Source organism: Apodemus sylvaticus, chromosome 2 (assembly GCF_947179515.1).
Source record: "Apodemus sylvaticus chromosome 2, mApoSyl1.1, whole genome shotgun sequence".
Lineage (NCBI taxonomy): Eukaryota > Metazoa > Chordata > Mammalia > Rodentia > Muridae > Apodemus > Apodemus sylvaticus.
The window spans coordinates 8,731,625-9,308,340 of NC_067473.1; the positions used below are offsets into that span (position 1 = coordinate 8,731,625).

The 576,716-nt window shown below is 42.7% G+C and overlaps 5 protein-coding genes, 1 long non-coding RNA gene and 1 pseudogene across 13 annotated transcripts in view; 3 read left to right on the forward strand and 4 right to left on the reverse strand.

Annotated features, from left to right (window-relative positions):
* Positions 1–58,511: 58,511 nt before the first annotated feature.
* Positions 58,512–101,063, reverse strand: LOC127677244 (neuroepithelial cell-transforming gene 1 protein-like; annotated as a pseudogene).
* A 417-nt stretch (positions 101,064–101,480) lies between these two features.
* Ptpn12 (protein tyrosine phosphatase non-receptor type 12) lies at positions 101,481–168,933 on the forward strand. Of its 4 annotated transcripts, XM_052173102.1 has the most exons (19): positions 101,481–101,758; positions 113,189–113,251; positions 126,698–126,806; positions 134,538–134,614; positions 136,533–136,628; positions 139,951–139,989; positions 142,362–142,433; positions 144,913–144,972; positions 146,654–146,796; positions 151,573–151,639; positions 153,621–153,698; positions 153,800–153,895; positions 154,975–155,060; positions 157,570–158,546; positions 162,387–162,455; positions 162,889–162,956; positions 163,935–163,965; positions 165,799–165,894; positions 168,079–168,933. In XM_052173102.1, the coding sequence occupies exons 1-19, from the start codon at positions 101,660–101,662 to the stop codon at positions 168,138–168,140; spliced, it is 2,388 nt and encodes a 795-aa protein (XP_052029062.1). In that variant the 5' UTR covers positions 101,481–101,659; the 3' UTR covers positions 168,141–168,933. The 4 variants fall into 4 exon arrangements, with proteins under 4 accessions (XP_052029062.1, XP_052029063.1, XP_052029065.1 ...); XM_052173103.1 differs by lacking the exon at positions 113,189–113,251 and having other exon boundaries at positions 101,484–101,758; XM_052173104.1 differs by lacking the exons at positions 101,481–101,758; positions 113,189–113,251 and adding an exon at positions 101,996–102,251.
* A 12-nt stretch (positions 168,934–168,945) lies between these two features.
* Positions 168,946–205,731, reverse strand: LOC127678279 (uncharacterized). 3 transcript variants are annotated; one of them, XR_007976547.1, is made up of 3 exons: positions 205,275–205,731; positions 172,945–173,019; positions 168,946–169,662 (listed from the first exon to the last, which is right to left on the reverse strand). It is a non-coding gene; the product is annotated as an uncharacterized LOC127678279 (long non-coding RNA). The 3 variants fall into 3 exon arrangements; XR_007976548.1 differs by lacking the exons at positions 168,946–169,662; positions 172,945–173,019 and adding exons at positions 191,560–193,131; positions 194,206–194,298; XR_007976546.1 differs by lacking the exons at positions 168,946–169,662; positions 172,945–173,019 and adding an exon at positions 180,543–182,560.
* Positions 205,732–205,763: 32 nt separating this feature from the next.
* On the forward strand, positions 205,764–263,834 carry Rsbn1l (round spermatid basic protein 1 like). Its single transcript, XM_052173101.1, has 8 exons — positions 205,764–206,401; positions 226,653–226,769; positions 234,221–234,858; positions 247,771–247,908; positions 250,041–250,183; positions 255,182–255,349; positions 259,934–260,042; positions 260,123–263,834. The coding sequence occupies exons 1-8, from the start codon at positions 205,855–205,857 to the stop codon at positions 260,744–260,746; spliced, it is 2,484 nt and encodes an 827-aa protein (XP_052029061.1). The 5' UTR covers positions 205,764–205,854; the 3' UTR covers positions 260,747–263,834.
* A 6,296-nt stretch (positions 263,835–270,130) lies between these two features.
* Tmem60 (transmembrane protein 60) lies at positions 270,131–273,373 on the reverse strand. Its single transcript, XM_052173107.1, has 2 exons — positions 273,170–273,373; positions 270,131–270,817 (listed from the first exon to the last, which is right to left on the reverse strand). Exon 2 carries the CDS (start codon positions 270,765–270,767, stop codon positions 270,366–270,368), a length of 402 nt encoding a protein of 133 aa, XP_052029067.1. The 5' UTR covers positions 270,768–270,817; positions 273,170–273,373; the 3' UTR covers positions 270,131–270,365.
* A 375-nt stretch (positions 273,374–273,748) lies between these two features.
* Positions 273,749–386,670, forward strand: Phtf2 (putative homeodomain transcription factor 2). Of its 2 annotated transcripts, XM_052173108.1 has the most exons (18): positions 273,749–273,832; positions 302,194–302,273; positions 332,518–332,574; positions 338,955–339,024; positions 340,061–340,219; positions 342,353–342,515; positions 343,779–343,946; positions 352,056–352,242; positions 356,198–356,353; positions 363,097–363,315; positions 370,417–370,545; positions 371,923–372,195; positions 372,378–372,509; positions 374,104–374,190; positions 379,520–379,675; positions 381,274–381,369; positions 383,655–383,780; positions 384,330–386,670. In XM_052173108.1, exons 2-18 carry the CDS (start codon positions 302,229–302,231, stop codon positions 384,348–384,350), a joined length of 2,244 nt encoding a protein of 747 aa, XP_052029068.1. In that variant the 5' UTR covers positions 273,749–273,832; positions 302,194–302,228; the 3' UTR covers positions 384,351–386,670. The 2 variants fall into 2 exon arrangements, with proteins under 2 accessions (XP_052029068.1, XP_052029069.1); XM_052173109.1 differs by lacking the exons at positions 370,417–370,545; positions 371,923–372,195; positions 372,378–372,509; ... (3 more) ...; positions 383,655–383,780; positions 384,330–386,670 and having other exon boundaries at positions 363,141–363,240.
* Positions 386,671–441,261: 54,591 nt separating this feature from the next.
* Magi2 (membrane associated guanylate kinase, WW and PDZ domain containing 2) overlaps positions 441,262–576,716 on the reverse strand; it is a 1,455,128-nt gene continuing 1,319,673 nt past the window's right edge. For both annotated transcript variants that reach the window (XM_052173111.1, XM_052173110.1), the window contains 7 exons: positions 574,086–574,334; positions 548,016–548,201; positions 546,385–546,559; positions 536,007–536,202; positions 534,528–534,671; positions 492,342–492,480; positions 441,262–443,942 (listed from right to left, as the gene is read on the reverse strand). In XM_052173111.1, coding sequence (XP_052029071.1) covers positions 443,380–443,942; positions 492,342–492,480; positions 534,528–534,671; positions 536,007–536,202; positions 546,385–546,559; positions 548,016–548,201; positions 574,086–574,334 — 1,652 coding nt within the window. In that variant the 3' untranslated portion in view covers positions 441,262–443,379. The remainder of the gene's footprint in view (positions 443,943–492,341; positions 492,481–534,527; positions 534,672–536,006; positions 536,203–546,384; positions 546,560–548,015; positions 548,202–574,085; positions 574,335–576,716) is intronic.

Below are 576,716 nucleotides of genomic sequence, written 5' to 3' on the forward strand. Positions count from 1 at the left end.
AGTATAGATTTGAATAGGTGGGAGGACCTGGGAAGAGTTGGGGGGAGGGAAAACCATAACAGAATATATTGTATGAAAAAGACTCTATTTTTGATTAAGAAAGGAAAGAAAGAAAGAAACAAACAAACAAAGAAAGAAACAAAGAAAGAAACAAAGAAACAAAGAAAGAAACAAAGAAACAAAGAAAGAAACAAAGAAAGCAAGGAAGAAGAAAGGTGTTTGTAGAGGGATTTTAATCCACAGCATGGCATGGCTACTCTGGCAAGACATCACATCCAAGGACCTAGTTCTGTGTGATCTGGCTGGAATACAGACACACCTTTAATTCTAAACAATGATGTCTAATTGAGGGGCAGAAAAAGTGACAAATCAGAGAAAGATTTGACAGAATGAGTCAGAGATAGGATGTATCCAGTTCTCATGAGGACGGGAAAGAGAGGCTACTGAAGAACAGCACATAGTGAGTCAGGAAGGGAGGGCAGTTCAATCCAGTTCAGGTCAGAGCAGTCTAGCTGGGTGCGGTTCCATTCAGTTCTGTTCAGTTCGTGCAACCAGTGAAGCCAGAACAGTGCAGTTCATGTACTTCAGAGGCAGGTTTTTCCAAGCAGAGAAATTCAGACAGAAGCTGAGAGAAGCCAGTTTTAATCAGTCAGCTTGGAGAAGAGTTTAAGGCAGAATAGCGGAGTTGAACCAGCCAGCTAAAGTTCAGGGAGAGCTAGAAAGGGTGAGGATATTCAGCAGTAAGTCTCAGAGGCTGAACGTTCTAGGCCTAGGTTAGCAGATGGAGGACGGTAGCTGAGCTTTCAAGGTCTGGGCTTACAAATAGGTTATATGGAGGCTGGAAGCTTCCACAGCTAGGGCTAGGGCTCGTTAGGAACGCTCTGGGCTCAGCCCATGCCATGTATTCATAAAGCTTGGGGATGGGGATGGTTCTCATCTCATCCCTTCTTCTGAGGAAATAAAAGTGACATTTACAAGTATTTATATTCAATCATTTCAAGTGGCTGGTGTGATTATTATTAAAAAAAATCACTTTCCAACAGAAAATCTACTTACACAAATATTCCTCCTCCCCTTCCTTCCCTTTGTACCCTGTATTCCTTCCCCTTCTCTTTCTGAATGAGTCCCCCTCTAAAAACAATAGACGGAAAAGTTTCTGTGCAGGTGTTGGTCAGCATTTGGGTGTCAGAGTTCAATCAGAACAATCCAGGGAATCCAGAGGGATGGATGCACTCAACTCTCATGAGAACAGACAAGAAAGAGGCAGAGCAGCGTATTGAAGAATTAATTATTAACAAATAAATCCCAACAGTGTGGCTCGATACCCACCCCAATGCCTCATGGTCCCGAATGAAAGACACACACACACACACACACACACACTCACAGCCTTAATATTTCCATATCCCTTAAACAGCACAATAGCCATGTGGTTAAGTATTTATGTATTTATTTATGTCATTACTAATCCTATGTTCTATCTGGGTTGCCCAGGACCCGGCTGGGCAGCCCTCTGTGCCAAGCCCTCTAGACTCCCCCACGTGGTGCCTACGCCTCTCTGCCCTCCGTCTTCTCAGGCATGGTGTCTCTCCTCTCCTCCACACTTTCCTGGCATGACAGATCTCCTCCTTCTCCCTCTGCTCCCCGTCCCAAGCCCAGGAAATCCTAAAATCCCACCTCTGTCTGTCCTCCCAGATGTTGGCTGTTGGCATCTGTATTTACCAGTTAGAACCAGCTGGGAACAGGTTCCCAGAAGCGACCTGCAGACACTCTCAAGGAAATAGTTGGTGGGTGAGGGGCACAAAATAAGTATTCGTAATAGGAGCAGCTACTAGGTATGGTCCCTGGCATAAGACATCATGTCAGAGGCTGTCTGTAGAGAGCAAGGAGGGCAAGAAGGGGAGGAGCCCAGGCTAGGAAATCAGGCTTCCATGTGGCAGCTAACCTGACTGCTTACCTGATAATGGATCTGTTGAGTAAATACAGTAAGAATGACACAAGGAGCACAAGACTTGATGAAACAAGAAACCAACAGCCAAAGTAGATATAGGTTCACCAACCAGACTGACTGAAAGTTTGCTGAGGAAAAGGTTAACTAGCTACCAAGGTACTTACTAAGTCTGGAATATTCCACTTCATCAAGTTAGCACTATCAGTGTGGAGTGAACAGTTGTTACAGAATACTATCACCTCGAGAAATAAATAACCTTAATCTAATCATGAGGAAACATTATACAAACCCAAATAAAGACATGCCACATAATAACTGAATATGATCTCCAGAAGTAGGAAGACTGTGAACATCAAGGTAAGATTAGCAAACTGTTCCAAACAAGAGCACATTTAAAAGAGAAGGCAATAAATATTCCAGTAAGCCTTGCCTGGGTCTTTGTTCTGTCAAATCCATTAAGAGCCCAACTGAATAAACCTGAGTGGATTTGAGGATTTAAACCTCACTGATGTATCGAAGTTAATTTCCCAATTTTGATGTTAACACAATAGCTAAGAGAAGATTCTTATTTGTAAATAAATATATAAATACATTCATAGTAATGTATTTAGGACAACAAACAGATCATCAATTAACCTCATCATTGAGTTAAAATATTCTATAACTTTGTGACTATTTCAAAATGAAGGCATTTTTAAAACAAATTTTTATCAGAATAATTGTTTCAGGGGGCTTATAAAATGTTTTTCTTATGAGAGATTATCATCTTCAAGTTGTACTGTTTTCTCTTGCAGACTTTAAATAATGATGTGGGTGGTTTGAATCAAAACATTGAGTTATTAGTAGACACAAGGGTTTGAAACTGCTTTGCATTTCCCTACTGCAAAACTCAAAAGAAAAATCACATTCTTACTGACCTTGTTCTGGATAAAGGTCATTCTCCAAAACTGGCTAAAAATATCCTGTAGTTAGAAAAACAGAAAGAAACATAATGGAAATTTTTACCTCCTTTTAAAACTATCTTTTCTCCTGAATAGGAAACTTCCATTAACTAGCTTCAGGGAGAAAAATTCTTAATACAAAACTTGTCTTTTCCAAAGTCATCAATCATAGGATTTTATTTCTTAGGGATATTGATGGCAAAGGATACATATCTGTCTCAGAGAGATGCTCATTCACAAATGTTTAAGGACTTTCTAAAACTCCCTGTGCTTTCCAGAGACAGCTCTGAGCCATTTAAAAAGAAATGTGTAACCGGCACTTGAGAGCATGTGGCAGATTTTAATGTCCAACTGCCATGTCCTCTGTACATAGGATTTTTTTTCAAATTTCTGAACACCCAAGAGAATATCTAAAGTAATTCACTAAAATCTTGGCAGCCAGGCTCCAGTTCCAGCTTCCCCTGAAAGCCGCCTTTACTGGAGCTGAACTCTCCCAGTGACTCCCTCCACAGAAGGCCTATTGTCCATGCAGCCGGTCTCTGCAGGGGCAATTCCTGGAGGAACCCAGTTAGCTGCTGAGATCTGAAATGAAAAACAATAAATGCCCGTCTCCCAAGAGGAGGGTTTGTGTGCTGTTTTGAATGCCCTAGGAATAAGCATTTGATTGGAATTAAATTATACCAGACAATGCTCCACATCAGAGGATTCTGGTGTCCAAGGTCAGGGTCAGATGGCCTGCAGAAGCTAGATCACACTGGCTTTCCTCTTGGGAAGACTTGACACTAGGAACCTGTGGTGAGATCTTAAAGACATCTCTCTTTGCAAAGAGCATTACATACATTTTCACATGTGTAGTTCTGCCAGTCCCTCCTCTTAGCTTTGCTAATCAGGACTGGGAACTGTTTCCTGTTTCCTGACTCCACTTCCCCACACAGGCCTCCCCCCCTCCTTTGGTTCCCTCCCCCCCCCCCCACGCCTATCTCTTTGGTGCCTTTGTTCTCAACACAGAATGGTGCCTGCAAACATTGATCAATGTTCTGTGAGTACCCAATGACTCATTGGCTAAAGATCAGTCTTCCTTAAACTACTTCTCTTAAAATTCCAATTGTGGTTTAGTTTGTATTTCTCACGAATCACTGTGTACAAAGAATGTGATATGACCTGAGGTATATTTTAAAAATAATAATAATAACTGTACCATAGAAAATTCTTTTCAAGATTTTGCTGTGCCAAGTGTTTTTTTTTGTTTTTTGGGTTTTTTTTTTTTTTTGTATTTTTGTTTTTTGTTTTTTGTTTGTTTGGTTTTTTTTTTTTTTTTTTTTTTTGGAGCCTTCTCTGTGTACATCCTAATACAAGAGAGAATCCAGGCAGTTAGCCTTCAAATTTGCCACATACAGATTTGTTTAAAAACCTGCTATCTTTGATTCTCTCTCTTTAAAAAAAAAAAAAAAAAGTGGGGGGGGGGGGGTCTTCTGAAAATAATCTGTGAAAGTTTCGAGATTTGCAAGTGATCATTAAAAGTTTCTATTACAGTCTAACTAATGTTCCCTGTTATGTTTGATTTTAAAAATGTGTTTAAAGCTTTCGCACTCAACACTCTATTCCATTCAAAACCTTGAACCTACTTACCTTCTCTGTCACAGTTTTTCTTTAAAAACATGATCTGTGGGGTTGAGGCGATGGCTCAGTCAGCAATGCTTTCTGCACAAACATGGAGCCCTGAATGCAGAGGGTCCAGCAACCACGTTAAACAAACAAACAAACAAAACAAAACAAAACAAAACAAAAAACCTGATCTGTCACCTTAGGACTGAAACCTGGGACCAGAGGCTGAAGTGCCCAGCTAAGAAATCAAAGCAGACCTGGCCACCAGGCTTGCCCCTAAACCCTCAGCTCCGACCTGTCACAGGGTCTTCCTGACAGGCATACCTCACCCCAAGCCTAAACTTCTCCAGCTCAGGTGCTGGGCAGCCTTTCCCTATCTAATCCAGCCATTTTCCTACTCAGCCTTTGCTTGGCCCCTTTGGCCTCCCCTCTTCCTTCTGGCCTCTTCTCGCCTAGCTAGCTAGTCTGGTCACTCTCTCCCAGATGCCCCTGCCTCTGAGCATCCTTCCTCTCCCTTTCATCTCCTCCCACATTCCTAGGAGCAGTTCTTTTTGTTTCTTTTTTCATTCAGTCCATAAACCTGTAACCCATTCATTCATGGAGGACAGGGACAGAGGGTCCCCAGAGAGCACTGGCCAACCAGCCCAGCCCATTGGGAAGCTAAGGTTCTGTGAGAGATTCTATCTCAAAAAATAAAGTAGACCCCTCCACTCCTCCCCCTCCCCCATTGCCAGCAGCAGCAGTCAGGAGAGCTGGCTCGTGGTCATGTGGTCATGAGAACAGGTTAGCTGGCCCTGCCCCTCACTACTGCAGCGCTCTGGAGAACAGGACTGGACTTCACCTAGCCAGCACAGCAGAGCTGGCTCTGGTGGAAGGGGCAGGTGAGCTGGCCCCGTGGGGGTGACACCTTTGTCATGATGTGGTGTGGATGCAGGGGTGGTGCTCTCCAACACACACACACACTTGCTGGCCCTGAGGTCATAAGAGTGGGAAAGCTAACCAGGACCCTCACTGGCTGGAGCTGACTTAAGGGGATCTTGCCCCGTCACCTGGGCAATGCTATGGAGCTTGTCCTGATGACAACGGCACAGGTGAGGCAGCCCTGAGGGTGTGAAAGCCACAGACCTGGCCTCCTTGGTGGCGACAGTTCACTCCGCAGAGTGGGCCCCACACCTTGACTGGGTAGCACTGTAGAACTGGCTCTGGAGGTGTGGGTGTGGCCCAAGGGCGTTTGAGCAGGAGAGCTGATCTTGCCTCATGTCAGTGGTGGCATCAGGTGACCCTGGATAGCACAGTGCTGGAGAGCTGGCCCAGAGTTATAGATAAGAAAGAGCCTGCTGGCTGTTCAGCCCAGTTACTACCCAGGCCCTGATTCGGCACCTTGAGTTGGCCTGCTCCAAAATCTACATCATCTGTGAACTGCTGGGATGCATGAAAGGGCCGGTCCTGTCTATTAAAGCTGCAGTATCTCCATGACTCAGGGCAACAACAGGGTAACCGGGAGGAGTCCTGGGGAGGATCCAGTAGTGATGGTGTCACAGAAGCCAGAGGCCTTGAACCAGACCAATGACTCACTGCAATGAGCATTTCTGTAAATGTGTGAACAGAGGAGTGGTGTAGAACACGCTACAGCTTCTATGTCAAGAGGTTTCCTATGCTTTGTTTTGTGTGTGTGTGTGTGTGTATGTGTGTGTGTGTGTGTGTGTGTGTGTGTGTTTTATTGGGGTGGGGGAGATTACAAGGACAGAGGATAGATACAAAGGGACTGGGAGATGAATGGTACTGGGGTGCATGATGTGAAACTCGCAAAGAATCAATAAAAAGTTAAAAAAGAGGGGGGAGGCTTAGAGAGAAACCTGACATTGACACCCACAGGCACAGGCACAGATACACAAGGTAATCTGTCTTTATCATGTCGATCTGCTGGAACAAAGACCAGGTGACAAAGGTAACAACAGAAAGATTTCCCTGTCTCATGCAGGGAATTAGACCAGCAGCATCAGGCTTAGCTGGGGATGGGGGGCAGGCTGAAGCCTCTGCAGTGCCACGCCCCCCCTTCTTACCTCTGATCCCTCAAATGCCCATCTAATCTGTGTCCACTCATGGGAGCAATTGGAACAGTTCTGTGCCCGGGTGTTGTCTGATAGTATCAAAGTCTTGTTACTTAATAAAAACCCTGATATTGACACCAGGCTGGTCAGATGCTCTGCTGAGTCTCAGGAGGGTGGTGAATGGAAAGTACTGAACGTGGGCAGGGAAGGGAGCCAGCAACAGCCTGAGAGAACTACGGCCTGTGTCTTGTCAGGGACCTGCCTCCAGTACCGAGATTGGAAAAGTCCCCTAACTTTTCTGGAAACGTTTCTTTCTGTGAGGCCTCATGGACCGACTCTAAGCATCCGAGGTAAACCAACCCTCTAATTGCAGAAGCAAATTAATATCAGAGCAAAGGCCAGATGCCTGAGGTAGCTGAGCCGCTCTTCTTGGTTCTCCTCCTTGTGTCTGCATACTCCATCTAAGGCGTGGGTGGACACTGAACTCATTGATATTGAAAAGAGATGCCTCAAAGATTCCTAAGTGAAGGCTTCCCTGGGGAGATATTGTTTCTAAGTAGGATTCACACACACACACACACACACACACACACACACACACACACACGAGACTGCTAAGCCTGTGAGCACCATACCCCACAGGTCACACAGTTAGCTGTAAACTTCAGGAAGCTGACTTTACTCTGGGCAGTCTCCACCAAAGACTGAGCTGATAGATTTCTGTGCAGAGCCAGGTTACCAGTGACTGAATATGAATTGGAACATATATCATAGTGAGCTCTGTTTAAGTGAAAGACAGATTCCATGTCAAGGTGTTACTCTTTATCTGAGGAGAGAGGAACTGAGAGCGAGACACCAAAGAACTGTGAAGAGGCAAGGTGCAGCTCACTGTCTCTAGCATCACCTGCTTTTCCTGCTCTCACAATGAGAGGTCAGAAGGGCCAGAGGGCAAGTGATTGGAAGCAGGAGGAGAGAAGAGAACCAAAACTGTGAGAGATCAAATCCTTCCCAGGCCCTCTGGGCCCTTTCCTCTCCTCTTGGTCCCATTTCCAGGGTCTCTCCATGGATATTAGGAAGCCATGGAGAGAAGCTTTGTTTTCATGCACACAGTATTAATCACAAGTTGGAATGCCTCCCATTTGAGCATTTGGTGTGAAATGAGATGTGAATCTGAGAGAAGACTCATTACTGTCTCCATACAAGACCAAAAAGAGGAGCACCCTCTAAGGTTTGTCTGTGATCACCCTACTACTCCTTAAACTCACAAACTGACAGTCCCCCACTTGCAGGATTCTAATTCCTCATTTGTGGGCCTGGAGAGATCGTTAAAACATTGGCTGCTGGTCTCCATCCCTCCAGTGTCTGAGGTTCCTGACTTCCCAGGTGGTCTGAGGGACACAGAACACAAATAGCTTTGGTTTGGGGGAGGGGAGGGTTGGGTGCTACAGCATAGAAGGAAGCAGGAATCATCTTGCTCTGGATTTCCGGTTTGTACATGTTCACTGGGCTTTTCCCTACTGTTCCACACTGCTGATGCTATTTCAGCAATTTGCAGGAAACAGGCGTCGCTTTCCTTCTGAGAAAACAATGGAAGGTTAATAATAGTTAAAACAATATTTTGGAGGAAACTGGTATAGTGTATGTATCTCTACTTGCCTTGTTGTTTACATAACTGACAATTACACTATAGGAATTGTGTAATTTGACTTGATTTTCTTCTAAATCTTTTTAAGGAATGCTTTATTAATTATATATATTATATATATATTATATATATAATAATTAGCATATATTAATTATATATAATGATTGATTTCACCTTGGTTGGGTTAATTTTCTGTTGTTGGGATTAACACCAAGATGTAACTTAGGGGTCTTCCTGCCCCCATTTGCACCAGGGAGCCAGGCAGCTCTACAGCCTTCTGTGCACGGCCCACCAAGAAAGAGTGATCTCCCAGCAGCGCTTTCATTTCTGAGCACAGAGGTGAGATCTCCACCTTCTCTCTGGAGGGGACCAGCTAGGAGCACGCAGGGCCTAAGATCAGTGGAGCAGCTGGGACAGGAGCCTTCCAGGTACCATTTACACCAGGGAGTCAGGCAGTTCCACAGCCTTCTGTGCACAGACTCTGCCAGAAGAGAGTTGATCTCTCCCAGGAGTATAGACACAGGCTTACAGGCCCACAGGAGAGACAAGCTCCAGCCAGAGACAGCAAGACCAACTAACAACAGAGATAACTAGATGGCAAAAGGCAAGCACAAGAACCCTACCAACCAAAACCAAGGCCATATGGCAACATCAGAATCCAGTTCTCCTACCACAGCAAGACCCAGATACCCCAACACACTAGAAAAGCAAGAGTTGGATTTAAAATAGCATCTCATGATGCTGATAGAGGACTTCAAGAAGGACATAAATAACTCCCTTAAAGAAATACAAGAGAGCATGGTAAAACAGGTAAAAGCCCTTAAAGAGGAAACACAAAAATCCCTTAAAGAAATACAGGAGAACATGAGTCAACAGGTAGGAGCCCTTAAAGAGGAAACACAAAAATCCCTTAAAGAATTACAGGACAACACAAACAAACAAGTAAAGAAACTGAACAAAACCATCCAGGATCTAAAGTGGAAGTACAAACAATGAAGAAATCACAAAGGGAGACAACTCTGGAGATAGAAAACCTTGACCAAACATCATGACCAAGAAGCAAGAAGCAAGTTGGGGAGGAAAGGGTTTATTGAGCTTACACTTCCACATTGCAGTTCATCACTAAAGGAAGTCAGAACTGGAACTCAAGCAGGTCAGGAAGCAGGAGCTGATACAGAGGACATGGAGAGATGTTTCTTACTGGCTTGCTTCCCCTGGCTTGTTCAGCCTGTTCTCTTATAGAACCCAAGAGCACCAGCCCAAAGGTGATACCACCCACAAGGGGCCCTCCCCACTTGATCACTAATTGAGAAAATGCCCCACAGCTGGATCTCATGGAGGCACTTCCCCAACTAAAGCTCCTTTCTCTGTGATAACTCTAGCCTGTGTCAAGTTGACACACAAAACTAGCCAGTACAATTGACCCCTTGTCAACTTGACACACAAACACATCACTATTAAGCCTCAACCCTTACTTTCTTATTCATCCCCAAGATCTAAATTACTTTAAAAGTCCCACAGTCTTTACATATTAAAAGTTCAATCACCTTAAAATGTCCAGTATCTTTAAAATTCAAAGTCTTTTAAAAATTCAGTCTCTTAACTGTGGGCTCCACTAAAATACTTTCTTCCTTCAAGAGGAAAACATATCAAGGCACAGTCACAACCAAAAGCAAAACTCAAACGCCAATGGTTCAATGTCTGGGATCCAACTCACAATCTACCGGGCTCCTCCAAGGGCTTGGGTCACTTCTCCAGCTCTGCCCTTTGTAGCACACAGCTTGTCTTCTAGGCTCCAGCTGCCTGTACTCCACTGCTGCTGCTGTTCTTGGTGGTCATCGCATGGTACTGGCATCCCCAAAACTCTGCTATCTTCCACTGTAATTAGGCTTCACCAATAGCCTCTCATAGGCTCTCTTCATGGTGACAAGCCTCTGCTCCTATGCATGACCCCTTCAGGTCCTGGGCTGTCAATTGCAACTGAGCCTGCATCTTCACCAATGGCCTTCCATGGCCTCTCACTGTGCCAAGAGACTCAGCTGCTCTTCATGACCCCTTCATGCCTTCAAAACCAGTACCATCTGGGTGACTCTTACACAGTACCAAGTCCAGCCACAACACAAAATACCACTGTGGCTATCTCTGGAACACACTCGCTGTGCTCTCAGAAAACACTTCCAAGAAGATTTCATCTCAGTGATGCTGGTCTCTTCTTAATCACCACTAATTTCCTAGCTCCAGCTAACCAGCATCAATAGTCCCAGTAACACAAAGGTTTGCTTTAGTGGTTCTGGTATCTTGTTACTCACAGCTAATTCTTCAGCCCCAGCTAACCAAAACCACAGAATCTTCACAATGAAAATATGGCCACTGTAAGAGTCTTTAATCTTCCCTCTGAAATTTCACAAGCCAGGCCTCCATCTTTTGCACTGTTCTTAACATTGTCTTCCAAGTTCCTACAGAACTTTCCACCCAGCTCCTAATATTCTAATGGCTTTTCTAGCTCAAAGTTCCAAAGTCCTTCTACAGTCCTCCCCAAAACATGGTCAGGTTGTCACAGGAATACCCCACTATGCTGGTACCAATTTGTCTTAGTCAGGGTTTCTATTCCTGCACAAACATCATGACCAAGAAGCAAGTTGGGGAGGAAAGGGTTTATTGAGCTTATACTTCCACGTTGCAGATCATCACTAAAGGAAGTCAGAACTGGAACTCAAGCAGGACAGGAAGCAGGAGCTGATGCAGAGGCTATGGAGGGATGTTTCTCACTGGCTTGCTTCCCCTGGCTTGCTCAGCCTGCTCTCTTATAGAACCCAAGAGCACCAGCCCAAAGGTGGTACCACCCACAAGGGGCCCTGCCCACTTAATCACTAATTGAGAAAATGCCCCACAGCTGGATCTCATGGAGGCACTTCCCCAACTGAAGCTCCTTTCTCTGTGATAACTCCAGCCTGTGTCAAGTTGACACACAAAACTAGCCAGTACAGACACCATGAGAAGACCAAACCTAAAGATTATAGGTATAGAAGAGAGCGAAGATTTACAACTTAAAGGGCCAGTAACTATCTTCAACAAAATTATTAGAAGAAAACTTCCCTAACCTAACATGGGAAAGAGATGCCCATGAACAAATAAACCTTGAACTCCAAACAGACTGGACAAGAACAGAAAGTCCTCCCAGCACATAATAATCAAAACACCAAATGCACTAAACAAAGAAAGAATATTAAAAGCAGTAAGGGAAAAAAGGTCAAGTGACTTATAAAGGCAGACCTATCAGAATTACACCAGGCATGCTTTTAGTCCCAGCACTCTGGAGGCAGAGGCAGGAGAGTCTCTGTAAGTTTGAGGCCAGTCTTGTCTACAGAGTGAGTTCCAGGACACCCAGGGCTATACAGAGAAACACTGTCTTATAAATAAATAAATAAATAAATAAATAAATAAATAAATAGCTTGGGTATAAGAGGGTTTATTTTGCTTTCACACCTTGGTCACAGCCCATCACAGAGAAGCTAGGACCAGAGTTCAAACAGGAGCAGAGGCAGGAAGCATGGAGGAACACTGCTTGCTGGCTTGCTCTCCATGACTAGCTCAGCTTGCTTTCTTATACCAACCAGGATGAGCTTCCCAGGAGTGGAACCCTCCACAACAGCCTGAGCCCTCCCACATCAATCATTAACAAGAGAATGTCCCCATAGAACGTCCTGCATGGTAATAGGATGGAAGCATTTTCTCATTTGGGGTCCCCTTCTCCCAGATGACACTAGCTGGTGTCAAATTGACAAAACTAACCAGCACAGTGACATTTCCATACATGCCCTCTCCCTGTTACCCTCTCTTGTCCCCTCAGAGACATTGCTTTCCCTTCTCTTCCCAATCAGCAGCCTGCTTTTTCCAATGACTTTCTTCACAGTCACTACCCTGTTTTGCCCATAGTCATCTGATAGGAAAGTGTCAATGGAGGAGTTGCTCAGATCAGGCCTGAAGGCATGTCTTCAGAAGATTATCTAGATTCTTAATAGGTATAGGAGGGGCCAGCCTGCTGTGGTGGTACCATCCTTAGATGAGTGGTCCTAGGTTGTTTAAGAAAGATAACTAAGCATGAGCCTGTGAGCGATCCTGAATGAAACAACCACCTCTGACCTGAAGAAATCTTTGCTGACTTAAGTGGTAACTTTTAGCCATGAACCAGGAAACTACTAACATGTGCATGGTGAAGGGTAGGGCTGCTCCTCACCTAGTACTCCTTTAGCTCACTCCTTTCCACTGTGACCCTCAACAGGAATGAGTTTAAAGGAGTTGGGCCATTTCAAGCCTACATTTCTGACTGATTATCCATTCTCCAAACTGTCCTCTTAGACATTTGCACCAAGGTCCGAAGTCACGGAGCACAAGGACACTCAACGAAATTGAATATAGCAATAATATAGCAATGCATCTTCATTAATAAACTGACTGGATTAGTCAAGGTTTGCAGGACTGTTCCGGCAACTATGTGTTTTCTTGTAATTATACTTCTCTGTGCTCCAGGGACTTTATAGGCTCCTGAAATGTATTTCTGGAACATTCCTCTGAGGCAAATAAGAAGCAGGTGTAATTATGTCTTCTTCACACATGGACAGGCAAACAGAAAAGAACTCACTGAAGCATACGGGGCAAAAGGCCAAATGGTTCTGACGAGATCCATGCTCCTACCAGCCTGCTTTCCTTTATCTGTGCTGTGGGAACCTCAGAAGGCATTGTTCTGTTATTTTCTGAGGACATCTGAAGCAAGGAAATGATAAAACTAATGTTTATGGGCAGCAGCAGTCCAAACCTATGGAAAGCAAATTTGATTTCTACAGATAATGTGATCATGTCTCCTCAAAGCCAAAGTCTCTCAGCCTCTGATGAGCCCAAGCCATACAATTTGATAGAGAAGCAGGCAGAGAATTGATTCTAAACTAATAGACATGATAATGGCTGCAAACGGCTGAAAGCACTCGGTGTTTCGGAAGGACTATGCAACTGGGAGTTTTTCCAAATTGTAATAGTTTTCAGTGGAACAGGCTTAGAAAATGTGCTCCTGCTGGCCAGATGCCATATTGCTGACACTATAGAACAAAGCCAGACCCCAAGAAGAGGAGAAACACAGCCCAAAGCCTGCATTGTTAAACCTCTTTGCTACTATGCCTTGGTTTTAGAAGAGATTTATCTTTCAAGAACTGGGCCCTTAAGGAATTCTTAACTTTAACCATCGAGAGCTGGGGAAATGGTTCAGTGGGTAAGAGGTTGCTGAACAAGTGTGAGGGACAGAGAGATCCTCAGCACACAAGTAAATGTCAGGTGGGGTGTGGCAGCCTAGCCCCCATCGCACTGTGTGGGGCACTCAGGATCACCAGAGCAGGCTAGCTACAGGCTAGCTCAGATGACCAGTTCTCTGAGTTCAGTGTAAGACTTCGCCTTGTATAAAGTTGTGGAGAGATAGAGATATCTGACTTTGGCCTCCAGCCTGTACACAAACACATATCCACACACATACCCAATACACATGCACGCACGTACACACACACATGTATACACATGCATGCATGAGTGTGTACACACACACATACAGGTACATGCACATGCATACCACATGCACATACAAACACACATTTTAAAATAATTTTAATAGCCTCACCTTCAAGCCATGGACATCAAAGCAAGCTCATAGTCAGGCTTGGCCACATTATGACCTCCAGCTTCCCCGAGTCCCAGCATGTTCTATGTGGATGGCCTGCAGAAAAATCTATCTCCTCTTCCTGCCTCTCTACACTGGCTCTCTAAGGCTGATCTTCCCAAACACCTCCCTCTCAAAGATCCTGAGACCACAGGAAAGAAAAGGTAGCTGGAGTCCTCAAGTCATGAAGGTTCAGGATCTTCCTTTTCTATAAGTGTTGCTCTTTGCCAAGTAGAGTAATTTTGAAATGTGGAACTCAGTAGATACCATCCATATTAGCGGCCTGCCCTTCAATAGTCTCTAGTTTTCATGAGGTTACTATTTCTAGGCTTTTCATATCAGTAGGTTCTAGAATCCACAAATTTAAAATATTTAGATTTTAAATATTTTCAAACTGCATCCATACTAAACACATGCAGAGGACTCCATAGAAAGCTTGAGGTCACATAGTAAGACATTGACTCAAAACTAAGTAAACAATCCACCCCAAATCAAAACAAAACAAAGCCCAGGTGATTTTTGTTTTGTAGTCCATACCCATAATCCAAGCACTTGAGAGGGAAAAATGGATGGATCTCTGTGAAGATCAAGATTAGGCTGGACTAGATCCAGTTCCAGGACATCCAGGGCTCTAAGAGTGAGACTCTATCATACACACACACACACACACACACACAGGGGAGCAAAGACACCAAACAATGTGTATTAGTTCTGTCAGAATTCCCTAAACAACATAAAACAACAGTACCAGGTATACAGCATCTGTGTCATATCAAGTATTATGAATCCAATATGGACAAATATTTGTAGATTTCACAAAAGAGAAGAGCTCTTGTCTTGTCAGAGCTGTGGGGTCCTGGAAAATGAGGGGGGTGGAGATGGAGGCAACACTAGAACAAATTTCTTTCACCCCAAAATTTGGCTCTACTCTAGTTTATGTCAATATGTCTCTCAGGTCTTCATCTTCACTGCACACACTGGCAAATAAACCATGTAAACAAACAAACGAATGAACAAAGCAGGGAAAGAAGACCCTTCACAACACCCTCAAACAGTGTAAAATAGCTTAAGGTAACTCTAACCAAGCAAGTCAAAGACCTATATGATGAAAACTTCAAGTCTTTGAAGAAAATTAAAGAAGATATCAAAAGACTTCCCTTACTAATGGATCAATAGGATTAATAGTAAAAATGGCCAGCTTACCAAAAGCAATGCACAGATTCAATTCAGTCCCCATCACAATTTCAACACAATTCTTTACAAATATTAAAAGGACAATTCTCAATTTCACATGGGAAAACAAAAAACCCAGGATAGCTAAGACAATTCTAAATAAAGGAACTTCTGTAGGTACCACCAGCCCTTATTTCAAATTTTACCACAGAGCTACAGTAATAAAAACCACACTGTATTGGCATAAAAACAGACAGGTTGATCAATGGATTCAAATCAAAGGCCCAGACATAAATCCATGCACCCATGGATTTTTCATAAAGAATTCAGAAATATACACTGAAAAAAAAGAAAGTATCTTCAGCTTTCAATAATGGTGGTCTAACTAGATGTCTACATGTAGAAGAATGTGACTAGATCCACAAAACTCAAGACCAAGTAGATCAAAATCCTCAACATAAGACTAGATACACTGAACCTGATAGAAGAAAAAGTGGCAAAAAACCTTGAACACATTGGCATAGGAGACAACTTCCTGAGTAGAACACCAATACCTCAGGCAGCAGGCTATTAATAAATGGGACCTCATGAAACTTAAAGGCTTCTGTAATGCAAAGGACACCATCAAAAGGACAAAACAGCAGCCTACAGAACGGGAAAAGATTTTCACCAACTCTAATTCTGATAGAGGATTAATACCCAAACTGTATGTAAAAAACTCAAGAATCTAGGTATCAAAAAAAAATAATAATCCAATTAAAAATGTGGTATAGATCTAAACAGAGAACACTCAGTAGAGGACTCTCAAAGGGTGAGAAACACTTAAAAAATGCTCAACATCCTTAGCCAGCAGGGAAATGCAGATCAAAATTAGTTTGAGATTCTATCTTACACCTATCATACTAGCTCATATCAAGAACAAGAACAGCGGATAGTCACACTGGCAAGGATATAGAGCAAAAGAGGTACTCTATTGCTAGTGGGAATGCAAATGTGTATAGTCACTATGCATATCAATATGACAGTACCTTAGAAAACTGAGACTCCCGGCTATCTTAAAACCCAGCTATACTACTCTTGGGCATATACTCAAAGATGCTCTACCATACCTAAGGATGTTCTACCATACCACAAGGATGCTCTACTATACCCGGAGGAACTACGGTTTGTTGTGTTCACTGCTTAAGTGTGGCTGTCCTAGACATTGATCTGTACACCATACTGACCTTGAACCCAGAGATGGACCTTCTTCTGCCTTACAAGTGGTGACATAAAGGTGGGTGCCATCACCACCTGGCCCTAAGCTTTGTTTTCCAACTATGTTTGACGCAACTCTCTTCATAACAACAAGAAACTAGAAACAACCTAGACATCACTCAACTAAGGGATATATATAGTGCCATTTACACAATGAAGTATTGCTCAGCTGTTAAGAAAGAAAGAAAGAAAGAAAGAAAGAAAGAAAGAAAGAAAGAAAGAAAGAAAGAAAGAAAGAAAGAAGGAAGGAAGGAAGGAAGGAAGGAAGGAAGGAAGGAAGGAAGGAAGGAAGGAAGGAAGGAAAGAAAGAAAGAAAGAAAGAAAGAAGTAAAGAAGGAAGGAAGGAAGGAAGGAAGGAAGGAAAGAAAGAAAGAAAGAAAGAAAGAAAGAAAGAAAGAAAGAAAGAAAGAAAGAAAGAAAGAAAGAAAGAAAGAAAGAAAATTTGCAGGCAAATGGATGAACTGGAAAAAGTCATCCTGAGTAAGGTAACCCACACCCAGAAAGACAGATATGATATGTACTCTCTTATAAGTGGATATTAGCTGTAAAATAAAAGATATTCATGCTATGGTCCACAGACCTAGAGAAGCTAAATAACAAGGAGAATGTCTTAAGGTGGGATGCAAGGATCTCCCTGGGAAGATCCCTGGGAACAGAATAGATCTCACTGGTAAACTTGTGTTGAATTCTGCCTCTCCTTCAGCAGTGTCTGGACACAGGCAACACACCTGCTCGGGAGAACAAGGCGAAGTCAGGGCCTGGGAGTCTGCACTCTGAGTTTTCCTTCTTCAGAGTCAGAAGCTGCTACATACCAGGCCAGAAGGGGGATGTGGAGTCAGGACAGGCAGGGTTCTGGCCCCATTTGGAGGAGGGTGTTGGGGGTTGGGTGGGGAGTGGGTGCTGGAGGGTGGAGGCTTCTTCTTGGTGCTGTGTGGTTCCTTTAGGTGAAGGCCTTCTGCAAGTCTATCTTTAATGAAGCAGCTTTCTGAGATCATTTTAGCTTGTTCATATTTAGTGGGGCAGGTTTGAATGTATACACTTTGCTTGGGGTGCACCAAGGATTATATAATTTGGGAAAGGGCATGGAATTATCCGGGGCTGGGGAGAGGTCACTGGCCAAAGGCTGAGATGCCCCATTGGCATGGAGAGGTTTTCCCGGAGTCTCAGGTGCTAGCTGAACTGGTTCTTATCAGTAGAAAGGAAGTTGAGCCTGTAATCTAATTAAGGCTAGTTGACATTCTGCAGGTAAAGGCATGTGGGGTTTTTGTTTTTGTTTTTTTTAACTCCCCAGACACTCACACAGGGGAAGTCCTGCTGGTAAAGGGAGTCCTCCATTTTGTGCCAAGCCAGAAGGCCAGCTGGACAATGGTAGACTTCAAGGGTGGAGCTGGGAACATGAGAGATCAGGTGAGGGGGGAAGGAGAAAATACTTGGAGAAGCAACAGAATTGGGGGCATTTCCAGAGCCTAGTATTGACTGTGTTGTTTGGTTATTAGTGGCCACACATATGCAGATCTAGAATGAAGTTGGACAGACTGAGCAAGGAAAAATACAAAATGCATAGTCTGAGAACAAAAGGGTAACTGGGAAATTAATTGAATTAAGTTAGTACTTGAGATAAAAAGGTTAAAGAAAAACCTGATGCTAAATGGAAAAAAAGGAGTGGTGACCTCAGGGCAGCACCCCACTTGGCTAAGCTTCCAACTTGTGTTGGTGATGGCACACACCCTAATCCCACCGCTTGGGAGGCAGAAGAAGGTAAATCTCTGAGTTGGAGGTCAGTATGGTATACAGGTCAATGTCTAGGACAGACAGGCATAAGCAGTGGAGGAAACCCTTGACAACAGAAAGCTGGTGAAAATGTATTTGACCGAAGAGGCCATGTTCCAGTCCCAGCAAGCAGCAGAACTAGGCAGCTTCAGCCATGTGCTTCTGGCTTTAGAGTCATGGGTACAAGAAAGGGGTTATGGAGTCTCCCCTGTGACTTAGGAAGGCCTCTGAGGCCAGGCATGTGGCAGGGGTGTCTCTTGGTGTGAGGCTGGTGGGAGGGGGCTAGAGAGGCCATTATGGGAAGCTGTGAAGGTGAAGTCTGCATGGCCTTGGAGAGCCCGGGAGGTTAAAGGTGTCAGAGATGCCTGACAAGGAGAGCTGCCAACAGGGAGTGGAACCAGCCCAGGAGACAGAAGTGTGCTGCAGTCAACCAAGATGAAAGGAGCTGGAGAGCTGAAGAGTGCATTGACATCAGACATGGGATGCAGAGTTTGGAGTTTGCCCCTGGTTTTTATTGGTGCTTTGGTCCAGTATTTCTTTACTATGCTTCTTTCTGCCCTTTTGGAACAGTAACTTACACCCTGTACCACTGCACGTTGGAAATCATGATCTGCATTTTGATTTTGATTTTATAGGGGATTACAGTTAAGGAATCACATGAATTTCAGGAAGGACTTTGGACTTTTAAAGAGGGTTGAAGCCAGATGGTGGTGGCACATGCCTTTAGTTCCAGCACTTGGGAGGCAGAGGCAGGCGGATTTCTGAGTTTGAGGCCAGCCTGGTCTACAGAGTGAGTTCCAGGACAGCCAAGGCTACACAGAGAACCCTGTCTCAAAAAAAACCAAAAACCACAAAAACAAAATAAAGAGGGTTGAGACTGTCGTAGACTATGGGGACTTCTGAAGTTGGACTGAATGCATGTCTGGTTTCTTCAGCGGTGTCTGCTGTGTGAGCATGAGGACCCGAGTCGCTGCTGTCAACACCCGTATAAGACAGATGCATGGGTCTGAAGGCGCTCGACAGCCAGGCAGCCTTGGCCGGCCACTCCAGCTTCAGTGGCAGATGCTGCATCACATACAAAATGGCAATCAATGGAGGAAGACTGAAGTGGAAACTAAGGGTTCTTTGGAGAGTCAGTTGTGTTGGATGGTGTTTTGCTGGGGCAAACATAAAGGAGTGTTTTCCTGAAGTGGACACAGGTGAAAGGCTAAGGCAGACTTGTGAAGGAATGTTTCACTGAAGCAGACACAGGAGAAAGAATGTTCTGATAAAGCAAGCATGTGCTGGACACGCGATGAAGGATTCTTTGCTAACAACATACATGTATTGATCTGCCTTACATTTGGTAGTTGAGCTGCATTTGTCAGGACTCCACAGGGAGAAATGCACCAAAAAAACTTCTGGTGGTGCTCCTCGGAGAACTCAGGCTGATTGGCAGAGTGATGTCAGCTGAGATCGATGCTCGTGATGAGGCAGGACCCATGGAGATCACATAATATTTGAAGAGATATAAATGGGACTTGACAGACAGAGGAGGAGGCTAATCTAGCTTGCTGATAGAGCTAGCTGTGCAATCCTGGTGGGGTTTGCTTCTTCACTGATCTTCACTTCCCTAAGAGAGGCACAGCCAAGAACTTCCACTGGGGTCCCTTCTGCTGGGTTCCAGTGAAGGCTGAAGCCTGGCTGTCTCTGCTACGTAGTGCCACCTCTGCTGATTCATGTTTGCTATCTTGACTGGATTGCTGGTACACCCATGAAGTGTTTGCGAGTGGATTGAGCTGCCACTGCTGACCTGAGAACTGAACTGACAATTTCCAGACAATACAGATAGAACTTTCTCCAAAGGATCTTTCTAAGATCTCTCCCTAGACACCTGTATCCTTTATTTTCACTACCTCCAGTGGGTCATGGGCTACAAGGAAGGTTAAAGCATTTGAGAAACATCATTAAAAGTAACATTTTTAAAAATTAAAGTTACATAAGACTGCCAACATTGACCTGTAGCCTGTATGGGTGCATGTAAAGGTTCTCATGCACACACACACACACACACACATGGGCACAAACATATATGGATGGCAGACTTTGGGATGCCCCCAGTCCAGGAACTTAGTTTTCCTCAGAGAGAAGAAAAGGGACAAAGACTCAACCCAGTTCATTTGATGTTTAGTCATAGAAAAATTTCCATGTGGAAGAGATTAGAAATTGTCAAGGTTGTCTTCATGTTGTCACGCCACTCCAGAACTCATATGTTTCAGGTATACACAAAGTTACATCCATGTACTCCTGCTTTTCTGACTCTAAAATGCTGAAGGCTGTTTCTAATAGCTCTGACACAGAAAATGTGAAGGGAAAGTCCGGTATGATGTGGGTGACGTCATAACAAGAGGACAGGAAACAGTGGAGGCACTGCCATCTCCCAGGCCTGTCCAGATGACAGACACCTCCTGCCCAGTCACAGAGACTCAGTGAGCCGGGAGCTGTCTTTAGCATCCCTGTCTAAAATAGCACCTACAAAAGAAGACCACAACGGCTAATAGGAACTGAACGTTTTCTTCACTATCCAATTGCCTTGTAACTACTCTGGGTGTGTAAGCTACACCCCAGGATGTGAGGGATGCTAGTGCTCAGAAATAAGTGTTCAGCAAATAGACTGAGGGGAGGGGTAACAGGGAGAGATACGGCGAAGGAGAGAAATAAACATGAAAACAATTGTCAGATATAACAAGCTGTCCCCAAGCTTGTAAGTGTCCCCACCCTCTTTCTCTCTTTCTCTCCTTCCCTTCCTCCCTCCTACTACCCCCTGTGTGTGTATGTCTATGTTCATGTGTCTGTTTGTGTGTGCTTGTGTGTCTGTGTGTCTGTAAACTAGAGGATAACTTCTCCTGTCAGTCTTAGGAAGTTTCTTTTGACACAGTGTCTTCTATTGGCCCGGAGATCCCTATTAGACTAGATTGGCTAGCCAGAGAGCCCCAAGGGTTCTTCCGCCTCTGCCTCAACAGCTCTGAAAGTACAAATATATGCTGTGGCACAGGGTTTTCATCTGAATGTTAGGGATCAAACTTAGGTCCTTGCTCTTACAAGGCAAGTGTCCTTACCAACTGAGTTCCTGTCCCCAGCCCAAAGACTAGCATCGGGCTTCTCCTACTAAAACAGGTCAGGATATGCAGATACTCAACCAGGGGTGTATTTCACAGGACAAGGTTTTGCCCTGCACTAGTGTGACATGTCACTTTGACCAAGGTGTCTAAGAAGTAGATGTGCCTTTTGTATTCTTCCCCAACTCCGATCTGGATGTGGATGCCAGGGTAACTGGGAACTCTGTATGAATGATGCCAAAAAGCTGCCTCACACAGATCCCTAAATGGAGACAGAGCATAGCCCCCTCCACAAGAACAACACACTGTTGTCAATGATCAAGCAAGAATCTAGCTTCTGTGGTGGTGAGGCACTGGATTTTTAACTCCTAGGGGCTAGCAAATATTTCCATTGCTGATGTGTACCCAAAAGTAAGGTGTGCCTCTTACTTTTAAGTAAGAAAATTACAGAATGTTTCATGGAGAAGGTGGCACTTGAGCTGAAGTTTGACCTGTGGGCAATAAGACTAAAGGGCAAGAATGGGGACAGGAAGAGGGACTAGCCAGCAGGGCCACCCAGGAAGAAGAGAACACACATGCGGAGCAGGGTGGTCAGTGTACAGAGGGCCTTAGGCACTTAGGACTAGCTCAAAAAAGACAAAAAACAAACAAACAACAACAACAAAAAACCACTAAAGTTTTAAGGAGCAAATGGATGCCTGATAAGAGGCTAATATTCAGAAAATTGATGACACTGAAGAGCTTAGCTCGGGCCTGCGGGAATAGATCAGGCTGGGTGCAAGTGGCTACGGGGACGTCGCAGCCACCCAGTCTGCATATAAATGGGGACTGTATAGGGAAACGTGTAGGAAGGAAAGGAAAGCTCTTGGTATGGCCTTAAAGAGCACCACTTGTTTCCTAGATAATTATGTAAAAGTAAAGTGTTCTTTTCTTTTTTTTTTTACTACTTTTAATTTTGTTTTTTGTGTCTTTCTTTGTTTTTTTGTTTGTTTTTTGTTTGTTTGTTTGTTTTTTACCTTATAAGGCAGATTCCTGGGTGGTATTGATGTTTTGCTATAGACTAGGGACTTTAGTACTGCTTTCCACCATAACAATGACCACTGAGGAGTTAAGTGACAGAGGCACAGCCCTGGATAATTAGCACCTTTCTGGCTTTGCTATAGCCTCAAAGAAAGATATCACTTAGCAGGGGTCTGGTTTTTTGAAACAGGGTTTCACATAGCCCAGGCCAGCCTGGAACTCACTCTGTATCTGAGGATAAAATTTCTGCTCCTCCTGCCTCCACCATGCATGGTAGGCAAACACTCTCCCAACTAACTAAGGGCATAGCTTGTCACATTCACTTATGCTGTAGTGAATAGCACACACGCACACACACACACACACACACACACACACAATGCGGACCAAGGTGGATGAAACCAAAGAAGAAATGCATTGATAGCATACATCTTATTAGAGACTGGTATTTAGGATATATAAAGAATTCCCATAACTCATCAATAATATACACCGCCAGATAAAAAGTCAACAAGAATTCTTGAACATTTCACAAGGAAAGCCAGCGACAGGCTGGTAAACATGACATATGTAGCATCGCCAGTAATCAAATGTCAACAGACACTGCTGTGGTGATTTGAATAAGAACCTCCATAGACTCACAGATTCCAATGCTTGGTCATTAGGGAGTGACACTAATTGACATGGATCAGGAGGTATGGCCTTTTGGAGTAGATGTAGCCTTGTTAGAGGAAGTGTGTCACTGGGGATGAGCTTTTTGGTTTCAAATGCTCACACCAGGGCCAGCGTCTGTCTCTGTCTCTGTGAATCAAAATGTAAAACTTTCAGCTCCTTCTCCAGCACGATGTCTGCCTGCCTGTTGGCATGCTCTTCACTATAACTACACTGGACTAAATCTCTGAAACTGTAAGCCATCCCCAACTAATATATTTTTAATTTTATAAATTTATAAGAGTTGCCATGATCATTGTGTCTCTTCACAGCTATAGAACATTGACTAAGATAATCACAGTGATGTCATTATGTACCAAAAAAAAAAAAAAAAAGGAAATTCAAAAGATGGACGTAACTGAATGTTAAAGACTATAGAGAAAGCATAACTCCTATGCATTGCTATTGTAGCATAAAATCTGTAATCATTTTGGAAAACAGGCTTAGTTGTATATAGAAGAATTTTAACCCAGCAACATGACTGCTCTGACAAGGGATCACATCCAAAGACCTTCTAAGTCTTCATGAGCTGGCTAGCATGAAAACATGCTCTGGATTATAGTACGATCTGACTGAATACAGACATGTCTTTAGTATACACCTTTACTCCCAAACAATGAAGTTAAAGTTAGTTTGTAGAAGAAAGAAGCCATGTTTGAAAGTGATGTCTAATTGAGGGACAAAGTAACAAACCACAAAAAGATTTGACAGACTGAGTCAGAGATATGATGCACCTCAGGAGAACAAACAGGAAAGAGAAGCTACCTAAGAGCAGTGCAGAGATAGTTGAGTTGAATCAGCAGTTCATGCAATGCAGTACAGGTCAGCAGAGGTAGCTAAAGTCAGAGAAGAAGGAGGAGCCAGAAGATTAGAACAAATTGGCAGAGTTGTTTGAGGTCAAGCAGAGCAATTCAGTGAGAAGCCAAGAGAAGCCAGACTGAATCAGTCAGCTTGGAGAAGAGTTTGAACCAGAAGAGCTGAGCTGAACCAGCCAGCCAGCGTTCAGAAAGAACTAGAGTGAGCTTATTCAGTAGTAAGCCTTTGAGATGACAATTACATCTGGCAAATAAAAGTTACTTTTATGGTGGTAACTTATACTCTCCAGTATACAAATATTCATGATTTAGAAATTCCTCTCTATCATATATCCGTATGGCTACAAAAATACACTAAAACTCTTATAGTTGCTTTACTTGTCATAGCCACAATACTGAAAAGACCCAAATTGTGGATAAAACAATGGAAAAACACCTACAATGTAGTCACGTAGCAGAATACAAATCAGCAATACAAAGAAGCCATTGATATGCATGATAACATAATCTCAAAAAATGCTGTGCTATGTGATTACCATCTTAGCCACACACGTTCATACTGTTGTGATTCCATTTGTTAAAGGGTAAGCAATTCGTGGTAGAATCAGAACACAGATCGGCAGAGATGAAGAATGAGAGGTTGGAAGAGGAACTTGAAAAAACTTTCAGGGTGATAGTGATGTGTGTGTGTTGAGGAAAGTTAGGTAACAGATACAGGCAGCTATAAGGGCTCAGTAAGTGGTGCCATTCCTACAGATCATTACGTGCACACATTACCTAAGGAAGAGAACACTGCAAGTCAAACTGGAAATCTAATTAGAGGTGCTCGTGCTGAGCCTTTATTGACAAGCTTCCTAACTGCGCCTGCAACTGATGGCACCAACGAGATTGAATGGATAAATGGGTGAAAAACTGAATAAACACACTGGGCTAATAAATCAAATATAGCCAGATGTTAATTATAAAATATATACAAGTGGATATAAGAGTGATCATTATGCAATTATTTTAACCTTCCTATTTGTGTGGAATTTATCAAAATAGAATATTGCAAATGAAAGGGAAAATTAAATTTCAATTGTATTTCTTTTTTATTTTTTACTAATCTAATAAAATTTATTTTAAAATATACAACTCAATATTGACATTTTTAAGTCATCAAAATAATTTATAATAGTTAAGTGTCTTTTAAATATCCATCATATCTTCTGAAGCTAAAAGTAATATGCATTCAACCAGTTTTTAAAATCTTTTTGGAACATTAAACATGATAGAAGTAGGAAAAAAAAAATCTCTTATGAAGTCCTCTATAAAAGAAAAAGGAAATTGTGACAAGTTCCTGATCAGACAGAAACCATTTCATCTCCAAGGGAGAATACCCAGTGTAATTGTGGCTTTGTAGAATGAATTGGGTAGTGTTCCTTCTGTTTTCTATTTTGTGGAATAGTTTGAAGAGAATTGGTATTAGGTCTTCTTTGAAGGTGTGATAGAATTCTGCACTAAAGTCATCTGGTCCTGAGCTTTTTTTGGTTGGGAGACTTTTAATGGCTACTTCTATTTCTTTAGGGGTTATGGGATTGTTTAGATAGATATCTAATCCTGATTTAACTTAGGTATTTGGAATATGTCTAGAAAATTGTCCACTTCATCCAGAATTTCCAGTTTTGTTGAATATAGGATCTGATGATCGTATTTCTTATCATATGAAAATGCACAATATTCAGTATCACCAAAAGGAGCAGAAAACAAAAGTGAAAAGCACAAAGAAATGATTATGAAAGTTTCCATCATGGAAGAATGGTACACAATTAAGGAGTTAGATACATTTAAATTCAAATAAACTGTACATGTATTAGAAGAGTATATGGTAGCCCACCAATACTACAACTTTTATGGTCTTGTGTATTAGTTTGAAAATAAATTTAAGGTAGCCTAGCATGGTGGTGCAGGTCTTTAATCCCAGAACTTGGGAGATAGAGGCAGACTTGAGGGGACTCTGAGTTTAAGACCAGACTGGTCTACAGAGGGAGTTCCAGGACAACCAAGGATACATAGAGAAGCCCTGTCTCGAGATATCAAATTTAAGGCTAGGTATGGTGGCACTATTCTATCTTCCCAAGACCAGGAAGGCTGAGACAGGAGGTGCCCAAGTCTGAGGCTACCCTGTATCAAATAATAAAACAGAAATGTCTCAGTAGGTAAAGACACTTGACACTGATCCTGATGACCTGTGTTTGACCCTGGGACCCAGGTGTTAGAAGGAGAGAATCAACTCCAGAAGTTATCCTCTGACCTCCACCCATGAGGTAGGTCAAGTATGTAGGCCCTACTTACATGTACATACCCACAATAAATGCATGTGTTTAAAAAAAATTAAGTGGGTAGAGCACAGCAATATGGCTTAGCAGGGAGAGGCACCGCATGTAAGCCTGAGTTTGATTACTGAACCCACGAGGTGGCAGGAGAGAACCAACCTCTGAGAGCTCTCTGTCTCTCTCTGTCTCTGTCTCTCTGACTCTCACTAAATAAATTAATTTAAAAAATAAATAAATAAAAATAAAATTTAACAAAGAAAACTACAGATTTTGTGAGTTTAAAAAAGAAGATAACAACTATAAAAAAATTAAGAGTAACAAAAGAAAAGTGGATCTCGCCAATAAATACAGCTAGTTTACATCTACCGTGGCACTGGCTCTCTGCGGGACTCCTGGATGCCCGGGAAGGACATTCATTTATCAAAGGTGTTAATAATGTGGACTTGGTCGCCATCCTTCAGGGGGACTGTCAGCAGAAAATGAAGGAGAAAACTACAAAAAGGAGTGGAGGGCGAGGAATGCTGAGTATGAGAACACTGAAAAAGAACAAACAGAACGAAATGTGCATGCTCATTGTAGCCGCTCAGAAGAAGGCAAGATGGCCGTCAGCTTCGGCTTGGTTGTTTGTTTGTTTGTTCGTTTTTTCTTCTTAGGTTTTTCAAGATAGGGTTTCGAGACAGTGTAGCTTTAGCTGTCCTGGAACTTTCTCTGTAGATAAAAGTGGCTTCGAACTCAGAGTTCCCCCTGCCCCTGCCTCCTGAGTGCTGGGATTAAAGACTACATCATCACCACCACCACCACCACCACCACCACCACCCAGCTTCAGGTTCGCATTTTTACGTTAATATATATATAACATTATATATTAATATATATTTACATATATATAAATGTAAAAATTATGTATTAATGTAATCCAACTATATATCCAAATATATATATATATACATATACATATATACACACATATGTATATATATATATATATATGTATATATATATATATCCACACTTAGTTAGATACGTGTGCCATGAGATTTTTATGTCTTACTGTCTGTACTCATTTGTCTGGCAGTATTATCATGGCTGACTTGGATTTTGGTATGTAGAACAGGCTGTTCTTAAACTCAGAGACCCACCTGCCTTTCCCTGCAGAGTGTATGCCACTACCCTACTGAATACTTCTAGTCAGAGCAGATGCAACACACAGAAAGGCTTATTGGCTCTGGCTTTACTATGTATGAAAATCTCAAACAAGGTAAAATGACTGAGGCCACATTTCATAAAGGGGGTAGGGCAGGAGAAATTTGAGCAGCCAAAGTGTTGAATCTCAGAGGAGGGCAGATTCCTCAGGTCCAGGGATAAAGAAGGTTCAAAAGCATTTGTAATCAAATTTTTTTTTTCAGACATTTCTCAATGGATTTTCATTGAGCCCAAACCCATGACCTCTGCTGTGGCCCCTAAACTATCATACAATGTTCTGATTTCACTGGATAGTCCCAGACCTAAACACTAATCTTTTGCCTCACCTGCTAAGGGATAATTGAAACACATCTTATTAATTACAGAGGTAGACACGTCTCTCACCATCATTGACCTAGCGGGGCAGGAGACATGTGAGAGAGAAATTCATGTGGAGTGGTAATGTCAGGGATGATGCTTTAAACAGGATTGGTCTCGTTTTTTATTCTACAGGCTCTTCTAATTCTACAAAAAAAAAAGAAAAAGAAAATGACTTGTCCTATTGAACCACAGTTGCCTGTGGTCTGCCAGCATACAGTATCTTGGTTAAAAGGCCCTCAGAAATTCCACACATCCCTTTTCTTTTTCAAAGTAGAAATTCAATATCCAGGAGCTACACTTTGACTGCACTCTTCACTCCTTTGGACAGAATCTTTTAAAGGGTTAGAATTTCAGTTAGTTGACATCATTTGAATGAAAACACATTTTTAAAAAAAAAGACAAGGTTTGACTGTGTAGCCCTGGCTGTTCCTGGAACCTGCTACATAGACCAGGCTGGCCTTGAACTCACAAAGATTTGCCTTCCTCTGCCTCCCAGTGCTGGGATTAAAGGTGTGAGCCACAACACCTGGTTCTAAATGCAAATATTTTAGCTCTAAATTAATTTTGTTTATATTATTTAGAATTCTTAAGAGACGTTTGTCAAGACAGGTTCTGCAAAATAATCTTTAGAGAGACCTTGGCCCTGACATTCTGAAAATCTAAAGCAGGCATGAATGAACGCCTCTTGCCTTGCAGGAGGTGGGGAGAACCCATCCTCATTAGGGCTGGTTAAGAAATCATAAGGTAGCTGGGCACCTGTTGGCAGTGCAGATGTCCTGGGCTCACATACAGACAGACTTTCTGGAAGGCCTGGATGTATACTAAAAATCCCAGAAACAGGGCCTCCAGCTTACTGGAAAAGACCATACATTGGTGTATTTGTTTATCTATTTTATTGGGTCCTTGTCCTGTACCTCCCTTCCAACCTTTATTCCTCCATAATCCCCCCACCCAACACTAGGTAGGAGAGAAAGGTTAGAGGGAAAGTGGGTACACACCTCCAGAGGCTGCTTCTGGCTGACAAAGGGCGTTGAGCTCCTTGAGACAAGTCCAATCTTCATCGTCAGGACATCTCCATCTCTTTGCTCATGAACACTTGGCAAACAAAACTACAGCAACTATGGAGGGAGCAGCAGCAGCTCCAGAGAGCACCCAGCCCTCTCAGGGCTCTGGCATTTATACCCTCGTCAGAGTCCCCAGATCAAACTCTCTGTACCTGGCAAAGATCACGCCCCTGCTAGCGCGTGAGGCAAATCACAATCACCTGCTGTGTAGCAGCCTCTCATCCCACACCTGGGATTATAACAAGAACACATTCACATAACATAACTGCACTTTTTTAACAAACCCAAACTCTCACTACACCATATACCTTCCTCCTGCGTCCAGAAGTTACAGAATCATGTTTTCTCTCCTGTGCAGAATCTAGATGGTTAGTGTCTGTTTCGTTTGACAGGAAAGCAGAAGGGAGACAGTTGAGAGGAGGCGACGAGACAGGGGAGGTATAGAAGGGTAATTATGGAAAAATGCAATGTATATATAATCATATCAGAATGAAAGCATTATTTTATATACTAACCAAAAAATTTAATTTTAAAAACAGAAAAGGTATTAAGGCTGCATTATAGAAAACTACTGAGGCACCTGGTGTCGAAGAGCAATGGGAAGACCAGGAATACTTCCAAATAGAGACTGGACTCTGCTCTCATATGTGTCTATAATCTTCTACTAAATGCAGATGAAGTATCTCTTTCTGTTATTAGTGGGGCTGGTCTGACTCCACCTAGCCATTGGTTCTGTAGTGAGAACTGCAGAATAACTTCTTAAATGAGATAGCCAGAGGAAGAGGTCAGGAGGTCTGAAACCTCAGGCCCAGGAGAGATGTAGGAGCAGCAGACCGAGATAAGAGGCCCTCTGCTGCATGTATTTGTGGACACTGTTGTGTATAATGGACTCTTTCCTGTGATACCCAGCTAAAATGGAGTGGAGCTGCGACAGTAAAAACAATCTGCAATCAAGAAGCCTGCATCTTAACAATCTCCAAAGATACAGTCTGATCAAACTTTAAGACTAATTTTGCATGGCAACTGTTCATAAAACTTCTGGCTAAGACTTTTTTTTTTAAAGTTTTTTTTTTTATTATTCGATATAATTTATTTACATTTCAAATGATTTCCCCTTTTCTAGCCCCCCCACTCCCCGAAAGTCCTGCAAGCCCCCTTCTCTTCCCCTGTCCTCCCACCCACCCCTTCCCACTTCCCCGTTCTGGTTTTGCTGAATACTGTTTCACTGAGTCTTTCCAGAACCAGGGGCCACTCCTCCTTTCTTCTTGTACCTCATTTGATGTGTGGATTATGTTTTGGGTATTCCAGTTTTCTAGGTTAATATCCACTTATTAGTGAGTGCATACCATGATTCACCTTTTGAGTCTGGGTTACCTCACTTAGTATGATATTCTCTAGCTCCATCCATTTGCCTAAGAATTTCATGAATTCATTGTTTCTAATGGCTGAATAGTACTCCATTGTGTAGATATACCACATTTTTTGCATCCACTCTTCTGTTGAGGGATACCTGGGTTCTTTCCAGCATCTGGCAATTACAAATAGGGCTGCTATGAACATAGTAGAACATGTATCCTTATTACATGGTGGGGAGTCTTCTGGGTATATGCCCAGGAGTGGTATAGCAGGATCTTCTGGAAGTAAGGTGCCCAGTTTTCGGAGGAACCGTCTGGCTAAGACTTTAAGGTTAGGTTCACCTAGGAACCGCTGCTGCCTGTGAAGCAGAGTTGGCTAGCTCTTCAGTGACACCCAAGTGCTAATATGCTTCCTTTCAAAACACCCCAAGACGAGAAAGAAAAGAGATGGAAGAAATCTTCTGGAAAGCAATGAGCTGCTACCGTTTAAATCCAAAAATCTCCCTCAGATTCATGCATACGATGGATGCTATTTTGTGAGGTTTGGGAACTTTGGGAGCTGGGGTGTATAGCTGGAGGAAGTAGATACCCGAGGAGAAGTCTGTCACTCCTAGCCACTTCCGGTGATCACCCTCTACCACACACTTGCACTGCTGTGAGCGGAGCTGCTCAGGCTTTCCTGGCCTGCAGTGATGGACTAAAACCCTCTGCGATCACAAACAAAGGAAATCCTACAGGGCTGGAGACATGGCTTAGAGGTTAAGCACTCGCTGCTCCTTAGAAGATCCGAGTTCAGCTGCCAGCAACCACATGAGATCTCTTGTAACCACAACGGGTGGCTCCAGTTCCAGGCATCTGACACCCATTCTGACCTCCACTGGCACCCCGGACACATGCACATACTCACACAGAGATACACAGAAACAAGGTGTTACATAAATAAATAAATAAATAAATAATCCCTTGGGTTGTTTAAGCAGGACAAAGGGAAAACAAGCCTTCCTGGAAACTGATGTATTCTAGAATGAACCCTGTCATAGAATTCAGCACGTTTGCATCTTTAAGCAATCTTTTTAATAAGAGAGATGGATTTACCCATTCTCATAGGCAGACACTGAGTCAGTGATCACGAGTCTCTCTGGCCACAGCTCACGTTCTTCTTTCCCCCTAAAGAGTGCATCCTCATCTACCTCATCCCACACACACCTCTCAGGTCACTTCCACCAAGGACAGCCTTGGGTTCCTGCCTGGAGCAAATCCTTCCCAAGAGCGTGTATCTGGTGAACTAGGAGCCTCTGACCTGGTAAACCATAAGCCTCTGGTTTGTAGCTTTTATCACCAGGGAGGTAAAACAATTACTTATTCATTGAAATAAATACAAGAATAAACTGAATAAACAACTTAGCTGAGCCTGAGGTGCCTAGACATGTTTCACACATATGTTCTGTGTAAACATACTGCCTATAAGGAGTTCAGTAGAAGGAGCTGAAGTTATTTTACCAGAGAAGGAGAAAAGTTCAGGTAGGCGACGACACCTGTCTTCAAGTGTTTGAAGGAATGTCATGTTGAGCCAGTGGACACCTTTGTGGCTTTAGAGAGCAGGGGGAAAGTTCCAGAAGGCAGATTTCGCTGTAGTGTGAAGAAGTGACCGTAGCAGTGAGACTTGTTAAAAATGAAGTGTCCTGGTCAAATAGGTGAGCAAAGACTGAATGAGCACCTGGGTGTGGAGGAAATTCAGTTCTGGCCACCGTGTGCGCTTTTCTGCCTCGTGGGGAGGGACCTGAAAGCAAACTGGAATTGGTTTGAACCAACCTCAAGTCAAAAAGAGTGTGGCTGTAAATAACAGGTCTTATGATGCCCAGCTAGCACCAGGCTCTCTAAAAGCTACATTGCGTTTGTGGGTGGTCACACCGTGCCTGTTAACTACACTTCCAAAGCCAGCGTTCCAACAGTGGTCACAGCTGTACAGCTGCCACTGTGACTAAATTGTGAAACACGGAAGCAAATGAAGGGAATCTCAGACTTGCCCCTCTCAGCATAGTCTCCCCACCCAGCCCTGCCTCACATACATACAAATATACTTATACACATATATATACAGAATAACAGTTTTGTGTTGTGTGGAAGCTGAGAGCTAGCAATCTTGTTTGGAAATTGAGGTCTAATGACAGCAGTTAGATGGGAGTCAGCTTACAAACAGGATCTGCGGCCACTGCTTTCCACAGGAACAGGTCTGGATCAGCAAGGGTAGTCTTCTGAGCAGCGAGATATTATGACTCTCTAGTTACTAGTTTACAAATTTTGAAATATAACCCACTTATAAACAATGAAATGCAAAAGAAAAACCACTATCAGCTAATTTAAATTTCAATACAAGTTACTACTTACTTTTTAGAACCACAGTGCCCTTGTGCTGCTTGGTAAGCTCTTTAGTGATCCAATCATCCAACATTTACTGAGCACCTATTCTGTGTCAGAGACATTGACAGGCAATTGGTATCGGGAGTGAACAAATTGATGCTGTCTTAGTCAGAGCTTTATTCCTGTGAGAGGCACCATGACCAGGGCAACTCTTACAAGGACAACATTTAGCTGGGGCTGGCTTACAGGTTCAAAGGTTCAGTCCATTATCATCACGGCAGGAAGCATGGCAGCAGACAGGCAGACATGGCACTGGAGGAGCTGAGAATGTTACATTTTGACCTGAAGGCAGTAGGAGACAACTGGCATCCCCAGGCAGCAGGAGGGTCTCAAAGCCCACCCCTATAGTACATACTTCCTCCAACAAGGCCATACCTCCTAATAGTGCCACTCCCTGGGCCAAGCATATTCAAATTTACTACAATTGGGTTCTCTGGTGTTTTAGGGATTACATTGTAGACAAAAATATTAAGTATCAAAGTATACAAAATGTGAGGGGAGAGATAAAGGAAAGGGGTCAGAGATATACTTCTGAAATCACAGTAGGCTCTTCCTGGGAAGAGACATTTAGCTAAGATACAAAGAATACTCAATAATCAACCTCCTGAAAGGTTGGGGAAAGAAGATGGTGCCTGAAAAATGCTAAACACAAGGACCTGGTTGTAGTAATTCCCAGAGGAGCCTTGCACCTTATCTCCAGAGGTAAGGCCAGGAAGCTGCTGGAATGGCCCACGCAGAACAATTCCAAGAAGATGTTCAAGTGGCTCTGACTTCAGCATAAGGACGTTTCACCGTAGGAATGTGACCAGCAGCTGTGTGGTATTGTGAAGGCTGCTAAGACATATACACTTGGAAACTGTGGTCCCCACCCTTCCTAATGCTGTGATCCGTTAATACAGATCCGACCCCCAAAAATTATTTCATTACTACTTTATAACTGTAATTTTCCTATTGTTATGAATCATAATAGGAATGTCTGATGTGTATGATAACTGTCATGTGACCCCTGTGAAAAGGTTGTTCTACCTCCAGAGGAGTCATGACCCACGGATTGAGAAACACTGCTTTAAAGAAACCAGGTCTCTACTGTAGAAGACTTCTAGTAAGTTATCAATGTGAACTTCGCAAGCACCTTCAGTTTGATCTACCTGGCTTCCGGAGAGATCGGCCAAAATAAGGCAGCAGTAAGGCCAAAGAGGGAAGGATCACCTATACTGCCAGTGTGGCTGCCTTTGAGGGCTAGGCTAGACAAGTCATATGCTAGGGCACAGCGTGGGCATGACGGTGGCCGTTACCCACAATCAGCTCCCTAAGGCATCCTGTGATGACCATTGTTCCAGACCTGTTAGCACCCCACGGCTGACCAGCTCTCAAAAGAGATGGACAACTTGTGCTGGGTCCCCATAACTGCATGATCTGTATTTGAGGATTCTGCATCCATTCTTGACTGTGTTGTTAATAATTAAAATTACCACGTGCAGCCAGCATGGATAGACTTCTCTGGCCACCATTTCCTAAACAATAGGGTGAAGTGACGGTGAACAACTGCACAGCACTGGACTCCGTAGTCTAAGTAACCTAGGGATGATTCAAAGGATGTGAGGCTATGTGTTACAATTTTATTTGCAATTTTATTTAAAAGACTTGAGCATTGCAGATTTGTGTAGCCTGGGTCACAGGTAGTCCTGGACCCTTTTCCCTACAAATTCAAAGGGATAACTGTGTCACTGGGTAATATAATACACTGAAAGAGGACCCTTTCAACAGTCGGTTCATGGTGTTCATTCCAGGAAAGGGTGGTAGAAATTCGCATACTCTAAGAAGGATACAAAGAGGAAAGTAATACTTAGCTTCCAGAATTCAGAATAAGATGGTGCAGAAATTCTGATTATTTTCCGAGTGCTTTCTTCTTCCCTTCACAGTTGAATTCCCAGGGCCCACTGTCATTGTCTGCTGGCTCAGTTCATGTGGTGCTGAGATAAGGGTTCATGGTTTATGAAAGTAAAGTGTTGCCTTAGGGCACATAAAGGAAAACTTGTCCCCTTCTGCTCCTAAGGAATGTGTAAAGAGAGGTGAGGCGGTAGAGAGGAAGAAGAAAGGAAAGGACCTCAAACATAGTACTCCAGTTTCCTGTCAGCAAGCAGCATCACATCCACATCCACTCCATCCACAGCATCCACATCCACTCCATCCACAGCATCCACAACCACAGCATCCACAACCACAGCATCCACATCCACTCCTTCCACAGCATCCACATCCACTCCATCCACATCTACTCCATCCACATCCACTCCATCCATATCCACTCCATCCATATCCACTCCATCCACATCCACATCCACTCCATCCATATCCACTCCATCCATATCTACTCCATCCATATCCACTCCATCCACATCCACATCTATTCCATCCACTCCATCCACATCCACTCCATCCACATCCACTCCATCCATATCCACTCCATCCACATCCACATCTATTCCATCCACTCCATCCACATCCACTCCATCCACATCCACTCCATCCATATCCACTCCATCCACATCCACATCTACTCCATCCACATCCACTCCATCCACATCCACTCCATCCATATCCACTCCATCCATATCCACTCCATCCATATCCACATCCACTCCATCCACATCCACTCCATCCACATCCACATCTACTCCATCCACATCCACTTCATCCATATCCACTCCATCCATATCCACTCCATCCATATCCACATCCACTCCATCCACATCCACTCCATCCACATCCACATCTACTCCATCCACATCCACTTCATCCACATCCACTCCATCCATATCCACTCCATCCACATCCACTCCATCCATATCCACTCCATCCACATCCATATCTACTCCATCCACATCCACATCTACTCCATCCACATCCACTCCATCCACATCCACTCCATCCATATCCACTCCATCCACATCCACTCCATCCATATCCACTCCATCCACATCCACATCTACTCCATCCACATACACTCCATCCACATACACTCCATCCACTCCATCCATATCCACTCCATCCGCATCCACATCCACTCCATCCACATCCACATCTACTCCATCCACTCCATCCACATCCACTCCATCCACATCCACATCCATCCACAGCCACATCCACATCCACTCCATCCACATTCACTCCATCCACATCCACATCTACTCCATCCACATCCACTCCATCCGTGTTGCACCTGGCCTCACGTCACATAAAGGACTTGTGAAAACAGTTGCTGACTTCCACCACATGAATCATGTTTCTCCAGAGTTTGTGGGTGCTGTTAATATTGCAAACACTTTTATAGTCACTCTGCTAAGCAAAGTAACACAAAGGGCAAAAGAGTCCCCTTGTCCTTGATTTTTAGAATTAACTACATCTGAGCAGTGGAGCTCACCTTTAATCCTGACACTCGGGAAGTAGGTACAGGTGGATCTTTGAGTTTGGGGGCCAGCCTGGTCTACACACACACAGAGAGAGAGAGAAAGAGAGAGAGAGAGAGAGAGAGAGAAAGAGAGAGAGAGAGAGAGAGAGAGAGAGAGAGAGAGAGAGAGAGTTAGTTAGTTTTAGGATAGCCAGGGCTACACAGAGAAACCTTGTCTCAAAAATTAAAATAATAAATAACTAATTGTCTACATTTAACCTGGCAAGCAGCCAGATTTCTCCAACTCACGCCTTGCTGCGTCAATGGAGATGCACCGCGCTCCTCCCAGGCCTTAGGGAGAGAAACAGGTGGGTGGGGATGTCTCAGACGCTGGTCCAGCTTTTCCTAGAAAGAGTTTGCATTGCCCCTGGACTGTCTAAATCTAATGACTGTCAGCCACACTGGACACCTGACTCATTTAGGCCTCCTCCTCCTCAGAGCCCTCACTGGCCTTTCCACACCCTCTGCCTCCTCCAAGGCCAGTGTGTGATGTGGCAGGGACCTGTCCTCGGGATGCATCCATGAAGCCAGCACTTTGAGAATGGTAGAAATCACGAGCTGGCAGAGAGCCTTCCTCACCGACCTTGCCAGTTTACAGAACTGGAGGCTTTGCTTGTTAGAGCCATTGTGCGTTCACCCAGCAGCCTCCCCTGCATCCAAGCAGCACAACCTGGAGGAGGCAGAAGCACTGGCTGGCAGTAGTGACTCCCTTTCCCTGGATTCTTTCTCAGACTTATTGTCAGCAACCCATGAAGGCTTTGGCTGGATGGCAGCTTCACCACTAAGAGTCTTTACATTTAAGCAGGGAGGTGGCAGAACATGTCTTCAATCCTAGTCCTCGGGAGGCAGAGGCAGGTGGATCTCTGAGCTCAAGGCCAGCCTGGTCTTGAAACCCAGTGAATCCCAGGACATCCAGGGCTACACAGAGAAACTTTGTTCAAAAAGCAGAAACAAACAAACAAATAAGCTAAGAAGAGTCTTGAGTAGCCTCAACTTCATCTTATAGATGATGGAAAACATTATGAAAGGACTAAACAAACGGCCAGTGTGTGTGTGTGTGTGTGTGTGTGTTTCATGTGGGAGAATGCACAGGTATGTTCAGTGTGCAGGCTCATCTGTGTGCGTGTCCATGGAGGCCAGAGGTCAACTCAGGTGACATTTGTCAGAAGCCATTCACTTACTCTTCTGAAGCAGTCTGTCACTGTGACCTGGGACTGGCCAATTAGGCAAGCCAGGCAGGCCACCATCTCCACGGAGCCTCCCCTCCCCTGCCACCAGTGCCTGGATTATAAGCACACTACAGCAAAAACGGCTTATGACATTGGTTCTGGGGATCAGACTCCTGTCTCCATCACTTTACCAATTAAGCTACCTCTCAGCCCCTAAAATTGTATTTTTAAATCTTTAAAGAATTTCAAAATTGAAAAGAAAAACATCTTTTCTTTATTTCTTTTTTGCCAACTGAATCAACTTTATTCTGTAAGGAATTTAGAGAGCATGAGCAAATACCGATAGTGCATTAAAAAACAAATTAAACTCTGTACTCTGTGCATCACTAAAACTTTAAAAGTCAGTCAGTAAAAAAAAACACAAAAAACAAAAAACAAAAAAGAAAAAAAGAAAAGAAACAGCCAGGTGTGGTGGCACACGCCTGTAATCCCAGCACTTGGGAGGCAGAAGCAGGCGGATTTCTGAGTTCGAGGCCAGCCTGGTCTACAAAGTGAGTTCCAGGACAGCCAAGGCTACACAGAGAAACCGTGTCTCAAAAAACCAAAAAAAAAAAAAGTCAGTCAGTGTTGACGGTAACAGATATACTGGGTAAGATGCAAGATTTCACTTTAGAACAAAATGCTATCAGTGTTTCTTCACAGCTAGATACACAAACAGAAAATGTGATATGATGTAACTTCTGAATCTCCAGGGAGCCAGGGAGTTCAGGGAGCACCGCTGAACCAGTGTGGAGTTCAGGGAGCACCGCTGAACCAGTGTGGCTGCTGTGTATGCTGAAAGTAACAAACTACACCTGGGCGATGAAGAGACAATAAATAAACCAGGCCGGAAGAACTTCTGGTGACTGGAATTCCAGAGTAAAGTTCTATTTCCTCTGCTGTTGTTGGTAATTGCTGTATTCTTTTGGAGTGAAGTAACTGGGTCTGTGAAGGTCTAAAAATATTTCCCAAGTAGATTTTACTTTTCTAGTACAACTGACCTTACACACACACACACACACACACCATTTACATGTTCAATGTTAACAACTTAATAATTTAGGGAAACAGAATGCCCATATATACTGCTGTGTATAAAAATCAGGATTATCTTTCTAGAAGGTAGTTAAATTTCCCTTTGACCAAACATTCCGCCTCTGGGTCTTCAGTGCAAGGGAATAAGTCATGGGTGTTAACACTCAGTATAATCAGTATAAAAGGGAACAGGTGACAACAAAGCATCATGACACACGTGTGACGGCACGATGAAACAAACCATCCATGGCTTCATATGACAACCTAAAACACAAAATAAACTTGATCCACTAGGATATCCTTCATGTTTAACAATAGGGAGTTGGTTGGGTAAACCGTGAATCATCCTTTGAACACTATACAATTTACCTGAATATTTAACAACACAGAAATGCTCATTAAATGTTGTTACATGAAAAAAAAAAGAAGTCATAAAAGAGTGTGTGGACCAATCACGGCTCCTAAGAACGAGGCCAGAGTGGCGGGGTTTGAGCTTCAGAGCCACCGCTGACAACTGTGTCGTCTTGGTTGGGTGACCTAGTCTTCCCACAGCTCAGTTTCATCATCTATAAAATGGGGCTAATACCAGTCTCTGTTTCATAGGGACGTTGTTAAAATGACAAGGCAATACACAGGAAGCATTGAGACAAGCACAAGCCACACAGCAAGCATTATTGTAAGAGCTCGCTCTCCGTGACAGCTTGGTTTCAGTTGCTAATAAATTAAGTCGACTTTTAAGCTAATTCGAGAAGCAGAGGTGGGAAGGAGAATCATCCAGACAAGTCACACCCAGGCATTCCACAGGGCTACTCCCATGAAGTCACCGGCCCAGCTGCCAAAGACTGACCCCATGGCTCCCACGCTGCGAAGTCCTCAGATGCAGGACATTGCATACTGCCTCAGAACAGCTGTCTTTCTCTAGGCTGGAAACCGGATGCAGCTGCCATGGCTGCCGCCCTGGCCACAGTGGACTCTGCGTCATCCGTCGTCCCTGCTGCTCTGAGTCAACAGCTCAGGAATCAAAGTCCAGAAAGGATGCATCTGCTCAGCTGCACCGAGTCCTTATCCCCCCCTCGTAAGAGCAGTCACGTAAAGGCAGCCTCGCATGGTGGAAAAGGTACGGAAATCCTGCAAACTCCGGGAGCAAATTTGCAAGCTGGACAACAATAACAAAAAAAGATATAAATAATCCCTTTACGATTTAAAAAGATAATTATAACTTGGACAGACGTTTATACTCAAGAGAAAGAAAACCAAAAGGCTATACATCAAAATGTTAATGATCAACCTGAATGAATCATTGTGACTGATTTGACTTTTCATTGTTTATTGTTATTGTATGTCTGTGTGCACATGTATGTAAGATGTGTGTTTGTGAGTGTGTGCTCACCTATGCTACAGCAGGTCTGGGGCCTGAAACCATGTCCTTGGCCATGTTTATCCCCTGACCCATTTCAGCAGCACTGACTGGAATATTTTAAGTTCTTTTTGTGACTAAATGAATTTTCTATGACCTAGAAAAAGGTCTTTTCTTTAAAAAAAAACAGAACTGGACAATGTCGGGTCTGTATTTTGAAACAGAATTGAGTCTTTAGCAGTGAAACAGGAAGACTAGACTCAGGTGACCACTGTTAGCCCAGAACAGGCCCAGTGGGCCAGCGCCCTCAGCCGATTCAGAGTGTCGAGGTTCAGGGTCTCAGAGAAAGAAGGGAAGACTGTCTTCTCTAGAAGGATAAGAAACAGACTTGACAGTGTGAAGACACATGATGTAACATTTCAGGACTGTAAGCCTTGACATGCTTCCAGACTTAGAAGAAGGCAGGGACATTAGCAGAAATAGATGCCTGGAACAGGATCCAGTTTTGAGGGGGAAAAGATAAATCTTGTTTTAAGCAGTGAGGTTTAAGATCTTGAAAGGTGACTCAGCCCGGGAAAATAAAGCTTAGACCAACAGTAAATGTCAGGGCTGGACTTGGAAGTTGGAGAGAAATCCAAGGCCAAGGAATAATGGGGGCCATAAAAGTAGGCGGAGGATGCCCGTGATACCCGTGTGGAGACGGGAGGAAGAGAAGCCAGAAACTCGGGCAGAGCAAACGTTTGAGGAGAGAGAAAAGAGGATATCCGTTTTACATTAAAAACAACAGTCCTCATCAACAGACAATTCAAAAGTTTCCGATATTTTCCTCGTGAAGTTTTGATGAAATATTTGCTGTTCATGAAGTGTTGCAAATCCGCCAGGGGCGCAGCTTATCTATGTTTCATTCGTTCATTCATTCAACAAACACTTCCTTAGCACTTGCTTTGAGACAAGTACTCTCTTGGGTGTTGAGGGTGGAACAGTCAAAAGCTCTTGCCCTCCCGGGAATTACATTCCGTATTCTAGAGAGGAGGCGGATGAAGTGTGTCGTATGTTAGATGGAGCTGAGGAACGGATGCGTGAGCTTAAGGGTCTCAGCAGGAAGGCTCTCCAAGCTGATCAGATCCAAAGAAGAGAGGAAGTCGCTCTTGCAGAGAGAAGAGGAAAGACCCCGGGACTGCAGGGGTCACCTAGGGGAGGAGAGGAAAGCGTCTGGGAGGGAAAGGCCCTCAGAGGATTTTCAGTATTTAAGTGACGTTTTCTAACTTGGATTTTAATACCATGAGTGCTCCTGTTAATGTTCTAAGGTTCGGTGTAGAGACATAAGCCTTAAATCTAAGCATGCAGGAGGCAGAGGGAGGTCGGCTAGTTCCGGTTTCTGCTAGTTTGAGGCCAGCCTGGTCTACACAGTCAGGGCTACACTGTGAGACCCTGTTTCAACCTTAGCAGCAGAACTACACAGGAGGCTGTTGTCACTACCTGGTAAAAATAAGGATGATGTAGCAGTCTCATGTTTGTTTTTCTTCTAGTATAACCCACTGTAGTGGGGGGGAGGGGAAGGGATGGATGAAAGATCACATGTGTGGGAGAAAAAGAAGTGCAGGACTCGTGCCTCTAACTATATAATTCTACGTGTTTCACGTGTATCCTCAGACACACAGAACTAAAGGGAAAAGCAACTTGAACATTTAATACGTTTGCACACTTAAATCTTCTAAATTATTACAGCTTCGTGAAAATGTTTAAAAATAGGACTCCAAGAGTCAGTTATCACCACTTCGTCTTGCCAATAAATTTATATTTAGGCCGAGGAAATAATAATAGAACATGGTAACTTTTTTTAAAGGCATGAGCAATACCTTTGAAATGCAGAGTCACTAAATAATGACTGGTTCTGAAAGGTGTAATTTTAAACCTTGCCCTCTGTCAGTGCTATAATTAAAAATAAAAGTGAATCCAGAGAGTCGCACACAGGCCTGAGTCACATTAGGACATATAATTTGCTTCTCTTACGGATCTGAGACCAAAGCCTCCCATTATTTGCTAAAGATTAGAAGGATAAACTGATTGTTTCTCATGTTAAGACACACAAGTCGGTGAAGTTAAATGTTGATTCAGAGCGGGACTGTCAGCGGTCTGTCTGTACCAGCCGGGGCCCCGGGCACTCCGGCTGGCTCTGCTATCTCACCGCACACTAACTCCTGACCTCTTCGGGTCTTTATTCTGCATGTGAGGAAGAACAAGCTAGTGTGGGGCTGAGGGCTTACACAGGAGCCCTGCTGGCACATCCTGCTCGCTCTCCCAGAGCTGGAGACAAGAGTCCTTGCTTCCCAGCTTCTCATACCCTCCCAACCTAAATTCTGTTCCACAGCTGATCTCAGGGGAAACTTCCCAGGTCAGCAAGACCACCAGAAGCAAAAGCATCCGTGGAAAACTATTAGTCCCGGAAGAATCTTAAGAGGAGAAACACTGTTGCTCCCACTTAACACCCCGGAAAAACCAAGAAAAACCAAGTCTCTTCAGAGTTAGCCAGCAGGTTTATTTGTTCAGCAGTGGTTGCCTGTTGCTTCTAACTTTGGTCTCCTCGGTTCAGTCACAGCTTGTCGGATTTGGCAGTTCCACCAGAGGGCAGGCAGGGTGGGAAGAGCATTCAGTGTTTGGCTAAAAGTTGGAAGAGGTGAGAATTCTTTGTTTAACTCTGTACCCCATTTTTTAATAGGGTTGTTTGGTTTTCTGGAGTCTAACTTCTTGAGTCAAAGAATTCGCACCTGAAGAACTTCAGATGGCGGAGAAGCATCTTAAAAAATGCTCAACTTCATTAGTCATTAGGGAAATGCAAATCAAAACAACCCTGAGATTTCACCTTACACCAGTCAGAATGGCTAAGATTAAAAATTCAGGAGACAGCAGGTGTTGGCGAGGATGTGGAGAAAGAGGAACACTCCTCCACTGCTGGTGGGGTTGCAAATTGGTACAACCACTCTGGAAATAAGTCTGGCGGTTCCTCAGAAAACTGGACACCTCACTTCCAGAAGATCCTGCTATACCACTCCTGGGCATATACCCAGAGGATTCCCCACCATATAATAAAGATACATGCTCTACTATGTTCATAGCAGCACTATTTATAATTGCCAGATGCTGGAAAGAACCCAGGTGTCCCTCAACAGAAGAGTGGATGCAAAAAATGTAGTATATCTACACAATGGAGTACTATTCAGCCATTAGAAACAATGAATTCATGAAATTCTTAGGCAAATGGATGGAGCTAGAGAACATCATACTAAGTGAGGTAACCCAGACTCAAAAGGTGAATCATGGTATGCACTCACTAATAAGTGGATATTAACCTAGAAAATTGGAATACCCAAAACATAATCCACACATCAAATGAGGTACAAGAAGAAAGGAGGAGTGGCCCCTTGTTCTGGAAAGACTCAGTGAAACAGTATTTGGCAAAACCAGAACGGGGAAGTGGGAAGGGGTGGGTGGGAGGACAGGGAGAGAGAAGGGGGCTTATGGGACTTTCGGGGAGTGGGGGGCTAGAAAAGGGAAATCATTTAAAATGTAAATAAAAAATATATCGAACAAAAAATACCAAAGAAAATTGAAATGATAAAATAATATAAAAAAAAAAGTTGGAAGAGGCTAGAGAGGACTTAGGAGTTAAAGGAGCTTCCTGCTCCTGCAGAGGACCCAGGATTCAGTCAGAGCCTCCGCATACAGTCCACAGCCATCTGTAATCCAGGTCCAGAGGATTGACACATCTTGTCTCCTCTGGCTCCTGTCCACACATGACATATGTATACACACAAGATAAAATAAATACGCATCTTTACATTTTTTTTTTTAAATTGGAAGAAAACTTGGGTCTTTTTACTTTAGACACTGGTGTCTTTCTACACTTCAATTGCTAATGTGCCTTCTGTCAAAACTCTCCTAGGTAAAACTAGATTAAATAGTGCAACGAAATCATCTCAGAAGTGGAAAACAGAGTTTTATTACACTTTTATTAATTCCCATGGCTGGTGGAAAGTAGACAGATAAAGTACAAGCATAGACAACTCGCAGAAGAGAAAACACAAGCGGCCAGGGACCACGGAAAAGAGCCCACGCCACTGTCATTAAAGAAACACTGAAAGCAAAGTGTCATGTCTCATCTGGCAAACTAATTAACAATAAGAGCAAGAACTGCTGGGGGGGGGTGATAAGTTTTCATGTATTCTAGTAATACAAATCACTACCGTCTCTCTGAAGAGAAATCTAACCATACAGAGATTAATCCTAACAGCAAGCATGGCAGTGCATACTTGCAATCCTAGCACTTGGAAGGTTGAGGCAGGAAGACTCCTGAAAGTTTGAGGGTAGCTTGAGCTACAAAGTAGACACCAAGCCAGCCAAATCTACAATAGCAAAACATTTTATCAAACACACACACACACACACACACAGTCCCAAGAACGGCTGGAAAAATGGTTCAGCCCTTGCAGAGAACACAAGCTCAATTCCCAGCACCTACATGGTGGTTCACAATCATCTGTAAATCCTGTACCCAGAGGATCTGCCCCCTCCTGTCACCTCTGTTGACCTCTGCTGATAGCGGTCACACATAGGCATCCATACAGGCAAAGCACTCAGACACATAAAATAAAATAAATCCTTAAAAGATTAAATAAATAAAATACAAATGAAATGGCAACAAGCATACAAAGAAAAGAGACCAGAATTGAAATCTCGCTGAGTAAGGAGGGGATTTTCCATTTTCTTTTCCCTCCGCCATCGCCAGCTTTGGCTCAAGGCCACCTGAAACTTGAAGCCAGAACAGGCAAGGTCGAAGAGCTCCGTGTGAAATCATCTCAACGGAGCGCTAGGAGAAAGGAATTCCCTGTTCAAAGCCAACAGCAGAGGCCATGCGCCTTTTCCTTTCCGGTGGTCTGTTGCACAACGCCCCCACCCCCACCCCCGCTAACCCAGGAGTGGCAGCTGCCATCTGTACAGGAGCAGAGGCAGAGGCTCACTGGTGCCTGACTCAGAAGGCAGCAGTGTCTGAGAAGGAAGCATGCTTGGTTGTCAAAGAAGGGAACTGTGCCTGAACTGAGTGCCGGTCTGATGCGGGCAGAGTGGATAGCACATCCCAGGTGAATCTGTCACGTGTGCTTGCGATCGGAATCTGAAGCGCAGAGGAGGCCTGGCAGAGAGTTCTAGGCTTGAGTCATCTACACTTAGAAGTTATTTAAAGCTGAATATTTCGGATGCTTCTTTCTTTGTTACCGTGCAGTGGCTGACGATGGAGATTCCCACGTAGCGTTCCTTAGGATCTGCTTACCAAAGAGGATAAAACAGATTGGAACAAGCCGAAAGATGGAGGTTATCTTACCGGTAGACAATGCGAACAGGGTTCCCCTTGGTCCTGAGATCTGAGGCATGGCTGAGCAGATGTCATCAAGTTTTGGGGCGTGGTTCCTAAAATCAACTTGAAAAGCTTTATATTCTCTCACACATTTTCAGATTTTCATCTGTTTTTTTAAAGATTTATTTTTAATTGTGTATGTGTGTGTGCGCGCACACACACGCATGTTTCTGTATGAACTTGTACACAGGCTCTTAGTTGCTGTCCAAGGAAGTTAGAGGCATCAGATCTCCAGGAGCAGTAGTTGAAGGCCATATGAGTCACCTAATGTGGACACTAGGAATTGAGCTCAGATCCTCTGAAAGGAAAGTACACGCAGTCTTAACGTCTGAGCCATTTCTCTAGCCCTCACCGTAAACTTGGTTAACGGCAAGGGACATGATTTGGGATGAATAATACCTACTGACTACTAGTCACTCATATATACCAAAAGCTTGCCAATCCCATGCTGGCCTTGCACTTATGTGGTGGTTTAAATCTGCTTAGCCCAGAGAGTGGCACTATTTGGGGGTGTGGTCTTGTTGGAGTGGGTGTGTCACTGTGAGCATGGGTTTTAAGACCCTCATCCTAGCTGCCTGGGAGTCAGTCTTCTCCTTTTGGCCTTCAGAACAAGATGTAGAATTCTCAGCTCCTCCCGTGCCATGCCTGCCTGGACGCTGCCATGTTCCCGCCTTGATGATAATGGACTGAAGCTCTGAACCTGTAAGCCAGACCTAACTAAATGTTGTCCTTATAAGAGTTGCCTTGGTCATGGTGACTGTTAACAGCAGTAAAACCCTAAGACAATTAACCATCACATATTCTTAAAAAATACATTAAGCCCAGCCAGTGAGATAGCTCAGTCAAAGGAGCCTGCTACCAAGTCTGACTACCTGAGTTTGACCCTAGGGACCAACATCATGGAGGGAAGGAAAGAACAGATTCTCCCAGGTCCTCTTAACTTCAGCACATGTTGTGGCTTGTTCTCTCTCTCTCTCTCTCTCTCTCTCTCTCTCTCTGTGTGTGTGTGTGTGTGCACACGTGCGTACGTGTGCGCGTGTTTATGTGATGCATACACATGAATGCACAGGTCCATGTGCGCATTGCATGCATACAGTAGCCAGAGGAGGCTGACAGCTGTCCTGCTTATCCTTTGAGACAGGGTTTCCCCCTAACCTGACTGCTCCCCATTTTGGCTAGGCTAGCTGGCCAGTAAGCTCCTGGGATCCGTTTGTCTCCACCTTCAATGCTGAGATTACAGCACACACAGCCGCACCTAGCTTTCTAAGTGGGTGATGGGCATTCAAACTGAGATCCTGTTATCACGTTAAGCTGTTCATACCCACGGGTCTATGATTCCAGCCCCCAAACTCGTTTTATTGACACGTTTCACATCATTCTCTTTTCTTCTTTAGTTCATATTTATATTCCAATTTCTCAACAGAAATATACCTTATTACGCCAATTTTGATTCTTGAAATATATTATTGGAAATTCTATCACCATTTTTTTACAATAGAGTGTGCATACAAATTGAAACATTCTCTGGCTCCATAACTGCTCTCATTTTTTTCTTTGCATATATAGTTACTATCATTAGTAATAACAAAACATAGTTATTATATAAATGAATTTGATTAAACAGCATAAATAGCACATTTAGCCATGTGGTGGTGGCACATATCTTTAGTTCCAGCACTCAGGAGATAGAAGCAGGGGATATCTGAGTTCAAGGCCAGCCTGGTCTACAGAGTACATTCCAAGACTGCCAGGGCTACACAGAGAAGCCCTGTCTCCAAAAATAAATAAATAAATAAATAAATAAATAGCACATTTGAATAATATTAATATGCAAACATAAATAGCATATTTAGATATTTTTTAAAATTAAAATATTATAAATATATCATGTGGTTAGGTAGTGAAGCCTATTTTTGATTAATCTATGTATCAGTTAATATTAATTATTGTTATAATTAGACATCCATTTTATTCCCTTTTTAAATACAAGTTCTGAAAAGAACTTATCCATGTGAATGAAACAGTGGCCTGAAATTATTAAAGCACCTCTAGAAGTATATGTCTTAAAGGCACATAGTAATGTATCACCAAAATTTACATTTTAATGAGTCGCGAACTGACCACTCCAAGTTCCTCCTTTGATTTAGCTGCTAAATGACTTGTTGCCCAGTTATCATAATAACTTGCCTTCTCACTGTCTGCACTGATAGTATGAACTGCCTGTTTGTTGAGAGCTCTTCCGCCCCAGACTGCGCAGGGTTTCCTAACTGCTGAATGCTAAGTTTCCTAACACCGGCTGTGGGGCGGGCGCAAGGGAGGGTGAGGACAGAGAAAGCAGAGGCTTCCAGGGTCTAAGGCGATGAGATTTAAAAGGAACGTGAAGTCCAGGATTTTAGCAAATCTCTGTCGGCTTTTATACTCCCTGGAAATCGTTGCTGTGCTCCCGGTTGCTTTAAACGAATAAGCATTTCCAAAATGAGAAAGAAATGAACAATTGTAGGAGAAGAAGGGAGAGGGTAGACCGGGGGAGGCAAGCTGGCAGAACTAGCAAAGGGCATAGGGAGAAGACAGTGCGACCAGCCCTGCACGCTTAGGACGTTCTTCGGTGCCTGGCATGGAAGGAGGTCTAAGGAGAAAGGGGGAAACGCCTTCATTCTCGAGGATCGAGGATCGAGGATCTGTAGGAACGTGAGGCCAAGCCCCTCCCTCTCGAATCAGAGCTCGGGACCGCCTTTTAATCATCCAGCAAACATTTCACGGCATTTTTCTCAATCAGATGCAGAGACCTTTACACTCATAGTCTTCAAAGCACTTACATCAGCTGAAGTCTTAGGTTCTCGAGCCCAGCCAGCCACCACCCTGCTTTCCTCTGGGGACTTCTCCACACTCACTCCTGTTCCCTATTCTACCCCATTCATTTAAGCTAGTTTGGAACCTTGACCTCTCACATGCTAGGCAAGTTTCTACCACAAGCTACATCCTATTCCCTGTTCTCTAACGCAGAGTGAATTTGGGTTTACAGGGGTATCGGAGACTTAAGTTGTTAGCCCTTTAGTACTTTTGGAGACAAGGGGTAGACCTAGGCATACATAGGAAGGCCAGAGTTGGATACTGCTTGGCAGTGACAACTCTGTGTGGTACACAACCGTTACCATATTTTTATGCATTCCCAGTATCAAGACAGAAGCACTGTAAGCCAGTTTATCAAATTATAAACCAAAACCTCTAAACGGAACTTTAAATGCACTTCCTGGAGTTACATGTGGCCTGCAGACATTTTTGATTTGGCAGAAACAGTGTTGATGATTTTTTTAAAAAAATAACAATTCATTTATAACATTACAATTGTCAACTAACAAGGAGATATCTTGCTGCTGGTGAAAATTTGACATTGCAACAGTGAGCTGGCAGTGAGTAACAGCTTCCCCTGGAGATAGTGCGCCCTTCCCACATGGCCCGCCCACCCTTCCTTCACCTACTTTGCTAGACCGCCTGGCTCATGCCCTTCATCGAAGGAGTCTCTCTCTAGCGCCATGAGCTGTCTGTCTGTCCTCGCTTGGCCTTCATGTTCTACATGACTGCACACGGCTCAGAAACCCCATCTTCAAAAGTAGCCAGTTACAGAGGCAAGGTGAGTATATTTAAAAAAAAACAATACATGTGCAACAGAGAACATTTAGGAAATAAAGTGAAATAAAATCATTAGGTTTACCACTGGCCCAAGGCTGTGACATAATCTTTACTAATACCCCAAAGCTGTTTTAATTCCTACTCCATTATTTCATTCATGCCTGTGCATGTGTAGGTATAGAGGCATTTCTGTATTTTTTAAATTTTCTTTCTTTTTAAGTTTTTTCTTTCCCTTTCTTTGTGCAGATCAAAGCCATGATTATTTTCCTCCGTGTTTACGACCATGAGATTTGCTTAGCAATCACGGTTTCCTAGAAACCCTTCTAAGTTCATTTTTAATAGGATGTTATGTATATTGAGCCCTATAAAATATTTATATTTATCCAGAGTCCATTGCATGCATTGTAAGACATTTCTAACTTAGTCGAAGTTGGCCTGAACATCCTAGAGGACAGCTTTGAAACTGATGTAATGAGTCTCTCTCTTAGATTTTGGAGCGAACCCTACAGTACCACTTTCAGACTTTCAGGTATCTACAATAACCACTTTCAGATGACCTCAACTAAATGACTCGGGGTTGTATTGTATCCTTTGTTCATGTCTGCATTGCAAACAAACAAACAATCCCAAAATGAACAAACAAAATCCCCCCAAACCCTTAAGACAGTGGTCTTCAACCTGTGGGTTGCAAACCCTTTGGGGGTCAAATATTAGATAGTCATATATCAGATGTTTACATTATGATAAACGGCAGTAGAAAAATTACAGTTATAAAGTAGCAACAAAGGACTCTGATGGAACTGTATTTGTGGGTCAAATGTGGCGTTAGGAAGTCTGAGAACCACTGCCTTACCATAGATGAGGAGATGAGGGGAGCAGTAACCAAACCCCCTCTCCACCATCCTGCCAACACGTAAAACTAAAGCACTGACTGGACTCAGAGGAGGGAAGCACCAACTCACCCAAATCAAATCTCTGTGCCCACTCATTTTATCCTTACTATTGGGGCTTATGTAGACATTAATCTCATAGAAGGATTATCCATTAAGATTTCTGTATCCTGTTTGTTATGGAGGCTTTTGGGTGGTTTGGTTCCTTTGGTTTTCCCCTTTAAGACAGGGTATCTCTGTGTAGCCCTGGCTGTCCCAGAGACCCCTCTGTAGACCAGGCTGGCCTCCTGAGCGCAGGGATTAAAGGCATGGCATGCACCACCACCAGACTTTTGTTGTGGACTTTTATCCTGAGTGGATAGCTGTTTGTCCAGCGAAAGTCAAGCTACTGGGGAGCTGCATTTTTCCAGAAAATAAATCATGAAAATAAAGGTAAAAATTCTAAAAACTAAGCAGAAATTTCTGGAGAGATAGGAGCAGTGTTTACCACTGTTTGAATGTGCTGGAGAACGTTTCCAAAGTTTTGTTATGCCAGACACACCTGCAACCTGAAAGGAGAAATTATGAGTTGGAAAAAAAAAAAACCAACTTTGGTCCAGGTAAAATGAAAACACGTCGGGTCATTTGGTCACATTAAAAAGAATCTTTTACTGTAAACTTTGGTTTTGTAATGTTGTTTTTTGTTTTGTTTTGTTTTTTACTTTTTTTAAATTGTAGGATGAAGCAATTTCAATAGCATTAGAAGCAATTTCAAGCAACAGTTGTCAAAACTAAACTCCATTTTAATGTTAGTCCATGTTCAACACTTTTGCCTTGGACCATCCATGCATCGATTCCTTTGATGGACACATGCAGAGTGCCTACTATGTGCTACATATTACCATGCATGCTGAGGTAAAAGGATGAGAAGGGTTTAATTCTCTCCCTAAAGAAGGACAATTCAATGATGGAGCCTGGATTAAGTGCCTTCTAGAGAGAAAAGAGGCATACAAAGCGGCAGGCCTTGGAGGGTCATCGGCATCCTGGAGGACTAGCAGGCAGAGCGGAAGCAGGAAGCGGCAGAGCGGAAGCAGGAAGCGGCAGTGCAAGGATGCGCTGGCTGAGTCTGACAGGATGAACAGGGTTTCCCAGAGGAGGGAGTGGGGAGCGGTTGAAAGCAGGATGTGCCTGCTGTATTATTGAATTGCAGGGTAAAGGAAGCATGTGCTAAGTAGGCACGGCGGGCGTACGGAAGCCCGATGGGTTCAACACATGGAAAATGGGAAGTGTAGTGTTGGGTAAAGGAAAGGGTGGGTGGCCGGGCGGGGCGGTGGCGCACGCCTTTAATCCCAGCACTTGGGAGGCAGAGGCAGGCAGATTTCTGAGTTGGAGGCCAGCCTGGTCTACAGAGTGAGTTCCTGGACAGCCAGGGCTACACAGAGAAACCCTGTCTCGAAGAAGAAAAAAAAAAAAAAAAAGGAGAGGGTGGGTGTGCCAGGTGGTTAAGAAGACTTTGTGTCCCGTTAACTTTGTGTCCCATTAATCCTCTGAAGGCAATGAGAATCCACGGAGGATATTTTAGCAGCAAAGGGCCACAATCATATTTACGAGTTTCAGATGGTCAGTTTGTGGGCAGAATGGAGACTCAAAATGGAGGCAGTTTTTTCCAGTTCAGAAAAAGCGATTAAACTAATAGCAAACCTAATTCAATGTATCAAAAGTAACAAGGGAATTGTTAGGAATGCAAAGTGATTTTAAAGTCAGCACTCAACTCCTGCACGGTGGTGGGGGAACACTGAAGAATATTCGCTAATATCAAATGAGATAACCATTGCTTAAGCTTTATGAAAATGTGCAGTGAATTGGTTCAAGACCTTTGCAAGTTTACTGAGTAAGTTAGCTATCCTATGAGATGTGTAGGAATGTTTTAAGCTTGAACGTTTCTTTTCCATCAGATAGTCCCGAAGTTAATGATACATTAATGTTGCTGTAATGAAGCTTTGAAAGTCAGTGTCACTTAATGGTAGAAGGAACAGATGATGGAAACTCATTTTGGAAAATTCCTCACTCCACTAAAAATTCCACAAGAGATTCAGAATTTCCAAGACAGAAATTCAGGTCATACTTTATACAACAGATGAGTCCCTGTCAACTGAATTTAAAGAAGAAACTGTGGGGTTCTGTTTTACTTAACTGCCCAATATTAAGAAACAAAAGACTAGAGAATTATCAGATGTAACCGGGGTGACCAAACTGATTGGTAATGGCCTTGAAATCTAGGCCAGAGTTCTTCCCAAGCTCCCAGACTGTGACTTCCATGACCTTAGAGGAAAGGAACTACCTTTGCAATATAAACAAGATGTTTCCTCATTCTCACAAAAACTCAGTACCACACACATTGCCCCACTGCAAAATGAGGGAATCAACTTGGAGAAGAGAAGTAGGTGGTCACATAGTCAGAGACAGCTGCAGGTCAGCCTGGTCAGGGTGCAAGGCCTCCACACGCTCTGCCCTTTCTCTAACTTAAAGCAGCTAGAGGACCCTGAAGTCTACGTCGGAGATGAACTACACTATAACCTCCAATGTCCTTTGGCTATGGAGAGATTGGGTCTCTCTATAAGGGCATGTTACATTTACAAGCATTTTACTGGGAAAAATCTTCTGGCTAGACTTTACTTCAGAGAGCTAGAAAATATCTCCAGCTATGATTAACTCGCTCTGGAGGCTCAGTGTTTAAGAAATGGAAACCATCCATCAAACCAGACATCACCTCAGCTTTATGGCACTGGAACTGTCAGATGTCAAAGGGATTGGTGACAGGGGCCCAAGGCACATGAAATGGCAAATTAACAAAGGAGGCTTGGGGTTAGGGAAGAGTCGCAGAGTGCCGAAAGCATTGGTTGAAGTGCAAATGCTAAGACTGAGAGAGGCTGTCAGAAAAGTAGCTCGGTTTCGATGGAAAAAGACACTGAAACAAGACATCTCAATACACGGAAGGATCTGGTTTTGTCATCAGCAGCTTCGCTTCTGTGTGGCTAAGTATCTGGCCACGCTGGCAATGGGAAACAGTGCAATGGAACATTAGGTCATGTCCAGTTGGCCAATACCGGTCAAGTATGTTCTGCATTTAGAACAATTATTTCTGGGGCCCTGCTCCCTTAAAGGCCACAGGACATCTATGGTTAACTAGAAGGACACTGTCTTGGTTTCACTTCCCCTAGATACAAGTTACTCAACTTGAAATAATATCAGTAAGAGAGCATCATCGCCACAATCGCAGATATTCACACACATTAGAATAGTTATATCTGCATAAATTGTTTCCCAAATTCGTCTATCATGAAATGCAATGGTGTGTTAAAGGGCTTGAAAAATAAGTGTGTTAAAATATAGATATATAAAAAAATTAAAAGTCTTTAGCCAAAAACTCGAAGGACATACAAAGAGTATTTTTAAATGAGCTAATTATCCTGCTTCTAATTCTTAAAACCAATTATAATATTCAATGTTGAAAAGGGGTACATTAAGATAGGTATTCTCTTACTCAGCTGGTAAAAAGTATAAATCTTTTGTGCTCTCTATAAAGTAATTTACTAGTACTTTCAAAAATCCTAAGGTATTCACACTGCCTCTGAAAGCAGAGTGGGGAATTCTGATGGAGAGGCCCAATTTGTTTCACACACCATCCAAGCAATTCTGCAGTTTCAGTTTGGAGAACCACGCCCCAAAACAACCATGCTGCATACAAGCCTGTAGCTTGCTGACCCTGCTACAGATGGAATGTTTCCATGTCTCCAAATCTACATGCTAAAATTTAACTCTTGATGTAACAGCATTTGCCATGGGGCCTTTGGAAGGCGATTAGGTGACAGAGCATTCGCCACATTGTCTTTATACAGGACCTTCTTCTGTGTCGGGTGTCACTGAGAGGATGTCTGGGAAACTGGGCTTTTGGCAGACCTGCAGGGATGGCCTAGTCTCGCCCTTCCAGGCTCCAGAACGTTGAGGTACATCTCCTTTGATCTTAGTGTATAGTGTTCTGTTATAGCATCGTTCAGAGACTGCTAAGGCGCTCTCTCTAGGCCAATGAGTCCTAAACCAATATCCAAACCCTAGATGAATTCTCTGAACTCCAAACTCATACAACCAAACACTCACTCAGTATTTTCAATTTGACATCTTGTAGATACTTCAAAATAAATATATTTAATGTTAGAGTCACCTATTTTAATCCCCCCCCCAAATCTTCTAAAACTAAGTATGATAGCACTCAGGAGGTAGAGACAGAAGGGTCAGTAGCTTAGGGTCATTCTTGGATATATAATTAATTGGAGGCCAGCCAGGACCTGTCTCAAAACAAAAGCAGCAGCATCAAACTTCTTTACCTCCAGAGATCCTGATTCCACAAATGGTCCTATTTCTTTTAAGCAAGACACTTATGTATCTTCTTTTACTCTTCCTCTCTCTTCCCCATTGTTCACATAGTCAGTCAAGCACTGTCTCTGAAGGATATATAACTATGGACCAAAGTGCAACTAAAAACTCCTGAGTTGAAGCCCTATGCGCTGTATCTGAGCACTCAGCACTCTCCTCTTCTCTCTCTCTCTCTCTCTCTCTCTCTCTCTCTCTCTCTCTCTCTCTCTCTCTTGCTCTGTCTGTCTCTCCCTGTCTTTCTCTCTCTCTGTCTCAGTCTCTGTCTCTCTGTCTCTGTCTCTCTCTGTCTCTCTCTCTGATACAGTAAGATGGCAGTTCTCTGAAACCTTCTTTTCCTCCCTTTTATCCTCCATCTCCCCCACCACCACCACACATACACACTTAGAGTTGACATATCTCTATGTAGCCCAGGTTGACCCAATACTTAGAATTTTCTTCCCTTTGCTTCCTAAAAACTAGGATTATGGTATCACAGACTTATGCAGCCATGCCTGGCCTATTACAATGACTTTTTAAAACCATTCTCATCTCCTTAAAACCAGTATTTACATCCCAGTGGAAAGATATTTATTAGTAAACCAATTTTCTATTTAAAATCCTTAAATGATTTTCCATTGCTTTTCAATAGTGCCCAGATATGCATAGATGGCATTATGCGTGCGTGTGTGCATGTGTCTCTGTGTCTCTGTGTGTGTATGTGTGTGTGCGCGCAAGCATATGTGTGTGTGTTTGTGTGTGTCTATGTGTGTGTGTCTGTGTGTCTATGTGTGTCTGTGTCTATGTGTCTATGTGTATGTGTGTCTGTGTGTCTATGTGTGTATGTCTGTGCGTGTGCGTGTCTCTGTGTGTGTCTGTCTTTGTGTGTCTGTGTGTGTGTGTCTATGTATGTGTGTGTATGTGTATGTGTCTGTGTCTGTGTGTGTGTGTGTGTGTGTGTGTGTGTATGTGCTTGTGTCTCAGCTGGTATCCCACACCAGGACAATGACCCTGACTTCTCCTCCTCTAACTTTCTGCACTCAGCATTTATACCCTCCCAGGACCCTCCTGGCCAAGCTCTTGGGCTTGTCTGGAAAACATAAAGCCACTTTCTGCAGCCTGTAGGGTATTGATCTGCGGAGCTGCCTCCAAGCCCAAACCTTCAGCACTCCAAGTGTACTCACCAGTATACTGTCCAAGGTTTTCTACCTGTTTATGACTTTGTTTATACTTACAACTCCTGAATTTGAAGTCTCTCTTCTTGGCTTTCTTAGTGGCACCCTGTCTATCTCTTGGAGAAATAGCTTTCGCTTGCGGCCTGAGCAGTGAAGGGTTGAGGTTAATGTGGTTCTGGGATTAAAAGCTCATCAACTAACACTTTACCACTTAGCCTTCGTGCATTACTGGAAATGTCCTGTACCATTTGACCTCTCTGTGCAGCTCTTCAGCCCCTCCATGTTATGAGGAGAAAGTCACGCTGCCTTGGTTTCTTGACTACCCCAAGCTCCGTCCCACCTTTGGGGCCACCTCCCAGCCTAGCTGCCGGAACACTCCTTTCTTCTTCCCAGTGTGCCCGCACCACTCGTGTCTCAGTAGAAACATCAGGACAAATATGGTCTTACCACTTTTACATGAATAGGTCTCCTGTCAGACACTGAGAGCATTCCCCAGAATTCTTCCAACTTGTAATTTATAAAATCATAATTAACTTATCTATCTACTTATTGTCTCCCTGTCTGTGCTTTTTTGTTGTTGTTGTTGTTTACTAGCTTTTGAAAATATTTATTTGCTTTCATTTTAGGTGTCTGTTTTGTTCTCTAATGTTATGTTAGTACACAGATGTTCAACATGCTAAGGGCTCATGACTATCCATGACTGATAGTTATCTATAACTGGTTAAATCTTTTTTGCATAGGTTTCAGAATTTAGATTTTTGGGTCGTATTTAGTTTTTGGGTCGTATTTAGTTTTTATTTTTTGAGATTATTTCCATCATCTCTCCCATTGCTCTCCTCCCTTAAAACTCTCACATTTCCCTCCCTTGATCTCTTTCAGATTCACGACCTCTTTTTTCATTAACTGTTGTCCCATGTGTATATGTAGAAGCATGAATATTTATAAATATAACCTGCTCAGCCTAAGCAATATTATATTACGTGTGTGTTCAGGGTTGACCACTTGGTATTAGATAACCAATTGGCATGCTCTTCCCTGAAGACGACCATCTCTCCTGTTCTCAGTATTAGCTGCCTCTAGTTCTTTATATAGAGCTGAGGCCATTGGGCTTTGCCCTGCCCACTTTAGCCTGAGCATTGATGGCATCTTTGTTCAGATCATGTTTGGACATCCATATTTGTGAGACTTTATGAATATTGTATCCATCTATATTCAATATCCCAAGATTACAAATATGTGGGAGTTTTTTAATTTAAAAATCTATACCAATTGCAACTGGTTGCTGAATGTGTCAGGATGTTATCAACATATCAACACTATATAAGCATCACAGATTTGGAAATAAATGTGCTCATTCCTATATAACCATCATCCACATACCCTACTTTGAATTCCCTCTCCTTCCCCTCCTCCTCTGACTCCTGTCCTGTCCCAAGCCCCTTCAGTACCACAATGCTGAAGACTGAACTCAGGGCCTTCAGCCAATGTGGCACCCCTGAACTGCACTCCAGGCTGTAATTTTACATTTTTTACTCTATCAAAAGAACTACATTGTTAAAAAAAAAAAAAAAAAAAAAAAAAAAAAAAAAACCCTCAGGCAACAGATTGTGTGTCTGTGTGTCCTTGTGTGTGTGTGTGTGTGTGTGTCTGTGCTTCAGTCAAACATATCTATATTAACAAAATCCTATTTCTTATTTTTACAAAGATTTCTCTGGAGAAAAGAACCTAAAAGCCATTTGATTTGTAAAGGGAAAGAAACCAGATTTTATAATAGAGTTGGAAGAGTACCTTGAATATTTGCACAAAAACCTGAGAGACAAATTCAGACACATTTTAATATGTGTATGTGTGTGTGTGTTTAATTGTATAGTTCATTTATACACAGAAGCCATTCGATGGACCTATTTACATCCTTTTCCAGTTTTCATTTCTACTGCAGATACATTTCACACATGGTTGACAACGACTTGGACTGGTCACAGTGTAAATCTGAGCGGATACAGTTCCTCAGACCTTCTCCCTTTAAAGAGCCTGGCCCCATTTCTAGCAGAAGTACTATACAGTAAGGAATCTCCAGCTTCTTTTCTATCTTATGAAGAAATCCAACCAGAATTAACCTGAGACGGTAAAATTTTCAACAAATTTTTATTGTTCTTTTCAAATTCATTATTTGCAGGTATGAGAGAGCAAGGCAAATCCAGTTCACACCTCCTCTGGCCTCTCCGACTTCCTGCGCACCCTGAGGCTGGGCTTTTCCATCTCTGGTCCTCTAAGCATCCAGACAGTCTTACTGTAAATAAACCACTCTTTCCCTTCCCTTCCCCTCTCTTCAGTATTCCAGATTTCCACCTTCTCTCTTGCTTTTTAGACAATATGAAAACTTTCACCAAAACCCTGGACCTGGTTTTCAACAGTCTAGAATATTCTAAGTCCTTTCATGCATCCTTAACACCCTAGAATGATACACTGTAAAAACTCAGTTTTCTTAATTGGCTCTAAACAGTGTGGCTTGATTTTCACTTGGTAAAATTAATAAAATTAAAACACACACCCACAAACATGCACACACACACACACACACACGCATGCACACATGCACACGCACATGCATTCACACTCTTAAGCAGGAGGAAGAACTTTAAGAACATGCCAATTTAAAAAGGCAATGCAAATACTAAAAACTATAGTAATAAATAGTTGGCTGGATAAATGAATAAAAATGAGGAATATGCAATAAAAAACTTATAGAAGACATCACAGATGATAAAAAATGGGGAAAATCGAGTTTTATGGTAGTTTCCAAGGAAGCTGTGCTTTACTCTAAATATTGAAATATTTCAAACTTTAAAATCTTCCGTGTAGTTTGCAGGTGCCATTTTTAAAATTGCATTCATCACTTGAGGTTCAACAAAGAACTCTGTTAGAGTTTATCAAATCAAGTCTGGCAAATACTATAGATACATTTGGTAGGTACTGGAAAGTCATGGTGGATCCAGACTGAGAATACCTATTTCATCTGATTAAAAATTCCTAATTGTCATATTCCAAATAATCTATTAAAATACCTTTTTTTTTTTTTTTTTTTTTTTTTTTTTTTTGGTTTTTTCGAGACAGGGTTTCTCTGTGTTGCCCTGGCTGTCCTGGAACTCACTCTGTAGACCAGGCTGGCCTCAAACTCAGAAATCTGCCTGCCTCTGCCTCCCAAGTGCTGGGATTACAGGTGTGCGCCACCACATAAAATACCCTTTTAAAGTCTACACTTTAATAGTAATCTGAGTATCTTTACCTGGCATTTACAGCTTCAGCAGTGGTGGCAACACCACCACCAATAACAACAATGACAACAACAGCGGAAACGGAAATGAACACGTTACAGCCAATAAGAAGAAGCCCTATTATACTCCCATTATTTTTTTAAAAAGTGTACAAATTCATAAGCAGTCTCTGCATCACCTAATACACACATCTACAACAGAGGCTCTTTCTTGTTGCTATCTTACTGGGCTCTGCTCAGCTCTTCATAAGCCAGGCTGTCTTAGCAGCCACAGCGCCTGCACGCCCTGTTGTCTCTGCTGTCTGCACACTGAAGCCACATTCCTGAGCACTTTCATCATCTACCTGCCTTACCCTGGAAAGCACGCCGCCGCTCTGAGATTCCCAACAGAGGGCCTGCTCTTTTCACACTCTTCCTGGAGCTCTGGCAAGCCAGAAGCTCTAGAGGGCTGGTGGTTGGCTGGAAAGGGGCCATGCGGTAGAGATATGAGAACCATTATATGGAATACATCATGGGTTTGCAGAGTGAGGGACTGGCCTGGAGAGGGTTTTGGAAATAAACTCTAAACATATATTTTTAGCTTTGACTAGGTTGCCAATATTCCTCAGAAGGAAGTACCCAATCACACATCCCCATGTTACAGGTCTGCCAACACTAGTTCCTGCACTGGAATGGGCTGCGAGCAAAGCCAGTAGGAGAGACTGACACTCTTTTCGTATAACAAGCTGAGTCAAAACCAAGATGTCTTAAAATGGGAAACTATACAATGCATGGTCACTTTATTCTTCCACTCCCTGTGACACAGAGAGCTTGGCTTCTGCTTCCCCACAGGTATCCTGGCTTGTCAATGTAACACTGACCCTTGAATTCACCTTTCTTCGAGTTGATAACAGAAGAACTTCTTGTTTCAATACTGCTTCCTCCAGAAACTGATCAAGGTGGTCTTTTAGAGTGTGTCTAAGGATTTCTTTTAACAATAAAAGGTATTTGACCAGGCAACTTAGAGTGATATCTAGGAAAGGCCAAAAATCTAGTTTTCAAGTGAAGGAAGACTCCAGACATGCTGGAATAAGCCTTGGACTCTTGAGCCCTGTTTCTTCTGATCCAGGAGAGTCTGGGCTACCTACTGGTGTAGGTTTTGTAGAGAAGTCACTCAGACCCAGTAACCAGTTCATGAGAATGTGACCAACCAATCTGATCTACTGTCTCATCAGACTGGTTGATTCCAGTCTTGCCAACAGATCTTCATCTTATGCAGAAGTATATAAGCATCCAAATGACCAAAATATGTGAGCTCTTCTTCTGAGATGCAGACAACTTTAACCTGGAGTCATGGCAGGCCTTTCTAGCAAGACTGAGATTCTTAATTAAGCCCTGTTTGCCTTGGGACAATTCATACACTGACACTTAATGTTTGATATCTCGATGGTCAAGGATACCTTCATACTGATGTCTAGCACCTCTGACCATAGCACATTGCTTCTTCTCTTGGTGAGTATCCAGGCTGTGAACCTGCTGAAGGACTTCTGGGCAGGGGCTGGGGATCTGTGGTCACCACAGGGTTAAAAATATGACTCTTTGATTTGGTCAAAGCACCTGACTACTCCGTTTCTTACAGGACAGATTAAGTTTGCTGAGGATGAAGACACATTATTTTCTAATCTATCTCGGTTTGCGGGCAGCTGAAACAAATAATGAAAATAAATAATTCTACTTTTTGCCTTTATTCCTCCTATTCTACATTATTTCCTTCACCCACAGCTTATACAACCATGATGTACTTTTCCGTGAGCTGGAGGAAACAGAAAGAAGGATCATGGGAAATGGACAGAGGAGCAGAGCCTTCAGCATCTCTTATGAGATCACCATAATGATGATTTTTCCCAGCACAAACCTCCCCACTTTTCCTCTTGGACAACCCAGCACAAATACAAAATGCACTTGATTCTGTACCAGATTGAGAGCGACACTCGTAGGCTTATTTGATCTTCAAAACAACCGTGAGTGAACCACATTAAAGAATAATTAGGTACAGCAATGGCTGTCTGGAGCCTTAACAGAAAATCTGTCCTACTGCCCAACCTCCAGGCCTGGCTCATCAAGCACATTTTACTAGCTGCCAGTACATCTCCACTTGGATGTCAAACCCAGCAGGCCTCAGATGGTGCTCATTACCTTCCTCCACAAACTGGTTTCCCTTCTTGTCTCTCTGTGTGAACCAGAGCTACAACAATAATCACAGTCATCCAAGCTTCCAGCCCACAGACCATCTCCAACCTCTCTTTTCCCATCCCCACTCTACAGGGAAGAGGAAAGGATCTGTAATCTACTCTCTGCCCAACCCATTAACATAGATAAGCCTCTGACATCAGGTGTCCTTCAAGGTCCTTGTGAGTCAGAATGACTCGCCTGGATGGTTTAAAATGATAAAGGTTTTCCAAAGATCAGCATTCTACATCAAGGCTTGGTTGAAAGATTAGCACTTTAAAATAGATCTCTGGAGGGCTTTTCAAGCCATCTAAAAAAGAGCAGTGTGACTCAGACTATCCCATTATGAAGGAGCAACTGAGTAAGACACCTGAAGACCTTAATAGAGGCTGAGAAAAAAAAAAAAAAAAAGCAATGGCACCCCCTACACTGACGAGTTAAACACAGAGGCAGAAACAAGGCAGAAAAGGGTACGGAAAGGTTCAATATGCTGAAATCACGGTTAGATCTGTTCACGAAGAGCTTTTGCCAGGACGACCAGGAAAGACCTTTTCCCTCAAAGGAAAACTAACCAAAAAAAGTCCTGCAAGGGGGCTAACTCTGAAAGAGCAGTAGCCACTCAAGTAACAACTTGGCCTCCCAGGGCTAGCATAGGTCAGTGGCTCCCAACACTGTTGGATTATAAGATGACCAAAGGGACAATTCAGGAGCTGGAGAGGAGCTGTGAGAAATGAATGAGTATCAGTCATGATGTGCCAGCCCATGAAAGAAGCCATTCTAGCTCCTGGGAACTCAGGAGGTTTCATACAGACATCCCTAACTTGGGGATCTTTCAACTTGTGATAGCTTACAGGCATTGTCTTTTTCTTCAACTTTACAGTGATGTAAAAGCATCAGTAGTCAACTGTGAATATTACTTCAGTTTGGGGATTTTGATATTCATCCCCTTGGCTAAAACAATATGTGAAGTAGGCCATGATGCTCCCTCTCTTCCCTGTGTTGTGCTAGACAGAAAACTACAGCCCTCCATCAACCAGGTAATCACAAAAATAAACAACAGGCACCTAGAGCCACTGTTATGTGACTGTGACATTCAGAAGGGTGAGGTGTATTAATGTACTCTGTCTTAATGATATTGTCAGTTTTGTGTTGCTTTATTGGGATGGAACCTAAGGACAAGTCAAGGGGCATGTCTACAGTTAGATGCTTACAAAATGATTAGAAAGGCTGAAAAGACAAATTCCAAAATTCTACAAATGATTGCCATGAGTACTTACCAAGTTAGCTATAGCCTATGTTGCGGTCCGAAAGTAGAATACGAGAACTGGAGCTGAGGAAAGAACTGGTTTAAATGCTGCCATGTCAGATCTATGCCAGCAAAATGGGTGTCCCCAAAACACACCAGCAGGCAGCAGGTCCTGGGGGCTGTGACCCTGCCATTAAAAAAAGAAGAAGAAAAGAAAAAAGAAAAAAAAAGAAAATCAGGTTTCCATGTCCCTGCATACTGCCTCTGTCTCAGTCTTGCCTGCCACGTCCATACCTCTGATTGCAAAGGTTGTCTGTTCAGATGCCTGGAAACAGAAGCTGCAGAGCACATGGGAGAGGAGTCTAAGTTAGGTTAGCTGGCCAGGTACCCAGCCTAAGTCAGCATTTAACAAAATGTCAGATGAATATCAGGGAAAGGAAGGAAGGGTTCAGAACCAGGTCAGGCCAGAGTCTATTGACAGAAAACACCAAAACACTCAGTTTTGATAGGACTTAAAGCCTTAGAGGAAGGAATCAGGGAGAGCTAATTCTCTTTTCCTAGTAGCTTTGGGGCTCTGCCTGTTCCTCTTCATTTCCATGCTGTGAACCAACTGTATGAGTTGTGTACACCCGACTTCCAGCACTTGGGACGTGGGAGGCAGAGGCAGGTGGATCTCTGTGAGCTTGAGGCCAGCCTCGTCTACATAGAGACTTCCAGTAAATCAGTCCCAGAGTCAGTAACACATACACGCCCATGAGTGCATTCAAATGCACAAGACACAATTCTAGATTCAGTTACTTCTGCTATTATTGGTGGGCTACTGATAAAAACAACATGGATAATTTTCATTTTGGTAAAGACTTACTAAACAGAAATATTTCTATAAATGACCTGGACGAGGACTTGTGATGTGGATAAAATCAGGCCAAGTATCTGTAGAAAATGTCATTCCTAAATTGAGACACAATTTAACCTTAGTCTTAAATCTCTTTTTCTGCTGAATTATTTATGTGAATAATGAGAGGGGAAACCTGCTACATACATAGAAAGAAATAGAAGCTGCCCTCAATTTTATGTCCCCTCAATTTTTTGTACTGTCAAAACTATGGCAAAAACCCTGGGACAAATGGTGTGACATTTTATCTAGTGACCTATCGGTTAAACCAAGTCACGAAGTGAATGAAGGAAGAACAGAAGCTCGAAGTTATCCTTGCGTAGATACCAAGAGCCAAGACCAAGAGTCCTACGGGAGACTCTGAAATAAACACACAAAAAACGGTGCATCGGTTTGCAGTGCGCTTTAGAATTCCCTGCAGTTTTATACAAGCAAACTAGAAATCCACCTGATCTCAAGATCTGTTGCTCGGGGAGTACTTGCTTAGTGTGATTTTTCAGTCACTGTATTGTGTGTCTCCCTATCCCAGTGGAATCCATGAATCATTGCCCAAGGGACAATGTAGTCAGATTAGTGTTAGAAAAGGCCTTTCTTAAAGTATAAGACAGTTGGGCAGTGGGGGGGACGAAAGAAAATATGGCAGAGAGAAACTGAATATCTAGAATGCCATGCCCTTGAAACACTTCTTGGATGGGCAATGGTGGCACAGGGCCTTTAATGCCAGCACTGGAGAGGCAGAAGCAGGAGGGAGGCCAGCCTGATCTACAGAGTGAGTTCCAGGACAGTCAGGGCTACCCAGAGGAACCCTGTCTGGAATACCCAAAGCAAACCAAACAAAAAGCAGACAAAGAAACCCCACCTTTTTTCTTTTCTTTTCTTTTCTTTTCTTCCCCCCCCCCCCCCCCCAGACAGGGTTTCTCTGTGTAGCCCTGGCTGTCCTGGAACTCACTCTATAGATCAGGCTGGCCTCCAACTCAGAAATCTGCATGCCTATGCCTCTGCCTCCTAAATGCTGGGGTTAAAGGCATGCGCTGGGATTAAAGGCATGCACCATCACTGCCTGGCTAAACCTCGCCTCTGTCCTTTACATCTCTGCATACACCAGAGCAGTCTTAGCACTGTGGCATGGCTGCATGATTTATCAAAATGGATTCCCAAAGGTGCAAGGAAAAAGAACGCAGAGAGGATGAGGCTGGCTGGGTTTTAAAAGAGCTTGCTGTTTTGTTGCTGGTCTCATTCTGTTTTGTTTGAGCCGGGGCCTCCATATAAAGTCCAGGGTGGCTGCCCAGGCTCTTCTGCCCCCGCCTTTAGAGGGCTAGGATGACCACTGTGATTATAAATTATCACCATCACAACAGTGCCCTGGCAAACAGAGTCAGCATGTAAACTGCCAGTTTCCTTTATTCTAGAATTGATAGAGATTCTGATAATTAATATTTCTAAATCTTTATCCCCATATGCAAGATTTCTTTTTGCACAAGAGACCGTCATGAAGTCAGTAGTTACCTCAACAAATATGGTTTTAATGGAGATGGGTGTGTACAGTGGGGACCCACTGTCCCTGGCCAGGCCACTCACAGCCAAATTTCTCCAGTGCTGGCTATCAGTACAAAACACACCCCAGAACCCTCTGCCAAGGCTCCCCATCTCCATCCTCCAGGACTTCTGATCCAAGCTGGCCAGGGCATAGGGCAGGGATCTGTATGTGGAACCAGCACCCAGAGCAATCCCGGTGCAGGCAGCTTTGGGTCATGTTCTGGAAGGGTTGACCAAAAGGGAGAGCCTTAAAAATACAAACCCATTATTAGTAGAGGTAATTTATAAAGTAAAAACTTAAGAGCTAGGGGTGTTTATTTAACTGGTTCTGGAGCAAGGAAAATCACTTTGGAGTGTGCACGAGTTCTTCACTGACTTGGATAGGACCATCCAGTGTCTGTAGAGTCAGTCCCAAGTCTGGAGTCCTCAGTTGCTCAGACTCACGTGCTCGCCCTGCACTCTTCTGTCTAGCGCTCTCTGAGTTACCTTAATATTCTGGGAACAAAACATGCTAAGTGCTTGAAAAGCCTGGAGACCCCCTGCTGTCTGAGGTTCTTCACAACAAGCTAAAGACTTTTTCTTCATTGTCAGGCTTTTTATGACAGGGTCTCACATAGCCAGGTTGGCCTCGAATCTGCGCTGTAGTACAGGATGATCGTGCATGCCCTGTCCTTCTGCGTCCACTTCCTGAGTGCTGAGATCACAAGTACACACCACCCCTCCCTGCTGAGCTAAAGAACTGAATGAAAGAAAACCAACTTTGATGAGTGGCCTGTGGTCCAAGTGTGACTGGAGTTAGTTTGTTTCTCTCTTGGTGGGCAGGCAATTGCTCTACCACTGAGCTATGTCCCAGGCTCACCTGGAGTTCATACAAATAAAATTGTAACAGGCAAGGCACAAAAAGAATGAAATAAAGACCTTCCCCTCAGACAGACACATTGTAATAGAGAGGGAAACGCCTCCGCATTTATATGCATTTGGTAATATTCATTCCTGAAGTATTTATACAGAGGCTATGCTGTAAGACTATCAGGACACAGCTGAAATAGTAAGTGTAGCAACAATTAATGAAAAAAAGAAGTCAAGAATTTGAAAGAGAGCAGGAAGAGACATGTAGGAGGATATGGAGGGAGAAAATGTAAGGGAGGAATGATGCTATTATATTATAATCTCAAAAATGAAAGAAATACTCTTAAATGCAGTCTGTATATTTATGTTCATGAAAACAATTCTTCTCTTTCCAGAATCAAGTACAAACTGAGGTGTAACTGTAATGCAAACTTGTTTCACTTTTTGTGGTTGAATATTTCAAGCATATGCAAATTAGCCTGAGACACTGAATACCCCTTGTAGCTACTAGCATGCAAGTACTGCAGTCTCATTCACACCTCACACTACTCTCTCTTCCGGCTGCGTGACTTTAAAAAAGAGTCCTCGTGATTTTATTCTTCTTTTAAACTTTTTTTTTTTTTTTTTTTTTTGGTTTTTCGAGACAGGGTTTCTCTGTGTAGCCCTGGCTGTCCTGGAACTCACTCTGTAGACCAGGCTGGCCTCAAACTCAGAAATCCACCTGCCTCTGCCTCCCAAGTGCTGGGATTACAGGCGTGCACCACCACCGCCCGGCTCTATTCTTATCATTATTATAGTCCATAGCTCTTCGAAGAATGGCTTTTTAAAAAAATCATAAGCCAAAATGTCATTATCACGACCAAAAAGTAAACAGTGTGAATTTATTTTAAAAAGAAGGGGTCCCCTGTGTAGCCCAGGCTATAGTATGAGGCTGTTCACAGGCATTCTCCCACTCCCAAGCACTCAGTCCTGACCTTCAGTGAACGTAGAGAAAGAGGCACCAAACACCTGGGCTCAAGTGGGCCTCCTACCTCAGCCTCCCAGCGCAATCACAGATGCTCTGCACTGCATGTCGGATACTTTTAAGTACACCAGAAATTGTACATCTGAAGGACTATTCCCTTCAAAGAATGTTTTAGTAATTTTTTAGAATGTATTTCACTCCATATGTATATGTGTTTGCCTCCATGTATGTATGTGAATCATGTGTGTGCCTGGTACCCAAGGAAGTCAGAAGAGGGCTTCAGATCCCCTGGGACTGGAGTTAGAGATGGTTTGTGAACCAGCTCGTGGGTGCTGGGAACCAAACAAGGTGCTGTGCAGAGCAACAAACGCTCTGAACTACTAAACCATCTCTCCAGTCCTCCAAGAGTCGCCTTAAAACTCTGTCCATCCGCCTTTCTCAAATTCCTCATCAGGATTACTTTCAGGACTTGAAGTATCCCAAATCAGGGCCCGCCCTCACTCTTCAAGGATAGATTTAACTTGAAGACAGCCATGGGCTTTGGGAATAGACCTCGATGACCAGAGGGAGCAGACAGGACGGAGCCCTACGGGTTTGTTTGGGGTGTGACTTACACATACAGGCACCAAGCGCCGGACGCCGGCTGTACGCCCCTCATAAACGAGGTCATGCTCATAAAGCAGGTGAGAAATTACCTACTCCGTGGTGGTCACAGACACTAAGGAAAGAGAGAGCTCTGCGGCCCTGCAGCTGAAGCAAGGACGGAGCTAAAAGGAGAACGTGAGGAGCAGCTGAGACCCGCAGCCAACTGCACAGCTGAAGCTGCGCTTAATCTCTGCCGTAAATTCCAGTGATTCCTGGCCACGTTAGGGCTTTATTTGCATTTCAGCCTTCATGCTTTTGAAAACTATGGTGTCTGGGGTTAGGATACCTACTCCCACTAGGCAGACTTACTTTGTATGGATTTGTTTTCAACTCTATGGTGGTTTTATATTATACATATACATATACATACACACACACACACACACACACACACACTTGTGGACAAAGACTAAAGGTAGGTGCGAAAACTGAATTCTCTTTTGTTTCTCAAAACTCAGTATATGTCTTGATAAAAATAAAAAGTGTTATAGGCTGGGGGTATATAACTCAATTGGTAGAGTGCTTGTGTAGCATTCGAAAGGCCCCGTCTTCAAGTACCTCAGTACCACAGAGCATTGTAACCTCAGCCCTGGAGAGCTTGAGGCAGGAAGATCAGAAATTCATGATAATCCTTGACTATAGGAGACCCCATCTCTAAAATAAAATAAAATACAATACAATAAAACATAGAATAGAATAGAATAGAATAGAATAGAATAGAATACTTTAAAGAAATTGTCTGTTTCTTACATAGGAAAGGTAAGTAATCATCTCATGGTTTGGACCCTAAAATGTCCTCACCACGTAGTAAAGGAGCTGAGGGCTCTAAACAGAACGAATCAAGCAGGAGGACGCCATGATAGCAAGGCAGCTCTTGCTCTGGAAGTCTCAGATCCTTGAAATAGAAATTTATAAAAACAAATTTGCCCAAGGAAATGCTAATAATCTCTTCTCATTAAAAAATTACTTTTAAAAAAAATCCATCTTTGTCGAACTCTCAGCAAATCAATGCATTAAGTATCAACTGAAACTTCCAAACTAGTTGTATCCTCATTCTTCTAAAAATAATTTCTCTTTTACAGGATACAAAGCAGAAAATGAATCACCAGATGACTGACTCTAGAATTCATTGTTTTGAAACTATAGAAATTCGTATTATGCATGCCTGTAATCCCAGCACTCTGGGAGGCAGAGGCAGGCAGATTTCTGAGTTCGAGGCCAGCCTGATCTACAGAGTGAGTTCCAGGACAGCCAGGGCTACACAGAGAAACCCTGTCTCAAAAAACCCAAATTCAAAAAAAAAAAAAAGAAAGAAAGAAAAAGAAATTCTATAGACTATAAAACCCATATGACCTCTTGTTGGAATGGTTCGTAGATTCCTTTTTCTTCCCCCCCACCCCCCACCGCCCACCGCCCCCTCTGTCTCACAACAAAAACCAAACAAACAGCAGCGAAACTCACTGGCTCCTCCTGGAGCGGCCAGCCCAGCCTTTCGCTGGTGGGAAACTGAAGCATCTTTCCAGTATTGCTCCAGTGACGTGTGTCACGCCTACAATCGGTGTCTTGTCCCAAGGTGCCTAGCGCAGGAGTCTGTGGGAAGCTTTGTGGGAAGAGAAACTGCCATCTGTTAAGAACAATTGCACCTGATGTCACCAGCCATTGGTTAAACCTGAATTTTATCAAGATAATAGAGACTTCTGAGCCCCAATGGCTCATAGTATATTTTCAAAGGAGTTTTTTTTTCCTTTATAATCAGTGAGTCTATGCACATTTTTACAATTCGTCCCATTAGGTGATTTTTAAAAAAATCTATTAAACCATGTTTGCATGGAAATAACTTGATTTGGATGAAGAGGAGACAGGCCTGGCGTGGTTGAGCAACAGGTCTGCCTGGTTTAATGGCTCCATTGCACAACCTGGGCACGGCATCCCATGACAGAGAAGATTGTTATGACTACGTGGAAATCAAGCTAGACCACCCAAGGGCTTGCAAAAGTACTTCAGCCTCCACATTGTAGGAACTATTTCTCTAACCTTGTTACACGGGGTATGGAGCCCTGTGACTATTTCTTAATCAGGAAATGTGGAAAACAAATTAACACATTTCTTACTAATTTTATTAAGGAAATGTGTTATTTTAAAGTAAAATCTGTAATTATATATTAAAAATCATGTATACAAAGTAGGGAAAGTAAAAATGATAACAGCACACACTAGTACTATTTTTATATTGTGCTAAAAACATCTTTTGATATTTGCAGATGATATGATCATACAGATAAAAAAGTCTCTGCCAAAAAACTTCATAACCTATAAATTCAGTAAAATTACATGATTAAAAAAAACAGCATACAGAAATCTGCAGTGTTCCTGTATGTTAATAGTAAACTATCTGACAAGAAAATAACCCCATTGTGATAGCTAAAAAATAAACAGTAGAAAAATAATCTTTATAAAAATAATTTTAACCACTGGGCAGTGGTAGCACATGCCTGTAATCCCAGCACTTGGGAGGCAGAGGCAGGCAGATTTCTGAGTTTGAGGCCAGCCTGGTCTACAGAGTGAGTTCCAGGACGGCCAGGGCTACACAAAGAAACCCTGTTTCAAAAAGGAGGAGGAGGAGGAGGAAGGAGGAGGAGAAGGAAGAAGGAAGAAGAAGGAGAAGAAGAAGAAGAGGAGGAGGAGGAGGAAGAGGAAGAGGGAGAAGAAGAAGAAGAGGAAGAAGAAGAAAAAGAAGAAGAAGAAGAAGAAGAAGAAGAAGAAGAAGAAGAAGAAGAAGAAGAAGAAGAAGAAGAAGAATTTTAACCAAGACAGAAAACTCTTTCTAATGCAAACAGTTAAACACTGAGTAGAGATTGAGCGCGGTCAGTAGGAAGCATTCCACATTTATAGACCACAGACATCAATATTGTTAAAATGTACACAGCACCCTCAGCGATGTGCACAGTCAGTGCGAGGCCCGTCCACAGCCAATGCTCTCTACAGAAACAGGAAACCACTCCTCCAAGCATCACTCGCGTGAAGAGCCGACATTATTCAGTAAGGGAGTAAACGCAGAGCCACCACACCACTGACTTTAAAATCACAAGTGATACTGGGATATAAACACACATACAAAACAAAAAAACACAACAGAGAACCCAGAAATAGACACACACATCTACAACCAAGACCCTAAGAACATCCACACAACAAAGGGCAGTTTCTTCCATAACTGCTGCTAGAAAAATAGGGTGTCTGTTGCACAAGAGAATTAAATCGCCTCCATGTCTTTCGTCACACATAAAAGTCAACTTAAAATGGATTAAAGGCTTAAATATGAGACTAAAACCTGAAACCAGCTAAAGAAAACAGGAAGTGCTTCATGACATTAACTGTACAAAAGGCCTTTAAAATGTTTACCACATTAAGAGAGAAAGAGAAAGTGGACAAAATGTGTGTGTGTGTGTGTGTGTGTGTGTGTGTGGTATTGGTGTGTGTAGTGTGTAGTGTGTGTGGTGTAGTGTGTATGGTGTGGGTTATGTGTGTGGTTGTGTGTGGTGTGTGTAGCATGTAGTGTGTGTAATGTGTAGTGTGTATAATGTGTAGTGTGTGTATGTGTGTGTGGTGTTGGTGTGTGGTGTATGTGTAGTGTGTAGTGTGTGTGGTATTGGTGTGTGTGTATGTGTGTGTGTAGTTTATAGTGTGTGTGTGGAGGGGGTATGGGTTATGTATGTGTGTTGTGTGTATGTAGCATGTAATGTGTGTAATATGTAGTATGCGTGTGTAGGTATAGTGTGTAGTGTGTGTGTGGTGTTGGTGTGTGTGTAGTGTGTGTGTGGTGTTGGTGTGTGTGTAGTGTGTGTGTGGTGTTGGTGTGTGTGTGTGGTGTGTGTGTGTGTGTGTGTGTCCCTGCCCCCAATTAGTTCTGATTGGTAAACAGAGTTGCCAGCTGGGCAGAGAAACAGACGAGGGACTTTAGGAATCTTGGGCAAGGGGACCAAGAGAGGAAGGAGGATTTGGAACCACTGTGCCCGGAAAGGAATAAGGTCGAGGCCTGAGAGGTGCGGGAGAGAGAACATACCAAGGGAAGAGCAAGGGAAGAGCGGCCCCAGGGCCCCCACTGGATCTGGGGCAGCAAAGACAGAATATAGATTTTAGTAAGTGATATCTCAGGAGTACCAGAGGGGAGGTGTTAGCTATGTGGAGGTTTGGGAGTGGCCCAGACATTGAGCTGTTTAATGCATATTAAAATAGAAGACTGTGTGTGTGTGTGTGTGTGTGTGTGTGTGTGTGTGTGTGTGTGTGTTACACCAAGAATTAAGTGAATATGTCAAGGCCAGAGGACAAGTTGGCTTTCTCCTCCCACCACATAGGCTAAGGTCGCAGGCCTGACTGCAAGCAAGCCAGTGACCCATCTCCCTGGCTTATATTTTTAAATAAGACTTCAAAAGCACGGACAACAAAGCCAAAAATGGCAAATAGGATTATGTCAAACTAAAGACTTTTGCGAAGCAATGGAAATAATTAACCTAAAGAAAGACAATATTTGCAAACTCTACATCTGATGCAACAACAATAAATGTGGATATTACGCCAAAACAGACCCTTCTCAAGAGAAGGCAAGTACAGGCGTCAGCACCACTAATTGTCAGGGAGACAGCAAGTGTCATCCGACTGTCACGGTCAGGCAGGCGATAACTAACAAATAACGACAAATGGGAATGAGGCCGATGGAGCAGAAGGGGTTCTTTATGGCATTAGTGGGCGCGCCCCCGGGGAAGGGAATCAGTACCCTCAAGAGACATCCGCACTCCGGTGCTCACTGAACTCCTCACAATAAACAACTTCAGTGCTTAGAGGACCGGTCAGCCATTTAAAATAAAGTGAAATCCTGAAATTTGCTGGAAAATGAATGAACCTGAAAGAAATTGTATTAAGAAAAGTAAGCCAGCGCAGAAAAAAAAAAAAAGTACGCATGTCCTCGTGTAGGCAGAGAATTGAAAGCCTGCGCGTTTCACAGGGTGGAAAGCAGGAGAGTGAGTGGCTCTCAGAAGCGAGGGGGTGCAGAGGCGAGGTGAGAAGCTGCTTCACAGGTTCAAAGCTACAGTCTGATAAGAAGAAGAAGCTCTGGAATTGTATTACACAGAAGGGCAGCTACAGATAACAGTAATATATTGTTCATTTCAAGAAAGCCAGAAGAGAGCAGTTTTGAATTTTACCATCAAAAGGTTTTGACAGAAAAGATTAAATTTTTTCAAGTAAAGAACATGTTAATTATTCAGATTTGATCATGATGCAGTGTTCATACATACGACTTTGTCAATTAAAAACAAACAAAGCAAAGCTTCAACACTGGAGAGAAGTGACGAAATGGTTCAGCCGCCAGGAGCACTGTCTGTTCTTACAGACTACTGAGCCTGGACCCCAGTACCCCACATGGTCGCTCACAGCCACCTGTAACTCCAGATTCAGGGGATCCGTGGCCCTCCGTCCTCCACAGGCACCAGGTGTATTTGGTGAACCTACATTCATGCACACAAAACCCTCACATACATAAAATAAGTAAATATATCAATGTATATATGATATATATGATGTATATCATATACATATCTTCTCTGATTGCTTTCTACCTTTCTGTTCATATATATATATATCAGAAAAGGAAAAAGCTGGGCCTTTTGCAAAAGTCATCTGAAAGTGATTTGTCAAAAGGTGAAAATCGGTAAATGATGAACACTGAAATTTAAGGTTGCTCTCCCGTCTTTACGCCATATAATACCTATGATAGTCACTATGTTTGAGAAATAAAGAGAATGTATGTGGACAAGGGGCAAAGGGATATTACACTATATTTTGATTATTATATCTATGGAATTTCACATTGATAACAAAGGGTAAAAAAGTAAAATCTTCAAGACTTCCCCTTATCTGTGTGCATACCTACATGTATGCATGTATGCTGTGTTGTGTGTGTGTGGGGGGGGCGTATATACCAAAAGTTGAGAGCAGGTGTGTCTTCTCAATCATGTCCACCTTACTGAGACAAGGTCTCTCACTGAACCCAGAGCTCCCAGACTTGGCTTGTCTAGCTAGCTTACTTAAAGGGATCATTTTCTCTGTCTCCAAAGTGCCGGGATCACAGGCAGGCTGCTTTGCCCGCTTGGCCTTTACGTGGGAATCAGGGATCTGAACTCTGGTCCTCGAGCTTCGGTACCAAGCATTTTATCCACTAAACCATCTTCCCAGCCCCGTCCCTTATCTCCTAAAATATCAAATACCAGGATGTAATATTGAATTGTGAAGATGCAGAGATGGTTCAGTGGGTAACAGCACTTGCTGCAGAAGCTTGGGGACCTGAGCTTGGATCCCAGATCCCACAGAGCAAGCTGGGATTGGCTGAACCGCAGAACAAGCTGGGATTGGCTGCCCTGTGGATGGATATGCTGTGTTCCTACCTGCAGCTGCTGCGAACTGGTTCCTGGAAGAGAAGCTGAGGGATGGATGGGGAAGCGGCGAAAAGAACGAGGGCCAGGGCAACAGTTGCCGGTGGAGGCCGAAACTTTAATAACTGTTAGTCAATATATAGCTTGGGAAAACCCCTCCCCCCAGACTCTGGGCTGAGTTCCGGGGAAGTCGTCTGGCGTTCTTGGCTCCACTGCTCAGGCAGCTGGGTGGGTCACCTGCTTAATTCAGGAATTCATAGACCTGGAGGAACAATGAACTTCATCTTCACTCTGAGCGCTCCACCATAGGTGGAGCAGCATCCTGACTAGCACAGGAATCCCTGCTCTACAAAGGCTGGGAGAAGAAGTTCACCTTGGTCAAAGTCAAGTTCCTACCAAGTGGCGTGACACCCGTTATGGCTCTGTACAAGGATGGATCAGTGGGAGGGATGGAGACAAAATTATTGCTGAGTCCTGCTGGCCGCCATCCCAGCGCCAGGTTCCTGGAGAGACCTTTTCTCAGAGGAATAAGGGGCGGGGAGGGGGGGGGGAGCTACACAGCAGGACACCTGAGCTCCGAATTCACAGGCACACACACCTCTCACATACAGATGCTTTTACAACATATGCATGTTTCATCTTGTTTTCCAGGTTCCGGAGAAATTTAGCTGATAGACATTTAAGATACTTTAAACAATTTACTAAATTACAACTTTCTTTCTCAAAGATTTTACTCCTCTTTGCTGGGTCTAAACTTGCCTGTGTAGGTTTCAAAGCTATTCGTTGTTACTACTGCTTTTTAGTTAATCCTGAGTTCGGGTTACATTGGTAATGTAAACTTTCACATGCAGATCTGTCTGTGACCCTGTGCTTGGTTGGAGCAGCTACTCACTAAAGGGATGAAAGAGAATTAATTCATCATACTCACTTCCAAGGACATAAGTAAGACTGTGGAATCAATTACGATAAATTAATATTCATACAGTGCTAGTGACACACTTGAGCCTGACTTGGACTGATTGGCTCATTCTAAATAAATCCTACTTTGAAGAAAGTTGCATCAGGAGATCAATTACTGTCTACAAAACCTGATTGTTTCATTTTGGTTTTTCTTGGAATTGGGACTCACTCTGTAGCCCAGGCTGGCATCAAACTTAGCAATCCTCCTGTCTCAGCTTCAAAATCATTTTTTTCTTTTTTTTTTTTCAAAAAAAAATGTTTTAACTTCAAACTTATGGCACATTATCAGATTTGATGCAATTATGTCAACACTTGCATTGTCTGATTGTTTGTATCAGGATCTACTGTTATTATTGGCAATATCTATCATCTATGCATAATATGTATAGATATAGAAAAAGACTCTCTTCACATTTGGGAAACCTGACATTAATATATTATATTACTACACTGTCCATATTCAAACTACCAGTTTCCCAATAATGGTTGGTGTGTGTGAGCCTCTGAGTAGTGCTAATGTTCAAGTAGGTGTGTGGGTAACATTCAGAGGCAGAGGGCAGATGTCGTCTTTGATAGCTCTCCACCTTTCTTTTCATTTGAGACAAGGTCTCAGGGTCTGTCACAGGCCTGAGCTCACCAATAGGCTAAGCGAGCTGGCCAAGGCACTCCAGGGAACTCTTCCATCTCCACCCACTCCCAGGACTGGACTGCCCCACCAGGAGAAGCTTTGATGCGAGCTTTGGAGACATAGTCTCCAGGCCTCAAGCTTGCACTGCAAGTGCTTTTCCAACTGAATCATCACTCCAGTGCTTGCAAACTCATCTTTATGGAAATTTATCTCCGCTCCAAAATCCAACCCAGAATCACTCATTATCTGGGTGTGATGGTGCACACCTCTGATCTCAGCACTCAAAGTAGAAGCAATAGAACCAGGAGTTCAGGACCACCCTCAGCTACACAGTCAACTCAGAGCTAGCCAAGACTATAGCAAGTCTGTCATAAACTAGCAAAGCAAAAGCAAACTTGGCCTGGCAAGGTGACTCAGCAGGTCAACGTGCTTGCTCCCAGCCGGAAGCCTCAGGTCCATCACTGGAACCACACCATGAAAGGAAAGAACAATGCAACTCCCAAGAGCTGCTGCCCTCTGATACCCCTTTGTGTTTTGTACGCAGTCCTGACTGCATGAGCCGGTGCACACACATAGTTACTTCAGGGCAAAAATAACATGAACCCAGAATCATCCACTGCATTTAGCTGTTCCATCTACAAATCTGCTTTAATTTTGAAGTCGCTCAGATTGTCTTGACACCAACATTATTTTAGAATGGGGTCCATTTGATTTTATTCACTATCCTTCAATATGGATTTCTTTCTGCTTGCTTAGTATCAGTTCAAAGTATATGTTTTGGGCAAGAACACATGCTGAGGGGTTGGTCCTTGGCACAGCATTCGCGAACATATGCTGAGCGTTGTCTCATCAGCGTTAGGAACCTGATCACTGAGCTGAGGTGATGCCCATTAGCAAAACAAGATAAATTACTGGTGGCAAAAAAAAGAAGCAATTAAATAAAAATTCAAAGTTATTTTTATCAGTGGACTGAATATTAAATTTTCATATTTAATAACAAGATACAGAGCACACAAAGTAAGGAAATGCGCACTCCTTGATATTAAATGCTAAGAGACATTGCTTACTTATGACTAGTTGAATTATATGATCTAATAAAAATATATTTGAAAGCCAGGATGGGGGTTTGTGTATGTGATGCACACCTTCAATCCCAGAACTCAGGAGGCAGAGACAGGAGGGTCTCTGAATTTGAGACCAGCCTGCTCTACAGAGCAAGTTCCAGGGTAGCTAGGGCTACACAGAGAAACCCTGTCTCGAAGAACCAACCAAACAAACAAACAACTAACCAAACAAACAAAACTTTGGTTTATTTTATGTATACTTTCTTCACATTCTGCATAGTCCCAAAATGTTTACGTGCCTGAAATATTTTAATATTAGCCCATTTTGCACACAAGGAAACTAAAGCAAAATAACTCAATAACTTCAGGTTTCATAGATTATAAGTGAACCCAGACTGACCTGCCTTTCAAACCTGCTTGCTCTAATATATCATGTGCAATTAAATAAAGGAAACTCTCTACATGCTATCCACAACTAAGTATATGTTATAAATTACTATAAAGTCATAGAGTGAGTTGTATATTTTGGATGGTATCTTGTTGTGTAACCTGGGCTGATTGGGAGTTCTATGTAGTCTGGCCAATTTGGAGCTTGTAATCTTTCTACCTCAGCCTTCAGAGTGCTATACAAGTACTATGTAGGCACTATATAGGCACTATGTAGGCACTATATAGACACTATGTAGGCACTATATAGGCACTATGTAGGCATTATAGGCATGTGCCACCATGCTTGGAAAAAGGCATACTTTAAAATAGGCACCGAAATGGGTACACATTCTCAGTGCTGACACACACACACACACACACACAAACACATACCTTAGATATTTGGTTCCCTCTCCCCTCCTGCTTTCCCTTTTCTTAGTCTTATTCCTTTTCTACATATTTCTCCACATTTAGAATATACTCTTCCTTTCCTCCTATGCCAAGAAAAATTTGTACGTTCATTACAGTCTTAAAAGGATTGGTCCTGAACCTTTGCTACTTAGCAATTTTATTAATGCTTTGAGTGAGGAGAATTAAAAGTAATCCCAAATTACAGGAAGTAGCTTCACCTAAAAAAATGCATTTTTAAAATTTTTTTTTATTTATTCGATATATTTTTATTTACATTTCAAATGATTTCCCTTTTTCTGGCTCCCCACTCCCCGCAAGTCCCATAAGCCCTCTTCCCTCCTCCTATTGCTCCATCCACCCCTTCCCACTTCCCTGTTCTGGTATTCCCCTATACTGCTTCACTGAGTCTTTCCAGAACCAGGGGCCACTCCTCCCCTTCTTCTTGGACATCATTTAATATGTGCATTGTGTCTTGGATATTCAAAGTTTCTAGGCTAATATCTGCTTGTCAGTGAGTGCATACCATGATTGATCTTTTGAGACTGGGTTACCTCACTTAGGATGATGTTCTCCAGCTCCATCCATTTGTCTAAGAATTTCATGAATTCATTGTTTCTAATGGCTGAATAGTTCTCCATTGTGTAAATATACCACATTTTTTGGTATTCCTCCGTTGAGGGACACCTGGGTTCTTTCCAGCTTCTGGCTATTACAAACAGAGCTGCTATGAACATAATGGAGCATGTGTGCTTATTGCATGCCGGGGAATCCTCTGGGTATATGCCCAGGAGTGGTATAGCAGGGTCCTCCGGAAGTGCCATGCCCAGTTTTCTGAGGAACCGCCAGACTTATTTCCAGAGTGGCTGTACCAATTTGCAACCCCACCAGCAGTGGAGGAGTGTTCCTCTTTCTCCACATCCTCGCCAACACCTGCTGCCTTCTGAGTTTTTAATCTTAGCCATTCTGACTGGTGTAAGGTGAAATCTCAGGGTTATTTTGATTTGCATTTCCCTAATGACTAATGATGCTGAACATTTCATAAGGTGCTTCTCAGCCATTCGAAATTCTTCAGGTGAAAATTCTTTGTTTAGCTCTGTACCCCATTTTAAATAGGGTTGTTTGGCTCTAACAAGACTCTAATGTCTTGAGTTCTTTGTATATATTGGATGTAGACATTATATAGGCACTATGTAGGCATTATAGGCATGTGCTATCATGCCTGGCAAAAGGCATATTTTAAAATAGGCACTGAAATGGGTATACATTCTCAGTGCTCTCTCTCTCTCTCTCTCTCTCTCTCTCTCTCTCTCTCTCTCTCACACACACACACACACACACACACACACACACACACACACGAACACATACCTTAGATATTTGGTTCCTTCTCCCCTCCTGCTTCCTCTTTTCTAGTCTTATTCCTTTTCTACATATTTCTCCACATTTAGAAATTCCTTTCCTCCTAGGCCAAGAAAAATTTGTACATTCATTACAGTCTTAAAAGGATTGGTCCTGAACCTTTGCTACTTAGCAATTTTATTAATGCTTTGAGTGAGGAGAATTAAAAGTAATCCCAAATTACAGGGAGTAACTTCACCTAAAAAAAAAAAAAGCATTCGAATGCAAGCTTCCAACAAGATAAAAAGAGTGGATAAGAAATAAAAACATTCTGTGAGATTCCTATAGGGGAATTGCTTTAGGGAAGAAATACATGATGTGTTGTAGAACGCCATCCTCTGAGAGCTTGGCTGTGACCCTCTGAATCAGAACAACTGACTGCCCACAGGAATACCTCCCAAGGTCAGCCCTGTCCGCCGCCATTTCCCCAGAGGAGGGATGCAGTGGATCTGAGACCTTAGACCTTAGACTCTAGGCGCTCACTCCTGAACCGCTCTCCCAGAGGTATGTAATTCTACCCTACGGCTCAGGGTCTCAGAAAGTGCTAGCACACAGAGATAGAAAATCAGCTGAGAGGGGCTTCTGCTCTTGCAGTTATGAGGAAGCCAGAAAGAGCTCTGTGTGTAATGTTTTGGGAGTGTAAGCCATTTGGAGGTCACCCATGCTCTTATAAATAACCAACCCCTTATCCATGCTCCTATAAGTGTTAACAATAAACCCACTGGTCCACCAAGCTGGACTCGGTGGATTCATTCCTTTGGTCTGTCATTGTCACTCTATATTGAGGCATTTAGTCAGGTCTCCCCAGGAAAAGCCAATACAACAAACTGAAGAATATTTAATTACATAATTACTTTGTTCTGTTCCTTACACCCAATAACTAATCATTCTGATGGAGGGGAGATAGAATAATTTGAAAGTACTGAGGTTTCATGGGCAGACAGTTTAAATTGACATTAAAATGGGACTATGATCCCTTACAGTGCAATGTGTGTGTGTGTGTGTGTGTGTGTGTGTGTGTGTACAGGTGTGTGTACATTTGTGTGAATTTCTGTGCAGAGGCCCAAAGTTGATGCTAGTGCCTTCTTCAGTCTCTCTCTATTTTATTCATCAGTGAGTGGTCTTTCACTGAAACCAGAGCTCACCGTTTCCAACTAATCTACCTAGTTAGTTTTCCCTGAGGATTCCCTGTCTTTGCCTCCCCAGTGCTGGGATTACAAGCGGCTGCTGTGTCTGCCTGGCTCTCACAAGGGATCTGAACTCTGGCTCTTATGCTGGCATGAGAATCACTTTTTCCACTGAGTCCTTTACAGTTTATTGCAATGTGTTCTGGCGCTTCCTGAGGCTGCTGCCACTCCACTACATATTATTGGCTGGAGAACTTGGGAAGTCACCCTCTGAACCAGTTTCTGTCTATTGCATAGAAGAACCAGAGGGAATTCAAAAAGAATCATGCATGCAAAACACAATCTTTTTGCTTAGTTTCAGCACCTAAAAATGCTTGGGTTTCCATTTTGATTATTCATGATCCCTGTGCCTTCTGTTCCCATTAGTCTATTTTTAAACTGTGGGTTTTTTTTTTTAAATCACACCTTTATTATAAACTAAAAAAATTTTAGAAAAATATAAAGAATAATAATTACATATTGCCAAACAGTATACTTTTTCTTAATTGGCCTCATTATAATTCAAGCCAGTTTGTCTGGGTTCTTAATGCTAAACTTAGACTACAAGAAGACACTGGGCTTTCAAACCCACAAGAGATGAATGCTAAGACCTTGGCTTAGTGGGCTGTCTTACTATGCCTACTGGCAACACCTAGGCTGTGACCTCCATACAAGTAAAAGGCTCCAAGCAGAAATCTATGTTAATAGAATTGTCCTGTAAACCAAACATCCTAGGACTGCCCTTTAATTAATGCTATAAATCATTTGGTTCTGTAACTAAATTTAATTTTTAAAAACTTATTTCTTGGATTTGTAGTTCAAATGCAAACAAGTAGGACATATTTTTTGCTGAGGTCTCTGAGATTCCTATCTGGCTGTGTTGGATTTTAACCGACTATTCGAAGTCATTGTGAAACAGGATCCTTGTCAGTCAGTAGCTGTATATTCTTGTCCTTGAGAAAACCCTAACAAAAGCACTGTCTGAGCCCTCGCCTGCCTGCCTGCCTGCCTGCCTGCCTGGCGCATCGGACAGGCCCAGCGCCTCTTCTCATGCATTGTGAAGACTTTTCAGCCATACTCTCTGTTTCTAGTAAAAATAGGGTTCAAGCCCTTTTATTAGGTCCATTATCTATAAGCTTCAAATTGATTACTTAGTAGATGAAAAAAAATCAAACATTAATATCAGTGATGAGAGGTATCGGAAGCGGCCTGTGAAAGCTGCTGCCTCTGTGGAGTAGGCCAGCCCTCTTCTAGATCAGCTGCAAGAGTGCTGTGGGCGAGCTTCACCAACTTCAAAATTAACATTCTGGTGATCACTTGATTATGTCATTAAACTGAGAAGGAATGGTCCAGCGATGGGACGTTAACACATCGCTGTCTCTTCCTTTGTAACTTCCGTCTCAGAGCCTTGTGATACTTAAGCAATTCCTCTCTTATTTTGTTGGTGTGTATGTGATGTGCAGGTGGGTGTATGTTCACAGGTATGTGCAGGTACATATATGTACATATGTATGCATGTAGGGGCCCAAGAGCAACCTTCAGTATGGTTCCTCAGAAGATGCTGCCCATCTCGTTCTTGCGATCCATTCCCTTACTAGGTACTTTCCAGTACAGCTAGGCTGGCAAGTTCCACGGATTACACACTTTTCCCACCATGCCTAGTTTTTAAGGTAGGCGCTGAAAACCAGACTTAGAAGTCTTCATGGCTGCAAGGCAAATATTTTGCCAACTAAGCCATCTCTCCAGCCTAAAAATCATTCTATTTTTAAGCAATCTTACCCCCCAACGAGTACAAGTTGAGAGAGAAGCGTATTTCTGACAGATACGCTGAGAGAAGTGTACCTCTGGTAGGTTACCTGAAGGATATGAAATCAATCCATTCTGCTCGATAACCATTCATAAACAGCATCATCTTAGCTCATGGAAATAATGAACATAACCTGTTTTAAAAAGTAGTAGTCAACTTTGAAAACTCAGTGTGGTGGTGCAAGCAGGGCTCTAATCTCACCCACAGTGACACACCTACTCCAACAAGGCCACACCTCCAAATAGTGTCACAACCTGGGCCAAGCATATACAAACCATCAAACCAGGTATGTCTAAGTTTGTGTCAAGTTGACAAAACTAACCAGCACAGTTATAAATCTCTTAGGTTCACTTTATCAACAAGTACTATTCTGATATCTATGAAAAATACATTATCTCCTTATAATTTATTTGTAATATCTGTTGCACTATTTGTGAAAATACATATTTATCTTCAGAACTATTATTTGATACCATATAGTAATTTAGCTCATTATCTTTTTTATGAATGTGCTTTATTTCTTCTACGAAGAATTAAATTAATGCCAGGTAGTAGTGGTGTACACCTTTAATCCCAGCACTCAGGAGGCAGAAGCATGCAGATCTTTGTGAGTTCAAGGCTAGCCTGGTCTACAAAATAAGTTCCAGAACAGTCAGGGCTACCCAATGCATACCTCTCTTGAAACAAAACAAAACAAAACAAAAAGAAATAAATTTCTGGAAGAAATTGTGTATTGTGAATCCATCTTTACAATTTAAATGGCACTTTACTAAATATTTTTGGTAGGTCATGTTTTTAAAGTTTTGTGACAGACTTACATAATTATTTCCAGAATAAAACCAGATTTAGAAATAGAGTAATCCTGAGTTCAAAACCTACCTGGGCTACAGAACTTATTTGAGTTCTGTGTTATGAGGCCATTTTGGTCTATATAACACGACCCTGTATAGGGTGGGGCAGGTTTAGAAACCTTTTAAAACTGTAACAGAGGAGATAGGGAGGCGACTCAGTGGGTACGTTATTTGCCGTACATGCTTGAGTGCCTGAGTTCAGATACCAGCACCCAAATAAAAAGTAAGTGTGGTGTGATCTGAGTGTTCAGTGGGGCAGGGACAGAAAGATCCCTGGAGCACCCCCGCACCCCCCCTTCTAGGAAAAGCCCCTGCATCCCCCCCCCCCCCCCCCGTTCTAGGCGAAATGACAAGCTTTGCAGGAATTTAGCCAGAAAGGTTCTTTCTCAGAACTTAGAGTGTTAGAGGAAGACATATGAAATCAACCTCTGCACTGCAAACACGGGAGTGCACACACAGACACACACAGACACACAGACACACAGATACACTGATGGCGAGGCAGATCACCATGTAAAGGTGCTTGCCACCAAGCCTGAGGACTTGAATTCAGTTCACTTGGTGGAGGCAGGGGACTGACTGAAAAGGCTGTACTTCAGCCTGGTGGGACACATGCTGCCACACATCCTGGCAAATAAATAAATGTGAAAAATTGTAAAATAAATAAATAAATAAATAAATAAATAAAAGTTTTTGAATCAGGATCTGTCTATTTAATTCTACATAACTCATTTTAGGCCTAAAAATTGTTATGTAAACCAGGCTGGCCTCTGTAGGTTCTGATGCTGTCCTATTCCCCAATTGGTTCTTGATCTGTCAGTAAAGAAGCCATGGGCCAATTGATAGACGGAAGGAATAGGCGGGACTTCCAAGTCCTGAGGAAAAGAGACAGTCCCAAGGGAGGCGAGGAGAGTTGGCCTTGCTTTGGAGAGTGAAAAGCTAAGCTGTCACGTGAGGGGCAGCCATCTGTGGCCGCTCCTACAGGCAAGTGGTCAGGGATGTTTAGCAGGGACTAGATGTATCATGGGCAGTAAAGTGTGGGCAGGTGGGGTATGCAGAGCTAAGGGTATTGATAAGGGCATGCTAACAGCGGGAGTCTAATTGTGCCAAGTAGGCAAGTTGAAGATGAACAACTGTGTGTGTGTGTGTGTCTGTGTGTGTGTCTGTGTGTGTGTGTCTGTGTGTGTCTTTTATCCGTGGATTCAAGAGAGGCTGGGTGGGGCTGGGGCTGCTCCTGGAGCTTAGGCAGAGTAGCAAAGCTAGAAGGCAACAGGCCTCAAACTCACCATGATCTGCAGGCCTCTGCCTCTGCCTCCCCATTGCTGGGATTAAGGGAATGCGCTACCACACCCAATTATAAAACGTTTTCGCTGTACTAATATAGGGGATAGAAGAGATTGTTATCACATGGCTTTTCTACTTAAAATCACTCTGTATTTTATACTCTGTTTTGAAGTGTGCTAGGTCCTTGACAGGTCGCCAAACAGATTTTTACCGTTTGAAAAGTACCCATCCTTCCCCTGCTTCTTGTATTTTAGATAATTTCCATTTACACCTTGGTAGACAGGCAGAATTTGACACAATTAAGCAGAGACTGAAGAAATGTGGTGTTTTCACTCAGAGCAACGTTTTATTAAGAGAATTCAAATGAGACAAGTAACTTTTATATCCAATGACCATAGTAAACACTCAACATACATTGATAATTTTAATAGAGCAGTATAAGTTTCCTTCCTTCAACATCACCGTGACTTCAAGGAGAGCTATTCATGTGTCCATCATCTTAGGAGTAATTATAATATTTTAAAAAGCCAATCAATCTTCACATTTTCTCATGTGTTACAAAGACTGAAATACAACGTTTCACAGGCATAAACAGAGAATGGTTTCCTCAAGCCAGACACAAACTTCCCAAGCCTGCCAACAAAGGATGGGAAGTCTTCAATGGCTCTGTGGTTTGAGGCAAAGGAGCTCAGGCAGAGACAGAAGAATGATACAAGGTGTCTAAGCAAATCACTTTAGAGTATGTTTGGGGAAATCTTTATATGTGCCAGGCTCCCTCTGCTAGCTGCAATATGAGGTTAATAGATCACTGCTCTTGCACTCTGTAGGTTTCAACAACAAATGCTCATCTGCCGCTCATGATTTCTCTAAGGAGCAGTGTAGCTGGACAGCACTGGCTCCTGAACTTGTAGTCACTACTAGTGCAGTAAGTTGACGGTCTGGAGAATCAGCAGCGTCAGTCAGTGGCACACTCCCGTGGCGATGTGCTGGCTCATGGGAGGCTCCACTTCTTCATTTCTGCACAGACTTGCTTGGCTATCATTATGCATGACCGTCAACTTCAGTGAATGTGGCATCCAAGAATGAAGGTCAGAAGTGACAGTCATATTTTGATCCAGTCTTAGAAGTAACGCACTCTGATTTCTCTTGAATGGCATGTCACTCAGACCAACTTTAGTGTGAAGTAGAAGACTGTGCAGGGGCATGAATATCAGGAAAGAAAGATCTCTACGACTGTCCTGGATGTTACATGCCCATATATGATGAAGACAGAAATTCTATCAGTAGGCTATAGTTCTGCCTACTAAAATGAGTCATAAAATGTGGCAATTTGACAAAGGGGAAGATACTAGAACCTAACCTAATTGGGAGAGACAGGAAGGCTTAAGTGCACATAGTGGGCTGCCCTGAAGAGGGGATTTACTTTGCTAATTTTTCCAAGCAACTCCAGTTTCATCAGGCCAGTAATTTCTAACCTTGGAAACGTAGGCAACACAATTGGGATGAGCTTCATGTTTTACTGATTTAGATGAGGGCTGTAGTGTCATGTGTTCTAAAGACTCATAGATTGAACTATGTGAAACATAGTTGAATAACAGAGTGTTTGCCTCACAAGAGCAAAGCCTTGAGTTCAAACCCTAGTAACACACACACACACACACACACAGGATTCTAATATGTAAGTAGGGTTGACATCCAATACTATATTCAAATCTAAGACTTGTTACTTAAAAAGCTTAAGATTCTATCAGGAGTTCATTATGTGGTAGGCTGGCAAAGTCTTCCTACTAACTGCCTGGAACAGATTTCTGAAGAAATCTCAGGGTAATTTCTCAGTATTATTCTACAGACAATGTAAAAGTTTACCAAAAACAATATAGAATCAAGGTCTCCACTGGCATTATATTCTCTGACATTGTTAATGAAACTCTGCCTATGTCTACCATGTTCAGCGATCTTTCTTTCTCCCTCCTTCCCTTCCTCCCTCCTGCCTCCTTCTCTCCTTCCCTCCCTCCCATCTCTGTTTGCTGTTACTTAAGGGTTCTAAGGTATACAAACCTTAAAAATGTCTCCTTGACCAGAACTATGGTAATGTACACCTTTACTCCCAGTGCTTGGGAGGTAGAGGCAGGCAGATCACTAAGAGGTCACGTCTCGCATGGTCTGCATAGCTAGGTCCAGGTCAGCCAGGGCTGCATAGTGAGACTGGCTCAGCAAACAAACATCTTCCTGGACTTGCAAGACATAACTGCTATCTAGTTCTGTCCTAATCTGACAGTACTGCATTGCTAACTCCTTTCCCTGCCAGTCTTGTAGCGTTTGGGTCTTGACTCTCTTTTCCTCTCCCTCTGAGCCACTAGCAATCATGTCTTTTACTTAGCGCTCTTCCAAATCTCTATTTTCCAGTCCAGGAAAATACATTCAGGAATTTCACTTGTGTGGCCTCCTGTTAATTCAGCACGCTTAGACCCGTCAGTTCTTTCCGAAGCCCCCTTCCAGGAACCTTGCTAGGCTCTGTCTCTGTAGTATTGAATCAACCCAAACTTCATTCTTAACAGTTTTGCCTATTTATTTACGTTTATATGTGCGGGCATTTTGCCTGAATGTGTGTCTGTGCACCACGTGTGTAGAATGCCTGAAGGGGCCAGAGGAGGACATCAGATCCCCAGAGCTACAGTTACACACAATCGTGAACCACCACGTGGGTGCTGGGAATCAAACCCCGACCTCTGGGAGAGCAGCCAGCGCTCTCGAGTGCAGTAAGAAGGTGTTGATAGTTTGATCATGGTTTGATTTGCTTTTTATTCAGCAGTTATTGGAGTATAATCAATAAAATGCATATATTTAAGAAATATGATGTTTTGGGACACACACACAGACACATACACACACACACATACACATTATACTCTTTGGTTGAACATAATGCTTCTAATAACTAATTGTAGAAAAGAATGAGTCCAGAGGCTGCCACACATGGTGGTACATGTTGTTGTTATTTACTATTGCCTATACTGCTATTGCCTGCTTCCTATGTACTTCCAGACAATACTTTAGAATGTTTAGGACATCACTTAAGATTTGGGAGATTTCACATGAAATACATTATTTAGTCATGTTTTTAAAAAGCAGAAGGTAATTGATAGGAGGGAGGTGCCTGGTCTTATTGCAACTTGATGTAGTTCATATCTCTGTGAGGTCTGGCCCTTTCTGAAGGGAAACGGAAGAGGAGTGGATGCGGGGGTGGGGGGGTGGGGGGCCAAAAAGGGAAGCGAGAGGAAACTGCAGTGGGGATGTAACATGAGAGAAAAATAAATTTTAAGAATACATTACTTTAGATTGTAAAATAATCAGAATAATAATCAGAAGGTGAGGCCACAGAAGCCCCACCTGTGTAGAACTGGCTAGGAGTGAGCACCACCCGTCCCAGTGGCCACCAGGGACACCAAAGCTCCTATCATTCATTCTTGCCGGCACCAGAGGCTATGACTGGTGTCCCAACTGCTTCCTTTCCCCATAACCCCATCAACAGGTGGTCAGCAAGTCCTCTGGAGTCGAGCATTTCTAGCTGTCTCTTCTCTCACGTGTTTTGTTCTTAGTTCAGAATCTCAGTACTCACAGAGGTCCATCTGGTTCACCCATCACGAACAACCCAAGTAAACTGGCGTTATTACTCTTTTTTAAAGACAAGGTCTTACTTTGCATACCTGACTAGCTTTGAAACTCACTAAGTAAAACTGGTCAGTCCTGAATTTGACTTTACAGAGATCTTCCTGCCTCAGCTCTGGGAGGCTGGAATCAAAGGTGTGCTCCACCACACAGACACACACACACACACACACACACACACACACCCTTGATGATACTATCTTATCTAAAGGAATTCACTGGCTGAATTAGTTACCTTTCTCCTTGCTGTGACTAAGCACTTGGCAAAAGCAATTTAGGGACTAGATTGTGTATTTTGGCCAGCAGATCCAGGGTGCAGTCAGGCAGCCAGAGCTGGTCCCGTTGCATCCATATTCTGGGAGCAGAGTCCAAGTTCTGGTGCTCAGCTCAATTTCTCTCTCTCATTCCGTGTAGGATGAGTCTTCAAACTTCAATTAAGCCAATCCAGGAACTCCCTTACAGACGTGGGCAGAGATTTGTCTACAGATTTTGTCTACAGATGATTGTATATCCTAAATGTTGATGCCATCACCAGAAGCAGCCAAGGAGGAAAGTCAAGGTAACATTCTCGAGGGAGAGACTGAAAGAGAGACTATGTGAAAACACTACTGACTGGCTTACTCAGTTACTGGTCTTACACATCCCAGGCCTGCCTGCCCAGCCGTGGCACTGCCCACATCGGGCTGGGCCTTCATTTGTTAGCATTCATTAATCAAGAAAATGCTGCCCAGATGTAGCCAAGGCTAATCTGAAGGAGAAGAGTCCTGTTAAAGTTGACAATGCCTAACCAGCCCAGATACAGAGTGCCGCTACCTCCATCCACTGGTCTCTACACACCATTACGGTCTTACACTCCCAAGGTGCTCCACCCCTGCCAACCAGCTCTGCTAACCAGATAGATCATTTGAAACATCTGGATCTTTATGCCTTGAATCCACATTGGGTTTGGAAACAGGATCTCTCATTGGCTTAGAGTTCACCTACTGTATATATGTCTGGTGAGGCTGACTAGCCAGAGTCCAGGATTTGCCCCCCTGTCTTCCCAATGCAGGGATTAGAAACAGGCATCACCACAACCATGCCCAGGTTTAAATAACAAACAAACAAACAAACCCCAAACGTGGGTTCTGCAGATCAAATTCACTCCCTGGATTGAGCTGTTTGCCCGACCTGTCTCAAGGGAGGCTCTTTGTTCCATTTTTGCTTAATTCTCATCCCCCTCCCCTTCCCTCCCTCCATCCCCCCATGTGCCTGCCTTCTAGACTCTCATCTCTATCCTCTGCTGCACCCTAGATGGCCCTCTGGGATATTATCACATTTTATTGTACTTAGTTGTACTTGATGTGCTTCCATTAAATTACAAATCCTTTAAAGATACAAGTTATGCCTTGTTTGTCCTTATAGCTGTTGCCTATGCTTGATGCATATTAATAAATATTGGCTAGATGAATAGATAACTTCAAATGATTACTTGCAAGTAGGTTACTTTTTAAGATGTATTTATTTATTTTTATGTATATGAGTACACTGTAGCTGTACAGATGGTGGTGAGCCATCATGTGGCTGCTGGGAATTGAACTCAGGACCTCTGCTCCATCCAGCCATGCTTGCTCAGGCCCAAAGTTTCATTAACACCTTATATGTAAGTACACTGTTGCTGTCTTCAGACACACCAGAAGAGGGCATCAGATTTCATTACGGATGGTTTTGACCCACCATGTGGTTGCTGGGATCTGAACTCAGGACCTTTGGAAGAGCAGCCTGTGCTCTTAACCGCTGAGCCATCTCTCCAGCCCCAGTAGGTTACTTTTTTAAACAGGCTGATCAACTTGCTAAAATCCCATTTATGCCACTGATCTGTTTTTGTTCTGGGAATATGCAAGAATAAACATTAAAATTTTGAAATAGCGTGGTCTCAAGTCAATGTGTACCAACAGTGTTTCCCCATTTTTATTCTTAGGAATTATGGCACATATTACCTAACACCTAGAGGCAAATGATTGATAAGTAATTTATGAGTCAGCTAATTATACCATAAGTAGGACACTCATCAGTATGGCTGACGGGCATGGCTTATAAATAACACTAGCTTATAGCTGTCAATCCTCTTAATGAGGAAAGGAATACAAAGGGACCTTTAAAAAGCCAGTTATGAGTCAATCAATTTTTACTGCAAGAAGGAGAGTAAATGGAACTATTCCAGGTAATATATTTTGAATTGCTTTCTTGAAAGCCACAGTAATATTGGAGTCAAAAACTAAATTCACACACACACACACACACACACACACACACACACACACGCACACACACACACAGGGAATGAGCCATGTGGATACCTGGTGGATGGGCACCCTGGAGAAGAAATAACCAGCCGGTGTAGACAGAGGTCAGATGCTGGCAAGGGCAGGAGTTTCATGGGACAGCGGGAAGGCCAAGGGCCAGAGTGCCAGAGAAAGCACGCACAAAGAAGAAAGGCAAGTGAAGAAGGAGTTGACTGGACTCAAGCAGAGCAGTATTCTAGGGGAGGGCAGAAGCTGGGCAAGACCATGCAGGGCAGACCTTCTCTAATTAACAGCCCGCCAGCCTGTTCTAGAGCAGGTATTTAGTATCCTTCCTATCTTGAGATGATAGCCATACATGTGCACATACATATGTGCACTTAACTTCACAATAACCAATATATGCTGATGTAAAAGCTGATACAGGACTACAGGTTTTCAGGATGAAAAAAAAGTGTCTAGAGATCTGTCTCAGAACAAGGTGAATATATTTAACAGTGATACAAGATGGTAAATTTTATGTTCCATGTCTTCTATTTTTTTTTTTTTTGTTTTTTTTGGTTTTTTTGTTTTTTTGGTTTTTTTTTTTTTTTTGAGACAGACTCTTGCTTTGTGGCTTCTCAGACTGGTCTTGAACTTATAACATCTCTCTGACTCAGCATCCCCAGTACTATGATTACAGGCATGCACTTTTACATTAATAATAAAGTAATGATAATTACGACAATGCTCTATTCAATACAAGGTTATATAAATACATAGAAAACAACAACATTCTGCACACAAGAAAATGGTTAACAAGCAAACAGCATGTTAAGTGAAAAAAGCCATAATGATAGTTCATATAGTGTGTGATTCCACTATACAACATGCAGAGTCTAAGTAACTCACAAATTGCTTCATTGGAACACAGATCAATGGCTGTCAGAGTCTGGACACGGAGTAAATAGGAAGCAAATACTTAGTGGGGGGGTGTGATATCCTTTGGGGGCATATCATGCAACTACTATGAATATACTAAATACCACTCAAGTATTGGTTCAAAATGACTAACTTGGGGCTAGGGAGACATCTCAGTGGGTGCGATCTCCTATCTCTTGCTATATAGGCATGACAATCTGAGTTTGAATACTTGGCACTTACATTAAAAACTGGGCATGGCTGAAGGACTGAACGTTGGGTGAGGTAGAGACAGGCAGATTCTGAGATCTCATAGGCTAGTTCTGTGAGAGAGATTGTCACAGAAATAAAGTAGAGAGCAATAGAGAAAGGCCATCTAGATACACACATGCTCACACCATACACAACACACAACATGTACACATAAAAACTGATTAATTATACATCAGTTTAATTTATTTCTTTTTTTTTTTTAGCTTAAGGAAGGAAGTTTTCAGGAGGGCAGGTGTTGTGTAACTTTTCCTGTGAGCTATGAACAAATGTCTAGTCACTAATTCTCCATGGAAAGGCTACTAAGGACGACCAATGAAGCAATTCTTTAGTGTGCGAGATAATACATTTATTGGGGTTACTTATAGGTACATGAGTTAGGAGCTCATTACAAGACTATGAGCAACTCAAAGGTGACACCTCATGGAAAAGAACTCCCCATTACCACCCCATACCCCAAATAGGTGTAGACTCCCAACTCACAAAAGTGGCATTCCTGGAACTCCTGGAAAACTTGCTGGCAGCTCCTCAGCCTGGATAGTCCACTCTCCCTAGCAGTTGATACTGATTATATAAATGTGAGGGGCAATCTTCTAATTCTGAATCTAAGATGCCTTGTGGAATTCTATGAGCATGTCTTAGGGTTTCTATTCCTGCACAAGCATCATGACCAAGAAGCAAGTTGGGGAGGAAAGGGTTTATTCAGTTTACATTTACACATTGCTGTTCATCACTAAAGGAAGTCAGGACTGGAACTCAAGCAGATCAGGAAGCAGGAGCTAATGCAGAGGCCATGGAGGTATGTTTCTTACTGGCTTGCTTCCCCTGGTTTGCTCAGCCTGCTCTCTTATAGAACCCAAGACTGACAGCCCAGGGATGGTACCACCTACAAGGTGCTAGACTCCTCCCTCCTTGATCACTAATTAAGAAAATGCCCCACAGCTGGATCTCATGGAGGCACTTCCCCAACTGAAGTTCCTTTCTCTGTGATAACTCCAGCCTGTGTCAAGTTGACACACAAAACCAGCCAGTACAATTGACCCCTTGTCAACTTGACACACAAACACATCACTATTAAGCCTCAACCCTTACTTTCTTATTCATTCCCCCAGATCTAAATAACTTTAAAATTCCCACAGTCTTTACATATTAAAAGTTCAATTCCTTTAAAATGTACAATGTCTTTTAAAATTCAAATTCTTTTAAAAATTCAAAGTCTCTTAACTGTGGGCTCCACTAAAATGCTTTCTTCCTTCAAGAGGGAAAAATATCAGGGCACAGTGACAATCAAAAGCAAGAATCAAACTTCAACAGTCCAGTGTCTGGTATCCAACTCATGATCTTCTTCACTCCTCCAAGGGCTTGGATCACTTCTCCAGCTCTGCCCTTTGTAGCACACAACTTGTTTTCTAGGCTCCAGGTGCCTGTACTCCACTGCTGCTGCTGTTCTTGGTGGTCATTTCATGGTACTGGCATCTCCAAAACACTGCTGTCTTCCACTGTAACTAGACTACACCAATAGCCTCTCATAGGCTCTCTTCATGGTGCCAAGCCTCAACTCCTTTGCATGACCTCTTCAGTCCTGGTCCACCAATTGCAACTGAGGCTGTACCTTCACCAGTGGCCTTTCATGGCCTCCTACAGTGCCAAGCCTCAGCTGTTCTTCATGACCCCTTCATGCCTTCAAAACCAGTACCACCTAGGTGACTCTTACACATTACCAAGTCCTGCTTCTGCACAAGGTACAACCTTGGCTATCTCTGGAACACAGCCTCTCTGTGCTCTCAGAAAACACCTCCCAGAGGATGTCACCTCAATGATGCTGGTCTCCTCTTAATCACCACTAATTTTTTAGTTCCAGCTAGCCAGCATCAATAGTTCCCGTAATGTAAAGGTTTTGCTTTAGTAGTTCTGGTATCTTGTTAATCATAGCTGATTCTTCAGCCCCAGCTAACCAAAACCACAGAATCTTCATAATCAAAACAGCAATGGCTTTGATAAGAGTCTTTAATCTTCCCTCTGAAATTTCACAAGCCAGGCCTCCATCTTTTGTACTCTTCTCAACATTATCTTCCAAGCTCCTACAAAGCATCTTACACAGCTCTTAATATCCCAATCGCTTTTCTAGCTTAAAGTTCCAAAGTCCTTTCACAGTCCTCCCCCAAAACATGGTCAGGTTGTCACAGGAATACCCCACTTCTGGTACCAATTTGTCTTAGTTGGGGTTTATAGTCCTGCACAAGCATCATGACCAAGAAGCAAGTTGGGGAGGAAAGGGTTTATTCAGCTTACATTTGCACATTGCTGTCCATCACTAAAGGAAGTCAGGTCTGGAACTCAAGCAGGTCATCAGGAGCTGATGCAGAGGCCATGGAGGGATGTTTCTTACTGGCTTGCTTCCCCTGGCTTGCTCAGCCTGCTCTCTTATAGAACCCAAGAGCACCAGCCCAGAGGTGGTACCACCCACAAGGGGCCCTCACCACTTGATCACTAATTGAGAAAATGCCCCACAGCTGTAACTCATGGAGGCATTTCCCCAACTGAAGCTCCTTTCTCTGTGATAACTCCAGCCTGTGTCAAGTTGACACACAAAACCGGCCAGTATAGAGCACCAAAGGATCTTTGTAGGATAGGTGGTGGGGGTGCATATGTGCCTTTAGTTCTAGCACTCTGGAGGCAGAAGCATGTGGATCTCTACGAGTTCGAGGCTATCCTGGTCTACAGAGTGAGTTCCAGGATAGCCAGGACTAGTTAGATTTAACTTTGACTTGTGTAGCTCTTTAAGAACACCAATAATTTAAGTTTAACTTTAGGCTAAACAACTGAGAAGATCATCAGAATGGTAGATGTGATAAGAATATAATCACACATTGGAACTTCAGATGTATTGTTTATGGTGGTAAAGCGTACTTAACATAAAATGTATCTTATTTTTGTAACCATTTTTAATATTCAGTAACATTAAAGATATTCACATAACTATGCAACCACCACCATTGTCTAGCTCTATACTTTCCCATAATTCTAGGCAACATATGATATCTGTAAAATGAAATTCATCCTCGGAGCCATTTTTTTAAATGTCTGGCTCAGCAGTGTTCCCCCTTGGATATCTACAACTCTATGCCCATTGGATCACACTCTAGATTCTCTTCTCCTAGCCACTAGTACCCACCATTCCTTATTTATCTCACTGCCTCTACATAGTTTTGCTTGTTTGGGGAATTGATGACAGTTTGGCCCAAGCCAAATCAGTATGGTAGATGTATCTTATATGATACAATACCTCTTAGCACTTGTTAGTGATCTTTTCTGTGTACAGAAACTAATTATCATCCTGTTAAAACAAAATCACTAATCAGATGTTCAGGTAGTACATTTACTTTGAAACTATTTGTAAAAATTTTCATTTTTCTTTGAATGTTAAATTGCACAGGAAACATTAGGTAGATCCCTCAGAGGATGTCAGATCTCCTAGAACTGTGTGTGTGTCCTGGGAAGCAAAGTTAGGTCCTCTAGAAGAGTGGTCAATGCTCTTAACTAATGAGCCATGTCTTCAGCCTCCCTTACATTTTTCTCTTAGCGATTATAATATTACATTTCTCTCTTCTTTTCTTCCCTCTAAACCTTTCCACTCAACTCCAAAGTCACAGACTCTTCTTTCTTCTTTCATTGTTTTTGTGAAAGTGTGTGTGTGTGTGTGTGTTTCTAAATATAGCCTGCTCAGTCTATACGTTACTGTATGTATGTTTTCAGAGCTGATCGGTTGGCTTGGCACCATACAACCAATTAGTGTGCTTTTCCCTGGGGGAAACCCAAATTTCCCATTCCCATCTTTCCTCAGTTGCCTATAGTTCTTTGTGTAGGGTTGAGGCCTTTGCCCCACCCACTTTGACATGTTCATTGGTGTCATCCTTGTTCAGATCATGATTGGGCAGTCATGTCGGTGAGACTTTATGGGTGCAGCTTCTGACATTAGTAGGAGACACCATCTCACAGTAAGTTCCCCGATCCTATAATCTTACTACCTCTCTGCCCAACTTTATGCGATATTCCCCAAGCCTCAGGTGCAGGAGTATTTTGTAAATATGCCCAGTGGGACTGGGATCCACAAGTATGCATTTTGATTGGTATGGTTTTCTGTAACAGTCTCCATCCCTGATGAGGAATATGGACTATACTTCCCTGTGTGAATGAGGACAAATGTTTATAAATGTTATTGTTAGGGATCATGATGGTTTAACACAGTGATTGTAGATTCTCCTTCAATAAACACAACTTTATTAGCACTGGGTAGTTAGCGAGGTTCCCAACACCAGGAATGGTTCCCCTCTGATTAGAGAGCTGTTGGTTAGTGCCAAGGTACACCTGCCACCACTTCACCCTTAGGGTCATCGTGCCATGCTGCTCATCGAAGTGGCTCATGAGCACCCATAGCTGGGTACGTTGTCTCCCTCCTTTGGAAGATTGCATGGTGCCTTTTGGTACCATGAAAGCTAGTCTTCAGAGAAGGGACATCCAGGTCAGTTCAGGCTCTGGGCCTGTTTCTGAAGTTCATGATGTCTTCAACAGTAGGCATTTTCCTTCTACCTGTCTCCTACCAGTATTCTAATGCTCATTTAAAGATGAAGATCACAGCACTTGAACTAAACAGAGACTAATATGCTGAAAAGCTATAAAATATTAAGCTTTAGGAATATAGATTAAGCTGGGCAGTGGTGGCGCACACCTGTAATCCCAGCACTTGGGAGGCAGAGGCAGGCGGATTTCTGAGTTCGAAGCCAGCTTGGTCTACAGAGTGAGTACCAGGACAGTCAGGACTATACAGAGAAACCCTGTCTCAAAAAACCAAAAAAAAAAAAAAAAAGGAATATAGATTATTAAATTTTGTCCTTTCCAAGCTCCTCTATTTTTTTTATTTCCATTTTATGTGCATTGATGTTCCGCCTGCATGCATGTCTGTGTGAAGATGTCAGATCTTGCACATACAGATAGTTGTGAGCTGCCACGTGGGCCCTCTGGAGAGCAGTCAGTACCCTCAATTGCTAAGCCCTCTCTCCAGCCCTGCTTTTGTTTTTATGAGCCCTTGTTTCATAAAATATTGTTAATTCAAGATATTAAGAAGTGTGTTCCTGCCAGGTGTGGTGACGGCATGCCTGTAATCCCAGCACTTGGGAGGCAGAGGCAGGCGGATTTCTGAGTTCAAGGCCAGCCTGGTCTACAGAGTGAGTTCCAGGATAGCCAGGACTATACAGAGAAACCCTGACTCAAAAAACCAAACAACAACAACAAAAAAAAACAACCAAACAAACAAACAAACAAAAAAGAAGTGTGTTCCTTTAGTCCAGTTTCCTTTTTATTGGATTAAACAATTTCAACAACAACAACAAAAATTTCAAATTGGAGGCTGGAGAGATGGCTCAGCGGTTAAGAGCACTACTGACTGCTCTTCCACAGGTCTTAAGCTCAATTCTCAGCAACCACATGGTGACTCACAACAATCTGTAATGGGTTCAGGGGCCCTCATCTGATATGTCTAAAGACAGCTACAATGTGCTCAGATAAATAAAATAAATAAATCTTTTTTTTTAATTCACAAATTAAGAAAATGGGGGACAACTGTGTTTGCTGAGAGTAGACTGAGGAATTTAAGAGTAAACAGTAAGAATGACCTGGAGAAGAATTTCCCTCCTGCACGAGTTTTCCCTCCCCCGTAAATTCCCAGCTAGCGGGCATTTGGGACAGGGCTTACCAACAGGAAGAAATGGGAGGGCGGCATTAGAATCTCAGGAATGGAGTGAATCTTCACCTTTAGTTTCACATAAATTATACCAGGCACAAGTGTTGGGACTCAATGGTTTGTGTAACAAGCTGGAAACTCAGGACCTGTGGGTTATGTTCACGAGTCTCATGTTTGTTGCTTCATGTGAGTGAATCATGTTCACCCCCTGTGTTTTATTTCACTTCTCTTCCCTTGGTTAGGCTAGTGATACTAAATCACTTCCTAAGATAGCTTTTCTTTTTTTTAAGAAAGGAATAAATGACGCTAAAGGCTGTGATAACCATAGCTTTTGCAAGAACAGATGTAGAGGCACAGGTTAAATGTTCTGCAAATGAACTGTGAACAGAGAGCATGAGAATGAACATAGACACTCCTGAAACCTCTTTCGGATTATTAACTTTTCAAAACTCCTTGCCGAAACCACCAAAGTACCATCACTCTCTAGAACACTATTTGGCTTCTTCTAGTTCCTCATGTATTTCTCTACAGTGGCTAATAAGTAGGAAATGAGCTCAAAGAGGTAAGACAGGAGGGAAGAAATTTCAGTGCAGAAATCACCAGGTTTAACTAGCTTTATTTTCTGTGTGCAAGTATGATGCATACTACCGTATGCTAGGATGGAACTCGGGCACACCAGGCCGCTTTCCCAGGAGAAAAGACTCACAGAAGCTAAGTGATCGGCTCCATGTAACGTGTTTGAGCAATCTCTCTGACCTGACAGTCCACATTCTATATCTTTGTTTGTTCTGTTTAGAGAAAAGCTAGATTTGTTTATATATAAAGTCAACCAAACCTATCCCCAAAAGTCAGGCTGCTCTCAGGATTCTCCTGGTGGCCACATGGGCCGCACTCTAACATCTCCACACACTGCTACATGCCTGCTTCTGGTTCTTTACTAATCAGATTCTCTGGCATCCCACCCCAACCCCACCCCTTGCCTTCAGCTTGCCAAAACCTAATCATACCTCATCTGAGCATACATTCCGCTCCTGCCCTCATTACTCTAATGGCTTGTGTCTTGGTTTCCAAGTTCTGATTCCTATGAGAAGCAACTGCTCAAGTCACCCTCCTATACCAAGCCATAAGTCCCTGGCCAGTTTATATGAATTAATAATAAGTTGAGTGATAATGTAAGTGCCCAAACACTCCGGTGTAGCTGAAGATTGTCAAGACACTAAACTTCCCTGAAAACTATGCTATTTTCCATAGCTCCCCATCTATCATAAAACAAACTCAGCAGACAATGGAAATGCATACTGTCATCCCAGTCCTTGAAAGGTGGAGCAGGAGGATCTGGAATTTATGACTGTCTTTGTCTGCATATCAAGTTTAAAGCCTGCCCAGACGGCTGGAGACCTTATCTCAAAAAGCATGCAAGCAAACAAACCAACCAACCAGCTTCCCCCAAACAAGGCCTCCCTCCTTTACCTTCTCCTTAACTGTTTTGTAAAAGCTACTGCCATTCTTCCTATCACTTCCAATAACATTTAATTTTCTTGGAAAAGAATCAACACATGTGAATAGCAAAATATTCAAAATACAAAAGGATGCATAGCCCTCCCCCCCCCCATAATGTTGTTACACATTTATAATCCCAGTATTTGGGAGGCTGAGGAGGGGGACTGTAAATTTGAGGCCACTTTCCCTACAGAGCAAGTTTGATGCCCGCTTTGGCTCACAGTGAGACCCTGCCTCTCAAACCACATACTGTAAATAATGATATGCGCTACAGAGGTGACTCAGCAGGTAAGAACACTTGCTTCCAGGAGACCTGAGTTCAGGTTGTAGCACCACAGCAGGCAGCTGGGGTCTCCTGTAACTCCAGCACCAGGGAATCTGACACCCTCCTTTGGCATCTAAGGGCACCTGTACACATTTCAGGTGCTTAGAACACACACTCTCTCTCTTAAACAATTAAAGAAAATCATCTTATATTCTCAAGGCCCTTTAAGAGGCAGCCACAGGCAATAGTTTTTGAAGTACTCTTCAGAAAGAAATGATTTCATTATACAAAGTTTACACACATTTAAATTTTAAAGAAAAACATAGTGTATCCTAAATGTACCTTATTTTCCTGGCAACAGATAGACATTTGGGACAATTCCACGTCAAAATACACAAATTGCTTTTATTTTAAAAAAAAATAGCTTCATAGAAAGTTGTAGTTTTTGTCTTGTGTGTGATGCTAAGGTGAACCCGGGTTTCATGGATGGTATGCAGATGTCTAACACTGAGCTATGTCCCCAGCCCTAACTTTCGTCAATTTCTATCCAGCCTTCTTCCTCTTTATCCCCATGTCAGCGGGCTTCTGTAGTCTCTCCTTCCATCCGGGTCTTTGCACTTGAGCGTTGCTACCTGGGCCACTTCCGTTGCCTCCAGGCAAGGCTTCCTGGTAGCTCTCACTACTTCGTCCCTTTATTCACAACTTAGTTTTTTTTTAAAAGTCAGGTCAATATTTTTCTCAATTTCAGTGGACTTCTAACATCAGAACCCTTTGGCTGCCCAGGTCCACAGTATCAAGTGTGAGTCCTTACCTAGGTGGTCTCCTTCTGGAGGCCAGTCTACTGTGGAGCCATGTATTCGTACAACATCTATGTAGACTGCTGCCCTGCTGCTCCCAACCTGTCTCAGCCCTTCTCCTGCCTGGGTGTTCTCCTTCCTGTTCAAATTAGATCACTTGTTCTTAACACCCCCCCCCCACACACACACATAATCCTTCTCTGTCTGTCTTTTTCTCTCTCCTCTCTTTCTCTCTCTCACACACACATACCATATAACCTCTCTCTCTCTCTCTCTCTCTCACACACACACACACACACCATATAACCCTTCTGACTCTCTCTCTCTCTCTCACACACACACACACACACATATACACACACATACACAAACACACACATACCATATAACCCTTCATATTTTGAGTGTCTCCAAAGACATGTAGACTGAAAGAAGACCCAAATACATTTAGGATATTCTAGATTTTTTAAAATACATTTGTGTGTGGGAACAGGTGGTTGCGTGAAGGTTAATTTGAGGAAAGTTCTCTTCTTGCGGGGAACCAACGGGTCATCAGGCCTGGTAGAAAGCACTGCGCCATTTGATGGCCTCCCAAATATATTTAGAAGAGGGAAGGAGGAGGAAGGGTATAAGGGTGGCTAAGAAAGGGCTATGGGAAGATGAACACGAACAAAGGATATGCATGCATGTGCGAAGGCACCAGAGTCAAATCCATTATTTTGTATAATTTTTAATTGTAAGAAAAGCCTGGGAATGGCTCAGTGGGTAAGAGCACTGACTGCTCTTCCAGAGGTCCTGAGTTCAAATCCCAGCAACCACATGGTGGCTCACAACCATCTGCAATGGGGTCTGATGCCCTCTTCTGCTGTGTCTGAAGACAACAGTGTACTCATACATAAAATAAATAAATAAATCTTTTTAAGTAAGATTTCATGTATATGAGTACATAAATGTATACGAGTATATATATTATAAAATAAATACATCTTCTTTAAAAAGATTTATTTTATGTATGAGTACACTGTCTTCAGACACACCAGAAGATGGCATCAATCCCAATACAGATGGTTGTGAGCCACCATGTGGTTGCTGGGAATTGAACTCAGGACCTCTGGAAGAGCAGTCAGTGCTCTTAACTGCTGAGCCATCTCTCCAGCCCCATAAAATAAATCTTAAAAAAAAAAAGTTAGAGAAAGGAGCTAATCATCAAGGACAGCTACGCCTTCTGAAAAATCAATGAACTTTTCAGACATATTTAAATTTTTACCTCACCTACACTTAATGCCAGAAATAGCTGCTGGGAACTCAAGCAACCCTCAAGCATCGCAAGAGTTTTCTCATATGGAAAAAAAAAAGATGCCCTACAAAACACCAGGGCACATCAGACCCAGCCTGCTACCCATCGGACTGCTGATAGTTCGTATAAAGCACACTATACATTGTTTGCTAATCAGTAACTGCTTTTCACATTCTTTGGACATATGAAAAGTGTAGGTGGTCACAGTGGCCCAAGCCTGTGCTCCCAGCACCTGTGAGGCTGGGGCAGGAAGACCACCATGCACTCATGGCCAGCCTGGGTTACTAAGTGAGACCCTGGCTCAGAGAATCCAAAATAAAGCCTAAATTCTTTTGCTCCCATTCAGTGAAATTTAGGCTGTGTAGTGGGTTAAATTACTATAGACACTCCTTTTAAAAGTTTATTTTAGAATTGAAAGCATTTCTTGGAATGCCTTGAGGGAAATGGGTAGGAACGTATTAGGTGGATTCTTTTCTGATTTTAAAGTGTAACTGTATATTGCTACTCACATTTGTTGTCTTCGGTTTTCTTTTTTTAATTAAATTTCATGGTGCGGCCTAACATCAGTTTAGGAAATGTTTCCTGCATTGATATTTCCTATCTTAAGCAAATTTCCTGGCAACCTGTTCTGTGAAAACATGTATTTTTGTTTGTGGGTGTAGGTGACCAAAGTCAGCCCATGTACCAAATCCCTCAATTGTGCAACAGTCCCACCACAAACTCTCGTCCTTTCGAGAGGCAGTGTGTGTTGTTAAGAGTCAACTTGCATTCTAGTACTGACGCTACTGGATTATGCTGTGTGGGGGGGGTGAACTTTGGGTAAATCATTTCTATTTCTGAAAGGGCAGATTGCATCAGCATGTTCTCTGCTAAGAGTCACAAATTCTATTCTACGAAAGAATGTCACCCATTCAATTCTGAAACCGTGAGAATTTAAAGATTAGGGAGCTATATTGTCTTCCTCTTGGCAGAGAGGGTGTAATGTGAAGGACGTACTCCGAATTAAAAGCTTTCACTCACTGAAGTTAGAAGAGTAAGCCCTTTCACCCAAGTAACGATTGGCTTCTCCTAGCCAAAGCGCCAAAGCCTTGGGCGACCCTCTCCAAGGCACTAAAGAGCACCTAAGGCAGTGAAGGTGCAGGGGCTCTACTACAGTTCCCAGCATACCTCTGTCCCACCCTGCTCCGGGCACTCCGGCAGGCGGGGTCTTTTAGTCCCAGCCCGCGGCCGGCGGTAGCGCAGAAGCACTTTGGGAATCAGTTTTCCCTCCCCGCCAAACCCAGAGGCCGCAAGCCCCATCCGAAGTTTACAGTCTGACCCACTGGGCTTGGCCGGGCTTCCAGACGCAGGACGTCCACCAGAAGCCAACCTCACCGCGGCGAGCAGCGAGCACCAGGGAGAGCCACGCCCCGGATGCGGCTTCCAGCCACTCGGAGCGGACGGGGGCGGGCCCGGCAGGCGAGCGGGGGCGGCTTGGTCTTCGCTCTTGGGGCGGGGCCGCCGTACGGGGCCGCGCGTCTGGGTGGCGGCGGGGGCGCGCCCGTGGGGAGAGGCGGCCGCGGCTGCTGGTGGGGGGTGGGGGGGGAGGCCGAACCGGGAAGGGGGCAGGGCGAACGGAGAGCCGTGTTCCTGAGGCGGCGGCGGCGTCTCGGACTGAGGAGGGCGGGGAAGGAGGATGGGGCAAGCTGGGGGTTGGGGCCGGCGCTAGCCCGCAGCTCGCCTCGTAGAGGGGAGAGCGGCGCTGCTCTTTAAGTTGCGCGGGGAGCCCGGCCGGTGCCGCCGCAGCCGCAGCCGCCTCGCGCGGCGGGGAGGGAGGGCGGGCGGGCCGGAGCGAGCTGGGGAAGACGGAGCGGGCGCTGCGGCGCGCGGGCGGGCGGCGGGGGGGACGCGGGAGGATGGAGCAAGTGGAGATCCTGAGGAGGTTCATCCAGAGGGTCCAGGCCATGAAGAGTCCGGACCACAATGGGGAGGACAACTTCGCCCGGGACTTCATGGTGAGTGTCCCTTCTCGTCGGCGCCTCGTGTCGCCGGCCGCCGAGCTCCCTTCGTCTCTCCCGGCCGGTCGGGGCTGCCAGCGCTTTGTGTGCGGTGCGAGGACAGGCGCGGGGCGCGCGCCCGCCCGGGCCGCGAGCGCCGTCGGCGAGCTTGCGGGAGGCGAGGTCACCCCCGCCCCTCAGCCTCTCTCTTCAGCGGCCCGGGAGCGCAGGGAGCGGCCGCCCGGCCCTGCCCGCTCTGGCCCTGCCGCCTGCGACTACCTATTGTCTCCCCGGCCGGGCGGCGGCGGCTGGGGTTCGGGCTCGCCTTCCCACGCCTGCCTTCCCCGCCCGCCCCTCCGGGGAGGGTCGAGGCGAGCTGTCTGGCTGCGGCCGGCAGAGCGGCTGGAGGCTGCGGGAGAGCGAGGGTGTAGAGCATGAACTCGCTGGGTCCCCGGACAGATGCCGGCCTTGGTCCGATGGACGGCAGGACTACGCCGGGTCTGAGTTCACGGTGATTATCTCACCGCTTGCCAAAGGTTGACCATAAGGAATCTCACGGTTTGCCCGATCTCCTTGTATCTGGTCAGGTTTCTTTTCTTCCTGGGACCCAGGTTTGAGGTTGCTGTGAGGCCAATGTGACTTTAGATTGAAGGGAGTGGGGGGTCAGTGTGGATGGGGGTTATCCTGAAGGAAGCTCACTCCGGACTTGAGGGGATATTGCCGAAGCCGGAGGGGATGTGACTATCACTTCCTATCCGGGGTGGGGGTGGGGAACTTGGGAACAATAGTCCTGGTCGGGTGGAGGCGACTATATGGGCTGAAGCCCTGAACTGACTGGGAGATAACCTTCCCGTCCCCCCTTTTCCGCCACCCGCCACCCCCCTTTCCGCCCTCTGCTCGCTCGTGTAGGCAGGCTTGAGTGGAGGTGAGGGTTAAAAGTCTAGTACGTGAAATTTCTCTAGGTGCGTAATTGGAGGGAGGGTATCGGTTCCGAAGGCGTGGGACCAGAAGCTGATTTCCTACATGACCCCCTCCTCGCTCCTTTTATTTTTCTGTTGGACAATGTTCCCTCTAGGGTTGTTTCCCGGCTTTGGAGGCGGTGGTTGCGGCTGCTGCTCCTACGGATGTTGCGCAAGACTGGGGCGTTGTAAACCCTGGAGGTCTGGGGAATGGAAAAGGAAATGATGGGACTTTGGGAAGTCCTTCGCTCTGTAGCGGGGGTTGGGAACAGCAAATGAACTAGGGAAAAATTTGCCCTGGACAAGGTGCACTTCTAAGAATAATCAGTTCATCTGAAATTTGGTTATGAAAAGCCATATGTGGTTGAGGTCTATAAAAATGAGTGGCTACGAAACATTGACTAGTTTTTATTTCAAAGTGCAAATGAAGTGATTTTTAGTACTGAAGTGGGTTTTCCCATTTTAAAGAGATTTCTACCTAGTAAAACTTTAGTGTTAAAATTGTTAATGGCTTGAAAAGTAGACCGTTGGCCTTGCACAGTATTAGTAGTGTTGTGGGGCTTTGTGACTTCCACCTTGCAGATTTATAAAAATAGAAAGTAGGAACAAGACACAGTGAGGACTGAAAATGTAGAGCAAAATCCAATTATTCCTTAATTTAAGCATTTTCTGATATTTAGGTGATATTTTGGAAAAGGTACTTTTCCTCTTCTTACCATGGAATTTTGATGGTTAGTGTCTGTTGAATGATACCATTTGCAAAAGTTGGAAGGAGTCCTTTTTTACTACTCTGTAGTAATCGTAGAAGAAAAACGTTTATTTAGGTCTTTCCTGGTCATAGAAGGGGCCATGTGGCCCTGGCTGTTTGTTGCATGCTTGTCATCTTGCTGTCCTGGACATATTCTGTCAAGGATCATTGTTTGGTAATGCAGGCCATCGGGACAGGTGCCCAGTCCCTGCACTTTTGGACAGGGGATATAGCCTTAGGGTTCATGCTTTGGAGATGAGTCAGGGATTCCTATTGGAGATGTCATTTCACAAGAACCAGATGTGTTCCCATTCTTCTATAATACCAAAGTATAGCTAGGTAGTTCTACTTGAGAGATTTGATGACTAAAGCTATTCTTTTATAGGGCTTGCTTTTTTAATTTCCTGACTTGATAAGCAGTAGCTATAATTATGACTGTTGGCAGTTGCCTCTGCTTTTTCCCTTGACTGGAAGGCTGGAAAGGAACTGTCCTCTGTAGTGGAAAGAGAATCAAAGATGAGCAGATGAATTCTAACTTTTGTTATTCTTAAATTCTGAACTGGATTTAAAATTCCATTTTAAAATCTTAACATTGTAGAACTGAGTTTTAAAAGGTAATATCACTATTATAACTGTTTCATTATAAAGTAATAGTTTCAAAATTGCAAATTATAGAATTATAATTATTAACAGTAATGATGTAACCAGTAGTGGTAATTAATACTTTACATTTGAGGAAATGGATTGGGCATCCATCCTGTGGGCCTATTTTGAGGATGGAGCTACTTTATTATTCTCCCAGTATCTGTGTTTGTGATAAGTCTATGTCACAGTAACTACATATATATGCCTTTGTAAGTAGTTGGGAGTTTTTATTTTGTTTTAGTGGGGCAGGGAGCTGAACTCACTCTGACCCAAGCTGTCCTTGAACTGGTGGCAGCCCTGTCTCAGCCTCCCCAGTACTTCGAGGAAAGGTTTGAGCTGCCATGCCTGTGTTATGTTCTGTCTTTTGGTTTTTTTTTTTAATCTTAGATTTTGATAAGTGTCTTTTATTAATTACAGCTACTTTCTAGGAACAATTTAAACATGTCACAATGTGACTATTATAGTTAAACTTTTAATATTTAGCCTATTGTATTTTTGTTAGATACTTTGATTAACATGAATAGAGCCTCTACATTGTTTATTCCTAATACATTTTTATAGGAAGTACACAGTCAGAGGATACAAAACACTTATATATGCTTACAACTTTAAAAAGTTACTTTATACAACAGTCAGTAATGTATAGATGTGTGTGTGTATAATTATCTTCATTTTTTATTTAATGGTTTAAAAATTGTATCTTGCTTGCTTTGGATTTTTTTTTTTTTTTCCATTTTGGCTTGAGTCTGGATCTCATCCATCCTAGGCCAGCCTTGAACTTGCTATGTATGTTAAGCTCTCCTTGTACTCTGGAGCCGCTTGCCTCTACCACTCAGGTGCTACAAGTATTTGCCACTATTCCTGACATGAATTTCTTGGTTACTATTGATGATAGAAGATTGTCTGCCTCCACAAGCATGTGGTGGTCTATCATGTAATTCCAGCAGTCGGGAGATGAGGCAGGGGGATTGTGAGATTCAGACAAGCCTAGCTTATGTGAGAGCTGAGATCCTGTCCTAAAGATGGACAAAGGGAAGGAGGAAAGAAGGAATTAACTATAACTTATTCTTCTTGGCCTTGACCTGTGGTACCTGTTCTCTCCAAAGGAGAAACACAGACACTAAGGTTTTGTAGCCAGGCACATTATGCTTGACATGCTAATTTTGCTAATAAAATAAACTAATTTGTGACAGGTCTGGAAGGTGCTCTTTACTCTCCAACTTTCAGACTAAGATGATGGTACGCATCAGTACTTCACAGTTAGGTGTTGACTTTTATTTTTATTTATGTGTACAGCTATTTTTTCCTACATGTATGTTCAGTGTACCACATGCATGTCTGATGTCCAGAAGATGGTGTCAGTTTCCTGGAACTGGAGTTATAATTGTGAGTTGTCATTGGGTTCTGGGAATGGAACCCCAGGTCCTTGAGACTAGCCAGTGCCCTTAATGGAGTCTGAAACAACTCTCTAGCCCTCAGAGTTAGGTTTTACTTCATACCTGTTCCCTGAAGTTGATTGAGGAGCGGCAGCCTTGAACCATGTATTGAGGACCAGACAACCAGTATAGAAGGTAGATAAAAGGTGAGATCTGAGACAGGTAGGTTTTGGCCTGTGAGGAGAGGGTGGTGGTAAGTCCACTTAATTTTAGCGGTAAGCCCCCTCCGCTTTCGTGATAATCTTAACTATATTTAATATTTAATATTCTGTAGGGCCATAATGGTCATTGTACACTGATCCCTAGCAGGCATGCCTAACCTTTTGACATAGCAACACCAAGTTGTCATCTATAAATTCACATTGGAAAACCACGCAGTTGGGTTAACAAAATAAAACCAAAAAAGTTCCAGAAAACTCTCATTATGTTTTAAATGAGTTTACAGTTTGCTGTTGGGCCACATTCTTCTATTGTGTACGTGGAAGCTACAGGTTGGAAATACCTTTCAGGGTCACAGGGAAAAGTGTGGTTACTGAGAATAACAAATGTTAGTTTAACATTCTTGTGGTCTTCTTTTCCCTTCCTCACACCCTGCCTTCCCAGCCTGCTTTTTAAGATTACTGTAAGCCTTATCTTACTCAGATATGTTCTGGTGGAGAAACTGAAAGATACTACTCTGAATCTCTGGAGGCCAGGCAGTGGAATGTCTTATGAAAGGTAGTTGTTTGGCAAAAAGGGTTTTATCTGAATTAAGTCACGGAAACTAGAGTATACGTGGCATATTTGATGAGGATTAGCAAGCCTCTAGCCCAGGGTTGGAAGTGCACACTCATGGTCCAGCTCCGAAGGCTGAGTGAGGGTCCTGAATTGAAAGCTAGCCTGGGGAAAAAGAGAAAGAAAAAGAAAAGGGATGTGTCTTAATGATTCACTAGGTATGGATGTGATATTGTGGCTCAAGGATTTCCAGCTTGGGATGCGATCATTCAAGCTAGAAGGTACCATTTAGTACAGTGGGTGAAGGAATGGGAAAAGAAAACAAGTAGAGCTGATCAAATAAGACGATAGGAGAAAGTTTCCGACATGTTAAATGCCTGTGAAGTGTCCGGTCTGGGGCTCATATGGGCAGCAGTCACGAGGTTGGAGGAGGGAGTTGAGCGTCCTGAGTGACTAGACTGATTGAGAGCAGCACTGCCTTACTAGGATAGGCCTTGAAAATACGTCGTGGTTGTTCCTGGGAAGGTGCTGTCACCGTGGAGGGGCAGGAGCCAGGGATGTCTGAGAAGGCTGGGAGGGATTTCAGAAAGAAATTGTCACTAGAGCTAAATTATAGTGCCTGAAGGCCTGGCAGGGTGCGGTTGAGAAAGCACCCACTCGGTTTGATGGGTGGGAGGTTTGCCATCTAGAAAAAGCAGTTTGAGGTTAGGCTATAGAAGCCAGATTACAGTCCTTGGGAGAGAAAATAGGTGACATAGGTATAGGGTTTTTTTTTTTCCATCTAGTCTAACATTTTGAAACTAGATGGTAGAATCTGAAAAAAGACAAGTTTTGAGAATATTTTTTCTACTATTTATTATCTATGCATTTATTTTAAGTACAAATAGGTAAAACCCTGAAATCTTCAGATTTGGTGCTTGTGTTTGGAATTTTAGAAAACACAAAGAACTACTGAAAGTATACAGAGATCTTAAGCTTCAGAGACTTAAGAAGTATAAAATATTGTTTATTCAATATTGTAGCCTATAGAGTTTTTTAAAGTTAATAACAGCTTTACAGAGATAAAATTGCCTACCACTGAGTTTATTCACAATGTGTAGTTTACTAGTTTCTAGTATAGCCACAGAGTTGTACAGTCATTACCATAGTCAATTGCGGAACATCTTAAGCACCCCAAAAGAAACCCCTGCGAATGTTGGCGGTCACTCCCCCCTCAGTTACCCACCTTCTTTCTGCCTTTGGAGACTTGCTTGATCCGAACAGTCTATGTTAGTAGAATTGGAATATTTGTGGCTGACTTTCCATAATATTTTGTTTTATTTTCTTTGTGCTCTGCCCCACCCCGATTTTGTTCCTTTGCTTTGGTGTCTGAGTGGCCAGGTGTGTGGCTGTCCTCTTGCTTGAGCCTCCCACTGCCACCACACTAGGCCGACATGCTTTCCAAGATTCATTCATGTTGCAGTGCATGCTAATAGCACTTTATTCTATTTATGACTGGAATATAAGCTGTTATGTGGAGAGTGCATTTGATTTATTCATTAGTCTGTTGAGGGTATTCAATTGTTTCCCCTTTTGGCCACTGTGAACAGTAATGCTACTGTGAATGTTTGTGTGTGACTTTGTGTGGGCCTATGTTTTCAGTTCTCTTAGATGGAATTACTGGAATTGTTTAGCTGGTTGAGTTTCTTCCAAAACTGTATATTTAACACCCCACATAATAGAATCTATGTGGATCCCAGTTTTGCTGTATCCTCATGTCTGTCTGATTATTGTTATCCTTGCAGGTATGACATAGTATCTTGGGTTAGCTTGCAGGATTTTGTGTATGTAACTAATTTTTGAAAGCTAGTAATAGAAAATATTCTTTCAGTCCTTAAAATTGAGCTGAGCTTCATGCTTAATGTTATTGTTTGTGTTCAGACAGACATACTTAAATTTTAAATTTCACAAGTGGTAGACAACCTTTTAATTTTTCAGAGTTTTGAGAGAATACACTGACAATTTACTTAATGTGTTAATTTCCTAGAATGATTTACTGCATTTATTTTTAGAATATTGCTGGTTTTTCTGTTTTTGTTTTTTCAGTGTTTGTCATCTAGTTTAGAAAAGGTTTTGAAGGCCAAGCAGTGGTAAATCACACCTTCCAATCACAGCGCTCAGGAGGCAGAGGCAGTGGGTCTCTGTGTTGGAGCTCCCTGGTCTACAAAGGGAGTTCAGGAAAGCCAGCACTACCCTACCTTAAAGAAAGAGGGAGCCAGGCAGTGGTGGTGCATGCCTGTAATCCCAGCACTCTGGGAGGCAGAGGCAGGCGGATTTCTGAGTTCGAGGCCAGCCTGGTCTACAGAGTGAGTTCCAGGACAGCCAGGCCTACACAGAGAAACCCCGTCTCGAAAAAACCAAAAATCCAAGAGGGGGGGGGGAGGAGGAAGGTAGGTTTTAAGGTTTTGAAAGGATGAAAAAAATTAGCATTCAAATGAGTTTAACTTCTCATGCATTAAACATGTTCATGTTTCTATACCACTCATTTCATTAATCTCAAACATTTATATTTCTGATTTCCCTCATCTGAAAATCTCTTTAAGTCTAGAGCATGTAATTTTTGATCTGGCCCTAAGCCTTGACTGTAAGTGCTGTGGTCTGTTGCATGTAGAAATTATAGGCAAGTGTACTGCTATTAAGACAGATTTATTTATCAGGTGAATTTTTCAAGAGGCCTAAAAAGGCCATAGTAGTCTTAAACTACTATGAGAACTATTTCTCCCCTTTCCTACACACAGGTGTGTCACACAAACGTGGCAGTGATCACTAAGAAAACATGATAAATAATCAGATTGGTCAATAAGATGGCTCCAGAGGTTAAGGCACTTTGCTTAGGACCCGAGTTCAGTCCCCAGAACCCATGGGAGGGAGGGAAGGAGTGAGGGAGGGAGGGAGGGAGGAGGGAGGGAGGGAGTCCTGACTGTCATATCCTCTGATCTCCACTTGAGCACTGTGGCATGCATACATAAGTTATGTATGTGGAAAGGTTAGCTCATACTGTTCTTGCAAATGACCAGAGTTCAGTTCCCAGCACCCACATCTGGTGGCTCACATCTGCCTATAATAACTTCAGTTTCAAAGGATTCTCTTCTGGACTCCTTGGGCACCTATATTCACATGTGAACACACTGACATATATAAACAGATGAGTGCAAAAAATTATTTAAAACAAAAAAAGCCAGACTGAAGTAAAACCTTTAAAATAAGGATGCTTTGTTATTTGCAGTTTCCTTTGCATAAATCTGATTCTGTGAGTGCTGCTCAGTATGCTTAGAGACTCGGGGTTCATCTAGGTGGGACATACCCCATAAGTCATGTACTGTTTATAGGTATTGTGTTAATAAAGTACCCAATAAGTACAATCTAGATAATTGTGTCCCTGTGGTTTCTTGTGAACTGGTGGATGTTTGGCAGGTAATTACAAAGCCGTTCTGGCCTCCAGTGTCTCCTCCCATTCACACCGGTCCATGGATCATTCTCACTTCCTTACATATGTTAAAGTGCTGTATCCCTAGGCTAAAGGGTGAGATATTGGTGAAATCAGGAGATATGCATTCCATCCTCTTCCTTATTTCTTTTAATACACCCTTACAGAATACATTGGAAGCATGATTTTTTTTCTTTGTTTTTATTATTGGGTATTTTGGCTATATTGGGGACTCTGTAGACCAGGACTTGCCCTCAAACTCACAGAGATCCACCTGCCTCTGCCTCCCAAGCACTGGGATCAAAGGCGTGTGCCACCACCGCTGGTACACAAATCCGTTTTTCATTTTTTACCTCTCTTCACCCTTATCTGGTCTACTCAGGCTCTACATAGAGAGACCTTGACTCAAAAATAAATAAAACAACTTTTTGTTTGGTTGTCGCCAAAACTGGCCTCAGACTTGCGGTAGTCCTGTCTCAGCCTCTTCAGTGCTGACATTACAAACTTTCACCACCATACCCTGACAATTAAAAACTTAGACCCTACCTAAAGTGTGGAAGAGGACATGTACTTAACTCCCACTTTCTGGGATAAGTATATTACTGTAGTTGATGTAGAAGCCACTTGTTCTAACCCCTGTAGAATTAGATTTTAGTACTATATAGGAAAAGGGCCTTTGATTAGATTTGAGTTGAAAACATGCTAAAGTAAGCAAAGCGATACCCAGTTGTTCTGAACTACCACTCTTCCACAAAGAAACTGAACTCCCTCAACATTTTTTCATATTCTTATAGTGGCTAAATTTTTTTTAGATTTATATAATTACTCACTGGGCAGTTATCTCTTCTGAAATCACACAAAAATCTTGTTTCCCGGTGTTTAATAGTCAGTGTGTATTATGTTGCTAGCTTGTAGTGGATGCAAGAAACAAGGAGTAGTTGCTTTCAGAAGCTTTTCCTGGGGCATGCAAGGTAGAGATCCTGTGACCTAGGGCTTTGGGACTGTATATTACTCACATTTCAGGTAACAGCTATGTAGCACAGGGCTGGCCTGGAACTTGAGATAGCTTGCCTTGGCTCTCCGAGTATGGGATTACAGGCATGCAACCACTATTCCAGTTCAGCAGTGTTCTTGAAGCTGGTGATTTTACTGATATGTGAAGTCCTGCTCTCTCTCCTCTCCTCTCCTCGCTCTCTCTCTCTCTCTCTCTCTCTCTCTCTCTCCACACACACACACACACTTCTTAGTTTGTCTGATGTTTTCTTTCTTATGTGTAGGTTTGGAAATTGAGCCAAGTAGGAGAGTACTTGGGTAGCAGTGTGAGGCTAGGGTGGCTCCCTTCCAACACTGAGAAAACAAAGCAATCACAAACATGCTTTCTGCTTTTCCTTTTTTTTCCTTTTCCAAGGTACTGAGGAGTCCTCCAAGGACCTTGCATGATAACTGTGATCTTCTGTTGGGTTGTGCCCTATTTTAGTTAAGAGTTTCTGGTTCTGTGATGAAGCACTGTGACAAGCAAAAGTAACCTCGGAGAGGAAAGGGTTTGTTTCACTTTACAGTTTTGTACTCTGTCATCCAGGGAGTTCAGGGCAGGAACTCAGGCAGGGCAGGAGCCTGAAGGCAGGAAATGATGCAGAGGCCAAAGGGGGAGTGCTGCTTACCGGCTTATTCACTGTGACTTGCTAAGTCTTTTTTATATCACCCCGGGACCACCAGGCCAGGGGGAGCTATACCCATAGTGGACTGACTTCCCACATCAGTCACTAATTAAGTAAATGCACTACAGATTTTAACCCACAGGCTAATCAGTTGGGCATTTTCTTTCTTCCTTCCTTCCTTCCTTCCCTTCCTTCCTTCCTTCCTTCCTTCCTTCCTTCCTTCCTTCCTTCCTTCCTTTCTTTCTTTTTCTTTCTTTCTCTCTCTCTCTCTCTCTCCTCTCTCTCTCTCTCTCTCTCTCTCTCGTCTCTTCTCTCCTCTCTCTCTCTCTCTCTCTCTCTCTCTCTCTCTTTCTTTCTTTTTTCTTTTCTTTCTTTTTTGGGTTTTTTCCGAGACAGGGTTTCTCTGTATAACCCTGGCTGTCCTGGAACTCAGAAATCCTCCTGCCTCTGCCTCCCAAGTGCTGGGATTAAAGGCATGTGCCACCACTGCCCGGCCCTTTTTTTTTGGGGGGGGGGGTACAGCATTTTCTTAATTTAGGTTAGGTTAGTCCAAAGTGTTTTGTGTCCTTGTGACCTTGTGTCAAGTTAAAAACAAATAAACACAAATATCCTACTACTAGCTTAGTGTTTTTCATTGCTTCTGGCAGATATGTTAAACAATAATGCATTTTAAGATTACATTTGAGGGACTAGAAAGATGGCTCAGTGGTTAAAAGCACTGAGAGCCCGAGTTCAGTTCCCAGTCAGTGCCCACAAAGGGTGGTTCACAGTTGCTCTAACTCCAGCTCCAGAGGATTCAGTGCTCTGATCCGACCTCTGTAGGCATGCACACCCCATGTGGTAATATATTCACACAGACACACACACAGAGAGAACAATCTGTTTAGAAATTGTATTTGAAGGCTAGGGAGATGACTTGGTTTTGGCATGTATATACAAGGGACCTGAGTTTAATTCTCTGGCACCTATGAAAAAAATTCAGGCATAGTATTATACTGTGTAATCTCAGAAGAGGCAAGATCCCAGGAGCTCAGCTATTTCTAACCAGATCGGTAAGCTTCAGGTTCTGTGAGAGGGCCCTCTCTGTCAACAAAATAGGTAGGAAGCAACCACACTCACCCACATACACATGCATGTTCACATGCCCAAAAAACTACATTTAAAAGTGTTATTGGTGTAGGTAGATTTAAGATTGCATTTGTGCTGAGAAACAGAGAAACAGGAAAGGAGTTCCTAGACCCTGTGTGTGCTACAAAACTGAGAAGAGCCTTTCTAGGTCCTTTCTCCCTACCTTTATATGGAGTGGCTTTACTTCTGGAGTCATAGATTCTAGTGGTAAAGGAATGCTGAAACTAGAAGAAGTTAAAGGTACTTGTGATGGATATTGAAAGGCAACAGGCTGGGTTTAACCAGAGTTAGGAAATGAACACAGAAGCTTTCCCCTGACATTGTGCTGCATAGGCTAATATTTGCCTCATATTAGTTACAAAAGTATTGATAAAGCCTTCCCAAGTGGAGCATAAATATCTTGAAATTTTTACAAAAACCTTTATTTGATGTTACTAGCCTACCCCCACACTAGGTTAAGATTATAAGGGGAGATCATTACCTAGATGACTCTGCACGTCAGCGCCTCTGTGGTTCTTCCACATCTGTCTGACAGATGGGGCTGCTTTTTTCATGGCTTTACCTCTCTGGACTCTTCTGTTTTGCCCATTTCTGCTGAATAAGGGCATCCTTTACACCTTACACTAACTAATCTGTTTTGAGCTTACGGAAGGAGCTGAGTACACCTAGAACTGTTCTTCTATCTTACTTTCAGGTGACTGAGAACACACTCGGCGGTGAGATGGGTGTTGTGTTTCAGTGTGAGAGGTTGGTCAAGGTGAGAACTTATTCATATGTGTATGAAAGAAATTTCTGAGGAGAAAGGGAGGATGCTTTTCTAGGAAGGCAGCCCAGAGATCTTTTTAAAAACCAAACTCGAAAAAAACTATTTGAAGGTTTCACCCCTCTTTAGCCACCTTTCCATTACTGGAACAGATATGTGAGGTAGTGGTGCTTGTTTTTGCAGTGCACGGTACTGAGCTGGTAATATTGTTCCAGCCCTTTTCAACTTTTGTATTTTATGTATATGAGTGTTTGCTTAGATGTATGTATGTGTATCATGGCATGTGCATGCCTAGAAAGCCCTCAGAGGTTAGAACTGGAGTTACAGAGGATTGTGACCTGTCATGTTGGAACTGGGAAATGAACTCCTTTACTCTTAGTTTATTTTCTCTCTGAACCTTTTTCCCCATTGAGCTCTAACTATGCACCAGTAGTTACTATGAAACTTTTATATTTTGAATTAAGAGGCTCAGAACTGAATGGAATCTTGAGAATCATCTTCCAATTCATAAAAATATTCTATAATATAGCCTTTGATTACATTCTATAACACTTCCTATGATTGCAATTGATAAAGTCATTTCCTTTTTTATGATGTGGACCAACCTACAGAAAATAAACTGAATGTTTCCATATTTGCTCATTTTAGAATTTAAACAATGAAGACAGATAATAAACTGGAACTGAGAAATCTTCATTTCACAATAAGCCAAGACTATATACAAAGCTTCCTATTTAAGCAGCTTGATGATGAGAAAAGTAACATCATTTTGCAAGTCTCTAATGTTTGGCTTCATAGAGGATAACTAATTCTAAGCTGTGCTCTCTCATGTAGTAATGGAAATGAAAATCTAGTTTTACAGAGATAGTAAGGAAAAGAGGGATATGCTATTAATCTCTTTATCTTGTTCTTTTTGAACATTGGTCTTATATCGAGTGGATTTGTTTTAAACTGTGCCTAATTTTGATATGTTATACATTTGTTACTTGGAAAATATTGGTTCATTGAATTCACTGCCAACTTCTAAATGTTGATAGATTTTATTTATAATATCAACTAGTCATTTGTAGTAATATTACTATCTCACTGGAAAGTGTTTAAACATTGAAAGCTGTTAAGCTTGTAATGGTGAATCGGGGGCAGGGGGGGGGGAGATTAACATTTTGAATGTTGGCTTGAAGGCTCTATGCCGTTTGTTTCCCTTTGAAGCCGAGGGCTTTTTACTTGTACTTTTGAAGGAAACCTCTGGGACATGGCTTTAGCTCTTTTGTGAAGACCTGGATTTACTTTAACACCAGAAAAAAGAAATGAAGGAGAATGTGTAACAGTTACCAAGCTAGGCCAAAAAAAGTGATAAATGATACTGTTGTATGGAAGGTGGCATTGGTGAGTAGCAGCCTAGGCTCCCCTGTGCTAGGATTACAGGCATACCACACCTGACCAGATCAAATCATTTTAACTTTTCTCTTGAGGTTTTTTATTTAACCCATCTATTTATTTGCTTAGTGTAGTGATAGAGATTGAACCCAGGACCTTGTGTCTCCTAGGCAAGGTCTGGTACTGACTGAGTGGTAGCGCTGTGCTGCATGGCTAGTCCACACATATTATTTACAAATGTGTTTTTAATCTCCAGGTATTTCTGTTACTGATTTCTATTTGGATCCCATTTCTGTTTAATAGCACACACTATGTAATTTCTTCCGAATGTGTTAAGTTTTATAATATTATGGCCTGTAGTTGTGCCTCATTATACAATATGTCTTGGTCAGCGTTTCTGTGCACTTGAAGGGAATATGTATTCTGCAGTTGCTCATGAAGTAATTTATAGGTGTCCATTATATCTAGTTGATTAATGGAGGTGTTGAGTTCAGTTATGTCCTTACTGATTTTCTGCCCCAACATCTGCCTGTTTCTGATAAATAGGTGACATCTCTAACTATAGTAAGTAGGCTTCAACAGTCCTCCTTCCATTTCTGTCAGTTTTCTGTATGTGTTGTAATGAATCACTGTTAAATGTATGTACTCATGGATTGTTATGTCTTCTTGGAGAACTGACTCCTTTAGTATTCTGTGATAAGCCCTTCAGTCTTCAGCATTCCACTTGTGCAGTCCACTCTGTCCAGAATTAGCATGGCCATTTCTTGACTCATCTTAGAATGGTAGATTTTTGTTGGTGGGGGCGGGCATTCAGGGTCTCTATAACACAGAGTAGCCTGGAATTCTTCCTTCTTCCTCTTTCTGCGTTCTGAGATTGTAGTATATATCACTACACACAGTCCCACCACCCATTTGTTGTAGTCTGTGTGTGCCTTCTTAATAAAGTGAGTTTCTATAACCAATATATGATTGTGTTGTTTCTTATCTACTCTCAAAATCTGTCTTTTCATTGATGCATTTATACTACTGACATTTAACATCTGCTACGCTTGTTATGTTTTTTCTTTTCCTTGTTCTTTTTATCTCACTTTTTTGCCTTTTGGCTTTTCACTGAGCACATTATATTAGTTATATTTTCTCTCTTTTTTTTTATCGTTTATACTTTTTCACCTTTTAAAGTGATAGCCCTAGAATTTGTAATGTGCATTTTCAGCTAAGCCAACTCAGTTTTCATATTCTTAGGTAAGTTAACACACTATAAGTTTGTTATGGTTTTCATTGTTTAGTCTGTCTGTCTGTCTGTCTCTCTCTCTCTCTCTCTCTCTCTCTCTCTCTCACACACACACACACACACACACACACACATGAACTTGCATGCCTGTGATAAAATACCAGGAACAAGAACAATTTAAGGAAAAACTTACTTTGAAGCCTGGATGCAGAGATTCGATGTCTGTAATGGTGGGGAGGACTTGGCAGCAGATCAGGAGATTGCATCCCACTGGCATACCTGGGAAATGAGAAGGTGGGGCTCCTATGCATAGGAACCTAGAGTGGTACTATAACCCTCAAAGGCTAGTCTGCAGTGACACATCTTCTCCAGAAAGGTTCCACATCCTCAAAGTCCCATTACCTCCCAAACAGCACCACCAACTGAGAGTCAAGTGTTAAGACACACGAGCCTGGGAAGGAGCGTTTTTCAAGACTAAGTAATACTTACTTCTCTTATTTCTTCTGTCACTGTTAATATTATTTTATTTGTACATACTCATAAATGTAACAGTATACACATAGCATACATAAATTTTGTACTAGTAGGCGTGTGAGAACTTTTACCCATAAGTATAAGTAAAATAAAAGTTTTAGCTTAGCCTTTAATCCCAGCTGTTTGGGAGTCTGTGGGAGGAAAATAGCATTTTCAAGGCCTATCTGGGCTATGGAATTAGCTTCAAGACCAACCTTTGCAACTTAGTAAGAAATTGTTTTTTGTTTTTTGGGGTTTATTTAGCATTTTGTTTTATTTTCTCCTTGTTTGGTCTATAATTATGCCTCTGAAATCACAAGTAATTCGGCCTTCTATAGGTAAGGCATAAACATCTGTTCTCTACATACTCAAAAACTAAAGGCAAACTTAAAAGTTTGAGAACACACTGTCAAGCAAAAATAAGCAGTACTTTTAAGATAAAATATTTAGCACATTGAACAGATGGAAGATTACTGTCCAAAAGCATAGGTATCTTCTAAAGATCAAAACACCCCTAAAACCAAAACACTAGTACATGGTTCTCAACATGTGGCTCACTACCCCTTTGGGGGGGTTATGACCTTTCACAGGGTAAATATTTACACTATAATTCATAACAGTAGCAAAATTTCAGTTATGCAGCAGGGTGGTGGTAGCCCATGCCTTAGTCCCAGCCCTCGGGAGGCAGAGACAGGCAGATGTATGAGTCTGAGGGAACCCTGGTCTACAGAGCAAGTCCCAAGGCAGCCAGGGCTACACAGAGAAACCCTGTCTCGAAAAACCAAAGGCAAAATAACAATAAAATAATGTTATGGTTGGGGGTCACTACAACATGAGGAACTATATTTCAGCATTAGAAGGGTTGAGAACCACTACTCTAGTAGTTATATAAAGTACTGAACACTGGTTGGGGGCGGGGGGGGGGGGGGGGGGGACTACCAGTCTTTCCAGTAATCAGAGAAATGTAAATTAGTGATCATTCTTTTTTTTTTTTTTTTTTTTTTTGGAGGGCCTAACTAATTTATAGCTGACAAAATTGAGTATGGAAAAATGATCGTAAGTCAATTCATGGAAAAGTAAAATGATTTGGGAAGGTAGCTGGCCACTTCTCATAGAATTGACATATGTCAGATTCCAGAAGTCTGTCTGTAATATATGTGTATAAAAGAGTATGTCCTAGTGTCTCAGTTACCCAATTTTTGTGAAACCTAAAGTACAGTCACTTACCCTGCAGACACCTGTAAAGATGAGAAGGAGTTGGGGAGGCAAGACATTTTGCTTCTTCATACTTGTATGGAGAAGAGCTGCTCTGCAGGCCTGGGCTGGTTCTTCCTAGGGAGGCCTCCTTTATATGGTCTTGGCTGATGTCTGGGAACCTGGGCCTTTAGAAGGGCTCCCTTATCAGGAGTGGTTCCATTCTCAAATTGTGGTTCAGTTGTGTTTCGATTGTTCAAGCAGTATGGCTTATGATCACCTTCCTTCCATGTAGGAAGGAGTTTAGATTGTTGGGGTGTACTACTCAAGAATGCCTCAGTGGGAGGCAGTGAACCTGGGCACCATCTCTCTAGTGTGTTTCCCTGGTAGACAACTTGCTTCAGGAATTCATGGGTCCTTTTGATTTCATCGGGAGAGAACTATGGGAAACTTTTACTTCTGAGCTTTACTTCACGCGCCTTTTCTTTTGCTGCTTTTATTTTGTATCATTTAGCCGTGGCTCTGAGTGTGGTTATTTGGATCACTCTGGATTCTTCGGCAAGATTTTTCTACAGAAGTACTCTGACCCACTTGTTTGACACATGACTACAGTGATACCATCTTAAAAAGATCAGCATTTGATGGAGAGCCAGAGTCCTTGACAAACTGAGGAAGAGCTGTTCTTCAGGAGAGAACAGATGAACATATTTGGGAAACAGACGTCTAGTAGGAGCTGGTGGAAAGATTAGGAGATGAACCGGAAGGAGGCTGAGTAGCAAGCCAGAGGAAACAGGATGAGGTTTTATTTGCACGCTGCAGGGAATTGAACCTTGGGCCTCCTGCCTGTTAGAAAAGCACTCTCCCAGTGAACTGTATTCCCAGTTGGAGAGTATGAGTTTATGCTGGTGTGGAGGCGAACGCTGTCCCACTCCCCCACCTTGCCTCAAGGCAACAGAAGTTTTTTTTTAAGAAGCTGGAATTAAAATGGAAGCTTTGCCTAGTGAGATTGTTGGTAATAAATGAATTTTAAAACTTTCTTCACATATGTTATTTAAGACAAGATGACTGAGGCCACGCCACCCTGGATGCACTGTATCTCGTCGGCTCTTAGGAGCTATGTGGGTTCATGCCTGGTTGGACTTGGATGGAAGGAGAAGTTGGTTATTACTTAAAGCAGACTACTCCATTTTTTTTATCAGTTTCAAATCAGTATCATTAAACAACAAAGATCAAATTTTAAATAGTATTTTATTGATGCCAGTTCATTAGCTGTGGTGTTCTGAATGCAATTATCGACACCTGTGATGTCTGAAAGACGTACTCTGCTAATTTACTGGATGCATAGAAGATACTGGCATTGTGGAAGAAATAAAAAGATAATATAAATATGTAATATAAATAAGAAAATATAAAAGATTGCATCACTGAATTATACTCATTGGCAGTAGTGAGCAGATTAAAAGCCAGGCATAGTAAATAAATCCTAAAATAGGAAAAAACTTACATGAAATCAGTCACGTGTAATCCGTGATCATGATGATTGCCTCTGAATCTTAACCTTCTAGTATAAATTTTTGAGTTCAGTATTGACCTTTGATGCCTCTTTAGATTATTGATAACCTCCTAAAAGTAAATTTCAGTAGAGTTATAATGGGACAAAGGGTGGTTTTGCTTTGTTTTGTTTTTCATAAGGTTAGTGGTTTATCAGGAAATGTAGTTTTTCTTTTTAAAACTTCTGGTCTATTGACCACAGCTTTGTGGCACTCCAGTCTTATAAAAATAGCTATTTTCCATATAGCCGTGAATATATATTGAACTGTTTAAACTGCAGATGTGATAATTGGCCTTCTGCTATGTTTGTTTTGGCAATGAGAAATACCTGTTCTATTAATTTAGGGCCTTGATTTGTCTTTTTAGTTGGACATAAAGAGAATCAATGTTATTGTCAGTTAATGTATAGCAGTGATTCTTGAGGTTCTTAATTTTATTAATGACGGGTTACTTTAGTATTCTATAAAAATTGGTGGCTGTTTTCTTGAAGGTAATCATCATTTGAAGGAAGATACTATTTATTAGGAGCCACTTTTTGCAGGGAGCCAGGGTCTCAAGTAACACAAGGTGATCTCAAACTCATTATGTAGCAAAGACTTGCCTTGAATTGATGCTCATGGAGGAGGAGCAGGTGGAGGAGGGGGGGGGGAGGAGGGGGAGGAGGAGGAGAAGGAGAAAACAGGGTCTCGGTATGTAGTCCTTACCTTCCTGGAAGAGATCTGCTTGTTTCTGCCTCCTCTCAAGTGCTGTGTTTAAAGGCATGTTGACAACTTTCAGCATTGCCTTAAATTTTTAACCCTTAATGTCCTAGGCACTGGGATCACCACTACACCCAGATCAGGAGCCGTAGTTTTAATGCCCCAAGTTTGGAATTTCTGAAAACTTCATTTCATAGACAGGGAGAAAAATAAATCATTGGAGTTGGAATTTACTTAAGAGAATCGATAGACACTGTTGCATTCGTTTAATGAATGGAGAGGCATTAGATAAAGAGAAGGAAGACACTGGTAATAGAAGTGAGTCTGTCTGTGAATTGGAACAAACACATTTCTGTCCAATTTACTTTGTAAAATACATCTTTCTTTTTCTTTTCTTTTTTTTTTTTAGGTAACTTTGTTTAATAAAACTAATATATATAGCAACATTTTATTACATTTGTTTACTGTTTGTGGAGTGAGTGTGTACACCAGTGTTCACGTGGAGATCAGTGGACAACTTTCAGGAGTCAGTTCTTCCATAGCGTGGGTCCTGGGGTTCAAACTCAGTTCATCAGACTTGGTGGCAATCACCTTTATCTGCTGAACTATCTCACTGGCCCAAAATGGCAAACACTTTGTTACCCTTCTGATTTAAATAGTCTTACTTCTATAAAATATTTTCATAGCTAGGAAAGGATAAACTTAGATTAAAACTTTGAGTTTCTAGCTGGGAGTGGTAGTACATGCATGAGTACCAGGACTTCAGAGGCAGAAGAATGACTGTCATGAATTTTGGTGATAGGAGCTGCTTTTAATAAAATGTGAAGCTCTGGCCTACCTCTTCAAGCTTTAGTTCTCCCAAGGGCGGTGTGCTTGTGTACTGGGTTGTGACCTCCATTAGAGGTCCATAGAAAGAGCTGAGGTAGAGCTGAGGAAGCAGTTGGGAGGAAGTGGATGAGGAAGTGTCACAGCAGTGCCGGGCTTAGGAAAGTGGTCAGGGTGGTTTCCATTCTGGTGTACTGAGAAGCGAAGGCGGGTGGGGTAACCGAGCAGAGAAGTCAGCGGAGTAAAGCACACAGTGGACATTTTATCTAAGAGACCTGCAATTCTCCTTTATGTTCCCCAGATACAGCCTTAATTAACCGTCCTGAGTTACAACGTCAAATGAGAAGACAGACAAGTGGGCCACAGAGACGCCTCAGTGGTTAAGAGCACTGACTGCTCTTCCAGGGAACCGGAGTTCTGTTCCCAGCAACCGCATGGTGGCTCACAACCATCTGTAATGCCTTCTTCTGGTGTGTCAGAAGAGAGCAACAGTGTACTTAAATACATTAAATAAATAAATCTTTTTTTTTAAAGAAAAAGCAAAATGTGCTTTTGCTAGATTCATCTGCTGATACACAGTTTTGTCATGTTTATGCAGGGTTGGATAATTCTAGTATTTTACAACAGAGTCTTAAACTTTTTTAGTTTGGAACACCAGGTAGATAGATAAATACATAAACTAGATATATAGATCCAGCCTTTACTAATGATAAGTCATAATTCTTACAAACAATTCTTTGGCATGCATATGATTTTACTGTTTGCTAAAGATGGAAGTAGGGCTAAGAAGATAGCTTAGAAGCACCGGGCCTGGTGCTGGAGCCCATGCCTAGGGAGGAAGATTAGGGAGATTTGTATGCTAATAAGGTAGACACACTTAAAAACAGTTACAGTGTGTGTGGGCTTTGCTGTCTCCTTGACATAACCTAGAGTCACGTGAGAAGAGGGAACCTCAATTGATGAGTTTCCCAAGGAGACTGGCCTGTCTGTGACCATGTGTTTGAAATTGCCGTGATTAATGCGGAGGGCCCAGCCCCTATGCATGGTGCCATCCCTAGGTAGTTGGGTCTGGGCTCTATAGGAAGGCTCCGTGAGGCCGTGAGGCCAGGCCAGGCGGTGGTGGTGCACGCCCTGGCCTACCCAGATAATAGGCTGGAGCCTGTACTATGAAAATAAACCCTTTCCTCTCTAAGGAATCATGTTTATCCTTTATCATACAAGAAGAAGCAGCGAGTGCTGTGTGAGTGTGTGTTCAGCAGGATGCCTGTGCTAGTTTATAGCATGCATATGGAGAGAGGATAATTTGTGTGGGACTTGGTTCCCTTCTATCATATAGGGACTGGAGATGGAACTCTGGCCATCACCACGTTTGACAACTACCCTCAGCCTCTGAGCTATCTCGCTTGCCCAGGCTTACATATAAGAAGAAAGAAGAAACCCTGGCTAAATATTTGCTCGTGTAGGTCATAGAGCATCTTCATTGGTTTTCAGAATTGATCAAATTTGATTTTTATAATTGTGCTAAAAATATCATTTCACATCTGGGCAGTGGTGGTGGCACATGCCTTTAGTCCCAGCACTTGGGAGGCAAAGCCAGGCAGATTTGAGGCCAACCTGGTCTACAGAATGAGTTCTAGGACAGCCAGGGCTACACAGAGAAACCCTGTCTCAAAAAAAAAAATCATTTCACATATATAAATAGTACAAATATAGTACAAATGATAACAATATAATACTTGGGACCATCTCAGAAATTGTTCTAAATTCTCTTGATCCCAAGTGAATTTATTAAGTGATTTTTTTTTTTTAAATGAAACATAACTTAGAAACTGACACAGCAGTTAGCGGAGCCCCATGTGCAGGCACAGGAATGTGCATGGTGAGGTCAGAAGCTGGCTTGGGTGCCTTCCCTCTATCACTCCCCACTCTGTTTCGAGTCAGGCCATTTCATTGACCGTGGAGCTCCTGACTCATCCAGCTGGGCTAGCCAGAAAGGCTCATCTCTGCCTCCCCAGTACTGGGATTACCCGTGTGGCTGGCTGAGCCCAGCCTTATTACATGGGTTTTGGGGAGAAACCTCTGGTCCCATGCCAATGCAGCAGCACTTTACCAAGTAAATCTTACTAGTTTGATTTTTATCAAGCATTCTAAGCCAAGTACAGTCCAGAGAGATACGCTAATTTGATAGTTATATGCCAATTAAAGTCTGTTTCCTTAAATTAAACCATTATGTTTTTATAATAGCTGAAAACTTGGTGCGTACAGTTAAAAACAAAACCAGACTATGGTTCACTACATGCAGTAGTCTGAGTTGAGGAGTTTCAGGTAATGATTATGTTGCTTAGCATGAGGTCACACACAGTCAAATCAGCTGATGCATTACAGGTAAGCAGAGCCAGAGTCTCAGATGGGTTGTGTTTGATTGGGTTTAGGAAAACTTGGGCAGTAGTCCAGGGTGTGGTGGTTGTGCCTTTAGAAACCCTGGACTACTGCCCAAGTTTTCCTCTCTACCACATTTAGTCCCATGACCCTGAGTTTTAAGAAGTAGGTTTCCGGTGTTGTTCTGGAACACTGCAGTCCTTCTGTTCGTGCCTTCATGGTTACAGCCTGAGCACTCCTTCCTGTCTTACTCAGCTGTGGTAGCCTTTCTTCCACCCTCTCCAGACTTTTTAAACTACAGTTTTTTTCCTTACTTACTAATTTCTTTCCCAATTTCCTATCAAAAGTCTCTAATCATCTTTCTCAGAATTATTTGATACTGCAAACCGATATGTAAAATTAATACAAAGGAACCTAACAGTTGAAAATCAGATTCTGGGGGCTGGAGAGATGGCTCAGTTGTTAAGAGCACTGACTGCTCTTCCAGAGGTCCTGAGTTCAAGTCTCAGCAACCACTTAGTGGCTCACAACCATCTGTAATGGGATCCGATGCCTTCTGCTGGTGTATCTGAGGAGAGCAACAGTGTACTCACATAAAATAAATAAATCTTTAAAAAAAAAAAAAGAAAGAAAGAAAGAAAAGAAAATCAGATTCTGTTCTACCAAACTAGTTAGCACTCCTTCAGAGGCTTGGTCAGACATTCGGGAGCTGCATCTGTTAATCGACTAAGAACGACAGTGTTCTGGTTAATTTACCCCAGACCTTTTGACTGTCTGGGGACCTCAGCAGTCTGACCTTCCTGATAGACAGAATGATTTACATTATACAGCAGTCCAAGCAGACAAATTGGCCCAGAATATATTTCTTTTTGATAATCAGTCTAGGAAATCTGAAGTAACAAGTAATACTTAAAGTTTTTTTTAATTGGATGATAGTAATTAATGATTACTAAGCCATTTTTTTCACCAGACTCTTTGTTGAGTCTGGAGACCTTATCTGTGGTTTATAAAGGTTATAACACTGGATTAAATGTGTTCATTATCACATTATCAAAACCAAAGTTTGAATTACTACAACTAATTGTAAGGTTGACAATTTTTGATAGGAACAAAGTGCCTACTTAAATGTCTTTTTAATACAGCTCGGTAGACTTCTTGATGTTGACTTTTCAAAGTTTTATTCTGTTTTATGTTAAATATCTCTAATTTGAATGATGGTTTTTAAGATATGATATTCAACTTTTATATATGTGACTTAATTTACATATATAATTATACATATCTGGTTCAGTGCAATATATACATATATATGTATGTAATTGTGCATGTCCATACATATGCATACATATAAAATATGCTATGACCGGATGAGGCTGAGTATACTATTCAGGTAGATGCTAGGATTTTTGTTTTATTTTCATAAAACATTCATTTTAAAGTGGAATATATAAAGCATTCCTTGATATGTCAGGCTTTAAGAATATTGGATAAATAAAAAGCAAAACTTAAGTATTTACTTCCAATACAAAGACATTCTTAATAATTACTATCAGCTTTCACATAAAGATTTAGTAAACTATATTTCTCAGTAATTGTCGCACAAACGAAGTGTTGAATGGTACGGTAGGTGCTCTGGAAGTGTGTGGCGTTTTGTACTTCACTTTGGTCTTCTTCCTTCCTTTGTTCTTAGTTCTTTTCTCAGTAATAGTGACAGAGTACATTTCTCTTCTGCCAGTGCTTCTTTGGCTGTTTAAATTGACATCCTTCTTTAAGTATGAGTTTCACATAATAATACTTTATATTAAACTAAATAACTTGAAATATATCTTTTCAGATTATCAGATCTTTGAGCAGAGAAAATAGATGTGCAGGATGTGATTGCTAACAAGGAATAATGAAATCTATGAACATCTCGTTTGCCTTTTCCGTCGCTCTATCTTACATTTAATTTTTGGGTAGGCAGAGTATTTGTACAGTCTGAAAGTATAAGAAGACACACTAATATCTTTGCTGTCCGTTTCCCAGCATTCCCATTTTCCTTCCTCACAACTACAATCTTTGGTTTTAGATTTCGTGGGGACATGTTTTAAGCATATGTACAGACAGACATGTTTTAAATTTCTTAGTGCTAATAGGAGAACACTGTTTTCTTGTTTTTACATTCAATGGGATTTTCGATATGGTGCCATAAACCTATATTTAAGACAGAACTTCCTTACTTGCTTTCTAGCCATGTCATATTTGATTGTATGAAACAAGTTTATCCAGTCCTATTAATAGGGTATATTTTATTGTTTTCTGCTCCTACAAACATATTGCAATACACATCTTTGTACATACATTACTTCATGTGTGCCAGTTTGATCTGGAGTGCACATGTGTAGAAATTTAAGATAGGTGGATTTATAACTGCCAGCTCTCCCTCCCTCCTCGTTTGGTGATGTTCATTTTGGACCTACATTGAGCTGAAGTCAGATTACTCCAGAGTAGTCCAGCATCCCAATCCTGTGAGTGCTAGCCTTGCAGGCATAAGGAAACCTCGGTAGTTTACACATTTATGTATTTGGAGACTTTTTTTACTCCTGTAGGAAAAGTCACCATAAGCATATGACTTTTTACTTTGGTATTGTGCTATACTGGCATAGCATGATTTTTGTTACGAGGGAAAAAACTGAATATTCCTGCATCAGTCTCTAAAATTTAATCTTTTTTTTTTTTTGTAAAACCAAAAATAACCATTTACTATGTAAGTGCCTGTATGTAAAATTAAAATAATGTTATAACAAGAATAAGACAAGATTCTTGTGTGTGAAAATTTTCTGGTTTTAAAAAATATGGTCACGAATTAATTGCTTGAGGGTCAGCATCACAGGCTATAAAAATAAACTGGTGAAGAAATTAAATTGCTACCAGACTTTTTTTCATTTCTTTTGCATTTAATAATATGAGTACTAAAGTCAAAATGCTTTCAATATACCTTTAATCCTTCAAGAAAGTAAACTACTTTGAAATTAAGTTTTAGAAATACAGTTGAGTAGAGCCTAAACAGTTCACAATGCCAACCTTAGTCCTGCTGAGAGCGGAAGTGTTTTACTGACAAGCAGAAATATTCCAGCCCAAAGAGCATCCCCACTGCCGTATGCGGTAAGGATTTGTCACTCGCCCACAAACCACTTCTGTAATTCAGTGACTAAGCAGAGTTAGTCTTTGTTGGACATTTCCAATTCAGTGTGAAAGAACTTTGTTTTGCAGTGTTTTACAAGTAATCATTAGCGTATGTCTTTGAGAGCGCTTGGCACACATCATGGGTGCTCCTGCGTTATTGAGAGAAGAAACCTGTCCATAATTCCCAAGTATGATTTTAAAACTTGCTTAATGGGACCTTATTAAACACAGAAATTCTCAGCTTATTGATGTCTTTAAATAGAATTACTTCAGGTTTTTCCCCCTTGCTGCTTTAATAAACATTAATTTTTGTTTGCACTTATTTTTAAAAGAAATTATTCTTAGGGTTAATTTTTAAGGGATAGGGAAACTAACAGCTTAGAGCAATAGAATTAATTGTGAGGAATTGGGTCAGCAGAATTCATTGAAGAGCTCTTTGTAAATCATTAACATTTTGAAAATACCAATGTTTCTCTAAACTTGAATTTTATTTTCTTGTATTTTAAGCGATTGAGAAGATTGTCTACCAAATATAGAACAGAAAAGATTTATCCCACAGCCACTGGAGAAAAAGAAGAAAATGTTAAAAAGAACAGATATAAGGACATACTGCCATGTAAGTTTGCAATGCCCTTGATAGAGTAACTAGCAATGCTCTCTAGCCCTGTGTAACCCTGCGAGCTCTGTTCCTGAGTTGACTAGCTAAGGAGGTAGTATCAGTCCCTCTCCAGGTACACTGCAGAGTAACCTGTGACTGTGCTTCTTAGAACCCATTTCTTCTTGTGTAGCAGTTTGTGGTTTTGTTTTGGTTTAGTGTTTTTACCAAAAACAAACAAAAGAGATGAAAGTAATGTAGACAATTGGGATAGTTTCTTAAAACACTGATTTATTTGCTCTTTGATCATAAAAGAGCCTTAATTGATTAACTATGGATTAAAAATGGGCCATAGATGCCTCAGAAACCTGTGTCTGCTATCCTCAGCAGTCTATATCTCTTAAGCACGTCTCAACTTGAAAACATTATATTCTCATTATAATTATATGCTAAGATAATACTGTTTTCTAGCTAAGTAACTGTAAACACATGCTTAAATGGGTGTCCACATTCTATAAAGGTATCTTGTGTTGGACCTGCATTTTCTGAAAGCTGCTGTTAGTGTTTCCTTCCAGTAGCTACACTCCCTAACACCACCATCTCCTTAACTGTCGTTAATCTACGCTCTCTAACACCATTTCCTTAACTGTTGTTATTAGAGCTTCTCTCTAAAGGATCCTCATGTCTCAGGGACCTAGTAGTGACCTCACTAGACCCAGTGCTCTTTTTCCAGAGTGTTCTTTCCATAAAGTGTTATGCCATTTCCAGTCTATTTTCTGAGTTTCTCTTCTTCCATGATAACCCTCTTTCAGGTCATTTCCTCCTGCTCGGCTTCCCTCCGTTCCACTGATTTCTTGTGTGCATGTGTATCTATGTGTGTATTGGGGGATGGTGGGAAGTTACCCTCAGTGTAGTGGTTCAGGAGCTGCTTCTGTTTTTGTTTGTCTTTATTTGAGATTTGGTATCTCACTGTGGCATGGGCCTTTCAATTAGACTAGATTGCCTGGCCAGCAAACCTCAGGGATCTATCTGCCTTGGTCTGTCCCTCTAGTGCTGGGAATGCAAGCACCACCCATACCTGGCCGGCCTTTTTATGTGGATGGTGGGGATGAGCTCAGGGCCTCAGGCTTGCATAGCAAGCAGCTTACTATCGGAGCCACCTCTCCAGTCCTCCTCACTGGTGTCTTTACCTAAATTTAATCCTTCCACTGTTTGTTAACTGTTGTTCTACATTATTCTCATCTGAGGAGTGTATGATTAGACACTATTAATGAAGTTAACAAAGAACTGCACAGAGTAATGGTGATGAATTACCACTCTGGAAATTTAAATTTGGATATCACTAGTTTGTGGCTGTGAGACTCAAGACTGGTCTTCACTATGTCTAGTTTTCTCAATTTTAAGTTGTAGTTGATAGTGATAATACATCTAAGGCCTGCTTTGGATGTTAGATAGATCAGATATCTTTTACTAACCTAATACAGTAACCACTCAAAGCTTTTGCTCTAAATACATTCCACTTTCCTTACCAGTTGCTTTAGTCTGTTCAGGCTTCTGTAACAAAAATGCCATAAACTTGGTGGCTATAAGGAGTAGAAGTGCATGGAGAGAAGTCCAGAATCAAGGCATGGTATGTGGGGAGCCCTCACCCACTGGTTCATAGTTGGTGCCTTCTGAATGTTCATGGAGAACAGGGAGCAAACAAGTTTCCTTGGGCCTCTTTTCTAGTGAAGGTCATTGAATTCACTCTGCTCACCTCCTAAATGCTTGATGTTCTTGCTTTGGGAATTAGGTTTTTAGCATATGAATCTGTGGGAATAGTCAGATCATACTGCTAATCCACCTTGGAATAAGAGTTGTTTTAGTTAGAGTTTCTTTTTTCCTGTGAAGAGACACCATGACCAAGCAGACTCTTACAAAGGTGAACATTTAACTGGGGCTGCCTTACAGGTTCAGAGCTTCAGTCCATTCTCATCATGGTGGGAAGCATGGCAGCATTTAGGCAGGCAGACATGGTGCTGGAGGAGCCAAGAGTTCTACATCTGGACCCAAAGGCAGCAGGAGACTCTTACATGGGCAGCCAGGAGGAGGGTCTCCTCTGCACTGGGAGACCTCAAAGCCCATGTACACAGAGACACACTTCCTCCAACAAGGTCACACCACCTAATAGTACCACTTTACATGGGCCAAGTATATTCAAACCACCACAGGAGTTAATATGGATTTCTGGATACTTTATTAAACATAATTTTCAGTACTGTCGACTAATTTTTTTTACTGTAGTCTAGAGAAATAAATCTTAACTGACTCCAGGTTTCTGCTTTCACATTCATGTTACAGAAAGTTGTGAGCATATACACTAATGATACAGAAGAGAACATACAGAAATTCCTCCTTGTATATTTCATGTTCTAGCCTAGGAGGTAGACAGTGAAGACAAATTCATATAGGCGCTGTCCTGTGGTTGATTAGTGCTATTAGGGATAATGTAGAAAGGGTAAGGGCCACTGAGAAAGCTGGGAATGAGGGAGAGCCGGGTTGTGAACCGGGAGGTGAGTGTTAGTGGCAGGCTAGGAAGCCAGCCTTCTAAAAAAGAAAGCCCTCGCTTATATTGGCTGCTGATTTATGTGATAGTCCTCCCCCCACCCCAATAATCACAACAGAATCATGGTGGTTGATAATATACCATTTACAGGTGGGAAACTGAGACTGCAGATGCTAAGTAATTTATCACAGTGCTCACATAATAGAAGGTAATTTGTAGCCAAAGCCCTGATGTTCAGATAAGATGGTTGTGGCACCTAAGGGTATTTGGCGGTGTTTGGAGGCATTTCCTCTACCAGCTTCTAGTAAGCAGGCTCCCAGCGCACTAGTGCAGTGTAGGGTCCTGAGAACAGACTTGTCTAAGCTGAAGTTGAGAAACCTTCTTTAGAATGGCAGCTCTTGATCTGTGTGTTAAAGTCAGGAGGACCTGGTTCTCACAAGTAGAATTTCAATAAATTTCTACCTGTTTTGATTTGACATGTGATATTGAAAGCAATTGCATATTCAAAGGAAATTAGCAGATTATTTTTTAACAAATACATGTTTAACATGTTCATTGTTTGCATAAGCACACTTTTAAACAGCTTTAACATACAAATTTCTATACTATGAAAGTTATCCACTTTAAGTATATAATTAATTTTCAAAGTAAACTTAGGCCACGCAGTGACTAGCCCAGTGTAGTTTTAGGATATTTTATTACTTTCAGAAGTTCTGTATTTAGTCCCATGCAGCTGCTAGTACAGTTTCTGAGTTTAGATTTTGTTCTTCAAGAAATTTAACATAGCTATCATTTAATGTGTGATCTGTGGTGCTTGATATCAGTCACTCAGACATTTTTTTTATATCTGTGCTATAGTAGTATTAGTAGTTAATTTCCTTTTAGTACTGAGGGATATTCTGTGTCTATACTATATTTTGTTTATCCATTTGGGGGAGCAGGCGCTCTTTTGAGGCAGGGTTTCTCTATGTAGCTCTGGTAGACCAGGCTGGCCTTGAACTCACAGAGATCTGTCTGCCATTGCTTCCTGAGTGCTGGGATTCAAGGTGTGCACCATCACTGCCCAGTGATCAAGGTTTTCTGTATAAATACACTTTTATTCGTAAGTGCATGTGTAGGAATATAATTGTAGACCTACAGAAGTTTATATTTAACCTTTTTGGTTTTATGAGGTAGCAAGTTGCTGGATTCTGAATTCTTCATCCTCCTGCCTCAGCCTTCTAATAGAGACCCTTTAGGCATGTACCACAACACCTAGCTTCTGTTTAGCTTTATAAGAAATCAAGATAAATATATTCCAAAGTCACTATTTTGTTTTCTGTTCTCAACAGTAGTATGTAAGCACCAGCTGCCCACATTCCTACCAACACTTGTAACTGCTGGAGTTTTGCTTGAGACTGTCTGCTTGGTATTAACCTACTAGCTTCCAGCTGCTTCTTTCCTCAGCCTCCTGGGGAGCTGGAGTTAGAGGTGTGAGCCATTGCACTTAGCTACAGGACTTTGCTTTGCTTTCCATGTTCTTGAGTTTGCTACATGAGTGTGTATACCTGTTCACATGTGCTTGTAGAGGCCTGAGGTCATTGCTGGCAATTTTCCTCAGTCGCTTTTCAGATTGAAGCAAAGTCTTAATGAATTCAGAGCTCACTATTAAGACCAGTCTGTCTAGCTTGCCCAAGGTAGTCTCTGCCCTCTGAGGCTGGAATCACAAGAGGGCCATCTCATGCCCTGGCATTTATGTGGGTTCTGGGGATATGTACTCAGCAAGTACTCAGCTGCTTTAACCACTGAAACATCTTCCCAGGCCCAGACTTTTAATTATAGTTTTTCTAGTGCTTCGTGATGTGTTTCTAATTTGTAGCTTTTCATGTGCTGTTAGCTAATTCTTCAGTGAATAGTCTTCAAATTATTTAAAGAAAACTTTATTTTAATCTTACTGTGTTATAAGAATTCTTTTTTGTTGTTGTTGTTGTCCCCACTTGGGTTTGAGATAGAGTTCTCATACTATGTGGTTCAGGTTGGCCCAAGCTCTTGATCCCCTTACCTTGGCCTCCCAAGTGCTGGGATTACAAGTGTGAGCCAGTGTTTGGAAAGAGTTCTTAGTGCATCCTGAATCCTAGAAACTATTCCCAGAATTAAAACTTCTCTGTTTACAATATATTAGATAAAGGTTGTTTTCTTGTTTGTAAGGGCTAAAAGTGAGAAAGCCTTTGGGGCTGGTGATTGGAGATATTCTACCTATTTTTTTTTTTTTTTTTTTTTTTTTTTTTTGTTAAATAGGAAGATTATTTCACCTTGTGTATGGTTAAACTTTTTCATCTTAAAAACCTTTAAGAGTGAGGAAGTAATTCCCACCCTGCACGTAGACAGCCTAACATGTAGGCTTAACTATCATTTTGGAACCAGTTGTTGTACTCTACCTTTGAGGTACTTTGACTAGAGAGTGGTTATGCCATATGGATAACAGTTATTAACTGGGATCCCTTATTACTGGAGAACATAGTAAGAGGAAGCATTATATATATAGTTAATCAGCATTATCCTGACTGAATATTCTAGCCTCATGTATCAGAAGCAGCATTTTTGGAATATCTATTTTCTTTTCAAAATGGTACTTTAAAAAAGGAGGCCACATAATGTGAATGAAGTCGGTGTCAGAGCACTAGCAAACATGTAGCCATTTTAGTGCCTGGAAAATTTTTAGAGATAAATAGTTTGCGTAGAGATTACTAGTATATCTTTCTTATATCTCTTCCTACAGATTTCCAAAATAAAGATTTTATCCCCCCAAAATATAAGGAAATAGAACTTTAATACTTTATATAATATTTGAACCAATGAAAAATAAGTTATTTGTTATAGTTGTCCTTGTAATAGTTTAGTTTATGCATAGCTGTTGCCATTTCTAGTTTTTCTTTTTGTATGTTAATTGGCTTTATTATTCATTATCTGTGGATTAAAAAGCCATAATGTGATAGTCATGGTTACAGTGTATGTGTTCTGATCCGTTCTAATCCAAAGGTAGTAATTATTGGGCAGTTCTAATACCTTATCAACCGGATGTGTGAGGTTTCTTTAAATTACAAGTAATAGATGTGTATGTACTTCATGAACCACCCTGTCTTCAACCATGAAGTTATACATTAAGAACATACATAATTCTGTAGTATTCTTTATGTATGTGAGTGTGTACATGTGTTTTTATGCCTGTGTGAGTTTCTATATACCACATGTGTGCAGGTCCTCTGGGGAGGCCATAGTTCATCAGATCCCTTGAAGCTGGAGTTACAAGTACTTGTGAGCCTGGCAGGGCCCTTGAGAGTCATGTGATCCTCTGCCATGCAGCAGTGGCCTGTAACTACCCAGCCATCTCGCCGGTCCTCAGTCTTATGGTATTAGTCCCCAAAATATATAATTCCCTCCTGGTCAGAAGTCGTAAATTAGGAAAACTTGTAATTGGAAGAGACAAAGGAAAAAGAATAACTAAATCTATGTGTAATCTTGAAAAACATCAGGAAAATTGTTAAAAATTGTTACTTAATATAGTTTACCTGAATTTTCAGGGTTTGGTAATTATGTGGTCTTTATATAGGATGTTAGTGTTAAGTCAGGCATGGGAGTATTCCTATAATCCCAGCACTTAGGAGGCTAAGTACAAAGAATCATGAGTTCGAAGCTAGTCTGGACTATATAGCAAGGTCCTGGTTGAAATATTCCTACCCAACAAAAATTCTTAGCTATATTAGAAATCTCAGTAGCAAGCAGCTATAAGTCTATATTATTTTTGCAGTTTTTATCTAAATCTAAAGTCATTTGTAAATATTTATTGTAGTTTTTTGGGTTTATAAGATTTTGGCCTTTTTGTTGTCTTGAAATAGGATCTCTATATAACCTTTGCTACCCTAGAACTTGGTGTGTAGACCAGGCTGGCCTCAAACTCAGAGAGCCTCTTGCCTCTGCCTCTACTGGGATTAAAGGCATGTGCCCTAAATGTTTTTTAAGTCAACATAGAGGCTGACAAGATGACTCCATGCGCTAACTTACTTGCTGCCAAATCTGACCATCTGAGTTGTTTCCAGAATCCACATGTTGGTAGGAGAGAACCAATTGCTACAGTTCATCTTCTGATATGGTTCATGTGACACACGTTCATTATTGTCCTGTGCCCCCTCATATAAAAATAAGTAAATAAATATAGAAAATGGTTAAGGATTTACTTAACTCATAAATGCACATCAAAATAAAATGAATCCTGATATTGGAAAGTAAAAGATTGTGGGTTTTTTTTCCTTACATGTCTAATTTTTTTCCAATGCTGTCATACTTAGGTATCTTAATTCATTAGTCATAATTATTTAGTTTTTATAATTTCTGTGAAATATGAAAGATAGGTTTCTTAATAAGAACTTTGGCAAAGAAACAGTAATTAAGAAGTTCTGAGGTTTGAGCTGGAGAGATAGAAGGCTCAGCAGGCAGCAATGACTGTTCCTCCAGAGGACTGGGTGCAGTTCCCTAGCACCCACCTGGTAGCCTCAGCCTCTATAACTCCAGTTCCAGGGGATCTGAAACTGTTGTCTAACTTCTGTGGACATTGCACACACCTACACATTCAGACACACACGTGCAGGCAAAACATCCATGCACATAAAGCTTTATTTTGTTTTTGGTTTGCTGCTTTATTTGTTTGTTTGTTTGTTTTTAAGATAGGGCTTCTCTATGTAGCTCTGTATGCCATGGACTTTATAGACCAGATGGCCTGGAACTCACATATCCACTTGCCTTTACTTGATAAATGCTGGGATTAAAAACATAACAAATTTCAAACAACAATAACCACAACAACAAAAACCATGCTGAGGTTTAATTCTCAGCCACCACCCTAGGTAATTTGGATCAGTGCCTAATGTTTCATATTTATAAGCTAATTCTGATTGCATCTTTAATATGCTTATTTACATATTTTGTTACTTTTCTCAAAGGTGTTTGTTTGTTTGGGTTTTTTTGTTGTTGTTAAAAACTACCCTCTTGGTACCTAAAGCTCCACTTTCTATTTTTTAAAGTAGTGTGATATATTGTAATCCCAGCACTTGGTGGCGGACAGTAGTGCAGTGGCTTTGTGAGCTACATTGAAAGGCCCTGCCATAAAAGGCCAGAGAAGAAATATCGGAGCCCCCTGGGTATAAATTATGAAAATCTTTTCTCTTTTGTAGTTGATCACAGCCGAGTTAAGTTGACTTTGAAGACTCCATCCCAAGAGTCAGATTATATCAATGCAAATTTTATTAAGGTATGTATGAAAATGGAGGGAGGTTTCCTTGCTACACGTAATGCCTTTCTATATAGTGATTTTACTAGAGCTATTAACCACACAGTATGGTCCTAATAGGAAATAAAGGAAAACCCTTGTCTTGCACATCTTATTTGCTTTTCTTGTAACTACCTATGCTACATAGCTCAAACCATATATAGAATAGCATAAGGCAGCATAAATGAATATGTAAATAAAAGCGGTGTATATGTAAATAGATTTGTAAATATGTAAATAAAAATAAAATGTTAGGCATCTTGTTAGATAACTTTAGACTTGACTCCTAAGTGGTAGCTAGGTGGGTGGGTGGTTGATTTGAGCCACAGTTTCTTTATGTAGCCCAGGCTGGCTTGGAACTCAAAGTTCTCTTGCCTTGCATTCCCTGGTAGTGAGGTTGTAAGCTTGTTCTGTGCCCAGCCTGTTGGGTTTCTGTACTGTCATGAAGAAAGGGATGGAGCCTCCTGGGAGATGTGAGTTTAAATAACGGTTCTAATTTCTTCCATACGTTATTTTGTGTTTTTGAGTCTAGTTATACAACTATTACAGCTTTTCAGTGACCTGTATTAGCAGTCATATATATTGTAATAGGTATCTTATTGATAATAAAAGATAGTAAGGGATGGAGAAATGGCTCAGCGGTTCAGAGCACTGACTGCTCTTCCGAAGGTCCTGAGTTCAAATCCCAGCAACCACATGGTGGCTCACAACCATCTGTAATGAGATCTGATGCCCTCTTCTGGAATGTCTGAAGACAGCGACAGTGTACTTAGATATTACAATAAATACAATCTTTTTTAAAAAAGAAAGTACAAGTGGGAAATTAATATTGTATTTGTAGTGTTGGACAAATATGGTTTCAGGTAAGAAAAAATCTTTTAACAAAATAAACTTAATTATTACACTAAGACAAAAACTTATAGATTAAACAAAAACTGGATATTATATTTCAAATACTGTCAGTATATACTTTTTTATGTGTGTTGAGTTCTAGATGTGTTTTGTTTTGTTTGTTTTTCAAGACAGTTTCTCTGTGTGGCGTTGACTGTCCTGGAACTTGCCCTGTAGACCAAGTTACTCTTGAACTCAGAGATCTGCCTGCCTCTTCCTCCCCCCAGTGCTGGGATTAAAAGCAGTGCACTATGCCTTGCAAGAGTTCTAAGTTTTAGCTATTCTTAGGGCACTGATTCAATTATATCCCAGTTCACTTATTTTAATCAGATATCTTGTTTTATCTATTCATAACTTATTAATTTCAAACCCATATATAGTAGGTTCTGAGTATGCTCTCACTTTGAGTAGATTCTTACGGTGGCCATGGGAAAAACTGCTAACTAGTATTATATTTACACTGTGCTTTTGTGTTTCTGCTATAGTTATAGTTAATTGACATGTCTGCCTGCCTATCTTCCTTCCTTTGTCCTTCTTTTTCTCCTTCCTTCCTTCTTTTTTTTTTCTTTCTTTTTTTTGGAGGGGGGGCTAGGTATTAAGTCTTTGATGATATTTTCTGAGACAGAGCCTCTCTGTTCTATGATCCTAGCTATCCTGGAGTTAACTATGTAAACCAGGCTGTTCTCAAACTCAGAAAATCACAGAGATTTACTACAGAGTAGGCCTCTACCTACTGAGTGCTGGGATTAAAGGCATACACTATCATACCCAGTATTTTGTTTTAATTTCTTAGTACGAAGGAACTTTTAGTTGCTGATTCTGTACAATGTAACCAGTAAATACAAAAGTATTATTGATTAGCCAAAAGGAGGGGGTTATATATTTGCCATGTTTTACACTCTGAAAGAAAAATGGCTTTAGATGAAAACATTACTAATAAAATTTGAAACCTTAATGAAACGTTCTTGATAATTATAGTAAACGTAAAGTTTACCTTTCATTCTTGCAGGGTGTGTATGGGCCAAAAGCGTATGTGGCAACCCAAGGACCTTTGGCGAATACAGTCATAGACTTCTGGAGGATGATATGGGAGTATAATGTTGTGGTGAGTGACTTGTCACAGAGTTCTGAGATCTGTAATATGTAATGGCACTCTGTGTCTTACCGAGAAAGAAGTAAGGCACCTTTTTTTTTTTTGATACTTTATTTTGGCATTGGTATTTTGCCTACTTGTATGTGTGTGTGTTTGACAGTGTCCAAAGCCCAGGAGCGGGGTTACAGGCAGTTGTGAGCTGGCAGGTGCCTGCTGGGAATTGAACCCAGGTCCTCTGGAAGAACATCCAGTGCCCTTAACCTCTGAGCCACTCCAGCTCCTTTGTGTTGTTTTTAATGATTTTATTCATTATTATTTTCTGTGAATTGGTATTTTGTTTGTAGATATGTCTACGTGAGGGTGTGGGATTCTATGGAACTGGAGTTACATATGGGTGCTGGGAATTGAACCCATGTCTCTAAAAGAGCAGTCAGTGCTCTTAATCTCTGAGCCATCTCTTTAGCCCCTGTAAGGGGCTCTTTTGGTATAATGGTTTAAGTGTAATGATGTTTCTGGAAAAGACAAAAACTATTCTTAAAGATGGCCCTTTAAGTTCTCACAAAGTAGTTCAAATATTTTAAGGAAAGTGTGACTGTAGTTAAAATTTTATCCTAAGTCAACCAATGATATAGCTACTAAATAACTTTAAAATCATTTTTCAAAAAAGGTTAATGCTTGTATAGACCAACAAAAGGATTGATAATATAGGTATGCTCTTTTAAAAAATACTATTTTTAATTTATTGAGAAACCCATGCATACGTTCAGTGCATCTCTGTCACTGCTTACCTCCGTCCCCCCTTACCCAGCCCCCCTTGGACTCCCTCCTCTGACTCCTCCTAAGGGTGGAAGGTGGTCACCCTTCCGACTGCTCCCATCAGTGCCGCTCACAAACACGTGAGTGTGGAGCCATGCACCGAGACTTTCTCCCTCAGGAAAACTGACTCTGCAGTGGAGAGCACTGCATGCTCTTCCAGAAGACCTAGTTTTGATTCCCAGCAGCCACATGGTGGCTTACAACCATCTATAACTCCAGTTCCAGGGCCTTCTGGGACACCTGAGGGCACGACGCATGTATGTAGGTCACAGACATACATGCGGGCAAAAGGCCCATTCATATACATGAAATTCAATTTTTTTTTAATTAAAAAAATAAAAAGAAAAAATGTTTTCCCCTCCCCCTCCACATCATCTTAACCAGGAGTGGGGACTCGGCGGCCTCTCCTCCATTCCTGACAGACATACCTTTTTTCTTTCTTTTTCTTTTTTTTAATTTTGTTTTTAGTTTATTCACTTTACATCCTAATATCAGCTCGCCCTTTCCTTCCAATACCCCTCATTCCTCTCTCCCCTTCTCTTTTGAGATGGGGAGACACTTCCCCCCTCTCCCCCAACACACACATCAGGTCACTGCAGGACTGGGCACATGCTCTCCCACTGAGGCCAGACAAGGAGCACACTTAGGGGAACGGGATCCACCAGCAGGCAGGCAGGCAACAGATTCAGGGAGAGCCCCCCTCCTGTTGTTGGGGACCAAGCCGTTTATCTGCTGTTTATGTACATGAAGGCCTAGGTTCAGCCCAGGCTCACTCTTTGGTTGGTGATTCAGTCTCTGGGAGCCTCCCTGGGCCGAGGTTAGTTGACTCTGTTGGTCTTCCTGTGGAATCCCTGAGTCCTTCCTCCGACTTTTCCACGAGACTCCCGGAGCTCCATCCAGTGTTGGGCTGTGGGTCTCGGCCTCTGTCTCATTGTCCACTGGGGGAGCCTCTCAGAGGACAGTTATGCTAGGTTCCACAGCCACATCTTTTAACTTTTGTCTGAAAGTAGAATATTTTGGGTCCCTCTTCCTAGGAAAATAATGTAAATATATTAACTAAATTAGTAAGTGAAGTAAGTATAAAAGAATGTAAAGAACGGCTCTCCCCACCCCTGGGCATTCAGTGGGATGCATATCTGAACTATTAGCATGTTAGTTCCCTTTGGCTTTTCTGGATAAAGGGAAAGAGTTGCCCCTAGGTTTGAAAGCAAGAAACTGTGGCTCAAGGATCCTGTGGTGCTGTCTGAGGTGCAGTCACAAGTTACTTCCTCATGAATAGTGACTTTTTCTGTGGTGTTGCAGTTATTCTAATGCATTGCATCCTCCCGTTCTCCCTTTGAGAGAGTAATAAAAGGGAATGTAATAACATTACTAGTATTTGCTGACAATTTCATTTTAAAATGAGATTTAAAGCAGGAACACATGGGAACATATTATGTCTGTAAAGAAGGTTGTATTTTACAGAGGTACACATTTGCCAAAATTGGGAGAATTGTCACTTAAGATTTGTGTTTCATTGTTAATGTATTTTCAAGGTAAAATATTATATTAAACAAATATTATTGAACTCTAGATAATATGTATGCTGAGTTACCTAGCAGACCGATATCTACTGTATACATACTAAGACATTGAAATACCTTTGTAAATAAGGTGATAGAAGGATAAATAAGTACGAAAATAGTTACAATAATTTAATGATAATAGTTTTCACTATTAATTTTCAACTTTTATATTTTAAATATAAAATGCTTCTATAAAATGAGGAAGCAAATATAACTTTCATTTAGAGGTTATTAATTTTAATAAATTCATTAAATACATGTATTAAATAAATTTAATAATTAGAAAGGTGAATTTAAATATGCTTTAATATTTGGTTAAGGGTAATACTAAATTAGGTAAATACCCTAACAGTACTTTAGTATAACTCAAAAGTAAGAAATAAATGAGTCAGATTAGAGTTTAATCCAAACTAAATAAGTCATTTTAAATGAAGTCACTTTTATTTAATTAGTCTTTGTTTATAAGATATGATTTTCATAGTTTATTTTTGCTTATTCGATTTTATTTTTATGTGTTTTTTGCCTGCACATATGTTTATGTGTTATGTGTGTGCAGTGCTTGCAAAGATCAGAAAAGGGTATTGGGCAGTGGTGGTGCACGCCTTTAATCCCAGCATTTGTGAGGCAGAGGCAGGCAGATTTCTGAGGTCAAGGCCAGCCTTGTCTACAGAGTGAGTTACAGGACAGCCAGGGCTACACAGAGAAACCCTGTCTCGAAAAACCAAAAAGAAAAAAGAAAAGAAAAGGGTATTGTGTCATCTGGAACTAGAGTTACAGATAGTTACTGGCCACCATATGGGTGCAGGGAACCAAAACCAGGTCCTCCAGATGAATAGCCAGCATCAAGGAAACTCCTCAGAAGAAAAGATAATTATTGACATTTGTATTTCGTCTTAAAAGTAAAACTATTTTTAACTGATTTTTTTTTCTCTCCCACCCCAACTTCTTCTTAGATCATCGTAATGGCCTGTCGAGAGTTTGAGATGGGAAGGGTATGTCAACACATTGTATTAATAGGAGCTCCTGGTTGTTTATTACTTCAGTTATTTGATCCCACGTAGTTAAAGGGTACACACTTCTTTTTTTGTGTGTGCTCTGCTATTTTATATGATACACGGAGCACAAACTTCTGTGTTTCAGAAATGCATTTTATAATATACTAAAATTAAGTGTATTGTTAATATAGTTTTCAAATGTTTCATGGTATTTTAAGTCAATTGTAATTCATTGTCTAAAAAGTAGTTTTTAAAATGGTAATGAAATTGAACAAATGAGCATACTAACGTCGTTCTGGTGGTCAGCAATGTAAGCTGTATATGGTGGCATACACTTGAATGCCAACACGTGGGAGGCAGAAGCAGGGAGCAGGCCACAGATCTGAGGCCAAGTCACTTTGCATAATGAGTTCTAGGCCAGTTAATTCTATGTGAGACCTTGTCTCAGGATTTAAAAAAAAAAGATAATCTTAAAGCTAGCATGAATATTCTGATTTTCTCTTTGCACAACTAATGTCTCTCTTTATGTGTATATGTGTACATGTGTGCATACATGAGCACATATGTGTGTGCAGGTAGTCACATGTGCGTGTGAGTATGAAAAACCAGAGGTCAGCATCCAGTTAGTATTTTTCTGTCTGTCTGTCCCTTGTTCTCTCTCTTCTTCGTGCTTGAGAAAAGGGTCTCACTGAACTCAGAGCTTACCATTCCAGCTACACTGGCCAGCATTGAGTGTCCACAGTTCCATCCTCCCGACAGTGCTGGCATTAGAGATGGATGCACTATGCCTGACCTCACGTGGGTGCTGGGTCCAAATTCAGCTCTGATTGCAGAGCAGGTACCATATCCGTTGAACTGTCTCCCCAGCCCCACCACCACTGTCTTATTGTTTTTGTTTGTTTATACTTGGGGAGGGGTGGGATTTCAAGACAGTGTTTCTCTGGGCAGCCCCTGGTTGTCCTAGAACTCAGAGACCTGCCTCTGCCTTCCAAGTGCTGGGACTGAACACATACGTGTGCCAGTATGCCTTGCTTTTATTTATACTGTTTTCAAAGCTTAGAAGAGAAAACCCTTGCTTGGTTTATTTTCTGGTCATGCTCAGATTGGACCGAGAGCCTTACACACACTAGCAGACTCTTGCCACTGAGCGTCCAACCTTGCTTCCATTTTTAGCTGATGTTTGGAATAAGTGATGTTTCAGACCACTGTGATGTCCTACAGCATCAGCACTGAAACTCACTGTAGAGGACAGTGATACGGTCCCAAACAATAGCGCTTAACTCACACTTGTTCAGCCTCTAGATGTGATGCCCAAATCAAACTTCATAAATTGCCATGTCTTTACATGAAGTTCTTTATATTTATTAATAAAGATAAATTTTAAGTTCCAAAGAAATGGCTATAAGAATTTTCAATAAGATATGTGTTACACAAGCAAGACAAATCTTTGCTCTATACATATCATAAATAATGGAAGAGCTATATTTTAATTAATTTATTCCTTCAGTACAACTTTATTTGCCAGTATTAAATGATATCAGATGGAAAGTAAAGATAATAAAATATAAAAATTGAAGCCTAATCAGATTTTCTATGTAAATGTTAATATTCTTTGTTATTTACTTATAGTTGGAATTTTACATTTTACTCATCTAGTGGTTCTCTTTTTTCTTCTGTCCTTCCTTCCTTCCTTCCTTCCTTCCTTCCTTCCTTCCTTCCTTCCTTCCTTCCTTCCTTCCTTCCTTCCTTCCTTCCTTCCTTGTTTGTTTTAAGCCAGGGTTTCTCTGGGTAGTCCTGGAACTCACTCTATAGACCAGAGATCTCCCTGCCTCTGCCTCTTGAGTGCTGGGATTAAAGGCATGTGTGCCACCACCTGACTCATTTAGTGTTTATCTTGAGTACTGTTAAAGTATAGAAGTTTTCTTTTTATTTCATTAAGGAGCTCATTGTATTAAGTGGTGAAAATCAGTCTTAATTAGCACAGACCAATAGACACCTGCTGCTGCTGCTGCTGCTGCTTTCTTCTCCTCTTCCTCTTTTTCCTTCTCTTCCTCCTCCTCCTCGGATATGATTCCTTTTTGTTTTTTATGTGCATTGTGTTTTGCTTGCATGCATGTCTGTGTAAGGGTGTCAGATTCCCTGGAATTGGAGCTCAGACAGTAATAAGGTGCCATGAGGATTACTGGGAATTGAACCAGGATCCTCTGAAAGAGAGACCAATGCTCTGAGCCATCTCTCCAGCTCCCGAAATACTTCTTATACTAACCAGGACTCTTTCTTCTTAACCCTAGGACTAAAATATTTCTAAAAGCTTAAGAAATATCATACAGTACTGAACTTTGTTCTATTTATCTTTTTTTGGACAACAGAAAAAGTGTGAGCGTTATTGGCCTTTGTATGGAGAAGACCCTATAACATTCGCACCATTTAAAATTTCTTGTGTAAGTATCTATTTTTATGTGTTTTAAAATATTTTTTAATATTTGTTCTTTGAGAATTTCATACACAAATACAATATATTTTGATCAAATCTATCCCTGCCCCATTTTCCAGGTCCTCAGACTCACCAACTATGTCTTTCTCTCAACTTTATGACCTTTTTCTCATCCACTGAGTCAAGTTGGTGCTTGTAGTGTAAGGCAGTAAACTGGAGCATAGGCAAACATCCTAAAGAAAATTAATTATCCCTTACCCAGCAGCTGACAGACAGCTGGCAATAGCCCCTCCCCTTTGAGTAGGGCTGTATAATCCCCTCTTCATCCATGTTGGAAGCTGATTGGCTATTTCTTGCTCAGGGAGCTGCTACTCCAATGTTCTCAGTGTGTCACAGCCCTGTTACACCCAGAAAACAGTTTCACGGCTGTCCTCTCCAGCCTTCGGCTCTTAGAGGCTTCCTGCTTCCCATAGCGGTTCTTGAGCTTTGTGGGGAGGGGCGGATACAGAGTCCCATGTAGATGAGCGCTCCACATCACTTACTGTCTGCTCTTTAAGCAGTTCAAGAATCTGTGTTTGCCTTGTCTACAGCAGAAAGAAGCTTCTCTGCTGAAACTTGAGAGTTGTACTGATAGCTTTATGTAAAGATCCCTTTTTGGAAGGCTGTTTGTCCATTTAGCAAAGTAATAGAAGTGGATTCTCCCTGGGGCATGTGGCCTCTCCAGCCAGTTTACAGTGTCAGGCTTGATTTCCTTCCTGTGGAGCAGACCTTAGGTTCAGTGAGGGGGATCCTGTAACACTCAGGCCACAATTGCACCAGTAGCCATGTATCTCCAGGTCACACAGTTCACAGCCAGGTGCAACTTACACCTCCTCCACAGTACCTATTTTTATATACATTTCATCAGAAAAGCTGCACTGTAGACTGAACAATTAAATTGTAATATGTAACAAACTCAGGATATTAGAAGCCTAGGGCTTTCACTTATAGTAATCAATACTGATGTTTTATTCTGCTTTCAGATTCAGGGGTTTTAGGAACAACTTTTACAACTCTGATTTTCTTTATTTTGGTGATGATTTTGTTAGTCTTTTTACATCTCTTGTCAATGTACATGTGACGGTTTTCTTTGGAAGTTGGTATACTCACTTCTCATCAAATAAATGGAAAATAACATTGCTAACTGAGATAATCATGTTCCTCACATCTTAAAATTAGGAATAAAGTAAACTTGAATTACCATCCTGAAAGTAAAGATTATTTCTTATAGTAGGTAATTTGGCATGGAGCCTAAAGTGTAGGCTGGCCCTGGTTGATGTTGTAATTCCAGCATCACTAAGGAGGATTGTTCAAGTTTGGCCTCATGCCAAACTATCTATTTTATTAATGAAGAGCAAATATTGTCCTTGTTAATGACAGGACTAAACTGTCTGTGGTTACAGCTAACAAGGCAAAACCAAGAACTCAGCAGCAGACACATGTCAGGCTAAGAGATGGTATTAGACTCAAAGCTGTGCATGTTTCCTACAACCATAATAAGATAACAACTAAGGTGTCTCTTCCCTCATTGCTGCTCATCTAAATTCAGCATTGAGTGTGACAAGGGGATAGAGAGCCTTGTGGAAAGAAAACGCGATGCGGTGAAAGTGGGGTGCAGGGCTGGAGAGGTGGCTCAGAGGTTAAGAGCACTGACTGCTCTTCTGAAGGTCCTGAGTTCAAATCCCAGCAACCACATGGTGGCTCACAGCCATCCATAAGGAGATCTGACTCATCTAAAGACACCTACAGTGTACTTACATATAATATAAATAAATCTTTATTAAAAAAAAAAAAGAGGAAAAAGAAAGTGAGGTGCAGTGGCAGTCAGTAGGTGTGAGTTCCCCTGGATTGTTTCCTTCAGTGCTTCCGGGATGATTGCCACTTCAGTGTACTCTGTAGACTGTAGGGTCAGGATTAACGCTTACCTTTTAAAGCCAGTAAGTAAAAAATAGACAAAACAGCAGGACGCAAAGCACATGGCTCAGTGTGTTAAGTATTGATTCTACCTAGCGTGCTAACCGTGGGGCTTAGTCCCTAATACCATTAAAAAAAATTAAATGGATTACTTTTTTAGATTTTTAAAATAATTATTAGATACATCCAAAATTCTAAATGTTAATTTTAGATTATGGATGTGTGTGTGCGTGCGTATGTGCGTGTGTGCGGGTGTGTGTGTGTGTGTGTGTGTGTGTGTGTGTCTGAGTCTTTGTATGTCTGTCCGTCCGTCCGTCCGTCCGTCTGTCTGTTCGTCCACGTGGGCTGTCACTTTATGTTTGTTTTTCAGCGGTTTCTCTATGTAACTGCTCTGGCTGTCCTGGAGCTCTCTTTTTAGATCAGGCTGGACTCAGACTTACAGAGAGCCAATGCCTGCCACTGCCTCCCAAGTGCTGGGGTTAAAAATACGTGTTACCACACCAGGCTCAATTCACAAGCTTTTATCTTTTTAGGAAAACGAACAAGCAAGAACAGACTACTTCATTCGAACACTTTTACTTGAATTTCAAAATGTAAGTAGTTCCCATTATAGATGAAAAGGAGGTGCTGTTTCCATTCATACTCCCTCTCCCTCTCCCTCTCCTCTGCATTCCTGTTGTGAGTCTGAGTCTTGCTATTATGTAGTTTATTTAATTAGTGTCTTGAGCCTTATGCACATCAAACTGCATAGTAAAACAGTATGAGGTTTACTTTATTTAGAACAACGGAATTTTCTGTGTGTGGCATAATTATGCTTTCTTTGTTGCATAGTTTTCTTCTGTTAACACTTTGCAGATTATAGCATATTTATATACTCACTTATATTCAGAATTTTTTAAAAAGACAACTAAATTTTCATTTAGAGGCTACAGTGTAGCTTGGTGGGGGGGGGGGTGTCTAGCAAGTACAAGGGTTCTTTGTACCCAGCACTATAAGAAATTAAAAAGTAAATATTAATTTAGATTTAAATTAAGGTAACTTTAGACTGTTGACTTAAATGTTTCAGAATCCAACAAAATGATAATTTCTCAGGGAAGAAAGCAAAGACATAAAAAGACATTGGAAGATCTCGTCAGCATTTTTCTGTTCTCTTGTTATTAGTCCAGCTTGGTCACTGGGTTAGTCAGGGTTTCTGTTGTTCTGACAAAACACCATGACCAAAAAGCAACTTGGGAAGGAAAGGGTTTGTTAGGCCTACATTTCCACATTGCTGTTCATTACTGAAGGAAATCGTGATAGGAAGCAAGTGCTGATGCCTGCCGAGGTCGTTGGTGGAGGGTCCTGCTTCCTGGCTTCTTTCCCGTGCCTGGCTCAGCCTGCTTCATTACAGTACCAGGACCACCAGCCCACAGATGGCCCCGCCCACCATGGGCTGGGCTCTTGCTATTGGTCACTGAGAAAAGGCCTTACAGCTGGATCTCCTGGAGGATTTCCTCCACTGAGGCTCCTCCCTCTCTGATGGTGCTAGCTAGTGTCAGGTTGACACAGGATCATCCAGTACAGTCATGCCACTTCCTCCTTCCCAACTCACTTGTAAGGCAACCTACTTTCTGACAAGCTACATACTGTCTTCTCACTGACTGGACTAATCATATCCCTTTAGTTGAGTCATTTCTTGTACTCAGGTTGCACATTTTATCTCTACCTTAGCTTTAAGTACCTTAACTTCTACAACTGTATCAGATATATCAGTTATCCTAACTATAAAAGTAAGTATTGCACATAGACATAGATAAAGGGGGTTTGAGAAGTTAAATAACTTGCCTATTTAGTAAATGACAGATATAGAACTTGCATATTGGAACTAAAACCCAAGCTCTGTTCATTCTACTGACATCTGGAATAATCAGTCTTGGAAGTTATTGAGGGTCTAAGGAGACTGCTCCCAGGTTCAGTGCTCTTGGCAAGCACCAGGTTAGTTTTTAGCACACCACTGATGGCTAGCCAGTCTACTTCCACTCAGATCTAAAACTTTCTTTGACCTCCCGGGTCTTGAGGCAACACACAGTATACATATGTCCGTGGACTCATGACTGAATAGAAAGTTTTTAGAGTTACTGAGGCTTCTTTGGATCTTTGATTTATGGGGGCTATCACTTTCTTCAATATTTACTATAAGGTTAAGTTGGAGGAAGATTTTAAAGACATGGAATACATAGCTTATAAGTTTGTAGATACATTCTTGTAATTATTAAATTTCTGTCTTTTTTGAAGGAATCCCGTCGGCTCTATCAGTTTCATTACGTGAACTGGCCAGACCACGATGTCCCCTCGTCATTTGACTCCATTCTGGACATGATAAGCCTAGTGAGGAAGTACCAGGAGCATGAGGACGTGCCCATTTGTGTTCACTGCAGGTACAGAGCAGGTCTAAGGGTAGAGAGGTGCAGTGCGCACGGTTTGTGAAGTAAGGTTTCACTTCTACATTAGTATGATGGTTTATTACATCTTGAGCTTTTCCTGTTTTTTTTTTTTTTGTTGTTGTTGTTGTTGTTGTGGTTGTTTTGGGTTTTTTTTTGGTTGTTGTTTTTCTCGAGACAGGGTTTCTCTATGTAGCCCTGGCTGTCCTGGAACTCACTCTATAGACCAGGCTGGCTGCGAACTCAGAAATCCTCCTGCCTCTGCCTCCCAGGTGCTGGGACTACAGACATGCGCCACCACCGCCTGGCCTCAAGCTTTTCCTAACCCTGTTATGGTATGTTTGAGAATAAGACCCTGTGAATTGATATAATCTAATATAGTTAATAGATTATCTAAATGTTACTGTAAAACATCATCATATTTCCTGATATGATCAATGTCAGGCAGATTTTCATGAATGATAAAGTCTCAGACTTTAAAAAATGTGTATAAATACAGTCTTACTGATCTGTGATACCATTGTTCTCCATGGAAGTGCTGGGTGTAGGGAACATGCTTATAATCCCAAACCAAGAAGGCTAATAGGAAATGTCGCCATTCGGGGCTACTTCCTGGTAATGCTATCTCTTAGCAGAAAGGAAGGAAGGAAGGAAGGAAGGAAGGAGGAAGGAAGGAAGGGAGGGAGGGGACAGACACATCATCATCTTACACATACTAAACATGAGAGTTTGAAGGAAGTTCAAAGCCAGTTACATAGCATAGATGTCATTTGTAAGATGTACCTGAATTTCAGGGCGCTTACAATGTCGGTTGTAAGGTGTTTTCCAAGTGACAATCATTCTGTCCTGCTTTTTGTTTCTGAGGACCAAGTTGCTATGTCTGTACCGCTGCTGTCCCACCCTGAAATTATAGTTTAAAAACTTAAGAAATCTTAAACAAACATGAAACTAGCAATTTTCTTAACCTTTTAAGGAATTATAGTGGGTGATATTTATTTATTGTTAAATATTCAAATTCCCCCAAGGCTTTTTTGAGAATTGAAGGGTTATAAGTGCGTCTTACGGCTGTCCTCCTTGTCTCCACTGGCCTGCTTGGATTATAGATGTGTGCCATGATACCTGGCATTTTTGTAATAAGTTATATGTAAACTGTTGGCATATGTTTACTGGACATCTTTATTAAATTGTGTTGTGTAGCATTGCCAAAAATAATGACTTGCCCCCTTAGCAGGCTTAAGTTTAGCTGTATCCCTGTTAAACTGCTCTGAAGAAATGTTTTCTTTTCAGGTAATATTTAAGTTCCAATTAGTCTTTGCAAAATTAGTCATGTTGGCAGGTAAGGAGCCATGTAAACGCCCCTTCAGCTTCTGACGTTCTTGAAGGGGTAACTGATTTCGTGTTCCAAGTGTGGGTTGAGGTTAATTGTGTTAAATAAGACCAGCTGTTTTTAACTGAATACATTGAGCTGTTTTTATTGTCTGATTATTTTTCCTACTTATAAGCTATGAAAAATTTTAAATGGAAAGCAAAGAAACATTCCAGTTGGAAGGAATATAGCCTTAATTTTTTCCATGTCTGGAAAATTGAGAATGGGTGCCTAAGCATTTATAAGATCTTTATGTCCTTAAATACTGTGACTCCTTTGTTCCCTGACTCATCTGACAGTCTTCCTACTCCAGTGAACCCCATATTATTTATGATAGAACTAACGAGCTCTGAACCCCTTTTCAGAAAGGTTTGTTAATGTTGTGTGGCTTCTTTGAATGACCACTACTTTTTTTTAAGGCAGGGTCTTACTGGCCAAGGTGAGCCTTGAACTTGTATCTCCCCATCGCTAGGATGGCAGACGAGGAGACACACCCTACCTAACTTAGCTTTAACTTAGACGTATTCAAAAACTCAATAAAGTGGCTCATGCCCATAATCTTACTACATACAGACTGTCGGGAGACCAGGATGACATAAGACCAGTCTGGGCTGCAGAGTGAGACTGTGTCTTCCCGAGGAAGAACAGAACCAACAACAATAAAATCCTAAAGAAACAACCCTACAAAAAAACAGGGACTCCACGAAGGAAGCAACTAAGCCGTGCATTAAACATGGGAAAAATAGCTGCCACTTGGATCGTTACGTTTATTCTATTACTGTCATAAAGTACAAATGTAAAGAAGAAAGGGTTTACTTTAGCATACAGTTTCAGAGGGTTAGTGTGAATAATGTTGGGAAAGGCATAGCATTAGTATCAGGAAGTAAGGCAAGACTATAAGCCCTGTAAGCCCACGTGTAACAATAGTCTTCCTCCAACAAGGCCCGCTTTCCTAAAGTTCTCATGGTCCACCAACCCTTGAAGTGCCGCCTCCTGGGGATCAAGCGTTCAGATGTGTGCATCTCTGGAAGACATTCCTCATTCAAACCACCTCACCCTAGCGTGTTTAAGGTCTACATGTATAAAAATGTTAGGGAGAATACTGGTGGTTTTTCCACGCAGTTCGTCTGCCTGCACGCCGTGCAGTCACCTGGTTGCCCTCGGAGATGCGGGCCGCAATGAGGTTACACCAGGCCAAACAGTTCCACGTGGGGCTTTATTTAAGATGGGGAAAAGGTGTAGCGGGCGGGAAGAAGGAAGGAAAAGAAAGAAAGGGAGAGGAGAAATGCTACGCAGTTATATACAGGTGAGGACGTAAATCACAGGTAAAGGTGGGCCATTGAATTCTGGGTATATGGTGGCTGTTGCCTTGGCAACAGGCCTATAGTCACACTGTGCTAATTGTCACTCATGACGGCACAGGTTTCACAGGTCTCGGTACTAACAAATACAGCTTTTAAAAGAATAAATATTGAATCAGTCATGAAAATACAAGGTTCTCAGTAGCTTTACAGTTTAATTATTTTTATATTGTTCAGTAATGTATAGGGTATTTTAAATCATAATTTTTGAATTTCATTAGATAGATACCTGTTTTCAAATATAAAAATTTACTTGATTCCTGAGATAATTTTTCTATTTTATATCTTAATATTTCAAAAGACCTTAGAATCAGAGTTTCTCAAAATCACACTAAATTTGTCCTGCTCAGTTATTTGTACCTGTAATTGAATTTTATTATAAGAAGTAAAGACAACAGCATGTAGTGCCTGCCTGTAATCCTAGCATTCTGGGAACTGAAGCAGGGACATTGTGAGTAGGAGACCAGTATGGACTACATAGGCCCCGCCTCAAAAAAGAAAGAAAAAAGTAGCTCAGAGGTTAAAGAGCACAACTGCTTTTCCAGAGGACAAGGTTCAACTCTGAACACCCACATGACAGCTTGGGCCTCCAGTCCCAGGGGATTAGACGTCCTCTCCTGGTCGCTCTGGCACCATGTGCGTACATGTGGTGTGCAGACATGCATAGAGACAAAACACTCATGCACATAAAATAGTTTTGGTTTTGGGGGGTTTTTTTGGGGGGGGAGAGGGTTGAGACAGGGTTTCTCTGTGTATCCCTGGCTGTCCTGGAACTCACTCTGTAGACTCAGAAATCTGTCTGCCTCTGCCTCCCAAGTGTTGGGATTAAAGGCACACTCCACCACTGCCTAGCAAGAAATGGTTTTAACTTGATTTTTTTTTAACAACTTAATTGAAATTATTTCCTGTTCCATCCTGTTATTCAGCCAGTAACTGTAATTCATAAGTATATTTCAGTAGTGTTTTTCTAGTTTTAAAGATTATATTACAGCGCTCAGTGGTGGAGCACGCCTTTAAAACCAGCACTTGGGAGGCAGAGGCAGGCAGAAGCAGGCGGATTTCTGAGTTGAAGGCCAGCCTGATCTACAGAGTGAGTTCCAGGACAGCCAGGGCTAACAGAGAAACCCTGTTTCAAAAAAAAAAAAAAAAAACCAACAAGAACAAATAAAGATTATTTACAGGGCAGTGGTGGTGCACACCTTTAACCACCAACACTTGGGAGGCAGAGACAGTTAGATTTCTGAGTTTGAGTCTAGCCTGGTCCACAGAGAGAGTTCCAGGACAGCCAGGGCTTGCTACACAGAGAAACCATGTCTGGAAAAAAAAATTGATGCTTTAATGCTGAAGTAACCTTAAAGCACATCTACAAAAGCAATGAAAATGTGTCCGTTCAATATAAAGTGTGTTTGTTTATAGACGGGATCTTAAAACCTAGCCCAAGCTGCCTGGGAACTCAAATACTCATGCCCCAGCCTCCGAAGTGCTCACGCTGTGGGCAGGCCTCCCTCACCCAGCTCTAGAGCATATTTTACAAGAATGCTTTTATTTAATTAACATCATTATAAAAAAATGTAGCTTCCGCCTGTTCTTCCGGAGCCGGTGGTTGTCAGCTGCCTTTGTGTAGGGATTGGGCCGCGAAGGTCGCTGCTGCTTCTCTGAAGAGATCCCTACACTTGGGGCTTTCTCTTTCCCATACCTACTACAATCTACTGGGTCTTCTTGACCAAAACAATAAAGCCATCTTGAGCATGATATTATGCTTATGACAATTGAGAATAATTTTATCTCTACAGGGGTTACTAGCTAGACTTGGACTTACAGAGGTAAAGGTTTACAGGTTTTCTGTAAGCCACTTACTCTTAGAAATTGCTTGAATTACATTTTAAAATACTCAAATGTTAATGTTAAGGATGGTACTGTACTCTAATTTGTATTTGATATACTATGTAGAATTGCACCAAATTTCTTATTGGGGCATAATGTTTAGCATGCCTTTTATTTTAAAAAAAAATCAAATTGTTGTTTTCTCCAATTTTGTACCCTTAGTGCAGGCTGTGGACGAACAGGTGCTATCTGTGCCATAGATTACACGTGGAACTTACTGAAAGCAGGGGTAAGGCTGCCTTTAATACAGCGTTGATTTGGTTAATGTTGTATTAAAATTACAGTGTGTTTTTTAGATATACTCCATTTCTAGAATTAGTTTTAACCATATAAAGAGAAATGTGAGTAAGTGTAAATGTTACAGCTGCCTTGAGACTCGGAACTGCACACCAGGCAGGGGTTTGCTTTCCACTGAGTGAGTTCTTTCATGTGTAGTGTTTAAGAGTGCTGACCCCAGGGCCAAAGTGCGTAGAATCAATTCTACCCATGGCATGTCAGTTGTGAGCGTTGCTGTCAGCATTGTAACAGGTTTCTACCTGTTATTTCCATGAGTTGTGTTTGAGGCTGTGGAAGACACGGCGTCAGTAACAGTCCCTTCTCTGTATATGTATTTGTTTCCTTTGCTAGTTCCATACTATGTTCATTTTCTCTGTGTTACAGGCAAACTTTATCTTTCATAGCTTGAAATTTGCTATTAATACGTCAATCAGCATTTTGTTAAAAAAAAAAAAAACTAGGTTCAATGTTTAGTTTTCTTGTTACATCATCTTTCCCCCCCTATCATTGCTGTCCATCTGATCATGTCTCCTCCCCCTCCCCAAGGAAAGAGCAAGTTATAAATAATTCTTAAATAATCTCTGGGATAAAATTTCATTTTTATGTTTCAAAAAACTAATAGTTTCCTAATATGAAATGTTTTTTAATGAAAAAAATTTTACTAGGATCTTCCCACTTCTTTAGAAAGACAGACAGACAGAAAGACAGACAGAGACAGATAGGGAGACACCAGACTGGCTTTGAACTCAGAGATCCTACTGCTTCTGCCTCCCAGGTTCTTGGATTAAAGGAATGTACCAGTGTTCCTGGATCTCATTTTTAACGTAAAAGTAACTAGTAACTACGGGACTACATTGATGACCTAGCAGTAAAGAGCACCTGCTGCTCTTACCTGGGACCAGAGTTCAGTCCCAGCGCCCACACCATGGCACGAAACTTCAGTTTCAGGATATCCAAGGCCTTCTGGGCTCTGCAGGCCTCAGGCATCTGATGCCTTGAACTCACAGAGATTCACCTGCCTTTGCCTCCCACATGCTGGGATTAAAGGCATGCGGCACCACCTCACAGCATCAATAAATATTTTTAAACTCAAAAACTAAAACTGGAAAGGAAGAGATAGAAAAGGAAGAGATATTTAAATACTAGCAAACAAATTTGGGGGAAAATTTCAGAATATTTAAGTATTTGTTTGAAACATCACTAAAGTTATGTATTATAGTCCTCACTTGACTGAATTTGTCTTAACATAGAGTCTGAGTTCAAGTAAGCTTATCTTAGGTTTTATCCATATTCAACTTCTTAGTTCTTCAGGTAATCAGTTTCCCATATATTGTATATATTTGCTTTATTTTGACAGAATAACCTTTTACTCACACTTGTGTGTTCCCGTGCATGTCAGTATGGCATGTGTATGTGTTTATTTGTGCACGGTATACGCACCAGCAAGTGGTGGTCAGAGGTTGACTTCATCTGTCTTCCTGGCTCATTTGCCACCATAATTTTTGAATTAATGTCTCTTGGTAAACTAGAGTGTAGCTGCAGTGGCTGCTCCCCAGCACTGGGGTTTCAAGGCCCACCAGCACTCCAGGTGTTTATGTCAGTTCTGAGGAACTGCACCAGGTCCTCATACTTAATCACATGAGCATTCCCTGACTCGAGCCATCCTCCCCACCCCTTTGTGACTGTGTAATTTTTTCCTCCATCCATCAGTTTGTCATGGTCTCTGTGTTTCCTGTATGCTCTAGTCATGCTCTGCGGTGTGACTGCTGAGGATTGAATGAGCGCTATCCACAGGGCTGTCCGTCTTTGTCTGATAGCACAGTAAATATTTGTAGTTATCCAGCACGTGTCTGAAGGCTATGTGAAAACTTGGAGAGTATTTCACTATTTTCTGACATTGTCTACGGTTACATGCTCTATATTTTTTGTTTTAGAAAATTCCAGAGGAATTTAATGTATTTAATTTAATACAAGAAATGAGAACACAAAGGCACTCTGCGGTACAAACAAAGGTATAGTTGATTTTGGTGCTCTTTATAAGTTATATTTTCGTAAATGTCTCTCCTCGGATGTCCTTCACTGGCTCCTGTTTTATCATGTCTCCTTACAACAGGAGCAGTATGAACTTGTTCATAGAGCTATTGCCCAACTGTTTGAAAAACAGCTACAACTGTATGAAATTCATGGAGCACAGAAGATCGCTGATGGTGTGAGTATTCTTGGCTCTCTAGCCTTGGCAGACTGACGCCATACCGAGATTGAGCTCTTGTGAGCTTGCGCGCTAGTTGGGTGAGAAGGCCCGAAACAAGAGTTTTTGTTTTTGTTTTGGTTTGGGTGTTTTTGTTTTGTTTTGTGTTGTTGTTGTGCTGTTGGGGGGGGGGGTGGGCAGGGGATTCAAGACAGGGTTTCTCTGTGTAGCCTTGAGTATCCTGGAACTCAGTCTGTGGTTGAGGCTGGTCTTGAATTCAGAGATGCCCGTCTCTACCTGCCAAGTGGTGGGATTAGAGGCGTGCTCCGCGACTGCCTGGCTGACAGGAGTTAACTTTTATCTGACCTGGGTCCTACAGTTCAGATTTAGTGACTCACAACAAACTCAATAATCTAAGTAAAACTTTAAAAGCTCTACGTTCATTATTGTTTCAAGTATAAACTACCTTTTAAAAAACTGCTCTCTTAGCTGGGTGGTGGTGGCGCACGCCTGTAATCCCAGCACTTGGGAGGCAGAGGCAGGCAGATTTGAGGCCAGCCTGGTCTACAGAGTGAGTTCCAGGAAAGCCAGGGCTACACAGAGAAACCCTGTCTCAGCGAGGAAAAAAAACCTGCTCTCTTTGCTTTCACCCTCAACTAAATAACTATAAGTTGAGTTTCCCTGAAGTTTACTTGGGCATGGCAGTATGACAGTCTGCAGGTGTTGGCATATACTCCATTGCTTGTTGAGTTGTGACACAGTATTGCTATGGAGCCCAGGCTGTTGGAGGCTCTCTCGCCTCAGTTCCTTAAGGACTGAGGTGTAAGACACCATCGTGCACGATGGATTACGTGCTCTTTAAGAACAGAGTCATAGGGCCACCAGTAAGTCCCTTTTTGTCATGTTGTGACTCATTGCCATGTTAGCCTTAAATGATCTTACTGAAGCTGTGTACTTTCTAATTTATTAAGGGGTTTGTGTTTGTGTGTGCACAGAATGGTGTGCAGTTAGGGATGCATCCCACAATGTGGAGATCATATGTCAATCAAGAAAAATTATTTTTACTCTAATGTTAGTGAAACTTTTTTTCCCCTTGGCAGAATGAAATTACCACTGGAAATATGGTCAGTTCCATTGATAGTGCGAAACAAGACTCCCCTCCGCCAAAGCCCCCACGGACTCGCAGGTACTGTGTGCCTTAGGAGTTCTCTAAAGCACTCCTCTCCTGACCTAACTAATGTGACAAACTATGATTATTTCTTAGTTTTATAACTGGTTATTTTTTTAAAGATGAAGGACATTCGGCAATTATTTGTTATTGATAAGCTAAAGTTTTTGTTTGATTTATATATAATGTCTGTACTACACTATACCAAAATACGTATTTTGGCATTAGGATAGGGAATATTCCCTTAGCTGCCTTTAAAATGGTTTCTCTCAGGATAGGAGGACTCCCTAGAGTCAGGGAGTCAGAGAACAGTTCCTGTGTCAAGAGGCTGCCCAGATACCATTTTGACCAGGGTTTACTGAAGGCTCGTTTATTCTGGGTATAGCTCAAAAGAGAGAAGCAAGACTGGGAAACAGTGTTGTAGAGGCTTAAAGGAGAAAGGCTTTTATTTGTTTGTCTCAAGTCTGGTGACAGTGCTAGGAAAGGAACACAGTTCTTCTGCAAGGGAGACAAGCATCCTCCCAGCAGGCTGCACACTCAGCCCTGCGGGAGTGCAGATGTTACCTGAATATCATGGATATGCGCTCTGACAGTGTGCTGCCTGGAGACTGAACTGTACTAAGATTAGAATGACAATTAAGAGACTCAAGTAAGGAGTTATGGTGGCTCATGTCAACCACTTAGGACTGTCTGACTTGGGAAGCTCATAAACAGCATAGCCTGTGTGGGAAGATTCACTTAGGATCTTATAAAAAAAAAGCAAGTACCAAATCAGGTGCTGCTGCATGTCAGTCAGCATTAAAGAAACTGAGGCAGACGTGGGGATCTCGCAAACTAGCCTGGGCCACACGGTGGGTTTTTAATTATTTTTTAGATTTATTCATTTGAGCTTATGTGTGTATATGCAGAGAAATCTCTGTGTGTATGTAAGAAGGTGGCATCAGATCCTTAGAACTCGAGTAATGGGTCGTTGGAAGCAGTTGTGGGTGCAGGGAACAAACCTGGTCCTCTGGAAAAGCAACAGTATTTTTTAATGCTGAGCCATCTCACTAGCCTCAAGTTTTAACTTTTTAAAAGACAATTATATTAAATTCAAATAAGTTGTAAGTAGTAGACAGTAGAAAATACAATTTTAAATAGAGGTTTATTATTTTAGTTTAAAAAAACAAAAATAGATTTTCTTGGTTGGAAAATTACACATGTAATTTAGCTTTTAAATAATATTTAAGGTACTTTTTAAAATTTGCTACAGTTTTTAAAACACCAGAATATGTGTTTTTAAAACTGACAGTATGTTAAAGTGCATCTAGATTCATTAAAAGTCAAAAATATCAAAGTAAAACTGGAAGAGAATGAAGAGAGGACTAGCCCATTTAAAGACTATAGCATTTCAGACCAGGCGTGTACACCGGCTCCTGGACAGGGCAGGCAGAAAGACCACAAGTTCAAGGTCAGGCCTGTCAGATGGTTCAGTGTATAAGTCACTCAGTGTCAAGGGAGTCTGATGACCTGAGTTCAAAGCCAGGTATCTGTCTTCTGCCTGCCGCTGTAGGCCATACATAGCCGCACATCCACATCGCATGCACAGATGAGTAAAACTTTGTTCAAGGCCACAACTACAGCCTGATCTTCAGAAGACTGCATTTAATTAGATAAATATAAGTTTATTTCCACTAGTTAAAAAAAAAAAATCAAATACCAGGGCTGGACAGGGAGATGGCTTAGTGCTTAAGAGCTTGCCGCCCAGAGCTGAATTTGGATCCCAGCACCTACATCAAAAGTGTGGCATGGTGGCGTGTGTACTGGCCCCACCATTGGAAGGAGGGAGGGAGAGACAGGCCAATCCCAGGAGCTCAGTTTCCAGCCAGGCTAGCCAAAAAGGCAGCTCAGTGTGCGCCGTCTCTAAAGAGACATAGAACATGATAGAAGATCCTGAGTTTGACCTCTGACCTTCACATGAGCATAGACAGCTACACACACACAACAACAACAATAACAATTCATGGATTTGGATAGACTGATAAGTAGATACAGTTAAGAATGTGTATTTTTTGGCTTTTGGCTTATTTTGTATATTTGGTTCTTATTCCTGCCATTAGGGAGGCAGAGACAGGTGGATTTCTGAATTTGAGGCCAGTCTGGTCTGCAGGGTCAGTTAGGACAGCTAGGGCTACACAGAGAAACCTTGTAAAACTATAAGACTATCAGGAAAACAAGACACTATAGAATGAAAAAAGCATGGTGTTGTAAGTGTAAATAATACTGATGATTACAGATTAAGCCAAAAAACTATAAGGGTATCGGAAAGGTAAAGTAGGAGATAGTTCCAAAGTAGGTGCCTCTGCTTAATAGAATAGAAGGTGGGGACTACTGTTTTTCATTAATGTCATAGGACTTTAACAGTACATCTGTTACCTTAAAAATACTGAATTTCCTTAGCTTACGAATTAGAACATTATAACTGTATTGTAATCAGTCAGCTTACTTTTAAATGTTAAACATTGTAAAGTCTATTTGTTGTCCTCAGTTGCCTTGTAGAAGGGGATGCCAAGGAAGAAATACTACAGCCACCAGAACCTCACCCGGTGCCACCCATCCTGACGCCATCGCCACCTTCAGCCTTCCCAACCGTAACCACTGTGTGGCAGGACAGCGACAGGTACCACCCAAAGCCAGTGCTGCACATGGCGTCACCAGAGCAACACCCGGCAGACCTCAACAGAAACCATGATAAATCAGCGGACCTAATGGCAAAAAGTGATTCAGCTATCGAGCACATAGATAAAAAGTTAGAGCGCAATTTAAGTTTTGAGATTAAGAAAGTCCCTCTCCAAGAAGGGCCCAAAAGTTTTGATGGGAACACGCTCTTGAATAGGGGACATGCGATTAAAGTTAAATCTGCTTCATCTCCTGTAGCTGACAAACCCTCTACACCACAGGAGTTAAGTTCAGGGGATATAAAAGTTGATGGTGTGTCTCAGAATCCTTGTGCGGACTGCAGTGCGGCACATTCAGACAAAGCTCCTGATGCTTCAGAAGAGTCCCAGAAGAACTCACACACACCTCCTCGGCCAGACTGCTTGCCCCTCGATAAGAAAGGACATGTAACGTGGTCCCATCATGGACCTGACAATGCCACACCTGTACCTGACTCACCTGAAGACCAACCCCTAGGTAATCATTCTCAGACTCCGAAAACGGTGAGTTCCACACCGAACTCTACAGCAGCAGAGGAAGGCCACGAACTCACGGAGCACCATAACAGCTCCCCTGTGTTGAGAGCGCCTATCAGCTTTACCAACCCTCTGCACTCTGACGACTCAGACGCAGATGAAGGGGGCTCTGACGGTGCTGCGACCAGGAACAAAACTAGCATTTCAACAGCAAGTGCCACAGTGTCTCCTGCCAGTAGTGCTGAGAGTGCTTGCACTAGGAGAGTGTTGCCAATGTCCATTGCCAGACAGGAAGTAGCAGGAACGCCGACGCATCCGGGTGCTGAGAAAGGTAATATGGTCTGACACTCAGCTCCCTGTCAGCTGCCTGTCTGTCCTACGCATTTAGCTTGGTCAGTTCATCATCCTCCACACCACACCTGACCCTGCAACAAAAGTTGCGTTTTTAGATAACTGTTTGTTCATTTGTGGTTTAGTTTTTGTTTTTGTTTTTGTTTTTTGAGACAGGGTCCCTCTGTGTATCCTTAGATGTCCTGGAACTCACTCTGTTAGACCAGGCTGGCCTTCAAATCCCAGAGATCCTCCTGCCTCTGCCTCCTCGGTGCTGGGATTAAACACACCCACTACTGCACCTGGCCAGATAGCATTTTTCTTTTAAAATATTCTAATTTAGAATCTTTTCTTCTCTCTAACTAGCGTAAATGTCTATACTTAGCAGGATTGTCTTATGGCAGTACATAACCTTATTTAATATCTCTGCACTTACATTAGTATGTTTTTATTCTACTCTCTTACACTACATTCCAGTCACAGGTTCCCCTCTCTCCTGTCTTGCTGACATCCCCTCTCCCCCAGATAGATCTTCAACCTTCCCCACCAAAAGAGCAGGCCTCCCAAGGATATCAACCTACAAGCTATAATAAGACCAGGCACATATCCTCACAGTAAGGCTGGACAAGGAGGAAAAGAGTGACAAAAACGATCAGGGCCAGGGATAGGATCAGGCCCATACTAGCATTTTAAAGTTTATATTTATTGTTACCATAATTTGATCATCATGTCGATGGAATTAGTGATGCAAATACTGTAGAACCCTTGCTTAGCCATTTAATTTCACCTGAGCTTCTTTAAATACTCAACAGTCCTAGTTTCCTATCACTGACTACATAACATTTAAAGAGCTCTTTTCATAAATGCTTACAGATAAAGTTACTCTGAGCTGGCAAGTTAACTCATACCGTTACTGGAAACTACTTAGCTAACTCGAGGCAGTTGATTCACATACACACCCTGCTACCAGGCCCGGGCCTTCATGTCCTTCACTAAGCAGTTTGCTGTGTCAAGAGGACACCTGTACTCACTCTCGCTGTAAGGTTTTGAGAGAGGGTTTCCTTACATGGTTCAGGCTGGCCTGGGACTCAGGATCCTCCTCACTCCTTTGCACTGGGACTCTAGTTTGATTCACCATACCTGCTATAGAGCATTGCTGCTTGAAATCTTCATGTGTCTTTCCTCTTGTGTTGTTTTTGATACAGGAGCATGCAACTTCATCTTTCTGGCTCAGTCCTCTATGCTCTGAGAGACCCAGGAATGCACTGTCACAGGAGAGTTATTTCAGGGATAGAGTGATGGCTCAATTATCAAGAGCACTGGGCCTCTTCCAGAGGACCCTGGTTCAGTTCCCAGCACCCACATGGCAGCCCACAACTGTCTATATAACTCCAGTTCATGGGTTCCATCACTTTCACACAGCTATCCATGCATGCAAAGCACCAATACACATCACATCAAAATAAACAAGTAAAAAAACAAGTACTTAATTTTTCCTAATTACTTACTTTGTAGATTATATCATGTACTGTTTATTTTATAATTATTTCTTAATTTATTACTTGATTTGTAAAATAATTAACATAAAAATTAGGAAATTTTGTATTAGAATTTGTTAGTGAATTAACCCAATAATTTTGTATTAATAACAAAAATAATATTTTGTATAAGTTATTGCCTGACAAAATTTTCACAATGAATTCTTTCATTAGTTCCCTTTTTCCTTTTTCCCCCCTTTCCTTTCTTTCCATGTACCCGGGCTCTATACATGCCAAACATGTGCTAGGAACTTTTACTTCATTATTTTCTTAGGCCTGAAATTGTATCCAGATTTGCCCCGAGTAGGCCCACACTGTAATGTTCAGAAGCCTTTCTAAAACAAGGCAGTCTCTAGTTGAGTAAGTCTTGGATTAGGGGAGGGGCTCCTGGGAATTAGACTTGAGTCTCCTACAGGCCAGGCAAATCCTCTAGCCAGGGTCTCCAACTCCAGTCATGATTATATAAGCTCTACAGAGAGCTTCAAGTGTGGGAAAGCAGGGAGAAGCGTGCCGTCGAGAAGCAAGGACCACAGTCAGAGACAGGGTTCTTGACAAGTGATTACCAGGAAAGCCTGATGGATACTCAGCAGTGTGCAGGGCTCAGTCCCAGTGCTGTGTGTCCTTCCTTGAAGTAACTGATTCTTGCTGTGGCAGTCACTGAAGGGAGGACGAGGAGGAGCCATGCTTGTTGTTGCCTTACTTTCTCACTGCCACTCTGGGTACATCTATCAGGTATTGTATTGGAACTCTGGACTGAAGGCTATACTTGGTGTGGTGTCACCAGCTCTGTAAACATGAGGGACCCGGGCAAGCCTCAATGCTTGTTGAAAATGTCCTTAATTTTCAATTTTTAGTGCTATCAAATATGGTTTTAGTGCTATCAAAGATAATGTTCTACCAGACTACTCATAGGCTCCCTAGTATAGTTTCCCATGCCTCTCCTGCCAACTGGGTACACATGCACAGCTGTAGTATGTTCTTGGGTTTTTTTGTTTTGTGTTGTTTTTTGTTATTTTTTGTTTTTTTCTCTTCATAGAGCAGGAATTCAAAAATCTAATACACTGGTTTATCCTGAGTCGTAAGGCTAACCTATGGGACTTAAGTAATGCATTACCTTCTATCTTTTCTATGGGCTAAATAGATTTCTACTGCTGTAAAAAAGCCTTTAAAATGACTTCAGTTTATAACCTTAACACCACAGAGTCAGATGATACTGCTTGTTCACAGTACTTGGTAGTAAATATGTGGTTATTAAAATATTAGTGGCTATATTATATCTAATAGAAAGATAATGTGACTTAAAATGTTACTTTAGTTCCTTGAGATGTGACTCAAGAACATAGTTTTTCCATGAGTGAACTGGATGGATGGTGTATTGCGGTTCCATGTTTTGCGCCACTGCTAGGGTCTGGAAATGCCACGGGACAGCTAAACACTGAGGTGGTAGGCTGCATTTACCCTATGCCTGCTGTTGGTAGCACTAAATACCACTCAGAGTGGGAGAAACGGGAGTCCCCTGACTCCTGGGTGTCCAGTCACCGCTAGAAACCACAGAGGTGTCAGAAATGGTGGGTTGGGGTCCACAGGCCTGCAATGAGGAGAAGAGAGTCTCTTGACAGTTCTTGATGGAAGAGACAGTCCTTGGTTCCAATCCAGAAAATGGATGCATAACAACTCCTCGAAGTGGACTAGAGATTAAATGCCTTTTGCAGGAAGGGAAGTTTATTGGCTAAATCCTCTGGACTTATCCAGATACCTCATTAGCATGAAGAACTCTGTTCTGATCACAGGTCACATCACACTTCCTATGTGGGAAGTGTGGCCCAAGTTCCAGGCCAGGAATCTGGTAGGGAGCAGGGAGCAGCCTACAGTCTCAGGTGGGTGCCTGGGTGCTGGGGACTCGGAACCCGCCAACCTTACTGAGCTCCCTGGCACAGTCCACTGTCCCACAGTGCATGGTGTGCCACAATTCTTGAACGTTGGGCAGTCCACTCATTTAGGAAACACTGGCTTTAGCCAGGTGAGCAGCTTTCTGCTTTGCACACAAAGCATCATCAGGAAACCCAGCAAATCTCATAGTGCAATCACAGTCATGTCTTTAGGTTCCTACAGACTTGTAGGAGGCCTTTAGCTCAGTAAGATTCTTGACTCTTCTTGATCATAAATTGAATGGTAACAATGTTTGAAACTAATTTTTTGGTGTTCCATGTTTATATTTTTAACACATCAAGGAAGTTAGTTCTCTGTTGTTTAGATGGTATTTTACTAATTTTAATTATCTTAATTTTGTGTGTTTAATTTAGATGCTGATGTTAGTGAGGAATCACCTCCTCCCTTACCTGAACGAACTCCTGAGTCTTTTGTATTAGCAGGTAAGCGTAATGAGTATTTCTTCTACTTTGCTGGGTTTAATCTAACAACTATTATACTGAGTAATTAAAATCAAAATGTAAGTTTTAATTGATGCTGTAGTTTTTTATTTTCATTTGAAAACTCTTTGAGTAGTATCTTTCTGTACCTGAAGTTGCCAAGTGATTGCATTGTGACAGTCATTGGAAACTACTAGAATTAAGGCAAACACAATTTCAAATGTATTCGGATTGGTGTTTCAGTCACTAATCAGACAACGTACACTGCTTCACTTTCTAGTGAATGTAAGTTAACGTTCAACTTGGGTTGTGCATAGGCATGCTGGTAAAGATACTTTACCTCATGTATAAGGGTTTTTTCTGTTGACTTTAATTAAAAAATTCAAGGATTAGAGACAAAAGTTTTAATATTGAGATTTCTTTTTTTGTTCCCCAGATATGCCTGTAAGAGCTGAATGGCGTGAACTTCCAAGCCAGGAGTGGTCTGAACAAAGGGAATCTGAAGTGAGTCCTGTGTTAGCTCCACCCTAGAGCTCGTGAGCCTCAGACGAGAGCCTCCTCCTCCCTGCACTTGACCATTTTTAGTGTTTTTACAGGTCTCTATAGTCAGACTGTCCTCAAACTTGTACCCAGGGCTGCCCTTGAACCGTTGACCCTCCTACCTCTATGTTTCAGCTCAGGGACTGTATATATTATACACATGCACTACCACATCAGGCTGTATACTCAGATTAAAAGCCGATGTAAAGTGTAAGACACGGCCGTTTTGTTTGTTTTGTTTTTTAAGATATACTACACTTTAAAAAGAGTTTTCTGGCTTTCTTCCAGCTGTTACTTTGTTAGACTACTTTGGAAAAGTTCATAAATTAGACCACGTTTCCTGTTGATTGTGTTTTTATGCAGAAGTTTCCCTTTACAGTAGACATCAAGATAATAAGAGCTGTGGATGGGGATGCCTTGCTGTGCCCCGCCCCCAGCACTGTGCAGCTGTAGAGACTGCCTCAAAGGAATAAGGCAGACTGGTAGAGCAGGAGGCCCAGTGTCATCCTCTCAGCTTTGTGCCTAGGAGCGCACACACACACACACACACACACACACACACACACACACACGAAAAACTTTAAAGCATGACACAATTGCAAGCATAATGATACACCATGGCTTTCTTTTTCTTTGATACTGAAAATCAAGATACAAGCCAAGCAAGGCAGTGCTGCCTGCCATCCCAGCACTGTGGGCTGGAGGAAGGGCGGGGCTAGCTCTGTGGGGGTGGGGAGGAAGAGCGGGACTTGAGCCTACCTTGGCCACACAGTGAGTTTGGAGCTAGGCTACGGGAGATTTTGTTTCAAAAAATAAATAACAAGGAGGGGATTTTTTTTAATACACCTTAATTTCTTGGGGTGTATTCCTATAATAGATTAAGCGTTCTATTTATTGCACATAAGATGAACTTTTTGTAATAACTATAAAATGTCTTTGCAGAACTTGATAACCTCTGGAAATGAAAAACATGGTAAGTTATTCTTCCTTTTTACCGGAGACTTTACAGATTAATTTATCTAAAATCTAAAATAGCACATACCCTGCTTCACACTCTTTGGTTACTCCTATATATAAAGGTCTCTAGGATAACTGCCTGAGGAAACAGTTCTGTGACATAATTATTCTAAGCTGACTCACCCATGGATACTATTGGTCTGAATTGGAAAGTCATGGGAACATGTATTATCAGAAGTTATGGATTTATGTATTGCTTCTTAGATATTTGTTGTATTTTTTATTTTATTAAAATATCTAGAAGCTATGGTATAGCTCTGATTGAGCACATAGTTAACAGGTCTAAAGTCTAGGTTTACTCTCTAGCACAAAAATTAACAATTCCCTAGAAGTTTATTTCTGTTTAAGTAAATGCTCCTGATTGGCCAACAAGATGGACATGTGTTCATAACTCTTGAGGGTGTTTATGTTTATTTGAAAATAAATCAATGTTAATACTATCAAGTTAGAAAATTTATATTTGTATGATTGAGGATATCTCAGTAAGTGCCTAGTATACATAAAGTCCTGATTTCCCAGCCCTTCATAAATCAGTCATGGTAATACAAACTGCAGTCCCAGAGCATGGAAAGAGCAGGAGGGTCAGAAAGTCAACACCATACACACCCTCTCACACTGGAGGGAGGGGAGGAATGGCTGAATGATTTCACCATCATAAAATAGATCAAGTTATTACCGACAATGCGTGACCCTGCTAGTTCCCAGGACCTTCCTCTTCGGAAGCAGCTACAGTGGGGCTCTTGGTGTTCCCTGCTTCTTTTCTACGCTCCAGTGAGCACCGTCTCCCGTACACCCTCCACCTCTCTAAACCTTGACTTCTAATGCTGAGTCCTGTTCCTGGATGACCTTCACTTGACTAAGGTTGAGACTTTAAATCTGTGTCTTCTTCTTAGAAGGTGGCCCTGAGGACCTTGCCACCTCTCGTCCCATCCCTCTCCGGTTCCCATCATAGCTGCCTGTGATCTTATTACGGAGTTCACCACACTACTAAGATAATTCATGTGTGTCTCTTACTAGATCAGCAACTGGGAGGCTCTAACCCCTAGGCCTGTTCTGTTCTTGCCGGGACTTTGTGTATCTTTGAGCTGAACCTGTTTGTTTGTTTATTTGTTTGTTTGTTTGTTTGTTTTAGAGCTGGCAAGTTGGCTCCCAGGGTAAAGGCACTTGCTGCCAGGCTGACGGCCTGTGTTTAATCTCTAGGATGACACGATAGGCGTTACCCGCTCCTGAAAGCTGGCCTCTGACCTCACACACACAGACACACACACGTGTACACACACACACACACACACACACACACACACACACGCGCGCGCGAAAGAATGAATATTGGCATGGGGAGTAGAAAATGGAAATTGCCAGCAGTTAGAAACCTGTTTGACTATAAGCACTTTCAGAAAATATAGCATGCCATGTTTAGGATTGATGAAATGCGGTGAGTGCACGAGAAATCCCCAACAGACCTATGGAGGGCCTGACTGAAGCTGGGCTGTGGTTCCTGCTTCTGCTTCTAGCACTCAGGAGGCTGGGACAGCAGAGCTGATGCTTTAGACCAGTCTGAGCTATGTAATGAGGCTGTCTCAAGATCACACACACACACACACACACACACACACACACACACACGCCACCCCCCTCCACACACACATACCCTTGCCACCCCTCTAGAAATGACAGCCATAAGGTGAAACTTGCTCTTTTACCCTATACCGCTCCTCCAACAAAGTAATGTGAATGTGATGTTGCCTTAATGACGGTGACTAACAAGGGCTTTTTATCTTGGGTGCAGGGTCTGTCCACACAGAAGCTTGTACAGACTGTCAACCTACTGTCAGTGACAAGAAAGACCAGATGACAGAAAGTTTAACAGAAGTCACAGATATTGGTAATTTGCTTCCTAATTCTAAAAGCCAGGCGTCATGGCTCCCTTTCAGTGCTTGTACCTGTCCTTTGCCGTCTCTTTGGATTAATTTTGGTTGGGAATATATTTGTTAGATATTAGAATGGCTGTGTGAGCTTGCTTCTTGGGTCTGTTTGTTTGGAGTATCTATTTCCAACCCTTTACTCTGGTAATGTCTATGCTTGATGTTAGGGTGTGCCTCCTGTATACAGCAGAAGGATGGATCCTGTTTTTCCCTCCAGACATCCACATTCTCTTAGTCTGTCTTTTTGTTGAGGAAATAGGACCGTTGATATTGAGAAATACGGACGACCAATGATTGTTAATTCTTATTATTTTGGTGGTGGTGGTGGTGGTTTTGGGTTTGCTGGTCTGAGGCTATTTATTTCCTGTGTTTTCATAGATGTAGTTAAGTTCCTTGGGTTCAGTTTTCCTTCTAACCCCTCTCTATAGGGCTGAATTTGTAGATAGATATTTAAAATTGATCATGAAATGTCTCACTTAACCCTTCTACAGTGATTGGAAGTTCCACTGGGTAAAGTAGTCCGGGCTGGCATCTGTAGTCTCTTAGAGTCCCCATTGAGACGTCAGATGTAGGTTTCCCGGGTCTGCCTTTATATGTCACCTGGTCTTTTTTCCGTGCAGTATTTTTCCCTAGACAGGCTTTCTCTGTGTAATGTGGCATCCTGGAATTTGCTCTGTAGATCAGGCTGGCCTCGAACTCCAAAGATCTGTCTGCCTCTGTCTCTTGATGCTGGGATTAAAGGAAAGGTATGGCTAGGATTAACTACCTACCTTCCCTTACAGCTTTTAATAATCTTTCTGTGTTCTGTGTGTTTAGTGTTTTATTATGTGGTGAGGGGACTTTTTCTTCTGGTCCAATCTATTTGGTGTTCTACTTGTTACTTACACAATTATAGGCATATTCTTCTTTAGTTAGGAAAACTTTATAATTTTGTTGGGATTCTTTTCTGGGCCTTTGATCTTGGAATCTTCCCTTCTATTCCTATTATTCTTAGTTTGGTCTTTTCGTAGTGTCTAACATTTCATGGATGCTTTGTGTTAGAAAGTTTTTAGATATGAGGTTTTCTTTGATTGACTTATCTATTTCTTTTATGGCATCTTCGCTGCCTGAGGTTCTCTTCTTAATTCTGTTGGTGAAGCTTGCCTCTGTAGTTCCTGCATCTCCAGAATTCCATCAATTTGTGTTTTCTTTATTGTTTCTATTTTCATTTTCAGGTCTTGAACTGTTTTGTTGTTTTGTTTTGTTGTTTTGTTTTGTTTCTTCATCTGTTTGTTTGTTTTCCCCTTGGCTTTCTATTTGTCCAATTTTTGTTTGTGTTTTTCTGTCTTTCTTTGAGGGATCCATTAATTTCCTCTTTAAGAACCTCTATCCTCTTCATATAGTTATTATTAAGGTGTGTGTCTGTGCGCGTGCGCGCCCTTTGGCTGTGTTGACAAATTCCGGGCCTACTGTGGTAGGATCCCTGGCTCTGTGGTCACACACTGCCCTGCTTTGGCTATTATTGTCTTCTTCTAATGGCATCTAGGCACCTGGGTTTGGAGTGATTATTGATCTAGGTGCTGATTTCTGGGTTTATCTTTGTTGAGTGGGTATTTTGTTCTTTCTTGGCATTTTCTTCTAGATTTTGAGAGTGTAATGGCTGTGTGCTGCCTGTTTTATTGGCCTGCTCTACTGATGTGCCTAAGGAGAATGCTTGCTGGTGCTGGGGACTGAGGGAAGGGCTGGCTGTGGGGGTGGGGGTGGTCTGTGGCACCAGGAGGAATGGACAGGGTGGAGAGGGGCTACAGCTGTGTTCTGTTGCAGTGGTAGGGGTGACTGTGATAATTGGGTTTAGGGGGTAGCTATGGATGTATTCTTAGATGTATTCTTTTTTTATTCTTTTTGTTTGTTTTGTTTGTTTGTTTGTCTTGAGACAGGGTTTCTCTGTGTAGCCCTGGCTGTCCTGGAACTCACTCTGTTGACCAGGCTGACCTCAAACTCAGAAATCCACCTGCCTCTGCCTCCTGAGTGCTGGGATTAAAGGAGTGTGCCACCACTGCCTAGGTCTTACATGTATTCTTAAAAAATACTTTTTAAAAGTCCTTTTGAATGTTAATTTGTTTTTTGGTTTTTTTTTGTTTGTTTGTTTTGTTTTTTGGCAATAGGTTTTGGTAATCGCTGTGGCAAACCTAAAGGACCAAGAGATCCACCTTCAGAATGGACATGATTCAGGGAGTTAAAAGACACTTTAAATTATACTGGAAAACTCAAGTGCCACTGAAAGCCAGATTTATAGTATTCCATCTTTAAATGTGGGACTTATAGCAGTGTAGATTGTTACCTTAATGTTTTTGCTGGGACCATCTACCTGCCTTATTACTACACTTAGGAAAAAGTATTACACATTGTTTATTTTGTAACTTCAAGTATTATTGCCTTAATGTCTCTTAACCCTGTTACAAGCTGCTTGTAGACCTGTTAATATAGTAATACTTTTATGATAAATTGAGTTAAGGACTACTCTTTTGCTGTTTTATCATGTATGCATTATTTTGTATATGTACAGGGCAAGTAGGTATATAATTTGATAAAGTTGAAGTCCTAAAATATTATTAACAGAAGATGTAAGAATTTCTGCATGGTCTAAGTCTTTGTGTATCTTACTTGTAAATTATTTGCCCTGAAGTTTTAGAAAACAGTTTCTGAATTTTAAACTTGCTGGATTCATGCACCCAGCATTGCAGGTTATCAGAGATCAAAGATTGTAATAATAATACATTTTGTAAATTGTAAGCAGAAAGTTATTTTTATATTATCTACTGTCTACTTGTTCACACTAATGGCTCTCGTTTTCATGTAGTCACGGATTCAGTAAGTGCCTTGGAATAGTATTGACTTCTTTTAGCTCGTGCGTGTTGCTTTGAAATTGGAATTCAACTGGGGTTAGAAGACTATCAGAATATATGTATGTTTCGGGATATTTGACCTGCCATTAAAAAACAAACAGTTTTACACTGCTACATCTTGTATTGGTCTTTTTATTCTGAAGAAAAGATGTGTGCATCTGTGGTGTTGTGTGCATGTGAGTGCCGTATCTTCCTGGAGTGAATTACAGGAGATTGGGAGCTGTCCAGCATGGCTGCCGGGAACTGGCATGGGTCCTCTAGAAGAGTGACATGCACTCTAACCACGAGTCACCTCTCCAGCCCTCATTCTTCCCTTTTAAGTCATGATTGTGAGTGGGGTTTTATCACTTCCTATGGAATAGGAAGGCTTAGAAACACAGCTGCGTTCCTGTAGGTGAGTCCGTGGAAGACTGGTAGGAGGATCGTTTGAAGGTTGAGCAGCATAATGAGGTTTAGCCTATGAAAGGGTAAAAATGAGACTGGAAAGTTCCCTCTCAGCACCCATCAGTGTTCCTCTTCCACGGTCCCAGAAGAACGCCACACTGATGAGGCTGCTGTGGGTCCTGTGTGCCCTCCGATCACGCTCAGGGACTGGGTTGGACATCATGTTTTCCTGTGCTTACAAAAAAATGGAGAAACCACGAGACTGAAGGAAGCTGGAGTTACTAATGAGGTTGTGTTAGCACTTACTGTTTCTGCTTTAGTTATGTTCATGATTTCTGTCAAGTTGGTTTTTTGACTTTTGGGCCAGGATCTCTTGTATTCCAGACTGGGTTCAACTTTGTTATGTAGCCAAATTGAGTCTTGATTTGCTGCTGATCCTCCTGTCTCAGTTTCCAAGTGCTGGAATTACAAGATGTGTTTGGGTTTGTGCTAGCATTTTAAAAATAAGTGATTTTCATGTTGATTCCTTGGAATATGAGAAGTTTTCATGTAGTAATTAGAAAATGGTAGTCCAGCCGGGCAGTGGTGGCGCACTGTAATCCCAGCACTCTGGGAGGCAGAGGCAGGTGGATTTCTGAGTCCGAGGCCAGCCTGGTCAACAGAGTGAGTTCCAGGACAGCCAGGGCTATACAGAGAAACCCTGTCTCGAAAAAACCGAATCCAAAAAAACAAAAGAAAAGAAAGTGGTAGTCCAACAAACCAAGGAGTGTACCTGGAGGGGTCCACCGCTCCAGATACATATGTAGCAGAGGATGGTCTTGCCTGACAGCAGTGGGAGGGGAGGCCCTGGGTCCTGGGGAGGTTTGGTGCTCCAGTGTAAGGGGCTGCTGGAGCCATGGGGTGGGAGTGTGTGGGTGGGTAGGGGAGCACCCTCATATAGGCATAGGGGAGGGGGGAAGGCAGATGTGGGATGGGGGCTTGTTGGAGGGGTAACTCAGAAGTGGGATATCATTTGAGATGCAAATGAATGGAATGATTAATTTTAAAGAAAAAGAAAATGGTGGTCCAGTAGGTACTTGACAATTATAAGATACAAACATCTTCAGGCTATCTTAGTGCCCATCTGGTAAGATAGTTCCTAATAAACTGATGTGAAGTGTAACTGAAAAAAGAATTTTAGGAGCTAGAAAGGCAGTTGACTCAATAGAGTGCTTGTCACACAAACACAAGGACCAGAGTTCAGATCCCCGTTTCTCAACATAAAAAGACAAGTGTGGGCCAGGCCTGGTGGTGCCCATATTGAATCTTAGCTTGTGGGATACAGAGGCAGGCAGAGCTCAGTAAGTTGGAGGCCAACCTGATCTACGTAGCAAGTTTTAAGGCAACTTGTAATTCACTGTTAGGGACGTGAAAACAGGAGACTTCCTGAAACTTTCTAGTTTGGCATTCTATCTGAATCATGGAACTGATAATAGGTTTGATGAGAATTAACCCCCAAAAAATGCAGTGGGTGAGAGGCAGGAGAGGTTGCTTAGCATTTAAGAGCAGTGGCTATTCTTGGGGAGGATCTGAATTCAGATCCCAGCACCCACATGGTAGCTTAGAACCCTCTGTTAAGTCCGGTTCCAGGGTATCAGACACCTACTTCTTAATCTTGTGGGAACTAGGCATGCACAAGGTACATGTACATACATGCACGAAAAACACATACACTTTATAAAACAAATGCATTTAAATAGTATGAGGCAGTGGGAACGGATGGTAGGACGGCTCAGTGGATAAAGCCGGATGGCCCCAGTCTATACCTGCCAGACACAGTAACTTTTTTTTTTTAAAGATTTATTTATTCATTATATGTAAGTACACTGTAGCCCCAGAGGAGGACATCAGATCTCATTACGGATGGTTGTTAGCCACCATGTGGTTGCTGGGATTTGAACTCAGGACCTTCGGAAGAGCAGTCAGTGCTCTTAACTGCTAAGCCATCTCTGCAGCCCCAGACACTGTAACATTAAATATCTAATCCCAGCTCACCTAACAGGAAGTGAGAGGCAAACACACCCTGAAGACCAGCTAGCCTGCTATATCCAGTGGTGCTACAAAGAGACTGCCCTCTGACTCCACGCGGTGCTGTGGCCACGCAGTGCACAAAAGCTGGCGTGGAGTGATTGAGGAAAACATCCATTATCTACCCAGTATCCTCAGCACCACATGCTCTGTACACATGTGAACATGTAACACAAAAATAATTTTAGCCTCTTCACAAATGAGGAATTGTGCCGGGCGGTGGTGGCGCACACCTTTAATCCCAGCACTTGGCAGGCAGATTTCTGAGTTCAAGGCTAGCCTGGTCTACAGAGTGAGTTCTAGGATAGCCAGGGCTACACAGAGAAACCCTGTCTTGAAAAACAAAAACAAAAACAAATGAGGAAGTGTATAAATCTGATGCTAAAATCACTTATAAAGATGGGGGGGGGCTTTCTTGAAGTACCTTCATTGGAACCCAACATGTATTCAGATGGGCACAAAATTAATATTAATCATTGTAAATATATATATATCCAGCTCAAGTAGTAGAAATGTTAGCTGCGGAGAAGCTACCCCCCTGGACTTAATGAAATTTATTTTCGTATGTATAAGATTTATTTTTTCCATTGTGGCAAGTTCTATGTTTTATGGATATAAATTATACCACTGTACTAATAAGATTTGGCTTTTGGGAATAGTAAAGACTGTATATAGTGTTGAATCCTTTTATATGTGTCTTAGTTGGGGTTTTACTGCTATGGACAGACACCATGATCGAGGCAAGTCTTGTAAGTGACAACATTTAATTGGGGCTGGCTTACAGGTTCAGAGATTCAGTCTCTTGTCATCATGGCAGAAGCATGGTTCTGGGGAGGCCATTGACACGCTCACCCTGCCACTGCCCAAAACCTCTGCCTTGTGTCTAAATTACAAAGGACATCAGCTCCCTTCCTTCCCAGCGGCCACAGGCCTCGCACTGCTTGGGAGCCATTGCTTTCCCGAGTAACATCTTTCACTTTATGGCCATTTTCTTCATATATTAATGAGCATAAAGCAATAAAGCACAAGTTCTGCGTCACTACTGAGCTTTATCCGTCTCTAGTTAAGTGACTTAGTGGGACAGCCCCTTAGGTAGGGTCATGCACTAAGCCACTGGGGTCCCTTAGTGAGCCCGAGTGTTAAAAGGCTCACTGCACCAGTTTGTCTTCTTATGAGGTAAAGCCACAGTCACTGTGGAGAAACCCTGCTGCTTTGACGTCTACCATTGTTCTGATGGCCTTCTGAGCTGGGGGTGTGGGGGAATGGAGTACTCCTCTACCGGCAGGGCTTTGTCTCAGACGTGTCTGGGAACTCAACCCTCATAGTCTCTTTCTGTGGGATGTCACTCAGCCTTGGTGACATTACAGGTTCAGCTTCCTTTCTCCAAACAACAACCAGGTCAGCTGGCACCTGAGATTCCTGGAATGCCCCACCTGTGCTGTGCTCTCAGTACCTTAGCCTTCAGCCAATGACCTTCACCCACCCTAGATATTCCTGCCCTCTTCCCAAAACTCGATAACCCTTGATTCACGCTGAATAAAGTTGCTCTGTCTCCCCAAAGCTGATCCAAGTGCTGTTATTTCTGTTCCAATTCATGGGCTGTGCAAAGCCCCTGTTTGATGATTCTCCTTCCTTCCTCATGGGCCCCGAAGAGAAGGGAGACCTACAACTTACTTTGCATAGGAGTGCAGGTCCTTTCTTTATATAGTTAGATGTGCATCAGAAAGGGTAGTCTTGGTTTCCAGGATTCTGTCATGAAAATAAAAATGCTAGTTTTGAATATGTTTAATTTTAAGTACGTGATAAATCTATCATCCAAGAAGTGATGTCCAGTCTAGAGATAGAAGATAAGATTCAATAGACTATGAATTAACTACACTGTAGATCCGGTTAAGACCTGAACATAACTGTGTGATGGTGGTACCTGCCTTTAATCCCAGCACTCAGGAGACAGAAGTAGAGGGATCTCTGAGTTCAAGGCCATCCTGGTCCAAAGAGCCACACCTACGCACTGAAATCTTATCTCAAAAAAACAAAAACCATGAACCATATATGAATAAAAAAAACCATATATGAATAAAAGTAATGTACACAAAAATCCATAGAGAATAAATGAACTATTTGATATTTCAATGAATTGCTTTTGAATTCGGGTATTGATGATGTTGTCCAGGCTGACTATGATCTTCTTGGCCCACCTCTCTATTGCTAAGATAAATGAATTTTTGTCTTCTCATCTCTGTTTTGTTAAAATACAATTTAGGTTGAGTGTCATAATTTATTCTTGGAGTCCGGCTGGGAACAGATAGCAAGTCCCATCTTAGCTTGGGCTTCGTAACATACCAAGGCCATTTCCACCTTCCAGTCTTCAGTGGTTCTTCACCCAAGAGAATGTTTCTTCAAAGCCTTTAAAGGCCAGCCCAGGGCCTCCTGAATTGGGATTTTAGAACCCAGTTAGAGCCGGGCGTGGTGGCTCACTCCTGTAATCCCAGCACTTGGGAGGCCGAGACAGGCGGATTTCTGAGTTCAGTCTGGTCTACAGAGTGAGTTCCAGGACAGCCAGGACACAGAGAAACGCTGTCTCAAAAAAAAAAAAAAACCCAGTTAGACTGGGACTGGGACTAAGTAAGCACCACCGAGGCTCGCTGCACAATGAGGCTGGAGAGCCGGGTTGTCTGCAAGATCAAATCCAAACTACTTTGCAGATCAGCTCTGCTACTCATCTCTTTGACCTTTGCTGTCTGTGCTTGAACACCAACTGCAGTGCGCACGTGCACACTGTATACACACACACACACACACAAGCATGGACAGGTCATCCTTTCTTGATGTATTAAAAGTCCTGTCTTTGGCTTTCCTTTGGTGAGTGCTCCAAATTCCTGTCTAGTGTCATTTCCTCTATTAAAAACTTGATCCTATTTCCCGCCAAATCAACCTTCTCTTTGTTTCTTTCTGTGTTACATCCTATTCATCATTTTGCTTTCAGTTATGAACTACTAACCTGGCCTCTGAGACAAATGACCAGAACATTTAATGGAGAAAGGCAGTGGAGACTGAGACTCTCCAGGTAGCTAAATAAGCAAAGAACTACGTTTCAGTTTTTCAGTACCACCCTTACTGAAGCAGAAATGAATACACGGGTTAGATTAATTGTATCCAAGGTAAGCAGCACACATTAAAGAAGCAACTCTACCCCTAAGTAAGTCTTGCTTTTCCGCCTGCTCTCTTTAAGATCTTGTATACCTCAGGCTGTCCTCTAACTGGCTTTGTTACTGGCTTTGAACTTTGTCTCCCAAGTGTAGGGAGTACAGGCTCGCACATCAACAGGATTGTGAGTGCTTCAGCTGGAGCCCAGGGCTTTGAGTGTGGCAAGCATGAACTCTACCTACTGGGCTACATCCTCTCACCAAGCCTTCTATTTTCAAACTTGACATGTGATTTAAAATCCTGACATAAGGATACTCCTGGGAGACTTGGCAGATGACTCAGTGTCTAAGCGCACTGTCAGTTCTTCCAGAGGACCTGGGTTCAGTTCCCAGTATCTGAAACATGGCTAATAACTAACTCCAGTTCAAGGAGATCTGACACCCCTCTGTGGGTACCGCACACAGGCATACACACAGGCAAATAAATAATTCATTCTTGAGAGACAGCTGTCTGTCGCCATCCAGGAATCACCACACCCCAATCTCCTTTAAGCAAACATAGTTTATTGAATGCACACCCCAAGACTGATGAATACTGATGCAGCCTTAGACTCAGGAGCTAAGACTACAACCCCAAATTTTTTCCAGGGCAAAAACCACAATGAGCTCATGTGCAGGTGCAGGAAGCGCAGCCCAGTGGTCAGCTCTGACTCAAGCTTTTTGGCTGCCTTGACAAAACAATGCTAACTGACCTTTATTCTGATTGGTCCTAAGAGGATTTTATGATTGTGGAATACCTTTAAAAAACAAACCCCCAGAACCTAACAGTTTGTGTTAACTTGGCCCTGCACTGAGTCAAGCTATTTTTTCAGTGTCAGCAATAATATAAATGGCTGGCAGGCATGAAACAAAATGGCTACAGTTATGTCAGGTATGAAGCAAGCTTCAACATTGCCATTTAGTATATTGTGCCTGTTCCTGAAACAAGCTCATAAGAATGATCAAAAATGGTGCTGGAGGCCAGGCAGTGGTGGCGCACGCCTTTAATCACAGCACTTGGGAGGCAGAGGCAGTCGGATTTCTGAATTCGAGGCTAGCCTGGTGTACAGAGTGAGTTCCAGGACAGTCAGGACTACACAGAGAAACCCTGTCTCAGAAAACCAAAATAAAATTAAATTAAATTAAAAAATAAAATAATATGGCTCAGTGGTTAGGAGCACTGACTGCTCTTCTGAAGGTCCTGAGTTCAAATCCTAGCAACCACATGGTGACTCACAACCACCTGTAATGAAATTGGATGCCCTTTTCTGTAGTTTCTGAAGACAGCTACAGTGTACTTACACATATAATAAATAAGTAAATCTTAAAAAATAAAAAGGAATGATCAAAAAATACCAGCAGTAAGCCTGGAAAGTGGCAGCTCTTCCGGAAGATCAGAGTTCAATTCCCAGCATCCATACAGCAGCTCACAGCTGTAATCCAGCTCCACGTGATTTGACACCCTCACATAGACACACATGGGGGCAAAACATCAATGCACATGAAAAATAAAAATAGATAAGTCCTTTTTTAAAATACCAGTAATAGGGGCAGGCACAATGGCTCAGTGGTTAGGAGCACTGCTGCTCTTCCAGAGGACCTGGGTTCAATCCCCAACATCCACAGGGTGAGTTACAACTATGTGTATCTCCAGTTCTGTTGGTTCTGACACACTTGGCCTCCCAGGACTTTGCATGCATATAGGGCACATGTTACACATGTTGGCCAAACACCCACACACACAAAAGAGTAAGATATTTTTTTAAAATATCAGCATGTATCCTGAGTACTTTGTTAGTATTTTCCCAAATTTTATACTTGATTTCTCTGAAACTGTGTAGCCACAGATTTAGAATGTAGTATCTAAGGTGAGGGAGAGAAGTGTTGACACACCCTCAATCCCAACACTGGGGAGGCAACGGCAGGCAGGTGAGTCTCTGAGTTCTAGGGCCAGCCTGATCTACAGACCAGGTTCTAAGACAGCCAGGATTACACAGGGAAACCCTGTCTTGGAGAAAACAAAAACAAACAAAATTCCAAGAAAGCACTGAGAATGTTCTAACTGAATCTGGTGGCTGCCCCACACCTGTAATCTCAGCCTTCAGGTGGCTAAGCCAAGTAGAAGGATCATAGTTTCAAAGCTAGCCTGGGCTATACATACTAAGACCCTGTTTAAAAAGAAAAATAACCTGACAAACACAACAATTTTTTTCATAGCTCAATAAGACAGGTTTTATGCTTACTCTGAAGGGATACGATAAAAGGAATCAATGCACCCTGCAATCAGAAGATGTGAAGTCAGTTTTGTTGGTGATTGGGCCATCTCTACCCAGGGCAGGCTGGCTTCAGGCTCTCAGCTTCCCAGGACAGCGGGTGTACACCACCACACTCAGTCAGTAGACATCGGCCCTCCTGAACCTGGTGTTACTGATAGTTCCACGCCACCATGTGGGTGCTGGGAACCTAACCTGGGTCCTCTGCAGGAAAGCAAATGCTCTTAACCACTGAACCATCCCTCCAGTCCCTGTCCCCGTCTCCATTTTTAATGTATGTGTTTTTCTCTTAGTTTCATTATGATATTTTCATCAACATGGACATATATAAGCCAATTCAATCATCGATGCCCATCCCCCTCCTGTCCTCCTGTCCTTTGTTTCACTGTCCTTTCTTAAGTGACCCTCCTTTACTTTCATGTCTTTTTAAAAATCTAGATGTTACATATAGAGAAAATGTGGTTGTTTTGCCAGATATTGTCCATCCATTTTCCTGCAAATTACAAAGTTTCAGTCTTTTTTTTCTATATTCTTTGTTTACATTCAATGATTTCCCCTTTCCCGGTTCCCCCCTCCCCATGAGTCCCATAAGCCCTTGTCCCTCTGCCCATTCTCCAATCAACCCCCTCCTTCTCTGTCCTGGTACTCCCCTATAAAGCTGGATCAAGCCTTTCCAGGACCAGGGCCCTCTCCTTCCTTCTTGGGAATCATTTGATATGTGAATTGTGTCTTGGGTATTCAGAGCTTCTGGGCTAATTAATATCCACTTATCAGTGATTGCATTCCATGTGTGTTCTTTTGTGATTGAGTTACCTCACTTAGGATGATATTTTCCAGTTCCAATCATTTGCCTAAGAATTTCATGAATTCATTGTTTTTAATTGCTGAGTAGTATTCCATTGTGTAAATATACCACATTCTCTGTATCCATTCCTCCATTGAGGGACATCTGGGTTCTTTCCAGCTTCTGGCTATTATAAATAGGGCTGCTATGAACATAGTGGAACATGTGTCCTTATTGCATGCTGGGGAATCCTCTGGGTATATACCCAGGAGTGGTATAACAGGGTCCTCAGGAAGTGTCATGCCCAGTTTTCTGAGGAACTGCCAGACTGATTTCCAGAGTGGTTGTACCAGCTTGCAATCCCACCCCCAGTGGAGGAGTGTTCCTCTTTCTCCACATCTTCGCCAATACCTGCTGTCTCCTGAGTTTTTAATCTTAGTCATTTTGACTGGTGTGAGGTGAAATCTCATGGTTGTTTTGATTTGCATTTCCCTAATGACTAATGATGTTGAACATTTCTTAAGGTGCTTCTCAGTCATTCGAAATTCTTCAGGTGAAAATTCTTTGTTAGCTCTGTACCCCATTTTTTAATAGGGTTGTTTGGCTCTCTGGAGTCTAACTTCTTGAGTTCTTTGTATATATTGGATATAAGCCCTCTGTCAGCTGTAGGGCTGGTGAAGATCTTTTCCCAGTTTGTTGGTTTTATCCAACTGACAATGTCCTTTGCCTTACAAAAACTTTGTAATTTTTTGAGGTCAATTCTTGACCCTAGAGCATAAGCTATTGGTGTTCTGTTCAGGAACTGTGCCCATGTGCTCAATGCTCTTCCCCAGTTTCTTTTCTACTCGTTTTAGTGTGTCTGGTTTTAGAGGTCCTTGATCCACTTGGAGTTGAGCTTAGTACAAGGAGATAAGAAACTAAATGATGAGAAACTTGATGCAATCCCACTAAAATCAGGGACTAGACAAGACTGCCCCTTCTCTCCATATCTTTTCAATATAGTACTTGAAGTTCTAGCTAGAGTAATTAGACAACATAAGGAGGTCAAAGGGATACAAATTGGAAAGAAAGAAGTCAAAATATCACTATTTGCAGATGATCTGATAGTCTACTTAAGTGACCCAAAAAACTCTACTAGAGAACTCCTATAGCTGATAAACAACTTCAGCAAAGTGGCTGGATATGAAACTAACTCAAGCAAATCAGTAGCCTTCCTATACTCAAAGGATAAAAAGGCTGAGAAAGAAATTAGGGAAATGACTCCCTTCACAATAGCCAAAAACAATATAAAGTATCTTGGTGTGACTCCAACCAAACAAGTGAAAGATCTGTATGACAAGAACCTCAGGTCTCTGAAGAAGGAAATCAAAGAAGACCTCAGAAAATGGAAAAATCTTCCATGCTCATGGATTGGCAGGATAATAAAATGGCCATCTTGCCAAAAGCAATATACATATTCAATGCAATCCCCATCAAAACTTCAACTCAATTCTTCATAGAGTTAGAAAGAGCAATTCTCAAATTCATCTGGAATAACAAAAAAACTCAGGATAGCTAAAACTATTCTCAACAGTAAAAGAACTTCTGGGGGAATCAGTATCCCGAACCTCAAGCAGTACTACAGAGCAATAGTGTTAAAAACTGTGTGGTATTGGTACAGTGACAGGCAGGTAGATCAATGGAATAGAATTGAAGACCCAGAAATGAATCCATACACCTATGGTCACTTGATCTTTGACAAAGGAGTTAAAACCATCCAGTGGAAAAAAGATAGCCTTTTCAATAAATGGTGCTGGTTCAACTGGAGCTCAGCATGCAGAAGAATGTTAATCGATCCATTCTTATCTCCTTGAACAAAGTTTCATTCTTTATCCATGTTTTGCGTATTGTTACTGAGGACCTAGGCTGGAACATAAGTTGGTTCTTGTGAATGATGCTGTGGTAAATCCAGATGTGCAGACAGTTGCACACTGCCTCTTTCAGGTGTATACCAAGGTAGTCAACAGGGTCTTGCAGTAGTTTTATTCTCATTAAATTCTATACTGGCTTCTATAATGAATAAACTAATTTGCATGTCCTCTAACAGCCTATAATCATCTGTCTTAGGGTTCCTATCGCTTCGAAGAAACACCAAGATCACAGAAACTCTTATAAAGGAAAACATTTAATTGGGGCTGGCTTACAGTTCAGAGATTCAGTTCATTATCGTGCCAAGGAGCATGGCAGCGTGCAGGCAGACATGGTGCTGGAGCCGTAGCTCAGAGCTCTACATCTGGATGGCAGGCAGCCGGAAGAGAGAGAGACACTGGGCCTGGCTTGAGCTTCTAAAGCCCCAACGCTCAGCCCCGGTGACACACTTCCTCCAACATGACCACATCTCCACCAAGGCCACACCTCCTAATCCTGTCAACTAGTGCCACTCCCTAATGACCAAGCATTCAGATGGATGAACCAGTGGAGGTCACGCCTAGTCAGACCACCACAGGGCCTTTTGCCTTATACCCTTCCTCATCTCCAGCACTGCTGTCTCTCCTCAATGTAGTCATTCTAACTGTGAATGACATTGAGGTGTGACCTCAATGAGGTGTTGATTTCAATATCCTAGAGGTTCTGGGTCTCTTCTGTGTGTACTCATTTTTGAGAAATATCTTGATTCAATTATTTGTTCATTTACTATGAAACTATGAAATTTTTATTCTTTGGTTGTTTAATATTTTTTCTTCAAGTTCCTTATATACTCTGTAGAGTTCAGATCTTACATTGGAGGTCTTTGAAACACTTGAGATGATTTATATAGGGTAAAAAACAGGGATATTATCTCATTTCTCTACAAGTACTGTTCCCTGCATTTAAGAGACTGCCTTCTGCTTGGCAGTGGTGGCGCGTGCCTTTAATCCCAACACTTGGGAGGCAGAGGCAGGCAGATTTCTGAGTTCGAGGCCAGCCTGGTCTACAGAGTGAGTTCCAGGACAGCCAGGGCTACACAGAGAAACCCTGTCTTGGGGAAAAGAGAGAGAGAGAGAGAGAGAGAGAGAGAGAGAGAGAGAGAGAGAGAGACTGCCTTCTGCATTGTATGTTTTTGGCACTATTTCAAATGGGTTTTGTTTTGTTTTTGTTTTTGCTGTTGTTTGATTTGGTTGGGTTTTTTTTTTTTTAAATCTTTTTTGTCAGCTTGACACAAACTGTAGTCATCTGAGAAGAGAGAACTTCAATTGAGAAAATGCTCCCATCAGATTGGCCTGTAGGAAAGTCTTAGGAGCATTTCTTTTTATTGGTGGTTGATGTGGAGAGCCCAGCTTGCTGGAGGTGGGCAAGTGGACAAGCGGACCTGAGTTATATAAGAAACCAAACAGAGCAAGCCAGTAAGCAGTACTCCTCCATGGCCTCCGCCTCAGTCCCTGCCTTCAGGCTCCTGCCCTTCTTGAATTCCTGCCTTTGTCTCCCTCAGTGGACTGTGACTCAGGAACTTTCTTTATCACAGCAACAGACAGCAAACCAGAACCTTTGTCAGATGACTGTAGCTGCATGAGTCTATTTATTTATGGTCCTGCGTCCTACTCCTCTGGTCAGTTTACTTGCCTATTTATTAGTTGGAGTCTGTTCTTTTGAAGTTTCCATGCAGTGCAATGCTGTTTTTATGATTAGGGGTCTATAGTAGAATTTGGAATACAGCATTGTTCTTTCTAATCCGGGTCTTTTGTGCTTCCATGTGGACTTTAGAATCAATTTGTTTCAGTTTCTATGAAAAATGACATTGGAATTTGATAGGGATTGCAGTCAAATCTGCAGATTGCTTTTAATCTTTGCAGTGCTAATTCTGCCACTCCGTGAGCACGGGACGTCTTCCCATCTTAGGCTTCTTACACCCATCACTTCATGGTCTCGTGGCAGAGCCTTGTTCCGCCTTAGTTAGGTTTATTTCTAGGGTATTGTTTCTTTCTTGGTTTGTTTGGGTGCTTGCTTGCTTTTTATGAGGGCATGTGTGTGTGTGTGTGTGTGTGTTTTCAGACAACTGTGAGTTGGATGGAGTCTTGTGATTTCTAACTCTGCACATTCGTGTTGTTGTACAGAACAGTAATGATTTTTGTGTACTGTTTTTTTCTTGTTTTATGTTTTGCTGTTCATCGCTGCTGCTGTTTGTGGTTGGTTGGTTGTTTGGACCCGGAGCCTTCTATCTGCCTGGCAAGCTTTCTTCCAGGCCGAGGCCTACATGGTTCTGGTTAGAAGCCTGGAAGGAAGGAGCACTTTGTTCACAAATGTAGTTGACCAAGCTTCTGCTTTGTCCCGTCAGCGTTACTGCTAATTACTCTGTTAACAGGTTAGTTAATTAATTAATAGATACCTCTTGACTTTTTTTCTTCAGTTTGTATTTTAAATGATCAAAAATTCAGATCCTACCAGCACTTGGAAGGCAGAAGCAGGTGGATATCTATGAGTTTTAGTGCGCCAGCAAGGTCCACAGAGTGAGTTCTGTAACACCAGGAGAGTCTGTGTCTCAAAAAAATACAGAGAGAGAGAGACAGAGACAGAGACAGAGAAAGAGAGGCAGAGAGAGAGAGATCAGGTCAGGTTCTGTACAGTTTTTGAAATAATAGGATGTGATTTAAATTCAATTTTGTATTTTTTTATTCTCTGATTTTAGAGGAAATAGGTCATAAATTCTCATGTTTTCAATCTCACTGACAGAGAAATGCAGAGGATTTTTCGGGCGTGCCGGCACGAATCCACTCCATAGACACCCCTTGCCTCTTACGCTGTTCACACTGTGTAGATGTGAGTTTGATATGAACTCTATTTTCTTAACACAAGTGCTCCAAACTGTTTGCCACTGTCTTCAAAGTACACAAGCATCCCAATGGGCAATATCTGTTGCTGATATCCCCTGAAGTCCATGCTGAGCAGTTGGAGAACGGGCCTCTGTTCCAGCTGCTACAGATCTGGGCTTCTGTTGAATTCGTGGAGGAAGGGCATTCCTAGGATTCTTGTCATTTCATACTGTCATAGTCAGGGTTTCTATTCCTGCACAAACATCAGGACCAAGCAGCAAGCTGGGGAGGAAAGGGTTTATTCAGCTTACAGTTGCAAATTGCTGTTTATCACCAAAGGAAGTCAGGACTGGAACTCAAGCAGGTCAGGAAGCAGGAGCTGAAGCAGAGGCCATGGAGAGATGTTACTGACTCGCTTCCCCTGGCTTGCTCAGCTTGCTTCTTAATAGAACCCAAGGGCACCAGCCCAGGGATGGCCCCACCCACAAGTGGCTCTGCCCGCTTTAATCACTAATTGAGAAAATGCCCCACAGCTGGATCTCATGGGGGCCTTTTCTCAACTGAAACTCTTTTCTGTGATAACTACAGCCTGTGTCAAGTTGACACACAAAACCAGCCAGTACACATATTTGTGTACAGAGGCCGTGATTGAAATAGCACTCCTGACTCTAGGAAGAACATGTTCTTAGATGCTACATAGATTTATATACAAATACTCGAACATGAATAACAGAAAGAGTCCAGATTTATTCTTAACAAGCCTGGTACAAAACCCATGTGCTTGTAACGGAAAGTTCTGCAGTAGGCTTCAGGGATTACTACGTGCTCAGACATGGCAACTACCTCCACACTCACGTTATTTTCAAGTGGTGTGTCTTCTACATTTCAACTACATATATGATCCGTAATGTTTGCAGTGGCTTCTAAAATACAAATGTGGTCATAAAGGACTGACTGGGCTAATTGTTCTCTCTCTCTCTCTCTCTTTCACACCCCCATATCCCCACACACACATACGTCATAGCACACAAGAGCACACACACAAATAAATATAACAAAAACATCTAAGAATGTGGAAAAGCTTTTTAAAGTAATTTATAGTAGTAAACATAAGATATATATTTAGCCCTTAGGCAAACATCTTTAAAACAACCTAAGGACACTGCATATCTCCTTCAACTGGAAAGAAACAAGATCGGCTGAAAGAACATTAGAGAAAATGTTCACTAAGATGCTAGGGGTGCAATCAGATGGTCGAGGCTTGCCTAGCGCCCAGGAAGCCCTGCAGTGAGCTCCAGAGGCAACAGCCTTGCATGGGGGGGAGGATGAGGTGGAAGGGGCAGGGGAGGAAGGGCTGGTCGGGGCCCAGTCTCCTGCCTATTGCCTTGCACTGGGGAAAAGGTGGCAGGAGGAATAGGAAAGCCATCCTCCTCTATACAGTGAGTGAGTTCAGGCTAGATGACAACACACAGACACAGACACACACGCACACACAGAAAAGACAAAGAAAGGAAGGAAGGAAGAAAAGAAAAGAAAAAGAATTGTATGTATATAGAAAATTGAATTTGCAGCTACTGTTCAGACTGACCAGGTACTCTTCAGTCTTTCAAACTAAAATGAGTCACTGTTCATTTTAACATTAGGTTTCCCATCTACTAAAACTGTTTCAATTGAAGTGACAGGTGCATGTTTTCCATTTAGGCATTTTCCCTTGAATTTAAAATCAAGAAAGTCACACTCTTTGACCAAAGATTCAAAACATTCGCTAGCTTTGTAGCAGTTTGCAGCAGGTGAGATGACAAGGCTCTGTGGCATCCAGATGGAGACGGTGAGGCAGGCACAGAGTCGGGCTGTGTGTGGTGGAGTACTTAATCCAGCACCCAGGACGCAGAGGCAAGGGGATCTCTGTGACTTGGAGGCCTGGCTGGTCTAGGCCAGCCAGGAGAACATAGTGATACCACCTCAAAGAAAAAAAAAGTTTTTCAAAAATCCAGTAGTCTCAAAGCTTTGGAGGTGGGTCACCGTTCAGGGGTGTGTAGGGAGACCTTTTCTACTCTCAGGAATAAGTCTGTTATCAGTTTGTCCCACCTGGGTCCGCCAGACAGATGGCTCTGTTCATTTATCCACCCAGGTACTCAAGTTTAAAAGCCACATATAAATCTCAGGGCAAAGCACATTCTGAAATAGCAGTTTTACGCAACTGGTGCACCTTACAGCAGGGCACAGCCTAACAGAAATGATTCTCATCTGAACCTGTAAGAAAGAAGCATAAAGGCAGATCTCTGAGTTCAAGGCCAGCCTGGTCTACAGAGTGAGTTCCAGGACAGCCAGGTCTACACAGAGAAACCCTGTCTCAAAAAGAAAAAGAAAAAGAAAGCATAGAAAGGCATAAAAATGTTTTTCTTTTCAAACATTTAAAAACAATTCCACGTTTATTAAGACAATTGAACATGTGACATTTTAAATATTGTCTTAATGTTTTTAATAATCAAATATGAGACTTAACTCTTCAGCTTCACAGAGTGAATTTTGTTTCGTTTTTCCTCTTTTTTAGTTTAGTTTTTTGTTTGTTTGTTCAGTTGGTTTGGTTTTTTTTTTTTTTTTTTTTTTTTTTTTTTTGAGACAGGGTTTCTCTTCTGTGTAGCCCTGACTGTCCTGGAACTCACTCTGTATTCCAGGCTGGCCTCGTACTTAGAAATCCACCTGTCTCTAACTCCCAAGTGCTGGAATTAAAGGCATGCGCCACCACTGCCTGGCTGGGTTTTTTGTTTTGTTTTGTTTGTTTGTTTGTTTTTTGAGACAGGGTTTCTCTGTGTACTCTTGGCTGTCCTGGAGCTCACTCTGTACCCAGGCTGTCCAAAATGTAGAGATCCTCCTGCCTCTGTCTCCCAGGTGCTGAGATTAAAGGCATTCACCACCACACAGCCTTTTTGTTCAGCATTTAAAATATATAGGTGTTCAAAAATACAAAAGTTAAGTTATAGCAACCCATATGTCAGTTCCCTGAGTTCTACACTTAGCAACTGCTGTATTTGCTGAATTTGTGTCTAACGATGAACGCTCCCCTCTTCATCCTCTGAGAGAGGCTGGAACAGGAGAGAAGCTCACAATAGCATAAGGGATTTTTTTCCCTCAGAAGTAGTATTTGGCCACTGGGGGGCATCAAAGGGCTATAAAGTGTGTTAGGAAGTTCTGTGTGGCGTCAGAGCTGGTCAGAAATCTCGAGACAGCAGCTGTTTATCTGCACCCTCGGAGTCTACACTGCTGACTGGCTGCTAGCACGTTCATGATGGAGGAGAGGCTGGAATGTTACAGATCCGAAATCAGGCACCTCAATGTCAGCCCCTACATAGCCACTTACTGCCCGCCTCTGCGGATGACCTTGTTAACTCCCGCTAAGCAGTTGAGAATGGCATCTGACAGTGTCCCCAGGGAAGAGCAGAGGTGGCCCTGCTGCGACTCAACAGCCTCCTGATGTTCTCATCAATGTATTTGAAAATGTTTTGCTATATGACTTTTTTGTTGTTATTCTAAATCTATAAAATTGTTACTTCATAAAAACATAGGCCGGGTGGTGGTGGCGCACTCCTGTAATCCCAGAGGAAGAGGCAGAGGCAGGTGGATTTCTGAGTTCGAGGCCAGCCTGGTCTACAGAGTGAGTTCCAGGACAGCCAGGGCTATACAGAGAAACCCTGTCTCAAAAAAATCAAATCCAAAAAACCAATAAATAAATAAATTAATTAATTAATTTAAAAAAACATAGAATTTGAGAGGTTGGAGGGGTGACACTGGTTAAGAGTGGTGGCTGCACACAGAGACTGTCCTACTTGGGGATTCATCCTATAACAGTCACCAAACCTCGACACTATTATGGAGGACAAGAAGTGCATACCACAAGGAACATGCTATGGTTGTCTCCAGAGTCTTACACATACAGAGGCAAATGCTAGCAGCCAACCGTTGGACTGAGCGTGGGGTCCCCCAGTGGAGGAGGTGGAGGGCAGACCCAAGGAGCTGAAGGGGCTTGCAGCCCCACGGGAAGAACGATGATGTCTGTCGGCCACCCAGATGCCCCAGGGCTCCCAGGGACTAAGCCATCAACCAAGGGGTACACATAGTTCCAGCCAAAAATGTGGCAGAGGAGGCCTTGCTGGGCATCAGTGGGAGGAGAGGTCCTTGGTCAGGTGAAGGCTCCATAGATGCCCCAGCGTGGGGAAATTGAGGGGGGGGGTAGGTGGGAGTGGGTCGGGTGGAGGGGCATATTCTTGGAGGCAGGGGGTGGGAGGAGGGGATGGGGGTTTTTGGGTTTTTGGGAGGGGGGAAACAGGGAAAGGGTATAACATTTGAAATGTAAATGAAGAATATATTCAATTAAAAAAAAAGTGCTGGCTGCTCTTGCAGAGGACCTGAGTTCAATTCCTGTCACCCCCACGGTGACTCACAAGCATCCCTAACTTCAGTCCCAGGGGACCTGATGCCTCTTTTCACCTGCTCAGGCACCACATGCATGTGGTGCTCATATTACATACACTCAGGCATACACACACACTCAAAGATCTTTTTTAAAATATGGGATTTGAGGTAACTTCAGTTTGTCTTCCTGGACCACGTTCATTCACATTTTGCTTCAGAATAAACTCCTTTTCCTTCTTTTGGGAGAGAGAGTTGATACCCTCAGTTCTTCTTTACACCGTTATTCAGTTCTGGAAGAAACCCCACATCACTGACAACAAGTGAGTCTTGCTATCACAAATTCTGATAATTATTTGGATCAGAAACTTGGGTCAGAGAACTTAACTAATGTTATAGCTGTGGAAATAAGATGACAACATGTGTTAAGTGTTGGTGCTTGGGCCGGGCGATAGTGGCGCACGCCCTTAATCCCAGCAGGCAGAGGCAGGCGGATTTCTAAGTTCGAGGCCAGCCTGCTCTACAGAGTTCCAGGACAGCCGGAGCTACACAGAGAAACCCTGTCTCGAAAAACCAAAAAAACAAACAACAACAACAACAACAACAACAACAACAAAAACTGTTGGTGCTTGTGACAGGATTTGGGGGCAGCGTGTGCCCCAGCCTCCACCCGGAGCCAGAGCTAGTTCCCGATATGCAAATGGTCCACTCCAAGTGCGCGCGCAGTACCAGTATTTGTAACTGCTGTCTGCTGCTCTCTGTGAACACAGGCACAAGTTTGTCACTGTCGCCAGTGCTTACACACAGCACTGTCCAGCACACCTCAGCGCTCAGCCCATAACGCGGGAATGAGTGCATTAAAATAGAATCACCACACAGTTAACGTCACTGCCAATCAAAGTCAAGCAACTAACCTGCTTTGAGCGGTGTAGGGCTGGAAATAGCTACGTAATATGATAGGTAGCATCACATTCAAAAACTGAAATGGAATCGAAAACGTTAACTCTTTCCTCCAAACACAAGAAGAAATCCTCAGGGTTCTAGCAGGAAGTTTTCTGTTTTTGTCCTGGTCTCCTACCCTCTCTGCTTTTAGTAAGTTAACTCCACTGGGGCTTTAGCTCAGTGGTAGAGTTGCTTGCTTTTTACAGGCACAATCTTCAGGGTTCAGACTCGAGAACTAAAGGGGGAAAAAGACTGGGGGCAAAAAGGCCATGCTGGTCGTGAGGCTGCACGACATGGGCCACTTGGGGGGGCAGGAAAACCTGATGCGAGGCCCGCGGTCTCCTCCTGGTCTTAGCTGAGCCTTCTGTAGCCATGGAAGCTTTTCAGAACTGTGCAGGTGCTTTTCAAGTACTAGAAAGGAGCAGACTCAGGAGTAGGGTGGTTTCAGAGGGTCCCTGACGCATGAACGAGTGGGAGGAGCCACTCGGCCCTGTCCTTTTAGCCTCTCCTTTCCAGTACCTGAGGGCTGCTAAGATGGGGTGGGCGTACTTTGAGCCTGTTGTGGGTTTTCGGTCACTTTTGGCATGGAATGCTATTTCCACACTCAGCACATATCACCACACTATATATACCTCAAATGGCTTTTATTTTATTTTTTTAAGATTTGCTCATTTTATATGTAGCAGTGTTTTGCCGACATGTTTGTGTGTACACTTCAGGCATGCCTGATACCTACAGAAGCCATAAGAGGGTGTCAGATTTCCTGGCACTGGAATTATGGACATTTGTGAGCCACCATATGTCTCTGTCCTCTGCAAGAGTAGCCAGTGCTCTTAACCACTGAGCTACCCCGCCAGCTCCGTTAGTCGACTTTTATAGGTTGGTCTTTGTTATTGTTGGTTTGTGTTTTGTTTTTTTCCTGTCTCCAGAGGAGGATGAGAGATTACTTGTTATATTGTTCTGTGGATAGCAAGAAAGACTCATTTCAAATTTATTTGGCCTATTACATAACATCAAGACAGCCTGTCCACCCGGAGATCCTGAGACAGCGTAGAGAAGTTCTTTCCATTTGTTGGTTGTTGTGGAGACACTATATAGGCCTGGCTGGCTTGGAACTTTGTGTAGACGAGGCTGCACCTGCCTCTACTCAACCCCCACCTTTGAGCTGTTTAATTGGGATTAAAAACTTGTGCCATGTCTTAATTAGGGTTTTTATTGCTATGGTAAACACCATGACCAAAACCAACAGAGGGAGAACCGTGATTATTTCAGTTTACAGTTCCACAACACAGTCCATCACTGAGGGAAGTCAGGGCAGAAAGCAAGGCAGGAGCTGACTGACGCGGAGGCCACGCAAGGGCTGCTGACTGGCCTGCTCCTCCTGGCTTGCTTAGTTCCTCCCAGTCATTAACCAAGACATCCCACAGACTTGCCTGTAGGCCAGCCTTATGAAGGCATTTTCTCAATTAAGATTCCTTCTCCCCAGACATGTCTAGGTTTGTGTCAAGCTGGCAAAAATCAACTACCACATGCCACCGCCCAATGAGAGAGGAGAGAAATTTCAACTGTAAAAATCATCTTTGGAACCTGGTGGCATTGGTGGCACATGCCTGTAATCCCAGCACTCTGGGAGGCAGAGGCAGGTGGATTTCTGAGTTTGAGGCCAGCCTGGTCTACAGAGTGAGCTCCAGGACAGGCAGGGCTACACAGAGAAAACCAAATCCAAAAAAAAAAGTATTTCATATTACTCAACCCCCAACCCCCACAATATGACATGGTTTCTCTGTGTAGCCCTGGCTGTCTTGAAACTCACTTTGTAGATAAGGCTGGCCTTGATCTCAGAGCTCCAACTGCCTTTGCCTCCCAGAATGCTGGGATCAAAGGAGAGCGACACCTCCACCTGGCTGTTACCCAGTGTTTAATCTTTACTTATGAGTCCAGCTTCTGAAAGAGTTAACAAGAGGAGTAGAGCCAACTGCCTTTGCTTTCTTCTGCCACAGCTCCTGGTTCCAAGCTATGGAACGCAGTTTAAGCTAAGTCAACTGGGGACCGGTTAGTTGAAGTGTTAATGGATTTCCAGCCGGAGACCGAGGCCCATGCCTAGGACCTGGCAGACACCAAGAGCCCTCCAGAAAGTGGGAATCTGAGCCACGGCCTGAGGAAGATGGCGATGTACCTGCGGGGAGCCATCCCCATTCTTCACTTCCCTCTCAGTCCTCCAGGAATGATACCTTTTCAAAAGGTTGGCTGTCTGCAGCCTTTGGCAATCTTTGCATCTGAATGAACCTGTCTATCTCAGTTCCCACCTGGCTAGCTCTGCCGGTCACTGAAGCCTCTGTTCTCAAGACCCCAGCACTACATTCATACTTAATGTTGTCCGCTAAGCTGCTCTGTGAACCCAAACAGGAGCCACATGGTATAACATGCTGTTAACTCTCCATACCTTATGAGAATACATTTCTGTTTCCCAAGCATAATGCATCCACCACACCCTGTTCTCACCCTATGCTGAACTTGGGACTCCACGATGGCTAATCTCCTGGACACCCCAATGACTCCCCTTCACAGGGTGTATTCTTGCACTTATCTACCCACAGGCAGCCTTGAGCCCCGAGTCCCCCACTCTTCTGTTCAGGTTCTAACATCTGTTTTCTATTAAATATAACCATTCTCTATAAAAGGGAACCCAAAGCCAGAGAGGGACTGTTCCCTTAAACCCCGCCATCGTGGGAGGGAGGCTTCTGCACAGCCCCTGTGCACCTGTAAACACAGCTTGCTTCAGACAGACAGTCATGGAAACAGTTTATTCTCAGATCTAACAGTTTATGGAACAATCTTTAAAGATGTGCATGAGAAGTCCTTTCTGTGAATTTAAAGTTTAGGTGATAACGCTACCTTTGGCCCAGCCTTTGATGCCAGCACTCAGGAGGCAGAGGCAGGCAGAGCTCCGTGAGCTGGAAGCCAGCTTGGTCTACTAAGTGAGCTTGGTATACAGAGAAAGCCTGTCTCAAAATAACAAAAAACAAACAAACAAAACAAAAAAGGTGGTAACAACCAATTGGATTGCCTGACCGAGTAAACAGAAACATCAGCTACGTGAGACCTGACGCTTGGTGTTAGGTTGGTGCTCTCTGCAGTGAGAGAAGAGACAGCCCTGCCAGGCTGGGCCGAGCGCGTGTGTGAAAGGAGAGGTGATCACAGTTGCTTTATTGCATATTGGACAGGCTTCAGCTGGAACAAACTGCAGTTTTCAATTTACATGCCATGCTGTACAAAGAGAAAATGAGACTTGGAGAGGGTTCAGAGAACAGCCCCTGATTAAAGCGTGTGGAATTAGGGTCCTGAGGGGCGCTGAAAGAACTGGGCGTGTAGCGGCAAATGCCGGTGGCTCAGGTACAACAGATGAGTTAGCTGTATGTGAGAAAACTCCAAAGCCCAAGGTAAAATCAGTTAAATTATGAGATTACGGAGGAAAAGAAAAATCCATAAAATTGAGCAATGGGAAGTTCAGACTAAGGATGGTAACCTTAAAGTAAAAAGCACTTTGGAAACTTACAGAGTTATGATGTGGGATTCTGCAGAGTAGTATCGAAACAATTGCATTCACTTTTATATTTAAGCAGATAGAAATAATTTAGAAAATGAAGATGCTTCTGATAGGTCCTCAGATCAACTGTGAATCAAAATCAAGTCAGAGTGAGTGTTTGGTGAGGCCCCTGCCCCATGTCTGTCCTCTCCTGGCGGCTAGGCTTCTTGCTTTGATAGATTTTGGCATTGAGTTTTATTTTTTTAAAAACAAGACACGTTATGACAAAGCCATTAGAGGAGGAGCCAATGATGTCTTCAGTTTCCTAGTTTAAATGAAACTGTTAGTCATCCGAGCATTTCATCCAGCGTGTTCCCCATGCCACCCCTCTCGGGCTCCCCATGGTTTCCCCATCCCCACCCCTCTTTTGCTCTCCTCTGGGAACTGGCTTTTGGGCCCAGTGCAAGGGCGGCTGTAATGAAGACAATTGCTTTCCTTTTTCTTTGTGTCAATTTTTACTGAAAATAATTTTCTCATAAAGTATATATTTTTATATTTGTTCCCTTCCCCCAGAAACTTCCCCACCTACCCAACTTCATGTTCTCTCTTTCTCTCTCTCTCAACACAAAGGTTTGATTGTCAAAACAAACAAAAACCAATAAAACAAAAACACCTAAACAAACAAAATACACAGGAAAGAAGAAAACATGGAGTCCGTTTGTGTTGATCTGTGAACTGCCCCTGTCCGGGAGCCTAACCCTGGAGTGTGGCAACCTCTCCCTGAAATGACTCCCAAGTGACTAGAGCAATTCATCTGCTTTGTGCTCCCTCAGCCTTGGGGACAGCTGTGCTCTATCCTTCTCCAGTGCCTTTAAGGCTTCTTGTCCGCTCCAACGTGGTGTCCTACTCACACTCATGGGCCTCAGGTCGGACTCTGGGCCTAGTCTGGGTAAGAGCCTGGCTGTGCTCCGTAGCAGCCCAGGAAGAACGACGGCAGCTCCATGTTATTCCTGGGGCTTGACCGGGATGTTCTTGGCTCAGTCTAGAGTAATGGCTGAAACCTTCTCACGTTCTTCTGCCTTCTAGAAGTAGTTAAACCTTTAGGAGAGTCTTAACTCATTGGAAGTGATGTACTCATCTTCCGTGTCTTTCGCACTGAGTCGAGCAATGAAGACCAGAACACTGGTTTGAGGGAGGGACTGAGGACCGGGTGGGGAAGGGAGGCACAGGAAGAGCAATTTTCAGGGAAGGACACCTAGGAATGGTCCAGAGGACACAAACAGGAAGTTTGTGTCAGTTGGCCGTGCAACTGGCATTTGACCTGGTGAGAGGGCATTTTCTACTGTTTGGTGCTGAGAGTCCTGGTTTGTTCTTTTGTCTTTGGTATTGGGTAACAAACGTAGGTCCTCACACATGCTAGGCAAGAACCCTCCATGTCTCTCTGGCCTAGTGTAACTGCCTGCAGCTACTGCAAGCTGGGTCCTTGGAAGAGAAGCTGGGGATAGATGGGAGGACAGCGAAAAGGAGGCCAGGACAACCCAATTGCTGATCGAGGCCCCAAGTTTAATGGAGGTCTGACAATTTGTTTGGGTGAGTCCCTCCCCATAAACTCCAGGGTGTATTCTGGGGAAGTCGTCTGAGTTCTTGGCTCCACTGCTTAGGCAGCTGGGCGGGTCACCTCCTTAATTCAGGACTTAGTAGACCTGGAGGAACAATGAGCTTAACCTTTACTCTGAGCTTCTCCACCCTAGGTGGAGCGGGATCCTGAATAGCACAGGAATCCCCGCTCAACAAAGGTTGAGCCCAGGCTCCTTCCCCTCTTCTGTGAACTCCTGCTGAAGTCCAGGAGTCACACGCTCACGATGTGTGGCTGCCTGTGGAGAGGGCGTCGTCCATGTCATTCTTCTTGCCTCTTTCTATTGTCTTTATTCATTTCTGACACCTCTTTCCTGGTGTCTAGTATCTCCAATAACTCCTGTAAAATGAGCAGCCGTGAGTACAGGGCCAGGAGAAGGCTAGACACTGGAGAAAAGCACGGGAGCCAGCTGCTGTTCACTGTCCATCCACACAATGGCTTTGCTTGTGTTTTTGTTGGCCTTATTGATTAGTCCACTATGTAGCTCAGGCTGGCCTGAATTTCTGTTTCTTCACCACCCTGAGTGGTAAACTTACAGGCATGCACTACTGCAGCCAGCTCCGACAAGACAGCTTCAGAATGCCCTGGGTAAGGCAGGGATGTGTGCATGTGTGTATGTGTTTGTCTATGGTGCTGGGATCTTACTTTAAAAGAAGCAAGATTAACGTTAAGATCAAATTTAGGTATGAATATGTTCATAGATATTATATATAAACGTAATATGTTCCTATCTTTTGAAGATTAGATGGGAATCTGCATTAGGTATTGACCCCAGGACAAGAGACTTAAGTACATATTTTACATATCAAAGCAGACCTGGCCACCAGGTTCTCCCAGCACACCCTGCCTCCAATCCAGAACTTTCCAGGCCAAGGGCTGGGCTGCCCTTCCTTCAGAGGTTCCTCCTTATGTAATCCAGACATTTTTGCGCCCCACCCCCATGCACACCCTTTCTTTCACTCCTGCCCTCCATGGTAACTTCCTTGGCCAAGTCCTTGGGGACAATGAACTCATCTGAGAGCAGCTTCCCAATAAACCTGCCTTTAATGTATTCTAATCTGGCTTGAACTGGTCTTTGTACCAGCAGAGAAATAACCTATCAGTCTGAAGGATTAATTCAATCATAAAAATGGCAAGGAGTTTCAGCATCTCATTTTGAGAACAGTGGACAAAGGTCAGAGGCCTCCAGGCAAAGCTCATCTTTCCTCTCACTCAACAGCAGCAGGAAACAGAGGCAAAGTGAATCAGTGATTGTCCACACTACACCCTGCAGCTGCCCATCGCAGCCTGGCCTGAGGCAAGGACAGTGGGTCAGCAGCAGTTTCCAGTTTCTCAGCAACAGTTGCCAGCCCCCAAGCCCCGGTAATGGTAATGGTATGTCCCTAGAGATTGAGCAAAGTAAATGTCACCTACCCTGGAATCCCCTAATGTGCTTTAAACCAGGCCTGCAAGCTCACTTGGTTTTCTCTCTATTTTGGTAATGGGAGATCCCAGCATGCTGGATTTCTGCAGAATAAAACATGCTGCGTTTATATACTAATTTGAGTCCGGAGTATCATTTTTTGGCAAATCTGGACCCTTACAAACTAAGAAATTGAAAATATTCTAAAATTGAGATCACAGTAATAGCCACCCTCCTCTGTGAATTAACAAAAGACCAACAACTATTACTAAGCTCCAGTCATAAGATGTGATTACAACTTCAAAGAGCAGAAAACAAGCATGTGATAAGAGTTGTAGGTTGCCCTGCAGCAAAATTTGTAAGATACAAGCAAGATAGACTGAAGCAGTCTGGTAGAAATCAGGATCCTGGGAGGAGGTGAGACAAAAGCAGAGAACTCTAGAAATCAGGTACCAGTCGGGCCTTTAATCCTAGCACTTGGGAGGCAGAGGCAGGAGGATTTCTGAGTTCGAGGCCAACCTAGCCTACAGAGTGAGTTCCAGGACAGCCAGAGCTACACAGAGAAACCCTGTCTCGAAACCCCCCCCCCCCCAAAAAAAAAAAGGAAATCAAGTACCAAGATCTGACTAGGTTGTTGGGCGGTGGTGGCACACGCCTTTAATCCCTGCACTTGGGAGGCAGAGGCAGGCAGATTTCTGAGTTCGCCAGCCTGGTCTACAGAGTGAGTTCCAGGACAGCCAGGACTTCACAGAGAAACCCTGTCTCGGAAACAAACAAACAAACAAAAAAGAGCTGACTAGGTGAGGAGAAATCACCCCACTCCTTGTCCTGATCTCATCACTGCCGTCTGCTCTGTAGCTGAGCCGCTGATGCCACCCTAGCTTCCAGGCTGCTGAGAATAAGCTGCCATGTCTTAACTGATGACTGGAGACACTGCTGAGTCTCTGCCCCACTGGCGACTTAGCACTGGTGACTTAATTGCAAGATGGAAACCAGCCTAGCAAGACAGATTCAGTGAAGGAGAAAGGAGTGGGCCACCTACAATGACTGTCAAATGGGACTCTCCAGACCCAGGTTAAAAGCAACAAAATCTTCCTCCTCACGCTCAAGAATACTGATAGACAAACTGTGTTGCCTCTCCCTTCACTCCCACTCTGCTGTGGGATGCATACACATATGTGTGTACATAAACTCGGATACAATAGAACTTAATGAAGATATATTGAAAATTATTTTTACCTGGGTACAACCTTCCTATTAGATGTTAGGTTCTAAAAGCGTGGTGCTAAGACCTCATAGGCATTTCTAAATGACAATTCCTGAAAAGAAGCTGTGTCTGCAGAGACAGATTGGCTGATTAGAATTTCAGGACCGAGGAGATTGGAATGCTGTAGATCCAGATGCAAACTACCCTATCTTGGGCCAGTTCTAGCCCATTGGAACAGACATCCTTGCCCACCTCTGTGTCAGAACTGACACCTTGTGACTAATAGAATTTTTAAATATCCTATTATCTTAGCAGACTTCTGGCTTTCACCAATGCAAACACTAAGAATGTAATCAAATAGCATCTGGTTATATCTGCCTCTCTGGTGTACCCATGAACTTATTTTCAACTTGCCTCGATTTGTGGCTTGTCTGCTTCTACAATGGGACATGAAATTTGAGGTAATCTAACTTTGTGTTCCCAGGCCATAGTCACTCAAAATGGCTCCAGAATAAACTATCTCTTATTTCTTTTAAGCTGTAGTTTTTGTGTCGATACATTTAACACACACCTAATATAGATGCTTCAAAGTACACGGAGACAAAGGGATTTATCTCCATGTGGGATAATTAAAGATTTTTAACCACAATGCTTCTTTTCTCTAGTTTTCAAAACTGTAGATATGTTTATGTCTCTGGTTCAAGGCTGAGTGTAATGGGATGCCATTAACATGATTTAACACAGAAGGGGCCAAGGGCTATCGCTCATTCAGAATGTTCACACAGTATTTTGAAGTTCTGGGTTCCTGTGCCAGCACCACATACAACTGGTATGGTGGTACATGTCTGTAAATGAATCGCCTGGGAGGAGGAAGAGGAGGCGGAGGCGGAGGAAGAGGTAGGAAGACCAGGTAAAGGCATCTCAGCTGCATAGTGAATTTGAAGCCAGCTTGGGCTTCATGAAATCCTGTTTCCAAAATGCAAAAGAGGGAACATAAACATAAAATGAAAGTTTTAAAAATCTAAAACAAAACTAAACAAAAACCCTACACATTTCAGGCAGACTTAAAAGGCAGGCTGTAAAGTAGGAAAGAACTAAAGATGTTGGAAGAACAGATTTCTCTCTCTCTCTCTCTCTCACACACACACACACACACACACACACGCACGCACACACACGCGCGCGCGACACGCGCGCGCGCACACACACACACCCCCCCCTTCCTTTTGTGAGAACAATATGTGGTACCTAATAGCCAGCCCAGAGGTATCTGTGTGAGGAACAGCACCAATGGAGAGATCCTCCTCTCTCTAAATCCGTGTGTCTGGGTGAGCTAGGAAGCCAATGGCAGGCATAAGGAGGGAACTGGAAACAGGATCTACTTTACATTTTATAAAGATCATTCACAACTGCTGAAGAATTCTTTGGTGAGGAGAAAAACTGAAGAAGGGAGGTAAACACACCAGAAGTGACTGAGCGCTCAGGAAGAGCGGCCTGCCTACTCTCCGGGCTCCTCCTCCATGTCAGTGAGGCAGTAATGACCAACTCTTTCATAGTCTTAGGTCCCTAACAAACCCCTGGATCTAAAATTCTGAAGATCTGAAAAGAAAACTCCTATCCTTTACCTAAGGATTTAATCAAGTCTGTGAAGAAAGTTATTTAAAAGTTTCTCCTGGATCTTAGATAAATGAAGGGATTACCCCCTTAAATTAAGCCACAAAGAGTCAACAAGATAACTGACTTGGTCTCAGTGTTTAAAGTCAATAGCACAGAGGTAACAGACCCAGAAACAATGTGGTTATCCACTGCTGTGTAACACTCTCTCCAAAGTATCTCTTAACCTTTTTTTTTTCTATATTCTTTGTTTATATTCCAAACGATTTCCACTTTCCCAGTTCCTCCCTCCCCTTAAGTCCCATAGCCCTCTTTTCTCCACCCATTCTCCAATCACCTCCTCCCATTTCTCAGTCCTGGTACTCCCCTATGATGCTGGATCAAGCCTTTCCAGGACCAGGGCCCTCTCCTTCCTTCTTCTTGGGAATCCCTTTTTCTTTTGTTTTATTGAAACAGGGTCTCATTATATGCCTAGGTTAGTTTAGATTTTATTCTTCCTGCCTCTGGCTCCTAATCCTCCAGCTCAGGCTCTTAAGTTCTGAGATTACTATCTCTCTTGAAAAGATTTTCAACATAGAAGTACAATCAAGATAAAGAAGCTTTCCTCGAGCATTGTGGCACACTCTTCTAGCCCAACACCCAGGAAGGAGAAAAAGACCCCCAATTCCAGCCCAAATAAAGATATTAAAAGGACACAGGACAGGGTGGGGTTGTTATAATGGTGCTTGCAATCTTGGCACTTGGAAGGTGGAGGCAGGAAGATCAGGAGTTAAAGGTCACCCTCAGCCTCACAGAAGCAAGTTCAAGGCAAGCCTGGGGTACATGAGACTGTCTCGAGATATAAAACAAACAAAACACAAGCAAAGCAGAGCACACAGATTTTGAAATGAGCATAATACCATTTATACCCCAAATATGAAATCTATACTATAAACTAACAAATTACCACAATATCTTCCGAGAAAAATTACAAAGTTTAAATTACAAAATTAAAAGAACTACATGAACAGGTAGCCAATGTTCATGGATAAGAAGGCTTGACATTGTTAGCTCTTCACCAGATTCAGTAAAATCCCAAGTAAACCAGAGAACTATTCTGTGGATACTAACCAACTAACTTTTTTTTTTTTTTTGGAGACAAGAGTTTTTCTTTGTAGCCCTGGCCTTGGGATGTAGATCAGGTGGTGAGTTCAAAGCCAGCCTCTGCCTCCCAAAGGCTGGGGTTAAAAGTGTGTATACCATTGTTTCCAAGATCTGATTTCAAATGTATCTGAAGAAGGAAAAACCAGTAATAAGTAGCATAGAAGACTGACAGTACTTGACTTCAAGACTTCAAGCTATGGTAATCATAATAATGTGATACTGGAGAAAGAAATCAATTAACAGAGAACACAGAAATAGACCCATTTATATATACTCCACTGATCAGGACAAAGGAATAAAGGTGAAGCTGTGGAAGAAAAACTCTTCAGCAAATGCACTGGTCCCTTAGAACTCAGTAATTTTCTTGCCTTATCTTCCAGATGCTGGGATTACAGGCATGTGTCATGCCTGTTTCTGCTTGAATAATTACTGTAGAATTGTATTTCCTTTATAACACACACACACACACACATACACACACAACTTTGTGCGCAATGTTTTAATGTTTTAATCTCCTGAATCCTGGAGCACGTTCACTAGCTTGTCATTGTATATGTAAAGTTTAGCATTGTAAGTGCTATAACAGGGGCTCAATAAAAAGTTTAAAAGCATTCTTTATTACATTTACTGGGTCTGGTTGCCTTTAATCCTAGCACTCAGAAGTAGAGGCAGATAGATCTCTGTGAGTTCAAGGGTAGCCTGGTCTACATAGTGATTTCCAGGACTGTCAGGGCTATGTAGAGAGAACCTACCTCTAAAAGATAAAAGCAAAACCATTTTTATTACGTTTATTTATATTGTGTGTGGGGGGATGGGGAAGGGAGGCAAGAGGGAAGGGGAGGGAGGGAAGGGGAGGGAGAGAGGGAGGAGAGGGAGAGGACTTGTATATGTATATACACAGGAGACTTCCACAGTACTCTCGTAGGGTCAGAGTACCACTTGCTGGGGTCAGTTCTCCCTTCCACCACGGGGACTGAACTCAGGGTGTCAGGCTCTTTGGCAAGTGCCTTCATTCTTGCTGAGTCATTTCACCAATAAACATTTGTTAAAAGAACTCCAAGGTTGGAGGGCTGGAGAGATGCTTTAGCAGTTAAGAGCACTGGCTGCTCTTCCAGAGGACCCCAGTTCCATTCCCAGAACTCACATGGCAGCTCACCACTGTAACTCCAGCTCCAAAGGATCCAATACCCTCAGACATACATTCAAGCAACACTGATGCACATAAAGTGAGATTAAAAGCAAACCAACCCAATGGCTCCTGCTTACTCCGCCTGGCTGACTCCGCCCTCCACCTTCTGCTTCCTGCTGTGGCTGTGAGGGGTTCACCAAGGAAGCTTTTATACAGAGGCTGATTGATCCTTCACCTACAGCTCTCACCTCAGTCCCCAGCTTAAGTACATACTCAGACTGGAAGAAAGGCTGTGGTTAAGAAACTGGTTATGCAGTGTTTACTGTAAGCTGATATCAGCGGGGAAGAAGTGAGCGTGCAGTCTACCTGAGCTCGGAAATGTTGAGGAGAGTGGCCCATGAGTTTATAATCCTGACAGTTTCTCTTAAGCTCCAGGAAGTGAGACGGGGCCAGAGTCCTCACTCCCCAGGGGCTTTAAAAAGCTTTATAGGAAGAGTTCCTGGCCTTTCATGCCCAGGCCCAGGAGTAATGGAGGTGTGCTCTCTTTTTTACCCCTTAATGAGGTTCATCGACTTCAAAGAAATAAGGATTCAGAAAGTCAAAAAAAAAAAAAGAATACAGGCACTGGCAGGAGACCAGCACTTTGCTACAGCCATATCTATGCATGATGCTGGGCAGTTAGGACAAAAAAGGGGCGATCAAGTTTTGAGAGATTAAACTGGGGAGCTGTTAACACTTTGTTGATGTTATGGGCATTTTCAGGATTGGCCAGAGAAAAGAATCAAGTAGGTGAAAAAAAGCCTTTGTGTGGACAGTGAAGGCGTCATTTATTACTGTTAGACAAGTCTGTAAAATATTGTGAAAAGGCTCCTTCTGAGACAGTCAAGGAGACAGACAGCAACAGTCCAAATCAGCAGATCATTTTCCCATCACTAGCTCTGTATTCATTTAAAACATTACTTTTGGACACTATAAGGTGACACAAAGGTTATATGGCTACTTTGTAATTTGGCTCCGATATCAGAGTAAATGTTTTAAAGCAGAGTTGCACAGGGCGGGGGAAATGGCTCAGTGGGCAGGAGCAGAGTGCTTGCTGCTCTTGCAAAGGACATGAGCTCAGATCTCAGTGATCACACCGGGTGGCTCTCGTCATCTAAATACAATTTCAGGGGATCTTTTTCTATGTAATCCAGGCTAGCTTTGAACTCAGAGATCCTGCTGCCTCTGCCTCCCAAGTGCTGGGATTAAAGGTGAACACAGATGGCTCATTGGTTAAGAGCACTGACTGCTCTTGCAGAGGTCCTGAGTTCAATTCCCAGCAACCACATAGTGGCTCACAACCATCTATAGGGAGATCTGGTGTCCTCTTCTGGCCCGCAGGCATACATACAGGCACAACACTGTATACATATTAACTCTTTAAATAAATATTTAAGAAAAAATAAAGGTGAACACCACCACAGCCTTTCCCAGCATAAAATAAATCTTAAAAACAAAGAATCAGAGGCCTGTGAGGTGGCTCAAGTTGTACCACCATGCATGGCATAACATTTTTTAAAGAAGAAATACAGAAGAGGAAGTCAGTGTCTGTGGTGGGGCTATGTGTTTGGGAGTAAACATCCCTAGGGTTAGTATATGATTTAATGAAGTCTAGAAAGTCACTTTTTCTTTATCCAAGGGGGTCGGGAACTTGGACAAAGCCAACAAGCTGGGTTGAACTTCCCCCCTAGAGAGAGGAAACCCACAAACACATATAAATACCCACATAAACCTACATATATGGGAAAACAAACTTATATACAGTTTCCCCTAATATTATGGTTCAGACTGTCTGCAGTGTCCGTAGCATTGCTACAGAAGATGGAGCAGTCAAGAAGTACACATATACACACTTAGCTGCATGCCCTCACAGAACTGAGATGGGTATTTCTTCTGGTGCAGCTCTTCAATGTGGAACACTTTTATGCCCTGCATGGTGTTATGACTTTGAAATTATTTTTATTATGTGTGTGTGAATGTGCATATGTGTGCGTGTGCAGACATGGTACATGTGTGAAGGCCAGGGACAACAGCAGGAACATCGGGTCTCTCCTTCATCTATGTGGGTTTCAGACAGCAAAGTCAGGCGGTTAGGAACAAGTGCTCAAATGGAGGGCATTCTTACTCAAACTACCATGGTATTTTTACATGTTTATTATTTTAATTTAAGAGCGTACATGGGCCTCCACAACCACATTCTTGCTCAGAGTCATCAAGTTGAGGACTAGGCCTGTTAGCCCGTGGCCTGAGGTCAGCTTTTGCCCCATTCCAGGGTGAGTGGCACAGATTTCCTGCCATGACTAACTGATAAGCAGGCAGGCTTCCTTTTAGGGTTAGTAGTTACAAACGTTATCTGGGGCTTTGGAGAGATGGTCAGTGGTTGAGAGTTCTTTTGGCAGAGGATATGGATTTGTTTCCTAGAAAGGCAGTTCACAACTGGCCATAACTCCAGTTCCAGGCAATCCACTGCTCTCTATTGGCTTCCACAGGCACCTGACACATATGTGATATACACATATGCATGCAGGCAAACAGTGGGACGCATGCAATAAGAAAAAAAGAAAATACTTTTGCTCCAGTTTCTGAGACAGGTATTCATGCAGCTATGTTGGCCTTGAATTTACTATGTAGTCTGCTGGGGGCCTTGAACTTCTGATCCTTTGGTAGTCTCCCTCTCAAATCCTGAGGTCACAAGCTTGTATTGCCATGTCTGATTAGCCTTGACTGCCCTGAAACTCACTCTGTAGACCAGGCTGGCCTGGAATTCAGAGATTTGCCTTCAGAGTGCTGAGATGAATGGCATGCACCGCCACTGCCCATAGAGAAATTATTTTAATTGTAATCGTTTCAGTGTGATTCTGCAAATCTTGAAAATGACAAATAAAGAATATTGGAACCATGTAGTGAAGTTTACCCATTTGCCAAATAAGACAACAGAGGTCTTCTCAGGCAAAGCAGCCTGAGTAGAAGCTCTAGGCTGGTGAGTAGGTGACTGCCAGTCCTATGTTCTCTCCCCTTGTATGCTGCTCCTCAGGAAGACAGGCCAGTCCACTGCAGCACTCGCTCTCTGCTAGGATACTTAATTTTGCCATGCATACATAACATAGTTGTGTATTTATCAATAGGTCATTAATAAATGCTCCTGGACATTGTCACCTTCTGCACAAGCAAAGCTTTCTAAAGAGAAAAAAAATAGAAAAATAAATTTTAAAAAGATCATTAGACTAACTGATACTGTTACGAATGCACCAATTAGATAATCTACAGAGGAAACCCTTTCTTTCTTTCTTTCTTTCTTTCTTTCTTTCTTTCTTTCTTTCTTTCTTTCTTTCTTTCTTTCTTTCTTCCTTCCTTCCTTCCTTCCTTCCTTCCTTCCTTCCTTTCTTTCTTTCTTTCTTCCTTCCTTCCTTCCTTCCTTCCTTCCTTCCTTCCTTCCTAGCTTCCTTTCCCTCCCTACCTCCCTCCCTTTGGTTTTTTTCAAGACAGGGTTTCTCTGTGTAGCCCTGGCTGTCCTGGAACTCACTCTGTAGACCAGGCTGGCCCCATCTCAGAAATCCGCATGCCTCTGCCTCCCAAGTGCTGGGATTAAAGGCGTGTGCCACCACTGCCTGGCTTGGTTTTTTTTTTTTTTTTTTTTTTTTAGCATTCAGTTTCATCCTGACATTTTCATACATGTTGCATTCATGTTTGCTCAGTCACACCACTACTCTCTCATCCCTTTCCCTTTTCTCTAAATAATCTGTCTCTGCTTTCATAACCTAGATGCACTCGTTCCCCAGGTGAGGGAGAAGATGAGGAGGCTTTCTTTCTTACAATCATCGCCTTTTTAAAAAAATTCCCATTTCCCTTCCAATTTTATGTTGTGTATGTTTTTTTAAACCTCGATTACACACATTAGAGAAAATATGCAAAATTTGTCTCTCTGGGTCTAGCTTCAGGGAATGCTGTATATATTAACAACCTACTTCTACAAAACTAAAAAGTGAGGACAGATGCAGTGGTACTCACCTTTCTTTAATTCCAGCACTGAGTGAAGGGCAGTTAGGCAAAGGCAGGTAGAGATGCGTTTGAGGCCAGGCTGGTTTACAGGACAGCCAGGACTACATGGAGAGACTATGACTTAAGAAAAAAAATGAAGAAACCAACCAAACAAACAAAAAACTACAAAAAAATGTATTTATAAACAACATTACAATTTGATGTGTTCCCCATACCAAGTTCTAAAGAAGGGGACTGGAAGAGCAAAAAAATCATAGACCATTTTAGTTTCCCGAGGTCAATTTCCTGAAAGGTAACTGTTAGCTGCAGAAAGGAACCGCTAATGGTCCCTCTTAGGGATCACAAGCTCCTTTTCCCTGGTGAGCTAATTTGACCAAGTGTTATCTTCACATCCAGCCCTTTAACTTTTTTTTTTTTTTAGATTTTTTTTATTCGATATATTTTTTATTTACATTTCAAATGATTTCCCCTTTTCTAGCCCCCCACTCCCGAAAGTCCCGTAAGCCCCCTTCTCTCCCCCTGCCCTCCCACCCACGCCTTCCCACTTCCCCGTTCTGGTTTTGCCGAATACTGCTTCACCGAGTCTTTCCAGAACAAGGGGCCACTCTTCCTTTCTTCTTGTACCTCATTTGATGTGTGGATTATGTTTTGGGTATTCCAGTTTTCTAGGTTAATATCCACTTATTAGTGAGTGCATACCATGATTCACCTTTTGAGTCAGGGTTACCTCACTTAGTATGATGTTCTCTAGCTCCATCCATTTGCCTAAGAATTTCATGAATTCATTGTTTCTAATGGCTGAATAGTACTCCATTGTGTAGATATACCACATTTTTTGCATCCACTCTTCTGTTGAGGGATACCTGGGTTCTTTCCAGCATCTGGCAATTATAAATAGGGCTGCTATGAACATAGTAGAGCATGTATCCTTATTACATGGTGGGGAATCCTCTGGGTATATGCCCAGGAGTGGTATAGCAGGATCTTCTGGAAGTGAGCCTTTTCAACTAATGGTGCTGGTTCAACTGGAGGTCAGCATGCAGAAGAATGCGAATTGATCCATCCTTGTCTCCTTGTACTAAGCTCAAATCCAAATGGATCAAGGACCTCCACATAAAGCCAGACACTCTGAAGCTAATAGAAAAGAAACTGGGGAAGACCCTTGAGGACATCGGTACAGGGAGAAAGTTTCTGAACAGAACACCAATAGCATATGCTCTAAGATCAAGAATTGACAAATGGGACCTCATAAAATTACAAAGTTTCTGTAAGGCAAAGGACACCATCAAGAGGACAAATCGGCAACCACCAAATTGGGAAAAGATCTTCACCAATCCTACATCAGATAGAGGGCTAATATCCAATATATATATAAAGAACTCAAGAAGTTAGACTCCAGAAAACCAAACAACCCTATTAAAAAATGGGAAACAGAGTTAAACAAAGAATTCTCACCTGAAGAACTTCGGATGGCGGAGAGGCATCTTAAAAAATGCTCAACTTCATTAGTCATTAGGGAAATGCAAATCAAAACAACCCTGAGATTTCACTTTACACCAGTCAGAATGGCTAAGATTAAAAATTCAGGAGACAGCAGGTGTTGGAGAGGGTGTGGAGAAAGAGGAACACTCCTCCACTGCTGGTGGGGTTGCAAATTGGTACAACCACTCTGGAAATCAGTCTGGCGGTTCCTCCGAAAACTGGGCCCTTTAACATTTTAATCTCATACAAGATCTAAGACTTCAAGGCATGCTCTTGTCTAAAGCTTGAACTGTGTTGTAACCCATCCCCCCCACCCCCCAGATTCCTTATCTTTTGAGATATAATCAAGGCACGTGCTTGGCGAAGTTTCGGTGCGCTAACTCTGCAATACAGAAATCTAACTACATTTTCAAACACGGCTAACGGATTTTTCCTGGTGTCGTTTAAAGTATACTTAAAATGAATACCTTTAGCACTCAAGCTCAATTTAACATCTCCAAACGGCGGGCGATTGTTATCTTCAGGATCGGAAGTGACCCAAGTTCCAGCTCTGAAGAAAACTCTCTTTTAAAGTAAGACCGTAGTTAAAATAAGGCAACTTTTCATCATTTCAGCCTTTGCTGATCAGACTATCCACAAATTTTCTCCGAGACGAGCAACGCCGGAACCCGGTTTTCGGAACGTGCAGAGGCAAAAAAGGACCCAAGCCACCTCAAGGTAAAAACAGAGAGCGGTACAAACAAGGCAACGTCTTTGAGGGAACAGCAGCGCTACCTTGGTCCTCGCAGATTCGGGGCTCCCGAGCGACTGTCGGAAAATCCTCCTTCTCAGTAAGTTCTCGGTCAGCCGCGCCGAAAAGACCTCTGACCTCCAGAGAAGGTCCGCTCGGTGATCCCACCCCGACGGCTTCTGTCCGCGTCTTTGATTGGTTTGTTCAAGGATCTCTCAGTTTGGCGCGCCCAATGGGAGCTCGTCCTGGACCTAGGGACCCCGCCCCGTGCCCCCGCTCCGGGGAGCGGCGGAGAGTAAATACAACAGGAGCGCAAAATGGCGGAACCGCCGAACCCAGCTCGCGGCGCCTTGGCTGTCCTCTCCGAGAAGGAAGCATTTGGCAAACTACAGCCTTCCTCGCGGGAGTCACCGGGTTCTATGTCTGCCAAGAAGGTTCGCACCGAGGAGAAGAAGGCGCCGCGGAGAGTGAACGGGGACGGGGGCAGCGGCGGGAACGGCGGGCAGCTGCAGTCGCCCGCCGCCCCGCCGCCCCAGAGCTACGGCAGCCCGGCGGCGTGGAGCTTCGCGGCTCGCTCCTCCACCTCCTCCGCGGCCACCTCCCGGAGCTGTTACTCTTTCTCCGCGAGCCAGAGCGTCTCCTCAGCCTCCCCGTCCTCGTCTCAGCCGCTGCCGCGCAAACTGCTGGTCGCTCCCTCGCTGCTGCACGCTCAGCCTCACCGCGTCCTGCTCCCGCCCGTCACTCCGACGGCCGCCGCCAAGCCGCGCCGACCCAAGGAGAAGCGCGAGAAGGAGAAGCGGAGGCACGGCCTCGGCGGCGGCGCCGCCCGGGATGAGAACGGCGAGGCGAAGCTGCCACCGCGAGGTGGGTGCCGCGCGGGGGAGGGGAGCGGCGGCGGCCGCGGGGGCCGGGGCAGCCAGGCTGCAGCCTTCCGCGGGGCCAGAAGGAAATGGAGCCTGGAGTTTCGGTCGCCGACCGGAGGAGGGATCGCAGAAACTCCTGGTTTTCGATGTCGGTTTCGCCTTCCACTTAACGCGCAGCAGGACTGAGGGAGTGGGTCTAGGGGACTCCGCTCCTGCCCGTTTTTGGCTTGGGAGGCAGAAGAGAACAGGTTTTTAAAGGTTACGAAAGGGATCGGACGGGATCGCAGGAAATTAATGTGTGCTACGCAGCTTCCAGCGCCAGAATATCCTGTCCCCACTCCCTCCCAAAAAAGTGGGTGGTCGGGTGTATTGTCGGAAGCTGGAAACTACCAGGGACCACAGGGACCAGAACGTTTCATCCCTATTAGGGAGATGAGGTCGTGTGCAGGGCACCAAGTGTGCGGTTTCTGAGATGCCCACCTTCCATATTGTTAAAGTGTTTTTGCGTGGTCCTGTTTTTAAATACTACCCATTCAGAATCTTTCAGCCATATTCTTTTTTTCCCCTCTCGTGTAGCAAATGATAAAATCAGATGTTTTGATGTCTTATGGCCAGATCAAGTGTTTCTGCATAAAAAGGAAAATGGGAAAATTTCCCAACTGGTTTTCAGTTTTCTTTAGTAATGTAAGCTAGCAGAGTTTTTGGCATTTCTTTAAAGTAAGGGGTCATTCTAGTTATCTCTGGATATGTATAGATCTGACGAGTACAGAGTGGATGGGTTGGAAAGTAGATCTTTAGGTGATCATGACATTATATAAATATACATTGTCATATACAATATACATTGTTGTGAAGCATTCCATTCTGTTTTGGAATGCTGGTAAAATGCCAGTAGCCTTGCTGATCTAATGGTATCTTAGATCTTGAAAAATTATCTGAATAGAAGGGTTCATCATTCACAGTGTAAAAGAATGATACATGTGACTATATAGTTTCTACATCTAAGCCAAGCTAATGGTCGGGTCTACCCTTGTTCCCAATGTAACAGTGTTACACTCTCCTAGTTATTTGAGCGTTGCCTTAGGAATGTTTTGAGGGTGAAATTTAGTTTCCTTCTGCTTAGGAATGCAAGGTGGTTAGTATTTTAAATCTCTATGTTGCAGTGGTTAGATATAAGATTTATATTACAACATGCTGCAGAGCCTGACCATATGCAGTTTGGAATCATGCTTACTTGGGTAAGCTGCTCTTTTGCTCTTTCTGAATTCTCTGCAGAAGTGAGTGTAGGTTTTACATTGTTGGAGTTTTTGAGTGGTGATAAGTACTTTAAGAATAGTACCAGCGGCTGGGCGGTGGTGGCGCAGGCCTGTAATCCCAGCACTCTGGGAGGCCGAGGCAGGTGGATTTCTGAGTTCCAGGCCAGCCTGGTCTACAGAGTGAGTGCCAGGACAGCCAGGGCTATACAGAGAAACCCTGTCTCAAAAAAACCAAATCCAACCCCTCCCCTCCCAAAAAAAGAATAGTACCGGCATAAAATATGAGATCTATCTATATATCTATATGACTTATAGTAAAATGTGTTTTAATGGTAAGTTTCTGCAGTCTTAAATAACATTTAAAATCCATTTGGGAACGGATGATGGTTCAGGCACTTGCTGTGTAGCATGCCTTCCTGATTTTAATCCCCAGGATGCACAAGATGGAGAGAGTCAGCTCCCCATATGGTGTTCTCTGATCTCCATAGGTCATCTGTGATACAGTGTGCTCCTCCAATAAATGTAGTAATCCTCCAAACTTAAACTCCTTCTGTTGAGGGGTCTGGCTTATTTTTAGTATAAACAATGATAGTTTTTTTACATCAAGATGTGAGGAAACTATTTCCTATAACCTATAGGATGATTAGAAGTTTATTTTTTAGTCTTCAAGACAGGGTCCCTTTTATAGCCCTGGTTGTCCTGGAATCACTATGTAGACCAGAGTGACTTCAGTCTGCCTCCTGAGTGCTGGGATTAAGGCATACCTGACTATATATATTATTAACTTTAGGTACTTTTATTGTTTTTTTTTTCTTTTTTTCTTTTTTTTTTTTTTTTTTTTGGTTTTTTGGTGTTTTGGATTGGTTTTTGGAGACAGGGTTTCTCTGTATAGCCCTGGCTGTCCTGGAACTCACTCTGTAGACCAGGCTGGCCTCAAACTCAGAAATCCCCCTGCCTCTGCCTCCCAGAGTGTTGGGACTACAGGCGTGCGCCACCACCACCCGGCCAGGTACTTTCAGTGTTTTGGACAGAAACACTTATTGAGAAAAGATTAAATTCAAAGCAAAAGATAGCTTTTCATTATTTTGGTGGACTCTGGAGTTTGAATTTAACTGAATTTGAGTTCTGCTTTAACTAAAAAGTGAGAGCAAAGTTAACAGGACTAGGGTGCACTTGTTTTGTAGGTGCAGTGCAAGTGTACAGGTAACTGTACACTTTTTTTTTTTTTTACAGTGCAGTGCTTACTTTCTGTGTGTTATATACAGATCTTCATGAATGGATGATAGGTGGTTATTGTTTGAAGTATATACTTTTTAAATGACTCTCTTAGTTGCCTGTCCTAGCTCAGTAACTCCTTGATTACCCATAGCTCATTGATTTAAGAGACTTAGTATCAGAAATCAGGTATAGATTGTAGTTCTGCATCTCTAAACATTTGCTCTTGTATTTATGTAAGGGTTTTAAGAATCCTTAGAAGTGTCCTTTGTCCTTTGTCTTCGTTTATTATGTTGTTTTGAGACCGGGTGTTTCTTTGTAGCTCTGGCTGGCCAACTGGCCATGTAGAAGAATCTGGCTTCAGCCTGTGATAAGGTATCTGAGCCTCTTCAGTGCTGGGATTACAGGTGTGAGCCACTACATCTGGTTAGATTTTTTTTTTCCCATTGGCAATCAACCTAACAGAAAACATTCAGATAAAATAAACATGTATTTGAAGCAACCTGAGACAACATTGAGTGAATGCTGAGTCCGAAGCATGCTTATTTATTTTCTTACCCCAACAATAAATTAAAGGTGAGTCAGTTGTAACCCCCCTTCAGAGCTAGTGGGGATAAATGAGCAGATCAGAAACAGTGCTAGTCTATGCCCCTTGAGTACAGAGCTGACATGGTATGCACCTATAATCTCCAAGGCTGCCTGCTGAGAGCTGTAGCTGTTCTGTAGAACTTTTTAGGGTTTAAATTAAAGAGTGTTGTGTAGTTCAGGCTGGCCTTGAATCAACTGTCTTCTCCTTCCTAAGAAACCTGACTGTTGAGATTGCAGAGAGGGCCACCATGCCTGGCAGGATTTTGTTTTGTTGTTCTTTTGAGACAAGGTTTCTCTGTCTAGACTTGTAGCCCTGGCTGTTTTAGAACTCACTCTTCAGACCAGGCTGGCCTGGAACTCAGAGATCTGCTTGCCTCTGTCAAAATGTGTGCCTACTACCACCTGGCTTCTGACTGGAGTTTTAAAATTGCAAAGTAACCAGACAAGCTAGTACATTTTTCTGTAACACCAAATAAGTTTTGACTTGAAAAGTATAGAAGTGGGCATGATGATGCATGCCTGTAATCTGAGTCTTTGGCAGGGAGCCAGAGGGATTGGGGTCGTAGGCCAGCTTGAGCCATCTAGTGAGCTATCTCCTTCCTAAAAAAAGGGCGGGGAGAAGCCGGGCAGTGTTGGCTCACACCTTTAATCCCAGCTCTTGGGAGGCAGATGCAGGCGGATTTCTGAGTTCGAGGCCAGCCTGGTCTACAGAGTGAATACCAGGACAGCCAGAGGGCTACACAGAGAAACCCTGTCTTGAAAAAACTAAATCCAAAAAAAAAAAAAAAACAAAAAAAAAACCAAAAAAACTGGAAGTGGCTGGAGAGATGGCTCAATGGTTAAGAACACCACATGGTGGCTCGCAACCAACCATCTGTGAGGGATCTGATGCGTGGTGCATTCTTGTGGCACATGCCTGTGTAGAGGCCAGAGCAGGACTTTGGTCTTCTGTTGTTCCCTCCCTACCTTAGTTCCTTGAGGTAGGCACTTACTGAAATGGGAGACATGCCATGTCTGTGGCCAAGGTAGTGACAGGCCAGCAGGGCGTGGTGGCGCACGCCTGTAATCCCAGCCCTTGGGAGGCAGAGGCAGGCGGATTTCTGAGTTCAAGGGGCCAGCCTGGTCTACAGAGGGCTACACAGAGAAACCCTGTCTCAAAAAACCAAAACCAAAAAAAAAAAAAAAAGGTGGTGACAGGCCTTAGCACTCTAGGGAGACACCTGTCTCTGTGTTTCTGTCCCCTATTGTTGGGGTTACAGCCACACTCAACCATGCCTGGCTTTGTACGTAGGTTCTGGCCATTTGAATTCCAGTCCCCTTAGGTGAGCAGCAAGCTGTCTTACCCACTGAGGCCCAAGGTTAGAGGTTAGAGTTTTCATCATGATTGACACTGCTGAGAGATAATAGTTCACTAAGATTGTGTTTTTGGATGAGCGTTTGTATATTCTACCTTTTCCCCCCCTCTGTTTCTGTGTGCTCCCATCCGGGTTGCTTCCTCTTAACTGCCTGCTGTATAAGCTGTCCATCCTGGACTGGAGCTCATGGACATCCTGCATCTCCATCCATCCATCCATCCATCCCTCCTCCCTCCCTCTCACCCACTCACCCACCCATCCACCCATCATCCATCCATCCATCCATCCACCCATCCTCCCTCCCTCCCACCCACTCACCCACCCACCCATCCACCCATCCATACCCCCCTCCCCCCCATCCATCCATCCACCCTTCCTACTAGCAGTACTGTTAGGAGTATATAGAAGCTGTACGGTTTTGGATTTTAGTTTTACCCCCACACTTGGCTGCTTATCTGTTGACAGTTTTTTTCTCAAGCTGTTTGCCCTGGAAAGTTTGAAGAGGGTGTTCTGTTAGTCTATGCCTTCTGATGTTGATGTTCAGAGAATCTGATCTGTAAAAAAGTTGTCTATTTTGTTTTGAGGTATTTTAGCCCCTTTCACTGGTTTTAAAATTTTTTAGTTTTGAACAACAACAAAGTATAAGCCCTTGTAATATGTAATATTTTTTCTTTTCCTTTTTTTTTTTTAAAGCATCTCAGCATCTCTGTTGTTTCTTTAAGGATGCTAATTATAGTTCCTTTGAAATGCTCTGTTTTCCTGCCTTGCTTTTTGGTTCTTCTAACCTTTTTTGTTTGCTTGTTTTGGTCTCATTTATTTGGAGGCTGTCCTCAAGTCTGTATTATTTTTAGCAGGTTTTTCATATTTAAGAGAACGTTACCAAGATTCACAGAAGGCTCCAGAGCACGCCTGGCCAGGGCTTACTGACTGAGCTCGTGGTTTCTGTTTGGTGTCTTCTGTTTGGTGTCTTCTGGGTAAGACTGAGCGTCAGACTCAGTCATGTTTGTCTCCTTTGGTGTCTCTCTCACTCTGGTTGTTGTAGCAAAGTATCCTAGGCTGGGTGGCCCAGGATGCCCAGGTTAGCTTCTTCATAGTTGTGGAAGCCGGAAGTGTGAGCTCAGTTCCGAGGTGGTTGAGCTCTGGAAGGGTCACTTCCCTGTCTGCAGATGTCTGCCTTCTCTACTGTGTGCTTATGGAGAGAGCCCTTTCTCAGGGACTTGTGTTTTGTGGGGCAGGGAAGGAGACATTGGCTTCTTTTCTTCCTAGAAGGCCCCAGTCTCGCTCGGTTATGACTCCTCTCTGTGACTTTTTACCCTTCCCTCAGATGCCCAGTCTCTAGATCCGGGCATCTGGAAGGAACGCCTCTCAGAGGTAAGCTTAGGTGGTGGGTTCCAGTGAAGGGTCCGAGAAGAAAGCTATAGGCCGCGCTAGCTGTTTGAGAAATTCACCAGTTTCCGTTTTCGTTTTAACCCACCCCTGTCTCTGGGAAAGCCCGAGCTGCCGCCTTTCTGACTGCGAGTTTGCAGGGAGTTTGCACCTGCCCGTTGGCCCTCTTCCCTCAGCCGTCATTCCCTTTCGTATGGGATCCAAGAGTGTCTGTACCAAGCTGGGGTAAACGTTAGTGGGAGAGGAAGCACAAAAAGCCCTCGGTTTAAACCTAGTACCGGAGACAAGCTTGCCTTCGTTCGTTCCCTTGTCCTGCTATACCAAGGCACTCACCAGTTCACCGCGGTTACGCTTTATATTCCAGCTACACTTACAGTGCTCTCTAATTCTCAGGTGGTCTTTATGTTCCTCTTTTTTCTTTTTATTGTCTAAGTGCATTTTTAGAGGAGATACTGAATTTTAGCCTTATTTTAATTTGTTCTTTTTTTGTATATACCATTTGTCAAGTACTTTATTCTTTTTGTGTCTATACACACATGTATTTAACTAATCTGGGGATTTTGGTCTGAGCATGTTCCATGTTGATGCACTGTCCTTATACCTGTTAGCCAACTCCCTTTTCTTGACTCTCCTTTGTTAGTCCCTTCCCTTAGATAGTTTTACTTTTACTTTGATGTCAGTATATAAATAAAACCCAGGAACCACATGTGTATGTTATTTGTCTTTTTAAGGCTGTTGTAATTCACTTACTCTATTTGTCTTTGTTTTTTCTGCAAATGATGTAAGTCTTCTTTATGGCTGAGAGTCCCTGCGCATTGTGATGTGGGGGACGTTGTCTTCTCGAGGGGTGATTACAGGAATGATTTGAGCCTGACATTTTGTAGACCTTGTTTATGAAAGTGTAGAGGCTTAATGTAGAGGCTCCACGTTTACTTACTTACTTAATCTGTGTGGGTGTTTTGTCTGTATGTCTGTGAACCGTGTGTATACTTGATATCCCCAGAGGCCAGAAGCGGTTGTGGATGTCCAGAACCGGAATCACAGACAGCGGGAGCCAGCAGCTGGGTCCTCTGAAAACACAGCCAGTGCTCTTACCCACTGAGCATCTTAACTCACCCTCTCAAGCCCGTTCTTGTTTGTTGGTTTTCATTGTAGATATTCGTAAGGGATGAGATTGGTCTATCTAAGACATTGAAGCCTCTCAGTGTCACTAAATGCACTGGTTTCTGTGACTTCCTGGTTTCCATAGCACTGATACACCTGAGTTCCTGGTATCTGGAAGTACTGTGTGCGCATTAGTATAAAACCTTGTCTTATTTTAGCTTTCGTTTAAACATTAAGAAGTATTTGTTCATTTGTGTGTGTGTGTATGCGGTGTGTGCCAGTCCGAGGACAGCTGTCAGGAAGGAGCCCTTGTTTCATTCGCTGTGTGGGTCTCAGGGTCTCAGCTCTGGTAGAAAGCGCCTTTACCTAATGAGCCACCTCGACAACCCTATACTAGTTTTTTGAGAGAAATATTTCAGAGGTTTAAAGTTGATTGATTTAAGTTAATTGATTCTTGATTTTCTCCCTTCCATAGTGAATTAAACCTTTCAAATTATAGATGAACTATTTAAAATAGGATATTGAAAGATAAAAGTTCTTTTTTGTTAGGGCATTAACAAGGCAGGTTTTTGTTGTTGTTTGTTTTCTTGTAAGAGGAGAATATATTCAGATTGATAATTTAGGAAACATGGCATGGTAAAAATGTTAGTAGTAGGTGCTGCCACCACAAGCCACAGCCACCAGAGCTCGGTCCGCACTCTGCTGTCAGGGCTCCAGGAGGGGCTCACCTGACAGCTTAGCTCTGCTGCCATGATCTCCTATCTGCAGCCAGAGCTACAGCTGCTGTAACAACCTGTGCTGAGGGCTGCTTGTCTCCGTGCTGCCCTTATGCCCAAGAGCCTGGACTTCTCCTTGGTGAAGTGCACACCCTTAGCTGAGGTGCAGCAGACAGGAAGAGTCACTGCAGGCCCAGGCCCAGGCTGGCCAGCGTTCTGGAGGCCCTTGTCTTCTCAGACACCCTTGTTGTGGGCAGTTTGCCGATGGCTATCAGACATGGAAAAGGACTGGATTTTCCAGCTGGAAGAGCTGCCCAGTGGCATCCAAGTGCCTGTGGAAATAGTCCTTCTAAGGAAGGTAAGCTTGGCTAGAGAGAGGGCACTGACTGCCCTTCCAGAGGTCCCTGATTTCAACTCCCAGCAACCACGTAGTGGCTCACAACCATCTGTAATGGGATCCGATGCACTCTTGTGTGTGGTGTGTCTGAAGACAGCTACAGTATCTTTATATTTAAATAAATGAATAAAAGAAATAAATAAAATAAATCTTTAAAAAAGAAATGTAGGCTTGGGTATCTCTGGTGTCCTTCATTAGGTTCCTGGACGGGTTCAAGACTCCTAGCAGCTTCATACTGATTCCAGAGGGGCCTGAGCTGGGCTAAAGCCTTTGAATTTATCATGGAAAGGAGAGCTTACAAGAGAAGTGGTCCCAGTGGAGATCAGAAGAGTATCTTGCAACCCCTGGCAATGGAGTTATGGATGGTTTTGAGCCATGATGGGGTATTGGGAACTGAACCCAGGTCCTCTGCAAGTGTGCTTTATCACTGAGCTGCAACGAGGAGGACATGATTGATGGCTTTTTTTTTTTTTTTTTGGTTTTCCGAGACAGGGTTTCTCTGTGTAGCCCTGGCTGTCTTGGAACTCACTCTGTAGATCAGGCTGGCCTCGAACTCAGAAATCTGCCTGCCTCTGCCTCCCAAGTGCTGGGATGAGCATGATTGATGCTAGTTGCAGCAAGCTCCAGTTCATCGTCTTTTGGCAGAGGTGCCACTCAGGGATACTTAAGTGTACATCCCTGCAGAATATAGCCCTACTATCAGTGTTGCCATGGGTCAGCAGCTGTCTGGCTCCTGTCAGTCCTGCTGGAGCATAGCATATATTAAGTTGCTACTTTTGAACTTTTAAATTGATCATCAGGGGCCAAGTTTTCTTCAAGTAGAGGATCTCTTCAAAATTTCATCATCTGGTGGGCTTGGTGGCACATGCCTTTAATTCCAGGACTTGAGAAGAGGCAGGTGGATCTCTTGAGTTCTAGGCCAGCCAAGGCTATGTATTCAGGCCATGTCTTTTTGTTCTTGTTGTTTGAAACAGTGTCTTACTATGTAGCTTTGGCTGTTCTGGAATCTACTGTGTAGACCAGGCTGGCCTGGAATTCACAGAGAGCCATCTGCCATTGTCTCCTGAGAGCTGGGATTAAAGGTGTCCCATAATGTCCCATTATGCCTAGCTGAAGGTCTTTCTTTAAAAATAAGATCAACATTTCATTAGATAGTCTTCCTGCTATCCTTACAAGAAACCCAGGGACATCCATGGGTGCAGGAGGTATTTCCTCCTATTCCAGGAACCTGCTGAGATTGATTTTCTGTGGCCTTTTGGCAACTAGCCTTTCTGGAGCTACTCTTTCAGATGCTGAAGGGAAGGGAAGACATTCTCTTCTGCTTGCATTTACAACAGACAATGCCCACTACAGGAACATGCGCAATTTACTGCAGAATCTGGGTCCCTGGAGGTTGCTTTCTAGGAGCAGGGAAGAGACTCAGTTCCAAGTCCCCTGCTACTTGCTAATGTCCCTTGGGTGTCTTGTTTACCTACCCTGGGTCTGGACTCCTCCGACGATGTACAGGGCGTTGCTGGCCTGTGTAACTAAAAAGCAGTGCTGAGCTACTTACAGTTGCATATACCTGCAAGTATTTGGGAAGAGCAGAGAAAAGGATCAGGAGTTCGAGGCCAACCTGGGCTACATAAGAGCTTGTCAAAGGAAAGGAAGAAAGGGAAGGCAGACCTATACAATCAAGGAAAAAGCTTACTTGCTCTGTGTGGGACAGAGACAGAGACCGAAAGGGACTGAGAGAGAGAAAGAATATGCATGCATGGAGCAGGTGCTAGGCAAACAATGGAGGTTGAAGATAATGTTCAGGAGTCGGTTTTCTTCTACTGTGGGTTCAGGGAATAAATCAAGTTGTTAGGCATGTGCAGAGGAGCCATTTTACAACCCAAAGAGAAGTTAATGATGGCTAGTTGACCTTCTCGATCCTTTCTGGGGCCGCGTTCTCTGTCCCTGTCCCTCAGTCTGTCTATGTCTCCGTCCCTGTCTGTCAGTCTATTTCTTTATCTCTCTCTTCTCTGTCTTGGTCTGTGTCTGTCCCGGTCTCCCCCCCCCCCCCCCCCCCCCCCCCGCCCCCCACGAAGAATGGCAGTGTTCCCTCCGAGAGGCTGAGGGCAGGACCGCTGCAGGCTTGAGGCACCCTCTCATGCGATGCTCGATCCCACTGCAAGGGTGCAGTGATGGGCTGCATGCTAAGGAGGTGGTCTTGGTGTCAGCGCTTGCGAGCTAAGGCTTCAGGGAGTCCTTGAGGATGGTCCCTTCCTACCCCAGAGCCCCACGTGGGCCTCTGTAGGACTGTTGGAGTGGGGTGGAGCCTGCTTGTTTTGTATGGTGACATACTGTAGCGAGAAAATAGGAGTCTTACTATTTTTGAATGTTTGGCTTTTTTGTGTGTGTTTTATTTTTAAATAAACTTTTTTTTTTTTTTTTTTTAAGAGAAAGTCTCACTATATAACCCTGACTGGTCTGGAACTTGCTTTGTAGGCTAGGCTGGCCTTGAATTCACAGAGATTTGTCTGACTCTGTCTCCTGAATGGGATTAAATGTGGGCACCACCATGCTAGACTTATAAAAATTTATTATATTTTTTCATTTTTTTTTGTATTTGTGTGTGGGACAGAGGAGCCTTTCTCTCCCATGCAGTACTCAGATACTGAACTGGTCACCCACCAGGCTTGGGACAGGCATAACCTGCTTAGTAACCTGCTGAGACATCGCCTCTGGCCCAGAACATTCGGTCAAAGAAAAAAAAGTAGAATCAGAGTTTGATTCTTTCATTCATGTTGTTGTCATTGATCATAAAGAACTGTACTGTGTTATTTATTGTGCGTCTTGTAAAGTAGAACTTAAAGGAGTTACTTGATCACAATATATTTTTATATATCTTAGTATATTTAAGATTAAGTGATTAGTCATTCTATAACCTGTATATAACATGCAATTTCTTAGTATTTTATGTCTTAGTTTTCTAGAATTTGAAAACAAAGGACTTTTAATCTCACTTTTAGAGACAAACATTTTCGGGCTGGAGAGATAGCTCAGCAGTTAAGAGCAACGAACCCGCTTGGCAGCTCACAGCCTTGGTAAGTCCAGTTCTGAGGACTTGACGCCTCTGCTGGCCTAGAACCTAAAATAAAAGAACGTTCCTTCCTATTTGGTCCTTTGTTCCAGGTGACTGTTATTGCTATGCTGTGTTATGTGGTACCTTCCTAATAAAATTCTGTCAGGTCAGGCAGAAGTGGTGTGTCGCGCGCCTATCGTCTCTCACGAACGACACACGGCAACAGGATTCTTCTGCGGACATTCTTTACTGTACAGCTTTTCGGTACCACTCCTGAGGCTGAGAGTTCTGAACCTTCCCCGGACGGGCCACCAACTGTCGGTGCCTAACCTTGTGGGTTCTTCTCTGCAGCACTTTATTTAGGACCTTCCTTTTCTTCTTTTACACGGGGCCCCGAACCTGTCTTTTGCCGCCCTTATATAGCCCAGCAGCCCTCGCTTAGGGGCATGTCGCATTGTGATAGGAGAACTAAGGTTCACCTCATTAGCATGCCAGTGTTGAGTCATAGCAAAGCCATACTGCACGTGTGTTAAAGTTGTTTACCAACTGCACGTGTGTTAAAGTTGTTTGCATGGACTAAATATTTCCTACCAGCGCCGTCTTGCAACAGCGCTGGATAAAGTGGCTTCCCACAGTGGTGTACATCTTTAATCCCAGTACTTGGGACACAAAGGCAAGTAGATCTTTGTGAGTTCAAGGCCAGCCTGGTTTACAAAGAGAGTTCCAATACTGCTGGGACCACATAGAGAAATCCTGTCTCAAAAACAATTCTGTAGCTGTATCTGTTAATTACTTTTTATTAGTTATCAAGTATAGTGTTGGAAATAAAGCATGTGCTAGCTTTAATCCTCAAAAAATTAAAAAGACAAATGCCATTATCTGGTACAGATGAGAATAGCGAGGCACACCAGTTAAGGAACTTGCTGGTGTCTGATGACCAGTTGCTAGAGCTGAGTCTGAACTGGAGTGTGTTGGCTCTGAAGGCTGAGCTGCTTCCACTCCATCACAGGACATGTGAGATGCTGTGGTCCGAGCACTGCCCCACTTTCCAGGGTTTGCTTTTCCCCAGTTGTTTTTTGGTTTTTGGTTTTTTTTTTTTTTTTTTTCGAGACAGGGTTTCTCTATATAGCCCTGGCTGTCCTGGAACTCACTCTGTAGTGGCTGGCCTTGAACTCTGAAATCCGCCTGCCTCTGCCTCCCAAGTGCTGGGATTAAAGGCTTGCGCCACCACCCGGCTGCTTTTCCCCGGTTGTGCTGTTCTCCGGCTGTCTTGCTTTGTCCTTTTCTCTGTTTTTATATTTATTTATTCTCTTACTTGTGTGTCTTTTGGTTTCTGTTTCATTAAAACACCCTGACCAGAACCAATATGAGGAAGGCAACGATTTATTTCAGCTTATAGTTCACCATATAGTCCATCATTGAAGGAGGCTAGGGCAGCGCCTCAATGCAGAAGTCGTGAGGAGTGCTGCTCTCTGGCTTATTCCTCATGGCTTCTAGCCAGCGACTGCCAGCCCAGGTGGCCTGTTACCTACAGTGGTGGGTCCTCCCACATCAGTCCTATTTAAGAAACTGTCCTACAGGTCGCCTTCAGGTTAATCTTATGTCGACATTTTCTCAATTCAGATACCTTTTTCCCAGATGCATAGGTTTGTGTTAGGCTAATTGTGTTAGCCAAATTGTGGGTGAGTGTTTGTTTGCAAGTGTGTGTGTGCGGCATGGTGGTGCTTGTGGATACCAGAGCTGTACTGGGTGCCCTGGAATGGCAGTTAGAAATGCTGTGCTCCGTGGTGGTTTGTTGTCCTGTGGATCCTGGGAACAGAGCCGTGACTCCCTGCAGGAGCTGCAAGTGGCCCTAGCCACCTGAGAGTCATCATCCCTCCAGCACCAGCTCTCCTGAGTGAGAGGAGAACTTGTAGTATTGTAAACAGTGTAGGTTGTTGTTGCAAAAAGAAAGGAAAAGAAGTAAAGCAAGGGAAAGAAGCACCGTGGTCCTCTCCAGCCGTGTGTGCAACTCGCAAGTGATTGCTTGAGTGGAGCTGGAGGTTTCAGTCTCAGTGTGTGTACCCCTCCCTCCTACCTGTCTCCAAGGTTTCTCTGTGTAGGCCTCGCTGTCTGGAACTTACTCTATATAGACCTGGCTGGCTTTGAACCTGGGACAAAAGGCTAATAGTGTGGTGCCTTTGAACACATCAAATCAGACACTGGCTGCCAGGTTTCCCGGCATCCCTCAGTTCCTATCTGGTACAGGGTCATCTTGGCCAGCATATCCCACTTCTGCCCTGAGCTACTCTGATTCCTATGTAACCCAGCCATTTGGCGGTGCTGGCTCTGCTTACCTTTTGGCCTCTTGGCTCTCGGCTCTCCTCATCCCCCTCCCTCCTCGCATGGCCCAGCTCAGCCTGCTGGTCATGCTCACTCTGTTCCCAGATGACTCTGCCTCTACCTATATCTGTATTCCTCCTCATATGTACAGTTAAGCACCTTCTCCACCAAATTGTAAGTATTTCTGAAGGAAGGAAGGTGTGGAGTTCGGCAGAGACTGGCTAGGCATATCTGGAGATTCATTTACTTAATGATAATCATGTAAGTTGCAGGAAGTATAGCAAAGATACCTAAAGCAGACTAGAGGGAAGTGCAGCTTGGATGACAGTGTGAGAATTAGGTTGGTATATTATAGTATCACTGAAATACGGCGAGGATTTGATGGCGAGGCTAGTGTTTAGCAGAGGTCTTCCGAAGAAGGAAGGGATGCCTTGCTGGGGTGGCTAACTTTTCTTAGCTATGTGTCAGGGCGAGGCTGTGAGAAATCCTCTGCCCCAGTCACTGCTCATAGTTTTCTTTTCTCAGTATCCCTTGTCTCCTTTGTCTTCTACTTCTTTAGTAATCTTCTTTTCATTTTGAAGATCCACTGTCCATTTTGCTTCTTCATTTTCTTTTTCTTCTGTTTCCGGCTTGCTCTCTGATCTACTCCCAGCAATGTATTATTCTTGGCTGGATGTGGGAGGGACAGGGAGATTTCTGCGTGGTTGCTGAAATCAGTTGATTTCATAAACTTCGTTATGATTGTCTTGACTTAAGGCATATATCCAGGAAGGACAGTTAGAACTGATAATATGAAGAAAGGAAATTTCTGTTTAAATTTTTGCTTCAAAATGTATAGTAGCTGACAGCTTTAGAATGATGGATTTTCAGTATTTCATAAGAACTTGGTTTGAAATTTTATGCTTAAATAAATTCTAATGAGCCTTTTAGTTTTTTCTTTCAGATCTATATATTTTAGTTTATGTATATAAATATTTTCCTTGCATGTACGTATGAATTCCATGTTCATGCTTGTGAGATCCTCTGGAACTGGGGTTACATATCTGTGAGCTACCATGTGGGTACTAAGAATCTGAGCTTTGGGGCTGGTGAGATGGCTCAGCGGGTAAGAGCACTGACTGCTCTCCCAAAGGTTCTGAGTTCAAATCCCAGCAACCACATGGTGGCTCACAACCATCTGTAATGAGATCCGACTCCCTCTTCTGGTGTGTCTAAAGACAGCTATAGTGTACTTACATATAATAATAAATACATCTTTAAAAAAAATACCTTTAAAATAAAAAAAAAAAAAAAGAATCTGAGCTTTGGTCCTTTGAAAAAGCAGTGAGTTCTCTTATTGTTGAGCCGTTTCTCCAGCAACTAGTGAACCTGTTAAAAGAACTTCCTGTTTACTAATTGTGTGAGTCATGAGATAGAGTAATCTTGAAGCTGTGATCCTTCCTTGTCCACCTCCTCAGTGCTGGGATTACAGATGTGAGCCACCATCTGGTTTACATCTTCTGGGGATTGATACAGGGCTTTGTGCATTTTGGGGAAGTGCTTTATCAGTTGATCTATGTCTCCAACCCCTAACTCAGCTTATTTCTATCATTTCCCATATCTTAGTAAAATAACCAATGCTTGTAATGGTTTGCAGATGTAACTTATCCAGATCAGAGGTGTCCTTCTAGAGGGCTGTTGTTGGGAGTCCTGTCTAGCCGTCCTCCTGTTTGTACTTGACACAGCCTGGCCGCCTCCGACCCGGCACAGCCTGGCCCATGCCCTGTGTGCATGGCCTCGACTTTTCTTTATTTCATTATTTTATTTATTATTTTATTTTTATTTTATATTTTTATATTTTATTTTATATTTTATTTTATGTTATATTATATTATTTTTGAGACAGAGTTTTTCCTGTAAGTTCCAGCTGTCCTGGAACTCACTTTGTAGGCCAGGCTGGTCTTAAACGCCGAGATTCATCTGCCTTCCTCCTAAGTGCTGGGATTAGAGGTGTGAGCCACCAGCACTTGCCCTGCCTTACTTTACTTTTTGTTTACTACTTTATTTTCTTGAGCAGAGTTCATTGTTCGAATTCTTGCGTGACTAAATGATCGCACCCCTGTTTAGCAAAGGGCAACTTGGAAATCAACGCTTTTAAAAAATACGCATGATATATATATATATATATATAATTATATATCATATATAATATACAATAATATATGTATATGTGAATAATTATGTTAGATATTATATATAAATATATATTTGCATGTATATATAAAGTTCCCTTGTTTTAAAATCTGATTATGTTTATGGATACTTGTATATGTGTGTGTATGTATTCACATGTATGTTCATATATGCATACATATGATAGCCTCTCTGTTTTCATGTACTATTTCAGGAAGATTTTATCTAGTTTCTGTCTCTGTTCTAGAGATGTTTTGTTGTTTGTTTTGTGTGCGTACATTGGGAGGCGTTCTCGGGAGCCACCACATTTTATTCTTTTGTTAGTGTTACATGCTCATGCTGTAGTTCCTGTGGAGGTAAGGGACAACTTTGGAATTGGCGCTCACTTTCCACTTCCATGTGGGCCCCATGTGGTCAGCTGCTTACAGGCCAGCCATCTCGGTGGCCCTTACTTCTTTTCTAAACTTTTTTTTATTTTTGTGGACAGATTTTCTTACTGGATCCTAAGGTTTGCCAGTGGCTTGTCTAGAATGCTGTGTTGTTGAAGTTACATGGTACGTGGTATTTTGCACTGTTCTCTTTCAGTTGGTAACACCCATGTGCATTTTCCTATGTCTTTGCACAGCTTGATAGCTCCAGCCTCCTTTTAATGCTGAAGAATATCACATTCTTTGGACGCAGCAGAGTTTTTTTTTTTTATTCGATATAATTTATTTACATTTCAAATGATTTCCCCTTTTCTAGCCTCCCACTCCCCGAAAGTCCCGTAAGCCCCCTTCTCTTCCCCTGTCCTCCCACCCACCCCTTCCCACTTCCCCGTTCTGGTTTTGCCGAATACTGCTTCACTGAGTCTTTCCAGAACCAGGGGCCACTCCTCCTTTCTTCTTGTACCTCATTTGATGTGTGGATTATGTTTTGGGTATTCCAGTTTTCTAGGTTAATATCCACTTATTAGTGAGTGCATACCATGATTCACCTTTTGAGTCAGGGTTACCTCACTTAGTATGATGTTCTCTAGCTCCATCCATTTGCCTAAGAATTTCATGAATTCATTGTTTCTAATGGCTGAATAGTACTCCATTGTGTAGATATACCACATTTTTTGCATCCACTCTTCTGTTGAGGGATACCTGGGTTCTTTCCAGCATCTGGCAATTATAAATAGGGCTGCTATGAACATAGTAGAGCATGTATCCTTATTACATGGTGGGGAATCCTCTGGGTATATGCCCAGGAGTGGTATAGCAGGATCTTCTGGAAGTGAGGTGCCCAGTTTTTGGAGGAACCGCCAGATTGATTTCCAGAGTGGTTGTACCAATTTGCAACCCCACCAGCAGTGGAGGAGAGTTCCTCTTTCTCCACACCCTCTCCAACACCTGCTGTCTCCTGAATTTTTAATCTTAGCCATTCTGACTGGTGTAAGATGAAATCTCAGGGTTGTTTTGATTTGCATTTCCCTAATGACTAATGAAGTTGAGCATTTTTTAAGATGCTTCTCTGCCATCCGAAGTTCTTCAGGTGAGAATTCTTTGTTTAACTCTGTACCCCATTTTTTAATAGGGTTGTTCGGTTTTCTGGAGTCTAACTTCTTGAGTTCTTTATATATATTGGATATTAGCCTTCTATCTGATGTAGGATTGGTGAAGATCTTTTCCCAATTTGTTGGTTGCCGATTTGTGGACGCAGCAGAGTTTACAGTCACCCACTGAAGAGTATCTTGGTTTCTTCCTTCTGTTTTTGGATAATTATGAGTCAACCTGGTGTAACTATTTATGTATTTATTGTGTAAAACTAAAGTTTTTAGCTCCTTTGGCTAAAAACTAAGCAGTGAAATATATTGCATCTTATAAAAGCATGTGTAGTACAGTAAGAAAGCAGGCTTCCAGGGCAGTGTTTTGTATTCCCACTAGCAACGAGTAAGAGTTCCTGTTCATTTGCTTACTGGTATTTAATGGTGCTGACAATGTTTTGGGGCTTGGCCAGTTTTACAGTCATGTGGTGACGTGCTGTGGTTTGTAGCCTGGTGACAGTGTGATGCACACCTTTGCCTGCACGCTTATTTGTCTTCTGTACAGTTTTTATGGGGAAGTCTTTGATCCATTTTAAGATCTGACTGTTTTTGTTGACTTGTAAGTCTACATTGAATACTTTTCCCTTCAGTTCTCTTGATGGTGTCTGTTGGAGAATGTTCGTGACTCGAGCCTATGGGTTCTTTTCCTCTGCACGCTGTACCTTTATGCAGCGTCTCCCCCGCCCTACAGATTCCATGTACGTCCTTGGCTGTCTTCTAGGAGTCTCAGGAGTTCCTCCTTTGTTTTGAATGTGACTGTCCAGGGATAGTGCTGTCTGTTGAAAAGATTCTTTTCTCTCCATTGTAAGGCGGGCTTGTTTCTGAACACCTAGTTTTATTCTTCTGATTTTTTTTTTATTATTGTTGCCAATAACTGTCTTGATACCTTTTAACACTTTTCAAATAAAACTCTACGTATGGAAAGTTTGACTTTTCAAATTGTGTGTTGTTCTGTAATAGAATAATTCTTACTGTCATTCTAAGAGTTATGGTGAGAGACAAGTGAGGACGTTTATTCTAAGCTGTAGGTTAGACTGTGAAGGATAAAACTACTTTTTTTTGGGTGTTGTCCTCACTATGTAGCGCTGGCTGTCCTGGAACTCATTTTGTAGACCAGGCTGGCCTCAAACTCACAGAGATCTATCAGCATTTGCCTTTCATGTGCTGGGATTAAAGGCATGAGCCACTGTATACAACTGGCTAAATTCTTGGTCATGAAGATAAACTAATTAAAACTGGTAAAGGACCAGTCTTTTCAGGAACAGTGTGTTAAAGAAACCAACAGTGCCAGCCAAGGTCCTGTTTCCATTATAAGCCCTTTCTTATGAGGAGATGGAGAAATGACTACATGGAAAGGCCACAGCCGAGACTAGGGCTTGTTAGTTGTCAGGCTTCGGGGCCTACCCTGACCTTCTGTCTTCTGAGCATGTGACAGCCAAGCTCACGCTATCACAGCTTTTCATGTCACAGAATTACATGTGATTTAAGGAGGCTGTTAGGATCCGGTTTTCCCATTTCAGTGCTGTGAGGCAGCCGGGCAGGTCCAGGCACTTCTTGCTTGAACTTGATGGCCTGAGTTTACTCTCTGGAAGTCCTGTAACAAGTTCAAGGAATGAACTGAGCTGTCCTCTGACCTCCACGCGCATGCTCATATGTACCCCACTTCCACTTTCTCTGTCTCACCCCCTCCCCACACACAGACAGACAGACGGATGAGAGACAGGGAGAGGTGTAAATGTAAAATACTTCAGGAATTTAAAAACACCATGTTAGAATGATGTTCTAGATATATTGGGTTAAATAAAATATGTCACTAAAAGTAATTTCACCAGTTACTTGTTATTCTTTAATATGACAGCTGAAAAATGCAAATTTGCAGATGGCATTAGTTTCTGTTGAGACCATCATTTAGTTATCATATGATTATGGCCTGGATTAGGGTGCCGCTTACTAAAAGAAAGTAAGGAGAAGTTTCTAAGGGATTCTGCAATATCCATATACATTGCAAACAGTCCCTTTTACAAGGTGGTGTGCTTCTGTTATAGCTTTGTAACAACAGCAACAGCAACAACAACACCAACAACAACAATATAATAAGCTTTTGAAGGCAAGGGCAGTATTACTTTGTTTTCGTTTGTGTATCTTTACCTTGGCTAGAGTCATAGGGAGCCGAGTGAGCAAACCCTAACGATAAGATGGAAAGCACTTCATAAAACCGTGGGGGTTTAGGATATAAATCAGTGGGATTTTTTGTTTGTTTGTTTTTTGATTTTCAACACAGGGTTTCTCTGTATAGCCCTGGCCGTCTTGGAACTCACTCTGTAGATGGCCTCAAAGTCAGATTCACCTGCCTCTTTCTCCTGAGTGCTGGGATTGAAGGCTGGGGCTGCCACCGCCGGGCTGGCTCCATCAATGAGTTCTTACGACCCATGATTTATTATCGCAGTAGCACTAGCTAGCCATGTTAGTCATGTTCTTAAAATGTAGAAGGTAAGGGAACTTAGTATCCAGCCTCGGATAGCCATTATATCTTCATTTAATTCTGATGGCAGTCTCAGAGGATGTCATCCTGCACCAATTTTAGGTTTGGAAGTTTGTTAACAATAGGAATGTGCTTAACTTTAGAGCTATAACTTTTCAGAATACTTATCAATTATTTTATGTGATTTGAAATTAATTCTATATTTTGGTTGAGATAAAATGGATGAAAAATAATCATTGAAATTAAATGTGCATGATAAATCCTGATATATATTGTATGTTCAATGAAAGAAGAAATGTAGAATTTTTGAGGCATAACCAAGAAAGAAATAAAGGCATTTTTTCCTCCAGTCATGGTTTTTGGATATGTTTATTTTGTTTTCGATTTTTTTGGGGGGGGGTTATTTTTTTGGAGACCTTGTGTCACCGTGTTGCCCTCTGGTACCCTGGAACTCACTGTGTAGACCAGGCTGGCCTCCTGCTCACTGAGGTCTGCCTGCCTCAGCTCTCCTTTCTGTTGGAGTCAAAGGCGTGCACTACCAAACTCAACTTGCTTATATATTTTATACCTCTAGAAATTGAATTCAAGTTCATGGAGGAAAAAAAGATTATAACATTTTAAAATATTTTTTGTCTTTCAGATAAAATCAAAGACAAAATTAAAGAGAAGGACAAAGAAAAAGAGAGAGAGAGAAAGAAGCATAAAGTAATGAGTGAGATCAAGAAAGAAAACGGAGATGTCAAGATTTTACTGAAAAGTAAGTTACAGTCAGTGAACGTTTTTCTACATTGTATACTATTCAGTATACTTACTAGCCCAGCTGTTAAAAAAATTTTATTTGATTCCGATTTTTGCTAAGAATAGGAATGCTGTAAAAGTGAAGAGTAAATCAGTGTTAGGGAATTGTAATCTGCATGGTGACATGCTTTGGTATATGTATTTAAGGAATTATTAAGACTTTCATGGTTAAGCGTCAAAAACATACATTTTAAAATAATAAGTTATTAAAATTTAATAACTTGTTATTAAAAAACAAGTTATATAATTTGGTGTGTTCATTATTAGTCTTTAACCATATTTATATAATTGGAAACAAAAGGCTAAAGTAATTTTGGCATGGTAGGGATGGTGACGTCCCTCCTTCCAGATTCCGCAGCATAGCCATTCACCATAGAGCAGGACTGTGAGGTAACACTAAATCTGAGCCAAACTGGAAGGGGCGCCCTTTTATTCTGTTTCTTGCTTGTTTAAGAGTATCCTTTTGGGCTGGAGAGATGGCTTATCGGTTAAGAGCACTGATTGCTCTTCTGAAGTTCCTGAGTTCAAATCCCAGCAACCACATGATGGCTCACAACCAACTGTAATGGGATGTGACGCCCTCTTCTGGTGTGTCTGAAGATAGCTACAGTGTACTTACATATAAAGAAAGCAGATGTCCTGAGTTCAGTTCCCAGCAACCACATTGATGGCTCACAGCAACAGTGTACTCATATACATAAAATAAATAATAAATCTTAAAAAAAAGAAAAAGAAAAAAAAAGAGTATCCTTTCTAGTTTAAAAAATTCCCCAAACATCTTCTTTGTTTCTTATTTCTCTGTTAAACTGTATTCTGTTACTGTTTGTACATGGGAAAGAGTAGGAAGAATTTTGGTGTAGTATGTTGGGCAGTAACATCATAAATCATATAAAAATAATTTATGTTACAATAGAAATAAAAACAATCTCAAATTCACTTAGGAATGACTGAACCCATGGTGTCCTCACGAGGCAGCTGGGAAGACATTGGCTAGTCTGTTAAATTAGTCTCAACAGTGGCAATCAACCCTTTGACGTGGATTTATTTCAGAGTAAAGTTGGAGGTGGATAACATTTATATTCAGGGGAAAAAACCTGCAATAGAGGATATGAAACACAACTAGTTTATGTCACTTATGGTAAATGTGGACTCTTCATTTTCATTTCATCCTTTATCACATTTATAAATATTTTTTGTTTATTTACATAATAAACTTTTCTACAAGTCAGAATTTTACATTCAGAGATTTATTTATTTTAGTATGTGTGCCTTCAGAAATCAGAAGAGGGTGTCAGATTATTTACTGTGGGTGCTGGGAACTGAACCTAGGTCCTTTGTAAGAGCAACAAATGTTCTGAACCACTGAGCCAATTCCGCATACCTAGAATTTTCTTTTCTATAATGTTCTTTACACCTTAAAAGAAATATATCGGGCTGGAGAGATGGCTCAGCAGTTAAGAGAACTGACTTTCTTCCAGAGGTCCTGAGTTCAATTCCCAGCAACCACATGGCGGCTCACAACCATCTGTAATGGGATCTGAGGCCCTCTTCTGGTGTGCCAGAAGACAGCTACTGTGTACTCATATAAATAAAAATTAAATCTTTAAAACATTAAAAAAAAAAGAAATATATCATGAATTAGGTGATTCTTGGTTGATGTTCTCAATCCTTTTGTTTCTTTTGCCCCTGTGATCTTGTAACTTTTATTTTTAAACTTTTATTTATTAATTTAAGTTTTTTTCCTTTTTTCCTTTTTTAAATTGAGACAGGCTCTCCATATGTAGTTTCTGCTGGTCTACAAATCATGTAGACCGCCCTCCCTCCTCTGCCTCTGGAGTGCTAGGACATGTGCCTCCATCTCTGGCTGCTGTTCTCATTGTTCAATTTCTCAAAAAGAAATTGTCTTAATTTATTCTGTTTGTATGAACGTTTCAGTTTCATTCATGTGTGTGTGCCATGGCTCTGCCTAGCTCGAGTAGAGATCAGAAGAAAGTGTGTGATCCCCTGTAACTGGAGTTCCAGGAGGCTGTGAGCCACCATGTGGGTTCTGGGAACTGAACTCAGGACTTCTGAACTCAGGTGTGCACCATCACGCCCTGGGTGTGCAGTGCAGACACTGACGCCGCCAGCAGGTGTGCCCTCTGCCTTCGCTGTGCTTCAGGCTGGACTCCAAGTCTCCGAGGCAGGACTGGAGAAGGCAGCTCAGCTGGGATGCTCCCTCCACTGTTTACTCAGCTGACCCTGCTGCCTTAGTCTGCTCATTGTCTTGTTGCTGTTGTTGTCCGTCTTTCCTTCCTTCCTTCCTTCCTTCCTTCCTTCCTTCCTTCCTTCCTTCCTTCCTTCCTTCCTTCCTTCCTCCCTCTTTCTTTTGTTCCTTCCTTCTTTTGTTCCTTCCTTCTCTCTCTCTCTCTCTCTCTCTCTCTCTCTCTCTCTCTCTCTCTCTCTGGTTTTTCGAGACAGGGTTTCTCTGTGTAGCCCTGGCTGTCCTGGAACTCACTCTGTAGACCAGGCTGGCCTCGAACTCAGAGATCTGCCTGCCTCTGCCTCCCGAGTGCTGGGATTAAAGCATGTGCCACCACCCCAGCATCTTGTTCTTTATTTATATGTGCAGCGACACATACTTATTAGAGAAACAGTCTGCGGCCTCACGATACTTAAGCTCGTATGTTCTTCACCGATACCTAGATTCCTAGAGACTGTATACATGAAAATATCCTACTGAATTAAAAGTTTTCTAGAAATATACAATATTTTCCTTAACTTTGAAGTAGATAGAAAAATTAGACATTTTGAAATGTGTAAGATGCAGGCGGTGGTGGCTCACGCCTGTAATCCCAGCACTCTGGGAGGCAGAGGTAGGCAGATCTCTGAGTTTGAGGCCAGCCTGGTCTACAGAGTGAGTTCCAGGACAGCCAGGGCTACACAGAGAAACCCTGTCTCGAAAAAAAAAGCCAAATCCAAAAAAAACCAAAAAAAAAAAAAAAAAAAAAAAAAAGAGAAGAAATGTGTGTAAGGGTGAAACTAATGATGAAGATGGAGAGTGAGGTAGGCTTAGACGTTAATTTGTAACCTTTAGATGACAGGGCATTTGAAGGAAACATTACTATAGTGGAGGTAAGTGATGATTGTTACTGCTTTGTGCTGCTGTGAAGATTATAGAAGTAAAAATGAGGAGTGTCACATTCACTCAGGAGGAGAAATGAATCTTCCATTTAAAAGAATAATTTTGGGATTAAAAAGCAACAAAGTCAAAACTATCCTTCCTCTTCAGTATGTAGTATACAGGTAATTATACAAGTAAAACCATGATTCATTTGGGAAAGTGACCATGCCTTTGCCAGTACCTTGTTTTGGCTTTTATTATCCAGCAAAACCAATCTGTTGAGCACTGTGTGGCCTTGGCCAGGGAGTGGAGTCATTTGTTGCTGTTGTGGAGCAGGAAACTGCTCCACTTACTAGGCGACACTCCTAGTACTCAGTGTGCAGAGAGGTTTTTTTTTAGCATCCGTCTTTTCTTCTCTCTTTATAGGTTTCTTCTACAATGTTACAAGTTGTAACATACAGACATTTGAAAATAGAAATCTTGCTAATACCTGAATCTCATTTCCTTTGAGTTTTCCTTAAAACTTTTATTGAGCAGGGTTTAGAGAGATGGTTCAGTAGATAGCAGCACTTGCTGCTCTTTTAGAGGATTCTAATACAGTTTCCAGCGTGACAGCTCACAACCAGCTGTACCGCAGGCCCAGGGGATCCAGTGCCTTATTCTGACTTCCCTGGCCACCAGGCATGTGTGCATGCACATACATAAATGCTGGCCAAACACTCATTCATATATATCAAATCAATAAATCTTAAAAAGTAGGCATGTGTGTGTGTGTGTGTGTGTGTGTGTGTGTGTGTGTGTTGAACCTGAGCATGGTGGCAAGCTAGCATGGACAAGATAGTTCTAAGGTATCCTGGGGTACATAGCAAGACCCTGATTTAAAAAAGAAAGAAAACATGTAAAAAATTGTATTAAGTTTTATGTGACTCCACATGTATATGTGTGTATATTATATATAATTACATGTGGGAATGCATGTGAGAAGATTTTATTGTCTTACAGAACAGGTTACTTGTTCTTAGTAGTTTAAAGGAACAACTGCATTACAAACACTTCAGTGGTCTTATCCTTTTCTATCAAAGTCCATCAACTATTTTTGCATGTGTGGGTATGTTCCCGCCACCTTACACACTTCATTAAGTTGTTGTAGAAAATATTTATTGTCAATCCAGGGCTGGTACCCAAACTTTGATCATTTAGTTCCTGGATAAAATACACACACACACACACACACACACACACACACACACACACACACACACGACCTTTATATTCATTTTCTTTTTTTTCTTTCTTTTTTTTTAATTAATTAATTAATTTATTTATTTTTTTGGTTTTTCAAGATAGGGTTTCTCTGTGTAGCACTGGCTGTTCTGGAACTCACTCTGTAGACCAAGCTGTCCTTGAACTCAGAATCCACCTGCATCTGCCTCCCAAGTGCTGGGATTAAAGGCGTGCGCCACCACCGCCTGGCTTGACCTTTATATTCATAATAAGCCTTTATTAACACTAAGGCTGGGCAGATATCTACTCTCTATGCTATTAAAATCTATTTCCTATTGATAACCCCGAGTTATTACTTATGTTCTCTCTGGGCTGCTCGTAACTCCAGTTGGCCAGCCCTCCTAGCCATGCTTTCTTGACTCCTACCCCATGGTGTCTTTCTCTGTTTTCTACCTTCTCCTTTCTCTTCAGGTCTCCTTTGACCCCAAGCCCAGGAACACTAAGCCCCATCTATCTCAGTTCTGCACAGCTATAGGCTTAGGCATCCTTATTCACCTTATTCAGAAATAACTCGGGGGTAAGGTCACATGTGTCACTTAGGTGTATCTGTGGACATGGGGTAGCCAGGCCTTGGGGCCCACACTTAGCATTACAATACATAGCAAAAGACCAAATCTCAACATTAAGTTACAAGAAAAATTACATTTTGATTTTAGTATTTTTAAATTTTATCACATGTCAAAGATGTTTTCCCCATGAGTGAGCATATTAGGTTAAAAGCAGGTTCTAGGTTTTTGGTAGATACCAGTATGTAGCCATGGATGACCTCGAATTTCCAGATCCTTCTGCCTCTACCTCGTGAGGTCAGGGGCTAGCAAGGTACAAAGCTGGTTTTAAATAGTGCTGGAAATTGATTGGGATGCTTCTCTTATTTGAGACAGATATTGCAACCAATTCCCTAGTTTTTGTTTTTTTGATAATTATCTGATCTGATGTTTTGGAAGTACATACTTCAGTAGAATACATTGAACTAATTAGAGCAATAGTTCTCCACTTTCCTCATGCTGTGGAGAGTGCTCACCCCATTCTTCACATTGCGGTGACCTCCAACCATGAAATTATTTTGTTGCTACTTGATAACTTATTTTTGCTACTATTATGAATCATAATGATATGCAGAAACATCTGAGATGCAGGACATCTGATATTAGATCCCCAAAGGAGTTGAGAACTATTAATTTAGACTCTTCAGAGAATGAACATTACTTCCTAGGACTCTATAGACTTACCCTTTGCAGTAGAAGTGTTAGTTTTGTTCTTCGTTGCATAGTTACGAATTCATCCACAGAACTGGTGAGATGGCTCACAAGGTAAAACTACATGACTTGAGAGAGAGAGAGAGAGAGAGAGAGAGAGAGAGAGAGAGAGAGAAAGAGAAAGAGAGAGAGAGAGAGACCATGTCTCAAATTCTTTTGCTGTGTGTGTGTACATGCAAGCTCTGGCTGTCCTTGAACTCAGAGATCTACCTGCCTCTGTACCCCAAGTGATGGGAGTAAAAGCGTAACTGCTACGCCTGGCTGATTACCTACATGGAAGGAGAGAGCCTGACCTACTCTTGAAGGTTGTTTTCAGAGTGGCAGTGCACATTAGCAGGGCTATCTTCAGCTGGATACTGGGTTTGAGGCTCATCTCAAAAACCGTCCTCCCCACCCCCTTTAAAAAGGCAGGTTGGGATAATTTTATTTATGGAAAGTTATGGGAATCGAGTAACAAAGCTGAGCGTGATGGCTCAGGCCTGGGACCTCAGCATCATGGCCCTAGAGGCTGAGTCAGAGGGATTATCATGAGTTCAAGCTCATCTTGTTTTAAAAATCAAAACAGCAAAACTCTCCTGAAGGCAAGAGGCAAGTCAGGGTTAAGAGCACTGCTGCTCTTCCAGAGGACCTGGCTCCATTCCCAGCACCCTTGTGGAGGCTCACAACTATCTGTGACTCCCTTTTCTGGTCTCCAAGGCATGCATGTGGTACACAGACATACAAGCAGGTGAAATAGCAGTATTCAACCAAACAGTCCCCATCCCCCTACCCAAGCTCCAACAAAAACAAAGGGACAGAAGAGAAAGTTTTTTCTGAACTGTTACTTTATTGTCCTTTTCATATTTATCTCAGGAAACAGCAGTTTCTTGCAATATACATAATATTTTCATAGTCCGCTTATTTCTACATAAGAAAAATAGAAAAATATTCATTATTGTGTGTTTATATAAACGATGTATATGCCTGTATGTACACAGAGGTTCTCTTAAGTAGCCTGTGTAGGTTAGATGAGTCTTTTATTCCTGGATTTTCTGGGTTTTGGACCCCGTCTGTTTCCTTTGTTCACAGAACCTCGTTAGTATATAACCTCATAATGTCCTTCCGTTCTCACGCCTTCTCCTTTCTCCGTGTCTTTACCTAGCACCTGGGCTTCACTGGAGTTTAGTGTGTGAGGAGGGATTGCGATGTGGTCCCCTGCTGTAGGGTGCCCGCTGCTCTTACCTTGGCCTGCTGTCCTGTGTCTGACTCAGGGCAGTGCACGTGCAGCTTCCTGAGGAGTGTGCAGGGACTGATGTGCTGCGCATTGTTGACACTGGGGTTAGCGTGTACACACTTCTGACTGCCTGGCTTCTTTTTTAGTCTCCTTGGCATCGTGATCTTGTTTAAAACCTCAGATAAAGTAAACTTCAAGATCAGTCAGTGAACTACCTGAAGGCTACTGCTCATGTTTACTTCTGACTTTCTGCTCTGCACAGTCTGAAGATTACCCTTTCCAAGACTGACTGACTCACCACTCAAGGGAGCTTTCGGCATCTGCTGTCTTAGCAGCAGTCCAGAGCCTGCTGTGTGTGTGTGTGTGTGTGTGTAAAGGCAGAGAATGGGTGAGAGGGAAGAAAAGATAAAGTAGAGTTTGAATAGAAAACAAATTCTCAGAATTTGAATTTTCATAATCATCACAAGTAAACTTCTATATTATAGAACAGTTCTTAAAAGCATGTTTCTTTTTTAATTAAAATATGGAATTTCAAAAAAAATTTTTCCCAACAGGTGGGAAGGAGAAACCAAAAACAAATATAGAAGACTTACAAATTAAAAAAGTAAAGAAGAAAAAGAAAAAGAAACACAAAGAGAATGAAAAACGGAAGCGTCCGAAAATGTATAGCAAATCTATTCAGACCATCTGTTCAGGATTGCTGTCTGCTGAAGATCAAGACGCCAAAGGCATCTTAAGTGATAACGTAAAGGATTGCATTGGGAAAAATTTGGATACCAAAAACTGTGGTTCAAACGTTCCTGACAACAGTGACTTTCCATTCGTGTCCTTAAAGGAGCCTCGCGTTCAGAATCACCTTAGAAGGCTGGACACTTTGGAGTTCAGGCAGCTCCTCCACATCGAGCACCAACCTAACGGAGGTGCGTCTGTCATCCACGCCTACAGTAACGAACTCTCCTGCCTGTCTCCCGTGGAGATGCAGAGATTTGCAGAAGAATTTGTGGGCTTAGTGTTCAGTGAAAATGAAAGCTCTGCAGCTTTCTATGTAATGGGTATTGTTCATGGGGCAGCTACTTACTTACCTGACTTTTTAGACTACTTTTCATATAATTTTCCCAATTCACCAGTGAAAATGGAGATACTGGGAAAGAAAGATATAGAAACAACGACTATGTCCAATTTTCATGCTCAGGTAAGAAGCTTTTAGTTTTGTTTTAAAATAGCTTTTAATTGTACCTTTTGGATAGACTTGTGTTTTTCCTCTTCATTTTACTGTAGGATGAGGTAAAATGAAAGAGTCCAGTGAAACTGCTTGAGAGTAACTTCTTGGTGTGAATTTACAAGTTTCAATTTCAATTTCTCCTTTTTAAAAGCAATTATCTTATTATTTTTATGTGCATTGGCATTTTGCCTACATGTATATCTGTGTGAAGGTGTCAGAGGTGGAGTTTCAGACAGTGGTGAAGATTCCTGGGTGCTAGGAATTGAACTCAGGTCCTCTGGAAGAGCAGCCAGTGCTCTTCACCGCTGAGTCATCGCTCCAGCCTTCAATTTCGTTTTTTATTCTACTTAAAAATCAGTTTATGAAATACTTAAGATTCTGTCCTCCCACCCCCTTTCAGACAAGGATTTCACTTGAATTAAGTGAAATTAATTTAACGCGGTATTTTCCATTTCATAGTTGCTTTCAAATCTATTAATCAACCAGGTATAGTAGCACACACCTTTGATCCCAGCACTTGGGAGGCAGAGGCAGGTGGATCTCTGTGAGTTTGAGGACAGCCTGAGCTATGTAGAAGAGACCTTGTCTCAACAAAACAAAAGAAACAAAAGCCCTCACCCCTAAACCAGTGAATCACCTACAGTCATCCTCTCTGCAGATGCCCTGTAAATGCTTAGCACTGGTTCCATCAAATAAGCAGGTTCTAAATACGTGCTGGTTGGTAAAAAAAATATGGTAATATAATCATTGCTTAGTATGTAATTATGTGAAAATATTAGCGCATATTTGCCTTAGTTACTTTCTACTGCTGTGAAGAGACACCACCACCAAGGCGACATATAAAGAATATTTAATTGTAGGCTTGCTTACAATTATTTATTTATTTATTTTAGATATTTTCTTTATTTACATTTCAAATGTTATCCCCTTACCTGGTTTCCCTTCTGAAAACACCCTAGCCCAGCCCCTCTCCCCCTGCTCACTAACCCACCCACTCCCGCTTCCCTGCCCTGTCATTCCCCTACACTGGGCATCGAGCCTTCCCAGGACCAAGGGCCTCTCCTGCCTTTGATGCCCAGCAAGGCCATCCTCTGCTACATATGTATCTGGAGCCACGGGTCCCTCCATGTGCACTCTTTGGTTGGTGGTTTAGTCCCTGGGAGCTCTGGGGGTACTGGTTGGTTCATATTGTTGTTCCTCCTATGGGGCTGCAAACTCCTTCAGCTCCTTCAGTCCTTTCTCTAGCTCCTCCATTGGGGACCTTGTACTCAGTCCAATGGTATTTGTCAGGTACTGACAGAGCCTCTCAGGAGACAGCTCTATCAGGCTCCTGTTGCGGCAGGCAGGCATGGTCTTAGAGCAGTAGCTGATAGTGTATGTCAGTCCACAAGCAGGACACAGGCTGGGCCTGGCTTGAGCCCTTGAGATCTCTCAGGGACACACCTTCTCCAACAAGGTCATACTTCTCAGTCCTTCCAAAACAGCTTACCGACTGGGAGACATTCAGATATGGACCTGAGAGAGGGAGCCATTTTCATTTAAACTGCCACAATATTTTAAGCTAATTTCTATTTCCTAATCTTTTCTACAGAATATTATTTTAGAAACCAGAGACAAAGTTGAGTTTTCACCTTTTAAAAGTTTATGTAGAGCTTATCTAAAGCCAGCCTTGTAAGGGTATCAGATGCTCTGGGACTGGAGATGCAGACTGCTGTGGGGCTGCCATGTGGGCGCACGTGGGTGCTGGGAAATGACTCCAGAGCCTCTGGACGAGCAGCCAGTGCGCTCAAGCCCTGAGCCATCTCTCCAGTCCTGAGTTAGTTTGTAAATGTTTTCTGGCAGATGGTGACTGATTATGTTCTAGTTTACGGGAAGATACAGTAATGTCTCAGATCCCGGTGAGCTCTTCTCCTAATCTTTTTCTACTAACATGAGATTAGCTGACAGACACTAAAGAGAAGTAGTTTATTTTAGGGTTGTGAGCACTGATAGGAATAGAACAAAATCTAATCCCCATCTCCTTTTCTCCTTGCTCTGATTTATTCCTTCAGTTGATGTTCAAGATACATTTTCTACATTAAATATACTATACGTTCAAGATATAGTTTCTACCCCCAGTTCCTGTAGCATGTTTGGTGTGTATTCTGCAGCATATAGTAGCATAGAAAATAGGACAATATTTAAATTTTAACGTATGTGTATGAGGGTTATTCCCTAATGTAGCATATTTGAGAATTGAAATTGAAATATTTTTAGAATGATAAGGCAGCAATAGAACATCCATTACTAGCCAACCCATTTATCTTATTTCATATTCTCTTATTAAGAGTTTAGGAAAAATCAAAACTGAGAAGTCAAATCAAACAAAATAAATGTAGCTAACTGAGGCTGCCGTCTTTAGAATGGGAGTGGCCTCTGGCCTGTCCTTAAGCACCGGGTTAATGAGGCTGGAGTCCGAAAGATCGCACAGGAGGGAGAAAGTGAGTGCTTTCCTATGTCAGTTCTATTTCTAGTCTCTTGTTCTTCCAGAAAGAGCCGCTCTGTTTTTGTTGTTTTTTTTTCTGAAATAGGAACTCAGGAAACACGGGGGTAGCCTACCTAGTCTCTCACATAGCTAAGGCTGGAGTTAAATTCCTGGATTCCTTGCCCTACCTCCTGATTGCTGGAGTTACACGTGCTTAGCACACCTATTTTTTTCTTTTTTTGTTTTTCTTTTTTTATTCTATATATTCTTCATTTACATTTCAAGTGATTTTTCCCTTTCCTGCATCCCCCCTCCCTGAAATTGCCATAAGCCCTTTTCCCTCTCCCTGCTCCCCCATCCACCCCTTCCCACTTACCTGTCCTGGTATTCCCCTACACTGCTGCACTAAGCCTTTCCAGGACCAGGGGCCACTCCTTCCTTCTTGGGCATCATTTGATATGTGCATTGTGTCTTGGGTATTCCAAGCTTCTAGACTAATATCCATTTATCAGTGAGTTTATACCATGGGTGTTCTTTTGAGACTGGGTTACCTTTTGAGACTGGTTACTTAGGATGATGTTCTCCAGTTCCATCCATTTGTCTTAAGAATTTCATGAATTCATTGTTTCTAATGGCTCCATTACACAATGTACTCCATTGTGTATATATACCACATTTTCTGTATCCATTCTTCTGTTGAGGGACATCTGGATTCTTTCCAGCTTCTGGCTATTATAAATAGGGCTGCTATGAACATAGTGGAGCATGTGTCCTTATTACAGGCTGGGGAATCCTCTGGGTATATGCCCAGGAGTGGTATAGCGGGGTCCTCCGGAAGTATCATGCCCAGTTTTCTGAGGAAACACCAGACTGATTTCCAGAGTGGTTGTACCAGCTTGCAATTCCAACAGCAGTAGAGGAGTGTTCCTCTTTTTCCACATCCTCACCAACACCTGCTGTCTCCTGAGTTTTTAATCTTAGCCATTCTGACTGGTATGAGGTGAAATCTCAGGGTTGTTTTGATTTGCATTTCCCTGATGACTAAGGATGTTGAACACTTCTTTAGATGCTTCTCAGCCATTCGATATTCCTCAGGTGAAAATTCTTTGTTTAGCTCTGTACCCCATTTTTAAGGGGGATATTTGGCTCTGTGGAGTCTGCCTTCTTGAATTCTTTGTATATCTTGGATATAAGCCCTCTGTCGGAAGTATAGCACACCTGTTTTTAAAAGCTGTGTTTCTTAACCTCATCCCTTCCAGGAATTGATTCCTCTTTCCATAACTCTTACTGAAGGATAGAGTGTACATAGAAAAGTACGCACCTTAGAGATGACTGTTCAGGACGTGGACAGACCCATTCAGTTAAACTGAAAGTGGCCAGAGGGCTTCTCCATCCAGTCTTTAGCACTACTCTGCTAACAGCAGAGCCCCAACACATAAAAATGTACAGTTTTACAGAACTGTGATTTCATGTGTGTGTGTGTGTGTGTGTGTGTGTAGAGTGTGTCTATGTGTACTGTGTGTGTGAAAGAGCCCATGGAGGTCAGAAGAGGGTGTTTGCTCCCTCGAGCTAATGCACATGGCTGTGAGCTGCAGTGTGGGTGCTGCAACTTGAACCCTCTGAAAGAGCAGTGAATGCTCATGAGCATCAAGCCATTTTCTACCCCTCACATAAACGTCCAGGTAACCATTATACTGAATTAAAACAAACATTTTTTCGTATTTTGAACTCAAATTTTACATATTTTGAACTCATTTAATGATACATAGATTGTTACCCTTTTCCTTATAATGTTGCTTGTGCTCTGCATCTTGTAGATAGCAGTGCTTGTTTTCTTATTGTTGGGTAGTATGCCATTCTAGGTATGTGTCATAATTGTCCTGATTACTTACTACAAGTGGGCATTTGAGTTGTTGTTATTGTGGTGCTTTTATAGCAGAGCTCTGTATACTTTTGTTCATGTGCTTGATGTGCACATGTATTTTTGTTAAGGTATACCTCTCGTTTGACTATCAGTATGAAAAGATACATAGATATTTAGGTTTGATAGATTAATGACAGTTTTTTAAAACTCTTGGTACCAGTTTTTATTGCTGTCAACTTGGACCATAGTTTTGGTCACACTTAGTATTCTGTCTTTTTGCATTTAGCCATTGTGGGACTCACAGTACTATCTCTCTGTAGTTTAATTTTTTTTTTTCTGATGCCTGGGTGCCAGGCGCCTTGTAAACATCCGCATAGTTAAATGCTGTCTTTGATACAGTTTTGCTCCACCAGTTTGCCCATTTTTGCACCTTGCTTTTCTCTAACTTAGAATAATGCATTGTAGATTAGACCTTTATATCAGCCAAGTAGTATTCACTCGGAGTCTTGATTCATCATTCATAATGACTTTTGATGCTTAGGAGTTAAGTTTAATCTAATATATAATTTTTCTCAATTATGACTAATGTATTTTGTGTCTAATTTTAAAAATCTTTGTCTATCCCAAAGATAATGCCATATTTGGAATTTTCTTCTCTTTTTTTGCACGTTTAAATCTAAACTTCATCTCAGATTGATTGCATAGCAGGATATAGAGAGATGAGGGTTTATCTAGGTGTGGTGGGCGTGCTTGTGATCTGAACCCTCATAAGGCTGAGGCAGGAAGATCATGGCATCAGAATTAGCATGGGCTACATGGTGAAACCCTGTTTTTAAAGATTCACCACGTAAGTAGGGTTGATAGTTGTAACTACTGCAGGCATCCAGAAGACTAGCATGAGCTGAAGAGATGCCCGCGCCGCAGCATACTACATTTTCTCCTTGTTCGTCAGTCAGCTGATCATACCAATGGGTCACTTCCTGGGCTTTTATTCTATTGTTCTTTTTATTACTAATCACCAGGGAAGCACATTCCAAACTATGGATCCACCTCGCTCCATTTAGATTGGAACAGGGCCTGAGAGATGGCTTATTGGGTAAGGACCCTTGCCACGAAATCTCAAGAGTGTGACCCTGATCACCACCCACTGCTAAGGAGAGAAGGGATGGCCTTGGCCTGCCCCTTTGTGTGCTCTGGGGCACATTTCTCCTCCACCTTCAAGTAAATATGTAATTTAAAAGTATTTATTTTTGGCTGGGCGGTGGTGGCGCCCGCCCGTATTCCCAGCACTCTGGGAGGCAGAGGCAGGCGAATTTCTGAATTCAAGGCCAGCCTGGTCTACAGAGTGAGTTCCAGGACAGCCAGGGCTATACAGAGAAACCCTGTCTCAAAAAAAACAAATCCAAAAAAAAAAAAAAGTATTCATTTTTAAACCTTAAAAAATAGGATGGCTATTATAAAAAAGGCAACTCTGTCTTTACTATTGAAAACAGATTAAAGAAGATCCTTATCTTCTGTTGGGGAAAATGTTATTAGCTGTGCCATTAGTTAAAGTGTGGTATGGAATTCCTTAAGTATGTCACAGTGAAACCCTCGTGTGTTTCTGCGGCCCCATTCTGAAGGAGACCGTGGTAAGTGAGGGAGACATCTGCACGGATCAGTATTCTAGCAGTGTTTACAATAGCTGAGTAAGGGAGACAGTTTTACCATCCAGTGAAAGGACAGAGAAATATAGACATGCTAGAAATGAAGTCTGTCATTTACTAAAGTATTACATGAAGTGAAATCAGCCGGGCACATCTGTCCCACAGGCCTCTTACAGGGACCTAAAACGTTGTTCTCAGAAGCTGAGTGTAGAAAGAAGCGGATGAGCAGTGGCTAAGAAGACTGGATGAAGAAGGGTGGTAGGGGCCAGTCAGAGAACATGACAGTTGGCTAGGGTTAAGGAGAGCGTGCATGGGGGCTGGAGAGATAGCTCAGCAGTTAAGAGCTCTGGCTGCTTTTCTAGAGGTCCTGAGTTTAATTCCCAGCAATCATGTGGTGGCTTATAATCATCTATAACGTGATCTGATGCTCTCTTCTGACATGCAGGAGTATATGCAAATAGAGCACTCATATACATAAATTAAATTAACATGCTTGCATTGTTACATCGTACAATAAGGCTGCAGATACCGGTTAGACGCAAGTATCAGAGGCTGTAATTGGGAAAGTATAATTTTCTGCCATTACTTTAAAAATGAATTTTATTGAACTTATGGCTATTTAAAAATATAATGAATGAGGCCGAGGAGATGTATTAGGCCATAAAGTGCTTGCTGTGTAAACATGAGGACCTGAATTCTGTCTCTTGCACCCCTTCCCCCAAAAGCCCATGACTGCCGAGTGCTCCTATAACTATAGTGCTGGGGACACAGAGACAGGAGGATCCTGAGCTATGTTAGCAAGCCAGTCTGGCCAGATTTAAAACAAGTATGTGCTAGATAGGGCCTAGAATGGCTTCCCCTTGTGGCACTTCCTTTATGTCCCATGGTGGGTAGATTGCCTCAGTAAGAATGTGATGGCCAGGGCCTGGGGGATAGATTACTTAGCAGGTGAAGCAGCTTAGTTCGGGGTTTATTGCTGTGAGGAGACATAATGACCGAGGCAACTCTTATAAAGGGCATCATTTTATTGAAGCTGTACAGGCTCTGGGGTTCAGTCCATTAGTATCCTGGAGGGAAGCATGCAGTGGTCAGGCAGGCATGGTGCTGGAGGAGCCGAGAGTTCCACGCCTTGACTGTCTTCTGGGCAGCTAGTCGGAGGGTCTCAAGGCCCACCCCCACAGTGACAGACTTCCTCCACCAAGGCCACACTTCCCAGTAGAAGCACTCCCTGGGTCAAGCACATTCAGACCACCATATAAAGGCACATGTCACCAAGCCCAGCCTGAGCTTGATCCTTGGCACCTATTGTTTGAAGGAGAGCCAACTCCCATGGGTGGTCGGTCCTGTGACTCCATGGTGTGTACTTACATGTACCTCGGCATGTCTACACATAGTCTAACCCCTATCCCCAGTGCCCCTTTCCTTCCTGTGGACACACACACTAAACACATACAAATAAACACAAATACATTTTAGCAAGTAATGTGATGAGCAACCCACTCACTAAAGTGAGGTACTCTGTTCCCTAACAGAGAGTGCTGAGGCCGCGGCCTTTGCTGTCCTCTGCTGCCCTTGGCTCCAGCACTTAACCTGTCCTGTTTAGGTTGAACTGATAGACAAATTTAAATGTGTGTGTCTTTTTAAAAAGTATTTTATGGGTTACTATTCAGAAGAATACCTTTTAATGTCTTGGGGTGTTGATAGGGACACTGAAACAACTCCAGATTTTGAAATAAAAAATACTTTTTGCATTTGCTATGAGCCTTCTCAGACATTTAGCATGCATGGGAACCTCTAATGCAGAAAGATTTTCTAAACTTATAGAAACCTAGTTTCAAAGAACATGCTTTGGGAAATAACAGGTTGTTTCATGTCACTATTTTTCATTCTAAAGCCCCTCCTCATCATTCTGCCCTCTTGTTGGAGTGATCTTTCTATGTAACACAAAATAGCGTTGAGTCTTAGGAACTCTCCGTTCATGATCTCCTTTTAGAGTGGCTGAAGTTTTGTCCCTGTGTTAATGTAGTGTTACAAGGATTGCTCTTTATCTTAAGATTGTGTGAAGAGAGGTGAATGGCTTTGTAGTTCAAGTGTAAGTGATTCCTTCTATTTACCCAATATTTCAAATATATTGTTAGTCCTTTTTAAAAAGCAGAGAGAGTACAGGAGAGAAGTCAAAGGTCAGCCATGATAATCTAGTTCTTTAGAGGGGGACTTCAGGGGAGACTTAGATTCAGCAGTATGGGGCGTGGCTGAGCTGGAGGCTTGCTAGCTTGCTTTTGCTGGGCTCTGCTGGCTGAGTCCTCCTGTGGTTCATTTGCATATTTGAATGACTTAAGCTGGATGCTCAGCTTTAGGCTGGAGAGGTGGCTCAGTGGTTAAGAGCACAGGCTGCTCTTCCAGAGGTCCTGAGTTCAAGTCCCAGCAACCTCATGGTGGCTCACAACCATCTGTAATGGGATCAGATGCCCTCTTGTGGTGTGTCTGAAGACAGCTACAGTGTACTCACATACATTAAAAAAAAAAAAAAGAAAGATGCTCAGCAATTTTTATCTGTTCATGTTACATGTCTTCTAAATGGCAACATGTAAATACAGATCTCTGCAAAATATATATGACTACGTGTATCATTCGTGTCCTTACGCTTTTTTGAGATCTATCTACCCCCTGCCCAAATACAGAGGAACTATAGAGATAAACTTTACAATTCATTACACTTAACCATTCAGAAGCAAATAGTTAAATCTTTTGGTTTTTTTTTTTTTTTTTGGTAATTTAAAAAAATGTGTCAGAAAACTAATGAGGTGATGGTTTAATGAAGTAAATAGAAGTAACTATGCTAATTACATCTGTTATCAGGATTCGAGGGTTTCCACATAAGGGACTTTTTTTCTAGTTAATGAATATATGGTTTTAGTTGCCAAGATTTTAGTAAGGATGCAGTCTTCACGTAACATGTGTGCTATGCCTTAACTCTTTCTGCCCTGGTGATGTAATACAGTGCCCTGGAGCTGCTGCAGCTGTGCCTGCCTGTTGCTGTTCCTCCTCTATTCCAGATTTGTGGGGTTTATCCTTTTGATGTGATCTGAAAGACTATTAAAACAGTTCCTAAAATAGGAGTACATATCTACAATGGGGAAGTTTTATGAGCATGTCTTGTGATGTTTCTTTTAAATATACTTAGATATTTAGAGAGTTTCTGATCCTTATCTTTTTCTTTCTTGGATCAGTCATATTAGGAACTGTCATAGGTAGTTTTTAGAGAATTGAGGTTTTATTTTAATATGGTGGTATTATTTAACTTTACTTCAGTGAGTAAATTTTGAATGTCACACTGTCACAGTAAAATGAGGGTCACTAAAATCAAGAACCACATCTATTTTTATGAAAAGCACATTCATTTTGTTGTTTATTTGCCATCCGTATGTTTTTGCCAAGAGGTAAATACTTTTTCATCTTGAATACATCATTGTTAATACTGTATCATGGTCAAGACTTCAAATGATTTGTTCTGCCTAATCCTAATTTCATATAGATTTGTCATAGTGGTTTAAATGTTGCACTTCTTAATTTTAGGTTGGATTAATAAAGTATTTTAATCAGTGAAATGACCATTGTCATCAGAAGCAACCAGCTCCAGTTAAATTAGTTGATACAGTTGAATGATGATAAACTTACCTTCTGCACTATTACTCCTACCAAGTTTTACCCATTTTTTTTTCTGTTAGTGATAGATTAGTTCATTTATATTTAAACATACAGATATTGCCTCCCAGGGGCTGAGTGTTACAGTTGTTAATATTCTGGTTTCTGTGCATTAGCCTTTGTCTTTTGAGTGGTGGTTAGCAGCTTTCCCTCCGTCCCTCAGAGATTCCTAATGCTCTGGTTCACCTTCCCAGTGCCGGCTTACAGCCCTGTGCCTGGCTCAGCCTCTGCCCCCTTTGTTTTTTTTGAAAGATCTTATTATGTAGACTTGGCTGTCCTGGAAACTGCTGTATAGACCAGGCTGGACTCAAAGGCATAGAGATCTGCCTGCTTCTGTCTCCTAAGTGCTGGGATTAAAGGTTTGCACCGCCACATCCAGCCATCTCCCCCCCTCCTTGTTTTTTTTTTGTGGAGTGGAAAAAACATTATATGATAGTGGCATGGAAGACAACTTTTTACTTTATTAGAGAAATAAAATTTTTCAAACATAATGTATCTTCATTTACATATTAGCTAAATTGACTTATATTTTCAGACTTACATTTCCCCTATCTCCTAAATTGCCCTTAAATTCACCAGTGTTCTTTACTGGTATCTTTAGTATGAAGGTATTTAATTGCTGCATATAGGATAAAAAGTAACATTTGAGTTTGCTGTTAAAGTGTATTAATTAGACTCATGTCTTTGGGAAAGCTTGGATCAAGTTATGCTTACTACTTTAGAAGCATTCACTCACTGAAAAAAAATTTCAAAGGCCATTTTTCTTCCTCTCATGATAAACCATATACATTACTTAGTGAGTCATTGTTAATTCTTTGATGTAGTAAAGTAGACCACATCTCATTTTCCATAATTTAATAATGTCTTAGTATTTTTGAGTTTTTGTTCCGTATGTGGATACCAAGGACTCATTGGTGTTTAAAACTGATTAGTGACTTAGGTGATACTTAAATCTCTGATTTAAATAAATGTATGCACAGGACATTTGTCTGTATGATATAGAAATATTACCTCTCTAAAATGCCCTTGTTAAATTTTACAACTCTTGCAGAATATGCGTCTTACCATGTAAGTTGATTTTAGTTCTCGTCCCGGCTTCCCTTGCTGCCTCCTCTCCACCCGGGTGGGAATCAACCCCAGTGTGGACAGTGGCGAGGCGTACCCTAGCCTTGTGATCTCTCAGGACTAACCTTGTCACTTGCAGATCTCAAACCGAGGATAGGAGTGCAGACTCATTGAACAGAGGGTTGTGTTGTATTTTGGTGTGTTCAGATTGGTAACCTTATTTTGTTAAAGACAGCTTTACTGAACTACATTCATGACCAAGTTTCCTACTGTGATGCTGTTAGTGCATTTAGGGCCTGAGAGTGGTGGAGAGTCAAGTTTAAACTTTTAGTTTTGTTCATATAGGGTTCTCAACCTTCCGTGATGGTGCCACTTCATGTTTTGGTGACCCCTAACCATAAAATTATCTTGTTGCTGTTTTGTAACTGTTATTTTGCTATTATTATAAATTGTGATGTAGTATGCAGAATATATGAAATGGGGCCCTGAATGGGGGTCATTACCCACAGGTTGAGAATTGCTGATATAGAGCTGATAGGACCTTTTAGGAGAGAAAAAGATGAGACCCTGACTATAAAACATAGTATAATTTATACATTTTGTGAGTTGGGGCTTGGTTTGTTAGTCTGAGAAGAGTTTTTAATGCATAATGGAAAGTTAAACTTGGAGTACTTTTAAATAAACTTAATGTTGAGTATAATAAAAGATTTAGTACTTGTTGATTATGATAAAAACAATTCTGATGTCAGTTATTCTAGTATAATAGAATATTTATTATTATGTTTCTTAAACTGTAGGTTGGAGTAAGGTACTTCGCATATGTTGATACTACGCTACTGCCGTCATATAGGTTTTATAACGTCACAAAAGCTTGCCCATCTAGGGTTGCCTGCAGTGTAGACTTAGTTTAAACGAGGGTAGTCCTGGGCCAAGTGATTGGTTGATCTATATATGGTGGCCATGAAATCTTTGAAAAACAGATCATTGAGATTTTTGCTCAAAGTTTGTTAAGGAAAGAAGCTTAAAATACCCTTTTAAAACGGTGTTTATATATTAAAAAACATCATAATTCTTTGAGTACTAAATTTAATGTACTGTTGAAAATCCAGGTTCCAGTGAACTGAGGGTTAGGCTGCTTTGTGTGGGACCTTCGGCTGTCACACAGTGGCTAGCGTGCCAGCAGGTGCTTTGTGGAGGTGAGCATTATGTTGTCCTCTGCAGTCTGCGCTTGCAGGATGAGAGCTTATGCGATCTCGGAAGTTAGCTGTTGATAGCAGAGGTGAATTTGTGCCTTAGGATTTCCTACTTTGAATTTTGACCATTTCATCAGAGTTCATGATAGAAATGTGAACTGGCCTCTCGTTAAATTCTTGATCCAGAATGAAAGATCATCTTTAGTGGCCTTTTGATATATAACCAGTCATAATGGGGGTAATTAGACAATTGTCACTTTAGAAAAATGAAGGTGTGTCATTCTGAATATTTTTAGTAGCAATTTGTATTAAACAACAACTATTCTGCTATTAGGAGATGGTGTAGTGAATTCTGTATACAATGTTGTTTCTTTGAACTCTTCTCTTTTTTTGTTTTTGAAGATAGGATTTCTCTGTGTGACAAAGATTAAAGTGTGTGCCACTAGCCCGGTTCTGACTTATTTATTTATTTATTTATTTATTTATTTATTTTTTTTGGTTTTTTGGATTTGGTTTTTTTGAGACAGGGTTTCTCTGTAGAGCCCTGGCTGTCCTGGAACTCACTCTGTAGACCAGGCTGGCCTCGAACTCAGAAATCTGCCTGCCTCTGCCTCCCAGAGTGCTAGGATTACAGGCGTGTGCCACCACCGCCCAGCACTGACTCTTTTAATGAGTAGTGTAGAGCAAGAAATGGAAATTAGCTGGCTTGATTAGTTTTATATATATAAATGTATATTTGTATATATTTTTTAAATAATATATATAAAAAGAATATATTACTATATTAATATTTATAAATATATTTATAAACACCATTGTTACAGGCTTCTTTTGTCTTTCTCTTGCCTGTAGTATGCTGTAGTAGTTTGAAATGATGTGATTCATTGTTCTGTATCAGTAGCAAACACTTCATGTCTAACTTTTAATTAAATTCATGTCACTCAGGTAAAAAGAACGTATTCTCATGGTACTTACAGAGCCGGCCCGATGCGACAGATAAGCTTAGTGGGAGCAGTTGATGAAGAAGTGGGGGATTACTTCCCCGAGTTCCTTGACATGTTGGAGGCGTCACCGTTTTTAAAAGTAAGAGGAGGTCTTGGCATTCTAAAGTGTGGTGGGGATTGTTTTCAGTTGTAGAGAAGCTGATGGATGGCTATTTAGAATTACCATTATTTTTGTTTTGTTTTGAGACAGGGTTTCTCTGTACTCATGGTTGTCCTGGAATTCCCTCTATAAACCAAACCGGTCTCCAAATCACAGAGATCTGCTTGCCTCTGCCTCTCTCCTGAGTGCTGAGGTTAAAGGTCTGCAGCACCATGCCACTCAACATAATTTAAAAAAAAAATTATTTAATCAGGGGGAAAGGAAGAAAACCGTGATCTTGTGTTATATATATATATATATATGCAGTTTCTTGATCTTAACTGTAATGGCAAAGTTAAATGGACACCAGCAAATACCATTGCCTGTTACTGCCCCTGTGTGTGTCTTGTAGAGTAAGCACAGGAGGAGTTAGGACGTGCAGGAGGGGTGCCGTGCCGGAGGGGTGCTGGTTAAACACTTGAAGAACAGAGGGGCGGTGGCCTGACACTGGGAAACCAGCCGGGGAGCTGTGCAGTTGTCTGGCACGTCGAGTGCATGCCCCATTATAGTCTGTAAAACTCTAATCAATGTCCATCTTATATTTCTTAAGAAATTGCTCACTATTTATTGTTAGTCCGTGTGGGCGGGCACATATGTGTGTGTGGCTGTCAGCAGACAACTTTGTGGACACCCTTCTTTTATCTTTCCTTCCATTTTTATATGGAGTCTCGTCTCGCCTTCATACTTGCATGAGTTGTGGGCATTGGACTCAGGCCTCTAGTTCTGTGCCCCACTCTTACCTGCTGAGCTGCTGCGTCCTTACGATGGGTTACCTGGGTATCCCACTGAGAGACAGCTCTGAACTGAGCAGGTCATTTTTTAATAGTCAGTAATTCCAGAGTCAACATGAACTCCCCGGGCATGTATGCCCTAGTCCGCAGCGGAGCGAGACCACACAGGCATCGTCTGCTGTCCCTTCTGCACCACTGATTTTCTGTCTCACGTGTTTATACATCTTTTTACTTTCACTGTATCCTGGTTTTTTCTCCTTTATAGCTTTTATACTTTGTTTCTTTTTCTTCCAGCTAGTCATATCAAGTACTTTATCGTTGTTAAGTGATATTTTATAGAATGGTTGCTTCCAATTTTATTTTAAGCATTCTTTCTAGAGAAATTAGTTCTTTCAAAAGGGACTATGAGGTGATTAAAAAACACCATCATTCCATCATAGTGACCTTCCTCCATTCTCCCTCACTTTTAAATTTCAATTTAGTTTCTGCTTTAAGACCAGCAGGCTTTTCAAGAAACTACTGCCAGGTGGTGCTGGTGCTCACGTTTCATTCCGGCCCTCAGGCGGAGGCAGTGGGATCTCTGAGTCGGGGGCCATTCTAGTTTACAGAACAAATCCCAGGACAGTCAGGGCTACAGAGAAACCAAAACCAAAAAAGAAACTACTAAACAAGTGTGTGTGTGTGTGTGTGTGTGTGTGTATGTGTGTGTGTGTGTGTGTGTGTGTAAAAAATGTATTTGATTATGACTAAGGGAAACACTTAGCTTTTTTAAACTCAAATTTGTTTTCAAGGTTATTGTGGAGACCACTTGCTTATTTGGCAGTGTATTAAAATGCTTTTGCCTGTGCTTGTGAGAAGAAGAGTGTCAGATGATGACCACAGGGTCTCACTCCTCTAGGAGGGCGGCCCATGGGAATGTGTTCTTCTGAGGGGAAGCAGAACACAGGACACATAGGGGTGTGTTAATACAGGATGCATTTCAGATGTTTAACTTAGGTATGAATTTGTGTGTAAGGAGGGAACAATTTTTTTCTTCCTCCAATCTCATTTTAGCTTTTTATTTATTAATACATTGTAAGGATTCTTACAGGGAGTATTAGAGAGTATTTTTGTTTTGTTTTTAAATTATCAGTCTGTTTCATCTATTGGCTTTCAAGTCAACTTTTAATTTTTCCTTTGAGATAATATTATTTTATAATATTATTATATATAATATATAATATATAAGATAATAACATTATTTTTCCTGCCCCTGCCCATATATCCCTCCATGTAGTATTTTAATATGTATTTGAAGATATATTTTGAAAATAATTAATTTATGTAATTATTTATTTCTAGTGTACATTGCCATGGGGAACACTATCTAGTCTAAAATTAGAGAGTCGGAAAGATAGTGATGATGGTCCCATCATGTGGGTGCGTCCAGGAGAACAAATGATCCCTGTGGCTGACATGCCAAAGTCACCCTTCAAAAGGAAAAGGTTTGTTGTACACATCTTTATCAGTGAGGATGGACTTGGTGTGCGTGTATGTGTGTGTCTATTGTAGAAGAAAGTTTATAGTATAAGTTGAAGAAAACTCCTGATGTTTATAGAACAAACATGTTAGTATACTTGGCTATAAAATAGCACAGTTTTATAACACAGACATGAGACATAAGCAAATGAAATAAATTACAACTAGGAGTTGAAAGATGTCACTCATACAGAGAAATTTTGCAATAAATTTAACAGCTGTTCAGAGCTTGTATTAAGATAAGCTGCTGTCTGGGAGGATGTCAGGTAACACACAGCAGAGGATGCGCTGTGCTCTGGCCTAGGAGAATGGCCTTCAGCTCACTTCCTCGGCTGGATTTGTGCTCCTGGCACTGGGGAGAATGAATTTAAAGTTTAAAAAGAGGAAGGTCAAGGCACGTAGAGTTATTGAAAATTACCATAAGACTCAAATAGAGCTGGGCATAGTGGTGCACACCTTTGCATTTGGGAAGCAGAGGCAGGCACATCTCTGAGTTCAAGGCCAGCCTGGTCTACAGAGTGAGTTCTAACACATCCAAGAGTATATAGAGAAATCCTGTCTTGAAACCTCCCTTCACCCCCTAAATAAAAGACTCAAATAAGTTATTAGAAGATGATAAAGCTCATAAATGTGAATATATTTACCACTTGATATATGACGTGGATAAAATAATATTGGAATAAATCATTGATAGTCTATCTTAAAGAAAATAGAGGCAGAGTGCCTGTCTCATAGAAAAAGTTAAGAGATTAACAGATAAACAGTTAAATGCCACATAAAAGTTAGAAGCCTGAAAGAAATCTCAGTAACTCCAGACAAACCCATCCACCCAGTGCAGTACTGTTTGAGCAATAGATCTCAACAACCAAATCCACAACAAAGGTTGACTGCATTAAAATGGGACAGACTTAAACTAATGCACCAAGGAGAGAATTACTAAACTAATGAGAACATGTCAAAATCACCTGGCAGGTAAGTTTTATTAGAGAGAGAGGTAGATGGAGATTTTTGTTCATTATTTTGTTAACAAATAATAAAATAAGAAGACAGGTTAATATGCATACGAGGTAAGTTTTTTGTATATCATTTATAGAAGATTAAGCAGAGTTTTGTGAAAATAATATTGTGATCCCTTACCCTTGGGAAGATTTATCCTAAGAAATAAAAGCACTAGAAGCTAGTATGAAGGGATGTTAATTGTGGCATTATTGGCATTAAGAAATTTAACACTTCTGAATCTCCACCATTAGGGAATGGTTAACTATATTCAATATATTCTTGTGAAAATACGGCAAAACTTTGTTTAGATCTGGAAGGGCATTTCTATTGGTTACCTCGTGGGTCTCAGGAACAAAATACTGACAGAGCAGTTGTAAGGAAGAAGGATTGTGTGCGTGTACATGTGAGCTGTCTAGTGACCTCAGTGTTCTAGGACAGGGAAGGCATGGTGGCAGCAGGCGGGAGTGCCTCGTGCTCCTCGTGCAGTCCCTTTGGACTCTTACCTAGTTAGGAACTCAGGCTGCTGGAATGGCATCGCCTGCCTTCAGGGTAGGGCTTCCTTCCTCGGGTAAATCCCTCTGCACGCTCCCTCAGAGACAAAGCTAGACGTGTGTGTTCTGTGTGATTATGCATCCAGTTAAACTGACAAGACTAAACATATTCATGACATGTGAAAAGAGCAAAATGTAGGAAATCAGTGCACATGGAAAGGCCAAACAGGAGACTGAAATTTCTTTACTATATCAGTCCAGGACTACAGTGACACTTGATGTCTTCTAAAGTCATCTGGAGGCCGACCCAGTGGCACCTGAACAGATAGCTAGGATCATGAAAAATAATGCTCTGTTTTTGAAACAAAGGTAAAGGTGCTCACTTATCTATCCAGACGAGGGACAAATGGCCCCTGAAGTAAGACCGAGTAACTGTCCCTTAGCTGCTGTGGAACAACAGTGGCCGCACTTCAGCTCATTGGTCCTGGTCTATGCGTGTCGGGTGCTCTCCTGAAGTGCATGTCAGTAAATTGTCTATGATTTCATGTCCATTACAAATCTCTTACTGTTTGTGTTTCTGGTTTTCAAGATGGCTATTTCAACAGAGTAACCAGTGATAAGTCTGATAATTTGAATCAGGGTCTTATTACATATTCTGAATAGGTCTCAAATTTGAGATTCTTATGCCTGAATCTCTTAGGTGCTGGAATTACAGGCTTGTATTATCATGTGTGTTTTAATATTCTTTTCTTTATGAAAAAAAGAACCGATCTGTGAATATGTTATTGATTGCATTGACAGTGTGGTTCATGCTTGTGATCCCAGGATTCAGGAAGTTCAGGCAGGTAGATTATTACTTCAAGCACCAGGGGTCAGGGATTGTGAGTGGCTATATACTGAGTTCAGAATTATAAACGACACTCTAGATCAAAATACCAACACAATCTTTGTATATTGAACAGTGGTTGATGCAGAAACTCACAACTGGTCAGAGTGTAGTGAATTAGTATCAGGGAGTATCAGCTCTAAATGGGACATTAATAACATCCTTTACCCACAAGGTTTACAAGAGGGAAAGAGAGATGGTGAGAGCCAGAGGTCAGAGAGGACCCCAGTGAGGTAGTGTCTTCTGGAGACACAGGACTGTTACATTCATGAACGCACAACTGTGGACCTACAGTAAGACCTGCACAAGATGAAGCCAGTCAACAGTCTAGCATAGAGGGTCAGGGAGTCATGAGCCCCGACTCCTAAAAGAAGAACTGTCTGCAGCAGATAGCTTCTGAGGGAGAGAGAGGCCAGATCTCTTTAAGGTTGTGGTCCCTAGTCAGCTTTGACTCAGGATGTCTTCATGCCCATGAGTACATGGGCAGTACAAAATAGTCTTGTCGGGTTTTTAAAAATAAAGACTCAAAGTTGGAAAGAGGTAGAGATGTGAGGGAAACATCTGGAAGGAGTTAGAGGGAGGAGTAGGAAGTGAGTATGATCAAAATACATTGCACACATGTGTGACATTCTCAAAGAATTATTATCAAGAATATATATTTACAACTAAGTGTATAGTGGAGAAAAGGTTAGAAAAATGTACTAAGTTAACTTTGTGAGGGGAGGTAGTGGCTTTTTCTGTAGATAACTAAATGATTCGAATGGATAACTAAAATGATTACGTGGATTATTTTAAGAAAGAGAACAGGGTCTGGAGAGATGGCTCAGTAGTTAGAGCAATTTTATTCTTAGAAGACTCAGGTTCCATTCCCAGCACCTACATGATGCTCAGAGCTGTCCAGTGCCAAGGGCACTCTGCCTTCCTCTGACCTCTGACCTCTGAAGGCATCAGGCACACACATGATGTACCTCACGTATGCAGGCAAAACATTCATGCACATAAAATTAATAAACCAAAATGAAAACCAAAACAAAACAGGAAAAGCTGTCCTCCAATAAATAAATAGTTTCTTGACTGCAGGAACTCTATTGGGCTTGTTACATGGTGTTTACTGCTTAGTAAATAATTGATTCAATAAGAAAATTTCTAAATTGGTAACAGTTGTAAAATTGTGTTTTTAGAGCTTTTTTTCATTTTTGAAAGAGTACTTGAAAATTTTTTAATTATGTTTATATTTGAATATGTGTCTGTGTGTGGGTATGTGGAGGTGCCTGTGGCGGTGCCCCATCCCCTGGAACTGGAGTCACAGTGTTTCTGAGCCACCCATCATGGGCTCTGGAAACTGGCCTCTGGGCCTCTCCCACAGCAGTCGGTCCTGCCTTGCTCTCCAGCCCTGAACCTGACAGCCTGGCTGTCCTGAAACGCCGTGTGTGGCCTCAAATTCACAGAGATCGGCCTGCCTCGGCTTCCCTTCTGCTGGGATTACGGTGTGTGCCACCGCCCCTGCTTCTTTCAGGAGCTTAAGCAAGTTTAATCGGAGTCTGTTGCCAGAATAATGTAGACACAGACTTTAGATGTAATTTAAAAGGGTTCACCAGTCCCTAGCAGAGTTCTCTGTACTTCATGATTTATTGCCCATGGTCTGTTGTTGTCTATGTAATAACAGATATACATGCTACATGTATGCTGAAGGATTTGAATGTGATATTAGCTAGAAGTCCGCTAGCCTTCTATAGAAGGTGGTAGCCTGATCTAACTGACACAAATAGAATTAATCACAAAGAGCAAAAAAGTATCTTACAGTCTGGTAAGCCTGGTATCGGACGCAGAGCAGCGAACAGTAGAGGGGCAGTTGGAGCCCTGGAGTGACTGGGAGGGTAACTGGGCAGAGGCGCTGGCTGCGGCCCATCTGGAAGAGCAGCCACAGACTGCACCCAGAGGAGGGAATGATAGCCTTGCAGCCTTGCATAGACTGCCGCCTCCTATAGACTAACAGGAGAGATCTCTGGCGTGTGCAGGATGGTGGCTGACAGACGCTGTGTGCTCATGAACGCTAGATGAGGGTGGAGCAGTCAGTGGGAGAGTGGTGTCTTGCAGAGCAGAGCTGCAAGCTTTCTTTCTGCTTCCAGTAAACTGTTTGTGGAGTCACTGTCTAGTTTTTGTTGTTAACCTCTTTTTTTAATCCTTTCTTATTAATTTGTTTATTAGTATTATTATGTTTTTCTTTCTTTGAAATTCTCCTAAGGGTAGCAGCCTCATCTGTCACTGTAGTCTCCTTTAGTAGTCTCAGTACCTGTGGAGCCTTGCCTAAAGCATGTGTCATGCTGCATTTACAAGTTACCAGTTTGTTCTGATATGCATTATATTAAATAAGTGCACTGTCCCTATACACAGGAGCTCCAAACTCCAGGGCTGCCACGTGTGTGGAAGGTATTTCCAGACTAGGGGAGTGGTATGTGTACTTTTTGTTTGCCTTTATTCATTTTAAAAATTAAACATCTCCTTTTGTCTAAAATTAATGTGATTATGAGATATCTGGTAAGGAAACAAGCCACAGCATGTAAATATAAATCTCTTTCTAAAAACAGAACTACCAATGAAATAAAAAACCTTCAGTATCTACCTCGAACCAGCGAGCCTCGGGAGATGCTGTTTGAAGACAGGACGAGAGCCCACGCAGATCACATAGGACAAGGCTTTGAACGACAGACCACCGCGGCTGTTGGAGTGCTCAAGGCGGTGCACTGTGGGCAGCGGTACGCCCCACTGCTGATTGCTGCTTGGAGATTTATCTTTTATGTGCATGGGTATTTTACCAGAACACCACGTGTGTGCAGTGCCTGCTCAGGCCAGAAGAGAGCATTGGTGCTCTGAATCTGGAATGGCAGACAGTTGTGAGCATGTGGGTCCTGCATCCTCTGGAAGAGAGAGCCGGTGCTCTTAACTCCTGAGCTAGTGTCCAGTCCTACTGTTGCTTCTTCTGTTTGCTGATGGCTGTATTGAGGCGTGAATCCAGGGTCCTGTGCACATTAGCCACTGTTATTTTATCACTATTTTTCTTTTCTTTTTTTTTTTAAATTAAATTTAATTTCATTATTTTTGAGATAGGATATTACTAGCTGGCCTTATTATGTATGACTGCCCTGGAACTCACTATGTAGATCAGGCAAGCCTCAAGCTCACAGAGAGTCATTTGCCTCTGCCTCCCAAGTGCTGGAATTATATATCCCATCTAAAATCAGCCAGGCTGGGCAGTGGTGGCATTGTTAAAGGGAAAACTGATTTACTTGGTGTTTACTATATGCCCATTTACAAATGTTGTTTACTTTGTTTTTTTGCTTATATTATACACTGGAACACATTATGCAGGGCCATCAGTTTACTTAGTAAGTGCTAAGTCTAAGACTCATTCCTCTGTCTCTGTTTCTTCCTGTCTCTGACTGCCACAGTGTTAGCGTTATAGTTGCAGAGGGTTTAATGCCTGGCTTAGTGCATGGGTGCTGGGGTCCAAACTCAGGTCCTCAGCAGCGAGTGCTGTTACCTGTTGCACCAACTTCATAACTTCCAGAAACCAGTTTAATTCTTAAAATACTATAAAAAATGTATAGCTTTTAAGATTTTGCAAAAACTGTAACTTAAAATTTCCACATAAGGAAATATACTTTTTAAGGACTTCTAATGTAGCATGTTCTTCCTTCAAGAGGAATAGTACTGCCTTATAAACGAACACCATGGAGTGTAGCACTCCCTGCCACCGCCTCTGTTTGCCTGAGTGCTGGGAGCAAGCCAGCCATGGTACTCCCTGCTGCTGCTGTTTAGTGTGTTAATATTAAAGTCGGGAGGCAAGTGGTTGTTAGGACTGTAAGAGTCATGCTCGTTGCTTCCTGTGATCACTGCGAGGAGTAAGAGCCTGTTTGGACCATGTGCAGGCCCGTGCAGCAAACTGCTGTCTGTAACAAGGCCGTGTGTCGTCACTGGGTTTGGATGTGTACTGACACTAGAGGAGCTGTTGTCGCTTGTTTCGTGTTCTGCTGTGTTTTTGTGTTTTTCTTTATATTAAGTATCAAAGTATTAATCTTTTATTTGTTTCTCTTTTTCCCTCCCTCCCTTCTTTCTTTTTTCTTTTTAAAATTTTATTTATATGAGTACACTGTAGCGGTCTTCAGACACACCAGAAGAGGGCATCAGATCTCATTACAGATGGTTGTGAGCCACCATGTAGTTGCTGGTAATTGAACTCAGGACCTGGAAGAGCAGCCTATGCTATTAACCACTGAGACATCTCTCCAGCCTCTCTCTTTTGTTTTTTATCATTTGTTTATTTACTTTTTGAGGCTGGGTTTCTCTGCATAGTCATGGCTGTTCTGACTTGCTCTGCAGACCAGGCTGCCCTTGAACTCAGAGATCAGCCTGCTTCTGCCTCCCACATGCTGAGGTTAAAGGTGTATGCCACCATGCCTGCATATTAAAGTATTCTTAGAGCTCTGTTTAGTATCAGTTTCAGATATTGATGCAGTTATGAGGCCAGAAGAGGGGTTGGATCCTCAGGAACTGCATTACAGACAGTTGTAAATTGACTTATATGGTGCTGGGAACCAAATCCAGATCCTCTGGAAGGACAGTAAGTGCTCCTAGCCAGTGCACTGACTCTCTGACCCCCAGTTTAGTTATGTAGACTAGGCTGGCCTTAAAGGTCACATAGATCTACCTGTCTTTGCCTTCCAAATGGTGGGATTAAAGGCATGTCCCTGTAAGCCTGGCCCTTAAACTTTTTTTTTTTTTTTTTGAGGTAGTATCTCTTCATTTTGCCTAGGCTAAACTTCTCTGCCTATGCCAACTTTTCTCAGGTTTCTTGATTGTTGAGATGACAGTATTCTTCTGTGTCTAGTTTAGCATTGATTTAGATTACAAAGAACTCTTCTGTCAATAGGACAGGGTTTATGAATCATTAATCGTACTGTATAACTATAAATATTATTAAGACAGGACTTACATAGATTCTTATTTGGGGCTTGCGTCATAAAAACTTGCTTTTCTTTTGTAAAGTGTATGTGTTGCGTGTGTGCATGAAGGTCAGAGGACAGCCTCCACTGGTAGTCTGCACCCTCCCCTGTGAGGTGGGACTGCTTGCTGTCCAGCTGCAGGCATGCCAGGACAGCTGCCTGCAGCTACCTGGGATTCTCTGGTCTTCATCTCCCTGCTGGCCATGTGAACACTGGGACAGCGCTGCTCAGCTTCCCGTGGGTCCTGGGGATGAACTCAGGACCTCGCACTTGCTTGTCACGTGCTGTACCTAGTGAGCCATCTCCCCAGCGCATAGTTCAGTTGGTATAACTTGCACTCAGTGAAACATATACCAATATTTATTCTGTTGCTTGTTTTGACTAATTTCTTTACTACTACTACAGTGAAGACGTAGAAGTTTGACCTCTCTCAGTATTCTTGGCAGCTAATCACTTCAATCATTTTTCTTCACCTCAAATACCCATTAATCTACTATTTTCTGCCTCTAGGTTAGTCTGTTAGTTACTTCTCTAGTTGCTGCGATAGAAACTGTCTGAAAAACAGTGTAAAGCAGGCTTGGCTTACTGACTTACACAGAGGGTTAGTCCATGGCCATGCGCTCCCTCCCATGCGCCTGGAGAGAAATTAGTAAGCAGCTTGTGTTTTTCTTTCAGTACTTTGATTTTCTTCTGGTTTGTATTGTCTTTGAAAAGTCTGCATTCCATGACTATTACTGTCATATTCTGTATATAATGCCATCCACGAACCTGTCACTGAACCTTAGGAATTGGCCTGTTGTGACGTCAGTTTTGTTTTTGAGATTGTATTTTACTGACAGCGTCTCTCTCTTCCCCTTCCTTCCTGCAGACCCTTCCATTTATCCTTCACTTGCTCTCATCAGTCATTACTGCATGCATACGTGTGTTTTTATGTATAGACATACTCTCCAGTACGACCTGTTGAGTCCATTTAATGTTACTTGTGTGTATGTTACCAGGGCTGGCCACTGGGCACCTGACACCAGCTGTGTGCCTTTCCCTGCTTTCCTCAGTTGCCTGTAATTCTTTATGTAGGGTTGAGGCCCCATGGTTTTACCTGATAGAGTTTGGCATGTTTGTTGGTGGTTATGTTGATGAGACTTTATGGTGGAGCTTTTGACATTATTAGGAGACACAGTCCATCTGGCTCTTACAATCTTTATTCTGTCTTTTACAGTGTTGTTCTGAGCCCTAGGTATGGGAGTGCTTTGTAGGTGTGTTAACTGAGACTAGGATGTCTATAACTCTGAGTATTGATTGGTTAGATTTTTTGCTAGTTGTCTCTGTCAGGCTAGATAGACCCTGTTATAAATTTCCTTACATATTACATTGCTTGGAATTTTACTTCAAAAATTTATTTTGAGCACCTAAAAATGTATATTTCTGATTGAACAATTTGGGAATTTTTCACAATTTATATAAAAATTTAGTGTCTTCCGGGAAGAATATGAATATTTTAATGAGCATTTCTTAATTTATTACTGCCTCATTAATATGCACAGTTAATATGTACTATGAATTACAGCAATGGAATAAAATAAAGCAAGAGTCACTTAGAGGAGTTATATTCATCCCATCTAATACTACTAGGTCTGAGCCTACTTAGTGCCCAAGATTCTTAAGATTGGGTGTGTTCAGGCAGGCAGTAAATAGTTTCTACTGAACAAGAAAGTATTGTTCCCCCTTCTCCCTTGGCAATCTAACTCAGGTTATAGGTATGAACTACCTCTGCCCATGCTTCTAATTATAGAAATTAATGATAGATTAAACGTACATATTTATGAGTAACAGTGTAATATTTCCAAAACAGGTATACACTGTAACAGTCGGAGCAGGGCAGCAGCTTTATCTATCACTTCCAGCATCTACCATAACATGCACCATTTTGTGGTGGGAATCAAGTTCTCCTTCCTGTTTTGCATGTACAATTAAGTGTTAACCATAGTCATCCTCACGTAGTCTCTGAACATTTCCAGTTACTCTTCTTACCCAAATATACCTTTACTTACTCTCTCCATACTCAAGCCGTCCTCCTCCCAACTTCTGGTATCCACATTCTGTTTTGCCAAGATCAGCCTTTTCAGTGTGCACAGAGAAGTGAGAACATGTGGTCCATGTGCTTCTATGCATGCTTTAACTTCTTTTATGCAATTTAATACTTAATTTGAAGGGAAATTGAACTATATTTAAAATGAGATATTTAGCATTGATCATAAACTAGTTTTACTTGAATTTATTAAGGGCCTAACAGAATCAAACATTAATGGAGGATTTCATTATTACCACTCTCCTCTACAGGCCTGAGCAACCCCGAGTAACCAAAGATGTAATTTGTTTTCATGCAGAAGATTTCTTAGAAGTAGTTCAACGAATGCAGTTAGACTTACACGAACCGCCACTGTCCCAGGTAAAACTTAAATAATTACCATTTTCCATGTAGATGTTTGTTGCACAAAGACTTACCTATATTCTCGTTTCCTTTTTTAGTGTGTGCAGTGGGTGGACGATGCAAAACTGAATCAGCTGAGGAGAGAAGGCATCCGCTATGCCAGGATCCAGCTGTATGATAATGACATTTATTTTATTCCAAGGAATGTTGTCCATCAGTTCAAGACAGTTTCAGCTGTATGCAGTTTGGCGTGGCATGTTCGACTTAAATTATATCATGCAGAGGAGGACACTTGTCACAGTCCAGTTACTCATGAAAAAGGCACAGCATCAGGTCCCACAGCATCAGTTCTTGGAACTCACACTGAGAGCCACACCTCCTCAGACTCGGTGTTGTCAGACAAACTTCATTCGAAGTATGAATCACAACAAGTTAAACATGAACCTGTTGCACCTCTAAGAATCAAGGAAGAACCCGTGACGGTTACTGTACCTGAAAAGATTAGAACACCAAATAATGCAGAAGGCAAGAGCAGTAAGGCAAAGCTGGATCATGTTCAGTTTTCAGATTTTCAGATTGACATGGATTCTAAATTTGAGAACACCAACAAAGACTTAAAGGAAGACTCGTGCCCTGGAAGTGTCAGTAATACAGTGGATACACGGCAACATAGTTCTATACATTCAAATCAAGACAAAAGTGATGATGACAATTTGTGCTAAATTTGTACATTGCGTATAACCTTTCTTTTAAAAATAATTTGTAATGATTCATGAAATCTGAAAGCAAGGCTAGGATTGCTCTCAAGTCTGTTACAAAATATAGTTGATGTAGCTTTGTAACATTCCTCAGTGCCTGTCCGTAACTGTGAAGAAGTATCAAGCACTTAGGCCAGATGCACCGGAAACATCGCAGGCTTAAATACACAGGAGTCTTTAGAAAAGTCATTTGAGTTGGAGTTTTAGGCTTTAGAGTAGAGCTGACAAAATCATATAAATATATTTTTTGTAATATGAGCCAGATTTTTTTTTTTGAAAATTTAAGGTTTTTCCATAGAGCTTATTTATACCAGCGTTTTTTCATTTTAAATGTGTCAGCACTGTAGTGTAAATAGCTTTACAAAACCTTTTTAGTGTGATTTATATTGAAATGTGAGCCACTTAATAAAGGTTCATAATAAATGCTTTCTCTTGAGCTTGCAAAAACATACTGACAATTCAGTTTGTTTGATATATTATGTTTTTGTTAACATATACATGAGGGGAAGTGATGGAAGGAAAATGTGTATTCAACTCTAGTTAATATTTAAATTTTTCCATACTGTACAAGCATTCAAAAAGCCACGATTCAGTTACGAAAGCATATACATATGGAGTGAGTGTGTGTGTGTGTGTGTGTGTGTGTGTGTGTGTGTGTGTATACACTTACATGTGTGCTTGGGAATGTATATATGTACATTGTTTTGCACAATTTCTTAAATTGATGAATATATAAAAATTCTTAGTGCTACTTCCTGGATTGTATTCTAAAATATTTATGTTCAACAGTAAGAAAATAATTTAATTAATAGAGTTTTAGAAGCTGGGAGAAACTAAGTACGTTGATGGCTTTTATCCTTCTAATTAATGAAGTTAATGTGGCTGGAGTCTTCAGCTCTAGAGTAATTTTTCTTGTGCAAGTAATAAGTTTAAAAAATTTTCTAATAAGCACCTGTATGTTTAGTAATAGCTGACTAAAAAATTGACATACAGAAAGTTTAATTATGAGTAATTAGAAGTCTTCTTTTACATTTTTCCATATCACAAAAATGAGCTTTTAAACTAAGGGCAGTGACAGTGACCTGACCGTTGTCCACAATGTAACTAGCAAACACTGTCAGACTCTTCACCAGCCTGCAGGGCACACAGTAGGTGGACTTCCTCTAAACATGCTCTAGGGAGTGCACTGCGCAGGACAGGACGGCCAGTGCCTGCAAGGTGAGTAGACATCTGCACCCGTGGGCTTCAGCACGCCTCGTCTGCTCCCACTTCCGTATGGTCGTCTGCTCCCACTTCCGTATGGACGTGTGTGGGGATGGAAGGAGCCCTGATCATCGCAAACATTTTGGTGTTTGTTTTATTCTGGGTCCCTGCCTTGATTGATGGCTTTCAGTTGGCTTTCCTTGTGCTGCGTTGCCTTTTGGGAGACCACGGTTTCCATTTCAGTGGGTTCCATGTTCACCTTATTTTTGGTAAGGCATCAAAGCTATGCTTCTAGTTGGGGAGAAACCACTTAGAGAAATGTATTTCACTAGAACTGATGAAAAACAACACCAACAGCAGTGTCTTATCTCCTGACTTGAGGTAGGCTAATAAAGTAGGAAATGCTGATGGCTTATGGGAGGATCTCAGGATGTTTGCAGTGGGGAAGGTCCATGGAATAGAGAAATTAAAAATCATGACGGTGTAAATAGGGATTTGGTTTTCTACATAACTAGCTGTCTTTCACTGCACTCATTTAATCTACTCTAAGCTAAATTTAGGGTTCTTCACCATCCTTCTTAAGATGGGACAGCAAAAATTCTTAACAAATGAGTATTAAGAAATAGGGATATTGTTAAAATTTAGTTTTTAAATTGATGGTGATATATTTTTCACAGTGTGTTTTATTTCTAGTCACATATATGTATACCTACTAAGGTCATACTGTAAGAAAATGCTGTTAGGATATCTCCAAAATATACGAGCCTTAAGTTTTAGCTTAAAGGAAGGAATTTCTGAGATAGCATAGCCATTGCTTTTAGGTATAGTTTCTTATGTAACCCTTAGTTAACATAGTTATCCATATAGATTTACATCTCTGTGAAGGTGAAGTGTGTGTAAAGCAGCACGTTCCTGATTTCAAGATAAACCCTTACAGACTTGAATCATGCTTAGGCCCCAGGCTTACGGGTTAATTTTTAAAATCCTCTTCAGATGCCATCTGAGAACTTGTTAACTACCTTTGTTACACACAAATTCCTATTTTAATATTGCATAATCATGTTTTTTTTAGTTAGTACACCCCCATTCTCCATGTGAATATAAGATTTTTATTTCTAGTATCTTGGACCAGAACAATAAAGCACTCAAGGTATAGTTTTAATAAGGTCATATGCTATATAGAGTGAGTATTATATAAGTTATTAAGTGATATACAGACCTATACATAAAAACTTAGGTACCTCAATGGTATTTGATATATATACTTCCCCTTTTTCTAATTTTATTTATATATTCCTATCTGTCTAAGTAGTATATATCCCATACTCAGGTTAGCTATCAAGGAATTAAATAAACATTTTTATTTTTAGTTGCAAATTTACTTAAAGCCATATATTGATTACCTTCCTTATAACAAAACTATTGACCTTAACGATCAGGTTGGTTTATCACAACACTGTGTATTTGTATTTATGTATGTATTTCTGAATAAGTTTGTTTGAAATGTTTCCAAAATAGGAGGTATAGAAAGTTGAGGATGGGGAAGAATTTCTTAGGCTAAATGTTTAAGGAATGTAATTAATGTACTCAAAGTAAGTTTTTTTTTTTTTTTTCTAATTTCAGTTCTATGTTGTAAGGGTTTTTTGGTTTTTTTTTTCCTTTTTTTTTGTAAATAATAAATTAGCATTGCTTGGTAAATTTGCTTTCTTGAGGGTGTTGGAAGGGACAACTTATTTATATGTAAAGTGATTATTTCCATTTAGTCAAGGTACAGATTTGTTCTTGGCATTTGAGAGGCTATTTTCCTTGTCTTCCACCTTTAAATAAATACTAAGATTGATAACCACAATCTTTTTACCTTTGTTTTGTAGTTATTTTCTTGGATTTGCCATTCTATTTTAGTCTCAGACTAACTGTTACTCTCTGTCTCTCCTGTCTTTTGAACCAGCAAGGACTGAGGTGGGGGTAGGGGTGTAGTCTTATATCTCAGGTATCTGTCTTTCTAGCTTGTCCTGGACTTCACACCCAATTAAAGAATATGAATGAGCTGAAATATATGGGCATGTAGACTTTATGTTAACAGAAATTATAAGCAAAATGTCTGTGTGTCTGGGCTTTTACTTGCATGTGCACCTGTGCATCTTTTGTGTACAGTGCCCAGGGAGGCCAGAAAAGGGCTTTGGTTCCCCTAGGACAGTGGATCTCAACCTTAGTGCTGTGATCCTCTCATACAGGTCCTTACGTTATGGTAACTCCAACTATAAAATTATTTGTGTTGCTATTTCATAACTATATTTTTTCTGTTAGGAACTGAAATGTAAGTATCTGTGGTTTTTTATGTCTTAGGTGACTCCTATGAAAGGGTTAGTCTATCCCTTCAGGAGGTTGTGTGCTGCTGGATCAGTGCTGAGATTTGAACCTGGGACCTCTGGAAGAGCAACCATCGCTCTTAACCACAAGCCATCTCTCGGGCCCACTGTGATCTTCTTACCATTATTGTGAAATTACAAGATCTGTGATCCCAAAATTAATCTGGACAGCCTTGTCCCTGTCCTCAGAGTTTTCTCGTTGGGACTGTCTGTGGCTGAGCCACACTATTATGTGGAGCACCCCTTTTCTTGGGTGGGGCTTTTAGTCCTCGTTCTCTCAGGTGAAGTTCTTAGATCCCTGAGCGGACGTTTCCCACCATTCCACACCTCACTGTCCCTTGTTCTTCAATCCTTACTCTTGGTGTTGTCAGACGGTGCCGTTTACTGCCAGGGCCATCCACACTTCCTGGGTTTCTGGTCATCAGCACTCATCACTTTGTCCTTAAACCTCTAGAATCTGTTCTCTGTGCCGGAGGTGGTGGGTTTTCAGTGTTTCATGGTCTCTGCTCGGCTGCAAGTTCCATTCCTTGAGTAGTCTCGGACTGCAGCACTTTGAGCTGGCCTGGTTTCTCACTCACATTTTACTTCTCGGATGGCCAGATCTGGTTTGTTCTTCCCGCTTTTACCCTCAAGCATTAGCTGCTCCATTTCTCCATCTACGTTGTCATCTCTCAGGACACCAGTTGTTCATTTTCCACATCCCTAGTGAGATGACTATAGAATGTCTTTAGTTCATGCAGTATTCTAGGGTCCTCCTTGCCCCCCAATTCCTCTGCCTTCACTTTGCAATCCCAGTGATTTTGTTTTGCTCCAGATACTCTGATAGGATTTTATTTTCTTTAGAAACATTCCATGGCGGTTCTTTTTCTAAAGGTAAGGGCCATATATTTACTATTGTAATGAAGAGCCTTTATGATCTAGTTATTTCTACCCAGCCTCATATTACAGTATTTTCTATCTGATGTGGTCAGTTCTTGGCTTCACCAAATGATAGATAAGTATACACTCTCAAGATATCTTTGCGGGAATTGGTTCTGAGACCTGTTTTGCATACCCAGATCTTCAAGTGTTATGTAAGTATTCTATATAAATATTTGTAACTTTTGTATATACCTTAAACCATTTCTTGCTTATTTGTTATATCTAATATATAAATGCCATGTAAAATGTTTTTTTTCAGGGACAAGTCTTTTTTTTTGTTTGTTTTGTTTTTCAAGACAAGGTTTCTCTGTAGCTCCAGCTGTCCTGGAACTCACTCTGTAGACCAGGCTGGCCTCGAACTCAAAAATCCACCTGCCTCTGCCTCCCTAGTGCTGGGATTACAGGCGTGGGCCATCACCACCCGGCGTGGGGACAAGTCTTATGTTCAGTACAGACTGGTATTTTCCCCATTCACCTTCAATCTAGAATTGGTTGGCTCTGTGTGCACGGAACTCCTGGCTATTGAGAGCTGACTGTTTGCCATGTACTCTGCTGGAGAAATACCTGGAACACAACACAGTGAAGTCTTGTCTTTCTTTACAACACCACCTTTGTGCTGTTGCCTCAGTAGCTTGAGTAGAACAGTCTTATTTCTTGTGCTCCTTTCAGAGTGCAGGTTTGACATATGTGTTAGTAATGTATGGTAGGCTAAAAAAAAAAAAAACAAAAAAAAAAAAAACACAGATGTCATTAATTTGTGCCTCTCACACCTGACACCTCACATAGTATTCTATAAATGGTTGAGGAAACAGAAGAACAAATGATGTATGCTTTTGTAACTTAAAAACTCAATTCTTGGGTATAATTCAGCAGAAATGTGGAGAAAATTAGATAAACAAGCACTGTGGAGAAATCAAGTTTGTGTTTTGTCCTGTACTCCTGATTGGCATTTTAAGGTAGCGATGTCAGAGTTAATGTGTTAGACAAACTTATGTAACAGTCGTTTCCCCCTTTGCAGCTAGTTTTTCTGATGATATTGAAAGTTATTAAAATTATACGGATTAAAGCTGCTCTGTTCCAGCCACAGGGTTTCATGTAGTCCTGGCTGTCCTTAAACTCACTCTACTATATGACCAGACTGGCTGGAAACCCAGAGGGCCTCCTGCCTCTTTCCCCCCCCCAAGTGCTAGAGTTAGATTTGCCCCCTCTTCCCAACCATAGGGTTTCTCTGTGTAGCCCTGGCTGTCCTGGAACTCGGTATGTAGACCAGGCTGGCCTTGAACTCAACTCGAAGATCCACTTGCCTCTGCCTCCAAAGTGCTGATCTTAAAAGTGGCGCACTGCCACCACCTGGCAGGGATTAGATTTTTAATCAAATGATTAAAATGGCAATCATATAAGCACCTTAATGAAGCAGAATTAAACTAGTTTTAACTCGTATTCTGTTTACACTTGTGGTTCTTCCTTCTGATAGTATACAACAGAAAATCAGAAATAGTGAATCATTCAACTACACAATTTTTCTTTTACCCTGTGAACTCTTAGGATTTGGGCAAGTCCATAAACGTGAAATATTTTCAGTCACTTGTGTAAGGCTACTTCACTGAGATACTAGATAGCATTTGTAGAACTGTAGCTGTAGTTTAATGTAACCCGAGGACATTGCTTCACCTGGTCTGTGTTCCTTACCTCTGCATGTAATGGGAGGGAATACACATCATATTGATTGGTAAAAGTCAAATAACAAAACGTGACAAATGCTCTAGCACACTGCTGCCTTATTATAGACAAACTTAGCTTCTGCTTCTGGGATTACAACAGTAGATCTAAGAGCTGCAGCCTGGGTCGCACCATTTCCTTAATGTCTGCCTCTAGGTTGGGGTGACGATGGGCAGACTGGAGAAGGTCCATGAGGGAAGTGGAGGTAAAGGTGTAGCAGTGAGAGGCCTTTAAAGGTGGTGTCAGATTGCACACACAGTGGTGTGGAAGGTGGCCGCAGAAAGCTGCCTGAAGATAAACATGACTCAGATCCAGAGAGCGGGCAGTGCAAGGGCTCAGGAGAAACTGCATTCAATGCCGAGCGTCTGAGAAAGAGCATCTTCTACCTCCTCCTTTGAAATTTTACCCTTTTGTAACAGCATTTGGAGTCCGACTCTCCTGTTCCTCAGAGCCCATGGCCAGACTTCATTTGCCTCAGTCTTTGTTTTACAAACACTATGAGTTGTCATTCCTCCCTGTCCTGCCCTCATGGACACTCCAATTTTGTGGATATTCTGTGAGCAATAAATTGACAAAACATTCCTTTGGTAGTTTGTTAATACTAATGGATTGACCATTTCAGTCTCACTGAAGACGAATGAAGGCCTGTTGCTCTTTCTGACTCTGGTGCTTAGGGGCAGGCCTGTCCATGGATGAGAATGATTATGTGGTTTTCCTTTCCAGATTGGCTGTGTTCAGTAGTTAACATTAATTCTGCTCATCTGCTGAACTGGAAAAAGCAAAGTGGAAAACAGGCCAAATTTGTCAGCCTAGTAAACTTAAAAGGACGGTAAGCGTCATTTCACGGTGTCCAATCTTCTGACACTAATCTGATCCTGGGGCACCTGTGTACTCCAAGTTAGACATGCTAACCCCAGACCCAAGCAGAGACCTAACCTGGGTCCTTGAGAACTCTCCATTAGTGGGTTGGTCTTGGTTCATAGAGCTACCTGGGGAAAAAAGACTTCACAGAATGCAACTTGCTAACACATCAATGAAGATGTTTGCTCACAGACTGCTTTCTCAGAAATTGTAACAAACCTTTTGCTCAGTGCTAATCATGTTATGTATCTATCACAAAGTGGGAAATTAATGGCCTTTATTAAGTCTCCAGTGTTACTTAAGACGTTAAGAATGTTGAAATATGTTATGTTGTTTACTATTAAGACATTAATAATTTATTGTGTATTACACAAGGAAAAAATTCTTTCTTGAGAACTTCTGAGGCCATTAATACTGTTTTTCCTTCATGTGTAAGCAGGTTGGTTATTGGGTTACCTTTTGGATATATTTCTTACCCATTGTTAAAATTGTTCTAGGAAAAGACTTTTTACACTTTTCTTCACCCAGAAGAGCTTCCAGTTAAGACAATTGCTTGAACAATTTTATCTGAACCAAGTGATTCTTTGGCTTATATAATGAGAACTTTATTTGCATTTACTTAATCATATATTCCAGTGACCAGTTTGGATTGCTCAATTAAATTTGGAGTTACCTGATCATGCCTGGAATCTTCATTTCTAAATATGTTTTTGACTCCTATTTTTAGATACTAAGAAATAACACTACATGGACAGTTAAACGGCAGGAAGGTATTCATAACTAGATTTTACTTGGTTAGCTCTTAAGTTTCAAAAACCTAATATAATTTAAGTGGTTTTTGTGGTGTGGTGGTGTTTGTTATTTTTATTTACAAGAGAGGAATTCATTAAAATAATCTTTTGGGGGCCTTGGAAGGCAACTCAGTAGATTAAAGGCTTGCTGTTAAAGTGTGAGCACCTGAGTTTGGATACACAGTACACACATAAAAGCTAGCCATTTGGGTGGTGGCGACAAGCAGGCCCTGGAAGCAGGGGACTTACTTGCTGTTCCAGGTTTGCTGAGATCCTGCCTCAAAAACTCTGGTGGACAGCAAATCAGGAAGACAGCAGGTGTTGACCTCTGGCTCCCACACACATGCACAGACCCCTGCACACTGGTATCCACTAGACACAAAAATTCTGTATTAGTAGTGAAAAAATAATGATCTGTATGTTAAGACTCAAAACTGGGTTTCTGTAGCCAGGCTGACCTCAAACTCAAAATTCTGCTCCTCCAGAACTCATCACCGCTCTCTGCCTATGTTAGAGCCTTTAGAACATCAAAGTGGCCACTTTCAGATTGCTGACAGAACTAAAAGTCAAAGTTACACAGTAAACATCTCTGGAAGGCAAAAGAGGGCAGAGAGGGCAAAAGCTCGTACCACTCCTTAAGAGGATCTGAGTTTGATTTCAGGACCCAAGTCCAGCATCTATACAAAGTACAGCTCCAGGAAATCTGACACCTCTGGCCATTCCAAGCACCTGCATCTCCCTGTACATACTATTTCTACGAGTACACACTAACATATACAATTTAAAAATAATTCCAAAGAAATCTTAAAAGTACTTGTAAATTCAGCAGTGTGAGCACTTGCTCCTGTGGAGAGAGGATGAGGGTTTGATTTTGAGTACCCAGATGGTCTCAACCTCTGTAAGCCCAGTTCTGGAGAACCTTGTGCTCTCTTCTGGTCTCTATGCACTGCTGCATACACATTAGTGCACATGAACTCATGCAAGCACATACAACATTCACACAAAAGGAAAAACAAAAGATTTTCAGGTTTTGTAATGCTTCACTTCCAAACTTTTCAGAAGTATTGCTACCTGGATTTTACTGGCATTGGTTAAGTACCTTGTTATGGTAGCCACATAGTTTTTCAAACCTGATTACTTTGAGTGAATGAGACACTATGTCTGAGATTTCCAAGACAAATAACTGGCATAACTGGTTTCTGATAGATTGGGACGAGTAACAGGCAGCTCATTGATTCATCCTAAGAAGTACAAATGGCTCAGACAGAGCCTATCTTCTTCTATAAAAACGCCACACCACGACTCTGAGTTGGAACACGAGTTGGCATCCCTAAACTATTTCCATAACCAATTTTCCCTTCATAATTTAAAAGCTTATTTACTTTGTTTATACAGAACCACAATCCAGTAAATATATACAGTTATTTAACTAAAGACTTTGTATTTGCAGCAAGTCCTGACAAGATAAGAGGCATGTGGAAAAATGAGGTCAGAAACAAGCTTTATTTACACAGGGATAATAAAGATATGAACTCAAGATATTGAATAATTTAGCTTAGGGTTAGCTACAAGTTTGTGCCAAACCAATCCTGTTCCCTAGTAGTTTAAGACTACACTTGGTATTTTTCCTTCAGTTCTGTTATTCTTGAAACTTGCAAACATTTGGAATACTGTATAGCTTGTTGAACAACAACAGAAATGAGACGATGTACTCGGAGGTCAGTCTCTCACAAAAAAGACATTATATCCAAGTTCTGTTAGAGCTCCAGCCAATAAGGCCCATAAAGGAATGAAGACATAGGAAAGATTCATGGTAGTAAACTGTTCCAGTTTAGCACACAGTGCGAGGCAGAAGGCTAACTTAAGTAACATTGCAATGAGGTACCAGGCTTTTTTTTTAATATTGTGTGATCCATGTCGGGGGTCAAAGCCAGACTTACACCGTCCAGCCATTTTCACAATCAGCATGACGAGAAGGATAGTGTCAAATATCCAGACTGGAATAAATATGAGGAACCAATTCCACGGTGCTTTCTCGTCCAGTTTCAACACCAACATGATGAGGAAGAGCAATGTGAAAAGCCAGGTGAGGAGCACTCTCTGAGCCAAGGACATTCTCATTTAACCAGTTTAGAGAGGCTGTTTCGGGGATGAAATAAGGGAGACACACCCTGAAAAGAAAAAAGGTCACAATTGGATAGCAGAAATCACTTTGATTCCCACTTCTCAGATTCCCTAATTTGGAAAACATTCTAGCATTTAAAACCAACTATTTGTGTATGTGCACACACATTCATATTTTCAATCTGAATCATGTACAAGTGTGTGGGTATATGCACACAGCTAGCGCCTTCAGAGGCTGGAGGTGGTGATGCCACCGGGGCGCAGTCCTCTGTAGGAGCAGCCTGTGTTCTTAACTGCGAGACTCTCCAGTCATGGCCACCATTTCTTATAGTCCAGGACTGACTGAGGCATTTACTGTGGACACTGAGCAAGAGCTTTAGTCAGGAGCAACGGTCCTTCTCAGTGTGTCAAGTCCGAGTCAAGCCTTTATCTGCACCTCAGGGATGTTTTTAACCTTTCTGCACACTTGCAAATCTAGAGTTTTGCATTTAATTTCAAGAGGTGCTAAAATAAAGCACCCGGGGTCAACACAATGAAACATGTTTTTTTGAGCCAGGATTTCTGTGTAGCCCTGGCTATCCTGGAACTCTCTAGACCAGGCTGGCCTCAACTCAGAGAGATCCCCCTGCCTCTGCCTCTTCAGTGCTGGGCTTAGAGGCACGTCTCACCACTGCCCGGTGCATCATGAGGTCTGTGAGGATAGAATGACTGATACAAACTGTAAGAGCAGCAAGACTTCAAAGGTGTCACTGGGCTAAATAGTCCACACAGGACTGTTAACTACACTTTCATATAATCCTTGTTGCTTGTATTTTTAAGTATTTCCTTACTACTTAAAAATAAGCAGACCTCTGAAAAACTTGAGATTTTGTTATCACCTACTGTTTAATGATTCAATGACAGGGGCTAACTTTTTTATATCACTGTAATTTTATTTTAAAATAGATTTCTTTTAGAAAACTTTTTATGTATATGTCTGCATGTGTGTGCTATATGAGGCCAGAAAAAAAAATGTTCAATGCTAAGAGTCTTTCTGAATGTGAACATTACCTGGCAACCCTGGTTGGTATCCTCTGGGACTAGAGCTACAGGGAGTCCTGAATCACCTAATGTAGGTACTGGGAATTGAACTCAGGTCCTCTGCAAGAGCAGCAAGCATTTTTAACCACTAAGCCAGCCTCCACTGCCCAGGACCTTAGAGTCTGTTACTCTAGGATGCATCCTTCCACTTGGAAAGCCCAGTACCCTCTCACTGCCAAGAATATTTTCAACTTCTCTTAGTTTTTTTCAATGCTAATGTCACTAAAGATAATTCTTAAAAACTTCTTTCAGTTGGGAATTCATTAACTTATACTCTAGCTTAAGGTATAAAGATGTATCTAGTCTTCACGCATGGATTTACAATTCAAGATTTTTTTTTTAATCGAAATCTTTCGCTCATTAAGAGAGGAAAGGTAGATACAGTGGGAAATCAGAAGGCAAACTACATGCAGTTACTCAACAGAGGGCACGGAAATGGAAACAGCTGAGTTACATTTTATTCCTTTGACCACGTAGAGAAGAAAATGAAATATAGGTCATGAGATTGTGAGAGGCATAGTAGGAAAATTTTGTTCTCTCCTTCCACCATACAGGTCCTGGGGACTGAGGCCAGGCCATCATCAGCCTTACTGGCAAGTGCAGCATTTACTTGCTTTTACCATCCCAAGAAGAACTATTTAGGAAAGTGCTCTCCATGATAAAGCTACTGGCAAATGACAGAGTGAAGCTAACAGGCGCACACAGCACATAGGAGAAGGAAAAGATCACCCACTGTAGAGGTAAACAAAAGGTATGCGTGCTAGAGGAGATGCAGGAACAGGCAGGAAGCGCTGACTGGCTAGATAGACTAACTAGGTGGTTATATCTGTACACAGAAGGTAGCTTGCTCTCTCTCTCTCTTTTTGTATGATTCCGGATCCATTGTTGAAACCCTCAGAGCTTAGTTGTGCGTAGTACACCCATCCAAGGTTCTTCCCATACCATTCCATTTTCCTTCTCCTGCTACTCTCAATACTCTTCTAAATGATCTCTCCTTACCCAAAGACAGCTCGGTTTAATCAGCTCACAATTTCCTTCTCAAAATAAGTGGCCTCGCTGCTTACAACTTGGTTGGCTTTAGGGCTCATCTGCCCTGGAACGTCAGGATCCTGATAAACCATCCTGGTCTTTGGTTTGGAAATGCCCATGGTGGTTTCGCGAGGATGTCTGGACTCTCTCAAACTCATGCTGGAATTTAATGCGTTTTTTTGCAAGACGCACCCCATAGCCATCGTGCAACGGCGCCCGCACGCAGCATGAAGGGGTGAGGGTCACCCGGAGGCAGCGCGGGCAGGGCAAGGGCCGAGCTCCCAACTCACCTGGTAGTGCGGTTGGCGGGAGAGCCGAGAGGGCAGCGAAGGTCGGGAAGTGCGCCAGTTTGGATCTTAGTCCTCTTCCACACTTTTCCCCCCATTAAATTCTTAGGCCCTCACATGATAATTAAGGAGAAGACATAATTCTGCCTCTCCAAACCGCCGCAGCGGAGGCCCTCCATCAAGGTTCCGCCCACATCCGGGGCTGTTCCCACCGGCCTTGGCCTATCCCGGAGAGCGGGCCTTGGCCTATCCCGGAGAGCGGAGCAGAGTCGTTTGGCGCTCACAGGCCCGTTCCTATTGCTCATTGGTTCATTTGGCCGCCAGTAACTGACTGGGCCGGCCTCTTAGTCCTATAGGTTGGGAGAAAAGTCAGTTTTCCCGCTCACGCCCACTGTCGGCCCCGCCTTCACTTCATCTGGACCCTCTCGCCCCGCTCGCCCCGCCCTCGCAACCTGCGGGCTGCCGCGCAGACTCCTTGGCTGTACAAGGAGCAGCGGAGGGGCGGGGCGTCCTGGGAGGCGGAGCAGGGCGCGGGCGGCGCGAGGGTGGAGGCAGCGCGCCGCCGGCGGCGGGGCTGTAGCTCTTCGGGCTCCAGCGGCGGCGCTAGCCTTCGACACTCTGCGCGTCTCCTTGCCGCTTCCCAGCGGCGCGGCGCCGGCGGCTACGGTAAGCGCCACTGCTCCACGCTCGGCGGGCCATGTGGAGGTCGCCGCGCTCCGACGGGATCCCCAGGGCTGTGTGGACCGGGCGGCGGAGCGGTGGAGCGGCGGGCGGGATGGGGGCGCGAGCTTCGGGGTCGGTGTGGCGCCCCCTGCCACGGGCACCTGCGGGCCCCGCTCGGCCGCGGCCCCCTCCCATCGCTGGGGCGCGGCGGCTGCGGGCCGAAGCTCGGCACGGTGTGGGCACCCGTGCCTCTGCGCTCCTCCGGCTTGGGGTCGCGCGGTCTCCAGAGGGCGTGTGGGGGCGGCGGGTGGCCGGGTCCGGGCCCACGCGAGGTCCTCTAGCGGCTCGAGGCGCGGGCTGCTGCGGGGCGGTTGTCCTGCGTGCAGGCACTGCCCGCGCCGAAGGGCAGCTGCTCCTCCCGCAGCTCCGGCGCACTGGAGTTGCGGCTCCTCCAGCGACTGCGGAGGGGCGGCTGCCCGAGTCCCGTCCGTGGGCCTTGCAGGGCATTTCAGGTCTGCAAACAATGCAGAGGTCCGTCCATAGGCATGCTTCACCTTGTTTCTGCCTCGTGTTGACAACCAGCGTTCTAGTATTGTTCTGGTATTGTGCTTTCTAAATCATCACCGCCTTATTAAACTCCAGGAATAATTTTGTTAACCATTTTATTTTTATCCCGACAACACCGAGGAACTGTATTAACATGTGCTACCGGGAAAGTACAATGTGGAACAATTAATTAATCTTCCGTGTGGGTTTTACATACTTGGGTGTATGTAAATTAGGTATGCAGTTTACAATTGTTTTGTCAGTGGTAGATGTTGCTTACTTTGATGTTACTTTACATGTAATACTTCTGTTATTTTCTTTTGCTTTCATCAAACATTTTTAAGAGTTTCTTACCTTTTTTTTTCCTTCCGAGTATTTGGTTATAAATGATTATGAATTTGCTAGGTACTTTCGTAAATCTTTTTTTTAACACGACTTGCATGCACGTTAGCTCAAGTCCTAACTTAGGTTTGGCCTACAGGCTATGGATCAAAAGGGAAAGAAACTAGTATTCTTGTGAGTTTTATGACTCAGACTTCAGACTCTAGAGGAAAGGAATTGGGAGGTCATGTCTGGAACCAGAAAATAACAAGGTGGTTCCAGGAAATTTCTTAAGTTTATCCCTCTTTGGAAGTAGTCTGCCTCCTGCACACAGAAGCTGTTGAATGCATTAGATAGTACCAGTACTATCTAATGTTGGGTGATGAGGATCCTGATTTTTACCATATTGTAGTAGATCATAAAAAAATGTATTCATTTCAAGTGCATTTAACAGTGTGAGGACTCTAGCATAGTCAAGCCTGCAAGAGTTAAATATTTTAAAGGCCAAATTGGCACTGGAGAGTTGATGCTAAAAATAAAGATGACCTGAACAGTTTTATAGTGGAAACCTTTTTGGCTAGTCCATTTTGTGTATAATTGTAGGGAATATGTAATGCATATGTTGTCACTAAGAGAATTTATGTTAATATGTTGAAAAAATAAAGCTCATAAATTAGTTGGATTATTTGTAGATTATATCACTTAATCCGGTGAGTAATTACTATTCTCTATTTTACAGCTAAGATTTAGTTAACTAGTTGTTTGAGATTTTAATGGTAATAAGTTGATAGATTCACTAATAACCAATTTGATTAGAAGGACTACATTTCAGGTGTTGTGCTTTAGGACTGCAGCGTTGCAGTGTAATGGGAGTGGGCTTGGTAGAAAGAGTCTAATAAATAGAAGACAATAGTGTTGCAGAGTGATGAACTGAATCCAGGCTCTTTCTCTTGTAACACTTCCAGATCACTGTGTAAATGCAAAGTGGAGTGCTGCTGAAGATGTAGGGGTGAAGTTGATCCTGTCACTGTTCTTAGGAGTCAGCAGGTTGCGAGGAGAGATTCTTAAACAAAGGATAGTACCTCATTATATTGTGACAGCGTGTGCAACCTGGCGGACTTTATGGAGGGCTTAAAGGATAGGTACCTGGGTCAAGTGTGGTAGCATGTGCCTTGACTTATCTAGGTTTTGAGAGGCAGGGAGATGTCTGAATTCTAGGAGAGCCAAGTCTACATAGACCTTTTTCAAGCAATAACAACAGAAACCAAACCAAAGTGGTTGGAGAGATGGCTCATTGGTTAAGAGCACTGGCTGCTCTTCCAAAGGGCCAGGGTTCAAATACACATGCTGGCAAAACATCAATACACTCAAAAATAACACTGGCGGTTCTTCCAGAAGACCTGGATTCAGTTCCCAGCACTCACACGACTGCTCATAACTGTAGCTCTAGTTCCAGGAGTCCAACATCCTCACACAGACATACAGGCAGGCAAAGCATCAATATAAATTAAAAAGAAAGATAGAAAAAAAGCCAAAACAAGATATAGTCACTAGAGTTTGAATACTTGCTGATCTTTTTTTACTGTGAATATGATACCACATTAGTTTCCTTATTTGTTTAGCAGAGAGGATAGTACTTCTGAGTGGATATTAAGTACTAAATAAAATAGGTCATGATAAGCACTGAACAAAGAAGAAAGAACATGTATCTTTTATTTCTTAAGAGAATGGTTGGGAGGTCCAGGGAGGAGCTTTCTTGAGCATTAGAGGCTTAAGTAGTTTCCATAAATAGGGAAGGAAGAAAGATACTCCTTACAGGAGAAGGCAGACGCACAACATGAGTCTAGCTTGAGAGAATGGGAGTTGTAGCGTTATATGTAAGTCCTCGTGAATATCAACAATAAATGCTAACAATAAAAGGCCATGTCTAGGCAGTGTGACTATATCCTCTTTTGAAGGTCAGAAATTGCAAACTTAAATAATAAATCCTTTTAGTTATTTTTTTTGTTATTGTGACAAAACACCATGACCAAAAGCAGCTTATAAAAGAAAGTATTTAATTTGGGGCTTATGGTTCTATAGGTTAAGAGTTTGTTACCGTCATGGTGTGGGGAGCCTGGCATCAGACAGCCAGGTAGGGTCCTGAAATAGTAGCGGAGAACTTACAAGTTGATCCACAGAAAGAAAGATTGAAGCAGAAAGAAAGGGAAAAACTGGAAATAAATGGGCTTTCATCCCCAAGTGACTTAACTCCTACAGCAAGGCCATCTTTCCTAATTCTTCTCTAACAGTTGCTAACTGGAGGGCCTAAATACATGAACCTGTGGGGGTCATTCTCACTTAAACCGTCACATACACTTAAAGAAACGATCTGTCTGCTGTTATATTTTTACCTAATACTTACCCTTCAACACTCATTTTCCAAGTGCCTATTCAGTACATTTTTAAACATGTCTGGTTAGTCAGACATTTCACTATTTCATTGAACTCTTTCTTTCTAAGCTGTAAATGAAGACAACAAAACACTCCCAGAGGCGTTTGCACTAACTATATTTTGCCTCTTTTATATAGGAATCTTAAAGTGGCTTTTGTTGCCCCTAATCTCTACCTAATCTGACTCCTATATCAGCTGACTTACTTTCCCCTCCCCCCCCCAAGCCCCCTTTCTTTTTGGTCCTTTTTGAAACAGGGTCTCATGTAGCCTTGGATGGCCTGGAACTCCATATAGACCAGATTGGCCTGGAATGCAGAGATTCTACTTTCTCTGTCTGGGACTAAATGTATGTGCCATGTGCCTGGACAGCTAGCTCACTATCTTACAACTAGCTTGGGATATGATGGTGGGGCAGAATGTTCTCAGTTGGGACTGTACTTGAAACTGAGAGAAAGATTCCACGTTTCTATTTCTCTTGATAGTATGGAACGCTACATACACTGGGTTTATAAAACTGAACCAAAGATGTTCACCAGAAATATCCAAGTAAGATGCAAATATAGATGGAAATTTAGCATTTAGGACAGCTGCATTTTCAGTTCAGGTTGTTAGTGTTGTGCAAGTGGCTGAAAAAAAAAATCCGTAGGTTAGTTTGCAAAGAAAAATGCTGACTCTTCCTAAAGCAGGTATTTTCTCCTGGGCAAGAAAGAAAATATGCTGGATTTAATTCTGAGTAGTGAAGATGAACTGGGGCAGGAAATGGCTGTGGCTGAAGAACTCCCTGATAATGATCATAGCTCGATTAAATTTGACATTTAGTGAAAGGAAGTAAAGAAAAGAATGCAGTTTTCTGGATGTAGAAGCAGTAGAAGGACTATTAGGAGTTTATCTGCAGAAATTTTGAAGAGTGATAGGCACTGATAACACTTAATAGAAAAACCCCAAATGAGCTATTAATAAAACAGTGAATATAGGACCTGAAAAAATAGCAAAATTTATGAAAGCTATTTGAAAGTTATGTGCACAAGTTTCAGTCTTCCAGAGATTGAGGTTTAGGTCTAAATTCTGTCATTGACCAATTCAGCAACTCTGGGTTCATTTTGTAACTTTTTTTGAAGTTTGGTTTTATTCTTGAAATACAGATGTCTACCTTGTTACACTTTGATGTTAAAATATTGAAGTGAGCTATGAGATGCCTTGACATAGTGAATAGCTTATTAGACTTATTCAAAAGCTGATTGTTGTAATTATTTGACTCCATTGAGCTTTAAAAAACAGTCTGGTGGTGGTGGCACATACCTTCAATCCCAGCCCTTGGGAGGCAGAAGCTGGCATATCTTTGTGAGCTTGGGGATAGCTTGGTTTATGTAGTGAGTTCTAGGTCAGCCAGGGCTACATAACGAGGTGACGGTCTTTCTCAGTTACGCCCTATCCTCACTGGACTCGGAGCTCTGGTGTGGCTAGCCTGCTGGCCAGCAAGCCCAGGACTCTCCTGTCTCTACCACCCAGGTGATGTGCAGGGATTACATGCGGACTGCACTGACCTGGCTTTATTGGGTTTGGAGAACAAATCTGCAATTCTCGTGCTTGCAAGGAAGGTGGAAATTGAGCCATCTCCTAGACCTTAATTTCTAAAATCTTTAAAAGAGATTAATTATTTCATTTTCATAATGTTTTTTAACTTTGTTATGTCTGCATATGATACATGTGTGAGTGTGTCACAGCATGTGTATGCAGGTCAGAGGGCACCCTTAACGGAGTTGGCTCTCTCCTGCCTTTACATGGGTTTCAGGGCTCAGTCTTAGAGAGTCAGGCCTGTGTGACAAGTGCTTTACCCACTGAGCTATCTACTGGGGCCTTGTCTTAATTACTGTTCTACTGCTGTGACAAAAGACCATGACCAAGGCAACCTATGGAAGAGCTTTTTGGGGGCTTGCAATTGTGGGGAGCTAGTGCATGTCTGTGGCGGTGGGGAGCATGGGTGGCAGGCAGGTGTGGCCCTGGAGCAGTAGCCCAGAGTTAGGTCTCTTGTACTCGCCTGAGGAGGGGGAGGAGGGGAGGTCTACCTGGGAATGGTGCCGTCCTTTGCAGCCGCTGACTGGGGGACCAAGCATTTCAATAGATGAGCCAGTGGGAGGCGTTCCCATTCAACCCCCACAGTCCGCTCCCTGGCTTGTGTATACTTGTCGCTGCTTGTATCAGAGTGCGAATTGCACTTAGCCCGTCTTCAGAAGTCCCCACAGTCAAGGCAACCTTTAGAAGAGTGTACTGTGTCCTTCCAGTTTCAGGGGGTTAGTTCATGATCGTTGTGGGGGAAGCACAGTAGCAGGCAGGAATGGTGCGAAAGTTTGGCCTGAACATAATATTATCTCATCCTCAAGTACAAAGCAGAGAGAGTTAACTCGGAATGGCGTGGACTTCTGAAAGCTCAAAACCTATCCCAGTGACATCTCTGGCAAGGACATTGTGCTGTCTGGTTTGTGTGTCTACTTGACACAAGCTGGAGTTATCACAGAAAGGAGCCTCTCTGGAGGAAGTGCCTCCATGAGATCCAGCTGTAAGGCATTTTCTCAATTAGGGATCAAGGTGGGAGGGCCCAGCCGATTGTGGGTGGGGCCATCCCTGGGCTGGCAGTCCTCTGTTCTATAAGAGAGCAAGCTGAGCAAGCCTGGGTAAGCAAGCCAGTGAGAACATCCCTCCGTGGCCTCTGCATCAGCTGCTGCTTCCTGACCTGCTTGAGTTCCAGTCCCGACCTCCTTTGGTGATGAACAGCAGTGTGGAAGTGTAAGCCGAATAAACCCTTTCCTCCCCAACTTGCTTCTTGCTCCTGATGTTTGTGTAGGAATAGGATCCCTGACTAAGACAGTGTTTTTAAAATGCTACTTTTAGTCTGGTGTGGTGGTCTGCTTATTCTCTCCCTCACAGGACTGGGGAGGCAGAGGCAGGTGAATCTCTGAGTTCCAGGCCATCCTGGACTATAGAGAGACTGCCAGGACAGTCAGGGCTGCATAGAGAAATAAAATTACTTTTAAACCATTTATATGTGTATGTCTTGTATAGAGGGCATATTCTCATTCTTTTCCCTGCTCTACCCTCCTTTGTGCCCTTTAACTCCCTGGGCAGTTCTGCTTTGTGTGTGTGTGTGTGTGTGTGTGTGTGTGTGAGAGTGTGTGATCTAGGACTCAGAAATAAGAGCAGACATCCTTGTCTGAGATTAGCTTAATTCATTAGTGTTATTGTGTCCAGTTGCATCCTGCAGAGGACAGAACTTCCTTTGTTATGGCTGACAAAGAGTTCCGTGATGTGCATGTGTCACGTTTTCCTATCCATTCTGTTGGACACTACGATGGCTCCATAGTGTAGCTGTTGAGAGTTGCACATTAGTGTGCAAGGATCTGTGTGCTGTACTGACTTGGAGTCCCGTGGGTGGATACCCAGGAGTAAAGAGCTGGCTCATGGGAGATCTGTTGCTGGGTTTTTAGCGGACTTGACCTCCACAGTGGCTGTGCTAGCTTACATCCCCACTGTCATACAGGTTCCCATTTGTCCGCAGCCTGACCAGCAGTTGTTGCTGCTTGTCTTCTTAACTGAGATGCTGACTGGAACAAGGGAGAACCTCACTGTGATTTCAATTTGCATTTGCAATTTTGATTTGATGGCTAGTGAAAAAAAAGATTTTTTTCATACCTTTATTGTCCATTTATTTTTTTATGAACTGCTCATTTCATTAGCTCCTCTAAATGCTATTTTGATTATTTCACTTTTTGATTATACAGATTTTAGTGTCTTATGTCTTTTTTATTAAAAATTAATATTCACTTCTCTTTGTGTATGTTTGTGCTTGCTTGTGTATGCATGTGTGCTGGCCACAGGGACACACGGGGACTGTGTACATGCTACAGCTTATGTGTGGATGTCAGAGGACAACTTAGGATTTCGCTTTTTTCCTTCTACCGTATGAGTTCCTGGGATTAAACTCAGATTGTCAGATTTATTAGAAATCACTTTTACCTGTTGAGTTATCTTGTTGATTCCATTTTAAACTTAATAAGACTTGGTCTGTCAGTCTCTCTGTTTATTATGGGTTAATTTTGTTTTCGAGATAGTCTCATTTTGTAGCTCTGTCTGCTCTGGAACTGTTGGTAACCCTCCTGGCTGTCATTCCAGGGGCTGATATTACATGTGTGTGCCACCACACTGGCAGAGTTCTGTCTTAAATGATTCCTGGGAATTCCAGTGAAGTTAAGTTGGTTGATTAACTCTTTAATATTCTTTGATTTTTTTTTTCTCTCTTGACTTGTTCTCTTTATCTGTGGACTGATTGATTTTCCTAACACTTCTTTCAGTTTTTCCTTAATACATTTTTAAATTCTGCTACTGCATGTATTCATACTTTGGATTTTATGATCTCCCATTAAATTGGAGTCCTTTATTCTATATTATATAATTGTACCTCTTCTTATTTCTGATGATATACTTTGGACTGAAACCTACTTCACAGGCCTTTGAACTTCTTTTGATTACTGTTAGCAAAATATATTGTTTTAATTTTTATGATTTACTTATTAATTTGTGTATATATGTATAGATGAATGTATATGTGTTTTGTGTATGCTTATGGGCATGTGGATGCCAGAGATCATTGTCAGCTGTTTTTCTCAATAACTTTCCACCCTATTTTTTGAGACAATTTCTCTTTGAGCCCCCCACTTGGTTAAATTGGCTGGCCAGCACACACCAGGCCAGAGACTTAAAATGCCTTAAGTGAGTTCCAGGTGATAATATTTAACTTTGGATTGTATTTTAAAATCCACTTTATCATTTCTCCTAATTAATTTGTGCCATTTACATTTAATGTGATAGTTGATTTTAAATCTACAAAGTTGTTGTTTATTGAGACAGGGTCTCACTGTGCCGCACTGCTGACCTGGAACTCACAGAGGTCCCTCTGCCTTTGCTTCCTAAGCTCTGGTACTAAAGGTATAAAATGCCATCATGCCTGGCCTACATCTGACATCTTGCTGCTTATTTTATTTGTTCTTTTTGGCCTTGTGGATTGGCTGCTGTCATTTTTACTGTTTGTTTAACTCAACAATGTTTTATATTGAGAAATACCACACTCTAGTTCTCTTTTAAACTTGGTATGCTCACTGGTCTGTGGTGTCACACCCCTAGCTTTGATCCCAGCACTCGACAGAGAGAGCTCCTATGAGTTCAAGGTCAGCATGGTCTTCAGAGTGGGCTCCAGGACAGCCAGAGCTACACAGAGAAAAACAAAGCAAAACATAAATTATTTTTGTAGCCTTTCTTTTTCAATTTTGTTAGATATGTAGAACATTTAGGGGAAAAGGGTTCTTAAATTTATTCATTATTGCCAGGCAGCGGTGGCGCACGCCTATAATCCCAGCACTTGGGAAGCAGAGGGAGGCGGATTTCTGAGTTCGAGGCCAGCCTGGTCTACAGAGTGAGTCCAGGACAGCCAGGGCTACACAGAGAAACCCTGTCTCAAAAAACAAAAACAAAAACAAATTTATTCACTATTTTCAGAGCCCGTATGTCCTTTGAGTGGTCATAGTTTTGTATTTGATATTGTTTTCATTTTGCTTTGAAGGATTTCCATTCATAGTTGCCTTAGTGCCAAGTTTCTGCTGCTGAATTCTGTCAGCTTCTTATGTCTGAAAAACTTTAGGTTTGGATGGAGGGACTGAAGCTTGGGCCCTTGTTATTGGCGGAAACATTATCATTGAACTGCATCCTTCCCATTCCATGAGGTTCTCCCTTTGTGCTTTGTCCCCTACATATTTTATAATCTAAGGACCTGTATTTAAGTCTTCAGTTAATTTTGAAGTAATTTTAGTATATAATATAGGACAATGGACTGTTTTTACTATCTTGCATGCATCCTATATTTCAAATAGCATTTGTGATGGAAGAGCTTGTTCTGCCATTGGGTGGTCTTACTTTTTTGTTGAGGATTATTAGACCATGCCCATGAAGTCTTAATTCTGTTTCATTTGTCGTTTTGCCTTTTTGTCAGTGTCAGACTGTTTTTATTATAGCTTTCCAATTTATTTTATAATCAGGAATTTTGAATCTTACGATGTTCTCAGTTGTTTTGTTTTATTTTCAGGCCCTGTAAAATTCAATATAAATTTTACTATGAAAATTTCTGTATCTGCAAAACATGCCATTGGAATTTTGATAGGTGTTACATTGTAGCTGTAGATTATTTTAGAGATTGTGTGCATCTTAATGGCATAAAGTTTTCCAATAAATAAAATGTTTTTTTCAAATAAATTAATTTGTATTAAAACTATACATTTTAATATTCTTGTTTACAAATCCTTCCATTTTCCTTTTGTTTCTGTTTTTTTTTCTCATTGTTACAGCTTGTAAATTTTGTCTGAGTGCTAGACAGTTGAGAACTTTACGTTGTTTCTAGCTGTATTTTCTTTGCATAGTTTTAAATATTATTAAGCATTATTTTCTTTCTTTTTTTTCTTTTTTCTTTTGTTTTGTTTTGACTTGATTTTTTTGAGACAGGTTTTTTTTTCTCTGTCTAGCCCTGACTGTCCTGGAATTCACTCTGCAGACCAGGTTGGCTTCGAACTCAGAAATCTGTCTGCCTCTGCTTCATTATTTTAGTACACAGTTAAAGAATCTGGAAATAGCTTAGTCTTTCATATCTTGCTTTGTCAGCTTTTCTGGGAGAGATCAAGTACACCTTTCTTTTTTATTTTGTTAAAACTTGTTTCTGTATTTGTGTGTGTGTATGTGTGTTTGTGTGTGTTTCTGTGTATGCACACGCATGCTCACACACGCACTTGTGGAAATCAGAGAGGACAAGTTCTGGGAGCTGGTTCTCTCATCTGTTTGAGTCCTGAGGAGAAAACTCAGGTCTTCAGGTTTAGCTGCCAGCAGTTGCTCAACAGCCCAGAACAAAGCTAATTTGGTGCTACTATAAAGACAACAACTCTTGTGAGTTTGTATCTCTTATCATTTAGTACAGGGTTTCCTTACTCTGGCTGTGAATTCTGCTGATTGTTTTGCCTACCCCTTTTTGGTTATTCTTTCATTTGATGGCGTTTTCCTTGAAACAGATAAATCAAAACAACACAAAAAAAAAAAAAAGAGAGAGAGAGAGAAAGAAAAGAAAAAAGAAGAAAGAAAATAATGGTTAATAATATTTAAAACTGTGTACTGATCAGGTCTCAAGTTTTCTCAGGTAGCTGTCTCTCTGGACTTCCCCATGTACTTAAGCTGCCTTGCCCTCAGTCTTGGAGACTTCTGGGCTTTGGTTTTCTCATCTCAACACTGATCTTTGAAACGTCAGCCAGTCACTGGGTTTGTTCCTTTTTTCTTTGGAAGATTACTGTGTGCCTATTGCTTTCAGTGTGAAATAATTCATGTGTTTGTCTAACTATTTAATTTTAGCACGTCTGTTTAGGTTAATTAATATGCCTAGCAGTGGAGTTATTTTATTTTATTATGTATATGAGTGTTTTGCATACCTACATATCTGTGCACCACATGTATGAGTGGTAGTTTTGGAGACTTGAAGATGTTGGAGGACTGGAGTTAAAGACAGTTCTAAGTTGCCATGAATGCTGCTCCTCTAGAAGAGCCTCCAGTTCTCTTAATGGCTGGTGCAGGGCTTCAGCCCCATAGCATGGGATTCTTGTGTATTGACTTTTGAAGTCATAATCCACATGGAAAAAACAAAGTGTCACTGTTAGTGTTGTTATAATAAATCCAGTGATCTCAGAGGGCATTAGCCAGAGTATAGCAGATTCCAGGCTGGCTGAGCATGGTTCTGTTCATCTCCACCAGTTAGTCTGTTCTGTCTCCCTCCCTCCCTCCCTCCCTCCCAACCTCCTTCCCTTCCCTTCTCTTCTTCCTCCCCTCTTCCCCCTCCCCCTCTCTCTTCCTCCTCCTCCTCCTCCTCTTCCTACTCTTCTAAGATTTATTTACTTTTATTTTATGTGTATGAGTGTTTTGCTTACTTGTATGTGTATGGACCACATCTCTGCCTAGTGCTCTTGGTTACTAGAAGAGTGTCAGATCTCCCTAGGACTGGAGTTACACATGCTTGTTACTTGCCATGTGGGTGCTGAGAATTGAACCCAGGTCCTCTGCAAGAACAGCCAATGTTGTTAACTGCTGAGTCATTTCTCCAGCCCTGCAAAATGAGTAAAAGTGTATTACCGCTTACTAGCTTTTTTTTTTTTTTAAAAAAGAGAGACTAAATGATTCAAATTAAACCCAGATTAATCAAATATATTACTTCTACATTTTTAGGGTTCCATTGGCATGTAATATCTTATTCCATCCTTCCCTTTAGTCTCTGTCCGTACGGAGGCAAAGTGAGGTCCTTGAGGCAGCATACAGTTGGGTCTTTTTTTTTTAAATCATTTAGTTACTCTATGTATATATGCATGGAGAATTTAATCAATTTTCCCACAGATAATTGACAGGTAAGGCCTTCCCTGTTGCTTAGAGACCACTCCAATAAACCTTTTCTGGTTTTATTGACTCACCTTCTTTGCTTTTCTTGCTGTTTTCCATTATGGTTATAGGATTTAATCTGCTCTAGTATTCTGATTTCTTGCTTTTTCCTTTTCTTTCTTTTTTTTTTTTTTTACTGTAGATTTTTCTTTTGTAGTTGCTGAGACTTATAGAAACAATATTTGGATTATAACCAGCTATTTTGAAATGATAGCACTTTAGTATGGTCATAAAGAATAGAAATGGATTGAAGAACGAGAAAAATACTAACATGAAAACCATTTTTATTACATTTCTTAAACTTTGCATCTTTGTATATTAACTTAGCATGTTAGTGCAGCTGTGGTCTTGATTCTTGTGCTGTGCCTTGTATATTAGAATATTCTGAGTTTGTCTGCTTGTAAGTCTTACCAAGATCTTATGCAGACGTGACATGTGTAAGATGATCAAAATCTGCAAACTAACATTTTTATACTTCTATTTTTTTAATGTCCAAGTGTTCATATTTCGCTAGTTACCATAGTGTGTGTTTTAGAGCCAAAGAAGGCCCAGGATAATGTTATATTTAATTGTCATGTCTCTGGTTTCTTTAAACAACAGAATATTCCTGAGCCTAAATTTGTATCTCATGACTGACATTTTTAAAGCATTGTGGCCAGTTATTTTGTAGAATATTTTTCTATATTAGTTTGGCTGATTTTTCTTCGGGTTTCTTCTTTCTTTCTTCCTTCCTTCCTTCCTTCCTTCCTTCCTTCTTTCTTTCTTTCTTTTTTTTTTTTTTTTCCTGTTTTTCGAGACAGGGTTTCTCTGTGCTGTCCTGGAACTCTGTAGACCAGGCTGGCCTCGAACTCAGAAATTCGCCTGCCTCTGTTTCCCAAGTGCTGGGATTACAGGTGTGCCCCACCATGACCAGCTTTATGATCAGGTTTCTTATGTGGAGTGGAACACCTCAGACTTGATACTATTTTCTCTCTTCGTATAGGAGGAATTAAATGCTGTGATGATAATTGTGATTATATAGTTTTGGAGATCATCAGTGTCTCTCCATTATATTGTTGTTTTTATTTATTTGTTTGTTTATTCTCCTGAGACAAGGTCTTACTGTTATGTGCCCAAGCTGGCCTGAATTCACTCATCAACCCAGCCTATGCTTTAACTGGAAAATTTTCTATCTTAGCTTCTAGAGTGCAAAGATTACAGCTGTGTGCTCACATCCAACACTAGTTGTTCCTCCTTCTCCTCTTAGGTTTTTCTTGGAATATCTTTTTTTTTTTCTTTGATGGTTTCATACATGTATATAGGCTGTCTTGATCAAACCCCGTCCAGTGTTCCCCTCCTGGTCTCACTGGACACTCTTAAGCATGTGTCCCTCCTGACTTTGTACTCTCTCCTTCCAGTCTTAGTCTTCACACCTACTAAGTATCTTTTTTTAGAATTACTTTGGGATTGTATAGTCATTTTATTACTCTTGAACATACTTATTGGCTTTAATAGTGGTTATTCTTGCATGAATATACTATTTTAAATAGTTGTCAAATGGTATTTCTCTGATTTATGTTTATTAAACTTTAATAATGGCTTTAGTAATTTTTTGTTTGTTTGTTTTCGAGACAGGGTTTCTCTGTGTAGCCCAGGCTGTCCTGGAACTCACTCTGTAGACCAGGCTGGCCTCAAACTCAGAAATCCGCCTGCCTCTGCTTCCCAAGTGCTGGGATTACAGGTGTGCACCACCACCGCCCGGCATGACTTTGGTTTTAAATTACATTCGCTTACATGTCTTGTATGTTAGGAGAGGGTTGTACATATGGATGTCAGAGGCCAGCACATGAGAGAGGGATCTTTCCTTTTACTGTGTGAAGCCCAGGGATTAAACTGCAGTTGTCAGGCTTGGTGGCAGTCAGCTTTTAACTGCAGATCCAACTTGCCTGCACCTAATTTCTTGTAATAAAATAAAATTTCTTGTAACCCAGACTCAAAAGATGAATCATGGTATGCACTCACTAATAAGTGGATATTAACCTAGAAACCTGGATTACCCAAAACATAATCTACACATCAAATGAGGTACAAGAAGAAAGGAAGAGTGGCCCCTTGTTCTGGAAAGACTCAATGAAGCAGTATTCAGCAAAACCAGAACGGGGAAGTGGGAAGGGGTGGGTGGGAGGATGGGGGAGAGAAGGGGGCTTATGGGACTTTTGGGGAGTGAGGGGGCTAGGAAAGGGGAAATCATTTGAAATGTAAATAAAAAATATACCGAATTAAAAAAAATAAAATTTCTCTTTGATACTCAACCATTCATTTATTCAGTATTAGTATAGAGTGATGGGTGGATAATTTGCGTACCAGTGTTCCTGTGAGTCTTTGAATATTTTCTTGTTTTCTGAGTCAGCAGGACAGTTTAGGATCACTTTAAACTGACTGTCCTGGCAGGATCAAGTATTTCTCTAAAGAATGTGAAATGGATTTAGACATTTTCATGCTAGAGATCTTATTGCTACTAAGGAATTATTGCTTCTAGGTCCACACATAGTCAAACATTTATGTTAAATATATATATGTAGAGGGGTATGTATAGTGTACATTTATTTTTCCAAAAGGGATATCTAGTTGACTGGTGTCATGGCTATTAAAAATAAAGACAGGGCAGAAGTGCACACACCTTAATCCCAGCACTAGAGAGGCAGAGGCAGGAAGATTCTGAGTTTGAGCCCAGCCTGGACTATAGAGTGAGTTCCAGGACAGCCAGGGCTACACAGAGAAACTTTGTTTCAAAACAACAAAAAAACAAAGAGAGAGGAAGTGGGGAATATAGTCTTGGCTACATAACCTCATTCCTAAAGAAATTGTTCCTAAAAGAAATTGTAAAGCTGAGTGCGGTTGTGTGTATTTAGCTGCTTGGGAGACCTACTCTGGTGCACAGCAAGTTTGAGATTCATGTGATCCTGTTACAGGGAAATGAGGAGGAGGGCTGGAGTTCAGTTCACTGAGCCCTGGGTTCATTTCTCAGTTCTGAAACAGAAAGAACTAACTCCACTGTTCTTGAGAGGAGTAGACGGTCTTGACACAAAAAGATTGTGTCAACTTTTATTGGTCAACTCAATTCTAGGAGAGAATTTGTTTGTAGAGGAAGGTAACCAGAGGAAGACTGGGGCTGTCGACACACTCAAGAGACAGTTCTGACTTTGAGTTGTCTGTAGAGTCAGAGTTACTCATTAACATTGGTTGGAAAGTAAACAGCTTTAACACCGGTCACCGAGTCTTCTTAAAGATGGCACTCAGCACTTGACCGTGGCATTCATAGTAGGGACCGTCCAGGACCAGGCGGCTGGCCTGCCTTGTTGATGTGGGGCACATTGGGTCAGTACTTCCTTTCTGCTTGCAGTGTGTCCTGCTGTCCCCAGACTTCTGTACTCAGTCACTAGTCATGCATCTTTCACATTCATTTTGGCCATCTTCTCTGCCTTGTGTGTTTATGATTTTGCTTTGATTTCAGCTACGTTTAATAAGGGAGTAATGTTGAATGCCCATATTTAGTTGGCATTTTTTTTCCTACTGAAAGTTTGAAATATTAATTTTTAAATTACTCTCACAGTGGCTGGCGAGATGGCTTGGAGGTTAGGAGTGCTTGCTCTGTAAGAACAAGGATCCGAGTCCAGATGCCAGTACCTGTATTCAAAAAGCTGGCTGTGACTGCTCTGCTAAATGACCTATAGCCTACCCAGCCATGTGGCGAGGCTCACAGGAGGGTCTCTGGGGCTTCTTGCCTTCTCCTTAGCTCCAGGTTCAGTGAGAGGACACCCTTTCTCTAGGAATAAGGCAGAGAATGACAGAGCAGGACAGCCTGTGTTCCCTGGCCTCTTCACATGCAAATACAGGCATGCACACCCACATACATGTGCTCACACACAACATACAAATACCACACATACATACATACATACATACATACATACATACATGCATTTTTACACAAATTACTCTTGTAGTAATACAATTATTGGAACATTATTGATCATGTTTTCACAGGTTAATTTTTTTTATAATGGATGATCTGGGCCAAGATGAATCAGAAAGAAATGCGTCAAATAGATGAGAGGGAGGAAAAAGCTGTTGGGTAGATGAGCTAGAAGGCTAGCACTGTGGTACATATGTGTGTAGAGTGTGCGTGGGAGTTGGCAGCTGAGAAGGTAGGTGGTTGTGCTGATTTTACAGTAGATCTATGGGCAGTTTGTGAAAGACAGACCTTCTGTTTCTAGCCAAGTAAACTCTTTTCTTCCTCTTTTAGTCACTGGGAAATCCCTAGAGGGTTTAAAGTGATGAAATCAGGTTTTTTGTTTTGTTTTGTTTTTTGTTTTTGTTTTTGTACTGAAAAGGAAGAAATAAACTAGTCTGAGTAGTCCTGGAATTAGGGAATGGGGCATGTGCCAGTTCTATGGTCGTGGGACCAGGAAGGCACGTGGTGGGCTGCGTGTGTAGACTAGGTGGTCGGGTGCTGCATGCTTTCATATGTGCTGATTGGTTCCTGGGTGTCACACAGAACTGGCAGAGGCAGCAGGAATACACAGGATGAGGAGGGGTTTGAAGTGTTATACAACAGTTTTACATAAGAGCTTAATGTACAGCCCTGCAGTTTCTGTTTAGTGTCTGGAATTTATAGCAAGAATGGAAACCGTGTGTCTTTTACTTCCTTCCTTCTGGTAGAAACAGCGGAAGTCAAAGCGCAGCTGCTGCTGATTTATAATTCTGTCTTAGAATGTTTATACTGTCTTTATTTGTACCAGTAGCATAAAACATTTATTGAAAAAAAAAAAGGTGTCAAGCAGTAAATACAGATGGGTTGGAGAGGTACCGCTTAGCCCTAGGAAGAGCTGTAGCCTCATACAGACTGGGCATTGTGGTGCATATCCTGAACGCCAGCACCTGAGCAGGCCAGTCAGAAGTTCAAGGTCATCCTCATCTTCACAGTAAATTTGAGACAGCCTGGAGCTTGTTTCAAAAATAAAAGTGAAAAAACCTTAACAGTAAAATGAAGGGACTTCTAAATAAATGCTAAATAAGATCACAGAATTTTCTTTCAGTAAAACCAAAGAGGGAAGCATGTTGGAAGATTGTGAGGGGTTGGGAAAGACTAGGGCTGGGTGCAGAGCGACAGCGAAGTGTCAGACAAAGGCTCTCTGTCAACAGCGATGCTACACACTTCAAAAATAATGAGCAAGAGACGTGAACCATGTGGGTAGGCTCCACTTCTAGTCACTCAGGAAGTGTAAGTCAAAAGAACCCGTGAGGCTTCTCAGTGGCGAGGAGGCAGCAGAGCAGTCAAGGCAAGCTCTTGCTTGCTCCTGCATAGACACACTGTGCCTCAGAGAAGTCACAGAGCCGTGTAGGTCTGAACAGCATCTAAATGAACGGTAGGAGCCCAGGGCTGGAGATGGCCGCCTAGCCGGCTCGCTGGATCCTGATACATGCTAGCCACTGACCCTCAGGAATCGCTACACTTACACTTTAGCTTTCTTTTGTATGTGTTTGGATTAAAGAAAAGTAGATTAAAATCAATAAGCCATTCTCAAAATAAAGTGTGTGTTTGTGGTGTACATATCCATGCACAGAAACAAACACAGTCTATGCTAAGGCCAGGGTGTCAAGTATTGTTTCAGGAAACTATTAACAACAGAGTGAGCAGACCTCAGGGTAGCGCCCTTATAAACATTTGGTGGAACAGCTGTACACATGTTGCTGTAACAAATGCCAGTATTACAACCAAAGTGTGTGTGTGTGTGTGTGTGTGTGTGTGTGTCTTCAACAATAGAATCTTATCTGGTTATTGTGGGCAACTAAGAGTAAGGAAAATCACTAGTGGTGGGGGGTGGGAGCACCAATATTCATAGGAAGATATTCCATGCCTGGCGTGGAAGTTTAATTTAATAACTCATGTCTCCCAGGGAGAAACATTGAATACAAGTACCATGTATGGGTGGACAAACTTCTTTAAAAAATAATATTTTTAATTAACTTACAAAGTTGTGGATTTTCATACATCCTTTCAGTTGTCTGAGGATTTTTTATTTATTTATTTTTTTATTATATGTAAGTACACTGTAGCTGTCTTCAGAAACCCCAAAAGAGGGAGTCAGATCTCATTATGCATAGTTGTGAGCCACCATGTGGTTGCTGGGATTTGAACTCAGAACATTTGGAAGAGCAGTCGGTGCTCTTAACCTCTGAGCCATCTCTCCAGCCCTTGTCTGAGGATTTGTGTGTGTGTGTGTGTGTGTCTGTCTGTCTGTCTGTCTATGTTAAATCTGTATCTTGCCAAGTTGTGGATATTGTCGATCAAGTCTAAGAATTTTCTGACAGAGTCTTTAGAGTCTCTAATTTGTAGAATCTTGTCATCGACACACAAAAGAATACTTTTTCTTTTCTTATCTGTGCCTCTTTATTTGCATAATTGGTCTTTTTGTTCTAGCTAAGACTTCCAATACTACACTGAGTAAGAGTGGAGAACCTGGGTAACCTTGCTTTGTTCCGGACACTGGAACAGAAAAATGTTGATCCTCTGCCCTAAAATAGTGCTTGTTTTTGGTGGTGAGATATGTTTCTCTGAGGCAGAGGCTCGGAGATAGATGGCTCCTGGTTTTTGATCCAGTCCACTAGTCTATGTCTTTTCATTGGAAAACCGAGACCACTACCATTTAGAGTTATTATCTAGAGGTGTGTTTTTGGTTCCTGCTGCTTTGTTGAATTTGTAGTTGTGGGTTTTTTCTTCCTATCTTGTTTAACTTACAGTCTAGTGTAGTTTATTCTGTCCTGTGGCTTTGTGAATGGTTTGTTTTCCTTCTCAGTGTGCAGGATTCCTTCAAGTATGTTCTGTAGAGCTGGCGTAGTGGTCAGAAATTCCCTTAGTCTATTTTTGTTATGGAAAGTTCTTGTTTTTCCTGTGGTTATGACAGATGAGTAGTGCTCTACCTTGGCATTAGTCTCTGTTGCCGTGTGGTGTTTCTGCTTCTCCTGTGCTGCCTTCAATAGACCTTTTGCTTTCTATCCTTAGTGTGTTAGTGATATGTTGAGGAGGACTCTTTTCTAGTCTTGTCTGTTGGTGTACTGGAATGCTTCCCATATGTGAGTTGATGTCTCTTCCTAAATCTGTTTCTTCTTATAATTATTTTTTAAAATGCTTTCTATGCTTTTGGAAATGCATTCTTTTATCCCTATGCATACAGTTGGTATTGTCAGAGTGTTATGTCTGTCTTGTTCCTCTACTTTGTCGTTAAGACTAGACATCCTGGGATTTTCCTTGATATATTCTAATCGTGAGACTCTCCAGGTTCTTTTTCCTTACTATGTTTTTCCATTTTCAGCATTTCAGGGTTTTTTCTTCAATATTTATGTCTCTTTACTAAATTCTTCTTTCATATCTTGTAACTTTTTTTTAAAAAAAATTATTCAGCTGTTTGTTTGCAAGATGTGAAAGAGACTCAGTAAAAGCTTATTTTCTTCTCAGACTTCTTTGAATGCACTTAAAATCATTATTTTTGGTTTCCTGTCTGGTATTATACCTTGCTCACCCTCACTAGATATTATTACTGTAGAACTAACAATTTTTGAAGGAATTATGTTTTGATTTTTTTCATACTGTTCTGTGTTAGAATTACATTTTTAATATTTCTGTTGCTTGGCTTTTTTTTGTCATCACCTGTATTCTTTCATTTGAGACTGGGATGTGGTAAAGCTGAGGGTGTGTGGTTCAGAAAACACAGTCCAGGAGCTGGCGGTACATGCCGTAATCTCTGAATTCTAACCTTTGCAGGGTAGTAACTGTAAAAGCGACTATAGCTGCTTGATGTTAGCATGAGGCAAGGAATGTCAGCGGTCCCATGTGACTTCAACAGCTGCTGGAGGCTAAACGTGGGGCATCTTCAGACCGTAGTCAATAAAATTAGTTGATCAAGACATAGTTTTATGAACAGGCCATGAGTTAGGCCTGTAGTGCCGAAGTGAAGAGGCTAATGGTGAAGGGTCATGAGTCTAGAACAGTGAAGCTGCAGAGCTTGACTGCTCTCATGCACCTCTGCAGCACATAGAGTGGGCTAGAGCCGCAGAATCTTAGAACCTCCCCTTTACTACAGCACAGTTGTGCAAGCAGTGCGCTCCGTATTTTCCCTCCTTCCTGTTAATGTTCATTCTTGCATGTATGTATCGTGAAGGGTTTGGTTTTGCTTGTCTATATTGGGCTTAAGGAGCTGTGGTTTACATTCTTTACTGTACCGTCAGCCACATCTCATACACTTCCCTTCTTACTCCACATCTTTCTCGCATTCTTGTCTCCTCGTTGTATTTCCTAGTTACAACAGTAGCTTTAACAGTCTCTAAAGTCTGGGCACCATAACAGTACTCCACCTTCCCATTCTGTCTTAGGGCTTTACTATTTTGAACAGACACCATGACCAAGGCAACTCTTCTAAGGACAACATTTAATGGGTCTGGCTTCAGTTCATTATCATCAAGGCGGGAGCATGGCAGAGTCCAGGCAGGCATGGTACAGGAGGAGCTGAGAGTTCTACATCTTCATCGGTAGTCTACTAGCAGAATACTGACTTCCACGTAGCTAGGATGAGGGTCTTAAAGCCCACACCCACAGTGACACACCTACTCCAACAGGGATACACTTCTGTGCCACTCCCTGGTCCCTGTAGACTTGTTCAAATACATGAGTCTATGGGGGCTCTAGCTACCCATAATATATAAAAAATACATTTAATCCCACTTCCAAAGCCCCCATAGTCTATACAGCCTCAACAATTAAAAGTCCAAAGTTTGAAGTCTCTTCTGAGATTCGTCCAATCACTTAATTGTAATCCCCAAAGCAAGACAGAAACCAACTGGACAAACTGTAAACTCTGCATCTCCATGTCTGATATCAAAGGGGTCTTCATATCTCCAGCTCCTTTTTCATCTTTGTTGACTGCAACACACTTTTCTCCTGGGCTGGTTCCACTCCCTGTTAGCAGCTTTCCTCATCAGATATCCCATGGCTCTGGCATCTCAAACATCTTGCGGTCTCCAAGGCAACTTTGCTTCACAGCTTCTTGTTCCAGGGTCTGGGATTCACTTGATCTTCTGGGCTCCTCCAAAGCGCTTGGGTCACATCTCCAGCTCTGCCCTCTGTAGCACTCCAAGCTCTGGTTGATCCACTCCACTGCTGCCACTGTTCTTGGTGATCATCCTATGGTACTGGCATCTCCAATACACTGAGGTCTTCTACTGCAACTAGGTTTCACCAACAGCCTCTCAGAGACTCTTCATGGAGCCCAGCCTCACCTTCTTTGCACAACCTCTTCAGTCCTGGGCCGTCAACTGCAAGTGAGGCTGCCCCTTCACCAATGGCCTTCCATGGCCTCTCGCAGTGCTGAGTTCAGCTGTTCTTCATGATCCCTTCATGCCTTCAAAACCAGTACCACCACCTGGGTGACTCTTACAAAGTACCAAGTACAGCTGCAGCTCGAGGTACAACCTTGGCTATCTCTGGAACACAGCTTCTTTGTGCTCTCAGAAAATACTCCCAGAAGGTTTCACCTCAATGTTGCTGGTCACTTCTTAATAACTGCTAATTTCTTAGCTCCAGTTAACCAGCATCAATTGGTCCAGTAGTCTCCTCATCTTGACTAAAAAGCCAGAGATACATGGCCAAAGCTGCCAAAGTTCTGCTGCTTGCTAGGGCTGACACATGACTCAAATCACTCACAGAAACAAAGTTTTCCATATCCCTACTAGGATGGCTCATTAAGCTCCATTTAAACATCCCATGACTTTCCAGTTCCAGAGTCCCCAGATCCACATTCTTCCAAACAAAAACAGTGAGGCCTATCACAGCAATCCCCCAGTCCTTTGTGCTTCTCTCTTAGGGTTTTACTACTGTGAACAGACACAGAGCTCTACATCATGAATACTGACTTCCAGGCAGTTAGGATGAGGGTCTTAAAGCCCACGCCCACAGTGACACCAACAGAACTACACTTCCTAATAGTGCCACTCCCCAGGCTAAGCATATACACACCTTCACACCTTCCTAGCTGTACCCACCTGAGTTCTGTTCACAGTTACCTACCACTTCTTACCCACCTGTCAGCCCTCCCATTTTTAATCTTATTGACTAAAACCTGAGTATACTATGAACTACTCCTGTGTGTCCAAACATTTTGATGATGATGCATGGTCAGTGATTTTTGATCTCTAAATGCAACCAAATTTAAATAAAATATTGAAGTTGTTGACAGTATGGATAAGCCAGTTGGAGGGCTGGTTTGGTTGACACTTCTGTTGGTTGAAGTAAGATCATGCACAGATTTGGATCAAGCTTGCTTGGTTGATGATAGAACTTTCTTGTGGGTGAAAAAGGTAGTTAAATTATTTAATTGATCATATTTCATAATTGACTTTTTAAGAATCACATCAATCAAAACACAAAGTGCTTAATCATACACACTGTAATTGGGTATTTAAAGGATATTTTAGGCCTGTAAAACAAAATGCATCAAAGAATAGTAAGAGATTTGTATGGGATTTTTGAGAACATGCTGAAATTAAGAAACCCTGAAATATAAAAAGTTACTTTGAAGAACATGCAAAGTGGTTCATTGTGCTCATCTGGAAGTCCTGCATAGTCATAATAAGATCCAGACTCTTGGGCTCAGTAATTAGGAGCAGTTCCCAGCACTACGTGGCAGCTCCCAGCTGTCTGTAACTCCAGTTCCAGGGGTGCCAACACCCTTCTCTGGTACTGTGTGCACCTGGTGCACATGTAGTCTCATAGACATAGAAATAACATTTCTAAAAGCTTACAACTTTTGAATGCTAGATTTCTTTTCTTCCTTTTTTTTTCTTTTTGTTTTGTTTTTGTATTTTTGAGACAGGGTTTCTGTTGTCCTGTAACTTGCTCTGTAGACCAGGCTGTCCTGGAATTTACAGAGATCCATCTGCTTCTGCTTGTGCTGGCATTAAAGGTGTGTGCCACGACCCCCTGTAGTCTCTTAGATTTCTTTTTTTCTTTTTTCTTTTTTTTTTTTTTTGTTGTTTTTTGAGACAGCATTTCTCTGTGTAATCCTGGCTGTCCTGGAACTTACTCTGTAGACCAGGCTGGCCTCGAACTCAGAAATCGGCCTGCCTCTGTCTCCCAAGTGCTGGGATTACAGGTGTGTGCCACCATTGCCCGACATCTCTTAGATTTCTTAGTAGCAAACTGTTTTTTTAATGCAATCTCATACTTGCCTGTGATTTTCTCTTCTTAGATTGGATATCATATTCCGCTTTGAAGAACACTGACCATACATTGGTTCTATTCATGAAATTGAAAAATTAAACATTCCTTTTATGAACTGTTAAAATAGAGAATGGATAGCTGTTTTTTAGATCACTTTTTCAAATTTCATTTTCTATTCTAAAACTGAAGTAAGTTTTGGCATATAATGTAGTGTTTACTCTCTACAACATTTCTATGTAATATCTTCATTCCCAATGAAACCATAAAAACTTTGATAAAATTGTAAAAACTTACAGACCACATTAGTGGATTTCATTCTGTTCACACCACATGCCTTCTGTCAGTAGATTTCAGTTATTTCCCCTAGGCTCAGAGTCAATATGAAGACGTTTATTTGACCCTTAGCATTTCTTACCATCTTAAGAAGTAACTGTTAAACTTAGAATTTAGGAATAGAATTAGTCTAGACTTGAGAGGTTTTAGTGATTTTCATTGGACCTTTTAGACTCCAGATCATTCTGTATTGGTTGATTGAGTGATCTGTGAGTAAATCATCCATATTTATTATGTTTTTAATATTTTTAATGTTAAGAAAAGGTGTGCCTATGTGTTTGTGTGCACTGTGGGGAGGTTTAGGAGTTAGTTTCTATTCTTGCCCTTAAATTCATTTGTGATGGTGCTCTGTTGCTAACTTCTAAATTTCTTTATAAACCTCAGTGTTTAGAACTGGGGGTGGGGAGCATATGTAAATAAGTATAGCTAAGTACATGCAAAACAGTGTAAATGTAACAGAAGCACAGAACAAAGACAGGTTAAAAATCCTGAGTGGAAGGATGAGGGCGAGATTTGTGGAAAGTAGAATTTAGGAGGCCCCTTTGTAAAGTTCTGTGTTTTGTAAAGAGGAAATAGGATTTTGGCAGAGGTAGAAAAGTATGGTATGGTTGATACTTAAGAAAGCTGAGAGGACTGTGTGCAGCCGCGTTGGGGGATAGGTTAGAGTAAATGTTGAATTATAGTTCTGTGGTAGTTTTATTCTGTAACCAGACAGGGGTGATAAAAGGTTGTGAGTAAAGGTAGTAATAATGAAATCACGGGGCCTGAGGAGAAACTATCTTTAAAACATATTCTAATAGTTTTGTATCCTGATAAATTCCACATGTAAAATAGATTCATCTAATATTTGTAGATCTGTTAGTAAAATAATCCAGAGGAACTCATACATAATCAGAGCTGCTGTTTTTCAGCCTTGTTTTGTGGAACATAGGGTTAGATCTGGTGAAAAGCTTGGGTGCAGCGAAGCCAGTAACTGAACCACCGTACACGGCCTCAGTGAAGTGTGCGCAGACCCTCCTAGTGCTGTGTCCTCTGCTGTGTCCTAGAGCAGCTGTGTCCTCTGCTGCAATGACAGGAGTAGGTGCCCTGGGAGATGCAAAGGAAGGCCATGGCCTCTCTTTTCCCTCAAATGTCTGCATTAAATCAAGTGACCCGCATGGCTATGCTGTCTGCAAGTTAGATGCCATTCTTCCTCATCAATGTGGACTAAGACAGTAAACACCAATGCTTTAGTTCAAGTGAGCACGCATAGGAAGGCTGGGTTTGGGAGCTAAGATGGGGATGGAGAAAAGCACTGCATGGGGATAAAGGGCAGAGGCAAAGGGTAGGTGGCAATAATTTGTTTTCTGAGCATAATGAGAAGCATGCTGGAACGTGAGTTGGTTCAAGAATAATAAGGGAAATACACTGTAATATATGACATTTCATAGAGTGATTCGAAGGTAGAGAGTAGTTAAAAATCTGGCTTTTCAAAACATGTAGATCTGTACAAAGTCTCTTCCTCTTGGCCATTATTCCAGTGAGAGCACCCTTCACCCACCATCCCTTCTACAGTCACCTTCTCACTGCAGGCTGACCTTTGGCATCATAAATGTGGAAATGTAATAATGAAAGAAAAATTCAGATATCGATAGATACAGTGATTAACCCTATGTTACAAAGAGAATTAACTGATTCTATCTATAGCAAAGTTAAAATGTCAGGCCTACAGTTAACACTATAGTTTTAAAATCAGATTTTATTCTTACTGTAATACCCATCCTTGTAGTTGATTGATTCAAAAAAGATTTAGTGGACTAGAGAAATGGCTCAGGTGGAAATGTCTTGCTACACAAGCATGAGGTGCTGAGAGCAGAGTCCCAACACCCACGCTCATGCTGGGTCTGGGGGAGCATTCCTGACACCTCAGAGCTTCGGGGAGCAGAGACAGGAGGATTCCTAGAGCTGGTTAGCCAGTCAACCTTGCTGAAGCAGTGAGCTCCCGGTTAGACATTGTCTTAAAAATAAAGCGGAGCTACAGAAAATGTGGTACATTTACACAATGGAATACTACTCAGCTATTACAATGACTTCATGAAATTCACAGGCAAATGGACGGAACTTGAAAATATCAAGTGAGGTAACCCAGTCACAAAAGAACACACGTGGTATGCACTCACTGATAAGTTGATATTAGCCCGAAAGTTTGGAATACCCAAGATTCTATTCACAGACCAAATGAAGTCCAAGAAGGAAGACCAAAAGTGTGGATGTTTCAGTGCTTCTTAAAAGGGGAACAAAATACTCATGGAAATACGGAGACAAAGTGTGGAGCAGAGACTGAAGGAAAGACCACCCAGAGATTGTCCTACCTGGGGATCCATCCCATATACAGTCGCTATTGTGTATGCCGGGAAGTGCTTGCTGACAGGAGTCTGATATGTCTGCCTCCTGAGAGGTTCTGCCAGAGCCTGACGAAGAGGCAGATGCTTGCAGCCAACCATTGAACCGGGTGCAGGGTCCCCAATGGAGGAGTTGGAGAAGGGACTGAAGGGGAGCTGAGAGGGTTTACAGCCCCATGGAGGGAGCAACACTATCAACCGGTCAGACACCCCCACCCCCACACACCTCCACCCCAGAGCTCCCGGGGACTGGACCACCAACCTAAGAGTACACATGGAGGGACCCATGGCTCCAGCCGCATATGTGGCAGAGGATGTGGCCTTATTGGACATCAGTGGGAGGAGAGGCCCAGTGTAGGGGAATGTAGGGGAATGCCAGGGCGGGAAGACAGGTGTGGGTGGGTAGGTGGGGGAGCACCCTCATAGAAGCAGGGGCAAGTGGGATGGGATAGGGGGTTTCCAAAGGGGAGACCTGGAAAGGGAAAAACTTTTGAAATGTAAATAAAGAAAATATCCAATTTTTAAAAAAAGGAAAAAAAAAAAAAGAAAGAGGAGAGGTTGAAGAGTGATTAGGAATGTCCATCCTTGGTTTGGTTTTCAGCACCCACATGGTGACTCATAACTACCTGTAACTCCCAATTCCATGTGTATCATGACACACACCTTTTATCCCAGCACTAGGGAGGTGGAGGCAGGTGGGTCTCTGGGAGTTTGATGTCAGTCTGTTCTACATGTTGAGTTCCAGGAGAGCCAGGGCTGTATAGATTCTAGCTCAAACAAACAAAACCCTCAAAACAAACACCCCCCCCCCCAAAAAAACAAGCAAAAAAACAAAAGAAAAGAAAAACCGAGGACAAATGAAAACAACAAATCGTGCAGGTCCCTAGGATCTTCCACCCTCTCCTGGCCTCAGTGGGCATCAGGTACTCATGCAGTGTGTATACATACCTGAAGGCAGAAGACGCCACAAGACTCCATACGCATAAAATCAAGATAGAGCCGGATTAAAAAAATACAGTGGCGTAAAGATCAATAAAGATGCATGTTGTATAACCTATTGTGAGCTGACCTCTGGCACAGGCATAACATTCAGATTGTCTGCTCAGGGTACCTGGTAAGTCTTAGTGCTCTCCGTCTGATCATCTCCTCCACTTCCATGTTCAGTAACCGGGGTAGAGTTTATTATTAACAAGGTTATTAACACGAACAGTTACACTAGAGACGATGAGCCTGTAAGCTTGGACTGTTACAGGATAAAAGTCAAAAGGCTTTAGTTGCTCACAGAATCATTCATTGTATATTAATTACTTTTGTTTATCGATTTGAAGTTTGTTGTCTTTTTGCTTTTGTTGTTTTACTTGTCTGAAATTCACTTATTGTGAGTGTGCTTTGTCAGGTGTCTGGTTCAGAACTCTGCCTCAGCATGTTGTATAACCTATTTTAAAAATAGGACTGAACCTCAGTGTCACGGAAAGATTGTTGATACTAAAAAAATTAAGTGAATATGTAGAGCACACACCTTACCAAAGGGGATTTTCTTTAAAACAGAAAATTAAGGTTTCAGTTCTACAGATCTATGTAACTAAAATTTAGAGAATACTCTGTTAACTAATAGTTGTTGGATAGTTGACGTTTATTTTTAAGTGTTGCTCACTAAGTCTGTTTGGTGTTGCGGCTGCTGGGATGGGGAAGCAGGTAAAGGCGCTTGCCATACACGTCATGTAACATTTGTGATGTTTAGTTTACCTTGGCAAACTCGCATTTCTGCAGCTGCAGATCTGCATGTGGTGGGATGGGCTGTGAAAGTGCTTTCTCCCTTGATTTCCCTGAGGTGTGGGTGGGCTCTGAGGCTGCTGATTTGTAATGACTGCTCTGCCCAGAATCTGGCACAGGTCAGAGGTGCTGTCTATAGCATTGCTGTTTTATGGCTAGGAAAGCATCTTGCTTTTAGCTGTTGTCATTCTGAAATCTTTGTAGGGCTGTGGACTGCCTGTTTTACACGAATATAAAAAAGATGTAGATTTCTCAATATCCACAAACTGTGATATCTGACATGTTCTTAATAGGTATTATTTCTGTGTAATTAACCCTGATATTGGCTTAATGTTTAATAAATTTGTCTTGATGTTAGTTGATTTTATTATAGAAAATATAAGATTTAAAATTCAGTCATTTCTTTTCAGACATCTGTTAGCAATAGTAATTGGCACTGGTTCTTTGATAGAAAGTAGAGAAAAATTAACCTGTTATTTTGTGAGTTAGTTCTTATTACATGTTAGTTATAAGGATAAAATTTCCTGTATAGCCTGGAATATTCTGAAACTTATTTAAATGTTTTGTTTTTCTTAGATAACAGTTCATTTTCTAGGAACATTTTATTACTATAGCCATCTAAAAACAACTTTATTATGACAACTGATTCTTGTTGACTTAAAAGAATCTGCTGCTAAAATTGGAACGAGGAAGGGTGTAATCTAAGTATAGTCATACACCCCTTACTTTGCAAATAACCAGAGTGTTGTGTGCATGTTGTTAGACTCCTTCTGGATGGTGGAAATAAAGTCATTTGCATGTTTTTCTCTCTGTACAGCTTAAAATGACGAATGTGTAATTTCAGTGGAATAAATGGCGTCCAGAGTCACAGATGCTATAGTCTGGTATCAGAAGAAGGTGAGTTGATAGTCAAAGCTTTTCATTCTTTTAAGAGTTTGAATACCACAAATTGATGTTTTTTGTTTTGGTTTTTTTTTCCCCCTTTCTGTCAATTTAAGCCCAGTATTACCAAAAGTAAAAACTAAATAGGTTTTGGGGCAGATGAAGATTATATTATTGTGATTTTCTTTTTTCCTTATGTTATCTATAAGTACATTGGAAAAATAGTACCTAAAGCACTGTTTTCTAATTTTCACCCTAAGATCTCAAAGTAGCTTGTTAATCACTGCCATTTAGAATCTATGGCAAGTCTCCAGGGTTATTTGTATAAGTAGAAATATATAAAAGTAGTCCAAGTTTTATTGCTTTTTTTTCTTTTCTTTTCTCTTCTTCTTTTTTTTTAACTAAAAGAATGCTAGCTTGTCAGAATTTAGCCCATATAGAAAGTCTGATAACTTAGTTTAAAAAAATTTTTTTTTAGTGTTTGTAGTGAATTGTATTTATTGTTATATATTGAAGCGTTTCTTTTTATTCTTGGGAACACCCATCATTGGAGCAACAGTTTTATACTTACAAGGCAAATACTCAACCGTTGAGCTACATTTGAGTCCTTCGAAGTCCTGATGGGGCATTGGTCCTCAGGTTGTCACTCCAAGTGTTACTACGTGTGTAAGCTTCTGCTGTGAGGAGCAGACCAGGCACGTTTTAAACTTGTGAACTGGTGCTGTGAAAATTAAGGCATGTAGAAGTGAGGCAAGTCTAAGAATGGAGACTGTCTTAGGGTGCGGTATTTAATTCTTGGTGAACTATACCACAGGTGTACAGATAATATATTGTGGTTTCTATATGAAGTTCTTCATTGGAAGTATTGATGTTGGAATGTAGTAACATGATCTGTAGTAGTGCCACCTTTAAAGTTCTAATGAGCTGAAACGCAAAATTCCCAAAGAAAGTAGAAATAAAAAATTAGATAAACCCATATATTTCCACACACACAACAAGGTACTTTGAGGTATACCTAATAAACTTGTCTTCTAGAAATTATTTTCAGTTAGGCATGGTGGTCCATGCCTTTGGTTCCAGCATTGGGAAGCAAAGGGAGGAAGTTCCTTGAGTTCCTGCCAGCCTGGTCTACACAGCAAACACACACACACACACACACACACACACACACACACACACACACACTTGTTAATATGTATATAGACATGTGTATATATAGCTAAATATATTTTTCCCACAGTTTTCTAATTTCTATTTATCAGAGTAATGTTTCTAAACATCGTCTCTAGCTTTTAGTGTGGGCCATTTAGAATTTCAGTAAAGGTTATTTATAGAACATACTTGGCTAAATGAATGGTTTTTGGGATCCTCCCATACAATTAGCTGAATGACACTGCTCTTGTTGCAGGGTAGTTTATTCAGATGTTTTGGACATGTGCAACTTAAAAAGTCTACAGAGCACTTGTGTCCCAAAATTATACCAGCAGATTTAATTACATATTTACTATGAGGGAGTTGAACTTAAATTTTAACTCACCTTAGAGTCCCTCTTCCCTGGTGGGAAGTGGGTCCATTTTCATGTGTGTGTGCTTGAGTACTAAAGGTTAATTAGCTCCAAAGGCTGCTGCTTTCTCATGAGCTGTGGTGAACTTGAACTCTAATATCAGATGTGAAACTTCCAGAAGGATATGAAACAGAACATTTTAAACTATGATCAATGTTTTTAGAAAAAAATTACATGTGAGGACTCTTTATTTATGCATTGTTTACTTTGGTATTTTTAAAGTTCCTTACATGTTTTAACCTTTATTTAATGTTATATAGTAGTAATCACGAACAACTTGCAAGTTCCTATTGCTAAAAAAATAGTTTTTCGGTTACCTTGCAGGTACAGCTTATGCAATACAAAAGACAATAGGAGAGAAGCCAGACAGTCTCAGGTTAATAATGGATACTTCAATGTTCTTTACAACAGAACCATTTTTTCATGTTTGTATTTCTTATTTCTGAAGTTAGAGACTTACTTATCTTGCTTTGGTATTTTTAAAGTTCCTTACAGTCATGTTTGGAAAACAGTCACCTTTGGGAAAGAATCCTAAATATCAACCCACAGGTAATTAATTGACACACTAAGAATTAAAAATTTAAGAATTTTTATTCTTAAAAACTAAGAATTAATTTAAAAATCTAATGATAATAAATTTTATGAATATACATATCAAATTAGAGAAAATGAGGTTGATTTTAGAAGACAAATGTATAAAAGGTTGGTGCACAAATAACCCCTAAACAAATAGCAAAGAGAAGCACTACTAATATATGGGAATTAAAACCTTGAGGTAGTACAGTGGTCAATAAAACATGTTTGAATTTTTGTGGTTGTTTTAATGATTTATTTTTATGTGTGTGTATGTGTCTCTCTGTGTTTTTAGGTGTGCATGTTCTTGTCCATGTATGTATCCCATGCATGGTACCCATGAATGCCTGAAGAGGTCATTGGATCTCCCTGTATGTGGTTTGGAGTTGATTGATGTATGTGCTAGGAACTCAGCTTGAGTCTTCTAAAAGCTCAGTGTACACATTTAACTACTAAGCCTTCTCTCAAGTCCCACAGGTGAATGCTGTGGCCAGTGTTGGCTAATGTTAGCTAAGAGTGGGACTCATTTATTAACTTAAATGAACTTTCCTCAGTGACATGGACTTCATTTGTAACTGGTGTCAATTACAAATATTTGGGAACTTTAGATCCTCTACTTTCGTAGTTGAGTCATGATATGTGCAGATGTGCCGTGCTGTACACAGGCGTCTGTGAGTGTTCTCATGTGTGCAAGTACACGTAGAGGGTGCTTCAGGGCGGTAGCTGTAGTCGCTTATTAGTCACCCACTGCTACAGCTCTTCACTACCCGCCCCAGCCTTATAGATTCTTAACAAAGCCTTCTTACTCTGCAACCCTGACTGGCCTAGAACTTGCTGTGTAGATCCTGGGCAGATCTGCTTGCCTCTGCCTCTGCCCCTCTGCCCCTCTGCCCCTCTGCCCCTCTGCCCCTCTGCCCCTCTGCCCCTCTGCCCCGACACCACTTCTGGCTACCATAGTAATATTTTTGAAAAATTATTGATACTATTGGATATTTTAGTTCCTTGAAGCTGAAAGTGTTATTACATTCACTCAAACTATGGCTTTCTGAGCAAGAAGCACTAAGCCACAGAAAAGTGAGCATATTGTGGTCTCTCTTTTTCTTTCCTTAAGCCATATTCTTAATATACATAAATTTTTTAATGTAACTAGGGAGTTGAGGAGATGGTCTAGGGGCTAAGAGCGCTTTCTGCTTTTGAAGAGAACCCATGTTTGGTTCCCAACTGTCACATGGCAGCTCACAACCAGGCAAGTCCATCTCCAGGGCATACTCTCCCAGCATCGGTGGGTACTGCACGTGCATGTGGTATATGTGCACACATGCAGGCAGACACTCAGTACATAAAATACAAAGTAACCTTAAAATGTAATGTAAAACAAATAGGTTTATAGTAGGATTATCAGTATGATTATTTTAAGTAATATATGTATTATGTATATGTACATATGTATATATATGTGATAGAGAAAAGACAGTGTAATTGAGTATGTATGTGGGTATGCGTGATTGAGTGTGTGTACATGGGTGCATGTGGAGCTCAGAGGACAGTCTGTGGGAGTTTGTTCTTTCCATTTATGGTGTAGTTCCCAGGGATTAAAAGCTCTGGTTGCTGTGTTTGGGCAGCAGCTGCCTTTGCCCTCTGAGCTATCTTTGTAGCCTCAAACACTGTCCTTAAGAGTCAGGATCTGTTTGCCCTGGGAGATTTCCTGTATAATACTGAAGATGTTTAGTCTTGGAGCATTGGTTCTCACTTTGTATGTGGCCGCTACTAATACTTAACAGGTCTTTGCAAGTTGTAAGGGTGTAAGTTAATTATGAATTTTAAAAGAGTTTAAAGTATTGTATGAATTGCTTAATAAATATGAGTTACCAGTCTTAAGATTACTTTTAGTCAACTTCTGATGGGATATATAAAAAGAAATTAAAATATCTTCTAGTACTCAATATTTTCTCTAATGACCATGTCTGGGTTACACACAGTCTTATTGGGAGAAAGCTGGGTGTGTAGCTAAGGCAGGGGCAGAAATTTTACCCCGGCAACAGTGATCATCAGTCCAGATGTTCAAAAACCCAAGCTATTAAACATTTAAAAGAGTTAGAGTTGATGAAAAAGACTCTGGTTTCTTTTGTCCAGGAGGTAATAGGCTAAAGTTGAGAACAGCCTCTGGTTGCCCCCGGCCTGGGCACTGCAGATGGAAGAACGGGGCCTGCTCTACAGAGTGAGCTTCAGGGCAGCCAGCGCTGTCCAGAGAGACCCTGGCTCAGTTATCGGGAAGGAGGGCCGCAGGCCAGCACGGTGCTGTGTGCCCGGGCCTCTCTTACCTCACTCTTGCCCTTGAGTAGTTTTGTCAAATGAGTAAATTCTCATTTAAAAAAAATGTGTGGGGCTTGGTTTAAGTGCCTTAACCTCTCTGAATTTTGCTCTTTATGCATATAAAGAAATGGTGATGTCATCTTTTCTAATCATTTATAGATTAATTCATGGTACGTATAATGTGATATCATAGTGTCATACATGCAGCATCTGCTGTAAATGTGGTTCTCCTGTTGTCATGACTACCTCTTCATATTGGCCCATATTGTCAGAGGAATTGCTGTTCCAAAATTGCTGGAGTTCTTTTAGATGGATTAAGATTTTCTCTTGGAGTTAAAAATGACCTTTACTTGAGATTTGAGCTCTGATATATCAGACTTCTGATGCCCACTATTGGAACAACGGGCACTAAGTTGATGTTCTCTTTCTAACTGTTAGACAGCAAAGTCATGATGAAGTATCATTTTAAAACCTCAGTTTTGTCTGTTTGGTTACTGGTCATGACTGTCCAAAAATAAGACTTGTCGTAGCGGAAATACTTTAGTTAATTTAGTTGCTATGATATTTGCCTTTTCACTTAGGATTTTTCCCCTCTATTTTTGTCAAGGTTCTTGAATTTTTATCCACACCCACCAATTTGGGTGTCTGTAGCCTAAATAATTTGGGATTTAGCTTCATTTGTTTATAAGGCAAGCATGAGATATAGTCAGGAGTTTGACGCCAACCTATCTAGTTCCTAGTACACTGTACATCTAGGTTGAAACCTAAGCACAGTCATAACATGTTCATAAACTCAAACTAAAATCTGCTGTCTCATTCTGCAGATCATTTTTAAAAATAAAGGTAGATGTGGTGTACCCTCAAAACCTATTTGTTGGTTTATTCATTGCTTTGGTGAGGAGCCTGCCATAGTGTGGGTATGGAGGTCAGAGGAGTTTCTGGGAGCCTGTGCTCTCCGTCCGTCCACGGAGGCGGGCTCAGGCCATCAACCCTAGCACTAAGCACCTTTAGGGCCATCTCCTGGCCTCTGAAAAGAATTAGGGAATTCACACATTTAGTTGGCGAGTTTTTAAAGGTGGCTTCTAATGTGAGGGTTTTGAGAGGTACCCACTTTTGTTTAAAGCTCTGGTTTGTAGTGTATGTTTGTATACATTGACTTTGACCACAGTAATGATGATGCTAGTGGGGATGATAGGGTTACTAACCCAAGAACTCTCAGTATCTTTATTGTCTTAATAAGTATAAATAAAATAATAGTTATAAAAACTGAGCTTCAGGGCTGCTTGCAGAGGCTGAGAAGGAAAGGTACCTTGTCTCAGTAAAGTTCTATTCCTCAGTAAAGTATTATTCCTCGTGTTTCTTTAGTGTAGCTTAAGGTGGACCCACCATTCTGAGCAGTGGTCCCTTATCATCTGGGTCATTGACCCACTCAACTGGTCTCCACCCAATTAAAGATTTCTTCCTCTTGACCAGGAGTTTTCCTTATTGATCTTCTACTGCTAATCTCAAGGCAGACTTTCTTTAGTGATGTGTGTGTGTTTGTGCATCCACTCTTTTCTTTCCCTCTCTCTTTTTCTCTTTTTTATTTCTTCTGAGCTGTCTTTCTCACTGCCTTGGGACTTGCCAAGCGACCTAGCCTGGCTGGCTGGCCAGCTTCAGGACATTAGCGGGTGTGCTGCTACGCAGATGTTTTCATGTGGCTTCTCAGGATCCAGGACAAGTCCTCATTGCTTTCAAGGCCAGTACTGTAATGACCAAACTGTCTTCCCAAATATCACTTAACTTCCCTTTTTAAAACGGAACTCAAGTCAGCAACTCAAACAGTCATCTTTAAAATCAAACATTTGAACGCAATATAATCCAGAGATATACTAATTTGATATGTGCTGAGAGATAATGGTAGGAAAATGTCAAAGGATTCTTTTTTCACAAATTATAACTTCATGTTTCTATAAAGATAAGAAAATAATTTATGTAGTAAAAACTTTGCGGCTAGAGAGATGGCTCAGTGGGTAAGAGCACTGACTGTTCTTCGGAAGGTCCTGAGTTCAAATCTCAGCAACCTCATGGTGATTCATAACCATCCATAAAGAGATCTGACACCCTCTTATAGCACATCTCTACTTACGTATAATAAATAAATCTTATTAAAAAAAGCTTTGCACTTTACAACACAGATAATTATGAGAGTCAGGACAGCATATAGATGCAGACTATGTGTGTTATGTGTGTATAGATGTGTGTGTGGGGGGGGGGTCAGGAGCCAGCCTGCAGTGCAGTGGTGTGTGGCACCTGTGCGTGTGCTGAGAACTTTAGGTACATTATGTATTTGATTTTGAATTAAGCTTTGGTACTTGTGTAGTCAGAAACCTTTTACTGTTGCTAATGCATTGTGACTGCACTAAGGGTGGAGACCCACAGTTTAAGGAGCTGGGTCACACGAGTTGTTTCTGCTGACAGGCCCTTCAATGGTCTTTGTTTCTTTCCTCCTGTTTGAGGAGTGTGAATATTTTTACTAAAGAATCAAAATTAGGGAATGCACATTGGAAATTATCTTTTCTAGTTCATTGTAGTAGCATATGCTTATAATCTCAACACTCTGTAAGTTGAGACAGGAGTTCCCTTTGAGTTCCAGCCCATCCTAGGTACAAAGTTCAAGTCTAGCCTGGGCTGTCCAATGAGATCTTGCCTTTACAACATCATCATCATCGTCATCAACAACAACAACATCATAATCAAAGATAACAGCAATATCAAGCAAACAAATCCCCAAGTCTAAATAACAACAAAAAGTTTTATATATAATATATAATATAATTATATATAATATATATAACATAATATAATATATAATATATACAATATATTATATATAGTTTTATATATTATATATATAATATAATTTACAGGCAAAAAAGTGAGACATTGTAAGATTAGGGAATTTATACTCTTGCTTTTTAAAAGGCCTGCTTTAGAGAGTTTGTCAACTATATCATGAATTACAGAAGCCCAAACAAAGAGAAGAACTAAGAAATGGTATGGCTTGAATTAGTTGAACTTAGTGGGAAAAGCTTATCCTTTGGTTTGGGGGAAGGGGCATTCTGTGACATACTAGAAAACTACTTGTGAACTTTAAAAATTCTCTGTTGAATGGATTTAAAACAGACTAGTCAAGATTGGAGAATTTGCCAGCTAAATTCCAATTATCGTGCAGTCTGTTTATCTTTAACCATGGTAACAGACATAATGGTGAAGTAATTTGGTAAACTACCAATTGACAGGCTAAAATTAGACCAGCGTGCCAGCTTTGAAAGGCGCTGGAAAGACCAAACCACTGTTTCTAAACTGCTACATATTTATAGTCCTAGAAAAAAATGACACTTGTAAATGCTGTTTAACGGGGTGACTTAGATTCTAAATTGCTTTCTGGAATCGCCCATGGTATTTATTCAAATAAAAGCAGTTGACTCACTCCTGAGGATCAGATCACAGAGAATAAAGCACTCATAGCAGACGCTAAAATTTTCCTGTTTGAACCTTTATACAGAATGCATGTTTTGTCCTGCTAGTGAGGCAAAAGCTTACTTCAGTTTTCTTTCTTATTTTTGTTACCTTTCCCCCATGGTGAAGTACAGATAAAGACAATAGCTATATGCCAAGTATTGTGGTCCACGCCTTTAATCTTAGCACTTGGATCTCTTGAGTTGTAGGCCAGCCTGGTCTACAGGCTAAGTTCCAAGATATCCAGGCTATACAGAGAAACCCCTCCCCTATCCTCCTCTCTCCTCTCTCCCCTCTCTCTCTCTCTCTCTCTCTCTCTCTCTCTCTCTCTCTCACACACACACACACACACACACACACACACACACAGGAAATACCTCTGAGTTCAGGCCATCCTAGGCTACAAAGTTAAGTCCAGCCTGGGCTGTTTAATGAGTTCTTGCCTTTATAACATTCTTGGGGGTAGAGGGCGGAGAGGAGATAAATGAATAAAGAGAGTATGGCATGTTTACAAAATGTAATTTTATGCAGCTAGAAAGAAAATTGAAATCATGGCACATTCAGGAAAATTAATATAATTGGAAATTGTTGTGTTAAAGCAGTCCGACTCAGACAAATACCACTTTTCTCTTATAACCAGAACCTTGATTTTTTTAAATGTATATATGTATCTTTATAACTTTATATGTGAGTATATAATTATATATTTGTGTATATAGCTATTAATAGAAAAAAAAAGTAGACTTGAGAGTAGAGGAATAGATCTCAGACGGTTGGGAGACTAGAAAGGTAAATGATACATAGAATAAAATATAGGTTAGGAGTCCCTGCTGAAGACAGGGACTCAGCTAGAAGGTTGAATATAGGAGAAGGGAACAAATAAGAGAAAGGCACATATGTTTAGCCATACGGTGATTAAATTATTTTTATGCTAACCCCCTAAAAGCTAAACAGTAAAATGATGTATATTTTGATGGTATATGAAGAGAAACACTGAGGTGGTCTTTTAAAACTAATTAGTTTAGAATTCTAAAGTTTAGAATTCTAACTAATTCAGAAGATGTCTTATTTTTCCAGTTTTCAAGATGATAGGTGTCAGGGTGTAAATTTAATTACTATTTTTCTGTCTGCTTTGACCTTTTTATATGGCTTATTTTTGTTAACTGGTATAAAATGAGGGGAGAAATTACTAAGGAGCCTCATTAACTTCATGCAGCTAAAATTCAATATTTAGTTTTATCAGTAGTCTTTAATTTTAAATATTTTATTAGCACTACACAGTTTCACAATATAGTCCTCTTGCAGGATTTATGCTAATTTATATTGAAATATCACTTATGACAGGCATACATGTGTCAGACACGGTTCTTTTCAGGAAGCTCTGAAGCTCAAAGGCATCAGATGCCGGTTCCTTGTGAGCACTGCACTGGGATCTGTGCAGTCTACTCAGACTGTGCCCTGCTAGTCACTCCTGGTCGCTCCTTCGTCTCCCACAGCCTCTCAGGTCTGTCTGCTCTCTTTAGTGTTCCCTGATCCTTGGCAATAGTAGTTTCTCTTCACCCCTGCCCCAGGGTGGCTTATTGCAGAGTCTTGACCTTGTCTCTGACCTGATTAATGCTCTTCAGAAGTGTCCTCTTCCATACAGTGGAAAGTCCAAGTGTCTTCATAGAACTTTCAGATTTTTATGCTGATATCATTTCACACTTGTGTGTGTGTGTGTGTGTGTGTGTGTGTGTGTCTGTCTGTCTGTCTGTCTGTCTTTTATTAACTCATACACAATTACTTGTTCCTTGGTTTTTTGGAGTAAGACAGCCCTTACCATAGTAAGCTCAGACAAAGTGACTGCCTGTAAACACTCCGACATCACTTTCATCATTTGGGTACTCTGGACAGACGACTCCATTTTGCCATTTTCAACATTTTATAATAATTGAGGGAAGACTAATCTCTTTTACTCTTAGGAGTTGTGTACAGCTTCTTATCACCATCAAGAACTTTCAAAGCAGGGTCAAGAGTTGACTCCTTAGACAAAGTGTGTTTCCTGCAAGTTGCTTATCAGCAAAGATCAGCAGTGTCTGCTGATGAAAAGCCGTTCACTCTGTCCCGGGGTCAGCCTTTGCCTCTAGTATCCTGACCTCCAGTGTGATTGCCCTTCGAAAGTGTCTTTTGACAGTCTTGGCTTGCCATCTAACTGATGGGTAAGAAAGCTTCAGCTAGAGTTGTAGTCTCATACATATGGTGGCTGAACCCTCCAACTTCTTACGTTTCAGTGCCACTTCTCGATAGAGTTTATTGAACTCTGCCTGTGTAGTTTTTCCATTTGTTTGAACTACCCATTTTATTTTTGAGTTTTTTAAATAATTAATTCTACTTGGTTTTTAAAATGCAAAGCCTATCTTCTCCTAAAGGGCATCTTTTATAATCCTCTAGAGACTAGGTGTCTACTCCTAGGATGCCTATAGAAAAAGATGTACATGTGTGTGTTTTTCATGACAGGAGAGTGGTTTTTAGTCTCACAATCCTTTTTTAAGAAAGACTCTATAAAGTAATGAAGTTGTTACTGTTAACAGTGTTTGTGACCGCTAGGAAAGGACCACAGACTCAGTCTAATTAAAGATTTATTGATTAGCTGCTAGCTAGATGAACGATCTCTGGATTTGTGATTACCAGGAAGGAGGGTTATGAGAAAGGACTTTAAAGGGAAAAACGCACGAAGACTTTCAATATCTATGCAAGCAAGCAAAAACTGTTCTGTTCTGCCAAGTTAAGTGCTCAAGGCAATTCAAAACAGTCTTTAATATCAGCATAGGCAAATTAAAAAGCAGCTAGTCACATCCTAACAAGTAGGTAGCCATGGTTGTACACTGGGGGGAGGGAGGGATGTGTACTAAGTGGGGATTACTAGGAACTTGCTTTCTAGGGACTGGAATCAGAACTGGTGGGTACCAAGATGGATGTGTAGCATAAAATAGAGCTTCTTAAGCCATAATAATTTCTAGCTTACAAAATCAATGTGTTAATTTGTCCTGATGATTGTGACCTCTTGGCCTTTAAGGTAATATGCTATTTCATTCTGTTTCATTACACTGCTTAATGGTTGTTGTATCCTCCATAAGGAACTTGTTTGAGTTGGCTTCTGAACTTTTTTTTTAAAGATTTATTATTTATTTATTTTATGTATATGAGTACACTGTAGCTGCAGACACTAGAATAGAACGTCGGATCCCTTTATAGATGGTTGAGAGACACCATGTGGTTGCTGGGTATTGAACTCAGGACCTCTGGGAGAGCAATTGGTGCTCTTAACCACTGAGCCATCTCTCTAGCCCACGACTAGGTCTTTAGGCACAGTTTTATCTAGGTAAATGGCTCATTACAAGTCTACCAGGTACTGTAGGCGAATATTTCACTTCCTCTGTCCTACTTCTTGAATCCCACAAGAGCAGTGTTGTAATCCTGTAGACTGATTTGTAGAATTGCTCAGTAGAAATTGTAGAGCCACAGCAGGCTTTCTCTTGACTTACAAAGAGAGAGGTCTGGGCTACTTAGGCTCTGTTTTGGATGGTCTGAGTAAAGCATCCTGCAGGCTTTCACTATTGTAATTTTACCCAAGGTAAGTAATTAGAAGGAAGCCAAACAAGTTTTGGCTAATTCAGATATGCTTCATGGCCTCTTTTTTTGTTCGTTGGTTTGTTTTAAATTGCTGATGACTGAGTAGGAATAATATTTTAAGTATTCTTTAAAAATTGCAGAGCTATTTAAATAACCAAAGTATGTTAATAGCCACAGCATTTAAAATTAAAATTTAAGAAGCTTACTGGTAAGCTTAAAAAAAGTATACACAAGAAAGATGCTTGAGTTTTTTAATTACGTACACGTGACTTAGTGTCTTATTTTGGAGAAATCAGTATATTCTATGATTAATACTAAGAGTGTGCAATTACACATTTATATTCTTTGCTTATTCTCCAATACAAAGGAAAAGGAAACATTGGGTAAGTCATTAGGATGACATATCTAATATTTTTTGAGCTTTTATATATTTGCTACTATTGTTAACTACATACTAGCACATTTAATCCTTATTACCTGATTATATCAACTATTTCATATTTTTAGGGCTAAGTTCAATTTTCTGAAGAGCTTTCTATATTTTTACTGGCTTTACCAGGATCTGACATTTCCCTGTTGGCATGGCAGCCCATGGAGGATCAGTTGTGTGTGTGTGTGTGTGTGTGTGTGTGTGTGTGTGTGTAGGGGATGTCAGAATTACTAACAAGGGTTCAACTGTAAAGTTAACCTGTTGATTTGAAATTCTGTGGTCTACCATTTGCTATTTATGTGTGTATAATTTCTCTTTGTAACTATAAAAAAGAGTATTATCCACTTTATAGTGTTGTGAAGTTTGGGTTAGTATGTCCAATGTGTGTCTGGCACTTTCTGTTAACATTCGTTGGTATTGCTGTTGCTACCACTCTTATTAACATTAACTGCTTTAGCTAGCAGAGAATTAGAAACCAGTTCTAGAACTAGAGTTCCTAGTATCCGATAACCAGAATCTTTCCTCCAGGTCTCAGTTGGTTTAGGTTGCAGTTGTCAAATAGTTAGCTGAGAGTTTAACATCTTGTAGCCTTACCTTTGGTGTCTTAGAAATCGTTTTATTTAAATAATTATTATTTAATATCAACACTTTAACCCACGATTTGTAAAAATTATTTATCAAATAAGACTTTTGATACAAACATCGATATATGATTTCTGAGTAGAAAACTTAATGGAGAGAATTCTTAAAAAAGGGAAATTTCTTCAAAAAGTTGTTATAATAATGAGAAAACCCAGAGTTGAGTGATGTTTTAAAAACAAAAATCACAACTGTCCAATTTTATCAATGAAACCAGATACTGTGATGAAAACTTGCTAGGTCAGAGGCAGAGAAAGCACCCAGCTGGCCTCCACGCTGTCTTAGATACCCTTCAACTCAAAGACCTGCCTTTCTGCTTTCCATGTCCATTCCCTGTAAACTGGTAGCTTGCTCTCCTTCTTGACCTACAGTTGGGTTTATTTAACTTTTGTTTACAGAAAGTTCTTGGGCTAAAGGTGTGTGCTAGGGCTGAGCCATACCACAACTACTTGTTTACAGTAAACAGAAAGCTCAAGATACAAGGTCTATCCTAGGACTAAGCCACACCACAACAATGTTTTTTTCCAGTTACAGTCTTGGGGTTCACAGTCTGATCAAATATCCTGCAACATTTGTCTAAAACAAAAGATTCTTTCTCTAATATCAATAAACTATATACAATCTGGCAAGAATTACATTCACAATATACGGTCCAGTATTTGGCAGCCCTGGAGAAAATACTATCTAACCTATCCCAATGAGTTCAAAGTTCTGGACCTAAATCACTTTCTATTATAACTTGAATTTATCAACCTAAAAAATCCTTTTAGACCTAAAAACATTTTCTTAAATCCTAAACAACTTAAGCTTAACTGTGAGACTATAACTATCTAATCTTCAACGATAAGCCTCCTAGGCAGTAATTGCTTCAGTGTGGTTGTCAGAAATACCCCACCTGATAAGAGAAGAAGAAAGCCCACTGGTGTTTCAGAAAGCAGAGGACATCCGACAGACAAGAAGCTGCAGACATGTTTCCCTGGGATCGTCTCCAAGAGGAAGGATCAGTTCTAAGAGTTTGGCAGAATGCCCAAAAAACCTTAGGTGACCACGGAGCAGGAGGAGCTTCTGAAGACAGCGGCTCATCATTGAATCATAGAAAGCCACCCTGCAAGACAATTTTAACTCCATAGACAGACTCTTCCTGCATTAAAAGATGGGAAACTCCATTTTGGATCCATTGAGAGCCAGGGTTGGAGCTGAGGGATGGGCACAGTACTTGAAAAAGTCATTGCAGCACTCACTGTATTTGTAACCAGAATAAAGCCCTCCCTTCTTCCAATTGCAGTCTTTATATTTTTCCTCCCCCCAAAACATTGAAAAAATAGCTGTACAGCAAGAAAAATTAGCTAAGGTAGTACAAATGCTTGAGAGACAAAAGACAGAGGAAATAAGGAAACAGGAGGTGGTTAATTATGAACCTGTAGTACATAATGGAAGTGAGGGTCTATCTTGATCAATGTGTGAAAAGCTTGGTTAGGTGGTGTGGAGCCCAGATCAAGAGTGAGATATGGAAAGTAAATACCCAAATGTCTGGTTTATTTGTGGATTCATAAAGATCTAATTGTACCCTGATGAACAGAAAGAGGGAATTAGATTACCTGAAAGATACCAGATTATAGAAAAAAACTGCTGAATTAGATCACCATGTATGCTTTAAAGATGTTTTAACATCAGAATGGACCTCATGGAACGTGTTAAGCTGAAGAGGTTCTGCGCACGGACGACTGGGTTCCTTGGAAGCTACGTGAAAGGCATGAATCAAGAAATGAAGAGGTGCAGAACAACAGCTACGCAGACAACACAGACAGCAGATGCCTCTGCATGGACACAGCTCAACAGACCAGCTGAAGGAGGACAGATGTTCACCAGACGGCAGACTGGAAAGCCTAGATGCTGAGATGGGCGTTTGCTGAAGGACTGATGATCAGGACTGCAGTGTGAAGGATCATCGCTTCAGGGGCTCTTCATCAGGACATCCAGAGTGTTAAGTTTGTGGGATAATTGTTTCTGTTGTAAAGGTAAACTGTACAAGTTTTAGAATAGACAAAAAGGGGGAAATGTTGCAGGACATTTGATCACACTATGAACCCTGAGATTGTGTTATTTACTGAGAAAAGCTGTTTCTAGTTGTAGTATGGCTCAACTTTAGCACACACTTTCAATCCCAAACAATGAAGGGAAAGTTAGTTTTTAGAAGAAAACACCTAGGTTTGAAAGTGATGTTTAATTGAGTGGCCAACAGAGTGAAAAATCAGAGACAGATTTGTTAGAATCTCAAGGAAACTCTCAAGGAAAGGAGTCTACTTAACAGAGAAGAATAGAAGGAAGGCAGTTTCTGGGAGAGTTTACAGAGACAAGTTGAAGCAAGAACGAGCCAGAGAATGAGAAGAAGGCAGATTAGAGCAGATTGCCAGTTAGTCTGAGGCCAAGCAGAGCAAAAATCCAGAGCCCCAAAAAAGCCAGGTTGAATTGGTCAGCGTGGGGGGGAGTTTGAGCCAGAACGACTGAGCTTAACCAGCCAGCCAGAGCTCAGAGAGAGCTAGAACGGGGTGGGGGGGGGGGCTCTACTTGTTCAGCGAGTCTCAGAGGCTGAAGACACTGTAGGCCTGGGTTAGATCCCAGGGAGCTGGAGGCAGTAAGCACTGGAAGTGACAATTACATCAGGCGAATAAAAGATACTTTTACAGTTGAAAGGAGTAGATTGAAGTCAGAGAGTTTATCAGTGCTGGAGGTGGCTCTTAAGCCAGAATCTGATGTCCTCGCATTTTATTGGTGCTTAGTTCCTCTGCTTTAAAACCACATAAAATATGCAAAACACACTTTTAAAAATGAATATGGGTTTTCTGATTTAATTTCTCTATAAATAAATTATCTTAAATTGGACACATATAAGTTTAGGTTCTGCCTTTTTTTAAAATTACTTTTATTTCTAAGTACAGAGAATTCTTTTCCTCAAAATATATTGGAGACAGAGTAAAACAAATATTCTGTATCAGTAAATTGTAGTCTGTTAAGTTTTTGAATCATACTGTATCAAAGTAGAACTGATGTTTAGATGTACATTTTACTTAAGAATTTATAGTTAGGATTTAGATTGTCTCTTTTTGACAGTTATGAATCAGGTTGATATGCTAATTTGTGCACAAACCTTTGTAGAGTCATGTTTTCATTTCTTTTAGGTAGATTAGCAGAAGTGAAAGTGCTGGTTCACAGTCACAAGCTTTTTCAGAGTCATTGCTACATTTTATGTGTGCGTGGGTTTTCTCCTGTGCTCTCCTTTCTTATTTTTTTCTCTGCCTTCCCTTCTCCTTCCTCCCTCCTTCCCTCCCTCCCTCCCTTTCATTTGACAAAGTTTGACTGTGTATCCCCAGGTATCCTGGTACTTGCTAATTGGACCAGACTGTCTTTGAACTCAAAAATCTGCCTATGTCGCTTTTCCAGTGCTAGGATAAATGTGTGAGCCACCACGATCATTTGTTGTTGTCTGTCTTTTCTATTGTAGCCATTCTCAGTATCAGTAAAATAGTACCTTTGTCACATTAATTTGTGCAGGCATTTCTTTTGATTGATTACTTTGGTCTTTACTTTGAATTGCCTAAAGCTTTAGAAGCTCTGGATGAGACTCCTACTTTTGTATAGTAGCTTCCTGAAGATCTTGGTTGGGATTCTTTTCAGGTAAAATAGAAAAGGAAGTACTGTGAATGTAGTTTGGGGTAAGATGAGATCTTACAACTTTTTCTTTTTGGTATGTCACAGTAAAAAATAAATTATCTGATATCAACTGGTGTAAAAATATATGAGATTTCCATTTTTTTCATAAATCCTAGTACTATCTCTGATTGGGTGTTGGAAGGTATACTGAAGTGAATATCTAAGTTCTTGCGTACATGTGATCTTTCCTTTTGCTATATTGATGATCCTGTTCAGAGAATGTACAGGGTTGGAGGAACTGTAAAGCCTAACCAGTGCTTCTGGTGAAGTAAGATCCTGTGACTACACCGTTATGTTAGGAGACTCTCCTTCTCCACTGTACATGAAATACCTTCCAGCATATGGTCTGTTATATGGAAAAGTCATAAAATTGGGTATGAACTTGTAATTGTGAACACAAAACATTAGCAGTTGTTGTTAGGAATCTGATAAAAACGTTTCATTTAAAGTGTACATGTATCTTAGGTAAATGATGATTTACTTAATTTTTTATCTAAACAAGTAGTTTGAAATGTTTTCTGCTATAAACTGCTATTGTTATTAGTTTTAGAGATGACAACTCATCAGAAAGTAGCACTTTGTAATGGCAACACAAAAGAGCAAAATGCTTAACATGTTACAACTTGAATGAATCTCAAAATATGCTATTCAGTTTTATATCTAATAGGAAACACAAATGAGAGGCAAATATGTAAGCTTATAGGCCAGAAATAACCAGTGGTCTGTGCCAGAGGTAGAAATAAGTCGTGACTGTAAGTGAATATGAGATTTCTTTTTATGGTAGTAAAAATGTTCTGAATTAGAATGTGGAGATGGTTGTACTTACAAGTGTACAAACTTATTAAGAGCTGTGGAGTTGTGTACTTTAAATAAATATGTTTTGTGGCATCTGTCAAAGTCTGTGTTTAAATTTCTAGACAAAATACCTAAGACTGAGCATTGTATAATGAAAGAAGCTTATTGAATGCATAGTTCTGTAAAGGCAAGAACACAGCATCAGCATCTCTCATTTCTGGTAAAGATGTCTGGCTAGCTGCGTCACAGCCTGACTGATGGCTGATGGTAGGAGGACTAGGAAGAAAGAGGAGTAATTTAACAAGACAAGAAGCCAGAAATTGAGGAGCCAGCCTTGTTATTTGTAATTCTCTGCTCTCCTGGGACTGTCTACAGTCCAGTGAGAACTAAGTCCCTTTTGAAGGCATTGTGATCTCATTACCACCCGTTGGGCCCTACGTCTCAAAGGTTCCAATACTTGGTTGCCACACTAGGGACTAAGTTTCCAACACAGGAAACTTTGAGGTATACATCCAAACTACAACATAAAAGTTGTGTATTTCATGTAAACAGCTTTATAAAAAAGTGGTCCTATTTCGGACAAATTTTTAAAAACAAAACCACATAAGTACTTAGGTGAAATATCTATATAGAGAGGGCTGTGTATTCTAGGTATCCCAGGGAGACAAGAGTAAAATAGTTTCCAGGATGTTTCAGCTCTCACAAGGCTGCCTCCTCTGTACAGAACTGCATGGTGCCCCTCACTTCCTCTTTGCTATACATAAAAAGACATTGTTATTATTTTCATTCTGTCGTAGTAACTTAGATACTTAATAGGTTAAGCTTTCCAAATGACTTGAAATAATTAAGCATTATATCGTATAAATGATAGTTTTCTGCAGTTGAGAAAATTAATGTTGCCATAGAGAAATTGGCTGCGCTATGTAAATATTATATACAGTAGTATATACACTTAAAACTACATATATAAAGTTGTTACAAACTGTACTTCAAAAATTTTGCATATAGGAGACACCTCAATTATGTCTGGCCTTGTGTAAAATATCACCATGTCCAACTGCACAGAAACTGGGTAAGCTGGATAAAATAGTCCTGCTTGAATTTTTAAATCACAGTACTGAAATAAAATTACGTGTTTTTATTCCATTACAAATATAGTGGAGGTCTTGGCAAGTGATGGCCAGTCATGCTTTGAATGGAGTCCAGACTCTGGCTTTTGAACGTTTGTGGCCCTTGGGCAGCACAACCTCAATCAGTTGTCAGTTGTGTCCTAATCTTTAAAGGAAGAATAGGATGAATTTGGTTTTCATTATTTTTTTTTCTTTTGGTGGTGGGGGACAGAAAATTCTAGTATATTATCTGGGAGGTTTAATGTACATATGTAGTTTTTTACTGTGACATATCAAAAGAAAAATGATTACATGGTCACGGTGACATTTATCACACTTCCCAAAGCTATAATATATAGTACTTTTTATTTTTGTATGAACAGTTAGAAATCTATCCCATAAAGAGATAGGTCCTTCTTGTACTCTGAGTCCTAACTTAAAGGTCAAAGGGGAATGAAAGCAAAACGCAAAAACCATGGTCATTTTGGAGTTGGATGTAGTATCTTCTGCTTTGAGAATTGTTATTAGGATTAAGTGTTACTGTGTAAGTAGTTGTCACAGGTTTTAGTGTCTTGCTTTAAGTCATGCCTAGCCTTGGGTGAAATTTTACCCTATCCAACTGCAGAGATTCTGCGACTGTTGCTGACTCAATAGCATGCAGCACTTACTGAACATTTATTTACCTGTATGCTCCACGCTGCCTCTAGTATGTCACACACATTTAGTCATCTCAGTAATGCTGTGGAAGGATTTACTGCCCTTATGCTGATTTTATAATCGGAAACTCAGGCTCCAAGAAGCCTAGCAGTGTTCAGTCATGTGAATATAGAGTTACTGAGAACTCAGACCTAGTGGCTCTGAGCTGTAGTGTCTGTCACCTGCTTACAAAGTGACACTCCAACCCAAGACGCACATTTCTACTTTTGATCCACTTGGCTCTGGTTGTGAGAAGTGGTACCCTTTGTGGCTCATTCCCCTGTGAACTGCTATGGAGAGGTTCAGATGCTTAAATAAACGGTAGCCGTAGTTATTCTTTATTAATGTATTTGGCTTATGCTTTTGCAAATTTTATTCTCATTTCTTACTATTAGTGTGTGTAAGTGCAGGGGTGTGCCTGCCAGGGAGGACAGCTTTTGTGAGAGGGTGCAGGCTTGCCTTCTGCAGTCAGTTCCAGGGCTGGAGCTCAGGTTAGCAGGCTTGCAGGTCACCTCACTAGCCCAACAGTACTTTCAAATGAAACATACTGTCAGTTTTGCTTAGCAGTGGGGCTACTTTCTTAGAAATGTATCCTTTTGTTACTACCTGAGTGTTCTGATATGAAACAGATGATGTAGGTCATTCACTGTGGCTTCTCAGTGTAGCTGGAGTTGTATATGTGAGATGTACTAGGCTTCTTCTGAGTAACCTGAGTAACCTGCACTCTCTTGCAGCAGAGGTGAATCAATACTTAGTAAACATAGTAACACTCTGTGACTTACCAGGCAGTAAGTGCTGTCTATCATAGTTGCATGTTCTTTTTTCTTTTATGTGGTTTGTGTGGGTCAGATTCACCACAAACACAATACCGATAAGTGTTGTTCTAGGGTGGCCCTAAGGTCATTAGGTGACAGGGATGTTTTGGTCTCAGTATAATGCCTCATAGGTGTGGCTCATAGGTGACCCATGTGGTCATAATGCCATATTTTGTTGACCAAATGTCAGTGGTGCATGGCTGGTTTGTTGACTCTGTTAGAAGTGTTGTTAATTACTGATAGGTTATTTGAGATTAATGTTTTTAACTATGTACAAAGCTTAGAGAATTTTCATTAATGTTTATGAATGCTTCTTTTTAGACTAGGTGGGGTAATAAAATTCATGGACTTTGGAGATCCCCCCATACATTTGTTATTAAAAATATGAGCAATACTACTTTTGATAAAATACAGATGAAGTCAAGTTTGTGTTTGGTCTTTTACTGTGGTTCACTTAGTTAGAGCTAAAGAAAGTCATCTTTTAGTTTTTAAGACCAAACTTCATTTTTAAGTAATATATAGCTTTTAAAGCTATTTTAATGTTTAAACAATTTTAAAATAATTTCTACTCTATGATAATTGAAATAAAAAAGAATCTAAACAATTAGCAATTGAGTGATGTTAATTTGGCTTTGAAAACTTCAAGAATTAATATGGTAGACTTGTTACAATTTGCATGTTGAATTTTGACCCCTTAGTGGATAATAAAGATATATTTGAACTACTTTCTTATTGTTAGTTGAATACTAAATCTTTTCTGTTCTCACTAGTAGAGTCCTCACAATTCAGGATCCAAGGTTAGTTTAAATAGAAAAGTAGACCCTAAATTATCTTTGCTCAGATGACTTCACAGGAAAAGTTATTAATCTGACAGTACTGTAATAAACCTACTGAGAACGAACATACTCCGTGTCCCAGCAAGCTGGAAAGCGAGCAGCTCTTGTAAATTATGCAGGGCGGTGTTGTTTCCATTACCAGCAGTGTTCTCTTTAACGCTGGGCCAGGACACAGCACTGCTATGCCCTGCTGCTGCTTCTCAGCAGTGTGAACGGCCAGTGGGGCCAGACACTGACGGCCACTGACGGCCTGGACGTCCGAAGGGAAGGCGGGCCTGGCCTCGGTACACTCTTCCCAGCACTGTACACAAATATTTCTTTTGAGCTAGTGATATTAATTTTGTTTCGTTTCCTTAGTCATACTTTTCTTTGACTTTTTTTTAGGAGGAGACAGCCTGCTTGACTCGGCTGGAGTTGGATGTCTGGCCTTGGGTCTTTGTGGGAGAGCAGAATGTGCTGGGTCCAGTAGCATGGTCCTGGAGCCGGGGAGTTATTCAGAATATAGCAGAGCTTCAGTCAGGCCTTTGTGCGTGGTGATCTGCGTTTCCCTAAGTGTACAGTTAACTAGGGCACGTGCTTTTAAGATTTAATTCTCCAAGACCTTTCATGTTGAAGTTGTTGGCTTTCATTACAGAGTTATTATGGGACTTGAAATGACACAGTGTAACTTGTGTCACTACCTGCGAGTGGACTAGCAGGAAGGTTCTATTGGCTATTTTTGCCTCTCAGGTGGCAACCATTGTTTGCTGTAATAGAGTTAGGAAGGTTTTCTTTGGCTTCCTCTGCACTTGGCGGTCTCCGAGTCCCACCTCACATCTGTCCGGCAGGCTCTGCTCCCTCTGACCCCATCTGCTCCTGTGTGAGCCAGTGAGTCTTTTCTGCCACAAGAATTTTACCTGGAATACTGGTATTTTCTTGTGCTAATGGCATGTGTTCGTGTGTTGGTTCTTTATCCTTTTTCCTGTTTTGAAATGTTCCATGTGTGTGCATGTCTGTGTCCTTCTGTAGGATTTAAATTTTTGAACTTTTTGTTATTTTTTTAGCTAAATGTTTCTCCAAAAACCAAAAATCAAAACTAACGTGTTTTCCACCAGAGACTTTATTAACTTTATTTGTAACTTTCTCCACTGTGTTTCTCCTTCTACTCAGTCTTGAGGTGAGATTGTATTCAAAACCACTCTATTGGTCCTTGACCTGACACTCTATTGGTTCTTGAGAATATGAACTATTGTTTTCTCTTGATTTTCCCAAATATTGATTGGTGGCTTAGTCCCTGGGAGCTCTGGGGGTCTGGTTGGTTGATATTGTTGTTTTTCCTATGGGGTTGCAAACCCCTTCAGCTTCTTCAGTCCTTTCTCTAACTCCTCCACTGGGGACCCCATGCTCATTTCAGTGGCTGGCTGTGAGCCTCTCAGGAGACAGCTATATCAGGCTCCTTTCAGCAAGACTTTCATCCACAATAGTGCTGGTGGCTGTATCTGGGATGAATCCCCAGGTGGGACAGTCTCTGGATGGCCCTTCCTTCAGTCTCTACTCCACACTTTGTCTCTGTATTCCCTCCTATGGGTATTTTGTTCCCCCTTCTAAGAAGGACTGAAGTACCTACACTGGTTTTCCTTCTTCTTGAGCTTCATGTAGTCTGTGAATTGTATCTTGGATGGGCCGAACTTTTGGGTTAATATCCACTTTTCAGGGAGTGCATACCATGTGTGTTCTTTTGTGATTGGGTTACCTCGCTCAGGATGATATTTTCTAGGTCCATCCATTTGTCTAAGAATTTCATGAATTCATCATTTTTCATACCTGAGTAGTATGTGTAAATGTACCATTCCTGTATCCATTCCTCTGTTGAAGGACATCTGGTTTCTTTCTAGCTTCTGGCTATTATAAATAAGGTTGCTATGAACATAGTAGAGCATGTGTCCTCATTATATGTTAGAGAATCTTTTGGCTATATGCCCAGGAGTGGTATAGCTGGGTCCTCAGGTAGCACTATGTCCAATTTTCTGAGGAACCACCAGACTGATTTCCAGAGTAGTTGTACCAGCTTGCAATCCCAACAGTGGAGGAGTATTCCTCTTTCTCCATATCCTCACCAGCACCTACAGTCACCTGAGTTTTTGATCTTAGCCATTCTGACTGGTATGAGGTGGAATCTCAGAGTTGTTTTGATTTGCATTTCCTTGATGACTAAGGATGTTAAACATTTCTTTAGGTGCTTCTCAGCCATTTGAGTTTACTCAGTTGAAAATTCTCTGTTTAGCTTTGTTCCCCATTTTTAAATAGGGTTATTTGGTTCTCTGAAGTCTAACCTCTTGAGTTTTTTGTATATATTGGATATTAACCCTCTGTCAGATGTAGGGTTGGTAAAGATCTTTACCCAATTTGTTGGTTGCCGTTTTGTCCTATTGACAGTGTCCTTTGTCATACAGAAGCTTTACAATTTTATGAGGTCCCATTTGTTGATCTTAAAGCTTAAGCTATTGGTGTTTTATTCAGGGCCTTTTCCCCTGTGCCCATGTCCTCAAGGGTCTTCCTCACTTTCTTTTCTATTAGTTTCAGTGTGTCTGCTTTTATGTGTAATTCCTTGATCCACTTGGACTTGAGCTGCTCCTTTGTCAAGTCACCGTAGGTGTGTGGGTTCGTTTCTGGGTCTTCAGTTCTATTCCATTGATCTGCCTGCCTGTCCCTGTGCCAATACCATGCAGTTTTTAACACTATTGCTCTGTAGTATTGCTTGAGGTCCAGGATACTGATTCCCCCAGAATTTCTTTTACTGTTGAGAATAGTTTTAGCTATCTTGGGTTTTTTGTTATTCCAAATGAATTTGAGAATTGCTCTTTCTAACTCTATGAAGAAGTTTTCTAAGACTCTTGACTTTGAGTCTTCTCTCTATTTGAATATGTATTTGTTTGTTCTTGGATTCTTCAGGTTACTTTGTTTCTCTTGAGATGATCAGATAGGAATATAGCACACAAACACAGTTTGTTAATGAGTTCCATACTTCTTACATTTTCATCTCTTGAACTTGGGTTATAACTTCTAGCTGTTCTTAACCTTTGTGTGTGTGTGTGTGTGGAGTCCCAGTACTCAAGCCACCAACCTGTCTTTGTTCTTCTGCATATCAAGGTCTGTTTTACTCACAAATGTGTTCATGTTATTTTTCACTCATAGGCTTTATTTGATTCTTTTTTGAATTATCTATGTGAATATTTGTTGTAGAGATTTTTAATCCCACCCTGGGGTTTCTACCCTGCCTTTGACCATTCAGGTCCTGGAGGAAGGACATGCATAACCTTTACATTTACATTAAGCCTCACACAGCACAGGCTACCTGCACAGATCCTACCCGCACAGATCCTACCCGCACAGATCCCTGCCTGCACAGATCCTACCTGCACAGATCCTGCCTGCACAGATCCCTGCCTGCACAGATCCTACCTGCACAGATCCTACCTGCACAGATCCCTACCTGCACAGATCCCTACCTGCACAGATCCTACCCGCACAGATCCTACCTTCACAGATCCCTGCCTGCACAGATCCTACCTGCACAGATCCTACCCGCACAGATCCCTACCTGCACAGATCCCTGCCTGCACAGATCCCTACCCGCACAGATCCTACCCGCACAGATCCTACCTGCACAGATCCCTGCCTGCACAGATCCTACCCGCACAGATCCTACCCGCACAGATCCTACCCGCACAGATCCTACCCGCACAGATCCTACCTGCACAGGTCCTACCTGCACAGGTCCTACCTGCACAGGTCCTACCTGCACAGGTCCTACCTGCACAGGTCCTACCTGCACAGATCCTGCCTGCACAGATCCTACCTGCACAGATCCCTACCCGCACAGATCCTACCCGCACAGATCCTACCCGCACAGATCCCTACCCGCACAGATCCCTACCCGCACAGTTCCCTACCTGCACAGATCCTACCCGCACAGATCCCTACCTGCACAGTTCCCTACCTGCACAGATCCTACCTGCACAGATCCCTACCCGCACAGATCCTACCTGCACAGATCCTACCTGCACAGATACCTACCTGCACAGATACCTACCTGCACAGATCCTACCTGCACGGATCCTACCTGCACAGATCCCTACCCGTACAGATACCTACCCGTACAGATACCTACCCGCACAGATACCTACCTGCACAGATCCTACCTGCACAGATCCTACCTTCACAGATCCTACCTGCACAGATACCTACCTGCACAGATCCTACCTGCACAGATCCTACCTGCACAGATCCTACCTGCACAGATCCTACCTGCACAGATACCTACCCGCACAGATCCCTACCTGCACAGATCCTACCTGCACAGATCCCTACCTGCACAGATCCCTACCTGCACAGATACCTACCTACACAGATCCTACCTGCACAGATACCTACCTGCACAGATACCTACCTGCCATGCTATTAGAATCTACGTTCTTATCAGTAACCCTGAGTGATTAGTGTTTCATCTGGGCTGCTCTCAACTCCAGTCAGCCAGCCACAGGACCACGTTCTCTTGGACTCACCTACCTCATGGTTCCCTCTCCATTCACCTTGTCCTCTATCTTGTTAGTTTCTGGCCCCAAGCCAGGGAATCCTAAACCCCACCTATGTCTCTTCTGCCCAGCTATTGGCTGTGGGAATCTTTGTTTGCCAATCAGAAATAACTTGGGGGCAAGTTCACATAGAGTCACTAGGATCTATGTGCAGACTCCAGGTCTTGGGGCCTGCACATAGCATTATAATACAAAGCAAGACCAAACCTCAACAATATTTTTTTCTATAGTACTGACTCCTTAGGGCCAAAATCTCCAGTAATTATTTTTCTTCATTATATTAAAGAGCATTCTTCAAAACTTATTTTTCAAAATTTGAATCAATGTTTCACCATAACATTAACTGGTTCTTTCTAAGTTGTAGAAACATGGCCATGATTTGTGAATTGATTGTTTATATGGCCTATAGCATTTTATATATACATATTGCTATATTATATATATAGTGTGTGTGTGTGTGTGTGTGTGTGTGTGTGTGTTAGTGCAGGGAAGGAATGATTGTGGAAAGACTTTTTGGTTATAATTAGCTTAGGAAGCATCAGTAGTTAATGAAGTATTATTACCTAGAGATTAGAATTTGCTCTCCTCAATTTTCATTTTATGTGAGTGTAAGCTTGCATGTAGTAGGTGTGTGCGCATGTGTATTAGCCAGAGGACAACTTTAAGGAGTTGATTGTCTTCTTTCACTGTGGATTAGGGAAATTAAACTCAGGCTGTTAGGCTTGCTTGACAGATGCCTTTACCTAAGGAATTTTGCTGCCCCAAGAAAAAGTCATATTCTCCATAGCAAAGGATTTCAGGGTCTTTTTAAAAGGCTTTATTTTCACTCTAGTCAACCATCTTTATTTTTCTCTAGTAATACCTTTTGTTATGGTACAATCCCGATGATGACTGATTAAAACAATAAACAGTAGATAAATCATAGATGTTTACAGTATATAGAGTTAATAGTCATTACACAGCTTAGAATGATTTCCACAATTACACTGTATCTGAATACTTACCTTCTTTCATTACTTTCCATATACTACAGGGATTTTAGTGGGATGTTCAAAAAATTAAAATTTGTTTATTTACAGGGGAGCATATGCACTACCACATGTTTGTGTGGGTCAGAGAACAGTTTGTGGGAGTCAGATCTGGAACGCAGGTTTTCAAACTTGGACACTAAGCCCAAGGGGATATTTCTAATAACTTTTGTAAACTTATGATTCTGTTTCTTTTATTATTGAGTCAAGAGTTAGGATTTGATTAAAAACAATCAGAGAAATTGCTCATCACTCACAGGTTACGGCTGTGAGTTCCTCAGGCCACACCTTTTGGTCTGACATCATTGTCATTCACAGTGAATGCCACATGATCAAGCCTCTTCCTTTGGTCCTTCTCACTGAAGTTACCTGAGTGTCTGATATACAAGTATTGATTCCTTGGGTAAAGGGAAACACAACTCAGATATTTTTTAGATTTGTCTGAGAGGAAGTAGTTACACATTGTGGAAAACTTTATGGTTTTCAGAGCTTTGGAACCTTTACTTTGGAGCTAAATATTGTTTAAAAACTAGAATAACCAGATCTTATTAATTCTGTGAGATTTGTCTGTGGGTTCTAAATTCTAGTGCAAGTGTCCATTAAGTGTTTCCACTGTTTGCTTTACTAACGTGAGTAAAAGTACTTGTGATGATTTATAGTGCCCACCAGGGCAGCAGGGTAAATAGTAAATAAAGACTTGTTTCTCAAAGTTTCTTAAATAATATTCAGAATAATAGGAGCATAGTAGTATTAGGGGGAAAAGTTTTTAGTATGGGAATTAAAGGAATTAAGTGATAAAAGTTGTAAACCCAGGCCTCCTTTCACTTTTTTTTTTTTTTTTCCCCGAGACAGGGTTTCTCTGTATAGCCCTTGGCTGTCCTGGAACTCACTCTGTAGACCAGGCTGGCCTCGAACTCAGAAATCCACCTGCCTCTGCCTCCCAGAGTGCTGGGATTACAGGCGTGCGCCACCACCGCCCGGTTCACTTTTTTTTAAGTACACTTCTAGACTTAGTCTTTTGTATTATCTAAGCACCCAGGGGACAGCTACCTTTGGTAAAGATTGATGCTCCTGTCTCTTTAGCCTTTCTCTATCCGAGTTGCTGATCTTCTGAATGTAGCAACCACAGAAGGCATTTAGCCCCTAAAAGTAGCTTTCGGCTTGTTTCTCAGAACCCCTTTCCTACAACTGAGTGCTGGCTGTTTACTGTCTCATCACCCAGTCATTTTAACAGGCATGTCTGATACCATCCATTATTTCCCATTGCTCCTTAGGAGCCGGGTCTGCGCGAATAGAGGCCGTCTTTCTCTGTACCCTCCGGTCTTCTCTTTTTTATCTCTCGCATTGCCAGTCTTCCCTCCCCTATCTCTCTTCCTTCTTCATATTTTCTCTTTGTATTTTCTTTATAGTGTATGTAGAAAGATACAAAACTTGAGAATCACAGCAGAAGGGGATCCATTCTTGTTAGTTACTATGCAGTGGTAAATGTGAAACACACTTCCTTTCTTAGATGATTGATTCACATTGCTGCTGGAGCAGCCCTGGGTTTGAGAACTGGGTTCCCACAGTAATATGTGCGGTGTGGGAAAAAAAAATACAGTGTCAGTATAAAGCAGCAAGGAAAAGTGCAATTCTTTTCTTTTCATGGGTGTTAGGGATGGCCATTGTTAGCAGTTCCTGGGGCCTTTGTATCTACCGCATACACGTACAGAGAGCAGAGCAGTGACTGCAGGAGTGGCTTGGGACTATTCATTTGGGTCTTAATATTTTTGTTATTATTGGTTCTTTTTCTCATTCATTTCTGTATTGGTTTAGGGATGCTGCTGTGCCCTTGTTTTTCTTGTTATGTTTTTATTAATTTTCGCATATGAATAAGCCAGCATTTGTTCATAAAAATAAGAGGAAAGGGAAAACATGTTAGATGAGCATGTAGTAGAAATGGAAACTCTAAAGGAAATGGATGTCTCTGCACTTCCAGGAGTGCTGATATTCACAGGGATCAGGATTTCAGACTTGTAGGATGAAAATGCCGAGTTATCTTTGCTGTCACTATGAGGGGTATTTCAAGAGAGAGGATTGCTAGACCCGTGGTTGGAGGCTGAAGCTGAAGGTGCGGAGAAGGATGAGCTGTAGAGGCAGAAGGCTTGTGTGGCCCCAGGAGTGAGAAGACAGCAGTGAATGAGCTCTGGCTACATAACCCAGCCCAGCTCACTGCGTTCGGCTACCCCAGAGCAATGGCTAGAGCGTTGATAAGGTCGCTCACTGCCTGAGACGCCAGACAAATGGTTGGTTACAAACATGAATTGGGATTCCAGAAGCTTTCATATGTAATAACTTCCCTCCTTGAAATACCATCACAACAGTGTTTAACTGTTCCTTATTGATATTAGCAGAACACAGCCTTATTTCCATTTATATTGTCTGCTCCAAATCGCACACCTTGGAGGACTGAGGGATACAAAGCAGAGGAGATTACAGAGTCAAAAAGACTAAGTTTTCCTAGTTGAAGATGTGCTGCCTGTGTAAGACTCCTCTTCTGTCCAGGGGACATTGCAGTTGAGTTGTTCTTAGGTTTGTATGACATTGAAACAGTGATATCTCCCTGATTTTTGATGGAGAATCATAGTTGAACTTGACCCTGCCACTTAATTTTTATATATCAGAAGTTCAAAAGGAACAGCTATCAGCTTTGTTGACTTAGTCAAACCTTCTAGGCGTTTCTGTGTCAGTGGTAAAGCAGAAGCAGAGCGTGTCAAGTTGTTTTTCTCTGTTGGCTGTTCAGCTTGCCTGTTCCTGAGCTGTGGTCCTGATTCTCCATAAGGCACTGTGTTAGAGTGGAAGCTGCCTTTGCTCCCTCCCATCACCCTCTGAATAAAGGTTTCTCCAGTCTAACAACCCATTTTATCCTGTGAGTTTGTATAGGAATACCCTCCCACCAATCCTTCTCAGTATAAAGTGCCAGTTTTCCAAAAGCCACCCACTTTATCACTGCTTTATACGGAGCCTGTGGCTCTTGGTGCTGGTGTCCTACATTGTGCTGAGTAGTGAATACATTTGCGTAGACATTGACCTTACTTTCTCTGATTTTAAGCTTGTGGCAAAGGAATTTCTGTGTCTATATACTTGAATTGCCTTGAAATAAAACAATGTTCTTTAAAAGAGAACTAGGCATTCTTTCACATATGAAAACAATAATTTAAACATATTACTATGTAATTCTCTAGTAGTTTGAGTTATTGTTTCACCAAAATATTTGATGTGTTGGAATGGTTGGTTGTACTATTTTATCTGTATGGGTGTTTTACCTGTATCTATGGCCAGTTTAGTGGTTTGTTTTGTTTTGGTTTGGTTTGGTTCAGGGAATTAAGTGGCAACTAAAGACAGTAGTAAGATTTAAGCAAATAACTTGAATAAGAACACCAAAGAATGACTGGTTATCCTGCTCTGGCCAAAGCTGAGTTCAAACAATGTTCTAGTCCAATAGGAACAGACATGGAGCTGTATTTTGCTTCTTGTTTCTTCCTCTGTCTTTTTACCTATTTCGTCAGTTCACTGACTTAAACTGGTGAGGTGGCTCCTATCTGTAACCTCACAACTCAGGATGCCATCCTAGGAGATGGCGAGTCCGTCCATCAGGCTACAGAGCGAGACCTGTCTGCAAAAGAAATGACTTTGTGGTCTGAATCTCATACATTTGTCATTTGGGAGATTTTTTGTTTCTTCTTGACTGTACTAGCCCTGTGGTAATTTTATATTTAAACTGAAGGATTCTTTAGGGCATGGTTTTCAAATTTGACTATCATCTTAGGTTTTTTTTTAAACCACACCCTCATATTTTAGATCCAGTAATAGTACCGTGAACCTGGAGTTTCCATTCTTAACAAGCTGCAAGGATGATGGCAGTACTGCTCCTTCCGTAGGGGCTCCCTGAGAGGCACCGCAGCTCAGCGCGGCCTCTGGCATCGGTGGCAGAGACACGTCTGTGTGTCTGAGGAACGATGAGGAGCTCTGAGGACCCGGGGCCAGCAACCCTCCTTTAACACAGTATTGTCTTTCCTCGCAGATCGGAGCCTATGATCAGCAAATATGGGAAAAGTCTGTTGAACAGAGAGAAATCAAGGTAACCACTTCGTTTTGTTTATTCTGAAGCAATTCTCTAAATTGTCTGTCACTTTGCCACTCGTTTGTGTTTCCCGTATTAGGTAATATGATGTTCTGGCGTTTTCAGGGATGAGCCTGTGGTTCATAGTCCTGTCTTTTACTTTGACTCTGTGCACCGTCCCTCTTCTACCGTCCTTTCTAATGATCATGTTTCGCCAGCTTTCCCCTTTCACTTGTCACCTTATACTTCTAGTTTGCTTCCCTCTCTCTGATGCTGTCACTGCTCTGTACAGTTTATTAAACTGGTAAGTGTCTCAGGACGTTCGCCACCCGCGTGATCCTGCAAGCCTGCTGAGCTTAATAGGAACCTGCTTCTTGATGCTACTAACAGAGTGACTTGGGTGCAAAAGGAGTGGCTGAATTTCAAAGGGGATTTAGGAAAATAAACTATTAACTCAAATGCTTTTATAGTAGGCATTTTTCCTCTGGACCATGTGGTTGCTGGTCTTCTTCTGATAGGATATTATCATAGGCTCCCTTACTAGCATGGAAAGCAGTTTCAAAACTAAGTTTGTGGTTTCTCAGCATTCTTTGACAATAAATGGTATATATTTTCATTTGCTTAGATACTAATCAGTATGTTCTTGCACGAGTGAGTGTAGTTTGGCCTAGAGAATGTTACTGTAATCACTTGCTACTTTCTATAGAAGTATTAGATCCGTTACTTAAAAATCTCACTGTTAGACTGCTTCCTCTGTGAAAGAGGAACTAATTGTTTGATATTTAATAATTTTAATCTTTAAAGTTTTTATAAAGAATTAATGCATTCATTTAGCAAAGTTCTAACATTTTAAAATAAGACTAAAGATCACAAGGACAGAAAGATAAAGCTATAGTTTGTAAGTCTGGTATGTTATTATAGAGAAGATAAAAATCACTGATGAGATAGGTAATACAGAAGGAAAATGTATGAGGAGGTTAGGAAAGATTTCAGTGACAAAACAGCTTGTGAAAGGAGTCTGACACATTCTGGACAGTCTGGTAGGGAAGGCATGCCAGACAGATGAAGGGCATATGAAAATATCCAGGAAGGAAGGGCGGGGGAGGACCCTGAGGAAGGACCTTGAGTGTGTGGTTTGGCATTCGGATCGAGGAAGACAATGAAGGTGATGAGCAGTAACGCACGCACGCACGCAGCAAAGGAAAATAAATCAGCATGTGAAGGGTGTGAGACCTCACCCAAGCCAGAAGCATAACTTGGTAACAGTTGGGAAGACACTGAAGGATTTGAAGCAGAAAATTAAAATTATTTTTTTTATAAATTCCTTAAGGCAGTGGTAGGTATGATAGGAAATATTGGAAGAGAGATTTAAAATTGTTTTGGAAATAGCCAGGCAGATCTTGGGAGTCCTGGGTATGTAACCTTTGTGTATGTATAGGTCTGGATATGCTGTTGTACATATTAGGTATTATTAATTAGGCATTTTACATATTATATAGATAGAGTCTATATGTCAGTAGACTTTCATTGAATAATGAAAGAAATTGGCCAAAACTAGAACATTGAAAAATACCAGTATTTACTGAGCATGAGAAGAAAGAAGGAATAAAACAGATTCCATTAGCAAACAGTCTGGCGATGTGTCCAGAAGAGCAAAGGCGAAGGTGCCTGAGACATGGCTTAGCCTTTAACAGACCTGGCTGCTCTTCCAAGCGCACTCCGCTTCCACAGAGATGAACTCTTCTGGCTTCCAAGGGCATTGCAAGTACATGGTGCATACATGCAAGAGAGACACGCAAGCATACAAAATTAGCATCAGTGCTCAAAACAAAACAGAAGAGGAGGAGGACAAGGAAGAGAAAGTAGGGAAGAAGAGCTGGAACAGGCAAATGAATAAGTTACAGAGCTGCAGAGTCTCTAAATAAATACATACATACATAAATACACAAATAAATACATAAATAAAGTAAGTGCTGAGAAGGTTGTGGAGAAAATAGAACCCCATTGCCCACTATAACTGTAACAGTATAAATTACTATAGCCAGTACAGAAAATTCAAAGTGAAACTACCCTATTATTCAGGGTATAAATCTGTAGGAAATAAAGTCAGTATATCAAGGAAGTGTCCAAATCTACATTCTTATTACTGTGCTATTCATAATAGCTAGGAAACGGAAATCTAACTCTCCAACAGTTACCTGTGGCTCACCTGTATAGTGGAATATTACTTAATATTATTTAATTCAGTCACAAGACAGAATTAAATCTTAAATTTGTAAGCATAATGGATTCAGTTGGAGCTAGTTTTAGTGTTCTATTGCTGTGATGAAACACAAGGCAGTTTTAAAAAGGAATCATTTAATTGGGGGCTTTTTTACAGATTTTGGGGGTTAGTCCATGATCATGGGACAGGGAACATGGCAAAAGGGGCGGGGCGTGGTGTGCTGTAGCTATAGCTGTAGCTGACAGCAGCGGTCAGCTAGAGAGAGGGAGAGAGGGAGGGGAAGAGAGAGAGGGAGGGAGGGAGGGAGACTGGGCCTAGCTTGAGCTTTGAAGCCTCAGAGCCCACCACAGAGACACCTCCTCCCACAGGGCCACGTCTAATCCAACAAGTCACATCTCCCAATTTTTCCAAACCACCCCACTAATGGCGGACCATATATCAAGGTAAACGAGCCTATGGGGGCCGTTCTCATTCAAACCACTAGAGAGCTTGGTATGTTACACGAAATAAGCCAGCCACAGAACAAGAAGAACCCACAGGTTCATCACACCTGAACTTAAACTGTTGGTTATCTGGAGGTTGGAAGTCCATGGCGGATATTAGGCTGGCAGGGAGAGAAGGAAAATACATTGGCGTTCACGTACGCTGCTGCACAGTATCCTATCAACAACAGCGCTGTGCCGTCTATTTTAATTCTAGATGAAAGGATTTGAATATTCTCACCATAAGTAAGTGACAAGCCTGTTTACCATGATTTAAACGTTGCACAGTGCATGCATCAAAACATCACATGATGCCCCATAGTTATATACAGTTCAAAACCTCAACAAATGTTTATGAAGTCATTTATAGAGGCGTTTAAAGGTCTGCAGTTAAACTAGCATCCGTGTCCTCGATAGAATATGGAGGTGATGTATTTCTATACACGAGAAGTCTACATCACCGAGCAGAATACGCTGCACTTTAAAATGGCCTTAATGAGTTTTGATGTCATTATTCGTACTTGGAGCCTAAAAAGCCTCGGGCCTTACACAGCTTCAGCTGCCAGAGCTACAACTTTATAGGGACAGGTGGTCAGTTTCATGTGAAAGCCTGCTTTGACCCCTGAAGAGTAAGTTACACGCGTGCTCCCCTGTGTACTTGTCACTTGCTCCTGAGCGAGTGCTTCATTCTGCCTGCTCTCCTCCCGCAGCCTCTCACGAGCCAGGCAGGCGCCCAACGAGGAGCTCCCACCGCCTGCACTTCCTGCTAGTTTCTCAGTGAAGGCTGACAATTATAGTTAGTATGCAAAGCTGCGTTTGTTTATATAAGTGTATAAACCAAATAAAGCTAAAAGCTTACTCCAAATCAGTGTAAACTTTCCATTTATAATGTCCACTTAATTAGAATCATGTTTCATGGAATACTCATGCCTTGGTGATAGTATCTCTCATTTTTGTGACTAAACTTATTAATTCTTTGGTGAAAGTTTTTGCCTAAAAATGCTTTACATATTCTTATAGACTACCTTCAAGTAGATTTTACTTGTTTGTTTATTTTTATTTTTGAGATGTGGTATCCCTGGCTGACCTATAACTCACTGTATAGACCAGGATAGCCTCAATCTCACAGAAATCCACCTGCCTTACCTGTCAAGTGTTGGGATTAAGTATGCCCTCACATAGTCTCAAGGTGATTTTTATTGAAATAGCTATTGTAGTGTGGCTCTACAGTGTAGTCAGTTTAAAATCAAATCATGAGATAGAAGCCAGGAGATGCGTCTTCCACCTAAGACAGCTTACTGTTCCCTTACAAAGAGTTTTTTTAAAAAATATTTATTTATTTATTATGTGTAAGTACACTGGTCTTCAGACACACCAGAAGACGGCATCAAATCTCATTACAGAGGGTTGTGAGCCACAATGTGGTTGCTGGGATTTGAACTCAGGACCTTTGAAAGAGCAGTCAGTGCTCTTAACCACTGACCCATCTCTCTAGCCTGGAGGTTTAGTTTTAAAATGATCCTGAAAATAAACTTGTAGGTATACAGCAGTAAATGCTGCTTCAAATTGACAGTAAAGTGATTATCAAATTGGTAAAGAAATAATTATAAATGAAGTAAATAAAAATTTGTAACCTTAATTTTTTTATACTAATTAAGATAAAAATCCCTTTATAAGCTTTGTACAAATTAAACTGGTTCTTTATTATTAAAATTGTATTCAAATGTGCAGCTTTAGAAAATGTTGAGACTATGTATAATCTCTCAACTGTTCTATAGAAACATTAAGTGAAAATGAAATATGGCTACAGTTTGTTGTTATTATTATTATCATCATTATTATTTTCATCTTACTTTCTAGTCACCATGAAAACTGAATGTGAATACTGAACCACTACTTCTAGGCCCAGAAGACCACTAGATATTATTAAATTCTTGACCACTGTTAACTAGCTAGTCAGCACATACTTTTATGTATGTTTCTCCTAAAGACACCACTGATTTACTGATCATGGTGTCTCCTGTAATTCTAGCAGGATTGCTGAGGACAGGGGTCAAGAATTCAAGGTCAGCCTTGGCTATGTAGTGGATCAACACTAGCCTGGTACATGAGACCCAGTCTACAAACCGATACTTTTTTTTAATGTGTATCACTGATTTCCTTAGCGCCTGTAATTCCTGCCTAAGCATCAATTACCTGACATTTTCCCTGAAGGCACACCACAGTGTACATACACTTGGCACCTTGTACTTGGGTATTTTTATATAACAGAATTCACACACACACACACACACACACACACACACACACACACACACACGAGAAAGTCGACACTAAGCCATTGCTAAGAAGGACAGTTGTTTATAGCAGTGAGTACTGAGACGGGGGGGGGGGGGGGGGGGGGACAGCAGCGTGCGGCTCTGGGGCCTCAGTTGGGAATATGTGTTAGGTGATCTTAAAAACTTACAGGGTTTTTTGTTGTTTTTTTTTTTTTTTTATTATTGCCACTTTGTGCATGTCAAATGAGGCAAAATTCCAGAGCGTATATATTTTAAAGTATAACCATTAGTGAATGAATTTGCAATTACAGAATTTGAAAACATAAGAATCAACTGTATAAAAAATACTGTTCCTATCTTGTTAATGCGGAACCTTTCTCCTTTGTTTTGTTTTGTATCTTTGTGGAGTTTATAACCTGAAATGGGCAGAACATGTGAAGGGTTCAAACACTAATTACATCTTGACTCAGGGTACACTTTTGGTTTAAACATGTTAACTCAGATTTATGATGTCCTCTGCCTGTTTTATATGCAGAAAGCTCTTACCCTTCAGGGGCCATTGTCACTGAGTGGTATTAAAGCACTGCTTCACAGTTGCTTGCTTAACTGAAGGATAATCTAACAATCTTTTAAACCTTGGTGTTTAAAACTCTCAGCTCTTGGTTCCTCGGGACTTTAGTCTAAGCTTGTCCAGTTCTTAACTTAGGATAATTTATTTTCCCATAGTTTTGTTCTCCCCACTAAGTTTTACCTTGCACTCTTCAGTGATACCAGAAATGTAGTGTTAATTAAAATCCACTAATCTCAATCTTAAATTAATTCAGTTCATGATAACTGTTTTCCACGACCCTTGTGTTCCTGGTCATGTATCTTAAGTTCTGAGACGATGAGATGACATTACGGCCTGGTCAGCAGTTGGCCGTTGAGAGATGACCATCATCTTGGGGGTTCTGCGTATCGCCCTATGTGCTAGCATCTGCTGAGACGCTTGCATCCCTGTCCTGTCCTCAGCAGCACCTTCGGCATCACATCTGTGTGCCTTCCCCAGCACTCCGCCCTTGACCTCACTACTTTCCTACTGTCCAAGGCCGCAGTCTCCCAGATCATCCAGGCGTAGGCTGTGTGCTCAGATTGCTTGCTGTATGACATCTTTGATTTGGAACTTTATTGTCTGTAATAAATAGGCTTTGCATGTTACACATATCTAAACATTTCTTTTGGAAAATTAAAGTTTATTGGAATGCTCTAATATGTTCCATTTGTTATAAATCTTTAATATATCTTTTTAGCTAATAGATTACTTCAGGATTTTGTTTTAAATTGATACTCTTATAGACGTTGGTTCTCTATTTGCTATTTTGGATTTCAACAAAATGTATTTAAAATTCTAATACTGCTTTTACTATATTGTAGGGCTTAAGGAATAAACCAAAGAAAACAGCACATGTGAAACCAGACCTTATCGACGTTGATCTTGTGAGAGGTAAGTCCTGTATCAGTAACTATGTAATGCAGTACACAGTGGTCCTATGTAATGCAGTACACAGTTCAGAATACTGTAGATATGTGCCTATGCAGAAATAAAGGCAGTTCTAGTGTACATGAGGACAGGAATAGCATACATCAGAGAAAATAGAAACACCAACTTGGTTTTCCTTCCTTGAAATTATATTAATAATATAATAGTGTAAAAGAATAACAGTTTCTCTTAGCACAGCAAACTGCAAGGACTTAATATTAAATTTGAATTATAGCTGGTGTTGTGGCAGATGGCTATGACCCTAGCACTCAAAACAAACAAGTAAGTGAATGAATGAATGAATGAATGAATGAGTGGTTGAAAGAAACAATGGGAAGAAAAAAAACAGGGTCTCATTTGCAACCCTGACTGATGTAGAATTAAACCGTGTAGATCATACTGGCTTTAAAGTCACCAAGAGTCTCCCACCTCTACCTCTTGAGTGCTGTGTACTTGTGGAGACTGGAGGTACCTCTGCTGTCTTATGGACCACTTCCTGGAGGCAGTGTCTCGTTCTGTTCTCAGCCTTCCTAACCCTTTAATACAGTTCCTCATGCTATAGTGACCCCCAACCATAAAATTATTTTATGCTACTTCATAACTAGTTTTCCTACTACACAGTGTAGCTGCTGTATAAGTTCATGACCCCAAAGGGGTTACGACACACAGCGCCCAGGTTGGGAACTGCTGGCCTGGAACTTGCTGCTTTGGTTCGTTTGCCCCAGGCATCCCCTTGTCTGGTCTCAGGGTGATGGCATTGTGGACTGGCCACTCAGTCCCAGGCTTATACTTGGATGTCAGGCATCTGCACGCCAGTCCTGGCTTTTCTCAGTGGGCACAGCCCCTCACCTAATGAGAATTCCTAATGAATTCAAGTAAGTCCTGCTTTAATGAAAGAATTGTATGCCATTTATTGTTTTTCAAACATAGAATTTATTTCTGTAGGAAATTAAAGATTAGTAAGTGGAGTCTGCCATTATAGTTGACTTTTTCCTCTCAGGGTCTGCATTTGCTAAGGCAAAGCCTGAAAGTCCTTGGACTTCTCTGACTAGAAAAGGGATTGTTCGAGTTGTGTTTTTCCCTTTTTTCTTCCGCTGGTGGTTGCAAGTAACATCGAAGGTCATCTTCTCCTGGCTTCTTGTTCTCTATCTTCTTCAAGGTATGAATAAGAAATGGAAATATACGAGCTTTTCACTTTGAGCATATTGTATTTTAATGATTATTAAGGCTTTGTTCTAAACATGTACTGTTACTGTGCATGAAGTAGCTATTGCAATGTTACACACACTGCTTAGATATTACAAATGTTTCAGGGCAGTAGATAATGGGCTGGAGTTAGGCTCCTGGGGCCAGCGTGGTGGCATGGCCGAGGGAGGAAACAAACAACCCGGAGTTGTTCTCTGGCACCACATGTATCTGTGTAAGGAGGGGAGGGAGGGGAGGAGGAGGAGAGAAACAGGATTTTAGTTAGATGAAAACTTTGGCATCCACCACACATTGATGCACACTTGCCTCCCTTGTGTAGCGAATGCTGACCCTGAACTACAGATTCAGCTTCCTGAGCTAAGATTATCAGGAGCACATCCTGCCTGGCACATCCTTTGATACATCTATTATTAATGCCACTCTGCAAGTTAATTTTTCCTGCATAACGAATGGCTTATCTTCTGTCTTTACCACTATGATTTGATCCATGGTTATTTTATATTAAATCTTTGTTTTTACCAGCCATTCTCTGAAGTGCTTTTTCAGATCCCTATTTAGTATCTACAGTAACCCGGCAAAGAAGGAAGGCCGTTCCTGCATCCACCTGTAGGACGTGGCACATGAGAAGCCTGAGGTCCTCCGACCTTGCTTCTCCCATAAACATGAAGTCACCAAGAGTTCAGGGCTAAGCACTGTGACTTGATAGCCACAGACCTGTAGCCTTGCCTCCCAGCGTTCTATGACAGTCTGTTAACACGCGTTGTCTACAGTTCTGACATTTCATCACCCACTATCTAGGTCTTAGGATTTTTAAAAATTGTTAATTTGTTTATGGATGCTTTGCTTGCATGTGTGTGCACCACATACATGCATGCCTGGTTCTCCAGAGGTCAGAGGGTGTTGCATCCCCTGTACCTGAAGTTGCAGACAGCTGTCAGTGTCCATGTGGGTGCTCGGCCTTAAGCCGTCCGTCCAGTTGACTGAAGCAGACCTGCCGGGTTAGGAGTCAGCTCTCAACCTCTGGTGGGCAAGGAATGCCACGAGCTCCAGGATAGCCTGGGCTACTTAGTGAGACTTGGTCTCAATAATAACAGTAGAGAGGAAAGGGGCAACTTTTAACTCATAAATATCTTAAAACAAAGCAAAACAAAAATTCATGCCCAGAGTTGCTAATGCTGCGGCAAACTACGATTACTTTTGTGCTTGAAGTAGAAGAAATAACCCTGCTTCAGGAAGTAAGCCGTAAAGGTTTTATGTCCAGAAAGTTTAAGGAATGTAGCCAGGGAAAAGCTTTCTTCTGTATATTGTACTGATTAACACTGATGAGTGGTCAGTGAGTTTCCTGGGAAATACATGCAGACATATTAGTGGTCGGCAGGTTAAGTGGTGGGGCTGGAGATGCCGCTTGGGCGGTAGGGAGCCAGCATGTGTAAACCCTGGGTTAGCCCCCCAGCCCCACATAAACCGGGGTGCACTGGTGCACTCCTGTCCCCTCACCACTGGGGGAGCAGAGGCAGGAGACATGGAAGGTCAAGGTCATCCAAGGTCAGTTTCTGGCTGAGTTGAGATACTTGAGGTCCTTCCTTTGTGAAAGACTTCCTTACTGTATGTAACAGAATAAAGGTACTGGAAATTAGTATGATTTTATTTCTTATTGTGATGTAACAAAAAATGACCTTAGATTTGAATTCATGTAATCTTACAATTCATATAAATTACAAAGCTGAATGTGTGTATTTTAGCGTTATGTTTCCTTGTTCCAACAATATATTACTAAATCCATGGTTAGGCAGTGGCCAATAATAAAAGAGTCGAAAGACCTTATTTGGAGTAATAATGGTGGTGGTGTGTGCGAGACAATGTCTCAGTGGGTTTCCTGTCCTACCTGGGACTCTCTATGGAGACCAGCCTGTCTGTTGTCTCTTGAGAGGAGGGATTAAAGGAGTGTGCCCCAAGCGTGGCTACAGGGGTAGCATTTAAGTTTAGGAAAAGAATTTAGTAAGAAGTATCATAAGGACAATGTTTCAAGTTTTGAGTTAGTAACTACAGAACTATACTTAAATGTATTTTCTCTCTCCATTTGTAGTTGCTGCAATAGTATTATTCTGTTCCGCTCCCAGCCCACACAGCATACCTCTAACTGAAGTGATTGGGCCAATATGGCTGATGCTGCTTTTGGGAACCGTGCATTGCCAGATTGTTTCAACAAGAACACCCAAACCTCTAAGCACAGGCGGTAAAAGAAGAAGGTATATTGCTTGTCAAAAAGTGTAGATAGCTGTTATTTGAATATAGGATTTTGTTTTAATTTTACTTTTATTATATTATGTGTGTATCTGGGTTTGTGCCTGCCCATGTATGCAGTGCCCACAGAGACCAGGAAGGCATCAGATCCCTGGAGGTGGAGCTGCAGGTGCTCATGACCTGCTGGATATGGGTGCTGGGAACTGAGCTTAGGTCGATCTCTAGAGCAGTATGTGCTTCTAACCACTGCCCTTGGGGTTGTTCTTATCTGCTCGTAACCCCATGGAGTATTGTGTTACTTTACAAAGTAAAGGAACTGAGCTTAGGTAGATCTCTAGAGAGCAGTACGTGCTTCTAACCACTGAAGGTATCCACAGCCCTTGGGGTTGTTCTTATCAGCTCGTAACCTCACAAGTATTGTGTTACTTTACAAAGTAGCTCTTCCAGATAAAACTGTAAACTCCAGAACCAGTCACCAGGTGATCGGTTTTCTGTATCTATTTATGGCCTATCTCAGTGCCACATGTCTGTGAGGTTTGTTCTTGCTGTAGTAATTTTTATTTGTTTTTCTTTAAGTTCATTTTAATTAGCAGTACCAATACAGAAAGTAGATGTTAGGTGGAATAAACTAAGTCCTACTACTGAGAAAAATCCTGTGTTTCTCAGATTCTTTGGCAAAAATAGAGCTAAGGAAAAAAAGGCTGTTTATTTAATGTTATCTGAAGCTGTGTAATGATAACGCCTGCTAATGAGTGAACGCAGCAGTCCCTCTCTGGCTCCTGAGCACACGGCACTTCTCTTTTAAGATGCTTTGGAACAATATTTCTTTTGGATATTCTTACTAAGACATTATGGTATTTATAGTTTGGGAGTGTTGAGATTTAAGTCCATCTCAGTTTTGAAAGGTAATACCAACATTAGGTGAACAATTTTGCTTATTTAGGTTATAATTCTCTCCAATCTAAATCTTGCTTCTACAGAGAAGTAATGTTCGCATAGAGAAGGAATGGTTTTATTGTCTTCCCAGGATGACCCATATAATTGTGTGTACGTTGACTGCCAGTGTGTGTCTGAGCAAGGAACACTATCCTTGTGTTTATACAAATTGAACTTGAATATGCACCATAATGCAGGCTTCACAGCCTGTCTAGTACATTTGAACTTCGTTGTTTATTAATAAGCTCCTGTGTTCTGTAAGCTTTTTGAATGTGCTTGAATGGTTGTTAAAATTTTAAGCTGCTTTCCACTCTTACTGTTTTCTGATTAAGGAAATTAAGAAAAGCAGCCCATTTGGAAGTCCACAGGGAAGGAGACGGTTCTAGTACCACAGATACCACGTTAGCGGAGGGAGTGGCGCAGAGCTGCAGTGCAGGCGCCTCCTACAACGTGGGCACCGTCTTCAGAGATCTCTGGCGGGCTGCTTTCTTCTTATCAGGGTTTGTACTTACTCAAGGCTTTATACGACATAAAGGTGCTCTACCCCTTTGCTGATATTTGTCTAGATATGAATATTAACGACTTTCAATATGACAGCCTCATTATGTGTTTTATTTCAAAAATCAGAGTGTTAAGAGTTTAAGGAGAAAGAGCATGAAGTTGTATACAAATCCATTTATCTGCACGGGAAAGGAGTGTATAGCAGCAAAGTAGTGAAGACTTTTCATTGTTTTTTTAATTTTTCTAGTATTATTTTACTCTGTTAATTTATTAGTTCATTGTTTTTATCAGTATTATAAGTCAGAATTTGCTTTAAAACAGCTTGTTACTTGTATTCCCTTTTCTTTTACATCTACCTCAGTTTTCTAAAGTTATTTGAAATCAGCACTGTGGTGAGTTAAGTGAATAAGCTAAGTTCTTCATTTGTTCTTGGGGGTTGTATTGTTTGTAAATAGTAAACCAGATAGGAGAGAATATTTATATCAGATTAAACTCAGCTCAGTATTATATTATTAATACTTAGGTCAGTTAAGAGTTATGATACTGATTTAAACAATCAAGAAATAGATACTGCAAATGACTTTTGTTTTTAAAATAACCCTTCTATCACTTTGCAGACATCGCTGGTTTTTGCTACTTCCCAAGTGTTTTATCCATCGATTTGTGGTGGATGATAAAGTTTATTATCCATTAAGAAAACATATCCTGTGTTTATTTTTGCTGCTTATAATTTTAGAAGTGATTTTTCAAAATCATTTTGATAGTCAGCACTTAATCCAATTGTCTGTTTTCTCCTTAAAGATAATGTGTTTTTATTTCTATTTTTTATTTGGACTCTATTCTATCTCATCTAAGTGTGTGTGTGTGTGTGTGTGTGTGTGAGAGAGAGAGAGAGGGGGGGGAGGGAGGGGGAGAGAGGGAGAGAGAACAGAATTTTCTTACATAAGATGTAAAAGTTTAATTATTGCAAAGTCAGTTTCTTAAGTATTTCCCAAGACTTTCAGATGAGCAGTTTAAATAGCAAAGTAGATATATTTAGCTTTCAGGAAGTCTTCTGTAGCTGATACTGTTATATTATGGACAGTGTTTAGATTGGCTACTTTAATTTACTTGCTTTTCTACTCAAATAAGACCCAGACTTCAGCTTTCCTTCTGTTAATCCATAGTATGAAAATATCTGGGCCTGCTAATCATTGCCTCTATGCCGTCCAGCTCCCTTGGATTGACTGTTTAATTATGGCAACTGTATGAGAAGTATCTTAAACATGAGCCAGTTTCAGCGGTTTCCTTAGGCTTTGGTTTGCCAAAATATGCATGACACCGTGTCACATATTAGGTCCAGACAGATCCTAGAGAAATGTTAATTTTAGAAGTCCTGTGCTGAAATCTAAAATCTTAGTGCCTTGCTTTTTAAAGTTTTTAATAAGTGACCGCAGGCTTAGTCCTGAAACAGCAGCTGACACTCACAGTGCTTTCTGGTGGTAAGTGGAAAGGCTCGGCAGGTTCTATTTAGGTAATTGATGATGAGAGCAGGTAAAGACACACAGTGGATAACTTGTGTGCGTGATGTCATGGGTGATGGAGGTTAGAATGAAAAGTGACTTTAAGTCTTACTATGTCTAACTACATTTCATTCTTACAACAAAACAGCTTAAATTCAACAAATGCCAATTAAAAAAATAGAGAAACTAGTTCAGATTCCTAAGTTTAGTACTTTAATCCAATGAATTGTTGTGTCCATTGGCAATATAGCTTTCATTGAAAAGATTAGATAGGAAACGTTAGATTTTGAGTTGTATTTCTTCAACTCTATACCTACTTCAGAATTCCAAAAATCCTGAATTTTTCTTTCATAGCCTTTAAGACCTAACTGTTGTGTTACTAAAAAGTAGGTCAATGAATAGGAATTATGCTCTTTATTTTGAGTAGAGAACTTGAGCATAAATAGATTTGGTGAATTAAAAACAGTTACCAGAATGAGACAGACCACGAGTTAGTTAATATGCTGGACTGACCTACATTTAGGGCTGGTAATGTTGCCCTGTGGTTGAGCACTCGCCTAGAATGTGGGCAAGGACTGGATTGGATATCTTGTGCTGCAGGGGTGAGAGTGTGAGTGTGCGTGTGGAGGTTCACACCTTTATTTACTGAGTACAATACTAAAGCGAAAGTTAACGGTTAATACATGGACGTTGTTTACAGAATTAAATATACTACATAAGTTCAGTCCTACCAGAAATTTTCAGTGTAAATATTAAGAACTGGCCTTTTCTGAATATAGTTGAAGTAGTTGAGTCATTTACACTATAAGGCAGGTACTCAGCAGACAGTAATAGGCGAAGTTTATTTGTCAGTGTACCCTGCAGTTTTAAGATTATTGGTTAAACTTGTCAAAACACAATATTCTCAACTAAGACTGATTGCATGAGCAAGTTCTTTAAAAGTTGTATTAATTTTTGGGCTAAAGTTTTCAATATGAAAATTACAATATTTTAACAATTCATTTATAGTATAGTCACTTGTCTTTCAAAAGAAGTGAGAATATTCAACTAGTATATTTTTTATTAGATATTTGCTTTATTTACATTTCAAATGTTATTCCCTTTCCTCATTCCCCTCCGAAAACCCCCTGTCACACCTCCCCTTACCCTGCTCACCACCCCTCCCTTTCCTGACTTGCATTCCCCTACACCGGGGCATCGAGCCTTCAGGATCAGTGGCCTCTCCTCTCATTGATGTCTGACAAGGCCATCCTCTGCCACATATGAGGCTGGAGCCATGGGTCCCTCCATGTGCACTCTTTGCTTGGTGGTTTAGTCCCTGGGAGCTCTGGGTACTGGTTGGTTCCTATTGTTGTTCCTTCTATGGGGCTGCAAACCCCTTCAGCTCCTTGGGTCCTTTCTCTAGCTGCTCCATTGGGGACCCTGTGCTCAGTCCATTGGTTGGCTGTGAGCCATGGATATTTTGATCCCCCTTCTAAGAAGAATCAAAGTATCCACACTTTGGTCTTCCTTCTTCTTGAGCTTCATGTGGTCGGTGAGTTGCATCTTGGGTATTCCAAACTTTTGGGCTAATAACCATTTATCAGTGAGTGCATACCGTGTGTGTTCTTTTCTAACTGGGTTACCTCATTCAGGATGATATTTTCTAGCTCCATTCATTTGCCTAAGAATTTCATGAATTCATTTTTTTAATAGCTGAGTAGTACTCCATTGTATAATAAATGTACCACATTTTCTGTATCCATTCCTCTGTTGAGGTTCTTTTCAGCTTCTGGCTATTATAAATAGGGCTGCAATGAACATAGTGGAGCATGTGTCCTTATTACATGTTGGAGCATCTTCTGGGTATATGTCCAGGAGTGGTATAGCTGGGTCCTCAGGTAGTACTATGTCCTGTTTTCTGAGGAACCACCAAACTGATTTGCAGAGTGGTTTTACCAGCTTGCAGTCCCACCAGCATTGGAGGAATGATCCTCTTTCTCCAACTCTGCTGCATCTGCAGCATCTGCTATCAACTGAGTTTTTGAGCTTAGCCATCTGACTGGTGTGAGGTGGAATCTCAAGGTTGTTTTGATTTGTATTTCCCTGATGATTAAGGATTCAACTAGTGTGGTTTTTAAGGTTGTTTTTTTCTTGAGTAGCTTTGACTTAGGGCTTCATCTTGAGTACCAATCAGAATACATTGTAGAAAATTCTACGAATGTCTCACCACCCCCAAAATTAAAAAGGCAGGACAGTTAGCATTGGCTATAACAGTGAGGTTTTTTTTTTTTTAATCTGTAGTTTTTTCCTATTCAAAATCCAGTTCATACAATAACTGATTTTTTTCTTAATAAACACCTTATTTATTAAGTACTTGTCAGACGAGGCATTATGCTACTTGCTGGCGACAAAACATAAAGCTAACCTAGTAGAGATGAGTTTGCATGTAATCCACCAAAACAGTACGGTGGAGGCTAGCAGTACCTTTGAACGGACACATCCTTATTTCAGGCACACCTTCAAAGTGAGTTTTGTTGTTGGTTGTTTGTTTTGGGGGTTTTCAAGGCAGGGTTTCCTCTGTGTAGCACTGGCTATCTTGGGATTTACTGAGGGCCAGGATGATTTTGAACTCAGAGATCTGCCTGTCTCTGCCTCTCCAGTGCTGGGATTAAAGGCATGTGCCACCACTGCCCAGTTTAACCTGAGTTTTAACAAGTATTTGGATACAGTAAGTTCTTGGAAAATGGATAAAGCCATTTCTTTTAAGTTATTTCAAGAACCAAAATATGGAACCACATGAGATTAAAGTTTCTGAGTGGCAGGGGAAATTGTCAGCAGAGCAAACAGTCAGCCCACAGACTTAGAGAAAACCTTTTCTAGCTAATCCTCACAGAGGGATTGATGTAAGTAAAGATTTACAAAAATAAACACCCAAAGCATAAAACTGCCAGCCAGTAAATCCCATGAAATGATCAGTCAGTTCTCAAAAGAAACCAAATAACCAATAATTTTTATTTTTAAGTTCAGCATCCTTAGCACCTCGGGAAAGGCAAATTAAAACCCCTGGGGTTCCCATCTCACCTCGTCAGAGAGGCCATCATCAAGAAAACAAACCACAACAAATGCTTCCAAGTCTGTGGTGAATGAGGAACCCTCATCTCCTGTGGGTGAGAGTGCTAGCCAGCCTAGCCACTGGAAGTCAGGGTGGGGATTCTCTGCAGTGACAGTAGAACTGTACCACTCCTGCGTGTTTCCTGAGATGCAGAATTGTCTCAGGCAGGTACTTGCACAGCCATGCCTACAGCTGCATTATTCACAGCAGACGTGGAACCAGCCACAGTGTATGTGGGCAGAGGGATGATAGAGCATGGAGATGTGACAAAAAATAAACTTATGAAATTTGGAGAAAAGCAGATGGAAAATCAAAGAATTATATTAAGTGAGGTGACCCAGTCTCAGAAGATAAAATTTGCTTATTATGTCTCATGTGGATTCTGATTTTTGAAGTTTACTTTATGTGAGTATAAATAAGAGGTTGGAAAGTGCACATAGGCGATGAAATGAGGTAGGGGTCACAGAGAACAGGAAGCACTGAGAAGTGAGGCAAGGAGGGAAGGCTACACACGACACGGCTGTCATCTGTCTGTCACACAGCAGTCACTGTCTGAATCATGGTGTTTGTTCTACACGGTTGTTTTCCACCCTCATGTGTAATCTGGCGTTCTGCTTCAGGCTGGCACCTCCTCCTGTTTAGTCGGGAATTTCTGTTTTGCTTCCACTCTAAGATGTGTTTTGGTGAGTCAGCTGGCCTAAATGTGGTCGGTGGAGCTCGAGGAGCACCGCTGAGCAGTCTCCTTGTCTTCCTAACAAGTCCTCACTGTTCTTGGAGCACTGACTTCTCTCTGACAAGCCTGAGTATTCCAGCTTCAGCTTATCCATGTCTCCAGCCCTCAGTCAGACACTTCCTCAGGGAGAGTTGTTGCATGTAGCTTTAAAACAGGCTACCACCTTTGTCCAGGACAGGCTCCCTCTTGTTCCTCCCAGCTCAGCTCTGGGAGAGGTCACATTACCAGCCCGCCCTCAAGACCCTTGAATCCACGGATAGACACACACACACACACACACACACACACACACACACACACACAGCTCCATTACCTTTTAACGCAGATAACACACACACACACACAGCTCCATTACCTTTTAACGTAGATAACACACACACACACACACACACACACACACACACACAGCTCCATTACCTTTTAACGCAGATACCTCCTACCTTCCAGGCATGCTCTTACCAATTTATCATCTCCGTCTCTCTTCCACATCCTTGGGCACCCATCCGTAGCAGAGGCCGCAAGCCCTGGTCTTCCAGGTCCCGAGGCCTTAGATATGTCCCGTTTCCTCCTGGGACCTGGAAGTCCCAACTGTACCTTCCGCCCAACAATTGACTCTTGGCCCTCTTTATTGACAAATCAAGAACCAATTAGGGAACTAGACCTTAGTTATCAGAACCTCCCCTTAGAAACTAAATTCTGGGTGCAAGATCTGGGGTTGAGCCTGGATTAGATACTTTAGGGTGTATTATTTAGCTGTCTCTATCTAGATAAAATGTATTTATTGTGTCTTCAGCAGCTCTTCTTCCTTGACTCCTGGTTTCCAGACCTGTGTTCTTAGCTCTTTGCTGCTCTGAGGATTTCTGTCTTCTATCCGCTTCTAGATATCTTATGCTAATTATCTTCCCATTAGCTTCTCGACACAGTCTTAATTTCCATCAGTCTTCATGAATACCTCTCCAGCATACTATGAATTTATTTGAATTTCAAGGTAATTCCCCCTTTTTAAAATCCACATCTGCATGTTACGTAGTGTAAAAGTCAAGCAAAGGGAATTATTGATGCCTTATTTTTCTCCCCTAGGCGGTAGCAAGGCACCTGTGTGCTCTTCCTTCTTTTTCTCTCCATTTCTGTTCTCCATAGCTCACTTTCTTGTTATAGTTGATCATCTTTAATCCGAGGCCCATGATCTTTTGGATTTTTCGCCACTGGGAATCACATACAAAGAAAGCATTAGGAGATTGGGCTTCCAAGATTGTAACTCTTAAGATATGTGCTCTGAATATAAAGTACTAGAACTGTATAGAGGATAAGGGACTGTGGCCTGCCTGTAGTTCTGTAGACAAGCAGGAAGGAGAGGGGCTTCTTTGTATAAGACAAAAACTTCTGTGTTTTGACAAAATCTTAATGGGCAGTTTCTGAAGAGGGGGCAGTTGGAAGAATTGTGGACACTATAAATCATCTCATGTTTAAGGACTATTTTGTATTGTAATTGGCTTCAAACTGGCTGCGTTATTACACCTGTAACCTCTTTGTGTTATGTCTTGGTTCTAAAATTCAGCATTTAGAATAGGTAAGTTCTGAGCCTCACATAGTTCTTAATCTTTTTAATTCAATAAATTAATAAAAATTAATTAAAAATTAATTAGCATACAAGGGTATTATGGATTTTTCGAATGGTGTCTGAGTAGATTATCCTGTCTGTTGATATTCCCCTACCTGTTCCCTCCATTTGCTTTTGTAACCTGTCCACCTAGTCTCTTTCCCTTTCCTGTCCCTCATGTCCCTTTACCCACCGTCTGCTCAGTTCTTAAGCAGATTACCATAGAACCCAGTCATGAAGGTTTAGAGTAGAGTGCGTTGAAAACCTATGGACAAGAAGCATTATACTAATTTTATTTTTTCCTTTCTTATAAAATGTTCTCTAGAAAAATTCAAAGGAGGTTATTTAAATAAAATGCTTTTAAATTGTATTTTATGAAAGCCTTACTCTACATTGAACCCACTTTATTTTTACTAAAGGTTTCCTTTGGAAACTACTTTCAGCTGTTGTCTCTTAAGACTCCTCAAACATTTGCCTGTTAAAAATCATTATTTCTCACATTGTATTTTATTCCTATAAATCAATATCCTTAATTCTGGCCTTGTAGGTTCCATAAACATGGTCATCAATTATTTTTTTAAAGAGATTCTTTTGTTGTGAGAAAGAGGTTACTTCTTAATTTTACGTTCTTCATTTTTACTTTTGCCAGATTATTTTTTGTTTTCCTTTTTCCATAGTTTTTGCTGCAAAAGGTCTTAATGATTTTTATTGTATATTAAAAGGAACTTATCAAAGAACTTACGTGTGTGTATATCAAAGGCAAAGTATTTGAGATAATATTAAGTCATTAATTATAACTTATCTAATGAGAGTTCAAAGATAACCTTTTTAAAACTAAAGCTTAAAATACGTTAACCCTAGCAAATTGGGAAAATTTTTTATTCCAGACACTTTCTGCAGGTCAGGTGATTGGGACTAAGAATTATTCTGTAAATTAGGGCTTTTCTTTGTGAATTGGTATTTGTAAGATCTTAAAACCTACCATAAGTTGAACTAGGATTTTAATTTGAATGGTCATTTTATCTGATATACTTTTTCATTTACTGTAAAATATAAGTGTAGCCATTAAAATTCTGAGAGATGCTGCTTTATGTAATAATACCAGATTTTAATTTCTATTGACCCATCTAGAATGAACTAAGTCTACATGAACATATTTCTAACTTTTCTTGGTTTTAGGTCAAAGAAGGCAAAGAATTCGATTGATAAGTCAACTGAGACTGACAATGGCTATGTGTCCCTTGATGGGAAGAGGACTGTAAAAAGCAGTGAAGATGGAGCACAGGACCACGAGCCTCCGTGTGAAACTATTCGACCAGAAGACGCAGCCTGGGTCACACGAACGCCAAGGAGTGTTCCTGCCAAAGTCAGTGCTGTTGCCAGAGTTTGAGTTTCTATCTGCTAGCATGGAGTAATGGAGGAATAGTTGCTCTCAAAGCAAACGTTTTCTCTGGAATTGATTCTGTGGCCGTCCATGAATAATAGTGATGACGCTGAAGATCAGGCCCATATGGCTAAACATGACATCAGGTGTAACTCTGTCCCTTCCAAGCTGATTATCCATTACAGGTGGTTAATGTACACTGGGAACACTGGAAATTCTTTTTCCCTTTCTGTGTTTAAATGTGTAGTAATTTGTCAACCATAATTACAGAAAATAAGTTATTCCTCCTATCCACAGGTACCCCTGTGTTCCCTGGGCACTGTCCATCCATCCCATGATCCTCATCTTCTTAGACTGTGGGAACTGTTTGTCCCTTACACATACATACATACGTGCGTGCGCGTACACACACATACACACACACACACACACACACACACACACACACACACCTGTGTATCATACTACGCAATAATACAGTGCAACTATACCGTAGATGACATAAGTCCGATGCAGAAAGACTTACACTGTGAGTTTGACTTATTACCAGTTTTGTTTCTGCTGCTTCACAAGACTAAACGTTGTCTTTATGGACTGCATAATTACTCATCTCATCATCTCTCAGTACTTAGGTGAGGTGCAGCAGTCTCAGTGGATGTGTTATTAGTACTTCTGTGAAGTCTTCATTCCTCTTGTTAAGATTGCTGCTCAGGATCTCACGTGTCCTTCCGTGTAGGTTTTAGGTGCCTTTTCTAGTTTTTGAAGCATGTTATTGGAACAAGACAAGGGTGCCCACTCCATTGTTACTCAATGTAGTGCTTCAAGTCTTAGTTACAGTAATGAAACAAGAGAAAGATATAAAAGAGATCAGCATTGCACAGGGAAAGTTAAATTTACCCTTCTTGTAGATGGCATGAGTCTGTATTTAATAGACACCATGACCTCCAATCAGAAGACCTTTATATAGGGTAAACACTTACAGTAATGTACAAGATACAAAACCAATATACGGATGTCAGTAACGTTTATATATACTAATAACAAACTTGCTGAGAAAGGAATTAGACTATCCCAATCGTAATAGTTTCTACAGTGAAAACTTACAAACTTACCAACTTAAAAAGAAGCTGAAGAGGATACCTGGCAATGGAAAGTTTTATGCCCCTGAATTGACAATTAAATATTGTCAAAAATAATCTGTGCCTGATGCAATCCTTAAGAACTGGGGGAAGGTGGAGTGTGGATCTTAAATTCATAGGGCAATGCAAAAGAACCTGGGTAGCCAAAACAATCCTAATCATGTTATAGGCATCATGTTAACCTGACCTCGAACTGTACCACACAGCCATCGTGAAAAAGTCAGCATGCTGCTGCCACAAAATAGACATGTAGACCGATGGAGCACAGCAGACATGTAGACCGATGGAGCATGGTAGAAGCCTAGGAACAAGTCTGCACAGCGTAGATACCTCACTAAACCATTTACAAGGTTTTCATGTGTAGTAAAATATATATTGTTCTATGTGCATAATTTGTTTGCTTCTGTGCACACATGTGCACATACATACATACATACATGTGTATGTATATGTGTGTACCATGTATGTGAGGTCAGGAGAAGGCATTAGCTCCCTTAGAGTTACAGCTGTTGTGAGCCACTATGATGCTGCTGGAAGATGAACCTGGGTCCTCTGCAAGAACAACAGGTACTCTTCAGAGTCATCCCACCAGCCCTGGACACTTTTTTTTTGACAAAGTTGTCAGAAACATGCATTGGAAAACAATCTTTTGCTAACAACATTTCAACAAATGTCTAGCAAATGTCTAGCAAAGCTGGATAGTCACCTTCGGAAGCATGACATTTGATCTGTGTCTTTTACCCTGCTCAAAAGTCAGCTCAGAGTGCATCAAAGATCTTAACATGCAAAACTGAAACTACTGGAGAAAAATACTTCAGAAAGAGGGTACAGGCAGATTTTTTTTCCACTGGACGCCAAGAAGCTCAGGAGATCGTTCTGAGATGTGACAAATAGAACATATATAATTAACGTGCATCTGCACAGTAAAAGCTGAGTGAACAGAGCCTGTAGAAGTCTTTTGCCAGATACAGTTTAGGTAGCTGGTTACTCTATCTGAGGTATATAAAGAACTGCAAAAATCTATCCTACCCCCTCTCCCCAAGGGAAAAAAACAAAACCAGAACTACCAGTCTATCAGCCAGTGGGCCAAAGAAATGAATAGAAAGTTCTCAAAGAAGAAATTAAAATAGCAGCCTATAAATAGTTCTAAAAGTATTTAATATTCATAGCCATTATGGATGTTTTAAAAATCATACTTATTGCCAGTCAACAGTGGGTATCAAGAAAAGAAATGACAGCAGGTGCTAATGAGGATATGAGGAAAGAGGAAAATTATTCCCTTTTGGTGAGAGTCTAAATAAGGACAGCCATTATGAAAAGCAGTGTGGCAGTTCATCAAAAAAAACCAAAAACAGAGTTACCATGTTAGCCATTCTGCTACTTAGCATATACTGAAAGGACTCTGAGTCCTGCAGAGAGACTATTACTGTTCTGTTCACAATGACAAGGACAGGAATTTAGACTAGATATCTATCAACAGATGAGTGACTAATGAGTGACTAATGTATGTATGGTGTGTGTGTATGTGTGTGTATCTCTGTATGTATGCACACTATGGAATTTTATTCTGCAGTGAAGAAAAGAGAAAATTTCAGGGAAACTGGATAGAACTGGTTAAGTATGGTAACCCAGGCTCAAAAAGACAAATGGTGGGTGTCTTTTTTTTTTTTTTAATCTGTTTTTTTGGTCTAGTTTATCTATTATCTGTTTTTCCAGTTGCATTTATCCTCTTGTGGGAGTCCTAGGGCCTACTTTGTGTATTTGTACATTTATGTAGGAGAGACTCTGGGCAGAAAGTGTCTTCATGGAGGGTAGGATCCATACTGTGACTGACACGTGGAAGCACAGAGGCGGGCGGCTCGGGGAGGGGAACAAGCAGAACCCAGGGCAGAGCTGACGGGCGGAGGGGGCAGCATCAGCAAAAGCAGCATGGGAATGCTGTCAGGAAACAGCGCTGTGCACATGCAGTTTCAAAACTGTGCTCAAGGTAGAAGACATTGCATTTAGGAATATGAGCATGGGCATTCTTGTACTGAAGGAAATGAAAAGATTTTCTGAAAACTCTTTTAATAGTGCATGTACTTACCTTTTGTAATATCAGCTGTAAGTCACAAGTCTGCAGTGTAGTCTGGCTGTAATTGAATACTCAAGAATTAGCTGGCTGATACTGTGAACATAATGTGCCAGCCCTTCACACACACATTTTTAGGTACATATTACCTACTGAGGTATGGTCAGAAAATGTCATTAGAGCTTCCACCTCTTGATCATTTTCAAAACATCTAAAATACAGGCCCCTTACAGTTGATCTATACATACTGTGTGAGAAATCCACACACATCCAACTATTCATCTCTTGCTGTCTCATAACTATTACTCAATCAGTGATGGATCTCATAATTGATGAGTATTTAGCTTGATAAATTGTTATGATACTTTTCTCAGGTCTTTCAGCTTCTTTCAATTTGTGTGTTATTCATATTTCTTATTTCTGTAAGATGTTTCAGATTCTTTTCCTAACAAAATGTTATAGAATTGTATTTGGTAAATTACCTGAATTACTTTTAAAAAGAAAATGTATATTGAAGAGTATAATCACTAACTTTAAGACATTTTTGCTGAAAACTAGTTTCTTGGTGGCATTTGAAGATATTTTGAAGGTATAAAGGTGTATTTTTATTTGTATAATTTTTGAAGATTGCCATTTTAAATCTCAGATAGCAATCAGATGTTACTTACAGGGTTTTTTTTTTTGTTTGTTTGTTTTGTTTTTTCTTTTTGTCTATATTCCCAACTAGGATACCCAAAGAAAGATAACAAACATCTCTGATGACGTCTCCAGCGAGGAGGGTCCCGAAGCAGGGTACCCATTGCGCTGTCACGCAGACAGAGCTCCGGAAAGCGGTCTTCGAAATAGAAAGCCACACCATTACAAAAAGCATTATGCAAATGAGGTATACAGTTTGACCTTATTTAAATGCACAGATACCTATGTTATATTACTTTCAATAATTGAGTGTTATTATTGAAATATTTCCCACCATTATCAATATACTATACTTTATTATTATTATCATTATCATTATCATTATCATTACATAAAGAATCTCACTATGTTCTGTTAGCTATCCTGGAACTTGTTAGAGACCAGGCCAGCTCTAATCCAGAGTCACCTGTTCTCTGCCTTCTGAATACTAGGATGGAAGGTGGGCCCCCACACCAGCAGCTTTGTTTTACAGTCTTGATGGGTACTGTAGCATTGATCTATTGTTCAGTCGCCATTCATGCATGTTCCTTCCTGCAGTATCTAGAAAGTCATTCACTTGGGTGCTTCTTTACTGTTAGATCTGTTTCCTTGTTAAGTGGTTTACGAGCGGTGCCTCTTTCATACATGTGGGGGTTAGAACAACTTGTAGTAGTTTATCTTTCCCAGGTGAGTTCCAGGGATTTAGCGCAGTTTGTCAAGATATTGTCAGACTTGCTGTAAAGTGACCTTACCAGCTGAGACAGCCTGCCAGCTCCCGTGTCTGTCTTTCCACAGTCCCATTATAGTGACGTTATTTTCTCGGTAATTTCTCTCATGATGCTATTGCCAGTTCCTAATTTCCCGTATTGCATCATTCAGTAATTTTCTTCTTTGATTCTAGGTTTTCTTTTTTATAGATTTGTTTCTTTGCTTATTGACTTTCTCAGACCTTTCCTCAATTTTTTGACACTTCTAGACTTAAAATAATTTAGACAGAAAAATAGTGTCATTCTATTCAATGTTCACTTCCCAAAGATGTGCCTGGGCCCCATCTGGTCAGCTCATGTTGCCCTTAGTCTTTTCAAAATATACAAATTTTCTTTTTCTGGGTGATTTTGAGTTGTACTTATGAAAACAAATGTTATCCTGAGGTGGAATATGAGTCGCTTCCGGCTGCCAGGACATTTACTTTCACATGCTTCTCTCTTAGTGTTTGCTTGGGCTGTGGTTGTGTTTCCCTCAAGGGCTGCATTAGACACACTAACCCAACTTACTGCTTTGTCACCCACATCCTGCTTTTAAACCAAATAACCAAGTCTGGGACATCAGAATCTTACTTTATGAAGTTAGAAGTTTACTGGCACTGGAAGCAAGATGAAGGGCCATTTGACACGTCTCCTGTATAGTTATTTGACTTTGGAAGGTTTTGCTTCTGTATCTTCGCCCTTTGCAGAGCACATTTTAATTACTGGAATTCTTGAAGAGCAGAATATTATTCTTCTAAACTTAGATTTTAAATGAATATTGCTTAAGAAACATATTAGCTGGAGCTCCACAGTTAAGAGCACTTATTATTATTATTATTATTATTATTATTATTATTATTACTCTTGCAGAGTGCCCTGGTTCTGTTCTCAGTCCCCACAGGACAGTTCACAACCATCCTGACTCCAGTGCAGGGATCCAACGACGTCTGAACTCCTTGGGCAGTGTACAGTGTACATACATACGCATGCAGGGAAAACATTCATACACAGAAAAAAATAAATGTTTAGAAAGAAAACATTTCAACTTATTTAACATTGATAGTAAACATTGCATATAAATTGAAATCTTCTTAGCTTCATTTACAAAGTAAAGATTTTAAAATAAATGATGTTTAAACAGTTGCGTTCAGCTCCCTAGATTTGACCTTAGAAACAGAGCCAACTTTAAAGGCTGTGTTCTAAAAGAGAACAAAACATTTAGAACAGAAGAACTTAATCTGTGGGTTGTGACCCATTTGGGGATTCATATTAGATACACTGCATTTCAGATATTTATATTACAATTTGTAGCAGTAGCAAAACTACGGTTATGAAGTAGCAAGAGATAATTCTGTGGTGGGGTCACTCGGCATGAGGAACTGTGTGTATTAAAGGGTTGCAGTGTTAGGAAGGCTGAAAACCACGGCTCTAGACGCAGCCATTGAGGCAACTGTGCAGAATTGTGTGAACATTGATTTATAAATACCAAACTCTCCAAATTACTTTGGTGTTTTGTTTTTCTTCTTTAAGAAAAAGCCTTCCTCCCCCAGACAATCATTTGGGTAGACTTAAACACGGAATGATTAATGTTATTTATTACCTTGTGCAGTTAACTACTTTAGAAAAAAATTCACACAAAATAAAAACAAACCAACCAACACTTTTCTTGAAGAAATTAACTGCTTTAGAAAAAAATTCACACAAAATAAAAACAAACCAACCAACACTTTTCTTGAAGATTCTAGTTCCTGTTTGTTATGGAAATATACAAAACGACAATAAGTCTGTCAGAGATAATGACGGTCTTTTCAGATGACCCAGAAGTCAAAAGAAAATATTTTGAATTTGCTTTCCTGTTATAAAATAATTTCAATGATTAAAAGAGAGAAGTTGTTTGAATGTTAGAGAATTAAGTGTGTCAGTCCCTGAGGTAGTGTGGGGACCCTGTCTCTCCTTGTGCAGGCCTCTACCTGAGGTAGTGTGGGGACCCTGTCTCTCCTTGTGCAGGCCTCTGCCTGAGGTAGTGTGGGGACCCTGTCTCTCCTTGTGCAGGCCTCTGCCTGAGGTAGTGTGGGGACCCTGTCTCTCCTTGTGCAGGCCTCTACCTGAGGTAGTGTGGGGACCCTGTCTCTCCTTGTGCAGGCCTCTGCCTGAGGTAGTGTGGGGACCCTGTCTCTCCTTGTGCAGGCCTCTACCTGAGGTAGTGTGGGGACCCTGTCTCTCCTTGTGCAGGTTTGTGCTCTTGTCCACTGTGCACTGTGTGTGCTGGCTCCAGCAGGTTCCCCTGTTTAAGAGACTGGTGGAATTACTTGGTTAACTAGAAGGCAGAATGTGTCCTAGAAAGTGGACTCTCCTGTTTGCTCTATTCTGCCTATTTAATTCTCTCTCTTCTTTTTCTTTCCAATTTTGTCCGTTTACTAGAGTAGATTAGTTCTTCATCAAATGAAGAGAGTGCGTGATAGAGATCTTAATAAAGAACCCGTGGCTTTTATCAAACTGTTGAAATGACTTTGGGAACTTTTTTCCCCCAAACTTTGTTGAGGCCCAGTTTGTGTATCTGTACCTTAGGGGAGCAAAACAGTTCTCAATAGCCAGGGTTAGATTGTACTGGTTTGTTTGTTTGTTTGTTTGTTTGTTTTTTAATTAACATATTTCTTATTTTTAGACTAAACAGTTGTTAGATAAAATTTGGTTTTAAATGTAAAGACCATAGGTAATAATTTTGAGTTTATATTTGTAATGTAATAATTGTAAAATATTTTGGCAGAATACAGTTAGAATTATAAATGCTTTCTTACTCATAAGCCCACCTATTAGTTTTCCCTCCACCTATTAGTTTTAATTAAAAAATAATACCTCTTAATTTGTCACTTTATTTCAATATATGACTAGAACATCTATATCAAAACTTAATATTAGATAATAAACTACCTTTATTAAATATTTGTCATGGGTTGGAGGGATGGCTCAGCAGTTAGAACACTAGCTATTCTTCTAGAGAGTCCAAGTTTGATTTCTAATATGCCATCTGGTGACTCACAACCAGCCATAACTCCAGTTCTGCGGGATTTGACCTGCCTCTTCTGACCCGCATGCAACAGACATGCACAGAGTGCACTGACATGTATGCAGGCAGAACACTCATGATTAAAGTAGGACTTTGAGAACTGTAAGGAAGCAACTCAACATTACAAATTACTGAAAACACTTTCTGTGCCCGGCTACTTAGTGAAACTTTCATAATCGCTGCGCAAGGTGGTGCATGCTTTAATCTCAGCACTCAGGAGGGAGAGGCAGGCAAATCTTTCTGAGTTCACGGCCATCCTGCTCTACAAAGCCAGCTCTAGGCCAGCCAGGGCAATTAATCTCAAAAAAATCAACCGAAAAAGAAAAAGAAAAGAAAGAAAGAAAAAGAGAGAGAAAACTCTTCAAATGAAAACTGCTTGAAGGGCTCTTAGTACTTTCGGTGACATTTATTTATTTATTTACTTATCAGAAATTCTTCAGGATTTTTTTTTTAAAAGACAGATTGATTTTGCCCTGACTTTCTATATTTTACATTGTGCTATTTAAAAATTTTTTATTTATTCTGGCAATTTGATATACATATGTAATCATATCCATCCTGGTTTTCTCCTCTCACCTAGACTCCTTTGTCATGTCCCTTTCCTACCTTCATGTCCCTCAAAAAACAAAACAAAAAACAAATAATCAAAAAAAGGTCTTAGAATCTATCATTGTTACTGTCCGTACGCATATGGGGCATGCCCTGGAGCGTGGGCACGTGGGGCCGCAGTGTGGAGAGCACTGCCTTTCCTTTCCTCGCAGCCTGATGGTTCTGAACTGGCTTGGGGCCTTGAGCTCCTCCCGCCCTGACCTGGGCTCCAGTGCTGACCTGGCATCTGTTTGTTACAAAGGAGAGCCATGAGTGCAGCCGCCGGGCTGGGCCGGGTCAGGCCGGGCCAGGTGACAGCAGCATCTCATGGCCTCTCCTGAGCTCTGCAGCCCTTGCAGGCTTTCTACCTCCTCGTCTATGATATTCCCTGAGACTGGAGGTTGGGGGTGACATAGATGATCCATTTAGGACTGAGTGTTCAACAGTAAATAGTGACTGTCACAGCTATCCACTGTTGGACGTCTTCTCGTGTGGCCTGTAGAGTTCAGCACCTGGGGGGGACCTTCATGTCTTTTCTCCTGTAGCACACTACACATTACTTTATGGCGCTGTGAAAGCTAGCCAGCAGGTAACTTCTGCTGTGTTAAGTTCATTTCCTGTTCATTTCCTTAAAAACAAATTGCCTCTTATTCATCTTCCCTTCTACAAATGGGTATCAGTATATTAATATCCATTATAGTGGGCCTGCATTTAAAAGTCATAAATAGTGCATTTTATTCAAAGTGATTTATTATCTGTAGTAAGGATCACAAACAAAAAGTAGTGTTTGTTTCTGTCTTTGTGATCCAAGTATGTGAGACTATTACATGAACAGCTAAGAGAATTATTGATCTAGAAAGTAAATGGAAAAAAAAGTCCTATGACTGTAACTCACTTCAGTGATGATGTAATTAGTCTACAGACAAGGCATTAAAATATATAAACTGTAATAGTCAATTATCCACATCTCTTTAAAGAAACGCAGGATCAATGCTATGTAAGAAGCTACTCAAGGCAGAGTAGCAAAAACAGTTGTGATTTCATTAGAGGAAAAGCTGTGCACACAAAGGATGCTGGGTAATGGAATTTGAATTTGGTCAAGGAACCTTGGGAAGCCATGGTGGAAGATTGTGATTGGAAGAGTGAAGGGGCAGTTTTATTTTGGGAAAGTTAATATATAAAGAAGGAAAGGGCTTTTAGGTGTGGACCATTCTACATTTTACAAAGGTATGAATAACAGTGTCTCACTTTTAACCTTTATTTTATGTGTATGACTGTTTTCCCTGAGTGTAACCACTTGTGTGCCTGTGGAGGCCAGAAAGGGGCATCAGGTGCTTTGGGACCAGAACTACAGACAGTTGTGACACTCTATGAGGGTGCTGAGAATTGGACCCAAGTCCTCTGGAAGAACATTTAACTCTCGAGCCATCTTTTCAGCCGTAATTTTTTTTATAATAATCATATTAACAGTCCTTAGAGGCAGAGGATAACAGATAACAGATCTAAAATTTGACTTGGTTTTAAAGGATTACTCATGTTTATTTTATAAACTAAAAATGAGGATAAAATCAGTCAGTAGAACATGCCTGTTTCTGAGCATGGTAATACTAGTACTTGGAAGGCTGAGACAAGAGCGGCATAGAAGTTCAAGGCCAGCTTGGGCTCTGTGAGGCCATCTCATTTAGAGAAAGAGAAAAGGGGTGGCGGAGGAGAAACAGGGAGAATAGAAAAGAAAAGAACAACACACAAAAATTACTTGGGTGACATCTTGAATATGTAATAAATCTGAAGATGACCGAGGTTTTTGGAGCCACCAGATTTCTTGAGAGGACAGTGCCAGCAGTATACAATGCTCTAACAAACTATGGTAAGTGTCTTTTATAGGTCGTCCTTTACCTGTGCAATTTAACTGTCTACCGTGTGCTGTAGATTATTGAAAACACAAGATAAGGATTGTCTTCTTGGTTCCGATTACCATGTATGAGCTTCGAGAAAGGCAATACTATGGTGAAATCTCGTTTTGCAAATATATATATATGCAAAATAGCTCCATTGCAGTAAGTCAGGCTTGCTGGCACACATCTCTAATCTTGTTTACTAATGAAGTGTAGGCAGATAAATTGTATTTCTGAAGCTAACGTGAGCTATATTGCACACCTAAAGCCAGCTGGAACTACATGGGTAAACATTACCTCAGCAAGCCAAGGGCTGAGGTCATTGCTTCATGGTAGAGCGCTGGAGGCCCTTGGGTTAAACAGGAAAAGATCTATACCGTATGAACATGGACTACTCTCTGCCTACTTGAATTCTGAACTTCCTATAAATTTTAAGAGAAAATAGGCATAGCTGTTTCATGCAGATTAACATCCAACCTGAAATATAAAATCAGAGAGCATCATTTTGTTAGTCCTAAAAATCAGTCTGTACTTAGTTTGCTGTCTTTATTGTCCTGGGACAGTATGCTTGTTGTAGCAATATATGGTTCTGATAAACTCCATGAGTTGGAAAGAATACATATTGTATTAATGTCAAAGGCTATCTTGGTTTCAGGACGCCCCTAAGTCGGGTACTAGTTGCAGCTCTCGCTGTTCAAGTTCCAGACAGGATTCTGAGAGTACACGGCCAGAGTCCGAGACTGAGGACGTGCTGTGGGAAGACCTGCTACACTGTGCAGAGTGCCGCTCGTCCTGTACCAGTGAGACAGACGTGGGGAATCCTCAGATAAAGCCGTGTGCGAAAAAAGAGTTCAGAGACGACCCTTTCCATCAGGTCAGTGCACAGTGTCGGTTGGTGGGACGGTCCCACCATCTCCTTTGAATGTCTGTGCCTGTGTTTGGCTTCATTAGAATATTTGAGTCTCTGCCGGGCAGTGGTGGTGCACGCCTGTAATCCCAGCACTCTGGGAGGCAGAGGTAGGCAGATTTCTGAGTTCGAGGCCAGTTTGGTCTGCAGAGTGAGTTCCAGGACAGCCAGGGCTACACAGAGAAACCCTGTCTCAAAAAACCCAAATCCAAAAAACCAAAAAACAAAACAAAACAAAACAAAAAAAAAAACAAAAAAAAAAAGGGAATATTTGAGTCTCCGTGTTTCTTTATGCTTGTATCTCTCGTCTTTCACACATATGTTCCTGAGTTAGTAGATGGAGTTCTGTGGATCAGATTTGTGGGTTTGATGCACTAGTCTCTTTGTCTTATTTAGATTTATGTATACCTTGGCCTAAATTCTGCCTTTCAGATTGTGACTCAAAAATCCATGTCCCCTGAGTATCAAATTTGTATTACTTAGAGCCCACAGTCACACTATCCAGTAGGAATATAGTGGGTCATGTATGTAAGTTTCCATTAGACTCATTAAAAACAGTTTTAAAAGGTGGAATTCCAATATCATTACTTAACCAAGTATATTCAACGTATTATTCCTTTACTATATAATTAATGTGAAAATAGAAATGGTGTAGATGATGTTTTTATATTAAGCTTACAAACTTTAGTCTGAACCCTTAATGTGCACCTCATTTTAGACCAATCACATTTAAGGTGGTAAAGCCAAGGTTGAGTCAGATACTGTATTGAATCCTTTAATGTTCTCACCGCCCTGCCTTTAACAGAACCCCCCATCTTTGTAAATCCTTCTCACTGTACTCAGTCTTGGTATTTGAAATAAGAAAAGAAGCAGGGTATGGTGGTGCACTGGGAATGCAAAGACGGATTCTGAGGCTGGCCAGCCTACTGGGCGAGCTCAGAGCAAGTAAGAGACCCATTCTCTTAGAGTAAGGTAGATAGATAGCACCTAAGACCTGCCACCTGAGGTTGACCTCTGACCCCTGCATGGGTTAGTGTGTGTCCTCTTAAGCACAGGCCCACCCTACACAGACAAATCCTTACCCCTTCTACTTACTTTCTTTTATCTAACTGCTTATCAAATGTTATCAAGAAAGACAAATCCTTAAAAACTAGAGATAGAAGACACCGTCCTTAATATGATTAAGACTAGATACTTAGGAGCCTTCGCTGTGACATAGTGCCACAGTCTGTATGTACTAGTGTTGTATAGTTCTGGTAGTCGATGGTCCCGGTTAGGGTGTCAGCATGGACACTCTCTTGGTACCCTGCATCCCCTCCTTGTACTGTAGATAGCAAGCTCTGAGCCTGATTCTAGGAAATATTTTATTAGAAGCAGGCACCAGGCGATGGCCTCCATTATCCTGCTTTTTTAACAATTATGGCAGCCTTTTTTGTTCATTTGTCTGCCAGTTTGGGTTGGATTTGAATTACTTAAAGTTTATAAGAATGAAATGTTAAAGATAACAAAAATTGTTGAGTGTATTGGTGCATGCCTTTAATCCCACACTTGGGAAACAGAGAGAGGTGGGTATCCTGTTTTTAAAACAAAACAAAAATTTAAATAACAATAAGTAGACTTTCCCTACAGATAGAAACTCTTAGTTTAAATTGAGAGTAGGATAGTTTAGTGTGGATGCATAAACCTACCAATGGAAACAGACCAAGGAATATCCAGACTCAGATGTGAGTTCTTATGGGTCCTGAGGTATGGCACAGTAGCATTAGGACTCAGCAGAAGAACGGATGGTGGGTTACATGATCATTCACATGTAGTGACCTGTGCCTTTAACACCATGGGTTACATGATCATTCACATGTAGTGACCTGTGCCTTTAACACCAGCACTTACTCAGGTGGCAGGGCAAGTGCCTCTCTACAGGCTGGGTACCACCCTATCTACAAAGGGAGGCTACCTGGTGAGGAGACACTGTCTCAAAGAAGGGAGAGGGGAGAGAGCATGAGGCAGGAAACAGAGAATGGGAAAGGGAAGAAAGAAGGAAGAAAAGCGGGAAGGGGAGAGACCAGGGGAGGGGGTGGACTCAATAGAGAAATAAACAAAAGGATCTGAAGGAGAGGAGAAGTGGAGCTAAGGAGTATGTTGGCATGGGCAGGGTGTTAGTGCGCAGCCATATGTTGGCATGGGCAGGGTGTTAGTGCACGGGCATATGTTGGCATGGGCAGGGTGTTAGTGCACGGGCAGATGCAACCCAGAGCAACAAGACGCCACTGGTGAGGGTCAGATTCCAAAACATTGAAGAGCACGGGCATGGTGGTGCACACCTTTTTCTCTTTTACAATAGACAACTTTATTTAGAGCATCAGACAATCTGTACTTCGAAGATTTAGAAAAGGTAAAGTTCACCTGAGTTCAGGCTACAAGCATACTGAATAACATTAGCAAGTAGAAATGGGTAATCTGAAACAAGCCCATTCCTATCTGCAATACCTGGGTGGGGCACAACAACAACAACAACAACAAAGGTGCACACCTTTAATACCAGCACTCGGGACAGAAGCAGGCGGGTCTCTGCTAGTTCTAAGCCAGCCTGGTTTACATAGTGAGTCCCAGGACATCCAGAGCTACATAATAGAGAGACCCTGTTTTAAATAAATTAATAATTTTTAGAAATTGTTAGTACTGACAAGACTTTGAAAAAGGAAATCGTTAAGCAGTGTGTTGATATAGATTTGTACAATTGCTTTGGAGTAGCTTGCCATTATCTGATAAATGTGAAGGTGCACTTGACCTAATCCCCTCTCTTCAGTGACATTTTAGATAATGGACATAGGAAACGTAAGTGTGCATCACATTGTATGTGAAAGTAAAAATTAAGTTGGGACATGGGAGTGGCAGAAGGCTTTAATGCCAGCACTCCACCAGGCAGAGGCAGGCGGATCTCCATAGATTCAAGAACAGCCTGGTCTACATAGTGAGTTCCCGGGTGGCCTGGTCTACACAGAGAAACTGTCTCAACCAAAAAGGAAAGGAAAGCAAGCAGTAAGTGGAGCTAGCATAGCAGGGATGATTAGTCTTCGTTATGAACTGAGCAGAGTTAGAGTCCCCTAGGAAACACACCTTTAGGTATTTGGCGCCCCTTAATCAGAGGAGGGAGGACTCTGTCTACAGGACAAAGGCAGCCAGCGTCGGCCTTTTCCCTGCCCTGCTCCTGTTAGTGCCACACAACAAGACATCTTGGAGTCACGCTTCCTGTACCACACTAAACTGTGGGCCAGGGTCACAGCCTTCCTCCAGCCTCTTCCTGCTGGGCACGTCGCTGCAGTGCTGGGAGGCACACACATAAATCAGAGCTTGTGCTAAACAGCTCATAGCCATGACGTTCAACTTAGCCACATGCCAGCACAAGTCAGTTTGGGGAATATCAGTTTTCAGTTATAAATTGAAGTATAAATTTGTTTTATTTTTTTGAGTGAAAGTAATTTGAAGAACTATGTAGTACTGTTTATATATTCATATAAATATTCATATAGCATATGTGGTTGGGTGTAAAATAATGAAGGGAGTAATAAGCATGGAATTTACAGTTGTAGAATTTGGTGATTAACAGAATAAAAGTTTGTAAAATAAATTGACTTTACCTAAAATGTTTTACTTCAGCAAGTTGAGAAGAAAGGTGAATTTGGTAAAGCAAGGTGCCTGAGTAGCTGAATGAAATGTTTCGCTTTAGACATATGCCCACTGGTTTTGGCTTCAGGCCCATTGCCAAATGGCAGGGGAAAGCAAGCTCCCTGGGAGGCGGGGAGAGTTAGTGAGTGACATCAGAGAAGGCCAGCATGGCTGCTGTGGAAGATGAGGTGCGCAGGAGAGGTGGGGACCTAAGAGATGAACATGTACAATACTGAGCTCATTGAGGTACATGTGACGGAGCTAGTGGGGGAGATGAAAAGAACTGTGAAGATCCACAGGTCCTGGCAGGGATAGCAGGGAGGAGTGTGCAGAACAGGCAGGCACTAAAACCCTGCTGGCTTCTGCCCTTGAGAGCCAGGTTCACTCGGGTCTGCCCATGAGGAAAGACCCCGAGAAAGGGGCGTCTGAATACTGTTTCTGTGGGAGTCCAGATGGCAGATAGGCCAAGACGGAACTGATAAATGGAAGTCATGACTGTGGAACAAGCGCTTAAACTGACCTGGTCAGATGGGAGGTTGCCAGTGGTGACTCATTGCAGAGGTAAAGCCTATTCAGGGTGTGGCCACAGGAACACCTCGGCCCGTGGATCTGAAGCAATGAAAACAGAGAACAGTCCACTAGACGGTGATGTGGGCAAGGCATGTGCACACTTACCCCCGCCACTGAGATTGGCGCTAGTTGGAAATAAATGCCTTTGAGCCGTTGTCTTAGTCAGGGTTTCTATTCCTGCACAACATCATGACCAAGAAGCACGTTGGGGAGGAAAGGGTTTATTCAATGTATACTTCCACAATGCAGTTCGTCATTAAAGGAAGTCAGGACTGGAACTCAAGCAGGTCAGGAAGCAGGAGCTGATGCAGAGGCCATGGAGGGATGTTTCTTACTGGCTTGCTCAGCCTGCTCTCTTATAGAACCCAAGAGCACCAGCCCAAAGGTGGCACCACCCACAAGGGGCCCTCACCACTTGATCACTAATTGAGAAAATGCCCCACAGCTGGATCTCATGGAGGCACTTCCCCAACTGAAGCTCCTTTCTCTGTGATAACTCCAGCCTGTGTCAAGTTGACACACAAAACCAGCCAGTACAGCCGTTTTCCCTGTAACTCCATAAACAGTGTAGATGTGGGCTGTGTGACTGTTGTACTGTTGTCCCACTCACCCCTTGGGACATCGTATGTATTTAGTAAATAGTACTTAAAAAATACATGGCACTTAGGACTTTCCAAAGTTATTTAAGAAATTGTTTAATAATTTGGCCCTATGAATTTGATGCCATCCTTTTGTTATTCTGTTAGACTAAAAACTTCTTAGCACACTACTCTGCATATTAATTACTATTTTTAGAATAAGGGCTCTTTTTTTTTTTTTACACAATTTCATGTTCTCACATTTCCAGAAGGCTCATGTTTCTTAGTATTACTAGTTAATAGGCAGTATAAAGTAGTTTCCTTTAATGAAGAAACTACCAGATAGTTTTCTTGTCTAGCTATAGGTCTGTGTTAGGTTTGCAAGACCATTTTCTGTTTACCTTGAACATTTGGATTGGCATGTTCTTTTGGGATATTGCCAAATACATAGTTTTGTTACATTTGTAAATAGTAGCACATATTTCATAGAAGAGGACTTTTCTCTGCTAATATAGCTGGGTATATAATGAAATAAAAAGCCATATTCAGGTGATACTATTTTCTAGTAGGTCTAGCCAGATTCTAGTGACTACATTCCCATACTTGGAATCACCAAGTAAAGCAGTTGTCATGGTGAATTTATTTGGAATAAAATATAACATCATTGCAATTTAAGGTCTTCCTTTTGAACGAAGATAAAAGCAAAGCCCTGGAGATCTGGAGTGAAGGAAGATTCACCTTGAAAATCTATGCTCTTCAGTGTGTGCAGCCTGCACAGACCACACGTGACCCATGCTACCTCTGTGCTGCTCAGCACGGCTGTCACAGCTGTGTGTGCTGTGGTGCCATGTGATGAAGTCACAAACTTTTAGTAGCTCCTTGCTCTCTCGCCTTTCTGCTGAGCCCTTTAGGACAGGATGTCGTGATGCTCTCTGTATCCTGTGTATGTTTAAACAAGACTTTTTAAGTGTATATTTGACAAAAACACAAATACATTGAGAAGTATCTGGTTCTTTGGAATAACTAAATTGGCCAGTTCTCATGGCCATCTTCTCTCTTGGCATTTGGCTTTAAGAAAATGAAGCCAAATGTTTGCAAAAGTGACTTGAGAGAACTACTTTGAGGATGGCAAAGAAGTTGTCTTCTTATTCTGTCTCTAGATTGGGCTCCATTGTACAGCCCTGTAATTTCTGTTGCACAGTGAGACTGGAAATCTGTTATTACTTGGTTAAAGTCTGTTGTTGCCTACACTTACTGTTTTGTGCTGGCTAGATTTATTGTCAACCTGACAGGATCTAGAGTCACCTAGGAGACAACCATGCACTTCCATTAGCTAAGCCTCTGGGACACTCCTGTGTTTCAGTTTTTTACTCCACATTGTATACATTCTGTGTGCCTTCTCCCCTCCCTGGCCTATAAAGCACTAGAGTCAGACCTCAGGGCCTCATGCATTGCATACTTGATGGGCACCCTCCCTCAAAACCACACCTCTATGGCATTTTGATTCTAGTATATTGTAGAATTTATTACTAAATTTTCAGAGAAAGTTTGATATATATTTTGATACAAAATTATTTCTCTTCTAAGCTACCATATATTGTTAAGAAGCTATGAAATATCACTTACTTCAAGTGATATTTCATAATATTTCAAAGCATGTAAGCCTCACAGATAGTAGAATATATAATTCCATGAAAGTACTTAGATAAGATAAAAATGTCCCTCATTTTTAAATATTATTGACTTTTTAGACAACCTTAGTTAAATCTCTTTGTTCACCTTTAATCCCCCTTATGAAAAATTATATTTCTAAACTTTATGGAAATATTTTGAAATATTATATGTCAGCAATCTGTTGATCATATTCCTTAGGTTACTGTGAATGCCAGACATTGTTTATATCAAATGTGGGAAATATATCAATCCTTGAGTTAATTGTGAGTTAGAAATGCTGTAGTGTAAACTAAATAGTCCTATTCCAGCTCCAGTGTAAGTTCTACATTTTTATAACTGTATAATTTTTATGTTATCTATTAAATTTTAACTAATTTTAAATTGAGGTTTTATGTAACTAAAATTGTGCATAAATATGGCTAATGTACAGATAAATGCATTTCATTTATAAAGTATATATTTACCAATTTTGTTTAGTATAATTATGATTATAGATACACACATAGTTATATATAGTTTTGTAGAAACTTTGATTTGTGAAATGTGATAAATGTGTTCAATTCTTTTTTTTTTTTTGTAGAGTCATTTGCCTTGGCTTCATAGTTCCCACCCAGGATTAGAAAAAATCAGTGCTATAGTATGGGAAGGCAATGACTGTAAGAAAGCAGACATGTCTGTCCTTGAAATCAGTGGAATGATAATGAACAGAGTGAGTACTCAGTTTTTTACTCTTTAGGCAAAGGGTAAATTCGTTGGTATCGATGCATGAACTAAGTTTTAATAACCTATGTACTTCTCTTTTTTTTCACACTGAAAAATTATTTTTCTTTTAACCCTATCTAAAAAAGTGATTTGCCCACCAACCCTTCCATCATTTGAAGGGGCAGTGGAGTGTGTGGTGTGAATGTGTCATAACTTACTTGTGGAAGGCAGGTAACAGTTAAAACTGCTGTGTTTGTATGTGTGTGTGAACTTATTAGCATCTAAAACGTAAGCAAGAAACTTGTGCTTCCTTGCTTAGACATAAAGTACAGTGGGCCCTGCAGTAGCTGAAGTTTGGTACAAATACTATGGCTTTGGTATTTGTTTCAGTTTCCATTGATTTTTTTTTCTTTTATTAACTCTTTCAATATTTTTTTCCTTATTTCTCTGTATCACTAGACATAATCTGATTTGGAGTTTAAAATTTTCATGGTCCTTTATTTTAATAGAACTTTTGTCATTTTAATAGGACTTTGTGTAGGACAGGAATTAAAATAACTGCATCTAGAGATTGGCAGATTCCATATTATAGTTCTCACTGTGAACAATTAAAGCCAGTCAGCCAATGAGCTTGGGGACTTGAATCTAGAGGAACTTTGTAGTTTAAATAACTGTAAGATAACATCGTCTGATGGATTGATTTAGTGGGTGAGTTTAGAAGTCAGCTCTGTAATTCAGCTTTACCAATCTAGCATATTTAAAACTTTATTTTTTCCATACTTAGTATCTTTTACTTTATTATATCTCCTACTTAATTTCTTCTCTCTTATTTATGTCTTATTAAATGATATTTATTTGCATGCAGAAGAAAAATACAAGTTAAAGACGTATTGAATATTTATAACTTTTTAAAATTACATTTTTGTTTAGTAGTTTTGAGGCCAGGCTGCGAGTGTCGCAGTGTGCTGCTTACGGTCGGAAGCCGTGCTCCTCTCGTCCTGCGTGGTCCCGGGGCCATGCTCAAGTGCTGAGGCTTCCGATGGGCATCTTCATCTGCCGAGCCATCGCTCACTCCTGAACCTTTTCTCGAATGAATTGTGTTTAATTTAGGATGTGATCTCAATACTCTAATATTAATATTTGTAGATGTTTTAACTTTTAAAATAATATGCATAGATTTCTAAGTATCTAAGATCGATTTTTCTGTCATATCTACTAATGAATTGGTGATTTTATAATTAATTTGTAATGGGCTCGTTTCATAATGTATTAAATTAAAAGAAATTAAAATCCTATTATAAAAAGTAAAGTTCCTTAGGGATTTGTTTTACTTTAAATTTAATTATGTGTGCTTCCCTTTGCCCTTGTGTACCTGCTTTCTCAGGTGAACAGTCATGTCCCAGGCATAGGATACCAGATATTTGGAAATGTCATCTCCTTGATCCTGGGCCTCACTCCGTTTGTTTTCCGACTGTCACAAGCAACAGACTTGGACCAACTCACAGCCCACTCTGCGTCAGAACTTTATGGGATTGCATTTGGCTCTACCGAAGATTCCATGGTTCTCTCTATGGTCCTGATAAGTTTTGTGGTTCGTGTGTCCCTTGTGTGGATCTTCTTTTTTTTGCTGTGTGTAGCAGAAAGAACATACAAGCAAGTGAGTGTGATATGAAGAATATTAGTTTACCCTTTTGTAGCACTCAGAGTATTTTTTAAAGTATTTTAGTATTTCAGTAACCACTTTGTAATTATTTTGTTTCCCCTTTATATTAAATCATAACAATTCGTATATTGCCTATTGAATTTTATATAAAAATATTCATCTTAATCTTTTTATAGCGGTTACTCTTTGCAAAACTCTTTGGACATTTGACATCTGCAAGGAGAGCTCGGAAATCTGAGGTTCCTCATTTCCGGTTGAAGAAAGTACAGAATATAAAAATGTGGCTATCTCTCCGTTCCTATCTTAAGGTAGATGATCTCTCTCTCTCTCTCCCTCCCTTCCCCCCCCCCCCCCCCAAGACAGGGTTTCTGTGTAGCCCTGGATGTCCTGGAACTTACTCTGTAGACCAGACTGGCCTTGAACTCAGAAATCCGCCTGCCTCTGCCTCCCGAGTGCTGGGATCAAAGGCGTGCACCACCACCGCCTGGCTAGATGATCTCTTAACGTACTGCCTTTCCCAATACTTCCAATTTCTTGTCTCTAAGTATGGGGGTGCGTGTTAGAGTCAGCAGTTTCTCACTCAAAGGCTGGGCTAAGGATTTTGTTCTTCCTAGAATCGTATCACACACCAGCAGAGGGAGCCCACTACTTAAAAACCAATCTAGAGGACTCTAACCGCAAGACCTACTCTTTTTAAAGTAATCGTACATAGCTGTTTTACTTGCTGCTCCTTCCTTTGCTCTTTTAAATAATCGAGCTGTTTGTGGGAATAAAATGTGAAAACGCTAGACTCTAGGAAAAGGAAGACATTTGAATTAATTTTAAGGAGACCTTTTTATTCTGGAGAGTTTGTTTTTATAATAAATAGCAGCGGGTTTTATTATATATGGAGTATTCAGGCAAGTTCCGGATGTTTCTCCCTGCCACTTCCCTTGTTTTCTGGCATTCAGCCCATCTCTGAGCCCCATCCTTTCTGCGTCCAGAATAGATGTGAGTCTGCTGCCATTTCTTTCTGTCTGTGCCCACCTCCCTAGTTGAAATGACTAGTCATCTGTATTGGTGCATAAAGCTGCTGCTGACCTGGTTTCATTTCCAGCATTAACAGTTTTCCCTCTGTTACTGTCTTCAGCCTGCCATGAGAGATTTTAAGTCTGAGGTAGATTCCTACACCTACACTCCAGATTTCTGGAGTTTCTGCTCTTCTTCTTGGAGAGAGCAGAACAGTAGTGTGCTGGCTGCTGTGTGTGGCCTGGGCAGTGCTCCTCTCCCCGTGGCTCGTGGCTTACACTGCATCAATTCCTTGCTCGGCCTTTGGACTGCATTAGCTCTGTAAATGACTGGGAGCCTCTGCTTTCCACCTTTCTGACTAGGACAGTGCTGGGTGCCATTCTGTCCTTGATCTCTAGATGATGTGAACACCACCTCCTTAGCTCTTCAGGCACACATGTCTAACCCCCAAATCTAAATTGGTTTCTCTGACATTGACTCCAGTAGATAGTTTTCCTTCATAGCACTGTGCAATTCTCACGTCTCTGAGCCTTTGAGTTTATTGTTTCACTCTCTACCTAGTCCTGTGAAGGGAGAGATTTTACAAGGTTTGTTCCCTGCTGTATTCCTAGCATCTAGCTTAGTGCTTACTTTTGGCTGTTACTCAAGAAACAATTGTTGAATAAATGATTATAGTGTTGGATAAGAAGTTAGACTGATGAATCTGTGCTGTGCAGACACCATGTCAACAGTGTTGTAACATTATAAGGAAATACTAACACTTACAGTTCATCTGGCGAGTTAGGTGTGTTTTCAGCATTGTAAGTTATGACCAGCCGTCACACCTTAACTGAAAGCATGGACATTATCTGCTGTTCCGCAAACATTTAAAGGCGTTTTCCCTTCCCCTGCTAGCGCCGAGGCCCTCAGCGCTCCGTGGACGTCATTGTCTCGTCGGCCTTCCTACTGACAATCTCAGTTGTGTTTATCTGCTGTGCTCAGGTAAGCCAGCATGCTCCGTGGAGACAGTTCCTAAAAATGGTTTCTGCTTCTAATTCAGATATAAGGCATCAGGTATCATTCCTGTTTTGAGTGAAGAGTATTTTGATAGATTCTTCTCCCCTTGTCTCCTCACTGCCCACTCCCACTGAACTTCCCTAGGAAGCCCTCACCTGCCAACCCCAGTCTCTCATTTTTTCACATCTTGTGTGTCCTTTGTGCATATCCTTTCTTACTCTGGTGCCGTAGTTCAGAGAGGGCATCTTATCCCTTGGAACTAGAGTTATAGACATCTGTCAATCTTGCAGGTGTTAGGAGCCAAACCTGAGTCCTTTGCAAGAACAGGAAATGCTCATAACCCCTGACTGACACCCCACCCCCCAGACAAACTTGGAAACATGTTTTGTAACTTTTTTCTATAGAAAAAGAAATTGCATCTTATTTTTCTCTATATCTTAAATAATAGGCATGCCTATTAAATAATTGTATTTAATACAACATAGTAATTGTCTAGAATTACTATGTATTTGTTCTTATCGCCTATATTCAGTATTTACAAAATTACTCCAGCCATCAGTTTCCTCACATCTAATATTAATTTAAAAAGTTTCTTCTCCCTGAACCATTACTCTGAAATGACTGCTATATCTTTCAAAAAGAATTCTCAGTGGTCACGTGCTTTGCACGCAGTCTGTGCTGTGAAAGACAGTGTAGACATCCACCTCAGATGTGACAGATTACTCCTGCTTTAAAACACCAATCAATCGTGCTTTGATATATTATGTACCTAATTGTCTATGTGAATATTCTTAATATATGAATTCACAAGACATTAAGCATCAAAAATTAAGAGAAAGCTTAAAAATGAGAGCAATTATGTATGTGTGTTAGTCCTGTGACAGCCCTAGGGTGAGAGGGTGAGGGTTATTGTCAGTCCTTGTGTTCCTTAAGTAAGCGGTACCCAACATGAGGAGCTAATGCCTTGAAGAGCGTCTCTCTGTAAATATACCACAAAGTCAGAACCCTCAGGCCCACAGCCTTGATTACAGGTAGGTAATTGTGTGCCTGTCAAACAGGTGGTCAGCAAGAAAATAATTATAGGTCTGCCCTTACTATAGGGTTAGGGTTCAGTTTGGCACTTCATATCTCATCTTCAGCTTCCCATGTCAAGACATTAATATAAAAAGTGGCCCTTAGCTTATGGATACAGGGCAGAAGTAAAACCAACGCTGCCCTAGAGAATGACTTTAACTTAGATGCAACAGAATTTACACAGACTCAAAAACATGAAGAAAAATTCAGCTTGAATCGGCTGATCAATAAACAGCAGGATTCTTTGCCAACACTGTCAGATAATGGACTAGGTTGGTTTAAAATGATTGAAGTCAGATAGCACTCACTGTGAGAAGAAAAAAAACAAAACACAGATTTTTACAAGAACCTGTAGTACCTCTGAGAATGAAAAAAAAAGTTCTTGACATTTCAATCAAAAATGAAAACAATGAAGCGCTAGAACACACATTTAGTGAACTGGGGTATTGAAGTAATGCTCTGTAACTCAGGACAGATAGAGACGGGAAATGCAGAAAGAAAGTGAGACGTGGGGCAGCCCAGCCCTCGCGTGACAGGAATTCTAGGAAGACAGGGGAGAACGCATAAAGACAGTTCGTGAGCTTTCCTGTGTCACGAACTAGTTCCCAGCTAAACAGGATGCTGTGCCTGGCTTGGGAAGCCGAGCAGGCAGGGAAGGTGGAGTTCACGAGGCTAGCAAGGTTGTCTCAAGAGAAGAAAACACTAACACCCAGGTAACATCAAGTAAGACGTGATCCAGCTATAATACAGTCACGATGAAACAGATCTGCAAGGAGGAAATTCATACATTTAGAAAATGGTAAAGAACATTTATATTAAAAAAAAAATTTAAAACAATATTAAGCTACTTTACTGGCCTAATTTTCAATTGTGAATTCTCACTTAACAGGTGTTACTCCCAGATTTTTCCTTGGGTCCTAGGAGTACAAGATCCTCACATGTTCAGCCATCTCCCCAGCACATTCTTAGCTCATGTTACAGCATAACCTTGATAGCAGGACCAGAGAGAGCGTGAAAAGGGGAAGCTCTTAGATATAAAGTCCTGCAGCAAAATGTCGCAGAGGAGTGGCGTGAAGCCACGACCAAGGCGCTTTACCCCAACGTGCAGGCATCTTTAACCTCAGAGTATCGGTTAATGTAGTTTCATGCATGTAGGTTGTTAAAGTTACAAACGTCATTTGAAAAATGAAGAGAAATCATGCAGTTATGCAGAAAACAAATTATAAATTTTCAGCAGACTCTTAAATATGAATTTCTATTTTTCACTTTTATTAGTATTAATCATAAAAATAATGGTTTCACGGTAACACTTTACTATGACGGTATACATGAATACTGACCATCTTTAGTCCTCAGAGAAGAGTTGGGATCACAGTCACACGCAGTTAACAGGTGTTTTGATTGGGTGTTTTTGTTTGTTTGGTTTGGTTTGGTTTTTTGAGACAGGGTTTCTCTGCATAGCCCTGGCTGTCCTGGAACTCACTTTGTAGACCAGGCTGGCCTTGAACTCAGAGATCCACCTGCCCCTGCCACTGGAGTGCTGGGATTAAAGGCATTGATATGGTACTTTGTCCTTTTTTTTTTTTTTTAATATTTTCTTTATTTACATTTCAAATGTTATCCCCTTTCCCGGTTTCCCCTCTGGACACCCCTATCCCATTCCCCCTCTCCCTGCTTCTATGAGGGTGCTCCCCCATGTACCCACCCACTCACCCCTGCCTCACTGTCCTGGCATTCCCCTACCCAGAGCCATTGAGCCGTCACAGGACCAAGGGCCTCTCTTCCCACTGATGCCAGACTAGGCCATTCTCTGCTACATGTGGGCCAGAGCCATGCGTTCCTCCCTCCATGTGTTCTCTTTGGTTGGTAGTCCAGTCCCCAGGAGCTCTGGGGGGTCTGGTTGGTTGATGATGTTGTTCTTCCTATGGGTTGCAAACCCCTTCAGCTCCTTCAGGTCTTTCTCTGACTTATCCATTGGGGATCCCCTTGCTCAGTCTCATGGTTGGCTGTGAGCATCTGCATCTATTGGTCAGGCTCTGGCAGAGCCTCACAGGAGACAGCTATAGCAGGCTCCTGTCAGCAAGCACTTGTTGGCATCTGATGGATCCCCAGGTGGGGCAGTCTCTGGATGGCCTTTCCTTCAGTCTCCGCTCCACACTTTGTTCCCATATTTCCTTTAGACAGGAGCAATTCTGGGTTAAAAATTTGGAGATGAGTGGGTGGCCCCATCCCCCACACCCTGCCTGTTTGTTTAAGTTTGGTAAGTGTCTTTGTCAGGGTTTCTATTCCTGCACAAACATCATGACCAAGAAGCAAGCTGGGGAGGAAAGGGTTTATTTAGCTTACAGTTCCACATTGCTGTTCATCACCAAAGGAGGTCAGGACTGGAACTCAAGCAGGTCAGGAAGCAGGAGCTGAGGCAGAGGCCATGGAGGGATGTTCCTTACTGGCTTGCTTCCCCTGGCTTGCTCAGCTTGCTTTCTTATAGAACCCAGGACTTCCAGCCCAGGGATGGCACCACCCACAAGGGGCCCTCCCCACTTGATCACTGAGAAAATGCCCCACAGCTGGATCTCATGGAGGCACTTTCCCAGCTGAAGCTCCTTTCTCTGTGATAAGTTCAGCCTGTGTCAAGTTGACACACAAAACCAGCCAGTACAGTGAGCTTTCTGGAGTTCATCAGGAAGCACGGAGGCAAGAACAGTCCAGAGCTTTGCGGGACAGGTTGCCTGACTAGAGATCAAAATCAGTGTTAGTGTGCAGGAAGACTGTGCTGTTAATAGAGAAATGGAGTATCCAGTGGATGAAGTAGATCTGCAAATCCATGCAAGATACTCGATATTGTGTCATCATGTATCAAGCCTTACTGGATAGGGAAGTAAAACAAAACTGAAGTAAATGAAAGTATTTCATTTTTGAGAATAAATTCTAGATAGAAAAAAGATTGAGGTTAAGAGAGCTGACTGCTCTTCCAGAGGTCCTGAGTTCAAATCTCAGTAACCACATGTTGGCTCACAACCATCTGTAATGGGATCCAATGCCTTCTTCTGGTGTGTTTGAACACAACCATGTACTCATATACATTAAATGAATAAATACATTTAAAAAGAAAAGATAACAGGGCCTGAATCTTCACAGGATGTGGGACAGTTTAGGCTTTGAAAGAAAGAAAGAAAGAAAGAAAGAAAGAAAGAAAGAAAGAAAGAAAGAAAGAAAGAAAGAAAGAAAGAAAGAAAGAAAGAAAGATTGAAAGAAAGATTGAAAGAAAGATTGAAATATAAGCAACAGTTTTAAGTTCAGTCACAAATAACGTGTTTGGGCTGCAAAGGGCACCATCCATGACAAAACATGGTCTGGGAAAGGACTGGCCCAACAGGATGACATCAGCGGGAATGTTGCAAGTCTGTCTTCTCAAGGCAGTAAGAAAAGCATCCTAACCGGGAAAAGTTACAAAATACAAAAAGATAACTCAGAGAGAAACATAGTTGCCACCAAGAGTTTGGACATTCTTTTCTTCCCCAAGTTCAGGGAAAGTTCATTCTTTTCTTCCCCAAGTTCAGGGAAAGTTAAGATTACGGTAATGAGAGGAGAGTGCATTCTACACTGTGTGGAGAGAGCTGAGTCCTGAGGGCTGCCCTGAGCGTTACACATGCACACTGTGGCATGTGCACGTGTGTCCTTCCCTCCCTCTGGGGGGGTTAGCAAGGAAATATGAGAAAGAAAGTTCATTAGAGATGATGTCGGGTACTGTGATAACACTGGCAGAACAGTCCAGATGTGGATAAAATAGCATAGTGTAAAGATGGCTGTCGAAGGTTGTGGAAGGCACCGTGACAGTGGAGAATACTTCGGAGCCTCCAGAAAGCTCTGGGTGTGTTGTGTCCTCAGTACCAGAAAAGGAGAAATACAATCACAGGATGAATATTTTTTTCTAAACTATTAGAAGCCTGCATGGAAAAGATTAAACATAAAATTTACCTTGGAGTAGAATGAAGTATTAGTTCAGAAATCAAGGACAAAAAAATCTAAAGGTTTTAACTGAATTTGAATTTTTTTTTAATATCTGAAATACATACTATAAAATTTAAGATTCAACAAAACTGATAAAGCTCATAGCTGTTGGTTATATTAGTCCTTATACTTCTGGTGTGCATGAAATCATGATAAATATGTTTTAAAAACAGCACTACATTTGAAATAAAGTGAACTGCTTACACCACGTCTGTCTCTCCCTTCGCAGCTCCTCCACGTGCACGAGATCTTCCTCGACTGTCACTACAACTGGGAGCTGGTGATTTGGTGCATCTCCCTAACGCTCTTCCTCCTGAGGTTTGTTACTCTTGGGTCAGAAACCAGCAAAAAGTACAGCAATACCTCAATATTACTGACAGAGCAGGTGAGTTCCTCATGGGCTAGTCTCTAGTGTACAGTCCCATTGTGGGAGGTGGCGGGAAGACGGGGGCAGCTTGCCAGACCCGGGCCTCTCCTTCCATCACGTGTGAACATCTGACAGCCATGTCTAGACCAACTTAAAACAGTTTCGCTTATTTTATATTTTTCACAAGCATATTTTTACTTGATTAAGGTCATTTGTGCTATGAAGCAAAACTTAAATTTTGATAGTATACAGCCATTTTTCACTGTTTCTGCCTTGATTCAAATTTCAAATATAATCTGCTGTTTTTATGTTCTTTTTTTTCTTTAAAGATTTATTTTATGTATATGAGTACACTGTAGCTGTCCTCAGACACACCAGAAGAGGGCATCAGATCCCATTACAGATGGTTGTGAGCCACTATGTGGTTGCTGGGAATTGAACTCAGGACCTCTGGAAGAGCAGCCACTGCTCTTACCCACTGAGCCATCTCTCCAGCCCTGTTTTTATGTTCTATTTTCATTTGGAAGGAAGGAAGTAGTATTATTAAGAAGATAGATTTTTAGAACATTAGTGGGACACTATAGCTTTGCAGTGTAACAATCACATTAGAATTCATTTAAATTTTTATTCAATGGAAAATAAAGCATAGTAATTTTGATAACTGATTTTATTTTATATGAGTTTGCCCAGTATTTCCTCTTGGCTATTTCATAAGAATTGTACAAAGGAAATATTTGCTAATGAGCCTATGTGAATGTTTTAGTTAGGAAGAGCTTGTATTTTAAATATGCAGTAATTAAATAGGCTTGATGTGGGGAAGAGGAGAGTCACCACTAAAGGTGGTCATCTCTGACGGTCCCTGGGTCTCAGGGACTTAGAACAGCCACCTCCCTCTGATAGATTGTGAGGCTGAGGCTTCTCGGCCATCTCCTTCTGCACTGCCTGTCCAGGTTGCCCTATATACTCAGGACCGTGTAGGTTTACATGTGGTTTGGGTTTGTTTCCTATGACTTCTGCCCTTGACGTTAGAAGCTGTCCAGTCATAGCGCCTAGATCTGTGGCAGATGTGCTGACTGTTGCTTGGTTGGGGTTGTGGTGGATCAGGTGGGTAAGCAGAGTGGGGCAGAGGCTTGGAGTCAGAGCCCTTTCACAGACAGGACCAGAACTGGGCAGGAACCTTAAAGTATCTATTAGGGAGTAGATAGTAAAGATATGTAAATATTTTTATCACTTTAATTAAAAAATCACGAACCAATTTGGTGACTTAATTCTGTTGCTATTCATTCTCTAAGTTGATCTGGCCCTGATAATACAATGTATACCTTTTTAAATATTAAGTTTTCTTACTATAAAATAAGTTTATTATAATATTTGGAATGTATAATAATGGTCAAATATTGCAGTCATTTGTAAGATTAACTCAGAGAACCGCTATTAATATTTTGCTCACCGTCTTTCAGATCTTTTTAAGAATGTGTATTTGAGGTCTGGGGATACAACTCAGTAAAATGATTGTGTAGCATGCATGAGTCCCTGGGTTTAGTCCCCAAAACTGTAAAAGAAAAACATGTTATCATCGTAAATGATTTTTCTTATGGGGCTTTTTTATATAAAAGATAAACCTCTACTTGAAAATGGAGAAGAAACCTAACAAAAAGGAGGAGCTGACCCTTGTGAATAATGTTTTAAAGCTCGCTACGAAACTACTGAAGGTGAGACCTGTGGGGGTGTGCTGCGCTGCCGTGTGGGGTGTGCTGTGCTGCGCTGCCGTTTGGGTGTGTGCTGTGCTGCCGTGTGGGGTGTGCTGTGCTGCGCTGCCGTGTGGGGTGTGCTGTGCTGCGCTGCGGTGTGGGGGTGCACTGCTCTGAGCCTTAGTCTCTGTCAGCCCCCGTCTACCTAAGAAGCTTCCAAATGACAGTCAAGCACATATGCACCGTTTTGTTTTATTTTGTTTTGTTTTGTTTTGTTTTGTTTTGTTTTGTTTTTGTTGTTCAAGTAGCCCAAATAATTCATTCGAAAAGTTTGTGAAGTCATTTAGGAATGTTCATGGTACTGTAGATGTGGAGCGGTTTTTGCTGTTTACTTTTTTGATTTTGTGTGTGTATGTTTAATCTGTTTCATCTAGAATATTAGGAAGCATTTCACAAAAGAAGGCTAGAAGTTAACTGAGAAGTTCTTTTTATTTTATATTTCATAAAGCAATCTTCTGTGTGGCCCAAGTTAGTTTAAAAATCAATGATAGTCATAGTTTTATATACAGGTCGTCAGTATTTAATTTGAAAATTATTTTTGATAAATCAAGGACTATAGTTTTGTTTGATGTCATAATATCCTTGGGAATTAGAATTTTTTTATTAATTTTGCAACAGGGTCTTCCTGTGTGGCTCTGATTTGCTCATTATTAACTGTGTTTCCCAAGGTGAGCTCAAACTTGTGACAGCTTCCTGTCTCAGTCCCGTGAGTGCTGGGATTACAGCGTCCCACCAAGCGTGGCTCTCAGGATAATGAAATGGGGCTTTTCACCGTTGCTTTGTGGTGTTGCTTTTCAAACAAAAATATGTTTGAGAATCTCAATTTCTATAACTAATAGAGCACAATACTCTCTATAGAGTTTTAGATTTTAGAGAATGGTATCAAATTCGTGGTGACCCTATAAACGGGCTAGTGCGACCAAGATTGGCTACAGTGTATCTTACTGGAAATTGGACATCAAAAAGACTCAGAGGACATAGGAAAGGGGATAATAAAATAAGTAATTAGTAATTGCTTTCTTTTAAATTTTTCCTTTAAAAAGATCTTAGGACAGGTGTCAGAGAAGAGAACACAGACACATCTTTCCTCTATCTTTTTTTTTTCCCCAAAAAGATACCATGAGTTGATGGCTTTCTGTGTGCTTAATCTTTTGTATTGGGACTCTTCAGGTGCTGGGCTCTGGCTGATGTCAGGAACTATTAAATTGTAAAGTAGAGACAGTCACAATGCTTGACCTGCTTTGGTCCATCTAGAACGTGGCCTTAAGGAGACTTGGACCCTCCCTCTCACTTTCTGTGGCCAAGGAGTTCACAAGGCCAAGGCACCCTGGAGCCACCCCCTCTCCCTTTAGCACTGCCCTCCATGAGACCCTGGTCTCTTACTGGAGAGTCTGGCACGCAGAACTTCAAACGCTCTTGCTTCTGGAGTTAACTGCTCTTTATCTTCCACATTGCCAGCCCAGAGACCCTTTTCCACTTACTACTGCCATGATGCCCCCGCGCAGATCCTTTAGTGTCGGTTTATAGTCAGGTCTGCCTAAGAGGAAGCCAGCTCTCAAAGTCTGCCTTGCGTTTGGGCTCTGACAGGGCACGGCGGCCAGTAGCACCTCTGCCCTGGCTCTCAGGACTGCTTGTCTTAAGCCTTGGCCACCGGTCTCTGGTGAAAGACCTCATTGTTTTATTATTTGCATGTTTATTAAACTATACAGTCTTTCAGTTCTAGGACTGAATTTTGTCTTCCCAGAGTCACTATGGTGTCTGGCATATAATAGACCTTTTAATATTTTAATCATTTAATCAATTAATCAAATTGTATATTTGAATATGAATTAATTTAAATAAGAGTTTTTATTCAAATATTAATATTATCCGAAGACTTGGCTAATGATACAGGTAATTCTACAAGAGTAGCATTCTCTTTCGGATGCTATTGCAGCTCTTTTCCCTAAACGTATTCTCTAATGCCCTATAGCAGCACTATAGGTCAGACTCCACGATCACTCGTAGCAAGAGTTGGAGCTACAGAGTTAGAAAACTATTTTAAAGGAAGTCATCTTTCTTAACAAATAAAACCACTGTTAAAATTTACTTATTTCAAGTTTAGATAAGCATGTCCTTTCTAAAAGTATCCACAATTAATAACATTTGGATAGTGATTTCTTTTTTAACTTTCTTGCATATTGAGGATTTAACTTAACTGGAAATTCTTACAGGACCTAAGGCTAACTTTTCATTTCTTCTGTTAGGAATTGGACAGCCCCTTTAGGTTGTATGGACTCACAATGAACCCGCTGCTGTATAACATCACCCAGGTTGTCATCCTGTCGGCTGTTTCCGGTGTCATCAGTGACTTGCTTGGATTTAATTTAAAGGTAACAGCCTGCAAGCTTTGTTTTAATTTCTTTAACCCTGTCACTCTGAGATTTCACATGCATAATAGAGTCGCTTTGGCAAGTTTGTATACAATTAGTAACAGTGGCTTCACATTTAACTTCAGGGACTTTATATGTCATGGATTCTCATAGGAATAGAACTTGTAATTTGGATAGAATCTTATGTAGGCTGCACATGTGTGTGTGCGTGTGTGTGTGTGTGTGTGTGTGTGTGTGTTCATATTCTAGAGTAAGAAAAAAAGCCATATTCTTCAGTTGGCCAAAAATGTATTATTATCTAGTAGATACATCCTCTAGCAGTACACGCACAAATAAATGTTAGTAGGGAGTGGAAGCAGTGTATTAAACAAGTAGTAGCTGTATGTTGACATTTCTCAGTAAAAGCAAAGGAGAAATCTGACTTTGACCACTCTGTTCAGATGTGGGGGACCTGAGGTGATGCTGAGGACCTGTGGTGGAGTGTAAGGGCAACTGTAATAAGACATATGCGCCATATCAATACCAATCTTGACTTGTAATTTCTTATAGCTGTGGAAGATCAAATCCTGACAGTTGAAACGGAGATGTAGCCAGCTTGCAGAACATGAGCGCTGACGGAGCTGTCTGGAAGAGTCGGCGGCTCTGCTCCCGGAGTTTGCTGGCAAAGAAGTGTTTACATCAGACTGTATTGTGCAATTCTTATATTTATTATATTTGTTCACCGGTTTTATTTTGGTGTGTGTGTGTGTGTGTGTGTGTGTGTGTGTGTGTGTGTGTTCCTTTTTTTCTTTTTAAACATTTAGTTTGTTTTAGGCATTGAAGTTTTTCGTTGTTGAAAGGGTGGCAAAACTGATCCAGATATCTGAGATCCTGGTAATTGTTAACATATTTCACAAACAAATAATGAAAACAGAAGCCATTGCTAAGCACTGTTTCTTCATCAATGCCGTGAACTTGCCTTACTTGAGGAAAACTTCTTTAACTCTGAAATAGTGCATTGGTCTCAGCTAAACACATTTTTGTTGGTAAACCAAGATCCACCCAGGATCGCTCTTGAAATACTTCAGAACAGTACTGGGATCTAGACTGATTAAGCTGCAGTTGAAGCGCCCTTCAGTATTAATATATGGTATTATGTAACAGGTCAACAAGTGCTCTTTGATAATAAAACTCTTAATGGAGCAATAATTGTAAATGGTTACCATACTGTAAAATATTTTGATAAAAATTAATTAGTAATAAATGTATTTATTTAAAACCCTGAGCTGTTTGCACGGCTCCAACTGTGCATGCTCAAAATGTGCACTTTTTAAAATTGTTCCTTTTGGTGTCTATCTTTAGTGGCTATGTTACAGTGTACTAGGGCGTAATACGGTATCCTTTTGAGTGAGGTCTAACCTTATCTCACAAGTGAAGTGCCTACTGTTACTACTAAAGTGCGTTACGTTTACTCAAAAGAATTTCCCATGGTACACTATAGCATATGCTGTTCCTACCACATTTAAATAAAGCTTAAAAGTAAAGTTAAGAACCAACAAAATATATATCTGATTGTTAGTTATAAAATTTCCAAATTTTCCAAAAGGACAGCTTCAGCCTACCAGTTCTAGCCTCCAAATTTAATCTGGTGCACCCCTCCCCCAGCTCCATTATATAAGGGCTATTTTTAGATGCTTTTAAAATGGAAAGCTAGCTGCTCTCCCCTTCAGTAACTGGTCAAGTGTTTGGTGGGAGCTTATCATGTTTCCTTTTGGTAAATAGGGCAGATATGATAGTCCCTTCATCGGGCCTTGATTCTAAATTGTTACCTTTGTACAATCAGTAGTGTTTTAAGAATTACATGAAAAAATGTTTTTGTGATTGTTTTGTTTTGTTTAAGCCAAGCATTTGGTTTCCAAAACAAAGAAATTATTTAAAACAATCTAGGATTTTCTTGGTGCAGTCATATTGAATATATTCATTTTTAGCATATTTTAAGGTCTTTAAAATAATTAATTGTAAATAATTTATTTGATTGGTGCAGTTCTAATTCCCAAATCACTCTTAAAATCAGGATGCGTAGAAACCAGAGCTATGTGTTAACTGTTGCTCTTCCCATTCCTTTGAGCAGCTCAGTTAAGCCTCACTGGAGAGTGCTCTCTGTATGGCAAACAGCAGACAGCATTGTGTCCGTCTGCCTGAGTTCTGATATGTCCAATAATGACCAAAGTGCATTCTGGGTAGTTTTCAAGGAATGTATTACTGGAGCTTTAAGAACATACTTAGTTTCTCATGTGAAGAATTAGGCTTTGTCTGATATGTTTCTTCCTTCCTATTGTCTAATGTTGAGGTTGTTTTTAGGCACTATATTTTATAAACTTTTTCAAAATAAGGTACATACCTATACAGAACTTAACATTTTGCACAGAGTATATCAAATATATTTTGAGAATAAAAAAAATACAGCATGAGTTCTGTTAGGAATAAAGTGAGAATCATGTATCTTAAGAAAACTTATTTCAGATTGGAAGTATTTTTGAGAAAAGTAGCTGACTTAGGAAAATGCTTGCTTTAGGTTTCAGTCGTGCTTGACATAGCGTTGGGTAGATTGTGCAGTATACCTGTCAGCAACGTGATGTAGCTATCGGCCATGCCATTCCCGTGGGCAGCAGGAGAATACTAAGAGGAAAATGTGCTAAGCTATTTCATAATGTTCACAGAGCTATTTCAGAGTAGTGACATCCCTGCCTTTAGTACACCGTGAATGTAAGAAGTTGAAAGTGTAACATATCACACCACAGAGAAAAAGCGACTCAGAGGTAGAATGATGACAGATGCTGTGTGCTGTTTCTTTGCTGCGTGTTTTTAAAAGTTTGAACATCAAGTTTGAAATAAAACATTCTATGACTGACTTGTGTGTGTTGTTTTAAATTACATGTGTGGGTTGATTTTGTATTTACTGTAATATAAGCCATAGTTATGCCCTTTAGACAAGGGCGGTGAAAATAAAGTTTTAACTGTACCTCAACCGTTTGTATTTTGTTGAAGTCCTTATAACATGGTGGGATAACCACGTATATACCAGGATGCTTGTACCCAGGTGGCACTTGGCCTGCTGTATTGGAATGTGGAAACCTGATTGTGGCCTGGGGTGTTGAAGTTCAGTAGCAGGACAGTGATACTTTTAAACACAGTTTTGCCACATGATCCATGCTAAGAGATTATAGCCAACAAGGTAAAGGTTCAAATATTTGTTACCTGATGGACACATGTGGTGCTCAAATTAATCAGGGATCGTTAAGTCTACTTTCAAACTTACCTTCAGCTTACTTAGAGCTAGCCCTTTTAAGGATTCATCTCTGAGACCAGAATTAGCCATATGGTTATCACTTCCGTCATCCACTCTATTACATTCCCACCTTTCTCCTGCCACCCCACGAAGACTAGCACAGAGGCTTACTGCGTCACTGTGCACGCTCTACCCCATCTCTTAGTACTGACACTCTGGGGAAGCTAGGAGGTGGCTCGGAGTGTTTCTTCTGCTTTTGCATAGTCTTCAACATAACAGCCCCATATCACACCAAGCAAGAGTGTCACTGATCCAATCTAACACTATACCCACAATAGCATGGGATTCCATAGATGAGAGGCCCAGCCCTCCCAAGGGTTCCTGTCACTTCAGAGCCAAGTCAAGCCCAGAAGTAGGCTATCTACTTGAGAAATGGGTCCTGGACCTGGAGAGATGGCTCAGTGTTAAAGGCTCAGCCCACAACCAGAAATAGAAGAGAAACGGGGTTTCCAACAATGCTTTACCTTGGTTTACTTAGCTTATTTAAGCAGTTCCTAAAACCCAGGCTAAGTTTTCCGAAAAGAATATTGGGAAGCATGAAGGCTAGGGAAGAGAGTAAGGAGCATTAGCCCACTCTGAGGTACACCCGCCTTCTAGGACCCTCCTCGTCTTGGGAAACCCGGGAAATCCTCTGAATTCTGCAGTTAGAAACTGTATGGGAGCTTCATCACGTGATCACATTGGTGTGGTGTTAACTCCCTTTCTGACCCCTTATCTCTGTAGACCAAGAAATGGTGTTGAAAGCTTGTGTGTAATTGTGGGTTGGTCTTTGTAAGGGGTCGATGAATGGGTAGAGTCAAAAGCCCTTACACGCTGCCTCGTGCAAAGGCCTCATTAGACCAACAAGATAGGTTTCACTTGTCCACAGTTGCATAGGTAAAGACAGAGCCCATACCTGGTCCATGCTCCCATTACTGCTGTCATTCATGGTGGCATCTTGACCAACCACAACACTTAACCATAGGAAAATATCCTGGGAAGAACAAAGAAACCGAATAAACCTGCCTGCCTGTATTCCTAGTGAGCCCCTGTGTAAGCTACCCAACCTCAGCAGACCTGTGTGCTCCTGAGAACAACATTGCCTCCCCGTCTTGGCCTCTCACCTTGGGCGTTCTTGTTCAGTGTTTAAACATGTAATGGGTTTCATGTGGTGTTTTCAAACATCTGAGAACCCTAGCTCGGATATTCTCACTCTCGGCTATGGATGGGAAAACTTGACTTGGCTAGAAGAAGAGTTTGTGGGAACAACTGGCTTACTACTTAGCACAGGAGTTGATAGAAGGATGGTTGTGTGGAGACACCCTTCTTCCCCTTTCTCAACGAGACAAGTAGTGCTCTGGGGTCAGCTAACAGTTGTCACATGCCTCCTGCCGATTTAAAGTCATGCCTCATCTACTTGCTAAAGATGGGGTCTTTTACAAGAAACCACCCTTTAATTACTTTTCTTTCTGAGGATGGAACTTGAAATTATGCTAAGCAAACTAACTCAAATGTTGCATGCTTTCATGTGAAGTCTACGTTGAGTCTATGTGTTTTTATACATTTTTTTATAATTTTTTATTTTCAATATTCTCTGTTTACTTTCAAAATGATTTTCCCCTTTCCCGGTTTCCCCCTCCCCATAAGTTCCCTAAGCCCTCTTCCCTCTGCCCATTCTCCTATCACCCCCTCCTACTTCTGTGTCCTGGTGCTCCCCTACAATGCTGGAACAAGCATTTTCAGGACCAGGGACCTCTCTTTCCTCCTTCTTGGGAGTCATTTGATATGTGAATTGTGTCTTGGATATTAAGAGTTTCTGAGCTAATATCCACTTATCAATGACTGTATTTCAAGTGTGTTCTTTTGTGACTGGGTTACCTCACTTAGGATGATATTTTCCAGATCCAACCATTTGCCTAAGGATTTCATGAATTCATTGTTTTTAATTGCTGAGTAGTATTCTGTTGTGTAAATATACCACATTTTCTGTATCCATTCCTCCATTGAGGGATATTTGGGTTCTTTCCAGCTTCTGGCTATTATAAATAGGGCTGCTATGAACATAGTGGAGCATGTGCCCTTATTGCATGCTGGGGAATCCTCTGGGTATATGCCCAGAAGTGATATTGCAGGGTCCTCCGGAAGTGTTATGGCCAGTTTTCTGAGGAACAGCCAGACTGATTTCCAGAGTGGTTGTACCAACTTGCATTCCCACTAGCAGTGGAGGAGTGTTCCTCTTTCTCCACATCCTCGCCAACACCTGCTGTCTCCTGAGTTTTTAATCTTAGCCATTCTGACTAGTGAAATCTCAGGGTTGTTTTGATTTGCATTTCCCTAATGACTAGTGATGCTGAATATTTTTTAAGGTGCTTCTCAGCCATTCGAAGTTCTTCAGGTAAAAATTCTTTGTTTAGCTCTCTACCCCATTTTTAAATAGGGTTATTTGGCTCTCTGGAGTCTAACTTCTTGAGTTCTTTCTATATATTGGATATTAGCCCGCTGTCAGATGTAGGGTTGGTGAAGATCCTTTCCCAATTTGTCGGTTGCCGTTTTGTCCACTTGACCGTGTCCTTTGCCTTACAAAAACTGTAATTTTATGAGGTCCCATTTGTCGATTCTTGATCTTAGAGCATAAGCTATTGATGTTCTATTCAGGAACTTTTCCCCTGTGCCCTGTCCTTAAGGGTCTTCCCCAGTTTCTTTTCTATTAGTTTCAGTGTGTCTGGTTTTATATGGAGCAACAGAAACGGAGGAAATGCAAAAAAATCATCAGATCCTACTACAAAAGTCTATCTGCAACACAACTGGAAAATCTGGAGGAAATCTAGACAGATACCAACTACCAAAATTAAATCAGGATCAAATAGATCAACTAAACAGACCCATAACCCCTAAAGAAATAAAAGGGGTCATAGAAAGTCTCCCAACCAAAAAAAGCACGGGACCAGATGGTTTTATCAGACCTTCAAAGAAGATCTAACATCACTACTCCTCAAATTATTCCACAAAATAGAAATGGAAGGAACACTACCCAACTCATTTTACGAAGCCACAATAACACTGATACCAAAACCACACAAAGATCCAACAAAGAAGAAGAACTACAGGCTAATATCCCTTATTAATATTGGCGCAAAAATACTCAATAAAATTCTTGCCAATTGAATCCAAAAACACATCAAAACGATCATTCACCATGATCAAGTAGGCTTCATCCCAGGGATGCAGGGATGGTTCAATATACGGAAATCCATCAATGCTATCCACTACATAAACAAACTCAGAGAAAAAAACCCACATGATCATTTCATTAGATGCTGAAAAAGCATTTGACAAAATTCACCATCCTTTCATGCTAAAAGTCTTGGAAAGAACAGGAATTCAAGGCCCATACCTAAACACAGTAAAAGCAATATATAGCAAACCGGTAGCCAACATCAAACTCAATGGAGAGAAACTTGACGCAATCCCACTAAAATCAGGGACTAGACAAGGCTGCCCTCTCTCTGCACATCTTTTTAACATAGTACTTGAAGTTCTAGTTAGAGTAATTAGACAACATAAGGAGGTCAAAGGGATACAAATTGGAAAGGAAAGAAGTGGTTTTATACATAATATACACTATAGGACATGAACTACAGTGGGGACTGACTGTGAGGATGTAGGAAGAAATCTAAAGCAGGCGGGACCAGCTCCTGAAAGCAGAGGAGAATGGTGTGTGGGGAGAAGGGGACCCGGAAGATCACTGGAGAGCGGAGAGCAGGGCGGGTGACGTAAGAACACATGATGATGCACACGAACACCACACAAAACACATTCCTTTGCCAGCCAGAAGTTGTTTAAAATATGGGGGGAACAACCCCTGTGGGCTAATAATAAAACTGTCATCATTCTGGGAGAGAAAAAAAAATCTAAGCCTGCACTACCCTCTGCTGTCAACCAAAAGGAGCCTGTCTTTATAGTTAACAGTTAGCAAGTGTCTTAGGGTTTTCACTGCTGCAAAGACACACTATGGCCAAGGACTCTCATAAGGGGCCCACATTTAGTTGGGGTTGGCTTAGCAGGAAGCATGGCAGCATCCAGGCAGACACGGTCCTGGAGAAGGAGCTGAGAGTTCTACACCTTGTTCCGAAGGTGACCAGGAGAAGACTGACTTAGAGGCAGCTAGGATGAGGGTATGAAAGCCCACGCCCACTGCGACACACCTACTCCAACAACGCCATTCCCTGGGCCAAACATGCAGACTGTCACACCAAGTTTTGCCAGCCTGTGCTGATTCCCCTTCTAGCTGAATGGGTTGGTGGTTGGGGTCTGGCCCTATAGCAGCCCACCTTTGTGGCGTATGGTATGGTATGGTATGCTATCGGACTTGTTCTTGATGGCAGCTTCCAGACAAAGCTCTTACTACAGAGTCGAGTTAGCGTCAACTATCAGAGCACAATGTCAACACGCAGAGAGGCTGGGAAAGCAGAGGCCAAGGGAAGCTATGAGTTAGGTCAAATCATGCAGCAGGAAGGAGAAGAGAGACACTGGAGCAGCGCCGTGAGGGCGAATGGAATGGAAGGTCTGTGGGCAGGCTGCGCTATTCCATCCTTAGAGCTGGTCCTAGAGGTTGTAGCCGAGACCTGCATCCTGTGCCTCCATTTGTCCTCACGGTCAACACACCCTGTCCTCTAGAGTATGCAAAGCGAATTTATCCTGAAAAGGTGTCAGGCAAATGGTTGCTCCGCCCCGAGCCCGTCCCCTTTCTGATTAGCTCTCCATGACTTTTCCCTCCTTTGGAGGTGAGTGTACTTGCTATCTGTACCATCTACAGAAAGTGCAGACTGTGCACTTTGAACGTATTCTCACCTCCTAGGACTGGAAGAACTCCTTGCTGACTGTTCCCATATTCCTTTCCAATGCCATTCAACAACTTATCTACATCTAAATGCTTGGCTTTGCCTTCCTTTTGTCTTTAAAGCTAACTCCAACTCTCAGCTCTCCTAACTAGATGACTGTCTACAGTTAAAGATAAATCATGACGGGTTTCAGTAGGCTGAGGGTTATGTTTTTTATTATTATTATTTTCTTTATTTACATTTCAGATGTTGTCCCCTTTCCAGGTCTCTCCTTTGGAAACCTACTATCCCATCCCCCGACCCCCTGCTTCTATAAGGGTGCTCCCCCACCCACCCACTCCCACCTTCCCTCCCTGGCATCCCCTACACTGGGGCATCAAACACCCTCAGGCCCAAGGGCCTCTCCTCCCACTGATGTCCAACAAGACCATCGTCTGCCACATATGTGGCCAGCGCCATGGGTCCCTCCATGTGTGCTCTTTGGTTGGTGGTCCAGTCTCTGGGAGCTCTGGGGACCTGGACTGTTGACACTGTTGCTCCTCCCATGGGGCTACAAACCCTGGGGGTTATGTTTTAATCTTAATCCTGCAAGTTTCAGTTATATATGTAAGAGAATTTTTATTTTTCCCAACTTTTCGTACTAGGGGAAGTGCTTTATGATAAAGCAGACTAGTTTCTGAATGTTGTGACCAGTTCAGTTCGTGCTTTCCTTCAGATCTATATTATTTGCAGATGTATTGGTTTCGTCTTCCTTGGAAGTGCAGACCATGTGTGAACATGTCTTCTGCTTCCTATTCATCACCTTGTCCTCTTGTCCTCAATACATTGGTGCTGAAAGATTCTTACGAATTCTATTGTGTTGAACAGGGTGATCTGCTGCCACCATCTTCAGGTTGAGGTGGACCAACTCACCAAAGAGCACCATGGCTGCCCTTGTTGACTGTCTATGCTCCCTCTTGGGATGAGGGAGCGAGGAGGGTCATGGCCTCGCACCTGACTATCCAGCCAGCCCTCCCAACCAGTTGTATACAGTTTTGCTCTATGTGTATATGGCCCCTGGGCCTCTAGGAAGGGCTAGAGGATATAGGTAGGAAAGGTGTAGGAAGCTCTGGTCTACATAGCCATGGTGGAGTCATCATGCATCCTGGGTGCAGAGCTTCCGGTGTGGCTGCCGCTTGTTAAACTCATCCAGGCTCCACCTGCAACCTTTCAACCATTGTTCTGTAAGCAAGCCTCAATGACTCACTGGCCCCTCCGAGTGAACTCAGGTGGAATGGAGCTCTGGTTTGCCATTGGGACTGTAGGAAGAGGGAGTAGACATTCTTTATGCCTTTTGCAGAGAAGGAATTTTTGGAACACAGTTTGGGGAAAGATACTAGCATAACAGACCAGCCTAAAAAAAAATAAGATAAAGAGATCAAGTCATTTGGATGTCCAACTTTATAGCTTTCGATACATTCCTTGATATTTATCTAATATGCTAGCCTCTGAGCTAGGTGCTTGGTGTAGGTTAAAATTTAAAAGTCCCTTCTTTCATTTAAAGTTGAGGCCAAGGTAGCCATATGCCATACGAACTGAATGGCAAAACAATTTAGGATCTCTTCTACTGGAAGGGACTCAACGGAATGGACATTCTAGACATTCTAAGCACAATTTCAACAAGTGTGTTGCCTGTCTCTGTTTGTGACACCTCATCTCCCTCTGAGGGTCAAATTGCCTTTGGGAGAGGTAGGCTGGAGGAGAGGTAGGCTGGAGGAGAGGTGAAACTCCCTGAAGACACCATGTACTGGCTAGTTTCGTGTGTCAACTTGACACAGGCTGGAGTTATCACAGAGAAAGGAGCTTCAGTTGGGGAAGTGCCTCCATGAGATCCAGTTGTGGGGCATTTTCTCAATTATTGATCAAGTGGTGAGGGCCCCTTGTGGGTGGTTCCACCTTTGGGCTGGTGCTCTTGGGTTCTATAAGAGAGCAGGCTGAGCAAGCCAGTAAGAAACATCCCTCCATGGCCTCTGCATCAGCTCCTGCTTCCTGACCTGCTTGAGTTCCAGTCCTGACTTCCTTTAGTGATGAACTGCAACATGGAAGTGTAAGCTCAATAAACCCTTTCCTCCTCAACTTGCTTCTTGGTCATGATGTTTGTGCAGGAATAGAAACCCTGACTAAGACACACCACCACAGGCAAGTGTCAATTTGGGAGTCTGATAGACTGGATGTTTTCTTTACATTGCTACCCTAGTCCAAAGGTGGAGTCTTGTAGCAAAAGAAAGACTCCCCAATCCTGGGAAATCCTCACTCAAGTCTCAGGATAGGACAACACCCCAAAATATTCATGAAAGACTGTTCTTGATGCAAACACATGAGGTTTAATTATCCAGTGCACTGGGGCCCCTCTCATGTCCTGTGCAGGGACACAGGAGTTTGACCCCGTGCTGCTGCCGTTGGGGTTTTTTAAAGAAACAGACCATAAAGAAAAAGGGTACTCTTGACCACCCTGCTGTCTGTTTTGATGAGACCCTTAGTAATTTTGCTCCTGTTGCCTACAGCTGGGCCTTGCATAATTAATAGGTTTATTGCTTTTGTTAGAGAACGAGTGAGTGCGGTCCAGATCATAACACTTAGATAACTGTAAGAGAGCCTTCTGAGCCAAGAGGAGGCTAACCTTTAATTCTCCTAGTTCTAAGATTAGAACTCCTAACAAGAGAAGAAGTGGGGAATGAAAGAATAGAAAATACAGCCTAACTCCAGCCTTCTAAGGAGCCCCAAACACTTCACATTCCAGAGCCTGCTCTTTGTGCTCTTTGTTAGAAACTAGGTAAAAGGTCACATTCCAGAGCCTGCCCTTTAAGAGCTAGGCAGAAAGGCCTTGAATAGGTGATCCTGGCCCCATAAGGTAACTGGAGATGAGCTAAGCTTATCTTGCTTCTGTAAACTGCTTAAGCTATTACCCACATCCAGCTATAGACCTCCAAGAAAATAGGAAACTAATTGGTCCATGGAGTGCGGGCTCTGTAATTTAAACTGATTGGCCTAAAAACTATAGAGTGGTACAAATCAATTGGTTCACACTATGTGGGCTCTTGATGCTGAGGAATGATTGGTTTATGATTCGTGGGCTTTGTTGTAAACTTACAAAAGCTGTCGCAATTCGGCACTCGGGATCCACAGTCCTCTACCCCTGCATGGTGTGGCTGTGGAAACCAGAATTCTGGAATAAAGAAATCCTCATGTTATTGCATTGAGACCGTTTCTCTCGAGTGATTTGGGTGTCACCTTCTGAGGCATGGGGTGCTGGGGCACCCTCGGTTTTTGGGGGTCTTACAGGAGCAGAGACATGGACCTGGGTCAGAAGCTCTGTGAGTGCATCCGTACTCACACATGCTTGTACAGCAAGTAAAGCATACAGGACCCCCCAGTCAGCAGGAGATCAACTGTACTTAGAGTGATTAAAGGCTTACAACATTTTGGGGGACTGACCTCCAGGACAGCAAAGGTCATTGGCTGGAGGCTTAGGACCTGGAATGCCTCCTTAGCTTGAGGAAGCATTTCAGGAATCTCTGGTGCTGGCTGAACAGGTTTTGTCAGGAGAAAGGAAATTGGTGCTATAAACTAATTGAGGCTACAAGACCATTCCTCAGGTGGAGGAGGGCGGGGCTTAGATTCTGCAGACAAGGTCAGAGAAGGAGAAAACCTGCTAACCAGGGAGTCTCCCACAGTGTGCCCAGCCCAGAGGCTATCCGGTCATGGTGGACTATTATCTTAATTAACAGAGTTTTTTCCACAGACATATAAACCATATATGTGATGTGAAAATAGAAATTATACTGTCTTGGTGGAGGGAGGGTATAAGGCGTGAATGTGGCCATATATATCACATGATATACTTGAATGAAAATGTCTTAATGGAATTTACTTTGTAAATAAGAGTGTAAAATTTTAAATACCAATGAAAATTGCTAAAACAATAAAAAAGAAGGCTTTAGGCACAATCACTTGGATTAACTATTACAGAAAAAGATTTAAAAGGAACTCTATCTACATTTGTGTTAAAGCACAACAATCCTGGCGTGCTTTAGGGTTGGAGAATTCCCAGCCTCTAATAACACAATGTCTCTAGTAGTTCCTGATACTTTTCATGTGAAGCTAACCAACCTCTCTCCGTGCAAGTCAAATTACTATCCTATCTGTTGCTCTAAACCCTGATGGAAACACTTCATGTAAGGTGTTGAATTGCTGGGAGGCAAGGATATCTGATTGTGTGTGTGTGTGGTGGGGGCACAAAGTTTCTCTGCCTTTAAAAAGCTGTCCTGATTAAAGGGAACCTTGGTGGGGGGTGGGGCAGGTAATCTAGAGTAGACCTCTTCCCCCTCACTGTGGCCCTTCACGTTAGCAAATTAGGTTCACTCCCAGCTGACCCCAAATGAGCTGTCCTCTGTTCCTGCTTTTAAACAGAGCCTGGCTGTCCACATGTGACTGACTCTCTTCTGTTACAGGATTTCATAGATCCTTGAAGCCCGTCTGTCTACCCCCCACCACACCCCCATTTCACCCTCTGACCAGGCAGGAACATGAGTGGATCTCATTAATAGGTCCTTATTTAAAACCCGTCCCATTGATCTACCCAGGTCTAAAGCATAGCTCTTGTGATTGTCTCTTAGTTGCTTCCAGGCTTGCTGCCTCCTTCTACACAGTGAACCCCAAGGCTGGCTGACGGCGTCCTGGACAACTGGCCCTTCATCTTTCTCTCTGTGTTCTAGTTCCTAGCAGGTAGGAGATTAAAGACCACCTTCCCAGACCGTGACAGCGAGTTCGCACTTGACTATTTAGAGACTGTTTCATTTGACCCTTTGTTTCCAACTTACTTTATCATCTTTAAACATATTGCAAAACTCTAACTCTGCTTGTAATTTAAGCCCACCCCGTGCCCTCTCTAATGGTGTCGGGCATTAACGGAGCTTGAGCATAAGACTGTTTATTTCAGCCTAGGTCTGTGTGCTCTAAATCACACAGGGTGGCTATTTAGCAGAGCTGCTCACTGAAGGGAGGATAATAGAAAAACCAAGATGGGATTTTGCAGACTAAGACCTCTTAGTGATGGACTCTAAGCCTGTTTATAAGAACGACCCAGAAACCTTAAAAACACCCACTTTGTCCTTTGAATGGCTCCAGGGACCTAGACCTGACTGGGGTCGTGAGGGACTGAAGAAATGACAGGACACACAGAAAGCTGGGATCGGGTGGTCTGGGCTCTTCTGCACCGTAGAAGCCTGTTTATTTCATAGAGTTGAACAGAGGCAGATAAACAAGGCGCAGGGCTTAGGGTACCCAGCTGACCAAGGAGCAGGCTTAGTTCACCCCGGCAGGAGCCATCTCTGGGGGGGAGGGGGAACATTCGGCAAGAGGAAAATGTCCGAGGAAGGGACGCTGTGGCTGCCTTTTTCTGCCCACCCCATCAACATTTGTGCTCAGTTCCAAGGAAGGCTTTGCCAGCCCTCTAAGTAGGGGGCTGGAGGCTCCTTGACAGAGCTGGGTCTTTGTCAACAACACTTCTCCGAAGCAGAAATCCCCACCCACGTCTATGCTTAAGCAGCGTATTTACAATATTTGCAAAAGTTTAAAATAATTCCACCCAAGCCATTTTGTTGTTATTCTGGAAAATATAGTTTTCACAAAAATATTTATATAAACGTAGCTGGTTTCTCTTATCACTGTAACTAAATCTCTAAATACATTTTCAGATTAATTTTAAACATGGTAAATGTTGATTCAGAATAGCCCACACAAGCTCTTTGGGTTCCTCTGTAATTTTTGTGGGCTGGGGAATTGGGGGTGGGGTGGGGAGGGGATGCAGAAACAGCTCATTTCTCAAAGTATTTGCCACATAAGCAGGAGGACCTGTGTGTTCAGGTACCTGGCACCCAAGGAAACAGATGAGCTAACTCACACTTGCAATTGCAGTCTAGGTAGCAGGGACGGGTAGATTGATGGAGCTTTCTAGCCAGTGCCCCGTCTCATAAAATAAGAGTGATTAAGGAAGACACTCAACCCTGTCTGGCTTTAATGTACACACACACACACACACACACACACAGAGTAATTTTTTTGGGGGGTGGAATGGTTTCTGAGAACAATTGTTCTCAGAAACCATTCCTGTTCTGCTGCTTGAAGGTGGCGTGATCTTGATGTTGCAAACATCCTCGAATACCAAAAGCAAGACACATAGCCAGAGAGGACATACAGATCCAGCAAAACCGAAGCAGTCATTGGCTGTCAGGCTAAGAAAGAGTGCCGCCAAGTCCTAATGCTCTCTTACCTTTGGGATCTTTGAGGTAATACTGAAAATATTTTATTTAGGGGGAAAAAAAAATCAAAATGAGAAATGAAGGCATGGTGAGGCTTAGTGGGAGATAATCCGGGAGTCTGGGAAGCAGAAGGTGTGTGAGCAGTCTGGCTGTGTTTGTGACGTGGAAACTGCTCTCCAGGTCTTCAGGTCTGGGTGGCTCAGCCTTTAAAGGATCTTAGTCGTGTTGTCTGTGGTTGTTTTCATTATGCTGGTTGTTTTATTGACACCAGCGGTTGAAGAACTTGGACTTCCTCTTGCCTCAGCATTTAATCGGAGCCAGCGCCCCCCTGGGATTTAGTTTCTTCACTTTTATAAAATGAGAGCCAGAAAACATCCCAGGCCTTTGCTTCCGTGTCAAAGCAACCTCTGCTCTATTAGCACGAGCACAGAACAAGTGTTGTCAGTGGCCAGAAAGCCAGCCCAGGCTGGCACAGGCTCTGCTGTAACTGGACGCCGAGTGTGGCCTCCGTTTTTCCTTTCCTTTTCTTTCTGTGGTCTGTCTGCTCTAGCCAGGAGCTCTGTTGCTCTCAGCCGAGCCTTTCCCATTCATCTGAGAATCCTGCCCTTCTCTGACCAAATAAAACAGGCCCCAAGCTCATGTGGGCTTTTGAGCTCATAAGCTCAGAGAGACAGACACTCTCTCTAGCACACACGGGTCCAATTCTTTCAGGATTCTTGCTGTGAGCCAGGCACAGGAGCTTGTGCCTGGAGGAGAGGCTGATGCAGGAGGACCACTATAAGTCTGAGGCCAGTCTGGGCTTATACCAGGATGAACAATGTAAGAAGAGGTCTCAAAACTAAAATTAATTTTTTAAAAAAGACTCTCATTGGCTTTACTTAGTCGTGTGTTTATTCTCTGACTCAATGACTGTAACCATGGTCAGAAGACACCAAGACTGGCCAGAGAGTATCAAGAACTGAAGTTTACTGTCCCATCAGAATTGGAGGGGAACAGTCAGGTGTTTAGTAGACAGAAGGGTACCGTGAGTACTATGGCCCGAACCCGGGAGAAGCCATAGCACCAAGGCACTCTGCCTGTGACATCTCTGAAGATGTCACATCTTGGAAGACACAACCACACATTTGCCACATTTGGAAGACACAACCACCCGCCTAGTACAGCATTGTTAAGAGTCTGACATTTCCTTCTGAGTTTCCCAAATCCCTTCTTAGGATCAGTTGAATCTTTTCCTATTAGCTTTTAGGTCTTTCATCTGCATGGCTACAGTCTCATTTTCAGTCTGAGTCCCCACCAGCTTTTGTTATGTCAAGAATAGAGGAACAGAGCCCACTGAACCGAGAGCGCTCCCTCCCTCCAGCGTTTCCAATCCCACCACCACAGAGCATCTTTCTCTTTAATTCCGAATCTTTCCTGCCTGACTTCTCTGTAACCCTGAGGTAAAACCGAGGTGTGGGATCAGAGCTGATATAAAAAGACTACAAATGGCTAAAAAGGCAAAGAGGATGGCTTGGTGGGGGATCCTTGTTGGATTTCATCTTAAGCTGGGCAGTCATATCCGGCCTCCTTGGGAGTACAGAGTGAAGTGAAGTCTGGGTGAAGGATTTGTTCACTGAGCTGAAATGCCCCAGCCCGCAAGGCTCATCGTTCTGAAGTCCTGACCTTCTGAAAAGCTCATTCCACAAATACATTTGAGGCTCCTTCTTGTTCTTGTCTCTTCCAGAGGTACAGAATACAAATGTGGAGTCTGATTCTGTTTATGCAGAAAAGGAATCTCTGTTGCCGCTGAAGTCATTGTTTCAGAAAGCAGCTCCTCACCTGCCTGTTGGCTTTAAGTCGGTATTAACAGAAGGAAAAGCGGCGGTGCCAAGTAGCTGGTGTGCCCTAGAATATTCAAGCAGAGAGATTTGCATTTAGAATTAAACGGTGAGGTGCCCTGCACCCCCTATAGATCCAGAGAAAGGTCACAGTTCAGCAAGGAAAGACTGCAGTACCAATAGTGGCTGCAGGAGACAAAGGAGAGTTAAGTCTCTGGAGTCGCTGGCTCCGGAGACCCAAACCCACGCGTTTAATTGCTTTTGTTCTCATGCTTTCTATTGTTCCAGGTTTCTGCACTAAGCACGTCCCATTCCCACCGAGAAAATAGTGTTTACAATGAACATTGTGTCACCGGTAATCTCTCAGATGGCAGAGGCCGGACGACCACAATTCCCGTCTACCTTGCTTTACACAGGGAAATTTTGTCGACTACTAATGCAGAATGATAATTTTTAAAATCTTACATCAACGCTGACTTGTAAAAGGTCTGAGTATGTGTCAATTTACGCTCAGCAAAGTTACACCTAGCCGAATAGGGCTGGCTAGTCACCAGAAAACGCCTTGGCTTGAGTCAGGGTCTGGGTATTCTGACTCTGTCCTGACTCAGTCCCCGTGAGGTGATTTCTGCACGAGCACTTCTCCAAGGCTCTGAAGAGGAGGGGGTTCGGGGGCGTTATGTCTCCGTCTCTGTTTTCCAGCAGTTTAGAATTAGTCCAATGAGGTCTCTCACCCAACTTCTGGGAATGAGAGAACGAGAGGAGAGAACCATGAACTCGTTCGTCTACGTTCCTGCCTTGGAAGCCAACCCTTCATCACCAAGCCCCTTCCTAGTCTGTACTCACAACTGCCAACAGAACTCATTCCCTGGCAGCTGCGGGCCCAGATGCCAGATTTGGTCGGTGTGTGTGGGGTCTGTGGATAGGAAGAGCCTGTGGGTGGGTGTCTGTGAGAACAGCACTGTCGGCAGAAATCAGGTCCCCTGACTCATGCCTTGGGAACTACCGTTTGTGACTCATAACCTTCTTATTCTAGAACAGTCCTAAATAGAAACCTGCTAAAAGTTCTGTTCAGCCGTGCTGGTCGCAGACCTCTGAGCCGGGCATGCGCGGGACTTCGAGGTCGCCCAGGGTTGCACTCAGCTCTTAAGGGAAGCCACTCGTATCCCCCAAGATTTCATTTCCTCATGCACGGAAGTAGAGAGCTTATTAGAAAAGTTATAAGATATTAACTGCGTGGGTAGAATGTTAGCAGTAGAAATCGCTTATTGGATGGCAGTGATTTTAATTGTGTCCTAAACCAGGTGATCAAATGTCACCACCTAATGGCAAGTCTATCAATCAGTATGACAAATGTGGCTCTGTAAGATTTTATTGCATCTTTTAAACCATAGTTAACTTTTCGCTTTTGAGACAGGGTCTCATCGTGTAGCCCATGCTGGTCTCAAACTTCCTAGCCTCCCAACGAAGCCTTCTAACTGCTCGGGTTACAGACATACGCAGCCGTGCCCAGGTCTCCCAACCGGCTTAGTTTGTGCAAGCCCAGGTTATGATGTCTGACAAAGAATTAGTCTGATGATGTGTTTCAGAATGTGACCTATGACCTACACAAGGTAAGTTACATAGATATTTGTATCAGACTCAAAACCTGTTTGTTAGGATCCCATTGGATCTGTGAGTAACTGTTGTTAATCCTAGAACACATTGTCTCGAAGGTACAGCCTGCCAGCTAGAGCCAGCTCTTGATGACTTCATCACCTTGGGAAACTTAAATGCACTTAGTCATAGGAAGTGCTAATAAGATGGTGGTGCATCAGCACCATGATGTTTTGACATTCAAATGTTCTGGCATGTTTTTCCTACAGGAGGAGGGGGACCCTGTGGGGTCTACCTATCCTATAGCACGATTTCCCCTTGTGAGTTTGACTGCTACATTTGCCTTTTTTCAGTCAGCAAGACCACCTTTGAGGAAGATACAGTCGTCAAAGCTTCCTCTCTACTAAAGCGTATGTCTGAGAACACTTGGTACAAGGTTATCAGAGGCTAAGCATACAGTGGGCCGCCATGGGTTGAGTCAAAGGAGAATGAAGTCCCCATGATTTTTTTTTAATTATGTCATAGACATCATGGCTAATCTTCCCATTTTCCACATGCAGTGACTGAACCCAGGATTTCCAGCGTGCCAGGCAAGTGTTCTGTCTCTCAGTCACACCCTGAAAAATTAAAATAAGGAAATGGATGCGTCTATTCTACCCTCCAGTCAGAAATGACTCAGCTTAAACAAGTTGGCCTCTGATTGCATCTGAGATGCCATCATCGTAAAATACATTGTTGTTGACTGTTCTGAGAAAGAACACTGCTGTTGGCTGGGAGACAGCATGTTTGAGACAGAGAGTGGTCATCTGGAGGGCGCCTGTCCTCGCTGGATCAACCTACTTTAATGTCCTCATGTCTCCTCATGAATATTCAAATATTCATGAATAGTTATAACTGTTAGCTGGAGAACATTACTCATAGTTAAGATAGGTCCCTCTTTAGACAACACAGACGTAGCCATTCACTGTTGAACATCGTCATCTTTACAGCATTTTCTTTCTTATCAGTAGTGAAGCAAAGCTAGCTTCTTTTTTTTGATATATTTTTTTATTCGATATTTATTTACATTTCAAATGATTTCCCCTTTTCTAGCCCCCCACTCCCCAAAAGTCCCGTAAGCCCCCTTCTCTTCCCCTGTCCTCCCACCCACCCCTTCCCACTTCCCCGTTCTGGTTTTGCCGAATACTGCTTCACTGAGTCTTTCCAGAACCAGGGGCCACTCCTCCTTTCTTCTTGTACCTCATTTGATGTGTGAATTATGTTTTGGGTATTCCAGTTTTCTAGGTTAATATCCACTTATTAGTGAGTGCATACCATGATTCACCTTTTGAGTCTGGGTTACCTCACTTAGTATGATGTTCTCTAGCTCCATCCATTTGCCTAAGAATTTCATGAATTCATTGTTTCTAATGGCTGAATAGTACTCCATTGTGTAGATATACCACATTTTTTGCATCCACTCTTCTGTTGAGGGATACCTGGGTTCTTTCCAGCATCTGGCAATTATAAATAGGGCTGCTATGAACATAGTAGAGCATGTATCCTTATTACATGGTGGGGAATCCTCTGGGTATATGCCCAGGAGTGGTATAGCAGGATCTTCTGGAAGTGAGGTGCCCAGTTTTCGGAGGAACCGCCAGACTGATTTCCAGAGTGGTTGTACCAATTTGCAACCCCACCAGCAGTGGAGGAGTGTTCCTCTTTCTCCACACCCTCTCCAACACCTGCTGTCTCCTGAATTTTTAATCTTAGCCATTCTGACTGGTGTATGATGAAATCTCAGGGTTGTTTTGATTTGCATTTCCCTAATGACTAATGAAGTTGAAAATCTGGGGGAATCAGTATCTCTGACCTCAAGCAATACTACAGAGCAATAGTGTTAAAAACTGCATGGTATTGGTACAGTGACAGGCAGGAGGATCAATGGAACAGGATTGAAGATCCAGAAATGAACCCACACACCTATGGCCACTTGATCCTCAACAAAGAGGCTGAAAACATCCAATGGAAAAAAGATAGGCTTTTCAACAAATGGTGCTGGTTCAACTGGAGGTCAGCATGCAGAAGAATGCGAATTGATCCATCCTTGTCTATTTGTACTAAGCTCAAATCCAAATGGATCAAGGACCTCCACATAAAGCCAGACACTCTGAAGCTAATAGAAAAGAAACTAGGGAAGACCCTTGAGGACATCGGTACAGGGAGAAAGTTTCTGAACAGAACACCAATAGCGTATGCTCTAAGAAGAAGAATTGACAAATGGGACCTCATAAAATTACAAAGTTTCTGTAAGGCAAAGGACACCATCAAAAGGACAAATCAGCAACCAACAAATTGGGAAAAGATCTTCACCAATCCTACATCAGATAGAGGGCTAATATCCAATATATATAAAGAACTCAAGAAGTTAGACTCCAGAAAACCGAACAACCCTATTAAAAAATGGGGTACAGAGTTAAACAAAGAATTCTCATCTGAAGAACTTCGGATGGCGGAGAAGCATCTTAAAAAATGCTCAAAGCTAGCTTCTTAAGGTACGAATAGCGTCAGCCATTAGGCCGATCAAGTGAGGACTTAGCAGGTAGACCCACCTGGTCTTAAGGCCATCAAAGGACTTTTCCTGCCCTTTCATTTTTGAGCTCTTGTTCTTGACACGGTTGAGGGATGACGCCAGCTTTCCCTTATGTTTTAGTTAGTTGCAGAAGGGCTTTGTACTTCAGCTTGTACCGATCTGCTCGCCCCAGGCAGTTATGGACTATTCTTCGGGAGTCTAACAGGCAGAGTTGTTTTAGCAAAAGGCTTTTCCTACCAGAAGCTAAGAAGAGTCTGTCGTGAGGAGGACGGTAGACAGAAACTGTCTGGAGAAAAGCTGGCTTTCTATTTTAAGGATCTCGGAAAGTCATTAGGTTTTAATGTACCACTCAGATGGATTCCTGGCCAGTGACCACGCAAGCAGAGCCTGAGGCTACAGCATCAGGCCTCATGGGGGGGGCAAGGGGGTGTGGGATGTGGGGGTGTGTGGGGGGGCAGCGGTCTTAGGAAGCCTGCTTCCTTCATTCTAGGAGGCAGTGGCCTAGCCAGAGGCCGCAGCTGAGGTACAAGGGCAGTCTGCAGAAGTGCAGAATGTAAAGGTGCCACGGGGCCAAGGATTTCTGGTGTTAGAGTGGCACAAGACCACAGTGTAGAGCTCCAGGCTTTGCAGCGTGGTCCTGGAGTTGTCTGGGCTGTCAGTGCTGTTGGGTCAGGTGGAGAGGGAGCAGACCTGCAGCGGATTAGGTCTGGTGGCCTAGCAGGCACTGCGGGAGGAGCCGTGTTCTCTGGCGGCCCACCTCTCCGAGTCAGGTTCACCCTCCTCTTCCATTCTTCTGCCCGTGAGTCACTCCTGATGCAATTAGATGCTTCTTACAAGTCTCGTCTGTGTCTAATGTCTGCTCCACGGACAGCTAGGAAACTCCTGGCCATGCAATTACTAATTATTAATCCAAAATTGGTAGGAGGTAGCCGGGAAGTTGAGAGACCGGTGAGGGCAGCCTGGTTGGCTCCCCTGTTAGAGGCTTTGATGCTTAATCTCAAAGGCCAGTGAGATTCCAAACACCAATAATACCCAAGACCACAGGGCTGCAGTAAAATGGATTTCTTTCTTTTAGTAAATGTTATATTTATTTGGGGACTAGGTCTCTTGGATTCTGACATCCAAGTCCAGCATCTTACGTTCAGAATCAGGCCGTTTTCTCTGCACCAGGACCTTAGGCTGAGGCAAGACCTTCCCCAGAATGAACCTGCTTTCTGGAATTTCTTCATTTGCTCCCTCATCCCAACCCTGACCGGCAACAGAATCTGCATTGTCCTACAGATTGAACACACTACAGAGTAACCACTCAGACCAACTCCCACACAGCAGTCTTAAGGAAATTAACGCCCTCCACAGAGAAAGAGGCAGGGCAGGGGGGAGGGGGAGGAGAGGGAGAGAGCAAGTCCCACAACCTTTAAGGGAACTTCAGATCTAATAGAAACAAAGAGCTATTTTTAGAAGGAATAATAACTCAAAGGCCCAATAAAGCAATGAAATAAAATCCCCCTTTGAATAATGTGTAAGAAAGCGAATTAATAAAATCCAAGTACATTTTTAAAACAAAAGTTTCCCATTTGCTGGACTGGGGGTTGTTTCATCATTAAGAGACGGGAAAAAAAAGAAGTAATGAGGTTAGTTGTGTTTAGAGTGGAGGACAAATGTACTTCACATACCTTTTAAAGATTTGTTATTATATGTGAGTACACTGTAGCTGTCTTCAGACACTCCAGAAGAGGGCATCAGATCTCATTACGGATGGTTGTGAGCCACCATGTGGTTGCTGGAATTTGAACTTGGGACCTTCGGAAGAACAGTTGGTGCTCTTAACCACTGAGCCACCTCTCCAGCCCTACTTCACATTTTGATACCTTCCTCTGGTCTGTCAGTATCATGCTGGAGCCACACTAAGGCTACAGTTGTCATTATGAGGGACTTAACTCTAGCCAGGCATAGTGACACATGTCTGTAAGTCAAGTACTCTGAAGGTTTAGGCAGGAGGGTGTAGAATGGAGGTCATTCGGGGCTACATAGCAAGACCCCTGTCTCAATGAAACAAGGATATTTCTTTCTAAAAAGTATTGCTTGTGTTTGTGTATGTGTGTGCGCGCACTCAGTGCAGGTGTGGTGGTGACAGGCCAAGCATACGGATGTCAGAGGACAGCTCTAAGGAGCTGGTTCTCTCCACCACCATGTGGGTCATCAGGTCCGTCCATACATAAGTTCCTTTACCTGCTGAGCCATCTGGTCTACCCAAAGAGCCTGCTCTCTTACTGAAGAGTTTTATAGTCTTGGAAGCTGAGTCAGGAGGGTGTGAAGTTCCAACTCTTCTTCGTTGGTTCATTCCTTTGTTCATCTGTGATTATCTCCCATGGCTCTGTGGTAGGATGGAGAGGGCCATTAGTGTGTCTTTTATGCCTGAGGGTGGTCAGCAGCTCCTTCAGCAGGTAGAGGCTACAATCAGTGGTTCTTCGTCATTAAATGACTATGAAAGGTAATTAGCCTTTGTCTCCAAGTCTCAGAGCAAAATACTGATTCCTGTCAAGATGAAGAGCCCATGAGTGATGGGGTCTCAAGGGTAAAGGGAGTGTAGGGATGCTATCTAGAAAGTGAAAATTATTTGGGACATTATAGTGGTCAGAGAGAAAGAGAAAGAGACAGAGAGAGACAGGCAGAGAGAGACAGACACAGAGAGACAGAGACACAAAGAGACACAGAGAGACAGGGACAGAGAAATAGATAAACAGATTGATAGAGATAGGTAGGTAGGTAGTAGGTAGATAGACAGACAGACAGACTATTGACTGAATATTGGAGCAGGATGGATGAGTCAGGGCCACCCAGTAGAGACCCTTGAGTAGAGAACAAAGATTATTTTGTTGTGGTGGTTTGTTTTCTTTTAATGGGAAGTTCTAGACAAGGAAATCCTGGCTTCCCTTCTGTCCTTGAACTCCTGTAAGTGTGTTCCTCTGCTCCTGAAGTCTAATAGACCTAGCTTATGAGCAATGGGAAGGATTGCTGTGGATCTCGAGGATAGACCTGGTTTACGCCCATGGGAGGCTTTGTTGTTGAGTTCACCACCACCCGCTGCCTCCTCCAGCTCCTCCAGTGCCTTTCAGCATGGAAACCCTGCCCCCTGGGGATTCTGAAGATCCAGGATTCCTTGAGCACAGGTCACTGATAATAGTTGCCCTTTAATATAGGTCATCTATGGAAGAGATGTTATGATGAAGATAGGAGCATGGATCAAGGGTTGACAATATTCCCAAACGTGCATAAAAGGAAGGAGGTGGACTTACTCATCTTTGAGATGCCTTTTGTGTGATGCTTGAAACAACCCTACCTTTGTCATTTTGATAGGGAGGTCCCACTGCACATGTCTTCCCTGACATGCCTATGGGTCAGCAGGCTACAGTTTCCTGAGCTTGCCTTGCTAATTGGGAAGATCACATCCTTTTCTCTCTGGATTGCTTGATCTTTAAAAGTTTGAGCAGTTGTTTAAATAGCCAGGTTTAAAGACTCAAGTCATTTTAGAGGCCGTAATTCTCCTGCTGTTCTGGCTGCCTCGCCTCGCTTGTGACTTTGATCATCAAGTCTCCTAGTACTCTGTGTGATTAAAGGCACGAGACATCAGGGGCGGCTGAGAAAGTGACATTTGCAGGGCTCCATTAGCTGGAGCAGGTCAGGTAGGTTCTCACCCACGGCACCACTAAAGCTCCAAATTCTGCTACTTTACGTTGGGTGTGCACACTCTGACAGTCCGCACCAGCCTTGAAAGGCTTTTACATTGTAATTCCACACAGATGACACAGGATGAGTGACAGGCAGACAACTTTTTAGTGTGCAATAAGCCATCCATCCACAGCCTCCAGCTCACTCCTTAGCAATGACCGTGAAAAATTAGCCCACAGGTGAGGGGCGAAGGCAACCAGGAGATTGCCGTGAACCAGAGTCTACATCCTTGTGTCCCAAAGAAAAAGCTGGGGAAACCCTGTTCTTTTGTGTCGAAGAGTTAAATCTGCTGGGATGGCTTTATCTTTGAAGATTTGGCTCACCTGCTAGCAGTGGGGGTTGGGGTGAGGGGACAGTCAGTGTTTCCGGTGAAGAAAAATGGTCAGAGGGAAGAAACCAATCTTTTCCTGTCAAGATTTCACATTGTGAAATTTAGACAACTCTTTGAATCTCTCTCTCTCTCTCTCTCTCTCTCTCTCTCTCTCTCTCTCTCTCTCTCTCTCTCTCTCTCTCTCTCTCTCTCTGAGATAGTCTCCCTAGGCAGTCCTTGTAGCACGGTGCCCTCTAGGCATGATATGGCTGTGGCCATCCTGAAATTCAAGTAACCGTGGATAACACTCCAACATCCTTACAAGAGCAGTCCTGTGGATCACAGCAGATTCACTCAGGGGAGCGCAGGGGTGGGAGGTGGATGAGCCCCTCGTCTGAGATCCCAGCACAGGGGGAGGGCGTGATACAGTTGTCCCGGTGATGGTGATGACTGAGCATGCCTTCACACTTACTTTCTGCACTTGAATGAGTTTTCTGCATTAATCACTATGCACTGCACAAAGAACCTTCTCTGGTGGTGTGGAGACTGACACTAGTCTATGGCTACAGAGATTTAACTAGCCTTTCTAGACTGTGCCCACTTAGCGAGCTATTTATTAGTAACGTGTTTTCCACCCTTTATCACTTGATGGGAGAGAGAGAAGGGTGCAGGGGAGAGAGACAGAGACACAGACAAAGAGTCCCAGATCTGTGAATCCAGTTTCTTCTTTGCTACCCTGTGGGTTCTTCCTTTCCCCACCTTTTTATGCACCCTTGGTTTCTCCCCCATTGGAGAGTAAGAAGGTTAGAGGGGGGCAGAGAGAGATCTGTGAGTCTCACTTCTTCCTTGTTTCTTCTCTGAACAAGATGACTAACAAAGCACAACCATCCCCTTGAATGACCAGCAACCACTCACCCTGTCCCGGGCCCTAGCATTTATATACCCTCTGAAAATTTCCCAGAATTCCAAACATCACACAGTCACAGTCTCTATCTCCAACTGGCTAAACTATGCCTCTGATAGAGTGCAAGGAAAATCACAACCAACTGCTCCAACGTGGCCCCATATCCCCACACCGGGATGAAAATGAAGGCACATTTTTATATTTTGTGTTTTATTCTTAAACCGCTATCCCAGAATTCTCAGTACAGTTATTCCTATAGCATCCACACCACTACTGAGCCCATGCTAGACCTGCATTTCACCACCTTTGCCAGTGCTCTAATGCTGGCCCCATTTCTGTGAGTACGTGCTGGACAGATTTCTTAGTACAGACAACAAAATTGACATTAACAACATCATGCACAAGAATGTTTAAGGGAAGTAGTTTACTAACTTGGAAGAATCTGAAGAAATGGCCTCTAAGCCAGGCTCCCCAAAATAATCTCCAGGCCACAGAGAGAAGGGAAAAAGAGTTGCTGGGAAAAGCTGAGGACTCCGCCATAACTGGAAGCTACAGGGTCTCTTGTTCCAGAACAGCCTGTGGTGCACACACAGATGTCTTGTGCGCTATCTTCCTTCCACAAAACCCAGTGCTTTGCCTTCCTTGTTACAACTGTAAACTGTGTCTCCCCTGCTTGAGAGTTGAGTGAGCAGGTTCTGCCTGCAATGGTTCCTCATACTGAGGTTTGGGGCACAGAGGTCCAGTGGTTTTATTAAAGCAGTTATAAAAGATGCCAGTGACCAGCAGCCAAGAACTCTGCAAATGTGCTCAAGAAGAGAGGAGCCGGCAGGCCTAGAGAAGACATCTAGGACAGTGGGGTAGGGAGCAGGCATCCTGGCCTTGGACTTTGGACGTGAAGACACCCCGGGCTCTGCCTGATCACTATGCCCCACATGGCTGAGGACTGCCAAGGAGTGTGGAGCCAGTGGGGGTGGGGAGGCCAGCACTGATCTTGTGAAACAACATGGCGGGCTATGCGTGAGAGGCAATAAAGAGGAGAAATGGGAGCATTAGGCTTTGGGGTGCCATCTGTGTGAAAATGATGGGCACTAATTCTGTCATGAGGACAGTATGCACAGGAATACCCCACCAGGTACTGGGGCATAGATCCTTGCAAGCTGAGTGTGGACAGCTAGGGAAGTGCCATGCTGTGATTAATCACATCCCAAACATCCCTTAAATCAGGTAGAATTGTGGTGACAGTGACCATTTAATTTGGCTGCTAAAAGGTCATTTGGCCTCTTATTAGTGGGCTGTCAGTAGGGGTTGGCTTCTAAATCCAGGCAGATAAAGGTCTATCTGGTCCCCAGAGTGGAAGTCATATGATCTGAGCCAGCATCCTAGGCCTGAAATACCCGAAGTCACTGGATAAGGCGAGAAGGAACCAAACCAAAGTAGAGGGCAGGCCTTACTTTTTTTTTTTTCCTCTGAGATCTGGCCATGTGAGAGGTTCTAGGAGGACACTAACAGAATTCTAGGCTATGACAGGGAGCATTGCTGCTGTGCTTTGTGAATAAATAAACAATTGTATATGTGGCACATTATAAGGGCTGAGTACACAGAGCAGAGAGAGGTGAGTATTATCAGAAAATACTGTTGTCCACTGAATGCATCTGATGCATATTTAATGACAAGTGAATCAAGGGATATTGGAGCTATAAAGGCCTTGACAATTATCTGGCCCAACCTTCTCATTTGCACAAATGAGGAAAATCAATGCAGAGATGTGTCCCAAGTTCCCGCAGACTGCGGAGGTGGAACTGGTCCTGTCCTCTCTGCCTGCACCCACTCTCTTGTTCCTGTTGTGCTGCAGGGGCCTTCAGTGTCCCCACATGTGAACCTCAGGGTTTTATTCAAACTAATCAAAGCCTTGGGGTGAAGAAGACCCTGACAGGCCATGGATTAGGAACCCCCAGAACAGTCTATCTCTCTGCTAAGAGGAGACCTGAACTCGGGCTAATGGCTTGCCCATTCACCTGACCATCTGCTGAGCTTTGGGATGCCTTAAGGGTGCCTGGGGGAGGGGAGGTATAAATCAAGGTGGAGGGAGGTGCTCCTCCATTGGATACTCCAAACGTCTCCACCAAAAGTCATGCCAACTTCCTGTTCCTCTGGGTCTTACAGTCTTTCCATCTGCTCCTACAATGATGCCTGAGCCTTAGATACAGAAGTTGTATTGTAGATGGATCAATTGAGAATGAATTTCACACCTCTGCATTTTGGTTGATTGTGGTTTTCTGTAACGATCTCCATCCATTGCAAAGAGAAGTTTCCTTGATGAGGGGTCAGGATCACACTTAATCTGTGGCTATAAAGACAAATATTTAGAATATAATTAGGGATTGAACTGGCTGGTTTTGTGTGTCAACTTGACACAAGCTGGAGTTATTACAAAGAAGCTTCCCTTGAGGAAGTGCCGCCATGAGACCCGGCTGTAAGGCATTTTCTCAATTAGTGATCAAGGGAGGAGGGCCCTCCCATTGTTGGTGGTGCCATCCCTGGGTAGTCCTGGGTTCAATAGAAAGCAAGCTAAGCAAGCCAGTAAGCAGCATTCCTCCATGGTCTCTGCAGCAACTCCTGCCTCCAGGTTTCTGCCCTGTTCCTCTGAGTTCCTGTCCTGACTTCCTTTGGTGATGAACAGCAATGTGGGCGTGTAAGCTGAATAACCCTTTCCTCCCCAGCTTGCTAATTCGTCATGATGTTTGTGCAGGAATAGAAACCCCGACTACGACAGGGATTATACTGGCTTAGTTAAGTGGTGCTTTATGCTCTTCTCCAAGGATCCATGAGTAGGTGGATAAATTTACAGTGCCAGGTATAGGCTATATAAGAGCCACAGGAAAAGGAAGTTTACTGTGAGACTCTGTCTCCTAGAAATGTCAGAGACACTATACTTATGAAGTCTCACCCACCAACATGGCTACCTGACCATGCCCTGAACAAAGATGACATCATAGACATGCCAACATGGAAGAGGGGACACTTACCAGGCCTCAACCCAACAAGAAAGAACTACAGACAATTAAGGAATGCTGGGAGCAGAAACAGTCTTCCACAGGGAAGTGCTTAGCAATTAGTTATCTGATACCAAATGTTCAGCCCTGAAATTGTACATAAATGTAAGACCACGTGGACTGAGGACATTGTATTTACATATTTAAGGATATGCATACATGTCAACAGGAAAGAAAGCAGTCATGGGTGGCCTCGGTTCCAGAGCAGCCTGCCTCTGTCATGCAGAGTCTCGTGTCTCGCCTTCTTCCCACAAAACCCAGTGCCTTGGTCTCCTTGCTTATAGCTGTAAACAGTGGAGTTATGGGAACAGGAGGGGTGGGGTATGGGTAGGATGGAGGGAGGGAGTTGTTGGCAATATTGTTTTTTGACCCTACTTTATTGGGTTCTTATATTTCCTACCAGTCCAACCCTTATTCCACCCCAAATCCCTTTGAACCCATCAACACTAGGTAGAAGAGAAAGAAGGTTGGGAGAAAATGAGCTGTAGAACTCTTTAGACTTCCTGCTAATTAGAGCCAGCAAGTTCCTTCAGGCAAATCCAATCTCCATTGTCAAGATATCTTCAACCAAGAATCCAGAAAAGCAGCACTCCAGCAATAGCAAACACAGCAGCAGCAGCAGGACCAGGAGCAGCATCAGCAAGGGGAGCAGCATTGGCAAGGGGAGCAGCAGCAGCAAGGGGAGCAGCAGTAGCAAGGGGAGCAGCATTGGCAAGGGGAGCAGCAGCAGCAAGGGGAGCAGCATTGGCAAGCGGAGCAGCAGTAGCAAGGGGAGCAGCAGCGACAAGAGGAGTAGCAGTGGCAAGGGGAGTAGCAACAGCAAGGGGAGTAGCAGCAGCAAGGGGAGCAGTATCAGCAAGGGGGGCAGCATTGGCAAGGGGAGCAGCAGTAAGAAGAGCAGCAGCAACAAGGGGAGTAGCAGCAGCAGGGAGTAGCAGCAGCAGTAAGAGGAGAAGCAGCAGCAAGGGGAGTAGCAGCAGCAGGGAGCAGCAGCAGCAAGGGGAGCAGCAGTGGCAAGGGGAGCAGCAGCTGACGCAGGCCCTCTTGGGGTGTCTCATATTTATACCCTCCCAAGAGTCCCAAGAATTCCAAACATGAACTCTCTGCAGCTGGTCAAAATCACATCCCTCCTAGGGAATGAGACAATCATAGTTAGCAGTTGTAGACAAGCCTGAAGCAGTCCCGCATCCCACACCTGAAATTAAAACAAAAACATATTCACATGTCATAACTGGGTTCTTAAAGAAACCAAAATTCTTACTACGGAGAGTTCTGGGAGAGAGGACTAGAATTGGGGGACATCTTGGAGATGAGCTAGAAACCTTGTGCAACGGAAGCTCCCAGGAGTCTATGAGGGTGACCCTAGCGAAGACTCCTGGCAGTGGGGGATATGGAGCCTGACCTGGCTACCCACTGCCTCCAGGCAAGACTTCCAGTGGAGGGACAGGGACACCAACCCAGGCAGAAAACCTTCCATCTACAATTTGTCCTGCCTACAGATGTGCTGGGGTAAAGGTGGTGAAGAAATTGTGGGAGTGGTTGACCAATGACTTGTCCAACTTGAGACATGTGCCACAAGAGAGAGCCCAGCCCTGGCACTGCCTGGATGGCCAGGACCCAGAGGCTGGAGAGCCCAGAGACCTACGATAGAACCAAACACAACTGGCAAAGGAAAGAGAGGGGGAGGGCAGGGGAGGAGAAGAGGGAGAGGAGGGAGGGGGAAGGGGAGGAGAGAAGAAAAGAGAAGAGAAAAAAAAGTCAATGAAATGACTCCTAATCAACCCCACTGTCATTAGAGGCTTAATCCAGCAACCGATAGGAAGAGATGCAGAGACCCACAGCTAAACATCAGGCAGAGCTTGGGGACCCTGAAAAGAGGGGTAGAAGAATAGTAGTGGTCAGAGAGGGGTCAGGGACACTACAAGAAAACGCCCAGAATCAACAACCTGGGCTCCTAGGGGCCCACAGAGACCGGACCACCAACCAGGGAGTCTGGGGAGGACTGACCGAGGGCCTCTGCACATGTGCTACGGTTGGACAGCTTGGCCTTGTGGGACCCTAACAGAGGGAGGGGAGCTTTTCTAATACTTTTGCCTGCTTTGGGGACCCCTTTCCCCCTACTGGGCTTCTTGTCCAGTCTTAATTCAAGGGGAGGAGCCTACTCTTAGTACAACTTTGATAAGCCATGTTTGGTTGATAACCATGGGAGGCCTGCCCTTTTCTGAAGGGAAATGGAGGAGATGTAGAGGCAGAGGGAAGCTCTTCTCTCTCTCTCTGTCTGTCTCTCTCTCTCTCTCTCTGTCTCCCTCCCCCCCCCCCCCCCTCTCTCTCTCTCTCTCTCTCTCTGTGGGGGTGGAGGGTTTGGGGGAAGGGTGGGTGACTGGGAGGAGAGGATGAAGGGAACATTGCTTTTGGGATATGAAAAGATAGTGCAAGAAAAAAAAGTAACGGATTTGAAGAAAACAAGAGTGGGCACATGGGAGGAGTTGGGGAAGAGAGAGGAGGAGGGTAAGAATATTTTATTTGGTTGGTTGTTTGGTTGGCTGGATTTTCGAGACAGGATTTCTCTGTGTAGTTCCAACTGTTCTGGTACTTGCTAGGCTGGCCTCGAACTCACAGCGATCCAACTGCCTATGCCTCCCAAGTGCTGGGGTTAAAGGTGAGAGACATCACTCCTGGCCTGGCAATGAAAATTTATAATCTCAAATTATAATCTCAAATCTCATTTATATCATTTTATATCTCTTCCTCACTGTGTGGTGGGGATTAAAGTAGAGGCTGGGTGAGGCCTTTAAGAGGTGGCAAGTTTTGAGGTCTGTGGATGGATTTGCAATGGATTGATTGGATATCAAGGAGTGGTTTGTCTTCTGTCCCAGACCAGCAGGCCATTCTTCAGTGACAGGACCCAGAGATCAGAAGATATGAAAACAAGACAGAGAGGCCTGGAGAGATGGCTCAGCGCTTGAAAGCACTGACTGCTCTTCCAAAGGTCCTGAGTTCAATTCCTAGCAACCACATGGTGGCTCACAACCACCTGTAATGGGATCTGATGCCCTCTTCTGGTGTGTCTAACAGCTACAGTAGTATAATTATGTACATAAAATTAATAAATCTTAAAAAAAAAAAGACAGGGCAGAGAAGATGAAGTTTGGAGTCGGGAGGTCCTGTGGAAGCTATGTCTTGCACCAAGCAAGCTTATCACACACAGGATATGCCATCTCCAGGGAGGACAGGAGACGAAATAAGCAGTGTTGTGTAATGGGGTGAAGTGAGCAGGGACGATGAAGCAATCTGCACAGCGGGAAGGCAGGCTTTCCCAGACCAATCACACAGCAGCCTGGGGCCTGATAGCCACGGCTTCTTCTGGAGGCAAAGTCAAGCTCCCAAGAACCAGAACCTTAGCCAAAACTTTTCAAGTCTCAGTACCAGACTGGCCGAGACAAGCAAGGGCACAGAATTACTTTTCTTTCCTCTGAGAAAGAAGACCTAGTACTAGTCCAGCTCTCCACGGTCTTTGAGAAACCAACAGATTCTTAGTTTGCTAACCACATGTTCTCTGTCATATTGTGACCCAGTAGCAAATCTCTCATCCAGGGCTAAACAGACATATGTTACTGTTGTGCTATGTGACTTCCGGCACCACAGACTTCTCTTTATATAGCGCTCACTCTGGTATTCCTTGGCAGTAACAGAACACCAGCCCTGACAAAGACCTGCCCCTGGAAACTTGCCTTATTTTATCATTTTACCACATAGCGTGTATATAGCTCCTTATCTCATCTTTGTGACCTCCTCCCCCCTCTTCTCCCCGCCCTCCTCCCCTTGTGTAGAGGTGTATGTGTAGGTGTTTGTGCAGATGCGTGTGCATGCGTGAAGTCAACCTAAGCATCTCTGTCTTTTGCTTTTTACCATTTTATTTTTGAGACAGGGTGCTTCCTGAACCTGGAGCTTACCAGTTTGTCCCATCTGCCCATCTCTACCCCTTCTCTGCCCTTCAATAGGGTTCCAGTGCAGGCTACAACATCCGCTTTGTTTATGTGGGTGCAGCAAACATGTCACTGACTGGACCAGCCATCTTTCCAACCCCTCATTTTTTGAATCCTTTAATCTATTGCTTGCTCCTTTAAATATGCTTTTTACTGAAAATTATTCAGATAGATAAAGTTATTTTACTGATAGATAAAATTATTAAATTTGTTCTTGTTGGTTATGAACATAATTCCTGCTGATAGAAAACGTGCCTATGTAATGGGTACGATGTAATGTTTTACTGTGTCATATTTAACCAGGCTAAGAACATGTGTCTCCTCAAAACAAATTCATTAACATGAGAACATCCTGATACTTCCAACTTTTCAAATATATATGACATAATCATGAACAGTCAGGCTACTGTGCAGGAGCAGACAAGAGTCTCTTCCCCATGTTAGTATAACCTAGCCTCTGCTCACCACCCTGCTGATCCCCTGCCACTAGTCACTTAGCCTTGGTCTCTCTCTGTCTCTCTGTCTCTCTGTCTCTCTGTCTCTGTCTCTGTCTGTCTGTCTGTCTCTCTCATGTCTCCTTCATGGGAGACAATGAGATGATGATGTACTTGTCCTTGGGTTCTTGGTTTTTGTCAGTTAACATTGTTCTCCCCACATACAATAGGAATTCAACCTTTTAATGACAGAGTGACGTTCCATTTTGTAGTGTTCCACACTTTCTTTGTCTTACCAGCTAATGTGGTTGTGTGCTAGTTGGCTTTCCTCAACTTGATACAAACTAGTGTCACCTGGGAAAGAGTTGATGAGTTGCCTCCATCAGATTGGCCTGTGGGCACGGTTCTGGGGCATTTTCTTGGTTAGTAGTTGATATGGGAAGATCCAGCTCACTCTGGGTAGTGCAGCTTCTGGACATGTGGTCCTGGTGGATTAAGAGAGGTAGCCAAGCAAACCAAGAAAAGCAAGTGAGTGATCCCCATTTCCCCGTGAGTGATCCCAATTTCCCTGTGAGTGATCCCCATTTCCCTGAGAGTGATCCCCATTTCCCTGTGAGTGAGCCCCATTTCCCTGTGGTCTCTGCTTCTCTTCCAGGTTCTGCCTCCAGGTTCTGGCACTGACCTGTCCTGGCTTCCCTCAGTAAGGGGCTGTAAACTGTAGACTCAAAACAAACCCTTTCCTGCCCAGTGCTAATTTGGGTCAGTGTTTAATCACAGCAGCAGAGAAGCAAACCAGACAAGAAACTTTTACCAAGTACATGGAATTTTCTTGTGATGACCATGAGCATGCGGCTTTGAGGCCTTGGAATATTTGGGGAGAGGATATGGAGGTTTTGGGGGGCTCTGAGAGCCCAGGCCTGTTTAGCATGGGGACTTTGAACCTAAAACTGAAAGCAATGCAGACAGACAATGGAGGCATGGCTTATAAAATTTCAGGGAGAAGTTGGAGAGGCCCTTGAAGAGTCATTGGGGTGATAGTTTAAAGAATCTATGGTTCTGGGCAGAAGGCAGAGACAAGGTGACCCCAGTGCTTTCTCCCAAGACAGAAGGGTGGACAAGGTGATGAGGAAACCCATTCTCTTCCTGTTTCCCTCCTCCTGTCTGTGCTAGAAATGAACCCAGGATCTTTGTGCATACTAGGCGCATACTGTACCAGTCAACAACTATACCCTTCAGCCCAGCAAATGTTACGTGCAATGATATTAATCCATTCTTGGAGGCTCAGCCCTTAATGACTTAAACACATCCACAAGGTATACCTGGTTTCATTCAGAATTAAGTTTCTAACCCATGAATTCTAGAGGACACATTCAGACTGTACGTACATTCTAAAACAACAACAACAACACACACACACACACACACACACACACACACACGCACACACACACACACACACACACACACACACCTGGATAGTAGTTAAATTGAGAAGAAGAAAACCTTTGTACAGGTTGAAGTGAAATGCCGTGCAATGTGCCATGGGCTCAAAACTTTTAACCCAGACTTGTTCCTGTCTAAAGGAAATGGAGCAGAGAGAGACTGAAGGAAAGGCCATCCAGAGTCTGCCCCACCTGGGGATCCATCCCATATGCAGCCACCAAACCCGGACATTATTGCTGATGCCAAGAAGTGCTTGCTGACAGGAGCCTGATATAGCTGTTCCCTGAAAGGCTCTGCCAGTGCTGGACAAATACAGAGGTGAATGCTCACAGCCAACCATTGCACTGAGCACAGGGTCCCCAATGGAGGAGCTAGAGAAAGGACTGAAGGAGCTGAAGGGGTTTGTAACCCTATAGGAGGAACAACCAGTCCCCCAGAGCTCCCAGAGACTAAACCACCAACCAAAGAGGTCACATGGAGGGACCCATGGCTCCAGCTGCATATGTAGCATGCCTCAGCAAGGGCAGTGAGGTGGGGTTGGGTGGGTGGGGAGCACCCTCATAAAAGCAGGAGGGAGGGGGATGATATAGGGAGTTTTTGGAGGAGAAACCAGGAAGGGGGATAACATTTGAAATGTAAATAAATAAAATAACCAATAATTTTTTTAAAAAAAGACGTGCAATTGGGGATTCACTACACGTTATTTCTGCTGTAAGATGGTATCTGATTAAAGTGCTTCATGTCTCTTTCATTTTGTCTCAGAGCCCCCGCCCCTGGGTCAGTTGTTCTATAGAGATTCCAACATGGGAGTTTTTCTGTTGCTCCTATACAGTGACCGGACCTTGCTAACTTAGCAGAGAAATGCTGGAAGAAAACATTACAAATCTCCATATACTTCTGATTTCTTGGTCTTGCAGAATCCATCCTTCCACCACCTGGCATCTTAACTCTGGGCAAGGCAGACATGGAGGAAGGGGCCAGCCCATTGCTGCCCCAGGCTGAAGGGTACAGTTGAGTGGAATAGAAGGTACCTAGCGTGCACTTCAGAGGGGAAGCTAACAAACGCTCTTGGACTCCTGCGTGCAGAAGGGCAGAAGCATTTAGAATCAAGCCAGCATTGAAGCGGAGCTATCTCTACCATTTGCCGTTCTTAGGATTCATTGCACATCCAGATGAATAGAAAGCCACTTGCAGAGGCAATTAGACCCAGCTTTGCCCGCAGGTGTCATTTTATGCCATAAGTTAATGGCACTTCATCAACATCAGCTTGTCTCTGCTTCCTGATTAGTTTGCGCTATACGAGAAAGTGTTTTACCATAATTTTTCATTAGCTCCACAAGTTATGTCATTTGGAGCCACATAAGGTGGCTAATGTCTTAATTTTTTTTTTTTTTTAACACTTTGTGACCAGAAATTCGGGAGCCAAATGCTGGTGACTCAGAGCCCATCTAGGCCTAGGAGACATGCCCACAATTAGAGGTTAGTTGTCAATAGTCTGGAACAGAGGAGCACTCCCACCAGGTGTGCTGATGAACGGTCTCAGGCCTCGGTCATGCTCTGCACCAGCACGAGGAGTGACTTCTCAGGCTGACTGTGCCCTAGCTTGTCTGGCTGTTAAGGCAGGCGGCTCTGTTTCCCTGTAGCTCAGAAGAGGTGGGACGTCACATTCATCAGAAAGAACAATGTCAAAGAGAGTAGTCGCCTGACCCCAGGGAAGCTTGCCAGCTGGGTGGCTCTGACTTTGTGGGGAATAGCTGGGGAGTTTTCTTTACCTGAATAATGGCCCTGGACAAATCCCAGAACTGAGATGCAGCTGCAGATAGCAGAAGGATTTATGAAAGAATAAAGATTAGTGTGGGAAAACCATTGGTCGTGTGCACCCAGACACGGTGCGAAGCGTGCGGAAGATGCTGGTCAAGGGGCAGCGAGGTGGCTCTATGGTGGAGAGTGTTCACTGGTCATGCAGAAGACCTGGGCTCACATTCCATACGGTGCTCACAACCACCTGTTACTCCACTTCCCAGGGTCCTCTAAGAGCCTCATCCAGGTGTCGCATATAAACTCGTGTGCACACACACATACATATGCATAATTTAAAAATACTTTAAAGTGTAAGTCAAGTGCAAAGGCCTTGAAGAAGGCTGCTCTGAGGAATGGTCATTTACCCTGAGAAGAAGGCGGACTTACAAGAAGCTGCAACTTAGGCATGCAGCGCTTAAGTAGTCCGCCAATAATGAGCTGGCAAAACCGCAAACCTATCCTTTGTGACATCTTATCCTGCGCCCCCCAAGAGATGTAAATGAAACAGATTCCTCTACTGCAGTAACAGAATTAGCAATAAGCCTTCCTTCCTCAGCATAACAAATATTCATTGAGGAATTTGAAGGCACTGAGAAGAATGGTCGGGAGAAAGACCAAAACCCCTTTGTTAGTAGGAACTTTATTTGGAAGCCATGGAGGGAAGCACCCTGTATCAGCCTGGTCCAGGAGTCGGGCAGAAGACTGCTAACCACGCTGGCGAGATGGCTCAGAGTGTAAAGATTCTTGTCACCACCCTTGACAACCGAGTGTGGTTTCTATGACCCACAGGGTGGAAGCGGAAAGTTGATTTCTTCAAGTTGTCCTCTGACCTCCACACAGATGTTGTGGCATGTGTCCACATGCACATATACACAGATGAATAAAAACATAAAAATATAATAAAATGAAAACAAACGTTTTTACATTTAACATTAAAAGTTTACATTTTACATAAAACACTACATTTAATGTTAAACGGTTATAAGTGAACCGGGCATAGTAGTGGTATATATCTATAATCCCAGAATTTAGAAAGTTGAGGCAGGAGGATTATTGGTTTAAGCCCGGCATGGGCTACCTTGTGAGATCCTGTCTCAAAGGGCAGGGGAGAGAAAGGATAATGGTGTACCCTTTGAAGGTAGGAGATTTATCTGTTTTCTGTATTTCTGTATAGCAAATGACTATACACTTAGTAAAATTAACAAGTGCATTTATTATCTCACAGTTCCTATAGGACCAGTAGTTTGGACCTGTAGGGATAATCTTTTTGTAAAGATTGTCTTTATGTTATTCAAATGCTGATTTCTGTTCCAGCGAAGAGCTGAGCACAGACTATGGTATTGCTATTTTTATGAAGCATCATAAAAGCATCCCTATGTTTTGTAAACATTCTTCTCCATCACCTTCTGATTGGTCAATAAAGAGCTGCCAGTCAGCCAATTAGCTGGGCAGAAGAGATAGGAAGGCTGGACTTCTGATCCCAGCCAAGGGTTCCAGGTGGAGAGAAGAGGAAGGAAAGGAAGAGGCGGCCATGAGGAAGAGGAAGCAGGAGGAGTTATGAGGAGCAGGTTGCCAAGGGATTCACCATGCGGACACATGGGGCAGAGCAAGCCAGGACGAGACTCAAACAGATAGTAACAGAGGGCCTGTGGCTGGCACGTAGGTAGATTAGAAGGTTAGAGTAGCTCAGAGTCTGCCCAGTTTAGGTTTGCAGCATGTAAATAAAAATACAAGGTCTCTGTGTCAGTGACTTGGGAGCAAAAGGGGCATAGAAAACTTCCAAAGAATGACTATATCTCCAGTTCGTCTGTGGCCCTGTTCAGGTTTTCACAGAATGCAGGCAGTGTCTGTTGGCAACATTCTCCTTTGGAGACTTGTCTGGAGTCATCCTTTTCTAAGCTCATCCGTGCTGCTGGCACAGCTGATATCCTGTGATCATGTGACTAAGGATCTTTAGGAAGGCTGTCCCCTGGATACTACCTTCAGATGCTATTGGACTTCCAGTTCTGTTGGTCGTCTCAGGACATGGCCACCTACTGCTCAAGGAAGCAAGGAACAGCCAATGCTCGGGTCTCACACATTATTTCAAGGGTGTCATTGCCTGTTCATAAAATGGAGCCCATCAAGAAAATAACACCCTGTTATTCTTGACATTTTTTTTATTGCAAAAGATAAGTAATAGGGTGTGTGCTGCTCTTATTGGTGAATTTGGGAAAGCAGAGACTAAAAATGAGACAGACTAAAGTCTCGAGAAATAGCTGACTTTATTCAGAGCACTAGACAATTTATACCCTATGGGTTAAGAAGTAAGGCAGGGGCAGGCCACACACGGCAATCCAGTGTTTTTTCCATCGTACCACATTAATAACACCTGGGGGGGGGGACGACACAAAAACACATTCCAAGAATAACTATGTTTTGGAGAAACTTAGGTTACAAGACTCTTGTCTATTTTTCTCAGAGTTTTCACACGACTCCATTCTCAGACTGTTTTCTGACATCTCTCCCTCTTTTTTTTATTAGTAGAATATCCAGAGTGGTTTTGATTTGAGATGGTATAGATAGATCTAATTGTCATCTGATGCAGGAGTATCCTATAAGCAAGAAAATTACATTAGAACAGTGAAAGCGTAGTATGTAATACTCTGCTATCAAGAGCAAGGATCTGAACTATGTCCATTATTATTATTATTATATTGATCAGAAAAAACTAAAGGATAGTTTGAAAAGAGACCCATATGATTAGTAGTTTGGGTATCTTATAGAATGTAAGTTCATATTAGACTCTAATCAGAATACAAATGTTATGTTCTATACAAATAGGAAGGGATTTAAATCCCAAGGAAAAATTAAATGCAATCCTGTCTCCAGATGAATGAATGAGTGTTTTATGCCCCCACGGTTTATTCATAAACAGTCATTAGTAGAATGGCTTCTCCCTTGGTACATAGGGCCTCCACTTGGCCCAGACAGGCAGAGTTGACTTCTGATGATATGGTCAATGTCTCCTTTTGCTCTTCAGCTGGAGGCTTGCTATCTTTCTGTTTTCCACTGTCTTCCTCACCCTCTGCAGGTGTCCTTGATGGCTCAGAGCTAGAGAAGCCAAAGAGGAATCCATAATGTTTCAGTGGATACATCTGCAATGACAGATGCAGATTCCTTCTCAATTTTCTTCTAGAGAAAAATAGGTCAGGTTAATGCGCTGGCTTGCTTATTTTCTTCTGCAATAAAACCAGGGAGATTAGTGTGTCTATGAATATGAGTCTATTACTGGAAATAATACAACATAAACCAGGAGGAAAAACCAAAGGAGAAAGCCAGGTGGGTATCTAAAGGAGGATACCCCTAAAAGATGAATGTAACTGGGTGTAATGAAGGAAAGGGAAAAGGGGAAAATAGGCAGGTTGTGTTTGTGTGTGTGAGTGTGTGCGCATACATGTGTATTGATTTTTGTACTTTCTCTTTAGTTCCTCCCATTATATCTATATAGTACCATATAAATAGAACTATATTAGGTAGCTTTTATCCTGGAGTCTTTCACTTAATGTAAATGGAGTTGGTATTAATCCATGTGTGGGGATTTGAGTGAGAATAGCCCACTTAGGCTCATGTGTTTGAATGATTGGTCCCCAGTTGACAGATCTGTTTGGGAGGGATGGAGAGGGGTGGTCTTCTTGGAGGAGGTGTATCATTGGGGGCAAGCTTTAAGGTTTAAAAGGCCACACCATTCCCAGGTAGCTCTCTGCGCCTATGTCTATGGATCAGATGTAAGTCCTCAGCTTCTGCTCCAGTGCTCGCCCACCAGCCTGGCTGAGCAAGCCAGAGGAAGCAAGCCAGTAAGAAACATCCCTCCATGGCCTCTGCATCAGCTCCTGCTTCCTGACCTGCTTGAGTTCCAGTCCTGACTTACTTTGGTGATGAACTGCAACATGGAAGTGTAAGCTCAATAAACCCTTTCCTCCCCAACTTGCTTCTTGGTCATGATGTTTGTGCAGGAATAGAAACCCTGACTAAGACAAATTGGCAGCAGCATAGCGGGGTATTCCTGTGACAACCTGACCATGTTTTGGGGAGGACTGTGGAAGGACTTTGGAACTTTGAGCTAGAAAAGCCATTAGAATATTAAGAGCTCGGTGGAAAGTTCTATAGGAGCTTGGAAGACAATGTTAAGAACAGTGCAGAAGATGGAGGCCTGGCTTGTGAAATTTCAGAGGGAAGATTAAAGACTCTTATAGTGGCCATGTTTTGATTGTGAAAATTCTATGGCTTTGGTTATCTGGGGCCGAAGAATCATCTGTGAGTAACAAGATACCAAAACCACTAAAGCAAACCTTTGTTTTACTGGGACTATTGATGCTGGTTAGCTGGAGCTAAGAAATTAGCGGTGATTAAGAAGAGACCAGCATCACTGAGTGAAATCTTCTTGGAAGTGTTTTCTGAGAGCACAGAGAGTGTGTTCCAGAGATAGCCACAGTTGTATTTTGTGCTGTGGCTGGACTTGGAACTGTGTAAGAGTCACCCAGATGGTACTGGTTTTGAAGGCATGAAGGGGTAATGAAGAGCAGCTGAGGCTCTTGGTACAGTGAGAGGCCATGGAAGGCCATTGGTGAAGGTGCAGCCTCAGTTGCAGTTGATGGCCCAGGACTTGAAGGGGTCATGCATAGGAGCAGAGGCTTGTCACCTTCAAGAGAGCCTATGAGAGGCTATTGGTGAAGCCTAATTACAGTAGAAGTCAGCAGTGTTTTGGAGATGCCAGTACCATATGATGACCACCAAGAACAGCAGCAGCAGTGGAGTACAGGCAGCTGGAGCCTAGAAGACAAGCTGTGTGCTACAAAGGGCAGAGCTGGAGAAGTGACGCAAGCCCTTGGAGGAGCCCAGAAGATTGTGAGTTGGATCCCAGACATTGAACCATTGGAGTTTGAGTTTTGCTTTTGGTTGTGACTGTGCCCTGATATGTTTCCCTCTTGAAGGAAGAAAGTATTTTAGTGGAGCCCACAGTTAAGAGACTGAATTTTTAAAAGACTTTGAATTTTAAAGATATTGGGAATTTTAAGGTGATTGACTTTTAATATGTAAAGACTGTGGATCTTTTAAAGTAATTTAGATCTTGGGGATGAATAAGAAAGTAAGGGTTGAGGCTTAATAGTGATGTGTTTGTGTGTCAAGTTGACAAGGGGTCAATTGTACTGGCTAGTTTTGTGTGCCAACTTGACACAGGTTGGAGTTATTACAGAGAAAGGAGCTTCAGTTGGGGAAGTGCCTCCATGAGATCCAGCTGTGGGGCATTTTCTCAATTAGTGATTAAGGGGGGAAGGCCCCTTGTGGGTGGGCACCACCTTTGGGCTGGTGCTCTTGGGTTCTATAAGAGAGCAGGCTGAGCAAGCCAGGGGAAGCAAGCCAGTAAGAAACATCCCTCCATGGCCTCTGCATCCGTTCCTGCTTCCTGACCTGTCCAGTCCTGAATTCCTTTGGTGATGAACTGCAACATGGAAATGTAAGCTCAATAAACCCTTTCCTCCCCAGCTTGCTTCTTGGTCATGATGTTTGTGCAGGAATAGAAACCCTGACTAAGACAGGCTTTCACTTTCAGAGGGTGAATCCATGACCATCATGGAGGGAGCATGGCAGACAGGCATGTCACTAGATAGCAGCTGAGAGCTTACATCCTAGTACACAAGAGAGGGAGAGGAAGGGGAGGGGGAGGGGGAGAGGGGGAGAGGGGGAAAGGGAGAGAAGAAATGGCCGGAGTCTTTTGAAACCTCCACGCTCACCCTTAGTGTCAGAGTTCCTCCAACAAAGCCATACGTGCCAAGCATTTAACTATAAGAGCCTATGGGGGCCATTCCCATTCAGACCACCACAGTGGGCATGTGGGTGGCACAGTGTCCATATGCATATCAGAAGACAGCTTATCCAAGCCAGTTCTCCTCTTCTTCACTGTGTGCCCTAGGGCTGGAACTCCAGTGGTCAGGATTGGTAACAATTGCCTTTACCTGCAAAGCCATCTAACTGACCCCATAATCCATTTTAAATGTTGGGTGTAGTATAAGATATAAATGAAGATGTATTATTATTTTTTTCCTGACATGTAGTTTTCAACCGTTGAAAGACTTTACCTTCTCCACTGAATCACCATTGTGCCTTTGCTGAAAGTTGCTGGCCATGTGTTTATGATTGTACTTCTGGAATCTGCTCTGTGCTACTGTCTATATGCCTGTCTTCTCTCTGTCCTCTGTCTCTATCCCTGAAGTAATGACCAGAGCAAGGAATGGGACAGTAACGATCCCTGGCCTTGTGAAGTTTCTATTTTCATCAGGGTCAGACATTAAGTAGCCTAGAAGGTGCTTAACAAAGAAAGAGTTGCGTTCTCTCACGATGCCTTTGTACAATGTGAACTCATTTCTGTTTTGCCTGTGGCTGTTCTTAGGCTACAGTGGCAGAGCTAATGATCAACAGAGGCAACATGGCCGGAGAAGCCATATTTCTTACCCAATATTTTGTGAAGAAGGTTTGTTGATGTGTGGTCAAATGCCTTGACTTTATTCAGAAGATGAGTTTATTGGGTAATGAGGAGAGGCAGGAAGCCAGTACTGGATGAATATGATGCATTGTGGGAAAACATCTCCAGACCAGAACATCAGGACATATAGCAACGACTTTACAATGGGAACTGGAAAAATCCCCATAATGCCTTCCTTCTGAGATAGTTTCTAGGGAAAATTAGGAGATATTCTTTCTCATAATAGAAAAATGTAGAGTATTCTTGGGTCAGAAATGTCCATTTGTCTGTCATTTGGGTCTGAAATGTCCATTTGTCTGCTGAAGCTTGCCCTGTAGTCCTCTGGTTTGGAATGGTAGCTGAACCAGACTGGAATACATTTCAAAACTCTCCCAGGGTCTCATTGGATCTTGTGGCTGGTTTTCAATGGAACATGAATGGCAGGGATCTGTAATTTGTAAGCAGGGATTCCATTCCTCTTCAGCTGTCTGGGGGCTGTGGACTCTGTGCTTCTAGGGCCCTGCTTCCCAAGGCCTTGTGTGTCTGAGTCACTGGCCTGAGAACTCTCTCAGGGTGCAGATCTGACCCAGCAAGTCAGATGTGGGATCTGGGTGGGACCTGGGATCCCTGACCCTAGCACTCTGCTGGAAGGCAACAGGGCGACTGGTGCTGCGGCTGCTCTATAGGAAGATAAGGAGGACAACAGAACCATGAAGCTCTGGCTCAGTAGATGGAAGAATGCTCCCGACCTAGTCCCTGGGACGCAAATAAGCTTTAGGGGTAGGTGGTGGGTGACTCTTCTGTCACAAGATAATTATTTGATACCTGACTGTCATTTCTTAAGCATCATGTTCAGGTGACTAAAGACAGAGTCGTCCCTCCACCCCTTAATATGTGTGCCCGAGTCCTGGGTAACTGCTTTATGTTTTAAAAGACCTGCACCTAATTATACCCTAAGCCTCACCCAGCCCTTGTCCTGTGTCCCTTGACGATGGCACTGCTCAGTGGGGAGAAGTCTCATTTTGTATTTGTTGACTCGAGATTAAAACAAGATGCTGGGTACATGGCTCAGCATCTAAACATATTTGGGATGGCATCCCAACAACCAGGGTTTGGATCCTGGCACCCGGGAAACAAGCAGGACATGTCTTGCACTCTTATAACCGCAGGTCTGAGCCTGGCAGAGGCACTTGCTGCCTACTTGGGTAAACATGAGCCCTAGATTCAGGAAGGCACAGGTAACATGAAGGAGGACTCTTGGCATCCTCTTGGCCTCTGCATGTGTACACAGGAGAGATCCCCCACACTCACACACAGACATGGTGTGGGCACACCCACCCACAGTCATACACACACAGAGACATATGCACACTTTTATTTTGTTTTTTAAAGACAGGACCTCACTGGCTTTGCTGGCCTGAAACTCACTAGGCTGTCCTTGAACTGCAATCAAGCTACCCGCCTCTTAATCCTGGGATTAAAGGCATGCACTAATATACTAGGCACAAATCTTTTTTTCTATTTTTTAAGGTATTTAACAATAGTAGTTTTTTTTTTAAAAAGCAGATTAAAAGTAGTGAATTTATATCTGGGGACTGTGAAGTAGAAACTTCTAGTTTCTTTGGAAAGTCAGTTATGCCAAGTGATGGTTTGCTGGGGCACACAGGATGTCTTGCTAAAGCAGACACGTGAAAGAATGTTTTCCTGAAGCAGACACAGGTAAAAGGATGTTCTGATATAGCAAATATGTGAAAGGACGCTTGATGAAGGAGTTTAAATATGTCCTCACAGACAGTGGGGGATGAACATGGAGCCTTGGTTTGGTTTGCTCTGCTCTGCCTCGATATTCTTGCTAAAGACAAGCATGTATTGGTTTGCCTTATGTAGCATTGTCAAGCTCAACTTGTGGTAATGCTGTCACTGAGAGAAACTCGCCCAAGAATTGCTTGTGAGGTTGGTTCTGCCACCTCCCCTTGGGCTGGTTGACGAGCCTTGTGGTTTCTTCAGGATTGAGCTACAGCTGCTGGTTCCTGCCTGGTGTCATCTGCAGCTGTTGAGGACAGGTTGAACTCTTATTAAAAGCAGGTTGTAAAACATTTATGCCTACAGGACTGTGTCATGTGAGTCTTCGGGTGGGAGGTTAGGAAGAGAAAAGACCACAAGGCTCTGGGGTGTTGGGAGGTCCTGCCTGAGGCTTGAATCAGTCAGCCAAAGGTCTTTTGGTATAGGCTACAGGGCTGAAGATAGGCAGAATGGCTCACCCTAAAGTATTTCCACTTTCTACTCAAACGCTGTTGATGTGTGTTGCAGGAATGTGGGCAGAAAATCAAAGGAGATGGATTTGTGTGTGCATGTGTACGTGTGTGCATTCTGGGGGAGAGGCTGTTGTAACCGAGGAGAAGGAATCTGGGCTCTAAACTGGCAGAAAACTATTGCATACTTCTAGCAAATATTTACCGTGGGTATGCCAAGTACATCTAAGGGTTCTGACCAGCTGGAGCCAGTGTGCTAGAATTTAGCCAAGGATATTAATGGAAAGTGTCTCTCTGGGGTTTGCGCAAGGAAGGCTAGAAGAAGGCCTGTTGCCATCACGCGGGTCCTGCCCCTGACTTCCTAAAACAGAGCTGAAGCCAAGTCTTCTCAGATCCTCCTGGCTCCAAGGATGAGACTCAGCCTGTGTGCAAGCAAGAGAAATCCAGGGGAAATAACTACAGGGTTTGCTTTGGAAAAAGCACCTGGATGAGCCCCAGAAACTAGCTGTCATCTCAAGTGATGCTCAAAGAACAACAGGCTCCTGTGCCAGCCAGACTTGTGTAGACACAGCTGCAAACTGGAGAGAAAATGAGAGTCTGCCGCTTGCTCTCCCCAGAGAGGGCCACTAACATAGAGCCACCCATACCCAGGGGCAGCTGTAAAAGTTACTTTTATTTTTCTGTTGTAATTGTCCTCTCCTAGGCTTACTGCCTCTGTCAGCTAACCTAGCCCTCGTCCCGGAAGCTCCTGGCCTCTGTACGATCTTATCCAGGCCTAGAATGTTTTCAGCCTCTGAGACCTGCTGCTGAGTAAGCTCACGCCTTCTGAGTTCTTCCTGATCCGTGGCTGGTTCTGGCTCACACTCCCCTCCATGCTGATTCTCTTAGTTTCCACTGAAGTGCTCTGCTTGGCCTCGTAATAAGTCTGCAAGCCTGTCTCCTCTTCTAGCTCCTTTTCATTCTCTAGCAGATTCTGTCCTCCCCAGTGTCTAGCTTGTTCTATCTTTAACCTGTTCTCTGTGAAAACTCTCCTGCTAACGCCTGCCTCTTATTTCTTCTCCACACGGCCCCTTCAGTAGCTTCCTCTCCTTTCTTGGATGAGTTGGGCATATCCTATTCTGTCGAATCTTTCTCGGGGCTGGAGAGATGGCTCAGCAGCTAAGGGCTCTGACTACTCTTCCAGAGGTCCTGAGTTCAAATCCCAGCAACCACATGGGTGGCTCACAACCATCTGTAATGGGCTCTGACACCCTCTTCTGGTGTGTCTGAAGACAGCTATGGTGTACTTACATATAATAATAAATAAATCCTTAAATCCTGATTTGTCACGTTGTCTGCCACTCAATTAGACATCACTTTCAAACATGGGTGCTTCTGCAAACTAATTTCACTTTCATTGTTTGGGATTAACGGTGTGTACCACCATGCCTGGACCTAAGCCTTTCTTTACCTGGAACTTGCTCTGTACCTGGCTGGCTTTGAACTCAGAGCTCTGCCTGCCCATCAGCGAAGCCAGGGGTGATGGCATCCGCTTGTAACCCCAGAGCTGAGAAAGCAGAGGCAGGCAGATTCCTGCCTAGTCAGTTTAGCCTGCCTGGCTAGATCCAGGCCAGTGAGAGACCTTGTCCTAAAAGGGGGCAAGAAAAGGAAACAAAACAAAAGCAAAAATAAAACCCTCAAACAACAGTGCCTGACATGCTCCACAGTCCTTTAACCTCCTCCTCCTTACCCGCCCCCCCTCCACAACACATCAGCAGCTTCTTGCTGCCTCCTGAGTGGAGGCCCAAGGCCCGGAGAAGACCTACGATATGATCCATGCTCTATGGCTTTGAACTTCATGCTGGTATGCTTCCTCCGGTCCTCTGCATCCTGGGTGAGGGGCTTCCCAGGCTCTGTCAGGTTCCTTTAGGTGACTAAGCCATCCGGAGTTTGAGATTTGCCAGACCATGTTATTCAGTTTCAAACCAGACTTTGGTTACCCTGGCCTCCTCAGGCCTGGACTCTGCAGTCTTCTCTACTATGGGGTGCTATGGAAAGCCTGGCAGTCCTCCCAGATTCCCTCCTGAGGAGCTCTCGCTGGCCCCTTCCCCTCCTGAGGCTCCCTGATTCAGTCTGTTTTCTGACTCTTGGCTTTTCACTGTACCTGTGAAACCAGCAACCTGATAGTATAGTTCGCTGCATGAGTTCCAGTCTCCGTGGATGTCAACACCGAGGAATCTGTGGACATTTGGGGTGCTACTGATAGTGTTTATATACTTTTCCATTCATGGTGCTAGTGCTGGTAAATATACCCGGTTCAACTCACTTACCCTTAACTGTTCTCAGTCTGAAAGATGGTTACACATGCGCCTGCTTTAAAAATGACTATGATCTGCTAGTTAGTTGCAAATATTAAAAGTGGGGTTCCCGGGCGTACGCATTCTGACCTTTGTATCTCTTTGTGTGTACGTGTGTGTGGGACCCTGTTTGCATGTTCTTTTTCTTGCCTAATGGCAGCTTTGTTTGCTCATGTTTCTTCAAGGAACTTTAAGGGCATCTTGGAGTTGGAAACCCAGTTGCAGAAGCAAAACAAAACAAAACAAAAACAAAAAACACTCAAGTATTCTTAAGTAACAAAGAAGTAGTGAGGAAATATACCCCGAGTCTTCTTTTCCTTTCTCTTTAAAAATCAACAGGGCAGATGGATACTGATAACACCCAGTGGTGTGTCTTTTGAAGCACTCTATATATGGCGATCCTTCTATCCCAGGTTTTTTAAAGTGTGTGCCACCATTTGAATATCTTGTTAAGGACCAGGGAAAATGACATGGCTTTTTCTTTCTTTCTGGTAGTGCCCGTTTTTTAAGCAGTCTCATTTTCCAAGTTTAGCCACCTTCTTTCCTGTGTTTATGACACGCCCCTCCTCAGCCCCGCCCCTCCCAGCCGAGCTCCTCACTAGCCACGCCCCTCCTCAGCGCTGGACTTGCTTTGTTGCTGTGGCCTTTGCCTAAAGACAAATGGTTTGAAGACATTAAGTGCAGCGTGCTTTCTTTGTTTCATCTCAGTTCTTCAGTTAAGAGCTATTTTTAATCACTTGACTTCAGAAGGCCCTCCCATTTGGCACTCCGGTGCCTGGGGTCACTGTCTATGTTCCCTTCTAATCAGTGTTTGTATGAGTTCCTACAATCAGCCCATCCCGTTGGCCCTTCTTGGCTTTGCGATTGGAGGCTGTGTGTTGGGGCTTCTCTGTAGCTGTGTGGCCTTGATTCATCTCCAGGCTTTTTCATGTCTGAAAAAAATATTTTCTATTCCCATTTTACATAGTTCGAGGACCAAATGGAAATATTCGTAATGTCCTATTGGAAGGCTTCAGTTTCTATAAACATCCAGAGCCATAACTCAGCCATTTTAATGTCGGGTAATCCAGTCTGTCTTCCCAACTCAGAGGCTCTTAGTCCTGGGGTGGGACCAGGTCTGCACAGGAACCTCTGAGTTGTCAAGAACAGCTCCAGGGAGTCTCAAGGAGAGCATCCCCCTCAGCCTTCCGCCCCCAGCCTCCCCCACAGCCTCCCCCCCCACCTCCCCCCTGCCTGCCCCCAACAGTCTCCCCCCCAGCATCCCCCACCCCGCATTCCCCCACAGCCTCCCTTACAGCTTCCCCCTCACAGTGTCCCCCCAACAGCGTCCCCCCTGCTTCCCCCCACAGCCTCCCCCCTGCCTCCCCCACAGCCTTCCCCCCCCCCCTTTCTGAACCTAACAGACAGTGGCTTTAAGTTGCTTGTTGCTTACAGGATGCTGTTTTCAAAGAACATTCATTTGCTCAATAGCTGTATAGAGCATTTAGGAAATACCAACTTTTGTCCTAAGGTGGACCTGGAACTGACTTAGCTCCAGGAAGGTCCTCAGTCTTCATTGTTCTCTTGTTTCCTTCTGTTTTCTCTTGATTTGGACTTCTAGGAAACACCCCCTTATTCTTTTCTTGTGTCTAGGGTTTGGCTGTGTGACACAAACTCCTTTACTCTAATTGTTCTCTTTCCTTGACACAGTGTGTTTCCCAAATCTGTTAGGTTTTTACCATTTTGGGAAAAACTATTTCTTCAGCATCTCCCCATCCCTGTTGTAAGGAATAAAAATAAGCAATATAAAAGAACTTAGAAATGTAACCCAGCCCAGAGTATTCGAGTGTGAAATGTGATCAGGTAAACACCCTGACTCAGTGAATGCCTCCATAGGAAGATATTGTGGAGACCAAGTCTGAAGTGTGTGTGGAGATGATACGGCCTAGAGCCAGATCAAGTGGTGCTGGAGGCCTGAGCTGAAAGAAACTTAAAAACCCTGGTCTGACAGCTAAGGTTTGGCTTATTCCCCAGAGTGCCAACAGAGACTCTTCCTGCTGAGACTGACTCAATCCCAGAGCCAGCCCACAGGGATTTCAGACACCCCAACTCTGGGCCGAGGCTCCAGAGGGGATCCAAAGCACAGTGAGGAAATGCAGTGGGTCTTGCCTGGACTTCTATTGTAACTAGGCTACAGCACTTCCCAGACCAGAGGTGTGTGTGTGTGTGTGTGTGTGTGTGTGATCATGATCCCTTTTTGCTTTGTATTTGTTCATTGTTGCTTATGAATAAATACTAGTGTAACTTGAGCTTCAGAGTCACGGGCACTTTCTTTCTCTCACTCTCGACTCCATCCCTAAACCTGATTGGCAGCACCTGTGTGAGCCTGTCTTTCTGCCTTCCATTTCCCCTGGGACTTCTGATACCCACATCTCCCGCTTGTCCCCTTCTCTCTGTCACCATCTAAGCTGAAAGCAGGAAAAACATTGGGTCTGCATCAAAAGTAGCTGTCACCCTCTGTCCAACCTTCCCTCTGACTGACAGTGTCCTAGGTCACCACAGTTCCTGCTTCCTTACCCAGGATTCTCTGGATCCTCCAGCAGGCGTGGCTGCCAACAGCCATCCCATATCTGTTAACCATACCGTCCCTGGGATGACATGGCTGTAGTGTCCGCTCTCACAAACTTGACTCCTCCTTGACCCATCTCTCTGCACCAGCCTCCAAAGTGTAGTCTTTTCCCGTTCTCTACCTTTAAAACAGTATCTTTCCCTCCCTCTTTCTACGATGGTGGTTTTCAGCTTGTGTTGTTCTGCAATTAAAGCTCTTTGAGAAGTTTTTTCTAAAAATCGTGATGCCCAGGGCCCATCCTGCTTGATAACATTTGACTCTTGGTCTCCTCCATCCATACCAGTTTTGAAGCGTACCCATCGTAGTACACAACCATTGGCTGGGTGACCTTAGTGAAGCCCCAGGTAGTGAAGCTTCCACCATCCGCCCAGGCTCAATGTCTCCATTATTCCTACTACCGAGCACCATTGCACCCAAGCTCTGCCTGTTTCCCTCCCTGTCTAGTCGATGGACGCAGGCCTCTTCATTTTCACCCTGACTGATATTAAAACCTGCTGGGTCATCTTCTTCACCTGTGGACTTCTGAGCATGATGGCTGGGACTGATCTGCAGAGTCCCACGCTGACTTTCCTTTCCTTGGCTCGTGATCAGCACTGGGCTTTGTTTCCATCTATTTAATCTCTACTTTTGCTCACTCCCATATTCTCTCAGTCAAAATACCGACTTCTTATTTCCCAACATTCTTTTAGATTTCCTAATTCCATAGAAATAGGATTTTTTTTTTTTTTTGCTTAAGCTGTTTTTATAACTTCCTGCCTCTTAAAAATCAAGGAGTTCCTTAAAAATCGCCAAAAATGCCAATTATACAGTGGCTCCTCTAATTATGCATGCATCCTGTAGAATTCTGCATTCTGACTCATGTTTCCATGTCCTGGTCCCATATTTAGATCACAGACAGATGCAGACATAGGCTGGATTCTGTTTACCTGTAATATTTCCAACAACTTAATTTTTTTTAATGTTCTATTTTAGGTAGGATTTCATTGCTGTGAAGAGATACCATGACCAAGGCAGCTCTTATAAAGGAAAACTTTTCATTGAGACTGGATGACAGTTTCAGAGGCTTAGTCCATTATCATCATGGTGGGAAGCTTGATAGCCTTCAGGCAGGCGTGGTGCAGGAGAAGGAGCTGAGAATTCTACATCTTAATCTAAAGGCATCAAGGAAGAGACTGTGCATATATACACTGGGCATAGCTTGAACATAGGAGACCTCAAAGCTTTCCCCACCCCCAATACAATGGCACGCTTTCTCTGACAAGGCCACACCTACTCCAACAAGGCCACACCTCCTAATAGTGCTACTCCTTGTAGGGAAAGCATTCAAATATATGAGTCTCTGGAGGCCATACCTGTTCAACACATGTACTAAATGAAGGAGGTTTATCTATGAGTACTGTTTATCAGCATGTAGTCCTGAAACAACCGTAGATCTAATTTAACTTGTAATTTAATATCCATAATTTTTGGTATTGTTTCATGAAGCCCAGGCTGGCCTCAAACTCGGTTTAAAGCCAGTGAATTTTATGCATGCAAGGTGACCACTCTACTAACAGCTGAGCTACAACCTAAAGTAATATATGTATTTTCTTTTTATAATTTTGTCAATTTTATGTAGGATAGAGAACATGTTAGGCAGTGAGCAGACAAAATATGTTCCTGTTGTAGGAACTTTCCTGTCTAGTTGCATGAGTGCAGAGAGGGTCTGTGATTGGACAGGAAAAAGGGGGCGGAGTTAAGAGTCTCAGAGTAGGCACATGGGCACGATAGAGGTCATGGCAGGGGTTGATGGACAATCGCTTGTGACATTTTTCTGTGTGTTTCATAAGGTTAGAAATATGGGGGTAAGGCTTTTACTGTATTGGCATCTTGAGACTGTGTTTATAATATAGATAAAATCTAATTGGCAAACTAAATACGCATTAAGAGTCATGTTCTACTGGGTAATTTGGGTATGGAGAGCTGGTGGCCAGTGGAGTATGTGGGATTTGTGTGAAAGCAGATGATCTCACAGGACCCTGTTGGGACAATAGTTCTGTAAACCACCAGTTCAGTACCAGAGCAGGTCTGTGGCCTCTGAGTCAGGAGAGTCAGGAGAGTTGGAGAGAGTGGTAGAACCAGCTCCAAGAGTCCAAGGAGGTCAGGTGCTGCTACGGAGAATATGCTGGGAGTTCTTTTGTAATATTTCCCACAACAGGTGGCGCCCAATGTGGGGCATCCACTAGAAATTTGAGATTATTAGCCTGAGAGAGTTTTATTTTTGTTGTTGTTGTTGTTAAGTGAGTAAAGAGCGCCAAAATCAAGTCATGTGACTCAAGTGTGCCAAGTTGAAACTTAACAGCTCTGAGATTCCCTGCTGTGGGGAGTTACAGGCTGCTCTGAGCCAGGTAGAGAACTCAACAGATAACAAGATGACTTCTCTGAACAGAGAGCCAAACAGAAAGATGGTATAAAGATATATTACTGTAGTATGTCTTAACAGGATACTCAAATACTGCCTAATGTGGGAGCCATGGAAAATCTGGGTTTAAATCCTGCTTTGACTAGCTGCCTGCTTTTAAGTGGGCACAGATAGAAGGGTGAGCCAATGGTATTAAGATGATATAAAGATAGTTTGCTTTACTTAGGAAGATGAAGCTCATATTCTGTTAACGTGGTCTACACGTGAATTTTGAGTGACTACTCTTACTTGGCAAGATAGTAAATGCATAAGTAGAGGCTCATACAGTACCTTAGTTTATTTCATTTGTTTTAGATTGTTTTGATTTTCAAAATGGGTATGATGAGTTTTGTGGTTATATTATTCCTCTGGGAGAGAGGTCAAAATGAAGGGTTTTCTGGTTACTGGCTCAAGGATATGCTGATTTGGGAAAAAGGTTTTGTCTTTGTGTTTTTGGAAAAGGTGATTGAGGTACTTACACTTCCCAGAATTATATCGATCAGATTTGATAAAGGGAGATCTCCAGAAAACTAGTTTCCAGAGAATCAAACAAATCAGTTATCTTAATGATACTAAAATTGTGCTTTGAGATTTGTGTATTACAGAATATATGGCCTTGTTGAGTCTCCTTGTCAAGCATACTGAACTGACCTGCTTGGGCTCCTGATGACCTGGACTTCAGCCAGATCTGGTCAGGATGCAGACATCGAAGACTAATTGGTCCTGTTTTCCTATGCCATATAGTCAACCCAGTTACCTGGGATTTGGGGCTGGAGAGGATTATTATTTAAGTTGTCTTTCTAGGGAATGTAGAAATGCTCAGATTTGAAAAAGGGAGAAAATAGAATTGATTATATAGACATAATTTCATCTGGTAGAAATCTCTATAATTGTTACTAAGTTCAAGTCATAAGTTCTTATTTGGTACAGAATTTATTTTGATGCAAAAATCAAGGTTTTCATTGGTATACAGTTCTTATACTAAGAATTTAAAAGTACAGGGCTTAGGCCCAATCCTTCTTTGCTGTTATTATAACAGATCTGAGATGTTTAAGCCTGTGAGTTTAGGGCCAAATAGCAAATAAAGGCTATGAGTTTATTGTTAGGGTGTTTTCATAATTAAAAAAAAAAAAACAGCTGAAATTAGTTAATGGACAACAGTCTAGATTACTTCACATAGTTTTCAAAAACATCAGAAATCCACAAAAAGTGACATTTTATGTTATTTATTTCAGTTGTTGAGACTGGTCTGCTCCTTAGAGCTTCCCTGTCTTGGATTCAAAGAAGAAATTGAGCGTCTATGGGTTACTCCAGCTGTGGTAAGACAGCCACTAGACAAAAATTGCCTCTCATTATCTACAGACAAATACTGTTCAAAGAAAGGACACAATTACAGGCTTAGGACAGCTTAAATATGCCAAGGCAGAGTAGGCAAGTCCTTAATATTCCTGTTTCTCTAATGTCTGTCGGATGACCCTGGCCAGAAAGAAGGCTGAAGACTGACGCTCCAACTTCCTGACTTACTGGGGCTGTCTCTAGGTAGGCAGCTGTCTCTACCATTTGTCTCAGTTCTGGAAGCCTTGTTATGCTTCCTATATTTTCATAAATGTTGGTCATTCTTCTGACATGTTTGAAGACTGTTAGACTCATAGCCAGCCCAAGCTGTTTAGCATTGTAAAAGCTAATATAGATTAAAAAAGATGGCTTTCAGATGGCATACAATTTATAGCCAGGACATGAGTCAGGTGTAAAATTATAGTCTTTTAAGATAGGTTAGGTAACAGATGTTCTGTTTGATTGACAGGGATGATGGACTTGGCGTTAGGTCTCTTGTACTTTATAATTTACCAAAATGGTAATAGTTGTGCTCAATTTATATCTGGAGAAAGTTTTATATTATTATTATTATTATTATTATTATTATTATTATTATTATTATTAACAGAAGAGGTGAAATGTCACAGGAACTTTCCTATCCAGTTGCATGAGTGCAGAGAAGGTCTGTGATTGGACAGGAAAAAAGGGGGCAGAGCTAGAAGTTGCAGAGAGAGCAGGCGCATGGGCATAAGACAGAGGTCGTGGCAGGGGTTGATGGACAATGGCTTGTAACATTTTTCTGTATGTTTTATAAGATTCGAAATATTAGGGTAAGACTTTTACTGTATTGGCATCTTGAAATTGTGTTTATAATATAGATAAATTTAATTGGCTAACTACGAGTCTAAGAGTCATGTTCTACTGGGTATTTTAGGCACGGAGAGCTGGCAGTCAGTGGGTTGTGTCGGATTTGCGTGGAAGCAGGACCCTGTTGGGACAATAATGATGTGAACCACCAGTGTCGATACCAGAGCAGGTCTGTGGCCTCTGAGTCAGGAGAGTCGGAGAAAGTGGTAGAAACCACTCCAAGATTCTGTGGTCGTCAGGCACTGTTGCAGAGAGTTTGCTGGGCGTTCTTTTTAAATCTTTCCTGCAACATGTTTCAAAGTCAATACTCTTCATGTAGGTTTCAGGAATCGAACTCATGCCCTTGGGCTTTACCTACTAAGTAGTATAGCCAGCCCTTTTTTAATTTTCTTAATCATAAATTCTAATGTTACAAAGGTGGTATTTCTCCTTGCGTGGATACTTTAAGTATATTTTCATGTCAAAGCCCTATTTGCATATTAGAAACCATTTATGGAAAGGTTCTCCTATATACTGTAATCGTCTATTAAAGCCAGGCTTTGCAATCAAGCCAAACTAGATGACTAATTCAACAGAAAAACCCTGATTTAGCCAAATCACACATACAACAGAAAGCCTGACTTAATTTTAGAATTCAGAGGAGTGTGAATACGAATTCTTAGCTTGAAGGACGGCCTCCTAAGTGAAGGGAGGGGCATGCTTGCTGCTGTGCTTGGTTTTGCAAGTTTGGTGTAACTCCCTAGCGGTTGCTTCCGCCAGCCGTCGCTTTGCAAACCCCTAGAATTATTCAGACCATGCAGCAATACAGTGGTATTGAATGCAGGGTGAGTCAGAGATCAAACAGGAGGCAAGAAACACCGAAGGATGGGATGCAATTTGTTGAAATGGATTCTTAGTTCTTTCTGCCCTGGGTATTGCCTGCAAACTTCACGCGCTCCTGGGTTTGTGTTTCATGGTGTGAAGGCGTCTTAGCTAGAATGAAATCACAAAGATGTCGTTCAGTTTTCCTCATGGATGGGCACATGTTGTTAGAGTTTTAAGACCTCCATTAAACTTTACTACTATTGCTGTTGCTGCTGCTACTACTGCTGCATGTATATGATATATGTATACGAATTTGAATGTGGGGGTGCTACAGGAGCACACATGGGGTTCTCTACTTTCACTGTGAGTTCCAGGACTGTCAGGCTTGTAAGACACTCCCACCTATAGAACCATCCCATCTCCTTAGTCTTAGGAAATTTACTTCCATTTTCAGGAGATCAAAAGTTGTTTTGTGGCCTTAGGTTTTTCAGATGAAGTTACTTTCTAGGAATTAGTCCCCCCCTGTCCCCCCCTGCGCCACCCCCACAGAGCCCTGGGAAGTGGGGCTCCATCAAACTCTTCTCAAAGCCCTCAGAACAACCAGGCTCTACTGGAACTTCTTGTTAACCTTCCCCAGCTGTGGTGACGCAGAACTGAGAGGCTGCAAAGCCCCTGATGGTTGTGTCTCATGGATAACATGTTCCAGAAGGCCCAGCAAGAGTTCTGTTTAATTCTAGGGTATTACCCTACTGTTTATACACAAATGTTTACAACCATGGCTATTATTACGAATAATAATCATAATCACTATATATTTAATTAGGGCTTTGCATGAACTAGATGTGCTTCTGAGCCTATTGTTGGACAGAGTGCCCTCATTTCTTGTGGTTTTATAGGCACCCTCTAGGACTACGTTACGTTATCTGAAGAAGTCTGTTCAATTTAGTCGGGATACCATTTGGTTATTTTGCTGCAAGTTTGCCCTGAATAACAACAAAAACAAACAAACAAAAATTCCAAAAAAAAAAAACCCAAACAAAACTAGACAAAAAAATAAACAAAGGTAGAAAAGATACAAGTAGGGATATGAGCTTACAGACTCAGGGAAACCTACTAAAAATTATAAACTTCCAAATAATACTCAGATCCCACACAAGCATCAGCCAACTGGACTGAATTTCAGCAAACCTGCCCTGCTGTAGGAATGGTGGGCTGGCTGTGGTGGAGAGCCTTGTGGTAGCAAAGCCTTCATTAGCTTTCCCAGGTGAGCCTGAGGCTTCCCTGCCTGGAAGCCCTGGCTGCAGATTGGTAGGCTGGAGGCAGCTGCAGTCAGAGCTGTGCTTCAGTCTTCTTGCTCACTGGTTCTTTAAAATGTAAATTAACCACGGTAACCTTAAAAAAACAACACAAAACTGCACAGTCACAAATAGTGTGTGATTTCATACTTCCTGCCCCTCTTCTCTGAAACTGATGTGTGATCTTTTTGATAAAGGAAACAGTATTGGAATGAAAGATTGACAGGTTTGGGATGTTAGGTCTCTCATTAATGTAATTTGGAAAAAGGCTTGCAGCAGTAGCTGAGACCTGGTCCTTTGGATCACCACCTCTCTGACTAACCCCTTGTGGAACATCCTATGCAAGGTAAAACCTAAAATCAGCCATTCCTTTGGGATTAAAATACTGCTGCTATGTATGTTGATACTGTAACTTATTCCAAAAAAAGGATTTAAGGTATCAATGTGGTAAATAGCAGGCACACATGGCCAAGTCATAAGTGACAAAAGCAAAAGACAGTGCTAACTGGATACTTTCAGTTTACTAGAGTTAAAAACCAAAACCAAAAAACCAAAAAAGTCTTTCCATGTATCTCCAGAACATCCATATTCAAGTCTCAAAGACGTTCTGCCAGTCATTGAACTCATACTTTAGAAATCTATGGAAACAAAACAAAACAAAACAGCTTTAAAAGCCAAGGGGGGTAGTAGAGGGGTGGGGCAGGAAGTGGTGGCACATGCCTTTAATCCCAGCACTCTCTGGGAGTTCTGGGCCAGCCTGGTCTACAGACTGAGTTTGAGGACAGCCAGAGCTACACAGAGAAAACATGTCTTGAAAAACCAAACCAAACCAACCAACCATATTACTACTACTACTACTACTACTACTACTACAACTACCCCTAGTCCTTACTAAATTAAAATTAACACACAGTTTATATAGCTGGAAAAAGAAAAGATTTTTGGATATATATTTTATTTGACAGTGTTTTAGAATATCATACAGTAAACAAGATTTCTGTAAAAGTTAATTTATCCATAGTGGTGCGTTTCATAAAAATAGTTGCTCACTTTCAGTCCTTCTGTGACTATTAATACATGGAATTATATTTATAGAGATACAGCTGTACAGGGTAAATTCACAGCTAACACTACACAGAAATATTATTTGGAATGAGATTTAGATGATGTGCTGTCTTCACAGGTTATGGATTACAGCCGCATAAAGCAATTACTGCACAAGTAGTAGCTGTGAACTGTGCAAATTAGAGTTTATGCAAGGGTAATCTCCACTTTTTCCCTTTTGTAACATATGGAAAATAAAGGTCAGAGGATACAGTACCAGGACGTGCAGCTACACTACAGAAGCATTGTCCAAACCCAGAGTCAATAAATTAATGGCAAACTCTACTGGATTGCTAGTCCAGGGGAGAAAGACGAATTGAGATTAAACCTAAAGTATAAACCGCTACATGTGTTTGTGCTTTTGTTTATGATGAATGTGTTTCATTTTGGAAATTACTTTTACAAGCTGCAATGCCCTTCACATGAGGCTTCTGACCATACTGGCTTGAGGAACAGCTATCTTTATGCCTGATGGAAATGAAACTAGGTAGTGCCCAGAGAGTGGGGAAGACTCATTTGAGACAGCAGTTAGGTGTGACCTGGCAAGACGGACGGGGCATCCTCTGTACTCAACTACAGAGGGATGAGTCTTACTGGCGTTGGAACTTGTGTAATACCTGAAGGGTTGAAGCCTCAGTTATACAAACATATTCATGATAAAATGCCTTCAGACATTTTGTCTTTTAATATGTGCAGCTATAATAAACACCAATGGATAGATGACTGAAGTTAACGCTTTGAGTTTTTACTACAGGGACAATCACTGCCCTGCGATGGTAACCCGGAAACATAAAGGCGCATCTATAGATTGTTAGTGTAACAAAAAGCATTAGCAAGAGGCGAAAGCTAACCAGATGGAAACAAAAGGGAGATCAAATAAGGGAAGCAGAAAGGAATGCCAAAGGACTCATGTTCTTTAATGAAAATAAATTAGTTATCATAATGCTTTCAATATTAGAGATTCTAATTTGAGAAATATAGGACAAATACTTTGTCAAAGTGCAAATGAAGAGCTTTAAAATAAGACAATCAAATAGGTAAAATAGAAGATTGCTAACAGAGCAGCTACGTATCTCCGAGTGCCTGGGATGACAGGAAAGCCTTTTCAGGAAGGAACTGCAGCGTCGTCAATCTCGATTAAACAGATTATGGTCTTTTGATTATCAAACTCATTATTTTAGAGGAAAACCAATTAAGATCTACGAGCTAACCTGCAAAATTCTGACTTACGGCAAACTGTTCCCTAGGATACAATTTTTAAAACCTTTTTTTTTCCCTACTACTGAAAATGTACAGAAATGTGACTTGACCACAGAAATGGCAGTAAAAAGGCATCACACCAATGAATTCACTAGGTTTCTAACTCATCCTGCAGTAGGCAGGGAACGGTGCTGGCTGCTAATTACCGTCGGTGGATGCCGAAAGGGGAGCCATGGAAATGTATCATGGGAGAACAGTTCTGGATGTTTCAAAGAAACCCTTTAACCCCTGTCTAGATATGTCAAGAACGATTTATTTACAACACTTTAGATCAAGTAAAAGATATAATCTTGTCTCAGTTTCCGCTTGCTCCGTGCAGTTTGATTTTTTTTAAGGCGATATTCCAGTTTGTGATTGCTCTGAACTTGTCCAGTTTCTTGATATAAAGTTTGGATGACATCCAAATCCTTCATGCAGTGGGGGGAACTTTTTTCCTTTTCTCCTTTGAAACTAAAGCTACACTGCACTGTCTCTCTGTGATGTTTGCGTGATTTTGGTTCTTCCGTAGCTGCCAAAGCTCCCACCATGGAACGGGGGCTTTAGGATCAGTTTAGGTCTGCCTGCGCGCACACCGTGCCGTGCCGCCCACGCGCGTTGCACGCCGGTGCTCCCGGGCCTCGTGTAGATCTATGCGTGTGACAGTGGAAATAAATTAAAACGCCGTGAGATGGAACCCAGGAAGATCGGCCTGCGTGGAGGCGGGCGGGGGGTCCCCCGTTTTGGGGCTCATCTGCCCGCGGCCGAGGCGCCAGGCTGCAGGGCGCCCGGCAGCTTGTCGGAGCCCGGCACCTTCCAGGGCCCCGGCGCCACCGCCGCCTTGCGCGCCGGGCCGCCCGCCGTGGGCCGTGCCGCGGGTCGGGCCCCGGAGCGCATGCCCACCTTGGCCTCGGCCTCCCGCACGCCCACGGCCCCGAGGCCCTCGCGCCGGCCGCGCGGCACCTCCTTCCCGTCGGCCGCCTCCGAGGCGGGCCTGCCGGCCTCGGGCCGCCCCTGGCCGCCGGGCGCCTCCTCCAGCCTGGGCCGCGCGCTGCGCTGCGGGCTCGCCGAGCGCTCCCTCTGCTCCCCCAGGCGCTGCTTCTTCTGGCCGCCGGCCGAAAGCTCCTTTGGTTTCCTAACGTCGTGTTCCCTTTGGATATCCCAAGTTGGGTCTGGGCCTATCTGGTGGGAAGGGTCGGAGGGTGGGGCTGGATGTGATGGAGAGAATGGAGAGAGGATGTCTTCGAGGGAGACGCCTACTTCCGGCAGGCCTGGGGCGGCGGCAGCGGCAGCACTCCAGGCGTGGGGTTCGTCTGCGGACAGGAAGCACAGGCGTTAGAGCGCGTTGCGTCCCCGCCCTCCAGCTAAGCCCCATGCTGGGGACCCGGGCTGGCAGCCAGGCGGCTGCTCTCAAGGGCCCCGCCACACCCCCAACTGCCCAGAGGGCAGCCAACCGCGCCCTGGGGTTCCGTCCCCCACCCCACCCGAGGCCTCCTTTGTGCAAGAGTTCAAAGCGCAGCTCGGGCCTAATCCCTTTGCCTCAGTCCGCTCTTGACTTCTGGGGTCACGCCCAGTATGGGCACTGACTTGGCAATCAATCAGTGGTTCTCAGACTTCACGGTGGTTATGAAAATACAAGTTGCCCGGCACCAGGCCAGCAGGTCCCAGCAGTGAAAGGCCCAGGAGCCTCTCTCTGTTTTTAGCAGGCCTTTTGCGATTCTGGGGAGGTGGTTAACCACCAGGATCTGAGCTTGATTTTCTCAACCGCTAGGTGTCGCTCAAAGAATAACGCTTAGCAATTGCCCAATAATCTTGGGATTTGGATTGATTCATCTGGAAACTATCATTGCCCTAAAAAGAGAATCATTGTCTTTGATTTTTTTTTTTGGTGGTTTTAGCATGGATGGCTCCTAGATTAAGATAAACGGAACAGTTTCTAGAAAGCCTAGCTTGACATCTTTTGAGGATTTACTATGCTTACTTCCAGAATGTATATATAACATAAAACAAAACACTGATCAGAAATCAAGTAGGGGGCAGCTATGTTAGGATTCAGTGAGTTAGTTATGACCACGAACAATAACATTACCCTAGAATTTTCTTACCCTAAGGCAAAATAAATCCGGGAAATTCAATACAGGAACCCTTGATATTTGTGAGGGAAAATGTCTCATGACATTTTGAAAATCTCAAGTTTTATAATATTTCAGAATGTTATCTTCTCTAAGGAATTGGTATATTAGTGGGACACAAAGAAGCCACGTTTATATTGAATTCTGGGTGGCTAGAGATTCTTTTCTGCTGGTAGCTAGGAGCCCCTCCCTAGCCCCGCTCCCACAGGGCCCAAGACTGCATTTCTGGTCTTGAGGCTGTCCAGACCATGAATACCAGGACTCTGCTTTTTTGTAAAGTTGAGAATTTTCATATAGCACTTCTTCTGATGGTGACTTAGATGAGGAGAAAAAAAGGGTGGTGGAGTTGCTGTTTTCCCCAACAATTCTGGCCACCTTTAGTCCATCAGACTAGTTGTGCACACTTTCTCCTTTGCTGTGAGATCTGAATAGGTTATTCTGGGTACAGTGTTCTCTTCCTTCACTCCATAAACTGATGTCCATGAATCTTTTCACACTGGAAACCAAGTATCCTTGGTTACCTTAGGAATAATTTGGAATTAGTGGCTGTGTTCAGTGAAAACCCCTACTGTGGGCTACAGTTAAAAATCAAACTAGCTTTCCATAGAAAGAAGCAACTTGCCAATATAGGAAAATAGTGCCTTAAACAGTTAAACACACATTCAAAAGACCTAGGGGAGTTTGTGCAATGTAATTTCTGCCTAAGACCATGGTACTGGCTGGTTTTGTGTCAACTTGACACAGGCTGGAGTTATCACAGAGAAAGGAGCTTCAACTGGGGAAGTGCCTCCATGAGATCCAACCGTGGGGCATTTTCTCAATTAGTGATCAAGGGGGAAGAGCCCCTTGTGGGTGGTGCCATCCCTGGGCTGGTAGTCTTGGGTTCTATAAGAGAGCAGGCTGAGCAAGCCAGGAGAAGCAAGCCAGTAAGAAACATCCCTCCATGGCCTCTGCATCAGCTCCTGCTTCCTGACCTGCTTGAGTTCCAGTCCTGACATCCTTTGGTGATGAATAGCTGTGTGGAAGTGTAAGCTGAATAAACTGGTTCTTCCCCAGCTTGCTTCTTGGTCATGATGTTTGTGCAGAAATAGAAACCCTGACTAAGACAGTGATAGTGGTTTAGGTGTTAATAGCTCTTTCTCCCACCATTATAGCACATATGGCCAAATCAATTAGTTGGCCCTAAGTCACTTCTGAGACACAGGGAGACGTAAGCAGCCTGACTAAAATTATAGAACGGGCACCCGGAGTAGCGTTTTGGGTTTCTTTATCTTTGTTACTGAGTAAGAAAACCGCGCCAGCCTATTGACATGCAAATGAGATTAAAACAAGTGAGCAAGACCTTAGTGGCCACCCTGTCTAAAAGGGACTGGCCCATCTCCCAGCAGAGCACTTAGCATTTGTTCCTTGAAATCTTATCAACCACATGTGTGGTATTGAACAGGAGAGTTCTGGTCAGACCAAGGAAAAGGCTAATGCACACACAGAAGTAGCAGCCATTGGCTCGGCCTCATTCTTTGCCCTTCTTCTCTTTCCTGTCACCAGTATCTCTTTGTGATAAGCTAGAAGGTGGGCTTATCTACAAATACAAATCTTACTATAAAAAGTTTTTTTTTCAAGAGATTTTAATAGGTAATTAAATACTTAACTGAAGGAGAAACGAGAAGTTTTTGTGTTCTTAGCTACCGCCTATTAAAAAATATCAACCAGAAATTTAAATTAACTTTTTATAAAGTAAGAAATTTCAGAGGTAGAAATCGATATACGTGCAGTTTTTTAATTTCTAGGTAAAGACACTATGGTTCCGTGCTGAGCGTGCCGCGGCCACACAGGCATGAGCTCGTGGAGCGCCGCAAGGCACCTCAGCGAGCAACAACCCTTCTTCTACACCCTTCTTCTACACACCTTGCCTGTCACCACTGCCTGAACTGTGGACAGAACCTTCCTCAATCTTTCAAATGCTAATATTCATGACACCCACGAGGCAAAGCGAAAGAATTACTCAAGCTTAGTTCTGATTCCTTTAGGCCATGCGTTCTCTTTTCCTTCCTTCATTCTTTTCTTTCTTGTACCTGTGCCCAGGCTAAAGTGTGTGATCACGGGCTGGACACAGTCAGAGGCACGTGGTCACCGGCCGAGGGGTGTGGTCATGGGCGTGGTAAGGCCAAGGTGTGTGGTTATGCGCATTATGAAGAGGTTGTGAAAGATTGCTCCACAATATCTCCTCGCTGTTCTAACAGGAACTATAGCAGAGATGAGTCCTACGACATTGAAATGAGCCACAGATGGACCGCTGGGATTTCTGCAGCCCCTCTGTGCAAACAATGTCCCAGAAACAGTGGCTAAAACCGACCTGGCTGCATTAGTCTACCCCACTGATACTTCAGTGTCAAGCCCAGAGGATACCTCTGCGTATTCTCCTTCATATACCACGGCCAAGTATATCTATAAACAGGCTGGGCTGGGCGGAGCTTCACGTAGCCTCGGCTCCTGTTCTCCGCCTCCGTGTCTTTCGCAACCTCATCAGGGATTTAGTCTTAGGCAGTCTTTCCTTACCACAGCACCTCCTGGGTGTTCTCTTACTTGTGAAGCTCGAACAAAGCTTCCTGTCGAGCGCTATCCTCCCCAATCGCTCTGCCCCAGTCCTCCACCTGCCTTCTTGATATCTCTCCTTGGAAAAAAGCACTGTCGCCTTCCAGTGTCTCAACTGAAAACCAGGAACCTTCCCTCCATGCTGCTCTCCACGCCTCCTCGGAGTCTCTCCTTGGGGGTGGTACAGTCATCACATGGCGTCACCTTCACCTTCAGACACAGGGCAGTCCCTGAGACGACGCAGCTAAAGTAGGATGAGCGGGCCCGCCATGTTTACAAGGAGGCGCACGTGGACATCTTCCCTTGGGGAGACTATAAAGATTTTAAATTCTAAAAACCAATTTAAGCACTGTTCAGAGAAGTATTGTAATGGTGAGCTACCTGTCTGTACAAGAGATTGGCTTCGCATGAGGAAACCCCTGGGTGGAGGGACATTGTTTTAGACGGAGGAGCTTTAGAAACTGCTGTCACCTGAGCCACAAGCCACTCTTCCGTTTGCTTCCATGCTTGAGTTCCTCTAGATTCGCCACATAGCATCTGTGACAGTGTCTTTGATAAGCAAGTTCTTGCCTAAACCTTCAGTGGATTTTCACTGTTTTTAGATTAAAACTCGAAATGAGTAGCTGGTCTACAAGAGCCTGCAGGGTCTGGGTCCTGACATTCTCACCAGCTTCTGTCTCCATTCCCCCCCTGCACCTCCACCAGAACTGCTCTCCGCTCAGCTCTTCAAAGGCAGGAAGCCCACTCTGGGATGCCACTGTCAACTGCCCTGCTTCTTACCAAAGGCCCTCCTAGCCTCTCACACAGGGTGGGGGAGGGCGCGTCTCCTTTACCCTTCCTGCCTCTTGAATATTATTCCATAGAATTCCAATATGTCCTAAGCAGGACTCTTCAATGGCGTCCCGTCTTATATCCTCATGGTACCTATGTGCTTTTGCTATTTACTTGATTGACATCAGTCCAAAATACTAGCTGCATGCTTCACAAAGACAGTGACCACCCTGGTCTTGTTTATCATGGTGGACTTAAAAACCAGGACAGAGCTTCACACACACACACACACACACACAAAATGAATGCTTGATGAATATTTGATAAGTGAATGAAAATCTGTTCCACAAGCATGCCATGGCTGTCTCCAGAGGGGCCCTGCCAGAGTCTTATGAATTCAGAAGCAGAAACTAGCAACCAAGCTTGGACTGAGCTTGGGGTCCCCAACGGAGGATCTGGAGGGTTGTCCGGAGGAGCTGAAGGGTTGCATAGCCCCATGGCAAAAACAATGACTTCAAACACCCAGACACCCCAAGACTCCCAGGGACTGAATCATCAACCAAGGGGTATACATGGTTCCAGCCAAAAATGTGGCAGAGGAAGGCCTTTTTTGGGCATCAGTGGGAGGAGTGGTCTTTGGTCAGGTAAAGGCTCAATAGAGGCCACAACAAAGGGAAACAGATGGGGGGAGGGAATTGGGAGGGGGAGGTGGGAGTGTGTGGGGTAGAGGGGCATATACATGGAGACAGGGAGAGAGAGAAGGGAGGGGGAGGGAATCGTTGGGGAGGGGGGCTTTTGGGAGGGGGAAATTGGGAAAGGTTTTACCATTGGCAATGTAAATGAAGATAATAAAAAAAAAAAAGAAAAGAAAAAAGAAAATCTGTTCCACAAATAGAAATGGAAGGCCTGAGACCACTTCAGGGCAGAAGATTCACATTTAAAGTCTAGCCTGTCAGAAGGGAGTTTGTGTCTGTGACTTGTACGTGTTTTTGAGAGGAAAGATGGCGGTGGCTTGAGATTGTCAGAAAATAGGTCTGGGCGTGGGTGGGAGAGTGATGCAGGAAGAGGGAAAGGAAACAACAGAGGGCATGCTGGGAGCGGCTCTCTGCTCAGAGGGCATGCTGGGAACAGGTCCGTCTCCTGGTGCTGATCAGGAGCGGGAGGAGCAGATAGAAACTCTGGTTCCAAGGGCAGAGCAGCTCCCTTGAAATTTTGCAGCTGTCCTTTCCTCATTAATTTTACCAACTGCTGAAAAGGGTTCATCCCTGTGGCCCCTGACCACTGTGCTGTGGGATGTTCTGAAGAGGACCACGGATGAAATAGATGCCAAATGTCTTAAGCAGCGACTCAGAGAAACACGTCCTCTCCTTAAGTTAGGATCACTTTTTTTTTTTTTTTTTTACTCTTCCTACTTTCATTACTTTCTTTTGTTTCGTTTAGATTGGTCTCTCTATGTATCTTCAGCTGTCCTAGAAATTGCTAGGACAGCTGGTAGACCAGGCTGGCCTCGAACTCACAGAGAGATCCACCTGCCTCTGCCTCCTGAGCGCTGGGATTAAAGGCGTGCACCACTACTGCCCCCTACTTTCATTTCTATTAAGTTCTTATCTTCTCTAGAATGCACATCAATCAATGCCCAAGTTTACATTTTATATATAATACAGATTATGTACACACTTATTTTTGAATTAAAAGATATATGGTCTCTTAAATTATCTTGTTAGGAGAGCAGCAATATTAACAGACTAAATTCACTTTATATGCCAAGATTTAAAAAACAAAAATCTCCTTGAGCTGGTAAGATGGTTAGGCAGGAAAGGTGTTTGCTGTGTGTGCCTGGAAATCTGAGTTCAGCACTTGGAATCTATGGAAAGATGGAAGGAGAGAACCAACTGTACAATGTTGCCTCTTGTGATCTCCACAGGCACGCACACACACACATACACACACACCTGTGTGTTCATGTGCTATCACACATATATGCATGTACACATGCATACACTGAAAACCTCCTTGTAAACCTCTTATATACAGAGACTGTATTTCAACATCCTGTGCTATGAAATATCACCAAAATGATAGTAACAAGGATCTGACCTGCAAGGAATACAGTACTTGTTGCAGTAAATCGCTTTTCAGATGGTTCTTTTTTTTTTTTAAAAAGTTTCTTAAAAATAATTTATTTATCTTATGTATTATGAGTATACTGTAGCTGTCTTCAGACACACCAGCAGAGGGCACTGGATCCCATTACAGATGGTTGTGAGCCACCCTGTGGTTGCTGGGAATTGAATTCATGACCTCTGGAAGAGCAGTCAGTGCTCTTAACCCCTGAGCCATCTCTCCAGCCCCTATTTGGATGGTTCTTATCTTCAGTTAACAAAAAAAATCTGTACAGTAGAGGAACACATACTTCAAATAAAGGAAGAATGCTGGAGATATATCTCAGTGGCAGAGCGTGTGACTACAAGTCAAAGAGAGTTGATATTAACCTTTGCCAAGGACTAAAGTGGGGAGACTCTCAGAAGGGACCCAGGGATTCTGGGTAGGAGAAAGAGAACCTGTCATCTACCCGCATTTTACCATAGAGAGCCCCCAGGCTTCCAGCTTGGTGCCTAGCTCAGGCACAGGACAATGCTAGGGCATGCCTCTAGATTATGATGTCCAGGAGAGCGGCAGCGGCATTTCTGTTTGGCACTACTAACATCACTAACGAACGGCACTGGCTGAGGCACACTGAGCGACGTACCAGACATCCTGAACTAAGTTCACGCCTCACATCCAGGCTGACGCATCTTACAGAGGGTGACACTAAGGAATAAAGCTCAGGTGACTTGTTAAGGGCTGCACATCCAAGCTAGTAGGTAACGGAGAAGATGCGGATCTGCCTCCTGCCCACGTTCCTGCTCCGTGCTCTGTTGAGTCTAGTTCTTACCGAGGGTGGGGACTCAATTGCTCTTCTGGAGCGATGAACAGAGACTTGCATCTGAAGTGGCCATCACAAGCAGATCTATTAGTTTTCCTAATGGGGACTCTGAAATGTCATTTATCTGAACATTGGGCTCAGATAGACGGTCATTACGGTTACAGCGTTGGGCTGTGAAAATGCTGGAAAAATGGGCAGGATTCAGCAGACAATAAACTTGGATCTTTCAGAGGCAGGGATAACGCGATCTATTTGAGACTGTTCTTCTTACTGCCGCTCCTTGGGCCAGGATTGAGTTGAAAACACTCACGTTAGATATTGGAAACACTGAGTTTGACACAAAAAATTCTTTTACTTCTAACCAGCTAAAATTGTCTTGTGAAGTGATGTATAGAATTGAGGCTCCTTCTTGCTGTACACGTTTCCTGTTGAGTGCTACAAGCGGCTCGGGTTAGAGAATACTCATGTGGCTCTACTGGAATCCTTTTGTTTCTAATTTAGAATATTAGAGAAAATGGAAATATAATTAAGATAAAAGATCACCAGTTCAGAGTCATTTGGTTAAAAAAAAAAGCAGCTTTGCAAGGATTGTGTTCAAACCACATAGGTTCATTTGTATCGCTCAACCATCACTTTTTGTTGTTGTTGTTTTGGTTTTTTTTTTTTTTGAGACAGGGTTTCTCTGTGTAGCCCTGGCTGTCCTGAAACTCACTCTGCAGACCAGGCTGGCCTTGAACTCAGAAATCCACCTGTCTCTGCCTCCCAAGTGCTGGGATTAAAGGCGTGCACCATCACCACCCGGCTCAACCATCACTTTTTGTAACAAAATATAAACAGGAAATATGTTCATAATTTTGGAACAGATTACTTATTCTATGGTATTTCTGCCCTTTCTAAAGCACCATTTTCAAGTCTGGAGGTGTTGTTAATGGCCTTCACACACACACACACACACACACACACACACACACACACACACACACTTCACTTTCACTCTCAGAAGGTGTAAGCCAGGTGTTACAGCCTTGTGACATTTACAGTGGCTGTCCCTGCCTATTGACGCTTCATGCTCACATTCATTTTGAAAGTATGATTCATGGCCTCACTTCAGCTCTTCCTCAGGGTGGGCCAGGGCACTAATGGTGGAGCTGGGACCCAGTGGACGCTCTGTGGGACCCAGTGGACGCTCTGTGGGACCCAGTGGACGCTCTGTGGGACCCAGTGGACGCTCTGTGGGACCCAGTGGACGCTCTGTGGGACCCAGTGGACGCTCTGTGGGACCCAGTGGACGCTCTGTGGGACCCAGTGGACGCTCTGTGGGACCCAGTGGACGCTCTGTGGGACCCAGTGGACGCTCTGTGGGACCCAGTGGACGCTCTGTGGGACCCAGTGGACGCTCTGTGGGACCCAGTGGACGCTCTGTGGGACCCAGTGGACGCTCTGTGGGACCCAGTGGACGCTCTATGGGACCCAGTGGACGCTCTGTGGGACCCAGTGGACGCTCTGTGGGACCCAGTGGACGTTCTGTGGGACCCAGTGGACGCTCTGTGGGACCCAGTGGACGCTCTGTGGGACCCAGTGGACGCTCTGTGGGACCCAGTGGACGTTCTGTGGGACCCAGTGGACGCTCTGTGGGACCCAGTGGACGCTCTGTGGGACCCAGTGGACGTTCTGTGGGACCCAGTGGACGCTCTATAGGAGCCAGGACCTTGTACTTTGCTGTGCATATTCTGTACATTACCTTGCAATCCGTACAGCACTTCTGAGAACTGTGGTCTGTTATCCCTATCCCACTAGTTAGAGAACTAGAGCTTGAATCAATGAAGGAGTTTGCCAACACCTCTCAGCTAATAAGAATCCAGGCAAATGACACCATAATGCAGAGTCCAAGGCCAGAGCCTGGTTTTCATCTTTCTGAACAGCAAATGCGGTACAGGAAGAGATGATTGTCCTTAATGCTACTTATAATGCAAAAACAAACAAACCCCCAACAACGCCCTAACCACTTGGTGAAGTGGCTCATGCCTGAAATTACAGCCCTTGGGAGGCGGAGCAGAAGGACTGTAGCAAGTTTGGAGCTAGTTTTGCAAGTTTTAGGCAACATATTGTACAACAAAAGATTCTGACTTTAAAAAAAAAAAAACGGAGGTAGTAGAGAAGTTAGGGACAAACAGCTCCTTAACAGAGTCCCCGGAGCATCTGCTGGGGTTGGGCTCCAGGGAAGGGCAGTTTCGCAGGAGTTGGGAGTCAGTTGGAAGAGGGGTCATACAGAGGGAGGGAGGGAGGGAGGGAGGAAGGGAGGAGAGTCCTGCCCTGTCTGCCTTCTGGAGGAGTTAGGCCAGCAAGCTGTGGAGAGTGTGGATTGGGAAGTCTTGCTTCTGGCTCTGGTGCTGTCTCACGTGTGGAGTTGGCAAGCCCCAGAACCCGTCTCAGCCTCTGTTTCTCTCTGCAGCATGGAGTGAAGCCTGCCTTCCTTCCCTCCCAGACAGTGAAGATCCAACGAGATGAGGTATATGGATCGTGGCATTCACAGGTACAGACACTGGCTCTTAAACTGATTGTTCGAACCTAGTTTTATAAAGTGAAGAAAAGGTAGGAATTGACACTTTACCAAGATGGTATATGGGTGGCAAGCAAACACGTGAGAAAGACGGGCAGTCACGAGTAGGGAAATGACAGTTAAGAGTTTAAGGAGAAGCCATTCATTTCCCTACTGTTGAGAGCTAAGGAGCAGTAACAGTACAACTGAAAATATAGCTGCAGGCCCTCTCTTGCACTGTACATGGAAATGAATAGCAACTTAAAGTAGTTTGGCACTTTTCTAAAAAGTTAAACATCTATTCATCATCCAACTGACTTGTCTCAGTAAGATAAAAGCTTATACTCACATAATGACCTTTGTGTGGATTTTTATTGTGAATATTTTTTTTCCGTATTTTTAAATGGTGAATTTTACCACTGATGAAATGGTGCAGATGTCCATCAAGTGGAGAATGGATAAGCAGAGCGGGACCTTATTCAGCTAAGAGATGAAGCAGATTAGTCGTGTGCCCACAGACTCAACTGGATCTCAGACTATTATGTTAAATGAGAAAAAAAAGTCTGAGGTTCTCAAACAGGCGCGCTTCCAGGGGCTGGGTGTGGGAACGGCGTGACTCTGGTGGAGATGGGACTAAGATGCTGTCAGAGGTTGTAGAACTGATCTGGGTTTGGATCATGATAGTGATGATATCGCTGCTATTTTGCTGTTCTAAAATTATTACTAACGGTTACATCTTTGACTCTTTCATATGTGTCGTAAAGCACAATGATTTCCATCCCCCCCCCCCCGTCCCTCCCCATCTCACCTCTGTCAATCCCCCCTCGCACCCCTTCCTCTCCTCATTTAGGATTTTTCTCGTTGTTTAGTGACCCATCTAATTTAAACAGGAGAATCTGCGTGATCACTGGTTTGGGATTAGCCATCAGAGCCTAGAGGGGTGACTGCTGGGTACAAGTATGGAGCCAGTGTCTCCCCCTTTCCCTCAGTAGGGGAGTGGGGAACTCCTGCCCCCCATCCAAGCCTGACCAGCTATTGATGGACCCATTCCTGTGCACAGTGATCTATGGTTGTTGATTGTGGCGATGACTCTTTGTCACGTGCTGGTGGTTTTGAGGCAAATCTCAGGTAACTTAGTCTGGTCTTAGATTTGCCACGTAAGTGAAGATGACCTTGAACTCTTGATGCTTCTGCCCCACCTCCCAAGGGCTGGTATTACAGTTGTGCGTTACCAAGCCTGGTTGTGATTATATAATTTTATGCGGTTTAAAAAAATACCCAGCTGGGCAGTGGTGGTGCATGCCTTTAATCCCAGCACTTGGGGGGCAGAGGCAGGTGGATTTCTGAGTTTGAGGCCAACCTGGTCTACAGAGTGAGTTCCAGGACAGCCAGGGCTACACAGAGAAACCCTGTCTCGAAAAAACCAAAAAAAAAAAAAAAAAAAAAAAAAAATACCCCCCAGATATATGCAAAAGGGTCCATTTTGTGTGTGTGTGTTGATTACATTTCAATTTTTGAAAAATGGGAAAGTGATAGTGCGGAGGACTCGCGAGGAGCCAGGCGGCTAGCGGTCAAGCGTCTATCCAGGCCACACTGTCAGCCCATGTCCCCTCCACTGTCTGGCTTAGGCACTTCCTTCCGTGTGGTTTGCACTGAGTCGCTTCAGACAATGAAACTGGCGATAAATTCTGAGTTAGAAGAATCTGAATCAAAGGGGTTTGACGTCAATCTTTAGAAGGCACTTTTAATCTCAAAGCCTTTCAAGCATCATGGTCGTCACCACAGAAATGCAGCCTTGCCTGAAGCGGCAGAGAGCCGAAAATTATCAGTCATAGGCACCTTCTTTTGTCAGAACAGCCATTGCTCTACCCTGCCAAAGAGGGAAGGAGATGTGACTTACTCCAGGATCTTCCCCAACTCCAGGTTTACACCCAAGGATCAAGATTATGGGTAAAACTCACCTCGTATATGCAACAAGTGATTCTCTGTCATTACGGCATGCCCCTGTCAAAGTGCACACTCCTCTTTTAAATATTTTGGCTCATTTAAAGAGTGCAAAGGGTGGTGGAGGCCAAGCCTCTGGTCTAGAGTCAGCCTACCCAGTCTTGGTGCCACAGCTTGGCAAGGTTGTCGTCGTAAGACAACTTAATTCATAGCCAGCTTTAAGAGGCCGAAAGCCGACAGGAAGTAGCAGGGTTCAAATTCCAGCAGCCACTGTCGGGGCCCTCCCCTGGCGGCTCAGCACAACCATAGGGCTCTCCTTTTTTCTTCTTTAAGTGCATGTTTGTATATTTTACCCGAATGTGTTTGTGCAAAGTGCGCATGTCATATCCAGGGAAGCCAGAAGAGGGCGCCCTGTTCCCGGAACTGCATTTACAGTCCATTTTGCGCCTCTGAAGTGCTAGCAATGGAACCTGGGTCTTCTGGACAAGCAGCCGGTGATCATCGCGGCAGAACCTTTTCTTCAGCCCCACCAGCTTTATTCTTTAGAAGCCTTTCCTTTCTTCCCTACCCGTTGACCCAGTACCCAGCTTCTCTGTTCATCTTGCTTTTTAAAGGGAAAGAAGTCAGCCCCTATTTTCTGTGCTACGTAGCTCTGTGCCCTGAAAATGGAACCGCGAAACGGTAGCGTCTCTATCTTCATGGGCCTTTCCTCCATAGTGCAAGAGACAGAAAATTAATGTGCAAACAGGTATGGATAGAAAATCTCCTATGAATCAGTGCAAAGCAGAAAAACGAGGTTTAGGCAATGCAGTGTGGGTGCTGATTCAGGTGGGAGGTGGTATCGAGATAAAGAGGAGAGGCCGGGGTGTGGCTGTCCTGGCCGCAGACACTGCATGCACACATGCGGAGGAGACAGAGTTTGATATGTGCACAGAATGACAAAGACTGGAAGTCCGAGGAGGGGACCCGCGACATCACACAGGAGTGGGTTGCCTTCTAAAGGCAGTGGAAACCATTGAATAGGTCCAAGCAGAGAAACAGCATTTAAGACGGCTAATGCGGACTTTAGAAAATCCTTTCAGGATAAAAGCATAACAAGGCAATGCACGATACGCCTTTAGCTAACATTATACTGGAAGGGACAAAACTGGGAACATTTCCTCTAAAATCTGAAGGAGAACACGACGCCTCTCCTTTTCACCTTTACTCAACGTAGTGCTCAAAAATCTTAGCTCGCACAGCAAAGTGAGAGGAAGAAGGGAGAGAGAGGGTATAAACAGGGGAGGATGTCAGATTATCTGTTTTCAGACCACAGGATCCTGTACTAAAAGACCCCACAGACTCCATCAAAACCCCTCAGATTGGGTGAAGATAAAAGTAACAGGTTTTGAAATCAACAACCAAAAATTGGATTTTTTTTTTTTTAAATACACACAAACTTTCTGAGAAAGATAACAATGGAGAAAGACCATTCCTAGCCTGGTGTTTGATAATAATCGATAATAACCCTGGAACTTGCTCTTTAGACCCGGCTGGCCTCAGACTCAGATACAACTGCCTCTGCCTCCTAGGTGCTGGGATTAAAGGCGTGCTTCACGGCTACCCAATCCCTACATATTTTAAAACTCTTACAAATAGGATTTGCTTGTTATAAACAGTTTGTTTCTTAGTTTTTGAGACAGAACTTCACAGCATAGTCCAGAAACTCGCTATGTATGCCGCACTCTCCAAGCAGTCCTCTTTCCTCAGCCTCCTGAGGATTATTATCATATACGTAAAGTCCCTAAAATTTCTAAAATCCTCAGGGAAGCATGAAAGATACCCCCTAACCAAAGCAATCCTGAACAATGCCGAAGGTATAATTCTTGATTTCAAATTATATGGCAGAGACATGGTAACAAAATAGTATGGTTTGGGCACAAAAACGGACATGTAGATAAATAGAATAGAATAGAGGACCCAGAAATAAGCCCGTGGAGCTACAGCTGCTTGATTGTTAACAAAGATGACAAAAATACACACGGGAGAAAATACAGCATCTTCAACAGCGGATGGCTACGCCCAGAGAAATGGGACTAGGTCCCAATCTCTCACCAAGACTCTAAGACCTGACCACCGAAAACGCTAGAGGACTAAGTGGGGAAAGTACCCGAAGACTCAGACAGGAGGGACTTTGTAAAGAGGATCTGGAAGAAAGGTCAGCAATGGGAAAACTCTGGCAAGGACGTGCATATATGTGCACGAGGTGTGTGTGTGTGTGTGTGTGTGTGTGTGTGTGTGTAGGAATGGAAACCTTATTTACTGGACAATATGTAAATTAGTATGGAGGCTCTTCAAAAGAGTAGAAATGGAATTATAATATCAACCACTTCTACCACTCCTGGGTTACTCAAAGAAATCCTCGGGGGTTTGAAGATGCTTGGCCCAGGAAGTGGCACTGTAAGGAGGTGTGGCCTAGTTGGAGTGGGTGTGGCCTTGTTGGAGGAAGTGTGCTACTGTGTAAGCTCCATGCAGTGTGGAAGAGATCCTCATCCTGGCTGCTTGCTGAAGCCAGTCTCCTCCTGGTTGGTCTTAGGATAAAGATGTAGAACTCTCTGCTCCTCCAGCACCATGTCTGCCTCCACACTGCCATGCTCCCTCCCACCTTCATGATACGGAGGAACCTCTAAGCCTGTAAGCTTCTAAGTGAGTGTACTGTACTCACAACAGACAAGATATAGGACTACTCTAGATGTGAATGAGTGAATGAATGAATGAATGGGTAGAGAAAAATGCTTGTGTATGTGTGTGTGTGTGGAGGGACTAGAGGGACAGAGAGATAGAAGGAAATTTATTTAGCCATACAGTGGGATGAAATTATGTCATTTGTGGAGTCAAGGATGGAACTGGAAGTCATTGTGCTAAGCAAAATAAACTAGACTTAGAAAAATGAATATTGCATGTTTTCTCTCATATGCAAAAGTCTAGATTAAAAAATGACACGAAGGTAGAAAGTGACTATGGGAGATAAAATGGTCTAAAGAAGAAAGAGTGGGAAGCAGATCGGATAATGGGGAGGGTATTTTGCATCTTTTTCTCATTACATGCTATCTATCTCTCTATCAATCTGTCATCTACCTATCAACTCTATCAATCAATCAATCAATCAACCTCTCTCTCTCTCTAGCTATCTTAGAGTAAAGCAGAAGAGGAAGGAAGGCACAGTGCTGGGGCACAAGGGAGGCCATTGGATGGATGGAAGCAAGTGATCAAAATGCAGTGTTACCCAAGTGTGTATAAAACGTCATAACAAAAGGCACTGTGCTGCACAGCAACTGGGAACTGGAGGTGCAGTTCAGTGTGGCTGTTAAATGCAGAGCAGGTTCCAGATGGAGTCGATTCTGAGCAGGAAGCGGCTGCGGTAGCTCAGGCAGAAAACGCAGTGCTTGGACCTGGTTGGTGAAGAGAGACCAGATTCTGGGTCTATCTGTGAAACACCGTGCACGCTTGCACGGGGCCCTGAGAGGTGCGTAAGAGCACTCGGTCCCTTCAAGGACTCGGTGTCCTGTTTCAGAGCCCGGGACTCCTGGCAGAAGTAATGCAGTGTGCAACATAGCGAGAGAACTCCTCATGGGCGGAAGCTGGGGTTTGTGTTTGAAGGGACAGCAACGATGCACTCTGCACAGAGATCAGGGGAACATGTCAGAAGCAGGCTCAGGGCTCTGTGGATGCGCTCGAGGCAGTAAGCACAAGTGGCTGGGAAGGCTGGCGGCGAGTTCAGAAGTTTACCCTACTGGGTGGAGAGCCAGAAGGCTTTTGAACAGGAGAACAAGAATGGTAAATTTCTCTTCCTTATCCAAACAGGCAAGTCAATCCACTGATATTGACAAATACATTATACTTCAATTAGAAACTTATTAAATGTGCGTCGTTTCTTTTGGAATCATTTTAGATGCTTTTTGTCAATGAATGGAGTTCCTTTTGGTTTTATTGGTACGGGCAAGCAGAGGCCTGATCCCTCTTTAGGTGGGGAAATATGATTAATCTTGTAGTTAATTAAAACTGAGCATCTACTCTGTCGAGGCGGTGTGTGACGTCAGCACTTCAGAACCGTGCACAGGGACGGTGATGTCCTTGGCACTTTTGGGGCTTACTGTAAGAGGCAGATGCAGGCAAGTGGTGCCAACTGTAGTGTGCCACAAAAGTGAAGTTCAAAGAGAAAACACTAGAGAAACATCTCATGCAGCACTAACTTCACTTAGGGGCTCCAGGAGGCCTTCCCTAGGAGAAGGTCTCACGTGAAAACTAGGTTGGTTTCAATTTTATCTGGCAGGAAAAATCATCTCTCTCATCTTAATTAACCTCTCTTTTAAGTAGTTCCTTGCAAACAGCATGCAACAAGATAAAACAGTTCTCTCTCGTTCTCTCTCTCTCTCTCTCTCTCTCTCTCTCTCTCTCTCTCACACACACACACACACACATACACACACACACACACACACACACACACAGTGAAATCAAGCTATTCATTAACACTCCAGGATGAGGTGAGGTGACAGGAGAAGCAGCTGGGGTGGGACACCCTCATTTGTAGACCATAGAACTGTGAGATTCACCATGCAGGTTTTAGTGAATTACTGAAGACTGAAGACTTGGTCATCCAAGACAGTGATAGGTCATTGGCAGGGAAGACCAAATAGGACTATTGATGAGGAGGTGACACCAGGCAGGAGGCATGGCCACACGCGGCGGGCTGTACAGGAGAGCAATGCATAGTGGGGATATGTGAGGGGTCCCCAGGAGCTCTCTGGATTCCAGCTCTGCAGTGGGCAGAAGCACCTAACTGTGGCTGGGGGACAAACAGGTCCACATCTATCTGGTGAGGCCATTTCAGGACTTTCTCTTCTCTTTAGCTCTTCATTATGTCTTCACTATACCAGGTGCTCAGAGGCGTGTGGATGGAGAAGGCAGAGTTTGGCTGGCGTTAGAAGGAGGGATTTTGTTTATGTTCTCATGCAGCCTACCGATGATTTTATATTGGCACACGTTTGTGTGTCCGTGTAAGTATGCGCAAATATAGACTAGTGCGTTTGAAGCAGTAGTACACCCTCGACCTTCCTTGTCACCTCCTCAGAAGCAGAAGCATGTCTCCCTGCCTTTTATAAAGTAGCTGTTCCGTTATCTCTCCCTCTTTGTTTCTGTCACACTTGCTGTGATTTACTGATGAGCGCTTAAGTAAACATGTCTCCCTTTCCTAAAACACAGATTCTGTCAGAAAGATGCATCTTACCACAGAGAGTTAACTGAATGAGGGGTGCAGGTGGGAGTTTCGCAAGTGTAAGGCCAGCCTGGGTGACTCAGGGTGACTCTGTTCCAAAGCACTGTGTGGAAGGGTGCAGGGGTGGGGGTATACCTCTGAGGCAGAGTACTTGGACCGCGTGCACAAAGCTCTAGGTCCAACCTCCTGTATCACAGAAGCCCCAAACAAACACATCAGCCAGAGAGTAATTATTTGTCTTTCCTGAAAGCAGGGCCATAGCCAATCTTAATAATTGAAAGAAGAACCTGCGTGTTTGAAGTTTATGTGTATATTTCATGGATGCACATAGCTGTGCATTGTGTATGTATCCATAGCTGCAAGACATCATTTGGTGTTAGAAATCTCAGGCTTAGCCCAAGTTTATTATGGTTCTATATTATTAAATTAAAAGAATAAGGATTTTAAACTGCGTAAGATTTGTGGGGAAATTTTTTATATGAATTTCTGAACTCTCGGTTCTCCCAAGTATCACCTCTTGGGCAGTATCCCCTGGGCACTTGCAGGAAATATGAGCCCTAGCCTCCCTGCCTTCATGCCCCTGGACTCCTGAGTGAGAATCGTGCTTGAGCATATTCCCCAGCAGTTCACAAGACCATTACAATCTAAGGCGTTAGCTATATTCTGAAAGACTTGGTCAGATCATCCTGGGAGCAGCAGGGGACACCTGAACAGAAGCTGAGGGAGGAAAGGGCAGCTGAGAGCAGTGGGCACTGAGCGCATGCTGAGTCTCTGAAGAAGGAGAGAGTCTTTGCTTCACTGGCCAATTTGTGCTTCTAAACCCCAAGGAGAGCAGGTTGTTTTATTTACTGGGTTTCTTAACTCAGCATATCTCCTGCTGTGCTACTGGAGTTGGCAGTGCCAAGACGACGTTCAGAGGATCGATCAGTCAGGATGGTGGAAACCATGCCTTCACTATCCCATCTATCACTGAAGAGTGCTACCCATACTATGCGCATTATAAGTTATACAAATGACTCTAATATTCACACGTGAGATTTATTTTAAAACTTACATTAGTCAATTAGTTATTATCATAACAATATTAATCCAGTGGATATATCCCCGAGATTTTTCCTGCTGGGTCAGACACTGTAGCTAGTACCTAGTTTCTCCTTCCTTTCACTGACAATACCACAAGGAAGACTTAAGACTGAGGTGAACTCTGGGCTGGAGGCAGGGAGGCCCCTGCAGTTCAGTTGATGGGCCTCAGGCTCAGTGAGAGGTTAAAGGTGAGAGGGGGCTGGAGAAATGGCCCAGAGGTTCAGAATGCTCCCAGTTTCTACAGGGGACCCTGTGGCTCACAACTACCTGTAACTCCAGTCCCAGGGCGTCTGATGCCTGCTTGGTCTCCACGGCTATGGCATGAGTGTGGTTATATAAGCTAACACATAAACACATCAATACATTTTACAAAATAAAGGTGGAGGGGGGTTGAGGAAGGACGCCCAATATTAACCCCTGCCGTCCACATGCACCTCTCTCTCTCTCTCTCTCTCTCTCTCTCTCTCTCTCTCTCTCTGTCTCGTTTCTACTTTACACACAGTACGACTCCACACCTATATAACCCCCCACCCCATACTCACACACACCAAACTGCCATGGGCTCTTCCCCAAAGAGTTTAAATAGCCACCCTGAACCCTCACGCCCAATTTCAGATCCTAAATTGTAGATTTTATCATCAATGGGAAACATAAATAGTCAAGTTATTCAAGCACAATTCACTTAAATAACCACTTACTCAGACCCTAACATGCTAGTGTGGACGGTCAGTGCAGGAGATTAAGGATGTTAGCACTGGATTCCTGCCTCCCGGGCTTTCCTGCAGCCGTGACACATGCCTTTCTGACTTGGTGAAGGCCAGGAGTCCCCTCTCCGTAACCACACTACTCTGTGTTCTAGGTCAGTGGAAGGACCAATTGCAAGAGAGAATCCTGTTCTTTGTCAACCGGAAAATTAAAGCTCCTTCTCTAGCTGTCCTTAGCCACTGACCCTCGGCAGCGTGGATAATCTTTCCTTTCCCCTGAGCGGGTTGCAGTTATTTTGTGGACCTCCAGAGCAGGAAGGAAAAAACGTTTTTGTTTTTTTTTGTTTTTGTTTTTGTTTTTTTCAATTTGTGTCTTCAGTTGAATGTACCTGGCACTTTGGTGCTAAACGGGCAATAAATCATAATAAATGGAAATGGTCGCCCCGTGGCATGATCTGATGGAGTCGTTTAGACAATCGCTTTGTGTTGACTAAAGGGATGGTGATTATGCCAGAGGAATTCGAAGGCGCTGGAAACAAATGAACTAGAGAGACTGCTTGACAAATGTGACCCGCTTCCAAGGGCAATGGCCTATGCTCACTGCTGCTTAGCCTCGAGGCCCTGGACCCTGCGGATGAATATCCGAGGCCCTGGGACCCGGCGGATGAATATCCGAGGCCCTGGCACCCGGCGGATGAATATCTAAGCACTGCCAATTCTTCCGCCCCGCCTCTGTGGAGGGCTCCACCCACCTGCTCTATGGCCACCTCAGACTTGTCTTCTAAGTCTGTGGTTCCGGGATGAGCCCCTAAGTGACCTGTTGATCCCGTTCTGTGCCTTGAGAGTGACTCAGAGGCCAGCTCCCAGCCTACTGCTCGTCTAATACACACTTGACCAGGGAAGTCATAATCAACATGAGTAATCGATGCAGAGACTGCTTTGGCTAGAGCATTCTGGAGACATGACGCCCCGCTGGGGCTAGTGGATTGAGAATATTTTTGTATATATTTTCCAAACGAACACAATGGGAGGATTAGTGATCCTGGGCCATATTGCGAGCATGCAGGACTTCAGCCTTTTCTCCTTTATGCTCAGAGCACAGAATAAATGAAGGTATTGGCTAGAAAGCTGCCGAGTGACTCCTGGTAACTGTTAGTATTCAGTCTAAGCTCCAACCCACACTTACCTGGCCACAGCCAGGTGTGCCCCGCCCATAGACCTGGCACACTATAAAAGGGGCTACTTGCCCCTTCTCTCTCTCTCTCTCTCTCTCTCTCTCTCTCTCTCTCTCTCTCTCTCATCGCTCTCGCCTCTTGGCACTCTCACCTCTCTGCCCCTCTTGGGCTCTCCTCCCCTCCTCCCTCTCTCCATTTCTCTACTCTTTACTCTCTCTCTCTGCCTCTCTAACTCCCATCCTCTGCCCCGAATAACCTCTATTCTATACCATGTGTGCGTGTGGTCCCTCAGGGGGAAGAGGTGCCTGGGCATGGGCCCGCCTAGGCACCCCTTCCCCCACACCGCTGTGCCACACTCTCTAAACCCCTCTCTCTCTTTTTATAAACCCTTCATATGGCGCCGAAACCTGAGAACAAACCCCATCAGTAACCTTCTAATCTCATCACTGTCCTTCACGTTGCCTGTGTTAGCCAGGTCACCCCACTGGGTTCTCTAGATGGGCCTAGACTGGTAAAGGATCCCCAGCCTGCGTTATGCATAGATAAGAGAGGCAAACTCGGGAGGTGTGTTGTGTATGCAGGGGGATCAGGTAATTTCCAAGGCTCAGAAGAAGCCATTGCTTGCCGAAGGCTCACTGGTCTCCACTGTCTCCCAGATGGGTCTGCTGGCTGTGGGGAGGTCTGCTTGAGGAGTGTGGGAAGGGAAGTGAGAAAGGCGACTCAGACTGCTTTTGTTTTAGTCCCAGAAAACACACACTTCTCTAAAGCCGCTTGAAAAAGAGCTCAGATGGAAAGACAAACCCCAAGATTGCTGGTCACTGACTCGCGCGAGACTCGGTGGCCAAAGCCACTGCTTCTGCTAGGCCCGTGGTCAGCTTGCTCAGCCTTGCTCTTCCCAGCGTGGGGAGCACTTTGAGAGGCAGCCGGTGGGCTGAGATTAGAGCCTATAGACTCCGCGGCCTGCTGGTTCTTTCTTGGGGGCGGATCCTTTAATACATCATTTTAAAGTAACCTTTCTCGTCCCTCCCACATCTCCTTTTGGGAGAGTTATGGGGCGAAGCAAGGGTCAGGCACAGAGAAAACCACAGTTGCAAGACTCCCATAGACCAGTGACTAGAGTGTTATGGCGGCCAGTGGAAAAAGAGGGTCTAGGGGGTCTTTTTAGTAGTGACATTTTCTTTCTTTCTTCCCTTTCTAAAACATGGCCCTGGACATGCTATGTGGTCAAAGGTGATCCTGAATTCCTGACCCTCCTGCCTCTGCTTCCAAAGTGCTTCCACAGGCATTGTACCAGCTCAAGCTCCATTTTCAAAGGCCAAAAGAAGATTCCACTTGGGGACAAGGCCTCTAAACTTGCTCTGATGTCGAATAGTATAATGCAGTTTCTTTAGTCTTCCTTTCTCTGTGGGACGGGTGGACCCCGACTGAAGAGTGAGCGTCAGAAGGACTTTGCCGGTGTTGAGAATGCTGCTCTACGCTCCGCTCCCAGGTTTGATGAATTCTCCAAGGAGGGGACAGTTTTAAGGAACTAAAATGACATCTCTTTTTCTTCCTTCAGACATGTCTTACCTTTGAGGCCCAGGGCCAAGGCAAGTTGGTTACTGCCCTGAAAGCCTATGTTCTCTGCAGTGCCCTGTAGTGTGTCTGAACTCTGTATATCTCATAGGCTGTCCAGGAAGGCATGGACAACCTACTGTGGTTGTAGTGCAGGGTTTAAATGTCTGAACTGTGAATCCAAATGACACAGCTTCTACTCCCGGGTCATTTCCTCCACGGGGCAGATCACCAACAACTTCTGTGCAATGTGAAAAGGCCGATAGCTCCTGCCTCTTCTGAGCCATTGTGAGATCTGAGCTGAAGAAGTTAAGGCATCCCATGGTGTTAGTAGTCTAAGCTCCACCCCACACTTACCTGGCAACAGCCAGGTATGCCCCGCCCCATAGACCTGGCCCACTATAAAAGGGGCTACTTGCCCCTCCTCCCCCCCTCTCCTCTCTCCACTCTTGCCTCTTGGCACTCTCATCTCTCTGCCCCTCTTGGGCTTTCCTCCCCTGCCCCCTCTCCAAGTGGTCATGGCTGGCCTCCACTTCTCTCTTCTCTCTTCTTCTCTCTTCTTCTCTCTTCTCTTCTCTTCTCTTCTCTTCTCTTCTCTTCTCTTCTCTTCTCTTCTCTTCTCTCCTCTCCTCTCCTCTCCTCTCCTCTCCTCTCCTCTCCTCTCCTCTCCTCTCCTCTCTTCTCTTCTCTTCTCTTCTCTCTTCTTCTCTTCTCTTCTCTCTCTCTCTCTCTCTCTCTCTCTCTCTCTCTCTCTCTCTCTCTCTCTCTCTGCCTCTCTAACTCCATTCTCTGCCCTGAATAACCTCTATTCTATACCATGTGTGTGTGCGTGTGGTCCCTCAGGGGGAAGAGGTGCCTGGGCATGGGTCTGCCTGGGCACCCCTTCCCCCCACACCGCCGTGCCACAATCCCTTAACCCCCATTCTCTCTCTTTAAGCCCCCTTCATTGGTGCATTGGCCCTTCACGTGGAGCACCGGCTTACCGCGCAAGTAAAAGTAAAAGTAAAAGCAGTTGTGACTGCTGGTTGTCCAAAAACCCACCAGTTCCCTAGAGGCCCTCTGAAGGCCTCAGACTGGACTAACTCTCATAGATTTAGGGATCCCACATCCATCAGCTATGCACAGATGCCAACTATGAACGCTAAGGATATCTGCTTAGGCAGGATGGAGCTGTCTGACACAGTTGCCAGAATCTAAGACCGAGGGCCTCAGCCACACCTCAATGCAGATGCCATGCTGGGACACCAGCGTCCCCTGAAGCAAGCAGGGGAAAGCTCTTGAGACCAGCAGGGCACAGCGAGGTGGAAAGAACAGCGTCCTCTGAGGGGAAGCTGGGTTCAAGTACATTGTCTATAGTTTACTACCCGTGAGACCTTTGGGAGGGGGTTCCATCTTTCCAGGCCTCTGTTTCTTAATTGTTAAATGTTATTCTTTTCCACTATTTTCTTTATAAAACTGCCTTGCAGGAAACACTCAGAGAAAGACTTTATACATTATGGAGCAAGGACTTTCTCTTATTTATACCACTTCCTGAGAAAAGGCTCACCTGTCAAGTCTATTATTTGGGGATGTGATTTCGAAACTGAAATTGCTGTAAATGGCTATGGACCATCTCCCAGTGTGCTCACCAGCCCTGACGTTCAGTGTGGAATGTGGCCTGGGAGATTTCTGCGCACTAGTACAGTGAGCTCTCCGGAACTGCGTGCTGGCGTTACTGGGCTTCAGTGGGATCTGTTGCAAGTTTTAGAAACACAGCTGGCCTCCCGAGCCCTGGCTACAGTCTCTGTTTGTATCCACTGGAAGCACTGACAAAGCTGGGTACAGGGCTCTCAGGCTGGCTGTCCTCACCCTTCTCCTTTTTAGCATTTAAGCTCCAATGCCTCAAGCAAGTCAAAGGCCATCTTCAGGGTTAGCCTTCCCCGCTGTCAGGGGCTCAGTGAGCAAGGAACAGCCCATTTCCAGTCTTGGCAACACCTTTCCCCGGGACACAGGAAATGTCACAATGCACCAAGAGGCAATAGTTATAGACATTAGGAGGGTAGGCTTGAGCGCCCCCTACATTAAGAGCATGTACATTAATATAATTATTAGTTTTATTAAGCTTATTTTTTCCCTTAAACTCTTTTTTTTCTTTTTTTTAAATTTGATATATTTTTTTATTTACATTTCAAATGATTTCCCCTTTTCTGGTCCCCCACTCCCTGAAAGTCCCATAAGCCCCCTTCCCTCCCCCTTGTTCTCCCACCCACCCCTTCCCACTTCCCTGTTCTGGTTTTGCCCTATACTGCTACACTGAGTCTTTCCAGAACAAGGGGCCACTCCTCCGTTCTTCTTGTGCCTCATTTGATGTGTGGATTATGTTTTGGGTATTCCAGTTTTCTAGGCTAATATCCACTTATTAGTAGTACATACCATGGTTGATCTTTTGAGACTGGGTTACCTCACTTAGTATGATGTTCTCCAGCTCCATCCATTTGCCTAAGAATTTCATGAATTCATTGTTTCTAATGGCTGAATAGTACTCCATTGTGTAGATATACCACATTTTTTGCATCCACTCTTCTGTTGAGGGATACCTGGGTTCTTTCCAGCTTCTGGCTATTATAAATAGGGATGCTATGAACATAGTAGAGCATGTATCCTTATTACATGGTGGGGAATCCTCTGGGTATATGCCCAGGAAACTCTTAACTGGAAACAAATTCAGTGGCTGCCCCAGGCCGGTTATTCATGTGTAAATCTTTATCTCTTCATGTTCAAGCTCCTTCTGAGGATCCTTTCTTCTTGCCAAGGCAGCTTGACTGAAGGGAAGTGGGAGAAGGTATGGCTTTTGCTCTGATGCTCCTCAAATTATGAAGATATCTCTATTCTATCATTTTATGGGAAACTCTCATGAAAATGATGTGATTTCCCTCCCCCAGATTTACAGTTCTATTACCGTTTCCTTTTCGGGACCCAAACCTCTAAGGCTGCCTCTCTTACAGGTGTGCTATCAGTTATTCCTGAGTGGAACATTGCTGCTTTCAGTAGCATGCGTGTGCAGGGGAGTGTGTGAGTCTGTGTGCGTGTGTATGTATGTGCGTGTGTGTGAACATGCGCATGTGCGCGCAGGTCTGCGGAGGAATGCAGCAGAGGTCAGAGGATGAGGTGGGAGTCGGTTGGCCGTCCCTTCCCAGCATGCCGTGCTGGGTCAGGCTGTCAGGCTGAGTGGCAAGTGCCTTTACCGGAACCATCTCCTGGGCCAAGAGCCTGATCTAATCTTTTATTTTGTAAATTAAAGATTTATTGTTTTTACATTATGTGTATTTGCACATGAGAGTCAGTACCTGTGAAGACCAGGGGAACTGAAGTTACAGGTAGTTGCGGCTGTTTGACAAGAGTCCTGGGGTTGAATGTGGGTCCGCTGTAAGGGCAGTATACACTTCCTAACAGCTGAGCCGGCTCTCCAGTCCCATCCTGTTTAATCTTAATGTAGAATTATAATATAGTTTTTATTTTTGTCTTGTTTTTATCATAGCATTATGGAAGACTGACTGGCGTGAGAATACAATGAGAGAAAATTAATTATTTCCCTTGATATATATATATATATCAAGGGAAATATATATATATATATCAAGGGAAATATATATATATATATATATATATATATATATATATATATATATATATCAAGGGAAATATATATATTTCTCTGTATAGTCCTGGTTGTCCTGAAATTCACTCTGTAGATCAGGCTGGTCTCAAACTCAGAAATCCACCTGCCTCTGCCTCCCAGAATGCTGGGATTACAGGCGTGTGCCATCACTGCTCGGCCCTTGACAAATATTTGGAGTGTCTATTAGAAAAACACAAGTGTCAATGAACTAGATAAGGTAGCATGCCACTGCTCTCTGTGTGTATGTGTGTGTGTATATGTATGTATGTATGTATATATGTGTGTGTGTATGTGTAAGTCTGTGTGTATGTGTGTGCATGTGTGTATGTGTGTGTATATGTATATGTATGTATGTATATATGTGTGTGTATGTGTATATGTGTAAGTCTGTGCATGTGTGTATGTGTGTGTGAAGCAGGTGACAAATAGGACTCCCACTGAAATAATGAGTCAATGGCGATGTCAAGGTGAACGTACTGAGGACCTTAGTGTCATGTTTTGATATAAGAGGGAATTAAGGCCAAATGTGATTGGCCTTTCATCTGGGAAGGATGACTCTAAATCGCAGGGTCCGAGGTTTGTAAGAGCAACACCCGTACAATGATGGCTGCGCCCTGCTGCTGCTGCACCCCTTACTCAAACAGTGAGGAAATCATCTCATCCTTGAGGCTAGCCCCTGGGCACAGCACATGCGTTCAGAACCTTGTCTCTTTTGACCTTGTAGAGTTCTCTTTCTAGGGCAAGAGGGCAGCTAAAGAAATGACTCCAGCGACTTTAATAGACCTGCATAGTCTATTATAGGGTGGTATAAAGATGTAGGAATGCTTCTTAGACATACATTTTCGTGTTAATGCATCTGGATAATGATGGAATTCTCCTGAGCCTTTTGTGTTCCAGTCAACAATTTTACGGCCAGGCACATACGTGGGTTAGCCTCCTCGCCTCCGTCCGAGATCTGAAGATGCAACTAATCACAGCTGAACTTCAATGTCACAACTGTGCAGTTCTCTTAACAAAGAGCAAGGAAGGAAACCAAAGTGGCTTCGTTTTCAGATTGCTGAGCATTCGATGGATACAAAACTAAAAACGAGTTAACTCCTCAGGATCCCTGACCTTCCTACTTTATCATTTCCTTGACCCTTAAGGCATAGACTGCGCTGAGGTCTCTTGGAAAGAAGAGAGCCTGTGCTAGTGATCTCGGTGCTGGTCTGAAACTCACTTCCTGCTCTTCTATACATTCCAAACTGAGGGGAGCCCCTCGACGGCTCTCTCTGCAGCTGCAGTCGGATTGCATCCAGCTACTGTAGTTGTTTGTCTGTGTGTTCTTTTCTATTGGGCCCAACAGCTTCTGTAACTGGAACCAGAGCCAGACCAAGTAGTTTGTTTATAACTGACATACCTTGGCTTCGCTGTGAAGCAGGCTGGCTTTTCCTGTAATGGAAGGGTCTTCAGTGACGGTGGCAATGTGCTCATTAGTTACCGAGGTCAGCGAGTGCTCTGCTCATTTGTTGGTGAACTGCAGCTGACATCCATGGAGGGTATTTAGGGGACTCTGAAGCCAGCCTTATTTCATGTGACCAACAAGCTGGGTGGGAGATGTGACGTCTCTCTTCCATCCTGCCCTATACTGAGCTCTGATACATAGGCCTCACGATACTGAACTGTTGTACCCTTCCTATCCAAGCCAAGGTCAAGAACCAGATGGTGTCTGGTGCCCCAGACCTGGCACTCTTGTAACTATAGAAACTGAAAAATGAACACACAGTTGAGCGAAGGAGCAGCTAGGAATGTAATGCCAAAGCAGGGCACTCTGGAAAGAACCAGAGACAGTCACATGTCCAGTGAATGTCAGGCCCAAGGGATGAGCAGAGATCTCCTGGGGCATGACGGGGAAGGGTGCTCGCCTGTCACCTTTGAGGTGTCTTCCGTATGTACTCTCCAGGCTAAACATTGCAATCAGGAGGACAGAATTAGCCAACAGCTCCATTTGAAGCTAAATATCGGCACTGATTTCTGACAGGATTAACTATGGCCAAATCATGGGGCCACGCTGGGAGCTCTGTGGAGGTTATTTTTAATCAACCTTCCCCACCAGGTAATTTATGAAAATGCTAATAAGGAACAATGTGAGCTTTGGACCAACCGAATAATGGTGGCAGCCGTTTTCTGTTGTGGAGAGGAGGAAAGATCTAAATCAAAATCTGTAATTAAAAAGGATAATGACTTCTAAATTAGTTTTTATTAATAGAATTAAGCCATGCTAGGTCTTAGATGGTATCATAAATTTGATATTAAAATGTTCATCCTTAATGAAAACATATATGGGCTGAATAATTTAAAAGTCACATACTACTGCATGTTGGTTTATAACAGTAAATATATTAATGAGCAATGCAACGTAGCTTAAAGACCCTGTATCACCAGATAGGTATTTGTGGCTGCTTGAAGATTGGTGTCACATATAGGCTAAAGTAACACTACCAGGGAGGAGTTTGAAAACGGCCACTTCTCACAAAAACAGCCACTGTGCTCTGTGTCTGGTTCAGGTTATGTGTTCTATGTGCCTGGTCTTGATAAGAGGGGGCAAAATCAGTCAGGATGATTAGATTGTCCACAAACAGCATTCATCTAGAAGAGCTATTAGAATGAGGGTTGATGGGATAGCCTTCCCTGGCTATCTGTGTCTGGCTTTGATGTCTTGGGAAGCAGAGACAGGGAACAGGGGCAGGAAATGAACAAGATAACCTCTGAGCCGGAGTCTTGTCAGCAGCAGGCTGACTGTCCAAGGTCACTGAGCTTGCTTGGATTTTCTGATGATGACTTCATCATCTGTCCCCGACTTCCGCCATCTTGGCGCCTCCACTTCCTCCTCTGTTGCCAATCATAAGGGAAGTCCAGGATAGGTTCTCTGGGATTTCTTTATCAAGTGCTGGGAAGATCCTGTTTCTGAGGACCTCTCTACCCCAGCCCCTGGCCCCTGCCATGTAGGGAGTGAGCTAGCATTTCTCACTACAGGGAAAAGACGCGATGTTAGTGTCTTCTAGTTCCCCCTCACTAATACCGGGCTTGAGCTCTGTCAGCCAGGCGCACTAGACTTTACAGTGTCTGGTGAAGAGCAGGGGTTCTTCTTGGTCTCCATCCATTTGAGGATGCGCTTGAAAGTAAATCTATTCCTGGCCTTAAATTATTCCAGGGGAATTTCTAGTAAACACAGGAAACACTGGGCGGGGAGCCCAACAAGAGAACTTAACAACAGTTTCGAGATTTTGCCTCGAAGTGTGATGACCTGCCTGTATTTGAAGCCCTGAAAGAGATCTGGGACGGAAAGAAGTGGCCACACAATCACTTCCGCATTACTAGCTAGGCCATGCGCTGGAGACAGGCACAGAGCAGATGAGGTTCTTTTCTGACTCAGAGCAGGAAGAGCTGAGGCCTGTGGCTGAAGCGCTCTGCCTCTGGTTTTCACTTAGCACCCCCACCTCACTCTGTGGCGGACTATGCCTGCCTGAACCCTTCTCTGAAATGCTCGGCCACCACAAACCTCTGCTGAGGGCTCCGCCATACTTGTACCTGTAACCTTTTGTGTGATTGACGGTTGCAGAGAGAATTGCGATTCTGTGATGGTGCAGTGGTTTGGGGATAGCACCTAACAGGCTCTAACACCATTTCTCCACCACTAGTTGTGGATGTGGGTGGGGATGGGGGACCGGGGCGGGGCGGGGCGGGGCATCTATTAGAGCTTGGTAAAAAAATCCCCACCAGTTCCAAGGGTTGCCAGCTGTACCGGATAACACCCACTAAGAACATACCCGGAGGCACAAAACTATCAATGCTCTGCTTCTTCTCAAGCATTACAAGGATGTCTCAATGTTTTCTTATTTGGTTCAGAAGAGGAAAATGAGAGTGCCCAGTACTCAGGTTCTCCTTGAGCACCGATGCGGTTCAGAATTTATATCTGTAATTTTCCACACGCTTGTGCTCTTGGCAATGAGATGTTCGCACTGCGTGCAGTTGGGAGGTCCTCTGGCCTCTGAAATGTGCCACCATTTCTCTTTCCAAATACCGTTTTCTATTTTGGGGCCGATAATGAAAGCTGTATGATACTTATGCAAAAGGGTCAATAAATCTTTCACAAGAAGAGAAATTCACCAGGTAAAAGATGCCTACATTTTCTCTTTTTTCCAATCTAAAGACATTCTCCCAACCCATACTTGTATCAATTACTTATTTGTGCGTCACGACTCTGTTTGTACAACACATTTTCATACTCGATTTTGCCCTTAGCTAAAAACCTATATGAGCCTTAAGGATGTCCTATTCAAATTGCCTTGGTGTAGACCAATGTTTTAAATTACTATTCTGATTCATTTAGGTAGTCTCTGTTTTCCACATCAAAGATTCTTCAAATGAAGCCAATGTTAAAAAAGGAAGAAAAAGAGGAAGGAAGGAAGGAAGGAAAGGAGGAAGAGAGGAAGGAAGGAAGGAAGGGAACAGGTTGAATATGAATGGGTCGCCTCAGCTTGGCCAAGGTGGTCCTGAACACTAAGCACTTTCTAAACACGCCTGTTTCAAACTTCAGCTGCTGGGCTACCCTCCTCACAGACATCCTCCTCCTGAGGGCTGGAGATGTCTCTCACTGATTTAGAGTTCCTGGAGGCCTGCCTGGTCTGGTGGGTGACAGAAGGGATGACAACTCACTAGTGTGCTTCACCGATGTCCTTTAGCATCACCCACTGCAGGGCTTCCCCAGGATTGAAGCTCTTTTGTGTTCCAATGGCCAGAGCCACCGGAGTCTGCTTAGCCCAGGGATGCCTGTGAAGACAGCCTCCTGGCGCTGAGGGAATCCCTCCTGATTATCAGCCTGCTTTGGTTCTGTGGCTGAGTCACTCACTGTCTCTAGTCACTGTGCTATATATAGGTCCATTCTGCTGCCGGCAAACGAAACCTTCCAGGCCTATTCTCAGAGAAGTGTCTAAAATACTCAGATGGAGACAGAGTAATGTCAGAAGTGGCTTGGGTTTCCTTGTGACTGTGCTTCCTCTAAATAAATAAAATGCACAGATGCCCTCGGGTTCTGCATGATTGGAGGGCCTGTGAGTTTTAAAACTGTTGGGGAAATGTGTTATGAGATTACACAGACCTCTGTACTTTGAGAAATTGCATTAGTGCAGCTTTAAAACAAACTGGAGAATGTTGGAAGGCGTCATGGAAATAAACTGAGTTGTGCATATACATAAACACGACACTGCTATTGGTCCCCATTGCAGGAAACCCTGTGGTGTTGGTGAGGCTCAGACACTGAGGCACAGCGGTTTCCCTGGGTTGAAAGTGGGACATTGGAGCCCGGACAGCGAGGCACAGTTGCTTTTCCCCTGGTCCAGGCTGCTCAGTTTACTGTCCTCTCTCTTCTAGACTCATCCCGATGCCTCTCACTAAGATGTGATTGTTCTCAAAGTGTGCCTTCTTTATAGAAAGTCCTAAAATGGAACTAAAAATGGAACAAATTTAATATATGCTTGATCAAAGCATGCTGCGGTTTAAATAATTTAGTTTTTATACTAGGATACTGAAGATGGGTCAGGTAGGAGTTCTTGCTTTAAAAGCTCCCACAACTCAGGTGTCTAACTTGCTGTTCTTATTTGGGGCTCCGTGTTTATATTACCCTCTTATGACATCAGTAATTTTAAGGTGCTTCATCCACATGATAGCACTTTTATTAGATCACAACTTTCTAGAGGGGCAGGCAGGCCTTTGACTGTGGTATTTCCTTTCTGGCCATCCACTCATATATACAACATAGACGCTGCACAAGTGGGTGGTGCGTAGAGCTCTGGGCACAGTTGTCCTTGCTAACTGACCCAGTAGCTGGAGAAAGCATTAAGAATGCTGTGATCCCCACCTCACATTTTACAATAGTGTGCTTGTACTGACTTGCCGACCCCTGTACCGGGCCACCACTGAGGCTCCCCACAAAGGCAAATGTGGGACCTGTTCTCTTAACTAATGTCTGCATTAAGTTCCGCTAAACACACAGTTCTGCTACTGTGAGAGTTGTTGTGAGAGCAGGTCGGGTCAGAAGGGGCCTAGATAAGCAAGCCACTGGAACCTAACAGACTCAGCACAGGCAGGCCCTCATTCCAAAATCGGTCAAAGGCAACAACCAAAACAGAATGGCAAGCGATGGTGCCTTCTCTAGTGCTACAGCAGGCTCCTACTGACTGCTCCTTTGAGAATCTTAATGCCTCTCATTGACAGGCCCCGGGGCTGCCCAGTTCCGGCACAATTCACAACATAAATCGAGAAGACGCGACTGCCCTGTGCTAACTCTGCACTAGTTCTCATTGGGGCGCCATGCATTTAGCTTTAAAAATATTCTGGTAGAAGTTCACAAGTTTTCATCTACCTCACAGTGCGCACTCTGTGCAGTCAGGATAAATGCAGCAGGTCCCTACTCATCTCACGAATCCATCCCACTCCGCCTGGCCACACCCTCACAGCCATGCCCCACCTACTCAGAGGCTGGATGTTTTAGAAGTGAGTGGAACAGTGCCTGATTCCTCCTTTTGTAAAGAGCTCGTGTTGTTTAACCAGACAGCTCCAACCACATTGTCGCGTATGCCTGGATTCTTGTTAAGACCTGCATTAGTAACCCGTACGGCTGTCACCTGACAAGAAGCCATTTAAGGGAGGAAAGGCTCACTCTGACCTGCAGTTCACAGTGGGGAAGGCAGGGTGGTAGGAGCAGGACAGCTGCTCACAGAAGCAGAGGACAAGCAGGAAGTGTGGCTGGCTTACAAACATGTGAGACGTAGGGTCTGTCCCAGGCAGCTCCCTTCTTCCCACAAGGTTCCAGCTCCCGAAGCCTCCACAGCCTTTCCCAATAGCACCATCAGCTTAGAACCAAGTGTTCAAAGACATGAGTCTATAGTGTGTGTGTGTGTGTGTGTGTGTGTATGTGTGTATGTGTGTGTGTGTATGTGTGTGTGTGCATTTCACATTCAAAGGAAAGCAACACTGAAGATATTCTAGGGCTTGAGGCACTACATCTCCTTAGTGCATTCCTCTAGCGTGGCCATCCAGGGTGCTTCCATGTCTTGACTATTTTGAATAGTACCACAGCCAGCACTGTACACAATTATCCCATTCCAAGTCTTTCTGATCAACCCCTCAAGCACACCTGTTAGGTCCTATGGCGACTCCACTGTAATCGTTTGAGGACCCACTATACTGTTTCCACGGCACACCAACTTACAGCTGCTCTCAGAGTTTCGTGTTAGTGTGTGCTGAGTGTCTGGTTGTGGTCATCCTTGGCGAAGCGTTATCTCTCTGTGGTTTTGATCATTATTCTGCTGATTACTGATGTGCACTATCTTTTCTCACATCATCTGTGTTTCTTCTTTGTATCCTTTAACAACCAAAGCGTAATAAGGACCGTCTATTTAGAACCTGAGTTGCCCCAGGCTTTTGGATACAGAAACATAGATTCTCCCCTCAGGCATTCCATGTGAAAGACAAGAGGAAACTGTTTGAAAATGAGAGTAGAGTTGAGTTCCTGCTATTTGCTCTCTCTTCTCAGGTGAATTTTTTAAAAAATAATAAATATCACACACACACACACACACACACACACACAATTCCATTTCGTTGCTTTTGAAGATAACACTTCAACAGGAGGCAATGTTTCCACTGAGTGCGGGAGGCAGGGCAGTCCGTCTGCATGCTAAGACTGTCTATAGATGTCTCTCCACAGAAATGCCAACCAGAACAGTTAATTATGCGCCAAACTATTCCACAAGTGCCAAGAAGAAACCACTGTGTCTGCTCCTAGTGTAACAAAAGGAAAAGCAGGAAGGAACTGAGGAAGGCAGGAAGGGGAGTGTTGACTATGTCACCAGAAGCTTCTGTAACTCCAAGCAGGTGCACGTGCACAAACACACAGGGCGAGGGTGAGGGTGTTTCTTGCACTGGATAGGGGGAGAGAATTAAATTCAGGCTTTGGACTTTACTCCCACTACCACACCAACTGTGGTGAAACTTAATGCTGTGGACTGGGAGAACAGAACAGAGTTAGGAGAATATTGGTGGTATGGTAGGGAAATGCTCAGTAGGGAACAAGGGAAGGCAGCTGACCACAGGTTCTATCCTGAACTCAGTGCCAGGGCTGCTGTGCTGATATCCAGTATCTGGTACAGAATGCCCATGAGCAGAGCTGAACTCATGAATGGAGCCCCCAACGCGGGCCCAGCGTCAGGAAGAGCCTACACACGTCGGGTGGCATGATGTCTAGTCTTTGGGTTTGGGCTGGAGCAACCTCCTTTTCTCCCATCACTGAACATGTTCTTGTAGAGCATCCCACTGTAGCCCTGGCATCTATACACCAGTGGTACAGACTGAAGTTTCATCCTGTGGTGCCACTGATAGTGGAGTAGGCCTTGATGCTCCCAGAGTGTACACTGGGTGGCTTCTAGTGCAGGTCTTAAGAAGGTTTCTATTTCTATCTAGATCCTCATGTACACATGTGAGCTCCACTGTCCATGTTTCTACAAGGATTCTTGCCTTATGGGCCCTTACCAGAGTCATATAGTAAGCCCTGCTTAGAGAGATGTAGGCCTTTCGAGCCTATTTCGTCAAGATTTTCTGAATCACAAATGAGTTTGAGAGACTATCCATGTGGTCAGCTGTGGTCCACAGTCCACAGTCCACAGACACAGCGATGACCTCATTTTCAGTTCACACTTTCTGTGTCTGTTGTCCATCATCGCCCCCAAATACCTAAGACAGCAGACACTCTGTGTGTGTGTGTCCCATCTCCCGATTCTGTCTTAAATGGCCTGGGGAGGGGGGCCTCCATGGCTATGTTTCAATATAAAAGGCCCAAGAGATTCGAACAAGTATCGAGGATTAAAATAGTTTCCGGAAATATCTGCCAGTACCATAAGTCTCTTCTTTGACCATCGCAACAGGATGTTTAATGTTTCTAGCAATTGCCCCTTTCGAGAATTCCAAGTTCTCTCAGCTCCTGTGCTTTTCTGAGGGAGCCTCATGCTGTGGTCTCCGCATTCACGTCTTGACTTCCTGTCTGAGGACTCTGCTCCTTACCCCCCCTCCCCCGCCCCCTGTCTCCGACTCCCCATGATTCTCATTTATATTCTCCTAATTTTAGTCTGCTCTTTAAGGTTCCTCTCCATCTTCGAAGCTCTGCACCAAGAGCCCAGGCTAGAAGCAATGGCAGCGACCTGAGGCCCTTGTTCTGTGGAGCCTGAATCCCCTGAAGTGGGTGAATGATGAGTATGTGGGTATGTCGAAGCAGAGAAGAGGGGAGGGGCAAAGTGGAGCTTCAGAAGAGACATGGATCCCCCTTGGTAGACTCAGAGGAAGGATTCCTGAAACGTGGCCCTTGATGAAGTGAGGAGACACTTCAGGGTTTTCTAAGCTGAGGGATCAGGTCATGCTAACCACGTGGTGGGGATTCGGAGACAGACGGTGGTTGTGTGTGTGTTTGTGTGTGTGTGTGTGTGTGTGAAGGCTTTCCAGGGAACAGACCTTTAGAATAATTACCAGTGTGCTTCAAAGGTCAGGAAGAAGGACGAGTAACATCCAAGTGATGACTCAACTATGGTTCTTTAGGCGGCAAGGTCACAAGGTCATGAATAAAAAAAATGTGAATACAAGAAACTACCCAGCAGGCACTAGCAAGGTAGTAAAAGTATAAAGAAAGAGACAAAAAAGTAAATCAAAACAAAAATACCTCCCCCCCACCACAAAAAAATCAAACAACCCAGTATCAGTGTATGTATGCATGTGCATGTGTGTGCATGTATGTATGTGTCTGTGTGTGCGCACCTAGGTGTATGTATGTGTGCATGAGTGTGTGTATATGTGTTAAATGGGAAGACAGCTGGGGACCCTGGAGGAGCAATCAGAGGTTCTGACCCGCTGATCTGTGATGTTAACTCTTACAGAGAGGCTCAGGGGCTAAAACATAGACTCAGTTGCCATGGTGAGTTGGTGATCTTCGAGAAAACTCTCTTCTCTTTAAAATGCTGTCAGTGGAATTTAGATTTTAAAAATGCAGCTTAGCACAAAGAAAGAGAGTTTAGAGAGAACACTTTCCTCTTCAGAACATTAACCAGAGAAGTAACACAGTGTGCAGTTCCAATGGGGGTGTGATAAGTGTTCTTCCTATATGTTCCTCAGAGATAGCATTCCTTGATGAGAGAAATGAGAGGTTTTCCTCACCCCTGCACTCTGACAGACTAGACAGAAAACCAGGAACTGCTTTTCATGACTGGAGCAGCAGGTCATCCAGGCAGGTTCCCAGTGGCTCAGGATGTGAGGCAGCCTATGCCAATGGCCTACGGCGAGGTCCGTGGTGTGTGGGCAGGTCTGGTTTCCCACAGGGTTCAACCTAGCGTTTGTTCGGAGTGGTGTGTCTGGCTTTGATCTAACCCAGGCAGCAGTGTGTGATTTATAGCCCTCAGTGTGCCCAAGGCCCATCTTCCAGCCCTCTCTCCAGTCTATGCCTTAGTGAAACAGCCACTTTAAAACAAAGAATATTTCAATTTATTGCCAGCACTGTACTGCTGTGTTTTTGTTTTGTTTTGTTTGTTTTTTGTTTTGTTTTTTTGAGATAGGATTTCTCTGTGTAGCCCTGGCTGTCCTGGAACTCACTTTGTAGACCAGGCTGGCCTTGAACTCAGAAATCCGCCTGCCTCTGAGTCCCAAGTGCTGGTATTACAGGCGTGCGCCACCACCACCCGGCTCTGCTGTGTTTTTAAGCAAACATTTAATGGTAACACTTCTTCACTAGAGGATTCTACCTAATCTTTTATTAATTCTTCGGGGGATTTAATACAATGTAGTCCTGTTATCCTCCACTCCTCCCTGTGGGCTTACTATGCCCCACCCTTCTTGGTCTGCGATGATCCCTGTGTGTTGAAGAGGGGTGCGGTGTATAGATGTTCCATTTGTGGCTAAGGACTTGCTAAGTCTCTTTATTTTTCTGCACTCTGCGCTCTGAGAACGGCTAGTTTCCCACCTGGAATCCCGTAGACACTTCTCTCAGCAGCCCCTCAGAACCCCCTTGTCTTCAGTATTACTTTCCTGCCTCTTAGGCTGCTGAGACCAGGGGACACTGAAACCTGCCCCCTTCACGTGCCCTAGTTTCTTGCCTTTAGCAGACTTGAAAGACTTCCCATTTTGGAGCTTACACAACTGAGTCCCCACTGGCTCGTCTGTACGTAACTCCTCCTTGTTTTCGTTTTTCCTTTTTTTTTTGTCGGTAAGTATTAATAGCCCACAAATACCAGACATGCGCTTACCACCAAGCTATATCTTTAGCCCGTTTTTTACCTTTTTTGAGTTGGACTTAAACTTACTCTGTCTGTAGCCATGATTACCCTGCCTTGGCTTTGGGGAACAATGATCACCAATATTAGTTTTCAGCATTTGGGGCCAGTTTGGTCGAGTCCACCAAGTCTTCACTTGGGTCTAGTACAGTGGATTGTGGGTGGCCACTTGGCCTTAGAAGTCTGGAAGTCCTTAGATTATAACGGTGCAGCCATTTTCTACACGTGCTTCAGATGGAGATGCTGGAGATTAATTACAGATGTATAGACTACGTCTCCTCCAATCACCTTTCGCTGTGCCTTAAGTCATGAACGGCACCTTGCTCTCTTATTCTATAAATGCCCTCAAGCCCTCTCCTTGGCTGCCTCCCTCCGTACTTGGCCATCTGGGAAAGAAACTTTATTTGGAGCTGCTTGTCTGTGCGATGTGTATTCGTGTGCTGGACGGAACAGGCCTGGGTCAGTACCACTGCCACCCCTTGGTCATTACCAACTTCTCCTTGCCACGACAGTCATACAGACTCTGACTGTGATGCACCTTTGGGAGCCCATCCGCACTCCTGGGTGCCTCTGTTCTCCTGAGAGCCACACGCCTTCAGGTCCGACTTCCGAAGGACTGTGCTCACCAGCCTGTTTCAGGGTTACCTCACGTGTCTATCAGACTCCTGAAACTCAAGTCCCAAGCAGAGCCGGGAGTCTGCCCTACCTCTGACTCCCCTGTCACCTCTGCTGCTCATCTGCCTTTCCTCTCTCCATCACTGAAGCATGAAACCATCTACCAAATGCACACTCAGTGTGCTGCTCCTATACCTCCAGATCCCCCTCCTCTCCTCTTCCTGCGCCCACCCTGAGGCCTTTTACCATTTAGCCTGTGTGGCCTATGAATACATTTTCCTAACTCTGTATTAGCTGTTTCCTCTACTTTGATACCGCCTGACATTTTGCCCACTCAAGTGGAGCTGCATATTTATCCTGAAGGTCCAAGCAAGATGTCCCACCTCAGGTAGAATGTTCTGGAACTCTTCCAAGTACACTTCACAGAACACAGTGGCTTTACTCCCTGTCTTCCCCTGTTCTCCCCTACCAGGTTGTGATGGTGACTGCACACTCTCTTAGTCATCTCTGTGTCTGTAGTAAGGATCCAAGTGCCTGGGGCATATGAGGTACTTAACATAGCTGTGGGGTTCCTCCTGCCCAATCAGGGCTTGGGTTCAGTCACCGTATCCCTAGCCCACTTTCTCTTCTCCACTCAAGTGGGTTGGCGCAGGCTTCCTTATTCCCATGGGCTATACTGAGTAAATCATACAGGAAGAACAGACACTTCACAGAGATGATACATTTACAGCTTCCTTTTGGTAGACATCTTCCAAGAATGACTGTGATGGGGTACATGTGTATAGGTATTTATATCAGTGTAAATTGCTTGGAGGCTAATTAAATGATACACTTTAGTGAATAATGTCATCTTCCATGTTAAATCTAAATCATTCCTGGATGATAATTAGCATGAACGTCGCGGACTAGAATGTAGGTTTCAGAGAACTAGCTTAAAAGAATTTGGTGGGGAGGCGCTTAGCCACACCCGCAGTCATGTACATGCAGGGCACCGTGGGTCACCCTTGCATGGCCAACTGTGGGGACTGGCATGAACTTTAGTTGCTGCTAACAAGTCAAACTGACATTTTAAAGCCCCAGTCCAATTAAAGGGAGGCTCCAGCCACAGCCCTGTCGGACTAGCCAGTGGGAACGTGGACTGCTCCAGGCCACTATTTGTTGCATGGTTACAAGGCTGCCACCTGTAGCTTGGTTATGTCTGTGGAACATACTTTTGCTTTCTGTAAGAGTTTTCACCAAATGTTAAACTGACACCCGAAGCCACCACCTGGAAATATTCATTTAGAAACAGTGCAATGGATACTGTCTGGATGTTAACTCATGATTGGTTCATAGATAATCACAAGTACTTCTTTTGAAAAAACATTATCAAACATGGCACACCTCAGAGTATGGAGGAAGGAAGATCAGAAGATCTGGATAGTCCTGACTGCAATAAAGCAGGCTGGGAAATACCCATGATGCTGGGTGGAGTCCTGAGTTCTTAGGGTCAGAGGGTCTGCTAACAGTAGCTCTTTCTATCTCATAAAGGGTTGCATTTGTGCATTTGTGAAGAACTAAAGAGACAACCAGGAGGCCCAAGTGTCTGTGGGGCAGAACTCTGTTGATCAGACTCTCCCTCGGGCATTTCCTCCCAGGAGGGGAATCCTAGACTGGTCTTCTTAGAATTTGAGGCATCTCACATTCTCAGGAACCCTTAACTGCAGCCTTATGACTTACAAGGTCTCAATTACAAATGTTCTCAGAGTTCTAGCAGCAATTAGACAAGCTACTATGAAAGAATGCATTATATATCAGTTAAAAACATATGCAAATGAAGCATCATTAGAGAAAGATAATATTCATGCAGAGTTTACAAACCGTGTCTTTAGGGTGGCCCAGTAAGTAGAAATATGGGGACCCGTGCTTGTCACTTTTCATGCACATGGAGAGGCTGGAAGGTACCATTCCTAAAGGAAGGGGAGGAACAGCCTAGGACCAATCATTAGAATTAACAGAACCAGTGACAAAGACATTATTACTGTTAGAGTCAAGATTGCTTAGTATGTTTAGAGCAGTTGAATAAAAATTATCTAGGCAGTAAGAATAAACACTTTAAGCAAAGCTAACCCTACCAGGCATGCAGCAAAGTGAAATTAGTGAAAGACCAAGCTATACGTATATTTCAAGAGTAGATTTTTTTTTTTGCTCAAAATATTGAGGGCATTCTGAGGTGCTTCTAAGGAGGCACAAGTATGGATAAAATTTGAACTGGCAATGCCAGAGTCCTTAAAATGTTTTTTTCCTCATAATAATGGGTGTCTTTGTGATATCAGCTGTCATTTGAGAATCAGTTATAGTAATCGTTCCTAAATTTAAGAAATTGTAAGATATGGACATGAAGTTCCTGTGTTCACATTTTAATTTTTCTAATGTTCTAATAAATCCTTATAGTTCTCACCTAAATTGCTAACATTCTAATAAATCCTTATAGCACTCTGCTTATTTATATTCAAAGTTTACAGTTGACTTGTTGGATATAATTGCTTTCTAGGAAAAAAAAAAGCAGAAAAAAGCCCAACAAAACCCAAAAAGCAGCACACTGGCCGTTCCACGCCGCTGCTCACTGGTGTGCCTCTGCCCTCCAGCCAGTCTGTGACAGCAGCGAATCAGCCCACAACCCCTAGATTTTGCCAGCTGCAGCTGATGGACTGCAGTTCTTTACATACATAGTCATGGCCACTAGACATTCTAGAATATTCAGGTGAAGAATCTCCAAGGTCTAAGTGGCCAGGAGAGGCCCTACAAAGCCTGCTCATGTGCTCTCTGTGGACATGGTGTGAGAGACAGGTACGGCTCGCTACAAGGCTGATGCTATTCAAAGAACTAAGTGCGTGGAGCTCAGACATGTTGTGGCCATTGCCATCTTTGTCAGAGACCTCTGATGACATCCCCGTATACAGCTCATTCCCTCCACGGAATCGGGCTTCCCCGTACAGAATGAATGTTGGTTTTGGGTTGTGTGATGGGGTTGTTTTATGATATGTGTACAAAAGCAGAAGAATACAGCGGGAGACATAGCCAACGCAGTGGGTTAAGTACAGAGCAGAACCTCCCTGTGGTCAGGAAGTCAGTGCTTGACAATGGATGCCGTAAGTGGAAATTAAATTTCAGGATTTACTAATTGAGTTCACCATTTAGCCCTGCCAAGAAGCAAGTCATTTCATGTGGAAATGATCAAGCTGCTTCAGGGTCATGCAGAGAAGGCTCTCCCTGGGTTCCAAGCATGGCCTTTAGTCGGCTTGGAAGCATATGTGCTAGCTAGGAAACTGCAGGCTTGGAAGGTGAAGAAAAGAGCCCAAAACAGCCAAAAACATGGCAGGGTGCACCATGGTAAAGGCAGGAGTGGGAACTGCAGGCAGATGTGAAGCAGAGCTTTGCACACCGTGCGAGGAATCCTAGTGTGCCTGTCATAGCAGGCTGTGCTCAGCTCTAAGCCCTACCACCCTGGCATCTGCATCATGTGTTCCAGCGTGTTCCAGCAAGAGACTAGGGCTCTTCCTGCAAATATAAAAGCAGCCAAGCAAGGCCCAAGACACTAAACGATTAACCGCTGTCCAGTGTTCCGTGCATTTGTTCTATTAAGTTCTTTTTTGTCTACGCAGTGTGTAGAAGAGTAGGTGACTCTTAAAAGTTTAGAAATTTTCTTACAGTTAGACTGTATAGTTTAGGCCCAGAGTAAAGCATTATATGATTTTTTTTTTTTTTTAAATCTTTGATCCCAATGGAAGGAATTCAGTTGAAAGGAAACATTAGGAAGTCTTTGTAAGGACAGGACACGAAAGCAGCGCTCAGAGTTTGTGGATAACAAAATTCCTTGGCAACGTGAAGGTGCAAAGAGAAGAGTTCCCAGGGGTCAGAGGAGGGTGGCAGGCACTGCAGATGCCATTATCCATTTGTTCCACCCCAGAGAATACACAGCGCCAAAGGTGAACTCCAACCCAAACCATGGCCATTGGGTGGCAGTGATGTGTAGTTTGGGCACTTGTGACAAAGCCAGTGTGATGGGCCACGCGCCTGGATGGGGTCAGGAAGTATATAGGAAGTGTTTGTACTTTTCTTTCAAATTGTCTATGTGCTGAAATGAATAAAACAAAATGATAATAATTTAATGTTAGGTCTGCAGCTCACTTGATGGAGCTGCCTAGTGTACGTAAAGATCTGGGTTCCGTTCCCTGAACTGCGTAGACTGGTGGGGTGGTGCGCACTTATAAACTCAGCATGTGGGAGGCAGGGGTGGAAAGACCTGAAGTTCAAGGTCATCTTTGCCCTCACAGTGAGTTCAAGGCCACTTGGGATACATGAGTCCCTGAACCAAGGACGAAGTAAAAGATTAAGGGGCTGGAGAGAGATTGCAGTGCGTGGGGACACTTGCTTTGTAAGAGTGAAGACTGGAGTTTGGATCCTGGCTCCTAGGTAAAAAGTTAGGCATGTCTCTGTGGTGCCTCGAACACCCTGCACGCTGTACTGGGGAGACAGGAATATGGTGGGGCTTATCGGCTGCTAGCCTAGATCAGAGATGATGAGAGGCCTGTCTCTCAAAAGTAAGGTAGATGAGGACACTGGGTGTTCTCTTCTGGTTCACTCATGCTTCTCTCTCTCTCTCTCTCTCTCTCTCTCTCTCACACACACACACACACACACACACACACACACACACAGGCTAGACTCACAATATTCTGGTTTAAATTGGCCTCTGACAGGTTTCTGGGCTTTGGGGAACTTGTACACGTGCTTTTGAAGACATGCTTTGAGAGCTGGTGTTGTGGTTGGTAGTGGCTAGACCTACCATGGATGTGTCTTAAGATATTGGCTTGGCCTTGCTGGCTTTGCCTTGAGCACCTGGACAGCAGAGCTCTGTTGGCAAATTCCTTTATAAAGATCAAAACCTTTTCTGCAGTGCTTCTATTTCTGGACAAGAGAAAACCAGACAGCTTTTGGTGCGTGGCACCGACCCTTTGACTTGCGTAGGCGTAGCTCAGGGGTTGGAAGCTTGTCTGGAATCAGCATTTTCAGGCTGTGAGCCACAGCACCAGAGTCTTTACAAGCAGAATGGAAACCACTCTCAGACTGACAAGAAGGCAAGATAATAGAAAACAAAAGAACAGTAAGAGAAAACTCGTGTGTGTGTGTGTGTGTGTGTGTGTGTGTGTGTGTGTGTGTGTGTGTAGGGGGAGCTACAGTGCTGGGGAGGGAACCTAAGGCTTCACTCATGCTAGGCAAGTGCGCTCCCAAGGCATTATAACCTTGCATTTCCCCCTGTTTCTGTTTTGAGACAGGGTCTCCCCAAGCTGCTCATGCTGGCTGGCTGCTTCCCAGCCCTGCTAGGCCTTGAACTTGATATTCTCCTGTCTCCGCCTCCAGAGTGACTGGGATCATAGTACCATCAGGCCTTCATTACCCGCAAGGAAGTTCCCTTTTCTTTTCCCCTACCAACAAGCCTGGGGTTTTCTAGACCTCTGTCCTGGTCTTGCTTGTGGTCTCTGTACTCCAATTTCCCTGCTGTGTAAGAAACATCTTTTGGAACTGGGGGCCTCCCTGAGACCCAGCCCACAGCTCAGTGTTTAGGAGTGTTTCTGCTTTTGGACTTCAGTCAGTGGGCTCAGCTTTATGCAGAGGTAAGGACCCTCAGGTAGGACCTTCCGGATGGGGCGCTGGGCAGGAGGAATCTTTAGCTTTTCCAATAAACCTGTGGGGATTCTTCTCAAAGGGACTTGGCAAAGATACTCCTTGGCTTATTGTTTTTTTCCAAAATGGATGGATTTGGAACTTTAGGGAGGCTAGATGCTCCCCACCTTTAAAAAAAAAATATTATCATTATTATGTAGTCTAGCATGTGGGGGCCCACAGATGGTGCCGGCTTGCGTTCGTATATCCCAAGGACTGCCTCAAGGCTGCAGTGCTAGGTTTCATCATTTTCTGTTTCTCGGCACAAGGTGATCCTGCGTGATTTGTGGAGGTGCTCATGGAAAAAGAGGATGAGCCCAGCTGCGATGCCAGAGGATGAAATTAGAGTTGAGAATTTATTACCCAGGCAAGGCGCCCTTTGCCCTGCTGAAAAGGGACATGTATGGTGCAAAGACAGTGAACCCACCCACGGCTCCAGAGAGCGCCACCTTGGGGTGGGAGGGGAGAAGCAGCTCTCCTACTGTCTTTCATCATGGGGTGGAGGAGCACACTGAACCCCAGCACCTGGCAACAGTTTGGGGATCCTGCCCCCGCTGATAGCCACGGAGCTCTGAGGAGTAAGTGGACCGGATCAACTCCGGCTTACTGGTTTGGAATTGGTAATTCCCATCAGGTCTGGGAGGAGGCTCACCCAGACTCCGCAAGGCCTTCCTTCAGAGAAAGTACAAGTTATTAGCAGGACTATTACAAAGGAAATGCTTAACAGACCAAAGAGGCCAAGTGCTCTTCAAGAATTCCTAATGCTCTAGAAGTGCTTATTAAGTTCTATGAATAATTAATAAGCCTATTTTAGTGGGGGTTTTTTTTTTTTGTTCCTGAGAACAGATTCTCCCAGGCCTTTTCAGCTCCCACTCTGTTGGAAACAGCCTGTGTATGTGTCCTCACTGTCACTGCCACTGTACACGAGTGTCAGCTCCCTGAGGGCAGGCAGCCCTGCATCTATCTCACCCTCAGTGCCTACAAAGAGATGTGCACATAGTAGGTGCTCAGTACATTTTGATTTAGTTAAGGGGCTGTTAATTAAAAGTCAACCGATGTTGTTATTCCGGGTTCTGTCCCATGTGCAGTATTTGGTAAAGACATATTTCCTTGAGTTTATCTTTAGTTAGGGAGTGAAAAGGATTGCTAGTCAAATAACGACAAATAAGCATATGGAGATATGCTTATAATATTTGTCAATATATGTGTATATATATATTTATATATATCATTGAGAAGAGTAAGCAAATGAGTATCCAACTAAAGACAAATTCTGCAGGACAGGGTGTTCTGATAGGATTGTGGCTACAGGGAGACTTTTAACTTAACATCTGCTTAGTCAATTCATTTCTTCAGGGGCAGGTATTGACTGACACAAATGGATTCTCTTCTCCCCTTAGAAAAGTTTTAAAGGTACGATTCTCTTTGAAAGTGTGGTCAGAAGTGCAGTTCGGATGATTGCTTCTGTCTTTCCCTTCACGTGGCCTGGTGCTGCTGGGCTGCTCAGACTGAGAACTCTTCCTCCCAGGCCAGAGTCCGGCACGCATGCGCGGCCTCCTCCAGAGAGAGCATGGCAGAGTGCTGAGCCACCACCACAGTAAAGAGTGCTTGCTTCCTCTGGAACAGCAAACATACCGGCGGGAAATGCTCCGCTCCGCTTCGGCGTGAGATATTCTGGGATGTTTTAACCCAAGGACACTTAGGCAGACCTGGGATCCGACTGGCTGGGTTGCCAGTCAAGTGTGTGTTTGCTTCCTAAACCAGGCCTTGAATGTTAACGAAGGACACCTGTACTTCAAGGCAGGGAGCTAATTTGTTTAATTTATTCCTGGGCAGTTTTACAGCCAAGACGAGCAGAGCACTTCCTCTCCCCTACCCTCTTTAGGTTCAATCTCAATGGCAGCTGCGGGGCTGCCAAGGACCCGAGCTGGGTGCTCATCTTTGCCCTCTGAGTGGGTGGAGGGAAATGTCTTTATTCCTGCCAGCGGCTGAGAGGCTTGTCAAGGGATGAGGCGTTCACACTTTATAATCAACAAATTCTTATCCCGAGGACTGCACTCTAAGGAGAGCCCATCTCCTGAGTTCCCTTTCAAGGGCTTGACAGTGAAAGCAACTTCTCCTTCAAAGTCCTTATCATTTTCTATTCCCCCTGCAGCTGCTCTGCAGCCCTGCGACCCCTGCGAGGCTCCGGCTGACTTATCCCTCTGCAGCGGGCTGAGGTGTCACCTGGCCACCAGTCTTATGGTAATCAGGGCTGGCTTCCTTGCTGGGAGCGTACTCTTTCTCTGCTCACTCGGAGCCCCACCCATTTTGCTTCATCAATGATCTGACACATCGTTCTTGCTGGTTTTTCCCCCCCTCTCCTTTCCAATTGTACCCGCATTTATCTCTCTGTCACAGATCGCCCTAAGAACTCAGAACTCTGCTTCTGTGCTTCTCTTGACTGAGATCAGCTTTTTCTTGACAAGTCCCCAAGTCCAGATAAGGGTTCCATTTCAGAGCTGTTCTGTGAGTAGCGGAAGGCGCATGCGTGGAATGACTTAAAACTCAGCCCCCATGGTTGGCTAGACCTCTTCATGCTCACAGACGTTTCCCAGGCTAACCCTAAGCCCCAGGGGTCCCTGACAGGTCAAGTAAGCCTCCCCGGAGCCCTGATATCTCCTTTTGATGATCTCTTAAGGAGCCAGCCAAGTTTAGGATCTTGAAAGGCAAACAATGGAAGCACACAGGCTTAAATTAATACTTGACAAGAAAAAAATATCATTTTCCTGTGATTAGCTACTGCTGAACAAAGTAGATTATATTCCTGATTCTATCTCTTGGCGAACGCAAGTATTTTTCTTGTGTTATTACTTATTGCCGCTATCTTGTTCTCAGGAGTGTTTTATTTAAAAAAAATGCATTCTGGTTTATCTTGAACAGCAGCAGCAGCAACAACAAATGGGCTTCACGATGCAGTCTATTTCATGCTGACGCGGGTGGCGCTGCTCCTTGGCCTTAAGTCTGTGTGTGTATCCTGGGGTCATTGGTGCAGCCGTGAATGTAGCCATGTCTCTGGTCTGCTCCTGATGCAGAGCAGAGGTAACATGGCAGGCCAGGGCCCACGCAGCTTAGACATGCCACGCCAGCTCATGTGAGGGCGGCCGTATGCTGGCAATGTGGCTGTAAATCATCTGCTATGCTAATAACACGAGCTCTGTGCTGAGCGCTGAGCATGCTAGCTAAGTAGCCACGTTTCCCTTAAACAGCTGATACAAATGACGCCCGTTGTCTTTGACATCTGCTTTCCTTCCAGGAGGCTCGAATTTGGGGATGTGCTAGGCAGGGGGCTGCCTGCAGGACCAGCCCTAGTGAAAATCACTGTACTGAGATGATCATGGATTCCCTGGGTCCACAGCTATAGTTCTGTTGCTTGGGGCAAAGTACAGTCTGGTGACTCTTCGTGGAAGGGCGTGAGCCTAAGAGGGTGTCTGGATGTTGATGCCTCCAGAAACTGCCTGAATCTGTCTCGAATGACTGCTGGGTATCCGTGGAGCTGGAGTCTATGTCCCAGAAGCTCTCCTAGCAAATCTCTGGATGAACGAGTCACCCGGGGAACCTTTGAGCCTTGCCATTAGTCGATATAAAATTCCAGAAAAACCACTGGGTGGCATTCTCATCAAAGAAGCAAGCATGATCCTCAGTTACCCTCACTTCTCAGGCACCAGAGGCTCATTGTCCTGAAGAGCTAGGGTCTGCTGAGTTTATGTCTGTTCTTCTACTTCCTAATGGGTGTCTCTTCACCCCACTTTTCCTTTTGTTTTGTCATCTCTAAACTAACTTTACAAAGTCCACATCTTACAAGCTAGTGAGTGCCAACATCATTGGCACAGGATGTTTAATTTAGGAAAAATATTCACTGTCAACAAAATCTGTAATACTATAGCAGGGAATAATAATCAATATGGAGACCCTCAAAAGGGTGCCCAGACATTTAGGAGATGCTCTGTGCTGGTTTCTTTGAGGATTGAACTGAGCCAGCTACTTTAGAAAAGATTGACTTCAGTATTAAGAATGGTAGCAACTTTGAAATTGCTTGCTAGGTAATAATAGTCAAGTCTTGGTGTGGAGTAAGACACACCTTTAAGATGAGGTCTGTTTTTAGAAGTGACAGAATTCACAGGTCTCTTTGGTACTGTTTGATCAGCTGATGCTCTAGCAATTCAGATCCTTCACAAAGGGATTGATGTTGGTCTCGTTGATTAAGTCTATTCTCATCTCATTGCTGATATCAATGCTTAAGAATAGTTTATTAGATCTAAGCATTGTCGGTGGGAACATGGAATGAAGTGGCCCCTTGGGCATAGAGCTGGCCCTGCAGAGCCACTGGGAGCTTTTTTGCTCACTGACCACAAGGGCCTGCTAGCTCTTTATGCAGAGGCCTTCGAAGACACAGGGGTATCTCCGAGGGTCTTTGAGTGTTGAGATTTTAGTGGGATTCAGGGTACTGATCTGCCCTACTAACAAGTAGTTGTTTAGATAGCATGTACGAAGAGCATTATTCGAAAGGGAAAGATGTTTTAGAACATTTTCTGGGTAGGAAATGGGGTGGTGGTGAAGGTGAATCACTTTATGTAGCAGGCAGATGTGAAGGGATCCCCAGGGGGCCTGCAGCTAGCTCCTGTTGATACTCTGAGGTGCTAGGTAGGGATAGAGCCCAGGGCTGGAGTGTGTTACACTGAGCCATGTCCTTAGGCCCTCAAACTATTTTTAAAGACTCACTCAGATTTTGAGGTTTTCATGTAAGACCCACTCAGCTGTGAGCTATACTGTCTACACTGTCGGTGGTGTCTGGAACAGGCTCGTGGGAAACGACAACTTTGAAGACTCTTGAAGTCAAACTATGATTTAAAATGCACTTTAGAGATGTTCTCAACCCAGGTATGGGCGCCCCCTCTCCCCCTCTCTCCCCACCCACTCTTTCTCTCTGTCTGCAGATCAGAATGTGGCTCTCAGCTACTGCTCTAGGACATGCGTGCTGCCATGCTTCTGCCATGACCCGGACATGGTGATCGTGGACTAACTCCCTGAAACTTTAAGCCCCCAATTAAATGCCTTGTTTTATAGAAAAAAGAGTAATGAAAACCTTCCTCAAAAGCATATGAAAACAGCATAGGAATGAAGGAAAAAAAATTTTTTTTGAACAAACTCAAAATGCCAGGGAAATGCATCCATGGAATGAGCTGAAGTTAGCATTTTAAATCCCACGCCCTGAAGATGGGTTCTGGCTCATCCCCTGGCCCAGATGACTAGTCCCATAGGACAGGCGAAAGCATGTGTGGATTTTAGAGAGAAGTTGGTAAATGACTGCAGACTCAAATGAACAGAGAACACTAGCGGTCAAATTGTAAAGGCTCCCACACGTAAGTGGTGTTGGCTCTCCTTGCACGCTCAGAGATGCCCTGTGAGACCACACCTTAGCTACACTAAACACTGCCTAGTTTCACAAGGTAATGAGAGAGGGTTCACATGCACACGTGCACACACACACACACACACACACACACACACACACACACATGCACACACCTCTTGGGCTTAAGCTGACGTGTGCTTATTCATCTATTGACAGTAAATACCTATCCTGGTAGCGACAGCCCGCTGATGCAGTCTATGCTTATAATACACAGAAGATGCAGAACACAGACAAAGGAAAACGTGGAACGCACCATACTCCGGGACCTGCCCCGTGCCCCTCTTGAGCAGCAGCCGTACTCTCCGTCCTCCAGACTTGATAAGTTCTATTGCTCTGGCGTGGGTCATGTCTCGTGTGCTCTCCCCATTGATTTCAATGATCTGATCTCCTACCTGTCAAGGAAAAAGGAAGGCAGGCAAAATTGGTTGGCATTTCCAGCACTTCAAAACGTGTCCCATTTCCAAAGGGCACTCGACCTGTTTGCCTCCGTGAGAAGCCTCACCCCTGGCTACCCCCTGAATCTGACTAACTTGATCGGAGGCTGTCCCACTTGTAACTAGCTGGGATGGCAGAGGCCTTAGTTAAAAGACGGGGCATTTTAAAATAAAATGGAAAGTAGACCAGATATTACAACTCACATTATCCTGGCGGCTTTGTTTGAGTGGAGAAGTAGATATTCTAAGGCTTTACCATTGATCACACTGTCAGTTCTTGGCTTTGTGTGGTATCTGGTTAGCATGGATGGAGTGATTAGTCTCTGTGCTTCTCTGAGAAGTTGCTATGCATCATTTATATCTCCCTGGGTGCTATTACAATATTATCTTCGTGGTTAGCAGTGGTTAGTTGGTATTCCAGTTTGATGATGAGTTCTCTTTCACTGTTCTTTGAATTGAAAATGAGATCCTCTGTTTTCTACACAGGACTAATGCCCTTGTGAAATATTTGCACGCTCACACCTGGTTGCCAGAAGATGCTTGGTGAAGCATCATTCCCTCTGGAATTGTCAAAAATGCCTGTGCTCCATAAGCAGTTCCCGCGTAGCTTTTGTGAATAGATATTAGGATATAAAGAGCTTTGACCACAAACGAATTATGTAACTCCCAGAGGACCATTATTGCCAGGGGGCTTTGATTAAAATATATTGAATTTCAGAACAAATTACTTAAGACTAATTAGCGAGGGAAAACACAATGAGTTGCTTTGCAAAAAAAAAATATTATAGATGATTTATCTCTCTCTTTCTCTCTCTTTTTGGGTTTCTTTTGAAACAGGGTTTCTACGTGTAGCCCTGACTGTCCTGGAACTCATTCTGTGGACCAGGCTGGCCTTGACCCAATTGCCTCTGACTCCCAAGTGTTTGGATTAAAGGCCTGTGCCATCACCTCCTGGCATAGATGGTTTCTCAGACAAAGAAGATCTCACTCTAATATCTATAAGCAGAGAAGAGCCAAGAAAAATCTACAGCTGAGTTGCTGAGCGGGCAGAGGAGTAAGTAGTTGCTGTCAAGGTGGCGTTCCCTTCCTGTGCTTAGTGGCCTTTAGAGGCGCAGATTTGGGGCAGTGGAAGAGGATGACATCACTTCTGTGGCATCATGTTACAAAGGATAACTCCCAAGACTCACTTTCAGTAAACTGAAAGTTAATGTCTCTGCTGGCTGGTGTTCTATCAACTTAAAGCTAGAGTTATCTGAAAGGAAGGAAACTCAACTGAGGGAATGCCTCTCTGAGATCCTGCTGCCAGGCATTTACTTAATTAGTGAGTGATGTGGAAGGGCCCAGCTCACTGTGGGTGGTGCCACCCTGGGCTGGTGAACTGGGTTCTATAAGAAAGCAGGCTCAGAAAGCCTTGGGGAGCAAGCTAGTAAGCAGCATTCCTCCATGGCCTCTGCCTCAGCTCCTGCCTCCAGTTCCCTGAGTTCCTGTAATGACTTCCTTTGATATTAATATGGAAGCGTAAGCCAGGTAAACACTTTCTTCTCCAAGTTCCCCTAAGGTCATGGTGTTCATCCCAGCAATAGTGATGCTAACTAAGACAGTCTGTCTTCATGTTTCCTTAATTGTCACCTTTTCCTGAGAGGCAAGAGCTATGTCCCTGGTATGTCAACAGCTAAGACTTGTAACTGAGACTTTCCCTTGAGAGCACCACACCCACACGAGGATGTTGTAATCTTTTCCTTTAGCATCTTCCTCTTAATCCCCGTGCTTAAAATCTATGCCCAAAAAAATGCCATTTAATAAACTGTCTCTCTTCTCTGAGAAGCCTGTATCCATATTCTCTGCTGTTCTTGATGCTTCCACTGAATGCCTTTCTATTAAAAAAAAAAAAAACCCAACTCAACTTCCTAATGGCTCATCCTGAAGTTTTTTTCTGAAGCCAAGAATCCTGGGTTTGCTTGAGCTGAGGTCCTTAGAGACTGAGGGCAAACTGTAGGCTGCCGGAGGCAACAGTGTGGAGCAGTGCTCTCATCCAGGCTACCCTTGTAGGAATCACTGTTTACACAAGCCAGAAGTGTGGGCTCAAGCTGACCTGCTTAAGAAGAAGAGTTTATTATCATTTCATTCTGAGTGTATGCGAGTGCCGTGCATGTGTAGTATCTGTTGAAGACAGAAGAGAGCATTGGATGCCCTGTTGTTGGAAGTATGGGTGATTGTGCGTGTCTGGCACGGGTACTGGGTACTGAATCCAGGTCCTATGCAAGAGCAGTCAGTGCTCTTAACTGCTGAGCCATCTCTCCAGCTCCAAGACTCCTTAAAAAAAAAAGCTGATCCTCTGCACCTGTTCCAACTCTCTTACACATCCGGTGGTGTGCCAGCTCAATCCTGGCCTGTATCGCACGATGTTCTCCGACTCCTCTCCACCCCAGTTCTCAGCTGTATTATTCTCCCTAAGGGAGGAGCATTATGCTGACTGAGGCATCAAGATTCTTTACCCCTTCTCTTTCTCACAGGCCAGCATGTCTCAAGCCCAGCCGGCTCAAACATCTTCTCTTCTGCAGTGCCTTCCTCAACCTGTCAGTCTTCTGAAGCAGAGGTTTTTTCGAGTCTGTTCATTAGTCATGACTCTCCCTCTGTTAGAGGTGTGTAACTATCCTTCCCGCAGGACTCTGAACATCTTCATTCAGGAAGCAGTTTTTAGTGAACACTCACTATGGGCCAGAGAGTCTACTGGCGATACAGAGTCAAATGTCGCAGGTTCTATTTGCAATATGTTCTTATCTGGCTAAAGAAGAAAGCGTGTCAAGATGACAATTCTCACTGTATCTTTTTTTTTAAAAAAAAATTTATTTATTATATGTAAGTACACTGTAGCTGTCTTCAGATGCCAGAAGAGGGCGTCATATCTCTTTATGGATAGTTGTGAGCCACCATGTAGATGCTGGGATTTGAACTTATGACCCTTGGAAGAGTAGTCAGTGCTCTTACCCGATGAGCCATCTCTCCAGCCCCAATTCTCACTGTATCTTGACTATGGCACTTGCATCCATAAACTAAGGAAACAGAGAGGTGGACGGTGACCCCAGAATGGTGTATATAGGCTGCCAGGAAGGACTGCTCGGTCATGGCAACATCTCACCTGAGTTATGATGTGCTAAGAGAAGCTGCCCAGATGAAGGTGGAATAGCACATTCTGGGCGAGAGCATCGTATATGAGACCTGAGTATCCGAGAGCATTCCATGTCTTGGGAGCGTTCAGAGCTCAGTGTACCATTTAGAGATTTGGCACTGAGCACTTTAAGCAAGGAGTAAATTGACAGAGAAGCAGGCTGATAGGTAGATGTTTCCCTGAGCAGACTGGGAAGACAGGAGGTTGATAGGGTGAGCCGAGGGCTGTCGCGTTATCCACCCAAGTCCAGGTGAGACCCTGCCTTTAGGTGGAAACACACCCTTGTCCCCTTCCTTAATGTTATCCAGTGGGGGAGGTCTGGAATCTGTCTTGGAAAACTCTCTTTAGAAGGCAAGTTGGCTCTGATAAGAATGCCTTCTTTGCCCGTTGTGGAATATGCGTTATCAAGACAAGCACAGTCTTGCTTATGAAATAAAAAGGGGGATATGTGGAGAGCTTTTTGGGGTTGCTTGGCAGGAATCTGACATTGGGCCAGGACAAGGAAATGGGCTTCAGGCAGGAATATAACACTGGGTCATAACAAGGAAATAAGCTCTGGCAGGACTCTAATTTTAGGCTAGAAAAGGGAAGTAGGCTTCAGGTATGAATATGAGTTTGGGCTAGGACAGGAAAGAAAGCTCAGATATCCTGGTCATCCTGAAAAGCCCTTAGAAACAGTGAGCACAGGAGTGATCACGGGACTTTTTTTATTATCTTGTTTTTTCCTTCACTATTTGTGTTTATTGTCTTGCTTGTTCCTCAACCTAGAATTGACTTTATTAGTTGCATATAGTTAAAATGGTAAAAAAGCAGATTGGGAAGAAAATAAACCTGCCTCAGCCTCAGAACTGGCTGGGGTCATGCTAAAAAATAAAAATAAAAAAATAAAAGAAAAGGAAGGCAGGTTCGTCTTAAGAACACACCTTTCATCCCCAGAATACCCACCCACCTCTAAGCAGTCCCTATAAACAGCCACAAGGCTTGGCTGGGTCTGCCCAGCTTTCTTTCCTTAGAAAGGCATGACTGACTTCCTCCTCCACCTCCACCTCTTTCCTCCAACCCCTTCTATATTTTTCTGAATGCTGGACAGAAACCTAAGTATAGTTTTAACACTTTAACACTCGGCCCTCTTGAGTGGCTGACTTCTGAGCCAGTTCATCTTCTGCAGCACCCATCCTATCCCTCTAGGGAGTGTGAAACTCACTCATACTTGCCTTCCCGGGAGTGGGTGGTGGTGGTAGGGTGGTAGGGTAGGTAAACACTAATGAATTGTCCACAAGCTTTTGTTTGAGCCTATTTGTTTTCCATCTTGCCTTTGAATTTGTTCCAAAATTCTCTCATTAATGAGACTATGGCCTCAAGAGGGGGGACCCCAGGTCTCTCTAGTGTCCTGTGATGGCTTTGCTGGAACTCCCGAAGATTTCCACTAACACCTTTTAGCTACTCTTTAATTCTCTGATTCTCTAATTGCCTGAGCCCTGAGATGGCATCAGCCTTAGGAGGTGTTGGGGACACAGGCACAGGGGCTGAGGAGGGAAGGACCGGGGCCCTTGCACTGAGTAACTGGCATGAGGCACAATGTGTTCTTGTGAATGAAGTGTTCCCAGTGCCTTGTATGGAGAACCGGCTCCAAAATCAGACCCCGGCAGCCAACAATAACTATCTGATATGCTGCCTTGAGGCTGGGAGTTGAGCAGAATCACGTGTAAGAAGCAGCATGGAAGGCGGTGCTGCGCTGTGCCCTTGGCATTCCGGCCTGTGAGTGAGTACAGCAAGGCTTAGACGCACGAGCATCTCCTCTGCTGGGCTTAGTTGTATTTTCCCCTTTTGCAGAGAGCAGCGTTGGAGAGGAGGGCTTTGGCAAACCGTGTATGAAGTGGAGAATCACAGGCCCCAGGAGCTACACACAGTTGGGCTGAAGGAATAGAAAACACAGCCTAACTCTAGCCTTCTAAGGAGCCCCAAACACTTCACAGTCCAGAGCCTGCTCTTTGTTAGAAACTAGGTAAAAGGTCACATTCCAGAGCTTGCCCTTGTTCAGAGCTAGCAAAAAGGCCTTGAATAGGTGATCCTGGCCCCATAAGGTAACTGGAAATGAGCTAAGCTTATCTTGCTTCTGTAAACTGCTTACAGCCATTAACCCTATTCAGGAGTTCATGCAGCTATAGACATTCAAGAAAATAGGAAACTAATTGGTCCACTGAGCGCGGGCTCCGATAATTTAAACTGATTGGCCTACAAACTATGGAGTGGTACAAATCAATTGGCTCTCATTTTGTGGCCTCTCCATGCTAAGAAATGATTGGTTGGTGATTTGGGCTCTCGATGCTAAGGAATAATTGGTTGGTGATTCGCGGCCTTTGTTGTAAACTTATAAAAGCTGTTGCAATTTGGCACTGGGGTCCACAGTCCTCTAATCCTGCGCGGTGTACGGCTGTGGAACCCAGAATTCTGGAATAAAGAAATCCTCATGTTATTGCATTGAGACCATTTCTCAAGAGTGATTTGGGTGTCGCCTTCCGAGGCGTGGGGTTCTGGGGCACCCTTGGTTTTGGGGGGTCTTACAGGGCAAGTGTCAGGGGAGACCTGGGATAGTATCATCAGGGTTTGTGGAAGTCTGGGGTCTGCTTTGAGCAGCAGATTTTTCACATTTCCAGGGCTCTGTGTAGGGTCCAAAGAAAGGAAGAAGAGAACGATGCTGCTACCACTTCAGTCAAGGTTCCTTTGTTCCCGTCTGTCTAAGTAGTTTTCAATATCTCCCACATCTCATTCCAGGGTGTGGGTGAGAGATAGCTTGCTGACCTCCGTCCCCTGAGTGTGTGTTGGTGTGCTGCGTGGTGGTCTGTGTGCGTGTCCACATGTTTAGAGGCCTTCCTCAGTTGCTCCCCATCTTATTTTTGAGGTAGGCTCTCTCACTGATCCTGAGGTTCATCAATTTGGCTAGCCTGGCTGTCCAGGAACCCCCAGGAATCCTGCTCCTGCCTCCCTAGCACAGGGGTTACAGGTGTATACCACCTGCTGTGCCTGGACTTTTTACATTGGCACCGGGGACCTGAAATCAGGCCCCGTGCTTGTGCAGTGCCTTCCTGAGATTTCTGTCCAGACCCTGATCTCCTTCCTTATCAGGAGTAACAAGAGTCTGGGCATACTCAGGATATTACTAAATTTAGGAAAAAAAGGTCTTTAGGGATGGAAGTGTTTAGGTAATAGACTGGAATCACTTTGTCAGTTGCACAGGGTGGTCGGGTACTTTGGAAAATGGACTAGCTCACTTGGAGCCGGGTCAAGAGGAAGAAACAGTTCAGCTCCAGCACGGGGATTCCTGGCTCATCGTGCGCCAGTATGGAGGGCAGAACGGTCCAATTCCCGTTTTCATTCCAATTCAGTTGCATGTGTAATCACTTTAACTTCCACACTTCCACACTAAGTAAACGTGGGATCTGACTTCATTCCCTTTCATCCGCTATGCATGTATGTATAAAGAGACGATGGACTTGTTGGTGCAAGATATCTTAATATTTCCTGATCTCCTTTAACTTCACTTCCATTTCTTTTTTTATTTTTTTCTTATTTTTTAATATTTTTTTATTTTCAATATTCTTTGTTTACATTCAAAATGATTTTTCCTTTCCCGGTTCCCCCTCCCCATAAGTTCCCTAAGCCTTCTTTCCTCTGCCCCTTCTCCTATCAACCCCCTCCTACTTCTCTGTCCTGGTATCCCCCTATAATGCTGGAACAAGCCTTTTCAGGACCAGGGACCTCTTCCTTCTTAGGAGTCATTTGATATGTGAATTGTGTCTTGGATATTCAGAGTTTCTGAGCTAATATCCACTTATCAGGGACTGTTCACTTCCATTTCTAGTATGTGCTCCCAAAGCATCATTTTCCTGTTTCATGAGTTGGGAAATTAATATGAAATTCAGTCTCTCAGGATGAAGAAAATGACCCACAAGTGTCTAGGCACTTTTTCTATATTTGCCCCACCATAGAGCTGTCTTCAACTGAGATACAACTTTAAAGACTGCCATATATGTTTAGAGAATTTTAAAAATACTGTATTCCAGAATTCAGTAGATGGGGAAGAGGGGCAGGGAAGGCAAGAAAGGGAAAAGGCAGGTGAGGAGGGTGAGATGGATAAAGGGGAGGAAGGAAAGAGGGATGGAAGGATGGAGGAAAGGGGAGGAGGGACAGAGAGATGGAGGGATGGGGGAAGGAGTGATGGAGGGAAGGAGGGATAGAGGGAAGGTAGGAAGGAAGGATGGAGGGAAGGAGGGATAGAGGGAAGATAGGAAGGAAGGATGGAGGAGAGGAAGGATAGAGTGGAGAGAGATAAGCTTAATCCAGGCAAAGGTGATTCAGGACCCATGTGTGCCTGTAGCTTTGTGTGTCTTAGAAATATCAGTTTTAGAAAATTAGCCAAGGGATTTGGAAATATTCTCATCTGTGGTCCCCTTGGGGCAACTAAGAAACATTAAGTAAAGTTAGGTCTTGGGGCAAGGCAGGTTGGGATGTGATTCACCCTGGTCACCCTGTAACATAACTGATTAAGTTCTCTATTTACCCCCAACCTCTCCAGGTCATACACCCTGGAGAAGTTCTCTTTAACAAACTATTACTAAATCTTTACACGTGCTTGGGGATGTGTAGATTAAATTCTTTTTCCTCTTTCTATTAGAAGGCCAAGGCAGGTAAAGGTTGGCATTCAGAACTTAAGCGATTAATAATTCAGGCTTTAAAACTTTTAATTCTGCATTGTCTGTGGTCACACACATACACACATGCACAGATTTGGGATACTCTTTTTCTCATTATGTTACTCAGGCTGGTGCCTAATTCTTGATCCTCCTGCCTCAGTCTCCTAAATGCTGGGGTTACAGTCATGCATAACCACAGTCAGCTCTGGATACAGTTACATAGCCAACTAATACACAAAGCATGTGGTTTGGCTCAGCAGGATGTTTATAAGAAATGCATCAAGTAGAGGGTCGGCGCTCCTCTTAGCTTCCTTGCGGCCATCTGCACAATCATGCCTAGCAGTCTTTATTCATTTACCTACTTACTTTTGGGAGGGGGCAAGGTCTCACTATTAGCCAAAGCTAATAGTGGAACTTGCTATGTAAACCTGGCTAGTTTCAAACTCATAGAGATGTGCCTACCTCCACTTCCGAGGATGCTGGGATTAAAGGTGTGCACCACCATGTCCAGATGGCATTGGAGTGTTAGCAGTTAACACCTTTATCTGACCATGTCAGAACAAGAACCAACTTTACACGATTCATGTGTAAAATGATCCCGGATTATCATCTGGTTTGAGAAGCTGGGCTTTAGAAAAAATCGTACATCCACAGATAACAGGTAACCCCAAGTCCCTGCATCTTGAAGGTCATGCAGGCCATGGTTGTGGCTAATTTTCTCAGGTCCCATATGAATATCATTGTAGGCATCACTTACAGGCTGTTTCATCGCAGTGACTGTCATTTGTGCCTGTTTCACCTCGTTGACAGGCGGCCCTCAGCTAATCAGACTTGAGGTAGTACATGCTGGCTTTGATTTTCATTTACACCCAATGTACTCACTCCCATGATAGAGAGATGTGAGCTTTGGGCACCTCAGATAAAACTCAGACTTTCTGGAAATACTGCCTGAGCCACACAATTTCTATTAGAAGTGTTGGTAAGAAACCAGGTGAGGTCTCCAAAATGGCGGATCAGACACATTCTTAGAGGGAAGTTAGAAACAAATCCTAAAGGCCTGAGAGAAAGAGGAAGGGAATTGAATGATTGTAAGACTAAGAGTGCTAGGGAAAAAAAAATCAGAATTAGGGTCTTCACTGCTCCAGGGATCACTTCAGGTACTCATACAGGAGGATGCTGGTGGCCACAGGTGACCCTGCTGAAGCATGAGACAGGCTGATGATCCCTTACTTTCAGTGACTTATATACTTTATTTTATTTTATTTTATTTTATTTTATTTTTTGAGACAGGATTTCTCTGTATAGCCCTGGCTGTCCTGGAACTCATTCTGTAGACCAGGCTGGCCTCGGACTCAGAAATCCACCTGCCTCCCAAGTGCTGGGATTAAAGGCTTGCGCCACCACCGCCCAACTGACTTATATACTTTTAAATTTCTGAAAATATTTATTATTTTTAAGTGTATTAGTGTTTTGTCTGCCTGCCTCCCGCACCCCCCTGTGTAGTGTATGTATGTATGTATGTATGTATGTATGTATACTATGTGCATGCCTAGTGTCTGTAGTGGCCAGAATAGGGAGTTCAAGCCCCTGGAATTGTAGTAACTGGTTGGTTGCCAGCCTTTGTGTGGGTACTGAAACTCAGTCATTTGCAAGAGTGGAGAGTGCTCTCAGCAAGGCACTTCTCCAGATTGACCTTTTATATTGTAGATTTGATATATTCTTAATTTACATTTCAAATGATTTCCCCTTTCCTGGATCCCCCCCCATCCCTGAAAAGTCCCATAAGCCCTCTTCCCTCCCCGTGTTCCCCAATTACCCCCTTCCCACTTCTCTGTCCTGGTATTCCCCTACACTGCTGTACGGAGCCTTTCCAGGACCAGGGGCCTCTCCTTCCTTCTTCTTGGGCATCATTTGATATGTGGATTGTTTCTTGGGTATTCAGAGCTTCTGGGTTAATATCTGCTTATCAGTGAGTGCATACCATGTGTGTTCTTTTGTAATTGGGTTACCTCACTTAGGATGATATTCTCCAGTTCCACCCATTTGCCTAAGAATTTCATCAATTCATTGTTTTTAATAGCTGAGTAGTACTCCATTGTGTAAATATACCACATTTTCTGTATCCATTCCTCCGTTGAGGGACATCTGGGTTCTTTCCAGCTTCTGGATATTATAAATAGGGCTGCTATGAACATAGTGGAGCATGCTGGGGAATCCTCTGGGTATATGCCCAGGAGTGGTATAGCAGGGTCCTCCAGAAGTATCATGCCCAGTTTTCTGAGAAACTGCCAGACTGATTTCCAGAGTGGTTGTACCAGCTTGCAATTCCACCAGCAGTGGAGGAGTGTTCCTCTTTCTCCACATCCTCGCCAGCACCAATTTTCTCCTGAGTTTTTGATTTTAGCCTTAATGACAGTTTTCATGATTAACCTTTGTTACACTTTCTGTTATTACCAACTTCTTCCTCTTCCTCCTCCTCCTTCTAAAATGCTAGAAGCAGAGCCCAAGGCTTCATGTATAGCAGGGCAAGCACTTGTGAGTATATATATATATATATATATATATATATATATATATATATATACCCAGCCCTGTTCGATGCTACTTAGGAACTATTTACAGTGAACATATTTTCCTAGGGGTTTCTGTTAACCATCTCATTCCTCACATTAGACTGCAATTGAGTTAGACAGCATGCAGCCATCCATCCCATGGCTGGGACAGGAGTCCATCAAGTCAGCAGGTTCCTCCCAACCCAAGCAGAAATGGAAACAAACATTTGAGAGTGTTCAAACTGTGACTTTCATTGGTCTCAATTAACTTCCATGGTGAACGCTGAGATTCTTCCTCTTTATACCAGGTCCTAGATAGAGTGGCTATTTAAAAGGGAAATGTGCCAACATCTCGCAAGAGAGTTTATCCTAACAGAAATGCGCAGAGTCCTTGATCAAGGCTACATCCGGGCACATAGCAGCCGAGGAGGCAGGGAGGTGAGGATCACAAGTTGGTTTAAGAAGTTACAGGCCACTGCGTAGTCCTGAGGGTTGACCCGAGCCGTGGGTGGCATACCGTCTTCTGTGCTTTCATTATTTGAGGTTTATGCTTTTAAAATATGTATTCACAGTTCAAGAAAACGTCAGTCTTTGACTTGGAATGCGCTTCTCTGCAGCGGGTGTTGCTGGGGCTGGATGTTCTAATTAACAGGCTGCCCTCACGGCAGTTCAGGGAGTGCTTGCTTCTCAACTGCCTCCATCTCTCATTCGACATTTTTTTTTTTTAAAGCCTCTGAATTTAAACAAGGAAAAATTGTGAAATCAAATGAGAATCCAGTATACCGATGGTAGAGGCAGCCAACCTCTAAATGACAACTCGGCCTTTGTCCCCAACCAAAGCTTCCGTTTCCCCTGGCACATATTGCAGACTCCAATCTTGTACCCAGAGAGCTTCACTGGACTGTGTAAATCTCCTTACTCGTCCAAGCTCCTGCTTGTGGTTGCTGCCATGCTTCTGGAGTTCTCTCTTCTGGCTTTCTGCATGTTCTCCAGGTCATCTCTTCCCGACACACTGAGGATTTGAAAGCGCCTCTCTTTTCCGTCCCTTTGTGGATACTGTTTCGTGGTCTGCCTGGCTGCTTTCCCCATTCCTTTCAAACAGCCTCATCTTCCTTATCCCTTAAGACCAACCTCAGTTCTCAGATCATCCACGAGGGGCTTCAGGGATCCAAGCAACCCTGGCTGTGTACTTGTGTATCTGGGCTGTGTACCTGTGTATCTGTGTACCTGAGTACCTGGGCCGTGTACCTTGGCTGTGCATTCCTTTAGAATAATTTTCCTTTCCCGTATAATACTGTAAGTTTTCCAACAGCACGGACCCAGCCATAGGGGAAATGTGTATGTATGTATATATATATATATATATATATATATATATATATATATATATATATTTGTTTAACAGATGGATGCATACATGACTGAGAGAAGGGATGTTTTTCAGATATTTCTATGCACCCTTTGACTTAAATTGAGTTTAATTAAGGTTCATAATAAGAATTTACCTCCCTTTCATTGTCTATATCACCTGCTTTGACCCAGACTAAATGACACACAGCACATGTACATTTGTACCTTATAATCTATAAATCATATCTATAAATGAAAGCTATTACTAATTGTAGTAATCATCTTCCTCCTCCCTCTCTTATAATCATCATGGAAGGAGAGAGAAAAGGAACACAGTTGTAAGCTTTGCATAATCAGCCTAGGAGGGAAGGAGCTGATTGATTGAGGGAGTATTAAGTGGGAAATGGAGCAAATCCTGTCTGCGGAAATATTGCCGAGAGGGGAAAGACTCTTCTTGGGTTGTTAAGTACTGCCACACAGGAATTCTATAGGACAGGGATGCTAGTTTGATTTTATGATTTTAGATGAAATCTTTAGGAAGAGAAGCTCACCAAGTGCTTGGCAGGCAGTTTAGACCCTGAGTTAATACAAAGAAATCACTACAAGCAATAGAATGCGGAGACAGAGGGTTTAAAGGCAAGCTTGTCGGAGCAGAAATAGTTTCTACAAAGGAAAAAAAAATATAAGCAGCCCCATTCCATTTTCAGATGCTCGTTTAACTGTTCAGGCAAGAAGAGGAGAAGAGACCAGGTAATATCTTAAAATCATCTGGCTGAGCTGGAATGGGAATCTCTCTCGGCAACCCAGCCATCAGCATCTACTGCTGCTCAGAAATCACTTACGTGAGGTCATGAAGCCAGTCTGCCTAGCTGATTGAAAAATAAACAAAAAGAAAATCACAGAGGAGACTTTAACTGCGGACTGTGTGTGTGGGCTATCATTTTCCTTCCCTTCATGTGACTGGGAGCAAAACAAAGTTTCATTCTGCATACTTGCCTAATCAGATATACTTATTTTCCAGAAGTGATCACCAACTGGGCTGTGAGCAATGGCTGCTCCTTTGGCACATGATAATCATGCCTGTTTTGCTGAAGCTAGCCAAGCCATTTTTCATGTCGCATTTGCCTGTGCACGCTCTGTGAGTGTGCCAATTCTAGACCTGGCCTCGTAGCGGCACAGGACGGAATACAAACACTAGATCAGGATGGGTAGCTGAGTATAGCCGCCGTGAGCTACAGTCTGAGTGATTTAACAAAGAGGTTGCTTTAGAGCTCTGGATAAGAAGGAAACGGAAAGGGCCGTGGAGGCAGCAGCATGGCAGGAGACTGGTACTGTCCCCACCTCTAGCCTGAAAGACCTGAGGAAGGAAAGAGAAGCTTCCGGGGTCAAGAGAAAGAAGCACTGAGAGGGAGAGGGGCTACCTTCCTGGAGTTGGATCTGCAGAGGGAAGTTGAGCTAGGCCTAGTGCACAGTGACGGGAATCAGCAAGGAAAGAAAAAAAATGTCCAACTGTCTATGCAGACAGTATACAGAATCATGTCACCTCTTCCCCTTGCCAGATTTCCACCTCCAAGTCCTGGAAACTGTGAATAAGTTACTTTATGCAGAAAAAGGGCATTGCAGAATGTCTGTCTGTCTGTCTGTCTGTCTGTCTGTCTGTCTCTATCTATCTATCTATCTATCTATCTATCTATCTATCTATCTATCTATCTTATTGTCTATATATCTATCAATCTATGTACTATCTCATGTCTACTTGTCAATCTTGCTACTAACCAACTAAATAAATCAATCTATCATCTATCTATTTATCTATCTATCTATCTATCTATCTTATTGTCTATATATCTATCAATCTATGTACTATCTCATGTCTACTTGTCAATCTTGCTACTAACCAACTAAATAAATCAATCTATCATCTATCTATTTATCTTTCTATCTATCTATCCATCTATCAATATATCTATCAATCTACCTACTATCTAATATCTACATATCAATCTAGCTACTATCTATCTATCTATTGTCTATATATCTATCAATTTATGTACTAATATCTACCTGTCAATCTAGCTACTATCCATCTATCTATTGTCTATATATCTATCAATTTATGTACTAATATCTACCTGTCAATCTAGCTACTATCCAACTAAATTAAATAAATCAATCTATCTATCTATCTATCTATCTATCTATCTATCTATCTATCTATCTATCTATCTATGGCTAGGGATGAGACATGAGGCTGTGTGCTCTAAGGGATATCCCAGACCCCATTTTTTTTCTGTATCAAGGCCTGAACTTAATGCTTCATGTATAGAAAAGAACTCTACCACTGAGTGAAGGGAGCTTTACCTTTCGCTCCAACCTTGAGGAACGTGAGATGGGTTCTTCTGAATTACCTGGGTGGGGCCAATGAGGTGCCAAGACTATGAGTCTAAGACAGACAAGAGGATGGAAGCAGAGGCCAGAGGAGAGAAGATGCTGGACCAATGGGCTTGAGGATGCCGGAACAGGCTAGGTGCCAAGGCTAGCAGGTGACTTGGGACACTGGGAAGGCAACACTCCCTGGAAGCCTTTGAAGAAGCCAGTGCTGCCAACGAGATGCCTTCCTTCTAACCCAGAGAAACAGATTGGACTTTTGCCCTTTAGAATCGTGAGATGTTAAAGAGGGCATCTTTTCCAGCCACTAAATTTGTGACCACCTACTAAAGCATGATCACAAAACTGATGTTCACAGTCTCTTTCCGCTGGCTTGTCTCAGCGGCCAAAGCTGACATGTACTGCAGGCCAAGAGTGTCTGGGTGATCCTGACCTAGTCATCAATCTAAGGTCACTGCATAGAACAGGGAAGGAGAGGAAAGACTGGGACAAGAAAGAGGAATAAAGGAAGAACAGACATTGGGGTTCTGCAGACACGGTGTGGGGCAGAGCCAGACACAGTGAGACACATATTCACAGTGAGTGAATATGGCAAGTGGTGTGGCCGATGAGGGGCTTAAGAAATAATCGGAGAGCAAGACGCATGGTGTCAAACTTGGGTGGTGGTTGCTCTTCCCAACTCGCCCTGGAATGATAGTTCTGGGAACCTTGCTATGTTGTAGTCCTTAGCTTTAATCATGGATAGCCATTTAATCTCCTTTTGTTGGAAAATTAGCGGTATCCACGGCTTTTGAAATTGCCCAAGCTCCCCTTTGCATCTGTCTGCTTGCCATTTCTGTAAACTCTCCTCTCTCCCTCTTCAGGGCCCTTCCTTTCCTTGCCCCCATTCCACGTTCACTGCCCCTCTCTTCCCCTCTTCTTGCTTCCCACATGGTCACAGTTCTAAGAAGCCACCACTGTCCTGCTATGTAGCCTACTTCTGGTCTTGTATTTCTCCACTTCAAACACCTGCCCTTACCCTCGTGTTCCTTGAACTGACTTGGTGCTACATGGCCCCTTATGAACTTTGATCCCCACCCCTCCCCGCCCCGCCCTGCCCCGATATGTTCAGTTGTCTGGCCCATTTCTTACCCTGCCTGATTTTCCTACTTGACTTTATTTATTATTTATTCCTGACTATTATTGTCAGCCTACCTTATCATTCTTCCTATTTCCTCTTGTCTTCTAACCTCATCTTTAATCATAGCTACTCTTCAAAGTTCTGATCAGATTTTCTACAAAGGCATCACTGGCCACTGAAGGGACAATCCCTCCTCCCATCTCTCTGGTCCCAGTACGCTGTAGCTTGCCTCTCTAATAACACTCAGGGCATCGGAGCCTCTAGTGTTGATACATGGGCTTTGTTCCTCACCCCCCCACTTCTAAACTAAATTATAAACTCTTGGAAAGTGGAATTATGTCTTCGTACCTCCTGGTAGTAGTGCTGTATTACTTTAAAATAATAAAAAGTAACGTCTACTTATAGAAGGGGCAAAAATTAGTCCTGTTCTGAATGGTGGGAGAGAAAGTGAAAGGATAGAAAATACAGCCGAACTCTCTAATGACCCAAAGAAGTCAAAAGTTTAAAATGCTATCTCGCTCCAAAGAAGTTCTAACTCCAGCCTTCTAAGGAGCCCCAAACACTTCATATTTCTTGAGCCTGCTCTTTGTTAGAAACTAGGTGAAAGGTCACATTCCAGAGCCCGCCCTTTGTTAAGAGCTAGGCAAAAAGGCTTTGAGTAGATGATCCTGGTGCTGTAAGGTAACTAACTGGAAATGAGCTAATTATCTGCTTATCTTGCTTCTGTAAACTGCTTACACCATTACCCTCACCCAGGAGTTCACATAGCTATAGACCTCCAATTGGTCCACAGAGTGTGGGCTCTGATAATTTAAACTGATTGGCCTAGAAACTATGGAGTGGTAGAAATCGTTTGGCTCACACTACAAGGGCTCTCAATGCTAAGGAATGATTGGTTTGTGATTCGTGGGCTTTGTTGTAAACTTATAAAAGCTGTCCCAATTCTGCACTCGGGGTCCCACAGTCCTCTACCCCTGCACCATGTATGACTGTGGACCCCAGAGCCTCTGGAATAAAAATCCTCTTGCTTATTGCATCAAGACCATTTCTCGAAAGTGATATGGGTGTCGCCTTCCGAGGCATGGGGCGCTGGGGTTCCCTCGTTTTTCAGGTCTTACAAAAGATGCTGCAGAGAGGTGATGGTGTGTGGGGCATAGAGAGAGCCCATGGGGACACAGCGCTTCTTGACAGTTCGTGCCTTAGTGTTTTGCCACTGCTGACGAAGGTGCTTGGCCTGAGGTGAGCTCTTTCATGGATATTTACATACCTGCTTGACTTTGGGCAAAACTCAAGTGAATTTCCATAAAAACAAGTCCTCAAACATTGCTAATACTTATGACTTTAAGAAGGTTAAAAAAAAAGTTTCGACAAGTGAAGCCAACACAGTCTTTGGCTTGCGAAGAGAGGCAAGCCTGCGAGAGCGTGCTCCGCCAGCAGGCCTCAGAAGGAGACAGCCACAAGGTGGAGGCCTCCCTTTGCTTTTAGCATTGCTGTGTCTGCTCACATAACTGGTGATTGTTCCTGTGAGAAGCACTGGGAAATCACTTCCCATGGAGCTTCTAATTATTCTACACGGAGTACAGCGAGAGCGCTGAGAGCACGCTCCCTGTTTTTATAATATACCCTATATTATAAAGACATTTATATATAACACTTAGTGTGTGTGTGTTGTATGTATATATGCGTGTGTTGTGTGTCTGTGTGTATATATGTGTCTGTGAGTGGATATGTTTATGTGTGTTGTGCATGCATACCTGTGGGTGCGTATGTGTATGTATGCTTCTGTGTAGTATGTGGTCTGTGGTATATGTGTGTGGTGTGTGTGTGCTGTGTGGTATGTGTGGTGTATATGTCTGTGCGGTGTGATGTGTGAGTGTGTGTGTGCATATATGTGTAGGCAACTGAGCAGAAGTGATTTGTTACTAAGTATGGTGGGTTAACAGGAGAGGGGGGAACTGGCAATTATTATTTTCTACCACTGCTGTGGTCTGGGCTGATTCTTCACACCTGTGTGCAGGCAACATAATTCTCAGCACACAGATGTTGGGGGTGGGCTTGGGCTGTATGTCCCGAGAGTTCCGTCCTGAGGAGTGGATACATATCAAGGGCTATCGGAGTGGGTTTGCATGTTTGCCTTCTGTCCTGCAGACCCAGAAGAGACCACACCAGATTCTGGCCCCTTTATCTTGGACTTCTGTGACCATACCACAGGGAGAAAGACATTGCTGTTCTTCTTATAGCCATTCTCAGAGACTCTGCTATACCAGCTGGAAAGCCTCCACGAATCATACACAGTGGCAGATGGCAAGGAGCCCACTTTTTTCCCCTCCAGATTTTATTGCCCTTATTTTGAGTGAGTACTTTGAACTTTAGAGAAAAGTAGGGAACTACAAAACCCACAGAGTCTAAGTGGGATACAAAGCAGCTGTAGGCTTCTGGATTCTATGTAGCTTTTCTGAAGATCTTCAGTAGCCTCAGCAAGGGGGAAAGACAGTGTTGTTCATGACTTGGAGGAGATGCAATGCAGATGCTTAATGACTGACTACTTGATACAAGCTAGAATCATCAAAGAGGACTGAGCCTTGAATGAGAAATAAGGTCCAGCCCTGGCTGGACTGCAGGGCATTTTTAAAAACTAGTTATTTATGGGGGAATACCCAGGCCATTGTGAGTGGGGCCAGCCCTGGGCTGGTGGTTCCAGAGTCTATACCCCTCCATGGCTTCTGCATCAGCTCCTGCCTCTATGACTCTGCACTGTCTGAGTTCCTTGAATGATGAGCAGTGCTGTGGAAGTATAAGCCAAATGAACCTTTCCTCCCCAAGTTTCTTGGATCATGGTGTTTCATTACAGCAATAGAAACTCAAACTAAAATGACAAGAAGGAGCGATGAGAGTGAATATAATCAGAATATATGATCTGTTTCAATGTGTCACAATAAAACACATTATTTTATATAATCAAGAAACATAAAATATACATAATCGTATGCTCCAAATAGCCCCAATACCCAGTCCATCCAATTATGAGTGATAATTCAGCAGCATAGAATGGGGGACAGCTGTAACTGGGCATAAGCCTTGTTGGCAATGAATGGCTCTGAATGTCCTGGGTCACTTTAGCCTTTCTCTTGAAATAACTGTAAAGACATCATGAAGTCTCAAAGCAACAGCATCATGTATATCCTTGTGCAGAATTTGAACTATGCACAAAGACTACATAAGCAAGAGAAATCACAGCAGTAGTAGGCACTGGTGTCTACTGCACTGGCCAAAATGGACGCATGGTCTTTCACTAAGAGTTTAATTTCAAGGCAGTGCTCCGGAGAACCTTTGCTCATCATTGTGATACCCAGTGTTATTGGCAATGTGTGTGTTGATTATAATAATTTTTCTATTGAAATGCTAAATCTAAATAAATAGAAAGCCAGAGGAGTACTGTGTCAACAGTCATTATGATACACAAAATAAACATTATCCATTTATTTTCTTTTTACTACTTAAAGTCACATATTAATTACTTAAATTTTGGAGCTAGGAATGTAGTCGAGTGTCTAAAAATCTTGTTTCTGTTCGGCTTAATTCAGATTGTCCATCCATGCATGAGAACAGCTGAGCTATGAAATTGGGCAGCATGTTTTCTGGCAATAATGGGCAGATAATATTCCTTAGGAGCATTTAAGTGACATCACCACCAATAGGTTAATTGAAAATAAAATGCAAAGCTTTCGTAAATCATGAGACTAAAAGGCCCCTGGACCATGGGAGCGTTGCAATGCACTTTTGGAACCTCCCACTTTGAAGTCTGACTAATGCAATGGCGGCTGCTCTTGGGATTCCCCAAAAGTCACTGCTTTCAAAGGGAGCTTCCCTTAAAGATCTCGACTCAAACACGTGAGTCTCTTTTTCGCTTTCATTTTTGAAAACTGATTCCTGCATCCAATGAAAGGATGTTGAGTGGAGAGAAGAAGAAACACAATTTGAAGTGAGGACACGAGAGCTGACTGTAGTTGGGGAATGCCCAGAACCCAGAGCACCCCTTGCTTATATTTAAGAGTTACGAGGCAGTTAAATGCGAATACCCTATCAGGCATCCCAGCTAGATTCAAATAATCCTAAAGCCTCTCTGTGAACCTCCTTTTCCTTATGACACAAGATCCGTGAATTTGCAGTATTGTCTCCACATAAAATCCTAAGTGGGTTAACCCGGAGCCTGTGCAGCTGCGGTCTACCCAGATGAAGACCACAGGCGAGTTACAACAGACCCATTCAACATAGTCCTATGCCAGAGATTCTTTTGAGATGTGTTAGAAACATGACCGCATTTCATTCTGAAATGAGCAGACCGACAAATCTTTGGTGGGAGAGAACCAACAGAAGAATTTACAGTTCAATCCGGAAAAGGAAAGGGAGCTGGTTAACAAATGACACAGAGTAAGTGCCGCATGGAATTAACTCTCTGCGTGGTCATTTTATTTGAACTGCCCATGGCACATCTGTTTACGCTCCTCTTTTTTTGTAATATGTATTTTCATATTCCTTGGGGCTGACATCTTAACACTGCGTGAGCCTCTGAGAATCACTTGGATGCCCTTCAAGAGGCTCTTCCTGTTCCGGTTTGCCATTTTAGGTTCTCTCTTGGACCTGTGTGTTTCTTGCAATTGTGTGTAATGACTAAATATGTCTGAGGGGAGGCTCCCAGGCCTGCCCGAGTTCACCACTGTATTGATACTTTCTGGGGCTGGTCTGTGTCATCAATGCTGTTCATGTTGCTGAAGAGTCATTTTATGATGTGGTCTCTCCGTTACCAAGAAGGCTGACTATGAATGCTAATGAAGATTCCCTAGCTTTGCTGCTCTTTCTAGAAAAAAAAAATTCTGTAGGCTTCTTCTCACAGAGAATCCTTTTCTAATCACCTTTGTTTTCCAAGATCATCACGTTGTTATTATAAGTGGTTTGATTAAACTGTCTCTGGCCACTGAGGCATAAATATAAAATTGATTAATTTGTCCAATAACTGCTACCAGCTGTGCTCTGTCAGCCGCTGTCCCTTCCCTGCTGGGTAGCTGTTCAATTCCATTATTTTTTGGCATTTTAAGCCATTAAAAATATAATGCAGTGTCGTAAGAAGCTACCCAAACTCCCCCTCCTTGATGCAGATTAGAGGGAAGGGTTGAGTTACTTAGATGGATGAAAGGTTTTGTTCTCCCATGCTCTGAACCCTCTCTCTTCTTCATCTCCTCAGACTTCTAGAGGGCTCTGGTGGTGGGCTTCATTTGTGATTTGCTGGTGCCAAGCCTGGCCTGCTCCCTTCTTTGCATTTGATGTCCGCCTTTTTTCCCCCCTGACTTTATGACGCATGACAAGTATATACCATAAGTAATAAATAATGCTGGGATGGTTTAGAGGTTTATATAGGCACCATCACATACATGATTCCATAACATCTTTTTTAAACTTAATATTATGTCGTTGAAGTACACCCAACTAGAAAATGCAGTTTACTCATGTAAGCTACTATAGGACACTGTAGTCTAGAAATGGCATACTGCTTACTTTCATAGTCTATTGATAGCCATAGGCACTCTCTCCTACAGTCAGTACTTACAGTGAGGACCGATGTTACAGGGACTACTGTCTCCTGGTGTAGATGAGTAAAATCAGAGAAGAAACATATGGTGAAGTTGCTGATCTATCAGTAAATGTTTATATCCAAATGTATTGGATGTTGCCATTTTTTCTCTTCAAAGACACACAGATTTACACTACTACTACCAACAGGCAAGAGCTCCCTGTCCCTCTTGTTACTGTCCTTGCTTAGAAATGCCAGTTGCTTATTTTGATTTTTTTTTCTTAGCATTTGCCAGCTTGATAGATGACAATACTATGTTGATTCCTTAATTTGTATTTTCATGATGGTAAGCATCTTTTGAGATTATTTTAGTCACTGGGGTTTCCTTTTTACAATATTTCTCATTCTGTACTTCTCTCATTGTTTTTCTTTATTGATATATTTTTTATTTACATTTCAAATGATTTCCCCTTTTCTTGGTCCCCACTCCCCGCAAGTCCCATAAGTCCTCTTCCCTCCCCCTGTTCCTCCATCTACCCCTTCCCGCTTCCCTGTTTTGGAATTCCCCTATACTCTTGCACTGAGTCTTTCCAGAACCAGGGGCCTCTCCTCCATTCTTTTTGGACATCATTTAATTTGTGGATTATGTCTTGGGTCTCTCATTGTTTCTGTTTGGCTTATACTTCTTGTAACACATGCAAATTTTTAAAAAAGTGTATTTATATGTTCTGGATAGTGTTCATTTATTGCAATTTTCACATGCAAATTCATTTTCAAATGCAAGTGGTTTCCAAATCTTTAGATTATGCTCAGTAAGAAGTGATTGGAATTCAGGCTTAAGAACAAACCCTTCCCTTCCTCCCCTCCCCCCACCCCCACTTCACTTGCCCGGTATTCAATGCATTAAGTACCAATTATTAACTAAAACATTTTAATTGCAATTTACAGACAAAGGTTTTACTAGAAGCTATTCCCCAGCAGTATGGGAGATCTTTAGAAAATGAAAAGGGTTTTCTCAAGGAAATTAGTCATATAAATTAGAGTGGAATTATATTAACCATCCTACCATTTTCTTAGTAAAATATTTGGCGAGTAGCTGAGCTACAAAGGGATGAATTTTTTTGCCTTATATTGTATATCTTGCTCCATTTAATACCCCATGGCCTGATCAGAAGTGGGTTTAACCAGGAATTAAGCTTAGACTCATAAGGTCCCTCTTTTAAATTAAGATCTTCTTAACATACTAGAAAGCATCATTTTGGAAGCACTTTGCTTCTATAAGAAAACACAGATCCATTTATTATAATGGTGATGGACATAAAATTTTATAAAACAACAACCGCTTGCCTGGGATCTTATTCAGTTAGACGCTTTACTGTAACTAAAAGCAGTTGCCATGGCTAGCCTGGGAAGGGCTGGCAGGCTTTCTGTGCCAGCAGCCTAACTGATGGCACGCTCTCTTGGACATTTCCAACGAATTTCTATCTTCTAGTTTAATATTTCTCAGGATAAGAGTCACTTTTACTTGGATACCTGGGGGATAAATTGAAAATTTACATGTATTTGACTTACATATTTATGTGCTCTGTTATTAGTTGCCTTTATATTTATGGTTGTTGTATCTTCTTAATGGGTTGTTCACAATTCATCCAGACATCTTTTTTTTTTTTTTACAATGACTTAAAGACTGTTTTTTTTTTATTTTTGTTTTCTGATACCTTCTCTGACTCTCTTCCCATTTACATAGAATATCTTTTCCATCATTCACTATTATCCTACCGGTGGCCTTAAGTCTCTCAGATAGGAAACACTGACAAATTTCCCTCTAGATCAGGAGAAATAGTAGGATGCTTACTCTATATTTCTTCAGATAGGGTCTCATGTAACCCAGGCTGGCCTTGAATAGACTACATATCTGAGGATGCTCTTGAACTCTTGATCTTCCTGCCTCCACCTCTAGAGCCCTGTTATCACAGGAATGCATCACTATGTCTGGTTTACATGGCACCAGGGATTAAACCCAAGGCTTCATGCATGGTAGGCAGGCACTTTATGAACTAGGCTACCTTAGCAGGATGCTCACCCTTAACATCTCTGTTTAGGATGGCATTAGAAGCCCTACACAGACTGAATAGGCAAAAAATGTAATAAAATAAAATATGTAGTAAAAAGAACATGTTACAAAATTATAAAATATGTAAAAACAGTCATGTAAATTACAAACAAAGAAATACAATTTCTTTAGTATGTGGCATTGTTTTTAAGTAGCAAAAAGAATCTATCAGAAAAACCTATTAGAACTAATGAATGTTTTTAGTATAGTTGTAAAGCAGACAATTAACATATAAAAATAATTGTGATCCTATACACTAATAATTAGCTAACAAAAAAAGAAATGAAGGAAAGAACCCATCATTTACAATAGCTCCAAGAAATAAAATATTAGGGAAAACATGAAGCCAATGAAGTGAAAGATATAACTTACCTAAAGGATCTATGTTTCATTTATAGTTCCTAAGACATTGATAAAGTTTATTGAAGAAAATACAAATATATATCCAGGAGGGAAGAAGAATTTATATTGTTAAGGTGTCTACACTATCCAAAGAGATCTATAGAGTCAATGTTATTTCTATGAAAATTCCAATGACAATTTTCACAAAAGCAGGAAAAATAGAAATTGACCCTAGAATATGTACTGGACCACAAAAGACTTGAGATAACAAAATAATCTTGAGCATGAAGAACAAAGCTGAATGTGTCATTTAGTTCTTTAAAGTCTTATTACAAAGCTATACAAATTAATACAGTACAGTACTATATGAAAGTACCCTTACAGACACAGAAAAAAAATATTCGCCAGGAACAGAGAATATGCCATGAATAGAGTTTGAATAACCAGGTATCTCCCTGGATAGAAAAGAATTCGACCTTTATGCCACATATCAAATATGAACTCAAAATAAATTAAAGACTTAAATGTAGGATTTGAAGCTGGGAAATGTCTGAAGGAAACACACGGAATAAGCTTTGTAACCACTGCATTTTGTTATGATCCTTTGTATATGACACAAAAAACAAAGGTAAATAAAAAATATAAGATTATATCAAGTTAAAGAGGTTCTGCATGGCAAATGGCAGCTTGTGAAAGGAAAAAAAAACCACATGGCAAATATTAACAACCCAACTGAAATGCAGAGGAGAGGAATTCAAGAGACATTTCCCCAAAGAAAATTTACAGATGGGCAACAGACACATGGAAAGATATGCTCAACTTCACTAGTCATCAGGGAGGTGGAAATTGAAATACAGCTAGTTATCATCTCACCTTTATTATGATGGCTATTACTGAAAATGAGAGAGATAATGAACATTAGCCAGGGTGTGGAGAAAGGAAAGCTTTGCCCATAGCTGGTAGAGATGTAGGCACCATGGCACAACCATTATAGAAAATAGTATGGTAGTTCCTTAGAAATCAAAACAAAAGCACCAAAAGACATACCTCAGAATTGTGGTAGATGTCATACTATGTGAAACATGCCTGATCCAGAAACACAAGAGAACAAAACGAATAAAATGGTGGTTGTCACAGGCTGAGGACCAAATGGGAGAATGAGGACAGGGAACACGGTGGTCATCAGAAGATACGTGATCTAGGTCTAACTTGTACTCCCATAGCTACGGCCCATGGTATATTTCTGTAGCTACAACAAATAGCATATTATATACAGGAAATTGCTAACGGAACTTAAATGGAATCAAAGCCCTCCATGGAACTTTGCTTGCTGATGGACATGTTTATTAGATTGTACTAATGAATGTATGAGGTGCACAGACATGAGAATAACACATTGGAAATCTCATATATATGTAATTCTTTGTCAGAACTAACTTGATAAAACTGGGATTTTTTTTTTTCAAGACTAGTAAACAAAGCAAAGGTGACAACGGAGTCAAAAGTATATTGGGCAACTGCCACTTTCCTAAACCAGCATAATTCCCAACCACATTCTAAATACTTATTCTTATATCCACAGGTAAATGTAGTTTCTCACCCCTCACTAAAGAGACATCTTTCAACAGACCAAGACAACCACAGCCATTCAAAATGCAGAGAATAAGAGATTACATGGTGCACAGTCCCAAATGATAGATGTTCAGCACAAGTCCTGCATCCAAGGCTCAGAGATCATCGTGGAAAGGAGATAGATAGATGTAAGAGCCGGAGGAACAGCAAGTTTACAGTGAAAGCGTGTCATCTAGAAGTGTCAGAGAGGTTATAGCCATGAACGTTACTCACCAACATGGCTGCCTAAGCAAGACCTGAGCAACAGAGACACCGAAAGGAATATTAATGTAGAAGAGGGAGGTGCCCAGGGCCTCATCCCTAGACCAAACAAAGAACCATAAAACTATGAGCAGCTGGAGAGTACTAAGAGTGAGAGAGAATAATTCCACAGCTGGTTATCTGATACCAAGTGATCAGCCCTGAGATGATGTATGTATGGACAGGTAACACTATACAAACTAAGTAGGTTGTATTTATGTGCTTAAAGATTGTGTGAGAGAGAGTTTCACTGAATACTGCGTAGAAGAGCTGTAACACTAAACTCCTCTGAGAGGCAGCCCTACTCCAACTGCGGGACTGAGACTCTGATGATCCACCCTTTCAGGATGCTGCTTCCTCCATTTCTGTCCCCCTGTCTAGTGCACAGTGACACCTGAACTGACTCGCCCACCCCCAGGGAGGAAGCAGAACCAGGAACCGCAGTTGGTGCTTGCCACATTCCTGTCCTGCAAGTTTTAGACACATTTAGTTGTTGGAGTGCTATCTATATAGAAAGTCTAATTTCTGATAGTAAATCCAAATTGCCAGGTCGCACTTTGTATGTCAGGCCATACCCTGTACTGTACTCAGCTTTGCTGTGGTATTATTGATCTACGTAGACATAAACCTCTAAAGCATTGAGAATGCGTCATTACATCATAGCCAATCATTAAGTTTTCTTCTTTTTCTTTCTTTCTTTTTTTTTATAAGCCATCATTCTCTTTAATTGGCTAATGACTTAGGATGTGTGAGGTAGTATTTTAACATTATCAATCACCGACTTTAATTAGGAGAAAACCTTTGCAAGGTAGATGTGCAGTGATCTCCCCGAGGAGGTTGAGGTCACTCAGTTCCTTGTAACCAAGCCACCGCCTGCCCACATCCAGGCATTTAACACTTAGCCCTGCTTTCGGAGCCACAGTGGTTTGCAGTGTTTATCTGCAATTTTAGAAATGTTTCCTCTGGTAACAAAATGAATAAATACATGCTCAATTGCTCAGAACAGAAAGCACAGGAAAATTACATGTGAATATGTCTATGCCAAGAAGTGAAATACTTCTCTTTCACACTTGCATGATTTTGAAAAGAACTCCATGCTTGTATTTACTGCCATCTTCGCTCACGCTGGTCTTTGAAGAGGCAAAGAAAATCCATTGGCAGTCTGCAGAAAAGTAAACATCCTAAAGCCACAATAGGTATTTCTTAAAGATGCTTGTGGTCGGTGCTAGGGATGGCTCCCGGAGATCACGTGCAGTAGACACACACTCCATCCAACTGAGCCTCATTCCAGCTTTCTCTTCATAATCTCTCATGTCTGAGCCATACCCGGTTGTGTGAATGCAGGCTGGGACCAGAATTTCTACGTTGGGGTGTTTCCCTGGAGTCCTAATCCTCACCGGAGGCACGGCATAGGGCATGGTGGATTACAACAGAACAAGTGACGGGTGCACATCGACGCCTATCTCTAGCTCTGTTCCCCAGCTCTGCGTGTGGAGGACTGAGCTGGGGAGTGGTCCATGCACATGTCTATAGGGGACAGGATGAGGAAAGAGGGTGTCCAACGAGACAGAGAAAGGCCATGATGCTCATCGCTGAACTTCGTGTTGAAGAAGGGCTGTCTGGGGAAAGAGGCTTCAAGAAAAGCCCAAAGGCTTTGGTGCTCTGACAGAAAACCTGTCTGAGTGCCTGGGAAGTGTGAGGAGAGAGCAGAGGCTGTGGAGATGATTACAAAGTACTATCAGATGTCAATGTTCCTACAGCCTACTATTAAGTGTCGCTCTGTAAAGGGTCCACTAAGTGTTGTGAATGGAGACCTGTAATAGTCACCTGAATGGGTGACCGCTTCCTTGAGCTATATATAAAAACCAATTCCTATTGGACTGTGGGTCTCAGCATAAAAATTCCAACCTTAAAAGCCTCAAAAAAAAAAAAGGAGGACATTAGGAAAGATTTTTCTTAAAGTACAAAACCTTGAAAGGTATAGAATTTTGATATATTTTGATATGAAAGATTTATAAATTTAATTAAACTTTAAAAGACCACAAACTTGGAAAAGATATTTCAAGCATATAATGAAAATTTAATTTCTAAAAAAAGTATAAAAACAAATAAGGAAACACTAAAATAACAACTAAAAGTAGATAAGAGACATTGAAATATATATTACAAAGAAAATGACTCAAATATGAAGAGCTGTTGATTAGTAATTAGGAAGAAAATTAAAGTCATAGTACTATTCTGTTTCAAATCTGCTATAGTAATACAGATTTAATATCAATTTCACACCAACTGTTGACCAGGTAGAGAGCAAGAGGGACTCACACCCTGGGTGTAGGGATAAGCGTCTCAGGTGAAGTGTTTAGAAAGTTTCTGGCATTACATCACTATTTTGAAGTCACCCAGCCACATCAGTTTAAGATCTTGGGATGCCCATTGGAGAAAAGTCTTGCATACATGGATCAGGAGACTTTTTTGAAGAATGTCCCTAGTCACAACATTCTTAATAGTAAAAGATTAGAAACCACTATGCTGTCTTCAACAGGAAAGTGGATAAAAAAAATCAATAATTGGGTGAGAGGAAAACGCTGTAGTAAAATATAGGGAGAACGGATTATGACACATTCTCTGTGATGAATTATGCAATGTCTATGAAGCTCGGCAATATCACTGAGATCTCTGGGAGGAGGAACGTGTGGAGGAATGGCTGAGAGATGCTGAGAATTCCCTCCAGGAGGCTGTGGTTCTGGTGTCACATCAGGACAGTGACGCCGTGGCTTCCTAAGATGGCTGCGGCTGCACAGGCACTTGGTTTGTCACTGTTGTTCAGGGTGCTCTCATATACACTCGCCTGTCTACCTTGGCTTGACATGTCACGATGCGTACGCTAAATGGGTGCTGCTTCCTGAGTCTCAGGGAGCCCTTGGGAGTGCTCTGCCCACTGAGGGATGATGAGAGGCGGGGCCAGGCTCCAGTTAGAACTGGTCTTTGGAAGATAAACAGGGTCATAAGGAGAGAGAGACACACAGACAGGAAGTTCCTCTTGGACAGAATAGAAGGAGAAAAAGCAGGGGTGTGTGAAATGGAGTGACATGTCTCCTGAACGGCAATGCTTGGAGCATAAAAAGAACTGGAGTTCCGGAGAAGGCCGGAGACCAGCAACAGTGCTTTGTGACCTGTTCAGGTCAACAGAGACCAGCAATCTTTGTGTCGTCACCCACTGTCACCCACTGCCTCCCTTCCTCCCTTCCAAGCTTGGGAGTACATCTGGATCTCAGCCTTCAGGTATAGGCAGGCTGCTAAAGCCTTCTGGGGAAGCAAGCAACTCAGTACTCCCGTGATGCAGAAATATAATTTTGGTAGGTATCTGAAGCATAGATGCGGATAGAGACAGCTAGGATCCATCTGACTACAGGGATAGTTCAGGATTACAAGGATGAGGGTCCGAGCTGGGGCGGAGGTGACGGAATGAAAACTGATAATATATGAACCAGGAGCTCACCCCGGCTTCCTAAGTGTATGTCCGTTTCCAGAAAGACACTGGCTGAAGCAACATGAATTGGTTTGCTTCGGGCCAGCGCCTGTTCAAGAATGAACACAGCCCCGAGTGTTACAGCTCATTGTGGGCATTGACTCAGAAGACCGTCCCCAGTTCGCTTTAACACGGGGCATACGTGCCAGTTTCTCGTGGCCCTCTCTGAATCTGGGGAACCATATTCTATGACCAAAATCTATCTAATCCATTTTGCTTACTTACATCTGACCGTAACTTCTATCTCAGAGACGTTATTTTCTCAAGATTTTTAAACAGAATCAAGGTTAACACAAATAAATGGAAGAGTCTCTTTGCTTTGGCAAGAGGCTAAAGCTGCTACCAGTCACCCCAGAACTGTGGGAAATTCATCCTTTGGGCAGATAATTGCACAGAGACACAGGACCCCAACATGCATAACAAGAGATGATAGTTGGTTTGAAATGGTAGATCGTGTGTTGGACGGGCAGTTAGAACTGCAGGTTAGGCAGGTAAGGGGAATATGAGCCAATAGCCCCGTGTCTCCAAGCCTGACAATTAAAGTGTTGTAAGCCTGCGCTGCGTGATACTGGATCAAACAGAGGTGATAGATCCCAATGGGGAGAAGATCTTATTGGAAATCACGCATCCTATCGTGCTGAGCCATTCACAAGTCCTGCTGAAGAATGACCTTTTCACCCTGGAGTGCCCTCCAATAGGACAGGGAACAGGAGGACGCAGCTGTGGGGACAGAAGAGGCCTGAGTCTCAGGGTGGTGACTGTCAGCAAGCGCAACACTCCTGAGGCACAGCAAAAAGCAAGGCCTGAGACAGATTTAAGGCTAGAGAACATGGCTTCATTTCTTATGGAATCTAAAAAGTCATCTAAAAGCATAGGGTAAGAACGGTAGTAACCAGAGGCTTGGGGCGGGGGAGATGATGCAGAGGACACAGAGGATGCGGATGATGCAGAGATGTGGAGTTAAATGGCTGGAGGGATTTATTCAATGCATTCCTTTAGCTGATGACAATATATTCTTACAAACAACGCAAGAGTGGATGATGAACATACTCATATAGCTGTCTGCTCTGGAAGGTAAGGTTGATTATCTAGCTTTAATCACTATTCAAGGCATATATATGTAAAATATCATGTCTCACATGATAAACACGAGAGGCAATGCCAGCTACCAATCTGTGCTAAAAGTTAAATAAAAAGTACCTTCTTCTCAGCGTCTCCCGAAGTGCTGTGCTGTACAAACTAAGTCACGTTTGTATGAGGACTAAGGGACACTTAGCATCTAGTGTGTGTGTCCTGGGTAAACTGAGTGATCATGAGAACAACTTTGGGTGTACAGAAGACAGAGACAGAGACAGGAGCAGATAGCTGACTCGCTCGAACACTGCTCTGGGGACAGAAACGGGGATGGATCTTCAATTTACTCTCAGGTAGCAATGACAGCTTGGTATAAAAGAGGGACCTGCACCCACAGGTCTCTTCTCACTGGAGAGGCAAGTGGGATATGTTTTCAGCTCAAGGCAGGGCCTTGTTTCTTCTGTCTTTTCTGTAGACACACTCTCCTAATCTCACGACTAATTAAAATGCGAAGACTCGCCTTACTTCTAATTTATTCAATTTCCTCTCTGTCTTTCCATGCCAAGATGCAACCCTAATGCTAACCCTTTGATTCCTTACCAAACCTTTAACTAGCCCCCGAGGGAAGCTGCTTTTGAAATGGCTCGAGGTTGGGCACCCGACAGAAGAAACAGAGCAGAGAAATGGAGCCCTCCCCGTGTGTGCGCACGGATAATGAGCCCGAATAACCAACAATGTAGTGTAATGCCAAGCCGGTGCCTCTGCTCCCCGCTGCTCTGCTCTCCTCAGCCCTCATGCCTCAAAGTAACTCATGCAACTCATTTAACACGCAACGCTCACAGGTCGCACGATGAGGAGGGATTTATCTGCCAGAGGTTTTTCTTCTCGTTTATAAACCGCATGAGCAGGGCCCAGATTAGATAAAGGAGAGATTCCTCATTCGCAGACTCTCTGAAGGATGCCCCAAGTGAGGCCGCGTCAGGATGAGTGGGTTGTGAGGACAGGAAGAGCAGGCATAGGTTGAAAATGATTTTGCTGGGCGTACCGGGTCTTGGCACCCCCAGCTGATGAGACCCTGGTCCCCGCGTCTATCCTGCGTCTCCTGAGTGATTTATCCCGCATCTCTCGCGTGACCCGCCTGAGCCCATCAGTAGTTTCATTTCTCCAGTCAGTCTCTCTTCCCTCAGGCTTAGTTTCCTTGCCCTCAGCTCATTGATCTGCGCTGACCTGGAGAGGCTTAGCCCTGCAGAGTTGAAATCTGCTAAGCTCCGGGTCCCCCATCAGCCCACCCATCAGCCCAGCGCGTGGTTCTCCTGGGCGGCTTTCCTAATGGGCCCCGGCACGCCTGGTGCATTCTTTATTCTCTCCTGCTTTGCTAAGCCCCCCACTTTTGAAGTTCTTCGTTATTTCTGACCTGACCTTACTTTATTTTCTTTCTTGCTCTGCCATCCACACTTGGTGACAGGTAGTTTTCACTTGAAGGCAAACAAGTCCCAAAATGTCTCAGAGCTTACGATTAAAGATATTTTGAAAGCACAATAGAGTGTCACAAATACCATTTCATAGATACTGCACAACGTGTAATAAATAAATGAAATGGGGTCTGCGACAAAAGCCAGGAGGACAAGTCTGAGCACTGAGAGAGGACAGTGGATAGGACCAGACAGGAAGTAGAGAAGAACCAGGAAGTTAACCAAGTCAGGAGGAAGGGGAAGTGTGGTTGATAGAAATACTTCCCCAAAGCCCAATAGGTTCCACGGCACCACGCCAGAGACGCAAGGGATGCTGGGGAAGGAGGCAGGGGCCAGGCTATACAGGACCAGGCTCCATTGTGGTCAGGGACTGACCTTTACCCTGAAATAGATGGGGTGCCACCGAAGGGTTGTGAACAGCGGACAGACACGAATCTAGTACTTGCAGGGCATGTAAATCCCAGGCAACGGTCTGTTTGAAAGACTTTAGGCTGGCTTGATGTATATATTTAAATATTTTCTGTATCTCTGCTTAGAGAAATTAGAAGTTTCCTGATAGAAGTCTATCAGGAAAAACGAGAGAGAATAGGGAGAAAAAGGCCAGTGGATTCTGTTGAAGAACTTGCAGGATACAGGGAAGCTGCCATTCCACTATTTGTTAGTGTTGTCTTTGCCCCATCCTGCCCCCCGGGCAGGGAGCAGTCCTCCTGTCTCTCTGGTCTCCTTGCAGTGTTCGTGGACCCTTGCTGCCGCCCAGAGGAAGGACATACGGCCCACATTTATACATATTTTCCCAGCAGACACATCTGTGAAACCTGTTCAGCTTCCCCTCACTAGTGTATTGCTCTGAAAGCATATCAGCGCCGTGAGCGGTGCCAGGGCCGGCACTTCCCACAGCTGTCCTGTGTGTCCTCTTGCCCCGGCATTTGTTTAAAGCAAATGACAAACACAAACTGACTACGATCCTCAGGTTGTCTGTATACCTTTGTTTGGCCTGCGTAGCTTTTTAAATGAAATTTGTTTTCAAGTCCAGCTAATTCTTAACAAAACATAACACAAACCCGTGGCTTGAAAAAAATCAAACACTTGGAACACGGAAGCCAGGATTTCCGAGCTCTGATGGTTGGCCTGGGTTTAAAGGCTCTCGAAGCTTCCCTTACGCAGCACACAGGGCTGCTCTCCACCCTGTCTGGACTGTGCTCCCCGGTGCTGCTGCCGTGCAGAGAGCTAAGAGCACAGCAGTGCCTACCCCTCGGCTGCAGAGTTCTCAGACATCGATGTGGCGGTGGCAAAGACACCTTAGTGGCAACTGGGGACTGGAGAAGCAGAGGAAGGAGGGGAGTGTGTTATGGACCGAGCATGGGCTCACTTGGGTCTTCAGGGCTTCTGCGTGGCGCTCAAGGCCGGTTTGTGCCAGCTGCCAACTCTAAGGTTGCAAGGGGTTCGAGATGTTGCCGGTCAGGCAGGGAGAGTCCTCTCATGCCAAACACTAGTGAAACACAGAGTGGGGTGCCGGGAAGCAACCAGACGCCTCGGCCAGCTGTTAGCTTGGGGAGGGCTGGCTTCCGTCCTCTAAGTCTTTTTGTTCTCACCAGATCTGAGCAGCTTTAGGCCAGGAGGGACCTGCTTGTTCCCTGAAGACCCGACTTTCCATTTCGGGTGTCTTGGCAACGGTGACAGCCGGCACACTTAGGGACTCAAGTGTGAAGTCTAATAGGAGATGTGTGTGAGCTGGGACTCCAGAGAACTGTCCAAAGGAAGGCAAAACAAAACAAAACAAAACAACCCCCCTCAAAAAACAACAAAACAAAACAAATTAAAACAACAGCAAAAAAAAAAAAAAACCAAAAAAACCAACTCAATAAAAAAACCCAACCCCCAAAAGCTATGTGAAGAATGTGATAAGGAAGACTAATAAAAAAGGGACAGAAAGAAGTGACTGGATTAAATAAATGATATTAGTGCATAAATTAGCATATATTGATCATTGTGATTTTGGGGAGAGATAGGTTATTAAAAGTATGCTTTTCGATAAGCATATCCAATATAAAGACACAGAAAGGCTGAAAACATAAAAGAATCTTAGAATACTGTAGTTTTCTTATATGACACAAGACAGACCTTAAGGTAGAAAGCACCGTCAGAGTCCGCAAGCACGACAGTTAATCCTAACTGTCTACTTGGTGGCATTCACGTGACCAGAGACAAATGGGCACATTATGAGGGTGTTTCTAGATTGGGTTAGTTGAGGTAAAAGACCCAGCCTAACTGTGGGCGGCACACACTGTGGGCAAGGGTCCTGGGCCATACAGGAGAGTGTGAGCTGGCAGCACACATCTGTCTCTGCCTCCTGACAAGGCTGCAGTGTGGCCGTCCCTCCTCTGACCACAGCTTATTGCCCTGGCAGAATGGACTGTCCCCTGGAACTGTAGGTGAAAGAAACCCTTCCTGTCTTAAGTGTCGTTTTCCCGGCATTTTGCCATAGCCATGAGGAGCACAAGTAACCACGGGACTCATTTCATTACACATTTGATTGATCTAGAAAATTAAATAGATATCTTACATCAAAACACAGGTAAAAATCAACCACCCCTCAAAGGGAATTTTACAGGAAAGTATCTTTAGCACCTAGTTTTTCAGTTACTAAGCACAGTAGATGGAAGTCCCAGGGTAGAATGGTCGGGTAGGGCAGCGGTGAAGGCTCACTCAGTGGACACAGCACGGCACGCCTCACCCTCTACAGGTGCCTGCTAGTCTCTGTTCTATGCGAGTATTATACAAAAATGGGAACTCATCAGGCAAGGGTGTGAGCTGCAAGAGGTTTGAAGGATCAAAACAATGTGCAATATATTATCTGCAGACGTGGAACTAGGCTAAAGATCAAGAATACATAAACATAACCAGAGCAATCCCACCCGTTAAAAAGTAAAAGTGATCATAGCGGAGTGAGGTAATCATAATGAAAATTATTATATATATATATATATATATATATATATATATATATATATATGTTAAACAATGATTATGTTTCATGCCAGAGCCTTAAATTTATATGTTATTATTGGAAATAAAGAAAGCCCTCAAATTCGAGCATGACTCAGGGAAATCAGAATATTTTCTAGGATACGCTGTAAAATAATGAACACACTACATAACAAAACATCATCCTTAGAGCAGAAATCTTCAACATGACCGATACAAACATCCAACTTCCGAGCAAGACTAGGAACTACGGGATGAAGCCAAGGCGGATGGGTGGGCTGAGAAGGAACACATAAAAGCCAGGAGCAAGAGGGGGGCAGTGCGAGCCGGCCGCTGGGCAAGAGTGAAGGAAGATGGGAAGACCTCTGGCCTGACTGACAGACTAGAGGGATTGGGAGAATGAATAACAGGCGAAAGAGGGCCATGCATACGTGTTCTGCAGGCACCTGCATCCAACTACTGTATTAACACACCACTGGGGGGACTCATATGATACCTTTTATGGAAATAGGAAAAGTAGCTAAAATTCAACGTCAATTCCTAACAAGCCCCCCCTACCCCGGCAAAGGAGCAGAAGGAGCAGCAGCAGAGGCAGGTCTGACAAAGCACAGATGAAGGTTGTCTGTGAGACGCCACTAAACACCAGGCCTATAGAAACTGTCAAGAGCACTCCCACCAAGATTAGGGCGGCCTGCATTGATCACGTCTGTTCAGCTTCATGCAGGAAGCCAAAGAAATAAAAAAAGCAGGAAGCTACACACACACACACACACACACACACACACACACACCTCAACTTTGTTTTCAGGAAATGTGATTATTACATAAATAATTTAAATGTTGTTTATCAAAATAGTGAGAGAGTTTAGTAATTTTTTTATGATATAATTGAGCAATGTATAAAAAAATAATCTCAGGCCAGGGAGATGTATAAAATTGCTAGATCCAGGCCGGATGAAACTGAGGTAAGACAAATGCAGAGGCACACATCGCTTCTGCAATCCCATGACTACTATGGCAAGATGGGAGGTGGACTGGCTGGAAGTCCCAGGCTAGATTGAAAGTCCTGTCTCCAGCAGAAGCACACAGAAGCACAACTCTACAGCAATCCAGGAAGTGTGCCATTGGGGGAAAAAAAAAAGACCTGAAATGATCAGAGACAGGCTGGTTTGGAAATAGACCTTAATTGATGTAGCCAACTGGTTTTCCTGACGAATGTCAGTACTGGGGACCTAACCTTGGGCCTGTTACACTGTAGGTGAGCCCTCTACCACTGAACTACAGGCCCAGCTCTCAATTTCTCACATGGTCTTGTTAAATAGTTAGGCTATAAACACTCTTTTTTCTATGCCATTTAACAAAGATGTAAGTTTCTCACTCTTTTAAAACATAAAGCCTAAAATGGAGTTTTATTAATAAATTTTGGAGAATGTTTGGACATCTGTTCAAATAACACCTCTGTCTCATTCTCTTTTATGATTTCCTTCTTTTCTCTCTTAATATATTTTTTATTAGCTCTCTGAGACACTTAAAAGCATAAAACTCCAAAATTGATATGAATCAAAGAACCTAAGAATACTCCTAAAAGTCGGCTTGTGTATTTGAAAAATGTCTCACTTCTTGAAAGACAAACATTCTGTCATTAATGCAGAAAAAAGAAAAAAGAGTCTGCATAACTTTTTTTGTTTGTTTTGTTTTGTTTTGTTTTGTTTTGAGACAGGGTTTCTCTGTGTAGCCCTGACTGTCCTGGAACTTACTCTGTAGACCAGGCTGGCCTCGAACTCAGAAATTTGCCTGCCTCTGCCTCCCAAGTGCTGGAATTAAAGGCATGCGTCACTAAGCCCGGCAAGCCCACAAAACTTAACCCTTTCCTTTACTCTTGTCTGAGAAATCATTTCCAAAGTCTTAAGAATCTTCTATTGTTTCTAAGATCTTTAAAAATATACTGAAAATTGCATTATGCATTTATTAAATAAAATTTATTTTATTTATTATAAGGCTATCCTTGTAGGGCGAAGAGAAAGTCATAAAATGATACTGTGACATAAAGTTATACATAAAGAATAGTTGAAATTGGATTTCTATCTCCTATCACTATTTAAATGTTTAAAATATTTACAATGTAGATTTGTGAAATGCTTAGAAGCACAGTCGACATTTAAGGTGGTGTGTTTGTTGCAGGGTCAGAGAGAGAGAGCGCTCAGTGGGTCAGAGCTCTTGCTGAGGAATCATGGGAATCTGAGTTCAGATTTCTAGCCTCTCCAGCCCCTATAAAAAGCAGGGCATAGCTGCACGTCCTGTTCCCTGGCACTGGTGTGTATGTGTGCAGAGGTGGGAGAGTTGCTGGGCTGCTGGCCAGCCAGCCTAGCTAAAAAATACAGCAGGTCCAGAATCAGCGAGAGGCCCCATGCCAAGGGGGTGAATCAGAGAGTGATGGAGGAGGCAGAGGCCGACGCCCTTCTCTGGTGCTGCATGCTTGAGCCTGCATCCACACGTGTACGTACATGCCTTCCTCCCTCCTCCCTCTCCATTTCTCTCTCCCTCTCTATTTCTCCCTCTCTCCCCTTCCTCCACCATGTATGTGTGTATCACACACAAGTGCTCTCTCTTCTCTTACTCTTTGAATGAGTGAGACACACACACACACACACACACACACACACAGAGAGAGAGAGAGAGAGAGAGAGAGAGAGAGAAGAGAGACTATGTAAAGAAATGATTTCTCAAGCAATACTAAAAAGGGTAACTATAAAGAAGAGTTATAAAGTTATTAGAATCAAGAATTCTCTTTATCAAAAATGTATCAGGAAAACAGAGAACTGTAAGGCATAAACTGGAACAAGAGATTTTCCTCACACTATGAGAGGACAGATATTCAACAGTGAATGAAGAAAAGGTTTGTTTTTAAGAAGGGATGCCCAGGTCCAATAACAATAAGAAAAGATACTGAACATCATGTGGAATCAAGGCATCTAGCTCAACCCGTAAAGAGAACCTGTCTCAAAAGAATAATAACAATGCAGAGAGGGCCTGTTAGCTATCTCAGAGGGGAAACGTGACGGCCACCAAGCCGTCTTCCAAGACAGCTTCACCAAGAGTCTCCGCACGTACCCCCCCTCCCCCATCTTCTCAGCCCCCTGTGTGTGTGTGTGTGTGTGTGTGTGTGTGCTGTGGGACTAGTTTATTCACCCACAAAAAGTTAAATGTAATGAAAAATTTAAAAATGAAATGGAAGCCAGACGGAGAGTGGTAAACAGGGTAGCCCCCAGCCTCCCCTGCACACTCACAGAGGTGCACATGCACCTATGTATGCACACACAGACAAGACACGCAAATCTGATGTGTCAACATGTGTCACATGTCTAACTTGACATGGTTGCTGGAATGTTGCTGTGTGGCTGTGTGTGTGTGTATGTGTGTGTGTGTGTGTGTGCATGCGCTGCACTCTTGGCTAAGTAAATATGTATTTGTCCAGCAGTATGCTCGTCTGGAGAAGGTCTTGCACATAGGGAGCTGGAGGGTGTTCAAGAATTGTCTTAGTTATAACCAAGATCCACTGACAGAGGAAACTTCAAATGCTTGTAGGACAGGAAAACAGACAATGACACAGCCTGTAGGATTTTGACCCAGTGGCAAGTTCACTGCAGTAAAAATAAATCCACCAATGCGGATGCGTCTCATGAACACAACATACAAAAAAAAAAAAAAAAAAAAAGAAGCACGGGACGGAACATGAGCACCGTGAGTCATTTATATAAAGTTCACAAAGTGTGCAAAACGAAATCCGCCTATGTGGAAACAGCAGACGGAATGTCAGGCACTTCTTTATTTAGGGTGGTGGCTCTTTCCACTTCTGTGGGAGGATAGGAGGAGGCGGGATTGGTGATGTCCTGGCTTTCCTTTTTTTTTTTTTAATTTTAAAGCTGAGATGAAAGATCAGTAGTATTTATTTCTGCCGCATATGTTAGAAACAGTCACGCAAGTGGTTTGTGGTGTTTAATAGCAACAAAATATAAAATAGAATATGCTGTGTTTAAATATGTATTCTGTAGCCTCAAGCTAAGATGTGTCTGGACCAGGAAGAAAATTAACAAATTCAAAAGAAGTTTAAATCAATGAATGATTCTTTTGGCTAAGAAAACAAGACACCTGGGTAAGATGGGTCGTTCTTGTACCCTGTTCATCCAGCTGAGGTCTGGGGTCACTCTGAAGGCCACGCCAGGCAGACTCTAGTGTGAACTGTTAGTAGGCACATGTGGATAGAACCTAGCTTCTGATGAAGTTATAAAGGATGTTCTTTGTGTCCAAGAAAATCCATCCCACATAGACACGGAATGTCTTGTCCTCCTATGAAGCATTTTGCCTCCTTCCCTGCGTTTGTGGACGGGAAGCCTGCACGTCATTGCACGTCCACCCTCTACCCCTGTCTACCTCCCACAGAACCATCTCCTTCTCCTTTCAGATTCTCTTTCCGTTTGCTGCTGCCAGATTTTTTTTAAGCGCTGCGAACTACCATTCCCTCCCACCAAATGCCTCACATTCATCCCGGAGTTCCTTACACTCTCTGCTTCACCGAGCTTTACCAGAAAGCTATTTTGTGAGCTCGTTTTTCTTTGCCCGTGGTTTTCTACTTACTTTCAGTTTTTAATGAGGTTATATTTCTAAGAACTTTGTTCCAGAAACTTACTCATTAGTTATGAAGATTTTATCCTTCTCAACTTTGTTAGAACTAATTTCTCTAATAGCCTAATTTGCTAAAGCTGTCTGCCAAAATAACCCTCATGGCTGCAGGCAGCCAGGAGGAGCAGGTGAGGCGGCTGCCTCCCCACGCCCTCTACCTGCTGCTCTTCAACTGTTCCATGAAGATTGATGCTATTTTTCTTGGTGACACTTGGGTGCCTAGAAACAACCTAAAAATAAGAGATGGGTGCCACAGTGTCCCAGAATCCTCAGTAGATGATGTCCTCATTTTGTGTTAGTATTTCTCCTGGGTTTTCCTGTGTCCCCACTCAAAAAATATCATGTGCCTACAACCAGACTAACACAAATGACCAGGAATAGGATTCTCAAAAGCAGACGCTCAAAAAAAAAAAAAAAAAAAAAAAAAAAAAAAAAAAAAAGCAGACGCTCAAATCCAGTACAATAAACTATCTAAAGTTTATACTATCCATCCCCCAAACCTAGGGGCACAGCAACTAATTCATATTACAGAATCACCCAGCTCCTTGGTAGTAATCTAGATTTGAACAATTTTATGGTATCAGGCTAAATCTTAGCTTCTGTTAGAAAAGTAACTGGAGTTTTTCTTTTGGATGTTCTTGATAATAAAAATGGCGAATATGCATAGTATCTACCAAATGAATACGATCATGTGTGCAGTTCCAAGTGTACTTGTGTGTGTGTGTGCACTTGTGCATGTGTGTGTGGAAAGATTGAACATTGAAATTTGAGGTGACAAAATCATGTTAATATGGTAGAAATGTGTTATAGTAATTCAAAGGCTGGGAAGAACTTCATATTAGCTTTTCCTTTTGAGCTTTTGTTTGTTTGTTTGTTTTTAGTGGTAGTTCATGAATCTAACTAACTCACCTAGTTGTCTCAGGAGTTTTAGAAATTATAAACCAAGTCATAATTCATGGGAGGTTGATAAGGCCTTGTAAAGCCTTGTTTGGTACAGATATTCAAGTTTCACATATACCTGGACACCAGGAATATCAAAATGGAAATCTGTAATAAACTCAGAAAAGGGTCCTGAGTGACTTCATTATTGATTTTCCTATCCCCAAACCTACGTATTATCCAGTTCATGCATTAGTTTAAAATAATTTAACTATAAGTCATACAGCTATCGATCCATCCTGGTCACTGCTGAAGTAATTTAAATGTATCTGTGAATTATGACAAAGGTGCTGTGATCAAGCACAGCTGTGCCCTTAACCTCTACAGACTCAAAATACGGCCAGATTCTGAGACTAGCTAACAAGGCCTGTGCTTAGGGTTGAGGCTCTAAAATTTTTTTGCTCTCAATTTAAGTTTCTCTGACTTGGGAGTACTGTATGCACCTAGTGGTGATTCACTTAAATTTGGTTAAAAAATGTGGCAACCTCTAAATTCATGGGGAGGAAGTAAAGGTGGGGCAGGAGGTTCTTCTTCCTTATCTTAGAAGGCTCTGGTCTTTTCATTCATGATCTCCATACTATGCTGATTTGTTTTGGCACTGCAAAGATGAATTTCATTGTATTTAATCTCTCATGAGTGAATGTAGTTCTGACCTGGGCGTGTGGTCCAGCGGGTATAGGTACTTGCCAGCAAGTCTGACCACAGCGGGTATAGGTTCTTTCCAGCAAGTTTGACCATTGACTTCAACCCTCATGCCACGTATAGTGAAAGGAGAGAGCTCACTGCCACAAACTGTCCTCTGACCTCCATATACAGTCTGTGGCATGCGCACATTTCCGCCATAAATAAAAACACAATTCTATAAAAATTAATTTGCCATTCTGGTTTGGAGGGAAACTATAGAGGTGAGAAGCCATGTGGAGATCTCTTCACATGTGATACCTCTGGCATGGAATATAGGGTAGTATCATATCTGGGCAGGGACTGTCTTTATCTAGAATATGTCCTGTCTGGGTAAAATTCCACCTCCACAATCTCCCAGTTTTTATCTAGTCAGGACTGCAGAGGAGGGAGGGAGATGTGACTTGTACTTGTTCTGCTTGGAAGATGAGTCCTTGACTCTGGAAAGAGAGTTATGGAAGCTAGATTTGGAAGTAGGGGTAAGTAGCAGGTGCATTTTCCCCAGGGCAATCGGTTGGCAAGGCTCAATACAAGGACCCCAGATTTTAGAATCTCCATGTCACAGAGGTTTTATCTGCACGAACTTAAAAAGTGAGGAAGGCTGGTGAGGATGAATTCTAGATGTACAAGAAGAACTACTTTTATTATGCAGTGGCTGGTGCCATTCGTGGCTGGGTTATAAGCTGTTGTTTCGCACCTGTTGATGTAGAATGAGCTACTCCCTTAATCACTCACCCAAAGAGGGGTGACTATTAAACAGCCCTCTTCAACTTGAGCTCAAGTTGAAAGTGTCTAATTGTCCCAATTTTTAAGGGCAACTTATGTGCTAAAAGCCAAATCCCCTTTCTCTTATTGTGTCCAACTGTCCAATATCAAAGCCCAAAGCCAAGTCAATAAAAGGAAATATTTCCAGAGAGACAAAGGCCATTTGATTAACACATGTGAAGGGGAGGAACATAAAGGGGAAAATAAATCTTGAAAGATTCAACCTCAACGAAAGTAAAATCACTGAACCACAGTAGAATAATAAAGCTTATCTTCACTTCAAATTATTTCTTCTTCTGTTCTTTCTTTTTCTTTTATTTTCTTTTGAGAAAAATACCAGTATGTTGAGATTTATCAATTGGTGGACATTTATAAGCAGAAAACCAAAAGACATTATAGTCTTTTATCTTGTGGTGTTTTTGAGAGTGTGAGTCATACTATATTGCCCAGGATGGCCTCAAAATTACTATGGCCTCGATTGAATTTGTCATCCTCCTGTCTCACTCTCCCTGTGTAGGCACTACAGGTATGCACCACCCCCTCCTGCTGGCTACTAATTTCTTATAAATGGTTGATCAAATCTTTAAAGATCAGCTTATAAAAAAACAGAAAGGGTAAAGGTGCCTGTCTGAGAGCATGCCTTACCATCTTCCTAACACCACAATGGAGTTCTCATTAGGATCAAGGAGTTCGTACCACGAGGCTTCTTACCCTCATCCTGCCGTTCCTTATGGCCGGCCCATCCTCTGCCAATCTCAACACGTACAGATCCATCTTGTATTCCCTTCCTCCACGAATGCTGAATCCAAATCCTTTGGCTCCTTTCTCCATGTCCACAGTGAAATAATCAAAATCCTTTGGGGGTGGGGAGAAAATGGGACATGGAGTAGTTTAGCCTCAGAGGGACCTCAATGGTCACTTTTCCTGTCCCCTCGCCCCATAGCTAATGTGTTCAAATGACAAGGTGCTGGAAGACAGACGCCTCCTGATTTTACAAGTACTGAGTAAGCAAGGCACTGCTCCAAAGGCTCACGCAGGTCAGCTCACTTTGCTCTGTTAGCAGAAGCAGAACAGCTCACATCAGTTCGCTTGATCATCCTGCACTTATGACGTATGGATGTGGATGACGTCATCTCTCCTAAATTTTCTCATTACTGTTAGTACCACACATAAGTCTGTCGATCAGTGATGTGTCTCTGGAAGTGTAGAAAACTACAGTTTTCTGAGTTAAAGAGTGAACCTGAATGGGGTTCTGACTGTGTCTTTTAGTTGTACAGGTTCTGATTGTATCTTTCAGATGCTGAACATCAAGTCAGAGGATACAGAATCAGTTTTTCTTTCCCTGAAAAGGTAGCGTGAGCAAGACTTCCTGACTTTTAATCTACTTAAACTCTTTGGGGATAAAGTTGCCTTTAATTTAATAATGGGACACAGTATAATCTGATAGAGTGGAAATTGTCCTTAATTTCTATCTTTATATCTATTACTTGGTGACTGCTTGCTAGACATTGAGCTCTGGTCCTGATACCTTTCACAGAGGTTACCCTCTACCTTGGTCTATAAAGGAGCCCCAGCCTCGAGGAAACGGAAGTTCAGACAGGTTAAGGAAGTCTCGGGAGGTCTGTCCAACGCAACCAATATGAAAATAGGTGAGCCCTTTGTTGTGTGCACAGGGGCTTTTTGGCAATCACGGTGGCTGCAGGGTAGATTATAAGGAGATCCTTGGCTTTGTCTTCTGCATAGAGGCATGGCCCTTTACCACAGAGTGGGGGGCAGGAGAGTTACTTAAAAACTATGGGTCTGAAAAACCCCCAGTGGCTGGAAAAATTTCTGTATTAGCAGTATCACGGGAGTCCAGCAGGAGCTTAAAAATGACCGTTGTTCTTGGAGTTAGCTGGTTAATTATCAAGGATTAGTTCATTTTGACTGCCCACTCACTCCTGCTGGGTTCATGGATGAACTGGTCTGAATTATTCTGGAAAAGATTTATTCATGCCTTGACGTTTTGGAGGTGCAGGTGTGACCCTGATATCAATACTAGTACCAGAGCCCTGGTTCTCTGCTCCAGTGGGATGTCTCCCTTCTGTGACCCTTCTGCGACCCTTCTGTGACCCTTCTGCGACCCTTCTGTGACATTCCTTGTGTATCAGAAAGTCTGGATGGGGACCCCACAATCTCCAGCAGAGGTACCTGTGGCTGCCTGTAGTCTGACAGAGGGTACTGCCTGGTGTCCGGGGAGTGCTGCCTGTAGTCCAAGGGTGGGGGCTGGGAGTAGTCCCCTCCCGGGGGCTGCCTGTAGTCCAGAGGGGGCTGCCTGTAGTCAGTGAAGGGAGGCTGCCGGATGTCTGGCTTCACATCTTGCCTTGCTTTGACTTCTGACCTGTAGCTGGATGAAGGGAAAAGGGTTTGCTTTGGTATCTCGGTGCTCTGAGGAGATCAGAACAACTAAGTATAGTCTAGCCACCACAGCTTGTGGGACCCAAATCCCTGAGTTGGTCTTGTTACATATTTAGGATTAAAGAAGATTAAAGAAATGGCATTATTTAAATATTTGTAACAAATATACTTTCATTTGGTTCATTAAGAAATTGACACAAAAGTGATGTTTTCACCAGAACCTTGTGGAAAAGGCCCCCTGGGTATTCTCCCACTGGTTATTTAAAAACTGCACACTCGGTGGATTAGAGGGAGGGCTGCCTTAGTAGTTAATAGCATGCACTGCTCCTGCAGAGGACCCAAGTTCGTTCCCAGCACCTATGTCAGGTGGCTCACAAACACTCCGGGGAACTTGACTTTCTTGCACTCCGCAGGTACTGTGCCCATGTGTGTGTACCCACACAGAGACATACTCATGTACACACAACTAAAGCAATCTTTAGAAAAGCCCAACTCACAATCATTACAAATCTAAGGAATTAAAATATGTCTTAGCCTTCCTCCTTTCCTCTGCTCTATCCCTGCTATGCCCTCTGCTTCTGTCTCTTTCTCTCTTTCTTTCTCTGCCCCCCACATAACACACACACACACACACTCTTCTTGGAATGTCATCATTATATCATATAAGCATAACAGAAATGATGATCACCAAATAGTTTATGAATGGCTAGTTTTTAAAAAAGTTTTATTTGTTCTTATTTTGTATGTGTGTTATATGCTTGTGTATGTACATGTGCGTGTGTGTGTGTGCTTGTGTGTGTACATGTGCATGTGTGTGTGTACGGTTGAGCAGTGCCCTTAGCAGCCAGAGGAAAGCATCAGATCCCTGAACCTGGAGACCTCTGAGGCACCATGTGCACACTGGGAACGGAACCCCAGTCTTCTGCAAGAGCAAGGGCTATGAAACACTGAGCCATCTCGCCAGCCCCAATCCAGGGTTATTTAACTGTTAAGTCATATCTTTTTGAGCATGTCAGATATTAAAGGAGAGGTAGTAAGGCGTGATCATAGCATCTGCAGGCCTACAGCCACCAGCTCATTGGAAGAAAAAAATGGGAGCTATGTTGCAGAGGTTTGAACATGAAAGCACAGCTACCAGGATCAGCACTGGATTCTGCTGCGATCATGTGATAGGAAGAGAGGCAAAACAGCCCAGGGCAACATTCATCTCTGGCTTACTTTTAGTCCTTACATGCTGATAAACACAGAGAGGACTAATACACACAACAGCAGCAGAATAATCTGCAGGCTTCCCCACTGCTCTAAGCTGTGGGCACTCCCAGGTCACAAGGGGCGTGACAGCCAACCCCCAGGCATTGTGGGATCATAGGGATGTGGGTAAGATCGGCACCATGGAATAGAGAGAGACACTTTGATTTCATATTTCATTGCTCGATGCTGCAGTGTGGATGCAATTAAATTAAAGCAATATTTTGGAGAATGAGCAAAATCCTTTAAAAAATTCCATTTATTTATTTATTCATTCATGTATTTATTTCTTTTAGACAATGCCTACTATGCAGCCCAGGCTGGTGTTGGGTTTGTGATCTGCCTCCATCAGCCTCCTGAGTGACCAGATTGCAAGTGTGTCCTACTATGCCTTGTGGAATTGAGGAGCTACTTCTCACAGAGAAAAGGTTCAAAAATTCTAGAACTTTACACTCATTGCTAGATTCTTTGTCACTGGTTCATGCTCTTACTGGTGCTGATTACTAACAAATATTATTTTAAAAGTCCACCTGAACAATTACCACTGCTGTAACTCAATATTTGCGGAGGCATACTGGGAGTTTAGAACAACAGACATGTTTACTGGCCTTCTAGGAAGGGAGTAAGTAGTTTCAATCACTCCTTTGAGTAGGTGGCATTTGTTACTTTACCCTGCAGAGAGGGGAAACACTGCTCCTAGGAGCTGTATAAATCAGGTCTTGCTTTATCCCTCACCACCACCCCCTTCCCCGACAAGCTGTGAACAGAATCCTTTAAAGTATGATTTGAAGAAAATGCTTAGCTATGCGAGAGCGTGCATTAAACAAGAGGGGAGGAACTGGGTGACATTTGCAGTGTGTGTTGGTTCCCTTCTAGAAATCGCTAGCTTGGTGGTTTGGGTGTCACACTGTTTTAAGTTAGAGCAGGGCTGCTTTATTTTTATGGTCTGTGTGATATTGGTATGAAATATCCATTATACGCTCCGATTCCAACCAGCTGTGTCACGAGGTATAGTGAAGGAGGATGGAAATGCAAGACTCTCCCCAAAGATTAGACAGATGACTGAAATAGAACTGGCGGGGCTTGCCGCAGCTGTCATCCTGGTCACCGAGCATCCAACGCCCCTCTCTTCCATTGTCACTCTTGAGGATGCGAAGTGTTCTTTAACAAGGAAACTGTGCTTAATTATTTTATGAATGTTGCTGCCTTTGAGTGTTACACTGGCCAGAACAAAAATTAAATTGGGCTGAATATGTGAAATATTTCACTCTGCAGAAAATAAGAGGATTCGGTTATTAAAAATCAAGAGGAAAAGCCATGCTCCAGGCTAGGAAGATGAGTAAGCTGGTAAGGTGCTTGCTGCATAAACGTGACAACCCACATAAATCCGGGCCCAGCAGCCGGTACCTGTAATCTCAGCTCTAGTGAGTGGGCACAGAAGGGTCCTTGGGCCTTGCTGGCCGGACAGTCCAACTGACTAGTGAGTTCTGTGTTAAGATGCAAACTTGGTTGGGAAACATACCCAATGAACATCTGGCCTCTGCACATGCTTGGAGATTCATGCCCACATACAGACAGACAAACACACCTTACAGAGGAAGATACACACACACACACACACACACATACACACACACACACACACACACACCGTGCACTCTTAAAGGTTATTCTACATATAAAGGAAGGTCACCAACCCAGTTCTTGTAGCTGTTAATTCTATCACTAAAGATACTTTAGCGATGATAAAGACAGATGGCAAATAGTAAATTCTGGTAAGGTTTTATGGTGTGCTAACGTTCCAAGGCGAAGAAATGCTGCCCAGGAGATCTTCCAGAGAATGTGAACATTTTCTGAACCATTTCCAGGGGTGGGAGATCATGAAAGCTCAAGAGTTACAGTCATTGACGATGGCTGAGAGAGGAAGAGCTCTTCTGCAGTGATGAGTTTTCTGATTGGTTATCCAATACTGAACAGTCAGCTCTAGAAGCCTACACATTCCGGCAACACTGAAGGGAGAATTGCTCTTTCTAAGTCTATGAAGAACTGAGTTGGGATTTCAATGGGTATTGTGATGAATCTGTATATTGCTTTTGGCAAGATGGCCATTTTAACTATATTAATCCTGCCAATCCACGAACATGGAAGATTTTTCAATTTTCTGAGGTTTTCTTCGATTTTCTTCTTCAGAGACTTGAAGTTCTTGTCATACAGATCTTTCACTTATTTGGTTAGAGTCACACCAAGATATTTTATGTTGTTTGTGGCTATTGTGAAGGGTGTCATTTCCCTAATTTCTTTCTCAGCCTGCTTATCCTTTGAGTATAAGAAAGCTACTGATTTGCTTGAGTTGATTTTATAACCAGCCACTTTGCTGAAGTTGTTTATCAGCTGTAGGAATTCTCTGGTGGAATTTTTTGGGTCACTTAAGTAGACTATCATATCATCTGCAAATAGTGATAGTTTGACTTCTTCCTTTCCAATTTTTATCCAATTTGTATCCCTTTGACCTCCTTATGTTGTCTAATTGCTCTAGCTAGTACCCCCAGTACAATATTGAAAAGATATGGAGAGAGGGGGCAGCCTTGTCTAGACCCTGATTTTAGTGGGATTGCTTCAAGTTTCTCTCCATTTAGTTTGATGTTGGCTACCGGTTTGCTGTATATTGCATTTACTATGTTTAGGTATGGGCCTTGAATTCCTGTTCTTTCCAAGATTTTTAGCATGAAAGGATGCTGAATTGTGTCAAATGCTTTTTCAGCATCCAATGAAATGACCATGTGGTTTTTTTTCTTTGAGTTTGTTTATGTAGTGGATTGCATTGATGGATTTCCGATATTGAACTATCCCTGCATCCCTGGGATGAAGCCTATATGATCATGGTGAATGATCGTTTTGATGTGTTCTTGGATTCAGTTGGCAAGAATTTTATTGAGTATTTTTGCATTGATGTTCATAAGGGAAATTGGTCTGAAGTTATCTTTCTTTGTTGGATCTTTGTGTGGTTTTGGTATCAGCATAATTGTGGCTTCATAGAAGGAGTTGGGTAGGGTTCCTTCTGTTTCTATTTTGTGGAATAGTTTGAAGAGTATTGGTGTTAGATCTTCTTTGAAGGTCTGATAGAATTCTTCACTGAAACCATCTGGTCCTGTGCTTTTTTTGGTTGGAAGACTTTCTATGACCCCTTCTATTTCTTTAGGGGTTATGGGACCATTGAGATGATCTATTTGATCCTGATTTAATTTTGGTGTTTGGTATCTGTCTAGGAAATTGTCCATTTCCTCCAGATTCTCTAGTTGTGTTGAGTATAGGCTTTTGTAGTAGGATATGATGATTTTTTTGAATTTCCCCAGTTTCTGTTGTTATATCCCCCTTTTCATTTCTAATTTTGTTAATTTTGATACTGTCTCTGTGCCCTTTCGTTAGTCTGGCTAAGGGGTTATCTATCTTGTTGATTTTCTCAAAGAACCAGCTCCTGGATTCGTTGATTCTTTGTATGGTTCTCTTTGTTTCCACTTGATTGATTTCAGCCCTGAGTTTGATGATTTCCTGTCTTCTTCTCCTCCTGGGTGAATTAGCTTCTTTTTTGTTCCAGAGTTTTCACGTGTGCCAGTAAGCTTCTAGTGTATGCTCTCTCCATTTTCTTTTTGGAGCTACTCAGGGCTATGAGTTTTCCTCTTAGCACTGCTTTCATTATGTCCCATAGATTTGGGTATGTTGTGCCTTCCTTTTTGTTAAATTCTAAAAAGTCTTTGATTTCTTTCTTTATTTCTTCTTTTGCCAAGTATCATTTAGTAGAGTATTTTTCAGCCTCCATGGGTATGTGGGCTTTCTGTTGCTTTTGTTGCTATTGAAGACCACTCTTACTCCATAGTGATCTGATAGGAGGCAAGGGATTAGTTCTATCTTCTTATATTCATTGAGGTCTGTCTTGTGACCAATTATATGGTCGATTTTGGAGAAGGTACCATGAGGTGCTAAGAAAAAGGTATATTCTTTTGCTTTAGGATGAAATGTTCTATATATATATCTGTTAAATCCAATTGGTCCAAAGCTTCAATTAGTTTCACTGTGTCCCTGTTTAGTTTCTGTTTTCTGATTGGTTCATTGAGTAAAGTGGAGTGTTGAGGTCACCCACAATTATTGTGTTAGGTGTAATGTGTGCTTTGAGTTTTAGTAAAATTTCTTTTACAAATGATGGTGCCCTTGCATTTGGAGCATAGATGTTGAGAATGGAGAGTGGATTTTTCCTTTGACCAGCAAGAAGTGTCCCTCAGTGTCTCTTTTGATGATTTTAGGTTGAAAGTCAATTTTATCTGATATTAGAATGGCTACTCCCGGCTCATTTCCTGAGACCATTTGCTTGTAAAATTGTCTTCCAGCCTTTTACTCTAAGGTAGTGGTTGTCTTTGACACTGAGGTGTGTTTCCTGTATGCAGCAAAATATAGGGTCCTGTTTCCTTATCCAGTGTGTTAGTCTGTCTTTTTATTGGGGAATTGAGTCCATTGATTTTAAGAGATATTAAGGAATAGTGATTATTACTTCCTGTCATTTTTGATGTTATTTTTATATTTGATTGGTTTTCTTCTTTTGGGTTTGATGAAAGAAAGTTACTATCTTGATTTTTCCAGGGTGTAGTTTCCCTCCTTGTATTGGAGTTTTCCTCCTGTTATTCTTTGTAGGGCTGGGTTTGTGGAAAAATATTGTTATGTAAATTTGGTTTTTGTCATGGAATATCTTGGCTTCTCCATCTATGGTGAATGAGAGTTTTGCTGGGTATAGCAGTATTGGCTGACATTTGTGTTCTCTTAAGAGTCTGCATGCGATCCACCCAGGATCCTCTAGCTTTCATGGTCTCTGGTGAGAAGTCTGGTGTAATTCTGATAGGTTTTCCTTTTTATATTACTTGGCCTTTTTCTCTAACTGCCTTTAATATTCTTTCTTTGTTTAGTACATTTGGAGTTTTGATTATTATGTGACGGGAGGTATTTCTGTTCTGGTCCAGTCTGTTTGGAGTTCTGTAGGCTTCTTGTATATTCATGGGCATCTCTCTCTCTTTAGGTTAGGGAAGTTTTCTTCCATAATTTTGTTGAAGATATTTGCTGGCCCTTTCAGCTGTAAATCTTCACTCTCATCAATGCCTATAATCCTTAGGTTTGGTCTTCTCATTGTGTCCTGGATTTCCTGGATGTTCTGGGTTACAAGATTTTTGCATTTTGCATTTTCTTTGACTGTTGAGTCAATGGTTTCTATGGTATCTTTGGCATCTGAGATTCTTTTTTCCATCTCTTGTATTCTGTTGTTGATATTTGCATCTATGGCCCCTGCTTTCTTCCCAAGGTTTTCTATCTCCAAAGTTGTCTCCCTTTGTGATTTCTTAGTTTCTACTTCTGTTTTTAGATCCTGAATGGTTTTGTTCAGTTCTTTCACTTGTTTGTTTGTGTTTTACTGTAATTCTTTAAGAGATTTTTGTGTTTCCTCTTTCATGACTTCTGCCTGTTGACTCAATTTCTCCTGCATTTCTTTAAGTGATTTTTGCATTTCTTTAAGTGATCTGTTGACCCATATTCTCCTGAATTTCTTTAAGTGATTTTTTGTGTTTCCATTGTAAGGGCTTCTAACTTATTCATGTTCCCATGTATTTCTTTAATAGATTTATTTATGTCCTTCTTGTGTTCCTCTAGCAGCATCATGACCAGTGATTTTAAATCCAAATCTTGTTTTCCTCATGTGTTGGGATATCCAGGACTTGATGTTGTTGGAGAATTGGGTTCAGATGCTGCCATATTGCCTAGATTTCTGTTAGTAATGTTTCTATGTTTTCCTTTTGCCATCTTGTTATCTCTGGCATTAGTTGGTCTTGTTGTCACTGGCTGGTGTCTGAACCTCCTGTGAGCCTGTAAGGCTATTTCAGCACCTCTGGATGACTGGGTTTCCCATGGCACAGATTGCTGATGTGCTGCCCTCCTCTTGGGTGCCCTTGGAGCCCTAGTGTGTCCTGCCCCAAGCAATGCTATACATGGATTGTCTCTGTGAATCTGGTGTTGCCCGTCTGCTCCTTCAGGGAACGAATATGGCAGATGCTGCGGGGACCTTTTTCAAGTGCTGATCCCTCCACAGGGCAAAAGATCCCCCAACCGGGTTGGTGCACAAATGGCCCGCCAAGCTGCCCAGGTCCTGAGTCCAGGTAAAAGCCTGACAGACTTATGCCCAAGTGATGTTAGCCTCGGGCTATGTCTGCTAGTTGGCTCTCTCTGTTAGATTTCTCTGGTGTCTGGTAGCCAAGATGGCAAGGAGCACCCCTGCAATTGTTGGGCAGTCTGCAGGGCAAACGGCCCCCTGACTGGGTTGGCACACAGACAGCCCACCGAGCTGCCCAGGGCCTGGGTGCCTGCAAAAGCCTGACAGGCTTAGACCAAAGCGATGCTAGCCTCAGACTATGTCTGCATACCTGGCGGTGTCAGATCTCTCTGGCGTCTGGGAGCCAAGATGGTGGAGTGCCTCTCCGCCTTGTGGTTTTAAATGGCACAGATCAATTACCCTTATTGGAGAGGAGAACGCTGTTTTTCATATTTAGTTTTGGAATATATTCTATCATAGTTCTTTACCTTTTTATTTTCTTGCTTTCATTTATAATCATCTTAGAATTATTCTGTGATTCTAGAGATAGGCAGCATAGGAAGTTGATATGGGAGCCAGGGAGATGGTGTCCAGAAGCACTTGTCTAGTTTACAAGATGGAAGTTCTCAGCGAGATTGCCCTTGCAGTTTATCCTGCTCTTTCGTTTGAAATGTCTCACTATAACATGTCGGTGGACGCGTCTTGTGCGGAAGAACTTGGTATGTGAACTGCTTTGGCAGCATTTCTAGACTGATGTTCAAACAGGCAAAGAGTTTTCCTTTGACACCACGGCGATCTTTGGAGGAGACTATACACATGTTTCTGATATCTGTAAAATCATTGAATCTTTTTGCTCATACATGTATGAGTCTCCACTTACAATAAAAATATAAGCCAGGGAACCTGGGCACAGGCCTATTAAAGGTTCTTAATATTACTGAAACAAATATGTTGGTGATTTATAAAAATTTGAATCATGCTAATGTTAGATTTAGGAAATATTTTATTTTGTGGTCAAGGAAAAAGTGTTTGCAAAGACCATTGCTTCCATGAGGTGGGGGAGGGGAGAGGAAGTCTCGAGCTAGGTGCCCACAGTGGCTTAGCCAGCTGCTCTCCCCAGGGACCTTTAATATGCTCTCATGCTTTGCTCTTCACGGTAGGAGAACCTTTTCTGAAGAGATGATGGCCAGTGGGACCAGGAGAATTAACTAGTCAGTAGAGATGAGATTACCCACCCAAGTCTAGAAGGAAAACCCAAGTTCAGGGCAGTTGCATTCTGAAAGAAGACAAGGGTTACAAAATTCATCTACAATGGCAAAGCTAAGAGCAGGAGCCTGAGACCGGCTGAGGGACTGCAGGTGTGCTCAGGCCCTCCCTCTGGACTCTCAGATGGATCCTCAGGAAAGCCAGTGCAATCTATCCCCACACCGCGTGGTGTTCGCAAGCACAGCTGGGACTCATTACCGAGGCAAGCAGGACTTAACTCTTCTTTCCGGTTGTCAAGCTCTTATGTCTGCAGCATTTGCTCAATTGGGCCTCTCTTCTCCCGAGCATACGTTTAAAACATAAGCAGCCAAGGACAGCCAGGCACTCAGTTTTCCATGAAAGCAGGTGGGGAAATGGCAGCAGCAGAATGGGTTTTATGGAAATGTCACCCCTGGTACAGAGAAAACCACTGTTTGGAAGTGGTGTGAGTGACTGGGCCAGAGAGCTCTGAATATCGAAAAAGTCTGACTCTATCTTCACTGACTGGGGACTGGTGGAAGAAGCTATTCCGAAAGTGTTGGACACGAAAGGCTAAGGGGGCATTCACATTCAGATATGTTCTATTTTTCTCTTGTTGGAAGGAAGAACATGTGGGGCCACGCCCTTACCTATTTCTTTAGTGGCTCAACCCAAGTCAGGTTTTCTGATGTACACTAGTCACAGTAAGATGATACCATTTTTTATATGTCACTTCTGTCTTCTAGAGCCTCAAAGAACCTTAATTCATGTTACTAGTTCAGGAGGTCCCCATGTGTGGGACAGATGACCCTCGGTAGGTTGGGGGAGGGCAAAGCACAGTTGTGGTTGTGTAGGAGTCCTCCCGCCTCTCCTGCCCTCCACGCTGTGTCGTGTGTTCCAAACCACCCTGTTTGTGGCTCCAGGCTTTTCTGCAGTCCCCCTTTCTACTCTTTTTTTCCTGCCAGCCTCCTGTCTGCTTGCTCTTTAGGAACAAGTGAGAGTCTCAGAAAAGAAAACCCAGCCATGACATTTGCCAACCTGGAACCTATAGGAACTCCCCACTCTACTAGGACACGCATGAGGACTTGGAATAGTCTTATGAGAGCCTTCAGGGGTGGCTTCTGTCACTCTCAGCAGTTGACCTCTAGCTCTCCCCATGCCCTATTCCACAACAACCCTGGCCTTGGAAAACCATGCTTGGATCTCTCTCCTGCCAGAGGACCTCTGCCTGTGCTCTTATTCTAGAAGCTCCTTAAGCTCTCAGGTAGCTAACCCCAGCTCATCTGCATATCCGCAGGGTGGATGTTGAGTTAGGTTTACTAATGAAACAAGGTATTCAGCACAATACACATTCATTCTCATTCTCTCTCTCTCTCTCTCTCTCTCTCTCTCTCTCCCTCTCTCCCTCTCTCCCTTTCTTTCTCCCTCCTTTCCTCCCTCCCTCTGAAACCATCTAAAAGTCTACACCCCACATCGGGTAATTTCAATGGCATGAAAACCTCCTAAACAGCCCCCTAGGAATTCTTTCATCATCTCCCTGACCTCTCAGAGTCAGAAAGGTCAGAGGTCAAACATTACCTATTTTCATGTCCTTGCAGCTGGAGAGGTTGAGGAGGAGCTGGCTGTGCGACTGGGCTGTTGGGGGTGGCTGGGCTCGGCTGGGCCAGAGGGCTCTGCTGGGCCAGAGGGCTGTGCTGTTGGGCCATGGGGCTCTGCTTCTCTGAACTGGGTGCTGACGTTGGGCTGTTGAGTTCTGATGGGGAGGGAGGGAGGCGACAGATGTGGTTAGGTTGGCATCTGAGCAGAGGCAAGGAGCAAACAGAGACCTGGTGCCTCCTTGGTCATTTTGATTTCTGCAGGGCTTTTCCCTAGCAGGTTAAACTTACTAAGGTCCACACCGTTCCTGGAAGGAGTGTTCCTTCATAAATTATAACTATTCCTGGGTAAAGTTGTGAGCAGTCCTGCTATTTTGTTGGAAGGAAAGGCCACAGGGGAAAACCAACTAAGTAAAAACGCTGTGTTAAAACCACAAGAAAACAGTTCAAAGGCACAAGCATGACACATTTTCTAATATGCTAAAAATATAGGGATTTCTTGCTGAGAGAAATGTCCTAGCTAATACCCTGTGACTTAGTTTGTCTTCCCTTCTCTCCCTTTCAGTACGGCCTCACTCTTTAGCCCAGCACGTCCTGAAATGGCCATCCTAACTCCACCTTGAGGAGCTGGGTTTACAAACTGTGTGCGTTACCACTCCCAGCTCAAGAACTCTTACCAGGCTTCCAAAGTGCAGCTAGGGAGCTAGCTATCTGCGTAAGCTGATGGATGCTGTTACAACCTCTTCTCTGGTCCCTCACCAGTCTTACTAAGAGTCCTCTGTACAGTTCTCCAGAAAGAAAAAAAAAGCACTCTACACACAGGGAGATTCATAAAGCTATTCAAATACTGCTTATAGGTTTTCATCTTTCATAACAATATAAAATTTCAATGAAAAGGACACTCACATGTTAGGGTAAAATCAGAGCCAATACTCTAGACTGAGAGGGTGGAGAAGCATGACGGAGCTATAGCAGATATTCTTACTCACAGTTCATTTTCTCTGACTTGTCTTTTACAGATTGGTGTCTTCAAATGACTGACCAAAACTATGGCCAATATTGCCTGTCTGTCTGTCTGCCTGCCTATTTTTGTACTTGGGTAACAAAGGGAGGTGGCCTATTTGCATTCTGACACGAACCACTTCTCTGTCTTCTCCAAATGTTTTATTATTATCTCCCAACCTTGGTACTCTTCACATTTTGAGTCAGATAACCCTTTGCGACAGGCCTTGTCCTGAGCATCGTAAGGATGTTTCGAAGCATCTGCGATGTCTACTCACTAGCTGACAGTCATATCCCCACCCCAACCTCGACAGTCAGTATTGTCCATAGACAGTACTAGATACTCCCTAATGGTCTCCCAATCTTCCTAGTTGGGAGCTTCTGTTTTATAATCTAAGTCAGGTGGCCGGCTACCTGCTTGGTTGAGGGAGTTCTAGCTTAACATCTCCACAAAACTAGTATGCCCAAAACTCTGGGGTGACTTCTGGTAACCCTGAGCCTTGGGGATTCATACCACAGAGCCTGCAGTGTCACAGAGCTGAGCGTAGGCTCAGAATGCCAGGTGAGTGTGTCTATGGTCCGTCTCTCTGGAAGGCCACCTTAGGCACTCACCCTCCTGAGGAATGATTCGAAGGGTGACACTAAGACCCGCATCCTTGATGAGCTTCACAATGTCAGCGTGAGGCATGTTGATGATAGACTGGCCGTTGACTGCCAAGATCCGGTCACCCACTTTGAGTTTGGCACAGCGATCTGCAGGGCTCCCATCAATGATTCGTCCGATTTTATGGGGCACAGCTAAAAAACAAACAAATAAAAAAAAAAAAACCAACCAATAGGTATCAGGGACATCGCCAGCACATGTTCTACCTTTCAGTCCAGACTAAGACAACAGAGCAATATCAGAAGGTTTTCCCTCAGAGCAGCATCAGAAGGATTTCCCTCAGAGCAACATCAGAAGGTTTTCCTTCATCAGCATCTTTAGCTTTGCAACACAACCTTTTCTTCTAGCTGTCATTCTGTGTACACTGCTAAGACCCAAGTTCCTTAACTCAAGTCCTTCGCAGTGACAGGCACATTCTAAACCCAAACACTTGAGGCTCTCGAATTTCGAGAGGTGTCAAACTCGTGAGGGTCAGACATCTGGGCCGTATCTGAACCTCGGGATCTGGATGTCTACATGAGAGACAAGGATCGAGGATTTCTAAGCAGCTTCCTGGGAAAGCCTGGGGCATACCAGTTCTTGAGAACCACAGGTGTTCAGAGGTGTGGTGGAGTGTGCGAAAAGAGCTCAAACTTGGAAGATGGTGGTGCAGAAAGGTACAGTCAGGGACAGGAATTTAGTCTGTATCTCCTTTTTATGGAATGGAGGAAAGGGGAGATTCCCTCAGTACCTGCTAATCCAAGGAGCATCTTCCTGGCCAAGTGGCAGAATTTACCACAGGCCTCTGATCGGCTTTGGTTTCAGAGCAGCACGTGTCCTATCATTTCTCCCTTTCCATTTCACAAGGTGACCCGGGGAACGTGCTAATGTCAAGTGCTAATTTAAGGATTTCATTGAATCTGAAATGCCATAGGCGGTAAAGACACTCTAGGAAGGATCATGAGAAAGAAGAAGAAAAAGAAAAAAAGAAAGAAAGAAAGAAACCTGCCCTTTAAACAGTGACCCTCCATTAACCAGAAGATGTATTCCAACTGCTGAGAACTTAAAATAAAAACAATGAGCATATTCTGTTTTAGACTTTCGTTTACATGTTTGAGAAGGACCAGATACACAGGATGCATATTTCTCTAGCAGGTTGATTGACTTTTAGTGTAGACGGTAGGGGGACCTACTGAGGAAACCTGAGTCTATGGTCATGTCTCAACAGTGCACAGTGTTCCTGTGTGGCCTGTCCCAGAACTTGTAATCTAGAAAACTGTTGACGGGTCAGGAACTGATCTAGTGTGCAGAAACAGAGAAAGGCACAGCCCACTGTTCAGAGTCGCTAAGGACAGCTACACCTTGAACTCTCCTTATTGTGCATTTGTTACAGTGAAGGGTAGAATTATCAACTAATAACCATAGAGCGGGAGGACAATCAGTGAGTTAATGAACTAGGACCTCGCTCACTCTATACTGTGATAGGTTATAGGCAGCGTAGAAAAATATTGGCCAAGCTTGTGTCCCTGAAGTGAAACTCATCAGCTTTGAACCCAAACACATTTTTATTTCCCCTAAGCACTAATGGGTTTAATTAAGAGAGCACTATTTAGAGTTTAGTAGTGATTATCTTAGAGTCATAGGATATATTTCTCAGGCAGAAATGTAATAAGAACTACTGATTCAAAAAAAAAATGTAGGGGACCAGAGAGGTGGAGCCCAGGCTGAGGACTCGAATTCAATCTCTAGATCTTGAAAGGCAGTGTGAGAGGCCTGACTCTGCAGTTGTCATCAGATCTCCACAGGTGCACTGTGATCTGCATGCACAAGTGCATACATTATCCACACAGGCACATGCACAGACATGCACACGCATGCTAAAAGGAATAAATCTAAGAAAGAATGTAGGTGTTCCAAGGTCTTTAGCTGTCAATTGTAATTGGGAGGAAAAGTTTTTTTTTTTTCTGCCTTGTTTTCCTCTTTCCATAGTCAATAGCTCTTGGAATTATCCAGAAATGATTTGGCCTTCCTGCCCATACATGTGTGCACTGTTGTCTATCCTGTGATGTTTGGGAAGTTGCCTAAAATCTCCTGGTTTTTGTTATTGGGATAATAATACGGCTGATATCACAGTGGTTCTAAGAATTAGATGAGGTGTTGTATGAATGTAGCCAGAAGAATAGTGCCCCGTTCTCTCTCTCTCTCTCTCTCTCTCTCTCTCTCTCTCTCTCTCTCTCTCTCTGTGTGTGTGTGTGTGTGCGCGCGCACACACACACGTGTGCACACGTGCTCTACCTTGGTTTCTTTCTATATGGGATAACTTAGAAACACTAAAATGAAAGGCATATGAAGAGTACCATCTTCTAAGCATCACATGGGAAACAGCTTTATTTAAGAAAAAGAGAAGTGTTTTAGGGATTGTTTAGATGCTAGATAAGGCCAAGTCTGTCTTTCTCTAATTTTTTTCCCATTAAGACTATTGCCCATATTTGTTGAAAACACTAACTTCACATCAATAGTTTATTATTAAAAGGAAAATAAATGTAGTGTAGATCTCTTGGTTATCTAGCATCATATTTATTGAGGGCTAGTAAGATTCCTTTCTACCTCTTTTGAGCATTTACTAACAGAAAATGAGTACTTTGTTAAATGATATTTATTTATTTAATATTTACATTTTTTACTTAAATTAATATGAACATTAAAGTTTAAAATTTAATTAAAAAGTCATTTATACATGTAGCTATATTTATATACACGTAATATAGCCCTTTAATCCTATCAGGTAAATGATATCATTATGAATTTTCAGTGGAAGAAATGGAAGCAGACAAGCAGCAATTTGACCCAGATCACAGAGGGCAAACAGGGTTCAGAGCTTCAGCAATCCAAGATCCAGTCACCAGAGGTCTTGCTGGACTTATCCTGCCTCTCTTGGCTTTTCTTGATGTCTGACCTATGGCTTGCTTTGTGAGTCAGCCTGGTTCTTTTATTTGGGAGTATGTCCTGCCTCTAACCCAGAAGATACAAAAGGTTCAGAGAAGTTTGGATCTGGGGTAGAGGACAGAAACTGTGCTTGCCTGGGATCCTTTGATGCAGCTGCCTTTTGAGAGGGGAGGCATGAAGAGAAGAAAGAAGAGGAAATTGGACAGCCCTTAGTTCCTGTTAAGTTAGAACTTCATATCACAATACTTTGCTTGAAGAAATTTTGGGGGTTATGAAAAACACTGACATCTGAAATGAAATTAACAAATATACTACAAAGCACTGACAAATGGGCCTGGGCACCTGGCTCTCTGCTCCGCCTTATTTGACTCCCTGTTCTCCATTGTGCTGTGTCACCTGGGCTTTCCTGGGCATCAAATCCCTACTCTTTGAAAAGACAGTCTCCTCCCCAACAACAATGAAAATAAACAACACAAGGTTATGGTTAATTTCCAAATGCCGTTCAAAGCCTGTATTTCAAATCCTTATGGTATAGAAATCAGGCAAATGTGCTAGGGTCAAATCCAGTTCTGGAATCCTTGCCTGTGGTGGCATCAAACCCTGGGATGGTTCCCTTCTGATGGCTCTGTGGGATCTGGAAGCTCTCCTCCACAAGGGTCAGAGACCGACTTGCCTGGCTGTGAGAGCCGCCTGTGAGAGCCGCCTGAGATCTCAAGAAGGACAGGGCATCAGAAATACAACTATTTGCTTGGGATAATTTCAAGGGCATTTGAAACTTTTTTTCAGAAGTTAGAATAATCATCATACTAAGTGAGGTAACCCAGACTCAAAAGGTGAATCATGGTATGCACTCACTAATAAGTGGTTATTAACCTAGAAAACTGGAATACCCAAAACATAATCCACACATCAAATGAGATACAAGAAGAAAGCAGGAGTGGTCCCTGGTTCTGGAAAGACTCAGTGAAACAGTATTTGGCAAAACCAGAACGGGGAACTGGGAAGGGGTGGGAGGGAGGACAGGGGAAGAGAAGGGGGCTTACGGGACTTTCGGGGAGTGGGGGGGGGCTAGAAAAGGGGAAATCATTTGAAATGTAAATAAATTATATCGAATAAAAAAAATTCAGGAGACAGCAGGTGTTGGAGAGGGTGTGGAGAAAGAGGAACACTCCTCCACTGCTGGTGGGGTTGCAAATTGGTACAACCACTCTGGAAATCAGTCTGGCGGTTCCTCCGAAAACTGGGCACCTCACTTCCAGAAGATCCTGTTATACCACTCCTGGGCATATACCCAGAAGACTCCCTACCATGTAATAAGGATACATGTTCTACTATGTTCATAGCAGCCCTATTTATAATTGCCAGATGCTGGAAAGAACCCAGGTATCCCTCAACAGAAGAGTGGATGCAAAAAATGTGGTATATCTACACAATGGAGTACTATTCAGCCATTAGAAACAATGAATTCATGAAATTCTTAGGCAAATGGATGGAGCTAGAGAATATCATACTAAGTGAGGTAACCCAGACTCAAAAGGTGAATCATGGTATGCACTCACTAATAAGTGGATATTAACCTAGAAAACTGGAATACCCAAAACATAATCCACACATCAAATGAGGTACAAGAAGAAAGGAGGAGTGGCCCCTGGTTCTGGAAAGACTCAGTGAAACAGTATTCAGCAAAACCAGAACGGGGAAGTGGGAAGGGGTGGGTGGGAGGACAGGGGAAGAGAAGGGGGCTTACGGGACTTTCGGGGAGTGGGGGGGCTAGAAAAGGGGAAATCATTTGAAATGTAAATAAATTATATTGAATAAAAAAAAAGAACTAAAAAAAAAAAAGAAGTTAGAATAATGTTTTAAAAAACTGAAATGGACATGTTAGCCACACAGAATGACAGAGAGCTTTAAATAAAACTTGAATGAGCTTGAATTACATGTCCCTACTTCCTGGAAGCACCTGACATGGTTTTGAGATAAATACCTTCTATTGGCATCTTTTGAAATGCAAACAGTAGTTGGGGCTCTAGGCAGCTTCAGTTTTTTCTTTATTGGCATTTCTCTTTACTTATGCAAGCACAGTCAGGGTTGATATACGACACATCTCTGACAAGGGTGCTTCCAGAGAGGATTGTCTCTGGGAACAAACTGTAGTTCCATTTGCTCAGTAATGAAGGCTGCCAAGCTTGTGACCCCCGTGCCTTCTGTGTGGTGGTAATGGAATTACTGAGCAAGGAGAAGGCCCTGACCCTGCTTTCTATTATTGGGATTCATTAATTCTCGGAGAACTGATGACTGAGGTAGCTGCTGGGATGCTGTCCGTTTAGACACATGCCTTGCAGACATCATCTGATGGGCGGCAACATAAATCAACACTTTGGATTAGTCTTCTTGCCACAGTGTGCTTAGAATACACAGATATTTGGGGAAAGTCACAGTCCATCATTTGGCTTTGGACATAAGGACATTTGTGAAAGAACTGATACGTTAGTAGATAGAAATTTTAATTGGAAACCCATAATTATGGAGAAAGAAATGCATCTTTCCTATTTAGTTATTCATCCTATACCATATTTCTTTGTAATACACTTTGTACTCTCCTAGAGATGAGTTGACTGCTTTGCCATTGGCCAGCATCACCACATTTATCCTATGAACATGCAGAAAAAGTCTCTTTGCCTGGATTCTCTCCATTGTGAGTCCTAAAGGCCGGGATCTCTGGGCTCTCTAGTGACATTAGACATGGCATTAGACAATGCTTCCCCTCTTTCTTTGCCTGTGATCTCTTACTGCATCTGTGTGGCTACCTCAGGCTCTCTTGGCTTCATCAAAGTAGACTGGGTCAACCAACGAGCACGTGGAGTTCTGCCCTAGGTCAGTTCCCATGAAGAAGGTGTTGACCACCTGTAGAACTTGACTTCTATTTATTGGTTTCTGTATATCTAAAATGTATTTATCTGCCCATTTGTTCGAGACAGTGTTTTGCTATGTTGCCCAGTTGGCTTGGATAGCTCTGCATCCCAGGCTGGCCTCACACAGCCTCACCCCTGCCTTACTTCCAGAGTGCTGGGATCATCGGCATGCACCGCTACACTCAGCTGCTTTCTTCCCGTGCTGGAATCCCGGGAGGGGGGTTGTTAGATCGCTCCCTGTTCTCCTTTTCTACCCTTTCAGCATTTTCATCACACATCACTTAGGTGGTTTCACCTCAGAGCAAGACAAACTAGCCATTGGTGTTTACATTTAATTATCTCCTTGTTAGCAGCCGCCGAAAAGTAGCCTTATGCAGGGGGGACAACCTTGGGCAGCGGAAGTGGATCCGCATCAATCATGTCACATTTCCAAGAGGAGCGATAGTCCTGAAATGAGTGTGACAAACAAATACTTCCCAGGCAATCAATACTAAATGCTGACATTACATCACAATCCCACTAACTGGTGAAGGTTAAACATTAGCTTGGACATGTCAGGGAAGTTTGTTTGGGTTTTGAATCTATAGCCTGACGTGATTTTTTTTTTTTTTAATATCGGATGATTCCAGTTGTTCTTCCTTTCACTAAACTGTGAAAATTATCGCATAGTTTTGAGATTGTGGGTTGGGGCAGGAGGATAGCTCATCAGTATATCAACTAACACCTGCCTGCACATCATTCTCCTAGTAACAGGTACTATGCTAGGCTCTTTGGGGGGAAGAAAACATTAAGAACACATACCTTTATCCCCAGGAAACTCAGTCATGTTGGGGAGACCAGAGATATGCATAAAATATTTAAAACAATTCATAAATAGCAAACCCGTGGTAATGGTGGGATGCAATGAGAGGACAGAGGAGGGTTAGGTACTAGGTCCAAGTGTGGACTTAGAGCAGTGAGGAAAAGAAAGGGAGGAGGGAAACCGAGTGTCCCTAGGCACATGGTAAGCCCCTTACAGAAAAGCTCTGCGGCAGAAGGGAGGAGGCCCATCACTTTCAAGATGAGGGAAGCCAAGAGAGATGCTGTGCCTGCCTGCTTGGCTGCCTTAGCTCACCTCCTGTGGAAGGCACTCTTTAATAGCTGTTGAGGACTCCTGCTGATTTCCTGTCTGCAGAAGCCCAGCTCCTATCTCTTCTTTCTAGAAGCTCTAGATTAGTATACTCTTATGACAAACCCATCCAGCTAGATGTGCTTTCCTGAGGAGTGGTCAATGGCCTTTGAAAGAGTTTTTCTTGGTTGACAGGGGATTGAAGAAAAGGGGGAAGCATTTTATTTTAGTAGGACAAAGAAAGAAAGAAAGGAAGGAAGGAAGGAAGGATGAAAGAAAGGGAGGAAGGACGGAAGGAAGAAAAGAAAGGAAGGAAGGAAGAAAGAAAGAAAAATTAAGAAAAGGTTGCCTGTGTGCCTTGTTTTCTTCTAGAAGTCTATGAAATTCAGTATTCCAAGATTGAAAACATCTTCCTTGAAATTCATAGACAACTGATTTGCAAAATCCCAAATGGAACAGCTGGCGTTTGAAGGACTGCATATTTCCCCAGCACCCATGAGTCATTCTCTTGTAGCTGAAGAGGTGCCCTGAAGTTGGTAATGGGCAGATGGTCAGACAGGGGAATGGGAATTTGGAAACCCAACTGAACTCACGCTTCCACGGGCACAAAGGATCCTATAGTCAACATGAATTATATGGCTAGAGAGAAACATTCCTTAGGCATATGTTACTGCTAATGCTTTTATTTTGTATCAATTAAAAGAGTTCTTTTAGCTAAGTACTGAAAATGAATGGGTAATGGAAAGAAACCTAATTGCACTGGAAATGGAAGAAATGATTATTGCAGCTTAGGTTATAAAACTGGCCTAGAATGGTTTTGGTGTTTGGAAAGATCTGATTGGGCTATCGACAGAGTTCCATGTGTGTATGACCTGTGTCGCCATCCAACTACCCACTCAGAGAGCCCAGCATTTGGTTTCATGGTCTGCTGTTACTATCTGAATACTCTAATTTTTAGGCAGGGAGTCTACATTTCATGTTGTATTGGGCTCCAAGAATTCTGTAATTGATCCCATGTAGCTGTGTCCATACAGTTTCTTGTTGTAATACCACTGTTTTCACCATCTGCCATAAAATATGTAAATGAGAATATGGTACAAGGACCAAGACAAATCAACAAAAGGGTAGGTGTGGTATTTGAATTGCTTGGCCCAGTGAGTGGCACTTTGAGGAGGTGTGGCCTGGTTGAAGGAAGTGTGTCACTGTAGGCTGGGCTTTGAGGGCTTTCCTCTGGCTGCCTGAGGATGCCAGTCTCCTGTCTGCCTTCAGGTGAAGATGTAGAACTCTCAGCTCCTGCAGCACCATGTCTGCCTGGATACTGCCATGTTTCCTGCCTTAATGGTAATGGATTGAACCTCTTAACCTGTAAGCCAGCCCCAATTAAATGTTGTCCTTTATAAGAATTGTCTTGGTCATGCTGTCTCTTCACAGGTGCAAAATCCTACTAAGACTGTGGGTGTGAAGAAAAGAGAAAACACTTTATAATTGCATTGCTCATTCTGATGAATATCACAGGAAAAGGTGGTTCAACTAGTTTCTGCTAAGTATCCACTTAAATATTCTTGAGTTTAGGGTTAGATTTCAGTGGTAGAGTAGCACAGGCAAAACTCCAGATATAAAATTCAGGGCTCTCACCCCTAAAAGGCTAACCCTTTATTCTTCATATACTGATTCAACAAACCTAAAGCGACCTTACCCTTCTCAACTCATGGTGAAAATTATTCTTACATAACAAGTCACTCATTCCTAGAGCATCTTCTGCAAAGCAGATGTGCTCTTGTAATTCTATTTGAGTAGGCTAGTACATATCACATGAAATCAATATGTATTTTGAGAAGTTTATGTATTCTTTGGACCCATGACTTTAGAGTCTGACAATATGTCTAGATATTACGGTGTTAAGAAAAAAGGAAAACATGACCTTCGAGCCAGGATGTGGGTGAACCATGGATGACCAGAGAATGGGAAGACAGGTACTTTTTCTTCTACAGAGGTATTCATTGTTCTCTCAATATCCCTGGATGTTTTATTACCAGTCCCTAGGCAGCTACAAGACCCTTTTATAATTGCTTTGGTCTAAAGGTAGCAATAGAAAATCTGGTGCTACTGATCCAAATACTAACCTTCTTCATCATTTTTATACTTTTACTCAAAGCTGCAGCAAAATAAACAAACAAACAAACAAACAAACAAACATTGTCACCGTTCAATCACACCCACAGTCCCATCTTTCCAGTCTAGGAGTAGGAGTTGCTGCTGTGTGGCTGTTGGCTGAGTTCAAGCTGTCTCAGTGAATAAAGCTGTCACCTTTGGGAAGACTTGCTAACAAAACAGCAAAGCTGATTTGGTAATAATGGAAAAAATAAGTAATTTTTTTATATCAAGAATTTCTTTCTTACAATAGCAGGTTGTCATGCCCTCAGCAACAACACAGCAACAATAACGGCACCGTGATGGATGCATGAGATGAACGAAACAACAGTGGCTGACATATAGTCCTGCCTGCCACGGTTTAAATGCATGTCCTTAAGTTCCTAGGTGGGAAACTCAGCCCCCAAAGCAAATTGTACAGCAGTGTTTCTAGGAACCATGTATGCGAAAGAGTGATCCCTTCAATTCTTAATGTTTGAAAATGCCATTATCGTATTTGAATGATTTATATCTAAGAAGACTACATTAGTTCTAGACTAAAAGCCAATTTTCCTCAGAAACTTTCTGGTGTCTCTCTAACTTAGCACCCAGTGTTGCTTCAGTTAGCCTGTTCTATCCTTCCCTGGGTTGTGCATACATGTGTTCAACAAAGCATGGATTAAAAAGCCTTTGAAAAATAAAAGCTATGTGTGTTCCGAATACATGCAGAGTGTGCTTCTCATCATTATGAGTTTTGTCTTGTTCCTAAATTACATCACAACCATTTATAACGTGTTAATATTGATTTACGAATTGTAAGCAATCTAGAGATGATTTGAAGTATGTGGGGAAAACATAGGGTGCCGTACCTTGTAGCACGGAATGACTTGGGCATCTGTGTGCTTTGGTAGTATAGGTAACTGGGAGCAGTCAGTCTCCATGGATACCGAGAAGTGAGTGTATCGAGCCTCAACCTTTTAGAGTTTCTTGCTCCTTAAATTTAATGTGCTTGTCTTTCTTTTAGGGGCATGAAGGAAATGCTCAATAATTACTGGCTCTGGGCCTTTTGCGTCCTGAAGTTTTGTTGTGGTGTACTTGATTGGTTGGTATGAGGACTTGTCTCCATTAGATGCTATAGAATGTCTTTGATAATCCCTATTGTGTTTCTCTGCTCTCTTTCCCTACCACTCATCATCTGGAATTGGCCTGCAATTCTCCTAACATGTCTCTCAGACTTCCTGCTTCTTTTCTATTCTGTTTCATATGAGAGTTCATTTAGTTTTTATCCCCCAATGCTTATACTAAAAATTTAATTTAGTCACAATAATTTCAATATCTAAGAATTCTTTCTTTAACAATAGTGCCCTTTTTTAAAAAAATAGTATTCTGCTTTTATGTGATTATAATGCTAGTTTAGATAGTTGGGAATCACAGGAGACCCTAGAATTTTCTATAAATTTCTGTTTATTAAAGATGTTCATTATGTGGTATTCTATAATAACAGTACAAAGCTGACTAGGATGGCTACATTCTTGCTGTATCCTTATCTTATCATTTTTTACTTGTTTTCCTGCCTCTAATTTTCTTTTGAGGTGCTGGGGATGAAACTTAGGGCAGTGTGCAACTCATTGCCGGCACTTGCTTTTCTACTTAAAACTGCTTAAACATTAATTAATTAGAATGTGTGTGTGTGTGTGTGTGTGTGTGTGTGTCTAAGTGCCTTTACCATCTGAGTCACCTCACTGACCCTGCTGATATTTTGATAAAAAAAAAAAAACTTCATGTTTTATTTTGTCCTGGGTTTTACAGCTTTGAGCCTCTCAGAATTCCCAAAGATAAAGAATATATATGGTCTCTCTGTCTTTGTTCTCTGACTTGCAAAGTAAGTTGCTACATTTTTTAACCTTTAACCTGCCCTGCCCCATCCCACTCCTGCCCTGCCCACTCCTGCTCCCATCCCATCCCACTCCTGCCCCGCCCACTCCTATCCTGTCCCACTTCTGCCCCTCCTACTCCTGCCCATTCACTCCAGCCCCACCTACTCCTGCCGACCCCTTTCCTACTCACTCATTTACTGTAGTATACTGTGGTCTGAGAAATCAGAGGTAATAAATGTATTTTCATTTTGCCACCATCAATCAGCAAATGGAAAAATCAAGTAAAGATCTTCAATCAGTTGCTGCGATTAGTACTTTGGGAGCCTTAGTAACAGATTTAGAATACACTTGAAATACAAATGTGAAATAATTATGAATTCAAACTAAAAACAATTTCGGTTGTTTGTCACAGAAAGAAATATAGACGATTGACTTCTTTCTGAATGCTCACTAAATGTCATACAATTACATCTTATCAACACGAGCTTGGGTTTAAAATATTAAAAAAAAAAAAACCACACTTTCTCTCCTCTGTCTCTGTAGCCTTTTGAAGCCCAGGAGACTTCAGGTCCATCAGCGTTCCTGGCACTGAGTATTTCCTCAGCGGCCCAGTAGGGCTGGCTGGCTGATGGCTACAAGCAGGTGCCGCTGACAAATCCCGTTTCTCAGTCTTACAGATGCCATGCGTTCTGTCTCTGCTAGCTCCCTTTTCCTTCACAGCCTCTGAAATTGTGTTTTGTAAGAAGTCACTAGGCTATCATCACACAGTTCTCTGTTACAATCTGCAAATGTCAAAAGCAATCAGGTGCAGTATCAGCTCTCCATTGTAGTCCCCCGAGCCCCGAGGCAGATAATAACTTCTTGCAATATTTTCTTAATGTAAATGGAAACAGATACTAACCCAGGCAAATGATCCCTCCTGAGCCAGCTGTCCTTTGCAATATGTTATCCCCAAGATTACATGAATATTTATTGGCTCTTCAGGTTTTTTTTCCCTTACTGAAGCCAAAGTTTTACTAACAGGGTATAGCATGCTTTAACTTGAAATGGTCTAATTTTGCATGACTGGGAAAGAAAAGTAAATATGAAAAGGCCCTAAGCGAAGTGCCCGGGAGCCAGGAGATCATATATTAACTTTGAAAACAACTTGAAGTATGACCTCTGAGTGGTTAAATCATTGTGTCAGCGTGTGAGTGGTTTGCATGTGGTTCTCTTCATGCGAATTCCTCTTTGCAAGCGTCTCACCCTGTAGCTTACGTCCGTCTCTGTTTATGGACATTTTCTCTCACCACTTGCATTTTCAGTACTGTAGCTACACGCATTATCACTTTTAACTAAACAACACTTTACGTACTATGTTTCGGCAATAATTTTGTGAGACTGTTATTGCAAACAAAATGACTTTTATTCTGCTGAAATGAGAAATGCAGACGGACCAGGGAGTCCCCAGATGCATGCAGCAAGATGACAATTAGCCTCCAGAGAAAAGAGTCCAAGAGCAAAATCATACTTCACCCAAGATCTATAGATGGAACTTAAAAAACACAGCACAAAAAATATGAAAACATCTTTAGTGTTGTTGGTCTTTAGGGAAAAAGTATCGTGTAAAGTTGAAGTGAGATACTGCTGGGTGCCTTCTGGGATGATTACTGTGTCTACACGAAATGATCCTAAAGTGGAAAAGCCTGCAAATAATTTCAAAGATGGAACGCATCCAGCCTTCCCATCCAAGCCCCTGAGGACTGTGCATCCCATGATCCCTCACTTCCATCTTCAATACTTGACAAATGAAGACGACTTGGCATGCTCTTTTAAAAATACAGAGCCCATTCTCACACAAAGACTTACAAGAAGATGCCTGTCAGCTTTGTTTACCATTATTCCAAACAGGAAGCAACCCCAAAGTCCCTCAGCTAAGGAACTGATAAACTCTGGCACATCCACAAGATGGAGAAGTGTGAAGTGGAGCGAACCAAATATCAATACAAGAGACAACACCGGCAAAGCTACGATGAATTATGTGAGATGCAAAAAAACGTCAGAGCCAGAGGATCGGTACAATCGTTTTATACAGGGAAAGTTAAAATATTAGAATGGAAAAAAATATCACTGGTTCACAGAGGTGGGCAGGGGTGAGGCCTCATGACTTCATTTTGACCGCAGCTGTAGAATTAAACACACTTGGTAAAATCTAGACTACCGATCACACTACAGATTACAGAAAATAATTTCTACACTATTGGAATCAAACCTTAAAAAACAGGAAGAGAAGCGAAATAAAGAGGCAGAAACAAAGGCAGTGGGTAGATCTAGAGATAGATAAACAATTGGTATTTGACTGAGCAGGAGGAAAGAGTTGGGCCACAGGGTGTGGAGGGGCTCTGGGAAGTCCCAGAGAGGAAATGCTATGTAATCTGAGTTTGGTAAGGCACATCGGTTCCTCCGAAGCGGCGGTGTGGAGGGAGGGGAAATATCAAGACCACCTGTGCTGTCACTGGCACAGGCAGATCCGCGGGTTAGTGAGGTCTGTTAAACACAGGGCCACGCAGCCGTGGATGCAAACCCCAGTGAGCACAGAGGAGAAAGGACAGATCATGAAAGGTCTCACCCGCTGTTCAGGTTCTGTCTTTAATCTGAGAGCCAAATGCCAGCTGCTAGTCATGGAGTCTAGCCATGGGAGTCACCTGAGCTCATCGGGAACAGAGTACAGTGTCAAGTGGGGAGTGGAACACGGGGATGCAGAGGTAGAGAACGCACTCAGGGCTGTGGAGAGGCGCAAGTGACACGGGGCCACTCAAAGTTCTGTCTCCTGAGTTACACTAGCCGTGTGTGTGGCCAGTGGCTACAGGTTAGCATTGCATTCAGGACGGAACATTTCCTGGGTGGGAGAAGGTTCTGTTGAAGGTTTAGAATTCCATCCCGGGTGTTTTTGGTGTCCGAGGGAAAGCACAGTGTAATCTCTGTGAGTCTGCCTTAATCTCTCAAGGGTGACGATACAGCTATGTCTACACTGAACTAGGAGACAGAAGAACACAGACGCTGATTGGAGTTGGGTGGGCATATCACTCCCAGTAGTGAGCAGGTTTTAATTGTATTTCAGGTTTGCTCAGGGCCTGTGGGACTGTGGCTATTTTCCATATTGCTTTTCCCTGAGTCTCTGTAAGGAACGTTCCAATGATAAGCTTCCCTCTTAGGTCAATCTTTCTCATGTTATTCTGACTGCTTGGTGCCAGAAACCACAAAAGCAAAAGCCTCCAGAATGTGTGTGTGTGTGTGTGTGTGTGTGTGTCCTTGCTGTCTGGAAGGTCCTCCTCTCACGAGGATCCCATGAATACAGAGCCTTGTGAGGAACGTTCTTGGGGCAGAAGGAATGAGCTACATCCCTCTTGAACACAGACATCAGGTGTGGAGCAAACCCTCGCCTGACTGAGAATACAGCCTGAAAGAGGTTAGACTGAAAATGAGATCACCCCGTGGGTTATTCCAGTGGCTTCTCTGGCACTGTGGGAACCTTAAGAATGACCAGCCACCCCTCATCACTCAGACAGGGCTGGCTGATTGATCACTGGAAAAGACTGCAACCAAGTGCGGAGATTAATTCAGCTAGGAGCAAATGCAACTTAAATTGCAAAATGATTGGCTGTCAAATAAGAACTTATAAGAGCTCTTGCTAGGATTTGGTGTCGTAGGAATTTGGTTGGGGGCACATTCTGACTCCTTGGTGGGAGCTGGGCCTCCAGAAGAGTTACCCCCTTGTTCTAGTTGGAAAGATGGTGGCTAAGGAATAGTCCTGTGCTAACATAACAATATCTTCTTAAATGAATCCACGCATGGAATCAGCCTTATTGGGATGTTTCCATGATATATTTTATAGTTTGGGGGAAAAAAGAATAAAAATACAATTATACAAGTTCCTAAATAGAATACAGAGTGTGGGCTGGATATTGTCAGCAGGAATGACCTGTAGGGTTTGAATTGCATGTCAGAAAACATGCATTTTCAACTGGAGGGTGATTCTGTATGATCTGTATGGGATCTGTATGGGAGGTATGTGTGTGCCTCTCGGCTGTGGTCTTCTTGAACTATCTTGAGAATAGTGAAGAGCTGGAGAGTTTAAGCCCAGAGCAAACAGCCAGCACCCCCATTTGCATGCTTTCAAGGCAGCCAAGTGGCTGAAGGTAAGAAGACATCGACGACGCTTCACCACTGCCTGGAAAGTCTTTGAACACAGTAATAAAACCCCTCCTGGGAATGATCCCTTAGTGGGAGAAACTTGTGATTGATAAGCTCCTGCCAAACAATAAGAAAAACTAGCTCAGAATTTTAAAAATGCTCTGAGAGCACTCAGAGGTATTTTGCTAGGTTGCATGACTCCTCGTCTTGAGAATAAAGAAGGACAGGCTTCTTCAGCAGATGCACTTTCTAAATAATAATAATAATAATAATAATAATAATAATAAAGGATATTTACATTCGTTAGTGCTGACATAGTAGGATGTGTGCATTAGTGTTTCTGTTCAAGTTAATAAATGCTTTAATGTGCAAATGTTATCATCAATGCAAAAATGCCTTCAACTTGTTCAGCTGCTTAGTGAGGGGACCCAGACATCCAGGTTGTAATTTAGGGAAAAAAGCTACTCACACTCAGGGTTGAAAAGATGGAATGACTCACTGGACGATTTATCCTGGTCTTAGCTGCGTTGCCCTGCCTAAGTCATATTGCCATTAAGATTTTTCACATGTGGAAATGAAATGGCTTGCTCTGTGAAATGAAGATGTGATTTGAAATAGTAGTTTAGATTTCTCCCAAGAGACTCGGCCTGCCACCAAGATCCTCCCAGTTAGGACCATGTAATTATTGCCAAGGAGGTGTTCAGTGACAACCAGGTCCAGTCTGTGCCTGACCAAGAGGAGTCTCAAAGCACACCCAGGACACCCAGTCCTTAAGGGACTAGAGCTGTGTAACTTAACAGGTTCTCCAACTCACAGAGGGAGTTCCCCCCCACCCCCCAACCCCCGTCCCTGCTTTCCTCATCCGGTCTCTCTTCTAATGGTTCCCCCACCTCACTGGCTCCTGAATCAGCTACACGGACAGAGAAGAACGGATGGGAAAGACATATTCTGGGACTTGGCTTCTACTGTACTGTATTAGAGTGTAATTTCTCATGCTAGGTGGGAATCAGTTTGCACGGGGGTCCCTCTGTCACTTCTTCCACTAGCAGAACTCTGTCTTGGTGCTCTAGCTAGGTTTAGGTGCCAGACGGTTTGGAATGGAGCACAATCTTTAACTTCTGGTGAGGGTAGTGCTTGCCACTCTATGAGAATTCCTTCTCCTTCTGCAGACATCAGTTGTGGGAGAATGCTTGAAAAACATGCTGCTAGGAACGGTGAAAGATGCAGAGGGACGCACACTTTCCTGCTCTTGAGAAACTAACACCTGTCAGAGGAAGGCTGAGACAAAGCATACGTTCACTCCACTTAAGCAGCGTGACAAGACTTAAAGTCATGGCGAAATACTCCTCCATTGGTGGAGGGAAGTCAGTCAGAGAGCGGTCCACTGCCACAGGGCTCCTGGACAAGAACTTCTATTTGAGGACAAAGGAAAACACTTGAAGGAGAAGAGTGAGGACTCAGGAGAGAGTCCATCCAGAGATTATACTTTTGAGCTGATTTGAGAGATGTGTGCCTCATAGGACTGCCGTGAAGGTAGAAGCAAGGTCAGACTGTCATACGGTAACTGGGTGAGGCCTTGGTCCATTTAATGATTAGGTAATAGAGGTACTCCACTTGGCAGCTGGCAAACTGTGGGTTCAGGGACAGGGAAAGAACTAAACCAACTTTGATTGAATGGAACTTGTATGGGACTACTTGGGAAGCCATCTTTCAGGATTAGCCCAGAGTCTAACTTTAGAGACAAGATATACTGTGTTCTATACAATTCTTTCTTAGGTGTAATGGTCAAGCATTTATTATGAAGGAGTAAAGAAAAGGCTACCATTCTAGATACTCTTTGCGCTGTTAGTAACCCCATACCACTTGTACTATAGACTTCACATGAAGCCAGAGAAGTACATTAACACATTAATCTATGTGGGCAGATATATAGACTGGTTAAAACTAAAGTCACCAAAGAAGAGAGAACCTCAATTGAGGAATTACCTTCTTATTAGCCTGTGAGCATGTCTGTGGGTCACTTTCTTGATTAATGATTGATGTGGAAGGGTCAAGCCAACTTTGGTTGGTGATCAAACTGAAGAAGCAAGAGAAACAAGGGAGCAAGCCAGAGGAAGCACACCAGTAAGCAGCATTCCCTCGTGGCCTCTGCCTCAGCCCTGCCTTGGTTTCCCCCCATGATGGACTGTAACCTATAAGCTGACACACATCTTTTCCTCCTCAGTTGCTTTCAGTCAGAGTTTGTTTTTATCACAGCCATAGAATCAATCTAGAAAAGAAATTGTACCAGGAACATGGGATGTTGCCATGATGTACGTGAAAGGTGTATAGTCTTGTGGGAGGACTGTGGAAGTACTTCAGAGTTTGGGGCCACTGGGTGCTCAAAGCTTATGGGCTGTTCTGTGGGAGCTTGGAAGATAGGAACATTGAGAGAAATGACAGATGATGGAGGTCTGGCTTATTAAATTTCAGAGTAAGGTTTGCAAGCCCTTCAAAGACTCTTATCAAGGCCATCTCTATGATATTTGAATTAAGAATCTGTGATTTGTAGTCAGCTGAACTGAAGCACCAGCACAACTGAAATGAACACTTTGCTTTACTGGGACAGTTGATGCTGGTTGCTAGGGCTTAGGAGTTGGCTGGGATTGAGAGGCCAGAACTATTGGGGTAAAATCATCTGTGAGATGTTTCTTAGTGCCAGTACATAGAAGCTGTAGTTAGAGGGGGCCAGGGATGCATCTCAAGGTGGAAGAGAAACTTCATGGTGTGTGGGAGTCTCCTCACATGGAGCTGGTTTTGAAGGCATGAAGGGGACATGGAAAGTACCCATAGCTTCGCATGATGTGGTACAGTTAAAGAGGCCAGGGGAGGTCAACGGTGAGGCTGCAGCCTTAGTTACAGAGGAGATGGCATATGGAGATGCTCTGTCACATGAAGACGCTCTGACATATGGAGGTGCTAGGACCATAGGATGGACACTAGGAACAACAAGTGAAGAGGTCAGCTCAGGAACTTTGGAAAATTCCATTGGACCCCTCCCCTCCTGGAAGAGAAAGGTCATAGAGCACATAGGCACCTCCTCCTCTCCAGAAGGGAAAGGCTAGTTACATTCCTCAGACCATAGGGGAAGCCCAGAGCATACAGACACATTCCTCAGGGCAGACCATTAGCCACCTGCAGGTAAGGGAACCCCTTGCTACCCTCATTCCCTAAGGACCAATCAGTTTAAAAGTCACACTGTTCTGCCAAGCACATTGCTCTATTCTACCCCTGAAAACTGTATAAAAACTGACTGAACAGGCTGACAAGGTCGTCACCTCTCCTTCAGGTGCAGGATGACCCCAACGTGTTAGAACAATAAATTCCTCTTGCTTTTGCATGAATCCCGGCTCCAGCTCCCTGTTGTTCACTTGGGGGAGTTGTGGTGGAGGGGTCCCCAGTAAGCTAAGGCTGGTCAGAGTCTTACACAAACAGGTGTGGAATGGAGTTGGCCTGATTTTATTAGACAAACTTTGTATGCTGTGGGTGGCAGCGGCAGAGAGGTAGCACCATCCAAGCTCAGAAGGTCATGATGTTGAAGACATTGGATATTGAGTTATTTACACTGTTAGATCTTGTGTTTGTTTTGATCTGGTTGTAACTGTGCCCTGGTTCTGCCCTCTTGAAATAAGAAAGTATATAACTTACTTTGTGTTTTATAGGAGCTCACAGCTAACAGTTTGGGTTTTTAAAGAAGATCTTGGGCTTTTAAAGTGCTGAATGTTTTAAAGTTATACTATATTTTATATTTATATTATGATATTATGGGATCTTAAGGATAAAGAAGGTAGGGTTTTAGTATACTAGTGAGGTGTTCGTGTTGAAATTTGCTGGTTAATTTGTAGTAGGGGAGGGAGAAGGCTCCATTAGATTGGCCTGTGGGCATGGCTTTGGGTCATTTTACTTGATTAATGATTGGTGAGAGAGGACACAGCCCACTGTGGGCAGTGCTGCTCCTGGAATGTGGTCCTGAGTTGTATAAAAAAGCAAGCTGGAGTTGTATAAAAAACCCTCCCTCATGGTCCTGCTGGAGTTCCTGCCTTTGTTTCCCTTGATAAAGGACTATAACTTGTAAGCTGATACAGGCAGGCCCCGTTCTCAATTGTCTTTGGTCAGAGTGTTCTTGTCATAGCAATAGTGGACAAGAGCCATGTGTTTTATTTAAAATACATGCATGGTATTTCAATAAATATCATTAACCTTTTAAGAATTGTGTAAGTTTTCCAAATATTCCAGAGACCTTAACATGGGGACTTCAGTGCATGACGTTCAGGAGACAGGTATTTGGGAGAATACTGGTATTCTATAGAGGGTTTCTGTCCATGCTATTTCTTCTGTTACTAAGTATTCACAGGGATGTGTGAATGACACCATCCTTCTCCCAGTGAGCTGCTCTCCACATAATCTAAGCCCCCAGCTAAGGCAACTTGTTGAGGAAGGAATCCCAAGCAGATTTATTTAAGGAGTAGAGAACATTGCATGCTGCAAAGCTAGTGCACAGCTCCCAAAGGAAACTTGGCTTTTGCAAACTAATGAGTAGAGAAACGCATGAGCCTTTCTAATTCCTGAAAGTTGTCATGATTTAAATATCTTTCCGTTAATGACTCTTGGGGAAGAAACACTGGGAGGTAAAGGGTTAGTGACTCACAGAAGGTCAAGTTAGCAGGATCAGCACCTGTTGGGCCTAGTTATCCTCTCCAGGCTGAACCTGCAGTTTATTATTATTAGTCAGTGAGAAAACTCATTATTGAGGTTAAGAAAAATCTATTGCCACACACCAAACCAGTAACACATTAGATTGGGTGCTCACTGGCTGCTTTTTAGAGGATTTGCTTTAGAGTGGGGCTTTGGCCATGGTGTCACTAGAAGGAGCATGCCACTGCAGGTTACAGGTGTATTATAATAGCCAAGGATTGTTGGGTGACACTGGGTGGAGGACAGGCAGAGGGGTCCCAGGGACTGTGTGTCCTTCTGCCCCAGGTAGTCTTTTTTTGGTTTCCGTCTTGAGTGCATTATAGATGTGATGTCACTTTACAAATGTGAAAAGGAGCAGGATATGTGGCCTTAAACTGTTGAGAATATTTCCAAGGAAGCTGCCTTGGAGTATTTAGTGCCTGTGTCAGATCATTTCTGGAAAGAGACTGAGATGGACAATGAATTCGAGGTGTTAAGAGCCACTTCCAGCACACAAGCAATGACAGAAGGTTACAAAGGTTAAAATGAAAGCTTAAGCCAATGAGAAGTGTTTTCTGGGATTCAAAGTTTGCCAAGGCTTTATACACAGGGACAATAGAAACGATGTGCCTTATGTTCTGGATGGCATTGTGACAGCTGGAAGAGGCTGGGCACAGGACACCTGAGAACACAGAAGCCACTGGAGGAGTGGGGAGGCTTGTGTGTGTTCTTCTCATCTAGTTAAATGTCTTGGTTTTGGGGTAGGACCACAGAGACAAGGAATCTTTGTTGTACTTTTATGTCTCTCCTAAGTTTAAGTGACTCTTTAAGTGGCTGTGTGGTCTGTGGGGAAAAGTGTAACCCTCTATCCTCAAGACTTCACCTCAATCTTACCCTTTCAGAGGATCATACTGTACATCAGCAGTTCTCAATTTGTGTGTTGTGAACCCTTTGGAGAGTTCCCCTAAGACCATGCTGCATATCAGATGTTTACATTATGATTCATAGCAGTAGCAAAATTACAGTTATGGAGTCACAATGGCAATAATTTTAAGGTTGGGCAGGTCACCACAACATGAAGAACTCTATTAAAGGGTCACAGCATTAGGAAGGTTGAGAACTACTGCTTTTAAATGTAACTGGAGATCTGTAGCTGAGTGTTTGAATCTCTAGGACTGCTTTTCCATACTGCATGCATGTGGACCTAATTAAGAATGCTTTGAGCAGGGTGTCAGGGCTCTTCTCAGATTGCAGTGGGTCTTGGGGAAGAGTCAGCAATGAGCAAGTCTAAACTCTGTCCTGTGCCAGGAAAATTGCAGAGTAAAACATCAGTGGGCAGCTGAGATGGACACTTCTGTGCAGTCATCAGCTTGCTGTCCACTGAAGTGCTTATGGATAAAGACAGATCAAGTGAGCACAGTAGGAAATTACTAACAAAGGGAAGAGGATCCACACAACTGCTCCCTACCTTTGAATGCTTAGATTGGAGCCCTGGCTGCTGCTGTTCTGAATTAATTGACTTCCCTTGTTATGGGTCTCTATCTAAGTTTTAAATTAATTTGATAGAATTCACTTATATAAGAAGCAAACTAGAACACTCTGACATCAATAGTAAAGACTATCAACTATATAAGATAAGAAAGATATAACTTTCTTGACAAACTGTAGAAATGTTAGAGACTAAAGCTAACTTTTTAACCACTTATAATAAAGCCCTTCTTGGAAACGGCTGGTTAGACAGCAGGTTTTTTATGCAATAGTAGACTCGGGCTTTGAACTAGGGATAGTCGATATCCAGCCCACCAGCTCACTGTACACAGCCACTGGGATGCTTTCACAGAAGGAGCTTCTGGTCCAGAGACAGAAGGCTGCTTGAGTCACATCTGGGCTATATACGCAGACCTCATGAATCATAAGAATAGCATGTTAGTCAGTGGCATGGCTCACACTTTACAAATATCAGCTGAAATTATCAGCATCAAGGAGCTTTTTACAGAGCACTGGTTTCTCTTCTACAAGGCCCTGGCTTCGATTCCCAGGAGTCACCTGGCAACAAATTTGTCACTGCCTACAAATTTGGACACCCTCTTCTGTCCTCTGTGGCCATTGCATGCACATAGTGTATAGACATGTATGCAAACAAAACACCTATCCACATAAAATAAAAATATTGAAAAGATAAAAAGAAAGCTTTTATTTCTATTTTTCCATGTTTGTTAATAATATGACAATGAATATCTTTGCTGTTTGGTCTTGATATTAAATGTCCATGAAAGATCTATATGCTACAGGATTGCACATCAGCCTGAAGTGTTATTGGGACGTGCTTTAAGAGTTGGAACCTAGAGGCTAGAGAGAGGGCTCAGTGATTAAGAGCACTGATTGTTCTTCTAAAGGTCCTGAGTTCAATTTCCACATGGTGGCTCACAACCATCTATAACTGCAGTCCCATGGGATCTGATGTCTTCTTCTGGTGTGCAAACACACACTGAAGTGGAAACTTCTGGTCTCTTTGGAAAGTTAGTTAGGTCAAATGATGTTTTGATGGGGCATACAGGTCAAAGAATGTCTTGCTAAAGCAGACACGTTTGAAAGGATGTTTTGATATAGCAAACATGTGAACGGATGCTTGAAGGAGTATAAAAATGACCCCACAGACAAGCACTTAGCATTGGTTTGGTTTGCTCCAACCTCACTGTTTTTCTCTAATGATACGCATGTATTGGTTCGCCTTACATAGCACTGTTGATCTCCACTAGTGGTGATGCCACTTCTGCAGCCTCAGCTCAGGCTGGTTGGTAGTGAGCCTTTTGGTTTCTCCAGGATTAAACTATAGCTGTTGGTTCATGCCTGGTGTCTGCCAGACTAGAGGATTGGTCTGTAACCACTGAGTCATATTTGGTGTTTGTTTTGGGACTAAACTGCTGCCAAAGGACTCACTCTCAAATAACTATTGCTGAACAGGTCTGCTTCCCCCATATGCTAATAACTTTTCTCTTCCATTACCTCTGCTGGGTGGTGGGCTAGAGGTTGAACCCTTCTTAAAAGTAGGTTGCAAAATAGGTATCCCTACAATGCATGCAGACAAAACATCCACATGCACAAAATACATAAAGAAATCTTTAAAAAAGAGTTGGGTCTTTGGGGGTGTGCCCTTGAAGGGAATTTTGGAGATCCCTCCCCCTCTTTAATTTTACTTTCCAGTTACCCACAAGAACATATTCTCTCATCACATAATTCTGCCACAATGTTCTGCCTCACTCCAGGCCCCAGAATAATGGAACCAACCACCATGGGCTGAAACCTGAAGATACTGTGCTATAGTGATGGCACGCTTATACAGTTGTTCATATGCAGATATCGTTAATGCTCAGTGTGACCCATGGCGAAGGAATGGAAACACATGTTTTCACATAATTAAGGAGAAAGAAGCCATATGATTACTTTAAGGTCACAAGACTAGTTAATGACAGAGTCAAGTTTCCAATCCAAGGAACATTGACAGCAGCACCTGAGCTACTAACCTCTCGACAGTGGCTTGCCTACATGTAATGATCTGCCACTTAAATGCCCAGGGACCCTTGTCTACCAAGGACACAGCTTCAGTAGCCACAGGGAAACAAGCTACACAATGAATTCTTAATGCTTTTGGTACTGTGATGACAGGAAAAGAAAGAAAATTATCACAAGCCCCGCAAATGGGCTAATGACTGTGACTACAAAATATCTGATAGCATCACCCTACTTCAGATGCCCAGAGTCCAACAACCTTTGATATACTGACAATGAATATGAGGCCCAAGAATGGCTCTATACCATTCACAAGGCACTTAGCATTTTTCTCTGAAGATAGAGATCAAAAGTACTATAGAAGTTAAGTAGGAAAGAGCATCAGCTCCAGGAGCCTTTTAGGCGCATGCTGCAAATTACACACTATAACTGCAACATGCCATCAGTGTAATAGCTGCTTTTGCCACGGAGCATGGGACAATCTGTGTTTCAAAATCCTTAAATTGAAAAGACATAGCTGCATGAAAGGAAGCAACCAGGAGGCATCGTGGACTAATAGACCACTTACTATGCTTCCCTGCTCGGGGTGATGCAAAATCATACCATTTTGAAAGTTGACAAAAAAAAAAAAATTTCTTTTTGAGGTCACTCGCCAGGCAGAAAAACTCACTAATTGTAAGATTAACACCAATTGTTTTCCCAGAGCTACTTCTGCATGGATTTTATTTGCAGTAGAGAAAGCCCATGCACACATCTCCTTCCCCATTTAGAAAGGAAGCTGCCGCGCTTTAAATACAGTTGAGACCTGCAACGCGTGCTTAGCATTTTCACCGTGGCAGCATGCTTTGTGTTTCCCTCGCAGTTTTCTAGGTAGCCCGCCACAATAACAAACCCAAATGGCTCGAGATAGCTGCAAAAGCTCCCCGGGAACATTTCCCCAAGTTACTGGGAGGCTGTCTATATAAGTCATGAAAATCCTCAGTCTCATGTCCTTCTAATCTGGTGAATCCATCGTACTGACAGAACCCTGCTTTGAGTTTACGCTTGGAGACCGGATTTATTTCTTCAGCTTATCAGAAAAAGAAAAATGGACCCTTTCTTTCAGACATGTGTAATTTGGCCTCTGCACAGATCGGCTGTGGTTTGAAACTTCTGCAGTTGTCTCTCTTGAATTTATTAAGGCTCAGGCTAAAGAGGGCAAACCTACCCATGTGCTTCTGGTAGACTTTTGATAACGTTAACCTGACCATAGATGCTTTTCCTAATTCCTGATAATATGATTTTTTTAACATTGCTTGATATGTCTTCCTATCTGACATAAATTGGAAACCACAATTTATAAGAATTGTAGGAACATTCAAATAATATCATGGTAATTATGTGAAGACTTCCACATCCAGATGAATTATGTCCATAGCATTTGGGCCAAAGAACTTGGCCATGAAAAACATGACACACTTTGTTGTCTCCATTTTATCCTCTGCTTGAGGAACAAGTAGGCTTGTTCCATCACAGTGATGGCGCACGCCTTTAATCCCAGCCCTTGGGAGGCAGAGGCAGGCGGATTTCTGAGTTCTAGGCTAGCCTGGTCTACAGAGTGAGTTCCAGGACAGCCAGGGCTACACAGAGAAACCCTGTCTTGAAAAACCAAATAAATAAATAAATAAATAGATAAATAAATAAATAAATAAATAAAGGAGGCTGTCTACAATGATGAGTGGCTAAAGAGGAATGTCACCTCTGTCACTGTGTGGTACAGACTCATGGAACATTAATACTGGCGACTCCACAGAATTGACACCCATCTACTGCTTTCTACCCACAGATGCTACCCCAGGGACCGACCCCAGAGTCTCTGTCTCAAGGGGCTGCTTTTGAAAAAGCCTCCCAACCATGTCCTATGTTTCCAGTTTTGTTTTCTCCCAACCTCCACTTAATTTTAAACAAGCATCTTTAAGGAAAAAAAAAAAAACGACATCTCATTGCTCAAAACCTTCCACAAACTTCCACGAACTGAGAATGGAACGTGGATTTGCTACCAGTGCACACGGAGCTGCACACGGAGCTGCGCACGGAGCTGCACACGGAGCTGCACACGGAGCTGCACACGGAGCTGCACATGGAGCCTGCACCTTCTGGGTTTTGTTTACCCCCAGTGTTAACCTGCACCCTTCTCTCTGGCTGAGGGCAGCACAGCCACCCGGGCCACCCGCCCCCTTCTGGATCTGGAGCTCCTTGGCATCCGAAGGCTTTTCTGTGAACGATCTGCCCCCAACCCCCTCCACGCTAGGTCCTTTCTACCTATGGTCTCTCCTCTGGAACAGCTCTCTGAGGGCCATTCCCTCACCAGCCCATGAAGATGGTACATGCCTCCGCTTACAGCCGTGGCCACACATCGCTCTCTTTTATTTTACTCTACTTACAAAGGCACTAAGAGCTTTAATAGTGCTGAGCGTTTGGGATGCACCGCCTCGCATTGTTCTTTAACCTAAGCAGTGATATTTGGCTAGTCAGTGTTGAGGGTGGTTTATGCTTCTTTGGCTCACAGCCTGAGATTTCTAGGCCGTTCAGTGTATCTATAGCGATTCTCTGGTCTGCTCTTCTGGTCTCTCATTAGAGCAAATACATACAACGCCCCCTTTCCCACACGTAGATAAGCCAGTCACTTACTTATGGTGGCTCCAGACTCAGGCCTGTTGAGGGAGCTGATGATGACGAAGCCGAAGCCTTCGTTTTCTTTGCGGTGAATGACCACATCGCTGGTCTGCAGGCTGTGTGAGGCAAAGCCTTCAGGGGGCGAGGCATTGCTACTGGGGGCGGCGTGGTTGCTGTTGGAGTAGGTGGCATAGTCACTTCGCGGAGAGCTGTGGTGGGTTGATACAGAGCCTGGACTCCTCCCATTCTCTGGGCAGGGCTCCCCTGAAATGCACATCAAAAGCCACAGGAACTCAGTGATTTCGGAAAGGCATTACCGAATTCTTCCCAAGGAGCGGTTGGGTTGTTAACAGTGACTGGCTGGGTTACCTCACTTAGGATGATATTTTCCAGATCCAACCATTTGCCTAAGAATTTCATCAATTCATTGTTTTTAATTGCTGAGTAGTACTCCATTGTGTAAATATACCACATTTTCTGTATCCATTCCTCCACTGAGGGACATCTGGGTTCTTTCCAGCTTCTGGCTATTATAAATAGGGCTGCTACGAACATAGTGGAGCATGTGTCCCTTAACCCAATCACAAAAGAACACACATGGAATACAGTCACTGATAAATGGATATTAGCTCAGAAACTCTGAATACCAAGACACAATTCACTTATCAAATGACTCCTAAGAAGAAGGAAGAAGAGGTCCCAGACCCTGAAAAGGCTTGTTCCAACATTGTAGGGGAGAACCAGGACAGAGAAGTAGGAGGGGATTGATAGGAGAATGGGTGGAGGTAAGAGGGCTTAGGGAACTTATGGGGAGAGGGGAATCGGGAAAGGAAAAATCATTTGGAATGTAAACATAGAATATAGAAAATAAAAAATTATATATATATATAAAAAGAGTGACTGGCTGATCTTCCCTCTAGATACAGAGAGCATTTGAAGGGCTATAGATCTCCTATGGAATCCACTAGGTCTTCATCCATTCCCTTCCCAAAGCACAGGGAATCCCCCCTGACTCCGACCCCGACCCCGACCCCCTGCATTAGCCTCCTCCGAGTTTGGTACTTGCTTTGGTTTTTCTCTTGTTATGGCTTCAAGTCCCAGAGACAATGACAACTTTTATGTATTAGCCTCTTGGTTGCATAGTAATAGACCGAAGATGATAGGAAACCAAGCAGACAGAATCTTAAATCATCCTCGGCATATGACTCACTGAAAGAATTATAAAGGGGCTGCGGAGATATAGCTCAGTGGGTGAGACGCTTACTGTGCAACCACGAGGATCTAAGCTGAATCCCCAGAACCCACAGAAAGGCGGACCCTAGAGCATCCTTTCTAGGATCGGTGTGCCTGTGAGTCAGTGGAAAACAGACAGAAGACAGTGGAAGACAGGCCAGAAGCTCTCTGGCCAGCTGGAGTGCACACAACAGCAAACAACAGAGAGAGATGGGCCCAGTCTCAATGTGGAAGGGAAGACAGACCGGAGGCTGTCCTTGGATCCTTACAAGTGTGTGCCAGGGCACGCATGCTCCTGCATCACACACAGACATTTATGAATGTGCGTTTGTGCACGCACACAGACACAAACACACAGACACACACACACACAGACACACACACAGACACACACACACACACACACACACACACACACACTAAAAAGAACAAACATAAAAAAGGTCCACCAAAGGAAGGTTTTGTTTACTTCAACCACAGTTGGTCTGGGGAAAATTAGCATAGGAATCTAGGCAATACAGGGTCTAGATAATCAAGGTCTCTGGGAAACGCTGCTGTACTATAAGTGTGTACACCACCTTAGGGGCTGACTGCATTTTTTTTTTAAAGAGCCGCAGTTTGTCTTATGGTATTTTGCTAGCCTAGAAGTGTTAACTCGCTCCATATAGGTGGGGAATAGACTTTTTAAAGAAAGTGGCCTGCTTATTATTTTAGGTGACAGCCACATCTTACTCAATAAAGAACTTTGAAAGAATAAACAAATCAATTGAGATTTGCACTGAAAATTAGTTTGCATGGTCTGAATCAAATCCAATAATATCAGGCTGACAAACTGTGAATGTTAGCTCTCAACGGAGGTGTGTGAAGTTTTGCTCATTCGCACCCCATATTACAAAATACACTTTATTAATTGGATATTAATTGGATAAACCTCACCAAAACTCCCAAAATGGAGCAAGCACAATTATGTGGCAGCATGAGAGGAGGTTGGGCGCAAGAGCAACCTGTTTACCGTTTTACCTGCATGTATGCATGTGTGCTGTGTGCAAGCGCAGTGTCCACAGAGGCCAGAGGAGGGCCTTGAACCCCTGAACTGGAGTAGCATTTGGTTGTGAGGTGCCATGTGAATGATGGGAATTGAACCCATGTCCTCTGGAAGAGCAGCCAGTGCTCTTTTCTGCTGAGCCATCTCTCTATGGCCCTGAGAAGCATGTGTTTTTTTGTTTCAAATGACAGTTGGTCTGCCATCCGGGAAGGATTTGTCATTTTAACTTAATAGCGAGGTGCCGGCAGAGAGGGGAGTAACAGGAGCAGATCCGATCCTTAGAGAACTGTCGTGGGGAATAGAGATGCTGTGTTTCTTTCCTAATGTTCATCAGGGCATCAAAAGATGTCAGCACAACAGAATAAGAG

Coding starts and splice junctions, on each gene's coding strand:
- Ptpn12 (XM_052173102.1), top strand. CDS start 101,660: ATGGAGCAAGTGGAGATCCTGAGGAGGTTCATCCAGAGGGTCCAGGCC. Junction 134,615..136,532: donor TCAATGCAAATTTTATTAAG/GTATGTATGAAA, acceptor TCATTCTTGCAG/GGTGTGTATGGGCCAAAAGC. Junction 153,699..153,799: donor ACTCTGCGGTACAAACAAAG/GTATAGTTGATT, acceptor TCCTTACAACAG/GAGCAGTATGAACTTGTTCA.
- Rsbn1l (XM_052173101.1), top strand. CDS start 205,855: ATGGCGGAACCGCCGAACCCAGCTCGCGGCGCCTTGGCTGTCCTCTCC. Junction 206,402..226,652: donor GGCGAAGCTGCCACCGCGAG/GTGGGTGCCGCG, acceptor TTTGTCTTTCAG/ATAAAATCAAAGACAAAATT. Junction 255,350..259,933: donor GCGGTGCACTGTGGGCAGCG/GTACGCCCCACT, acceptor TCTCCTCTACAG/GCCTGAGCAACCCCGAGTAA.
- Tmem60 (XM_052173107.1), bottom strand. CDS start 270,767: ATGAGAATGTCCTTGGCTCAGAGAGTGCTCCTCACCTGGCTTTTCACA.
- Phtf2 (XM_052173108.1), top strand. CDS start 302,229: ATGGCGTCCAGAGTCACAGATGCTATAGTCTGGTATCAGAAGAAG. Junction 343,947..352,055: donor GCTGCTTTCTTCTTATCAGG/GTTTGTACTTAC, acceptor TCTTGGTTTTAG/GTCAAAGAAGGCAAAGAATT. Junction 383,781..384,329: donor TGCTTGGATTTAATTTAAAG/GTAACAGCCTGC, acceptor AATTTCTTATAG/CTGTGGAAGATCAAATCCTG.